The following is a 576,716-nucleotide window of genomic DNA, read 5'->3' as shown; positions in this document are numbered from 1 at the left end:
GTTGATTTCTCTGAGACCCAGGCAGATGTTAATAAAAGAGTGGTGTTATCGGACACCAGTGGGATGAACACACAGAGACAACAGTTGAGCTTAAATCTGAAAAGGGATATTGAAGTATTTCGTGGTGCCTACTGCAACGAGTAGCATGTATTTCGTTATAATCTCATTATCCATTCAATTGCCGACCATGTCCAAATCAAAACGAATGAAGTTTATTATTGTTTACATACAAAAGAAAATGTTATCGTTGTGAAAGACATCCTTGAGGGGCTGAGCTCACTCGACAGGTAAATTTGAGTTTATGGTTCGCCCGACTAGAAGTCCAATTTCAAACTTTCAAACTGACAGATGACCTCAAGTGTAACAAGGTGGTCAGTGATTTGGACCCCTAAATCTTAGCACATGTGACGGGTATAACACATTCGAAGTTGCTGTGATCTGTTTTCACGGTAGACAAACTATCCAAAAATAGATAGTTGCTAAAAAATTCAGTGGTTGACAGGAAGCCGTCATAAAATCGCCTTAACGCCGGGTTTAAACTTCTTGATCCACACTGGCGCGGACATATCTGTTGTTCCTCGCATACATGAAGATCGTAATTGTCAACCAGACTCATGCCAGTGTATGCCGTTAGTACCACCACCATTAAAACATGCGGTCAAGAAATTCGGGTACTAAATTTAGAACTTTTGGACTTCCCGGCACCTAAATTTGGCACCTTGTGTCGCTGACGTCTCTAGATCAGTCATCACGTTTTACTAGGAGGTATCGGGAACTCCTAGAACAAACACGTTGGGGCTGTCAACTATTCAGGAGTATCTTTGTCGAGGACGTTTCTTGATGTCACAAATTGCTTCAAGAATCTTTGGCGAACATCCTAATTCCCGCTTATCTTGCAGCTATTGTCAACAGCTATTTACAAGAACGGAGGCTTTGGTATGACGCTAATGACGGACCCCAGTAGTACCTTGTCTCTGCGGATGTCCCACAGAGTTCCGTACTGGGCCCACTGCTGCGGAACATCATGTACAACGATGTACTTAAACTTCCCCTTCCGGAGGGGTTGGTTGTGGTCGCAAAGCACCTCGAAGATGCTGAGTTATACTCATGTGAAGCGATCAGTGCTGTGAAGCGTTGGAAGGGAGTTCTGGTCTGACACTTAGTGTTTATTTTTCACTTCTTGGTGAGGTAAAGGGCATCCACACAGTCAGATTATGCTTCAGTTTCACTATCATCACACTTCAAGAAGCGCAAGTGATAAGGTCACAGCAGCGAGACAAACACAAGATGAACACAGACCCTCATGACGAAATCAAGATGCGGACGCTCTACCATAGTGGCGTCTCCCACCAGTGGAGGAAAAAAACGGACATTCGTAAAACAGTCGCATCATATCGCTCAGTCTTTCTGAATTTATGGTTATTCAGTACCTGAAAGACCGTCCAATCCTTTCAATATGAAAAACGAATTCCGAGGGTTAGACAATTCTCCTCGCAATATTAATGACATTTTGAACTAGGATATTCCTAGCACCTAAGATCCGAAATTGCTTGACCACAATTCTTTCATACAAGTAGTCACCCTTACCATTCGCCGACAGTTTACGAAGAAGTAACTCAAATTGACAAGCTTTCCACTTTTTCGAATTTGAAACTAATCTACACGGACTGGTTCACTTGCTTCCGGCAAACCCCAAACATTTTACAAATTGTGGTGGCAGGGGCAGCTTAAACATCAAATATGTCAACAACAAATATCACGAGTTTCAGTCCGTGCGTCTCTACTGGATCAGTTGCCATAGTAACCTGGCTCGTTTAATCTGACCGAGAACGTCCCCTGGATATATACCATCCTTACGCACAGTTCTATTGGCCGGCGACGGCGTTGGGCAACAAATACAGTACAATGACGATTAATAGCATTCAGTGCTCCTCCTGGATCTCCCCATTAAATGCACTGGTCCAAAAAAGTATAATCGGGAGCATTTGAATGATAACTATCCGAGGAACCTTATAAGGGATTCAAGGGAGAATACATGGAATGAACCAGAAGCGCAACATGTCACAACCACTACTTTTTAAGTGGAAGTCTAAACGATAAATCTTTGTGCTTAGGTGAATCTACGGAAGAAGTACGAACCCATATTTCCCCTGAGAGAAATTAAAAACTATCACATCACCCGAAATCATATCATGTGTGAGGCATAGTCCATGAGGAATGACCCGATTTCCCGAGGTACTTCGTCTATGATATTACTATGGCCGTAGAACTTTGCTGTCCAGAATCCGGATGTATGTAGTCCCACGGCACTGCACCCTAGAGGATATCAAATATGGAGGCATAGGGGAGGAGATGCAGGAGTACATTGAGAGCATCTGTCGGTAGGACTGCAAAGCCCCGGTAGCAACTGCACACCCGGTTTTTTGAATCATTTTAAGTTTCATTTCATTTTGTATTTTTTGCTCAAACCTGCCACCATAAAACGTTAGGTTGAGAAGCACCACAGTTATGTATGTCCATAGAATCATCCTCGACCCCATTTCTTTGAAAAGGGTCTCTTGTAAGCATAGAAGGCCTTTTTATCCCTCGGTTCTATGTCCAATCTCCAATTTAGTTTTGGGTCCAGGATTATATCCAGATACTTTACATTGGAGGAAAGAAACAAACTTTGTTCATTCAGCCGCGATAGGTCGAATTCAAGTAACTTTGTCTTGGTGGTGAATAGCATCAGTTCCGTTTTGGTTGGGTTTAGGCTGAGTCCGCACACACCAAGTCGACGGCATATACCACCATCTTCACTCCGTTGCTTTCCAATATTTGTAAAATTTCGTCTATCACTATTAACCTGAGCACCGGGAAGATGGTGCCATCGTGGGGCGTGACTTTGTACCCAGCTCCGCTTACAGCTGTTTATATCCCAGCCGATCATAGCCTTGGTAATTACCGATTTGATTGTCTCGCACGGCTGGGGTGGCTGCATACCTCCCAAGTAAGGCTATGACTCACAGACCTCCTCGCTGGCAGGAAAGTGCGTCTGAACCAGCAGCTCCAAGATTTAACCAGAACTATTCGTCCAGGAACCTTCCAACTTTGTAAGAAAAGATGAGCTCCTATGTTCCTTAGACAGAATCTTAGTGCGGATTCGCTGGTGCTTTCGATGTTCTGACAATAATCCAACCAGGATCGCCTCTTGGCGGTCTTGGTGGTCAGATCGAAGATCTTCCTAGTGAGCTCCCTGAGGCTGGAGAGATCTTCGTTCCACCACGGTGGCAGTGTCTTCTTGCTGTACTTACCAGGGCACGAGACTTTAAAGGCGGTATGGAATGCCTTTTCCGGCGACGAGCCCTTTGGTTCCAGTTTTTCTGTCTTGCCAATCTTGCAAATTGCCCACCGGACAGTTTATTCTTGATAGCTTGACCAAACTTCCTCCACCGATCCTCTTGAGATTTCGTGTAAGAGTGATGGCTTCCATCTTCCGCTCGTCTGCCAGGTGCTTGCTGTTATATTCCTCGGCAGTCGCCTAGTATTTAGCTAGGTCCTCTTCATCTCATTCGTTCATAGTACTGGCCTCTTTATTCTTGGCAATCTTGCTGAGGATATGCATGTACTGGCTCTTGAGCAAGGCTTCAGTGGACCTTCGCTTCTTAGGCGGAGATTCTTGTAGGTCCTTGCTTTGAGGGGTCCACCGACGTCAACGGTTTCGGGTTAGGAGTACTCTGTCCGGTACTTGTTACATCCAGCTTGACGTTAGTGGATTTCAAGCTGGAAACTATCATACTAGTCCATCTGCCGCCTCGCTCCGGGAGGTCCCTGCGAGTGGTTTCAGCACAGCGATGGTACGGCTGGTATCAATTGTACTAAGAGGTTAGATATTGTCTTCTATTTGTAGTTAAGTCTAAAAAGCTACAGCAGCTTTGTACTGATGAAGGGAGTAAGTTGCTTCCGAAATATATATATACATAATAAAATAAAATTGTAGTTTGGAGTAAGCTACTGGTCTATCTATCAATTGTACTACTCTCGACGGCTGCTGTCTCTTCGTTGGATGCCAGCAGCTCGTCAACCGGATGATGCGCCTGGCATCATCACTTCTTTTTCTCCCGTCACTTTGTAATTTTTATTTTTATTAATTGAATCCATATGTTGGTCCCACGAGTAGGTCGTGTAGAATGTCCACCTGGCTAGCCCGGCCACCAGAGTAAGGATTTCATTTGAAACTAAAGGTACTGAAGGTATTCAGAGTCCGCGTACTAAAGACTAAGCTCACCACTGGCCATGCAGCCCTCGGTGTATGCTGTTCGACCTTGACTTGGGGGCCTATTAGCACCTTTACCAGTGCAGGGATGACAATTCCCGGGCTCTTGCTTCGGTTGATCCCCTCGTGAGATTCACTAACATATGACTAACAGGCAAACAGATCCTCATCAGTTGGATGAGCCCATTCCCAGCCTGGTCTTATACACTGTTGACCCATCCGAAGACGCTTTCCAGCGGCTGCCAAGAGGAGGTCGTGTGAGACTTGCCGAATTTTGCAACTTTAATCTGAAGCATAAACAGTCCAGGCAGGACCGTAGTCTTCACTTCGCAACAATAAAACAACAGTTGGGAGAGCTGGGAGAGACTGGTAGCTCAAGCAATTAACCCATCTATGAAAGACATCACTGCGATAAGGGCATATCTAATTGACACAGAATGGACATCAAACTAAAAGAAGTGAGGCCTTGAAAATAAAGAAACTGGGTAAGTTTAATAAACAATCCCTGCCCTCTGTGATGAAGGCCAAATATGCAGACTCTGCAATGAAGAGGCCGTAAGAACTTTCCACATCTTATTGAATCGCCCCGCACTTTCACAATGGAAACATACCACTTGGGTAATAATGAACCCTGATAGGGTCGTCCAGGGACCAAAAACACTCTCATTTCCCCGCCCATTCAATTATGGAAGGTGTGGGTAATAGATACATTTTGATAGGATTCCAAATGAACCATAGCATTTGAGCACAACGTGGGAGGGTATGAAATTTCTTCAGAAAGTCAACGCACCGGCGGACCTGCACGGTCTGATTTCATCCCTTCCCAATTTTTGGAGCCGCTCGTAGTTCCTCCTTTATAGTTACTACATCTTTTCAATAATTGCGGCTTTGATAATTTATCTCAACAAACTGGTACTGCACAGCACAGGGATTATGTGTGGAAACGCTAGGGAGACGGTCATTGTTCGCAGGATATTTAGTACAAATATCCTTAAAGGCAGTCACATCAATTTATATTTTTTATATCCCACATTATTTACGTACTTACATTCACTCAAATCAAAAATAAATCAAGTCGAATTTCTTGAAAAATAAAAACCCTTTTTGTATTGGTCAATTTTTGATAGAAAATCGCCTTTACACTTGTAATCTGATGAATGGCTAACCAATAAATTTTTCATGTAGGACTATTTTGACGCAGTCATCAGTCCTCGAGTTGCTGTAAGTGCTGAAACAACGGAATTCCACTTTGTTGGAAAATGTCACCTAAACCGGTGGCAAGGCCACATAGCAACGTGGAAAATTTATTGAATCCATTACAGGAGCCTATATATCCCGAAGCCCACATATCAATATATCAGCAAAAGCATCCCTTCACCATCCAGCATCCAGGTTCGACTATTATTTCAGCTTAACGGCTAAAGTTTGGCTGAATAAACAGCGATACATTGAAAATTTACGATCTGAACTTTGAGAGTAAAATCTGGAAAACAACCCCATGCGGAGTGTAGACAATTAATTATCACGGCGAAGACTATTATTTAGGATTATGTCGGTACACTTGTTGGTGGAATGTTACATCGGCGGTGCAGCCAGTCGGATTGTGTTAAAGTCTATAAATTTTCATCGGAAAAAAGTCCTGGAAAATTCTTGCTTCTTCACTTTAAACGGTGCTGACAAGATATTCAAGTAGATTTTCAGCAGCTACGGATTTGAAATCTTTTTTTTCTGTAATCGTTAGATTTCGGAGGATTTAATTTTAATCGGGGTTTCAGGAGGAGTCGTAAGTGAATTTTAAGCCAAGTGACTTTCAGGAACAGTCGGACTCAAATAAATTCCAATTAAAATGAGGACAAGATCCAGAGATTTAATGGAAAGATTAATTTTCTGGCAAACTTCCTAAAAACATTCAATTAGCGCCAGGACATTTAATGCAAAAGTTCCACTCCCAGCGCCACGCTCATTAAGTATCATCACACTTCGTCCTGTTCAGGTGTATCAAGTGGCGTAATACCCCTTTTGGAAAAATGTCAGAACGAAACGACCATTTTCTAATTCGTAGCTCCAAGTGGTATCGTTACAAGTGCAGCATTACTTCCTGCACTTCTTCTCCGTTCCGGATTAAAGAGCACATTAAATACCAATGCAGCCAGCGGGTGAAATTCAAATGAATGCGCTTTTGAAACTAAACGGGAAGTCATTTTCAGTGCTTGGAATACAAAATGCCCGCACAAAGTATCGTTACGCTACTGGGGCAAACTGGAGGGAGTCTTCGGCAAGCTTCCTTGACTATTTGCAGAGAGAGCGCTATTGGGATGCAAAAAATCAGCTACAATACACATAACTTCATTCGCTAATTGCAAAAGTTTTCAACATCCCTTACGAGGGGAAAAAGAAGAAAAAAGTCATTAGACAAGACTTTCAAATAAATGGGCCAGAACTATGAGCGGCGTTTTTGCGCCGATGCATTCGACCCTGCGGGAGGGCGACTGTATTATAATCAACTTAATTTTGTTATTTTCAATTTTCAAAACTTGTTTCTTCCAAGTTGGAGCACGAAAAGAAACTTACTAAATACAGTGAGAAGCAGGGGGTGGTTTACGGTTGTATCGATTCTCGTTCAACGCAGGCCAGCAACTATCCCCAATAAAATATTTTCAAGGAAATCCTGTTCTAGGAACACGTACATTAACATTTATAGTGAAACTTCTCTACCGATAAGGGATTTTTCGGTAGATAAACATGAGTTCCTTTGAGATCATAAAAAGCTAAAAACGGAAAACGTGAACTATGATAAGAAGGATATATGAAGGATATGTTTCGATATAATCTCTGAGTGCATATAATCGATTCTCTCATGGGAGACGAGAAATGTTCATGCAAACTCTTCTGAGGAAAAATACATCTGGGGATTTCGAAACGGGATTAAATATCGTCGGAAATTCACGTTTAGTAGAATAGGTATATCGCACACAGCCCGGAGGAATACCACTATATTAATATTTAACAGAATAGAGTTTAGAGCAGCGTCTATCCTGAGGAGATCGGATGAGGGTTGGCTAGAGTCATCCAGAAATTCTAGTGCCCAATTTCGCGGAGGAAGAGAGGAATACCAGGCCCGGAGTGAAAATTGTGTTATTCCCCCAACTTTAGCTATTTCGTCGTGTGTTCCTACCCGGGTTCGTCTGAGAAAATTTCAGGTCTGAGAGAAATCAGTCCCTTCTTCCATCCTCACCTCAAACAACCTCACCATTGAACAACACAGTTGAACATATCCTGTGTTCGGTATTATTTTCATATTTTTTAATGGATGGAGGAGCAAATCAGCCAGGTTATAGTAGCGTGTGGGATTCTCACCGGCTAAAACCGTCCCCACTTCTCCACCCATATCCCCGCAGGACCACCGAGAAGTATTACTTCGCGAGGAGAATTCTAGTTTACACCAGCGCAACTAAGTCACGCGTCCACCGTGCTTACCGGGCTCGTTCCAGTTCCTGCAGCTTTTCCTGTATTGCAGTTACTGTTGCGTTTATCGCACTCCAATTGGCTGCGGACTTCAGCATTTCGGCCGGATGCGCTCTCCTTCTTCGATAACAAGAGTGTGCCTCATTCACTAGAAGATCTAAGGGAATCATCCCCGCGATGACGAACACTGCCTCACCAGATACCGTCCTATATGCACTGCACCCTCTCAGCATGATTGGCCGGTATGCCGAACTTACCCTTCCCTTCTTCGCAGTGCTATTCAGCCACCCTGGCCGCGACGACTAGATTTTGACCTTCCAATATTAGGCATCATCCTGACTAGAGATGAGCTAGCTTTTGCTGCCATTTCGCGCTTATAGTCCAGGTGCCCCTTGAAACTCAACTTTTTTATTATTTTTTTAGAGAAAGTGGCGGTTGGCTCCTACTTTGGCCAGCGGACGAGAATCGAGAGACTTTTCATTTTCTTATTTTGACAATTTTTTTCTTAGACAAATATCATACCAGACATTTGTCTTCCAGTTGCCAGCAGGATATCTATCGATTTTGCTGCGGACATTAATACAGCGATGGAGGCCAATTCACCGATCTGACGAAAGCCTTCAGCCTCGACAGAGACACCCACTTGGGCCTAACTCGCGCGTTGAGCTTGGACGAGTGTTCGCTTCGATCAAGCACTCTAAAGGAGCCCTCGTATGGGGGTTGCACCGGCTTCCGAGAGGCGTCCATCCAGATGAGGTCCTGGTCGCACGTCTCGAGATTCCTGGGGGTGTTAGCCTCCGATGTCGCATGACGGGATGGTGGGGTCGACTGCATCTTCGAAACCACGTCCCTAAGCAGACGCAGCATTCCAAAGCGTTTAACCCTGCTCTGATCTCTAGATCAGGATCGGCGGGAAGGCGCAGACTCTTCCCGTAAATCATCTCTGCTGGACTGGCCGCGAACTCCTCTTGGCTGTACGGAGGCTGGGGAAGACGAAAGGCAAGGACCGCGACTACGACGGATCATCGCAAGCCGTTAAAGTGGCTTTCATCGTCCGGTACCAACGTTCCAGCATGCCATTGGACTGTGGATTGGTCCTTGATATTAATAATTGGAACACCAAAGCGCGGAATCCACTCTCGACAGGGGACTTCGGCACATGATTGTAGCGTAATGTCAGACAGAGGTATTGCTTCAAGCCACCACGTAAAGCTGTCGATGATTGTGAGGCAATACTTGAATCCCTGCGAGTCTCGCGGCCGATGATGTCGATATGGTTGGTATAAAAGCGCTTAGTTGACCGAGGGAATACACCTACTTCCTTTCGAACGTGCTTGTTATTTTTGTCTGTCCCTGAGTTTACGTACTCGTTCATGGACGGCCAGAAATATTTTTCAGTGACTAACCGGTTTGTCGTCCTGATGTCTGCGCAAGATCTCAAATCGCGTGCCTCCCCACGTAAATCCGCTGGAATGACTGGAGTCCCTTATAAAGAGTAAGTATGAGTTTGAGCTGAAAATAGGAAACTCCTCGAATTTATACTTGGAATTTGCCTTCAAGCTCTGAAGCTCGGCGTCATCTTTTTATGCCTCGGCGATTGCCGTCAATCGACCACGGCGGGGATTGTAACCTCCGAAATTCGAGACAACGCGTCTGCAACCATATTACCTTTACCAAACACATAACTCAAGTGCCTAAGTTGGCGAGGGGATGCTTTGTTTTGCTTTTGTCTAAGCGCGAATGTAAGGGGCTTGTGGTCTGTGAACATAGTGAATGACCTGCCCTCAAGGGAGAAACGGAATTATTTTATAGCGAAATACGCGGCGAGTAGGTCGCGATCGTAGGCGCTGTAGTTGCGGTGAGCTGGGTTGAGCTGTTTTGAAAAGAAGCTCAACCGTTGCCAGATTTGATTCAGCCGTTGGTGAAGAGCACCACCTACCGCAGTATCTGAGGCATCGACGAACACAGCTGGGAGAGCATCTAGCTGAGAAAATGCCAGCTGTGTTGCCTCAACAAGCTGTTGTTTAACTGTATCAAACGTATGGACGGCCTCAGCAAACCACGCAACCTTGCGGGAGTCTTTGGTTTTGGGCCCTGGGCAAGAAACGACGAAAAAAATTTGGCATGCCGAAGAACCTTCGAAGGTCTCTCACCGTGGTTGGTAATAAAAAACTCTTAATCGCTCCAACCTTGTCTGGGTCAGGTTAGATACCGTCAGGGGTAACTAAGTAGCCGAGGAATTTAATCTATTTCTGTAGAAATCTGCATTTTTCAACGTTTAAGACAAGTCCGACCTCAAGGAGATGTTGTAAAATCCACTCGAGTTGCTCTAAGTGCTCAGATTCGGGAGCGGAAGCAAGCAAAACATTGTCTATGTGTACGAAACAAAAGTTTAAGTATCGTAAAACAGCGTTGATGAACCTCTGGAAAGTCTGCGCAGCGTTGCACATCCGAAAGGTGTGTAAATAGCTGTCTTCGGAATGTCTTCGGGAGTAACAGGGGTTTGGTGGTACGCCTTGGCTAGATCCAAGGTTGTAAAAACACGCCAGTTCGTTAGTGAGTGTGCGAAGTCGTGGATGAGTGGTATGGGATATCGGTCTGGAACTGGCTGAGCGCTGCACATCGTGCTTCACTGGTTTGGAGAAACTACTTTCAGTAGTGATGTTGCGAAACTTTCGAAGTAGTGCGCGAACCCGATGGTCGCCAATCTCCCCAAAAATTATCGAGAGAGTGTCATCTCGATAGGTAGAAATCTTCCCTCACGTCTGTAACGTGGATGTGGGGTCTAATTAAGGTTTTGTTCTGCAAGTCAACCAGCAGTCTAGTGACACAGTAAGTCTGCGACTAATGTGGGGATGCTGATGTCCGCTAACATGAAATGCCACGAAAACGTTCGGCGGAGTCCGAGATTCACGTCCACCTGCCAATAGCCATAGGTGCTGCTGGCAGATGAATTCGTGCCCGCCAATCCTAGATTTTGCGGAATTAGGGTGTTCGAACGGGATACAGGGAGAGCCGACACCTCAGCGCCCATGTCGACCAGAAAGCAACGTCTTCTTAGGGGTCGAAGATTGTAAGGCGACGTGGTATTGCGCCTCGGGTAGCCGTCCTCGAGGCACCCAGCGAGCCTAGTTTTTTGTTGCGTTAAACGTGCATCCGGTGGTACATTTCGTTGCTTGAGCTCCGTATTTCCTATGGTACCAACAAACCATCGAACCAATGAGGATCCCGGCGTGTGACTACCCGCCTTTTCGGAACGTGGATCTCGATGGTGACTGCGATCGAGATCTACCTCCCGAACGCAAAATACCTATTGCCGTGGCGAGCTTTGTAACGCCCATTGTCACAATGGATTGGAAGCTCCTCCACTTCCCGAGTTGTGTCTCGAAAAGTTCCGCGACCACGATCATACATATCGTGTACCTTGTCAACCATGGCGGCCAACACCTCCAGCAATCTCGAGTCCGGGCAGGCCAAGATGGCGAGGGTGCTCTCTGGGAGTCGTTGCAGCCAGAGGGACTTCAGCAGCTCTGAGACAACTGCAGACAAGCTCTGCAGATAACTGACAAATTTTAGGTTACGACAGATATCAAATATAAGAATGCGTTTAACTGTATAAGCAAATGGGATTGATTCCATCCATTGCAAGCCAGCTTAGGACTCGGTTTCGTTGACAATTCGAGTGAAATAACCCCGTTCCCCGTGGGTTTTGAAAATTGGAATGAGGATTAGCTGCCAGTGTTGAAGATCACTTTACCGTCGAATGAAAATAAGGAGCAGGTACATTACTGAGGAAGTTGAGAGCATGACGGGCTCGGACGGCGTCCATGCAGGGCGATTGGAAGCAGTCGTAGAGGATCTGGTTGGAGATGTGTTTGGAGCGGTCTTCGTTTTTGCTGTTGTTGGAACAGTGGCGTAGGATCCTGAGCTCTTTGAGTCGGAGTCATTCGATTTGGGTAGGGAAACTGTCGGATCAGATATAAAGTCAAAAATGAGGAGGGAACGGATTAGCTGTTTGTAGCAAAACAAGTTGACTTTCGGAGGTGTGGAAATGTTGTATTTCTGGATTGGATAAAGGGTTTTGAAGGCACCAGTTGCACGGCTTAATGCCTTCGTGATGTGTGGGAGGTGGGATAGGCCGGAATTCATAGTTACCTCAAGGTAGGTGACTTCATTTACGGTTCGGATTGGGGAGTTGTGAATTTTAAGGGATGAAATTGATATGTCACTTTTTATTTTCGGCGTCATCTTTGCGTTATCGTGGCATTTCTGTGGGTTTAGAAAACTCATCCAAATAGGAATTCAGGCGGGCTTCACTGGCTGGGATTTTTCTGGTGGAGGTGTAAAGGATGAGGTTATCCGCATATTGGCGGATTCGGATTAGGTTTGGGTGTGAGGTTGGTTTGGGTAGGTCTGCGGTGAACAGAGAGAAGAAGGTAACGGGGATAACTGATCCCTGTGGGTTGCCAGCCGGACTTGAATAGGGAGAAGAGAGGTGCTCTTGGAGTTGGAGATGGGATTTCCGCCTGTCAAGGAAATCCCCCTAAGAATTAGCTTGCAGAGGGGCGAATGGAAATGGAGAACTTCGGGAAACTTATAAATGAATCCACATTGCCATACGGAGTCGAAAGCCTTTTTTTATGTCGAGGAGACAGGTTGTGGTCGGCGCGTTCCGGTTGAGGCCAGGAGGACTTCTGATTTGAGTACGAAGAGTCCATGCTCAACTGAGTGATTGGGTCGGTTGGCGAATTGAAAATCGGGAAGTGAATTGGAGTTGCATCGCTCGTCAATGATTGCCTTTATGATCCGCTCAAAGATCTTGGCGCAGGATGATAGTATCGAGATAGGCTTGTAGCTGTCGGGATTTAGAGGATTCTGGTTCTTTTTTTAGATAGGAACTATCCGATCACCCTTCCAATCTGTTGGGAAGCGACAAAGTAGATGGGGAGGATACTTTCGCGCTGTCTTGGTTCGGCGAGTGTTTGATTGAAGATTGTGAAGATTTAGGGATGTTGAAGGAAGGAAGGGAAAGGAATTTTGAGATTTGTCCGCTTACCTTGTTGTCCTTTTATATTGGATATCGTTTTAGATATCATCAAGGATGGTCCGCAAGTTTAAAAACCGGAGTATCTGGAGTTCTTTATTAAGGCAGGCCTAGACCGGATGGTAGATAGAAAAGAACACTGAATAAGGTAGTTTATAACAAAGGACTTACCCTTTATTTCACAAAAGAAACTTGTTTATTGTAATCTTATGGTCATGCTAGAATTACGGAGCCCATATAATCTCTCAAAATTTCTCTGGACAACCTATTCATTAGTAAGTGCACAGTCAGCGGCTTCTGTATTGCTTCAACTAAAAAAAGTTGAAGTAAAAAGGTTGAATACCCAACAATCCTCTTCGTGGAATCATGCCTCATTGTAGCTAGTTAGGGGGGTTGTCCCTTCAAATGAGTCCCCTTTTTGAGTTTGGCATCGATGATAATTTCCATTTGATGAGAGTTGTATTTTCTAAGGTTCTGGCACGGATGATGGATGAACTCATGGATCGAAAACAAAGACCTACAAATATTGACGAACTGACAATATCCTCTTCTGAACAAGTATTTTCAATTTGATTGCTTCCACGTGCTCTTGCATGCGAGAGGATTTGAAAAGATTTTTTAAAAAACATGCCAAACGTTCAGATATTCTGCTATACATTACGCCAACATATCATACCATACCATGGACTATACCGACCTTAGCGGTTGAATTCCACATCATTCTCCTATGATATCCTCGTCTATTGCGTGTGTCGGATAAAAACTATCATCAGTTACTTAAAATGCCCCTTGTCGAGTGCTACCCTTCTACTAGATGAGTATCATTTCAAATTTAATCTGAAATTCACAAAACATTAATTTTCAGTGTACTCGTTCCATTTTCAAAAAGGAGAACAAGAAGAGCAAAGGAATATTTAAAAGGACAAAAAGGATGAAAAAGGGTTTCGGTTACTATTCATAAAGGGAAGCCAAGACATTGTCGGCTCCGGCAACTGTCTCCGAGCATTATGTGGAAGCCATCAAGTATGGCGAAATATGAAATCACAGCAGTACCCATCGTGCATAATTAAAATGTTCTACTCGCTTCACTTTGAAATTTATACCTGCCGACATCCTTTTATAAAATTCGTACCGCCTTTGTTCTTTGGGGTTTGAAGACAGTGAGTGGGAGTTAGATAGAATCACTGAAAAAGTAGTTCAAATTTTGTGTTTTCTTCCTTTAAAGTTTGAAAAAAAATAGAGGAATGTTCACGACTTTCAATCTTTGGAAATTAATCCCAATCAATTTCTATTTCTAAATTTAAATAAGCAGGAAATTATATATATTTAGAAGGACGATCTTTTAGACGTAGAATGCTTTACCCACATTAGCTCAAGAATCATTTTATAGGTGCGAATTCGCTCCATATATTTCAGTCAAATTGCAGATATCATCGAGACTTTTCATCTCCAATAAATAGACATCCACGTACCTTCTTCCTAGAGTAACCATAATTTAGCAAGCAAGGACTTGGAACCAAGACAAGGGTTCCAAATTAAAAATTTGCTAATGACAGGTGTATCATCGGAGGACGAGTTGAAAACGCAAACTGTCTAGGGGGTGGCAGTCTTTGCACCGTTGTGTTGGAACTGCGGAAAAGTCCGGAAACGAGGGTCAAATAGACGTATCGACTACCAACCACAGTACTCCTACCCCGAAACCGTCGATTCGGAGGGTCTCAAAAACAATAAAGGCTGACAAAAATATCGGCTACCAGAAGCCAGCCAAAAACCGCAAGCCTGTTGAAGTCTTGCTCAAGAGCCAGTACCAAAATGCCATCCATATTCTGAGCATAACTTCGAAGAATAAAGGGGCCGGCTCTTCCGATGAATGGGATGAGAAGAACTCCGCTATATACTAGGCGACTGTCGAGGAATACATAACCAATTGCCTAGTAAACCGTCGGTAGCGTACCTACCGGCAGCATAAGGTCGAGCAGGAAAACAAAAGGAACGGAGTGTACAACGGAACGGATGCCAAGCAACCTCTGCGAACGGTGAAGCAGTAAAGGGTAACCAACGAATCACCAACAGCGAAATCTTTCAACGACATTGCCTGAAGTCATCTACGGTTGGCGCTGGAAGATGATAATTCACCGGAGATATGGACAAGCGTCGAATTACTGCGTCTACAAAACTCCAGGACACCTGGATGGTGATCAACGAGGTGAAGTCCCAGTTGACAGGCAATCTTTTCTACTCCGTTTAAAAGTAGAGTGCCTGAAGGCAATGGGAATGGTTCGGAGTTAGGAAAGCAAATGTGAAAGTACAAAATGGGGAACCTGGACCCAGTCGATGCTACCAACGAATTCCTGGAGAGTCCGACAAGGATTTACGATCCCCCTTTGCATACAGATCATGCTGGGGGTAGCATAGACATATTTGCCGTGTTCGAAGGGCATTTCACCTAGTCTGTGGGTTCTCCTCCAGTTGGAAGTCAGCATTAGTGTCGGAGCCCTGGATCAAAAGGGGCCGTACCATCAAAGGCCTCCAAAGAAAATTTTAGTATTTATTCCAAAGAACAAGCAGCATTCGTTGGGACAGATCTGGATCATGTATTCTTGTTAGCCACATGGAAAACTAGAGCAGACGGAGGTGGGACTTCTGCTCTACCAGAAAAACTATAACTTCTAAAGTTTACTATCGTGCGATGTCCATGCGAGGCATTAGCTCTAGAGCAGCTCCCAAATCATTGAAAAAGATTAGTCTCTCTTTGATTTTATTATTTACAGAAACCTATCGGTATGCAACGGGCGCACTACTGTAACATTCCATTTTCCCAACTCCGAGGTTGATGACGGGGAGGAGTTCCTTGATATAACTCTGTTAACCTAAACCTAAAATGGGACTCTCAGGGAGGAGAACTGAGGAGTGTCCATTCAGAGATCCTTCACAGACTACTGTTGGATACTTTTCAATCTAAGTCCCGCTGTAGTAGTCTCCTAATTTGTCAGGGACCCCACTAGGATCCACTGCAGAAAGTTTGGTCCAGTTATCAAGGACGAAATCTCCTCTACTCGCAATGCTAACATTGGAATGACAGTCGAACTGCAGCAAAAGGATAGTGCTCCAGATAATGCAGAGGTTTTCAACATCTGCTACAGACACAAAAAATGGCAGCCATAAGAAGTACAAGTTGGCCATCAAGATTCTGATCAAGGAACAGAGGAGCCCGTACTTTCTTAAAAGGCTGGAAAACTCCTGGAAGGACAGGGTTCTTGTCTGGACCAAATCGGTAATTGCCGAGATAATATCAGTTGGGCTATAAACAGCATCTTCGCATATAAATTTTCGAACTCAGACTGGATAATGTTAGTCAAACTCCAGAGAGAGCAAGAAAAGGGTGTGCCCTGACTTATTGCTATTCACAGGAACTTTCTTTCGTTTGGAAACGTACGGCGCTCCTGAAGACGCGCGCTTCTGGTTTACATACCGAAAGTGGGCAGGAACGGTAATGAGGCCGCGGACAGCTTTTGACCAATCGGCCTCACCTCTTCCGTGTTAAACATCCTATAGTGCTTCCTAGACATCTACTCAAAGATGATCATGGAGGGATCTCCCTTCTACAAATCTCAGTACTTCTCCGTGAAGGACAAATCCACAAAAATCGCAGTAAATCCTAGCCCCTTTTCCTGGATAGATGCTTCATTTTCAACAACGGTAGCCATCAAGAAACTCGAACCAGTACCTTGGATGGTATCCATGCTAAAGACCAGGATGTTCCAATTCGATATGGGAGGTAACTAATTGACAAGAGCTATTAGAAGAGGACGCCAAGGTGGCACAATCTCTCCAGTACTGTAGTCGATAGTGTTGAATGAAATTCTACGAATTCTGGACAGAAACAGAGCTAAAGTGGCGGTATGTCGACGACTTGGTGATATTGGTTTCAAGAGTATTTCCATCCGTTGTAAGTGAAATTATGGAGAGCGTATTGAGAAGCAGGTCCCTTTGGGCTTCACAGTGCGGACTCGGTATAAACCCAACCAAAATGTAGCCGGTCCTATTTACCATGAAAACAAAGGTACCCGAATTCCTCCAACCGCGGCTAAATCGCTGCTTAACCCAAAAAGAGGGATCCGTGGACCACAAGAGAAGAAGTAATTGCTGCCCAAGTGGTCCGGTCCGTCATCAAGTGGATGCCGACTCAGGACTGCCTGCATCCTTAACAAAAAAAAATGACTTCGGCCTAGTTTAGGTCTGAGCATACGACCGATTTCATTTCAATATAATTCGTAATCATGTCGTGTTTGTGATTATATACAAATGAAGCGATTACGACCTGTGGCCAGTTTCGGTCACGCTGCTTCCAAGACAGAGGTGAGGTAGCGCCTGATGAGTTGGCTCTGCCCTGGACGAAACCATCTGTCAACTTTTAACGATTGGTACTTTCATCCAGGGTAAAGTATGTGGGGGTAATCCTGGATCCTAAGAAGAAAGCCTTGTAGCCTTTCATGCCTTCAAGAGGACCTTTAGAAGGGAATGTGTTTGGCTAAGGATAGCTCGCTGGATGTATACACCAGTGGTTCGTCTCACCCAGCTGATGTGGTGGCCGGTTTTGAGCAACTAATGCAATGGAACTAAGCTTAATAGGATTCAAAGAACCTAATGTGCAAATCTACCCGGCAAATGCCCTTAATATTCTCCTGGAACATCTACTTCTCAAGCTCCCCATTAAGTCCCCTGTAGCGTGTGGAGTTGTCAGACTACTTGAGCCCGGATGTTAGACAACAAAACCCTACGGTCATAAAAACCACCTTAGCGAAGTACCTTGAGAACTCTGGGCATTTCCAGCAGGTTACGCCACACGGAAACTCATCTTCAATAGCAACTTTTCTGCAGGTTTTTCATCCAGGACAGAGTAGAGTCTCGATGATGTATTGCAACGTTATGCCACAACATTTTTTTCTGACGGATCAAAGGTAATCTGTGGAGTCGGGTGTGGGATTTTCGCAGATACACATAGCATAGCCGAGTCATACGGCTTCCCAAGATTTGCTAGTGTATTCCTAGTGGAAATACTGGCAATAGTGGAAGCCTATCGATGGCTAGAGTATGATTCGAACCCAAGCGTTACATAACCATTCTGAATGACAGCCAAGCGACCATTAAGGCTTAATACTAAGTGATGGTATTCTCCAGACCTGGCCGGCAGTGCACTGACGCGATGAACAGTCTGGCTGGCACTCACAAAACCAACCTCCTCTGGGCTCCCGGTTCACAAGAAGATAGAGGAGGATGAGCGGGCTTCTGGACTAGTCGGGTGGAGCTCCGTTCTTGGCGATCTCTTAGTAGGGAACAGTCTGCGTCCAGCTGGCGACTGTCAAGTGGGGAGTTTACCCACACTACTTAACAATCTCTAACGACAAGGGACACTTTCTTGTTGGAGACCATGTAATCAGATTCGGTATCAAATAGTGCACCGCCTCGCCAACCGAGCTCCTCGGAGCGGCCGCTGGTACCTTTCTACCTTTTCAGCCCAATCAATTGTAATTAACACTCTGAACTTTAAGATTGATAATACAGGGCAATAAAAAAGCAAATTCTGATAAGGTTAGTAAGGTTGATATTATCTCCCAACGTATTGTATTTATACCCATAACTTTGGCGAGGTCCGTGGGGGTTTTATTTCAGCTTGAGGTAACTTCAAGGATTTTGTCACCTGGAAATTATTAAAAAACTTAACTTTGGGAAGTTGCTCAAATTCTAATTACTCAGCTCCTTAAGCCAAAAAGGGGCCTTGTTACTGAAGTGATAAGAAAGAGTTACATCGTCTTTTAATTTCCTTATTACTGCGTTTACTTCATCGTCCTCGGTCGTGTTATTATACACTCATTGATCAAAGCCGGTCGTACGAAACGGAGTAACAAGAAACCTAACTTGTGTGCGCCTTAATTAGAGTGCCACTGCCACCATATTAGAGCATTGGTCCCATCTCCTTTATTTCAACTTAAGGTTTCTAACCACTCGAATTATGTTAAATTTCTAGACAATGAGGATCTTTTGTCTGCGGTTTTAAGAAATCCAATTATGAGATAAAAGGGGACTTTCCTTCCTACTTTGGGTTTTTGGCATCCTATTGCGCTGCTCCATTTGTGTAAGGAATTATCAAAGTCCCTCTGTCATGTATATGTAACATTTTGTGGGAACCGGGAAACAACCCTTTGTGACTGCGGAAAAAGGGTATAGTACTCTCTGAAACATGAGAAACAATCAATTGAAATGATGGCTTTTTGTCAGCGCTCCTTCAAATGACATGAAAGTGCTGTGAAGATAGTAGCGGCCGGATCTGATTAGAAAGGGTTCTTCGTTTGTATTCAATTTTCTTTGAGTTTGAGAAATGTTTTTACTGGCGTGAATAGTGGGATTGTATCTGGGTATTTTATTATTGATAAAAGACCTAATTCAGGGGCAAGATAAAAGCTTTGCTCTTTTGCATTATAAGTGAAAGTTTTAGATATTTCAGTCGTAAAACAAATTTAGTTTGTGTATAAGGTTATGAAATTTATAGGGTTTTATGCTTAGTTAACTTTAAATTAATTGGATCAAGCTGACACTTTTAATTAATTAGACAAAATTAACATATGCATATACGTACTTATAGCGTAGACCAAACTTGGCGCAAAAAATCCCAAATGGAATTAGAAAATGTGTTCAAATAACAACACTATGAAAATGAAGGTAGAAGAGGGGTGAGTATTTCCTTTATGAGTGACAGGAGAGGGGTTTTCACAAGGGTGTATGTCAATCACTGCAAGTATGAATATGAAAACACGTCTACTCGTATGAGTTACAGCAAATGACAATAAGTGTCCTTGAATTTGGCTGCCGTCAGCAGGAGATCCCTGGCAAGGAAGTGGCGTGCCGGCAACTTCTCAATGTCTCTATCAACCAATATTTGACCAGAGAAGTACCAGAAGACTTCCCTTCACTGGCCAAGCTACGTCAGCTAGCCATTTCATCACCCTGTTCTTTGCCGAACGAATCGGCAAACGAGTCAAAGAAAGTACTTCAAGCGGCGAAAATGTGCCTAAAGATTGTCGAGGAGGAACAAAAACACGGGCCGTTCAAATTTGCCTGACGGTGGTGTATCCGCTCTAAAGTTTTCAAGTGTCAGTGTCTCCCCTGCTCCAAGTGCCTTAAAACGTAAAAAGGAGAAGGTTCCTCCAATAATGGCATGCAACTTTAATGACAATGGAGAACGACTTGATACCACCCTTAAAACACAAGAGGTAATAGAACTACCATTTTGCAGAGACTACAGGACACTAAAATCATGCCCGCATCAAAAAGAAAGGGTTTATGTGTCCATTATTATTCGTGGACTCCAAAGGGAAACAAGCCCTGAAGAAATTGTGGGGGAATTCACTTCGAAGAACCCACTTCAGAATTGGCTTCAAATGTTCTGACTAGGAAAGGTAAGACTTCAACGATTAACGGAAAGAGGACGGTTGCCAACCAATGGCCTCCGAAAATTGGTTGAAAATAATTCACTGCGACAAAATTTGTTCCTAACTTATGCTAGCTAAGTATTCTGACATTTAACATTTAATTCCATGTTGTTGATCTCACCCGCCCTACGCTCCACCCTCAATTGTTAATAGATACCCTATTAACAGATTTCTACTGCATTCCGGATCCAACGCAAGCTTCACCAACATTATCAGGAACGAAACATATTCCGGCGCAGCCTTCATAGTCTAAAAAGGTTAACTATTTGAGAAGGTTGACAAGGAGGATCTGCAAACTTCTTTCGTTAAGGCTTCCATATATTAAATTAGAAATAAGAGACGGATCTTGGAAGATCCATCTAAATCAATTGCAATTCTAAAACTAACCAACTGGACCATGACTTGGAAATTGTGTGTTTCACGGAATTGATAATCTATGTATGTATTAGGTTATTGTGCCAGATATTGTTGTTGAGGCCCCTGAATATCTCCTTAATAAGGATGAAGAGGGCGTAGGAGCAGGTTTGGCTTTGCTTGTTAGTAAACTAGGAAGGTGGGATAAACTGCCTCAGTAGTGGGAACCCTGGTTTCTGTGGCATCAAATATTATAAGCGGGAGGGAGGGAGAGTAGAACTGGTGCCATTGACGGACCGTCCAGAAGAAGCCCAATTCTTCGCAGATCCCCGAATAAAAATCTTACTCCCAAGGCGGAGAATATACCGGGAAATGGGAAGGAGGAAACTATAACCAGGATATCGGAGTAGAAACTGCTGGCGAAATTCAGTGGACAAGTTGTCAACCACGCCAGAAGGATGTAGGAGCTTGGGGAAAGGTGCTTGGCTACACCGTAAACGATTTTGAGGAGAACCGGAAGTTTAGGGTAAGGCTCGGTAGTGACGATCGAGGAAACACGCTTAGACAACTGCGGGCCGCTTGAAGCAGACAATTCGCGAAAGTAAAAGAAACTGCTTCACACAGTTGTTCGAAAATGCCGATATGAACCCTTGGGCTCGGGTTGCAAGGTGGTAATAAAAAGGCTGCGAGGATTACCCCAGGTAATCTGTCCGCACCTTTTGGAAGGAAATGGTTGCCACTCTGTTTCCTCATCATGAAAATCGCAGAAGGGCAAACGGTAGTCCAGATCAACGAATTCGTGATACCTCCAGTTATCCAGGAGAAACAGCGAGAAATATGTAGCTGAATTGAATACAATAAGGCCCCAGGTTTGGATGGCATTCCTAATAGAGCTCTGAGCTGGCAGTGAAAACTAGGCCTGGCCGTTTCCCCAGCACGTTCAAGTGCAAAAAATGGAAAAAAAGTTGGTGCTGCTTCCCAAATCCAATAGGCCACCTGGGGATGCAGTATCATATCGTCCGATCTGCCTGCTGGATCAAATGCGAAAGATGATGGATAGAGTCATCCACGACAGATTGTTACTCGTCTTCCAAAGCGGCAACGGCTGTCATAGGTCTTCCAGTATATTTGGCGAGTGTATTGGAATCTTACTTCTCGGAGAACTATCAAGCGGGACCCCATGCCGGAAAGATAACCAGGTGATTTCACCTAAAATGCGAAAAGTTGGAATTGAAAAAACGGGGCGAAACACAACATTGGCGTTCTGCTAAGATCGCAACCAACAAAGGTCTTTGATAAAGAAGGCGGGGACCAGCGAAAATGCGCCTGCAGTCAGCATATGAGACGAAAAGATAAAGTGGCGAGGTCATGTTCACCAGAATATGTTCGCGGCCAGGTCTTATACTGGTAGACCACGCGACAGAGGACATGAAATTGGAAAAGTCCTTTATCGGAAGCCGGGGACTAGCGACAGTGCCTTCGCAATCAGCAAAATGAGACGTCACGATAAAGTGGCGAGGTCACCAGAATATGCTCTCGACCAGGTCTTATACTGGTAGACTGCGCGACTGAGGACATGGCGGAAAGGATTAGAAGAGTCCTTGAATTGACTGCAATTGGAAGGCACCAGAGCTGTTGACATATGCTGACGAACACCAGACGCACACGTCTACCTTCTCAAAGCCACGAGGATGATGGCGGAAGAACTTCTGGACCTCCTAATCACCCAGAAAATAGATTTTCACACATGGTTATGAATAGCCGTCAGAAGCAAGGTGGAGGAAAGGTAATCCCCCACGATCGGAACAGATGAGCGATTCGTGAAAACAATTGAGCATCAACTATAGATTCGGTAACACTTCCGTGCAAGAAACAGAGCAAAGATACTTCGAGAGTCACTTCGGGTGGAAAACCTAGCGACACCCCTAAAGGAGTCATATCCAGCAAAGAAGGGCTATTGAGAAGAAGCAGGACGACCTAGATCTGGAAGGATCTGGAAGGTATTCATAGCATCGGGCTACTTCCCAGGAGGGTAAAGTTTTACGAGTGGAAAAGGCTACCACTTCTCCCTGGCTGCGATGCCAATGCCCACAGTGAGATCAGGAAATGCAGCGACATCAAGCAGAATTGAGCACCAGGCAAGGAATACTAGACATAAGCTCGTCAAGAATTGCATTGTGTCGGTTAAATTCTCTATGTCGTATCACAAAATAATAAGACTCACCATTGAGGACAACTTTGAAGTAAAAGAAATAGTAAGGTATCCCAGCAGAATAGACTAGGACTCCTATATAAGGCAGCAATAACCTGGCTCATCAAAAAGTGGGTAGCGATATCAGGACTGAACTGGAACTGGAGACAGTGGAGTAAGCAGAGCATATGAAGCGAGCTGTCTGAGGCTAAGGCAGTCACATCACCAAGTGATGAAACTTGATGGAACAGAAACCTAGCCAGAATGAGAACAGAGGTCCGAAACCTCTTCAATAGGGCAATACAAATTGGGGATTGGCAACGCGAAAAAGCTTCAGGAAATCCTGCTAAGAGATTAAGTAAGCCACAAAAGCAGCCTGACTATACAAGGCTATTGCCAAGGATAGGGTAATATCCTCTGTCTCCTTGAAAGGAAACGAAAGGAAGGAAAATTTGATATTTACCAAGAATGATGAAGACAGGGTACGTCTGCTTCCCAGAACTTATTTCAAAAGGAAAATTGGGTAATAGCAAAATCATTTTAGGATCTCTCCTAAAGGTGAAAGCGGATAGCAGCACAGCCTTGGGATATTCCAAAAGTGCGCTAAAAAGATATTTTTCACCATATATCTTAAAAAGCAATTTACCTAACATCATTTGCACTGGAAAAACTTGAAAAACCGATTAAACAACTGCATTAAAACTAATGAACCAGAATACGTAATCCTCTACATCCATGTCAACATCCTTATCGAGCAGGACGACCCACTGAAATCGAACCGTGTTAATTGACCGAAGTAGGAGGTGGAGGTTCTTCTGGGATGGGCTCCTCTTCATCTTCTTGTACGCATGCAGGCAAGAGGACAATCTTCAGAATGCCGATAGTATCAACGAGGCGGGGTGCTACGTAAAATGGAGGAAGATTGATATTCTTTCCAGGTGGTGTCCCAAATTACTGAGATAGCATGAGAACGAAGTTTCATTTTGAAAAGAAATTTGAAATACTATGGAGAAATAGGGCAAACTGTGAGAGCGTTGCAGTGACCTACAGGTTGAGCCAGCAACTGATTCACAGGTGTACTAACCGCTCCCTCATAATAGAAGGAGAGGATGCAGGGTTCATTCGTCTAAGGAAACGTACTTGGAACTAATGAATAAGATGGATGTCCCTCTTTTCACCTTCACAGAAACTGTAAGCGGCGGCAGAACATTGTGATTCTAATCGACAGCCAGCCAGTTGTCGCACTTAAGTGAACTCTAAACTGGTATGGCTAGTAGGACAAAAGAAAGAAGACAGAAGACAGAAGACAGAAGACAGAAGACAGAAGACAGAAGACAGAAGACAGAAGACAGAAGACAGAAGACAGAAGACAGAAGACAGAAGACAGAAGACAGAAGACAGAAGACAGAAGACAGAAGACAGAAGACAGAAGACAGAAGACAGAAGACAGAAGACAGAAGACAGAAGACAGAAGACAGAAGACAGAAGACAGAAGACAGAAGACAGAAGACAGAAGACAGAAGACAGAAGACAGAAGACAGAAGACAGAAGACAGAAGACAGAAGACAGAAGACAGAAGACAGAAGACAGAAGACAGAAGACAGAAGACAGAAGACAGAAGACAGAAGACAGAAGACAGAAGACAGAAGACAGAAGACAGAAGACAGAAGACAGAAGACAGAAGACAGAAGACAGAAAACAGAAGACAGAAGACAGAAGACAGAAGACAGAAGACAGAAGACAGAAGACAGAAGACAGAAGACAGAAGACAGAAGACAGAAGACAGAAGACAGAAGACAGAAGACAGAAGACAGAAGACAGAAGACAGAAGACAGAAGACAGAAGACAGAAGACAGAAGACAGAAGACAGAAGACAGAAGACAGAAGACAGAAGACAGAAGACAGAAGACAGAAGACAGAAGACAGAAGACAGAAGACAGAAGACAGAAGACAGAAGACAGAAGACAGAAGACAGAAGACAGAAGACAGAAGACAGAAGACAGAAGACAGAAGACAGAAGACAGAAGACAGAAGACAGAAGACAGAAGACAGAAGACAGAAGACAGAAGACAGAAGACAGAAGACAGAAGACAGAAGACAGAAGACAGAAGACAGAAGACAGAAGACAGAAGACAGAAGACAGAAGACAGAAGACAGAAGACAGAAGACAGAAGACAGAAGACAGAAGACAGAAGACAGAAGACAGAAGACAGAAGACAGAAGACAGAAGACAGAAGACAGAAGACAGAAGACAGAAGACAGAAGACAGAAGACAGAAGACAGAAGACAGAAGACAGAAGACAGAAGACAGAAGACAGAAGACAGAAGACAGAAGACAGAAGACAGAAGACAGAAGACAGAAGACAGAAGACAGAAGACAGAAGACAGAAGACAGAAGACAGAAGACAGAAGACAGAAGACAGAAGACAGAAGACAGAAGACAGAAGACAGAAGACAGAAGACAGAAGACAGAAGACAGAAGACAGAAGACAGAAGACAGAAGACAGAAGACAGAAGACAGAAGATAGAAGACAGAAGACAGAAGACAGAAGACAGAAGACAGAAGACAGAAGACAGAAGACAGAAGATAGAAGACAGAAGAGAGAAAGCATAAGGCAGAGGACAGAAGATAGTCGACAGAGGACAGGGGACAGAAAACAGAGGGCTATATGGTGCAAAATCCTTTTGTGGAATCGGAAAGGGATTCATGGCCATGATACTAAGGAATGAAGAGCAAGGGTTGAAGGGACTATACTGGCTGAACTTAGTAGGAATGGAATGCTCGAGTATGACTAAGGGGATATGAACTCAAGGAATACTCACCCAGGCTAAATTACCATCTAGGAAAGTTAAAGATATCTGCAAAGACTGTCTGTAGATTCTGTAAGGAAAGTGATAGAGTGGTGGAACCTGTTCTGGGAGAGTGTTCAGAACTTGCGCAAAGTGGAGGAATACTTAACTTTAGATATCAGGCTGAAACATATGAGACCCATTTAAGGGATAGTGGCAATCATAGCTGTTGCTGTCGCAATGTAAGGGCCCACCGTGTACAATAAGGAATTTCGAGAGCCGGGAACTGTTATTGCAATTTTGAGGAAGTAATTAGACTTGAAACGGAAAAGGTCTGAAGCACATACAAGCATTAATTCCCATCAACTTTGCTGGAATATTCGCCGAATTTAATGGGGTCAATGTGACGCTTGCAACACGCTTCTACTCGTATATTCTATTTCTGTTCCTGATTAATTTCTCCAGATACTTCTCTTTAATTTCACGTTTAAAATAAAAGCAAACGCCTGGGAGCTTTATGTTTCAAAGCAAACGTCCGCGTCACGAAAGCAAATATCTTAGTCACAACTAATTTTACAGGCCATTAGGTAAATGCTCTTTGGACTTTCTTGTTTACGGTTTTGTATTTTCGCAAGCTGGAGTACTCGCCCTGCAGCGCCATTACAGCTACAAGAAATATATATTTAGGTACAATCCTCGTGTATAGTTGAACAATATGAATGGGAAGAGCTCAGTAAAATGAAAGAAAACTCTTCACCAACAATAGGAATTATCCATGCCTCGGAGCGTTTCGATTTAAATGCTTAGTGTAGAAAGTTTTGGAGAGGAGAAAACCAACAATTAAGTTGAAAGATGCCTAGAGAATTCCTCTCCAATTTATTATAATTATGGTTCTTCTTCTTAAGATGAATTTATTTGTGGGATTGAATTTTGAATTGTCGATAAGGAGCACTTTTCCTTCCAATATTGATGAATCCAATCGAATATTTCAAGCTTTTCAAACATAATAGATAAGTAAATGTTTACTGATTTGTCTTTCTTACCTTTTAAGTGAGTCCTATCAGTTCTGCCTTCCTTACTGGTGGAATATAAATCCATTCCTTTTGGCAGAGGATTTCAATAGTTAAGTTCCACTGAAGAGAACTTGGAGCTTCGACGCGAAGAAATGTATTTTTCATGATCTCCTGGTAAACATTTTTTTAAGAAAGTCAGTTTTTCTATTTTGAGCAGGTGGCTTAGACACGCCAGTGGGAAGGATTTTCATTAATATGACCCGTGGAACATCAGCGTGGAAGGTGAAATTCGTGACCGCGCCTTCCAGGTTTCCTCCGCCCACCCCCACCTTCCTAAAGTTTCCTTTCACTTTCTCTTTTCTTCCACAAATCTTGGGCAGTGGGAAAACACGTGCTGTAAAGTCCTTGGTACTCCCTAGCAGTTTGGGCAATCGGGCGAGGTGCCTGTGCAGGCACTTGTAATACCCCCCATGTCTTATAAGAAAATAGGTGACACTGTAGGGAAGCCACTGATTTTATTCAATTTTGTCTATCCAGATGCGCATTTCAAAAATGTCGCAATTAAATGCTGATTGTTAATCCCAAAAACTATGAAGAAAACCCAGAATTTGCCTATCAATAAAGAAACTTTCGTATGTGTCAAACTGAAACTCTTTATAGATCGGAAAATTTTGTAAAAACTAAATAAAATCACTGACTTAAGGCAAGAGCTTTGTTTCAATAATTAAATAAGCACGGGCAATGCAAACAAGCCGTCTCCAAGGAATATCTTTAGACAAGACTAAGCAACATTAACTGTTTCGCATGATTATAATTAATAAGTTCGTTGCACATAACATTCCACAATGGGTCCAATACGGAGCTCTGTGGTACACTGGCGGAGAAGATGCACCCCGCGATGAGAGTGCGGAGACCAATTAGGCTGAGAACCTTGGCTTTGTTGGTTTGTATTTTCAGTCCGATTGTGGTTGCCAGCCTCTCCAAATCCAGAGCCATTTCGACAAGATTCATTATCTGGTTAGAGAGCAAACATCAGCATAGTCGAGGTGTCTGAGGAAAGATATCTTATATATACAATATATATGGCTTTATGTAGAAGAAATTTTACAGCCGACAGAAATGCAACCTTGTCGAACTCCGTTTTGAACTTCGAAATCTTCTGAAGTTTTATCTGAATGATTATGACGCTCTTATGATAGGTACTAATTTCCCCAGAACGTCATTCCTGGATTGATGATTCCAGATATGCTCTGTTCAACCTTCTCGAAATCGATGAAGAACAGAAGACCGGAGGCGACCGGTGGTTTGCATCTGGTTGTCGAAGATCCGCGTGGATAAGGATCAATCCTCCAAGCACAACTAAGTGGCTATCAAGGAAGAGGAACCCTTGGTAAATAGCAAAACTTTTGCGCTCCGCATAAATGAAGAGTGCCGGGAGGTACTGGAAGGTGGACTACAAAGGATAATTTGGAGTCAGAAACACCAAGTTCCACCGCGCGGAACCGACGACCCAGTCGGCGCCGCCAACGTGCTCTTAGGGAACATGAAGATCGGCTAGACTTGACATGCAAACCGCACATGCTGATACCAGCGCTAACCTACTAGTCTGTCTCCAAGAGGAAGACTTAACGCCGTGTTGGTGGAGGAATCCGGGATCAGAGGAGGCCGGACCATCTAAGTGTTCGAAAATAAATATTGAAATTATTCCACAGCAAAGGGAACATTTATTGGGACGGACTTAGAGCATGTATTCTCGTACAGAAAAGCCTGCACTCCTTTCTGTGTCCGGAACTGAATTCCAACGACTTAACTGTGACGAAATTGGATCAGATTGAAAGGAGATACGTGTATATCTCCTCGGTTTACATGACTCATGACCGATCAGCTCCATTAGAAAAACTACAACATCTGAAGTCCATCATAGAACTTGATGATAGACTGCGATGCTAATGCGAGGCACACACTTTGGGCAACAAGGAAATCAACTAAGGAGGTAAGACTCTGTTTGGCTTCACCATTAACGCAAACCTATCGGTGTGTAACGCCAACCTTCCATCTCAGCTCAGATAACTCTGATACTTAAGGGCAATGGGGCCTTCAACGTGGAAAACTGAGGATTACCTGACCGGAGATTTTTCCCAAATCATAGTTAGATAGTTGGGTGGGGACATCCGGCGCCAAATTTCAACATGCTTTTTTCAAACCGCACTTCACGAGGTAATTGCACGGTCGCAATTGAGCGGTCGTCACATTACAAGCAAGCATTCAACAACGTTAGTACCCAAGTCTTCCCCATGAGCGCATGCAGTTTGTCCATTATTCCTTGCCAGTTTTCTCCTTACTTTTTTCTTTGTCTAGTACTTCATTGCCAAACTTGACACTAATGTTTGCCCTGATCACGGCAGTCTTCCTAATCTCTTTTCCAAAAAAAACTGGCCAGCCCATTTCCCTTCCCCTCTCCATAATTTTCAACAAAAGCCTCGAAAAAAATCATTTTCCTAGCCTGTAGAAAGAGCTCTCAGCATTCTCATTCATAAAAGTGGCAATGGCACTCCTCCTGAGAATCACCCTGTGTATTTCCTTCCTTTCCTCTTGTTCCAAAATCTTGAAGAGATGTGTCAGTGATTTATAGTCTGCCCACTTTGGCCACCTCATAGTATAAGAGCGTAGGTTCACCGCTTTCATCTTAGTCGACTTCATTTTGCGGCCAAATGTCTAAATTCATAACAGGAAATGCATAATATCTATACTGATTTTATTAAAGCCTTCGACACAGTAAATCACAGAATACCTTTGTCCAAACTCATCCTTCTGAGCGTTGCCTTCTAACATAGCTTGCCTCGTACCTATTTGGCTGGATGGATGCTACATTTCTTTTAATGGCTGCACATCCAGTTCCTTTCTCCCTCCTCTGGTGCCTGACAATACTCTACTCTGGGCTTGTCCTTACTTGTTCTTGCTTGCTCTATGCCGGCGACATTAAGCTTATGACTTGCAGTTTCGTCCAGGACAGTGGCAACTCATCCGACGCTGTCGCACTTCTGCCCTGGGAGCAGCGTGGCCGAAGTGGTTACAAGGTGGTATCTGCTCCGTTTTGTTAATTCAAAAACAAGTCATGTGTATGAATTATAACGAACATAAGTCCGCCTTGTAAAATTTTTAGGCCTAAGCCGACCGAGGCTAAACTAAAATTTTGTTTAAGAATCGAGGGATTCCTAAGTCCGCCATCCAATTAATGGGCACCTGGGCGAAACCGCAAGTCATAAATTTCGCAACTTGGGTGCTTGCCCAAGGATGAGGGTTTCGTGGACCACAACCGTGAAAGCATGTTACTTTCCAACTGGTTCGGTCCGCCATTAAGTGGATGGCGGACCACTTCGAACATACTACGGATTGGTAATCACTTGCCGAGAAGTTTTCCAAGACTTGCCACCCACCCACCAATTGCGCTAGAAGTTCCGACGCAAAAATGATGTCAGGAATGCTTCCTTCGCAGCCTGGATGCAGAAACTTTGGCGGGTATCCAGTGTTTAAAACTACGAACCCGGTTTTCGTCGCCATTTCCAAAATCCGCTTCCCTCTGGAGTCTGACTGAGGCATGCCCCATTCAAGGGCCCTAACATTAAAATTACCGCCTACCAGGATTAGCCCCTCCGTTCCCAAAACCCCGTTCCCTCGGTCATGGGCAAGAATAAGAAGTCGAACGTCCTCTCGAACCCATATGGCAGCGGTATGCAGCAGTGGGATGCCATGTTCGGGTATTGCTGGCTGGTCAGCATTAGATCGGCGTTTAACTCCGCAGCGAACTGTAGCATGCAGATGCAGACGCACCACGATCCCTGAAACTTTCTTCATTGCAGGTCTTCGTTTGGTGACCTGCCTGACCGCATCTCCGGCATGCTGTCCTCCTGTACCGTACTTTGCAAGTTCCTAACTTGTGTGCATAGTCCACCTGCTAACGAGTTTCCTTGCATATTGCTCGGCAACTTCAACCAAGGCGAGTTTTTGGCCACTAGAATTTACAGAGATAACACCTATCCGGACATTGGATACCTCTGGGCATGCACGCGTTCTGGCCTCCTACACTTCGACCTTTTGTATGAGGCAGTCAAGATCTCGAATTTATAGAGAGAACATAGGTTCCAGACTAGAAACAAGAGCCTTCTCTCCCAGTAACGTACTCTTGCTAGTCGTCTTCCAGCCCAGTTCGACGAGGATTCCGCAACCCTTCGTTTTCCGTATGGAAGACACCTCTGCTCCGTTTTCTTTAAATTTCATCCTGTAGCGGATTTCACTATGGACTTCCCCAAATGTCTCGCCATCTGTTGGCTTACTGAGAAGAGCCGACGGTTTAGTCCTTCTTCGTTTCCTAGTATTTTTTGTTCCTGGCTTCAGGTTTGTAGAGTCCTTGTCTTTGCACAGATGGGTATTTGGCGGAGAAGTTAGTTATTTCCTTTTATCCTTCTTCACCTTCTTTTTTTTGGGCCCTGGAAACTATTTTGATAAAGTCTCCCTCAGACACGCTTTCGCTTTGCAGTGGGTTATCTGCAGTCCGTTTGGCGCTAGCAGTGTTCCCAATGGGAAGTGCGGCTATTTCTGCTTTCCAAGCGTCTTTCGCTGCTCTCTACGTCCGCCTGTAGAACGAGATGCGGTCTAGTAGTTTCTCCAGTTCCATCAATCCGTTTTCACGCCTTTGCTGACGTTCCTCTGTAGCAACGTTGCCGACTGCATACGCTTCACCACTGCCGCACATTTTCTGATGAGCCTTTCCTCTTCGGCTCTAGCTAGGACGGTCGACTGAACGGTTGGATCTGAATCCACCTGCTCAGGACATGCGAATTCTGCCCCTACCCCAGTTCCCCGAGGCCTGACCTACGCTTAGCTGATCCCGGAATTCGCGGACGAATCAGCGCTCGCTCGGAGCAACGCGGTCGTCCACTAACGACGGTTCAATGCACACTATCCGACCAGGGTCCTAGAGGGGCTGGCTCCTGATATACGTCACAACTACCACCTTGGCAGAGCTAGTGTAACAACACCCCATCTACGTCATTCGCGGTTTGCTCTTCACCGAGGGGCTTTGCCAAGGCTAGTAGTTAGGACGCAAAGGTGCTGCCAGTTAGGAGATCAGAACTACTTATCCGAGCATTTTACGTCGCTTTCCATATCGTAAGCAACCCGTTAAAGGTCGCTGACGAACCCTGAAGGGACGGCGTTCCGTTGACGACTATCGAAGGTGAAACCAGCTCCCATTATTTCACAACCACTGACTTCAGATGGTGAAGGCTCACCGCCTGCATCAAATCACATTTTTTAAAGCTCTTGCTCTCCCAGACCATTTAATATTCATTAATATAATCCTCCTACACAATACGCATCTAAATTTCATGAAGATAAATAAATGTATGAGTTCTCTCTAATCCAATATTTGGAAATTGTGCTTCCAGTCAATGGAGGCCCAACAATGCAAAAATATTCAAAAGAATAATTGATTTTTTTGGATTTAACGATGCTTGAAGTACTTGGCCGAGTCAATCAATTTCACGAACTCATTTAAATTAATGATTTAGATTCCCCAAAGCGACATGATACGCTGCCATAAATATTATGTATTGTCACATTCATAATTAAGTTGGCAAATACAGCAAATGCCAGTTCTATATATGATCCACAAACAATCCACGATGGAAATCAGTTTTTCCACATTTCCCAAAGCGACGCAAACTAAATATTATTTCGCTTATAAATATGCACATATGCATGCATATTTGCAATAAAACAACTCCATTTGGAAATTACCATTTTAATTTATTTAAACCTCAGGGTAATATCGATTATGTCGCAAGCACATGAGGATCTCATCATGGAGCAGGTCCAAAACAACCACTTTGTGTGCACACACACACACTGATTTTAATTAAAATGTGCAACCACATTTGCAAATAAATATTTTTTCTCCTAAAATAAAGCTTGATTGAAAAGGATATGTACACATAAAACTGGTAACTGGTATATGCCCGTGAGATTTAGCGGTTAACGCTTTGCCGTGACCCAGGGAACAGCTTAATCAAAATTCCAACATTGTTTTAATTAATTTTATTCAAATATATTGGTCAGTGTTACGATTAATTTTATCCTGTTCCCTCCATCAGAAAACGTGACGGACATCAAGATTTAATTGGCATATTCAGCTCCACATGCTGGAGCAGAACGAAATGGAACGGATGGTTTCGGCTACCTTCATCGCGGTGGTCAAGCCAGCCCAAACCATCATTTGCTACGGTTGGGAGACATGACAGTGATTAATTTAATGAAAGCGTAATAGAAATTATTTACGCCCAATGAAAGGTTAATATAAAATACTGATTAATTTAATGATAAGTCCAGGATGGGCTTGATTGATTTTGACGAATTTATTTGAATTGAGCTTGTGGGAGTTCTCCTGTATGGTTTGTGTTGGCAATAAATCTACATCAAGGACTGTTATGGGGTAGGCCACGTGTTTTTGAAAGATGTTGGTATTCGACGGATAAGACACTTCAGACAAAATAAGCCGATTGCACACAAATACTAGAAAGTATCATGAACAGGACCGTTTAGTATGATCAAACTAACCACCACCAACCGCTAGCTAAACCCAAGGTGGAGTTAATTTCTAGACGTAACTAATGCCTGATTATCACCTTAGCGACTTCCTAAGGCCAAAACTCATTGCAGTCGGAGCTCTCGATCAATACGGGAGGAAACTCCTTAACAGCGGGATAGGTAGTATTTAGGATACGAATGCGGAGAGCCCCCATCAAGGATAGTATATCGTAGATGCGGCCAAACAGAAAAGGTGTTCTCTGCGGCGATCGTGGCGCGTCTGGCGAGAACGTAGTCCACACTGGCTAGGGGTGGTATCCAGTCTTGAAGGCGGAGCTGGAAAGGAATAGGGCATGGTTAGCATGAATCGCACCCTACAAATTAACATGCACCGAAGAGCGGAGGTAAAAGTTGATCTAACGCTGATTAACGAATAATACCGGAACAATGACCCAGCTTCATGGCATTTCCACTACCGATGCCATCTTGGGTCACACCCGACTTCGGGGTTTTGCCCAAGGCTGAGGGAATGGCTGTCTCTGGAGGACTCCGTTTTGAGCACGGATGGACGAATGCTTGCAGGGGGTGACTTCACTGCTAGTGCCCACGTATGGATCATGCAGTTATGCAGCTGACACTGTCTTACATAAAGTGATAAACCTGATAGCCTTCCTTCTATTCTATGTATTGGAGGATGGTGGCAATTGCTGTGCTGCGAAGTTTCTTAGGCTCGGCTATTTGACACATCGTTTAATCACCTGCGACGAGGCATACACTAAAATGGCAAAGTACAGATCAGGTAAAAAGGTAAATGGAGACACAGGGACTCGGTTATGACCTGGTAAGCCGGAAAGCCGGGACTCTGCGGAAAACCTACATACTTAATACCGACCACATGGGCCGCATTCTAGGGACGTTGTCCAGTAAATATCGCTTTTTAGCATGAAGAGGTTGAAGAGGTAGTTCTCGTTATGAAAAATTAGAAGCTACCCGCTAGAAGGTCCCGCTGGTATCCTGGCAGAAGTATATAAACTGATGCTCCATTATCAGCTGGACTTACTTGCTAGACGGTTTCGACGTTTGCCAGAAGGAGGCTATTTTTGCTTGACAGTGCAAGCTGGCGAGGCTCAAAGGGCTCATTAGGTACAGACTTTCTAAAGCGATATGTGCTATTGGTGACTTATCTTCAAGGCAGTGAGGATTCAAAATAGATTCTGACATGGAGGTCGTGGATGCGGTTCATCGAGCTGAGGCAACAGCTGCAATTCTCGACGGGCAATGTTTTTCGAAACGCTCAATTTCGTAAAAAGGTCCTTTATGCTGGGCACATTAGAAAATCCATTTCATATACCAAGCTATCTCACACAGGGGTTATCTAAGAGACCACTCGCTACTCTACGTGATATTAAAGATCCAGTGCAGGATGAAGATTACGTTGGAGCACAGGGATCCATCATAAGACTGGACTTTCGGAACGCTCCCTATGGTAGTGTGCTGAATCTCAAAACGCCGTACTTGGTTGGTTATGCCAATAGATGATGTTACGGCAGTTGCGCCGCACGTACGGTTGAATAGGCGCAAAGTGGTCTTGACATAATGATTCGACGAATAAGCAGATATATTACTACTCCTGGTTTCAGCCTTGCGTTGCAAAAAAACAGGTCACTGCCTCTGACAGTGATTGTGCCTGGGGATCGATCGTCAAAAATATCAGGGCCCAAAAAAAAAACGCAAAGAAAGACAAAAGCGAAGCGATCAACGGACAACTCGTTTATAGTCTAGAGCCTATATGCTCTCTAGAAATTCAGGATCTTGACTGCTTCGCAGAAAAGATCGAAGTGGAGGAGGCCATTAAGCGTGAATTACCAGAGGAAAAAAATGCCCGGATAAGTATCAGTTCTATGAATGCCCCAGGCCGAAAACTCGCATGTAGGACATCCCTGAGCAATATGCGAGGAAACCTCTAAACAGCAGGAAATTGGATGGGAAGTATGCAGAGTACGAATGCGAATAACCCCCACCAAGTGCTACAGCTTTTTGGAATATGGACACACGTCAGCAACGTGCAAGCGCCTCGACAAGAAGGCATCATGCCGCGGATGCGGCCAGGAAGTACATCAAGCGAAGACCTGCAATGAAAGCGAAAATTGCATTCTCGGCAAGGAGTTCGCGACGGTGATCCGCATCCTACAAATTAATATGCCCCAGGGTGCACCCCGCTATCTACTACTCCAAGAGTGAAGATTGACGAGAGGCGGTTTCCGGTGATGAACATCAACGCACGCTTACCAACGCTTACCAACTCTCTAGTCAAAATTAACCAAGAAGCAGATGGACAATTTATATCTGTGACTGAACCGAACGCATGGTGAGATTGAAGGGGACTCGGAGGCTTTCAATCTTACTTGCACAAGATTGGGAAGGCGCGACCTCCTGATTGTGTGTTTTGCAATGGAGTGGCGAACGCCACCGAACACACCTTTTTTTCTTGCGAAAGGTGGGATGGCTTTCGTCAATAGATTTACTCAAACACAGTAGAATTCTCTTTATATAACATTGATAGATATACTGACGAGCGCTCGCAGATGGAGTCGTACTTCGCATTATGTTTGGCCTCTTCTTATTGCGAAGAAGATTGATTTCGATCGGTGGAGGGAGCGAATGGGAAGGGGCGCTCTGAAATAACAACCCTCCGGGAAGGCTAGTTCTCTGATAGCAGGGAGGATGTCTAGTTGGTAGTCGATCCGGCGTTGGTAGTCGTACGGATTCCAACATTCTGTGAGCACTCAAGCACTCGCTGCCAAAAATTGTTTTCGATGGCATGGCCACCACGGTTGCAGCAAGCGGCCGCCTCGGTTGACCAGGTTTGAGCTCTTTGGAGAAGAAGTTCAACGGCTGCCAGAGTTGGCTCACTTTTCGGTGAAGAGCAGTAACTACGGCAATGTCTGAAGCATTGACGAATACTTGCTGAGGGAATGCCAGAAGTGAAACGTTCACCAACTGTTGCTTCGTGGACAGCCTCTGGAAACCACACTATTAGGCAGTTTGGTTTTCGACCCAGACAACAAGGCGTTAAGAATCGATTGATGGTGGGTGACGTTGGGCCAGAAACAACTATAGAAGTCTTACATACCCAAGAACCTTCTCAGGTCCTTAACAGTTTTTGGAAACGGAAAGCTCGAAATCGCTTTCACCTGGCTGGTTCCGGTTGGATGCTGTCAGGGGTACTCAAGTGAACGTGGAATCTCACCTGCAATTGCATTTCCTAACATTGAATACTATATAATATTTTTTGCTGAGGATGCTGGAAGTCTTAAGTCCGCACCCACTTAGTGACGGACCGAATTACTTCGGGAGCAATTTACTCCCTCTTTTGTAGTTCCCGGACTCCTCTTTTTTTGAGTTAAATCCAAGGTTACAAAAAAAAGGCAAAAAGTTGACTGACGGTTTCATCCAAGGCAGAGTCAACTCATCAGCCGCTGCCTCACCTCTGCCCTGGGAGCAGCGTGGCCGAAAGTGACAATAGATGGAAAATGCTCCACTTAAATACAATCGCAAACACGTAATGGGTATGAATTATATTTAAGTGAAATCTGTCAACAAAAATCCGTTTACAAAAAAAGGCAAAAAGTTGACTGACGGTTTCGTCGAGGCAGCGTCTGATGAGTTGCCTCTGCCTTGGACGAAACCGTCAGTCAAATTTTTGTCTTTTATTGAGTACTAGGCCAGCCTCAAGGAGACGTTGAAAAGTGGACTAGAGGTCCTCAAAACATTGGGACTCAGAGACGCGAACAGAACATCCTTCAATTAAACGAAAAAGGAGTGCAGTTTTGCGCCGCCTTGCATAGTCCAAAAGTCATACTAGCGAACTCGAAGAATCCAACAGGTGTGCATATTGCCGTTTTCGAAATGTCTTCTGGAATTGCAGAGATTTGATGGTATGCAAAATCGTGCTTGAGTGGGCTAGAGTATCCCTCTGGAACCGTCGAAGGATTGAAACGTTTGTAGTCGCCATAAAGTCTTCAATCGCACTCGGATTTATGGACCATGTGAAGTGGCGAAGACCAACATTTGCCCGAAGGTCTCCAAATACCCTACTTAAGAACTTTTTGAACTCTTTCCGTCCAACTATGCACTTTTGCGGTGGTAATGGACGCACATTAGAAAAATTCGAACAGCCAATATTGTTGATGTGGTGTGGAACATCATGCTCAACGGGCTCAGAGAGACTACGCTCGGTAGTGGTGTTGCGGTATTTTTTAAGAAGTGCGGGAATATGTGGGTCGGCAACGTCTTCAAACACGATGGAAAAAGTGCTGGGAAGTTGTGGGATCTATAAGGGTTCTGTTAGGTAGATCCACTAGTGCTACAGGAAATCCGCGCCCAAGATGGAAATGCTGATATCCGCAATGATGATGAAGCGCCAAGAAAACGCTTGTCGAAGTCCTAAACTCAAGTCTACCTGCCTGTAGCCATACGTGCGGATCGACGAAAAATTTGCTGCCTCGAGTTTCAACGATTGCGGTATTAAATGATGATGCTTCAACGCTTGTATCGATCAGGTAGATGCGGCCGTAGATTGTACGACGACGTAGTGTTGCATTTCGGGTAACGATCCCCAGAACTCCCGACAAGTCTGGTTTTTGTGGTGCGAAATTACAGGAACTAGTCCATTTCTTTTGGTCTTTTCAGCGAACCTACAATGGTAACATCATGCCCCGGTCTCAAAGACCTACTATCCGATCGCACATTTCGGAAGGTGGATCTACGCCTTCATCTAGTCCTACTTCCTGAACGCACAACACCGACGGCCTCTGCCAACTCAGAGACGGCAACTGTTAATGATAACAGCACCATCTGCTGCAATTGAGTCACCTGACTCACACGTGGACCTCATGAATGTTATCCGCGGTGACGGTTAACGTTTTCAGAAACCCCGAATTTGCACCTGTCAGGACGGCCTGTGTGCTCACCAGGAGCCTCTGTGGCCACAAAGACTGTAGCAGCTTGGTGCCGACTTTATCACAACCCAACTGCTTCATTTCGGGCAGCACGCTGATAATTATAGAGAAAGGACAGGAAATTATGATCCCTGCATATTGTATCCATCATGATCCTGAAATATATCCGAAACCGGAAGTTTTCGATCCAAACCGCTTTACTCCAAACCAAAACGGCCACATTCGTACGGTCACGACAGTTACCGAGGGACTTGCTTCTATTCTGGTGGACATTGTGAGCGGAAGTGAACAACCTACAATAGACCAAAAACACGCAAGCAGCCGAGTGCAGAAAAGAGCAAAACGAAAGAGTAGAGAAAAAAATGTAGGAAGTCCTCTAAAACACATACTGTGTAGGCGCTTGTCTTCTTGTCTTGCTGAAGCTTCGGAAGCAGTTATCTAAAGCGAAATGTCATTGTACCAAATAACGTGGATAATGCTGGAATTGCCGAGACGTACAAACTGCCTTCATCCAGATCGAGCAGGCAGCGCGAGATCTTGGGCTGCACATCAATGAAGGCAAGACAAAATATATGGTGGCAACGTCAGCACCGAAGACGAATCAACCAACAACATCAAACCGCACTGGTCAACACAAACACGAAGAAGAATAAGGATAGGAGAATACAACTTTGAGACCGTTGACAATTTCTCCTATCTAGGGTCGAAAATCACAACCGATAACAACTACGATGATGAAATCCGCGCACGGTTGTTGTCAGCCAACAGAGCCTATTTCAGCTTACAAAGACTGTTCCGCTCGAAACGTCTCACCATAGGGTCAAAGCTCTTACTGTATAAGACTATGATCTTGCCAGTCCTCATGTATTCCTCGGAAACTTGGGTTCTTAGCAAGAAAAATTGCGAACTCTTGGCCGCGTTCGAGAGAAGAATCCTCCGAAGATTTCAGATCCAAGATCTTGACTGCTTTGCAGAAAAGGTCGAAGTGGAGGCGGAGGAGGCCATTAAGCGTAAATGTCCAGAGGTAATATATGCCCGGATAGGTATCAGTTCTGTGAATACCCCAGTCCAAAAAACTCGCATGTTAGACATCCCTGAGCAACATGCGAGGAAACTCCTTAACAGGGGAAATTGGATGGGAAGTATGCAGAGTACGAATGCGAATAACCTCCCCCCTCCCCAGCCAAGTGCTACAGCTTTTTGGACTATGGACACACGTCAGCAACGTGCAAGCGCCCCTACAAGAGACCACCATGCTACAGATGCAGCCAGGCAGGTCATCAGGCGAAGTCCTGTAATGAAAGCGAAAATTGCATTCTCTGCAAGGATCATGACGCGACTGTTAAGAGCGTTGCATACACTGAGGGTTCAAGACGGTGTCCAATCTTTAGGGCAGAACTAGAAAAGGCTAGGACACAACTAATATGATCTGCATCCTACATATTAATATGCACTGGGGTGCAAGCCGACCTGATTGTGTGTTCTGCAATGGAGTAGCGAACGGCAGCGAACACACCTTTTTCTCTTGTGAAACGTGGGATGGCTTTCGTCACTAACTTTATGCAAACACAGTGGAACTCTCTTCAGAGATGCTGACGAGCGCTCGTAAATGGAGTTGTGTTTCGCATTATGTTTAGGCTCTTCTCATTGCTAAGAAGATTGAGCTCGATGGGTGGAGCGACCGGATGGGAAGAGGTTCTCTGAACTAACAACTCCCTTCCTCCCCTCCCGTTGGAGAAAGGGATTCCCTGACTTGAAGGCTCCCAAAGCCGGAAGAGCAGGATGGCTAACCCGAAGTAATGTGTCAAACGGTTCCAGGGTAGTTCTCTAATAACAGGGAGGTGTTTAGTTGGTGGTCGATCCGGCGTACTGTTGCGGGAGTCCAACACTCTGTGTGCAAACGCACTCACCGATCCTGCTACCTCCTCCCAAAAAAAGGACAACCATGGAGAAGGTTCTTGATAGGCGGGAACGTATCAATAAGGAAAGTTCTGTAAGACTGCTAGGCAGCTCAGATAGAGTTGGGCCTGCTAAATCGCTACTTGTTCACCATCACGGCTCAATCATTCTTCGTGTAAAGAGGGAAATGAACATTGGGTTTTCAAGAAAAGATGAAAAGTCGATTATTCAAAGTGGTTTCCCCTTTGAGGTGAAAACTATCCGGAGACACTTTAAGATACTATTGTCTTCCCCATTCGACAACTCATTATGAATCTTGATGTCAGAATCAGCTATCTCCCACAAATTTAGTACTAGTCGATCCAATTTCCCACGTTGGGCGCCGTTTTCGTGGGATAATTATTTTATGTTTCGTATCTAGGACCTAAGACCATTTGAGCTGACGGAAAGCCGAAAAGTCAGTGTTGGACAAGATTTGCCAACACTAGCGCCAAAGTGGAAACTTCGACGACGGATGAGGCAGACCACAATACGTGATCTATATGGGCGAATTTAAAATCAGACATTAAAAATATAACGGCCCGACCGTGCGCGAAGTGAACAACTTGAACTAATAAAGGGATGATCCACGGTGGATCTAACCTTCAATGACGTGAAGACACGGTTTAGAGTGGGAAATATATTAGAAGATGATGGAACCAGCTTCAGCTGAAAAAAAAAATTAACTGGAAGACGTAGATTCTGTTACACAGGCGTTATTAGAAATTATTCCAGGTGGTTTACCCCGTGGCAACATTACAATTTCAATCAAGAAAACGACATATGATAATAAGCACAAATTCATTCCACATTCCCCAAAGAAATAATCAAACTCTGCAACAATAACCGCTCCGTTTCCATGAACCAATGGCTTCATTAAAACAGCAAACGTTAAATTGAAATTATTTGAAAATCACAAATGAGCATAAAATATTCATCTTGAATTTCCATTCGAATTTCACATGAAATTTAGAATGAACTTTTCACTTTTCCCTTGAGGCGCCACATCCGTTTCCTTCCGCGTTTTTCATCTATTTTTTCAACTCATCGCTTTTTATTCAGAAATTCGTCCTGCATCCTTTAGATACATTGAATATCTGAATGCCCAGAAAATACTATATATTCAATGATGATTTCGCCAGAGAGAGAAAAGCTTTCTTTCACACAACGTTGCTTTTGGATATCACGGAAAGGACCACAGCGTGATGAATATTTTCCTGCGAAGGAACTATATGTTACATATGAATGTTGGTATAGTATGTTCAGAGCTGCTGCCTATGGAAAATTATGGAGGACATCTTTCTGGGGTATGGCAAGGACTTGTTTCGAAAGAGTTGTTCAGAAAACTGTATTTTGAGTTTTGCCGATATTGGTCCCGAAATGATGAATTGATTTGAGGAAGAGTCAATGGATCTCAATTTTTAGAATGCAGCCACAGGTTCTGTCCTTGCTTTTCTCAGAAACAGGATTGACAACACCTTACATCAATCTTCTGAGGAAACGTTCAACATTCCAGCAGGTATCAGTAAATGTGAAAGGAATTGCGATATAAAAATCACACACCACATATATTCGCTACTTTCTGTCTCTGATTCAACCCCGACACTTAGCCAGGATTTTCACTATGTCATATTCGCAGTTCAGATATCAGTAACCGGAGATTTTCAACTCGCGATATGTCAGGCACTTAAGGGAGCTTTTCAAATGTGAACGGGGGAACGCTCCATCGGAATCGTCACGGAGTCTTGGTGAAATTGAGTATGCATCCGAGTTTGATAGGTTACTCTAATGATGCTCTCCATATATTTACATAAGTTTCCTATTCCCAAGTTTTCACAGACATCACTGATATCACTTGTGCTTCCTGTAATCAGCAGCCCGACATTAGCTCTTGCAAACGCCAGCGAATTGGAATTAAATTCCGGAGAATTCACATAGAATCTGTGCAGGAAGGAAAAAATGCAGATGCATTTCAATCATATAAAATGTTTGCGAGTTGAATCTGGAGGTCGATCTGGAGATAGACCAAATATATGTGAAATAGAGCGGAAAATCTGGAATGCAATGAGGGAGCTCCTACTTGCAATTATTGACTTAGATGTAATAAGTACCCAGTCCGCATTTTATTTGAGAAATTCTGGAAATAGCTATCATCAAAAGTAAAGAAGAAAATCTTTTATCTGCTCCACCTGTCTTGCTCTGCTTCCATAGGAAGCATATCAAGAGAAATTATTCCTAGAATTGACTTTGCCCCATAAATTCATTTGAAAGCACTTTCCACTTAATTTCATCCACCCTAGTCAGCTTAGGAACATTTGTACGTGGCCTGAATAAGATACACCATCTACAAACCTAATAACTTAAACCATTTAGGACTTTTGGAAGCAATGACTTCATCACTTCTACTGAACATGGTAAGTTTACTGTGGGTGACTAGATGTCCTTAGCATGTGAAGGTATCTTTGCCCACACCTTTTGACCGTAACATCCATATAAAAGCATAATACTCAAATCCAATGACAGATTCAGGAATCTGTTCCTGTGCCATAAGAACCCTCCACTAGGACTACATATGTCTACTGCAATCCTTGGAGTGAACAAAATAATATGTATGTATACAATTTTGCGGTTATGCCAGGTCAAACCGTAGGAACTAACCTGTAGGGCATTTAAACAATTTACAGTTGGACCCGGTCCTAATACTGCTTTGCTTGTCTCTTAAATGAATTCTTGCGAGACAGGAGGCAAACCGCAATATGGAGAAATGTTATCTTCTTTTGCAACATGACTGCCACATTAGGACGCTGAAATCGTCCAGGTTCACCACCGGTTTATTCCGGCACAGATGTACTTAGGATGTGTATGTGGGTTTCAAAATTTGTGTTTTTATGGAATGGCGGGATTTAAGTTATTTGCATATGAAACGTTATCTAATCTCTCATACACACAATGAATAATATCCTTGAAGTTCATAGATATTTGAAAAATGTGGGGAGTTGAAAACGCTAAGCACCTTACAGAAATTGGGTGGCGGTACGAAGTGAAGTGTTATCCAGTTCGAAAGTTATTCTCCAGATCGCAAAGGATCTCAACCGTTGCCACAAAGGACAGAATCTAGGTTCGACGACTCCGTCTCCTGTATTCAGATAAAAGAACAGTATTCCCTGTTGCCACGAAACATCCGACCCTTCAAAGCATAGGGAACGGACATTTCCACTAACCCTCCAGTTTACATGACTGACAAATCCCTCTTGCTGCTCAGAAACCGGACCAATTGATTCCGCTTCGAACCCAAGACCTTTCTAAGACTTTTTTTCTTCTTTACCTAAACTACAAGTTCCTCCTGTCGCAGTGAGAAAGAATGCCTTGTACAGGAATCGGAACTCAGCTACTTCATTTGTTAGAAATAAAACTTGTTCAGGCCAAATAACCCAACGACACTCAGCGATAAAGCTTACAGTAGTTCCAATGCGGTCATATGTAGGAAACACGCACCACGGCAAGAGGCCAAACAACTGGTGGAACACGGAGATTGCTGCCTGGACATCCTCTTGTCTCCGAGCGAGGAGACTTTCCCACAGGACAAGGGGAAGGCCGGAGCACCAGGACCGTGACGAGGAATACACGGATCTGCGAAGCAACCTTAAGACGGCCATTCGGAGAAGCAAGCGGGAATGCTACCAGAAGCTCTGCATGGAGGCTAATACGAATCCGTGGGGTACAGCCTACCAAGTTGTAATGAAGAAGATCCGCGGGCGAAAATCGCCTCAGGTGACATGTCCACGGCTCTTGTTGCAAATAATTACAACTCTTTTCCCGCAGCAAGAGCAGGACGAATGAGAACCTCAACTTGCAGCTCAGCAGGACGTCTTCTCGATCCCTGATGTTACCGAAGAGGAACTTTGGGAAATCTGCAGACGTATTAGGGACAGCAAGGCTCCGGGATTGGACGGAATTCCGAACAGGGCTCTGAAGGTAGCGGTTAAGGTCAGACCAAGGTGGTTCGCAAGCACATTCGAATCGTGCATGGCGGAAGGAATGTTTCCCGCCCAGTAGAAGAGGCAGAAGCTGGTGTTGCTACCGAATCCCCGAAAACCACCCGGCGTGCCCTCTTCATGTCGCCCTATTTGTCTCTTAGACACCATGGGGAAGATGTTGGAGAGGGTGATATACAACAGGCTGCTCCCGTTCATCGAGCTTGCGGGTGGTCTTTCGGAGCGGCAATATGGGTTTCGGCGAGCCCGTTCTACGGTCGATGCAGTAGCAAAGGTCGTGGAATTGGCTCGAAATGCAATGGCCATGGGCAAATGCTGTGCTCTGGTGACGCTGGACGTCAAAAATGCTTTTAACTCAGCCAACTGGGGCTGGATTAAGGGCGCTTTGGCCAAACTGGGTGTTCCTAGCTACTTGGCTCGGCTCATCGAGAGTTACCTTTCGGACAGACTTCTCTGGTACGAGACGGACGACGGGCCGAAGGAGTACATTGTGACAGCAGGTGTGCCTCAAGGTTCTGTATTGGGACCGCTGCTGTGGAACATAATGTACGACGGAGTGCTTGGCCTTCACGTGCCGGAGGAGACAACGCTGATTGGTTTTGCGGACGACTTGGCGGTAGTTGCAATTGCAAAGCATCCCGAGGACGTGGAGCTTTATGCAAATGAAGCCATTCATACCATCAAGTCATGGTTACGAATGGCCAAGTTGGACCTGGCGGACGAAAAGACGGAGGCGGTCCTCATTACCAACCGTAGGAAGAACAACACGGTTACCATCCAGGTTGGTAATCGTGAGGTCGTCTCAAAATCGGTTGTCAAATACCTGGGGGTGATGATCGATGCCAAGCTGAGTTTCAAGGGACACTTGGATTATGCGCGAGAGAAGGCAGCAAATGCCAGCTCATCCCTTGCAAGGATGATGCCCAATGTGGGAGGGCCGAAGTATAGTCGCAGGCTACTCATCGCGGGAGTGGTGAGGTCGATCCTGCTATACGCCGCCCCTGTCTGGGCGGGAGCGTTGAACCACGCTGTCAACCGGAGGAAGATATGTTCGGCATACCGGCCAATTGCGCTAAGGGTGTGCAGCGCATTTAGGACGGCGTCGACAGAGACAGTGTGTGTCATCGCAGGAATGATCCCTATAGATCTTCTAGCGAGCGAGGCACACTGGCTCTACGAAAAACGGAAGGCAAATCCAGCCGAGGTGAATGCGGATTTCCGAAAAGCCATAAGGAGAGAGTTGTGTGGCAAGTGGTAACAACGATGGGATAACTCCGACAAGGGCAGGTGGACCCATACATTGATCCCGTGTATCGAGAAATGGATCAACCGAAAGCACGGAGAATTGAATTACCACCTGACACAGTTCCTTACGGGACACGGTGGCTATAGGAAGTACTTGCATCGCTTCGAGTTGGACGAGTCTCCCAACTGTCCTGAATGCGGTGCTACACCCGAGGACCCGGAGCACGTTATGTTCCATTGTCCCAGATTTCTGCAGCTGAAAAGGAGGTTAAACAGCATCTTAGGGGTGGACATCGAGTCCTCCAACCTGGTGGAAGAGATGTTGAAGTCAGAGGAAAAGTGGATGGCGGTAAATGAGGCAGTAGCCGTGGTGCAGACAAAACTCCTGGAGTTGGATCGAGCTCGCAAGGCGGCGCGACGGAGACGTGACATGGACGAGCTGGTATAGCGAACCGGAGCCTCCCCCGCGAAGTAATACTTCACGGCGGTCCCGCGGGGAGGGGCGGAAAAGTGGGGGTGGTTTTAGTGGGTGTGAATCCCACACACTGCTGCAACCTGGCGTAGCAGTGTCTTTCTAAGATTTCCACATTAATCCATAAAAAAAAAATGTAGGAAACATATACCCGCACAACGCAACCAATAGAGTTCTTCTCTTTGAACACTAAAGTTTCATTGCACTTACTACAAGTGCCCAAAGGTGACAAGGAGGCTGGCGAGGCAACAATCCGATTGAATTAACACCAACTGACTAAGGAGAACCTACACGTGGTGGTACTGGGAAGCACTGTATTCACATTGACAATGAGCGAGTGTTTCAGAGCCCTGAGCGATTAGACCCGAGTCTGCAGGGGGACTCATTTGAAGTGACTGCGGCCTCACCAGAGGTAATCTGGTACCATTGCAACCGGGATAGCCCTTAAAATTCATATCTCTCAAGAGAACTCCTGGGATATGTGTTGTTGGCCCAGTTATTAGTGCTTGGCCTCTTAGTGGGAGTTTCATGGGGGTTATCGTTGCGTCCACACCGCGAACAAATTCATTCGGGACTCAAGCATATAGTTGCACTCTACAACTCGGATGCTGCACCCCTTAGTTCGGTAGAGGCTTTAGGTAGGTATTGTATTCACCATTATGCACAACTACGTTAAAGAAAGGCTAAGGTACTTGCGGATACTGTTTCTTTGTACTAAGTTACGAGGGATACTAATCCTGGCCGAATCATAACATCATTCAAAATCACCTATCCTTATGACTTGAAGGGACTGAATCATTTATTATTTAGTGGAGAAGAGCTCCAAACAATAACGGAGCCAATGGCCAGCACTAAGATAGCCCAGACAAACCTCCACCATGTGAAAGCATCTGCGGTAATTGCAATGGCAAGTTCCAAAGAGAATATTGGAATAGTACTGGTTCAGGAGCCTTGGGTGTACCAGGGGCGGATTCGTGGTCTGCAAGGAGGAAGCATGTAGGTAATTTGGGACTTCTCTTATGGAAAACCAAGAGCTTGCATAATTCTTGAGCATAATTTCAAATTCATATGTATTTCAGAAATCCTGACCGAGGACCTTGTGGCTATCGAAGTCTCATCGAAAGCCGGGAGGACCACTCGAGAGGCAGTCGTGTCATCGGGATACTTCCCAGCAGACGAAACTGGGACTCCACCGGAACAAGCCTCAAAACTGGTGAAGTATTGTGAGAAGAGAGCGTTAATACTTTTCCTCGGCTGCGATGCCAACGCCTACCATGAAGTCTAGGGAAGCAGCGACACCAATCGAAGAGATGAGTACCTTCTTGAATTTATTCTTAGCAATAAGTTAGTAATATATAACTTAGGAAACACTCCAACATTTGTGACCAGCACTAGACAGGAGATACTAGACATAACTCTCGGAAATACTCGAATAGACGAGATGGTCAGGAATTGGAGGGTGTCGGATGAACCCTCTATATATGATCACATGATAATCAGATTCGACATTGAGGATAACTCCGAAATAAAAAGAATGGTAAGGAATCCCAGCAGAACAGATTGGAAATTGTATGCAACGCACTTGAGCAACAACATTGCGCACCTTGAAGGGGGCGGTGACATCAGGAGCGAACTGGAACTAGAAACAGTGGTGGAAAACCTCAACCTCATTGACGTTTATGAGGCCAGCTGACCAGCTAAGACAGTCAAGTCATCAAGGGATGCCCCATGGTGTAACAGGGACCTGGCTAGAATGAGAACAGAGGCATGAAAACTCTTCAACCGGGCAAAACAAACCGGGGACTGGCAGAGGTACAAAAATGAACAGACTGCGTATAGCAATGCGATAAGGGAAGCAAAACGGAACAGCTTCAGGGAATTCTGTGAAGGGATCGAACAGATCACAGAAGCAAACAGGCTTTACAAAGCTTTAGCCAAAGACGGAGCAATATCCCCTGTCTGAGAGAAGGAGGAGGAGAATAAGGGGGACAGGGTTCACCTGCTTCTCAGAACTGATTTCCCGGAATCCTACCCTACCCCCAACAACGAATAAAAGGAGAAGAGGGAACTGGAAACAAGCAATAGAGGTATGCTCAAAAGATGGAGTAAGGTGGGCACTGGAACTTTTAAACCATTGAAACCACCCGGAGTAGATGGCGTTTTCCCAGTACTAATCCAGAGAGGCCTGGAAATCATTTTAGAGTCCCTTCTGAGGGTGGTAAGGGGGAGCATAGCACTGGAATACATACTAATAATAAAACTTCTTTTTTCTTTTCGCTAGTGGAGAATTTTATTTTGCAAATACCGATATTTCGGGAACCATTTGTTCCCTTCATTAGTGCTAACAGGACTTGCAAAATAAAATTCTCCATTAGCGAATAGAAGAAACAAGTTTTATTATTATAGTTCTTAAGGACGCGGTGTGACTTTCCCTTAACAGAATAATAATAGTCAATTATTATTTTGGCCTCCTGGCATTTTCATCAACGATTTCCACCGACAAACTCATCTTGTAAATTTCCGGTCAAATCGTCGCAATTCTGTTCTCTTAGTTAAATATCCTGGCTTACCTTACATCCTCTGCGAGGACTTCAATTTTTCATCTATTGAATGGCCAGATTCCTCATCATACTTAGCTCTCACCACGTTCATGAATTCTTGTTCCGCCTCAAAATTCAATGTCGATTGCAACCGCTGACTACGCCACACGGAAACAACTTGATACGAAGCCACAAAGCAGCCTCGGACGGCACTTGCGCTGGTATATGGCTTTACGCTCCTTTGCAAGAAGGGCAATGGGGATCACTCCCGAGATCACCAGCCATACGTAGACGCCACCCGCACAGTTCCCTGTATCTGTACATGCGCGAGACGGTTACGGTATACCTTCTTGCAAAGAGCATCAGCCCATACCTCTGCGCCATAGAGCAGGACAAACTGCCTTGAACTCACCAGGAAACGTCTCTTACTAGATGTAGGACCCCTAATATTTGGCATGCAAACTATGGTCTAGTATGCCTAGAATGTCTTTCCATCTTACGGAATTAAAGGCGTTTCAGACGTCAAGCGTTACGAGGAGTGAGCTCGACGCTTGACGAACGGCATTCACGACTTGCATGACAGCATCAACTGTAAATCTCCTTGCGTTAAAATCGAACTTGCGAGGGAATAAGTCTTCGGTAGCGCCTGTCGCTTCATCAAGCCTACTTCTGATGAGCTTTTCAAGCACTTTCCCAACAGTGTGAAGCGTACAAAGTAGGCGGTATGAAGACGGCAACTTGGGATCTGCGCGCCGCGGTCATCATCCCATGCGGGGTGCACTGGGAATAGTGCCAGTACAATGGGGTCCATCGGCTCAGCCTTAAGTGAACAGGTTTCCCGCAGAACCCCGATTTTTCCGGTTACGACTTTCCTCATCGACCAGATCCTGCCAGCAGCGAGCTTGGCTCCTGTTTATTGCGCTGCGGAGTTCCCTTTTGGCTCACCTGTACTCAGTCATTATCGTGCATACCTCCTCCCGGTCGTTTAGGCGTTGTGTGAAGCGGCGGAGCCTGTAACACTCCTTTCGGAGCTTTACAATTTCCGCTGTCCACCAATACACAGAAGTTTTGCCACGTCTCGATGCCCTCCTGGGCATGCAAGCTCCGCAGCCCGTCGTTATCAGGTCCATAACTGAATTTACGTCAGTGGCCCTACCTGTTCCAAACCTCCCAGTGTTCACCTTCGTAACGTTCCATGCACATAAGGAGGGGTGGCACACATCGAGAGTTTGTCTCAACCACTTCGAAGGCAAATTATTGACGGTCACTTGCCAAGAAGTCTTCTAGAACTCGCCACCAGCCCACCAGCGACACCAGTGACTCCGACGCGAAGGTTACGTCTGGAATGCTCCCCTCGCAGTCTGGGCGCGGAACGTTGGGGTGTATCCGGTATTTAAAACTACCAGTGCTGTTCTCGCCGCTATTTCGGGAGTACTTTTCCCTCTTGAGTCTGGGTGAGGCATGCTCCATTCAATTGCCCTGGCATTGAAGTCACTCCCACCCGCCATTCTGTGCCCAAGATAACGTCCTTCAGAGCATCAAACCTGCGTAGAAAGTCTGGCATCGTCTCATTCGGCGTTACATAGACTCTGGAAAACGTTATCCGTAAACACCGAATCCGGACAAAGCCATCTCCCGGGCTTACGCCAGAACCTCGTAAAGGGTGCGGTTCCGAACCCAAATGGCACCAGTACCTGATGTGCCAGGCTGCCATGAAAGGCCCAAAGACGAATATTTCGTCCACAGTAAGTATCTTTTTGATACTAGTCTAATTTTATGGCTTCTCCGTCCCATATTCTCAGCATGTTTAAATTGGTTTGGAATCCGATTCGATTTTGAATATTAACTGTGCATCATCGTCACGACTGGCGCATTCGGGGTAAAACGTACGTCAAAAATACATTTAAGACATTTTTCTAGCAGGTCATGCGACAGTAGACTCCTCATTAAAAATCTGTCGGTCCGTTTTTTTGATCGTTGGGTGGTAGAAAAGTTCAAAACTTACCGCTGGCTGCTACCATATGGTTATGTGAGACTTTTACTATCGACGATTTTTATCGACGTTGACTTCCTTCGGTTAGTGATCAAAACTACCTCGGTTCTATGGTCTGCGCGCGCCAGACCTGTGTTTTCCAGCCAAGATCTGATTTCAAAAATTACCCCGTTTATGAACACCTTGATCTCCTTAATATCTTGAACCACGGTAGTCAGTCCGATATCCGTCTGTCTGAATGTCTGTGACAAACACTCTTCTCAGAAACGACTGTACCGATTGACGCGAAATTTGGTAGGTAGATGGAAATTGTGGACCTCACGCATGCTGTGAATTACATTGCTGCACGTTCAACTTAAGGGGGTCCAGTCCTTATGTATTCCTTGGCAACCACAGTTCTTAGCAAGAAAAATTGCGAGCTCTTGGTCACATTGTAGAGAAGAATCCTCCGAAGAATTTTTGACATCCTACAAGGGGATGGACGATTCCGTAACCTACATAACGACGAAACCGAAGCGATACCATGACCTTTTAGCTGTGGATAAAATCCGGTTCTATAGGTTGCTGTTGCTGGGTCACCTAATCCATATGGATGTGGATGATCCAGTCGGAAAAGTCTATAAGGGTAATATCTATTGCAGAAAAAGTAGGCAAGGCAGGCCCTGCCTGAAATAGAACGATGAGGTAAGTCAGGACGCCAGACAGCTTCTAGGGATATCAAATTGGTGAACGGCGGCACAAAACCAGGGTGTCTGGAGGTCCTTACTAAGGCAGGCCTAGACCGGATAGCGACTGTGCGCCGCTGAGGATAATGAATCTTATTACCGTGAAGCAAATCTTGTCGCTGATTACGAAGAGGAGAAGTAGAGGAAGAGAAGAAAATGTATATTGACATAAGTAACCGGAGATGCAGAGACCACTAAGTGAAAAATCTGTCGAAATGATCATATTAATTTATTATTAATTATAAACAAAATTCTAAGCTCAACGTACACTATGCTCATTTTATAAGTATAACCGAAACTATCATTCGTTATTTGAAGTGACTGACTTATTCAATCTACCCTCGACAGTCAACTCACAACTTACTGAAGCCTCCCTTCTATTCCTTCGCAAAATAACTTAATGCGACACATCCCCACCATGAGCCCTTACAAAATAAGTAATAAATCTAGAAATTAAGAAGACAAAACTTAAAATTAAGTGAATCCAAACGGTTTATCATCACATTAAGCTGTGATATTAAGGGATGGTGTTTACTTGTCATTCAAAATGCCGCCCTTAGTGCTTTTACTTGGTGTCATTTACAGTGTTGTTAAGTAAGACATTTCGCCCCATGAATTCTGCTCGGTTGTATGGAAAGCAAGAGCAAATGTACAAGGATAAATCGTATGACGGTTATTTACCAAGCAATTATGTAAGTGCATAAAGTACAGAGGACGGAATCCAAGCAATTTTTGAATGAGAAGTTTTGCGGAGTCGGTTAGCATCTGGAAGTATTAATGGAAGTAATTTTCCTAAAACTAGGATATTAATTTTCCGTCTAATTAAAAGATATTTCTTGTGGAAGTAGGGGAGGTTTTCCAAGGGTGAATACTGAAAAAATAAAAGAGTCATTATTTGTTATTGCTTTTAAAATATGGATATACAAATTATTACAGTTAAAGATATTAAAATTATAACTCCGACTGGAAGCGAAGTTCTCCGAGAAGAGAAACTCATCTCAGTTACCATGCCCCATCAGGAGGAAGCCTATCTCGAGCCCCAAACCCATGATAGAGCTCTCTGGCAGACACACATTTCACGTACTCATATGTGACCCGACCTTTCCTACTTTGGCTCACGACACAAGTACTGCCTGTTCAAAACAAGAGAGTGAAAAAACTGGGGAAGAGACTGCACGAACGGTTGAACGAATCAACTGACCAGCAGACTCCGATGAAAATAAAGGGCGGAACTCCCCAAGAAGTGGAGCACGTGAAGAGAATGGGTGAAGCTGCTGGCGAAACTCCTGAAGGCCTCCCACTTTCAAAGGGAGGGGCATTGGGTCTATAGTAGAACTGGCATACGCGAGTACCACTTCGATAGAGCCACTTGGCAAGTCAGTGAGGACTGTATTCACAGTGTCAATTAGATAATCTGTATGAAAATCAAGAGCGAATCGAGCTTGAAAAGGAGCTCTCGCCGAATACCGGGTCGCTTACCCGACGAGATGCTAGTTTTTGATAAGGGCAGATTTTCCGCAGCACTGCGATAGATCTCTGTGGGAAGCCGCTTCAGCTTCAACCATTCACGCTCACTAACTCAGTAGCAGAATTCTTTCCTACCATGAAAGTAGCTTATTTCTGGCAGCCTCACTCACGACTAGCTTAGATAACGAAATGCCCCTTTGAAGTCTGCAGAGATTCCAAGGACATCATGTCATTATTGACGGTACCCCCTTTCTCATCCACTGACGAAAGCACGAAGTTCGGAGAGGGGAGAGCGCAGCCTAACTCCTCCATCCGAACGAATCGGCGGTCACTCCTATTCACCAGCACGACCTCAGTGAGAGTGTAGCCTCTGGCATTGCATGCATCCAACAATCTCCATAACTGCACAAATGCCTTTGCTGCAACACTCACGCACATAAAATCAATGTCAGTAACTTATAAACTTTCCTTTGTCAATAAAGAAATCGTGCTTGACAATATTTTTATACAACACATCTCCCCTATGTATACCACGGTGGTAAGTTGTGTGGTCTGCAATATTGTTTTACAACATAGGGGAGACGTCTAGGATGACCAGTATTCCCCGGAAACATGAAACTATTTCAGGTACGCGGTGCTGCTCCAAGTCGTCTGTAAGTAGATGGTACATGTTTACCCAACACCAACGTACTAAAGCTTCCCTAGCAAATAGTACCCCCAGAACAGGCAAATCCCTGACGCACGCATTGGCTGTCCAGGGTTCCTCCAATATCGCAACGCTAATGCCAAGCTAGTGCATGTGTTAGCTAAAACCATGAATTACGGTAGTCGGGGGTTAAACCTCAACCTTGCGGCATAGACAGCGCGCAGCATTAAGCATAGAATATGCCCGGATAAAGGCCTCCGAAACGCACAGTACACCTCGTTGCTGAAGGAAGAGGCGATATGGTAACAAGATTTTTGGCGTGACAATCAAACACCCTGTGTTAGAAACACAGGCACTTATACCATGCAGTGAGCAATTTATGTGACACTGTAGCTAACCCACTTAACGCACACTCTCAGTGGATGCCAGATTGCCACTTACAGCCAGCATCGGGACAATGACACGCTGATCGCGGTGAAAGTGTGACAAACGAATTTTCATGGACAGTATTCCATTTACAACCTTTAGATTTACAAGTGTACATATATGTATATATACTCTAAACGCCCTATGTGAGGTTGCCAAATCTTCCATCAGGTGCGTCTCTTCGTGGAGATAAGAGAATGTTTGGCGGGTTGATGGCCTTAAATGGACTCTATCGACGGAACCATTCAGGAGAAGCACTATTCTTTGCAGATCACCTTGACCAATCGCACTGTGCAAAAAGATCATGAAACTTTGTTATTTCATCAAGCAGCGGCGGTATATTCACCAGAACATAAGGACCAAGATGAAAGAGGAGTGAAGCCGTCGAGCGAAAAAGTGAGCCAGGCCTCTTCAAAGCATGGGAGAGGAGAAACCAGGAAAGAGACTGCACGAACGGTTGAACTGGTCAACTGGTCAGCAAACTCCGAGAAAGGAAAGGGCTCAACTCCGCAAAAATTGGAGCACATGGAGAAGACCGGTGAAGCTGCCGACAAAACTTACATTGTCGCGATTCGGCACCTGGAAAAAGGAAAGATCGGAAGAAGATAGGATTATTATAATTTTCAAATAAGGTGAAGAGTCATATGCTGACATTCTCAGTGAAAGCAGACCTTGAACTCACCGATTTAAGAGCCTACGAGGAATAGAAACCGCATCATCAGCCTATCAGTGGAGCCAGCACTCAAACTATTGGCCGTAGAGAAAAGAAGAATAGGCTAGATTACGTGTTGGCTTAGAAGGCAGGTGGCACTGAAGTGATACCTTAGCTTCGGTCACATTGCGAAGTCATGCACTAGTACAAATGACAGGTGGAAGCAATGTTGAAGATGCGGAGTGAAAGGCCATTTTGGAAAGGATTATGGAGCTGACCCAAATTGCTTACTATGCAAAGGAAAGGACAGGATGGACCCTAGGCACAGTGCAGGCAGCAATGTAGGTGCCCAGAATACATGAGAGCTCTCAACGCAGATCGCCAGGTGGCGCAGGACATATTGCAGACCATCCGCACAAAAAACATCGATGTGGGTATAATTACTAAGTCCTATTGAAATTACAGTAGTGGCTTTTGGGGCAAAGACCTAACGGGGCAAGCCACGTAATGAGTTTGAAAAGATCAAACTTTCTAGGAATTATTGGAGCACCTTCGTCAGAGCAAAAGTAAAAGGAATCCACATATATAGATTCTATGCTCCACCCTGCGTTACACAAGCAGATGCTATGCGCTCCAGTTTTGGATGTAAGGGGATGTTCGCCGAAAATCATAGTTGAGGATTTTAATGCGTGGGCTTTGCAAAGTGGCAGTCGAATACCGAATATTGGAGGACGTGTTCTCCTCCAAGAATGGGGTCTGGGATCTATTAGTGCACTTGACATACGAGAGCGCTGCTTTAGTCAGTAGAGTCGCTTGGCAAGTCAGTAAAGACTATGCTCGCAGGGACCTCCTGCATGGAAATCAAGACCGAATCGAGCTTGAAAAGGAGCGCTCATAGAATTTCGGCTGGTTTTACCCGGCGGGATATGTTTTTCTTAACACTCAAACTTCACATATCCCTGGATGGTACGCTAACAAAGAAGGCCAATGGGTGACGGATACGTGCGGTGCTATCATGCCCAGTAGGCAACTCCACTACTGGCGGCACAACAAAAACGCATGTTACATGTTTCCGTGTAAGAAGGCCTTATCAGGGACTTAAGGGGAAACCTGGTAGCAACGATCGAGAGTTGACACACTGACACACTGGTCGGCAAAACGAAAACAATGGAGGGTAAACGGTAATCAAGCTCAACGAGGGCATAATAGCTCCAGTAACTGCGGAGGAGCTGTGAAAAATATGTGATATGTTAGGGTTGATGACAGCAATTGCGCAAGGCTAGATAGCATCTCCAACCAAGTGTTGAACCTCTAAAGACTATTTCTTCTTTTATGTATGTTTTTTTCGGCTTATTTTTTAGTGAAAAAAATTTGTGAGTGATTGTTTTGGAGAACTACCGGTATATGAGCAATAAAAACAATGCAATGAAATCCGCACTTGCTTGTTGTCAGCCAAGTGAGCCTATTTCAGCTCACAAAAACTGTTCCGCTCGAAACGTCTCACCATAGGGTCAAAGCTCTTATTGTACAAGACTATGATCTTGCCAGTCCTCATGTATTCCTCGGAAACTTGGGTTCTTAGCAAGAAAAATTGCGAACTCTTGGCCGCGTTCGAGAGAAGAATCCTCCGAAGGATTTTTGGCCCCCTACATGAGGATGGACGATTCCGTAGCCTACACAATGACGAAATCTATGAGCGATACCATGACCGTCCGGTTGTGGATAAAATCCGGCTCAATAGGTTACGGTGGGCGGGTCACTTAATCCGGATGGATGAGGATGATCCCACCCGGAAAGTCTATAAGGACAATATCTATGGTAGAAAAAGAAGACGAGGCAGACCCTGCCTAAGATGGAGCGATGGCATAGGCCAGGACGCCAGGCAGCTTTTAGGGATATCGAATTGATGGACCTCGGCGCAAAACCGGGATGTCTGGAGTTCCTTATTAAGGTAGACCTAGACCGGATACCGGTTGTTGCGCCGTTGATGATGATGAATCATTGATGTCAAACTGAGCTTTAGGAAAAATCTAGGTTATGCATGTCAAAGAGCAGTGCCACCGCGGCACTTGCAAAAATGTTGCTGAATATTGACGGGCCGAAACACTGCCAGAGGTTGCTTCTACCGGGAGTGGTGCAATAAATTCTGCTTTAAACGTACCTGTATCGCAGAGGCACTACCATCTCTGAACTCTTAAAGATGGTAGTAGGCGAATTCAGTTTATCGGTGGATGGTTTTGACGGTTTGCAGCGCTTTTAGTACTACATCAGAGGAGGCAGTACGACTTTTTGACGAAAAAAATGACTGTGCTGTGCCATGCAAGACGTATAGAAACGAATTTCTGGCAACGAAGGTAAGTAAAAGAGGTCGCTGAATATAGAGCCTCGTTCTTAACATTAGGGTGCAACTTGAACCGTGGAACATGGGGAGAGCAACTACCACTTTGTCCAGTTCCGTATAGGACACGGTAGTTGTTGTATGCAATATTTGCATGAATCTGAACCAAGCTCTGGACTGGAGCGTGAACCTGAACAGCATGTTTGCGGAGATGCTGAGGTCGAAGGAGAACAGTTTCATGGTTTTCTCCACAACCACAAAAATACAGTAAACAAGGAAGATAGAACGAGAAAGGCAGATAGGACCAGAAGGATTAGCGCCTAAAGGCAAAACCATCAACAACGTGGTTGATTGATGAACAGTAGAAGGATAGGTACATCACAATGTGCAGTGATGGCTAAGCAGACTTGATCATTAAGGAATGCAGAATGCAGTGGAACTGCTCTGGGTACGCGATCACTGTGAAGAAGAGGAAAATGAAAACCTGGACGCCTTAGCAAAAGAGGGTTCCATTTCTCCCATACCTTTACCTCAACCAGTAATTAGAATGTCAGTGGATCAACATACTACAACGATTAATCTGTCAAAATTAGGAGGATATCCGCATCAGAGATCCGGTGTTTGGTGCTAATGTATTCCAGTTGCAGAGAATGGTATCACATTCGCGAACAGAAATCCTACAGTATATAAAGGACTCCGGGATCTTTCGCTAGACGGGGGCGTTTAATACACTGGACCACTTAGGCCCGAGTACTTGGAGTCAGAGCCTCTCCCCAACTCTACATACACACACATCATTCACCCTAATGCCTTCTTTGCAAATGTTCACATATAAGGAAGCAACAGATACCTGACAATCTGGAAAGGTTCAACCTTGGACGAAACCGCTTTCTTAGTCGATTGAAATTTGTGGTCAGGAGACGCTGAAATCACCTTTTCTCTTTTCTCTTTGCTTTTCGGGTGTCTTGGAGCCCTGTCAGTATGTCTACATATATATAGAGTTCTTGTTAACTCCTTATCCGTATGAGACACATCCATAATCAGCATTTTTGGCAAGAGTAATATTCCTGACAAACTTATAAAACTGAACTCTTACAAAGGCTTTAAACAGAACGGAGGTTGATTCCCACAGTTTAAACTTTCACCTTTTAGGTGATTTCTCTACCAAGATGACCTTCTCTCAAGGTAAACGGAAATCTCTTCTGACATTTATCTTCCGCTCTTTTAAATTGGAAAAATGCTCAAAGGTCGACCAAGCTCTCCCTAGTTTCAATTCAAGTCAATCTTCCAGTATACCATAAAGCTCCAAATTAATTTCTCAACCGAAAGAGGACAAGTGTTAATTTTCCCTTGAAATTCCACAAAATCGATTAAGTCAACCCAATTCACTTCCGCTCCAATATGCTCCCAATTGAGAAAATATTTTAAAAGCTTTTTTTTTAAATAAAAAGATTGACATGCTGCAGATGACCTATCTTATTTGCTGACAGGAAAATCACAATTATCCTTGTAGACATTTTTTTTTTCGATGTCAGAATAAAGTTGCCATCGGAAACATCAGTCACTGTCAACGATGTCGGCTGTGCCCACAGCTTGATTTCATTAGTCTGAATGGACTATCAAAAAAATAATGTTGCGAATTGAGTGATACTTTTCGCGGAGAGAGACTTGACTTCAAATTCTGGAAGAAATTATTGTTAAAGTACGTTCGCTATTTATGAACTGGCTCTGACTCCACCCCTCGGTCCTGTTGCGAAGATGTAAGAAGTAAATAGGAATCCAAGTGAACAAGTTGAGCCATAAAAAGGAGGGCAAACTCTGCTTGTTAAGGGTTGGAAAATGTTACGCTCTCTAGTTCAATTATTTCTGGAAATAGAGTCTAGTACTTGTCTAGGGGTTATCCAAGGGTACATCTCCTTCAATGCTTCACTTTCATTCATCTGTTAGCGCGTTACTAATCGATAGTCGATTACGTGAATTTTTGCTATACTTCACCGATAATATGAAGTAAGCGAAACACGAAGATGAAATGAAACATTTCTTTCATTCATATCCCCTATTGATCCTTCCTAGTGAACACATTATTTGCTAGATTGAATCCCATCGTTCCAATGTTCCATTAATGTGATGACTAAATCCCGCCATAATATCAGCACGTCTCAAGCGTGAAATTGAAAGAATCTACACGCCATTGAATGAAAATTTCAACGATGGTCACAAAGGACGGAAGCTGAAGACTCCTATTCCTTATTCGACGAAGGTTTATCTTCGAAAGATTGTGAACACGAACATCCTTTCTTAGTGTCCCCCTTAAATCTACGAGCAAGATGCGGCCAAGAGCAACCTATTCCTCCTAAGGAAACTCGAGATAAAGAGCAAAAAGGAAGGAATGGGATGACTTGGAGAAAAATGATAATAAAGCTTATATACTCTAGTGATTACGATGGAAAAAAGTCGCTAGTGGCATTGCAACAGGTCCTAAATCTATTCAAGTTTCGGACGTAATACTGACAATGGAGAAAGAGGAAAAGTATTATATTACCATAATGCAATCTTTAACTCGATACTCTCATCAAACCATACAACTCTCCCAACAAAAGTCACCATCATCCCTTTCAGAAAAGGTTTCGAAGGCGCGACCAGAAATTGGTTTTGAGTGCGCTTACCAAGCCTTGCAGTTGTGCAACATAAGTATCGCTTTTGCGATTGCAATATGTAACTTGCATCTCCTGCAGTTGTGGATGGCACTAGTGATAAATCTGCATAATCGGTCTTCCTTCCATAAATCAATAACATGAAGTTTATTGCGGTTCATGCGATTTTCAGTGGGGAATAAATATGACTTTCTGCATCAGGATATGTTGACTATCTGGAAACATAACAAAGATAACTGGTAAGTAAATAATATGCAGCTGAATGGAAGCTAGGTTGGATAATCACAGATTTAAAATTAATAAGATTAAAGCTCCAGAAATAACACAGGCAGAACATCACTAGAGAATCTGTGGATTCTTTCGGTATAATTACACCAACTGCGGTTCAACTTATTCCAAAAATTATTAATAAAATTAAACCTTTTCTCAACTATACTCTGCGTTATGCAGCTGTAGCCATGCTCTGGATCGGAAGGTTTGATGCCACAAATTCCTAAGACCGTGACTGCCGTTATGAGAGCAGGGAGGCAGAGTCCAGGTGGCTCTGATCTTCAGAGTCAACCCGTAGAAGGAAAGTAAAGCAGTTCTCCCACCCTACAGTTGGAAATCTTTCTGAGATCCCCAAAGAATGGTTGACCCCGTGTTCGTAGCCTGACTCTAGCTGGGCCTGGACAATCTCAGAGGAAGTACATCAGGGTTCCCCCCTTTTCTCCGCAGCTCAGGCAATGCGTATTGTGGGAGCCTAGCGGCATGGTCCGCTATAGGCCAATGCCCCGTGCAGATCGTCGTAATCTGCGTAAATGCGTACAACATTTGCACGCGTCTGGCACAGGAGCTCACTTGATCGGCCTATGTTATAAGCGCGCCAAATCCTCCTTGACTTGGCACAACTAGTAACCATTCGCTTCTAAGACCCACGGCCCCACTTGATAGTCACCAGAGAGACGCCGACTGTACCCGCCCAAGGACTGCCAAGAGTAGAGCCACGCCTGGTCAAGCCGTCAGCTCGCTTATTCCCCTCAATGTTCTTATGACCGGGAACTTAGAGAAGAGTGACCTTTACCTAGACTATCCGGCATAGAGCTGTGGTTAGATCAACCTGATAAAGCAGGCGCCTCTACGGAAAAAGCCGGCCATGTGGCTCAATGCATTGCCAAAGAATGTGACGCGTGCATGCCTAGGAGGTGCTCATTCCCTAGTAGAAGACCAAACTACTGGTGGAATGATGAACTGACCGGGCTTCGATCAACCTGTCACCGAGCCAGAAGAGCGGTTCAGAGGGCGGTAGGTAGAGTTGATCAAGGGCAGAAAGAGTGCGCCTATAAGGCAGCCCGCAAAATCCTCAAGCTCCCAATTCAGCGAAGCAAGTGGAAATGCTCTAAGGAGCTCTGCTGAGAAGCGGACGTAAATCCGTGGGGGAGTGCTTATAGAATCGTGATGGGGCGATTCAGAGGCCGTTCATCTCCGCAGATCATGTGTCCCACCCTCTTACTGAAAATATTCCAGAGGTTATTCCTATAGCAAGAGGAGAGCACCGACACATTATAACCACCCCGGAATGTGATGGCAATTCCGCCAGTCACCAGAGATAAGCTGCTGGAAATCTGCAGTAGAATAGGAGACAATAAAGCGCCGGGCCTGGACGGAGCTTGATGTGAAATTCAAGCCGGACATGTTCGCTGAGTTGTTCGAAGCGTGCATGTCCGAGGGAATATTTCCAGCGGTACGGAAGCGGCAGATGTTGGTACTTCCGCCTAAGCCTGGTAAACCACCAGGTGAACCATCCTCATACCGACCCATATGTCTTTTCGACACTGTGGAGAAAATATTAGAGCAGGTAATCTATAATAGATTACTCCCGGTTTTTGAGAGCCAAGGCGGCCTTTCAGATCGGCTATAGGGGTTCCGTAAAACCAGATCAATCATTGATGCCATCAAATTGGTTACTGGCTTGGCCGAAGATGCAATCCACGGAAAGGGTAGTGCCAGCAAATATTACGTGGTAGTAACTCTGAATGTAAAAAATGCATTCAATTCGGCCAATTGGAATCTAATACGGAAATCCTTAGCGAAGGTTGGTATTCCTGCCTATCTCGCTGCTATCGTCGATAGTTATTTAACTAAAAGGAGGTTCCGGTATGACACTGATGACGGACCCCAGGAGTTTATTGTTTTCCTGAGTGTCCCGCAGGGCTCCGTATTGGGCCCACTACTGTGGAGCATCATGTACAACGATGTACTTAATCTTGCCCTTACGAGGGAACCCACAGTGGTAGATTAAGCTCACGACATAGCGCTGGTTGTTGTTGCAAAACATCTCTAAGAAGCTGACTTATACTCAAGCGAGGCAATTAGTGCTGTTAAAAGCTGGCTAGAGAGCTCTGGTCTAACACTTGCCGAGGAAAAAACGGAAGCGTGCCTTTTAACTAAGCGCAGGAAGAGAAATTACGCCTGTATTAGAATCGGGAATCATATCATAACTTCCAAGCCGACCATCAAATACTTGGGGCTGCTGACAGACAGGAAGCTAAGCTATTAGCAACACGTACAGTATGTTTCCGGTAAATCATCCACTGGTAGTATGGCCCTGGCGAAGATGATGCCGAACGTGGGAGGGCCACGGCATACCACTAGGTTGCTTATAGCCAGGGTGGTGACCTCGATCATGCTCTATGCAACTCCAGTTTGGAGGGAGGCGTTGCGGATGTCAGGGAACGCTACCAAACTGAGTTCAGTCTTCAGGAGGACAGCCCTGAGGGTATGCTCTGCCTTCATGACTGTCTCAGATGATGCAGAATTCGTCATCCCTAGAATGATGCCGATTGACATCTTGGCAGATGAGATGGCGAACATATACAATGCGAAGCCAACCTCTTCCTCATCGCGGACAAAGAAAACTGAGAGGGACAGATCCATAGATAGATGGCAAGAGCGGTGGGAATGCTCGGGAAAGGGTCGGTGGACTCACAGGCTCATTCCTGCCTGGTTGGAGAGACGACACTGTGAGATTAATCATAATCTCCTCCAGTTTCTCACGGGGCACGGAGGATATCTCCAATACCTGCAAGGTTTAAATTGGAGACCTCACCCGACTGCCCAAAATGGCGATGGAGTCCCAGAGGACCCACAGCATGTATTCTTCCACTGTCCGAGATTTGTGGAAGAAAGGAGGAATCTAGAGGAGACTCTAGGAGAGGTGCTGGTACCAGAAAATCTGGTGCCAAAAATGCTAGCACATCAAGAGAATTGGGATGCGGTCAACTCCATGATCGCATCTATCCAAAATAAACTGCGAAAAGCAGAGGAGAGGAGAAAAACGCGGTCACGTGCGCCGTGTCTGGAAGGAAGGTGACTAAGCTAGAGGAAACTGACTCCGCCCCGTGATGTAATACCTTATGGTGGTTCCGCGGGGCAGGAGGGAGTCGGGGGTAGTTTTAGTGGGTGAAAATCCCATACGCTGGTGTGTCAAGATCAGTGTCTTTTGAAGATTTCCACAGCCTCAAAAAAAAAAACTGTTCAGCGTCTGTGCGGAGCTGCCAGATCTCCCATCAGGCGCGTCCCTTCGTGCCGATAAGGGAATACTCGGCGGATACGTAGAAATATGCACATGTACACACCCAAAACAAAAAACCAATATGGAAGAAGGAAGGAGAGAAAAAGTTATGGTGTAGGGACTCGAAACCCCAGTACCGGCAGCTTTTGGGAGTGGGCAAGCAGACCCCCGGCCGTCGATATCCCTCAACTGCGGTGCCCTGGTAGTGAATTACTTGGCCACCGTTGGAATACATCACTCCCAAGAACGCCTGTTCAAAATACACAAAAAGATGCCCCACAAACTGGTCATTCATTAGCCCATAGTAGGGTGACTACACCTGTTCGGACTTACGGGATGGATGTTTTCGAGCTAGAAGCATCTGCCAACAATCTAGAAGGATCTGCGAACGATCTAGAAGAAGACCGGACTTCAACGGGAAACGGCAAGTATATGTGAACCTTCGAGGTAGGCTTAAGCAGGCTATACGGACCAGCAAGCAAGAATGCTTCAAGGAACTTTGCGCAGAGGCAGACCAAAGCCCCTGGGGAACAGCGTACAGAATGGTTATGAAGAAGATGAGAGGGGAAATACCACAACTGGTTTATCAGGGTTTTCGAAACATGCTTAGCAGAAGGAGTTTTCGCCGACCGGTGGAAGAGGCAAAAACTAGTTTTGCTACCGAAGCCGAATAAGTATCATTGAATATAAGGATGGATTATCAGAGCGACAATTTGGATTTCGACAAGCCCACTCAACGATCGACGCCGTAGACGTTGTTTTGAAGCTGACTCGAGACGTGATGTCATCTAAAAAATGCTGTGCCGTGGTGAAGTTGGACATCAAAAATGCGTTCAATTCCGCTAGCTGAGAGTGGATAAAAAGCTTACTGGCGGAGTGGCTCGCCCCACACTATTATACGCAGCACCTGGGAGGAAACGTGTGGGAGTAATCAGCAACGACGCAACGACCGGTATCCGTCTAGGCCTGCCTTAATAAGGAACTCCAGACATCATGGTTTTGCGCCGAGGTCCACCAATTTGATATCCCTAAAAGCTATCTGGGGTCCGCCATAGCTCCATCTCAGGCAGGGTCCGCCTCGTCTTCTTTTCCTACCATAGATATTGCCTTTACAGACTTTTCGGGTTGGATCATCCCCATCCACACGGATTAAGTGACATTTTATCCACACCTTGACGGTCATGGTATTGCTCATAGATTTCGTCGTTATGTAGGCTACGGAATCGTCCATCCTCATGTAGAGAACCAAAAATTCTTCTGAGGATTCTTCTCTCGAACGCGGCCTAGAGTTCGTAATTTTTTTTGACAAGAGCCCAAGTTTCCGAAGAATACATGAGGATTGGCAAGGTCATTGTCTTGTACAGTAAGAGCTTTGACCCTATGGTGAGACGTTTCGAGCGAAACAGTTTTTGTAAGCTGAAATAGGGCTCTGTTGGCTACCAATATCCGTGCGCCGATTTCATCATCGCAGATGTTATCGGTTGTGATTGTAGTTGTGTGCAGTTCTATTCTCCTATCTTTATTCTTCCCGTCTGACCAGCGCGGTTTGATGTTGTTGGTTGGTTCGTCTTGGTCTTCTTCAATTGGCGGAACCTCCAACTCGCCGTTGTTCTGGTTGTCCAGTAGTTCATTAAAGTACTCAACCCATCGCTCCAATATGTCCATTCTGTCAGAAATTAGATTTCCCTCTTTGTCTCGGCAGGATGGACATCGAGGTGTGTAAGGCTTCATCCTGCGGACTCTTGGTAAAACTCCCACGCCTAGTGCGGTTGCTCCCAGTACTTTTCGAGTTCACAGAGCTGTTGGTTTTCCCACACTTCCTTTTACCGTCTGTGGAGTCGCTTCTCCGCTCGACGCATTTCGTGGTAAGTCTCCGCGCCGTGCAGTATTACTCGGTATGCAGCATTCTTCGGTTCGGTTGCTAGCTTACAATCATCGTCAAATCAGCCGTTCTGACTCCTTTTGCGGCTGGGGCCAAGTACGTTTGTGACCGTATTTATGATAACGTTCTTCAGGAGATTGTGAATATCATTTGTTGATGCTTCATCTCCAGGATCCCTGTTGACTGCGGTTATTGCGGCATCCATTTCCCTCTTATAGGTGTTGCAGAGGGTTGTGCTGTGTATGGCTTCAGTGTTAACTCGCACCTGATTGTCAGAAGGGATCCTGGGTGGTGTTGTTATTCGAGCTCGAAGCACCTTGCGAACGAGATAGTGATCCGAGTCTATATTGGCCCCCTATGACATTCATCAAGGCGGAGAGGTGACGGCGTTCGATTAACACGTGGTCAATTTGGTTGAAAGTGGTCCCGTCTGGAGAGGCCCACGTATGTTTGGGGACCGCTTTCCGCGCAAATCAGATACTTCTAACAACCATTTAGTGTGACACTGCTAATTGAATGATCGGCAATCCGTTATCATTTGTATTTTGATGTGATCTATAGGAGCCGACGTATCGCCTGAATACAGGCTCCTCCCTTACTTGGCTGTTTAACTCCCCAAGTATGATTTTGATATCATATCTGGGACAGGCTTCGAGGGTTGGTTCTACTGCCTCGTAGAAGGTATCCTTCTCCGACTCTGCCGTCTCCCCTGTAGGGGTGTGAACGTTAATGAGGTTTATATTTCTAAATTTGCCTTGCAAGCGCAGAGTGCATGGCCGTTCGCTTATATTTTCAAAGCCGATAACAGCAGGTTCCATTTTTTGACTGACTAAGAAACCTACTCCTAGCACATGGTTTACTGGATGGCCGCTATAATATATGGTGTAGCGACACTTCTCCAGGAAGCCAGCCCCTGTCCAATGCATCCCCTGTAAGACTGTTACATCAGTCCTATACTGGAACAGGGTATCGGCAAGCTGCTTGGCAGCTTCATCTCTGTACAGGGAGCGCACATTCCATGAGAAAATGCGCAAATCGTTATTCCTTTGACGTTGCCAGTTTCGTCGTTGTGTTAACCATCCAGTCCGAAGCTCCTGTGGTGCCTTCGTAACAAGTTGTTTTCTATGTTGTTAGCCCTACCCAAGCCCCAACCTGGAGGACCAGTTGGTACAATTTGTCCCGTTTTTAGCCGCGGGAGACTCGCCTTCATCCTTCTCCGTCTGCAGCTTTTCGTTAAGAAAAAGCTCCCAGCGGTCACCACGTGGAGGTGCAGGCAGGGTTTGGTAGTAGAGCTGTTGGTGTTAGTTTAGCATGCGTTTCCCAGGTTTTATGCTCCATCGTGGTTACCAATCCGCGTTTCGCCCTGGGACCTATACCCTTTGACATTTGACCACCCTGATACGCTGGATGGGGATTTAAAAACCTCGAGATTGCACCTATATCAGGCATTCGATATAGGCAAATGGCGAAACCGATCACGATGAGCCGACACCGCTTGTGAACGGAACAAAGGCTGAAGAAAAATAAGAAGAATCCTCGATAACAACAAAAAGACAAATAATTCTCAGTAATTAACTCACACCAAATGCTAGAATCAAGATATCTATACTGACTACACATGTACGCCTTTTATAGAGTCCCTGAAATTAGGCGAGAATCGGAGGAAACCAAAATCTGCTTACGTGTCTCATCACTATTAGTCATTGTCTACTAGGCCACCGCAACAATTAATAACAATTTACCAACTATGTAACTAGCAACAGGAAAATTGTGATGCAGGAACTATTAAAAAGGACTATTAGCACCTCTCTTATCGTCCAACACTTGGGGGTGACATACTTTCTTGGCAATGACCATGTTCCGGTCAGTGAGAAATTACCTCATTTCCTCGATTATCATAAATCATCTGCGTATGTCATATTTTCACGAAATATTCATCTAAGTCTCGCCAACATTTTTGTGACAAAATTAACACCCCCCACCCCACACTAAAAATAGAAAAGCGTGAAAGATGGTCTATTGTCATTTTGGTGGTTTTCTTGATGGTATGTGATGATATATGCTTCCTGATGGAATGTAGGACGTTCTATCGGCCAACATTATTACGCTTATTTTTATAAATCATTTTTATTGTGGTTCAATATCAAGACTAGCCCCTTTAATATCCTTAGCTTTTCTACTGCCCGCAACACTTAAAGCTCCTTTCAACCGTCTGGTAGTAAATTAAGTGGCGATACGATCCACAAATAGACACTTGAAATGTCGTAAATCCTGAAACCTATCGTTATTAACGGCCGCCAAAGACTCTTCCAACCCTAACTGAGCAATTAGCGTACGATGGAAGCATACAACGGTCGGCTATACTTGCCTGCAAATAAGTTCGCTGTGATTTCTATGCGTGGCTCCTTTATTACCAGAACGCACGGAAATCCCATCTATATTATTTCTTGTTCATTTATACCGTCTTATCTCCAAGGATATATTGGGTTGAAAAACGCCCTGATAAGTCCTAATCTTTCTTTCCTTCTGCTGTGGCTCGGTTATGTCTCCGCAATATTGTTCTACTATGTATTATCCATTTAGCGTGGAGGATATCTCTTCTGGGATTGACCTTTGTAATATTGTGCCAGTAATACCTTCATAGAGGGGTTGGCGTGACATACGTATCTTTGAGATTTCCAGTCACTTCGCAAAATATTAAAACTTTAAGACAAGTTTTTGTTTATCAAGACCTCGGTAATCAGCATTGCTGAGCAGAACGAAGGAGCTCATTCAGCACTTTCCCGATATCTTTTATAAAAAGAAAACCTTACGGAGCCACAGAAAATGTTCAAAGATGCCTAGAAAAGGTCATCCAATCGGCAACTCCTCTTGAATTAGAACTACATCTCCAGAAGCAATTGTACTTCATAATATCTTTTTGTACCTCAGATAAGATTAATAGCAAGATATTCTAGATCTCGTTATCTTGGGTCAGTAAGGATTAATAGATTGTTGGGCACTTTGTTACTCTGACTTTAGGTGTTTTCAGTGTATTTTCCAGCCCATAAGGGACTCGAATATCCTTTTGCGTCAAACCTCAACCGCACCCTCTATGTCTACCTTCTTCCTAGGACGTAGTAAATTCCGCATTGCCTAAACGTTATTGATGATGACAACATTAGAGTGAGATATCATTGACCATAATGGTTCCACGGGAAATAATTGTGGTTAGGTAATGAACACTGTAATTGAAATGGATAATGGATTTGCTCGTATTTATCCATTACGCTTAGAGAGCTGAGTAAATGGCGGGAGCTACGCTGGAACGCAGTACATTAAACTTAATTATTTTGACCAATATCTGCTCAATGTGTGTAATAAATTATCAGGGTTTACTCACGCATGCATTGCATAGTAATGTAATGGGATATCCGGTGAAATGATGGTGGCGAATCATCTTTTTTATATATATATCATACAAATAACTATCTCTCTATGCTACCTTGGAAAACTCGTGACTTCCGCCCCTTCAGAACTAGGTTTCTAGTGAAAATGTCACCATGTTAGCTGGAGTATACTATATTTGTGAATCCTTCTCGTCACTCTCCTCCAGGTCCTCTTGAAAGTAAGGTTAATTTTGAAAAGTGCTAGTCAAGGCCTCTTACTCGATACCACACACAGCGCCCGTCTCCTTTAGATAAAAGCAAAACCATGCCATCCAATGCATGCCTGAATTGTTCTAGGATCCATAGGACCCCTGACCAATTTTGTGTAAATATTTCCAGCAATTTCAAAGTTAGTTGCGTATGACGGAAACAAGCAAACAGGCAAACGGATTGACCTATTAAAAGTGACCAGTTTTAGGCATTCGGAGGTGTTTGCATATGTGTCGTGCGTGAAATAAAATAGCTATCGCAAGGACATCAAGGATACAAGATCAATATGGACCAAAAGCGAGAAAAAACCTATTAGGGCTCAGAGTTTTAATACTGGGGGATACCTGGGAGTAAGCAACGGGGCCCCAACTCTAGATATTCAACCACCGTAACTAACTGCTGAATAACTTAGGCACAGAAGCATTTGATACTACAAGTGATTTAAAAAATATGCTCAAACCGAATAAGGACAGTTTTAATAAAAGAGATAGGCCAAGAAAATAATGTCCTTAGACGCAAGTTTACATGACATGCAATTCAGCACCAGAAGACAATGGTGACGACACTGGCGGTCGCAGTTTCCAAACTTACGGCGACTACAGGTTCTCTGCATTCGATTGCAGTCATGGTCGTGGTCTACTTCCCGAAAAGGGCTTTCGGATAGTCGCCCGCAGGGACCGTCATCGGTCCCGATGATTTATCGGTACCACCGTAAACTCGGAGTTCAAGCGGCTAAATGTATCACTGGATGCACTTTCAATGTAATAAAAAACTAAGTTCTTTGGATGATTCGGCAACGGCTACCCGGAGCGCAATACCACGTCACCTTACAATTTTCGACCCTCAGGGCAGACGTTGCCTTCTGGTCGACATGAGCGCGGAGGTGTGGATTCTCCTTGTACCCTGTCAAAACACATTGATACCGCAAAACTTGTGATTGACGAACTCCTCTCCCATTCGCACTTACGTGTCAGTTCCTTTTGGCAAACATTAGCACCCCCATTTTATGCGCAAACTTCGTGTGGCACTATGAACTATTGGTGGACCTGCAGAACAATAATAGATTCCGCACCCTCTTTAAAATCGTCAGAATAAATTTCCACCTGACGAAACGACATTTTTTCTATTGTGTTCGAAGACATTGCCGAACATCACATTCGCACACTAGTCCGAAAATATAGCAGTTTCACTACTAAAAGTAGTTTCTCCCAGCCTGTTAAGCATGATGTGCAGCACCGCATCAACACTACCGGCTCCCCGATCTTCTCAAAGATGTGTCCCTTATCACCCCAGAAGCTAGCTGTTGCAAAGAAAGAGTTCGATGATTTTATGAGACAGGGTATTTGTAGACTTTCCAATACCTCTACTTCATTTGGTCCATGGGCCAAACGGCGAATGAAGCCCTTGCGGAGATTACAGGCATCTGAATACTCAGAAAATTTCCGAAAGAATATTAAGGCAATTCCTGACTGGTATGCTATTCCACTCATCCATGACAAACAGCCGTATTTTCAAGATTTTGTATCTGGCCAAGGAGTATCACCAATTCTCTGTTGCTGCCGAAAACATACCGAAAACGGTTATCTGCAATCCTTTCGGACTCTTCGAGTTCACCAGGGTGGCATTTGGCTTTGAGCAAGGCTGCGTAGATATTTCAGAAATTCATCCATTCTGTTTTACGAAACTTAAACTTTTGCTTCGTTTATATGGATATAGTTTGGTCGCCTCTTCCTCCGAATCAGACCATTTGGACCATCTCAAGTGCATTTTTCAACGTCTCCTTGAGGCCGGGCTCGATCTAGACGTCAAAAAATCCAAATTCCTACAGAACCAGGTGAACCTTCTCGGCCACACGATTATCCCTGACGGAATCAAACCTCTCCCAGACAAAAGCGATAAAAAACTTTCCCCTGCAACCACGATAAAGGATCTGCGAAGGTTCTTGGGCATGTTAAACTTCTATTGTCGTTTCTTGCCCAATGCCGCTCATTGCCAAGAGATCCTTTTTTTTTGGGAGTAGGGTAGGTGAATGCATTTACGCACAGAGTGTTAAATTCCCGCAACAGCACGCTGGCGGACTACCAACTAAACACCTCCCTGTCATCAGAGAACTAGCCAGGAACCGTTTGACACATTATTTCGGGCTAACCCTCCCGCTATCCCGGCTTTGGCAGCCTTCAAGTCAGGGAATTCCTTTCACCAACGGGAGGGGAGGGGAGGAAGGGAGTTATTGTTAGTTCAGGGAACCCCTTACCGTCCGATCCCTCCGCCGGTCGAGTTCAATCTTCTTCGTGGTAAGAAGAGCCCGAACATAATGCGCAATACGATTCCAGCTGCCAGCGCTCTTCAGCATCTCTCTGACAATGTTGTCTGGAGAGAGCTCCCCTGCGTCTGCATAAAGCTGCTGGCGGAGGCCGTCCCGCAAGAGAAAAAGGTGTGTTGAGCGTCATCCCCCACTCCATTGCAGAACACACAATCAAGAGATCGCGCTTTCCCAATCCTGTGCAGGTAAGACTAAAACCTCCATGCCCACTTAGAAGTTGGGTACGGAAGTAATCAATCTCACCGTGCATTCTGTTCAACCATGGGTCTAATTTGTCGATGAGCCACGCAGTCCATCTGTCCCTTGGCTCATTTAACCAAGGAAGTTTCTACTCGGTAAGGGTGCGTTGACGTTCTTCAGGGGCAACCACCTCTCTTAAGTTCTCGACCTTACGGCGGTATATAACTTTGCGCTCCTTGGCAAGCAGGGCAACGGGGATCACTCCCGCGCTCACCTCCGGCCACTCGCAAAGCTCCTCGCGTCTCCACTTGAGCAAGGCGTTTGCGATGTACCTCCTTGTCAAGGACATCGGCCATCGGCATCCCTAGGATGCTTTCTTGTGCTACTTCCGACATGATTTCCATCCTCCCCCCGCTCTCTAGCGTCTCATAGAGCAGGTCTTTCAGACAATCCCTCAATATCCGCAAGAGGTAGCTTGGCACGTGAAATTGGTTTTCTAATGTGTCTGTCCATCTTACGAAATTGAAGGCATTTCTTACATTAACCGTTATGAGGAGCACTATCCGTCGAGATTGGCGGCTATGTGTATCGACTCCATGAACCGCATCTACGTCCTCCATAATAGGATCCACTGTGGATTTCCCTGTTCTGAACCCGAACTGCCTTGGGGATAACTCCCCGACAACACGGATCGTTTCAGTGAGTCTACTCCTGATGAACTTTTCGAGCACTCTCCCGACCTTGTCAAGCACATACAGCAGTCGGCATGCAGAAGGGAGTTCCGGGTCTCCTTTCCCCTTGCTGATTAGCGCCAGTCTGGCCACTTTCCAGCGATAAGGAGGAATGCCCTCCTTCAAGCAAGCGTTGAACACTTCAAGCAGCAATTCTGGCCGCTGGCGAAACACCAGTTTGTAAACTTCCGCCGAGATACCATCAGGGCCTGGCGCCTTTTTGTTTTTCATAGTGAGAACCGCTTCTTTAAGCTCTCTCATTGTGAAAAGGGGGGAGTCCCCGGCGCTTTCCGCGCTATTGACATCAACCCCTACAGGATACTTGCTCTTGCGATCCATTTGGTCGGTATTTAGTGTGCAGGGCTTCCGCAGGGCCCCGATTTTCCGGGTAACAAACTTATAGCCAAGTCTCCACGAGTCCTCATTCACCTCGTTGACCAGGTTTTGCCAGCCGCGAGTTTCACTTTTATTTATCGCGCTGCGGAGTCTCCTGTTTATAATAGTAATAATAACCATCGGCACAACAATCCAATTGGATCAGAGCCTAGAAGTGTGTTAGAGCACTTCATTCAAGACCCTAATGGCACACTACACTACACTGTAAGAGGCAATGTGGTCAGCATTGCGCTAACCTGAGACTGTTACCCTGATTTGATTCAGGTACTCCTTCACAGCTGAGTCGACTGGTATCCGACGTCAAATCTCGATACAAATTCCACTGCCACCAGGGGGTTTGAGCCGCAACCTTCCGTACGACAGCCTTGTGGTCTAACCACCTAGCTATCCGCACGGAGTCCCCTTTTTCCTGATCTATACTCTGCCTTTATGACGTATGCCTCCTTGTTGGCGCGTAAACGTTGTTCCAAAAGGCGGAGCTTATAACACTTCGTCCTTAGGCCAGTAATTTCTGCCGTCCACCTGTACATAGAAGGTTTGTCGCGGTCGGGAACCCTCCGGCATATGGAAGCCTCACATGACGTCGTAATCAGGTTCACCACTGAAGTTACAACGGTGTCAGCTGCGAAGCTATCACTCTCCGGAGCGCCCTTCAACGCGACTCTGACTGCTCCAAGAGCTGCTTCTCGATGTTCACCCTCGCAACATTCCACAGGCGGGGGGAATGTCGTATTGGTGGTCGTCGGCAGGTAGGGTCAACCACTTCGAACGCGATGTACTGGTGGTTACTTGCCGGGAAGTCTTCTAGGACTCGCCACATGTCCACCGATGATGCAAGAGATTCCGATGCAAAAATGATGTCAGGAATGCTTCCTTCACAGCCTAAGCGCCGAAACGTTGGCGTGGATTCTCGCCGCCATTTCCGAAATCCGTTTCTCTTTAGCCCCACCGCCTACCATGTATCAAGCCTCCGTCGAAAGTCCAGCATTATCTCATTCGGCGTCAGGTAAACGCTAAAAAACGTTATGCCCGAACACCGAATCCACCCAAATCCATTCCCTCGGCCTTGGACAAGAATACGATGTCGAACGTTATCCCGAACCCAGATATCGGTGGTGCCCGGTAAGTCGAGATACCATGAAGCCGGGTCCTTGTTTCGGTATTGCTCGCCAATCAGCACTAGATCAGCATTTACTTCCGCAGCGAACTGTGCTAACAACCGATGAGCGGTTGCACTCCGTTGCATGTTAATTCGTAAAGTGCGAATCATGCCGTTCGCACCCTAGCCCTCTCCAATTCCGCCCTGAATATCGGACACCGTCACGAGCCCGCAGTGTGGGCGACGCTCTCACCAGACGCGCCAGGATCCCTGCAGAGAACGCAACTCTCGCTTTCATTGCAGGTCTTCGCTTGATGCCCTATTTGGCCGCATCTCCGGCATGCTGTCCTCCCGTCCGGACCCTTCCAAGCTGCTGCCGTGTGCCCATAGTCCAGGCACCTGTAGCATTTGGTGGGGACTATCCGCCTTCGCACCCTGCATACTACCCATCCGATTTTGATTTTCCCGCTGATGAAGAGTTTCCTCGCATATTGCTCGGCGACTTCCACCACGCCGTGCTTTTGACCTCGAGCATTTACAGGGTGATAGCTACCCGCGCATTGGTTACCTCTGGACATTCACGCTTTATCGCCTCTAAGGTAATCAAGATGCCGGATTTCAAGAGAGCACATGGGCTCTAGGCTGGAAACAAAAGCCTTCCCCCCCAATAACCCCTTGACTGCTTCGTAGAACGTACACTTGTTAGTCGTCTTTGGGCCCAGTTCGACGAGAACTGATCAGAATGATTCTGACTAAGCTTACTTCCGGAACAAGGGCACTACAAGGTATTGGATTTGCCATCTCCGCACGGTCTGTCGCGCCACTTGATAAGGCTTCCTCTTTATTTGGGTGCCCCGGTATCACATCGGGTATGTCAGCATTCGCTGCCTCTTTCGTTGATCGTAGCGGTGAACGACGCATTTTCTTCCTCCTTCCCTGGTGTTTTGTTGGTTTTTTTTATTAATGTATGTTTATTCTGCATGAAAAACTAACCAGCGCATCGTGTGGAAGGGAGCGGGCCGCAATAGTCAGGAACGGGTGTACCCTCGGGGACACAGCTCCTACCGCAGTTTCCTGAGGCCTGACCTACGCTTAGCTGATCACGGAATTCACCGACGGATCAGCGCTCGCTCGGGGCAACGCGGTCTACTAACACCGGTTCAATGCGCATTATCCGACTAGGGTCCCAAAGGGGCTGGCTCCTGATACACGTCACAACTACCACCTTGGGAGAGCTACGCTCACATCACCCCGTCGACGCCGACAGAGAGTTGTCGACGGCTCCGGAGGCTGCCAGTATGTCCCGACGTGTACCGGTCATTCGCGGTTCCCTCTTCCCGTTAAAGGTCGCTAACGCCCCTGAGGGACCATAAAGGACCCCAATGAGAGTCAACCAAAATAGCTTTTTGCATTTCTTTTCCGTCAAGTGAAAGACTCGACAGTTATTTTGCTGAGCGTTTTCTTATGTAAAAAAACAAAAGCAACTTCAGAAGTTTCAGCCCACGAATAAATACTAAAGGAAAATTTCTCATTATACGCAATAAAACTGTTCACAAAAATAAGGAGGAAGAATTATATTTTTAGAAAGCACTAGACCAAGGACATTTTTACTGAACAGAAAAAAAGCACATTTTTCTCCAACACAATAAACTTTACGGAAATTCAAGTGGCTACGGTCAGCGATTTGTTTCCCGAATGATTTCCATTTTAGAAGCATAAATTTTTCCACACATACTCTTACATTTTCCGCCCCTAGTCAATAATTCTTATTTCAAGTTTGGCCTCAACAATTCGCACTATAACACCAAGCATGCCCTCAGGCAATAAATTCAGGAGCCATTCATGTCCAACTCAATAGTCACAGTAGGAAACATTTCATTGGCATTGCTGTCTTTTACCTAATTTGCAAGTGTTAGCCTTAAAGTCGATTGCCTACCATCTAACAGCGATATCTGTGCCGCAAATGGCGGCAATAACATCGAATGGTTCCTGGGAAATGGCAAAACACAACATAAAAATCAATATTACTTCCTTTTCGTTTTCTGCCGTTGAAGGCTTCCACTCACTAGTCAAGGAGTAAGCGTGAGCAAACCCCAACGTAATTTAGGAAGTGTGTGGAATTTGTAGGAGTAAAACTAAGGATGTGTACGAAATGTGGAAACAGGTCATATAAATTCTTTGAAACCAGGGTGAAGGTCGAGGTATACTTTTTCACCAGAACGAATTGGATCCTTGACATCCCTTAATTAAATCCTCATCCTCGTAAGATAACCGCAAACCGAATGTTTATACGAGTACAAGATTAATTGAACTTCCTGGTTCCTTCCTGATTATTTACGCATTTTTAGATAATTTCGATGAATCCTTTAAAAGCCAATAGACAAGCATCCTTTGATATTTAACATTAAAGTCTACACGTCGGAAAAGTGTTAGCTGGGACTATATAATCTGCATATCATTTGCATGTCCTTGACACTTTTCTGGTAACAAGGGCAGAACGTTCGACTGAGGCCATCTAGAATGTAAGGACTTGGTATGCAAATAAAAATTCTAATAATTCTGCAAGCGTCTACAAAAGTCGTTCCCTTGTAAGTTAAGGACAACTCCATGACCTTGTTAAGCCCGCATAGCAGACAAGTTTATTTCAAGATCCAGCCAAAGTCGTTCGCCTATGTCTGGGATTTCATCATTGAATTGTAAATTAAAATCCTTCAGTATTGGCTGCAGGATTTTTCTCAGTGTTTGGAGTTAGGGGTCCTTTATTGGTTATAAATGAGGCTGATATTTTCTCTCCTAGATGCAACAACGAAGGAAAATTACCAAAAACACGGACCCTCATATAATGCTCCTCAGACTAGGACTAAAAGCATTATGACTCCGTTAAACATTAATTCACATTAGAACAACATAATGAGCAAAGCTTGGCACATATACCAACAGTCATGTTAATCTCCTTCAGCTACTGGCGAAACTTGGTGGAAAATTAGTCTGGAAAATCTTCCGCTCTCATCGTAATCCGTAGCATGTCAAAATTAATGAAGCTATATGAACACGAGAGTCCTTGCTTCACAACACGCGGATTATGTCGATTTAAACTGTGAAAGCGATGCCAGTCTAGATGGCGTTTTAAATTCAATACTATGCATAGACATATAATGAAAGGACCATCACAATAAGTATTTATTTTCACAGGGAATAACAAGCTCATGTTGAATTTTCCATCATGTGCATCTATCCTGAAAATGATGGGAAATTCATGATGGAAATGAGATTAAAGTGTCTATCAGTATATCCTGTGGACAATAGGAGAGTTGATGCTGTCATGTGGATAATAGCAAGCCTGAATATATTTTATGGAAAAATTGCTGTTTGCCTGTGGAAACATCATGAATTTTCAGTTGGGGCTGGTGAAACAGAATGCAAAACGTTTTCGAAGGACATCTATACGGTATGGTTGCACATTCAATCTCTATCGTCCTTTATTTAGGTCCATTAAAAACAACGAAAGTTGTTATTATAATTCCGAGTTACGGTGACAAGTCCCATTTTCATAATGTCATTAATAAATTTTAGGGATTAACAATGGACCTGTCATAAATGCATCCTGCCCGTGACAAATGTGAAAACATGATTTTCGTTTATCTCAAAATTTAAGGGATTATTTCCACTCTAGCTGAAAATTATGATTTTAATCAGAAAAATATTCTCCACACTTTTAAGGGTTTGACAAATTTTCTGCACCCTTTTGACCTGTCACACTTACCGGTGCATTTCTCCGCTAAATGACCAAATTCAAGTCATCCAAAGCAACGCTTGAGGGACACCAGCTCTCTGAGTCGGCAAACGACTCAATCTATTTTTACTTTACCAGTCGCCAGCAGTTTGAACGCTGCTTTACCTGGTAAGCTTATAGTTGCCGTTTGCGTGCCTTTGTATGCCATCCTCAGTCCTTCCTTCCTCAGTGGTCTGAACTGTTTTTTAGGACCTCGCCGGTATCTTGTTTGGTCGTGATTTCATCAATGTCTTTACGTTATATCACAATCTCTTGCTTTTTGGACCGTACTTGTACCCGTTCCCCCACCTTGCTGAGGAAAGTCTCTGATACGGATGACGCTTTTTCCATAGTCCAGTAGCTCCGGATGGGATTTGACATTCCTGAGGATATCGCCGTATGTCATATCACGTTTCTTCGAGATGTCGAGATACTGTCAATCTGTCTGTCTGTTCGTCTTGTTTTCATTTTTTCAAGGAGATGGAAATCTTCAAATACTATGGCCTGGGCACGCCAAAGTGTGGGATTTTTACCCACTAAAACCAAAATTTTCTGGTCATAGCACTTCACCTAGAGTTTCCTCTAGGTTCCTCCTTTTTCCACGAATGTAGGACATTCGAAAAATACATGCGCTGGGTCCTCTGGCATCTCATCACAATTTGGACAAATAACTGAGGTGTCCTATTTAAATCTGTACAGGTATTGACGGTGTGTTTGCATACAGCAAGATAGAACTCACCACCCTAGCTATAAATGGCCTGCAGGCATCCCGCGGTTCTCCTACATTCGGCATCATTCGTACCAGAGAGCCATACTCATGGTAGATACTTTTTTGCAAGTATGCTCTATGTGCGGCGGCCTTGCCTGATTATGCTTCACGTTAAAGTTGCATAATTCGGCAAGCCCTTACACGGCCTCCTCGTGGTGGCCGTTGAAAACTGTCTTCGGACGGACCAAGAGTGTGTAGAGTCGGGCTGGAAATAGGCTCATCCAACTGACGAGGATCTGCTTGTCTGCTGGTCATGTGTTAGGGGCAAGTAGATCTGGCGGGGGACGGGACAAAGCAACAGTCTGGGATTGTTCTTTCTGCACTGGAGAAGGTACTAATAGGATCCCTAGCCAAGGTGGAACAGCATACGACGTGGGCTACGTGGCCAATAGGGAGCTTGATATTTAGTATGAATACCTTGGGCACCCTCAGTTTTAAATAAGATCCCTGACTAGTCACCAGGGTGGACATTCTTCTCGGACTACTCGTGGGACAAAGACATGGACTCAATTATGAAAATAAATAAAAACGATAATAGAAGAAGAGTTAGAAGAAGAGGCGCATCATCGGAGAACAAGCGGGTGATATCCAGCCAGGAGACAATAGCCGTCGAGAGCAGTACACTCGATGCCAGCTGTAGTACCGCTGTGCTGAAACCAACAGCAGGGACCTCCCGGGGCGAGACAACAGACGGACTAGTGGTTTCCAGTCTAAAATCCACTGGGTGGAGCGAATACCAGGCATAGTCCATCGCTCTGAAACGCAATCGATCTCAAGACGAGGTCGAACAAGGTCACAAGCGGAACAGAGTAGGCAAGAGCTCAGACGTTAAGCAACATCTGAAGAAAAGTACGCAACAACAGTCAGCCAACAAGCCACAAACTGCGAAACTCTTCCGCGACGTGGCCAGCAGCTACTTACCTGTGGTGCTGACGGACGGTAATTCTACTAGCGGCAGAGGTGTGGATCAGTGTTGAGGCCAGGCTGTCGGAGATGGTTATTGAGCATCTCTTGGACGCCAAAGGCGAACACATGGTAGCCACCCCTTGCTTTGATTCCCCTCAGGGAGTCCATTGATTCCACGTTATAGCTTGCGAAGACCAATTCTGCGGAGACTTTCAGAAGATGAGTCGTTCGCATCTGGTTGACGAAGATTCATATGGATAAGGACAAGCTCGTCCAATCCCTGCGCCATCAAAACCCCAGGATTCTCATGGATGACTGGGTTGTTATCAAGGATGAGGAACCCCAGACAAACAGCCAAACTTTTCTACTCCGTATAAACAGAGAGTGCCTGCAGGCACTTGAAAAGGTCGACCATAAAGTATGTTTCGCAGTCAGGAACGCAAAGGTGAAAGTCTTCCGCTCTGCAAGACCGGACGACGACCTAGGACTAATCGACGCCGCCAACGAGCTGTTGGAGGAGATAAGGATCGACGGTCCGACAGAGACTGACGAACCTCCACGCAAGCAGCTCATGCTGAGGGTAACGCAGATAAATCTGCAGCACTCGAAGTGCTCCTCGGCAAATCTGCTTGTCTTCCTACTAGTGGAAGACATCGGCACTCCACTAATACAAGAGCCTTGGGTAGAAGGCAACCAAACCATCAAATTGCTTCAAAGTAAATATTTCAATTTATTCCACACCACAGAAGATGCTGATCAGGAAGGTCTGTCCTGTATGTATCCTCGCGAGGAAGAGTTTGCATGCTTTTGTGTGTCGGACCTGAGTTCCAACGACATACTGGTGGTCAAGCTGGAGCAAGCAAGGGTCGAGGACGTGTATATTTCCTTACATGGCTCACGACCGATCAGTTCCGCCAGAAGAACTACAATATCTGACGAACACCATAGCAACAAAGAGGGCCAACCTCTTAATAGGCAGCGACGCCAATGCGAGGCATATGCTTTGGAAGCAGCTCGGAAATCAACGAGAGGGTGGGTAATTCTAGGATTTTATTGTTTCATCAAACCTATCAGTGTGTAACAGGAGCAGTACACCAACCTGCCATTTCCCCAGCTCGAAAAACAATGACGGTTAGGAAGAGGTGTTTGATATCACCCTAACAATCGACAGTGGGATTTTTGGGGTGGAGAACTGAAGAGTATCTGTACCGAAATCCTTCTCAGATCAAAGTTGGATACTTTTCAGTCTAGATCTCGTCGCAGAGGTCTCCAAGCGCTTCAGAGACCCCAGGAGGAATGACTGAAGAAAGTTTGATCAAGTAATTAAGAACAAACTCTCCGGTCCGCAAATTGGTAAGATTGACACGTCAGATGAACTGGAGGCAAAAGTTCGGTGTTATGGAAAAGGCATTCGATACCGCCTTAAAATTTCCAATTATAATGCAGCCGTAATTTCTCTTGCAGCCCTCTTTAACCAAGCCTTAACAACACCGATTGCTTCGCTTGAGTCCAACTTAGCATCTTCGAAATGCTTTGCGACCACAACCGGTGCTATGTCATCGGAGTAATAATTGGGTCTTCTAGTAGGGAATGAGCATCTCCTAGGTGTCGATGCATCACATGCTTTGGAGATGCTTTGTATAATATAGAAAGCTCAATCCGTGGAAGTGCCTGCTTTGCTAGTCAGATCTTAGCACACCTCCATCAATGCTTGTTTATCCTTCGCTTTTGCTAACCATCCTGGTGTTCTTTTTGATTTCAGACAAACCCTGAACCGATTTTAATAAGGTTTTGTATATACACAAGACCATAAAAAAGATGCTGGACCAATAGGTTAACCCGGTATATTAAGATATGGGTCGAGCGAAAATACGGAGAATTGAATCACCACGTAACACAGTTCGTTACGGGACACGGTGGATATAGGAAGTGCTTACATCACTTTGGATAGAATGAGTCTCCAGGCTGCTTCGACTGTGCCGCTACTCCCGAGGAGCCGGAGCATGTTATATTCCATTGTCCGAAATTATCGGACTCCATAACCTCGTACAGGAGATGCTGAGGTTAGAGTATATAGGAAAAGTTACAGGAGCTGCATCGTACGCGGAAAGCGCCTCCGACGCTAAACGTTGCCGCATCCTGGCACAGCACCGTCTTTATAAGTTTCCCACTTCCGTCCATAAAGAAATGCGTGACCCATCCAGTACCATTTCCGCCTTCCTAACACAATGCGTACCGCGGCTGCCAGTCCTGTGCGCCGACCGACGTAAACAGGAGTTGACGAAGGTAGCGTTGTCGAGGTGTTTGTGGAAAGATGCCATAGTTCATTGAATTCCAACATGCAGAACATCACTGACAACAAGAAGAAATAATATCGATGCGACGATGGAACCCTGGCCTGGGACTGGGCTCCAAATTCACCTCAATGCAACACTTGACACTTTGCGTCATCATATGTCGCCCATTCTCTGGGCAAGGTCTCGAAATACTAAAAGATCAGCTAAATAACTCTGCGGGGAGACCGCCAAGCCCAGCGGTTTTATTAAGATTAAGTGCATTGATGGCCTTCTCTTCTTCTTGAAGGGACAGTCCGCATCCGTATGTTACCGTAACCAGCCATTTCATCCACAAAATGAGGAACCTCAAGGGATGTGATATGGTTAAGCACCGTGGAGAAATTTTTTTTCCACCTCTTCATTTGCTGTCTGTTGTAGATGAGAAGTCTTCTTCTCAGGGTCTCAGCCGGTATCGGAATTCGAGCACGTCACTTCCGCCGTTACTCGCAGTGATCAAAAGAGCCTTCTGTCCCTTCCGTTCATCGATCCGCCCTCACGAGTCGGCCTGATCTTAAACGACTCTTCGGGACGTACCCAACGACCTGTGCAACCCGTGAAAAGAGAGTTTTTAACGGGGACACAATCCTCACCGTGTACTCATCAAGGTAGTTCCCACACTGTCGAGCCACAACTGGATCATACAAGCAGTAGATATTGAATTTGGATGGTCCCAGCTCTCCAACCGTGAGAGAAATGGCAGGATGCAACACGGAAGCGAAGGAAACGACCATTAGGTGGTGATTTCCTTTGAGGCCGATATCAGCATCTCTCTTGTTACGTACGTCCAAGATACGTCTCCTGAATCTACTACTGATCGCAAAGTGGTCGACCTGATTGCTGGTACGGTGTCAGTCAATTGAAACCCAACTGACGTTATGGCGAGCTCTGGGTTCGAGTTTCAAAATTTGTAGTTTGCTGCTTCTTACGAAAAGCAATGGGGTGACAAGGAATTACACAGCAGAAGGTCAGATAGTGAACAAATTTTGGATGTTGGCTTACAAAGATTTAGTTACCATAACCAGCCCCAACGTCTATTGAGTTACGCCTACCAATGGTCCTTAGAAGCAGTTAAGTAATAAGGACCTAATTGAACAGAATCAAAACTACTGTCAGAAATTCAAAAATGGGAAATTTGAAAAAGAATTTTCAAGGTACATTGAGGTTGAGAAAATTTCAGCTCCTCTTTATTTCTTTGTTATAAGTGATAAGTGGTCATTTCCCATTATATTATTAGCCATTCGAGTATTATCAAAATCATTCAAATTCACTATTCATTCTACAACTACCGCTTTCAACACGAGATCTCAACAGATATCTCAAAAGGCAACCCCCTCCATTTCAATTTTAATCTTCTCAGCAACTCAAGCGGACTTACTCCAAAATTAATTACTGCATGATTAATGAGATACATTCGCCTCGTGACAGTGCCATCTTCTTATCTTTCTCGCCTTGTAACACATAATTATCAACATGTCGGCCATTTGTGACAATAGCCAGACTCGCCTGTTGTTTCCAGAATCTTACAGGCCATCATGTCCCAGTTATCATGCAAGTATGTCTCGAAACTTTCTAATGCCGGCCATAAGACATAATGCGGTAGCACCATCTTGAAACTCATATTCCTGAAATATGAGATGAAATTGATGTAAACTTTTCCAATCAAAGTTTGAAAAGAATTATTTCCAACGAGGATTATGAGCTTGGCTCTAATTGAAACCGAAAAGTTCTCGGCAATCTTGAGGAGACTCAAGATGGATGCACTTCACACTATGGGAGATTGCAAGGAAAGATGGAAGGGAATGAAACAAACAGATCATTCCAAAGGGCAAGAAAAATATGAGGTTTTTTCTGAAGAAAGTTTCCATTTTATAAGAGGCAAGTTGATCCTCTTAGGAAGGAAGGAAGTAATTAGAGGTTTGGAAGTGTAATTGATGAAAATTCGTTTTAATTTTTCTTTTAACCTTTCATTTCCTCTATAAGTTCCCAAAGAAGGAAATAATTAGAAAAATTTAAATATGAGTATGAAGCTATTAATAGCTGTTTTTTTTTGGGAGTCGGGGAGGTGAATGCGTTTACGCACTAAGTGTTGGATTCCCGCAACAGTACGCCGTCGAACTACCAAATAAACACTTCCCTATCTTCAGAGAACTAGCCTGGAATCGTTAAACACATTACTTTAGGCTAGGCCTCCTGCTCTCCTGGCTTTGGAAGCCTTCAAGTCAGGAAATCCCTTTCACCAACGGGAGGAGAGGAAGGGAGTTGATAGTTCAGGGAACCCATTGCCATCCCGTCTCTAGGTCAAGTTTAATCTTCCCACCTTTCATAAGAGAAAAAGGTGAGCTCGACGTCGTCCGTCACTCCATTGCAGAACCCACACGGTCTCTGCACTTGGGCACGGTGATTCACCTTCTTGCCAAGGGCACCAGCCCATACCTCCGCGCCGTAGAACAGAACCGCATAAGAAGGCATCTACTAGCAGATATGGCGTCCCCTATATTCGCCATTAGCCGACTCAAGGGCGAGACTCCAGCTGCAGCCCTGTCCGCTGCTCATCTTCGAGTCGAGCATTAACCCAAGGAATTTAACCGTTAGTTTTGACTCTATAGTCATCTCGCCGATCGATATGGGACGCAGGGTCGGGATTCTCTTTCTGGCCAAGATGACTACTGCAATTTTTCAGCGCAAGGTTGAATCCATGAGCAGTCATCCATTCACCTACCCGTCGCATTAATATGCCAAGTTAGCTTTCCGCCTGTTCAATAGTGCGTCCGGCAGCAAGTGCCGCAACGCCGTCTGCATAGCCGACCAGGTGCGACTCTTCGGGCATATTGAGTCTCAGCAGACTACCGTAGGAAACGGTCCAGACCCCGGTGCTACTTCCGACGTGTTTTCCATCCTCCTCTGGTCATCTAGTGTCTCATAGAGCAGGGAGTGATCTTTCAGATAATCACTCAATATTCGCAAGAGATAGCTCGGCACGAGGAATGAGTTTTCTAATGTGCCTAGCGTACCTGTCCATCTTACTGAAGCCATTTCTGACATCTAGCGCATGGATCAACCTGTTGTGAACCCGAACTGCCTTGCGGATAAGTCCCGGGCAGCGCGGATCGTTTCAACGAGTCCATTTTTGATTAGGTTTTCGAGCTTTTTCCTGGCCGTGTCAAGCATACACAGCGGCCGGTATGCAGACGGCAGCTGCGGGTCTCCTTTTCCCCTGCTGACCGGCGCGAGTTTCGCTACCTTCCAGCGACAAGGAAAAATGCCTTTCTTCAAGCAAACGTTGAACGCCCCGAGCAGTAAGTCTGAGCGTTGACGGAACACCAGTTTGTAAACTTGGGATACCATCAGGACCTGGCGCCTACTTGTTTTTCATAGTGAGAACCGTTTTTTCGAGCTCTCTCATTGTGAAAAGCGGGCAATCCTCGGCGCTTTCCGCGCTATTTACATCAACCCGTACAGGGTGTCTGGGTCCTCATTCATCTCGTTGACCAGGTTCTGCCAGCCGCGAATTTTACTTTTATTCATCGCGCTGCTGGGTCTCCTTTTTGCTGATCTATAGTTTGCCTTTATGGCGCATGCCACCACATTGGCGTGCAAACGTTGTGCCAAATGGCAGAGTTTATGACACTCCCTCCGCAGGTTGGCAATTTCTGGGGCATGGAAGCCTCGCACGTTTTCGTTATCAGGTTCACCAGTTGAGTTTATGACAATGTTAACTGCAATGCTACCACCCCCGAAACGCCCACCAGCGCGACTCTGTCTGTTCCAGGAACTTCGATTTACTTCCCGATATTCATCCTCACGACATTCAACACGAAAGGGGAGCGTCGGTTGGTGGGCGACGGCAAGTAGCACCAACCATTTCGAACGCAATGTGCTGGTGATCAATTGCAAAGATGTCTTCCAGGACTCAAAGTGAGATTGAAGCAAATAATCAATTGGCTTTCCTAGATTTGACAATCAAACGTCAAAATGGACAAGTTACCTTTTCTATTTTCAGGAAACCGACCAGCACTCAACGCACCATCCCGGCCACTTCGTTCCACAGCTACCAACACAAAATGGCTGCTTATGGCACCATGATCCACCGCCTCTTAACAATTCCGCTCACTGATGAAGACTACCTGAGCGAAAAACTTTATATCTTGGACACGGCTATGAAGAACGGGTACCCCAGCGCCACCATAGAAACAGTCGTCTTCGGGCATTTTCCGTATGGAAAACACCTCTGCTCGGCTGTCTCCGAGATTCATACTGTAGCGAATTTCTCCAAAGACTTCCACAAATATCTTGCCTTACGTCGGCTTAATGAGCAGAGCCGACGGTCTAGTCCTTTTTCGTTTCCGCGTCTTTTTTGCTACTGGCTTTTGATTTGAAGCCTCCTTGTTTTCACACATACGGGTCTGTGGCGCCGTAGCCAGTTCTTTCGTAAAAATTGGACACAGTGCAAATTCGTCATGTTGCGGCGGGGGACACCTCAATCGAACGGGGAGGCGTCCCAAATTCAGATTGTAAGAATTTTCACGCTACGATTCCAAGAACATGAAATATCGCGGAAAATCCATAGCCAGTGCTAACCAAAATCAAGGAAAATTCCATCTCCCTCGTAAAAATTGGCAAAAATGCAAAATCGTTGGATACTATGCCGAAAACACGATATATCTCGGAAAACAAGCAGCTAGAAAAGTTGGTCGGAACCAAGAAAAATCAAAAATTTCCAAGCCCTCGGGTCCTAAAAATTGCCCAAAATGCAAAATGGTTAGGTTCCGGCGGGCAATACCTCGTCCGAACGAGGAGACGCCGCTCCTATGTCGGGAACGCGAGATTTAGCGGAAAATCTACAACCAGAAGAATTGGTCGAAATCGGAGAAAATTGAGAATTTCCACGACCGTAAATATTAGGAAAAATACAAAATCGTGGAATTACGGCAGTCGATACCTCACTCGAACTGGGAGGCGGTCCAGATTGGGGAAACGTGAGGCCTATGAGGCCAGATGAAAGATATCGCCGGAAAATCCACTGCCAGAGGAGCTGGTCGAAATCGAGGAAAATCTAAAATTACCATGACCCGCGGGATGACTAAAATTATCCAAAATGCAAAATCGTCGGATTCTGGCTGGTGATGCCTCATTCTAATGGGAATGCGGCCCACATTCGGGAAACGCAAGAATTTTCACGCTACGATGCCAGAAGAGCCGATCACAATCGAGGGAAATTGAAAATTTACACGACCTTCCGGTCGTATAAATTGGCGCTAATAGAAAATCGTCGGAATGCGCCGGGTAATACCTGGTAGCCTACATAACGACGAAATCTATGAGCGATACCATGGCCGTCAGGTCTGGCTTCGGTGCAAAACCGGGATGTCTGGAGTTGCTTATTAAGGCAGGCCTAATCCGGATACCGGTTGTTACGCCCTTGATGATGGTGAATACCTGGTTCGAACGGAGTTGCGATCCGCATTCAGAAAACATAAGAATTTTTACTCTACGGTGACGCGAGATATCGCGGAAAATCCACTGTCAGAAAAGCCAGGCGAAATCGAGGAAAATTGAAAAGTTCCACAACCCCCGGGTCTTAAAAATCATCAAAAATAAAAAATTGTCAATTGCAGCGGGTGACACCTCGTTCGAACGGGTAGGCGGGCCAGATTCAGGAAATGCAAGAACATTCACACTATCATGAAGTAAACACCAAATAGCGAGGAAAATCGAGGGCCAGAGGATCTACGCAAAATCGTGGAAAATTGAGAATTTCCGCTACCCCCGGATCGTAAAAATTACAAAAATTCCAGATCATCGGATTACAACGCGTAATACCTCGTTCGAACTAGGAGGCGGCCCTGATTCAGAAAATGGGAGAATTTTTACGCTGCAATGCCAGGAACGGGAAATTCTTGGCTAGTTTACTTAGCCTGTTTCGCCGAAACTTGAAAATATCGGGGGAAATCTATGAACGGATTCGGTAGGATACTTAGGGCATCTGCCATATGATCAGCAAATTAGTTTTCCCACTATCGAGCGAGGACTGGATTATCTAAGTAGAGTGTGTTTAAAGGGTGCAGTCGAAGTTTTTCAACCCCACGAGGGACAGCCAATGCGACACCCAAACGTCCATCAAATGATAAGCACTTTCAATAGTGGCGAAAGCACCCTTATTGTTACACTCATTCAGAAGACAGCTGTCAAATCTGCTGCTAATCTCATTGCTCGTACCTTACCAGCCAACTGAAACCCAACTGATCTCTGATCTCTCTGCTCAAATTATGTTGCTCCAATGACGAAGCGGCAGATACCGCAGAAACTGCAGGAATCCCCAAACCTCTCACGATTATCGTCACGGTCACCCAGACGGCATTTCCCTATCACGTACCCACGTAAGGTCTTTTCAGAGTCCCTTGTTATTCACCAATCACGACCACGTTGTTACCTTTAGGAAGCCATAAACTTTGATTCGTCACCCGATTCACATTCACTTCCGTCAGGCTTTCCAGAATACAATATAAGGTGCCGAAAGGAAAGTGCTCTCCAAAGTACCAACATCCAACGTCAATCAAACCCAAAATGTTCAGTGTGCAATACTGGGGATAATGCTGAAGTCGGAAAAGACGAGCATTGCGGGGCTGAAAACTCTCTGGTGAAAGAGGACTTTTTTCAGAGGTTTATGGATCGAATAATGCTCTTTTACGAATGAGTCACCTCAACTATTAATAAAGGCGTTACCTCTATTTTTCCATAAGGGTAGGTAGGTAGGTATCAATGGCCCCTCCGAGGAGCCCAATTAACGCGGTGGGGCCCGGTTTTGGTGCCACAAACTCCTAAGACCGTGACTGTTGTTATGAGAGCAGGGAGGCAGAGTTTAGTCGGCTCGGATCTTCAAAGTCAACCCGTAGAATTCACGATGGAAAGCAGCTCTCCCATCTTGCTGCTAGAAATCTCTCTGAGGTCCCCAAAGAATGGTTTACTCAGTGTCCGTAGCCTGACTCTAGCTAGAGCTGGTCAATCGCAGAGAAAATGCATGAGGATTTCCCTTCCTTCTAAGCAGCTTCGGCAATGCGAGTTGTAGGGTATACCGAGCCTGGCCCCCCTATAGGCCAGTCCCCGTGCAGACCACCGTAATCTTGTGCGTGTCTGGCAAAGGAGCTCTCGTGATCGGGCTAGGTTATAAGCGGGCCAAATTCTCCTTGACTTGGCACAGCTCGTAAGCCTTCGCCTTCTATAAAATTTCTATAAAATTATCTACCTTTATTGGAAAAACTTCAAAACTACTTATTATTTATTCTGGCATTTATTATTCGCATTTTCCTCATAAAAAAGCCAATCATTCCAGAACGCAGAGCGCAAACCTTAAAATTTGAATTTGAATTATTAACTTTTTGAGTAACTTCAATCTTTCCGTAATTCCCTCATTTAAATTTTCCAGTTTTACACTGAGCTACCTCACCTGACATTGGTTATTTCCATCCCCCATAAGCGGGAAAATTTTCCTATTTCCGTTCTATGCATTATGCGAAAGTGAATCGTAGCTAATTAAAACTGAACTCCATTCATTGGAGCTTACGACATAGAACAATAGGGAGCAACCGCATAATTCAAATAAAATTAGAAATGGAGCGTATTGCCACTGGCAGATTCTGCACACCAGAGTTTGCGAACATTAACACGAGTCATTAACTGGTAATATTCTATGATTATTATGCTTTGAAAATCTTGGGATGTTATTAAAACTTTATCAGAGAAAGTTCAGTGTAAGAATGGAAGCAAACACCATATTTTGCATGTCGAGCAGAATTACGTATGTACATTGTGATGGCATAATTATTTTCTTTTCTGTGTATTGTCCTCATTAAATAAATAAATAAATAAATTTAAGAACATTTGGGATTCACGATCGGGAATGCGAGATTCCGCAGGAATTTCACCCCGGAAAACAGACTGCGGGAAATCGAAAGGAATTGGAAATTTTCCGAGTTGTAATAATCTCGGCAGATGTAGATTTTACCTAAAACTAGCCAAGCATTCAAGCTACCCACTTAAAAGATAAAGGGGCGCTGATGTTGGTTGGTTAATGGGAAAATCTGTTAAGAACTCCCCGCAACAACGAGGACGTATGCAGAATGGTGTTTTTCTACATGTTTTGAACCAGACTGTTTGAGAGTCCCAGGACATCAAGGGAAGCCATGAAGGATTTGAAAACAATACATGTAGCTGACAATATTATGGGAACTGCAATCACCCGCTCGAGATGCCAAATTTCTTTGATTTCCCGAGCCAGTGGCTCATAGTTCACCTTCTTCTTCCGTTCAATGTTGCTATTATTATGAGGTATAGCAACATCTATAATATACGCGGAGCGACCTGTCTTATCAACTTACAGAATATCAGGCTTGCTGTACGGTATATGACGATCAGTTAGAACTTGCCGGTCCCAATACATGCTGTGAGCAGAGCTATCCAGTACTGCCTGCGGCTCATATCGGTAAACCGGACATGTTCCCGTGACCAGCCTATGATTATATGCTAGATTTTGCACAGGTTCCATTAAAGTGCAGCCAGAAATGAGATGGTCCAAAGTCTCTAACGCCGAAACACACATTCTACGTTGCCCGTTCTCCAACCGTCCTTTCATTATCAGAATTTTATAATCACTGGCGACGTCCACACTGTCCTGAATTGTCCACATAAATTCCTCATTCTCGATAAACGGAATTTGGCAAACGTCTGCCAGACACAGCTCGTGTGTTTGTCGTGCATTGCCTTCGATTTCCGTTTATCCATCCATTCCTGCTCTGTCTTCATCCCACTCAGAAGATAGAAAGATTAGTTTTCAACTTAAATTAGGTCAGCCTATAATCTCCCTTACAAACAGCTGCACGCGAGAGGCTCACCTGCTCTCTGCTGTAAAAGTGAGTGAACTTGGCGATGATGTTGTGCCGCAACGCCAACCACACCCCTCCCTCTGATGTGACAAGGCAGGTTCATCCGCTCAACGGCAGAGTTTCAGTGATGCATTTGGAATCTGCGTATAGTAGTCCGTATTCGCTGCTGGAAATTTTCCAGATTGGTCTTCATCCACGGTAATATTCTGAATACATAAGCCACTGAAGGGATAGTGAACACATTTAGCGCGCTTTTTTATTATTCCCCGGGAGATGCGGTTTCAACATCAACTTCACACGTCGTAGGAATTCGGACAGCAGAGCATCCTTGAGATCACCAACACTAGCGTGGGTGGTTCCTTGTAGAAATTCAGGTATTTGTAGAAGTCTATCTCGGTCCTAGTATGGATGCGGAGGTCATTACTGCTATGTCCGCAATGCGCCTCATGGTAACCTTTGCGGATGGCTTCCACACTTGTTTAATCCAAATTCCATCCAGTGGCCATTGAAAGGATTTCAATGCCATACAGAACCAAAGGGGACTCAATGAGTTCCCCTGCAAGATGCCCCTCCGTATATATATAGGCCCTGAGGTACTGGCACTCTCAGGTAAAAACACTAATAAGGTGGTATGCCACCCTTTCATGACTGTCACCAGATTTATTAATTTGGTATCAATGCGATAAAGACGTAGGACACCGATTAACCAGGTGTGCGGGACGCTGTCGAAAGCCTTGGCATAATCGATGTAGCAATTAAAGAGGTTTCTACGGCCTCTAGTTGCTTGTCCTACAACTACCGAATCGATAATGTATTACTCTTTGCAACCCCTTGACTCGACTCAGCAACCCTTCTGTTCGTCGGTCAGAATATTATTGGTCTCGAGGTGCTCATTCACCCTTCCACTAATAATGGAAGTTTGTAAAGTGATCGGTGTTGAGTCAGCGGGGTCTTGCACTGCGCCCTTTTTAGGGACAAGGTAGATAATTCCTGCAGTGAGAAAAGGTAGAAATTCCTCCGGCCCTGTATACTGGCAAATTTTTTATACCAGAAATTCTGGCCCCGATCCAAACCAGAACCCCTTCAGTTCTTCGAGCTGTTTAGGGCTCATCGAACCTCCTCTTCGGTAACATCCCGAAAATTCAGTCAGGCATAGTGGCATGACGGATGCCTTCAGCGGTAACTTCCATAGTCCACTTGGAATCAATAAAACCGCAGCTAGGAGAATTATGCAATACTAGGTGCTCGAACAAATGGGATGGACGGACCCGGTTGTAAGGATGCTCAATGAGGTCTTATAAAATCAATAATTATTACCTAATTAATTATACTTCACTCAAATGACATCACTTATTTGAAACCGCTTTCAAAATTAATACAAATATATCAAATAAATTTTACTCCCTGAAAGCAAGGGAGGACTATTCTAGAGCATTATTTTAAACGAGGAGGACGAGGTTCATTTTGAATGAACGCCAAAAGCTTTCATCTGCACAGCTCGCATCCGTTTAAAACTTTTAATTATCTATTTGTTCTCCAATTGAAAGTTTCAGTGCTTGCTTCATCTGCTGCGGTCAGGAAGTTAAATAGAGTTTCCGACCCGCAGATAAGCAGTTTGTATGAATTTCATTAATGAAGACATTTCGCTTAGTTTCTTGTCCTTTCTAATTGAGCAGAAGGATTTCACTATGCAGTTGAGTTTTTAGAAATTCTCCGTATATGGAAAATATTTGAATCAGCGAAAAGCATTAAAATTATCTTCCATTAAATCCCAACATGGGATTTTAGATAGATGGATTTAAATTAACAATAAACGGCATTAAACGGTGTGGTCAAAGGACCAAGTAAAAGTAGCAAATGAGCTCCGGAAGACATTTTAAAAACAGTAGCAGTAAGATGATATGAGGAGTCTCGGTAGTAAACTTCGAAAGTTAAACAACTATTCATCAGACCGTTGTAAGGAATGTAAAGGGCATTTCGAAGCTCTGGAACAGATAGAGCTACACCGGAGGACACTTCTGAGGTAAAGGAGATGCAGCTGTTATAAATTCTGTAATAAACTCAATAACGATAGTTTGCAAGCCTACGTGCCCCATATGACAACAAATCGTGGCAAGCCTCCAATGTACTGCAGGACCGCGAAGAAGAAGTTTGATAAGCTCGGGCGTTTGGCACAATGTTAAACGGCCGCTAGGAGCCATTCACCACAATGACAGTGTATAAATCAACTGAGTTTCGTAGCGCTAAAAATAAAAGCAAAACTCACCGTAGGCGAGGAGCGAATTGATTAGATGGAAAAGAATCGCGACTCATTTACAAACAATTCTTTCGAAATATCGTGGCTTCGCGGAAATCCTGGTCACGTAATGCCGAACAGACTGTATTGTATGAGTGGGGTGGAAGTCAACAACGTTTAAGGCGCCGAAGATTGACAAATTTTTACCATGAAAGAGCTGGATGAGGCAGTCCTTTCTATGAAAGAAGTATACCAGCTGGTTGCCCCACGGTCCAGGTCGGCTGCTCGGTGCATTCAATGCCTGCCAAAAATAGGCCTTTTCCTTTGTCATTGGAAGGCGGCCAGGTTCGCGCTGATCAGCAAAGGCAAAGTAGACCTTGAGATACCTTCTGCATACCGACTCCCTGTATGCTTTACACAGCTGGGAGAGTGCTCAAAAGCCTCATCGGTAGTAGACTCGCCGAAGCGATATCTGTTGTTAGGGGCTTATCCCTAAGTTAGTTCAGGAATATCCGTAGAGGATGCAGTCATGGAGGTCGTGGATTTGGTTCATTGAGCTGAAGCGTGCAACCATCCTAACGCTTCATATGAAAAATGACTTTCATTTCGTAAATTGATTTGATATTCTAGCCACCCAAGAAAATTCTTTTCATGCGTAGCCCGGACTTTCAGGTGTTGCAGGATTTTTTAGGAGACCGCTCTTGCTGTACGTATGCCAGAAGAGGATGAAGATCACGTTGGGGATGGAAATGCCAGAACAGTCGGGCCTGATAGGTTATGCATATAACGTTCCAGCATTTTTAGCAGGATTCACTGGTAGATTTATGCGACGGCTGGGCTGAAGGGGGTTGGTGTCCTTTGAGCGCTTCGATCCCCCACGTGGCAAATCAACGTGTCTATGCCAATGCGTGGGCGCGCATCGGATCTAAAAATAAATAAACCAATAAGGGAATTCGCAACGACTTGACGATATAAACCGCGCGCATGGAGCCGTGAGTCTCTGGACCCAAGTGCCGCTATCGAGGAGGAGAAATCCACGACGGATCACAGCCTCAATCAATGTTTCCTCTGCCTCAGATTGTCAATGAGGAGCGGCCCCTGAGGTTTTCTCTCTTCCTTAACTGGCCACTCAGGATGGTTGTTTGGCCACCCTAACCCAACCTAGTTCACTACAAATGGTGCCCAACGTGGGGCCCAACGTTTCTGGGATTGCGGCCTAATATTTCTTATTTAGAGGTTTCTTGAATCAGTGGGAGATAGCCTATTTCGACTCACAACTTGGTTTTTTGGTGTCGGATAGAGAATCAATAGAATCTCAACATTTTTTCCGGCTAGGTTCCATGTACACTTGCCTTCACATTTCTATAATAGTTTTAAGTTTCATGCCTTGTCTCCCTCGGAAGTAAGTGTTCCTAAGTCTCAATTTCCTTTCCCACCTTGTAAAGTAAAGTTTCCTGCCCTATGCTTGGTGGAATACAACAAGAGCTAGTCGCTTGTTGTGTTTGCCTTTGGGACTTTACGTCTCATAGCTTGCGGCTATATGCTGAAAGGTATTGCCGTCCGAGCTTCTGAGGAGTATCCTTCCCTACCTTTCTGTGAAACGGCTATCTCTTCGTTTTCGATTTTGAAAAATCAACTATTCTTTCTTCTTCGTAAGGACTAAGTGTCGGGTGAGATGAATCCTTGATGGAATACGGGGGCGGTCGGGTACATGATTCATCCTCTCTTGGTTTTCTGACTCCAAACGAAGAAGATCGAATTCTCGCGATCTCTCGATTGTTGTTTCTTCATTAACGGGCACCGTGGGTGGAAGTTTTCTGCACATAGGTGGAAAAAAATTTTCTTAAGGTCGGGATGGCATTTTAGCCATCCGAGAGTTGTGCGGAACTGATTAAAGTCGTCAAACAATTAGGGTAGAAGGAGTTATCAACTTTCCTCTGCGTCACCTGTAGGTCAATGGAGCTCTGCTAAGCTTGACCTGGCAGCACACCACAATGATTGACGGTGGCGGAGTCCACGAGAAGAAATCCGGTAGGTTGGGTTGATCCTTCCACGCAGGATGCTAGGGCGACGGATGACTATGTGGCTTCACGAATTGAAGGACTTGTTCGAGAGCAATCGTCTGCACTTCGAACCTCGATTACATATTAGCGCTCAGAGCATCAGGTACTACACCATCAACCTGCTTCAACTTGTGCCGCGCATATAGAAGACAGACGCGACGATAGATGGAATATAGATAATTTTTACAGGCATGACGATAAACGAAAAGTAGCTTTTTACAGACCAGGTCAGGTCCAGCCTTCAACGACATGACGAAAGATCCAGACTTGACTATATGCATTACGACAATGAGGCTGATGACTCGCCTCACGGATGTCAGGCACGATCCCTCAACACGTTCTCAGCGGATCATGTCTACACTATCATGGCTTCCTGTGATCTGGCTTTTGATGGCACTCCAACATTTTTGCCCATCAACCAGTTTCTCTTCTGCGTGAAGGCGCTAACTCACTCAACCCTACAATGGGATTTCGGCCTACTGTGTTCTTATGTACACACTCTTTTCAGAGACAGAGCCATAGATTGATACTGGGACTATCACCAGTCTACGGGACGAATCGAGTGGACCTCTTTTCGTGAGGCTCTTCACCAACAATTTAAGGATTCCCTAGATCACTGGGAACGCAAGGTCCATCCGAAAACTTCGACAGCAATTGTAAAGCTGTGCGATCGCTAACCAATAGGCTGAGAAATCCCTTAACGGAAAATAAATTGGTAGAGTTGCTACGTCGTGGGTGGAGACTCTAATTTCAGAGGCAACTTCCCTATTTTCCCTTAGCACAATTCGCGAGCTGCGTAAATTAGTGCAGCAGAACAGAATTTTAGAGGAGGGTCTCTCAAGCAGGCTCTCTTACCAATTACACAGTTATTCCGCTGAATCTGAAGAGGGTGTTGATATGAAGTGCATCTCTCTAATCAGCTATGTTGGATTAGGGTGGTCAAACAACCATCCTGAGTGGCCAAAGACGACCTAGAGGGAAGAGCTATCCCAAAACCTAAAAGAAATTGGCAAATTTACCGTGAAGGTCTGCCCGCAAATACTGAAGCTCCATCGAAGCGCTCAAAGACCCCCCCCCATTCCCGAGCCTGGCTAGCACAGAGGCGTGCAAGAACGTGTCAACGAAGCACTTTGTTCATACTTTTCGCCCCAAATTGGCCTAAAAAGATACAAAAGTATCTAAACATTTCTATATGTTTCCAATATTTTCTCTACCGGATTGTATCACTCGAATATCTTTTCCAAGGACAAAATAATTAAATAACCTTCCAAGTTTCACCAATAATATATTCCAAGTCAACAGTACTTAAATGGAAAAGTTAAACTAGAACCTTTGCAACAAATACCAAACTTTTCTTTCCATGAAATCACCACCCTCAGCTCTTGAAATAAAATTAAGCTGAACTTCCTCCCTCAGGTGAAAGTATATAAGTACGTAGTACCATTTTTCCAGCTCGCCGTAGGGCCTTAAATCTTCTTATCAATTCCGCATTAAACATTTTCAACGATATTCAATCAGAGAAGCTCAACAATTGAAAAACTTTTCCAGCCTCTCACCGAGCCCCGCTGCATTTGGATCCGTTTATTCATCATTCTATAAACGGAATCCAATGAAAATTTCTGGCAATTTTCAATGCCCACGGAACTTTTTCTTTTTCCTTTTTTGGCCTGTGTTCCATTCATTCATTCACTTGGCCAAACTTCTTGGCGAATATTTGATTTTGATAGAATTCCAGGCTGGGAAAGGTAGCCAGCTTCCTTCGGGCATGGAACAAATTTCTCCTTCTTTTTCTCTTTCGAATATTTTGTGAAATTTTCGTTGAATGGTGCAAGCACAAACAAAGGACAAACGTATCCGTTTATTCAAACTATTCACGATGAATTCACTGCATGCCATTGCTACCAAAATTCCTTAATTCTTCAACTTGTGGGTTAGAATGGCTTTCACCTTTCTGCCCCGCGATTATTCCGAAATCTGAAATCCTGCAGGTACAGGATGCAATTGGGTAGGAATGCAAAGTTATCATTTGCATAAAGGTATCGGAATCATCGTCACTCAGCAGCATTGTACAAAAAAAATCTTTTTTACGTCGTTTTAATGAGCGTTCATTACTTTCAATTCAGGGACTGCCAAGAATGACAGGAAAAAAATGACACATCAGTTACGGCTGGTTACGAAAATTAGCATTCCAGGGATAGTGAAGTGGTTCTAAAAGGAGCCTAGAATTTCGCAAACATAATGGTGATAAACGTCTGTTAATCTAGTGCATCCATGGAAAACTGGGTTCTCTGCGAGTTTTGTACGCCTTGGGTCCCACCCCTCAAAGACGCCGTACTATGTACACCGCTTTCTTAACAGCTTCCTCTGGATAAAGCCAAGTACTTCCGGACAAAGAAAATACGACTTCTGCCTATTCTTCCGAATCCTTCATTCCAAATGGACGCATATTCCATAAAGGATCTCCTGTGATGTTAGTCCCAATCTGCATCTACGAAACCAGTAAGTGCGCTCAGTAAGTCACAAATATGCTGCCAATCCTTTTAAAGGAGAGATGCTATGTTCTACTTAGAGCTTGGGTATTAAATTGGATTCGCGAGGATTATAGTTAATGTCCTAGCAGACAATGAGCGCTGTTATGTTTTTCGGCAGGGTTATTGTGTACATACCACGGTACAGGTTCGCATAGGCATTGTTTCCAGCAATAATGCCGGGGAATCTACATCCTTTATGAATTCAAACCTCAGGAGAATCCTTCTAGTTATGTGTCACTCATCTCTCTTCTAAAAGAGATGACTATCCGATATGTTATTCTCCTCAAGACATTACGTCAATTGTTTGACGTGGATCCAATTCCCCTAGGATATGCAGCAAAGGAACTGCCAAAGCTTGATGAATTGATTTGAAACGGGCGACAGGCAGATAAACTCTTCAAAAATTATCCCTGATTTCTAGTTCCCCATTAGATCTGTACTTGTAGGCGTCACAACAAGACTTCCTGCTGCTAAACCACAAAATTTCAAGCATCCTTGTTCGACCTTACCTCAATGATGACATCGTTTGTAGTCATTCGGGCGAATCAAGTCAAGTTTGGCAATGCAATTTTTACCGTCCTGAAGAGTGTGTCATTTTTTGGAAACAATGTTGGCTTAGAATTAGAGTAGCACGGAAACTCACTCTGCTAAGTAGGGATAGGATCCCCAGGAATGGTTCTGTAATAGTTGAGGCTGGTGAGAAAAACGATGAGTTTTTTCAAGACTGTCAGCAGCCACGGTATTTTCAGCCTGCTGGTACGGCCATCTTAATTCGAGGATCAAGTGTATGCTAAGTCATTTACGACTGCAGCATATTGGACTTGCACTGGTAACTATATGTTGGAAATGGACTTGAGCGATAAGTCAAAAATCTAACTTCCCACACCGTTTTCGAAACTGTGGAAGGAATGAGTCGGTGTCCTACCACCGAAATTGCTACTTGACCAGTCACGTCAAACTTTGTTTTCCTCAGAAGCATAAAAGCGGCAGGATTCAAGACTAAGGTGACACTATGGGAGTTAACGTTAGAAAACTTGTTCTCCAGAGCAATTGAGAACATTTTTGGTAAAATATTTTTTCGCGTCGAGTTGCTGGAACTGGGGAGACGGCTCTCAGCTCATCTAATAGCGCGTCCTGATGTGCATGAAGGCCCTGGGGGTACTCACGTTACCCACTGTATAGGCATAGTTTCACGATGCTTTATACTGAGTGCAGGCTCAGCATTCATATCAGTGGGTGCGAGGTCTATCTAAAAATTTTGCCGCAACTTGGAGGTACGGCGCCTGAGTTGTAAAATGCAACTCCACGCTTAACCCCACGAGGAACTCTGCCCGCGATATGGGCACAACCATCATAAAATTCCCACAAGAGGCGAACAGAAAATAACCAGGCCGAGAACATATCCCTTAGGAATTCTCCTGGAACATATACTCTCAGAGGACCATCCTGGTTCCCATGGTACCAGATAAACTCTGCAGATGAGTCCCTCGCAACAACGCTCTGACGTAAGTGCTGTAGCGTTACTATACGCGCGAGAGCTGTTAAAAGAAAAAATCAAACAACTGCGACGTGCCTGTGGCGCGGCAGGATCTGCAGCATTCGAAATTTATTTCGAATGTTGCGGATGCGGAAGGATAGATGGCGCGGAACTCTCCACTCACTCATTTTAAAACGCACCAAGGGAGTGGAGAATTAGCGGTGGAAAAATGCCGTTGGTTGGGACAGTAAGGACTATTTCCAACCGCGGCGGTGAACACATTAATACTGATCTTTTTTCTGAAGTTTACCATCCATTTTGTATCGCCCTTCATTATTAAATTAAAATTTAAATATTCGAAATACGTAAAAGAAAATAAAATACTTTAAGGAGAAAAAGTGCTAAACATCTCGTTGAAACTACATTTCTAGGGTCTCCTCTTATTTTGTCGCAAAAGGCCTTGTAGCAATCACTTGAAGGAGAAAAATATCGTAAGTTGACAACGTGTTAAATGCCTTCATGGAACTGCTTCAATATTACCTTTGCGGCTGGGTCTGATACTGCTTGCTTGATGAGGGCCAGCCGATGAATATAGCATCCAGTCTTTCTTCTAGGTGTATAAGTTGTTGACGGCAGCTTGCATTTTAGCTTCTCCATGAAAAACGTTCGATTGAAATTGATTATCTTAAGGAGCTTTGATAGATTCATGGTAATTGTAAGCAGCTGATACACTCAGGAAAAGTTTCATTCAGCGCTGGAAAACTGTCCTCTCTCTGTGATTTGAAAGCAATTTTTTTAAGTAGGGTACATGAATGCGTTTATGCGTGCTAAAGGTCTGTCTGTCATCGAAAAGCTAGCCTGAAACCGCTTGACGCATTAATTCGGCCCGGCCTTCTTGCTTTTCCGCTTTAGGGGCCTCCAAATCAGGGAATTTGTTTCATCAGCTCCCAGCGATTCCCCGAATATTGTGCGCAACACGTCTCTTTGACAATGTTGTCCATACATTTGTATTTGGATAAAATTGTTGACGAAACCCATCTTACCTTGCACAAGAACAAAAAGGTGTGATCAGCGTAGTCCACCATCCCGCTGTAGAGCGCACAGTCAGGGAACTGCACCTTCCCAATATTATTTAGTTAAGACTGGATATCTCCATGCCTACTTAGAAGCTGTGTAGCGAAATGATCAATCTCACCATGCTTTCTATTGAGCCACGGATCTAAGTTGCCTCTTGATGTATTCCCAAGAAAGTTGCCACTCGTTAACTACTAACAGGCATCTACCTGCCGCAAATTTTCTACCTTGCGGCTGCAGGTGGCTTGATGTTCCTAAGCAAGGAGAGATCACTCGCGCGATCGTCATCGTAGTGCGATTGGTAGACGTAATTCGAAAAACGCCGCGACTCTGCACTTGGGCAAGGTGCTTACGATGCACCTAATTGGAACAGGCATCAGCTCATAACTCGCCGCGAAGAGCAGAATAAACTGTATTGCACTCATTAAAAGACGTCTCTTGCTAGATGAAGAACTGTCAACGGTGGCCATAAGCCGACTTAAGACCTAAACTTCAGCTGCAGTCTTATCCGCCGCTGTTAAGACTTGCTCGAAAATATTCATCTTAGAGTCGACCGTCAAGCGAAGGTACTTAACCGGTTTTGACTCTTTAATGGACTCGTCGATCGAACTCGTCGATGGAACACAGGGTCGGGATTTCATTTTTAATCAAGATGATTACTTAGCTCTTTTCCACCGCAAGACTGAAACCATGAGCAGTCAGCCGTCCGCTGACCTGTTACATTAATATGCTATGGTTACTTTGCGTCTGTTCAATAGTTTTTTTTTTGGGGAGTACGGTTGGTGAATGCGTTTACGCACAGAGTGTTGGACCCCCGCAACAGTGCAACAGCGCAACAACGCTGGCGGACTACCAACTAAACGCCTCCCTGTCATCAGAGAACTAGTCTGGAATCGTTGGACACATTACTTCGGGCTAGCCCTCCCGCTCTCCCGGCTTTGGGAGCTTTCAAGTCAGGGAATTCCTTTCACCAACCGGAGGGGAAGGGAGGAAAGAAGTTGTTGTTAGTTCAGGGAACCCCTTACCATCCGATCCATCCGCCGGTCGAGTTCAATCTTCTTCGTATTAAGAAGAGCCCGAATATAATGCGCAATGCGATTCCAGCTGCCAGCGCTCTTCACATCTCTCTGACAATGTTGTCTGGAGAGAGCTCCCCTGTGTCTGCATAAAGCTGCTTGCGGAGGCCCTCCCACCTCTCGCAAGAGAAAAAGGTGTGTTCAGCGTCATCGCCACTCCATTGCAAAACACACAATCAGGAGATCACACCTTCCCAATCCTGTGAAGGTAAGACTGAAAACCTCCATGCCCACTTAGAAGTTGGGTAAAGAAGTAATCAATCTCACCGTGCGTTCTGTTCAACCATGGGTCTAATTTGTCGATGAGCCGCGCAGTCCACTTGCCCCTTGGCGTCTGTTCAATAGTGCATCTGACAATAAGTACCATAACATCATCGGCATAACCAATAAGGCGTCATTCTTTTGCATATCGAGTATTAGCAGACTATCGTAGGAAGCATTCCAATCTCTCCAACGATCTCTCAGATAATCATCGAATATCCGTAAGCGATTGCCCAGCACCTGGAATGAATGGATTTTCAACTGCGCTTAGTATATCTGCCTATCTTATGGAAGTCAAGACACTTTTGATTTCAAACGAGAGTGCCTCAACTTGATAAACTGCATCCACGGCTTCCATGGCAGCATCTACCGTAGATCTCCTTGTTCTGAAATCGATTTCCCTTGGGGATAAATTCTTGGCAGCACACATTGCTTCGGCGAGTGTGCTCCTAATGAACTTTTCCGGCTATTTCAATAGGGTCCCTGTGCTAATCAAAAAACCTCGCCAACGAGGCGTAAGCTTTGAACACGTCGCGCGGGTTGTCTAGTCAGTTCTTACCATCAGGAACTGGTTCCCTTTTTATTTTTCATAAAAAGGGCTGCCTCTTCAATCTCTTTCATGGTTAAAAGCAGCCAATCCTTAACGTCTTCCACGCTGTTGCCATCTAATCGTTCGGGATGTTTAATGAATAACGCCCGCACAGTAAGATCTACTTGTTCGGCATTAAATGGGCAGGCTTTCGGCGAGTACATATTTTCCGGCTCATAAATTTATAACTAAGACCCCTAAGATCTTCATTCACCACATTACGAACCTAGCGCTCCCTGTTACTTTGCAGGTTCATCTGTAAAAGAAAATATGGTCCTGATACCGTTCCATCAACCCGTTTTTTACATTTTTCCTGACTTTCTCCTGGAAGCTTCACATCCGTAGCACATTTGCTGATCATTTCCTCTTTTCCTTAATCCTTAATTTCTATCTACATTTTTGTATGCAAATCCTTAGCTTTCTAGACGGGCGGAAATCCCAAATATTGAACAGCATCTTTCCTCTTCCTATACATGCCCCGCCGACATTCCTCAGGGTACAGTCCTTTTTGCAACCTTTTTCTTTCTGTTCACCACTGACATTTGCAAACCAACTTCAATACATGGGTGACCTTATTCTTTATACTTCCACCAAAGACATTTCCTATGGTGGAGCTCATCTGAATTCTTATTTAGATGAGCTTTACCGATAGTTAACCCTTCTGACAGATGCAAAACCATCGCATTTCATAGAAACATCAGAATGATGTCGAAAATGTGGAGAGACATCGGAACTCTGTCACTCAAAATTCACAAAGATCCTATCTCAACAGTGAAAAAATCCAGTCTCTCTCACGTTCCTCATATAATGAAGGCACTGAACCGTGCAACCGGTACCTTCAAATCCTTGTACCCTATCCTGAAATACAATATCCCTACTCCAAAAAAATAAAGCCATTTTCAGTTTATCCAATCACTGCTTCATTTTCTGGCCTGATAGCTCTCCATCCCAAATTGAAAGACTATGCCTAAAAGAGCACAGAATCCTTCGCCCCTTCAATAATATTTTCAAAAACGAAGACCGCTCCAAGAACGTCTCCAACTTGATCCTTTACAAGTCCTGCCAAACCCCACATATGACTTCTTTCTTGCTCGTCATGCCATCAACTCCCTGAGCAAATGCCAATCCTTTCCCAATCCTATTGTTTCCAGGGCCATGCATATCAAGATCGTTGAAGATTATCTTCTTTGAACTTACCTCTTTCCCCAGATCCTCTTTTTCTCCAATCGATTCCCAAGGTAGAGCAATATTCTATACCAACAATTACTCCGACTCTAAATCTTTGAATCCTTCCCATCATTAACATGCATCCTAGCTTCTGATCCCCATCCCTGTCCGCCATGCGACCTATCCTACCCCCTCTCTTTTTTCTTTCGCCGTTCCACCTTTTTCATAATATGATCAACAAGCGGAGGTTTTTTTCGACTTTTCCTCCAAAATGTATGTGTGTGTGTGTGATGGGGGAGAAACTACAGCTTCTGAGCACTCAGGCCGTAGTGAGCCATTGTAGGGTAGGTAGGTACCGCTTCCCTGTTCCTATAACAACAGTCACGGTCTTAGGAGTTTGTGGCATCAAAACGGCGCACCAAAGCGCTAATTGGGCTCCTCGGAGCGGCCACTGATACCTACCTACCGAGCCATTGTACTCGCCACCGAAATATTCCGGATTCGTTAACGTATCGCAGGATTTGCGCTAGTGGAAATGATGTTACCCGTCGCAACTGGAAAATATCGGCACCGAATATCTGACTCCTGATGCGTCCATAAGTGGGGCATTCACAAATGAAATACTCCGTGAATTTCGCTTCCTCATTACAGGAGGGACACGAATCATCTTGAGTAATTCCTATTCTGAACATATGCCCGGCTAGTGAATTATGGCCTGTCAGAATGCCCACAATACAGAAGCAAGTCCTTCTGCTTTTCGACAGGATAAACTTTGCGGTTTGCATGCTGGGTTCTCGCGAGAAGAGTTTGGTGTGTCTAACAGCATTTAGACTCTGCCACCTGTCATTGTGCGAAGCATGTTCCCAGTTTTTGAAGACTGTTACTCCCATTGCTGGTTCCGGTCCCGGCATGGAGAAGATTGACCCCTCTTTCGCTAAAGCATCCGAGATTTCATTTCCCTCTACCCCACAGTGACCAGGTACCCAGAGTAATTTCACCGTATTGAATCTAGAGATAAAGTTCAGATGATTTCTGCATTTCTGAACGATTTTCGATATGATCAAAGAAACGCCTTCAATGCAGCCTGGCTATCACTGCAGATTGGGATACACCTGCCCTTCAATCGCTGGTCAATCCAGTGTACCGCCTTTAGGATAACATAAACTTCAGCTTGAAAAACCGTTGCATATTGTCCCAAAGGTGTTCTGTCCTGCGCAGCTTAGTTTTCATAATAGTGAACTTGAGCCGAGCGTGAGAACTCAAAACTGGGATTAGCTGCTGGAGCCACTTTAAAGCAATCTCATCAGTGCACTCCAAATGGAGAAGCCCATGGGGAAACTTTGATTGTTAAATCTTGGCTCCATTCCAGGTTCCAGCATTTTTTTCACAGGCATTCCCGGAGGATGTTAAATTGTCTCTCTGACATTTTGCCATCCTTGGAGGAAACTCCCACAGCAGCGGTCAGAACTAAGGCTGCTGCTTGCGCACATATCCTCTTCCTTCCTGCCTTCGTGTCCGTATTTCTATGAAGGGGATCAGCTTCATTGTGATTGGTGCGGAGCACAATACAGCGTGTGCCACCACAGATTTGTTGGTCTTACGTTTCTTGCGCGTTTTACCGCTAACGGAAGAGGCTGGTGCGTCCAGTGTGGATCTCACCAGGTTTACCAGTTTATCCGCACCTTTCGCCGCAGCTTCTTTGCGTCCGATTTCTCTGGACATTACCACATTTAGTGGTACAGCCACGTCCAAGTCCTTTTCCAGGGTGCTTCATCTTCCTTCGCAGTGCCTTCTTCTGCCGCCGGTTTGGGGCCTCTCCAGGTTCACGGTGTCCGGGCCGCTTGGATCCATTTGCGCAAACCGGCGTTGAACCAATAGTGCTCACGTCACGAACTTCCTTTCTTCCGCTCTTCCCGGTAAGGGTGAAGGAGAAGGTTCTGACAGGCAGCATTCAGCCTGCAGTCCCCCTCCCTACTAGCCGAAGTTCCCTTTTGCCGAGCCTTCCTCTTCTGTTTGCGGGTAAATTTGGGCTGTAGAAACGCGGACGGGCCGGCCGCAGTCTTGATTTCCAGTATCTCCCAAGTTGAGAGTTTCCGTACTTTCCTTTCTGGCTAGCTTCGCCGTACGAACAAAATGCAAGCTATAATGAGGGTATGAACGTTTTGAGGCCTCCAAAATTTGCGCCTCGGCCGCGCCATGATTGCTCATGGTCGCGAGTGGATTCGAAGTCTGTGACTTCTTAATGATAAGTTAAGCTAGACCATAGTAGTCCCTAAGCTACTTACAAGATTAGTATCACGTGAAATAAAAAATGTTGTCTTCTTGTAGTCACTTCGGTCACGCTGCTCTCATGCCAGAAGTGAGGCAGCGTCTGATGGGTTGCCTCTGCCCTGGACGAAACCGCCATCAAGTTGATGGCAGAAATAAAACCGCTGCCTCCCTCAATTTCTAAACAATGATTTTAGGATGTTTTCTTTGAATTATCTACATTCAAGTGGTAATTTATTAATCTAACGCAATTTAAGGAAAGTTGAATTATCTGTAATTTTATCATCATCACTTTTCATAAATCTGTCATGTTTCAAGAACCCATTCCGTTTTCATTGCAAATATTCTCAAATTTAGCACTAAATTGATAATTTAATATTTAATAGCAAATCTCAATAATTGCCTCCTCCGTCCTGGAGATACTACAACGGGATCATCCCGATTAGATTTTAAGATAACACACTGCAGTCCTGGCTATCTCATCGCAATCGATACAATTGCCTTACCCTTTGCCAGGAGCAAAATGCAGGATAACTCCTTCTTGTTAAATCAAAGACCACGGCTGACCTGGCAAACTGTCCACGAGGAGCCGGGGCAGATGGTCCAAACGGCTAACTTCGGTGCTATTTCAAGGAAATTTTAAATGTGCCTATTAGACGCCCCCCCCCCCTCTCTCTCTCTCATCGAAGGAATGAGGTTCTTGGTTAACGTGGATAATTGGACTTTCAGCCGAGACTGCTTCTTAACTAGACCCAACTCAAGCGACTGCCATTATTATACAAATATATATGTAGGTCGGTAGTTCGCTATGCTGGTAGTTGGCAGGACACTCTCTAGTGCGTGCTATATGGGGGGCAATGGCGACAGACTGTGATCCCTGCTCTACTGCCGAATGGAATTTAAATTTTCAAGGAAGTTTGTTAGTTAGGTTTAATGATTTATATAGTTCAAACATTCAGATACTTTTGGAATTCCTGGATAGAGCAGCAATGGTAGTCTGTTAAGCAGTTTTCTCCAGTTAGAAGTGTTTATTCAGCATCGGAGAATTGATGTTTGTTTTGCATTTGTTCTACTATTTCAAGGACTACCACTAATTGACATTAAGTTGGATTGTTGAAATGTTTCTCGTGCTAAGATGCAGTAAGAGAGGGAAAAGATAAAGACATGATTTGTTGTAACTTCATTTAAATTTTGTAGGCATAATCGGATTTTATGGTAAGTTTGACAATTTCAAAATTAGGACTTACTTCCGAGGAAGAAGAAAGGAATGTACATAAAACCATCCAATTCTGTAAGGAATAATTCGTAATAAAACTGTTATATTGATTGTTTGAAGTATTTGATTTAAAGAGACAAATATGCGCCAGAAAGTTTTGCAGTTCAAATGGGACCTAAGAAAATAGATATTCTAACAGCAAACTGGAGAAAAACAAACAGAAAATTTAGTGAGCTAGAACTCTGTTAAAGATGTGTACATCCTCTGCCTAAAGTTAGTTTGAACAGCAGTACTGAACTCTAAACTGGTATGGGAATGCCTTGAGAGACTGAATACACTCGGCTCGTCCAACAAGGTCTGGATACTTTGGGTTCCAGGCCATGCTGGGTTTGAAGGCAACGAGGCAGCGGACGAACTAGCCAAGAAGGGAGCAGGGACGCCTTTACACGGGCCAGAACCCTTCTGTGGAATCGGAAACGGTTTCATGGCTATGAATGTAAGAAATGAAGAGAAACGGTTGAGGGAACTACCAGGGATGGAGCAGTCCAGGGTGCTTATTGGGGGATACGAACCCATGCGCACAAAGGACAGCTTAAACCTCACCAAAAAGAACCTCCGAATCATAGTGGGAGCTCTCACTGGTCATTGTCGGCTGAACTATCATCTAGGGAAGCTAGGGATATCTACAGACACTGCCTGCAGGTTTTGTGAGGAGGAGGACGAAACCTCTATACACGTCCTGGGACAGTGTCCGGCACTTGTGCAAAGCAGGTTGAGACATCTGCGAGAACACTTAATACCAGATGCAAAGATGAAAGATCTGGAAGTAGGGAGCATACTAAAGTTCCTAACGGTTACAGGCCTGCTTGAGATACTATGATCAATAGGTACACTATAACCAGTAAAAGGGGCACAATAGTTCTTCAAGGACGCGATGCGACTTTCCATTAACAGAATAATCATAATAAGTTAGCTTAGTTTAGTGAGAGGAACCGGAGCTCCATGCATTCAGTCCTGTTGTTTTATACTATCCCCGGAAATCGCCTATTCAATAATGCTTCCACCTGCGGCGTTTGCAGGCATTTGCGAATATGAAAACATTCTCCAAAAACAGAGAGTGCGCAGATTCTTCGTTGAAGAAAACCTGACCGCGGTGTCTTCGGCTCAGATCTGAGGAGGCAGGGCAGCTGCATATGAAGTGCAGAGTCGTCTCCTCCTCCTCTTCATATTGGTTGTAGATAGTCGCGACCACCACCGTAATTTTTGCCATGTGGTAGTTTAAGGACAAGTGTCCCGTTGAAAGCCCTACTAGGGTTTTCGTATCTCACTTCTTAAGGTACAACAAAAATACCCCGGGCTCTCTCACAGAGATTTTCGTCTGTCGGCAGTAGCTCAAATTTCTCTAGTGGCTTCGTAAATCTTTGCAATTTCACCCTTCTGAGTAGACTTAGTTGATGGTCGGATACCGAAAGCTGGGTCTGACCCCACCATTCCGGATCAAGACCCTTGGCGAGCCCGGTCTGCTAGCTTCCTAATTATCAGCGATGCTTTAATACTCTCACAGCCACATCAGGAATGCTTCATTCAACAACTGGTGCTAACTCCACACAAACTGGCTTAATATGTCGTTGCTGTTTAGTGCTGATAACCCTGCTCCATTTTGGTGCGATCCGCCAAGCATTTTTCTACTTCCACCGGGAATGATAACTATAATTTTCTGATTCTATCTGATTTCACGAGAACTGACCCGTCGGTGAAGATTATTAGGTCTGTACAATTTCAGTAGATCAAATGAAAAACAAAATTTTGATCTTCAGGCTCCAGGTTTCCTGAGAATCCTTGCACGCTCACATAATCTTTTGATTCCGCAGAATAACCAAGCGATTGGTGAAAAACCTGCTTGAAGTTTAGGTTTTCGCTCTGCAGCGATCCCAAGGCGTACTAGCCGGACAGTTAAAAGGTTACCCCTGTACGTCAGTTCGTGGGCCACGACGTAGCAACTCTGCCAATTATTTTCCATTAAGCAATATCTGGAAAACTAACGTCTACAGATTTCATTAAGATTGCCACTTTAAGTTATCTATATTCCACGTCATTAGCTGCCAGATGGTATGCTGCTGTTCTGATGTAGGTTTTACCGGTCAGGTTGCTAACTTCTTGAAACAACGTCGATTTAAACTGTCTTCCTTGATCCATGGTGATCCGTAGTGGTATGCCCAATATAAAGATCCATACGTCAAGGAACGCTCTGGCATTTGAACCTGGAATTGCTTTAGTCGAACCCCTTATTTGTTGTTGTAGCATTTTGAGCTCTTCGTCCGCGGAGTGAGTCGCTGCAAGCCTTTTGTAATCGATAATTGATTGCAACTCCTCAGCACACGATAATGCATCCGCAACAATATTGTCACAACCGGATACATGATATCGATGATGTTCTTTTTCTTCAACCTTTGTCCCGTTCACAACCGGGGTCGGCTCGCCGTGGTCGGTTTCGCCATTTGGCTCTATCGAATGCCTGATCTGGGTGCAATCTCGAGGTTTTAAATCCCCCTCCGGCGTATCAAGCCACCGTTAGTTCGGCCTGCCTTTTGGTCGTTTACCATCGACTTCGATGTTCAGACCAATCTTGGCAAGTGAATTCTCGTTAGCGCGAATTGTGTGACCATACCATCGAAGACGCCTCTCTCTCGCAACTTTTCCTCGATCGGTGCAACCCCACAACGACGGGATTGGGGGATGCGATCAAAACGTGTGACTCCACTAGTCCAATGTAGCATCTTCGTCTCCATTACCGCAAGACGCCGTTCATTGTCTTTTATAGTCGGCCAACACTCAGAACCATAGAGGGCGACTGGACGGACGACATTGCGGTAAATTTTAGATTTGAGACGTTCGTTGATACGTCGATCACAAAGAAAGTTGTGGAACGCCACTTCATCCAAGTTGCGTTGATCCGTGAAGCACTTTCATAACGCAGTTCTCCATTGGCTGATAGCGTTGACCCGAGGTATTTAAATCGCTCAGTTCTGGGCAGATCACTGCCGCTGAAATTGATTGTGCCTGTTTCATGGGGATCGGTAGTCAAAAATTTAGTTTTGTTTAGATTCAATCTGAGACTTCGTTGCGTGAGGCGATCATTCCAGTTTTGAACAAGTTGATACACCCGCCATACTTCGAACTTTACTCTTCGCATCGTGGTAGAGAAATTGAACCCCGCGCACAAGTTTTTCTGGTACTAAGTGTTGTAGTGAAGCATACCAAATGAGTTCGTCTGGCACACGGTCTAACGCTTTCTCAAGATCCAGAAATGCAATGTAAAGAGAGCGATGCTTCGCACGGTGTTTCTCCATGAATAACCGTGGATTGTGTATTGTGTCAGTAATTCCGCAGTTCTTGATAAATCCGGCTTGATTCACGGTTATTTCAACGATTTCGCGAATACATTCTGCTGGACTACCTTTCTTTTTCCATATTGGAATAGTGGTACTTTCTTGCTAGTCAGATGGTGTTCTTCCTTTCTGAATAACCCGATTAAAGAATTCAAAGTGTTGAGTCCCAGCTCTTCGCTTTCCAGAGCTTAGATGCGAAGTCGTCAGGTTGTGTGGCTTTCCAATGTTTTCATTCATTTTATTGCTTCCTCGACTTCAGCTGCGCTGACAGTTAAGTCCTTGAGCGTTTTACGTGAGCACCTGTCTGGAAGACTTAATCCCACGGTCCTCTTCAGACACGGATTGATTTTATGACCACAATCAGAGCCCCGCTGTGACAAACAACAACGATATCAGTCTATACCAAGTGCATGGCTTAGCATTCATATTGGTGAATGCAAGACATACCTAAATCTCTACCGAACTAAGGAGTACGGCACCCGTGTTGAAACGCAACACCATGCCGAGGCCCGGAGGTCTCTTCTCGCTTGAGCATAACCACAACCCCCATGAAACTCCCACTAGGGTGCCTACCGCAAATAACCGAGCTGTGCTCACATACAACGGGAGTTCACCCGAAGTATGAGAGTCCAGGAGCTAGCCCGGTTCCCATGGTACCAGTATACCCCTGGTAAGGTTTCGTGACCAATTTGCCACTTTGGATGAGTCTTTGCTTCCTGGTTGGCGCTTTTATAAATTTGCCAATTGGCGAGCGTCTTATCGACGAGAAACTTGTGGTACACTCGTTTCTTTTGACGGACCTTCATTTCAACATCGTCGTTCCAAAGCCAAGTATCTCGGTTGATATATCGCTTACCCGGCTTGGTGACCCCGAGGTTTGCAGAGGCCGCTTTGTGGTTCGTGTCTTTCATTTGGTTCTACGATTCTTCCACATTCATAATGGTTGGTAATCGTATGAGTGAGATCGTTTCTTCTTTCTTCCCACGAATCGCCAGTGGGTCAGTGCGTTCCTCACGTTGTTTTATGGGTAGTTGGTTCGCAGGACGGCAATCAACGGCTGATCTTGAGGTGCGATGGTCTCATAGGGAATGGCTTTATAATCAGTGACGCTGGTAAACTGTTCCCACTATAAAATGTAGGAATATGAGACAATCGTTTGATGAACCATTCATAAGTACGAGGTCATGGGTATCCGCAAAATCGATTATACGCTCGCCATCCTCGTTGCGCGCTCCAAACGCCTTTCCCCCATGACACCTCTTACTGTCTGTCTATTCCCCACATGACCATTACGGTCGCCGACAATAATGATATAGTCGTCAGCAGGCACGTGACAAGTCATTTAATCGAGAAGTTGCCAGAAGGCATCTTTCCCAACATCAGGTCGACCTGTCTGTGGGGTGTACATGGTGAAGAAGTGAATAATGCGATCAGCTGATATAAACTCTGAGCAGCTTTTGGCAACAGACCATCGGGTTTCCTGCAGAGGGCAGATATCAATGTTCCTTTTCCGAAGGGCTCTTGCGAGTTCCTCAATATTTCTAGTTGGGGTGTCAGCATTTAGCGTGTAATTCACGCATTTGTTTTGCTCGGACTAATTTACTTACGTCCTGACGCCATAAACGCGTCCGGAACTCTTGCCCATTTCTCGACAGGACCGCGGCCCGTCCTGCCGTGTCGATGTAGGTGGACGCCTTAGCATTTTTCCGAGTCTTGTTACTCGATCCGATCATCTTGTTTCTAACGACATTGGATGCACTTTCATGGTCGGCCAGTCGCGGAACCTGTCACCAAGAGAGATCAGGTCGGATTTCACATAGTAGAATAACTCGCACTATACATGGAGGGTGATGACGAACGTTAGGGACGACCAAAACTGCCACCACGGACAATAACATCCCCCAAGCTTACCAAATAGTGTTAGCCAAGAAAATGAGACCATCGCTGAGAAAAGTTTCTGATAAAAACATTCTCTTTTCATCTGATATTATTTTTCCATAATTTCATCAAATTTTCCGAATATTCGTCGAACACATCGCACACTAATGCCCCTGGAGAAGACTGAATACGCCAATGGCGGTAATACAATATTCCGATTGTGCCTGAAACGACCTACTTCCGACATCCCAAACGTTTATGCAAACTGAATTAATTGTCCCCAATCGATCACCATGAAATTTTGATCTAATTGAATGCATCTATTCCAATATTAATTTATAATATTTAACCCACAAACGTTTCAATGGAAATCGTCCTAATTGGCCCAATTAATTGAAGCATAACATTGCATTTGCAATTCACGCTGAAGCACTATCATTCCACTAATTAGTATAATCCCCGAGTTTTAGGGTTTTGTACTCGATCCGCCGCGAACCGAAGCGGATTAGCAGCCACTCTCCTAGAAAAGCTTTCCGAACGGATAATCAAGTCATTGAACCGATTTTATGTGGTTCAGCTCCACCAGAAAAAGACTACATTGCACTTGCACATGGGTCCGTTTCCCGTCATCCTTCCCGTTTGCTTTCCTCGCTTTCCCTGCTTTCCTGCCTAACTTGCAAATGTTACTTGTTACGGGGGTGCTTGTGCTGATTCCGTTCACAATGAGCCTTGTTGGGGGTGCAATTAGAGCGTGACTCGAATGCACTGCACATACGGAAGTGTAGAAATCATGAAAATATGCTGCTTGCAGTCGTTTTGTTTACGAACTGGGCGATGAATGCAAAATGGCACTAGACTGGGTTTTTGCTGGCTCCTGAACACAATCGAATGATGTCTCCCGGAATCTAAGCAATGCAGCTTCGACTATTTCAATTATTGTTTATGCGACATTCACTGTAACTATGGCTCTGTTATTTGTCAACGACTTAGCGTAATGAGAAGAATTAGGAAAATAATATTTATGGTATTGACGTTGCGGAGTCGATGAGAGGCTAATCAGCCCCCCCTCCCGCCGTGTGCACTTCATCCATGGAATCGAGGGTCGATTTGATATTCCCTCAGCGAAATCCAGTCTCCGATAGAAGCAACGACTCTACTGTGGTACCTTCACACCAAAGCTGATTGATCCTCCATTCTCTTCTTCGCTTTCGCATTTCTGGCATGGACCTGAACAAATTAGTCTGTGAGCAGATCACATCCCCTATCCTGAGGCGGTCAGTTGAACGGGGCATCTAGTATTCAGGATGTTGTTCAATTCTTATAGTGCCGAGAGTGGGATCAAGCCCGACTAAAATCTGGAAATGCAGGTATGTCAACACCAATATTCTCTCTGCTGAGCTGCTATATGGGAATAGCTCATTTAGAGCTGCCGCAACTGTCAGTCGAAATCCTGAAACCTAGATGAGCACTTGTCCACAACGTACCATCAGTGCTTTCCCACATGATGCTGTCTCGATCAAAAGCCACATCTACGTGAGGTGAAGATACTTGTGGAAGTTGTGGAGCGCAAGGCAGCTTAAGAAAGGATAACAGCTCAATTGTATGCTATGGAATCCACTGCCTCCCGAGCAGCCCAGGAGTGGGTAGTCCCAGACCCACATGGCATAGAGCAGTCGGGAGGGAGGGTAGCAGATTGTAGTAGAAGCTGAAGCATACTCCTTACGCACCTAGCAGCGATATGCACGTAATCGCTCAGGTTTTAGAAAGTTTCTTCTTTCTTCTGATACTACTTTTCTACGTATCCGTGGAAAGGAAAACCGAGAGTTCCCTGATACCCTTCTCCTTATTCAGCATCGGCTGCGCTATGCACTTGTGGCGATTGTTTTACTGTCGCTGCATTAGCAGCACCACACGCTTCCTCCTGCGCATCATGTACGGTCTTTCCGACCTCATATCGCCCGACCGGCCTCCGATTGAACTTCGCCTCGCCGCCGAAACAGCTATTCGTGTCAAGGCTAATGTACTCTACCACGTCCGACGGAATTCTGGTCTATATCAGAAGCAAAGCCAACTCAACTTGGTCACCTCCTTCATGGGTGAAGCTGACGAAGGATGACTCTCCTGACCGAGTAATAGCCTCCTTCAAAGTGACATATCCTCACGACATCGATGCTATCGTCCAATCTTCCTCTTGGCCACGAGGAGTATTCATCAAGCCTTGTCAGAGAACTAAGCTTTATGAAAATTTCGGGCCTGGCCGCTTGCCACGCCGGTTTTAAATGATTCCGACAATTATACACTCTTTTATCAAAATGTAAAGGATCTAAGGACTAATCTGTCGAATTTTAAACTGGCCGCCTTAGCATTCCAACATCATATTATCTGCATTTTTGAAACCTCCTCGAAGGTTACTCTGTCTTTCGTTGTGCTTGGCAAGACAACTGGCGGAGGTGCCCTCATAACTGTTACGTCCCCTCTGCGTGCCGAAATCATCTTTTCTTCCTCCTCCTCCACCTACAATTCTGTCACCATACGAGTCATTGCGCCAAACGTATGCCCCCTTATCATATCGTGTGTATATTTTCCCTGCCTCAGCCCGCCTTCTCTGTACGAGGATTTCTTCGACAGATTAGCAGATGCACTAATCATTTTGTTTCTCTCACTTCCTTCCCATGCTCTACTGGCCCTTACTCCTGGCCTTTGCTCCCTCCCTAATAACTCCACCCATTCTTCCCTTCCCCTATCCACTTCCATGTACACCTGAGGCGCCCTCCAGTTTAACCGATCTAGAAACCACTTAGATCGCACTCTTTACCTTGTCCTCTCTAACCTTCCTGTGCGTTGCCTTCCCCAATCCCTTCATGCTCCGTCTTACGTTGCCCCTGACGCCCATCATCCTGCTCTCGTGGCGGCAATCAACTGGGTCCCCCTCCTTTCGCCATTGACGTATGACCAAGCGCTCAACACCTTCTATACCATTTTATCTAATCTTCTTCTTTATTACGTTCCCTCCTGTCTTAAGTCCTTACGCTCTTACTCCGTCTTCACCGTTCACTACTAAATTTCACAAAAAACTACGTCAAAAACAAACTACGAGGAAGAAGTTCCTGTCTTCTAGAAACTATGCTGGCTTAGTTTTTTCAATTCCCTGCGTTCCTCGGTCAAATCCTTGATACGTAAGTCCAGAAACGAATATTTGACCAGTGTGGAAAATTCACTAAAGCGCGAAAACTTGAAACCTTTCCGGTCCCACATTCGCAACGCTGTCCTGTCTAGTTATCCCCTCCCTCCATTAAATTCTCTGGCTACTCAGCTAACTCCCCCCAACTATCTTGTGATTTACTCTGCCGCTACTTTTCCTCTGTCTATGTCCCCTCCTTCCCCCGCATCCCTTCCACTAGTACATGTAGCCTGCCCCGCATCCATTCCCCTTCTTGTCCCTCTCCTTGTCGAGTATTTCATTGGCAAACTTGATGACAATGTTGGCCCTGGCTACGATGGTCTTTCAAACCTTTGCTCAAAACTGGTCAGTCCATCTCCATATCCCCTTGCCTCTAATTTTCAACAAAAGCCTCGAAGAGAATCATTTTCCCGGCTTGTGGAAAAAGGCTCTTATCATCCCCATACACAAAAGTGTCGATCGTACGCTTGTCGCGAATTACCGTTCCATTTCCCTCCTCACCTCATGACTGGTTGTCCGCCCACTTTGGCCACCACATAGTGAAAGGGCAACACGGTTTCGTTAAGCGTAGCTCCACTGCCTCCAACCTACTTGACTTTACCAACATTGTCGCCAAAGTACAAGAACATACCATTTACACTGATTTCGCTAAAGCCTTCGACACTGTAAATCACAAGATACTATCCAAACTCTCGTCTCTAGGCGCTCCCATACCACTTGTTTTATGGCTTGCCTCTTACCTTTCCAACCGATCCGCCGCGTCTCTTTTGACGGCTGCGCTTCCCGCTCCTTCTCCCGATCCTCTGGCGTTTTTTATTAACGACCTCCCCTCCTCCTTATTTGTCCCTGCTTGCTCTATGCAGACGACCTTAAGCAGTTTTCCGCTATATCGTCGCCGATGGACTGTGTTTCCCTTCAATCTAACCTGGAGACTCTGGTTCGTTGGTGCTCGACTAATGGTTTAGCGCTAAACGTCAGAAAGTTTCACTCTATGTGCTACTCCCTTAAATCCTCTTCTTTAAGAAAAGCTTCCCTCGTGTGGACTACTCCTCCAGCCTCCGAACGATAACTATTTTAATCAAGTTGCCTCCTTTGATACGTGAAGACTCCAGTACCGAGCCTTGGGGAACACCTGCTGTCACAATATATTCTTTCAGTCCGTCATCCGTCTCGTGCCAAAAAGGTCTCTCCGAAAAGTAACTCTCGATTATCCGAGCTAAGTAACAAGGGACACCCAGTTTAGCCAGGGTGCCATTAATCCAACCTCAGTTGGCTGAGTTAAAGGCATACCTGACATCCAGCGTTACCAGTAACTACCATCGGCCGATGCCTCCCGGGCCAGGTCCACGACCGCTGCAATGGCATCAATCGTGGGCCCCATTCTACGAAACTCATACTGCGCTCCGATAGACCACCCGCTAGCTCGACGAACGAAAGCAGCCTATTGTATATCACCCTCTCCAACATCTTCCCCATAGTGTCTAACAGTCAGATAAGGCGATATGAAGAGGGTGCGCCAGATGGTTTTTGTGGTTTCGGTAACAGAACTAACCTCTGCCACTTCCACTGATCAGGAAACACTGCTTCAACCTTGCATGGTTCAAATGTACTTATGAACCATGCGGGCCTGATTTTAGCAGCCATCTTCAGGGCCTAATTCGGAATCCCGTCCAATCCCGGAGCCTTATTGTCTCCAATTCGGCCACAGATCTCCCATAGTTCCTCTTTGATCACCCTGGGGATTGTGAAGACGTGCTATTGAACCATTGGATGAGGTCCACTTGTGATTATTTTGAACAAGAATCGCGAGCACGTCACTTGATTTTTGTCCACGAATCTTGTTCATTACAACCTTGTAAGCAGCGCCCCACGGGTTCTTATTTGCTTCAACACACAACTGCTTGTAGCAATTCCTCTTACTTTCCCGTATAGCCTTCTTAAGGCTATTTCGAAGACCGCGGTATTCTTTCTCCGACTGCTGATGTTCTGGATTCCCTCTGGTCTGTGGCAAGGCCTCCTCGCTCGCAGACAGGATGCGTTCAACTACGCGATTTATTGGTTCCGCCAGTAGTTTGGTTTCCTACTGTGATATAACTTGCATCGCGCCATTGCACAGTCGCAGGTTTCAGTTATCCGTTGACATAACTGGCTCACTTTTTCCAGCGTCTTTCCCTTCGAATCGTAGCCTCCTTCTAAAGCCATCAGGTATATCTCTTCCTCGAAAGCACCAGTGGATCATCCAGCTATCCTGGTTTTTCCGCTTTTGATGCTCACTCGACTGTCGCCTCCCCCGTTCCTGATGTCGGGAAAGATGGCCTGGTGGTCACTCTGGATATAGTGCTTACTCACTCGCCAGATCATCCCCCTCGCCAACGAGGTACTGAGGTAGGTTAAATCGACGATTGAGCCTAGTCCCCTGCTTCGGATGGTGGGCACGCATCCAACGTTGGCGAGTACGATGTCCAGCTCCGCGAAGGTTTCAACCAAGATTTGGCCCCTGGTGTTCGTCACTCAGCTTCCCCAGTCTAAAGCCCATGCGTCGAAGTCGCTGGCAATGATTTTGGGGTTGTGGTCTCTAGCGTCCAACACCAAGCCGTCCAGCATCTGCTCATATTGCGCTAATGTTGCACTAGGAGGAACATAGCAGGTGTAGATATGGACGCCGTTGACTGTCGCTCGTACAAATCCGGCTCTCGGGAATGCCATTGTTTCTTGAATAGCTTGCCGTCCACATGCCCATATCTCCGCGTTTCCCGATGAGTCTTTCACCCACGTAGCACTAACGTAATTTCGGTACGGTTCACATATTACCGCCACGTCAACTCTCGAATGGTTTGCGAGAACAAGTGTTGAGCTGTCTCGCAATGGTTGAGGTTGATTTGTATCAACCTAATTTAGTCTTATGATTCAGCTCCCTATGCCGGGCACCTGCCATCACCAGCAACGGGCCGGTCACTTTTGCACAACATGCATTGCGGATCTCCAGTGCAATCTTTGATAAGGTGGCCATCTTTATTATACTTTTTACACCTTTTCGACCTATCATACTCGCTAGTACATGCTGCTGCAAAGTGATCGAAATCGAGGCATCTGAAACATTTCTTCAGAGATATTTTCTCCTTAAGTCGACATACGACCCAACCTATTCTTACCTTGGCCGCGGTAATCAGTTTAATACCTGCTTCCACCGGCAAGCTAATATCAGCGGTCTGTGTACCTCCATATGCTTTTTCATCCTTTTGGTGGCACTGTCTTCTAGGTCGCTAAGGTTGAATTGTTCCCTTAGCTTACCACAGACATCCTCTCGTGATGTGACCTCGTCTAGGTCTTTGCACTCGATCACTATTCGTTGCTTCCAAGCTTTCACGTCTGCTGGCTCACTGAGCACAACCTCTACCTGGCCACGAAAGCTATTCACTATCCTCTCGCTAGATTTGTTTAGTTCCAGCAATAGATCCCCCTTTTGCGTACGCCTGATAAGGCTCATACTGCCATCCAGTTCTGTCTGTTCCGGATTGGCTTTGACTTTCCGAAAAGTATCGGCGTAAGACGTATCTCCTTTCTTGTAAATAATGATTACTTCCGGACCAATCTTCTTTTTCTCCTTCTGCCGCTTTTTACCGCCCGCCTTTGTCCATTCTTCAGGTTTACGAGCTGTTTCCCTTTTATCACAGTTGGACCCGTAATCAAAGAACTACTCGGAACTTTCGCCGGCGCAGCTTTCTTTGGCGATGAGGCTTTTGCTTCTTGGCCGCTTGTTGAGGACCAAGGGATTCACTTATTCCATCCCTACTCCGTTTGCCTACGGTGTAGGTAGATGAACGAGATGGCAAGGTACCTGCCACGCATTGTGTATCTGTGAATTGATTAGATTTAATCCGATGTAAGGTCTCCAATAGTTGCAGTTTAACTTCCTAGAAGCAAACGGAGAGTATTTCAGACAGTAATGGGCGGTTTTTAGTTAAAAGAAATTCACCTGCTTGCCCTGGAAGCAAGCGTGACCTAAAAGTAAGTACATTTGGTGATCGCCCTTTTATTTTCATCTCTATGCATTTTCTCTTGAAAAATTACCAGACAACGGCACTTAACAAAATATTTTGATGCGTAGCGTAGCATTCAGTGTGAAAACTGCCTTTTTCAGACTTCAACTTGATCATGAGCTTGCATTCACTAAATGGTGGACGAGGCCAATAACTGGGAAAGAACTTTCTCCCACTTTTTTGGTCCAACTATCTCTAAGTAAACAAGGTTACATATTTTTCAAGAACTGTATGAACTTTACTTTTTTTCTATACGAAATAAAGCTTAGATAAAAATTATCTTCGCAAACTTTCCTTAAATAAAAAAAAATAGCGATTATTTTGGTTTACGCCTTGTTTTCGTTAAGAAGAATCAATTGTGAACCAAGTTAAGGGTGTCCGGAAAATGTTAAAGTAGCGTCAAACAGTAGTGTTGAATTTTTCACACGAAAAAATCTTTATTTTCATCTAATAATTCTCAGTCTCACTCCAATAAAAACATTTTCCGTTACGAAACAAGTTTTGAAACGAAAACTGGCAACCCAAACCGTCATATTTCCCTCTATCCACTTGGACAATTCCCCTTGAACATTTCCCACAAAACCAATTCAGTCCAGATTTCAGTTCAGTGCCAAGATGGCTCTTGTCGGCTGACATTTCTCTCGTAGTCGTTGGTTTGTGTCCGTCGAAGACGCGTCGTCGTATGTAATTCGTGTTCGTTGCGTGTGTTTTCATTCGTCGCGGGTGTAATGTGCGGAAAATCAGAATAACAAGTGCAAAGTGAATTGAGCGCATTCAGACCCGGTTGCCGATAATGGCCAGGTGGTGAGGATTTCTGTGTTTTGTGGCGAAGTGTTTGGGTTCTGTGCGAAAAGATGTGATCTTGACAGTGACAAATGTCACTTTGACAGAATATCCTGCGGTCAGCCGAGGCGGCAGTGAAATAAACAGGAAACTGAAGGAATTCCGGGAAGAAATGGTTGGATTGGGATGCGAAATCGAGTAAGTGAGAGATGCAGGATGCTTGGCGCGGCTGTCTTATGAGGCAACAGTCAGCGGTTTTAGGGATAAGTGAGGTGTTTGGAAGGATCCGCGTTTGTTTTGTTTTTGTCTGGATTCCTGGCTTTGTAGTGTTTATTTTAAAATATAATTCTACTTAATCTCTGCATTGCTCCATCAGCAATCAGGTGCAAAGTGCTCCTCAAGGGAGTCATCCCAGCTCTTCAAATTCCGGTCCCACATCTGAATGTCGTTCCCACGACCGAATTGCATTCATCTCAATAAAACATGCAAGCGAGTGGCGATGCATCTATTTATAAGTCGCGACGCTGCACAGTGATCTCGAAGGGCAGATGCTGCATTCCTTGAGCGGACTTCCAGCTGTTTCGCAAGAGCACTTGAGCCATTCGACCCAGGCGGGAGGTGAAGACGAGCAAGGCTCACTTCTCCCTTCAACTGTGAAAGAATTCCTAAGACACCGAACCTGCAATTGGCATCGCGAATTTCTCATCTTCAACGTCGCACGAGTGCTGGACCTGGACAGCGACCTCTCGAAAGAATGCTCCAATCGGTCCCCATCCATTCCTCATCCAAGACCCAATCGGACGGATTAGCCAGAAGCGACTTAAGACGCTCTCCACATGCTTACGCTTGTGCAGTTTCCTTGCGAAACATCCGGTCGTGCTTGTTTCTGTTCGCTTTGTTTTCATTCCAAGCGGAAGTTGTTGAAAGATGTTTACGACAGTCCCCATGACTCCCGGCCCAGCACCAGCGGACGGGGAGACACTATCGATTAAACATTGAATTCCACAGCGGCTGATTATCATTTTGAGACAAGGTCGAGTGTTTTTTTGTGCCAAATTTATGTAAATAATTTGGTTTACTTTTTATGTAAATGGGCAACCGGTTCTTCGCTTTCATTTTCATCCAAGTTTGTTGGCAAAGTCCGAGTTGTTTGGGGAATGTTTTGTGCTGCGGGTTCCAGTTGGCTTTCGCGGATGTGTCGTTCGTGGGAGAATTTGCCTCGCAACAGTTGGGTGCGAGCGTACCAGAAGGAATTTGATTGGATTAGGGATTTTGTTGTAACGCACATTTTGCAGCGATGAAATTGGATTAAGTGTCGCTGGGATTAGTGCGAAGGTTTTCGAGGGCCTCAGTTGCACCTTGGAGGAATCCAGGCATGCAAAGTGGGTGAAAGGCAAGCAGATGTATGTAAATTTGCAAAGGAGAAAGCTGAGGGCTTTGTAATGGAAAATAGTGAATAGAAAATGTATTGATGGGTTCGGCACTTTATACAATTTAAAATGCTAAATTATTCACTAATTGACGCACGATCTCCGAAGGGAAGTACCACGTAAATGTCTGCTTTGAAATATTTTATATTCTAAATTGGTTGAGGGAAATGAAGCTGCCACGCACGATCAGCAGGAGATACTTTTTTGCTGTATATCTTGGTCTATTTAAGGCCCGAAAAGTACGTCCTGGAGAGAATTGGTATCGGTCGGGTTTCGGTAGACTCTAAGATAAGGAGGGAAACGCCAAGAAAGGGGCACTTTCTAATCAGTTCTTGCGTATAGTTTTTGTGCCAGAATGTCCTTTTTGTCGAGTTGTCTCCCGTCTTATTAGTGATTTCGGAAGCCAAGTCTTCCCTTCTTCCGAAAAGAACTGGCACACGCCATTTACATAAATGATTTCCTTAGTAACTTCGGGAAGTTCTGAGTCAAATAATCAGTGTTGTTTACGCAGCATGTTGTGCTCCTGTGATAACATTTTTAGTCTGTGATCCAGGACTTCATGCAGCATAATCTCAGCGTTCTATCTTTTCATGTACTGACGATGTACTGTAAAGCGCACACCGAAATCAATTTGGTTAAAGATAGAACTGGCCGTGAAGGATAGTCCACATGGGAAGGGTTCCCTTTGAAAAAGAGGGGGTGGGTGAATTTGCATTGTACAACCTAAAGAGTGTGACAGTCGCGGTAGCAGAACGCGGATCAGATTACGAAGCAATATTCAAGGATGTTAAAGAGCGGTAAAGAGAGCTGGATTCAGGTAAAGTCAGGGCAGGAAAGTGGATAAAAACAGACACTTTTGAAGCTCAACTGATGATGTCAACGAAGAGGGAATTTAAACGAAGTTTATCATCGAAGATTCGACCCAGTTCTTTAAAGGAAGTCAATGATGAAAGGTGTTGTCCATCAAATGAATAGGAAAAGGATGTTGGGGATGGTTCAAGCGAATAGCAGATCCAGTGTCAGCTGGTTAACTAAACAGAAACGGTCCAGAGTAATAAAAACAGGAATAGGAAAGTATTGAGCCTTGGGGAACACCAGAGGAACGAGAGCAGAAGTAGTAGATGGATGCTTCATGAAGTCATGCTGCTCTATCAGAATGGGGGGACCCAAGTGCGTAGCCAGCCAGTCGGTCACGCAACTCTCCAGGGTTATAGGGCAAGAAAAGATATGAGAGACACTTGATGCGAAAAGCAAAATTCTTTGGGATTTTCTTTGAAGGTTGTACACAGAGGGAGGGAAATGAATTGTCTACAGTTAACAAAGAATTTGACTTGGGAAATGAAGAACATTTAAGAACATCGAGAAGTGTGAAGATGCCGAACAAGAAGCACTGCTCGATAAGAAAGACATTCAATCTCAAAAATAACTGGCAGAACAATTGAATGTCATTCAAACGAGCATCTCTTTACGTTTGAAAGCCATGGGAAAGAGATGCTCCGCATGAAAGACGGAAGATGAATGGAATTATTTCGAGAATCCTAAACGGGAAAAACGCGCTTAGCAACTCATTGACAGCAACACGAGATTCAGATCGACAACACAAACGTTGTTAGTTTCGGCCTGTGTCCAGATGGCTCAAGTGGTTAGAGCGTTGGTCTGTCGTAGCGGAAGGTCGCGGTTCACATCTGACTGGTGGCAGAGGGATTTGTTATCGTGACTGGATGTCCGATACCAGTCGATTCAGCATTGAATGAGGCCTTGGTGATCATGGTCAAACATGGAACCGACCGTGAAGGATAGTCAACATGGCGGAGGTTCTTTTTGAAAAAGAGGGCGTGGGTGAATTTGCGTTGTACAGCTTCAAGAGCGCGACAGTCACGGTTGGCAAGGGGGACCAAACTACCCATCAATATCCAAGGATGATTCTTACAAGGGAATTAAAGAGTGTTAAGGAGGTCTGGATTGAAGTAAAGTTGGAGCGGGAACGTAGGATAACAACAGCAATTTTCGAAGCGTGATGGATGAAGTTTGTTATCGAAGATTAGACCCAGGCCTTCAAAGGAGGTCAATAGTAAAAGTTGCTGTCCACCAAGAGAGCTGGAAAAGGATTTTGGGGATAGTTTAAGCGAATAGCACATACAGTGTCAGCTGGTTAACCGAGTACCAACGGACCAGTTTAGCTTAGAGACGGAGCCGCAGCTTCAAATGTTCAGGCCTTTCTTAAGCCCATTGTGCTATCCCCGGAGATCGCCAATTCAAAGGTTGCTCGCCTATGGCGTTCACAGGCTTTTGCGAATCTGGGAACATTCTCCAGAGACAGAAGGTATAGACTCTTCGTTGAAGAAAACCTTACCAAAGTATCTTCGCCTGAGGTCTGAGGAGGCCGGGCAGCTGTAAGGCCATCCCTTCTTCCTCTTCACATTGGCCGCATATAGCCGAGCCCACCATAATAATTGTTTCCTTATGGAATTTTAAGGAGAAGTGTCCTGTTAAAAACTCTACTAAGGTTTTCATGTCACACTTCTTAAGGGGCCCCCGGGTTCCTTCACAAAGGTTTTCTTCTGCCGGCGGAAGTTCAAATTACTCCATTGGACTGTGTGAGTTCCCCCAATTACTGAGTGGATTTGACAGTGGATGGCTGGTTGCCAAAAGCTGGTTCTGGCCCCACCATTGTGGATTCTGAACATTGACGAGCCAGCCTATCAGCTTTCTCATTACCAGCGATGTGTGTGTGGTCTGGCATCCACATGAGGAATGCTTCGTTCAGTCGACCAAATTTCAACAGCACCTGATGACTGCTGGCTTGATATGCCCTTGCTGTTTATTGCGGATAATGCTGTCCGACTGTCAGAACAGATTCGAATGGTGGGACCCCTCCATTTTTGTCGCGCAAACGCTTTTCTGCTGCCATGAAATGGCATATATCTCCGCCGGGAATATGGTGTTTATTTTTTCGAGAGGTTGGCCCATGATTGACCCATCGGTGAAGATGTTTACCTCTGTAATCTCAAAAGAATCATGGCCATTTATCGACGATTGTTCTCTTTTGGTGATTATGACGAAGTATGTCTTTTCAAAGACTAATCTGAAAGCCATATGATCGACGGGCATCCAATAGTATCAAACCAATATCCGTTGTTAGCTGTTTTCCACTGCGAGTGTCGCGGTCGGTGCGATTCATTGTTCCAGTAATAAATACTTAGGCAACTGAGTCTGCATCAGTAGCTTCGTGCTGCTAGCAAAGTTCAGTCTCAGCTACCAGACGATGAATGCATATATCAAAATAGGTTTTATTATGAATGTATACATCCAATGGAACCGTTTTGGTGAAAGTCCTCAGGTCTTATCTATAGTGGTCCTCCAGCACCAGAGCAATCTCCAGTATTTCTGGTATTATTCCTGGATATGGTGCCGTCACGTTAACTTAGAGTCGAAATGCACTTGAAAGTTTGCTGCCTCTGCCACGGTGAGTACCGTGTAACTACCCCATCGGACGTTTTTTGTGAACATAACTAGTCCAGTCCATCTATTATGAAGGTACCAACTGTGGATTCCATGCAGTGTTCCATTGTAGCGGTCACATACTGAGCCCGCAAACTTGCCGATAATTATTACGTGTGCAAACACTTGTGCGACAACTTTTTTGTGTCCTCCAGGAGCCATAGCAAGGTGTTCACAAGCAGAAGCGATAATAGAGGAGAGAAAACCCCTTCTTGTGGGCAACCCCTAAGATATCCTGTCTCAACAGATTTCTGTCCGGCCAATATGTGGATCTTTCTTCACTCTAGCATGTCAAGAATCTAATTGATTAAAAGCGGATCGATTCCATGCCCCGAATGAGGCATAATTGGAGGTGCCCTCGATATCGACGAACGTGCCTAATGTGTATTCTTTACCAGACATCGTCTTCTCAATTTTGCCATTAGCTCATGGAGTGTTCTCTCCATGGAATTGCCATCTAGAGATGTATGTATCCCTTATGAACCAATCAGTAAGTCTTTTCAGCCCTTTTAGCAGAAAGGAAATTAGACTATTCGGCCAGATTGTTTTTGTGTCTGTGTAGGTGGGCTTTCTTGGTTTGGGAATAAATACCACGCCAATTAATTGGAATATAATCATGTGCAGGAATAATGCCATCCGGACCTGCAGTCTTCTATCTATGGAACGAGTTAAATGTCCATTTCACTCATTCCAATAATATTATGCTCCATTTCAGAGTCCAATCTTACAGTTGAGGCGGCCCTGGAATGGAATTTTGAGTGCCATCTGGAAAGTGCACTTCAAGCATTTAGTTTGCAATTTCTTTGTCGCTTTCTGTCTACTTCCCGCGGTGTAAACCTTCTTTGACAAGGATGCGCTTCAGCTTTGAGGTTGCCTCAAAAGAGTTGGCCTCTTCGCAAAAGTGTCTCCATGATGATCGTTTAGCCGACCGTTACGCGTCTTTGTACCGATTCCACCTCTTTGTACCGATTCCACCCAGCGGCTGAATCAGAATTTAGAGCCCGCTTGAGTAGCATCCTTGTCGTTCTCTTCTGCTTCGCCAAATCCGGGTACCACTCTTTTCAAAAGTTCCTCTCATAATAGTTGTGATCATCTCAGCTGTCTTCTCACTTCTACTTTTGGCATATTGGTTAGCTCTGATGAATGGTCCGCTGATCATACACATGATAGGAAACCCATCATTTTGTGATGACGTGCCCACTCCGCATGTGAACGGGACAAAGACTAAACAAAAAGATGAAGGTTAGGGAGCCCACCGGGAACACGTCTGACATTGGTGTCAAGATTACTAATGAGGAACTCAACTAAGGAAGACGTGGGTAAAGGAATGGCGAGAAATTCGGAGGGGAACCAGTGGTCGAATAAGTTAACTGAGAAGAGAAGTAAGAACAGAGGAGATCGCATCGGATTATTGTGAGGATTTTGCAGTGGACTCAACAAAATTGATGGAAGAAGGGAAAGATTGGGTGGGGGTTCCCTGTCTTTAACCCCGATGAAAACTCGTGGCGGTCACATTCCGTTAGTTCCCAAAGTGGGTTTTTTGGTATCCTCATACTAGCGGAAAACGATTCGGAGGATATAAAGAAGGTTCCCTCTTTCTAATTTCGTTCAAAAACCGCCGCAGTCATCCATCCTCCCCCTCAAAAATGATGGCGTTTCAAATGGCGAGTATTTTGATACCATCATGGTGAAATTTGATTACCCGGCTCCATACCTCGAGGTAGAGGAGATAATAAGGGTTTGTAGGGGGAAGAAGAAGTTCCCTTCTCTAACATCGTTGAAAAGTTGTGGTGCTTACCGCCTGTTGCAAGATAATAGACCCCAAAAAAGGGGCTATCATCGTATCAAAAAATGCTCCCTTTCGGGGCGCCGTAACTTTTTAAGCAGTACTAATTGCTATGGTTTTTAGTGGAGGTAGAAAAGCGGTATCTTTTCCCACTTTTTATATACCATCTTTACTCTCTTCTCCGCTGTGAGTAGGGTCGACAAACCCAACTTTGTTATGAGTATATCAAAATGTGCAACAATTTGAAATTAAGGTAGCCCCATTCAAGACGCTGTAGATTTTCAACGGGGGCAAGGAGATGATTGTCGTATTCTTTAACGGGATTAGAAAGGAGGGACCTTCGTTACTCTTCCAAGTCTTCGCCATTCTCTCCCCCTCATGGGGTAAGGTTAAAAATTCAAACTTTCTTGATAATAACCATTTTGCATCGTATTACGCATCACAAGATAGTTGACGGTCGTAAGCATTTCGTTGGTTCTGTGGTGGATGTCAACGTACGATGGTGAGCTGTTGAATAGGTCGACAAAGACTTCACCACGATTCTGAATCGTATATCATCCGGCGAAGTCCCACCTTTTGTGAATAATAAAGCAAAATGTAATGATGGGGAAGATCGTTAAGATTCCAAAGAAGGGTACCTGTATTGAGTGGAATATTTGCATGCTTCCTGCTATCGCAACGATTACTTCTCCTTCTTTAGCCTTTCCTTCACCTGGACGTAGTCGAGTCATTTTTATTTCGATCAGCTTTTTAGTCGTTTTCGTGACGAAGCCTCTTGTAATTTTCCCATGATGCGTGAAACTCCATATCGATCGCGGATGTCCTGATTTTGGGTATGATAATGTCGTCTTAAGCCGCTGGTCGTACACAATATCTGATGAAAAGGAAACTCTTTGATGAACTTCTTTGATATACCCGCGACACTTTCAACTTTACTCTTCGAATCTTAGTACAGGTTAAATCCCCGTCCTCATAGGAAAATAAGACTTGCCCCAGAATATTGTTGGGCACTGAGCCATCAACAGTGCCTTTATCTCTGAATTATTGGCAATTTCCCAAAAAGATAAAAGGCAAGATCTAGTGACTACAGAAACGCGCTGCCTCGTTTCCGTAGTCACTAGGTCTTGTCTTTTGTCTGATTGATGAACGTAACTAGCTGAGAGTTACATGTTTCACTACCAGCGCGCCGCGCTGGAATTTCATTAACGTGAAAAAGTACGAGAATTACAGCGTAGCGTAGCCATGGTAAAAAGAACTCCATCATTTCACTGGTGAGAGAAGTACGAGCTGCGGTAAATAACGACGAAAAGCGCATCAAAAAAGATTTGGTTGCCGTAAACGTTTTGATGGTCCTGTGCGGGAAGTTATTGTACGATGATGGTCACTTGAAGAAGCCGAAGGAGCTCTTTCAAAAAGATGCGACATTATCTTTGCCTAAGTAGCTGCGGCCGATTAATTCTCCGCCTTTGTCTGCCCCGCGCTATAAAAGATCGCACCAGTCCAACGATGGCCAAATTAACAATAGCCCTCTATCCGAGAGACATGCTCCCTACTCAACAGCGGTTCCGTTATGCACCTCTCTCGATCGTCCTGCTGACGCTGTAGTGACGCCACCGCACGCTTCCTCTTGTGCATCATCGACGCTTGCCATCATTGAACCGCAGATCACACCGATCTAATGTCGCCCCAGCGGGCCACTGCTGAACGTTGCCTCGCCACCAAATTTGGTGAACGCTCACGCATACAGTGAGTTACATCCTTTTACGTCGAATTTAAGGGGGGTCCTCATATATGCAAAAGGGGGCTGCAATCTTTTTTCCACCAAATACAGTCCTGCGGGGTATCAAAAGAAAGGTCCCGGTTAGTACTTTCCACAGCTGGTCTTAGTTTTGACATTTGTTGGAAAGGCACCATGGTGCATGGTGTTTGCATATGGTGGTGGTGGTGTTTAAAACACAATTTTTGATTAATCCGACTTGTGTTGTTTATTTTGATCACCTCAACAACCCTTTGCTGTTTATTACACATTTGATATGTTGATAGTGCACAAAATGAAATGCATTTCCGCCTTCAAACTTCTTTTCTCTAATTTCGTTTGATATCTTCTGAACTCAAAATTCTTTGAAATCTAGATGCAGCCTCTTAGCTACAAATGTACATTCACCCACAAATGTGTGGGCTTATCTCTTCGTGGGTTCGTGTACGATTACACATCAAAAGGAGCAATAAACAATTAAAAGCTTCATATCAAATTCATCTTAGTTTGGATGTTACTTTACCAAATAGCTTCTAACGTGGTTTTTTAAAGGAAGACTTCTGTTTACACTGACATAAGAACTGCCTCGTAATGTAACATCTTCAAAACCCATTTGAACCCGAAATTGGACAACAAATATAATTCCCATTTCTTTTCAACCGCGTATATATGTATCTAATAAATATTTGACAACGGCCATATACTCCCGGGATAGATGCGGTTGCCATCGTCCTAGCTGGGCCCAGAATTCAAATCAAAGTTGTCCAACAGGGAACATTTTATTACCTTTGTGTACACTCTCCTCTTTCTGTCCACATGGCCTAGTCAGCCTAGTCAACCTGTGCCCATTCCCAGTTCTGAATTCCTATGTATGTCTGTTTGTCCATTATGTGCTCAGCCATCAGATCATGTTCTTGTTGTCGTTCTGTTGTTATATTGACCAACCTACGCAGAATTTTAACAACCGTGAGCCGCATACCTACGTATATGTTGAAATGCGCCCCAGGAAAGAAAAGTAGTGTGTAATCTGGCGTTTATGTACTTTCCGGATCTCTATCTTCTCAGAAATAGTCGAGGAGAGCAAGTGAGAAGACAAAAGTCGTAAAGGTACAAAAGGTGCGGAGTATGTGTTGTTTATGTTTCACGGTTTAAATTCGAGATGTGGGATTTGAAATGCATCAAGTAAAATGCTCTAAGTTGTGACCCGTTTTTCTAGCTTTCATTCTACGCCCTCGACTTGGAAGCTGATGACTGTAGGACTGCAGACACACTTGAATCTTGCCACGCTCCGCAGAACAAATCGTGGCCGGGATGATTGCTTTTTATTAGCGTTCTTAATTTGAATAGAGGCTTCTGCTGTTGTCATGGCTGTAATGCACACTTAAAGTATATCCCGGCAGCGTTTATTCAAATTTTCGAGTACATCTGGCGCTCCTCGAACCGTTCCACTTTCTGGTTCCAGCGGAATCTAGCTCAGGGGATCACAACTTGACCTCACTCCCACTCGTCCAAACAAAAACCTGGCCAGGTGAGGAGAGGTCTTCAGATCTCAACAGTCTGCATACAAGGAGCCAACGCAACAAAACCAGCACCCCCTTAAGTCAATAGTTTCAGACCGGCCGTAAATTTCCGTAATGGCTAGAAACCCACCCCCGGCATCCTCGACTCGGTCAAGAAAAACGCATTCCTCCCATTAACCACCGCCTACGCCTGGTACTCTGGCGCTCCGCATTGCTGCTGCTGCCACTTGATATGGGCGAATTAATTCGCGAGATTGCTATTTTGCGCACTGGACTTTTTATTTAATGTTTATATTAGACTTGATAATGTTTTCAATGCAATTTAAAACGGTTTATTGCTGAGGTTGTTAAATGCTTTATAAACTTTATAAACACTCACTGGTGCCCGGAATTAACCCCGGGATCTGACTAAACAGATGGCCGGGGCCCGATTACGCAAATTGCTTTCGATAGCAGCAAACTACGGTCGTCCGTAAATTCGAGCTTGTTATTGTGATTTAGGTGTGCGCCGAAATGTTTAACGTCTTTTTTTTTTACATTTTATACAAGAGATAATTTACATGAGGCTACTAATTCGATTTTGCTGCTTTCAGTTGGACCTGGGGCCAATGTTCGACACGCAAACCGAAGTTTCCACTTTGGGGATTCAACGCTTTTTATGATTACATTTTATGTTTTATCAGATTTGTGGGTATTTATGGGGAAATGTCCATGTATAGTCCAGCCCACAGTGGAAGAATATACCTGGGTACAAAGTTATTTGGAGATACCCATAGGGTTTTTTCTGAATGCTTCGCAAAATGCCATAATTTAATCGCAATTCCGATGTCCGGCGTAGTTTCTAAAAAGTGAAATCTATGGAAAATTGGGAGCTAATGTGAAAAAAACTTGCTCTTGACAAACGTTGTTTGTTTTGGTTTTCAGCAACAATAATTTGTTTGGAATTCGACGACTCATTTACATAGCTGAGATCAGCGACATGGTTTTGTTAACACAGTGTTACGCGTATGTCTACTTGGATGCCGGGGCTTTGGAAAGCGTCTTTTACATGAAACCCCGAGACTTCCGCACAAATTCATACGCAATCCCAATGGAAGTGCCTGAGGGTTTCTGCCCCCCCGCAAATTCGACGAAGCGTATATGTATAATATGCCAGTTCTCGGGTCCCCAATAGGCCAGTGCAATTGCCGTAATCCCTTACACATTCTCGCTTCTGGCTCTAGAATCTCTCGTGGTCGGGTTTTGTTGTAAAAGGATCAGGTTCTCCTTGAATTAGCGTAGGTGGTGGCCATCTGAAGTCATCAGCTGTCAAATAGTGCAAGTAGATACCACAGTCTTCTTTTTTTTCAGCCTTTGCCCCGCTCACAAGTGGGGTCAGCTCGTCGTGATGGACTTCGCCATTTGGCTCTACCGAATGTCTGATCTGGGTGCAATCTCGAGGCTTTCAAATCCCTATCTAGCGTTGTTTAGGTCTGCCTTTTGGTCGTTTACCATTGACTTCGATGTTCAGACCAATCTTGGCAAGTGAATTCTCGTTGGCACGAATTGCGTGACCACACCATCGAAGACGTCTCTCTCTCGCAACTTTTCCACGATCGGTGCAACCCCATAACGATCACGGATATCCTCATTTCGGATGTGATCTAAACGTGTGACGCCTCTATTCCAACGTAGCATCTTCGTCTCCATTACCGCAAGACGCCGTTCATTGTCTTTTATGGTCGGCCAACACTCAGAACCATAGAGAGCGACTGGACGGACCACATGGCGGTAAATTTTAGTTTCGTGACGTTCGTTGATACGTTGATCACCAAGAACACCAGTTATGGAACGCCACTTCATTCAGGTTGCGTTAATGGGTGAAGCAATTTCATAACGCAATTCCCCATTGGCTGATAGCGTTGACCCGAGGTAATTAAATCGCTCAGATCTGGGCAGATCACTGCCGCTGACAGTGATTGTGCCTGTTTCATGGGGATCGGTCGTCAAAAATTAAGTTTTGTTTAGATTCAATCTGAGACCGAGTTGCATGAGGCGATCATTCCATTTTTGGACAAGTTGCTCGAGATCATTTTTGCTATTAGATGCTAGGAAAACATCATCTGCATAAAGCAGTGTGTAGAGCGCAGGACGTTGCATATCCCGTGTGACAGTGCCCATAACAAAAAGAAAGAGGAGTAGTGAGAAGTCGCTTCCTTGATGAACGCCAACAGAGGCACGAAGCAGTTTTGATATACCCACCATACTTCGAACTTTACTTTTCGGATGGTGGTGGAGCAATTGAACCCAGCGCACGAGATCTTCTGGCACTAAGTGTTGTCGTAGAGCATACCAGATAAGTTCGTGTGGCACACGGTCAAACGTTTTCTCTAGATCCAAAATGCAATGTAAAGAGGACGATGCTTCTCACGGCGTTTTTCCATGAGTAACCGTGCAGCGCGTATTGCGTCAGTAGTTCCGCAGTTCTTGACAAATCCGGCTTGATTCACGAAATTCTTCAGTTGAAATCTGCTCGAAGTATTATCGCTATCTATCCGTTGCGGCTCGATGGTTGGTAAGCAAAGTACCGTTCTTGTCATTAACGCAACAGAAGTGTTTGATATCCTGTGTGCGTTCATTACGGCTTTTAGCGAGTCGATACAAATCTCTCTCGCCATTCCGAGTGTCCAGTTTATCGTAAAGATTTTTGAAATGGTTCGCTTGGGTGACAGCGACCGCTTTCTTTGCTTCACGGGCGGCATTCTTATAAATTTTCCAATTAGCAGGCGTTTTATCGTCGAGAAATTTGTGGTAGAGGCGTTTCTTTTCACGGACTTTCATTTCAACAGCATCATTCCAAAGCCAAGTATCTCGGTTGATGTACCGCTTACCCGGCTTGGTGACCCCGAGGGTTGAAGAGGCGGCTTTGTGGATCGTGTCTTTCATTTGGTTCCATGATTCTTCCACATTCGTAATGGTCGGCAATCGTATGAGTGAGATCGTTTCTTCTTTCTTCTCCCGAAGTCGCCACCATTTAATGCGTCGCGGACCAACGCGTTCCTTACGCTGTTTTATCGGTGGCTTAATTCGCAGGACGGCAATCAACGGCCGATGTTGAGGTGCGATGGTCTCATTGGGAACGACTTTGCAATCAGTGACAGTGGTAAAATGTTGGCGTCTTATGAGAATATAGTCGATTTGCGTTTTACTTTTCCCACTATAAAATGTAGGAAGATGAGACAATCGTTTGATGAATCATGTATTCATAAGTACAAGGTCATTGGTGTCCGCAAAATCGATTATACGCTCGCCATCCTCATTGCGCGCTCCGAACCCCTTTCCCCCATGGCACCTGTTACCGCCTGCTTTTTCACCCACATGACCATTAAGGTCGCCGGCAATGATTATATAATCGTCAGCAGGCACGTGACAAGTCTTTTCATCAAGAAGTTGCCAGAAGGCGTCTTTCTCGGCATCAGGTCGACCTGTCTGTAGTGCATACGCGGTGAAGAAGTGAATAGTGCGATCGGCTGATATAATGGTGAGCTTCATTAGCCGATCATCAAATCGTTCGACTTCTTTAATGGCATCACGGAAACCCTCTGAGATGGCAATGTCAACACCATATTGAGTGTGTGGGTTACCAAAATAGAGAAGTTTGTAGCCATTTTTACCGCGTTCGCGTTCAATGTCGCAGCTTTTAGCACCAGACCATCGGGTTTTTTGCAGTACGCAGATGTCAATGCGCCTTTTCCGAAGGGCTCTTGCGAGTTCCTCGGTCTTTCCAGTTAGGGTACCAACATTTAGAGTGCAGACACGTATTTGTTTTGTTTGTTGTGTTCGGACTAACTTGCTTACGTCCTGACGCCGTCCATGCGTCAAAAACCCTTGCCCATTTCTCGAGGCAGCATTTCTTTGAGGCTTGTGACTCAATCCGATCATCATGTTTGTAACGACATCGTATGCATTTTCTTGGTCGACCTGTCGCGGGGCCTGTCACCAAGAAAGATCAGGAAGGATTTAGCACAGTAGAATAACTCCAACTATACTCTATTTATCTCTTTCCCTGATCTCAGCATTTTATTTTTGTTTTATTGAGGATAGTACAGAGTGCGTTGCCTCAAACCCTCCTCCTTTACCTGGGCTTGGGACCAGCATACTATGTTAATAGCAGTAAAGTAAATAAGTAGATACCACAGTCGCCAGCGGAATATTAACTACTCCGACCACAGGACTGCCAAAAGCAACCAGGCGCTGATCAGTTGGCCGCCCCGCTCATTCCCTTCTATGTAACTATGACCGGGAACCCAGAGGACCTATACAAGCATAGCAGCTCGCGAGTAAATTTCATGGTACTCCGTATGTCAATGGACCTAGTTCTGTGTTCACTATTCGTCTGTTTTATCAAAATGTAAGGAGTTTAAGAACCAAGCTGGAGGCCTTCAATCTATACGCGGTTGCTCAGCAACATCATGTAATTTCTATTTCTAAAACCTGGAATCAATTATACTGAATTGCGAGGTCCTCGAGGGGTATTTTATTTTCCGCTGTGACAGGGATTGCGCGGCGTCGTGTAAGTCCACTGGTGATGGTGTCCTAATTGACATCAAGAATCAACTTTGCATCGAACTCGTCTTTTTCTTCTTTGGCTCATCATATGATTGTATTGCCCTACGTGTCTCATCGCTTATTCCCCTCCCATTCATTGTATTTTGAATCTATGCCCCCTAAATTTGTACGAAGAATTATTTGACAACTCGTCGAAACTCCTTACTGTCAAATTTTCTTCCCAGTTATAATTGGGATAACCTATTTCAAAGTAGATTCCTTTGAAACGAGGGAAAGACAGTGCTACAACTCTTTGCACTTAGGTCATATTGCTAAGATGCGCAAAGCATCCAAAAGTAAATGCTTGAATTGCGGCTCGTCCGAAGATTGCCATGGTGCAGCCTGCAAAAAAAATGTAACTTATGTGGAAGCCTGGAACAAGCATTAAAGATTGCCCTAATTAAACGTAGTATAAAAAAGTTATTAAAATTGGCGCAACTCCAGATTAAGGAGTTGATCAGTTTCCTAAAAAAATCAAGTTTTAGGACTACGCGTGTACTCTCACGTCTTATTTCATATTTCTTTTATCTTGCTTTTTGTGAGAAAATGTGGCGAGGCATTTTCTATTCCAAAGCACCCTTCCTAGCTCATTCCACCCATGCTGTTAGCTGTTAGCTATGTCTAAACTTGTAACACGTGTCCTGCCTGTCCGGACAGGGTCCGACACAATTGTGTTTGTAAGTGTTTCCACAAAACGTATTGAAAAATACGCGGGTTAACTAACCTACAACGAGTGTGGCAACACAGGGTCCAGTGCCTAAAAGCCGAGTTACAGCTAGCATACATAGATCGAAGGCCTAGCCAAATGTTATCCCCACGTACGATCATCGTAGGCCGGACTAGAGAACTTAGCTCTCTCTGTTAGTCTGCCGGGACGTCGTAGGGCAACTAAAACCGACCACAACATTAACACATTTCCTTCCCTCCCTTTCTTCCACTGCGGAGATTTTAACCTGCACATGCTCAATTGGCCTAGTCGCCCTAGCCTTTCTATTCCTTCCAAAAAGCTCTTCCATCCTTCCCTTCTACTATCTTCCTTTATGAACACTGGTTCTGCTCTGAATTTCAACACCTCCAAAAATTTCTTGGGCTGCACTCTCGATCTCTTCTTTTCCAACCTCCTCGAGCGCCACCTCGCTCTATTTCTTCGCCCATCGCCCTATGTCAAAATTGACGGTCACCACTCCCAATTCAAATTTGACGCAGAGCTCCCCCGTACAGACGCCAAAACTGCGCGTAATTCTGTTAAGTTCAACTTTTGGAAAGCCAACATGTCATCATCAACTGGGATCCCCTATTATCAAACTTTACGTGTGATCAAGCTCTTTCCACCTTTTGTAATATCCTGTTCGATCTCCTCTTCTGTTATGTCGCTTCTTCTCCTACTTGTCTTCATTTTTTCCCAACTTGGTTCACAACAGAGATCCTTAATAACATCTGCCTGAAACATACATTGTGGCAAAAGTTTCGGACTTCAAAGAATGACGCTCAAGTCGATGATTAAAATAGCGCTTAAGAGATACTTATTGAGTTCCGAGGCCACCCTTATCCACAGTACCTTGAAGCCGTTTTGGTCACAGACTCGCCATTCCATCTTCCATCCAATCTTTCCTATCTACCATCAACTTGTGAATTCCATTGCAAACTTCCCACAACAATCTGGCGACTTTCTTAGTTTGTACTTCTCTTCCGAATTAACTTCCTCAACCACTGCGCCTTCTACGCCTCGTCTTGATCCAGACGGTTTCGAATCTCTCGCTATTCTCCTCGCGCCTTCCTTAATTGAGTTCCTCATTGGTAATCTCGATGTCAATATCGGACCTGGTCCCGATGGGTTTGCTAACCTCTTCCTTGTTTAACTGTAAACAACACGTTTACTTCCCTGTGTATTATCTTTAACAAAAGTTTAGTAGAATTCTACTCTCCTCATCTTTGGAAAGAGGGCCTTATCATACCTATCCTCAAGAGAGGATATTCTTCAATATCCGTGAACTACCGCCCCATCTTTCTTCTTGTGTCTTGCTAGAAAATGCGCATTTCGGTCACCTCATTGTGAAAGAACAGCATGGTTTCGTGGAACACCGATCTGCTGCTTCAAACCTTTTGGTCTTTACCAACTTCGTTGTTGAATGCCTTAATTCACCACAGGAGGAACACGCTCTTTATACCGATACCGATTATACCGACAAAGCCTTTGATACCGTTGACCAGTTCTCCTCTCCAAATTATCGGTACTCCCCTCCCTCAATCATCTATCTCTCACACAGTTCCTGCTGAGTTTGACTAATCCGATTCCTTCTCTCTCTCCTGTGCTCCCAAGGCCCCATACTTGGCTCCCTACTATTCTTGTTTCTTATCAATAATCTCCCTTCCGTCCCCTCACCTGTCCGTGTTTACTATACGCTGACGACCTTACATTTTTTGCCTTTGTTTCATCTCCCCTGGACTGTGTTCTCTTCTTGTTCAACCAGACAGCTTCAGCCTCCTTTCAAGACCTGGGTGTAAACTTCGTTTTAGTTCCCACTTAATTGACATTCTCAATCAAACTTCTAAAATGTGTGGTTTTATCTTACATTCCTCCTCCGACTTTACCTCAGTTCAGTCCTCCTTAGCGTTTTTCAAATCCCTTGTCAGAAACATTCTTGAATATTGCTGTGTGGTTTGGCCTCCCTTCCGTAACGTGACTGTTGTGCCCTTGAAGCTGTACAATGTAAATTCACCCGGATCCTCTTTTTCAAAAAGAACCTTCCCCCGGGTGGACTATCCATCATGGTTCCGTGCCCTCAATCTCCCTTTCCTGCAGCAACACCGCATTTTTCTTCATATGTGTATCCTCTTCAAACTCTAATTATCAGATAGAGTGCTTTGCCAACTCCGATATTATTTACCGCATCGCCTCTCATAGTATATGTAGTGCGGACATTTTTGAAGTATTCGCGGAGCTCGACACCTACCTTCATTCCCCGATCTCAAGGTTATGTCATTTCTACAATGCCCTATAGCTTGAGTTCTTTGGCTCTGCCTCCTTCCTTAACTTTAAGCTTAAGTTAAGTCATTTACTTGCTCCTCCCTCTGAGGAGAATATCTAATTAGTATTTTACTTTTCTGTATATTGTCTTGAATTAACTAAATGAATGAAAATGACTTTATGCACTGCCCCACTCTTTTGGAGGGTGTTGCCATTGTGCACCAACCCTTAATGGTTGCTGGACTGTTGACCAGGATGATTACGTTACGCTTGGGACTCCAATCATGCCCCACTCATCGGTAGGAATCCAGTACAGCAGTAACTATGATAGGAATATACTGGCGTATCCTGGAGGATCGGATGGCTCGGCTACTTTATGCTAATTCAATTATACTCCCGCAACGAAAACGCAGGCCGTTTTTGAAACGTCTTCCATTCTGTCCTGGTTACTGAGGGTTTACGAGGTATCTGGTCTAAGAAGCGTTACAGCGTATTCAATATGGAGGTCCAGGAGAGAGAGGTCCAGTGGCATCTGCACATACAGTTTTTAGATACTAGTACGCTTGGTTCTATTATATTTCTTTCTATGCAGTGACCAGCAAGATATTAAACTGTACGTTAGGACGGGATGGATCACGACTGTTTATATCCAAACAATCATCCTCGGCCGGAGGTTCGATTTCCTTAGGAAGGCCTTCTTGTGTTCTCTTCAGTCACTTACTTGCAGAATTTTGCGTACAAACTGCAACGTTGTGAAATCTCTTTACAATGTACGTATTGCCAATTGCATCTGGAATACCAGATAGATGAGTACGGATCAGGCATGTTCTTAGAACAGGTGACTATGAGAAGTCCTAGCGTGTTCTTAGAAATGGTGACTATGAGAAGTCCTGGGCCTAGGCCGGATGAATTTCTGTAGGCGTCCCCTGTCCACAGCAGCCCACCTACTACACGGCGCCTTTACATCCGCTGTTAGCCGTTGCCAAAAAGAGGGATACGCCTCTCTAGCCTCCACAACTGAAACAAAGCTTCACGAAGATGAAACGCCAGTTACTCCATACTATGTTGTTGAGCTCCTACGCGGAGATGCAAACCTCGCAATTCATAGTGACGCTTAAGACACAGCGGTGGATGTCGTGCTGGAGAGATTTAACGACAACCACGATCGCGAGGTGCAAGCGATTGACAACAGTTTAAAATACTGTCAGGATTTAGTAGAAAGTAGGAAACTGGTTATGGTTAGTTAGTTGACGCATTTGGGAAAAAATCGAAGAAGGCTTCAGACATCTAGTCTCGTATTGTTAGCAATAACATACCAGTCTCCATCACTATTGGAGAAATCGCCGCGGCTAAGCAAGTCGATGAGGAATTACCAAACATTCTGGAATTTATGCGGCTCTACCTGCAAAAATTCCTGTTAGCGAAATTTCATTGGAGGACGCTCTCCATAACCGTCACGCGATTAGTTGGTTGCGAAAAAAATAGAACGACGGTATAACATCTTCCTTGGAACGTCATAACATAAGCGGCGATTGGGGAACCATTCTTCCAATGGTACTGGAGGCCCTCCATAACATCCTCCGAGTTGATATAGAGTACTCTGTTTCCGTTACCCGGAGAATTGCAAGATTATCGGACAAAGTTTTCTTGCTGTTTCTGGAGCATTACTGGCTAGGCTCGGAGATTTAGCCGCAGGGAAGCGGCTTGTGGACCGGTCGATTTTATCCTCGGTAATTACCGATTCGATGATCTCAATTGACGCGGCGTTCTGACAAGTTGTTCTTTGACGAGAAAGTGTGTCTTCAGGGTCTACCATAGCAATCCGTCCAAGACCCTTCTGATGATGGGTTCTACTTTTCTTGGCTAGAATGTTGCTGAATCCCGCAGAATTGCTGATGTTTTCGATATCCTGACAGTAATCAATCCCGGACTGCGTCTTCGCAGTTCTGAAAACCAACTTATACATCTCTAGGCAGTACTTGTATGATTACCAGTATTTATGCCTGTAGCAGATGTTGAGGACCTCCCCTGTGTTTGTCAGGGCACAAGGCGACTTCAAATGTCATCTCCAGGGTTCCGATATTCGACTCCACTTCGTCTGTCGTGCCAATTTTACCATTAGGAGCACCAGAGAGTTTCGTTTTGATAACTTAACGACACGTCTCCCAGTTGATCCTCCTGGGATCTCTGAAAGGGAAGAAAACCTTTACAGCAAAATTCAAACTGAAAACTATCCTTGTGTGATACTGGAAGAATTTCTGATCAGACTCTCTCCAGTTCTCTACCCTGAAAGTCCAGAAAGGTAAGCCAGTACTTTGCTGGAAAACTACTGTACTACTTTGTTACGAAACTTCTTACCGTCATTTGAGTCATCTGGTTGGTACCAAGTATTCGGTTTTCTTTCATAGTTTTTCTGTGGTCGTTAAGTCTGATTACTGTTATTTTGATTGACGTTCTAAATATTTTTCCAAAGTGATTTTCGTCACAATAATTTCCAATTTTTATCCTTTTCAGGTAGATTTACCGAGTTTATAAGTAGAACGAGGACGTTAAGGTAAGCAATTCCCATTTTTTTTTCATATTAACAATTTTTCACTTCTTTGATAGTTTACAAACATTTTTACATCATAGATTTTAGCAGTGAAAATAAGTAGTTGCCTAAAGGCCTAAAATGGGGCCCTCGAGTATTAAATCAACGATGTCTAGAATGAGATGGCTTCGTATGCAAAACTAAGCAGACATTGCCCTGCGAATGTGCGCAAAGATATGGACTACTATCTTGCAGGCCGAAGATTCATTTCGAGCCCTTAATTTTTCGTGAACCTAAAGCGAAGGCTGTAGTGCTTGGAAGTGTGCTTGTGCTACTATCCACAGTAGATCGATCTTGTCAGCAACGGAATTGTTTTTTAATGCTTTTGGTGAAGATACAGCGACGTTAAGTTTGGATCCTCCTGTCATGTTACATACACGCTGCACATGCAAGAGCCTGACAATAGTTTCTCTTAGCCTTAATATTTATTCACACTCCGTTCTTTGCTTAATTAGAATTATCAGCATAATAAAGAATATATAATTAAAAAGAACAAAGACATATCTGCAGGAATGGCAGTGGAAAGGTCACGTATTGAGAAGGGGCGGAGATTCTATTGCGCGTTGTGACCTAATCTTTGTCCTTGTTGGAAAAGAGAGCTTCAGCGCACAGCATATCTAACAATAGAGTTCTCGCCAATAATAATGTGTGACCTATTCACTGCCACTTCTACTTTTTAATCAATGTGTCTGTTGGCATCTGATTTACACGGCATCATAATTCTTCATGCGGACTTATGGAATTCTGCTCGTTCAAAGTACACTAATAATGTAAGTTATGATACAAGAGTGTCGAAACAGTCGTACCCGACAGTATATGCCTGTAGGGAGTTGTCCCATAGGGGAAGTAAGTCCAGGAGGAACCGACCCTGGATACGTGAGTGTATGCCCTGGCGGAGTTTGCCCTGAGAGAATTATAAAAAAAGAGTAGGTCCAGAGGAATTTGCCCCCCAGGTCATGGATTCTGAAAGATTGGGAAAAGAGTGTGAAAGAAGTCGATCCAGGAAGAGTGGGTGAAGTGAAAGTACATCCACATAAAGTGTAGGTATCGAGGAATGGAACGCTCGGCCCGGATGGTGTCTGCTTAAAATTCAGAAGACGTTAGTGCAAGGGGAGCAGATCTTCAGTACAGGAGATCCGATGGGCTTATTCTGGACTGCATCTACGGAACTGATCCAGAGAAGTCAGAACAAAACGAGTAGATTTGAAGGGACTAGGCTACGATGGTGTGGGCGTTAAAGAAGTATGGCCCATAAAAATATTGCTTTGATCAAAAAGTTCCCGGAATATTTTCAGAAAATTTAAAATTATTCATTAAATTGGATATTGTCCCATCCAAAGTAATCGCTATCGATTGGAAAGCATTTATATTAGCGCTTCATCCTTGAAACATCTTTGTACTCGGTTTTTGATAAGTCCAACTCGAATTTTCGCATTACCTCCTTTCTGTTGCTGAAACGCGTTCCCCATAGTGAGTTCTTGGATTGGTTGAACAGTTAGAAATCGCAGGGAGCCAAATCAGGTAAATCCGAAGGCTGATTCGATGATATTGGGTACCTATTTGATAACATCCGCGAGTTGTTTGCTCACAAATGCCTTCGTCTTTGGCGAATTACTTTACGCAAACGTCTCATTTTACCCAATTGCAATCGATAAAAACAATTGACATCGCCATTTTTTTTTTTCGAGTGAAAACTACATGTTTTTTCCGCGGTCTCGTTATTCGCCTGACGTCTGAATTGCATGCCGAACTCATAAGCTCACGTCTCTCTTGAGTAAAGCCGAAGATAGTTGATCCAGAACAAATTAATATAGAAGACGAATATCCAGATGGAGTAGGTCTTAACGGCGCTGAACTCCAAGCCGTTCGCCTTAGGAATGGATTGGTACAGAGCCCCACCAGGAAAAAAAGGTTGCAAAGAAGTTTTTCTGACAGCAGTTGGGGCAGGCGAATTAAGTTCAGATTGACTAGGCCCGGAAGGAAGAGATGTAAGATCCAACGGTCTCTGTGCGAGTTGGCACTGATTGAGAAAGTCCACAAGGGGTAGGTTCAGAACCCAAGTGATGTGATGGATTTGGTCCCGTCAATCTTGGCACAGGGAGAGTACTTCTAGATGGAAAAGAATCTCCGGTCTAAAAAAGCAACTAGCTACAGTAGCTCAACGAAAGTAGGAGTTTTAAAGCCTCCTATGAAACTTATCGTCGACTGCTTCATCTGACTTTTTTGTGAGGAAAGCTGTACAACAAAATGATTTGGCCTGAAAAAGGTACTCCTCCTCAATTTACCGTAGATGAAGGTAAGATTTCCAGAAGTAACTGTGGTAACACTGAAGTGGAGCTTCGCATTTCAAGCTAAAAAAGTTATTCGATTTATGAATAAGGAAGTGGACTCAAAGGAAGCTCCAAAGGGTCTACTGCTTTCGAAAATCACATCATATTTAATGGAAAACAACATAATTATCCAGTGGAACCAATATAATTCCTCAGAATTAGTTTGACTTTCGAACTCAGTCCAATCCAATAGTTCAGAGGATCAGCGCTAAGGGATACACTGAAGTTTAGCAAATATTGTCCAGCGGTCTGATTGGAAGTGGCGTACTTTGATCCACAGGTTAATTAAAAAAATCTGCAAATTCACTTAGGACAAATTAAAAGCTGATTTACAAAATGCACAAGTGTAGGTCTTGAATGGCTAGGCCCAAGGATGTATCTCTAAAGGGAGTGGTCCAGAAGAAGCTATCGCAGAGTAAATTTAGATGGAGTAAATCCTGAAGGCTGCACCTGTTTTGGTGAAGTTGGCACAGAATGGGTTGATTCAGAATGAGAAAATCATGAAGGAATAGTACCCGATATTCATATTAGAGGGAGTTGATAAAGAGGTTGTTCTAGAGGTAGTTTGTGTAGAGCAAGTAGGTCCAGGAGGAATTGCTCCTGGGGGTAAGATACAGAGTGAGTAAGTAAACAAGGAGTAGGCCCTGAAAATGCGGGTCTCAAAGGAGTAAAGCCAGAGGGGAGAATGTATATCTAATGAGAGTTGGTGCAAATAAATTAAGTCCGGATTGAGCTGGTCCTTTCAGGACCGGTCCCGAAATGGTTGGCTTCGGTGGAGTCTGTGTATACCCCCGAGGAATTATTTTCAGAAGAAGTAGACTCCGAGGGCACATAGCCCAAAGAGGATGGGTCCAGAAAGAGGTGGTAGAGACGATGTTGGTTCAAGTGCTAATGGGGGTACGAAATATTACGGGTTTGGGCCGGAAGTGAATTTTTTGGAGGGATTTGGCACGGGTAGAGTAGACATGACTTAGTAGGGGTTGGTGCAGTAAGTCATCGGCTGACTGGTTAGTTAGTTTGGCGTCATAGGCAAATATAAAATTCAATTTTCACTAAGTAGCGTAGGATGCCATTGACGGAAATCTTGTAAACCCAGGTATCAAGTATCGCAAGTACTACTTGTATTACCACACTCGTAGTCACCTACGCCAGTTTACTAAAGAGCATCGGGAACAAAATGGGCCAAGGCACATAGGAGGTGTTGAAGCAGCAATTTCTAAGTACCAGCGTTTCAGAATTTATACTGATTTTTCCGCATTTCAGTAAGTGTCGTAAGAGTCAAGAATCTTTGGAATGATTTGAACGATAGACTACAAAGCAAATGAGAACTTTCAACTCCTGTTGGTTTTTAATATGCTGCAGATATGCAAAGTAGTTTGGAAACGTTCCAGTGCCAAGTCGGATACTGTTAACTAATAAAACGAAATGGACGCTCGAAGCACTGGTGATGAAACCATGGCGAGAAGTCAGATCAGATTTTTCAAGACGGAAAGCTCAAAAGCATCAACAACTGAGAGCAGGAAGGACGATATATAAAATTACTACGGAATTCAGTGACATTAGAACTTCCACCGGGAGCTGTGGATTGCAGGGAGTCAACTTCGGAATCAGAGACGATTTAACTCTGCAGTTCTACTTGGAGAGATAAACGACAGCTGAAAGCGGTTCTGAAGAAGAAGCATCGGGATATTCACCTGGAGAGCTTCCCTTAATTAGCATCTCCCGTCCTTTCAGCGAGTTATTCACGAAAAATTGAAAGCTTATCATGTTTGAAACCAGGAACTCAAAGTTCCAGTACGGGTTCATCATGAATGTTAAATATGTACAAAAGGAGATGACCTGACATGTGTAGGCTCAGTTCGCAGCGTATATATCTCAGGGAGAAAGTGGTAGTAAATAGGAAAATCGTATGATTGCCTGAATGGCTACAGCTTCCCAGTATTCAATGACTTCATGAAGGCCATATGGCCAGATCTGCCAAGCACAGTAGCCTATGTCCTGAAGAGAATTTGAAAACCATTGGGAGGATGGTAAATTTTTAATAGCTGTGAAGGAGTCGTTGTCCCAGAACAATTCGCGTGAGGCGGCTTGAGTCCAGATTCCAGTTCAGAAGAGGAAGATGGATTCAAAAAATATTCTGTCGGTTATGTCAATAAAATAGATAACACTTTTACGTCGAGGAAGGATGCGAGGTCATTCTGTTCAGAGATGCGTCACTTCAGGAAAAATTTCCAAAGGCGGAAAATTACAGCTCCAAACTATAGGATGAATATAAATATAATTAGTCTAAAGAAAAAGATACCTGAAACACAGGATCAACCTTAGGACGATAGTGCTAACGACGATGAGGCTGGAGAGGACTCCGAGGCTAAAGAAGAAGATATAGCCTCCGAAAGGGAACATGAAACAGAATAGGAAAGGTGCTGAAATACGGGAGAAAAAGAAAGAAACAGTCCACTTGTAATAGGTATGTGGGAACAGCGAAAAAATTCGTCTCAGAGATGGGTGTTATGAGTCAATAAATAGTTAAAAGCAAAAGCTGAAAACTTGAAAGTTACTGCACGACTTCCATATGTTAAGCTACTTCTTGGATTGGATTTCTCCCCAGTGCCCTTGCCCTTCTCCCTTCTATTCCATCCATAACTGCACGCTTTTATCTTCAAAAACGGTTTCCCTCCATTACTCAGGTGATTAGTCGGTCCTCCGAAACAAGGAATGAAAAATCCATTTCTTCCGTGTCTAGAACAATAGACCGAAAAATTCATCACCCTCACGCAATATCAAAAATCCCAAGCTATGCATGCCGGCCTGCTGATAGCGTACTGTGCATTAGACAATTCCACAACTTTATTATTATTAGAACTATTGTGCCCCTTTTATTGGTTATAGTGCACTTATTAACTAAATATCTCAAAGAAGCTTATAACCGTTAGGAATTTTAGTATATTCCCTATTTCCAAATCTTCCAAATTTGCATCTGGTCCTATGTGTTCTCTCAGATGCCTCGACCTACTTTGCACAAGTGCCGGACACTGTTCCAGAATGTGGACAGAGGTTTCAACATACCCCGCACAGAATCTGCAAGCAGTGTCCATAGATATTCCAAGGGGATAGTTTAGTCGGCAATAACCAAGGAGATTCGGAAGTTCTACCGGGTGAGATTTAAATAGTCCTTTGTGCGCTTGGGTTCGTATCCCATTCCTGGTAGACACCCCCAGTATGGTTCCCTCGAGCCATTCCTTTTCATTTCTTTATGAAATAGCCATGAACCCGTTTCCGATTGCACAGAAGGGTTCTGGCCCGTGTAAAGGCGTCCCAGCTCCCTTCTTGGCTAGTTTGTCCGCTGCCTCATTGTCTTCCAAACCAACATGGCCTGGAAACTAGAGTATCCAGACCTTGTTGAACGAGCCAACCGTATTCAGTCTCCCAAGGCATTCCCATACCAGTTTAGAGTTTACCTGGTTGAACTTTATTGCCTTGATCACTGCTGTATCATCCCTCTCCTCCGATATGGCGCTTTCCTGCCTGTTGCTGTCCACTCTAAGCCCTAGAAGATCTGTGTCTACGTCGTCCGATTTCTCTTCATTGGACAGCAGGTCTACTTTCCTGACTGATCCAGTCCTCTCCGCCTCTATGTCTTCCGAGATTTCTTCGGGGACTTCGGTATGGAATCCTCCCCTCCGAGGTGCCTTTCCTTGGCTTTTCACTGTGCACGTCCACAGGTATGTTGCCAAATCGATATGGCAACTCCGATGTTTGATTGCTTCTAGGGATCGGTCATCTAACCCGATCGTTAGGAGTTTACCCTTGTCCGCCATCTTGCTTCTGAAGACTCTTGATAATCGCGAATGGAGATCCTCATTCCGAGCGATTAGAAGGTGCATGAAATCTTCCGTCTCTATTGTTGCGGCTTTCGGTAGAAACACTGTCATCATCTGTGCTCCTGGTATATCATTGCCAGCACATGTTGACAGTTCTGCTCATTCCCAGCCTGGTAATTTAGGAACTATGGTCCTAAACCACTCTGCAATGTCTTCCGTCGCACAGTCCACCAGTATGTGACCTGAGCGAAAGCGTATTCCAAAGAACACGAGTTTTGCAGTCCATCCCTTGCACATCTGCCTAACGACAAGGTGTTCGCTGGATTTCCTGTTCCTCACGAGTGATTAATTGCTCGGGAAACATGACATGCATGGCCAGTCCACAACTTTAAATGCATTAATGTTTCTCTATCTGCCTCGTTTGCATGGTGCTCCGAGCTCAAATAACACCACCCAGAATACCTTCTGACAATCAGGCGAGAGTTAACACTGAATACAGTCCTCCGCAATGGATGCCGCAATAACCGCAGTCAACAGAGGACCTGGAGATGAAGCATCAACAAATGATCCTTACAATCACATCAAAAACGTTATCATAAATACGGCCACATACTTGGCCCCAGCCGCAAAAAGAGTCGGAACGGCTGGTTTGACGGTGAATGTAAGCTAGCAATGGAACGGAAGAATGCCGCATACCGAGTAATGTTGCATTCTCAAAGAACGCGGGCACGCGCAGAGACTTATCACGAACTCCGTCGAGCGGAGAAGCGACTTCACAGACGGAAAAAGGAAGCCTGGGAGAGCCAACAAGTCTGTGAACTAGAAAAGTACAGGGAGTAACCACTCCAGGCGCGCAAGTTTTACCAACAAGTCAGCAGGATGAAGCCTTACACACCTCGATGTTCATCCTGCCGAGACAAAGAGGGAAATCTGATTTCCGACAGAATGGGAGTATTGGAGCGATGGGTTAAGTACTTTGATGAACTAAAGAACAGCCAGAATATCGACGAGTTGGAGGTCCCACCAACTGAAGACGACGGACAAATGCTGCCACCACCATGTATAGAAGAAACATCCGTTTGAAAATCATAAGTCACCAGGAGCCGATGGAATTACAGCCGAATTGGTTAAATATGGAGGCGACCAATTACACCAAGTGGTTCATTAACTTATGCTCAAGGTGTGGCACAGCGAATCAATGATTGACGACTGGCAACGAGGCATTATCTGTCTCATACATAAAAAGGGAGATATCACACAGTGCAGCAATTATAGAGCTATCACCTTGCTGAATTCTCCGCTATCTTGCTAGGCCGGATAGCCCCATACGCCCAGAACATCATCTTCCCATACCAAAGAGGCTTCACTCCAGGCAAATCAGCAACAGATCAGATTTTCTCTGTGCGAAAATGTTGGAATATGGAGATCAGTTGCACCATCTCTTCATCGACTTTAAAGTCGCCTATGATAGCATAGCCAGGGTGAAACTGTACACGGCCATGAGGGAATTCGGTATCCCGATTAAATTGATAAGGCTGACTAGGCTGACCCTGACTAATGTGCGAGGCCAGACAAAAGCAACAGGATTACTCTCAAGACCATTCGACATCAACAATGGTCTACGACAAGGGGATGTCGTATCATGCGTATCTGGCCCTCGAGAAAATGATCCGTGATGCTGACGAAAATGCAAGAGGTTCGATCCTCTTTAAGTGCACCCAACTACTGGCCTATGCTGACGATATCGACATCATGGGAAGAATGGCCCGAGACGTACAAGCTGCCTTCATCCAGATCGAGCAGCCGGTAATCGGCGCGAAATCTTTGGCTACACATCAATGAAGATAAGACAAACTATATGGTGCCAATGTCAGTACCAAAAACTAACCAACCAACAACATCAAACCGCACTGGTCAAACGGGAAAAATAAAGATAGGAGACTACAACTTTGACACCGTTGGAAATTTCTCCTATCTAGGGTCGAAAATTACAACCGCTAACAGCTACGACGATGAAATCCGCGCACGGTTGTTGTCAGCCAACAGAGCCTATTTCAACTTACAGAAACTGTTTCGCTCGAAACGTCTCACCATAGGGTAAAAGCCCTTACTGTACAAGACAATGATCTTGCCAGTCCTCATGTATTTCTCGGAGACTTTGTTTCTTGGCAAGAAAAATTGCGAACTCTTGGTCGCGTTCGAGAGAAGAATCCTCCGAAGAATTCTTGGCCCACTTCATGATGATGGACGATTCTGTAGCCTACATAACGACGAAATCTGTGAGCGATATCATGACCGTCAGGTTGTGGATAATATCCAGCTCAAAAGGTTGTGGTGGGCGGGTCACTTAATCCGTATGGATGAGAATGATCCAGCCCGGAAAGTCTATAAGGGCAATACCTATGGTAGAAAAAGAAGACGAGGCAGACCCTGCCTAAGATGGAGTGATGGCGTAGATTAGGACGCCCGACAGCTTTTAAGGATATCGAATTGGTGGACCTCGGCGTAAAACCGGGATGTGTGGATTTCCTTATTAAGGCAGGCCTATATCGGATGCGCCGTTGATGACGATGAATGTTTCTCTATTGCCCGCATCGATTCGTTAGGGAAAAATGCATTTAATTGTACACTGCGGAGGTACCAAAGCATTGCTAATTAAAAGAAGAAAAAAAGTCAATCATCCTTTTTGTTTCCCAAAGTAAGTTGTGGAAGATTTAAAGGTCGGTGGTAGAAAGTCTCCATTTTTGGTTCGCCAAATGGATATTTTCCCATTTTACTCGTAATATTCCTAGTTCGCGGACAGAATTTCGATGTAGAAAGCCTAATTTGATCAGAATCGGCTTATGGTGGATTCCTTTTGTACCATATACACATCTGCTTTCTGATCTGACATAATATGTTAGCCATTAATACGTGTAACTTTGGCAGGGCTAATAATGAACAACTCACTTGAAATGAAAATCACTTCAATGTTGTATTCATATCCTATTTCGACATAGATCACAAACTTTACCAGCCGTAAATCATGTCATTCATTCCACTGGGAAAGCTATTCATGAGGCGCGTTGGAGCGATGACAATTCAAATGCAAATTTCAGAATTCGCTTTTCAGGCTACCCGTCATCAAAAGCGAGGCCTACCCGGAAAACCGGACAACAACGAACCTCTGAGGAAGGGGACCAGTAATCATGCAAATATTCTCTAATGGAACCAGCAGTCAAACAATTCAACGAATGCTTCTCAATTGAGTGGGCATGTTTCCGACAGTAACCATCTTAATTCAATTAAGAGTTGACTCTCTCGCTCTCAACGTGAATAGATTCACTTGTTGGCTCTGCACCCCCCGATAAACAACACTGCGGTAATTCTGCATGTGCCAACTTCCCAACGTGGAGTTATAATCGCGAATTGCACGATGCACCAGATTCGCTGAGTATCTATAGATCTACAGAGGTAAACTATAGGAACCCGAATTACGAAAATGCGGGAGGCCGGGCCTCGCAGGAATGAAATCAGTGTTGACCACTTCTTTCTCAATGGATGTTATGTGTGGCCCAGTCATTCAGGCGCCATCCATCAAATTGGCCGAAAAGCGTGAAAATAACCTCTAATGGAGTTTATTAACTGACCGTTGGTTCGAGTCCATTAAGAAATCGATGACGGCAATTTGATAGCTTGATTTAATTGACTATCAACGCTGGGTCTTTTTTTCGCTCGCTAATAGATGAAGAACGATCGGAGAGAAATTTTGAGTTGATTGTCTTTAATTAATCGGAAACGCTGCATGCTGGAATCCTGATTGGAAAAGTTATGATCTTTAGATACATCGCGGAATCTCATCTTAAGTTAATTAAATTTCGCACTTTCATTCCAACTAAGTGGAGGTCATCTAAAGCTGGAGCATTTTCTACATTGGTTGGTTATGGGCTCTTCTTTAGGATTTCATAAGCTCAGCTGTCATTTTAGACGTACATTTTAGATATTAGATCTTTAGATTGCGGTAAGCACTTTTTAGAGTATTCCTCATCAAGTTATTCATGAATTTAAGAATAATTAACATCGATTTGATTGACATAGTCCAAAATAACCTACACGTGTTGCTATCACACTCAAGTCCGAGTTACCCAGAAGACCATGCATATACCGTGTGCCAGGAAGTATTGATTTAAAGATTAGCCGCTTCGGGTCCTTAATTGCAGTTCAAACGGTAGCGATTATGTTCAGCTGATGAAAATCACACTGAACTTTATCAAAACGAAAACTATCATCTAATAACTTGCGGCTTGAAAAAAACTCATCGGTTAGAAAGTGGCGCTAATGCCATAGAATAAATCATAATTACCGACACCATTATCGAAAATAGTCGATGTCACGCATGTCGTTCGGTACAAATGATAATTAACGTCGGACCTCTACACAAGGGAATGTGTTTTTTTTTTTTTCGAGAATGGACAATACTTCGTCAATAAATCAATGTAGCTTTGATGACCTAAGAGATGGCAGTTTTTCACGAGGATATTAAGCAATGGTCGATAACCCCATCGTGGAAGGGATGCTTAAGGAGAAAATAAAACACGTGAATGAGTGTGTGATAAATATAGTTCCTACAGGAATCCAATCTCATTAACTAAATTGAGAGCTGAGATGTCCTTTTAACTGTCAATAATAGAGGACAGAGAGGAATGATGCGAAGAGACTTTCCGTTTGGATTTTGGAATTGTTCAATGTCTTTCAATTAGGCTACGTTTTTGTTTAAAAGGATCTTATATGCAATTATTTAGGAACGCACTTTGAGGCATCACTGCTTTTAAAGGGGGGAGGTGACCGCCGCAATTCTTCAACGAGGTTTGGAAGAGGGGATCGTTCTCTTCCTTCTGAAAATCCTCCCCACGTTCGCTTTCCGCAAGTAGAGTTGAAAATTTAAACTTTATAATGGCGATGTGTAGAAAAGCCTCCCTTTGAGGCACCATAAATTTTAATCGGGCCCTTCTCTTCCATATCCTTTTAGAAAAGGCTATCTGCACCGTAGCATTCACGAAGGAAAGCAGCTCTCCCACCCTGCAGCCAGAAATCTCTCTGAGGTCCCCAAATAATGGTTTGCCCAGTGTCCGTAGCCTGACTCTAGCTAGAGCTGGGCAATCGCAGAGAAAGTGCATGAGGATTTCCCTTCCTCCTCCGTAGCTTCGGAAATAAGAATTGTAGGGTATGCCGAGCCTGGCGGGATAGTCACCTATGGGCCCGTGCCCCGATCGCCGTAATTTTGAATGCATTTGCACGCGTCTCGCACAGAAGCTCTTGTGATCGGGCTATATTATAAGCGGCCCAAATTCTCCTTGAATTGGCACAGCTCGTAAGCCTTCGCCATCTAAGGCTCGCGGGTGCCAGATAGTGCGAGTAGACTCCGCTCTTGACGGCCGCCAGCGAAACACCGACTGTATTCACCGAAGGGCTACCAAGGGCAGAGCCTCGCCTGGCCAATCCGTCAGTCCGCCCGGGAACCCAGAAGAGGGTGGCCTTGAGCCTGCCGCCTAGACGATTCAGCGCGTCTCTGCACTGCCCCACCAGCCTGGAAGATGTCGTCGCTGAGCATAAGGCTTTGGTGGCCGCTTGGCTGTCAGTCAGAATAACTATGTTACGCTTCGGGCTCGAATCTCGCTGTAGCCATCGACAGACTTCCTATATCGACAGTACTTCCGCTTGGAATACATTGGCGAAACCCGGTAGACCATACGACTTGGATCCACTGTGTGTTTTCGAGAAAATCCCCATGCCGACTTCGCAGACCATCTTAGATCCATCGGTAAAGAATACTGAGTCAGAACCCTGCAACAGGACGCCGTTCTTCCACTTTGCGCTGGTTGGCGTGGGGAATACCCAGATTTCCCGAGGTATTTCGTCTTATTATATATTACTATGGCCCTAGGGCTTCGCTGTCCAACATCCAGGTCTCACGGCACTTTACACCACAACGTATTCAATTTGGCGGTCTAGGGCAGGAGATGCAGGAGTACATTGAGAACATCTACCGGGCAGGACTACAGAGCCCCAGTAGCACCTGCACACGCAGTTCTTTGAATGTCATCAAGCTTCATTCTATTGTAATTTTTGCCTAATGCCTGCCACTATACAATACACATACACCGTTCTTGAGGATGGGGGGGGGGGGGGGGGATGGGGCGCTCTACAGCGGTGTACATCCAGAGAACCATCCTCGGCTGGAGACCCCATTCCTTTGCAAAGGTTCTCTTGCAGGCATAGAAGGCTATACAGGCCTTCTTAAACCTCAGTTCTATATTCAATCTCCAATTTAGCTTTGGATCCAGGATTACACCCAGATACTTTACATTAGAGGAAAGAACCAATCTTTGTTCATTCAGCCGTGGTAGGTGGGATTTAGGTATCCTTGTCTTGGTGGTGAATAGCATCAGTTCCGTTTTGGTTGGGTTTATGCTGAGTTCTCATCTTGTGGCCCACAGGCACACCTTTTGCAAAGCTCCTTCAATGACGTCCCTCATAATGGACGGAAACACGGAAACGGACGGAGAGGTGTCGCCACCCTGTTCACAGCTCTGGTCAAGTGGTTATAATGCAATGCGTAAGATACCCCTCCAATCCAATACAGGTCAAGGCTTCCTTGATGGTGTTGATGCTAACGTTGTTGAAAGCTCCCTCTCCCTCTCGGTTTGGATTCGGCCATATAGGGTATCAATTATATTTGCCCCTACAGATTAAAAAAAATATCATCAGCGTAACCCTGGACTTGTATTCCAGTGTTTGTTAGCTCTCCTAGGAATTCAACAACTTTCATGCTCCACATCAATGGTGATAGTACCATATCTTGTGGACAACCTTGAGTAGTGACTCTGGGAAATGAGTTTTGAGAAGCAGATGTATCCTATCTTCTTGATTCTCGGTAAATGTCCCATCTATCTTCGTCAGGCAGACAGAAGATATTACCTTGCCTTTGGCTATAGCTTTATATAGTCTGGATGCTTCTGTGATTTGTTCTATCAATTCACAGAATGCCCTGAAGGTATTCAGTTTTGCTTCCCTGATGGCATTGCTATCGGTCAAAAAGCACTGTTTTATTTGTATCTCTGCCAGCCTCAAGGTGCCTTCGCCCGGTTGCAGAGGTTTCGCACGTCCTTTCTCATTCTGGCTAGATTCCGCCGGGGTATGTCCCTTGATGACTTGATTATCTTAATGCTTCTTATGCGTCAATGACTACTTTATTGAGGCCTTCCGCCACTATTTCTAGCTCTATTTCGCTCCTGATGTCATTACTCACCTGTAGGTGAGCGATGTTGTCACTCAGGTGTTTTGTGTAGGTGTCCCAGTCTGTTCTCCTGGGATTCCTTATCATTTCATCTACATCCGAACTACTTCAATCTCCAATCTGATTATTCTGTCTATCTCGGATCACAGAATAATCAGGCTCGACACCCTCCAATTCTTGACCAAGCCGCTCATCAGAGAGTTCCGTAGACTTATGTCTAGTACCTCTTGCCTGGTGCTGGTCACTAATGTTGGCCTGGTTCCTCCATTATGTATTTCTAATTTATTACTGCGGATGAATTCCAGAAGGTGCTCTCCTCTTCGATTAATATCGCAGCTTCCCCGGACCTCACGATGGGTGTTGGCATTGCAGCCGAGAAGAAGAAGCGCTTTCCTCTCGCAGGACTTTGCCAGTCTAACGACTAATTCCGATGGGATTTCTTCTGATTGAGGCAAGTTCTTCATTTTTCCGCAAGACAAATCCCAAATTATCTACATGCTTCCTCCTTGCAGCTTGCGAATCTGCCTCCAAAACAACTTGAGAGGAAGAACTGCAGATGCAGCTTTTTCATGGTGGAGGTTTACCTGGGCTACTTTAGTGCTGGCCATTGGCTACGTTAATGCTTGGAGCTCTTTTACAATGTCCTCTTCTTTCGACGTGCACTTCCTTGCGTTTCGCTGTCTGACTTGAGCCCTAGGAAGTCTAGATCGTGGCCATTCAGCTTTTACTCTGTTGGTGGGCAGCGGGTCCACTTCCCTGCTCGGTCGTTCCCTTTCAGCCTCTATGGCCTCCGCGATTCCTTCGGGGACCTCGTTGAGCTTTTCACCCGATGTGTCCTCCGAACTCTCCTTCTTTGGTTTCCCCCTGTGCATCTGCACAGGTATGTTATCAAAATTGTAATTGATGAGGCAGTTACGACGTTTAATTGCCTCCACGCATACTCCGATCGTAAGGAGTTTGCGTGTACCTGCTTGCTTTTTTCTCCATAACCGCGTGTGGAAATCGATGTTTTGAGTGATGAAGAGGCGTAGAAGCATTCTCGTCTCAATCACTGCGACTTTCGGAAAGTAGACCGCCGCCATATGAGCCACTGGTATATAATTTCAATCCTGGCAGTTTTGGGACTATAGTACTAAGTCAGTGCGGTATATTTTCCGTCCCGTGGGCTACCAGTTTAAGACCTGGTCCAAAGTGTATGCTGGTGGAGACGAGCTCTTTATTCCATCTCTCACACACGTCTATGGCGATGCAGTCCTCAATAATTTCCTGCTCCTTACGAGTGAATATTTGGTCTTAAAATACTTTCGGTAGAATGACCAGTCAAATGCTCTTTACCACATTAGCATATCCAACCGCGGATCTCCTAGATCCTGCCTTCACCGCTGATCGCCCCAAGAGCCAATGTTTACCTTGACTCCACTGCTTGGTTTCTCAATTTCTCCCTTCTTGGGTGCAGTCACTTGGCACTCAGTCTTGTGGTAAGGGTTCCCGCATATTTGCTGTTCGATTTTGCTTTAGTACAGGTGTATTCATTTGAATCCCATGAGCGGCGGTGCTTATTAGAAGCATTTGCCCAGTTGGATGTAGTTCTGACCAACGAAGGCGATGTAAACACTTATCGGAAAGGGGGAACTGGTTCAATTGTAAATCTGACTTTTGTCAGCTCTGTGTTAGCACGTCCTGGCAAGTTAGCGAGGACTTCACGTACAGCGACCACCAGGCAATCACCTTTGAACTAAGGACGAAGCCACAAGGCAGGTGACCCACACCCCGGAAGCCGAAATCCAAAAGAACACTAATGTGGTCTGCAAAAGAGATCATCGAGCAAACATTCATGGGAGTGTGGCTAGACTTGCCTTGCAAAGCAGGCACCTCCACGGATAGAGCTCTCCATGTCACACAAAGCATCTTTAAAACAGGTGACGCGTCGATGCCTAGGAGGTGCTCATTCTCCACTAGAATACTCAATTATTGGTGGAATAGTGAACTTGCCAGCCTTCGATCGATTTGCCACAGAGCCAGACGAATGGCTCCGAGGGCAATAGGTAGGATCGATTAAGGGCAAAAGGAGCCTGTCTATAGAGAAGCTCGCAAAAACCTCAAGCTTTCCATCCAGCGGAGTAAGAGGGAATGTTTTAAGGAGCTCTGTTCGGAAGCGGACATAAATCCGTAAGGTACCGCCTATAAAATCGGTGATAGGACGATTCAGAGGCCGATCATCTCCGCAGATCACGTGCCCTCTGCTCTTGTTGAAAATAATCCAGGGGTTATTTCCTCAGCAAGAGGCGGGTACTGACACCTTCCAGCATCTCCTGAGTGTGACGACGATTCCATCAGTCACCACGGACAAGCTGCTGGAGATCTGCAGGCGAATAGGCGACAGTAAAGTTCCGGGTCTGGACGGCATACCGAATAAGGCCCTCAAAATTGCCGTCAAATGTAGACCGGATATGTTCACGGAGCTGTTCGAACCGTGCATGTACGAGGGTATCTTTCCTGCTGGTGCTTAAGGCTGGCAAACCTCCAGGGGAACCGTTCTTCTAGACACTATGGGGAAAATGTAAGATCAGGTAATTTATAATAGATTACTCCCAGTCATCGAGAGCCAAGGGGGCCTTTCAGATAGGCAGTATGGGTTCCGTAAAGCCAGATCAACCATTGATGCCATCAAAATGGTTACTGGCTTGGCCGAAAATGCAATTCACGGAAGGGCTTGTACTAGCAAATATTGTGTGGTGGTGACTCTGGACGTGAGGAATGAATTCAACTCGGCCAATTGGAACCTTATATGAAAGTCTCTGGCGACGATTGGTGTTCCCATCCACCTCGCCGCTATTATCGATAGCTACTTGCAAGAGCGGATACTCTGGTATAATACCGATGATGGACGCAAGGAGTACGTTGTCTACGCGGGTGTCCCACAAGGCTCTGTACTGGGCCCACTACTGTGGTACATCATGTATAATGATGTACTTAACCTTCCGATTCCGGACGAGGTCACGGTGGTGGGTTACGCCGATGATATAGGACTGGTTGTGGTCGCAAAGGATCTCGAGGATGCTGAGTTGTATTCAAGCGAAGCAACCAGTGTTATTAAGGCTGCTTAGAGAGTGCTGAACTGGCACTCGCGGAGGAAAAGACGGAAGCGGTCCTCATCACTAAGCGCCGCAAAAGAAATTACGCTTGCAGTAGAATCGAGAATCGTATCATCACTTCCAAGCCGGCTATCAAATACTTGGGGGTGATGATAGACGGAAAACTCAATTTTAAACAGCACGTATAGCATACTTGCAAAAAAGCATCCACCACGAGCATGGCTCTCGCAAGGGCGTACTTGTCCAACTTGTTGTTTTAGGCACTGCAGATAAACTGAGGACGGTTTACAGAAGAATAGCTTTAAGGGTGTGTTCTGCCTTCAGGACTTTCAGGACTAATACCAGGTCCATCTCTGCCTTATCGCAGGTGAAAAAAGCCGAAAGGGAGAGATCCATATGCAGATGGCAACAGCGATGGGACCAGTCAGAAAGGGGTCGTTGGACTTGGGAAGATCAACTATAATCTCACCCAGTTTCTCACCGGCCACGGAGGATACCGTCAAGACCTGTACAGGTTTAAATTGGACAACTCACCTTATTGTCCAAACTGCGACGGGGTTCCCGAGGACCCAGTGCACGTATTCTTCCAATGTTCTAGGTTCGTGGAAGAAAAGAGCAACCTAGAGGAAACTCTAGGTGAAGTGCTATCACCAGAAAATTTTGTCTGGAGAATGGTAGCTTGCCAGGAAGACTGGTTTGCGATCAATTCCATGGTCGCAGTAATCCAGGATAAATTGCGAAAAGCAAAAGAAGTGAGGAAGGTGCGGTTGCGAACCCCACGGGTAGACGGAAGGAGACCTAGCTTAATTAAGCTAACTTCGCGCCGTGATGTAATACCTAAAGGTGGTCCTACGAGGTAAGAGGGGGGGGGGGGGGGGAGCCGGGGGTGGTTTTAGTGGGTAAAAATTCCATACTCGCGCATGCCTAGGCCAGAGTCTTTTGAAGATTTCCACCTCCTAAAAAAAGATCAGAGTCTTGGCTCCTGGAGAACCAGGCATTAACCCGGAAGAGAGATAGGTTTTTTTTTTTGGGAGTAGGGTAGGTGAATGCGTTTACGCACAGTGTTGGACGCCCGCGACAGCACGCTGGCGGACTACCAGCGAAGAGAGATAGGTTGACTCCCAGATGAATGCACTCCGCATCAGTCTATCCTGCAGCCCATTGCTTGACCCTAGAAAGGAGCTAAGAAGAACATTTCAAAAAGAGCGTACGAGGACTATTTCAGTGAGTGGAATTACTGTTGGAATAAATGACAAATGATTTCGGGACAAATGAGTGCATTCCAGAGGGGAGCTGTTTGACGGGACTCAGACATTTTGAACACCATGAAACGAACCTTAGAAGACTTTCTGCAGGATTCTTCCAAGAGACAGTAAATGTAAATGGAATAAAAGTTAATTTTTGCAATAATATTATGTGAGCGACCTGATTCTCGGTTTACAGTCATCATACTTCTGTACTGTTGCCCACTTTATCCGCTCCTGAAAATTCATCTTCCTGGGATGAAGTTGGAATTCCGTCATTTTATCTTTCTTGTCTTCTGAAGTGATTCTATTTGGGTCACTTTCGCTATTACTTTGATGAGCGACTACGTAACTTCTTCATTCAAAGGCTTACATTTTAGGGTAAGTGGAGACGTTTTTCAGGTGGAGTTAGTTTTTCGTCAAGTAAAAAGTATGGCACGGTCGCATTCCATATTCCATGTAGCTTTGTTGACGTTTTTCAGTATCTTACATCGCAGTGGCTGCACCTGATTCTTCTCATTCCTTAGACAACTGGTTGATGATGTCACGTTTTCAAACAAATGTTAATCCCGGACCATGTTTTGATTCCTTTCCAGATTAACGTAGTAAATTTAGAAGAACCTTTTATTTTCGATGCTTATCATGCATAGATTCTCTTCCACAACTGATAACAAGGTTGAATGACTTTGAGGGACTACCGGGATGACGTTTGAATGTGAGGGGTCCACCGGGCGGGCTATTGTTGGATGTTGGTTTGTTCTTCTGGTGCGGCCTTGTTTACAATTTTAATTAAATATCTATTGCTACTCCCAAAGCTGGAATAGTTACAAATTGAACTCAGAGCAATCTTCTTTCGTGATTGTTATTTTGATCGCTTCCACAGAAAAAAGAGCTCCACGTTCGCTGCCAGCTGCGCGTTTCAAAGCAAATATTAGTTTTTTTGTTAGTCAGCATTCATTGTGATTCCTCTAAGCCCCTCGGGATTTTCTCTTGAAAGTGTTGATGTTGGCATGAATAATTCTGTCTATGCGTTTATCTTTCTATTTCATTACACTTCACAAACATGTGGGGCTGATAACATGTCTGTTCTCATCTGCTGACATATAACGAATAAATCTGAACCATTTAATTGTGTTTTCGAAACGTTTTTTATGCTTAGTAAATAGCAATATTGAGGCTTGAATGTTGTTTCCCGATTTGGATAGTAAAATCGTATACCCAGTGGGGACCATCCATTGGGTCGTTGCAGAGGAGCTGAAATCAAAACCGAATTTTATAGGTTGATGTTACGCGGACATATAAAAAGTAACGTGACAAATCGGATTATAGAATTCTCCGTCAGATTATCCGCATGAATGTCAATTGTATGACTCTTGTAGCAGCAAATGCAGCATCAGCTCTGCAGCAGAAAATCACACTTTATACATGGGAATTGTAAATGGACGTTGAGCTTCGAATGCTCAGCGAACTGCTATAAAAAGCCATTTGACGTTTCATTTCATCTGGAAAGTATGGTCTTTCAATTGCATGGGTAAGTCGAGTATGGCTATAAATTCACTGGAAAAATATGTTGTTTTGATGAATATAAGATGCTGTATCAGTTCAGCAATGTTTCCGAGGCGACTTGGATGCTCCTCGCTTTGGCGTATCTACTTGCGTCGTCGAGTATCTCCGATAAGATTTTTTATGCTACGAACGGGAATGTACATTGTAAGCAGATTAGTTTTCTATTTCTTCCATTTCTTTGATGAAAACACAGCCTGTTATCGGTGCTATTGAAAATATCAGCAACACTATCAGGAATTTGATTAAAAATTGATTTATATCTATTCGCATGTCTCGGTAAAGTTGATGGGACAGAATTTATGGATGATAAAGCGTTTACGTCGTATTTTCGGGTTTCCCTAAAAATAAATCACACTTAGCTTGGCTAAGTAGAATAAATGGGTGATATCGACAAAAATGGAAGACCCAAGGCATAAGTACCAAAAAAAACTCTTAGCTATTGCCATTGTTCCCAAACAAAGTCTACAACCTCAAATCTTCCCTGAAACCCACATTTCTGGAATTGCCTTCAATCCCACCTACCTCCAAAATCCATTCTCAAAACACGGAAAAATGCTGATCTATTTATAGATTCAGCTCAAAAGCTCCCATCCCCTAATATTTACGATAATTATACGGAACAAATAAGCCAATATTATACCCAACCCGCTATGCCAACATAAATATATTCATGTCTAAGTTAAAACAAAACACAACCCACTCATAAAACCTTCGTCATTTTTCGTTGACTTCAATTACACCAGGTTTTCGTGTAATGAACAAACCTAGAGGGCCGCACCGAAAACCAACCCCAAAAAGCGCGTAGGCAACACATTAATACTTCAAATTGCAGATAACTCAAGCGTATCCGAATCCAGCCAGCCGACAAAAATGAGTGGAGTAATTGCATGTCTTGGAAAAACATACGGTTGAGGATTTAGTGAAAAATTTCAGGGAGCGTCAGCTTAATTGTTGCTAAGTTGGCCCCGGTGGAAGAAATAAAAAAGAAAAGCGGTGGAGGGGGGGAGTCGAGCTGCCGATAAACAAGAGCCACTTGAAATATACAACCTTTGAATATCATCAGGGGTGGAATAATTACCTCATATATGGGTTCTAGGTCGAGGTTGTATTGTGGGGGGTAGCCACGAGTGCGAGACGACTGGAAAGGGGGTGGCTGTCGTGCAAGTATAGACGACTTCACGTATTTCCATTTGAAGGCTACGGAAGAATTTGATGAAACCAGGAGTATGTGTAATTTCCTTCATTTTGAATTCCAATTTTTGATATTTAGGTGAATATGGAAACGAAAGGTATTGAGAGCCGCCATCAAATCCGGGTTGTCACTGTGAGTAGTATTTGTTGGGTTTTAGATGATGGTAGAATCCTTAGAGCGTATAACTTTCTATAATCGAATTAATTCAGAAACTGGAAACTCGGTTCCTTAGGTTTATGGATTTTTTATGTTCAGATATTTAGGGGCTTGCTGCTGGCAGGGGGGGGGGGGAGTAGTATCGAGTACAATGGACAACTATGGTCTGAGGGCTCAGATGCTTTGCCTAGCTCTTTCTTAAAGTGTGACCTGTCCACTGCCACTTGTGCCCTCTAATTAACACATCTAGTCAGTGCCTGGCCCATTCGCGACGCAGTTCCGAACCACCGTCGACAGAAACAACGTTGGTCGAGACCCTCGATATTCTGCCCGTTAATTTAAGTAGGAGGAATACGAGGTCCAGTCAGACTGAGAACCTTGATTTCGCTAGTTTCAATTTTCTGAGAGACCCTACTTGCTTCTCTTTTTGAATGCAGCCATTTTGTCAAGGCCGAGGTACATGGGGGAATATGTCATGGTCTATTGAAGTCCTCCACGTCCTCTGGACAAGTCAGTATCGAGAATGCCACCGACAGCAAGAAGCAATAGTATCGGCGACAGAATGCAACTTTGCCGGACTCCGCTTTCGACCTCAAATTCCCCACAAACTTTACCTCTTTGCAACATGTAACATTTTGCCCCATCGAATATCGCTCTGATAATAGCTACTAGTTTCTCCAGAATGCCTCTTCGGTATAGAGCATTCCAGATACACTATCTGTTAACGCTGTCAAAAGCTTTCTCGAAAATCCAAAACGAAATATAGTTTGCTCTTTGTTGATCAGTCTTTCAAAATGTTCCTAGATGTCATGTAGAAACACCATCATGATTTCTCGGGAGGATATTTTCTGGGAAGGACGTCTTAATTTAAATGATCCTTTTCTAATGTCTCCACCATCCCACTTCGCAACCGATGTTCAAACTAAACAAACTGCTTCGGAAAGCACTAACCGAGACCTTCCATGTCTATATTCGCGGAAAGAACTTAAACCTCCTGCTCCACTCGGGTCTTGAGTTTCTACGGCTCCAGACGCACGGTCGAGCAGCTATTTTTTCTATTTTCCATTTTTTAGCTCCGCGTTCCCAAAGATTGCGCGATGTGACCGTAGATATTCCGCATTTAGTATTTCAGGTTGGGGTCCCATGTATCGCCTGGAGAGCACGTGAAATTTCAAATAGTGGCACCTGAGGGTTCGAAGTCTTCCAAAGGACTTTCCCTCGCATTCCCGAGCTTGACTATCACTCAGGTGTGCAAGTGCGTGTCGAAAGGACACTTCAGCGAAGTTTCTGTACTTATGGGCAGTCCTTTCCGGTCAATTTCGCCATCTTTTCATGTTTTTGGGGTGCGTTTTATGGTATTTCACTAGCGCCCGTTCATTGTAATGACAAAGGGTTGGGAACTAGCAGCTAGAAATTGATCCTAAGGATGGGTTGGTCTTGTAAATTGGGACTGAGGGTAATTCATCACCATCAACGACGTAACAACGGGCATCCCGTTTATTTAGGCAGGAGGAATGCGTTAGTAAGGAGCTCCAGATACCTCGGTTTTGCGCCGGAGTCGACCAATTTGACCAATTTTCCATCTCAGGCAGGGTCTGCCTCGTTTTCTTTTTCTACCATAGATATTACCCTTATGATGTTGTCAGCCCTACCCAACCACCTACCCGGAGGACGAGTTGGTGCTATTTGTCCCGTTTTTAGGCGCGGGAGACTCGCCTTCATCCTTCTCCATCTGCAGCTTTTCGTTCAGAAAGCGCTCACAGCGATCACCACATGGAGGTGTACATAGGGTTTTGTAGTAGAGCTGTTGGTGGTGGTTGACCAGGCGTTTCCCAGGTTTTATGCGCCACCGTGGGTACCAATCCACGTTTCGCCCTGGACCCTTTGACCGTCTATTGTAATGAAGCGCCAATATAACACTTGTAGAAATCGTATCCTGTAGACTTATGTGCATATTCACGAAGTCCGCAAGTTTTAAGGTTTGCGATATCAATTTATGATTCCGAAATGTGGTAGCACACCTTTATCGACAAGATTGCGGCTAAAACGGTCATAAATTGTCAGGCGACGTCGTGCTGCATTTCGGGTAGTAATCTTCGGAATCCCTGGCAAGTGTACTTTTTTGAAAGAGTGCAGCGAGTGGTTAATTACATGGCCTTTTCCGCAAGCCTTCGCACCTCGTCCTTCTCGAGGGTCCTGATGGACTACGATTCGATCACCCTTTTCGGATCTAGTCCTTCTTCACGAATACAGAGTACCGACTCACCCCGATTTAGAAACGGTGGCTTTTAGTGTTTCTCGCCCCGCAGCATTCCGCAGGGTGTGGATGTAGGAGTACAGTAGAATCCTGCCGGCACTGTGTCGATCACCACATCTTCCATTCATCTTCTAAATTCTTCCTTTGGCAAATTTCTTATTGACAGTTTTGATGTTAACAGCGGTTGCGGTCCAAATGACCTGCCAAAGATTTTCTTAACAAATGTAAGCTTCAGATTTTGCTTCCCCTTTTCTATCATTTTGTCTATAGTTCGTCATTGGATATCTTTCCGGACAAGTGGAAGAAGTCTGGTGCCAACTATTCTTGGGGTTCGGTGTCGGAAGGTCAGCGGTGTACAGAGTAAACAGTGTGGCTGAAAAAGTGAACTTTGAGGAATGGGGTATGTATATGTATGGTGTTGTTGGATGTTGACTTAAGATTTTCGCCGAGGGAGTTATACGAGCACTCTTCCATTGGTGGTGGCCATTGGTCAATGAAAGCAGGAAAGAAAGGTACAAATGCTTGGAGCACATTTTTTCGACCTAGACGTCACGATTGACACAGTGACAATGTTCGATGTGACAAATAAATGGGTGGAAGATTTTTCCGCAGGGCTTGGTGATTAAGGGGATGGCTGAAGAGGTGTTGTGTGGATTAAGTGCGGTAGAGTAATGGGAATATTGGAATTTGGACATTGATTCGCTGGCCGCTGCTTCGCGGATGGCCATGGTGCAATGGTGTGTTTGGAGGATAAACTCAAGAGATGGCGCAACCTGCACCTGTTAATGGCCAAATCGTTCAAATACCTAGGAACGTTTCATTACCCCACTTGTAGAGCCTCTCCATTATCAGCGATATTCGAGTGTCCTTACACACACTTCAGAAATGTGTCCTTCAATTGATCCAGTGGCAATCGATGGTAGTTCCACACGAAGTGCATGATATGACGGTGCTATATCAAGGAGCAGATTCAAATTATGTGCCCGCCATTTCTGTCAGTGACATTTTTCTACCACCAATCAAATGACGTATTTCTTCGCCTAGAATATGGTTGCAATTTTGCGAGCTGCTGAGGCCGGGTTTTTCGAACGCTCCCTTGAACCTAATCTCTTTATTTTGTTGCAGAGTAAGTGTTCTCAAAGGTATTAGAGAGGCTTGATGTTTCCACAGGGATTTCCAAATGGACGCATGACCGTATATGGTAACTGGTCGTTTTTCCACGTACTAATGGTATCAAGCCTCCGCTGTGTCGCTGTTTTCCGTTTTAATTACAAATAAATGGGAGGTAAAATTTAGGATAGGTTCGGGTGTTTAGCTTGGGCTACTAAACGATGTGTACATCCAGCGAATATGTTGTTGTGATAGTTCCCATGCCGTATATATAGTAGTTCTACAGCACCAGAGGATTGGCATGACGTTAGGTTGGAGTCAAGAAGCACTCTTAAATACATGACTGTTTGTTCTAGCTGGATTTCTGCCGATTTCAATAAAGATGGCAACGCGTAACTGGCCAATGTTGCTAGTGAACATAACTAATCTAGTCTACCTATCCTTCGCTGTGTATCCCTTATGGAGGCACCAACTCTAGATTATCTATAGAGTTGCGTTTAAGCGGTGGCATACTGTGTCCGCAAACCTGCATATAATTGTTACGGCTAGATAGTCCTCAAATTCTTGCGCAAAGAATCTGAGGCTGTGAATTTCAACTAGAACGTGAGGTTGGCCGCTGGTCACCCTCGTAGGTACCACTTGCAGAATTTAATCGATTAAACCCCGTTAAACAAGTAAGAACTTAGTTAGGTACTTTCATGCAGGATTACGGGGGTATTCTCAGGCGCTATCTCCCCGGGGTGCTGCGGGTAATTGACAGACAGCCGTCAGGTGATTTCCAATCGGCTTATATAATTTATAGATTATATCATGTCTATCCATTTTAAAGGTGATTAATTGTGTTTCCCCTTGCCATTGCTGAACTCACTTAATTGCACTGATTTTCCAAATTTGAATTGTGAATTTCTATAGATTTTTAGCCATTTAATTGTTGATTTGTTCACCTGATCGCTGACTATAGTCATGTTATTCGCAAGAGAATGGAGTAGCACCCGAAGGGTATACCTTTAGTGTTGAACATAGCCTTAATTAAAGTATAGAATATATGTAGGTCGACGAAGAAGGAGAATGTAGGCGCAGAAATGGAACAGGTAATCGGCAACGTTTAGATTACTCAAGAACTTCAGTGACGTGCTCACAGTTTTTGTTTAAAATGATCATAACGCTTTTTCCGCAAAAGACGGAAGGTGGACCTCAACTACTGACTCAATAGCATATATTATAGCATTCTTGATCCCTTGGATTCCTAAGTTGAAGCAAGTTCGCCGATCTTTGTTAGCTGGTAAGAATAGGCTCGAGGAGCTCATAACCACATCGGACAGTGAAAGAGGCGCAAGTTGGCTTTGTTAACGAAGTCTCAAAAGCCACTCAGTTTGCTCTCTTCATATTGCCCTATCCGACTTTTAGGCACTGAGAAAGACATTGGAGGGGGTGACGGACTGATCCGATTCATCAAGCTAATGACAGGTCCATCAGAGCGTCAGTGTGGCTTTTGACGAGTTCGTTCCTCAATCAATGTAGCAGGACGGTCATGAAACTGGCTCAGGATGCAATGGGCGTTGATACATGCTACGGTACGTGGTTACGCTAGATTTCAGGAATACTTTTGAGTGGGCCAAAGGATTGGATTGAGGGCACTTTGACTAAACTGGATATTTCTGGGCTAATCGAAAGTTACGTCTACGAGAGGCTTCTCTATTGCGAGACAGACGAAGGATCGCAAGGGTACATTGTTGTAGAACTTTGTGTACGCTGGGGTACTTTGCCCTCAAGTGGCAGAAGAAGCAACGTTGAGTGGTTTTGCGGGTTGTAGATGCGAAACCTCCCGAAATCGTGCAACTATGTCGAACTATCATTCAGAATGGTCAAACTAGGTCAGGCAAATAAAAAGGGACGGGCAGTCGTAGGAAAAACGATATTGTCAATATCTGGGTTGATGATAACGAGGTCGTCTCAAAACCCATCACAGCATACAAAACAAATGTGCTGCAAGTGTGCAGCGTATTTAGGACAGCATCGGGTAAGGCAATTTCGTCCTGGGAATTCGTCTTTTGGCGAATGAGGTGAACTGCCCCAACTGTGATTGCGGAGTTCCGAAAAGTTACAAGGAAGAAAATGTACACAATAGGTCGCTTGACCCATACTGCCTTACGGGATATTTTGGTTATAGGAAATATTTACATCGCCTCGGATGGGACGAGTATTCCGAGCCTACACCAGACGATCCAGAGCACATTATGTCCTATTGTTCGGGGCTAATGAGGGAGTAATGTGATGAAGGAGATGCTAAGCAATTTGTCCCTAACAAATTGTATGACAATAAATGGCACAAAAGCAGCGATTGAAAAGAGACATCAGGAACTTAACCCAGCATGGAAAGCGGTACAGTAATGTCTTTTTAAGATTTCGAGATTTGTTACTAAAGAAAATGTTGTTGGTGTATGAGTATGTTCGCCTGCCCATGCCCACCCCATACCAGTAAACTCGTCAACGAATTCGGTTTTGAGGTTCTTGGGAAACTTCGATGTTAGTTTGTCACGAGGCCTTAAAAAGCAGAGAATGGTGCAAATGTGGCTCCAAAATGTAGTCCTTTCAGTTGTGTCTCCTTACAATTTATTCCAAAATTCCTAATAAGGCGTGATCAATCCTCCAAGAATTCCTCCAAATAACAAAAAAATATATTCAAATGTTTTCACCGTCCTATATGAGTCCATATTTTCTCCGCAAAACTCCTAGCGGTTATGACAATTCATTACAACTGAATATACTCACATTCATACGTTTAGCTTGACAACTCTATTCCACCCCTTATGGAGCTTGTTCATCAGTTGGACAAGCTATTCTACGGCCGCCATATACTCCACCATTTTCATTAACATCGTTGTTTGGCTGACTGGTAGGCACATTATGTCCCATAAATTTTCGCTTGTCCTCTTCCGCCACGGCTGGAATTGTAAGGATATGTCGTCTGTGCAAATAACAGCTCCCTAAGGATTTCGGAAACGATTTTTCCGACTCCATATTTCCTTCCTGCCATCGCCTGTTCCCCCCCTCCCCTGCCCTTCGACTCCTTCCTGTGTTTGAAACCCTCTCACGTATCGTCTCATATTGAAATGGCGAATGATTAGTCTAGGAGCGAGTCATTTTCAAGCCAAGATCGAATCATTTTTATCGCTCCTGTGCACATGAAATGAATTTCAAACGGAATTGGATTTGACACGGCTTGGCTGTGAACAGGATAAAAAAGGTCCTGTTAGCAGCTTTCCAGGGTGTGACTTGTCTTGCATGGATAGGTGTAGGCGGATAACCGCTTCGGGGCATCATGAAAATTGCAAATTAGGTGCCAAAAACTCATTTTGAATATTCCTTTTCATCGTTGAGTGTAGTTGGCTGCCTCCTGGCATATTATTTGCTCCGTTGAAGAATGGAAAAGAAAAATTTAATATGGGGGCTGACTGTTACGGCAAAAAACGTTTCTAGTCATTTCATATTTTCCGAGAATTATACTCGTGAAGTAACCCCGGGCGAAACGCTCTCAAAGTCGAATTATGCTATTACGCCAACCATTTGAATTTTGCTGATTATGTAGATCACATTTCAAAATAGATAAAAACTTAGTATCTACGCAGAGTAAAGGTTACTGTGTCACAAGTAACTTGATCCTTCTCTTTTTACTCACAAGAGCATCAGATGGCTGCTCAGTTGTAAGCGGGAAGAATACCATTTGAATGATATTAGCGGAGTGAATCTGTGCATTCAATTCAGATGTTTCTATACAAGATTCCCTTCACTCGATGGAGAATATACGATAAAAATGAAATTCTATAGCGGAAAGTATTCAAATGGAAATCACGGAGGAAGCATCAACTATATGAGCGTGCACTTGTATTTGCATTTTGCGCTTTTAAATGCAGGTCCCGTGAATGGATGATAATACCCTGGTTGTGAATGCATTATATCGTGATAGGAAAGACCATTCCGTGGATACAACTAGCTGCAACATTGAGGTGTACATACTTTGTTAGTTTCAAAATAGCCTGCTTATGTTGTATTTGTAAATGCAAATATCCCAACAAACTGGTAGACACCTACCTCTTTTTGTAATTTAAATTTTCTTCAGATATTAATTACTTGTAACTATTGACAGTGTACATATGGTCCAGCTAGTGCCATTAAAAATTTATCCCTCCCCCTCCCCCGATTGCTAATTATAAGTTTGCGCTTGGAATTTGTGAATTTTTCAGCGACAGAAAGGCGAGCTGGAACTGACTTAATTACAATTTTTGGAGTTAGATCTGTGCTTTCCGAATAACGCAAACTGAGGAAGATTCATCCTGAAAAGACGAGCCTTCTTGTGATTGAGGACGTTCAAGAAAACTCCATGTAGCCTAATTCCTCCGTTTCGAAACGAGATCAATACAAATGTAGTACTTTGACAACTTTTGACCCGGGAGCGTCTCTTGCGACAAGTGTCCATCCAATCTCCCACCAAAAGCCCGGCCATCCGTTCCCGCGTTGCGAGACAAATCCCTGTTGAAATTTTAATCAGGTTAAAACTGTTTATAGTGATGGACTGACGAATCGGATAAGTGCCTACAAGAAGTGTCACGACATTTGTAGTGAAATTAAATGGGTAGGATGTTCAGAGCGATCATCCTAAGTGGCCGACAGCGACCTAGAGGCAGAGCTACCCCAGAAACCTAAAAAAATTGGCTAAGTTGATCGTGAAGGTCCGCCCGCAAAGATTGAAGCTTGCTCGGTCGACACGTTCTTGCACGCCTCTGTGCTAGCCAGGCTCGGGGGGGGGGTCCTCTGAGCGCTTTGATCCCTCACGCTTCATTACTACAAAATCAACGTGTCTATTCTGATCCGTGGGTCCGCACCGAATTCCAAAATAGACAATACTAGGGAATTCGCGACGGTCTATCGAATAACAACCAGCACGCGAACTAAAATTGAAAAATAAAAAAAAACGGCTTGACCGCGCGCGGTGAGCCGTAAGTCTCCGGACCCGAGTGCCGCGCTCAAGGAGGGGAAGATCCACGACGGATCACAGTGCCAATTATTGCCTCTTCCGCCTCAGATCTTAAATGAGGCGCGGCCCCTGAGGCTCCCACCCTTCCTTGATATCCTCAGGCCAGTTTGTCTTTTTTGAGGATGTCCCTTAACGGGTTCTGCGGGAGCAAGGAGGGGAACAGAGGGAGGAAATCCTCAAATTGTACTGCACGAGTTGAAGCAGGCTGATGCACTGAGTGCGTATTCGGGTTCGAGCCTCGAAGCGCAACAAATTGCTCTCGAACCAATCCTTTAACTCGTGAACCGTCCGTCGCTCGAGAAAATGAGAAAAGAAAAATGAATTACAAGGACTCCTCTCTCTCTAAATTGTCAACTCCATATTCAATTCCCGCTAAACTCTCGGATGACCCAAAATGCCATCCCAACCTCAAATTGTTTTATCTGTGTGCAGAAAACTTCCACACACAGTGTTTGCTTATGAAGAAACAAATCGAGTTGCTCCCCCTCATAGAGTATTAAATAAAAAAAAATAAGCAAAAAGGGATCGCAAGAATTCAATCTTCCTCGTCTGAAGTCAGGGAACATAGCATATAGCCGACTACCTCCGTATTCCATCAAGGAATCATCTCACCCGTCACTTCATCCATACGAAGAAAGAATATTTAATTTTTTCCAAATGCTGAAACGAAGAGATAGCCGTTTCACATAAAGGTAGGGAAGGACACTCCTCAGAAGCTCGGACGGCAATACGTTTCAGCTTATAGCCGCAAAGGCCCGTATATCCAGAGGCTTCTGGAATGCAGTCACCTACGAGACGTTAAGTCTCAAGACAAACACAACAAACGACTAGCTCTTATGGTATTCTACCAAGGATAGGGCAGGAAACTCTACGTTACAGGTTGGGAAAGGAAATTGAGGCTTAGGAACACTTGCTTCTGGGGAAAAAGGCGTGAAACCTAAAACTAGAAATGTGAAGGCAAGTGTACGTGGAGTCTAGCCGGGAACAATGTTGAGAATCTATTGATTCTCTATCCGACACCACCAAACGAAGTTGTGAGTCGGAATAGGCTATCTTCCACTTGATTCAGAAAACCTGCAAATAAGAAATTAGGCCAGAATCCAGGAAATGTTGGACCCCACGTTGGGCGCCATTTGTAATGAACTTAAGTGGGTAGGATGTTCAGAGCGATCATCCTTGGTCGTTGTCGGCCACTTAGGATGATCGCTCTGAACATCCTACCCAGTTAAGTTCATTACACATTAAAAAAGTCCTACATCCATGCACGACGATTAGAGGAGCGGAAGAACTCCTTATGACTGTCTGGAAAAAATAGAGGACGCGAGTTGTGACGATCGCAAATTGACTTTGGATGAACTTTCTGTGATGTCTCCGCATATCCCCACATATTTCCTTGACAGAAACCTTTGAATATGGGAAGCTTCCTGGGAGATGAGTCCCAAGCAGCTAATAAAACAAAATTACTTGAATCGACTGGACATCCCCAAAGAGTTTCTGCAGCGCTACAAACTCGAAGGCGATAATTATCTCCACTCCCTTGTTACTACAGATGAGACAGATTGTCCGCTGCACCCCTGAAACCAAACGGCAATCTCAACAGTGACATCGTACCTGTTCATTCTCTGCCAGAAAATGCAAAACCACAATCATGACATTCGTTCGTTTTGGCAATATATAGGCATAATTTTGATTGAATATCTGGTTTAGTGGGAGAGAACAGTGCTGAAAATTACTGTAAGACCTTAAAAAATTAAAAAGGGCGCTTCGGAATAGAAGGATTGCCATGCTGACAAAGGAGCCCACCTGCTGCGCGACAATACCAGACTTCACACAGTCAACGCCACAAAGTACCTCCTGGAATCGTTTGGATTGAACGTTTTTAACCTTCACTCGGCTTTTCTTTGGCTTGGCATGATCCGTGATACCACCGGTTTACTTCCCTGAATGTGTAAATGGGTAGAAAAATCAGTTCAGCGGACGAGGAGGTGAAGTGGATGAAGGAAGTGGCGAAAGACTTTTTCGAGGCAGGTGTCATAAAATTGATCCATACTTAAAAGAGGGACGAAAATGGCTACGGTTTCATGCCAGGGCAAAGACAACTCATCAGATGCTGCCTCATCTCTTCCCTGAGAGCAGTGTGACTGAAGCGGCTCGCAGATGTTATGCGCTGCTCTTTATAATTCGCAAAAGACGGCGAAAATGCGAATTATATTCAACGTAAATCCACCCACAGTTCGGACCAAAGCTTGGCCCGAGCAATCCATTTTTTGTCCTATGCCCTTCGTCCGCATCCACTTAATGCCGGACCGGACCAAATGGAGAGCAATTTGGTCCTAATCCTTATGGTCCACAGATTTCTCCTTTTGGGTGGTATTAAACCCAAGGTTCAAAAATTAAAAGAGCGACGAAGACGGCTACCTTTTCGTACCTGGGCAGAGGCAACTCATCAGACGCTGCCTCACGTACTTGCCTGGGAAGTGTTCGCGAGTATTTTAGAATCTGTATGTGTAAATGTAACCATGTAGTTTTTTTTAAGCCTACAAAAATTGAGTACATTTTCTTTCTGGATTTACCGTGTCACTACCGAATGCGAGCGTAAGTCAAGTGTTCCTTGAAGTTTAATCGATGAGCCATTTGTCAGCACTACCCCACGGTATTTGATGACAGGCTGGACTCACATTCTGTCCACCACCAATCTTTAAAATTTTTTTTTAACTTGACTAGCACAGCCCTAGCCTACCAGAAGTGATAGCAGCCATTGGATCAGTCTGACCGAAGTGTCACATGCCCAGATAACATGCTAGAAGGGTAGCTTGTCGAAAGAGTTTGATTCTTAACAGATGGTCGTGCACTGGGTTCCAGAGTAATGAACCACCTACCGATCCTTGATATATCGCACCGGTTGTACAATACTAGACTGGGCTTGCGTCAGTGTCATAGAGGAACTTTCTATCCACAGAATACTCCCTGATGATTAACTCGATATACATACGTGGGCACCTCTAGTTGGTTTAGGATTATCTGGTTCTATGTCACTACTTTTCTTTTTCTTCAGCATTTGTCCCGTTCACAAGCGGGGTCGATTCGTCTTGATCGGTTGCGCCATTTTGTTTTATCAAAAGCTTGAGTTCTCCACTGGCTGATAGCATTGACCCGAGATATTTATTATAAATCGTTCAGTTCTGCGAAAGTCACTGCCGCTGACAATGATTGTGCCTGTTTCATGGGGATCGGTCAAAAATTCAATTTTATTCAGTTTCAATCTGAGACCGTGTTGCATGAGGTGTTCATTCCATTTTTGGACAAGTTGCTCGACTCCATTTTCGCTATTGAATGCTGGGAAATCATCGTCTGCAGAAGACAATGTACAGGGCGCTGGACGTTGTACGTCCCGTCTGACAGGGTACATAACAAGAACAAAGAGGAGTAGTGAGAGCGAACTTCGAATTTTCCTTTCTGGATCGTGGTAGAGCAATGGAACTCAGCGCACGAGTCATTTTGGCACTAAGTGTTGTCATTGAGCATACCATATGAGTTTGTGTGGCTCACAGTCAAACACTTTCTCTAGATTCAGAAATGCAATGTAAAGGGCCCGATGATTTTCACGGTGTTCCCATGACTAACCGCGCAACATTTGCGTCAGTAGTATCGCCGTTCTTGAGAAATCCGGTTTGATTCACGGTTATTTCAACGATTTCACGAATACGGTTGTAAAGAATGTGATAAAAAATCTTCACTGTATGGAAAAGTAACCGGATCAGTCAGCAGTTTGAACATTCTGCGGGACTACCTTTCTTTTTTCATATTGAAAGTGTAGCACTTTCTTCCCGGATGGTGTTCTATCCGATTCAAGAATTCGCTGATCGGCAACGTTGGGTTTCAGCTCTTCGCTTCCCAGAGCTCAGGTGCTTCCTCGACTTCAGTTGCACTGAAAGTTACGTCTCTGTGGGTTTACGTGAGCACCTGTCCAGTGGATAATCAAAGCCCCGTTGAGACAAGCACAACGGTACCAGTCTACATTGAATACGCGGCTTACTTAAATCTCTGCCGAACTTTGGAGTACGGCAGCCGTGTTGAACCGCAACATCATGTTTGAGGCCCAAAGGTGTCTTGTTCGCTTGAACGTAACCCAACTTTTAGCAAGTCCATACATATTTCTCTCCCGAGTATTCAGTTTATCGTAAAGATGTTTGTAATGGACTGTTCGGGTGATAGCGATCGCTTTCTTTCCCTTCCGTTTAACATTTTTGTAAATTTGCCAAATTGACAGCGTTTTATTGTCAAGAAACCTGTACCAGAGGCGTTTCTTTTCATGAACCTTCATTTCAACATCGTGATTCCAAAGCCAAGAATCTTGGTTGATGAACCGCTTACCTAGCTTGGTGACCCCGAGGGTTGCAGAGGCCGCTTTGAAGATTGTGTCTATAATTTGGTTCCACGCATTTTCCACATTCGTAATGGTTGTCAATCGCGTAAGTAAGACCATTTCTTCTTTCTTCTCACGAAATCGGATCAGTTCGTTCGTCATATGCAAGTCGAACCATCCAGCACCCAAATATTATTACGTAAAAAAATGGCAAAGGCTTGATACCTTCGGGTTTTCTACTCGTTAGTTGCGTGTCGTCGAGTCTAGCTCTTTTTTGCAACAATTTCTGGTTCACATGAAATGTTCGGTGTCTTTTCCGGGTAACGATAGTTTTCATCCCGTGCTTTCGAGACTGTACCGACCTCCATTTCTCCTCCTTTTCCACTTCGTCGTTGGTTGGGGAGATTGTACCTCTTCATTGGGATATACTTTGTGCTCCTGAAGTATCCTTATCATCTTGAGAATACTGTATTGTATTGATTTCCCTGATAAAGTGCGTCTTGGGAAAATATACATTACACTATAGGAGGCAATATGGTCAACATTGTGCCCGCTCGTTATTATTATGCTAATTTGATGCAGGTACTCATTGACAGCTGAGTCGACTGATATTCAACATTCAGTCAAGTTACAAATTCCTCCGCCACCATTGAAATTCGAATCGCCCAGATTGTGGAATTAGTTGGTGGAGCTGCAATGGTATCCTTTGAATAAGGTTATGCTGTGGCATAATGTGGTCTCTGGATAATATCGACCTATTCACAATGTGGCGGGACATCTCATTATCTGGACATTTGCTAATTGAATTGACTTTAGAGGTTCCTACAGATAAGGTGAAGTAGAAGTAATGGGAAAGGTGTCCAACTCGGACCGTCCTTTCAAGTCAGGTATGAAAAATTTTCAAGATAGGCAAATTACTATCCGAATTGGCCGAAGTTAACCACAAGGGCTGAGCTCTTCCAAAAAATCTAAGGAAGGTAGCAAAATTGAACGTTAAAATCCAGCCGCAAATAATTCAATTCGACGAAAGTGTCTTGTCGAAGCCCGCTCGCACGACTCTGTGCGAGCCAGGCTTAGAGATATGGAGGAGTCCTTTTGGACAATTCCGCACCTCTCATATCATGAAAACTGCCTCACGTTCTTCAATTTGGCACTTGAGACCGCTCCAAACGTGAAGCTGAAAATGGAAAGAAAAAAATATCGACTGGATCACATCCTCAGTCAGTCTCTGCTGCCTCAAATTTTTAGGAGGCACGAATTTTTGGGGTTCCGATTTCTCCTTGGCACCTTCAGATCATAATAATGGATGAACGATATTCTCGCAAATTATTTTTTATTAAGTCAATGCTTGCTGCATAAAACATAGGCTTGCACTTGAAGAAATAAACAAGGGGAACAAATTTACAATGAAAAGGATAACAAAGTTTGGATAATCAAGAAAGGAAGCTGTAACCGATTTGTTACGAAGAGCTTTCGAAATGCCTCGAGCTTCTAGTATTGTGCACATCAATGTAATGTACACTGTTGTAAACTCGAGATTCACTTGTCTGTTTGCATGGTTTGATGCTATTCTCTGCAGAAACATCCCAGGTGGAAGTAACGAACCGAAATATGAACCCAGTTCACTCTTCCGGGAGACAGTCACCAGCAATATAAACTTCAAAATTTTCGTTCAAAACACAAAAATATAAGCCTACCAAGAGGAAATTACATGAACGAGAGAAATTGCAGTCGACTGAGGTCGTACCAGCTGCTATTCTCCGCACTCCATATTCAGATTCTCCTGGACTGCCGAATCTCAGTTTACGAATTTACTTCCAGCTATTCTAAACAGAATTTGCGTTGATTCTCCTAATACGAATACGGGAAAAAATTCAAGAATTTAACTCAAAATACTGGTCGCCTGTCAAATGCAAAAACCCATCATCAGTTGTACCTTCCTCGAACAAGTAATGGCATGCGCTTCCAACAGCAATCCCATGCTGCTTGTACTCAACTGTTCCGTAGCAATACGTAAATCAATAAATGTTACGCAATTGCCTGAACTGATCCGTTAGGCAAAGATGCGCAAAGGCGACAGTGGTAGTGCTAGAAGACACTGGACAGAAGGAAAGTGAAAACTGCTGTATACAAGCAAGCGAATTTTTTGTCAGCTCGGTGTAGGGTAAACACGAAACGAAATGTTCTGCGTGCAGTGAAAATGCAGATACTGGAATGGTTATTGTACGCAAGCAAGGTGCTACAAATCTAAGGCAAGTTCGAGAATGAATGCCTCCCACCTCGAGAATCTAAGCTTCTCTCCAGAAAATCATTTGTTTATGATTCATAGCAGCTAGAATTTTGGTGATTCTGCCTATTATCGTTACGATGATGTCCGCAAAATTATTTTAGTCACAAAAGTCTTGAGATGAAAAATTTTCCAAAATTGGCAAATGTGACTAATTTGCGCATACAGTCTGGCATTGAAGTGACCACTTTTATGACGTTGGAATTATTTTTAGTTTGAGATGCAATCATTTCCAGTAAAAACACCAATATCAATTCATTCCAGTAAAGTGACCAAAAAATTCAAATTGGAAGTCTCATGCAATAATACAGGAACTTTATCACTCCCGCCCTGGTTGGAATCATCTATATTTATAATTGAGGGAAAATCACTTCACGCTTTTTTTTCACGATGACGCTTATCGCGAAAACGTCTCCCTACTTACGTTAAGATAAATTGTATCCATTTCGAGACAAAGCATCAGGAAATACTATCAATTAACTTCTACACGGAATGAAAATCATGGTCAGGTCATGCCCAATCTTAAGGAACATATAGCAGATACTAGTTTCTGGAGATACACACAGCTTGAAACAATGTTTGGATAATAGATATTTGCAGATATGGCTCAGCTCTATTGTCTGCCATTAAAATTGCAATTTGAAGTCCAGGTCATTAAGATTCTGTTTGCAATTTTACGTAAGAAATCGTCATTAATTGCGTAAATGTGCTTATCGTTGGGTTGCAATTGTCAAGTGCGTCCCACACACCTGCGACTTGCAGCTTAACATATAATCTCCGTCGCTTAAAAATTGCATAACTTTTTCAACGTATATTGCCAAGAAGTTCAAGAAATGATTGCAATATGATTTTATTATTGAAATTGTTAACTCTACAATGCAAACCAACTCTTCCAAGATATTATGAGGATAGCTTTTTTCAGTTTGTGCATAATTGAGCAGATACGAAATTTTTTTGTCTTTTATAGTCGGCTAACACTCAGAACCACAGAGGGCGACAATGCGGAAGACACTGTATTAAATTTCACATTTGAAATGTTCGTTGATACGTCGATTTCAGAAAACCCCAGTTGTGGAACGCCACTTCATCCAGGTTACGCTAATGTGTGAAGCAATTTCACAATGCAGTTTTCCGTTGGCTGATAGCATTGACTCGAGATAATTAAATCGCTCAGTTCTGGATAAAAAAGGATAAATGGAAATATTAAATTCTAATATAATATTCCGAGTTGGCGATTTCATCCAGGACTAAGAACTACTCATCAGGTGCTGCCCCCATATAGTTGTCAGGTAACACGACCACAGTTAACTGAAAGATGACTCTCATGTGACTTTATAATCAAAACAACGTGTCCATAATTATATAATGAAACATTTCCCAGGCAATAAATATCCTCAGTTCTATGGTTGACATTTGCTGAAATTTCCCATCAAGTGGGAGCTTCCTTCTTGTTACATTTATTTTTGTCTCTTCGTTTCCTAATTAAGGTTTTTTGTAAAATAATCGGTCTGTGCCACTAAAATCACCCTCTTCCATTCCACTCTCCCCGCGGAACTCTTATTAAGTATTGCGTGCGGAGCTGGATCAGCTTTTAACTGCTACGCATTATGGTTCTCTCCCTTTCTGGGTTTCGTTGTAGTTCTTCGTGCCTAAACTGTTGGTGAATATCTTGCAGTTCGTTGACAACCTGGTTTCAAGCGTATGTGTATGCGACCGCTTCCATTCTTGTTCGATGCGCGGTAAATCTGTGGGGATCAAATATGACATGCTGCGCATTCTTGCCATGTTACCACATCTTAGGCAGCATGGTGACTCGTCATGACCAAATCAATGGAAATAAGCATGATAGAGGTTCCATGTCCACTTAAGAATTGCGTTAACTCATAGTTTAATTCCCCATGGCTTCGTTCAAATCATCTCCGAATATCCAGAATAATGCGGTATGTCTAACAACCACTTTGTGATTCATCCCATTTCTTTTGTCACTTTTCGATAGATACCCATCGTGCCAGCTGCCGTCGAAATACGCTATACTCCCCAGCTGCATACTTTCCGTCGAAGGGTCGCGGGTCTTCATTCGCCAAGATGTCTATGGGGAGCATTCCTGCTGGTACATATGCTGCTTCTCCTGATGTTGTCCGGTTCGCATTGCATACCCGGAATGCGCTTAGCCGATACGCCATTCCCAATTTTCCGCAGTTTACTTTGTTATCTAGAACAGTTGCCCAAACTGGAACTGCGTAGAATAACACAGAGCTGACTAGCTTAGAAAGCAGAAGACGTCAACTTTGTCTTGACCCACCAATGTTCGGTAGTATCCTCGAGATCGTTGCAGCGATGGATGACAGTTTAATTGCGGCGCACTCAAAATTTTTTTTTTAAGTTGAGTCTTCTGTCAATCATTACACCCAAGTATTTGAGCATGGTTGGAAGTAAATTGTTTGTTCGCCAACTTTGATTTGCACGGTTTTGTTCTTTCTTCTCTTGTTGATGAGCACCACTTCTGTTTTATGTTCAGCAAGTGAAGGGCAGGAATTTTCCCGATATCGTCGGCGAAGCCTATAGCTGTCACATTGTCCGGAAGGCGTAGCCATCATACATAACTAGCCACAGTAAGAGATATAGGACAGAACCCTGTGGCATCCGCAAGCTGTCGGGAATATTTTTAGCTCATCGTCCGAGTCGCAGTGAAGTCTTTTCCCAAAGAGAAATTCAACAACAATCTGTGCAATGTATTTCGGGGGCTCTAGCTTGTCAAGTGCCTGATGATTTTTTTTTTACAGTATTGAACGCCTTTTTTACGTCGAGGGTTATTACTGTACAGCATTTTCCTTCTTGTATTGCAACCTGAGCCAAACTAGTCACCATGTTGATGGCGTCGACAGTTGATTTTGCCGGAAATACCTCCTTCCTTTTCCGCAACAGCGGGCAGTCTGTTTTATATTACTTGCTTAAATAGCTTGCCAATGGTATTAACCAGACATATCGGTCTATATGAGGAGGGGTCACCCAATGGTTTACCTACCTTCGGAATTAGTATAAGCTTTTGTAGCTTCCTTTGCTCGGGCAATTCTCCTTCCCCAATGCATGCCGTGTAAAACTTGGGCGAACATACCTGACTCCGTCCTGGCGGCTACTTGCAGAGCAATATTAGGGATTCCATCCGGTCCTGGAGTCTTTTTTTCAGTCAATCTTCTGGCTACGTCTAGAACCTCCTCATTTACAACCACTGGAACTTCGTCGGGATTTAAATGTACTGCAGGAACACTTGTACGAGTACAGTTCAGATCTACTGGGAACAGAATGTTCACTATGTTCTGCAACAACTCTGGACAAGTAATCGCTGGAGAGCGCTTGCCTTTTAGTGTTGATATCACCGACCTGTATGTGCCACCCCATGGGTCAGAGTCATCTTCATTCTGCTTGAAATGTTCAGAGTTGCTCTTCGTGATAGCTACTTGCAATTTTTTCCTCGCATTTTTATATTGCACGTGTAGCTCCTCGGTTTCTTCTGCGCTGGAAGCGTCTCCTAGCTTCGAGGCACCTTTTCCGTCATTCCTCAATTTCTGAATCCCACCAGAAATTAGGATTTCGTCTTTGGAAAGCGCTATGTCGGCGGATAGAGGCATCGCATGCCCGCTACAATTTTTCCACGGCCTGTGAAACTTTTTTTTTGTGCTCTTCCCGATAGTAATGTATCTTTCAGAAGTACCTCCTTGAACATTTCTGGGTCAAATTTCTTGGTTACCCAGTTCATCGTTATTCTTATAATGGCTTCATAATATTCCGTTGCGAGGAAGATGATAGCCTGATGATCGCTTTGTGTGTACTTCTCGCTGACACGCCATTAGAAGTCTCTGATTAGAACACTGACGAAGGTAAGGTCTGCCACCAATTGAAATTCTCTCCTACGAAATGTGTTGGCTTCCCCAGAGTTGGCAAGTACCACGTTCAAGCGCGAGAATGTCTCCACTACTACCCCATTCTTCTGCCATGCATTGGAGTTGCCGGCTATTACTTAGCGACTGTGGCGACTTGCATTGAAGTTTCTCCAGCAATGACGTGAATTCCTCTAATGAGAGGTTCGGTGCTGCGTAACAGCTATATATCACCTATCCTCCTATCTTAGCGCGTGTGAACCCGTCCTCTGGATGTTTTTCCGCATCTTCTATCACTTGACTTCAGCAGCTTCATATTGCCGCCTTGCTGTTTTTGTCTGCTATGCAAACTCCGCTATGCAGATTCTCATATTGTTCGGAGGCAATGGCAACGTCGATGTTGTTTTCGAATACGTCTTGGGAAAGTAGGTCTTGGACCGCTCAACAGTGATTCAGATTGAGTTGCATTCCGTTGTAGTCCTTTGCAAAATGGCCTTGTTCTCCACATTTGCGGCACAGACTTGATCTGTCTTCGGAGCTAGTGTAAGCTTTCGCTATGTGACCAAACTACCAGCACTTATAGTATTTATGCACTGGACTAATGTTCCCGTAACCGACAGACCACCCATCCAATACCTACTTTGCCCACTGAAATCGTCTTTTCGTTGCTTCCATAGGAAGACTATCTGCGTGTTACCGTACGTTTTACTAAATTGTAAATCTAATTGGGTTGCCAAGGCTTCGCAGATCTCTGATTTTGTGGTGACTTCATGTAATTCTTTGCATTCGATCACCATCATATCCTTACTCATTTTGACCGCCGCAGTTTCACCTATTGATTCTTCAATTTTCTTTCGTATGCCTTCACCTCTTTCGTCACCAGGTTTAAGTTCGAACAGCAGGTCGCCTTTCTATGTTCGCCTTATCCGCGTGACATTTGCACTCAGATCAGTCAAGGCGGCATCTCGGTGGTTTTTGTTATTATCAGCGCGTCCGTCCTGGCTCTTTTTGGCAGCTTTTTCTCAAGTCCTACCTTCGTCCAAGTGTCTTCAGTGCTGTTAGTGGCCTTTTGCGCATGACCAGATAAACGTCCGTCGTTCCTAGGTTGCGCCGGTATCTGTTTCTCTTCCTTTTCGCTGTTTGTTGGGGAGATTGCACTTCTTCATTTGGGTCTCGTTGTCCTTTGTTCCGAATTTTCGAGATATCCTTTTCACTTTGGGAGAGTTCTTTCCCAACTTTTTTGGAGGAGATGTCTTCCAGTGACTGGGATTGCTACGGCCTTGAAGTATGTTGCCCTGATAGAACACACCTGGTCTCCAATCGCGTGGTGGACGTTATTACCCTGATTAACATACTCCATTAGATTATTGATTATCGCTGCCAGCCCCGTGAATGCGTCACCCTCGACTTCAGCAGTAACTACATTGCTGCTACTTTTTTGGCTCAACATGCGTTTTTCCGCTGAATTCACTGGCGGTGATCGCATTAATTTATCGCTCGGCTTGAAAGGGTCACTGTGTATCCGTCTGCCTCTCTGTCCGTCACACACATTTCTCTCGGAGACGGTTATAGCGATTGTTACCAAACTGAACACTCACGCATACAGTGAGTTACATCCTTTTATGACGAATTTAAAGGGAGTCCCCATACATGCAAAAGGGGGGGGGGGTAATTTTTTTTATCGAATATAGTCATGTGGGGTATGAAATGAAAGATCCCGATTAGTATTTTCCGAGGCCGGTCCTAGTTTTGTCATTTATAGGAAAGGTGGAGAGTGCGGAGGGTAGAGTGATCATCTCTTTAACGCACTCATTCTCAGAAACTATCCAACCGAAAAATCTGAAAAAATCAAGATACTACCACTATATGGTGCCTGAGCTGCCTCAGCAATTCTGCTTCTCAGTAATTGGTAATTGTCCGTCATGTAAACGTTCAAATGGTTCTTAATCTTCCTCCACCACCGAAATAACAAACTCAAATATATTGGAAGCGATTGATTACTGCCGGAGGACAATTTTCAAAAAAGTCAAAGGAAAGCTCCATTCGCATAGTCACGATGCCAAGAACGTAGTAATTGGATGAAGCTACGTGTAGGAGGCCATTTCGTCAGAAGTATATTTTAAGTCATCTAATTCCATTCCCATGTCAATTCCTTCGATACCCATCAAAATAGTACCACTCGTAAAAAAAAGGTGGATTGAACAACTTCAAAGAAATTATTATAGTCAAGTACGTTTCGATTTGCCATGAATCCATCTCACCCCAATTTACTATAAATTATTCAATTTAAATTTGTTTTTCAGAAAAGTTCCACTTGGAATTTTCAAGGGGGACATAAAATGAAAGGAAAATCCTCCTTTCGCCTCGTTAGACATCAAAAATTGAAAATTGAATTACTCTTACCAACAATGCCCAGAAGGAATCAACCGATTAAAATTCAGAATAACATTTGAGAGAAATTATTCAAACTCATATAACTCAATTTAATCGGACTTTTCTCTTTCATTTTTTGGGTCTCCGTTTAAATGTTTTAGTGAAATAAAAAAAAACATCAATCGATTATTAGGATGAGTTTGGCTCGGTTGAACGAAGGACGAAATTGAAACAATGTTGAAGGGATAATTGAATGAACGGGGTGACTGTCAGTGCTCCTTGTAATATGGTGTACGGGATAATTGCCTATTTATCTTGTTGAATATCTGACCACATTCGATACGTACCTGCTTTTGATACTCACTTAAAGGAGGTCAAATTTTATAGCAAATGGATCGAAGCTAATGCTTTACGATCGTGAGTGCTGTAATTCCGTTGATCGGAGTTCAGCTGCTTGGAAATGAAGTCCAACCGCTGCCAGATTTGGTTCACCTAAGGCAATGCCTGAGACATCGGCGAATACGGCTAGGAGTGCATCTCACTGAGAGAATGCCATAAGTGTAGTTTTCAGCAGATGTTGCTTGGTGGTCTCAAATGTAGTGATAGCCCCTGGGGACCACATAATCATGCGGAAGTTATCAGTTTTCGGCCCAGACAAATAGAAACCACGGTAGAAGTTTAACATGCCCAAGAACATCTTCAGATCAGCTTCCGGAAGCTGAAGTTCAGAATCGGTAGGATGCCTTCAAGGATAATCAGGTGGCCGAGGAATCTCACCTCACAACATTGGGCGCTAGATCATCCTGAAGCAGACGCTTTGTGAAGCGAAATGCTCGAACTCAAAGAAAGACGCGACTAGAACATTATCGAAATAAACGTCACAAAAGGTTTCGCAGTACAGAATGGATGAATTTCTGAAAGGATGGCGCCGCATTACACAGCCCAAAAGTCATTCTAGTGAACTCTAGGAGTCCCAAGTGTGCATATTGTCATTTTCGGAATATTCTCGGGAGCTACAGAGATTTGATGGTATGCCTTAACCAAGTCCAAGGTCGAGAAAATACGGCAGTTTTTGAGAGAGTGCATAAAACCATGATAAGTATAATGGGGTGTCGATCTGGAATCGTCTGGGCATTTAGACCTGTAGTCGCCACAAGGGGGGACTTGTTATGTAGATCCACTAGCAATCCATAATGGCACAGGATGCTAATGTCGTCAAAGTCCTAGACTCATGTCCACCTGCCTGTAGCAGTACGTACGGCTCGACGAAGAATTTGCATCCGCGAGCTCCAACGATTGCGTGTAAAATTATGATTCCGGCGTACAAGAAGAACCGAGACTTCAGTGCCTGTATCCACCAGGTAGTTTAGCCGGCTCAAGAGGTCGTAAATTGTGAGGCGACGTGGTGATGCTTTTCCAGTATCCGTCGGTAGAGCTGCCGGCAAGGAGTTTTTTGATGAAGAAGTGAAGTGGTTGGTACATTTCGGAGCCTTTTCGGCGAACCTACGGTGGTATCAGCATGCTCCAGCCGAAAGTGCTAACCATGGTCGCCTTGTTCGACTGCCACTGGCAACTTAGACATGATAGCTGTTAGCATTGCTACCGTCCGCTGCAGGAGAGTCACCGGTTTCAAATACTAAATGTGCGTCAACCTCGTGAATTTTGTGGTTGTGGTGTCGAGACCCCGAATTTGTTCATGCCTGGGTGCTCTCCGAACATCTCTCTCTTGATCCGCGTGTAATTGAAGCGTATGGCGTTCATTGTAACGTGGCCAAAGCGACTTGGGTGTCGAGTTGGTTGAACCATTCTGCTGAGTTCCTATGCCAAAACGGCAGCACGATACTGCAACGGCAGGTACTGAGAGACTTGCCTCCATTCTATCAGTGCTCATACTAGCGGAAATGAAAAAACCCACAAAGGCCAACGACACGCAAACGAAACGAGGGCTGAGAAGAGTGGAGGAAAGCGTGAAGGAAAACGGGCCTGCGCCATCTCTTCCGGCGTTTTCTTTTTTCTTTCTTTAAATAAGCTAACAATAAATTGTGTTTGGAGAAAAGGGCTTTCGCCGAGGTGTAGCAAGTCGACACGCACGTTGTTCGCTCCACCACAAAAAACTACCATCAATAGCCTATTGTTAAATATCTCAGTAGTAGATTTCGTAATAACTGAATTTCCAAATGTCCTTATCACAACGCCTCTTCCGACTCTTCTATGGTGAAAAGTGAGCCATCCTCCTGGCTATGCCGGGAATAGTGCCCGTAAAATCCTGCCAACAGCGAGTTCTGCTTCTGTGTACTGCGCTGCTGTCTCCTTTTGGCTGATTTTCACTCTGTCCGGGTCGCTTAAGCGTTGTGTCAAGCGGCGTGGTTTACGACACTCCTTCCTCCAGGACCCGCCACCTCTCCGCCAGTGATTTTGATGCAAAGATTACGTGGGAATGCTTCCTTCGAAGCTTGGGCGAAGCAACGGTAAGGTAGATCTGATGTTTCAAACTACCAGCCATGTTCTCGCCGATATTTCGAAAATCTGCTTTTCTCATGACTCATTCAAGTGTCTTGATAATGTAGTCAACCGCATGCCGTAATCCGCCCCTCCGTGCCAAAGACGATGTCTTCCAAACTCATGCGTCAGAAATCCGGCATCATTTCAATCAGTGTTGGATACTAAAAAATGTTACCCCTAAACGCTGAATCCAGACAATTTCCACGAACGATCCATAAGACGGGTTCCGTTCCGAACCCAGATGGCAGCGGTACTTGATAAGTCGGGGTGCTATGAAGCTGGGTTCTTGTTTCGGTACAGTCAATACTAATGAGCTCTAGATCAGGTGTTGTCTTCGCAGTGAACTGCGCTATCAACTCATGAGTGGTTGCAGTGCGCATATTGATCTGTACGATGCGGATCATCTTAACCGCGTTCTAGCTCTTTCCAAGTTTGCTTGAAGCCCAAATACCGCTTCGAGCCGACAACATGTGAAACGCTCTCATCTGACGCGCCACGACCCCTGCAAAAAACGCATTTCTGCTGTTCGTTGTATGTATTCGCTTTATGGCCCAACTGGCCGCGTCTGAGGCATGTTCCCCTCATATTAGGTCTATGTACGTCAGGTTGCAGACGTGCGCACATCTGTCACATTTGACGGAGATGGTCCGAATTCTCGGATTTTCAGAGGGCACGTGGGTTCTAGGCTAGTAACCTATGTCTTCACTCTCTGTGCCCCACTAACAGCTTCACAGAAGGTACCTTTGCTTGTTGTCTCCGAACCTAAGTCGACGAAGACTCCACCACCATCCGTTTTCCGAATGACTAACACTTCGCTCGCTTATGGCTTTATCGTATAACGGACCTCGCTGCCCCAAAGGTCTTGCCTTCCGTCGGCTTAATAAACGAACTGGCGTTCTCCCAACCTTTCCTTTTGATGTTCCATCTTAATTTTAGGCAGAGGGTTTTGGGTGTTGTTGCCACTTATCCCTTTTGGTCTACTTTCGAGCCTTTTAGACTACTTGAGTGCCCTTCAGATGCGCCCGGCTCCTTTCTCATTTTCCCCCAGTTTGCTCTGGAATGGTATATCTGTGATCCAGTTTGTGCTTATGGCGCTCCCAGCGAGAACCGCGGCTGCTTCTGCGTTTCGCGCATCTTCTGTTCCTCTCCATGTACGCCGATAGATGGAAGTAACAGACCCCATACGCTTCACAACTGTCACGCATTTATTGATAAGCCATTCCTCTTCGTTTTTCCAAAAAACAATCGACTGCTTTGATTATATTCGAAACCATCTGCCAAGTTTCAGTGGTTTCTCCTGTACTCCTTTCCGGGATAGTACTGGGGTTACCGTCTTCGCCTCGGGTGCTGTATCACTTTGTGAGTCTTATTATTTACTTGGCTGTGCGCATCCCGATGTCTCGACGGGTATTCCAGCCCTTGCTGCTTCGTTCGCTGAGCACTAGGGCAAGCGACGCAATTTATTGTTGCGCTCTAACGCAGCTAACTCTTTCTTCGTCCCTACAATTTCCTCACGAAGTTGCTACCTAAGATGCTGGTAGAATGCCAGTTAAGGAGTTAGAACTACTTGCTCGAGCACTTCGTAGATGTCGTCCGTATCCATCCATATCGTAAGCGACCGGTTAAGTATCGCTGACAACTCCTATTGTCATCACATGTTGTAGTCATCGTATGGATATCGAGAGGTGATGAAACCCAGAAAATAACTCTGACATCACTCTTGTGTGGTTTTTGTTTTATGGTCTGGCGCTGGTCAAGTAAAAGATAAGAATCTAGGACCGCCGTTTGATAACACTGGGCAGAGGAATAATTTCACACTGTCATTTTTCTTGTCGAAACAGAATCGAATGGCAGAACAGAACAATTGCCAAAACGCTGCCATTAGGTTCAAAGTTTAGGAAGTAAAATTCACACTGGACGATTCAAAGAGGAATGGACCAATCTAAAATACTGGAAACAGATAATAAAGCACTCGGATTGTCTAAATTGGACCAAGAAATATCTTATCTTATATTGTCACGGAAGACGATAGGCGAAATTCGTCGTCGAGATTTTACAGCCCATTACGTGGCTTGTCCTTTAGGATGTCCATGCAGATGGTAAAACTAGAAGACGTGACAAACCTTACTCCAGATGGAGCGATGGCGTAGGCCTGCACGCCAAACAGCTTCTCGTTGTCGTCGAATCTCCACATCCAATTTTGGGCCTTGGCCTTCAAGGTGTCCTTCCTCCAACCATTTCGATTCATCGATCTCGCTCTCCGGTGATCGTGCAGTGATGCGTTTTCTGGATTTACTTTGCTAATGTGAAAAATTGCGCCATGTTGTTTGTGCTATGTACCGATTTGGCAGGACTTATAGAGCACCATGTCCACAGAGTCCACAGGTAACTTTCATATAACCTGCTCCGGTGCCAGATTGAACCCAGCCCATCTCCTCCTTGTAAATCCATGTTTATCTCAAACCTTTCTGCCAGGCTCTTATTGACTCTGACTTTCGCGGTTGAGTGGGCCATTGTCATTCTGTTAAGGCTTACCAATTTTTCTGGAATTGCAGTCAAACATTATTATGTCCAGTACACTTAGGTTAATACTGTCGTATGTCGTCTTGAAGTAAACGAATAATTGAGGGACCTCGAATTCCCAAAATTTTTCTAGCACGTAAATAGGGTGTCAATTTTCTAGCTTCTACTTGACAATAGCTGGCCAATTGTCGACTTTCCAGTTCGAAAACCTTCTTGGTATTCATCAATCGTCTTATCGGTGTATTGCCTAATTCTTTTCTTTAGCATTTTCCTGAAGATGTGCTAGAACTGCATGTATTGAGATGCATATCAACTTGATAACATTTTTGAGGATAAAACCTATCACACTTTTTGACCACTCTTGCGGCATCTATTCCTGGTTCCATATGGAGACCCGAAATATATATAGATTTCATGGTTCATGAACCGCCTGATGTAATGAGTTCAACAGGGATCTTATTTGTGGCTCGTGTGTTGTTCATTTTTTGGAATTTGATGGCTGAATCTATTTCTTCGAAAATTGGCAGTTCCTATTAAGCTCGACCATAATTCTTCTAGATTCTGATGAGTTCTTTCAAATAAGGTGTTTGCCTTTCACGTGTTTCACCTTCGCTCCCAATAATTACACCGTTTTTACTTTTACGAAAGGTGTTCCTGGATTGATATCCATGTCTCAGGCTCTTCACTACTTTGTAGGCTTTCCTTGTATTATTACCCGCAATGCTGTCAATTTCCTTCAACTCCTCGTCAAAATGTTTTCGTTTTTGTCTTGATATTTTATTAGCTGCTCGTCGGGGATTTTCATAATTTTCTCTCTTCGTCCCTGTGTTTCGCTCTACATGTTGAATGTATGCCTTGTTTTTCTTGTCAAGCGCTTCCTGGCATTCTTCATTAAACCAATCTTTCCTCCGGCTCCGAGATTCATATCCAACCACGTCTTCAGCACTTGTTTTGATAGCGCATTTTAGGTCATACCAGGTGTCATCCATGGGCTTCATCGTGAAATTTTGGAGAATAGGAACTAGGTAATCGTTCTTCAAGCTTTGCCATGTGCTCTTCCGGTATTGAATTATTTTTTAGTTTTCCAACCTCAAATTTTAGAAATGAGTTGATATTTATATCCCGGGTCTTTGAGATTCGACCGTTGTAAACGCGTTTACCATGTAGTTTTCGAAATCGGAGTTTGCTCCTCGATATAACTCCACGTCGAGGAGGCTAGATAACCATCTTTTGTGATGAAAATGAAATCAATCTGGTTGCAGGTAATACCATCTGGGGACGGGAATGTCGTTTTGCGAATGCACTTGTGTGGGAAGCAAGTCGATTTTATGATTAAATTTCTGGTACTTGCAAAGTTATGAAGCGTTGGCCGTTGTCATTTGATATGTCATGAAGACTGTGCCCATAAGTCGTGCCTCGAGATGCCTCCTCTTGAATTTAAAATCCGAAACCGAAATCAATGAGTCGTACAGTTTTTACAGGCTATCGTGAACCTGCTTTTTTATTTTGTCATATTTTTTTTTCAGTTTGGGCGTTAATGCCAAGCGCACACAATCCAGCCTGTATAGGTCAATAGAGTCGACAATATTTGCTTTAAAGCCTATATCCACGATGAAAGCGGCTCCAAACTCTCGTTTCTCTGATATCTTCCCACTTTTGAAGATTGTGTGTTACTTCATCTTAGTTAAGTCGCAACCATTCCAATTCGTTTTCTGGACTACTAGAACCCTGCAATTGTGCTTGCTGGCCTGTTGGAGTATGGCTTTCACAGCACCAGATTTGTTTGGTGATCTAATGTTGGAGGATCCAAGATCGTTTGCGCGGTCGTTTCCATATTATTATGTTTGTTTGTTTGATGGATGACTGGTTTTAAGGCCTTCGATCTTCAACCTGGAAAATAAGTTCAAATACTTTGGACCCCCTTTGTGAAAGGGTGTGGTCAGGCAAGATGTAGTATGATGAGGCTTAAGACCAGCATGCTATTCACATAAAAAGGTGGAGGGATGGGGTAGACTAAATGATAACCTGGGAAAACTGATTAGATGCATTTCTATGGCAATTCTACCGTCGACCACTCTTGGATAATGAATTTTATCAGTGGCGTTGTCGCCTTTTCTTAAGATGTGACCTATTCACTGCCACACTGAGTTTTCTAATCAAGACATCTATTGGTACTTGGCTCTTACGCCGATGTAGTTCTTCGTTTGAGATTGTGTTGGTCAGAGTATCCCGATGATATAAAAGACAATGAACAACACCTCGAAAGAAGACAAAGATGTTGCGTTGGACTTGTGGCGCCATTAACACATCCGAAACCAGAACATTCGAAATCGATTTGGGGTTGCACCGATCGTGAAGAAATCGCGAGAGAGGTCTTCGATGGTATGGACATGTAATTCGCCTTGATGAAAACTCACTTGTCAAGATTAGTCCGAGCAACGAAGTCGATGGGAAATGACCAAAAGATCGGGGGAAACAACGTTGGCCTTATACGCTGGATGGTGATTTGAGAGCCTCTAGACTCCATCCAAACACATGACCGAGCAAAATGGCACAACCGATCAACACAAAGGTTAAAGAAGAAGATGATGAAGGTAGGTGTTACCAAAAACTTGGAGCTTTCCTAACACTAGTCGCATTTTAGAAGCATAGCAGCACAGGGAGAACAGTAGCATCAAAGGACTTCAATTTGATGTTGGTGCATTTCCTTTTCCTTCTCCTAAACTCCACCTCGTTCCTTCTTCTACTTATTTTTTAGGAGAGCTAAGCTTAGGATCTGTATGCAAAATGCTGTCCTTAACTATCCATAAATGCAATACTGTGCATGCAAGATTGATGATAAAATGCTTCACACTGCAAATATGCATATGAAGAATACGAACAACAAAACAAATTTTTTTCTGGGATCAAATTCAAAATTAAAATGTCGATATTCCCGAGAAATATTTCTCTGTCACACTCATACGGATTGAGAACCATCCAGACAAATTCGCCGCATATCATCACCTATTCACCCACATTTCATCTCAAAAGTCAGCTTCCAGCAATTCATCATTTCATAAACCATTACATTTACAGAACCCCTAACAACCGTAACCATGTCGAGAGGTCATCTACCAATAACGCTTCACAACAGCATACGGAAGCCGTTTTTCATAAAGAAATTTTTTTGAATACCACTCTCAAAAGATCCAATATCCTCGTACTGAAACCTCATCATAACTTCATGCCAAAATCACTCAATTCTCTTGTGAGAATTGAACTGAAAATCGATTTTGTAGCGGCGAAAAAAAAAACTATTTACCCTTGCAAACTTATCCTTCCATCCAAGTACCTAGAGCACCAGCATCCTCGACAGCTTTTAAGTTCATCCCTTCATATACGTATAAAGTACAATATCCATTATCCCGATTTTCTTTTCCACCCGACTCTCATCTGGTCTGCGGAAAAAGGATTCCTCTTCAGGTATTGTAGGTTAACCATTCACCTAAGGTTGTACCCATCTATTCAGGGTGAAACACTAAAAATCTAACTATATTGGTTGCTTGCACGACGGTATACAAGCCAACAAACAAAATCGATAACACTAGTAGACAACGGAAACTTCCTCAACACCAGCAAGTTGTAGGGACAAATATCCTCAATCATGGCAAAGGGGGAGACAACAAGGACACTAGCTTGCATAGAAATATATCAAGTGGAATTACTGGTTTAGTAGAAAAACGATTTGCTAGGTTAACAATTTTTCAATAACATAATCGAAGGGTAGCAGCGAGGGATCGTTTGAAGGGAACAACATTTGTATATTCGAAAAAGGACCCTCATGCGCCAGACTCATGTTTTCTTCTTAGGATTAGCCAACGTTCAAGGATAAGACAAAGCACGTTTTCTGCATGATACCAGCAGCATATTTACCAAGAAAATTAGGGAAAAAGGCAAAACAAGACAAAGAAACTTTGGCAATAAGTAAGGCGTCTGCTTGTTGTGATGTTGAGCTTTGAAGTTTCGGTTAAGCGGAAATGAAATGGTCTGGTGGGCTGATCAAAAATCAGGCAACTTCCTGAAAATTTGAAAATTTTAAACTAAGAGGATAGAACATCAAAGCAGAGAAACAATTTATCCTTCTACTGTTTTCCAACCATACTTTATAGTAGAAGCCCAAGGAGTGAAAATCTGAGAAGGAAAAAACCTTGCAACATAAACCTCGTGAAATTCAGTGTGTTGTTACGAGCTGGAATAATCTCCAAAGGTGTTTGCTATCCCGGGAAAAGGATTTTCCTTTATTTTAAGCTCCAAATTTTGTTTTAGGGTGTACAAATCAGAGACACATGGAAAGGCGCTGATATTTGCCAACGACTTGATATTTTTTCGCTTAAAAGCACAGGATTTTACCAAGAAGAAAGTTGCCTCTTTTATGGTTAATGTTTTATTTTATTCAAAATAATGCAGCTACAAAGATTTGTTCATATCACAAGGTTCGCAAAACCCATTGTCATATGCATCCCTATCGTACAATGTGTTTTTCAATCAATGGGTCACCCAGTTATGCAAAAACTATGGCATCACAAGGTATCCAAAAGAATCCGAGGATGAGGTGGGGGAGAGGCAAAGCCTCTCAGCACTCAGACCTAATGCTCCATTGTACTCGATTCTCCCGTCTAACGGAATATCCCGGATTGTTTTTATATCGCAGGAAACGTTTGGTGTGTCTAATAGCATTAAGGCTTCGCCACCTGTCATTATGGCAAGCTTCTTCCCAGTTTTTGATAGCAGCATCAGCCAATGCTGCTGACACACCAATTACTGGTTCCGGTCCGGGCATGGGGAAAGCTGAAGCCTGTTTTGCTAAGGCATCCGAGATGCAAATTGAGTAATGTATTCAGAGCTGCGCCGAATGTGGTTCTCATGGCACCGGTGATACCCAGATACACAGTTCTTTCCAGTTTGGCTAGTTTACAGCGAAAACTCTTTTGTTTCACCTTAACACACCACACTACGTATGCATAAGCGAGCCTGAGGCCTAAGTCCCCATGTCGAGGCAAAGGTCCGCCTACACAGCCCATAAGCTGTGAGAGCGCGTTTCATTTTTACCTCTACATATTTGTTCCATAGAAGCTTCTTGTCTAGAATAACTCCCAGATATTTCACTTCTTCGGAGAGTTGAAGGGTTGCACCTTTCATCTCTGGAAGGCAAAGACCATTCACTTTTCTCCTTTTGGTAAATAATACCATTGTGGTTTTATTTGGATTTACTGAAAGTCCATGCCTGAGATACCAACTGCCAATAAAATCTACGGCACGTTGAGTATTTCTACACCATTCCGAGATCACGACTAGCCAGCCAGCACAGCCACGTCATCCGCATAAGCTCGAACGTGTATTGGCGGATTTTGCAGTTCGGATAGTAATGAATAGATCAGGATACTCCACAGAAGTGGCGATAGCACACCTCCTTGGGGGCAGCCTTTCCTCGCTTCCGTTGGTAGGTATTGATCAAAACCCACTTCAGCACACAGCAATCTCTGCGTTAGCATAACGTAAATCCACTTTATTAGAGTTTCGTCAACACCAAGAGGAAGACATCCTCTAAAAATATTTCTTAGAAGTTGCTCTAAGTGCTCTTTACCCTCCTTTAGCATCGCTGTATAGATGCCATCCATACCAGGTGCTTTGAAGTGTTCAAATGATAGTACAGCAATTCCCGCCGTTTCATTGGTAACAACCGCTTTCGCAATGTCCCAATTCCTTTTGCAACACCTTCGCGTTGAAGGGTTTGCAGAAACCGCCAATTCACTTCTTCCCACTTCTGAGGCCTGTTCTGCCGGGTGGTGTCCTTCCAAGAGAATCTGTATAGACTCTACTCTGGAGTTCGTGAACGTACCATCCGGTTTTTTAAGAGAGTCCAACTTGGCCGACTCATGCTTATTAAGGACTCTGCACTACTTGGAATTCTCCCTTTGACCGTCGAATTCGTCACGCTCTAAAAGAGTCTCATTTCGGACTTTTTACGAGCCTTCTATATTCACGCTGTGAGCTCCAGAAGTTTGGCCAGCCTTAATTTTTATTGCTTTTGCAAGCACGATTTAGAAGTCGTCTGGTTGATTTCCTGAGCCTCTGCAGTTGTCGGTTCCACCATGAACCGTTTTACCACGTTGGCGGGAAATAGAAATAGAACAAGCCTCTTCAAAGCACTCTAAAAGTGTTCGATTCAGAGTTTTCAATTGATATTCTATCGCCAAAGGAGTCCTTAGTCGCCTAGGAAGCTCAACTTTGTTGAGCCAGCACTCGCCAGTTTCTAATCAACTCTAATAACTGCATATGTAAGTGCAGATTGTTAGGTCAGTTACTTCACTTCTTCTTGGCCCCACGAACGTAGGGTCGCACCCTACGTTCGCTGTCATCAGACCAGCTGAACTGATAAAATCAAGCAACTTCTCTCCTCTTGGATTGCATATGCTACTGCCCCAACGAATATGCTGAGTGTTCGCATCACAACCTATTAAAAGTTCAAGGCCACTTGATTCGGCATACACTACCAGATCCCTTAGTTCTGGTGTCGGCCGAAGACACAAAGAATCATATGGTAAACAAGTAGAGGCAACTATCACATTTCTCCTCTTACCATTAACTTGGTGTTGTAAGTCGGCCGTAACAAAGTCCTGGGAACAGAATTGTCTGAACACGGTTGCCTCCAACAATTTTGACATCAGAACGCAGGCCCTCGCCCTCGAGGATCTTTCATCGAAGAACATCCTAGTCCCCTTGACTGATCCAATACCACAGATTCTGCTGGCTCTTGAACCAGAAATATATAATGACAGTCCTGCAACTTTGCCAGCTTTGCCAACAGCAGATAGGAAGAAGCTTTGGCATGTTGCAGGTTAATTTGACTAACTCTTAGGTTTGTAGCCATAGTGCAGTCTAATATGAAAACCGCCGCTAACTGAAAAGTCCGCTGCGTTCAGTGTGGATCTAATCGGAATTACCAGCTTGTGCTGACCTTCCGCCGAAAGCTCCGGTTTCGTGAGTCCGATTTCTCTGGATATCGCCACATTTGGTGGTGTATCAACGTCCATGTCCTCATTGCCAAGAAACTTTCGCAATGTCGTCCGGTGTCGTCGGCTAGAAGCCCTCGCAGTTTCACGGTCTCCGAGTTTCATGGATCTGTTTTCACATACCGCCGTTAGACCAGGAGAAAGTTCTGACAGGCAAGCCTGTACTCCTTTCTTCTTTGCGGTTAAAGTTTCCTTCTGCCGACCCTTCCTTTCCCGGGAAGAGTTCGGCAGTGCCATCGACAGGCTGTTTTGTTGGTGTTTATCTTCAATACAACTCTACTTGCCTCTCTTTCCAAATTCAGAGCCATTTGACCAAGGCCAATGATTACAAAAAGATGTCATCAGCCTAATCGAGGTATTTGAGGAAAGGTGTCATCGTCCATTAAATTCCTCCACGTCCTTTGGACAGGACAGCATGTAGAACGTCACCGATAACAAGAAGAAATAATATCGGTAACAGGATGCAATTCTAGCGGACTCCGCTTTGGAGTTCAAACCCCCCGAGAATTTACCTCGGTGCAGCACGTGACATTTTGCGCCATCATATGTGGCTCTGACAATAGCTATTAATTTCTCCGGAATGCCCCTCCTACGTAGAGCACTCCACATACACTCTTTGTTCACGGTATTGAAAGCTTTCTTGAAATCCATGAAGAGCAGGTGCAGCGAAGATCTAAATCCCGCGCACTGTTCCGATCCGTAGGGTGTTGATGTGGTCCATGTGGGACGATTTGGAGCAGAAACCAGGCTGCTTTCTGCCAATCAACTTTTCAAGATGTCCTCTGATGCGTTCCGGAATGGAATAGATGGAATGATTATCCCCTTCTTCCACCCTCTGGGAAAAGTGGCTTCCCAAGATTTTCGTACGAGCGAAAGCAGCAGATCAGCAATAACTCCAGGTGTAGCGATAAATAAGTCTGAAGGGGTACCGTCAAGTCCAGCGGCTTGCTGGCAGAAATGATTTCTTTTCTGCTTGGAGGAACAGTCGATATCCGCACCTTACGGTGACTAGCCCTTTCATCCACAAGAGAAGGAACTCCACGGGATGTAATATGGTTAAAGACTCTGGTGAAGTATTCTTCCCACTTCTTGTTCATCATGGTGGATGAGGAGTCAACCGTTAACGTCCTTCACAGAACCATGGAAAGATTTTCATGATACGGTATACAGTTCTGAATTGCGGTCTGCGGTTTCTTCCGTTTTCATGACCAGCGCAATAGCAAATTCACTTTTGCCACAGCGCACTACGCTATACTTTCGGGATTTCGCTCGGTGATTCAGTTCGACCGCGTCACGTCCACCGTCATTCGCAGCGGTCAATAGAGCTTCCAACCCCTTCAGTTCGCCGATCCATGACTTCGCAGTCAACTAGATCTTATGATTCCCTTTCAAACTTGGCCGACGACCTGTACACCTCCCGAGAAAAGAGCATTTTTAATGACGGGCCAATACTCATCGATATTCTCAGGCGTGTTACTCAGTATATCAGCCGCTCGATTGGTAAGATAATTCCCCCCTCCCCAAAATGTACAGTTTATATCGCTGGAATTTCCGCTCAAGTTGGAGAAAGCGAGCTACCATTGTCGAGGAGCGTGTGCACATTCCAATCGTAGTCCGTTTTCGATAGCCAAAGGTCGTTACCGTGAGCCCAGCCGCCATCCGAGGCGTTGTAGACGCTTTGGTGGCAATAGAGCTTCAAAACTTTCAGGTTGCTAACCCACAACTATCCCTTTTAGTCACCTCTTACGACAAGCAGGGAAGGCTGTTGAGCATATTCTTTAAGCCCCTTCACGGGGCAAAGGTAGTAGAAGCTCTGCGGAAATCGCGGGGGCTGGAACAGTTCCGTTAATACGCAGCACTTTACTATTCTGGACTGGGTTGCCTCAGTCAATAAAATGTATGAAATCGACCCTTCAGTCAATCAGTCAGTTCGCACAGAGGAAGGCGACTGGCAGTTGCCGGAAAATTCAAATAAATAAAAGACTAACACAGAAAAAGGGAGCGGTTTTGATATTTCATTTCAACCAGAAGAGGCTAAGGAGGACTTAGCACGATGGAATAACACTTCCTATACGATACTTGTCTCTTTCCCTGGTTTGAACAATTTGATTTTTATTTTACTGACAATAGTACTGAATACATTACCTAAAACCGTCGTCTTTTCTCAGAGTCTAAGTTATTATGATCCTTTAAAAATCGTTTATTTAAATCTCATAATCCTTTTAATTTTAATTTTTCAGATTTATGGGTTACTTAAAATTACGTTGGATACGTAGTTGTGCAGCTTTATCTAGTTTCGGTAAGTAGAGTTAATTTGATTTTTCTACGTTTTTTCGCGAGGAAGACTAAATAATGTTCGGTCGTGAGAGAAAAAATGTCTAATTTACGCAGAGTTTCAATTTCGAACTGATTTTTTCCCCTTTTAAGCGTAAACTTTCGCTAACAGAGCCTTTTCCTAGTAACTAACAAGTTTTTAGTCAGTCAAAGAATTAATCTTCTTTCTCTCTTTTGGGCACTTCTCCTCCCTGGTCATGTACAAACAATTTCTCGTATCATGCATCCCATTAGAACCGCCCCGTTCCTTTTTATTTCTTGGAAACTTCCTTTTCAAACCTAAATGTCCTGAAATTAATGCACCAAAGATCCTAAAGCTTCCCAAGACAAAAAAAGCAAAAAAACACTCCTCTTTGTTTCTAACCACCGATCCTGTTATCAACCAATTATCCGCCGAGAATTGCAACTCCAGTGCTTAACAACAAAAAGCCCAGGAGTCACTTCCACGATAAGTAGTACAATGCGCTTTCAGCAGTTTTATCAATTTGCGCACATTAACATTTCTCTATTGCCGGAGCAAAATCACTTGGATGAAATACACTCAATTGCGCACTAACATGGGCATGTACATAACATTACAATGCTTAATATATAAAAAAAGATCAATGATCATTTTTGTTTCGGAAATTTTTAAGAAAAGTTAAAATTTCTAATAATCCTGTTTCAAAAATTAAACCAGGATGTGAAGTAAGAACGCAAATATGCCCTTCGCTGGAACTAAATAAATTCTACGAGCAACACTACGTTTCTGCAGTGTCTGGCAATCGAAACACAAGGGCACTCCTGTTTGTTGGTTATGAAAGTTAGGGACTTTGTAGCCTACATAACCTAGGGTTTCATTCGATAACAGCTTTGGGATGTATTATGCATATTCCTTTGATTTTTCATTTCGGAATGCAAAATGTCAACCGAGTTTAATATCAACCTGTGCTATTTTCTGAAGAGTTTCTTTGGTCGTGCTTTGCGACTACAGTTGTTTCAGATATGCGAAAGGAGTAGTTCTACTCTATTTGTTTTGTTGTTTTTTGTAGTTTCGTAAGCCAGATAATAACCTAACCCGCTACAAAGGAATATGTCGTCACGAATTCCTACAATTATCCCATTAAAACTAATGAAATTGTCACAACCTCCACTGGAAAGAGCCAAAGAGCTCTTTACACGCACGCAAACCAAAATTGTAGACCAATTATGTTCCTACACACCCCAAAGAGACGTTTGTCTAGATGTCTCTTCTATTTCCTGTTGCGCCACATAAAAATAAACTCGCTAAATAGAGTACAATCTAACAAGTTTCGTATTGCCACAGTCTCATGAAAATCTACCTTCATTCTTGTTCGTATTATCTGCATGTCATCCTCTTTCCTCATTTCCTAGCCACGTCCCTTTTTGAACTTTTTCAAACTCTTCCTCCGTTTGCATCACTCACCCAACTTGCACTTTGATAGCAACCCACCCCGATGTATCTTCATCTCGGGTTAAATAATTACTATTTGCTTAACTAACGTAAACGTAAACATAAACAACAACGTAAACAAGAAAAACTCCCGCCCTGGGAAGTATATTGTAAGGAAGGAACTTACTTACTTAGTTGGAAAATTGAATGTCCTTATTTTGTCCTTAATTCCATTTCTTCATCTCATTTTCTTGGGCCAGGATGAGAGGCAGTCATGTTAACCGGCTGTCAAGTTATAAAGTTTTAAATGTACATACCACTTAGGGAGTCGTCAAGATGGTGGGGGATGGGGGAGGCAGGAAAATGTCCACAGTGTGAAAATATTGCTGACATCCTTATGAGCGAAGTTTATTCTAAACGGATCTGATTTTATTATGATTGATGTTTTATGATGTAAAATGTCATTCTCAGGGAGAATTTTATAATGTGGTTGCTCTCTTCTGTGGGGAAGTCTATAAGTGCACATAAAGTTTAGGAAGTGTATTTTATGAACTTGGTCACGAAAGCACATTCGTTTTATTGGTCCGATTTTTAGGTATCACTTCGCTTGGTCATAAAATGAACTTCATGGTGAAAGTGCAACAGTTGTCTTTTTCTATGGAATCGTTGCTGTGTTCCAGAGCGGAGTTGCAGCCTCAGAGAGAGAGAGAGAGAGATAAAGAAAGAAAGGAAGAAATCCAAAAAATGGTTTACCAACATTTTTGTTTGGATAAGATAGGTGAATGCATTTGCGCACAGAGCTTTGGACTTTCGGTTCGGTAGGTCGTCGTTCTACCAATTAAATACCTTCCCATCATCAGAGAGCTAGCCTGGAACCATTTGTCACATTACTTCGGGTTAGTCCCCGAATTCTCCCGCCTTGCGGAACCTTCAAATCAGTTAATTCCTTTCATCAACGGGAGGGGAGAGGAGGGAGGGAGCTGTCATTTCAAGCAACCCCCTGTCATCCGGCTCCCCCACAGGTCGAGTTCTATCTTCTTAGCAACGAGAAGGACCCGAACGTAATGTGCATGGCTCCACAGCATCTCCTCGACAATGTTGTCTTGTCTGGAGAGAAATCCCCTGTGTTTAAATAGAGCTGATCACGAATCCCATCCCACCTTCCAAATGAAAAAAAAGTGTGATGGGCGTCGTCCACAATTCCATTGCAAAAGACACAATCCCGAGATCGCGCCTTTCCAATCTTGTGCAGGTAAGACTGAAAATCTCCATGCCCACCTAAAAGTTAGGTAAGGAAATAGTCAGTAACACCATGTTTCCGATGAGTCGCGCAGTCCATGTGTCTCTGGTTTCATTTTGCCAAGCGAGCTGCCACTCCTTTAGAGTGCGTTGCCGTTCTTCACGAGCAACCACTTCTTTTGGCTCATCTCCCTTGCGCTCTTGCCCTTGTATGTGGCTTGACGCTCCTTAGCAAGAAGGGCAACGGAGATCACTCCTGCGATCACCATTACGGCCAGTTCAGAAACAGTGCGGTACGCAGACGCCACCCGCAAAGCACCCCGTCTCTGTACTTGCGCGATACGCTTACGATATACCTCCTACCCAAGAGCGTCAGCCCATACGTCATCAGGAGACGACGCTTGCTAGCCGTAGGACCCCCAATATTTGCCATTAGCCTACTTAACGCCAAAACTCCAGCTGCAGCCTTGTGATTTGCTACAAAAACCCCATTTTTAAGTCAAGAGTCAGCCCGAGGTACTTTACCGCTGGTTTTGGCTCTATTATCGACTCACCGAACGATATGGGACGCAGGTTGCTGTTGTGCATCTGTTCAACAAGCGCCGTGACATCATCTGCATAACCGACTAGGCGCGACTCTTCTGGCATGTCGAGTTTAAGTAGACTATCATAGGTAGCGTTCCAGAGGTCCGGCCCTAGGATGGATCCCTGTGCTAGAGCACGGAGCGGTTCCTCAGATAGTCCCTCAATATTCGTAAGAGATAGTTCGGCACGCGGAAAGTATTGTCTAGTGTGCCTAGAATGTCTTCCATCTTACGGAACTAAAGGCGTTTATAACGTCAAGTGTTACACTCGTCGAACGGCATCTACGAATTGCATGATAGCATCAACTGTGGATCTCCCTGCTCTAAAACCAAACTGCCTGGGAGATAAATCTCCGGCAGCGCGTATCGCTTCAGCTAGTCTACTTCTGATGAGTTTTTCGAGCACTTTTCCAGCAATGTCAAGCTTACATAGTGGGCGGTATGAAGACGGCAACTCGGGGTCGCCTTTCTATTTGTGAATCAGCGCAAACCTCGCCACTTCCAACGAGCGGGGAAAGTGCCCTATTTCAGGCAAGCGTTGAATTCGCCAAGCACCTTTGCTGAAATACCATCGGGTCCTGCCGCCTTCTTGGTTTTCATAGAGAGGATTGCCTGTTCCAACTCTTTTATAGTGAAAAGTGAACAGCTCGCAGGCTCGCTCTTCGCGCCGAAGTCATCATCCCATACGGGGTGTGCAGTGAATAGTGAGCTCCAATTTTTCGGGTTACCAGTCTGTAACCGAGTCCCCACGGGTCCCCATTTACCTCGTCGAAGAGATCCTGCCAGCAGCGATCTTTGCTCTTGTTTATTGCGCTGCGGAGTCTCCTTTTGGTTGATCTGTACTCTTTTATTATGCTACATGTCTCCTCCCGGGTCGCTTAGACGTTGTGTTAAGCGGCGGAGTCTGTGACACTCCTTCCGGAGCTCTGCAGTTTCCATCGGCCACCAATACATAGCAGGTTTGCCACGTCTCGATGCCTCCTGGGCATGGAGGATCCGCAGCCCGTGGTTGTGAGGTTCGTAACAGAATTTACGACAGTGTCGTCTGCAGCGCCACTGCCCCCAGGAGTACCCTCCAGAGCGGCCCCACCTGTTCCAAGAGTTTCAACAAACCACAACATTCCATGCACAGAAAGAGCGCCGGGGTGGCGTACACCGAGAGTTTGTGTCCACCACTTCGAAAGCAATGTATTGGTGGTCACTTGCTGAGAAGTCTTCCAGAACTCGCCACCCGTCCACCAGCGACACCAGCGATTCCGACGCGAAGGTTACGTCTGGAATGCTTCCTTCGCAGCCCGGGCGCCGGAACGTTGGGGTAGATCCGGTGTTTAGAACTACCAGTCCTGTTCTCGCCGCCATTTCCAGAATTCGTTTCCCTCTGGAATCTGTGTGAGGCATGCCCCATTCAAGTGCCCTAGCATTGAAGTCACCCCCGACGAGGATCCACCTATCCGTGCTTAAGATAGTGTCCTCCAAAGCATCAAGCCTCCGACGAAAGTCCGGCATCGCCTCATTCGACGTAAGATAGACACTAAAAACGTTATCCCTGAACACCGAATCCAGATAAAGCCGCCCCCTCGGCCTTGGGCACGAACCTTTTTTACCTTTATACGAGTGCTGGAGTTATGCTGGGAATTTAATGTTGATACTCTTCAAACAATCCTGGATTCCAAGTGAGCGTAGGACGAATCTCAGCAATACTTTTCGGCATCACTAAAACTCCTATGAATAGTTTGGCAAGAAAATGTAGGACTAACAACAATCTGGGGAGAGCATTCGATACAAAAAATGGACTAAAGCAGGGTAACAAAATGGTCTGGAAAGGTCATGTGAAATCTCCAGGTAGCTGTCAAATGTGCGCTGTTTAAAAGAATGCAACTTACAAATGAAGCGTTGATGGCCGTAAAACCGGGATTTCCGAGAATCATGGGAAAAGCAAGGAAACGCCTGGCGAATATAGACCAACAATGTTCGGGTTCATAAATTGGGTGGAGGGGGGGGGGGGGGACACTTTTGGAGCAGGTGAAGTTCAAGGCTTGAAACGGGATATAGAGCCGCAAAGATCACGACGACTACGATCAAAGAGGGTGTTTATGCATAGAGCCATCGTCCTTCATTGTATAAGTGTATGAATTCCCTTAAAAAGGAATCATAATCAAAATTACGACCGCTTTACGGTTTGACAGTGATGCAACATTTAGTAGTGTCAATTCTTCAACATGAATTGATCATTGTTATTGTCGTTAACCCGTATCGTGACAGGGAAGCAACTGCGGCAAACTAAATTATATGGCAAGAGCTCAAGTTTCTCACCTCAAGATTGCTTCTTCTATATGAGTGGATGGTAAAAGTTCTTCCTAGTAAGACAAATCTAAGTGTGTCCTTGATGGGTAGCAGGAGCAATGGAAAGAAAGGCGCTTCCAAATCTACTCGGAGGATGACGAATGGACCAAAAGACGTTGCACTTAGATCAGAGGGATGTGAAGAATTTCGCGAGGAAACCATCGAGCTGGCCTGCTTTAGGATTGCCTTCTCTGTCCTTTTTTCTGCGAGATTTTAGCGTCAATCAATCGTTCGCAAACGAAATTTTTTTTTAAGCCTCATCACGTTGAAATATATTTATTGAACAAGGATTTGAAAAATCAATAGAACTGAATATACACTCAGTTAGGCCTGACGAGGTTTCCGCTGGTGAGCTGCTGGAAATGGAATTGAACTCTCTAATGTGCATTTTTCCGATGAAATCTCCTTTCAAATCGTGTTTATCGTTGGCTTCTGACGATCCTCCGCTTTGGGGATATAAAATTGTTAAATATTATAGTTCTTGGTTGGTGCGGTTTTGCGCTTATAGTCAACTCAGGCCAAAGAGAATATCAAACGGGAATGCAGCTATTGGAGATTTTCTTTTGTTTAGATCGTGTCAGTTATTTTTTCTTTTATCATCCTCTTTGCAATTTGTCAACTAGAAGTTAACATAGTCCTAGTATGTATAGCTTTCAACCGGGCACTGCTTGACTATATGTAACCAAAGTCAGGAGGACGAAAGTGCGACATTGCATTTAATATGCAGCTGGTAGTATATCAGTACCAAACATACCTCCGAAAGGTTTTCTTCAACGAAAAATCTACGAATTCTCTGCCTTTGGAAGACGTTCTCAGTTTCTCAAAAGCCGACGGAATATGTAATTTCGAGGAATGGAACAATAAGCCTAATATATAAGACCAAAGCGCTTCCAGCTGCAGTTCCTCCCAGTAAAGTTCGTTTCAACACCACCAATACTTCGCCAGCATATAGTGCCTATGAGAACAGAGAAGCCGGATTGCAAAACCTTCGGATTTTAAGTGTGCGATTTGGGTTGTTGCCTCTTTATTAACATGTTTGGCTGTATTTTTGGCAAACGTTTTTATGAGGGTATGTTTGTCGTCTGGCTATCGCCAGTAGTCCGCCAGCTGGCGAGACTGTCCCCAGTTGCGGCAAGAAGCCACTGCTATTGGTGGAGCAGCAAAACTCTGCGCTTGAGGTAAAGATGAACTATCGAGCATTTGTTACCTGCATGCCTCAAATTCGGGCAGTTTAAACACAGGGTCAGTTTGAAGGGTCTGAAACTATTAAAAGATCCCTTTGTACTGTACAGACGAGTCGCGCTCTATTTTAAGATATGCCAGTGTTCTTTGATGCCGACGATGTTGGAGTCATGTCCGTGGCGATATCCTCCAGGCTAATGGGGCATTGCAGAGCTACGTTAAACAGTCTGGGCAAAATGTTCAAAAATACGCCTTTCTGTCTTGAGGAGTATGAGCTCCGGGCTTGATTGTCCTTCAGTGGACGCAATGTACGTCTCGATTGCGACTGCGAAGGGTAGTAGCTTAACAGCGACTGACTTCAGATGGCGGTGACACATTAGTGATGGGGGATCTGGCCTTCCTCCAACAAAACAGAGCCCTTGGGCCAGGCGTGTGCAAACGCAGCGGAGAGGACAAAGAAATCCTCAGGAATTTCCTTTGCTATTGGTCAGCCTTGACTAAACCTAGGCAGCGGACACTAGGTAAACAATTTTTTGGGGCCTCTTAAAGGTTCTCTGGTTGTGAGATGGTTGAGGTAATTTTGCCGAAATCCTCTAAGGATTCGGCAGGAGCATATGATTAGTCCTCAGCTTTTTATGTAATAGAGAGTTTTAGGCTTTGATCTTTCAAAAGATTCAACAAAGTTCTTATATTTGGACTATACTCGATAACAAGTAGTAGAAGTACTGAGGGTTGTCTTTGATTTAGCGCTTATATGGGGTCTTCTTTTCATTCGCTGCTGCACGTAGTTGCGCTTTTCTCTGCAGCAGCTTCTTTATTAATATTGTTTAGCTCATTTTCTTTTTTTTGATGTAAATTCTGTTGGCATCTTATTTATGTAGTTAGCAACAGTTTCAAACGAATGGCATTTTCAACTCAATATTCTTAATTAATGACCCATATTCCTACGTTTGTAGAGGATGAAAGCAAATGTTCATTACAACTATTCATAGCCGTCCCTGTTTTAAAATTATAACACTTTTCCAGACAGTAATTGATGTGACGCCCTGTTCAAAGTGCAGTAATATGTAGTATGCAAACTACGGAGAGTATACAAAATACTTCAAATTTGTATGTACGTACACATCACAAGCGGAAATAATTTTCTTTTCAAGAACTACACAGTCTAAATATTGCAAAGTTTTATACAAGGTACGCTTACAAAACCATAAAAAAAAACATCTGTTTCAAAGGAAACCCTTCAAGTGGCAATATGTTCCGTTTGAAAACGTCTGAAGGATATTCACAGAAGGGTGGTAGTAGGCAGCGTTCTTTAAAATCACAACCCTCTTTCATCCTTTGATGGAAGACGGTGTAGATTCATATTGTACAAGTGAAACCTTTTACCCTTTCAATCACCTGACATGTGCATGAGATTTTAGGGATGATTGAATTGCAATCAGAAACTTCTGCTTTTATTACTCCTATTTTTCTTGTAAGGATTTGCATAATATTTAGGAGCTGTTTGCACACACATGTCAAAGAGGATGAAATTGAGTCATTTGTAGAATGACGGAATGATGCATGACAAAAGGGAAAATTGAGTAAACTTTGGTAATGTGGTGAAATGAAATAAGATCCCTAATGAGCTTCTGCGTTCTTTTGGTGTGCCAGTAGTCTTCCCTTGTGACTAGAGTTACTGTAACTACAGTACATTGGTATACACACATGAAAAGAAAGATTATATGTGTCTAATATGAAAAGAGGCTTAGTTTTCTGTCTCTTCATTAACACTTCAGCATCTTTAATTACCCGTCGTATATATGAAAAGTCAAGGGAGCCTTTTAGCCTCTAAGCATCTTTGTGCAAACGTATCAAACTGTTGCTATTATACAAAGTGTCCCGTCGACGATGGTAGGAATTTTAATAGTGGTCAGCACCACTCGTTTGAGGAAAATTGTTCCATGGAATGGAAACTCTATCTTTTACCATGACAGAGTTAGGGCGTTTTTCGCGAATAGTGAAAAGCTTGATCAGCCCAACGAATATACAATTTTCCACTCGCTCAATCATTTAATCCCAGATTTGATACCATTTTCGAAAACTGCTTTGCCGGCGGTGATTCTGGTGCTCTGGAGTCTCGTAACAAGTACTCTGGTTTGAGACTCTCCGTTGAAATTGTTGCCTCCCTGTCAGATAGCTGGATGATAGTGTTTTTTTCGAACGTTTCAGAATCCTGAAAGGTTCGCCATAAGGTGGTCCGTCATAAGTAGTATTGAAAAACAAGCTTTCCAGTAGCTTGGATGCCGGGGTGGCCGAGTCCATGAAAGCTGTCGAAGATGCTTCTTCTGAGGTCGACTGGCAGGTAGGGCCGTGGTTTTGAGGTTGCTTCTCACAGAATAGAGGTTTCTATTCCGGGGATATCCATTCATTGGAGTCAAAGGTTCAGATTACCCTGTAAGTCCCGTAAGGATGAGTCCTCTCCCTGTGCGCTGGCTAGTCTAGTTGCATCTCTGGGTAGAGTTATTTCTTCCACCCTGGAGCACGCGTCGGCGACTGTTTTGTTGATTCCGCTCTGGTGTAGATGAGTTCCCTGGTTCTCTTTGGTTCGGTATTTGTCTTCTGGTTGAAGGCGAACGCCAAAAGTTTATGGTCTGTGCGGATTGTAAATTGTCTGCCTTCAAGTAATTGCTGAAAGTGTCATGTAGCATTGCCGATAGCTAGAAGTTGCCCTGAGCCTCGTTGAATTCCTTTGACTAGAACCCAAGCGGTTGCATAGTTCCGTTGGCTCGTTGGTGAAATGCAGCTCCCATATCGTGATCTGAGGCATCACATTCTAATGCTTTTGGATGACCTAGTAACAGCCTTCTGAAGATCTGCTTTCTATTTTTTGAACGCAGCTACTGCAAAGTTAGTTCAGAGGATCAGAAACTAGTCGCTCTTTTGTGACATTTGTACAAATGCGTTTAGCGGCTTCTGTATAGTGGATGCATATTGAAGGCATCTTGGTAGAAGTTCAACATCCTAAGGAATCTTCGTAGCTGCATTACCGTCTCCGAGCGTGTGTAGTCCTGGATTACCTGTACCTTCGATCGATTTCTGGCTGGCCAAAATCGCATTTCGCAAGGTTGAGGTCGATTTCGTGCTCTGAGGGCCTCTTCAAGACTATCCTGAGGTGCTGTTCATGCTCCAGATCGTCTTTTAAAGCAACAAACAAATTGTCCAGGTGCACCAGGAAGCAGGGTAGCTCTCTAAAAATAGGATCAATGAATCGTTGCAAAGTCTGTGCTGCATTTCGGAGATTAAAACACATTCGAGTGAATTCGAGCAGTCTAAATGGCGTTATAATTGCTGTTTTCAGTATGTCGGCAGCTACTATTGGATCTGGAAGTAAGTTCGGTCCAAATCGAGTTTAGAGAAAATATGTTAGACATGCAGTCCAAGTCTATTATTTTGGGCGCACGGTACTTGTCAGGTACAGCGTATGCGTTGAGTCGGCGGTAGTTTCTGAAAAGGCGAATAATGCCATTCGCCTTTTCCTCGATGTGCAGAAGACTCGGCCAAGGGCTGTTGGATGGTCGATAGATTCCCTGGTCCATCATCCACTGGAATTCTTGTTTTACTGCTTGATACTTTGCCGGGGGAGGTCTTCTAGCCTTAGCCACGGGCTTGCTTGTGGTTTCTATGTGTTCCATAGCGTGCTTTAATCGTTCCTTAGGCTGGGCAGGTAATGTCAGTTCAGAAAACTGGGTGAGGAGATCTTGGAAATGTTTGCCTTCTGAGACTGTTGGTTGAGCGTTCGCCTTTCGGTTTCGTGCCCCGGGTTCAAATACTGGATCGGAATCGGTTTGCGGATTCAGGATCAGTTCTTCTGTCATTGGAGTTACCATTGTTAGAATATATGTGGTTTCGAGTGGCAATTTGAGGGAAGGCTGTTCAGTTCCGCTAATGGCAGCTTCACGAAAGAATGTACTCACGCCGACAGCACTGACCATTTGTCATTGAGGATATCCTGACTAATCGTTCCGCTAGAGTCACATTGTCGTCAAGAAATGATGAATGTTAAAAATTGTCATGCTCTAGCACTGGGTCATAGCTTTTGGCCGAATGGTTCTGAATTTGGAAAGAGAGGTGAGTAGAGTTAGACTAAAGATAAACACCAATAAAACCAAGGTTTTCAGTCTGACAGTTCAGACCCAAACCGAACTGGGTACTGCCCCACGCATTAAGAGTGCTAGTAGTGTTCTTTCTGTGTTGCTATGTGGGAGTACCACATGGAAAGTGACCACGACTGTAATTCAAAGATTCTAAACCTTCGTAGTCAGCTGTCTGCGTCGGTATCATCGGAGCTCAAGCGCATTGCGGCTAACTGGGAGCGATGGCTCGTAGATGTAGTTGACACGCTATATCTCACCAAGGGGTAAATAGCGCCCACACATATATATATATATATAAAAATGATCTGGGTCGACAATCATGATCTCTCATTCGTAAAATTGGCGAATATTTCGAAAACCATAAAGGGGAATCATAATTCAAAAGTTATCGTCTATACAAGGGCGTTCCGATAATTTCAGAACTGATTTTTTGCTAGTCAGAAAAGGATGCCGTGGGAGTGCCTCGCTGTTTGAAAGATCGGGTCCGCCGAGCATCGCTAGAAAAGCCGACGATTGGTTCCTCCATATCAAAAATTCATCCGCTATCAGATTGGTTATCGCTCGCGAGGTTTCGGCCAGAAATAAAATTGCACTGTTGTCGACCTCTCTCCATAGCCTTCATGTGACTTTCCCAGAAGTTTCCTGGTTCTCCGGAGTGAACAATAGCAAAGATTAAGGCCGTTTCTGAAGTATGTTAGAACACTTCATTCAAGACCGTAACGGTACACTTCAGTACACTGTAGGAGGCAATGTGGTTAACATTGCGCTCGTCCGAGATTATTACCCTGATTTGACTCACTCGACTGGTTTCCGACGTCAAATCACGATACAAATCCCACTGTCACCAGTAAGATTTGATCCGCGACCATCTGTACGACAGCCATGCGGTCTAACTTTTTAAACTGACTGTTATTTTTTGTCCTAACATTTTCTGGCATTTTGACTGAAAAAGGGGGAGAGCGTGCCTGTTCAATCATTACAACTTAACAATCATTCCTCACTCTACTTTTACATACAGCTTTTCCTCAGCGATGTCTATCTTCTATTAGTTCTTGAGTCACCGGGAGACCCGGAACAGGGCATTTCCTTTCCTATTTTGCCTTTTTTCTCTCCTAAAATGTCAATTAGGAAATTCTATTGGTTTTTTTACGTGTTGCTCTTGGATCCGCTGGTTTCAGCGAGTACCTCTGCTCATTCGTGATTCTTACTATTTTTACAAGTACCACAAACTATCAAGAAAAGCAACTTAGCTCAACTTTTTATTCCTAAGCAGCAATTCGCTTGTGCAGTTAAGTGCTAATCCCATGCTCGGATAGTACGATCTTGACGTGTGTTTTGATGTCACTGTAATATTCACAAAAGACTTCAACTCGTCCCGAAAACCGATTTCTGAGCGAGTCTTTGAGTTCCTCCTAACTTTCTGTGATTATGGAATGATGGACTGTTCCGTATCCTCTCTCTATTGAAAAGTAGTGGGAATGGATTCAAATCACCGTCTACGGACCATGTTGCATCCTGGAACATCTCCTTAATAATAGGGCCCAGACTCGATGCCTCCAAGTAAAATATCAATCAAATCATCGAAGTACGCTGTCTTTATTATCATATATTTCAAACGAAGAACTTGGTCGGCGCACAGACCTATACCCCTTGGTGATGTGACCGAATGGCGGAACTGGCAGTGGATAGGTCACACATTAAGGATGGGCGAAAATAACATTGCTGGCTACACTATAAAGTGGAATCCATTTAGGCGCAGTAATGTTCGTAATTAAGGCGGGCACTGATGAAGGGAACAAGTGGTTCCCGAAATATCGGTATTTGCAAGACCAATAAGTTAACACTAGCGAAAAGAAAAAGCAATTTTTTATTATTTCATACCGCGTAATTACACTCAGCTGGGAAGCGTCCTGATAATGCAAAGCCAGGTTTCCATGGGGAGACTGTGAGTCCTTTTACGTTAAATACAGCCGAAGCCGAAGGGATGGAGAAGGGATTTTACATTTACTCCTAAAAGCCTCTTTTATTATTTGGTAGCCATATTTGTTAATTTTTTTTCATCAAAAGTATAATTTCCTGCCAAAATCGAAAATAACAGACTCAACAAGTTCTATTCATACAATCAACAGTCTCTGCAGATTATCTTCAAATGCTTCCGTTATCATTCTGTGTAATACGAAAATGTTTTTATTCCACCCAGCATCGTCTGTTATAGAAATACGCAGTGATCACACTCTGTTATCAAAAGGTTTGGTCATTTACGTTCATTGACACAAATAATTTTTTCAATGAAATTCTACTCATTATGAAATAAGATTGAACGCAGCGAGTCAGACATGTGACTATTTCAGCGTTCCTGATAAAGAGAAATGAGGAACACTGTAGGTTATACCAAATCGAAATTTGCAAATGGTCTAGGTTTATCAAGAGACTGTTCAAAGCTCTTCTGATTATTTCAAAAATATAAGATTGACTTTTGGCTTCCTTTGGATTTATGACTTTCCATAACAAGTGAATCACATGAAGTTTCCACATATTTAATGAATTTCATCGGAAGTATTACGTCAAAAGCGAAGGGGCTCGGGGAACCCTCCGTGACTACATAAACTATAATGAGTTGTAGATATTCGAGTTTAGTAGAATGGTCCCGCAATTCCATATACATCGACGTAGAATGATATACAGTGGTGGAGGCTAACTTACCCTGATCATCGTTAGAGAATGAAGTTTGGGCCAGGTCCTTGAAACCCCCACTCTGGAATTCGTGAAGCCCCAACCGGCCAATTCCAACAAATTTCTTCGCGGTCTTTCTGTTGAGTAGCTTGTAAAGAAACTATTTGAAAATAGGGTGATCAAACGACCATCCTGAGTGGGCGAAGACGACCTAGAGGGGAGAGCTATCCAAAAACCTAAAAGAAAGTGGCTAAGTGACCGTGAAGGTCTGCCCACAAATACCGAAGCTCCATCAAAGCGCTCGGTTGACACGTTCTTGCACGCCTCTAGCCAGGCTCGGGAATGTGGGAGAATGTATCAGGACATCGCTCAATTTTCGAAAAGTCTACGATAACTCTTTGTTTGTCCTTTTGTAATCTTAGCGCGTAGAACAAGTGAGCTTTCGCTATTTCGCAATCATTCATATCAAACGCCTCTAGGATGTGCGGATGCACTACAGTAAGAAGTAGCGCTCCCGAATCAAAATAGCGAAGCAGCACTTAGCTTTCCCAAAGTCAATTCGCCTTTGATGTAGACCGGGTTTTTCTTACCTCTCGAAGTAATTACGATTTTCATCAAGTTAATACCTCGGAGATCTTCGTCAATTTTTAAGTTCTATTGGTAGTCCCTTTCTTCGTTCTGGAGGTGAAAACCAGGGCTTTTTACTTGTGGACAACTCGCTTGGTGATTGCAATAAACATTTTGTAGAAATCAGTGCTGGGTTTCCGAGCGAATCTTTTGATGACCACGGGCTCTTCTTCCTTCCATGGTCCCTCCAACGCCAATTCCACATCTCATGAACTTGATGATTTTGCGGCGATCTACAACCTCCCAAATGTCGTTCACGGGTAGTCTGGTGTTCGCAGGTGCGAATATTTTTTTTGACGCCTTATCGAAAATGTAATACTATGCGCATAAGGAACAGGTCAAAAACACGCGAGCTAATTGCTAAAAAGGCAAGACCGATAGTGGTGGTAAACCTACCACGCACCCTAAGAGAGTACCAGACGTTGAAAAAATTACTTAGCCTTTTGATGGAATCCGCGAATCTACTTTTTTCTTTCAAAACTTCTCAGAGAGTGTATAATGACTTATTGTGTCTGGCGATGGTCATAATATTATTTGTTTTGGCCGAAATCAACCAAAAGGACAAAGTGACGAAATCGACCGTAATGGTTTGACCATTAAATTCTGAGGTTCTACTCAAGTGTCCTGTCAACACGCGTTTGTACGTCTCTGTGTTAGTCAGCCTTGGGAATGTGGAAAGTCCTTTTGAAAACTGAAACAATAGGTGCCTCAAAAAGCTAAGTAGTTTTTACAACATTGTATCAGTGATATTAGGTCGTTATAAATGGTGTCTCGCGACATTTATAATGATTTAGTGAGTTTGAGATTGATCGAAGACCTTTCGGTGTTGACCAGATGGGAATGCTGTTTCGGCGCTAAGTATCGACCATAAAGTTCACCAATTGACTAAAAAAACAGGATTTTAAAAACCAAGAAAAGGAGCCTAGAATTGGGACGAAATTAACCTATGTTCCTCAAAAAAACTAAAATGAGCGCACACTCAACAAGAGGCGTGGATGTGCCTGTGCTCAACCTAGCAAGCAAAAAAAACGAAGATGAGTGCGGAAAATTTGAGGACTCTCCTCGCCCTAATCTGCACTCCAAATTTCACAAGACTCACGGATGGCAAAGTGTCATCACAACCTCATAATTATACATAATGCACCAAGTGTCGTAGTAAACAAAAACTCGATTATTCAATCTACTCTGTCTGGAATCCGACAGCGAGCTGACGATGCACGATTGAGACGACAGGATCCAGCACCATGAGGATGTACCATTGGGACGGACAGATCAAGCACCTCGCCGAGGCCCCCATTATCCGAACAAATACTGCACGTCCATCCGTTTCTTCCTCGCTATAAAAAAGAAAGGATGAAAACGAAATTCGCGTCGTCACTGAAGCTGACTGAAGCCATTGACGGCAGCAACCAATTAACATCCTCCTCCCAACACCAAAGAAAAGGCGTCCGTCCCTTCAGTCATCATGAACCACAAATATTTCGACTTTCATCTATGACTTCAGAAGCGAGAAAACGCGAAATATTGCGAATGTCCTGGCATAGCATTCCATTGCAATCATCTCTTTCCGACCTGATACGTGTTTCCTACGCTTCCTCAATCTGAATCAGAATTAGAACCGTTTTTTTTTCACTTTTCTTTCTTGCTTAGATACGGAAAGCTAACTAAATGTAAAGCATTGCAGACGGCCAGGCATAGTCATTCTCTGTAGTCGCCGTTTTGAACCAAATATCTACAGCCCATCAGCTTCTTTTTCATCAGCAGAGAAAAAGGATCAGTAATCGCGCATCTAAATTTAAGAAATAATAGTCATCTGCACAATGGCAAGGTAGTTCTAAAAGCTGGGACGGTACAAATCTTCAGCATCCAGACGACATGGCCCGTATTCTAGATACTTAAAGGAAGTCTTAAAGCCTATGGTTGCCAATTAACCCTGTGTGAGTAAAGCGCATCAACCCCATTCATGCGGCATCATTGATAGTTACCTGAAATGTGCTTTACCCCACCCTACGATTCCCCGAGACCCCTGTACTCTATCTCTACTGCTCTTACCAAGTGTCCTTGGGATAACCCACTCATCGGCCATCTTGAAAAAGTGGTTTCCACTGCATGGTGCAGCCAGCAAGGCACTTGTCGCACCTCCACCTTCTGATCACATATCTACGAGTGCGAGGCTTGTGCGCCCACCAAATTTTTCGTTTACGATGCTTTCTTAGAGAGATGTGCACAAAGGCTTGGAGTTTTTGAGTAACAGTGAGGTTCACTTACCATGTGCTACTCCCATATAACAACAGTTAATGAACACCAGCACAGAACAGCCTTAACTTGATCTTGGTGTTGAGATAACTGCATTTCGAGGTATTAGACAAAGCAGTGAAAGCAGATGTAGCGCTGTTAATGCGTCGGGCAATATCCAGTTCGGTACCACCGTCGGCAAAAACGATTCCTAGATACACAAATTGATCGACGCTTTCGATGCTCTACCCATTAATGCAGATAAGGAAAGTGCGATGACTCGCCATACTAAGAACCGTGGTTTTGTTGGTGCTTATCTTCGGTCCAACTCGATTCGCGTCTTTGTCTAAATCCAAAACCATTTGGCCAAGGTCCAAGACGCAGTGAGAGAGCAAACAGATGTTATCAGCGGAGTTGCTATCATACTCTGGCAGATCTTATGAAGCCCCTTCGGAACGTGAGATGCCGACCTGTGTAGCACCCGAGAAAAGAGCATTTTTAATGGGAGCCCAATGTTCATCGAAATTCTGAGGCGGGTTACTCAAGGTATCTACCGTCTGAGGAGCCAGATAACTGTCCCACTGTCAATCTACAGCTGGATTGTACAACAATGTGCCACCAATGACAGGCCGGGAAAAGTTGCAAAAATCCACAAACTTTCCGCTATTATTGTTACTGTCGTCAAGACCGTGTTTCTCCATCACATGACCGAAAGCTGCTATCAGAGTCCATCTCGGCATTGAGATGACCCATCACGATCACAATGTCAGCTTTAGGAAGCCTCTCCTGAATTACGTGTAATTACTCCTAGGAAGCATCCTTCTTCACCACATTGGAAGTCTCCGTTGGTGCATATCACTGCACAATTGTGATGCTGAACCGAAATCTGGCTGTTAGAAGTCTGAAAAAAACGAGCTCTCCTCGCTTAGCCCCAGAATGTTCAGCTTATATTGTTGGAGAAAGCGATCATTCCGAGGACCCTCGCTATCATTGTTGAGGAGCGTACGCAGATTCCAAAAATCACTCATAGTCGGTTCTCGATAGCCAAAAAGCCTAGCCATGAGGTCACTTCCGATCCGAGGCGTTGTTGACATTTCGATACAAATAAAGTTTGAAAATTTGCAGGTTGCTAATCTACAAATTTCCATCCCTTTTAGTCGCCTCTTACGACAGGGGGTGGGATAGGAAAATGAAGATTTTGACTACTTACTTCCAGGAAAAACGTGTTTAACCCAGAAGTTGGAAAATTAACGCATATGGGCTTAGACGGGAACAGTGTCAATAAACAGTTGTCTCTCTATCCGGCACATCAAAACCATATTGAGATCCGGCTATTTTCCATAGGTTCATTTATTTGGAAATAAATAAATCTCTGGCCCCGAACCTAACGAATGTTGTAGCCTCACGTTGGGTGCCATTTATAATGACTTATCAAGGGCTCGGAGTCGACCAAGGATGTAGAACTATTCCAAAAATCAAAAAGATTGGCGGTCTGAGGGAGTGGACTGTCCAAAGAATCCCCCTTTCCACATTCTCGACCAGGTTAGCACAGAGCCTTGCAAGTGCGTGTGGACAGAACACTTGAATGCTTCAGTATTTGCAGGCGGGCTTTCACGACCAATTTCGCCATTTTTTAAAGTTTTCGGGATAAGTAGTCCTCTTGGTCAACTTCCGACCACCTAGGATGGTTTTTTGAAGTTGGATTGTTGGTGGAAGCCCTTATTTTTTGTAAACAAAACGGTTGTTTACACATAGAGAAATGCCTGTCTGCGCTTGACCTTTCAATTCGTACGAATTCCATATCTAATGAGCATGAAACTGAAAATTTTGGCATTCCGTGATCGAGATCGGCAACATATCCAGGGGCTGACAGTAAAAGCGTGTTGGTCTTTTGTCATGCGCTCCTTCTCAGCGCCTTCATATTTTATGTAAGGTCGGCACTCACTTTTCAAGGAAGTACTTTGTTTTCAATCCTTCGTTTAGTAAATGGATATGTTTCATATCCTGAACATTGCTGTGGGCGTTCGATAATACAAAGCACTGCTTCCATGACTCAACCTACCAGCATATGGCTTACTACTTTCATTATCGCTCCACAACTCAAAAGCCCCAGACTTCCCTGATTTTCCTTCCTCATCTCGCAAACTATTAACAAATTTCCAGGTTTAATTACAATCTACATCCCAGAAGCCCTATCTACAATGGGGCCACGTTAAATTACCGCTTTGACTTGAACTGCTCTCAACAGGAAATCATAACTTCCCTTCAATTGAATCAAATCTACATAAAATGGAATTTTCTATTAGCAATGTTCGAAGAAGGGAAAATAACTGCCGGCTGTGAGTAAAGCTTATGAAAGTACCTCAGATTCTCCATTGTTGTGCTAACCCCACAGCACACAACTCACAAGAAGTGTTTATTAACGCTCGAGTGGTTTGTAAGTATCATTCCCAGGAAACCTGGTATCAAGAAGTCAAGCGAACAGAAACACCTATCCTTGCCGTATTGGATAGTATGTGACGACTACAAGCACATGTGTACGTTCAACTTCCAGTTTCCAGTAATCATAGAAATGTTTGTATGTATGACAGTCAATTCTGAACAGAATATCTGGATCTGCTTCGAGCTTTAGGGTTAGATGATAGTTATATTGGAAGGATATTCGTGAACAGTTGAATGTTGTATAATGTATGCGTAGAGGTGGTCTGATAATGCACAGTTTGTGGGAGGAAACATATTCTGATATTGATCCAGAATTTTCCCGAGAGTACACCTGATTCAATAATATTTTCATTATAGTAGTAATGCAAAACACAGACCACTCCAGTTGAGTCCATGCTGTGCTTTAAATCCAAGCTATATTGGTCGCTTCCTCTCCAATGTTGGAATTTCAACACCAGAATAATGAGGGTACAAAATAGCTTGTATTCCAAATCAAAGATGAAATTGTTGTGTTTAGAATCGATTGGAGTTCCAAATATTGGAAACTACAATAATTGAAATCTGTTTTTAACTCCAAAATTTCGAAAACATCAAAAGGGCAGGAATACTCCAAGCAATCAAGCTTGATATATTTGGCTCAGGGTTTCTCACTTAAAACGTCTATTTTGATGATTTTCTCTCTGTGACGTTCTCGTCTGGGGTCTGATGAAACCGAAGGGTAAGGTCGTCTGTCATACTCCTGCTTCCTCCTGCCGATTCCTAATATATAACAAAAATTCGGTGGCCTCAGATTCTTTCGCAAAGATTCCCGCATGAGTTCGGATACTTTAATTTTGCTACGACTTCACGTTCAGAGCGGATCCAACAAGCCAATCTGACACAAATTGATCGACATTTACATTGACATTGACAACCTCCTTCGATTGGTTCGTCATTCGCCAGGTAATATTTCATTCAGCATCAACTGATTAGTAGCGACTGGATCACATGCTCTCCTGTACGTTGCAAGTTACTGCGGCGGAGGCGTAGTTTCAGGCGCCTTCTATATCCGGTGAAAGCAGTCAAGGTGTATTCCTTTTTCGATGTCGATAGTTGCTTTAAGTTTGTGTAGTACTGCCTTTATAAGTTCGCCTTTCTGGTGGCACACTGTCTGTTCTGAAACGGTCACCAGTCCTTCCAAACCTATTAATGCAAAAGAAATTAGACCGATCGGATGCTTTTGACATTCTAGGTTCTCAGGTTTGGAAATAACGTGCAGGAATTTTGTTCGAGTATGCTATAAGCGTGTTTCGAAAAATGCGATGTATATTCGAAATGTGCAGATCCAGCGCATCTGTTACCTCTATTATTAAGGTAGGAATGATTTCATTTGCGTTTGCGGATTCGCATCTGAAAAACGAGTTAAATATTCATTCCGTTCTCTCAAATGGTGGTACTTTGCATTCCAAAGTTCAGCCTCTAGGGTGGGCCTGCTTGGGTTAATTATGTTCAACCCCGAGGTTAGATTTATCCCAAAAAGGGAAGTGACAAAAGGTGATCGTGCATATCCCTCAGTACCTAAGTGTAACTGCACTGAAATGTCCCGTCGACATGTGTTAGCACGCCTCTATGCTAGCCAGGTTCAGTCAAGAATGTGAAAGGGAATCATATTGGGTACTTCAGTCCCTCTCACTTCATGTCTTGCAGAATCTCAAAAATCAATTCAGCGGAATCGTGAGAATTTGAGAAGGCCTCTTGTCCACTTGGACACAGCCATAACCCCCATTAAACTTCCACTAGAGGGCCAAATGTAAATAACTGGGCTGAAAGTGCATGAATCAGAAATTCTCCTAGGACATGTACATAAATTCAAAGGGCTATCCCGGTTCCGATCGTATTACTGCATGAATGCTGAGCCCTGGTAAGATTTCGAGACCTATTGCGACTTCAGATGGGTCCCCGTGCAGATTTGGGTTTAATCGCCCTAATTAGGCTTTTGGAGCATGTGTTTACTGCGTCACGGCATACAAACCGAAGTGAATACAACGTTCTCCAATGCCACCACTATAGAGCTTCTCCTTGGCCGCTTGGTTTTGGTTTGGCCGGCAGGTTTGCTCCCCAGTCTTCCTCACCGGCACCTCAGAGTACCTGGGAGAAATACATCTAAATTTGTTAATTAAAAAAAAATATTGACTCAACTGCACGCGTGAAGCGGAAGGAACTCATGATTCCTTAAGCCGCGCCTCATCAGTACCTTAGTGTTATTCCAATATTCCAGCCTTCAGTTGACTCCGTCTCCATAGTTTGCCTACCATTTTCTTCTGTTTTTTTCAAATTCAAGTTCTACCATGGTGCTTTTCTTTTCTTTGATTGCTTGAGGGAATAGATCCCTTTGAGGGTTCATTGACGAACGATGTAACCACCAGTTCTAGTTCCGCCAGATATTTGAATATTTTAGGTCCTTGCATGTTGTTGTTAGAATTTCATGTAGATAGATCTCCTCTTACTAGGAGCTTTATCCTCGTGGTTGCAGACCACCAAAGAATCTCTTTACCTTCGTTTTGATCCCTTGTGATTACCAGTAGATAAGTCATCAGTCAAGAGCTTTAACAAGTTGGTCAACCTATTGGAAGCGCCAGCGAGAAGTACAGCTTTGACTAACCCGGAAGTTATAAGCAGGACACCGGTCGAACCTACTTCTATTGAGGAGTTGAAAGCAGCCCCGCGTGATCAAAAACTGAACATGGCCCCGAGATTTGATGATATTCCAACTGAACTATTACAGAAGGGAGGAGATTGTCTAGATAATCTCCTCCGTAAATTTATCTTCATAATTTGGACAAATAAAAAATTACCTGGCGACTGACGCAAGAATTACACTGTTTAACAAAAAAGGAGACAAACCTACCTTTGACAACTACATAGGTATTATATTGCAGTGCAGGTCCTACAAGATCCTGACTTGAATCATCCAAGCTAGGCCAGAACCAAATACAGACAATACCAATGTGGTTTTCGAAAAGGACGACCCACGATGGACCAAATTTTCATGGTCAAACAACTTCTGAAAAAATGTTACAAGGTCACTATCGATCTGGATTAGTTCTTGGTTGACTTTCTTGATTATATTTGATGCGTATGATAGCATCAAACGGGGACCACTGTATATCATGCGCGGCTGGTAGGGATGACCGAGCTTACAATGACCAAGACTGAGTCCCATGTAAAGATGCTTGGCGAGCTAACGCAATACATCGAACTGCGGATTGAAGCAAGGAGATGGACTCGCCCCCATGCCTTTTAACTTAGTCCTTTAATATGTTATCCGCAAACTGGAGTTAGGTACCACGGGAACATTACTTTACTTTTTACATAAACCTCAGGACCCGTTCAATTCCAGACCCACAACTTAATGAAGTACCGCAAGAAGTCGGCCTAAGAATTAATGTAATGCTCCATTACACCGTCTTTCCGAAAAGTGTTTACATTACCTTCGTTGGCCTACGTCGCAAAATAGACTATCCTATTCGCTGCATTTGCTTCTCTGCTACCTCTAGGGCCTAAGCCAGCCGCTCCGCCAGCCGAATTTGTGGCCCATATATTATTGTCATGTTTTGTGTAGGACCCATTTATAATGATAATTTATATTTCGAATTCGTAAGTGGTTTGCGTAAGCAAATCCTGTGTGACTTTCCAGTGATCGAGCTTTAAATTTTTGTTAGGAATTGAGGGAACCCTCAATCCGCCATCCACTTGATGACGGACCGAACCAATTGGAGAGAAAGTGGCCCTCACTTTTGTGGTTCACGGGCTTTTTTTTTGGGGCCTACACTTGAAGTTAAAAACAAGTCGGGAAACCGGAAGCTGGACGCTTCAGGTACGAAAGGTTTTGTGTATTTCTTAGTACGTAGCACGTAATATATTCATATGTACACTTTCGGGTGATATTGACATTGATAGTCTTCAATTTTCAAAGAAGCAACAACTGCGACGTATTATAAATTTGTTAGTAATAGTACGATTTACATCAAACTTGGTATGATCATGCTCCACATTACAGCCTACATTACTGCAGAATTTCGTGCCGCTAGGATGAATTTAAGGGGGGTTTCCAGCCAATTACAAAGAATTATAGTAATATACTATTATTAACTTTCTTTGAACAGATATCGGTATGAAAGGTATTTCGGAGCCAAGGCACCATATAGTGGCAGCCTCCTGATTTTTTTCAGATTTTTCGGTTTGGTAGTTTCTGAGAATGGCCCCCTTAAAAAAATGATCACTTTCAACCCCCCGTACTCCCCACATTTCCAAGAAATGTCAAAACTAAGACCGGCTTCGAAAAGTACTAATCGAGACCTTTAATTTGATACCCCACATGACTATATTTGATGAAAAAAAATTTTACACCCCCCTTTTGCATGTATGGGGACCCCCCCTTAAATTCAACGTAAAAGGATGTAACTCACTGTATGTGTGAGCGTTCACAGTTCCCACCTTTCTACCAAATTTGGTGTCAATCGCTATAACCGTCTCTGAGAAAAATGCGTGCGACGGACAGACAGACAGACAGACAGACGGTAAACCGATTTTAATAAGGTTTTGTGTTTACACAAAACCTTAAAAATGTATTTTGAAAACGACTACGATTTTGTCCAGGGCAGAGGCAATTGATTAGATGCTGCCTTTACCTCTTCCCTGCAAGTAACATGACCGAAGTAGTTAGTAAACAAAACCTTATTAAAATCGGTTTACTGTTCATCTGTCTGCTTGTCTTTTTTTGAGGAGGAGGAAATCTTCAAAAGGCACTAGCCTGTACTATCCAGTGTTAGGGATTTTTACCCACCAAAACTAGCTTTATTTAGCTAGAGCCCTTTCTGTCTTCCTACGGCAATCGCAACCGCGCCTCCCTCAACTCTTCCGCTATTTGCAGTTTTCTATTAGGTCGCTGAATTGTGTGATTGATGTGAGGAATCAACTTGTGTGTCTAATAGCTCTTGCCATCTAATTATAGATCTCTCTCTTTCGGCTTTTTTCACTTCCGATAAAGAAGAGATGGAGTTGATGTTACATATGTTCGTCATCTCATCTGCCAAGATGTCAATCGGTACTATTCCTGAGATCACAAACGCCGCATCATCTGAGACGGTCCGGAAGTCAGGACACATTCTTTGGACTTAGTTTATGTGCGCTACATAATATATGCAGAGTTGATCCCCAAACTGGGACTGCATACAGCACTCACTAGCCTGGCTATGCAGTATGTGTTCCGTAGAGCCAGATCAACCATTGATGCCATCAAATTGGTTACTGGCTTGGCCGAAAGTGCAATTCACGGAAAAGATGCTATCAGCAAATAATGCGCTGTAGTAACCCTGGACGTGAAAAATGCTTTCAATTCGGCCAATTGGAACCGTATACAGAAGCCCCTGGCAACAATTGGTGTTCCCACCTATCTCGCTCCCATGATGGATAACTACTTACAATAACGAGCGCTCTAGTATAATACTGATAATGCACCCCAGGAATACGTTGTCTTCACGGGTGCCTCACAGGGTTCCGTGCTCGGTCCAGTACTGTGGAACATCATGCACAAAGATATTCTTAACCTTCCGGCTCCGGAGGAGGCAACGAAGATGGCTAAGTCGGCAACATTGCACTGGTTGTGGTTGCAAAAGATCTCGAAGATGCTGAATTTCACTCAAGCTAAACAATCAGTGGAGCTAAAATTTGGGTGGCTACCGCTGCGCTGGCACTCGCGAAGGAAAAGACGGAAGCGGTTCTTATCACCAAGCGCCGAAAAAAAAATTTGATCGCATTAGAATTGGGAATCATATTGTCACTTCCAAGTCAGCCATCAAATACTTCGGAGTGATGATGAATTCAGCACGCATCCACAGCCAGTATGGCCCTGGCAAGAATGATGTCGAATGCAGGAAGTCCGCTGTATACGTGTCTAGAAGACATGGATCTATAGGAGGATGACTCACCTGGAGGTTTGCCACCGTTAGCGCTTCCGCACGGGTTTACATCCTCCTCACAGCAGAGCTCTTTAAAACATTTCCTTTTGCTCCGCTGGTGAGCCAGCTTGAGATCTTTAGCTTCCGTGTATGCATGTTCTTTGTGCATCTGATTGATCCTACCTATCGCTCTCTGGGCTGTTTTTCTGGCTCGGTGGCAGGCTGATCGAAGGCCGGCCAGTTCACTGGGTTCCTTGGGTCTTCTACTGGGGAATTGCACTTCCTTAGGATGGACGCCTCACATGCCTTAGAGATGCATTGTGTGACATGGGGAGCTTTTTCCGTAAGGAAGCCAGTCGTAGTAGGTTGGTCCAGCCACACTTCTATGAAGGTCTGCTCATCGAGTATTTTTGCGGGTTAGTTTGATGTTCCTCTCGGCTTCGGATATGTTATTTGCCTACCGTGTCTCCTTAGTGCGAAGATAACCGTTTGTCTGTCACATTCATTTTTCTCGAAAACGGTTGTAGCGATTGACACCCACTTTGGTGGAAAGGTGGTAACTGCGAGCGCTCAAGCATACCGTGCGTTACGTCGAATTTACATCCATGCAAAAGGAGGGTCTACATTTTTTTTTACCAAATATAAGCTCTCGGTTAGTACTTTCCGAACCCGGTTTTAATTTTGACATTTGTTGGAAAGGTGGAGAGTGTGGGGGGTCGAAAGTGGTCATTTCTTCAGAAAAGTTCCAACTGATATTTTTGGTAAGGTCGTACTTCCTTTGAATGTCTTCTTCTATAAATCTAAATCACTTGTATGAAGGGTGAAATTGCAAGGATTCACGCAACCGAGTGGAAAAATTTGTACTCTTGCCGGCAAGCGAAAATCCTTGTGAAGGAGCCTAGGGCCACTAGACCGGCATTTTTGTTGTCTCTTAAGAAGTCGGACATGAAAACTCTAGTAGGGCTTTTGACGGGACACTGCCCCTAAACTACTATATGGAAAAGATTGGGGTAGTGGTTTCGGCTGTGTGCAGCCAATGTGAGGAGGAGGAGGAGACGGCCCTGCACCTTTTATGCAACTGCCCGTCATCCTCAAATCTCAGACGAAGACATCTTGGCAAGGTTTTCTTCAATGAAGAATCTGCACACTCTCTGCCTCTGGAGAATGTTCTCAGATAAGCTAAAGCCTGCGAACACCGTAGGCGGGAAGCCATTGAATAGGCAACTACGGGGATAGTACAATGGGCCTAATAATGGGCTGAGTGCTCGGAGCTGCGGCTCCCCCCAGTTAACCAAACTAACTAACTAAATCACTTGTAGCATTAGATTTCATGGTGGCCAACTTGCCCACCACCGAGGCGCCATAACTAAGGGATATCGACAACCGGGAGCCCATTGGGCACTCCAAAAGCCGCTGGTACTAGGGTTCCTTGCCCCATCTCAGTAAGTTTACTCCTTCCATCGTTTTCAATTGTAGTTTTGCATTCTGAGTATCCCTCCCATAGCCATCCAATTCATCAATAGGTATGCCACTATCTGTAAACTGGAGCCGTGTCTGATAGGAGATCTGGCAGCTACTTAGAAGTGTGTGTATCTGCCAATCCATTTTTTGAGGAGCGGTTGTATCTATTAACACAAAATTTAATGAGCAAAAAGCCAAAGCTTTCACATTTTCAGGATTCTGAACTTTTAAAAATGGAATTGAAGTAATTACGATAGTGGACACTAGAGATCTAGACGACGGTTGTTTTGTTAGACTCAATAACAAAATGTCCCTTTTCTTAGCAAAATTTTACCATGAGTATTTGCTGAACACTAGATTCCCTGAAAAAGTAATTTCTTTATACATCCACAAACTGTACTCGAAGGAAATAATCCGCTACCGTTTAAGATATTCTCAAATCACCTGAATGCATATAGATTATGACTGAATTTCATCCGCATTTGATTACTCAATTCAACATGGTAAAATGTATATAACCATATGTGAACTAGAGCAAATTGAATGTTATTATATTTACATATATAAATACTATTTGCAGTCGTGGCACCTGTTTAGTAGCAGATACGGGAAGCAATCTTCCGCTGGGTGCTTATAAGACATTATTTGTAATATAGCCTGAAGCGAAGCTATGGAGCTTTTTACCTGGTGCTCATACGAGCACATTTCTACATCCTCATTTTCTGGTTATGAACTATTTTGATGAATTTTAGTCCTCCTCAATTGCATTCTGTTCCAAGTAATCAGATAAATTATTTTTTATGATTTTTTAAAATTAGAGGGAGATCATGATTAAGGTTCAACTGCTACTACCTATTTTCCTTGCTTATTTTGCAAGTCCTAGTTTTCCTAAAAGCCTGTAATTTCTAGTTAGAATAATTTAAGAAGCAATCTTTTGCCATGTGGAGTTGAATAATGGTTATTATTCTTCAAGGACCTTTACTAGGTTACAGGAATCAAAGCATGGTTCGCTTCTGTAGACAACGTATTTCCTCTATAATTAAAACGCTCTAGTTTTTTTCACACGGAAAGCTCTGGAGGGCAGTTAGGTTGTTAGTCTATTAATAACTTAAATATTGCGTTAATTACTATTGTCCCGCCACGCGTATTCTAACTATAAACCTCTCATAAAATTTTTCAGGTTTTTTCTTAGAGTTGTTCTTGGAGTTGGAAATACTTCACGTGATGTTGCCTTTTTGCTTTCTGAAGCTATAATTGGACATAATTTTTGGTGTGAATCTGAGTAAACGCTAAGTAGTTTTTGACAATTATATACAACATACAAGCTTGATAAACTTTGTATAGTGAAAACCTAATATAGGGAAAATTTTTGTATAGAAAAGATTTCTAAACCGAAAGTCCACTTGATAAGATATTTGACATTGTTCTCAAAATAACGACAGCTGCACAATTTTCTCCTTGCATCCAAAAGTCATGTATCTTGAGGTATAATGAAATAAATACCGCCCCCAGAAAAAGGTTGAAAATGGATAATTTCAGTACATATATTTCTGCTGTCAGTCTCAGATTTCAATGAGAGTGTATCATTCAGTTGCATTATTATCACACTTAATGCTGTGCAAGTGATAATCCTACAGCAACGTGACAGTACGATTGCATACATCCGTACTCGTCCCATCGGCCGGGATTCGAACCCGGAGTAACGAAATCGAGAGGCTGATACTCTGGCATCTCAACTACAGTACAGTCAGACTTTGCTTCACAAAAACATAAAATACTGAGGCCTTCTACTTGATTTTTTTTTTGGAGTAGGGTAGGTGAATGCGTTTACGCATAGAGTGTTGGACTCGCGCAACAGCACGTTGTCGGACTTCCAACTAAACACCTCCCTGTTATCAGAGAACTAGCCTGGAACCATTGCACACATTACTTCGGGCTAGCTCTCCCGGCTTTGGGAGCTTTCAAGTCAGGGAATTCCTTTCCCCAACTGGGGGGGAGGCGAGGAAGGGAGTTGTTAGTTTAGGGAACCCCTTACGGTTCGATCCCTCCGCCGGTCGAGTTCAATCTGAAATAATAAAATAACTTGTTTTTCCTTTAGATATTTATTCTTGTAAATACTGATATTTCGGGAACCACTTATTCCCTTCATCAGTGCTAACAAGACTTGTCGCGCCTGGGGCTCCTCCGGGACATGGCAGCCTCACACGGCGTCGTTATCAGGTTCATCACTGAATTTACGACGGTATCAGCTGCGACGCTACAACCCCCCGGAGCGCGGATAAGTCGAGACGCCATGAGGACAGGTCCTTGTTTCGGTATTGCTCGCTAATCAGCACTAGATCAGCGAACTGTGTTAGCAACTAGTTCATGTTAATTTTTAAAATGCGGATCATGCCGTTCGCACCCTAGCTCTCTCCAATTCCGCCCTGAAAATCGGACACCGTCCCGAGCCCGCAGTGTGTGCGACGATCTCACCAGACGCGCCACGATCCTTGCAGAGAACGCGACTCTTGCTTTCATTGCAGGTCTTAGCTTGATGACCCACTTGGCCGCATCTCCAGCAGCTCCTACTGTCCGGACCTTTGCAAGCTGCTGATGTGTGTCATAGTCCAGACACCTGTAGCACTTGGTGGGGACTATCCGCATCCAAACCCTGCATACTACCCATCCGATTTTCCCTCTTCCGCTACTAAGGAGTGTCCTCGCATATTGCTCAGGGAATTCCACCCCGGCGAGCTTCTGGTCTCGAGCATTTACAGAGGTGATACCTACCCGGGCATTGGCTACCTCTGGACATGCACGCTTTAGCGCCTCCTCTACTTCGACCTTTTCAGTAAGCAATCAAGATCTCGGATTTCTAAAGAGTACATGGGCTCTAGGCGGGAAAGGAGAGCTTTCTCCCCAGTAGCCTTTTGATCGCTTCGCAGAACGTACTCTTGTTAGTCGTCTTTGGGCCCAGTTCGACGAGAACTCCGCCACTCCTTGTTTTTTCAGTATGGAAGACACCTCTGCTCCGTTGTCTTCGGGTTTCATGCTGTAGCGGATTTCACTAAAGACTTCCGCAAATGTCATGCCTTCCGGCGGCCTAATGAGCAGAGCCGACGGTCTAATCCTTCTTCGCTACCTCGTCTTTTCTGCTCCTGGCTTTGCAGCCTCCTTTTCTTTGGACAAACGTGTTTCTGGCGGTGAAGTCAGTTGTTGCTTTTTTCCTTCTTCGCCTTCTTTTTTTGGGCTCTGGAAACTATTTCGATAATGTTTCCTTCGGGCACGTCGTCCTCTTTCCGCTTTTTCTCCAGTTCGCTTTCCAGTGGACTATCTGCGGTCCGTTTGATGCAAGTAGCGCTCTCAGCGGGCAGTGCGGCTGTTTCTGCTCTCCAATCGTCTTCCGCTGCTCTTCACGTCCTCCTATAGAAGGAGATGCGGTCCAATAGTTCCTCCAGTTCCATCAGCCCGTTTTTTGACGCCTTTGCTGACGTTCCTTTGGAAGAACGTTGCCGACCGCATACGCGTTACCACTGCCGCGAGGCTTCTGATGAGCCTTTCCTCTTCGGCTCTAGCTAGGATGGTCGATTGCACTTCCACTCGGTTTGTGTACGAATCCATCTGCTCAGGACTAGCGATTCTGACTGAGCTTACTTCCGGAACAGGGGCACTACAAGGTATTGGAGTTGCCATCTCCGCACGGTCAGTCGCGTCACTTGATAAGGCTTCCTCTTTATTTGGGCGCTCCGGTGTCACATCGGGTATGTCAGACCTCGCTGCCTCTTTCGCTGATCACTGCGGTGAACGATGCATTTTTGTGATCCGCCCAAACGCACTCAACTCTTCCTCCTTTTCTGTTCTCGCATTGATTTTTTTTATTAATGTATGTTTATCCTCGGGGACACAGCTCCTACCGCCTACGCTTAGCTAATCCCGGAATTCACGGACGGATCAGCGCTCGCTCGGGGCAACGCGGTCTACTAACACCGGTTCAATGCAGACTACCCGACCAGGGTCCCGAAGAGGCTGGTTCCTGATACACGTCATAACTACCACCTTTGCAGAGCTGCGCTCACATTAGCCCGTTGACGCCGACAGAGAGTTGTCGACGGCTCCGGAGACTCCCAGTGAGTCCCGACGTGTACCAGTCATTCGCGGTTCCGCCTTCACTGAGAAGCTTTCTCGAGGCTACTACCTAGGATGCAGGTATACTGCCAGCTAGGAGTCAGAACTACTTACTCGGGCACCTCGGGGACGTCACAGTCCGTATCGTAAGCGACCCGTTGAAGGTCGCTAACAACATTTATTATTGCCCCACGGTGAAAAACATTCTACACCTCCCTTTTACATATATGGAATTGTATTATACAAAACCTTAAAAATGGATCAGTTCAATGAAATTGAGAATTAAATCATGATAAGAATTCTCTAAGCTTGATCATTTTGTGACACTAATGGCGGTGATTTTGCATCAAAGCAACGTTCTGGCTGCTATCAGCAATTAAATCACTAGGATCATTAAATCATCAGGAAATCACTTCATCTTTCAAAGCAAAAATTAACCTTGTTTTCGTTGTAAAACTTTGAACTACAACAACAAACCCTTACGGAATATAAACAACTTGTAGATGCAAATCATATCTGTGAGTTGGTATTTCACGCCAAAGTGCTAAAAGATGGTGTTAATGATGCTAATCTTGGTAATATGAGAATATTCATGTGAGTAGCGGCGTAATTTATGCGTAACATGCATCTTGCAAGATTTAATTAAAAATTATACTACACACATAACGTGAAGTACTCATAAACTATAGGAAGGGTAATTGTCATAAGGGCGGGCCTACATATGCGACGTTCTGATTTAAAATCGTAGAATGAGATACAATAATTTGATGTTTAGTGTTCTTCAATTTTCGAAGATGGTTAAAATCTCGATTTTGATTCTTACCTATTGATATTTTTTAATTCGATTTTGTGAAGAAAGTAGAGTTTTAAAATCAGATTGGGGTATGGATGTGCAAAACAAAATCTTATTAAAATCGGTTTAATGTCTGCCTGTTTGTCTTTTCTTGCCGATGGAAGGTGGAAAGCTTCAAAAGCTACCGTTAGTTCCTTCCACATGGCTATGTGGGACTCCTTCCCACTAAAACCACCTTCTTCTTCTTCCAATCTCCCCGCGTGACCTCCATTTGGTGTTACGGCGCGGGGCTTGATCGCTTGAGGCGGGTCTTGCGGCATTTCCGATTTCATATTGTTTGGATGTTTGGAATTCGCTTCTGGGATACACACACCTTGGCATGGAGGCGTCACATGCTCGTCGTTACATTTCGCCGATCTGTAAAGCTTCTGCGGTTCCTTCAAGCGCCGTATTTTGCTGTAAAACTTCTTTAAAAATCTCCTCGGTAAAATTATTCACAACCATCCTTTCAGCTCTCATCCGGAACCACTTTATTCGTGTATCATGTATCTTAGGGCTATAGTCGTTTGCATCGATCACTAGCCTCTCTATCAATGAATAAAACTCCTCTCTCGCAAGGCTTGGCCGCATAGCAGCTGTAAACAGTTGTTTGTCTGTCTATCTGTCTGTCTGTCCGTCGCACACATTTTTCTCGGAGACGGTTATAGCGATTGACAAATTTGGTGGAAAGGTGGGAACTGTGAACGCTCACGGATACAGTGAATTACATCCTTTTACGTCGAATTTAAGGGGGTTCCCCATATATACAAAAAGGAGGTGTACATGTTTTTTCATCAAATATAGTCACGTGGAGTAAAAGGTGAAAGGTCTCGATTAGTACATCTTGAAGCCGGTCTTAGTTTTGGCATTTGTTGGAAAAGTGAGGGGTACCGGTGATGGAATCTTTGACGAACCCATTCTCAGAAACTACCACACCGAAAAATCGGAAAACAAGTCGGGAAACCGGAAGCTAGACGCTTCAGGTATGAAAGGTTTTGTGTATTTCTTTTATAAAGAGATTTGAGTGTGCATTTGTCCCATTAGCATGTAGCACGTGAAATATGCATACATTACGTGAAAATAGCCACTTTCAAGTGATATTGACATTCATAGTCTTGAATTTGCAGAGGAGCGACAGCTTTGACCTAGTATAACTTTGTTAGTAATAGTGCGATCTTCACTAAATTCTAAATAAAGTTTGGTGAAGGTCGCACTATTACTAACAAAAGTATAAGAGGTCAAAGTTGTCACTTCTTTGCAAATTCAGAACTTTGAATGTCAATATCATTTGAAAGTGGATATTTTCACATAATGTATGCATATATAAAGTGCTACGTACTAATGGGACAAATGCACACTCAAATCTCCTCGTAAAAGAAATACACAAAACCTTTCATACATGAAACGTGCAACTTCTCGTTCCCCGTCTTATTTGATTCCTATATTTTCCTTTATATATTGATATTTTTTAATTCAATTTTGTGGAGAAAGTCGAGTTCCTCCTCGCTCACACAAAGAAATCTGTTTACACCGTTGAAGGAATCAAGCTATTACTGTCCCTAACTAATCACACCTTCGAGAAAGTGCAACTATCAACCAAAAGTAGAGTAGTTCATTAAACTAAGATAAGTTGACAACTAGCGAGTCCCCTTGAGGACACGGGATATTTGGGTCGTTTTCGAGAATATGTCGACTTTCCTGGTTCGAGAATACATCGAGACAGCAAATACATTCAAAAAGAGGAAATACGGGTGGATGAAGCACGCCACCCTGTGCAGAAGGTCATCGCAACCTACGACGTCGAGAAACCTTCCGTGCATATAATCATCTATGGCCATTAAAGTCCATGTGGGGATCTACGTGTAGAAATCTGAAAGCAGTGTTTATAAGCTTCTATCAGATTAGTACCGCAGTGAAAAAGACGCCAGTGACGAGATAGCGACCCATATGACTAAACTCGATGATAAGTGTAAATCCTGCAAGAGAAACTTCCATTTTCTGCGATTATTATGACAGCATCGACGAGTGCAGTAGGTGATTGCTTTCCAGAAGTCTCTGGATCTACGGCCTTTGCGGCATTATGCTGGAATATCCTTGAACTAATGTAAGGCCCCACTCAGTGTCGTCACGGAGATTTCAACAGATTTCTTGAAGCTATGTGTTGATATTCTCAAAAATTGCTTACGTCATAGGCTGAAACCCGACGTAAATAAAGCAACTTCTCTCTGCTTTCCGGTTAATACAGTTTGCAAGCTGCTTAAGTTACTGCAGCAGGGGGAAATTTAGAGAAGCGTGTCTCAGGCAGGCTATCTAGTGAACTCCACAGTAGTTCTGCTGAATATGGAGAGGATGGAAGCATACAGTCCATTTCAGAGAATCCTTTTCGAGATTTTGATTATGATTTCGTCTGCTGGAATTGTTGGCCCAGTACGAGGATTGTCTCAAAGATCCGAGAGTCGTCTGCTACAGTTGCGGGCTTTTAAACACATCTAACTCCCTCTATTCTAAATGCTCTTGTTTCGGACGCGCATGACTCTTCGAATATTGCGACAGCATCTTCCATAGTGAGTCCGAAACTTACCGTATTGAAGCTCATAGATTTGGCCTTACCACCAAAGAAACCGACGTTTTTAGTTCCGCTACACGTAAGGCTTGAAATAATATCAAACGGGCGGAGGACGAGTTTTCGGACTAGTAGAGGTGAAGACGCAAAAACCGAAGCACTCTACGCTTCGCCTACATCAGTATGGGCAGCGAATAATGCGCAACCATCGTCTTTACTGCCATAGTTGTTTGGCTCGACTCGAAGAATCATTAACGGCGAATGGTACAAATGGAAGAGATTACGCATCGATATCAAGACACCCGACGGGATTAGCCCCTCGACAGTAAGCAGAGAGTCAGCTGATGTCACCCTTCTAGTAAAACCTGGGAAAGTGCGTCTTTGCTTTGATAAGCATGAAATGAACAGTGTCATCGTGAAGGACGCTCATCCTCTATTTCTTATCGAGGGGATTTTCAGCCGTCTCTCAAAGGTTAGATTTACTACAAATCTTGCTTTTTCCCAAATTCCATTCAATAAGGGCACTTCACAGTTCCAGCTGATGGACAAAGTGGTCCCTGCTCACTTGTTCCATTAAGGTTTCGTATATTTGGATGACTTGCTACTCATCAGTAGTTGGTGCTTCTAGGCAAAAAGGTTATGTACATAAAACGCGTTGGTTTTGAGGTTGAACATCCGGAAAAGAATTTTTTTTATCAAGGAGGTTCGATACTCGGGGCACGTCATCGGTAATGGTACGATTTATACCGATCCCGACAAGGTACTTGCCATTTGTGATTTCCACATACGAAAACCGTCAAAAAGCAAGGCCTTGGAATATGTTCGTGATATCAGCGACTTTTGTGAAATTACACTACGCGGACTACACCGTTGACAGACATGCTTCAGAAGAGGCGTCAGTTCTTCTGGCGACACTTTGGCAGTGGTGGAGACAGGAGGCAAATTTCGTGCGTACATAGAATACAAAGCTTTAGGGATTATCGTTCATCATCACAAACAGGAAAATCTGGCAATATCTTGTGTCAGATCCTGCATGTATTCGTCAACGGATGTGGATGCTTTGGAAAGAAAAGAGAACGCCGCAAACGTCTGATACCATATCCCAGATCTCAGGCCGGAAACATTGTTGCAATAGTTGTTCTCGATCCATTCTAGAAGTTTTCAATCGTAGAAAGAATTAAACGATTTACCGCGAACGTGCTGACTGAATACTTGGAAAAGAGAATTTTTCATCTGTTTGGAATTCTGGAAGCGGTAACGTCTGATAATGAGGTACAGCTTGGATCTGTGGCTTTCAACGATCTTTTGAACTAATGTGTCATCAAACATTGATATCGCATTGTTCTTTCCGCAGGCAAATGCCTCGGAGAGAGTGTATCGCGGCTGTTATTCGCGCATATATCGGTTCTGATCAAAGTGATTGGAACAACAGGTTGTCATCTATCAATTGTGTTGTTCATTCAGCAAACCACGTTTCGATAGGAACTTCCCCCTATCAGATCATCCTTGGGCAAAGCATGGTCACACACGGAGGTGCCTATGCCTTGATATGATGACTAAACGCTTTGCATGATACGTAATTCGGGGCTGGAAATGTATTCTCAGGATAAACTTCCTACTCTAAGGGCAGAAGTTCATAGGCGGATCCTCCAAGCAAAGGAGACGCAGGAGAAGGATGACAACTGGCGATCCCAAACTTAGAAATATCGTGTATAAACCGCCCTTCAACATAAGCAGTGCGTCAAAGCTATACAATACCAAAGTAGATCAGAAGTCCGTGAAATCAAAAGTCATCCGTAGAGTCGGAACCATTCAATACTAGTTGGAAGACGTGGGTGGTCTTAATCCGACCGTCGCTCACGTGAAAAACCTTGAGGTCTGACTTAACATCTGGATCCTCGGTTTTCTTCCCTCTAACAGGTTCCGCAAACCCAGTTACCCAACAGTAATAGCTTCAACGATTTTGGCCTTTGTAGTGTCCACGCCTTCGCAGCAGGTACATCACTGCCTTGGCTTTGCCCTGTGATGAATTGACAAGCTAGTTAAGATGCAAAATTTTTCATTTCTCTGACTTTACTCTCCGCTCACATTGTTATAAGAGGAACGGATTGAGGATGTAATCCGTCGCAGATCGTCTCTGTTGATCGTAAGGCTCGTGTCCCGAGTTTTACGGTTCGACGCGTACGTCCCCTAAATTTTTAGGTTTTCGGAAAAGCCCTCCCTTCTAGGTCGCCCCGGCCCAATCCAGTTAACTGATTAAAACTTTTCACAAAGGATTCGGATTTTTCTTTCGTAAAGTACAGTCCAAATTTACTTTGGATATTCCACATGTCAAAGAAACACCAACTTGATAACAAACGACCAACGCGTGTACAACTTCATAAAATAATGCCCTCATCGCAGAGAAATTTTTTTCAATCAATTTTCTCAGGATATAAACCAAAATAATTTCACGAATAAATAGAGAAGAAAAACCTCTATCAAAGGAATACAAAAAGCCCCATTCTGTCATCATTAATCATACTCACAAGCATAAACCACATGGCCTTTGTGCTACATACATATTTCTAACTCTCTTGTAAATGAACAAGTACAACATAAAAAGGAGCAGCAGGCAGAGCTATATAGACCCGTTAACAACCTTAAGTTATTCTTATGTCAGCTCTTCAGTTTTTCTTTCTCACTTAGGAGTCATACCGCACTCTCATCAGCGTTTTACTTAAAATATGACGAAGATGACAAAGGGATGACTTCCTTAGCATTAATGTGTAACGTGAAGGAATGTATGTCTCTGTGGATGTATAATAGTGGCCTAGAAAGCTTAGGTCTTCGGAAATTATGACTCGAATAAAGTTAGCAATTCTTTAGACTGTAGGGAAGGTCCTGTGGAAGGCATCCAGATGAAAAAAGAAGAAGATGACGTTTAAATATGTGGAGGCTGAAATGATTCACTTTCTTAAGGGGTCCGGTCATTTTTTGTTAATGGAAGTTGTTATACAGATGAATTCCAACAGTGACAGATAAATTGTTAAAAAAAATTTACTGAAGATGCTCCATCTCTTTGTGGGTCGGTATGGGGATTGATTCCTTTGAATTTAGATAAAAAAATATTCCAAAAAGTTCGTAACTTTCAAAGACAAAGATACTAATTTCAAACAAATAATAAAAGTTATCCAATTATTGGGAGAAAAGGGTAAATTCCATATAAAGCGGGATCTATGATTGATAACCCCCCCCCCCCCCCCCCATCCTTTCACATCGGAGTTTTAATTTGACGTAGACATTTTTGAAGTTTCATTTCCATGAAAATATTCAGAAAATATTTTCTGTTTGCCTTCATTCCCTTAAGTTCTGGAAAGTTTCCTGCACATATATACATAAATATCAATCGACAACTGAAAGTAGGAACTTTTATAGAATCCTATACTGACAAGATTGCATAGAAACCCTTGTATGAGAATGTAAAGAGAAAGTTTTTATGAGATTCTCGCCGTTTTTTTCCCCATTTCAGAAAACTCTGGGAATTATATTACGAGTTTCAAAATGGAGTTATAGAGCGAACGAACTACAACTTCTCCACAAGTTTCCTGATTGAAAACGTTCTTTTATGACGGAATACATTCTATATAGCATTTTCACGCGTAGATGCTGGGGTGCTCAATGACAAGACAAAATCCGTTATTGAAAGATATAAAGTGAAAGTCATAAAAGTTTTTTTTTTCCATTGAAATGCTACGATTTCAACAATCGAAGAGACATTGCCAAGATGCTCTTATGGGAAGGAATTCATTTTGATTAAATGTGGAAAACCATTCAATTGCTATTTTCATGTAGGACTTTTATTGCCTTTTCTGAGAAACCAAATGTGAACACAGAACGTTCCATATTCTGAACATCAATTTAATCAATGTGTAGATAATGAAAGGTTTTTGTGTAGATGCTGCAGAGAAATTGCTGGAACCTTGCTGGGAAACACTCGTATAAATTCAGTTGTAGTTATAAATTCAAATGTAAATTGTAACTGCTCGTCTGACGAAGTAAAAACTCAAACATTACGACAGGGTGAAGTTTGCAAATAGATACAGTTCTCCTGCTGAAATAAAATAGATTTAATCACCGCTATTTGATGCTGCATCGTCAGTTTCAGGTGTATTTTCTGCTGAATGACGGCAGTTTCGCAAACATGGTAATTGTATGCAAAATGTGTGCAATCTGAATTCGTCCTACATGAGCTACTAGAATGAAGGTGACAGGATACAATTTGTCATTTACTCAAATTTAATTTTTGTTTGCAGACTACTTCGAATAGTTTGGTCTGTTTCCTTCAAATGAGGCTGCTTATCTTCAGGGTTTTATGCTTCTTCTTCTTGTCTGCCAAGGTTGGTTCCTCCACTAAGAGCAATGCGAATCTATGCACCGCAAGAGCCGGCGGGGGATCGTTTTCTTCACCTCCGCTCTTCCGCTTCTTTGGTTCGCGAACTCTACTCATTCCACTTGCGCGTTTTCTCTCTTGGGTTGTTCGTTTCGCTAACGATGTCCTTGGTAACTACCGCGGTCGTAGGGGTGCCGCCATTTTGGCGTTGGAGCCCGGCAGAATGGCCCCTCCAACTTGAGGCCACTTTGGCTGACATCACAGCGGATGCCGTTCGTTTTAATTACGCGCTGGTCGGGTTGGACTAGGAGGCAATTGAGCTTGTCTCCAGCATCCTCGAGAACTGCTCTTATAAGCAGTTAAAAGAGCACCTCGTAAGACTCCTGTCAGTAAGTGAGACGGCTAAATTTAACCGCTTACTGTGAGAGCTAACGCTAGGTGACCGTGCTCTGGCTGCAGACGCTTCTGGAGAGCACACAGATCATCCTGGCATGTGCGGATTGGAGGTCTTTAGATACGTTAACCGTCATTGCGGACAAACTTCATGAAGTCCACGTGCAATCCATGGTTTATGAAGTGTCCCGCGTGAACTTAGGTCAGGTGGTTCAGTTGCAACAGATGGTATCAGCATTAACAGTCACTGTCTTTGAGTTAGGAGAGCCTGTCGATGCTTTGCGTTCGGAGAGTAGGACCAGATCAAGGTCTAGATCCGCCTCCCGAAATTGGCGATCAGTTAGTAGGTCGTCGGGACCTTCGGCAAGTACCGGAGCATGCTGGTATCATCGTAGGTTACCTGGAAAAGCTTCTTATATTTTTTGAATGCTTGGGTGCCATGCTCCAAACGAGGGATCCATGGACCAAAAAGACTTGAGAGTAAGTTGCTCTCCATTTGGTCCGGTCCAACAGCAAGTGGTTGTGGACTTAGGATCCTTCACTTACCCTAAACAATAATAAAAATTTTCGTTTTGAGAATGAAGGGGGGGTCCTAAGTCCGCATCAACTTAATGCAGGACCGGACCCCCCTTCATTCTCAAAACGAATATTTCAGCCCTGGCCAGCTTTGGTCAGCAAGGCGGATTTGCGCTCAATATAATTCGTAGGCATGTCGTGTTTTACGAATTATATAAAGGAGCATTCAACATCTGCGAGCCGCTACGGTCACGCTGCTCCCAGGGCAGAGGTGAGGCAGCGTCTGACGATTTGCCTCTGCCCTGGTAAGAAACCGTAAAGCCGCCGTCGCTTGACTTTTTTTAAAATAAAAATTTGCTTTTTCTATTCGCTAGTGTTGTTTATTGGTCTTGCAAATAGCGATATTCCGGGAACTACTTCTTCCCTTCATCATTGCTAAAGGGTATTTTCAGACTTTCAGACAGTCGCTGGTCCCCCGCCACTTCACATGGTCTCTAAATCCAATGGCAAATGGAGACCTTGGACTAAAGACGTCTAAATCCTCAAACAATTTCAGACCGTTACCCCGTCCCACTCATCCACGATTTTGCGCATTCTATTTTTTCCACTTTGGACGTAGGCAAGGTATACCATCAGATTCCTGTAGCTTCCGCAGATATTCCGAAAACGGCAATATGCACAGCTTGCGGACTCTTCAAGTTCACTAGGATGACTAGTGTGTGCAACGCGGTGCAAACCTTTCCAAGATTCATCCACTCTGTGCTGCGAAATCTCAACTTCTGTTTCGTATATTTGGATGATGTTCTGGTCGTTCTTCCTCTGAGTCCGAGCATTTTGAGCAAATCGAGTGTATTTTCCAACGTCTTGACGCTTGACGCTGGTCTAGTGCTGAACGTTGAAAAGTGCAAATTTCTACAATCGTAGGTGAGATTCCTCGACCACCTGATTACCTCTGAAGGCATCCAACCGGACCCAGTCAAGGTGCAAGCGATTTCGAGTTTCCCACTTCCAAAAACTCTTATGGATCTGAGAAGGTTCTTGGGGATGTTAAATTTCTATAGTCGTTTCTTTCCTAAGGCCACGCACTATCAATCGATCCTCCTCTTGTCTGGGCCGAGAACCAAGAAATTCCGTCTGATTGCGTGGTTGCCAGAAGCTATCCAGGCATTTGAGACCACCAGGAAACAGCTGGTGGATGCAACACTTCTGACATTCCTTCAGCAAGATTCATCCCTAGACGTGTTCGTCGGTGCCTCAGACATTGCCGTAGATACTGCTCTTCATCAAAAAGCGAATCAAATATGGCAGCCGCCCAGCTTCTTCTCCAAATAGCTCAATCCCACTCAACGGAACTTCAGTACCTACGATCGTGAGTTATTAGCCACGTACCTCGCAATTAAATACTTTCGGTATTTCCTTGAAGGCAGGCACTTCACATTGTTCACGGACCATAGGCCACTCAGTTTTGCTTTGAAACAAAAGCCCAACAAAGCATCCCCTCCCCAACTTGGGCATTTGAGTTTTATGAGCCATTTCACTTCCGACATTCAACACGTGTTTGAAAAAGATAACGTGACGCTTTGTCACGTGTGGCAGAGATAAAGATCCTCTCCACCGTCGATTTTCCGGCAACCACCGAGATGCAAAAGAACGATGCAGCTCTTCAGAGCTTGAAGACCAACACACATTTAGGGAGTTCCCTATCTTCGACTCAACATCCAGTGTATACTGTGAGACCTCAGACAAGGGACCGAGGCCATTTATTCCGGCCAATTTCTGAAAGGAAGTATTTCACACCGTTCAGAATTTGGCGGACCCAGGTATTCGCAAAGTATTTCTGGCCATTCATGAACAAGGACATTAATTCATGGTCCAGAGAGTGCATCGTATGCCAGAAGTGCAAAACAACAAAGCAAGTAAGGAAAGAGATAGAAGTGTTCCCTCGGCCCACCAAGGGTTTCCACACAATCCAGCTCGATATCATTGGCCCTTTGTGAGACTGACACGATTTCAGGTATTGCCTCACAATCATCGATAGGTTTACACGGTGGCCTGAGGCGATACCTCTGAAAGGCACAATCCACCTCGACACTATTGGCCCTTTGCAAGACTGATACGATTTCAGGTATTGCCTTACAATCATCGATAAGTTTACACGATGACCTGAGGCGATACCTGTGAAACACATTACTACACAATTTTGTACAGAAGCCCTCTGTCGGGAATGGATTCCACGCTTTTGTGTGCCGACAATAATAATCACCGTCCAGGGAGGGCAGCTTGAGTCCTCCCTTTCCTCAGAGTTGGGCAAACTCCTTGACTTTAAACGCCACCGGACAACCGCGTACCACCCGCGATCCAATGGGATGCTTAAAAGGTGGCGCAGGACGCTGAAGGCCGCTATAATGGTCTAAAACGGCCCTTCTTGGGTCGCAGGTCTTGCCATTCGTTCTTCTTGGCGTCTGAACAGCCAATCGCGGAGAATTTGCTGGAAGTCCCGCGGAGCTAGTATACGGGGAGATCCTGAGACTCCCCAGGGACCCTGTTCTTGACATCAGGTCGGCACTCAACGCTACCGGTCTGTTGCGTCTGCTCAAGGAAGTAAACGCTGAAACCGTTACCACCCACCAACCACGCGAAAATCGTGGCTGACGTGCCCAGGGATCTCGAATCCTGTATGCATATCTTAATTGGGACGGACGGTCCTCAGAAGTTGCTACAGCTACCTTATGGCAATCCCTTCGAACTATTCAAACGAGGCCGGCATCATTACATGCTCAACGTCGAGGGCACGGTTAAATGGGTCTCTTTGGCTCGACTAAAGCCCTTCGTCTAGAAGGAAAACGCGACCAGGGCAAATCCAAGTCGATGGAGCCGTGCGTCTGATTCTTCGATGAACCCCCTATGATTTCAGCTAGGGGTGGAATGTTGTGTGAATCGGGGCGGCTATGACATTACCATTGCCGGGGCGGGAGTTCAAAATTACTTCTATTTCTACTACGACTGTCTCTAGCATTTCATGTGTCAGCTTCGCTGGCTTCATGGTTTTCTGAAATAAGCCTTTTGCACTTGTAACGGCAAATTCACTCACTTTTAGCTACACTGTGGAGTAATTGTGTCCAGAATTGAGACTGAGTAAAGAGGTTCCCTGAGCTCTGGTAGCTAGTTTCGTGCTCTTACAAAGCTCCTGCAGTGTCCTGGTCGTCCGATGAATATTCTAAGTGCTCCTCAAAAAACCACCCTTGCCAAAGTGAAGACTAATTTCAGGTCCACTGCCTCCCAAGCGAAGCAACGGACTACAGTTATATATGCCTTTTGTGGCCGCTTTATTCTAACTTGGAAGTGATGGTATATTAGATCACAGAGTTAGACACCAGTGTTAATAAATGATCGTGCTGACTGTACTCTCCATGTCGGTAGGTAACCCATCATTTGGCTAAGTAGTTTCGATTGAATGGATTGTGCTTATGTTTTACCCTTCGGGTAGCCTTGTTAGCGCTAAAAGACCTTGCGGACAGATGGGTATGATTCCTACGTATGTCTTCCAAAATCGTGGTCTTTGCTTGAACAAGATCCGCTTACTCGAGCGAAAGACAATAACACTATGGACAGATTAGATGAAGTTCACTGGGGAACCCCAGAATGTCAATTCTACAGTTCAGATTTGTCTGCCCGGGACTTTTTTTTGTTCTTGCCTGGAGGGCAATGAAGTTATCAAAAAGCGTGTATGCAATTGGTGGACGACAGACCCTCAAATTTTTTTTTTTTTAATAAAGCATGTTTAAAATTCCACGACGCTGATAGAAGTGTGTGGAATGTGAAGCAAGGAGGGGACTTCCTTTCTTTTGCTAGGATGATTTGATGTTTACTTAGTTGCTGCAAAACTACTGCTGGTTGAGCTTAATGAGCAAGCGTCCACAATATAACCAGCTTTTTTGTCGGGGGTTGCCCTCAATTCAACTACTTTTTTTTCTTGGGACCGATCGGGGAATCCGTAGCCTACACAATGACGAAATCTATGAGCGATACCATGACCGTCTGGTTGTGGATAAAATCCGGCTCAATAGGTTACGGTGGGCGGGTCACTTAATCCGTATGGATGAAGATGATCCCACCCGGAAAGTCTATAAGGGCAATATCTATGGTAGAAAAATAAGACGAGGCAGACCCTGCCTAAGATGGAGCGATGGCGTGGGCCAGGACGCCAGACAGCTTTTAGGGATATCGAATTGGTGGACCTCGGCGCAAAACCGGGATGTCTGGAGTTGCTTGTTAAGGCAGGCCTAGACCGGATACCGGTTGTTGCGCCGTTGATGATGATGATCGGGGAATGTCATATGTATAATCAGACTCCAATCTGGTTCATGAGAATAGTTTGCTAGACTGACGTAGGTTCGTTAGTCCTTTTCCCGTTTTCAGAGCCACTTTTAGCCAACATGGGTATTATCCAGACATATTGTATTGAAAAATGCAACAACTGGTTCCTGAATCACGGCATAAAAAATATTCAATGAAAATTCTCCTGTCAAAATTCGGTTTAATGCTTCACATTTCCTCGCCTTTTCCCTACATTTCCATGCTTCTAGAAACTCCATAATCTTTACACATTGATCAATATCCTTACGAAACAGAAACACTTCAAAACTTCCCTGAAAGGAAATCAATCTTTCTTTTCCGCTCCGAAAAAGTCGGCAAACGTCCAAGATACAATTCTCGAAAAAAAAAGATTTTTATTTTCTAACAAGTCGTTTCGTCCTCGACTTTATCGGAACCGATGGTTTAGGCAAACTTCAATTAGATTTTTCCGCCTCAGCATGTGATTTTATAACAAAATCAGCACATGTTGTTACCGTCATCACACTTTGGTTGGGCAGTTATTCACATTCTAGCCGTCATGGCGAATCTACACTCAAATGCGGAAACAGATTTGAAAAGATCTAAAGTGACATTGTACAAAGTATCGCTTTGATGGAAGCCGAAATAGTCTGGGATATCATGACCTGGGTGTAGATTTAAAACAATTTTTTTTCTTGTATTAAGAGTGACATATTGCTATGACTGGCCTCGACATGATGAAGGATGGCTTTTGTGTGACGCATACACTGGGTAGGACTAGGAAGGAAAAAAAACAAAATGGAAGAGTTCATGTTTGAAATGCTACAGGATAGCTATGTGCGTGTTAATTTTGAAAAAAACATGCTGGTCAGGTTACCTTTTCACTCTTTAAAATTTTTCAACTTTGGGAGACCTAATTTGATTTTGGTACTTGAAGATTATTCATTTTTCCACCTGCGATCTATGTAACGTTGCCTGAATATATACGAGTAAATATCTAATAAAAGGGAAAGTCAAAAAACTTTTCCTATTTTCATTTGATGAGTAAAGTGTCCTGTTTTGGCAATTCTATTACTAAGAGCGTTGTTTCCGCTTCCGCTAGGAAAATATTGATATCTTAGATAAATCTATTGCAACATATGAGATAAGTATAAATACATTTTGTTAAACTAATCTAATCTAATTAGATCTGGGTCTTCTAGATATATCACTTCCAATTCCTTATACCCACGGGAATGGAGAGGAGAAAAGCAAGTTGTCAATTCAAAGAACCCTCTGCTATCTGGTCCCTCGGCCACTCGAGTTTAATTTTCTCCACGAAAAGAAGAACCCGAATGTACGGTGCAATATATACTCCATTTGTTGGTGCTCCATACCATCTTTCTGGCCAATTTATTCGGGGAGAGCCCCCTGTGTCTGCATAGAATTGTTGACAAATCCCATCCCATCTTTCACCATCATCATCATCAACTTACGCCATCGCTCCATCTTTCAGACGAAGAAAAGGTGTAAACTATAGTTTAGTGTTCCTCACGACAACCATCTTCTTTGTGCTTATAGATGGTCTTGCGTTTCATAGTAAGATGAGGGACGGGGGTCACTGAACCTCCGCGCCATAAAGCCTGCTAAGCTGCATTGTTCTCATGAAAGGACATCTGCTGGAGGTAGTTCCGGCAATATTATTTCTTGGCGCGGCATTATTCGCCAGTGTTTTGATTTGCTCGAAAAATCACATCTTCGATTCTAGTATTAATTAATGGTACTTAATCGTTCGCTTTGACCCTATAATCGGTTTTTTTCCAACGTAAGGCTGGATCTAAAGGTTGTTATTCATCGGTTTCCCCATCGCATCAGTACACCAAGTCCTCTTTGTGCCTGTTTACAAAGCTCCATAGAACGTTTCCGCGACCTCCATCAAAGTTTTCCATGGTAATTTAGTCTAGTATGATGTAGAGGCCCCGGTGCCCCGGTGTCCAAACTGACACACCTTGAAATCCGGCGACACTTCTAAAACACATTTAGAAGAATATGGAGTAAAATACGATCTTTTGTCTTTTTTGTATAAAAGGGGGTACCGTACTTCAAGCGCTCAGGGCTTTAGTTGACCCATTGTACTTCATATCTATCCCTGCCTCAGTAGAGGCTCCAAATACCTTGGTTTTGCGCCGAGATCCCGAGATCAGTGGGGAACGTTTGGCTTTCAATGATGACATTACGGACCTGTAGGCGCCACCCCATGGATCAATGTCAGCTTCAGTACATATCCGCTTGAAATGTCCGGATTTGCTCTTCGTGACAGCTACTTGCAATTTTTTCCTCGGGTTTTTGTATTGCATGTGTAGCTCAACGAATTCAGGTTGATTTCTTCTGCGCTGAGGCAGCTTTTCCGACATTCCTCAATTTCTGGATTCCACCACAAATTGGGATTTCGTCTTCGGAAAGCGTTACGCCGAGGCATAGAGGCCCGCTGCAATTTTTCCGCGACCTTTAAAACTTTTTCTTGTGCGCTTTCCGATAATAATGTATCATCAAGAAACGCCTTCTTGAACATTTCTGCATCGAATTTGTTAGTTACCCAGCTCATCGTTATTCGTTTCTGGTGGCTTCATATAATCCCTATTCGAGATTTAGAAGATGATAGCCTGATGATCGCTGTGTGGTTCGTATCCGGTAAACCACCCATTCAATACGAACTTTGCCTGCTGTTATCGGCTTCTTTGCTGCTTCGACAGGAAGACTTATCGACGATATCTGTGTATCACGTTGACGTAGCACGTTGGCCTCGCTCACTGATTGTAGCCCTAATTAGGATTGCAAGGCTTCACAGATCTCGGACTTCGCCGCGACTTTATCCAAGTCCTTGCATTCTATCACCATCGAATCTCTGCTTATTTTGATAGCTGCAGCCTCGTCAAGTCACCTTTCGATTTCCGTAGGTCTTCGCCTACATGTTCACCCGTTTTGAGCTCTAGCAACAGATCACTTTTCTGCGTACTTCTGATACGCGTGACAGTACCACTCAGTTCATTGAGAGCTTTTTCTTCACGCAAAATCTCCGCGTATGTCAGCCCGCTGGTTTTTGTTATGATCAGCGCGTCCGGCCTGACTCTCCTTTGCAACCGTTTCTTACTTTCTACTTTGGTCCAAGTAGATTCTTCGGTGCGGTTAGTGGCCTTTTCCAGGTGGGCCGATAAGCTTTCGTCTTCTGTCTTCCTAGGTTCCGCCGACATTGGTTTGTCTTTTTACATTTTACTGTCCGTTAGGGTGATTGTATCTCTTCGTTGGGTCTTTGTCGCTTATTGCGAATTGCTGAGATGTCTCATTCACCTTGAATACCTTCTTTGTCAAAGAGCTTCTTGGGAAGATATATTTTCAGCATAGTTTGTGTTGCTACAGTAACCATCATTTTCCGTTGGCTGTTCGGTAATATACCTTCTTCGCGTGCTTTTGCGACCTCTTTAGCCTTAAAGTACGTCGCCCAAATATAACGCACCTGGTTTTTGATAGCGTGGTTAGTGTTATTTCGCTGACCAACGTACTCCATCAGGTTTTGGACCACTGATCCCAGCTGTGTGAACGCGTCAGCCTCATTAACAGAATTGACTCCACCGCTGCTGTTCCTTTGATCCGATATCCGTTTCTTACTGGAATTCACTGGAGACGATCGCACTTATTTAGCGTTTCGTCTAAAAAGTTAATTTAGGTTGAAAACCCCTTCCTTCCCCACTAGTCGTTTTGCTAGTCCGAAGTGCTCCGAAATTCTCGGCTTCCTCCACTGTTTCCATTGAGGTAATTTAAAAAAACAAATTTGCAGTTGATTCCAACACGTTTTTGCTTTGCTGGAGATTGAACTCAGGGCCTTCGAGCCCGCAAATGGTCCTAAACTGGGATTGGTTTATTGTCACTCAATGTTTCAAAAAGAAAAAGAATGTTCCGCACTACATCCCGCGATTGAACCTCGATTCTGGGAACCGGGGCCAGATGCGCTGCCTCTGAGCTGCACACTCTACTCGAAAATAAGAACTCTGTGTAGTCTAGACCACGTAATGAACACGCTCTCCAATTAAATTCAATGCAGTCGGTCAGAAAAATCCAATTCAGCACTCAGCGAGAGAGCTGAATAAAGGGGGAACAGTACCCGTTGCTATTTCGCTTTCTCCACTTTCGGCAACAATTAACGAACAAAAGACCAATTCAGACCTGAGATGTACCTCCGTTTTGGTCCAGTTTACGATCTTTATTTTTTGCTTTTTTTTTTTTAAATAGAAATAAGTAGAAAACAAGTCGGCAAACCGGAAGCTTGACGCTTCAGGTATAAAAGGTTTTGTGTTTCCCTATATGAGGAAAATAACGCAGTTCTCCTTTGGCTGATAACATTGACCCGAGATATTTAAATCGCTTTTAGTTTTTTTATCCCCACTTTGCATATATGGGAGCCCCCCTTTAAATTCCACCTAAATTTATGCCACTGCTGTATGCGTAGGATTTCATAGTTCCCATCTGTCCACCAAATTTCGTTCGGATCGGTTTAGCGGTTTTGGAGAAAAGTTCATGTGACAGAGAGACAGACAGACAGTCAATCGATTTTAATAAGGTTTTGTTTTACAGAAAAGCTTAAAAATGGTTTTCCCTGGAGTAATTCAAATGTGTTTTTGGTGCTTCCAATAACCATTTTGTGTATGGCGTTTACTGGAAATTGGTCCTGCCTGGGAGACACCCGAGTTTGTTTGTGGATATCTTCTCGTATGTATTTTTCACGACCATTTCATGTGGCACTGCTAGTTGGATGGTTGACAATTTGTTTTTATTGATACACTTTTCAGAGCTAACATAGGTGTACTAATAACAGGCGGAGAAGTGTCGTCTAAATGCAACCTCCTTCCTTATCTCGCTGTTGAAATCTCCAAGTATGATTTTTTTTGTCATACTTGCGGCAGGCTTCGGGCCTCTGCAGTCTTCTACATAGCGGCATAAACGGTTGTGAGACTGTGAGTTAGAAGTTTGCCTTGCCAGTACCAAGGGCGGAGCTGTTTGCCAATATTCTCAATCAGTTGATTTCCATTTTTGGCTGATTGGTAGAAACGGATATGTAATGTATCATTAAATTGATTAAGAACATTTATTGGTTTATTAATAATCCCGTCTATATACTGAATTATACGGCCTCGGTACAATATTACAAGACCATCTTTACTTTCAATAATTCTATTTAATAATTTCTTGGGGCTTTCCACTATATTTTTACTAGAACAAGCCAATTAACCTTTATTCTTTCTCTTGTTCTTCCTCTTTGAGTAAGTTTTAATAAGGCAAAAGTGATATCACCATAAAGCGTAATAATCTATTAACACCACCAAGGGCAATTAAAGCACCACTTAACATCACTCCATCACCGCCAAGTAGAGAAGTGGTGATATTATTTTTGCGAAAAGAAATATTTTTTGCAATACCCATTGGTCTGTGATATCGTATCACAAGACATAACTCAACATCACCGAGCAATCTTTTAATGTATCGTTCGATGTATAGTACCGCTTTTTCTAATGCCAGAGACAGTGGCGGTTTTCGAGTGCCGATGTGAACTATTGCTTGCACATCTGTTAGTGTTATGGTTCCGTGTTTTGGCCAGGGAAAATGATTATATATAGTATATGTGGGTACCTAACTATGGGAAATTCTTCGCGCAATGTTGAGCATGGCAATAAGAGTGGAAAGTAATGCTTAGTATTACTGGTATCGTTAAAATATCCCATCTCAAAACATCATCATTGCGTACTATCTGCTGGCAAGTGTAATATGTGATATTGATGATATAAAAACACATGTATGGTCAGGGTATATAAAAGTGGCGTTAGTGATATCACATCATAATAACACTTTCTTCATGAAGTGATATCACATCACCTAATAAGCTCATGTTTCGCATATCTCCACTGAGTAGGAAACTTACCTGGTTTTCTTGATGATCGCTATTATATCTGGTATAGTCGCTCTTTAAGAAACTGGCTAATATTTCCGTGCATTTGTTGCAACGCGGTGACATAAGCCTTATATTCAGGCAGCTGGCGGCGGCTGACAGATGGTGTGATGGTTTAGTTCGTTGAGCGTCAGTGTCTTGATCTCATAGTCCCGGGTTCGATTCCTGGTTCATCATGGATGTTTGCGTTCATTTTGGTGCTGCCCTATGGCTGAATGCTTGCACCCTAATGTGATGGTAATGGAACTGATGGGTCTCATTGAAAATCAAAATGGGTGAAGTAACAATAACAGAGCAGTGAACAAGAGATATATAATGGCCGAATAGCTCCTGCTCTGAGAATCACATTTTTTCGAGTAAATTGGCAAATGGTTTGTCCTGAGTTTAAAACTCTTTTGTGGCTTCGTATTAGTTAGTTCTCTCGGGTAACATCCTTCGTCTTACACACCCAATCTGAGAAGGATCTAAACGGTATGATTGTCTGCTTTACAATGAGAGGTCTTACCACTTGGTTGACAATAATCAACTCCTCGACCTCGATTGTTTTTTGCCTCATATCTTAATGACCAACCAACCGAGATAAAATGTTGACAAAAAGGCCTAGTTGTACTTTAAAAAGCCTAGATTCGATTGGAATGTTTCGCCATTTATCTGGTGCTGGATTCCAAAAAAGGTCAAAGTCAACCTTAATTTTTCTGTATAAACTTTTGCTCTGATTTTTTTATTTCCGTCATCGAAGAGGGTACAATATCCATTTTAAATGTTCCATTTTCTTCTGACCGACCCTGTATGTCCCTACAGAAACCCAGATATTGTAGAGTCCATCAAGTAGTTTGAATCTACATAAAATCGAAGAAAAAAATCAGCAAACTTTGCTTTTATTTTACTTCAAGTTTGGAGTAAGAAATATTTAACAATTTGAGAAAAAACAAGGTAAAAAGCATGAAAACTTCATGGGGTAGGTTTCAAGTACATTAGAAACTTCCAGTTTTCCCGGAGGTTCACTGAATCGTAAACGGAAATTCATGGAAACAATCACCAACTTTCCCTTGTATACACACAGTTTCGAAGGCTACAAGCGCACGAGTGAACTTAAAAGGGCCAACTACAACTTTGTTACGATTTCCTGTAGATGTGCCAATAGACCAGTAGCCCCGACGTACAGTAGGAGCACAGTAGGACGCTAGCCTAGCCGGGGTTGAACTCAATGGCCGGAATAGTTAAAGCACCATCGTATTTGCATTTCGCATGTTGCTAATTTGCAAGCTAATTGCGGAAGGCAATGCACGACAAATTTGCAAATAGCGTTGAAGTCGTGGCATTGTGGCAGCAGCAGTCCTTTCCGATGACCGGAAGCATTTCGTTTGCTTTCAACGAACGCGAGAGTATGAAATCTCCAATTAGTGAAAACGGGCTTTCTGTACATTCCTCTTAATTTAACGAACCGGGACGATGGCTGGATAGGGTAGGAATCAATAGGGTTCGATGGTGGAAGACAGGTATCAACAATTCTGATTCGAGTACCTTCTGAACTTATACTACAACTTTTTAAGGAGCATTATATCGCCTGAATATCTCAAACCCTGGATCCCATCTAAGAGGTCGTGTCAGAGAGGTTCACATATTTGGGTTTCGGAGGATTACTAGAGCTTGATCGCGCCTATATTGAACTATCTTAAATAAGTATCGACCCCATAAAATGAGCCTCAAACATAAAGTCACTACTGAAGCTCAGCAACCATCCCCACTAATGAATTTTGAAATCCTCAATAGCTTCGGAGACCGACCATCAATTGGGCTATTTCTCGAGCGTGACCCCATTCACGACAGTCCTCCTCTAATCAGCTTGATTTACGTCGACATTTGTCAAGGGAATGCGCTTATCAGTTAGCTAGTGTGGACTGAAGTAGTAATTTAAACGCGTTCAATCCGGAAGATGCAATGCTTTCAGTCTAGTCAAATCAGAGACAAATAAACATTGGCGCCCATTAATCAATTCCGTTGGTGTTGAAACTTTTTTAGAAACTACTAGAGCATTCCCTATACAGACCCGTATACAGATAAACTTCACCGAGTTCGTCCGTCACTTAATTGAGATAGCGATGGTGGTGCGATTAAACAAATAATGTAATCAACCTGATTTTGAAAGGGGTAATGGATGGAGCATGAAACACATGGGAAGGTTGTTCACATTCAGCAAGGGGGGAAATCAACATCGTTAGAATAATAGAAGTTTATTGAAAGAGCTGATAAAAGTTTGATAGTATGATATCACTAAGAGCTTGCAGGAAACAGTTGAAGTTAACAAGGCAGGACTTTGTCTTGCAGAAATTCTGAAGGAATGTTATGGAGAAATCTTGGAAGTAAGTAAACTTACCGCAAACACAGTCGTTTTGCTTTACTAAGTAAATATTTGATGCAACCAATTGATTTTCTACAAACGTAATTTTGTTTATACAAATTGTTGCAAAATACTCATCAAACTTGAGTCACTAATGTTGGCATACGCAATTTCGATAAGATAAACTTCAGCAAAGTCAATAATATTCGTCTGATTGCAACATTTGAAAGGAGAAAAGGGTACGAACTTGGGGTTGTAAATTCATACCATATTCTGAGAAGTTTGCTTGTGTTATTAAATTGGTCAAATACTGTAGTAACGATTATTAATTTTCCTGAGAAGGAGTTGGTATGTATTTGTTATTATTCATTCCTGCTTTCTAATGTTCTGTTCAAATGAATACGGTTGCCATTCATCCCCCACACGCCATCGCTCGTTTGCTTGAAATTCGCAGCTCCCTCACTCTTCCCGAGACACCCACAGTCCTCCTCTATTGTTCTGTGCCAAGTGACCTTGGGGCGATCCACTCGTCGGCCATCTTGAGAAAGTGAATTCCACTGCCAGCGATGCAATTGTAGCCTTGTCTTAATGTGTGCCCTACCCACTGCCATTTTTGCCCTCCGATCGCATCACCTAAGAGTTACAGTCCTGTGCAGCGATCAAATTTTTCGGTTGAAATTAAATCAGGCTAACGTACTCCGATGAGGGCTTGGATCCTTCGAGTGACATTAGGGATCACTTTCCATACGCTATTCCCTTAGAGCAACACATAAACAACATTAGCACAGAACAGTTGGGGTTGATCTTGTTGTTGAAATAACTACATTTCCTGATTTTGGACAACGCAGCGAAATTGGATCTAACACAGTTAATGGCAATATTCAGTTCGGTGTCACCCTCGGCAGAAACAACCCTTCCTCATTCTACAAATCATTCGACTCTTTCGATGCTCTACAGATAGGACTCCGGTCAGGCCTCAGTTTCCTCAGAGATTTTACGTCGGTGCACCACTTGACATTTCGCGCAATCATAGGTCGCTTCTCGGGTAGAGCACACCAGATACACTCCCTGCTGACACTATCAAAAGCTTTCTCGAAATCGATGAAGAGCAGGTGAAGCGAAGATCTAAACACTGCACTCTGTTCCCAAGGGTCCCTACGGACGGTGATGATGTGTTCATTGCAGAGGGATTCGGAGCGGAAATCAACCTGCTTGCTGTAGACCAATCTTTGGAAAAGTTCTGTGATGCGCTCCAAAATTAGCTTAGCTCTTATTTTTGCAATGTCAAGGAATATGCAGATAGCCCTGCAATTGTCACACCCAAAATGAGTCCCCTTCTTTGGAATCTTAACGATCATTCCCATCTTGTACTCGAAAGGTCTCGGACCCCTAGTATTTCCATATGAGTGGAGGTAACAGATCGTCAATAGCTCTATTTCGTTTGAGTGCGCTGATGACTAATGATATCGGAGAATGAAAGACGGTGACTAGCTTTTTCATCCACACGAGGAGGAACCTCACCGTATGTGATACGATTAAGAGTTGTGCTGAAGTGTTATTTCCATCTCTTCAGTTGCTAGTCATCGTGAATGAAGAATCGACGTTTAACACTCTTCACATAACCATCGAACGATTGGCGACCACTTGTAAGTTCTTTCGTGATGCGGTATACACTTTTGAAGTGATTGCTTTCTGCGGCATATTCCGCTACCCCAATCAACGCAACAGGTGAACATCCCTTAAATTTGCACGATATCGGAATTCGAGCGCTTCATGCCTGGTATCACAAGGAGCGGTCAACAGAGTCTTCAATCTTTTCTGTTCATCGATCCGCTTCCACTTTTCCACAATCATCAGACTTTCGGGGACTTCGGGATGTGTCTAATGATCTACGTAGAACCCAAGATAAGGTAACTTTTTATGACAGCCCTATGCTCATCGATATTCTCTGGCATCAACACGATAGCTTCTCCACTGTCGGGGATACTTTCGGTGTTGAACTTGGGGGGTCACAGCTCTTCAACCCTGCGGGAAATGGTGATGATGATTCCTTTCGAGACCAATACTAGTTTCTCTTGTTACGCACATCCACGAAACAACTTCTAAATTTATTGCTGATCGCAAAGTGGTCAACCTGCTTGCTTGCATCAGTCAGTAAAAAACCAACTGACCTTATGGCTGACTCTGTTCCCGAACAATGTGCCACCAGTGACGAGGCAGTGGAAGTTGCAGAAATCCACGAACCTCTCACCATTATCATTATGGTCCAGAGTATGTATTCGAACAAGGTGCTGTCATCTTTTAGAAGCCTCTTCTAAACTGCTTGTAACTGCTCATAAAAAGCACCCACTCTACTATATCGGAAGTCTTGAGGTATAGCACTGTACAATTAAGTTACTCGATTGGCGTCTGTAACTATTTGACCTTAATCGGTAATCGGTGATAGTGATGTAGTATTACCATAACAGCACCCCATCAACACCAAGTAGAGAATTGGTAGTAAAATTATTTTTGTAAAGTAATGTTTTATAATATGTGATCACATCACACGATTTCGCTAAATATCACCAAGTAATACCATAATATATCATTCAATATATCAGACGGCCCTTCCTAGTATAAGTGGCGATGATAGTTGTTGAATGTCGCCTATACCTTACGAATTAGGCCAGGCTAAATGATTTTATGTATATGTGGAACCTAAGTATGGGGAATTCTTCTTGCAGTGCGGCGAAAAGCAGTAGAAGTGGAAACTAATATTTAGCAATGCTGGTGCCGTTAATATATCACACTTCAAAACATCATGAATTAATATTGTAGTAGGTTCGGTATATCACACCGCCCTTAGTACAAAAGTACATTATACAAATTTAACTGGCTGCTTGTTCGAAAGAATCATGACTCTCTGGTGACGTTGTCGTACATTGTTACAGATGTGATAAACGCAGGGAATATCACTCTAGTGATAAGTAATATGTCAAGTGTAATATGTGATATTGGTTATATAATAATACATGTATAGTTCAGGGAATTGAAGGTAATGTTTGTGACATCACATTGTGATATTACTCTTCCAAAAAGTGATGTGATCTTCTCGAATAGTTAACGATTTTCTCTTTGGTGCATTTACAATAGAGGGGAACTTTCTAAGAGTCATTTAGGGCCAAAATGTCCAGATTATATTGTTAGAATTCCCGCTCGAGTTGGAGAAAGTGAGCATTTAGAGGACTCAATACTGAGCGTGCACGCATTCCAGAAACCAATGAACAAAGGATTTCGGCGTGAGGTCAGTCCCTATCCGTGGTGTTGTTGACGTTTCGGTAGTAATAAAGTTTCAAATTTTGCAGGCTGCTAGCCCACAAATTTCTATCTCTTTTAGTTGCCTCTTACAACAAGCATGGAAGACTTTGAGCGTTTAATGATGACGAACGATGATTTATTGAGTTATCAGTGTCGCACAAAATAGTTATTGGAAGTACTTGGTTTACGCGAAAAGCGATCCTCAAACGAACGTAGGCCTCGCCAGACGCAACTAAATTCAATAACATTGACCACGTGTTGAGTGAACGCCGTCTCCTCTCAGAATCGATGAATGTCAGAACATATAGGGGAGCGAACATAGACTCGGATCACTATCTCGTTGGCATAGCGCTTCAGGCCCGAATAACAACATCGCCTAGTATATCTTATGACAATCAGGTGAGAGTGAACCTATAAAGGGGAAGTGGAGGTCGCAATAACCCCAGCTGATGAGATGAAGTATAAAAAAATAATGAAGTATAAAAAAATAAACTTCGCAACCACCTGAAGAACGTTATCATTGGTAGGATCTTAAACATGTTTGGCCCAGTTCGCAAAAAAACTGACTGTTCCCGTGATGATCGTAAACTAAAAACAGATCGGAAGAATGCTGCATGTGGAATAATGCACCAATCTTAGAAAACTTGACCACGCATAGACTTACCACGAACTTAATCGAAAGGGAAGCTTCACTGATGGAAAAAAGAAGCATGCTCGAACCAATGTGAGAATAGGAGATGTTCAGGGAGTAACCACACGAGGTCTGCACATTTTACCAATAACTCAGGCTTTCTAACAATTGTTCAGTAACGTTTTCAGCACGTTGGTTTGTCTTAGATGACTGACCATATTTGCAGCATGTCGTCCTTATTATCTTGAATACCGTTTTGAACCTTAAATAGAAGAAATCTATTTGAAAGCGTTCATTAAATTTCATTTATCTGTAAGTCCGTCAAGGTCCTAACATTTCATCTCACGATGACATGTAAATTCTGTAAAAATGCCGAAATTGGTGTTCGACTATCCGAGATGGAAAGAAGAAAGATCCTTACTGCTGAGGTATTATTACCATGTGTATCCCACTTTATGTCACTCCATCCAATTAGTCTATCAAGATTTGAAGGTGAAATAGCTTTATGCAGCTTCTTAATCAATTATCCCTAGTAGATGTTGCGAATGAGTTTCTAGGGCTGGTTCGTTGCTTCGTCAATTTAATTTTATGCTCCTACCTTTTGTGCTGGCAAATTTATCCTCTTCATTGTAGCACTTTGTGAATTATAGCCACTGTAAACCCCAAGATATTACCCATTAGTTAACTATGATTGAAAATAATTTTCCTTAGATTCATCCTTGAACCGCTGACAGGTTAATTCAAATTTCTTAATAGCGAAGTTTATTTTAGGACCATACGTGAATATTATATCTTTTCGTCGAGCATCCTACCATCAATGAATTTAGCCTATATTTGATGGTGTTTTCAACTTTGATCGCAGACTGGATAGTAATATCTCTGGATATTAAATTGGGTTGGGTTGGCTTTGGATTCAAAATATATTAGATTTCGGTCCCCAACAATTGGGTGATGTGCCAATAATTCATCACCGAAAGACAAGCTATTACAGGCAAGCAGTGAGAAGTAAGCCATGATACTCGAATGAAAACGACGGGAAAACGGCAACGGCTTCGGGGATGAAAATTTGTTTCCTCTCTTGAACCGGTGTTTGCTCAAAAGCGCTAATTGCAAATGTGTTTTGAAAACCCGGCGTTTTTTTTGTTATCTTCTTTTCCACATTTATTTGTGTTAAAACTAATTCTACAATGGATTTTAAAATGAGATCAATTAAGATTGAACATGAACAAATTTGTTCAATTTAAGCATCAATCTTCCCTACTGGTTCTACCTGCCCATGGACTTCCTTCAAGGAGCATCTGAATTTTCAATAGTCAGAAAATACCGAGACAGGAAAGGAACCCTACAAGCTCCAAACCGATTGTTCAGCTGTTTTAGTGAAGTTTTTCGGGTCCCGCGTTTTTTGGATTTGAAGGAGAAGTAACGTGTTTGGGTGAAATTTTGCGTTAAATTGGGAAAATAGTTTACGGCAACTTTTCAAATGTTGCAGCAAATCTTTGGTGATGAAATAATGAGTCGTTCACGGTGTTCAAACGGTTTAAGGAATGCAGAACATCAACGGAAGGACGGTAAGAAAGGCATTCAATCTCAATGGAAGACTTTCATGTGGCCAAAATAAATACCCTTGTGCTTTCCAATCGCCGTTTGGCGATTCGAGAGATGGCAGAAGAGCGCGACATCTCATTTGGGTCATGTCAGGAGATTTTGACTCAAAAATGCGAGATAAGAAGGGTTGCAGCCAAGTTCATTTCACGACTGATGACAGAGGATCAAAAGCGAAGGTTTGTCAGGAGTTCTTAAAAATGGCCAATGCTAATGGAAACTTCTTGAAAGCAATCATTACATGCGACGAGTCTTGAGTTTATGGCTACGACGTGAAAACCATAGAGGAGTCGTCTCAGTGGAAACCAAAAACTTTAGCAAGAACAAAAAAAGCTCGGCAGTTTTCTTCGATTCGAAGGGTGTCATCCATCATGAACTTCTCCCACAAGGTGAGACAATCAATCGTTATGGCTACCTCCAAACGGCATCCATGCAACAGAGTTATCCAGATGCATGGAACAGTAGAAACACCGGTGGAAGAAGTGTTTTTTATCTAGAGTATTTTTAAGGGAATAAATTAGAACAATTGTAAATATTTGCAATAAAGAGTTATTGAAAAAGTCCTGGAACTTTTTGATCAGACCTCGTACATATTTATCCAGCTAATATGGAGGCAAGAAATCCCAGAAGGATGGCATAGAAACATCAAATGTCCAATTTACAATGGGTCAATGGGTTATGAAACATTTTGCGCTCGGGGCTCTCGGGTCTAGCGATGAATATAAAACAGCCGGGAGGCTCATCCCACTGAAAGTAATGAACACTTCCTACAACCATTGTATTTAACAAAAAATAATGTCGGATTCTAGTTTAGTTTCCGAGCTTGCATTTGATATATTTCTCCAGCGGCCCTTTCAGGACGATCGATCGATACCGGTTGCCCTCTCCAATGGTCGCGGTCCGAGCACTCCATCATCTATCATCTAGACCCGGATGCCATAGAAGCATCAAATGTCCAATTTACAAGCTGGCATGCGACAATTACAGAGGCATTTCACTGCTTTGTTCGGCCTACAAAGTATTCACCAAAATCCGAAAAGGTGACCGCGGAGTACCATGGCGACTTCAGAGCCGCACGCTCAAAAATAACTCATCGCTTCATCGTTCAACAACGACATCTAACAAATATTCGCCGAACTCAAACGAATATACAACAGCATCGATCGCACTGTTCGAAGTTACGCTTCGCGGATCGATGAACGGAAGGAGTTGAAAGATTCTAAGGACCAGTGCGAATGATAACGGGCGTGACGCGGTCGAACCTCCGATACCGAGCGAAATCCCATGAAGTTCAGCGTAGGATACGCGCCGTGGCAAGAGAGACTTTACTATTGCGCTGGTCAAGAAAGCGGAAAATACCGCAGATCGCAATGATTTCAGGAATGTATACCGAATCACGAAAAAGCTTGCATGTGGATGAAATGGCTAGTCACCGTAACATGCGAATATGGACTTTTCCTCCAAGGAGAAGAGAAATCATTTCGGTTATCAATGCATTCAAATGGAGTAAAGACACTGGTCTTGATGTTCTCCAAGCAGTATTATTTAACGCTGCACCTGCACTTAGTGCAAATGTGCTACTTTCACTCGTACAAAAATCTTGGGAATCCGAAACCTTTCCCAGAGAGTGAGAGAAGATGATCGTGAAGATCCCAAAGAAGTGGTTTTGAGTGTGACAATTAGAGGGGCATCTGCGTGTTCCCTGCCGTCGCAAAGGTAATGGCTAATAAGCATCAAAGAATATCTCGAAAGTTTGATCGACAGAAAGCAGGCTGATTTCTGCTCGGGATCTTCCTGCATCGACCAAATCAACACCCTATGGATCATTTTAGAACACCTGCTCTTCATCGCTTTCGGGAGCTTGAACAGGGAGTGTATCTGCAGGGCTGAAGAAACCTATAGCTATTACCAGAGCAATCTATGATGACGCAAAATGTGACGTGCTGCACCAAGGTAAAATTTCGGAGGATTTTCGGAGCCAAAGCGGAGTCCGCCAGGACTTCATCCTGTCACCGATATTATTCCTGTTTTCGAATCCTCAAGCACCTCGACTACGCTTATGACATCTCTTGCTGACTCACCGAGCCATGGACCTTGGCCAAATGGTTCTGGATTTGGAAAGACAGGCAAGTACTGACTGAGGATAAACCCCATCAAAACCAAGGCAATTCAATACTCGAAACGCGCTACAATGAAGGAGAGAAATTATGACAGATTACTATGAAAATGTGCCAATGGAAATGCAATCAAAACCGTCAACCTCCAGCAACACATTTTCATTCCCAACCGTTGCATTATCCAAATTTCAATCACCCTCAGAACTATACGCAAAAGCATGTAACTTTCGCTCTTCAACTAGTCACGTCACTCAGAATAGGTATATGTGTTTCTACCGTCGTTGACAATATGATTATTAAAGCGTCAATCATCATCATTTTGGCTGGTTCCTTTCATTTGTATTTTACTTTTGATGCATATTTCATTCGTCGTTAATAAATATAGTTTTCCTGTTATGATTCTCGGTCTTTTTACACTAAACTGCCTCAGGGCAACTTTGGCTACCATAACTTTGTTAGTAAAAGGAGGCTTTCCATCAAACTTTTCAATATTGTGGTCTACTTAGATGTCTTTAATGTGGTGCTCTAATACGCTTCTCTTGGATTTTTGCCCCAATGATTATTATTATGCCGGCTCAACACGCTTGCCACACCTCAACATGTGGATTGAGTGTTTGGCTTAGTTTGTGTAGGTTTCCAAGCGCTTGCAGCCAATACAATCAAATGTTAGTTTTTTGACACGAAACAAAGGGAAAATATTTATTTACTTAAAAAAGATTAACGCCCTTGCAAATGTGCGGATGGTGATGGTTGGACCACAAAATCAAGCCAAACGTTTGTGCAAATTTGGAGTTTGAGTCATGTACCAAGCGTATAGAGCCGACATGGGGATTTGAATGCCTAGATGTCATATGGGAGCATTATCTTATTCTTTCCGATATTTTGACCGGGTTATTTTTGTAAAAATGAGTCCTGACTACGCATATTCTGTATTCTTGTGTCAAAACCAACATATTTATCTATGTCTTCCAATCTTTTCAACTTGAATACTAGATTTCATTGCAGACATTTAATATGTATTCTATCCACATTATGAATCTTTTGTTCAAGAAACTACTCCTGAAAGCCTATAGTAGGCATTGACATTGATTTTTGAGAGGCCACAAGTTGAATTCAAGTTCGATTTAGTAATTTATTTATTTAACTTTGGACTATTATTCGGAGGCTCAAGGAAATTCCGTATAGGCTGAAAATGGAAACTGATAGGCAGGTTTTAATATTAATCTGCGGTTAGCTCGGGAAATTAGCATATATGAATATTTCAGGTAGTTCCTATTTGAAGCCTTACCTGGTGTATTATCCTGTCTTATCATTTAAGAGGCATTCAGAATCCTGGAGCCGAAAAACCATGAAATATTCAAGACTGTCAAATTCGAATTCAAAAGAATAATTTTCTGATCCCGGCGTTATTTGTGAATTCAGAATAGTGCATTGATTATGCTTTCGATTTCTGAAAGTCAACAATTTGTTTTTTATATTCGCATTCTTTAAATGTTCGGCGCCTTTTATTTCACGAAATTCAAATCAGTTTTTTTTTCTTTACAGGTAAGTGCGCCTTTTCAGTACGTTTGATCGGCCTTATTGATATCTGAATACATGAAAGGTAATTTTCATCTTTATTCTGGGTCGGGTGCCAACTGCCAGTGAAACAGACTATATTACACCCGTATATCACCGCGGAAGTACAATATTGTTGGGAGAATCCATTCTTCAGGACAGACGGAGACTGTATTTTTCTTGGCAAGGACTTTTTTTCTCAAATCGATTTAAATTCAATCGTTTCGACTTTGAGACTATAAATTCAATTTAGTTAAAATTACCATAATGTCTGGAAGTTTCCTCATGTAATCAATTTCCTTGGGAATTTTCCGGTATAAACTATCTGTAAATACGTGAGCATTGATAAATTCAAAGTCATAAAACGGAAAACTTTTAACAAGAAGCGTAGTCGTGGCAATAACGTTAAATAGGAATATCTTAACGCAACAAAGAATGGTAACAAAATGAAAATCTGCTATCGTAAACTTTTCTAACTTGGAAAATTGAACGACAAAATACAATTTCTCATTGAGGCGCTAGAGTACGAACGGTACGTGTACTTTTCCCTTTTCACCACCCACGATGACAACAGCCATTTACCAATTTAGGTTCCAATTTATCTTTTTGTTGTGCAAAAAAGGGGGGCCTATGTCCTTGAGCTCGCAATTGATGCTGCCGCTATTTTGCGTATGGTTTGTGTACGGTGAAAGTATGTAAAACTGGAGTGAATTTTTAGCGTATTCAAATGCGAGAATAAATTGAGTCGTTCACAACATAATAATTTTTCGCATATGAGGTTAATGGTTCGATAAAATCAAGCCATGATGTAAAAGGATTTTAGTGATGAGCCTTGATTACATTTCATGGTTTATTTCGCGTCAAGCCCTGGGTTATTTGCGTCGCCTTATCGAATTTTACGTTGCAAATTTGTTTCACGCCGTGCTCCTTGTTGATCGGGATAGTCACACATATGCACATAGACATATTGTATATCCCTTTATGTCATCCAATCTGAGTTGAAGCTTATTCGAGCCTTACTTTCTCCCTATCTTTGTTCCACTCTCCATATAGGACACCCAACTTTCTTCCCGACCAAACTGTAAAACATCCACGAAAACTTTCAATTTCTCCCTCTTGTAATGTTTTCATTATTTCGCATCATTTATGCAAGAAAACAGAAGACGTCCCATAAAACTTAGATTGGCAACTTTTATTTGAACGTGTACGCCTACCCCCGAACAATTCAAAGAGATGATATTGACAATAAAAGTCTATGCTCTTGAGGATTTGCTCATCCTCCATTGCTACGTGCACATAAATTCCCAGTTGACTCAGTAATTGAGTGAAACTTCAGTGAAGGTTTCTGCTGGTGAAAGTGTAGCTCAGACATAAGCAAACATTGGCAGGATCGCAACAAGGCGAACTTTAATTGAAAATCGTGAGATACTCTAATGTAGTAAAATGAGCGGTGTTAGTGTTCTCGGAGCAAGGATGATGTAAGTACCAAATCACAACGATAGATATATAACAGACACGAGGGGGTTGAGAAACATCAACACGACACTGTCACCTACTTTGTTATCAGCGCTGCCTTGGAATTAGTTTGAAACAGCTGGAATGACTTAATCGCCTCAGCTAAAGATTTCACTTAAGACTTGAGAACTTCAAACTTTAGTCGAGTACTACTCGCTCATTGCAGTCATTTTCACCATTTCTCTCTCTTACAGTGAAATATTTTCGCGAATAACTTCAATGGTGTAGTACACAGCGATGCCTGCAATAAACTCGAGACGTTATCGCCAGCATTATGAGTATGAGGCAAGGAACACTTGAAAATGAAAAGTGATTCCGGTAATTACTTCTCACTTGACAGAGAATACAGAATTGGTGAGATTTGCTTGTTGAAGGGTCTCTGCTTTTGGCGATTTTGGATGGAAAGTTAAGTTAGTCCTTCTAGTGTACCCTCTCCATAGAATATTGTGTTAGACCGCACGTTTTCAAAACACAGCCAATACTGGAAGACGACTGATAAAGTTCCACCTAATCCTCTGAAATTAGTCGGTTGGAACATGGCATCTTTTCGGATCTAGCGTACTTTGTTATTCAATATTAACTTATTCTTCCGCACCAATACGTGTTGCTCCTTTACTTTGGAAATTAGGAGTAGAATTCATTGGGATTCAGTTTATTTTAGAATGCTTAGGACTGAACTGATATCCTGAACTACCACTCCTTTGAAGAAGAAGTAGGTTCTTAATTGAAAATTTCCTTATTCGTCTCCTTGTTAAGGTGGTCGTATCTACTTACTACTACTCAGTATACCAGCCTCAGCCTCTAGCCTCTGAGCACTAAGACCTTAGTGGTCCATTGTACTCGATTCCCCCGTCTAACAGAATATCCCGGATTTGTTTATGTATCACAGGATTTCCGTTAGTGGATGTGATGCTACCCGCTAAAGTTGGAGCACATCAGCACCAAAAATCTGATGTCTGGTGCGTCCATAGGCGGGGCACTAACATAGAAAATGTTTCGTGGATTCCGCTTCCTCAATATAGGAAGGGTACGTATCATCTTGGATAATTCCTAATCTCAACATATGCCCAGCTAGTGAATTACGGCCAGTCAGAAAGCCCACAATACTTCTACAAGCCTTCCATCTTTGCGACAGGGTACACTTTGCAGTATGTTTGTTTGGTTCTGACAGAAAAAGTTTGGCGTGTCTAGCAGCATTAAGGCTTCGCCGCCTGTCATTATGGGAAGTTTGTTCCCAGCTCCTGATAACCGCATCAGCCAATGCTATTGGCACCCTGATTGCTGCTTCCGGTCCTAGTATGGGGGAAATTGAACCCTCTTTTGCTAAAGCATCCAAGATATCATTTTCCTCTACACCATAATGGCCAGATACCCAGAATAATTCCACTGTATTGAATCTAGAAACAGAGTTTCTACATTCCTGAACGATTTTTGAAGTGATCAAAGTATTACTCCAACGCATTCAATCCAGCTTGACTATCGCTACAGCTTCAACCGCTCGTCAATCATCCAGGTTGCTGCCCTCAGGATTGCATACACTTCAGTCTAAAAGACCGTTGTGTATTGTTCCAAGGGAAAACCCACTTCTCGTTTTTATTGGAGAGGTAGACTCCTGCTCCAGAACTCTGTTCTGTTTTTGAGCCATCAATGTAGAAGACTTCAGTATATCCTGACATACATTCTTCTGGTTCGCCCCAGTTTTCACTTCTGGACATCTGAGAATCGGAAGGCATTGCGAAAACTGCATTCAGTTCTCCCAATGACTCTTCCAATGCTGCGTGCCCCCCAACGTCCATTGTTTTCTCATAGATCTCTAATCGGATTAGTCTATGAGCCGCTGTTATCGCAGTGCTCTGAATAAACAAATCCAAGGGCTGCAAATTGAGTAATGCATTCAGAGCTGCATCGGATGTCATGCTCATGGCACCAGTAATACCCAGACACACAGTTCTTAGCAGAATGGCTAGTTTACAGTGAAAATTCTTTTGTTTCACCTTAACCCACCACACTACGGATGCATAAGCGAACATCGGCCTAATGATAGCAACAGAGTTGGAGAATTGTACCCCTCATCTCTGGAAGGCAAAGACCATTCAGTTTCCCCCTTTTTGTAAATAATGCCATTGTCGTTTCATTTGGATTTACTGAAAGTCCATGTCTGAGACACCAACTGTCAATCAAATCAACGGCGCGTTGTGTATTTGTATACATCACTCTGAGATCTCGACCAACATCCAGCACGGCCACGTCATCCGCATAAGATTGAACGCCCGCTTCCTCTGCTGTGGGGAATTCGCCGGTGTACCAAGTAATCAATTGCTGTTTTAAGCCGTATGTCGCCGCCATGCTCCTCCAATTTGCAATGTTACCCCAACGTATTTCAATCGAAATCGTATCGAAATGACACCTCGTTATCATGTTATCCCTTAAAGTCTGTAATTTGGAATACCGCCTAGAAAGAATATCAATTTTCCTTCAATTTAGGCAGCTCTCCGCCTCACTGATAATTTGGGACTTCCCGGTCACCCTGAAGATCCCCGGCCTTGCCTGTATCTGAATGTGAAGATGGAGAGTAGTTAATCCCAGAAGAACCTCCAGGAAGGCCGTTTAGTATCTCGTCATTGCCCCACTGATACTCAACCAAGCCGGTCTTCGAAGCTTGTATAACTCCCTGGCTGTTGTGCTGAGTTCACAACTCAGGCGTATGTTTCCAACATGCGTCTTCTAGAGTAAATTTTGGTGTAGTTCACTTCCCAAATATTTGACTTCTGTTTCTCATTTCACCTCCATGTCATGTAACCAAATTACTCTCAGCTGATCAATCCTATACTTCCTCATGACCGGTGCTATGGTAATTTTGGCTGAATTGATGCACAGCGCCACTTTCCTGCACCACATACAAGTAATTCACAATTCAATTTGCATTTTAACACAGGGAGATCATGCGACTTTGACCTTGCCGCATTTCTTCGATCTGTGTGCGCCTCCATACGTCTTGGACGATACAGAATACTCTTTTACCAGAATGTCGACAGGGATCATGCCTGCCACCACCAATACTGCCTCATCTGATGTGGTTCTAAAAGGACTCAAAACCATTAGCCGAAATCGAGTTCATCTGCCTCTGAGTAAGCACCCCATAACGCATGATATTCCACAACAGGGGACCAAATTGCGATCCCTGTGGTACCCCGGCTGTGATAATGTACTCTTTGGGGTCCTCATCCGTCCCGTACCAGAGAGTCGTCTGCGAGAAGTAGTTTTCCACCAAATTCGATAAATACCTGGGGACACCTATTTCAATCCCTCTTTAATTCTGTTCCAGTTGGCCGAGTTGAATGTGTTTTTGACTTCCAACGCCAACACGACACAGCAGCCGCTAGAAATCAGTGCATCTTTTGCCTGGTTTGCCACCACGCTAATTGCGTCCACCGTAGAACGGGCACCCCGGAAACCAAACTGGCATTCCGACAAACCATTGCTGGTTTCGACAATGGGTAGGATTCTGTTGTAGATGACTCTCTCCATCATCTTTCCCATTGTATCCAGCTGGCAGGTAGGACAATACGATGTTGGGTTTCCAGCTGCCTTGCCAGGTTCCGGGAACTACACCAATTTCTGCTTTTTTCACCGGACAGTGGATACCCCTTCTTTTAGGGACGCCTCGAAAGTGTTGTCTTCACTGCCAATTTCAAAGCTCGGTGGGGGTTGCCATCCAAACCTGGGGCCTTGTCACCGATCCTACTACATATTTCCCGCAGTTCCTCCACAGCTACTGGAGGTATTATGCCCTCATTTAGCTGGATAACCATTTGCCTTCCCCTAGTTTCGTGGTGAGGGAACAGAGTGGTAACAATTTGCTTCAGGAGGCGCGGACACCACCCTGTAGGCCTCGCCCCAAGGGTTTATGTCGGTATGGTCACACAGCTGTTTGAAGCAATTCTTTTTGGTCCTTCGAATTCTTCTTTTAGGTAGCCACGCAGTTCGCATCGCATCGCATGCTTCCGTCATCCATCGGGTGATTTGGGTTGCTTTCTCTCTAGCAGTACCATTCATAGATATGTCGGGTTTGAGCACCGCGGAAAATGTGTCCCCCTTAAAAGTTTCCGCTATCCTGCCGAGAATACCACCCAGCATTTTGCGAGAACTTTTTCGAACTCGGCCTGCCCTTGATTTCCACGCAGATTGCCTGGTGGTCGCTGTGAATATAGTCCTCACTGTCATGCAAAACGACTCCACTGGCTAAAATGGCACTCATGTATGTCGGGTTCATTATAGACCGCAGGCCCCCACTAGCAGACTGATGATGCTCCCACCGTATTCTTTTCGGAGCGTCTTTACCACTCACTCTTGAAGGCCAATGAGGTCGAATTCTTTTTCTAAAGCCTCACGAACCTCCTCCTTCGAGGTAACCTCATCTATATCCTGGCAGACTATAGAGATCTCCGGTCTATTAGTCCTGATTTTGGCTTCATATGCCAAGGACTTTGCAATTTGGCTCAAGAATTTATCCGCCGTTATATCTTTCGACTTCTTGAGCTCTAGCATAAGGTCTCCTTTTTGATATCGTCACTCTCACTCTCTTGAGAATATCAGCGAATGACCTTTCGCCACGCTTGGAGATGATGCTAACCTCCGGTCGTATACTCCTCCTATCTTTTTTTCCAAGCAGCCAAATTTCTCTAGGCTTCCACATCCTCTTTGTGGGGTTCGCACTCTCTTCCCGAAATTGCGGGTACATTAGATACCCCTGCAGCTTGAGCAATCCTCCTAGTTCCACTTTCTTGCGAGTTGAACCCTTTTTTTCTCTTAGGGGATTGCTGGCCAATTAACTCGTTCAATCGTTCGCAATGCTTCTTTCCTGGTTTGTCCTCTCCCGAGTTTTTTGTGGGTGCCACTTATGTGGCCTGGCTTACTTTCAGCCGATGCCTTCACTTCTCTTTCATCCTGGGCCTTTCCATAGGCCAACCTAATGCCTCGAATCATGGCCCTTATATTTTGATGGATATTCCGGCGTTCCTTGATGATTTCGCAAAGCTCTAGGGTTTTATTACATAGTGTGATGAAGACAGCTCCCGGTTTTTCGCTGCACCTTACTTCGCTCAAATAATTATCCGGCATTGTTTCCTCCTTTCCGTGACCTTCTGTACTCTCCCCCTTGGGAATAGCATTTTCATTTGCGAGGGCGTGTGTCTGTAAGGGTGGGAATCTACGAATTATCTACGAATTAACTGCTTCTGAACGGGTCCATAAACGGTACCAGTTCTACCCCATCCATCGTACTATCCTAAAACTATGGCCACGGTTCTCATAATACCCTGGAGTTGGGTTGATGTTTTTTGAATCCTCTGCCTAGATTCGTAGCTTTTAGTTAATAGTAGGGTTAGTTCGTACACCGTTTGACTTCTGGGTGCCGCATATCATTCTCAAAGGAAATTACTTACTATTGTGAGTGTTAAAAATCTGATCGAATTTTAAGTTTGGTAAATTAGAGTCCGATTTTATGTAAGATTTTAAATTTCAAAATATACACTATTGCCCTGGATGCATTCAGGAAGGCAGATCCAGTTACCTTAATCTGATCCCAAGGTTCTCGAAGCAGTTTTCAGTGCTTCGTTGGTAAGAATGCCTAATAGCTGAGGCAAAAGTTGATCTCGGACGGATTCGGAGGTCGTTGGTCCTGATGTTATATCTGTTGAACTTCGGAAAAATACTGCGTATTCCGCTCAATTCAAACAAATCCAAAGAATCAGGGCACCCTCTGAGGGTTGGGTTTTGGCTTTCTTACTTTAGTATCGTCGAGGTCCTTCTTCATCGTTTTCTGCAACCCTGGTCATTGATCCTTTCTTGCCAATCTTTCGTTTATTACTTCCGTCTCCTTTGATGGTTCGATTCGTCCATGAAGTTGGTGTTGTTTACTTTTGTCTCAGTTTACGTACTGATCCCCTAAAATTGGGCAGCACTTTTTTCCGGCCTCTCTAAAATTCTATGGTTATTTTCTGCATTTTATGTGTCCTGGCGAAACAATTGTCTTCAGTAGTGCCTAGGATACACTCACTCCTCTCTTGTGTTAATCTACGTCAACAACTGTGTCGAACGTTTTTATTGAATGCAGCTCACGAAATGACCTTCATAATTTTTCGTCTAGACCGATGGGGAATTCCTTATTCCAAGATTTCAGATTTTGGATTGAATTTTATTACCCTTATCAGAAAACGTTATTACTTTGGCACGAAAGTAATCAGCTTGATTGAGAGCTTGAATATTGAATTAAGTCCAATTTTCGCCTAGCATGGGCTCTGAGATTCATTTATGTATACAAAAAATTAAAACGTATTTATTATGTAAATTTAAATTAAAAAGGCCCGGCCGGTTGCCTCGTCAGAATAATCTTCCAACCTTCCAGTGAAAATCGCATACCAAATCCAATAAATATCTGTAAGTCCACAATCTACCACACCGTCGCAAAGATCACCGAATATTCCCCACAAAGGATTCTCATTAAGTATCTTCAAACATTCCAAAAATCAGGAAGCAACGGAAATACGTACATGACATAATGTAAACGCAATAACAACTTCAATAATAACAAATTCGCGTCGCAGATAAACTTTGATGGATCGATATCAAACCCCCGACGCTGGGGGCGAATTCTCAATTGCTCCCTGTATGGATACATCACACACCTAAGTACATATGCAACATTGGATATTCGATTCCTGTCAAATGTTTCCCGATTGCTTCCTCCCACATTGATGTTCCCCAAACTTTATGAAATTGTTGTCGATTAAACGCGAAGTTTGCCTTGATTTCAATTTTACCATTTGTTTGGGTTTTGCGTTAGGACTCGAGGTCCGGATGAGATGCGAAGATGCGACTTCCTTTAAAATGGATCAATGTCGAAATCAACGACAGGGACTTATTAAAATTCGGAAGGTTTTCCTTTCATATGTGATTGGAGTTTTCCACGTTTGCATTTTTGAAATCCTTGTGAAAGGATATGTTTTCATTTTGATTTGTGTGTCTAGTAATCCGGGGAGTAGCGCACAGTTCAAACATTTTGTTGAATTGTCAATCTTTTGATGGTTGAGTTTTGAATTAGGCGACCACAGAAGGCAGACATCATGCTGGAGCTAAAGACAAAACAGCGGAGAAATTCCTTGGTCAGGTGGAAAAATCCCTTGGCCAGCAGGCTGAATTCAGCACTAAACTATCGACACAGGTGACACCTCCTCTGTAAAGGTTACTCGGCGAGATCGCTGGAAAAAGAAGCCGAAAGGGGATGGGTGAAATACCTGGACCACAACAGATCACCAAAAAGATGAGACGCCCTTCTCCAAAGAAACCGGAGCAGGCAATGAAAATGGCGAAAAATGTAAAGAAAAGGCGATAGCTGTGATGCCTGCAAATGAGGCAGAGCGTGAAGTGCGAGGCATGGAGCAATGTTGTCTTCAAAAAGAGAAAGGAGAGGAGAAGGATACGGTCAGAAGTGATGGTCATTTCCAAAAAGGGGAAAGCAACTTATGTCGACACCCTTAAGCAAGTTAACTCGACACATCGATGAGGTTACCACGAAGGAGGGTGCCCGCACAGTACTCGAAAAGGTGTTTGAGCTTCTGGGATTACAGGAGTCGGTAGTTAAATTGATGCGAAAGGCTTCTGAGGGGACGCATCAGCCTGCCAGAGTGAAGATAGGCTGGGTCAACAGCCGACTCAGAGAGCAAGAGGACATCGACAAAACGATATATTATTGGCAGTAGCAGATGTCCAGTGTTCAGGAGAGCGCTAAATACAAGGCGCAAATGAGATTGATTCAAATCAATTTCAACAACTGTGAGGCGGCGCAAGACCTTCTCTCACAGACCATTCGAGAGCAGGGAATTGACGTTGCCATTATTTGTGAACCTTATCACAACTATGGTGGTATTGCCGGGACCAAGGATCAGATCGGTAAAGCAAGGATATGGGCGTGCGACCATTCAGAAAGTTAGGCAACTTCTGAAAGCTGGTTTCGTGAGAGCAAAGTTGAGCGGGATTTATGTTTACAGCTGTCACGCTCCTCCTAGCGCAATACGTGCGTAGTACGAGGAGATACTGCACCATTTGGTGCTGGACGCAAGGACCCCGAAAATCATAGCGGGTGACTTCAATGCCTGGACCTGTGAGTGGGATAGCCAAAGGATAAACGAGGGAGGACGTATCCTGTTCAAGGCATTTACTGAGTTGGATGTTATATTAGGCTGTTGCAAAGGAAATGGTACTTTTGGTACTAAAATTTAAAACGACTGAAAAGCTTACAAAAATTTATTTATTTGATCAAAATAGGTGCCAGTCGATTCAAAATACTTCTCTGAACGAGATTCAAGAGCATGTATGCCAGTTTCATAGAACTCCAACTGTCGGGTGTTGATAAATTCGTCGAAGGCAATTTTGACAGCCTCTTCGCTCCTAAATTGTTTTTCCGCCAAAAAATGATCCAAATGCTTTAAAAAGTGGTAGTCTGTTGGCGAAAGGTCCGGTGAATATGGTGGATGAGACAGTCTCATACAATTTGTTCAACTTTTGAACTGTTGTTCTGGAAACATGAGGTCGTTCATTGTCGTGAAGGAGTATCACACCATCTCTGTTGACCAATCTCGGCCGTTGAATACTCAATTTTTGGTGCATTTCCTCGAGTTGGGCACAGTGTTTCTGTGCATTTATCATTTCTCCAGGTGCCAAAAAAGAATACTTTTTTCGGATGGAGGCTCGGTTTCGGCATATGCTTCGGTGGCTCATCAGCATCTAGCCATTGTACTGATTGGCGACGATTGTCGTATAATATCCATTTTTTATCACATGTCATTATTCTGTGCAAAAAGAGATCGCTTCTGTTGTGGGAGAGTAAAGAACTGCAAATTTCCATTCAAAGCGCCATGTTTTTTTCCGTAAGGGCATGCCGAACCCATTTGTCGAGCTTTTTCTCCTGCTGTTGTTGCAAGTGCCGGGAAACTGTCGAATAGTGTACTCCCAGTTTCTCTGCAATGTCCCTCACAGACTGACGTGTGTCGGATTCGGCTAGTAAACGCAGCTCGTCGTTGTCAATCGATGGTCCTGGATGTCCACGTGGCATACTTTAAAGGTTTACGTCACCTGACCGGAATTTTTCGAATCACCGCCGTGTGGTTCATTCGCTTACCGTAGCAGCTCCAAATGCGCTGCTAATGTTTCTGGTCGCCTTCGCTGCTTTATGACTAAGCTTGAACTCATATGGAAAAAGTATACGTTCTTGACTCTTTTCCATCCTTCTTTCCTTTTTATTCACTGATATCACAACGATGGTCAAAACTGAAATGGCTCCTTGATTAAATCTAGGTGGGTAAACTGGTGGTGGTTTGATACAGCAAAATCGCAACTAACTTCACTTGACTTGGCCATTTCATGTGTAACAACCTAATACTTTCCAATGTTGGGAACTCATTTACGTTCAGGTAGAGAGATCTGAATTCTATAGTCAGACCTCATGTACGTGAGCACCGTATTGGCGAGGGGAACCACCTGGTATGTCAGTGAGCATTAAACCCACAGCGACCACCAGGCGAATTGAACACTCGCAGAAAACGAGTAGTGATGTCAGGTTGGACGACGAGGACGTTCGGGCAGGATACGTTCTCTGAAGCTCTGGCGGGCCATGACGACCTAGATGGCACAGCAACCGAAATTGCATCGAGAACCACGCGATGGATGTTCGAGGCATGCGGCGCTGCTATGCCTCGGAGGCGAGAGTTTACAAGCAAACAACCAAACTATTGGTGAAATAGCGAAATCGCCGAGCTAACATCGGCATGCCATCGAGCAAGAAGGAAGTTCCAGCGATCCAGGGAAAGACCCAATCACGAGGAGCGCGAACGGGATTATAGGACGTTCCGTGGCAGAATAAAGGAGGCCATTCGTTGGAGTACTGTGGACTATGTGTGGATATAATACTTCTCGTTACTAAGGAGGAACTTCGGGAGTTCTGCTAAAGGATCGGCGATGACAAGGCACCGGGTATGGATAGCATCCCTATTAAAGCACTATAGCTGGCGGTGGGGATCAGACCTGGTTGGTTCATACATACCTTCGAGGCGTGTATGGCGGAAGGCGTATTTTCTCCACAATGGAAATGAACAATATGGGTTCCGCAATGCTAACTCTACGGTTGGCGCGGTGGGAAGAGTGGTGCAATTGGCCACGTTGGTCGGTTTTGTAGATGGCCTGGCCATAGTGATTGTTGCAAACCACCCGGAGGATGTGGAGGTTTACACCATCGAGACGGTCATGACTGTAAGGTCCTGGCTTGAGGGGGTCGGATTGAGCTTGGCGGAGGAAAAGACGGAGACAATCTTCATTACAAATCGCCAGGAAAGAAATACGATAAGTTTGCAGTTTGCGAGCTGGAAGCCATATGATCGTCTCAAAGCCGACCATCAAATGCCTTGGCGTGGCTCTCGATGCCAGGCTGAGTTTCAAAGGGCATATATCGTACGCCTGTGAAAAGCTGCAGGCTGTGTTGGCGTTGGCTGGATAACGTACAGAACTGGAGGAAGATGAATTCTGCCTATCTGATCTGATTGCGCAGAGGGTATGCATCGCATTTCGAACTAGTTCGGACGATGCGGTGTTCGTAATCGAAATGATGGTCCCTATTGAGCTTGTAACGAAAGAGATGCGATGCCGGTATGGACGGAGGCAGGCAGATCTATCAGGAACGGAAGCAGATCACCGGCGAACGGCAAGAGAGGAGTCGCATAAACTTCGGCAACAACAGTGGGACGAGTCGACGAAAGGTCGGTGGACATACAAGCTTATTCCTGATATATTAGGGCCTGGCTTAACCGACGACGCGGGGAGGTGAACTATTACCTCACGCAGTTTTTCATTGGACACGGTGGTTCCTACCGAACGTATCTGCATTGTATCGGTGTGGATAATCTCCCGAACTATTACATATGTCGTGGGATCCCAGAGGATCCGGAGCATGTGCTGTTTGAGTGCCCGAGATTCCGGAAGGAGAGAAGAAATCAGAGCGAGCCCCTGGGAGTCGGCGTGAGCCCCCAAAACTTAACCCGGGAAATGCTCAGGTCGGAGGCAAACTGCACTTCGGTCATCCACACAATTGTGCTGATACAAACCCAACTCCTGAGAGAAGCACGCGCAAGCAGAGCACAAAGAAATGGAGAGGCTGTTCCCTAAAGACAGAATGGAGCTGCAGAGTTGGAAACATGAAAGTCTACGAAAGGCAAGCCCACCCGCGAAGTAATGCCTAAATGGTGGTCCCATGGGGCATAGGCAGGAGAGAGGTCGGGGTGCTTTTTTAGTGGGTGTGAATTCTCCACTATATCTATGCCAGCTTTAACGTTCACACGGGGGAGCTTGAATGGGTGCGCCTTTCTAAGATTTTTTAACACCTTCGTGTATTAAAATAAAAAAATATTGAAACTTAGATACAAATACTTTATTTCATCTTTTTCTTAGTTCACAAAAAAAAATTTGCACCCATTGAAGGACGCTGTCCCGATTTTGTTGTGCAGACTACACTTTTTTACGTAAATCAAAAGAAATCAGTAACCTGTGCACCCACTTTGTTTACTTTTTTGTTGCTTTATTTTAATGAAAGCTCTCCTAAAAACAGGCGGATCCAGAATTCCTATAAAGTTCTATCACATGCAGCGAAAAACAGAAAAAAGATGAAAGCAAGCCTCCCAATAACAAAAATTAAATTCGGTTTGGAATGGTCATTTATCACCTCAGCAAGTGTAAGCATTGGCTCAATTTGGTTGTCTGCAGACGGCCCGAAATGCTTAATTGAATTAAAGTGTTCCTTTTTCTTTCAATGTGTAATTCATCTTGGCGTAAATTAATTTATGTTGCCCAGCATGTGATCTGACGAAAACTTGAATTAATTCATTTAAAGTTGATTTCAAAATGATAGATGATGATATAAGTTATCAGTAATTGCTACCAGAAGATAGCGTTTTTCTTTCATTTTTAGAGACTTTGAAATTTACTTCTGTAAACCTATAAAATAGACAATTTGAATTTATATCTGTGAGATTTTTTTAGTAGCCCGTAAATAACTTTGCCTGCATTTCGATACGGTGTTGCTAAGGTTGACTAGCTCGAGATAATTCAGTGGTACGAGACTTATTGTGCAATATATGGCGATCAGCTAGCACCAGTTGTGTTAGCGTTATAGCTTAGTCGACGGAAATACGATTTTCTAATTAATCCAATGCGAAACTGCAGAGTTCTCGTTGGTTACCTTTCACCTTCTTCTTCTTCTTTTTCTTCAGCCTTTGTATCTTCCAAAAACCGCGTCGGCTCGTGATCGGTTTCGCCATTTGGCTCTATCAAACGCCTGATCTGGATGCAACCTCGAGACTTTTCAATCCCCATCCAGCGTATCAATCCATCTTTGTTTCGGCCCGCCATTTGGTCGTTTATCATCGACTTCAGCGTCTTCAATCTTGACAAGTGAATTCCCGTTAGCGCGAATTACGTGACCATACCATCGGAGACGCCTCTCTCGCAATTTTTCCACGATCGGTGCAAACCCATAACGATCGCGGATATCTTCATTTCAGATGTGATCAAAACGTGTCACGCCAATAGTCCAACGCAAGATTTTCGTCTCCATTACCGCAAGACACCGTTCATTGTCGTTTATATTCGGCCAACACTCAGAACCATAGTGAGCGACAGGACGGACGACATTGAAGTAAATTTTAGATTTAAGATGTTCGTTAATACATCGATCACAAGGAACACCAGTTGTGGAACACCACTTCATCCAGGTTGCGTTAATGCGTGAAGCCATTTCAAAACGCAGTTCTCCATGGGCTGATGGTTTTGATACACCCGCCATACTTCGAACTTTACTTTTCGGATCGTGATAGTGCAATTAAACCTCTTCTGGCTCTAAGTGTTGTCGTAAAGCATACCAGATGAGTTCGTGTGGCACACGGTCAAATGCTTCCTCTAGATCCAGAACTGCAATGTAAAGAGGGCGATGCTTCTTACGCGAATACGGTTGTCAAGAATTCGTTCAAAAATCTTCAAGGTATGGGAGAGTAACCGGATCGGACAGTAATTTGAACATTCTGCTGGACTACCTTTCTTTTTCCTTATTGAACAGTGGTGCTTCTTTCTAGTCAGATGATGTTCTTCCTTCCTGAATAATCCGATTAAAGAATTCACTCAGCCACAGTGTTAGGTCCCAACTCTTCGCTTTCCAGAGCTCAGATGCGATGTCGTCAGGTCCTGTGGCTTTCCCCGATTTCATTCGTTTTATTGCCTCCTCGACATCAGTTGCGCTGACAGGTTTAACTGGTTCAAATGCCGGCAATGATTGTGAGTGGAGGATGGTCAAATTCTTCAGTTGAAATCTGCTCGAAGTATCCTCGCCATCTATCCGTTCCGGCTCGACGGTTGGTAACCAAAGTACCGTTCTTGTCATTAACGGAACAAAAGTGTTCGATATCCTATGTGCTTTCGTTACGGCTTTTTGCAAGTCGATACAGGTCTCTCTTTCCACCCCGAGTGTCCAGTTTATCGTAAAAGTTTTTGTAATGATTTGCTCTCGTGACAGCGACTGCTTTCTTTGCTTCCCAGTTGGCATTCTTATAAATTTGCCAATTGGCCGGTGTTTTATCGTCGAGAAATTTTTGGTAGAGGCTTTTCTTTTCACGGACCTTTATTTCAACATCATCATTCCAAAGCCAAGTATCTCGGTTAATGTACCGCTTACCCGGCTTGGTGACCCCGAGGGTTTCAGAGGCCGCTTTGTCGATTGTGTCTTTCATTTGGTTCCACGATTCTTCTATTTAATGCGCGGCGGGCTAGTGCGTTCCTCACGTTGCTTTATCGGCAATCAATGGCTGATATTGTGGTGCGATGGTCTCATAGGGTGTGACAGTGGTAAAATGTCGTCTTATGAGAATATAGTCGATTTGCGTTTTATCGTTCCCACTATAAAATGTAGGAAGATGAGACAATTCTTTGATGAACCATGTATTTATAAGTACAAGGTCATGGGTGTCCGCAAAATCGATTATACGCTCGCCACCCTCATTGCGCGCTCCAAATACCTTTCCCCCACGGCATCTGTTACCGTCTGCCTTTTCTCCCACATAACCATTAAGGACGCCGGCAATGATAATATAGTCGTCAGCAGGAACGTGACAAGTCTTTTCATCGAGAAGTTGCCAGAAGGCATCTTTCTCGGCATCAGGTCGACCTGCCTGTGGTGCGTACGGGGTGAAGAAGTGAATATAATGGTGAGCTTCATCAGGCGATCATCAAATCGTTCGACTTCTTTAATGGCATCACGGAAACCCTCTGAGATGGTAATGCCAACACCATATTGATTGTGTGGGCTACCAAAATAGAGAAGTTTATAGCCATTTTTACCGCGTTGGCGTTCAATGTCGCAGCTTTTGGCATCAGACCATCGGGTTTCTTGCAGAGCGCAGATATCAATGCGCGTTTTCCGGAGGGCTCTTGCGAATTCCTCGGTCTTTCCAGTTAGGGTACCAACATTTAGCGTGCTGACTGACCTGCCTACGTCCTGACGCCGTCCATTCGTCAAGAACCCTTGCCCATTTCTCGACAGGACCGGGGCCCGTCCTGTCGCGTCGACTGAGGTGGGCGCCCCAGCATTTCTCTGAGGCCTGTGACTCAATCCGATCATCATGTTTGCGATGACATTTTATGCATTCTCTTGGTCGGCCTGTCGCGTGACCTGTCACCAAGAGAGAGAGGTAGGATTTAGTATAGTGGAATAACTCCAACCATACTCTATTTATCTCATTCCCTGATCTCAGGGTTTTATTTTTGTTTTACTGAGGATAGTACAGAGTACGTTGCCTCAAACTCTCATCCTTTACCTGGGCTTAGGGCAAGCATACTATGTTAATAGCATGGTGGAGTTACACAATTCATGAGTTGGGAGGCAATAACTACGAATGAATGTGCTGGTGCATTATAGTGGTGAAACAGCACCTTCTTTTTCGCCAAATGCGGCCGTGTCTCCAGTAATTTTAGCGGTCTAATAAGTCACTGTAGCATTGCCCAGAGATTGTTTTAGGATAATATCGTTCGTATCCCAAAAATCGTCGCCATGACCTTTCCGGCCGATGGGACCGTCGTCACCTACTTTGGAGCAGATTCAACGGGAAAAATCCATTGTTTAGGGGTTTGCTTCGTTTTTCGTGTATAATGAATCAATTCATCAACGGTGACAACACGGCGTAGAAACTCCTTCGGATTTCGCTTAATTTGCTCTATACACTGCTCCGAAGTTAACAGCCGCATCCGCTTGTTGTCCACCGTGAGTAATTGCAGCACCCATCGGGCCGACAATTCTTTCATCACCAGCTTATCATGTAAAATATTAATTTCCGTTCCGGTGGACACCCTTATGGCCTTTGCTACTTCGTGCACTTTCGTTGGTCGATCAGCGAGAATCATGTCATGGACTGAATGATTGAATAATTCCCTCGGGAACCACATCTGCCGAGGTCCTGGTCGCTCCTCATCAAAAACGGATGTTCGCCCAAGTTTAAAATCGTTGAACCAATATCTAACTATGGTCAGAGATGGCGAAGTGTCCCCATAAACAAATCCAACTTGGCTTTTAACTCCTCGCATTTTTTCCTATCCAAAAACAAGAAGCGAATTACCGAACGATAGTGCTCTTTATCCATCTTAGCGAAAGTCAGGAAACACGTGTTACTCGAATAGCTGTCAAATCCAAACTAACCTATCAATCAATCTGAAATTTGTTTTACCGTCGTTTGATAGATGGCAGCACACGATGATAATATGGGTACTTGGATTCCCATCAAATTAAAACACTGGCGCTTGATTTGGACACCTTTATTCGCCGACGGCTTCGTAGGCTGTGCGAGGAGTGGAAACGCGACACGATAGAAATGGCAAGAGTCCATGTGTCTTCTGCATGGGCGGACTGGCCCAGGCTCTTGGACGGTCGACAGATCCCTTGTTCGATCATATACTCGAATTCACTGCGCACTACCTTAAACTTGTCGGGTGGCAAGCGTTTCGGGCGTTTGGCTGTTGATTGTCCTTTAGTCTCAATGCAATGTTCGACACCATGTTTTGCTGCTCCGCGGCAAAACGTAGTGGCAGTCAAATGTGGAAATTCACCCAAAATAGCGCGGAATCTATTGCTCCTGTTCAAAGTAGATATGACTTCAACATTGCCTCCAAAAATCTGGGCATCGATGGACAACTTTGATCTGGAGTCTCCTAGCCTCCTGCGATGCAGGTTCGCTAGTTGTCCAAAACGTTTTAAAAAGTCTGCGCCCAGGATTGATCTGGACAAGTTTGCGACTCGGGACACCCATCCAAATGCTCGACGCAGACCCAAATTCAACTCGCATAAGTATTAATTATTGTACCGTTTGCGGCGAAAAGTTTGGGGTAGTTGGTGTTATTTCGCCCCGTTCGTCTATCTTGTGGAATGACGGATACGTCCGCTCCCGTATTAATGAGAAGAAATAGGCCTCCGCCCTTGTCTCTTATAATTAAGCGATTGGTTTGTGCCACGCCTACCGGCGACGAGTTGACCAGTTTCCCGGAAAGCGCACGATTTTGTGCACTTTCACGCCTCTTCTCCGAAACGGCAGTGGTAGAGGCAAATGGCGCTGTCGCGGTTAACTTTTCGATTTCGGGTGCGGGAGCGAGGTCGTCCATTTCGCGACGTTGAACGGTTCCTAAATTGGGTTTCAAACCGCCTAGCGTGATCGCTACGACATACGGCCCGTCCTCATTCTCGCGGAGAATCTTGTCCGCCATTTAAGCCAGGGCTTCAAAATCGACGTGTGCCGTAACGCTTAATATCTCCCAGACACGGGTGGATAATTTTTTAAGCCAAAACATGCGAAGTGTATCTTGGTTTAGCTGTTTGCCAACAAGGTATCGCATGCGCCGTAGTAATTGTGTTGGCCGGGTAACGCCTTTGCCAAAGCGTCTTCCGGGGATTACGCTGTTCAGCTCAGCGTATTTATTGTCTTTTGGCGGATTCTCGATGATGTTCGTTATCTCGTCGAGAACGGACATGTCAAGCGGGGCGACGACCGCGTGGAATTTGGCGAAGTCGGACACAATTTGGCTACTAGCAAATTTTGACTCGATGTGGCTGAACCACAATTTTGGTCGTGGTCGCCAAAATGCAAGTATTTTCATTGATTTGGACACCTTTACTCGCCGACGGCGTCCATGTGTCTTCTGTCTGAAATAATCCCTTGTATGGATCGGCATGACTTCTCTCGCTATTAGATGTCGTGGCGGTCGCTGTCGCGTTCCCAAATAACACCAGGAACGCCCTCTCTCGTCAAACACGGGTATTTATTGACCCACCCTGGTACATAAGTATTTCCAAACTCCAACTTCTCCGTTCATATGAGTTCACTATATATGATGATGACGGGACTTCTTAGAGTGCCATAAATTCACGTTAAATAGACAATTTCGACTTTCTAAAGCTTTGTTAATAATAGATGTCAAACTTTTCAAAATTACGCATTCTGTTATTATGATATTACAACCGTACCAAATTTTGTACTTCTAGGATGAACTTAAGGGTGGTTTTGGGGTAAATTTCTAAAATTTGGTAATATACTATTATTGACTTTATTTAAGGAGATTCACAGACCATACATTCCGAGTAAATCGGGTGTGACAGGCAGACTGACGGACAGGCAGAAATTGAATGGATTCTAATAGCTTTTTTTTACATAAAACCTTAAAAAAGAAGGACCCAAGTTTAAATTCATAAATGGGCCTTTCCAAGAAAAGAGTGCACATTTTGCCGTTCTCTACAATTACATAAATAAAGGCGTCTAGACGTAAGATGAAAAAGACGGTTAAAATCCTTCCACTATTCCTACCCCTTCCCCTTTAACTGACACCCAAATCCTTCCATTTGCTTTGTCAGCAATATCACATGAGCGTCAGTGGAAACTTCTGCTAGTACTACTTTGAAATTAGTATTGATTTTGGAATTAATAATTGGAAAAAATGACTTTATAATTATGGATTCAGAAAGGCAGTGGAAAAAATGAAATTTTGGGGCAAAGAGAATCATAAAAACTTCCGTGTTGGGGAAGAGAGGAACACAAGGGATTAGATGGACTTTCTGGTCAGGTTAACCATTTGAACATTTAAAATGCTGCCTCGTTCAAAATACTGTTTATAAATGTCAACCTAATGCAAGGGTACTAAGAAAGGGAGGAAAGAAAAAGCATAGTAACTTTTTTCTTCGTATTTTTTGTCCACGACAGATATATTTTTGTGTATCTTTAACAAAAGTCGGTATTGTGCTGGGAACCTTGAAGTGGTATCATTTAAATTGAGAGGCATATTCTGTATTTCGTCCCGACTCATTTAAGAGAAAAAAATATTTAACAAATATCGCAATTTCTTTGTAGAGTAAATTTGACACATTTCGCTGTGCAACAAACTGAAAATATTCAAAATGTCGAGGCATAATTCCATCAATTTTCCTCTGCAAAATAAAGAATACGCCAACGTACCCCTTGTCACATTGTGTGCCATTGACAACTTTATTATTCATGCACGCTGGCTACATTCGTGGCCTTTATACGCAGCAGACGAGAAAGCATGCATCCCAATTATAAATGAAAAATTGTGAGGGGAAATCAATCAATCATGTGAAAAACAATATGGAAACAAGAAGATTCCATTAAGATAGCAACGAAATAATAATTTCATTGGATTATTTGTAGAGCAGAAGACCGAATTTCATATCACGCCAAAATGTCGCGCTCCCCACGCGGCATTGCGTTTGCTACCCCACTAATTACAGCTTTGACGGTGATGTATTTGCAGAGGAAAAACGCCAGGAAAATTCGATGTAATGAAAAAAAGTGAAATATTTCTCTCGGAGTGAAATTTTTCATGCCCCCAACATGCTGTCGTCCATGTACTGCATTCCACAGGTTAGATGGATGAAAATTCAAGTGTGGCATGGCTTTCGTCGATAATTCATCAAAGAATTCCAAATATTCTTGGATTTTATTAACTCAATCCGCAATTTATTTGTCTCTAGGTTTCTAGAATTCGACGGACGAAAAGCCCAAATAATTCCCATCCCCATCAAGGGAAATGTAGTATTGAAATCCCAAGAAAAGCTATTGCTTTTCTTGTGTTGTTGAATAGATAATCTGCCAGCATCTTCTGCTTCATGCCCTTTTCCCGATAACAATAAGTCAACCGCTGGAGTGGAGAGGTCTTAACGAGAAGAAAGCAGAGGTTACTCCGGTTCATCGGCGATTGTTTGTTTGCTTGCTTGCCTAACAAATTCGCTTCGATGGTATCCAAACTGCCCACAGCGGGGCTGCCAAAGTTTATTTTTCCAGCATTAGGAAGTCCGCCACGTGATAGCACGATTATTGAGTTTTCAAAAGGGGATTTGGTTTTAAAATCGCTTGAGAAAACTCGTCAATAAAGTGAAGAGGGGATTGCTGGTTCTTAGAGTCAAGATGGATGGAGCCCTGATAACGTCTCTGAGTTTATTTTATTATCTTCGGAAATGGGAATAGAAATTTTCTAGTTTTGGTTTACGTATTTATCCGTTTAATAGTTCTATAAATAAAAATGTATGAAGTAGAGCCATGCTGAGCTATCTGATGGGTTTATTGAAAGCAAGATATTGAGCCGGCCGGCGTGGTGAATGCCTGATTTTTTCGAATTAGTATTTCATATGTATCTGGTTTTTTAGAGGCGCAACCAATAGTTCGCATATAATTTGCAATATCCTGCAGTTCAGTATTCATATTCCAGGATCAGAGGTTCTAAAAACGGTAAAGGGGCCACTAGGAGGTTATTCTGCTTTGAAAGCGTTGATCGCTGGAATGATTTCGTCTTTGCTGGGCATTAGGATGACAAACCACTTCCTTCCTTTTCATCCTAGGCGGCTCGCATTACTTGGCAACAAAGGATGCAAATCTTCCCATAGTGTAGGTTCCCATAAATTCTGGACAGTTGGTGGTTACTTCTCATTATAGGCATTCCCACGTTGGTTTAGTGGTGTAATACAGCCAGAATCCTTATCTGTCTTTTCCCCTTTGCAGGCGAATCGTGCTGTAAATAGCTTCGATCTTCTAGATTTTCGTCTCATTCTGACATCTGTCAATTTTCTTTTGAATCGAATCTTTCTGGAACAGTTTAACGATTTGTAAATTTCTCTCGTTTCTGACCAATACCGCAACTGTAAGTTAAATCCATGGTCCTCTAAATAGTTGTTACATATTTATACGTACCAAAGCGCCGGGTTCTTTATTGAACATTTTTAACAAAATTAATGTCATTGGTGCGTTCATTCTTTCCACTTGGACATAAACTCGTTGGAAGCCTGTCCTTTGGAAGGTAGGCAGGTATTATTGGCCGGTCCAAGAAGCCCAATTAGCGCTGCGGTGGTTTCCACAAATGTCACAAAGTCCTAATACCGTGACTACTGTTACGAGGCCAGAGAGGTAGAGTCCAGCTGGCTCGAATCCTCAGAGCCTCCCCGTAGCATTCCCCATCGAATAGTTTACTCAGTGTCCGTAGCCTGACTCTAGTTCGAGCTGGGCAATTGCAGAGAAAGTGCCTGAACTCCCCACCCCCCTTCATACATACTTTCTTGTAGGGTATGTCGAGCCTGGCGGCATGGTCCCCTATGGGCCAGTGCCTCGTACAGATAGCTGTAATCTTGAATGCATTTGCGCGCGTCTGGCACAGAAGCTCTCGTGATCCGACTATGTAATAATCGGGCCAAATCCTCCTTGACTTGGCATGAGTGGTAAGCCTTCGCCATCTAAGGCTTGCGGCTGTTAGGTAGTTTGAGCAGATTCCACCTCCAGCGGGACACCTGTACCCGTCGAAGAGTAGTCACCAAGAGCAGATCCCCACCTTTCCAGTTCGTCAACCCGCTTATTCTGCTTTATGTGCCTAAGCTCGGAAATCCAGAGGAGGGTGACTTTGAGCGTGTTGCCCAGACTATTCAGCGCATTTCTGCGCTGCCCCACCAGCCTGGAGGATTTCATCGCTGATTGCAAAGCCTTAATGGCCGCTTGGCTGTCGATCAGAATGTTACATTTGGAGCTCGGATCATGCTCCAGTCAACGACAGGCTTCCAGTATCACCAGCACTTCCGCTTGGAATACACTGGCGGAACCTGGGAGACCATATAACTCGGATACACTGTGTATATTCGAGAAAACCTCCGCACCGATTCCACTGACGATCTTTGATCCGTCGGTGAAGAATAGTGTGTCATAGCCTTGCAACACGCCTCCAGTCTTCCACTCTGCCCAGGATGGAAAGTCCGCAGCAAAGTTTCTCATTAATTTCAGCCTGCTGGTGGTCCGTGGGAAATGCCCTAATTTTCCGTAGTACTTCGTCTAGGATGTTCCTATGGACGTAGCGCTTTGCTGTCCAGCATCCGGACCCACGCAGTCTGGCGGCACTGCACGCTACAACGTATTTAATGTAGAAGTCTAGGGGGAGGAGATGCTGGTGTGAATTGAAGGCATCTCCCGGACAGGACTGCAGAAGCATGATAGTACCTGCACACGCGGCTCTTTTAATGCTATTAAGCTTCGTTCTGTTGTACTCTTTCCTCAAAGCCTGCCACCATACAATAGAGCCATACGTTAGGATTGGACGCACCAGAGCTATGTACATCCTGAGAACCATCCTCGACCGGAGACTCCATTTCTTTGCAAAGGTTCTCTTGCAGACATAGGAGGCTATACAGGCCTTCTTAACCCTTAGTTCTGTGTTCATTTTCTAATTTAGCTTTGAATTCAGGATTACAAACAGATACTTTAAATTAGAGAAAAGAATCAGTCTTTGTTCATTCAGCCGCGATAGGTACCCTTGTCTTGGTTGTGAATAGCATCAGTTGCGTTTTAGTTGGGTTTGTGCTGAGTCCGCATCTTGCGGTCGACAGGCAGGTCTTTCGCAACGCTCCTTCCATGATGTCGCTCATAATGGACAGAAACATCCCTGATACTAATATTGCCAAGTCGTCGGCATACACTACCACCTTCACCCCGCTGCTGTCCAATATTCGCAAAAGTTCGTCCATTACTATTAACCAGAACACCGGAGAGATGGCATCACCCTGGGGCATGCCTCTATTCACAGCCCTGGTCAAGTGGTTGTCTCCCAGATCCGACTGGATTATCTTGGTTCTTAGCATGGATATAATCTAGTGGGTAAGAAACCCCTCTAATCCAATACTGGTCCTCGGTTTCCTGGGTGGCATTGGTATTCTATATCTAGGAAGGCAGCTATATTCAACTGTTTGTACTGCAATGATTGCTTAACCGTGCCAATTACCTCGTTGAGACCGATTTATGTGGATTTGCCTTTGAGGTAGGCATGCTGGGACTTAGAGAAAAGCGTTTTCTCCATAATCGTCCTTAAATGAATGTCCAGGACGCTTTCTAGGGTCTTCAGCACGAAAGATGTGTGTGAAAGATGGCTGATTGGTCGTCCTTCGCGGACTTATCGCTGCGCCTGCACATTTTCTGTATAAAAACCACTCGTGCGCGTTTCCAAGACTGTGGTACGTATTCTAAAGAGATACAGCTCCGGTAAATTTCGACAAGCTACGGGACAACTCTTTCCTGCTGCTTCTGTGAAATGACTGGCCTTATGCTTTCTAAACTTGGGAGAGTTATATGCGGAGAAGCTTTTTATAGTCAGGCCGATCTTATCCTCGGTAATTACCGAGTTGATAGTCTCGCACGACTGGAATGGCTGCAAACGCTCCAAGCAAGGCTCTGGCTCACAGTCCTCCACGCTGATGGGAAAGTTTGAACCAGCAGGTCCAAGGTTTCACCAGAAGATTCTGTCAAAGAGCCTTTCGACTTTTTAAGAAAGGTTGTGCTACTATGTTCCTTGGACAAAATCTTACTGAGCTTTGCGGATTCGCTGGTGCTCTCGATGTTCTGACAATAGTCCAAACAAGACCGCCTCTTGTCGATCTTAATGGCCGACTGGTATTTATTCAAGCCTGCCAATATTTATGCCTGTAGCGGATGTTGAAAATTTCCTTGGTGAGCTTCCTGAGGCTGGAGTTATCTTCATTCCACCATGGTGGCAGTATCTTCTTGCTGTATCTAGCAGGCCACGAGACTTTCAAGGCGGTATCGAATGCTTTTTCTAGAGCCCCGACCTTTGACTCCAAATCGTCTGTCTTGCCAATTTGCGCATCGGAGAGTTAGTTCTCGACAACTTGACCAAACTTGAGGTATCGAACTATGATCTGAAAAGAATCTTACGGCCATACACTCTCCAGTTCTTCACGTAAAAATCCCCTAGGCGGTTAGTGGGGTGATATCGTTTTGACCATGGCTAGGTCGCTGGAGCTCAGTTCCGGACACAGAAAAGCGTGCAGACTCTTCCTCACGAGGATACATGTGCTAGGTATGTCCTGTTCACCCTCTCCTATGTCGTGGAATAAATTATAATATTTGCATTAGAGTCCTTTGATGATTCGGTCACCTCCGACCCAAGGCTTCTAAACTACTGCGATGTCGATATCTTCCTCTAGGAGGAAGACAGCATATTATCAGAGGCGCACTTCGAGTGATGCAGATTTATTTGCATTACCCTCAGCATGATCTGCTTGCGTGGGAGGTTCGTCAGTTTCTGTCGGACCGTGGATCCTCATCTCCTCCAACAGCTTGTTGGAGGTGTCGATTGGATCTAGGTCCTTGTCTGTTCTGACGGCGCAGGGAATGGACGAGCTTGCTCTTATCCATGTGGATCATCAGCAACTACATGTGAGCCACCAGGTTCCTGAGAATTTCGTCTTAGGGGATGATTTTGAACTTTACGTCTTTCTAGGCGTCGCTGATCTTAGCGACGCACGAACTGAGAAAGTCCCTGGAGGAATCAAAGCAGGGGATGGATCCCGTGCTTTTGTCTTTGGCGTCCAGGATATGCTCAATGATCATCTCCGAGAACCTGGCTGGTCCACACCTCCGGCGCTGGTTTGCCACTGGCGGGATTGCTATCCGTCAGGGCCACACGTTCGTGGCTCTTGAATATGTTGTTGAAGGGTTGCTCAGTTCGTGGCTCGTCGGCTGGCTATTGTTGCTTACTTTTTTCCAGAAATTATTTAGCGTCTGAGCTCTTGCCCACTCTACTGTTTTTGTTCGACCTCTTATGGAGATCGACTGCGTTTGAGAGCGGTGGGCTTCGTCTTCTGTTCATTAGCCAGACGTTTGCTGTTATATTCCTCAACAATCGCCTGTGTTTGTGTGTGTGTGTGGTGGGGGAAAAGCTACAGCTTCTGAGCACTCAGGCCGTGTTGGCCCATTGTATTCGCCACCCCCATCTAACGGAATATTCCGGATTCGTTAACGCATCGCAAGATTTGCGTTAGTGGATGTGATGCTACCCGTCGCAAGTAGAGAACATCGGCCTGATCGTCCATAGGCGGGGCATTCACATAGGAAATGCTCCGTGGATTCCGCTTCCTCATTACAGAAAGGACACGTATCATCTTCAATCATTTCTACTTTGAACATATGCCCAGCTAGTGAATTATGGCTTGTCAGAATGCCCATAATTCTCCTGCAAGTCCTCTTGCTTGTCGACAGGATGAACTTTGCGCTACGCACCTTGGGTTCTGGCAGGAAAAGTTTGGTGTGTCTAGCAGCATTTAGGCTCTGCCACCTGTCATTGTGGGAAGCTTGTTCCCAGACAGACTTAGCCAATGCTACTCCAATTGCTGGTTCCCGTCCCGACATAGGGGAGATTGACCCCTCTTTCGCTAAAGCATCCGAGATTTCATTTCCCTCAACGCCACAGTGACTAAGTATCCAGAGTAGTTCCACCGTATTGAATCTAGAGGTAGAGTTTAAACGGTTTCTGCATTCCTGAACGATTTTCAAGGTGATTAAAGGACTACTCAACACCCTCAATGCAGCTTGGCTATCACTGCAACAATCGCCTGGTGTTTAGCGAGGTCCTTTCCATCCCGCTCGTCAGTACTGGCCTCCCATTTCTTAGCAATCTTGCGGAAAATATGCATGACATTCTGGTACTGGCTCTTGAGGAGGATTTCAGTGGACCTTCGTTTCTTCGCCCGTTTCCAGTGACCGACGTTCCTGTCGGTCTTTACTTCTGAGGGATCATCCCGACGGTTTCGGGTTAGGAGTACTATGTCTAGTACTCGCTATATATATTGATGGTAGTGGATTTTAGCAGCTCGTCCTCCGATGATGCGCCTGGCACCACCTCTTTTTCTCTCGTTGCTTTTTTTGTTAATTGAGTCCATGTGTTGGTCCTTACGGGTAGTCCGGAAATAATGTCTACCTTGGCTAGCCCGGCCACTAGGGTCTTATTTCAAACTGAAGATGCCGAAGGTATTCCGAGTTCGCATACTAAGGACCAAGCTGCCAATTGGCCACTCAGCCCTCAGCGTACGCTGTTCCACCTTGGCTTGGAGTCCTATTAACACCTTCTCCAGTGCAAGGAGGACGATCCTCGGGCCGTCGTTGAAGGTACTTCATTTCTTTTGAGAATCGTTGCAACGGTTTAAAGACTTCTAATCAGCGTTGAAATCCCAATCAAATGACTGGAGAAGCTCGTCTTTTTCGCGACTTGAAAATTTCAGCGAGTGGAATCAAAAATCAAGTAAACGATCACTAAGTAGTCATTTTTTCTGACCGAACTGCATGTGGAGCTAATGTAACAGCCGCGTTTTACCTAACATACCATACAAGTGAGCCGTAGGTTCGGCGGTCTTTCTTACATTGTTCCTTAGTTTAAAAGGGCACACGCGTGAGCAGTATTTTCTTTATCTAAAAAGGCTTTCTAATGCCAATATAGAGCCGATTTGACAGCTGAACAAAAATTAAGCTGACTGCAATAGTAAACCTTCCGAGACATTCGAAAAGACAAGGGGACTACATAGAAGCCTTGGAAAGGAATACGGCGTAGAATCAATTTTAACTTTAAATATTAAAAAAGTGAGTTGACATTACAATATGTCAGTTTGATCAGCTCCAAGGGCCTATCAACTGACAGTTGTATTTTGTGCCCTGACACTATATACGCGAAGTAGATATTGGATTTTATTTAGTGAAACTGCTGCACTGGATGGATTAATTATTTCCCTGACTGCGAAAAAATACAGAAAAATAAAAGATACATATCTCAGTATTTCTTTTGATCTCTTTTGTTTCATTTTTCAGCCATATAATCTGATTTGGGCAGAAAATATAATTTTGGCCACCCAATATTATATTCTTTTCACGTTTACTTTGTTAATTGACTTCTGTTCTTGATTGCTCTTTCATTCGCCTGAAGGTTCTTTTCCGCCCTCACAGCCGTACACATAAAGATATTTAGGTTCAGTGACCAGGCTCAATATGAAAGCATTCTTTACAAACTGGCGAAAAACAATTATTATGATGAAAGCACAACTTTCTCTGCGAGGGCTTTCCTGAGAAAAGGATATGTAAGAAGTTATAATAGATTGAACTACGAAGAGAGTCACCCTTAGAGTTGTCTGATAGTGAATAGGTGCAATATGTTTTCCCCAAATAAAAACATTCTGTTGAAAACAGGGAGCAAATTTTCAACCCCTAATTCATTTGGTGAACCGCATAGGTAACTGCTCGCATAACATTCAGCAATTGTATTAATAAATTCGTACAATTTTAATAGAAAACCCGCGAACCTACACTCTCCACTATCACCGCCATCATCTGGACAACCACCATAAACTGACCAGAAGTTGAGATCCAGAAAAGCTGAAAACAGGGTAACATAAAATCGAGGCTACTATCAAGTGCCAATTCAGATGCCATCAGGCCATCATTGACTCGTTTCTAGTGGCTACACATTCTCTTTATTGATTTTTCTAGCATCGTAAAGAAATTGGTTTTTATTTAACGTTTCTTTTCATTTGGCTCTCCAGAAGCTGCTGATGTTACATTCTTGACACGTGGGCGAAACACTGGCGGTAAGGGTAACAGTCATAGTAGCGAGCAATGCTGGATAACCTGTGCAAGTAGCACAGAAATGACCATCCCATGGATCGTAATTTTTTTCTTTGCCTCTTCAAGTTTATTGAGTTGAGTGCTTATTTGACAGCTAGTGTAGTTGCACTTGAAAAGATGGATGGGAACTATTTGCGAGGCTATGCAAATATTCCATAGATGGATAGGAAAGACGTCGGAAGGGTTTGTGGTGAGGTTTGAACCAGATTGCTGACGATGATAGCGCACATATTTGTTTGCGTTTCGTTCTTTGGGAAGTCTAGGAAAAGTAGTTTTCATGGTCATTGATTGAAGTCGAAGTGAAGATGTCGGTGGAAAGTGGTTAGGAGTAATGGGAATTGCTGAAAGTCGTCAATCATAAAATCAATATCGAAGTTTAATAAAAAAAAATGTTAAATTATATAACATAATTTGGGAATCTTGTTGAGGGAATTTTGTTAGTGTCTAAATATCAAAAATGACCCATTACTTAGCGAAAACTTTGTCGTTGCTCTCCAGAACAATGTCAACATTAACGGATGATCTAGTCTGGGTTTTCTACTGTCTTAGGCTGGTATTGGTCCGATCTAAGTTCTGCTTTTTCTTGTTAGGTTACCACATTTGACATTGCCCCCTCCCCCAAATTTCGACGTCATAAATCCATAGTTATCAAGCTGACCCTGTGTTTTCTTTGTTTTATAATTTTAGCATTAAGTTTGCATGAACGAGCTTGTATTAAATTTTGCGTCAAAAACGAAGTCAATGGTGTGTTTAAAATGGATTCTTTAATCAAACGAGTCATTACTGGGGATGAGACCTATGTTTATAGATACGATGAACAATCCATCGGGCCAGTCAATGGTGTACTAAGAAGGAGCCAGAACCGAAGTATCAGCATTTTTATGGTTTTTTGGGAAACAAAACCCTACTAGGATCGGGTGTTTATCTGTCTTTTATTAAAAGAGGTGAAAATCTTGAAAACAGACTGGCCTTTCTAACCAAGGATTAAAAGCACTGATTGCTCCATATGACTATAACTCGCTATCATCAGGAAGCTTTGCAATCACAGCCAGTCCCATATAATCGGCATAACCCATCAGAACGACCGGAAGGAGGCATGTACCATAATGACAGATTGCAGATCAGCCAAAAGGATATTACGGAGTGCAATAAACTCGTCAACGAGGTGAATGCGGACCCGTGTGGATTCGGATACAAACTGGTAAGCTGAAAAATCAGGGCTCTGCGGAAACTTTGTTCACTGAAAGCCGAGCAGGTCGACCACATTATACAGGCACTATTTCCTACGCATCTCGTATGGGATGATGATGTCGCCAGGAACTGTCCACTTTTCTCTATAAAAGAATTGGAACAGGCAGCTCTCTCTATGAAAAGCAAGAAGGCGCCAGGACTCGATGGTATTCCAGCAGAGGTATACCAATTGGTATTCCAATATCGGCCAGACGTACTGCTCGGCGCATTCAACGCTTGTCTGAAAGGAGGCATTTTCCCGTCTCGTTGGAAGGTGCCGAAGTTTGCGCTGATCAGCAAAGGGTGACACGACCCTAAGTTACCGTCGTTATACCGCCCACTTTCTGTGCTTAACACTGCTGGGAAATGCTCGAAAAGCTTATCAGAAGTATAATAGATTCGCTGAAGTAATACGCGCTGCCGGAGACTCCACGACAGTTCACTTTTCGACCAAGGAAGACCAACAGTTGATGCTGCCATGCAGGTCGTGAATGCCTTTCGACGAGCGGAGACACATACCCGCCGAGCTCGACGTCAAAAACGCCCTTAATTCCGTAGGATAGAAAGACATACTAGACACACTTGACAATACTTTAAACGTGCCGAACTATTTCTATTTGCTCCTTGTTCTATGAAACGCTAGAGAGTAAGAGAAGGATGGAGATCACGTTGGGGGTAGCGAAGGGATCCATTCGAACCTCTAGAATGCTTCCTATGATAGTCTACTTAAACTTGACATTCCAGAAGAGTCGCGCCTGGTCGGTTATGTAGATGATGTCTCGGCACTCGTTGCTGGACGCACTGTCGAACAGGCACAAAGTAGACTCGGCATATTGATATCACGGGTAAGCGGATGGATGATTGAAATGGGATTCGTCAGCAGCTCTATTTAAATGTAGGGAATCTCTCTCCGACAACATTGTCGACGGGATGCTGAGGAGCGCTGATAGTCGTGCAAAGAAAATAGAGGTCGACCGGTGGAGGAGCCGGATGACACGGATTCCTTGAACTGACAGTTCCCTTCCTTCTCTTCCCTCCCGTTGGTGAAAGGAATTGCCTGATTTGAAGGCTTCGCAAGGTGGGTGAGATTAGGGGCTAACCCGAAGTAATGTGACAAACGGTTCCAAGCTAGCTCTCTGACGATCGGGAGGTGTTTAGTTGGTAGTCTGCCGACGTACCGCTGTTGGAGTCCAACACTCTGTGCCTAAATGCATTCTAGACCACCCCAAAAAAAAACTCATCACAGTTGTTTCTTTGGAATCGGAAGAGGGGGCACATCATTGTAGATGACAATCCGTAGCAATGGACGTAATGTGGAACTCTAAGCAACACACGGAAAGACAACGTGTTCCTAGGATCCTTTATTGACGTTGTACCAGAGCCAGACAGAAGCTAGATGGGAGTATCAATTGTCGGCGGAGACTTCTGTTTAAAGTTTCTATTGGTGGAATTGAATACATTTATGACGCCCATGGTTACTACCACACTGTATTTACTGGTACTAACCTCTACGTGAATTCCTCGATCCGCTATGAAGGCAGTAACCAATTTGGTAGCAATAATGATTGATCTGGCTTTAAGAAACCCATACGGCCGATTACCTGACTCACAACAACCGGGATTTCCTCCATTCTGTCTAAAAGGCATATAAGTTTATAGATGGATGGTTCGCATGGAGCTTCATTAGTCTTGAACTGAAAACCTAGTGGAACGATGAACAAAGCGGCAATGATAGCGGCGAGCAAAGTCTCGAAAACAAACACAAGACGACATATAGGATAGCGCATAGTCGAGTGTTGAGCATACGTGTTTTGTTTGTGATGTTTTACCCGCTGTCCTACTATGCTTTCTTAGGCAGCAGCTCTAGACTCTGTCGTTTTCATGGTGGGGTAAATGTCCCCTGAAAAATGCACCTATTGCACAACCTAGTGAACATAGTGCGGTCTAGACGCCACGACGGCCTTACGGACTTACGGTAGCTCGTCTATCGAGAGTGGAAGTCACCCAGTACCCCTGTCTTGCTCCTTACATCTAGTACTACACAATTTATATGCAATAACGTATATGGGCCGCACCTCGTCGGACCGCTTGACCCATTTCTCCAGTCGTATCAATTATGAACCACTTGTTTTAAAATCATATTGCTTTTGGCGACTGGTGTTCCGTAGATCGTATAGCATCAATCTGCTTTAGCTTGAGAAGCTTCTTGAGCAGTTTCCGCATATTGTTCAAAATACTGAGTGTAGTAATTTGATTCACCACTTTTGCGATGTAAAGTACGAATATTATTTAGAGTCATTTTGAATCTACACACAACAATTTTAATAAAATTATGTAAAATTGTACGGATTTGATATAGTTGGCGCGTCCGACGCACACGTTGACTTAGTTGCTACCGTGTCCGATGGGCGTGCTCATTGTTCCGCGTAATCAGGACTGTGAGGCAGATGTTAATTATCGCTACACCAAATCACCATACCGAGGGGTTTCGAATCCGTGGCGTCGCTATTCGGCGAACGTTTGAACAGCCGCCGTCTGTCTCCTCAAAGCATAGCTTCAGTTTCCTCAAGGAGATCATCTTGGGCTTGCAGCTGACTTGCCAGATCGAACGCTTGAGGACTTTATAGGGACCCTGCAGCGCCTTCCGGATGAAATCAGTCCTCTTCAGAACGTGGGTGTAGACTTCGAGCTCCCTGAAGGTGTGGACCGCTGGTTGGACGTAACCAGATGGCAGAGGCGATTTCAATTTGGAAACGGCCTCCAGTAACAGTCACAACAATCCGGGCTCTTTTTCTTTTGTGGAGGACCAGGTCGCCGGGGAGTCGTAGGTTCTCCCTGTACACCAGATTCGTACAACTGGCAGTAAACTCTTCGCGGACGGCTGTACGGAGGCTACGCAGAACGAAATGCAAGACTCACGACCAGGGCGGATCGTCGCGCACCATAATGGTTGCCTTTAGCGCCCGATGCCAACGGATCAGCATCCTATTGGACTGCGGATGGTATGTAGTTGTCCGCTGGCATTTGGATCCAAGGAGCTTTCCGAGCTCTAAGAAGAGAGTAGTCTTTGGTCTGCGATAATTACGGCGGGGACGGCATAGCGCGGAATCCACTCCCGACGGAGAATCTCAGAACATGATTACGCTGTAATGTCCTTCAGGGGTATTGCCTAAAGCCACCATGTAAACTGAGTCTCGCAAAAAGCCTACAATGTCGTGAAAATGTTTTGTCGACTTGAGGAATATTCCTCATTTCTTCCTGGCTGATGATTCACTCTCTAATTCAAGAATCCGCGTGCTGCAGACCAGCCGGTTCGTTCTCCGAATGCCGTGGTGTGCAGGATCATGCACCAATCGAAGTGCTTTCTTACGAAAGGCGGCAAGGGTATATGGGCTGGGTTCCTGTTCGGAGATCTTGCAGTAGATAGAGGAAGGTGAGCTGAAGATACGGAACTCCTTAAATTTATATTTGAAGTGCAGGCTCTGAACATCGAAGTCGATGGTAAACGACCAAAAGGCAGACCTAAGCAACGGTGGCTTGATACGCTGGATGGGGATTTGAAAGCCTCGAGATTGCACCCAGATCAGGCATTCGATAGAGCCAAATGGCGAAGCCGATCACGACGAGCCGACCCCGCTTGTGAATGGAACAAAGGCTGAAGAAAAAGAAGAAGGCTCTGAAGAAACATGCCATCCCTTTGGGTCACAGCGATTGTCGCAGAAAGACTGTGATGTTGATCTCGGAGATCCGGGCCAAGCATCATCGACTAAGTTGTCTTTATTGGACACATGTTGAAAATCTGATGTACCGTGAACAAAGTGAACTATTTGCCTTCAAGGAGGAAACGAAAGTATTTAATGCCCAAATACGCGGCAAGTAATTCACGACCGTAGATGCTGGAATTCCGTTGAGCGGGGTTCAACTATTTTGAGAAAAAGCCAACGGTTGCCAGCTTTGGTTCATCATCTAGTGAAGAGCAGTGTCTACTACGATTTCTCAGGCATCGATGAACACGCCCAAGTATGCATCTTACTGAGGGAATGCCAGCGAATGTAGCGTCTACCAGCTGTTGTTTGGTGGTTTCAAATGTTTGAACGGGCTCAGGAGACCACACAAGGCTATAAGGCTAAACATGAAAGCGTTACATAAGGCCTGGTAGTGCGGGTTTTGGGCAGGAAACACTGGTAGAAGTTTGTCATGCCTACGAACCTTCTAAGGTCTTTGACAATGTAAAACTTGCGATCGCTTGGACCTTGTCTGGGTCGGGTTATACACCGTCAGGGGTGATGGAATGGTCTAAATATTTCACTTGTTGCTGGAAAAATCTGTATTTTTTAACGTTAACGCGTCAAGGAGGCGTTGAAAAATGCACTCGTGATGTGCAGATTGCTCGGACTCGGTGAAACAAGCGATCAAAACGTAATCTAAGTAGACTAAACAGAAGTCCAAGTTTCGTAGTACAGAGTGGATGAATTTCTGGAAGATTGACGCCGCATTGTGCATTAGGAAAGCCATCCGTATGAATTCGAAGAGTCCGAAAGGTGTGTAAATTGCTGTCTTTGGAATATCTTTGGGGTCGACAGGGATTCGGTGGGAAAAACTTGTTGATATGCAAGGTTATGAAAACACAACAGTTTGCTAAGCAATGCGCGAATCGACTGAGCATTCAGTCGGCTATAATCTCCACATCTCCATTCGCTATTGTGCTTGGGGACTAGATGGAGTGGAGATGACCTCCAAAATGGTGGACAGTGTGTTGTTTGCTTAAGTTGAAATGATTTCTGACGATCTAAGAGAGCTTGTGAGGTATATCAACGTATTATGATGCATATGACACAGAAAGTCTGCGCAGTAGAACACTGATGTCAGCCATGATGAGGCGCCATCAAAAAGTCCGACGCAAGTCAAGACTCACGTATATTTGTCTTTAGCCGTAAGTTATAATGGCCGTGGGGTTTGCTGTGCTTAATTTCGGTTGCTGAAGGATGAATTTCTAGGATCTGGAAACAGGGAGGATCGAGAGTTCTGCGCCTGTGCCTATCAGAAGTGCCTGTCAAGGGGGTCATACAGTGTTAGACGACGTGGTGCTGCATTTCGGTTAGACGTCACCGTATTGTCCCAGTTTTTTTAGACGCGCTCCTTGCTGAGCGTAATCTCTGATGTAAATTAGGTGTTAAGAATCGCTCCACCACAAGAGGGACTAACGATAGCACTAACACAAACAATCAAGTAACTGAGACCGAAGTTCTTAAAAACACGCTAAATTCCGGCCAGCAGCGCTCCCTTAGCAGAAGCTTGGTAGTTATCATCCCCATATCGTTACTCTTGGTATTTTTTAACAGTCTATCAAATCAAAATTCGTGTTGCAAGACGTGAGTAGCTCCCGATATCATTATGAAATATTTCTTTAAACGAAGACTGCCAAATTTGCTGGCAACTGTTTAAGGCTATTGTCATGTCACCCTTTCAACTAACTCCTGAAGTACCGAAATACCATGTGACACTCAAGACTCTAACGAAGTGTCCGCTATACGATAGGATATCTAATTTTCTGTCGAACGTTGCATGCAAGGATAATTTCTCGAGTTTTAATAGAACTCCGAGAGAGTCCTTGTTGACTTATATGACTTTTATCAAGAAAAAGTTTTATGTCATCTGCAGAGGAGAAGCCTTTTAAATTGACATTTGCTTGCTTTGTATTCCATGTCGTCTCCCTCAAGGTCAATTATGAATTGAAAGATACAAAAAAATTCTTGTATTTCTAGTATGGTATGTATGTATTTGTGCTACGGAGAAATCAGATAATTGAAAGATTGAAGTTCAAATAGAATTTTTAAATTATGTTGAGATACAATAAATGCTTTAATTTTCATAGCAATCCTGGAATTTTTTTCATATTCATTTTATTGAGTTTCCTTTCTAGAAATTTCCTGTTCCATTTGAAGACGTCAGGACTGAGTGTTACGCTGCGCTCGGATAATCTCAATTCATTAAAAATGTTAAAGGCAAGGTGCAACTCGAGTTCAAGATAGCATCCATGAGTACCATTATCCTTTTATACTTGCGTTGGCATTCTTCACACAGATACACGGAAGTAGTTTTGATTTGCTGGTAAAAGAGTAATGATATTCGCTCAGGGATTTTCCACACTTCAGCCTAGATGTGTTGACAATTTCATTCACTCCTCATGAACGTGTCTGCAGAATAAATGTTGCAGTAACACCACTTACTTTTTCCACTGCATTCTAGGGATGAATAAAAGTTGAGACAAGCCGTACTGCATTTGCGCTTCTTTCCTCCTAATGAGCGATGAGTTTTTGTTTTAATTACTAATTACTGAAACTGGAGTGACACAGCAAACCTCAGGCATAGACAGTAGGCATTCGGTTCCACCATGTGGCTGCAACTTCTATTCCAATTCATTCGACAACACATTGTACTCGTATATCAAATCGACCCATTTCAACCGTCCTGACAGGTAAAAGACTAAAACATAATAATGAATGCAGCATTAAGGGAAAAGTAGCACGCCCTCAGCCGCTGCCGCTCCCCTTTCGCTTCCATTAAAGGGCTTTAATCTGCTCCAACTCCATTTTCAGTCAAGATTATGCTGCAATGATGGCAGTCAGCTCTCTTGTGTCAGCCACGTTACTAGAAACGTTTTTAAGCCCCGGAATTAATTCTGAAATTTTTCGCTTCTCTTTTTACGCCTTCGTTTACTTGTAGATTATGCAGTGGATAAAGATTTTCTTAGGACAGCACTGAATACATTTTGTGAGCCTAGTGTAGCGTAGGGATTTACACGCTGGTATGTCCCCAGAACTGACGAGCAAACAGTGGTCCCTCAGTGGACACTAACTGGGCATGGAGCATATGAAAATGCTGCCACAAACGTAACTCGTATTATCACTTCAGCTCTTCAGTTTTATTTTCCTTTCATTCGGTATCTTTCGAAAAGACAATTTCTATTGAAATAGTCTTGAAGCAGCTGAAGCCCTCGGGATTGTTGTTTTCATTCATAGACGGCCCACACCCACATGATTACTTTTCCGAACTTCATGCACGGATTGAGGGAATAAAAAGAAGTGATTTCTTTATGCTGCGGGCTTTATGCGGTAGATAAACCATCATCCATTGTTGGCCCAGATGCTCTTATGCTTTGTGTACTCACCCGCTCAAGAGATTATTGTTCCGGTCCCACATTCTTCATGAGTAGTTTCAAATGAATATGTCGATGTCCATTGAAGACAGGAGCATAAAAGTATCGGAAGGTTTTCTTATAAGTGGGCAGGAATATCGATCGGCATTGATAATACTTTAAGATTATACCCGCAACGAGATTGAAATTTATTTCCACTTTGTTGTATGCAATCTTTTGATAGTCCTTATCGAGTAATTTCTTTAGCAGCTTTCAGCTCCCTCTTCACAGACAGTCACTGAATTATTTCCCTCTTTCTTTCATTGCAGACTCAAATGCCAAACCCATGGCAACATAGAGACCAGGTGAGATATTCAGGAATCAAATCAATTTTCGTGTCCTGGGGGAAGGATAAACAAACTCATATTTCAATAGCTCAGCTTTGATTTTGCTCTCCGTAATATAGCACCAAACCCCTTCTATTTGGCCACATGCAATGCTCCTCAGACTCGAAATTATTGGATACGAAATCGAAGTACTCTGCGGTAATGTGGTTGGCCAGGTATGCATTATCACGTCCTTACGATCCAGGATGTGTTTATTAAGAGCATTTATCTAAAATTTGATTAGTCCCCAGAATTTGCCATATGAATCAATTGCAAACAGATGGTATTTGAAATTATGGTTGATGATTAATTTCGAGTATCATTGCTATATCCTTGAAAATCCTTGCGAGAACCAACTGAATATAACTCTCTATACGAATTCATGCAAGCCTTCAGACAAGAACACGTCCTTTGTCAAACATGTTACTTGTAAAGTACTCCAGTTTATCAAGGCTTTCCAAAACGTTTATAACTCCCTCAACTGTGTCCTGCCGTTTGTTTTTGATTTAATTTGTGCTGGGTACAATCTATAAGATATTGTCCTCTATCTTGCTAGGCCGGGTAGCCCCATACGCCCAGAACATCATCTGCCCATACCAAAGAGACTTCACTCCAGGCAAATCAGCAACAGATGAAATTTTCTGTCTGCAGGAAGCGATGGAAAAACTGTTGGAATATGGACATCAGTTGCATCATCTTTTCATTGACTTTAAAGCCACCTATGACAGCATAGCCAGGGTAAAACTATACATGGCCATGAGAGAATTCGCTATTCTGACGAATTTGATAAGACTGACTAGGCTGACCCTGACCAATGTGCGAGGCCAGATAAAAGCAACAGGATCACTCTCAAGACTATTCGATATCAACAACGGTCTACGATAAACGGATGCCCTATTATGCGTCCTCTTCAACCTGGCCCTGGAGAAAGTGATCCGTGATGCTGAGGTAAATGCGAGGGGTACGATCCTCTTTAAGTCCACCCAACTACTGGCCTATGCTGACGATATCAACATCATGGGAAGAACGAGCCGAGACGTACAAACTGCCTTCATCTAGGTCGATCAGGCGGCGGTAGATCTTGGGCTGCACATTAATGTAGGCAAGACAAAATATATGGTGGCAATGTCAGCACCAAAAACCAACCAATAACATCAAACCGCACTGGTAAAACGAGAAGAATAAAGATAGGAGACTACAACTTTAAGACCGTTGATAATTTCCCCTATCTAGGGTCGAAAATCACAATCGATGACAGCTACAACGATGAAATCCACGCCCGGGTGATGGCAACCAACACAGCCTATTTCACCTTACAAAAATTGTTCGGTTCGAAACGTCTCACCATAGGGTCAAAGGTCTTACTGTACAAGACAAGATCATTTCTTGCCAGTCCTCATGTATTCCTCGGAAACTTGGGTTCTTAGCAAGAAAAGTTGCGAACCCTTGGCCGCGTTCGAGAGAAGAATCCTCCGAAGAATTTTTGATCCGCTACATGAGGATGGACGATTCCGTAGTCTACATAACGACGAAATCTATGAGCGATACCATGACTGTCAGGTTGTGGATAAAATCCGACTCAATAGGTTACGATGGGCGGGTCACTTAATTCGTATGGATGAGAATGATCCAGTCCGGAAAGTCTATAAGGGCAATATCTATGGTAGAAAAAGAAGACGAGGCAGATCCTGCCCAAGATGGAGCGATTGTTGCGCCGTTGATGATGATGACCTCTCCTGTTACGATCAGGTTGCTGAGATATTAAAGCAACGATTTAATATTTTTCATTTCGAATTACTGATTCGATGTTGTTTCAAGAAGTCATCAATCTGATCGGCGCAATCCATACCAGTGCCATAACCAATGGTAGGGGGCGAGAATCATGAGCTTATCAGCTTATCATGATGTTGGTTGTTGATTTCTTGGCAAACGACAGGAGCCTGCTGCATATTAACTTCATAATCACTTTGGAAATGAGAATGATAATTAGAGTATTTTTTGGTCTTTTGGTGGCAATTCAGAAATGCTGATAAACCACTTGGACTTGGTATCAATCGTTCGCCTGATGGTTTTGTTGAAAATTGGGGGCAATCTCTATTTTTATTATGGTGTCCCCAAAACGTGAGTATTAAGAAAACATCTCGTGAATTCCGCTTTGCTTGCTTAAGCCACGCATACTTTGTTGAGTTGAGTTGCCCATGTGGCTAGCAGTGCCATACCAGGCGCATCGTATTCCCGCTTGCTTGTTTGTTTACTTGCTTTCTGAAGACTACGGCTTTCCTCTTAAGATTTGACTATGAGTTCCCCATCGAAGGCGACGACATTAATAGTTGACTTAACGATTACTTTGGTTACCTCTCAATGAGGCGCAAAATCGGGTCTTGTCTTCTTTCCCGCTTTTCTTCCAGGATGTGACTTCTTTTACTCTTTCGACATTTCTAATGGAGAGCATACACTCAGGAAATCGGAGAAGACAAGAAAGTTGGCAGTTGTGTGAACCAAAAGAAGGCCAGACACTTGACTCAAAAAGTAAAGCGATTGTCATTCTGACATGATCCTGCTAAAGAAACATCGGAGCATCCAATGTTATCACCAGTATCATATCCAGATACCAACATTGAGCAGTGTCGCTTCAACGTGTCCAGCGTTAGCCACTATAGTATCTCGGCTCCACAAAGCTTCTAATGAGATTCATCCTCTGTTGTTCATCATTCAACTATTCCGCTCTATGGCCAACGCGTTGAAACCGGTGGCAGTTGTCTACAGTAACGACATTCTAAGACGATGCCAATAATGCTCTCTATATATTCACTATGTCTCTAAGGCTTTTTTTATGGTACAGAGGTTGCAAATCTTGGCTTCAATGCCTACGGGTAGTTCCCTTGCTAATGCACTCTGGGCTCCCGCTTCTATGAGACCCACTTTTACGTATTATTTCATGAGATGAACGATTATAAAGGTCCAATATATTTTGAAATTTGGGTTTCTTCCGCTTTGTCTCCTTCCATAGCTCGGCTTAAATTTTTATAATTGCGAAGATACCTTTCAGTTCTCCTCTGACTTGAGCACCTACCCAATTATATTCTCAGGTCATGCAATGACATTTAGCCTGTCGCTCTTATCAATTTAGTTATATAAAATCGTTCTGGGCACCGTAGTGTCATTCGCCCTGTCGCTCTCGGTGACTCTGAGTGCTGGCCGACTATGAAAGACAATGAAGAGCGTCCCACTGTAATGGGGACGAAAATGTTACGTTGGACCGGTGGCGTAATACCCCTTGATTACATCGGAAATTAGGATATCCCCGATCTATATGGGGTTGCACCGAAGGAAAAATTACGAGAGAAGCAGCTTCGATTGTCTGGTTATGTAATTTGCGCTAAGGCGAATTCAGTTGCCAAGATTGGTCTGAAGATCGGAGTCAATGGTAAGCAACCAAAAGGCCGGCCGAAACAACGGTAGCTTGATACGCTCGATGGTGATTCGAAAGCTTCGCGACTGGATCCAGATCAGGCCCTTGACAGAACAAAATGGCGCAACCGATCACGACGAGGCGATCCTTTTTGTGAATTGGATATACGCTAAAGAAAAAGAGGAAGATTCTATATGCCTCCTATAGCTCAAATTAGCATCGATAATCACTCCTAGATATTCAATGGCCTTTTTTTGAGATGATGCTATATCGACCTACTTCTCTTCTCTTTTCTCTCTAAGAAATCAAGCTGCACGTAGTGCTTCCTCCGTGCCCATATTTTCCAATAGAACGTTATCAATTCAGGGTAGTACTCGATTATGCATGACCCTTTCCATCGTCTTCTCGGTTGTGCCTAGCAGGCAGCTAGGGCGGTATGTTTCTGCTTTGTACATAGCACCTGGGCTTCTTTTAGGCACACTTCGAATGTATTTAAAGAGGACAAATTGGTGAAATCACTTCAAAGTTTTATTAGCGACGCTGCCCCCATCCCTCCTTAAAAAAGAACCTGGAGCCTCGTTCGTCGACCTCCCCACTTATTTCCTGTAGTATCTCTGCGTTTGTTTGGGCGTTGGGACACTCGTTAGATTGTTCCGTTGTTTGCCAAGATTCTGTGGTGCGAGAAAAACCAAGGTTATTATTTTTCCGAGAAAGTGTGGACAGGACATATGTGATTCTTGCAGAATATCGGAAGGGTTATCATCCCACTGATCCTATGATTGAAAGATGGGTCTGGTTAGATGTATCAGTCTGTTTACTGTACATCTCCAGATTTAATGTTTTCTGTTTCTTCCTCAATAGTGGATCTAAAAATGGTAGCTGTCCTTGCTTTTCCATCTCCAGGATGCATTCTATATTTTGATGTAATATTTGAGAGAAATGCACGAGTTTTCTGAGTTGTTTTTTTCTGAAAAGCGTGCAAATGTCATCCCCATGTGTCCTCAGAAATCTTGGAATCAAACCAGCCGAAACCAAATGAATTTCCAGTTGATGATTAACACGAGGGGTAGTTGTTCCTCAGAGCTGATTCCATCTGTCTGTTTTGTTTGGCTCTAAAGGTGAAGTAGTTTTCTTCCATGTAGATTCTGCCTAGCTTTATGTGTTTGCTTCCCACCGGTCTGATGCCAAAATTTTAGATGACATAAGTGAATGAAGTTTACACCATTATTAGACAAACCAAGTTGAGAACCACTTTCGATTATACCAATAAATTACCTAAAAAGATAGAACTCATACTGGAGATGGAAAACAGAATATCGAACGCAAATCCTCCCCCTAACCACAGTGGGGGAGACCAAATGTGTCCTTGACATCCAGCGGCAGTCGGCAGACTTTAAATCGAAGTTATTATCAAGTATCAAGGCGAACGGTACCACTTCCAGGGAGCATGAAAAAATTATTAGTGCAATTGATAGCCTTTGTTGTTCAGATTTATCAGGAGTCATGCATGAAACATCAGTTAGAATGGACATCATTTCGAATGGCGAGTTCTTAATGAGGACCTAATTAATGGCATAGTCTTTAGGCTTAGGTTTTTTCAAATCTCTAAGTTTTAGCATTGCACCGACAGGTAGTCGTTGAAATATGCATACTTACAGGAAAAATAAATTTAGCAAAATTAAAAAGGAATTTTAATTTAAAATTAAAGTTTTAGAGTTCCAGCTCCTTTTGTTCTTCCATATGACTTCTTTCAAGACCCCTCACATGTTTATATTAATCTCACATTCGCCACTATCTTGTTCTTCTTCAGTCTTTGAGGTGGAGTCGGCTCGTCAATTTGCTCGGTCATGTGCCTGATTTAGATGGAGTCGAGAGGCTCTGAAATCACCATTTATTACATGACACCAACGTTGTTTCGGCTGACCTTTTGGTCATTTTCCATCACATTTGATGTTCAGACAGACTGTTTGCCAAGTGAGTTTTCATCAGCGCGAATTATATACCCTTATCATCGAGGGCGCCTCTTGCGCAATTTCTCTGTGATCGGAACAACCCCATATCGATCGCGGATACCTTGATTTCGGATGTGATCATGGCATGTTGCCCCACTGGTCCAACGTAACATCTTCGTTTTCATTGTCGCAAGACGTCGTTTATTGTTTTTTATGGTCGGTCAACACTTAGAACAATAGAGGCCGACAGGACGGAAGACACTGTGGTAAATTTTAGATTTGGGACGTTCGTTGATACATCGATTATAAGGAACATCAACTGTCGAACGCCGCTTTATCCAGGTTGCGCTAATTCGTCTGGTAATTTCATAACGCAGCTCTCCATTGGCTGACAGCCGTGAGTCAAGATAATTAAATCGCCCAGTTCTGGGCTAGTTCCTTCCACTGGTAGTGATGGGGATCGATCGTCATGTTACATGAGATGGCTATTCCATTTTTGGACAAGTTGCTCCATATCAGTTTTACTATGAGAAGCTAGGAAAACTTCATCTACATAAAGCAGTGCATAGGGCGCTGGACGTTAGCTGTCCCGTGTGATAGTGGTCATAACACGAACAAGGAGGAGTTTCGTGCGGACCCTGATGAACACCGGCAGAGACATAAAGCGATTTTGATACAGCCGCCACACTTCGAACTTTACATTTCGTATCCTGTTACAGCAATTTAACGAGTTTGTCCGGTACTAGGTGTTGCCGGAGAGGATACCAGAAAAATTCATGTGGCACACGATCAAACGATTGTCAAAAATGGGACAGCAATTGGGTCGGATGATAATTTGAACACTCTGCTGGACTACCTTTCCTTTGTCATATTGGAACTGTGGTACTTTCTTGCCAGTCAGATGGTGTTTTCCCTTCCTCAATAACCTGATTAAAGAGTCCTCTGAGCCACAAGGTTGAATTCCAGCTTCAGCGCTTTTCAAACCTCAGATACGATGTCTTCAGGGCCTTTTGCTTTCGCCACATTCAACACTACGAGTACGAGAATTTTTTTGTGTGATAATAGCGTTGTAGCCCCGGGTGCACTAATTGGGGTGGAGGAGGAGGAGGAGGAATAACTTGCTCCTTCTCCGTAATAAATAAAAAATTACTAGTTTTTGGCTAAATACCCACTTTTCAAGACGGGTACTGCCCGTTTCGTTCATCAGTGCGGAATCTAAACTCATCAGACGCTGCCTCACCTCCGTTCTGCGGATAAACGTGTCCTAAGGCCACCGGACGCTTGGGGGTCACTGTGGTATAGTGCGCACTAACATGGCAAGCGGTTATACCACTAATGCAGCACTCGCCAGTGTCAATATCTACATAATTACCTGAAAGTTTCAAATGTAAGTGGTACCCTTGGATGAGCAAAGCTCCTAGATGTGGATTCCTCTTGTGTTGGCTCTTGCTGTCCATGACTTCCTGAAAAGCCTTTTCTCCCGATGTCCAGAACAATGCGCGACCTGGTTAGTCTCGCATGTAAATGTCGTCTCTATGATAGTGGCCACATTTATGTTTTTCTCGCAAATGGTCTGACTCTCCGCATTTTTTTGAATCCTTTTTGAAGTACTTAAAGAAGAATCTCGTGTTTTGTTATTCATTATCATCATCAAATTTACATTCCAACTAAATTCAAACTTTGAAATTCTCTTCACTGAACATTCAATTCTTAACCATCCAAATCCAATCTTGTGATGCTAATCTCAAAAGAGTACGAAACCCTACTTTCCCCAGAAAGTGCTTTAAAAGCATTTAAATTTTTAAAATCCGACCGAGAGTCCCCAGTCGATAGCGTTAGGATAAACCACAGAATTTCTAAGCTAGAATTTTATCTAAAAAGAATACGCTCCCAAGTAGCGTAGGTGTCTTCAATGGTTAACGAAAAGGTTCCAAATCCAGTTTTTATAATGACTTTACAGCATTACACACATTATAAGCCTTTAATTCTGCCTTCGATCCAAAATAAATAATTTTTCCCAAATCGAAAATATGCAAATGAAGTTGACTTTTTCCTTTGTGTTTGGCCGGCGTCTAAATTTTTTCCAAGATACTTCGGTAATTTATAGCTGCATCACTTCCACATTAGAAATTCACCTTCGGTCAGGGTTGAATTTATTACCTCACAAACACACAGTAACGTTTGGGTAAAGTGCTGTTCGGTCTCCGGTTACGTGGGTGGAATTATTTAAAATAAAGGAAGCAGGTCCCAATGTTGTAAGGGTGAATTCCTGATATAGAACCAAGTGCGGAACGTGTGTCAGAGAATCTTATTTTTATTCAGTTGAAATTAAAATAAGGGTAGTAGCGGGGAGTATTGTGACTTTGCGGCTTTATTTCGGAACGTCGAAAGGAACAGGAACTTATGTTCCTTTTCTACGGATAAATTCACCTTATCGCGTAAGTTACTGTTTTCCTTACTCTTATTTATAGCTGTGCCATCGTGTGAACAGAATAGAGAATTACCTTTTTCTGCAACCTGAACGGCTCATCCGTCTACGGTCCTTTCACATCCTCCCCATCTCTAATCGCTTCAAATAAACACTAATTGCTCTGATCTCGATTCATCAATTGCAATTTGGTCTCTCCATGAGGAGAGTAAGAAGATCTGTATCTGTCCATGTACACCCATGCAACACAAATGATAACATCAGAAGCCTTTGCATCTGGCAATTTCAATTGAATTTGATTAATTGCCCAAGGGTGCAATCATCAAAATTCAATTTCTAAAATTTCCTCCTATCTTTGATACAGGCTGCATGTCTCCGAATAGGGTTAATACTCTGTGTGTGTCTCTGTTAGGCTTTAATAGATACGAAGTTATGTGTATCTTGAATACACAATTCTGCGGTCCTATTTCGTATTACGGATACTATAAAATATTCATAGCGTTTATAACCCGGTCCCGAAAGTCACATGAAATTCGTTCGCAGGAGCTCTATTTCCTAGTTTACATTTACAGATACGACGTATATTGTCAGGGACAGATAGTAGATGCGGGATGTTGAATCGATCTATAATATTTGATTGATTGGGGCCGTAATAAAATTTAAATTGAGAAAGATTCGGATTTAACTAACTGATGGGAACCTATATGAAAGTGTCATTCAAAATAAAGTAAATAAACGATTTTTCATTGATTTGAAAACTTTTTAAAGGACGAAGACAGGTCAAGATGGTATTCTTGGCTGTAAAATGTCGATAAAACCCTTGAAGAAAAGCAAGAAATTGTTTCCAATCGGTCATAGAATACAACCCAAAATAAATATCGTTTCTCAATGAAGTCTTTGAAAAATGTTCTTTTCTTTTTCTTTAGCTTTTGTCCTGTTCACAAGCGGGATCGGCTCGTCGTGATCGGTTTCGCCATTTGGCTCTATCGAATGTCTGATCTGGGTGCAATCTCGAGGCTTTTATCCCCATCCCCATCCAGCGTATCAAGCCACCATTGTTTCGGCCTGTCTTTTGGTTCTTTACCATCGACTTCGATGTTCATACCAATCTTGGCAAGTGAATTCTCGTTACCACGAATTACGTGACCATACTATCGAAGACGTCTCTCTCGTAACTTTTCCACGATCGGTGCAACCCCATAACGATCGCGGATATCCTCATTTCGGATGTGATCAAAACGTTTCAACGCAACATCTTCGTCTCCATTACTGCAAGACGCCATTCATTGTCGTTTATAGTCGACCAACACTGAGAACCATAAAGGGTGACAGAACGGACGATATTACGGTAAATTTTAGATTTGAGACGTTCGTTGATACTTCGATCACAAAGAACACCAGTTGTGGAACGCCACTTCGTCCAGGTTGCGTTAATGCGTGAAGCAATTTCATAACGCAGTTCTCCGTTGGCTGATAGCATTGATCCGAGGTATTTAAATCGCTCAGTTCTGGGTAGATCACTGTGCTGACAGTGATTATGCTTGTGTCATGGGGATCGGTTGTCAAAAATTCTGTTTTGTTTAGATTCAATCTGCAACTCATGCAACACGGTAGCATGAGGCGATCATTCCCTTTTTGGACAAGTTGCCTGAGATCATTTTTGCTATCAGATGCTAGGAAAACATCATCTGCATAAAGCAGTGTATTGGGCGCTGAACGTTGGATGTCCCGTGTGACGGTGTCCATAACAAGAAGAAAGAGGAGTGGTGAGAGGGCGCTTCTTTGGTGAACGCCAACTGAGGCACGAAGCAGTTTTGGTATACCCACCATACTTCGAACTTCACTTTTCGGATCATGGTAGAGCAATTGAACCCAGCGCACGAGTTCTTCTGGCACTAAGTGTTGTCGTAGAGCATACCAAATGAGTTTGTTTGGCACACGGTCAAAAGCTTTCTCTAGATCCCGAAATGCGATGTGAAGGGGGCGATGGTTCTCACGGTGTTTCTCCATGAGTAATCGCACAGCATGAATTGCGTCAGTAGTTACGCATGATTTCGCGACTGCGATTGTCAAGAATACGTTCAAAAATCTTCATGGAATGGGAAAGTAACCGGATCGGACGGTAATTTGAACATTCTGCTGGACTACCTTTCTTTTTCCTTATTGGAACAGTACTTTCTTGCCAGTCAGACGCTGTTCTTCCTTCATGAATAACCCGATTAAAGAATTCATTGAGCCACAGTGTTGGGTCCAAGCTCTTCGCTTTCCATAGTTCAGATGCGATGTCGTCAAGTCCTGTGGCTTTCCCCGATTTCGTTCGTTTTATTGCCTCCCCGACTTCCGTTGCGCTGACAGGTGGAACTGGTCCAATTGTCGGCAATGATTGCGGAAGTGGAGGATGAGCAAATTCTTTAGTTGAAATCTGTTGATATGTTTTCGCCATCTATCCATTGCGGTTCGACGGTTGGTAAGCAAATAACCGTTCTTGTCATTGACGCAACGGAAGTGTTCGATGTCCTGTGTGCGTTCGTTACGACTTTTAGCAAGTCGATACAGATCTCTCTCGCCATCCCAAGTGTCCACTTTATCGTAAAAATTTTTGTAATTGTTCGCTCGGGTGACAGCGACTCCTTTCTTTGCTTCCCGGTTGGTATTCTTATAAATTTGCCAATAGGCAAGCGTTTTATCGTCGAGAAATTTGCGGTAGAGGCGTTTCTTTTCACGAAAAATTTCGGCACCTTACGACAATATAGTCAATTTGCGTTTTACTGTTCCCACTATAAAATGTAGGAAGATGAGACAATCGTTTGATGAACCATGTATTCATAAGCACAAGGCCATGAGTGTCCGCAAAGACGATTATACGGTCGCCACTCTCATTGCGCGCTCCAAACCCCTTTCCCCCTTGAAATCTTACCACATCAAATTCCTGGGTATTCTTGCAGTATTTTTAGAGATTCGAGCCAAGTTCGCCAACCACATATCCTATTGCTGGAACACTTGCCATGGCTCCACGCTGTCAGATGCAATACAGCCACTGAATAAACAATCCTCGACCTTGACAGTCATTCAGCGCGCTTTTGAGGCTTCTGCTTTGGGACCAAAGTCGAATGGAGTCCCTCTATCTGCGGCATCTACTGTATTTTCAGTTGTGTATACTTCTCGTTCTGCCAAGGATGGCCTTACCAAGCCCAGCGATTTAGCACAATCACTGAATTCCCCTAAAAACGTGAACCGCAACACTGGTGCAGTGCCAAAAATGCAACGATCTACTAAGTCATCATACATGTTCTCGGCGGCTTAGGAATTCGTTCGACGAGACTTTGACTTTTGAAAGGGCGCTTCCTACTGTGCTTCTCAGGACTACACACCAGGCCTCTCAATCTGAGTTGATTTCTTCCAGCGGCCCCTATGCGACGAGTTACAGTCCACCGAGTCTTCGATCCTGTCGCGCCTACAACGAGCCAATATCCGCAGCCTCCTCAGCAAGTTACGAATCGGAACACAGCCGCTCCACTTTTTGGCATCGTTCCTTTCGCCAACGAAGCTCCACTTCCCGCCACTGCCATATATCCTGGCACTTCATCCACCCATTCAGTGGCCCCAGCTCTTTATCTCCAGGCTAGCGTTCGCAGCTTCTACGGACGGTGTTCTGGAGTATGTAAAGAGCAAAGTTGGTTTATTTTCTCCTCTGTCCTGCGTCAACCTGCCAAAAGACAGCAACACTGACCGGGTGATTGCATCTTTCAAGGTGACTTATCCACACGAAGTTGACGTCCTCGGCAATCCTTCTTTCTGGTCTGAAGGTGTATTCATCAAGCCATACAAGCACCCCAATTCGCAGGTACATTTCAGGGCAACCCGCCTGCCTCGCCAAGCTATATAACTGGATCCATGTTTATTGTCCGTCTGTTTTATCACAGCGTTAGTGGTTTTAGAATCAAGCTGGGGGCCTTCAATTTATCCGCGCTGGCTCAGCAACACCATGCCATCTGTATCTCCGAAACCTGGCTGGAAGATGCCATATTAAACTCCGAGCTCCCCGAAGGTTACTTCACTTTCCGCTGTGACAGGGACCGGAATGCATCTCGTAAGTCTACCGGGGGTGGGGTCCTAATTGCAATAAACGATGTACTCCCCGCCGAACTCATCTTCTCATCCTCTGGCTTTCCTTTTGCCTGTGTTGTTCTTCGTGTCTCCCCGCCCAACTTCCTAACGTTCATTGTATCTTATGTATATGTCTCCTGTGCTTGCCCTTTTCACCCGTATGAAGAATTGTTTGACAGTTTGTCTGAACTCCTTACTGTCAGTTTCCCTTCCCTCCCTTTCTTTCTTTGCGGAGATTTTAACCTCCTTATGCTCCACTGGCCTAACCACCCTAGCCTTCCAATTCCTTCCAACAATCTCTCCCATTCTTCCCTTCCACTTTCTTCCTTTATGAACACTTGCTCTGCCCTGAATTTCAATTCACTCTGGATCTCTTCCTTTCCAACGTCTCCGAACGCCACCTCACTTTATTTCCTTGCACATCCCCGTAAATCAAAACTGACGCTCACCACCCCGCGGTTGAGTTTGAAGCGGAACTCCCTCGTTCAAAACCCAAAATCAAGCGTAAATCTACTAAGTTCAACTTCTGCAAAGCGAATTTTGAGGGTCTAAACTCAGCCTTAGCGTCTTTCAACTGGGTACATATATTAAGGAACTCATCGTGTGATCAAGCTCTAAACACCTTTTACAATATCCTCTCCGATCTCTTCTCCTCTTATGTCCCTACGTCCGTACCCAACTTGGTTCACTACGGAAATTTTTATTAACATCCACCTGAAACATACACTGCGGAAGAAATTTCGGGCTTCTATGAATGACGCCGACCTTGGTCACTTTAAGGCCATCCGCTCTACTGTGAAGTCAATGGTTAGAAAAGCGCGTCAAAGGTACTTATTGAGCGTCGAAGCCACCCTTGCCCGTGGTAATTTAAAACCCTGTTGGTCTCACGCTCTCAATGCTCCTAATCCCACTCAATCTCTATCTTCTTCTATCGGTTTTGCTGACTCCACGGCCAGCTCCTCACAACAATCCTGCGACCTTCCCTGCACTTCAGTGTTTTCTCCCTGGAGCCCTCCACCTTCTACATCTCTCATATCTGCCGACTGTTCCGAATTTCTGGGTATTCTTCTCCTTACGCCTTCCTTGGTTGAGTTCCTCATTGGTAATCTCAACCCCAATGTCGGACCTGGCCCCGATGCACTTCCTAACCTCTTCCTCCTTAACTGTAGAAAACACATTTCCCTCCTCCTGAGTATAATCTACAATCAAAGTCTAGAAAAAGGCTACTTTCCCCATCTTTGGAAAGAGGCTCTTATCATCCCTATCTTCATGAGCGGAGACCCTTCTCTTGCTGCGAACTGCCGCCCCTTTTTTCTTCCCTCCACTTACTCCAAAATCCTCGAAAGATACGTCAACGATTGGTTGACGGCGCAATTTGGTCACCTACGGCTTTGAACCTTCTGGTCTTTACCAACTTCGTTACTAAATGCTTTAATTCACGACAGGAGATACATGCTATTTATACCGATTTCTCCAAAGCTTTTGATACCGTTGACCATAACATTCTTCTCTCTAAGCTTTCATCACCAGACTTCCCTCCCTCAGTTATCTCCTGGCTTTCCTCCTATCTTTCATACCGTTTCTGCAAAAGTTTCTTGTCATGGTTACTTATCTCGTTGCTTCTCTCCTTCCTCTGGTGTTCCCCAAGGCTCTATACTTGGCCCACTACTCTTCCTGTTTTTTATCAATGACCTCGCCTCCATCCTCATCTGTACGTACGAGTATTTGCTTCACGCAGACGACCTTAAATTGGTTACCTTTCTTTCGTCCCCGCTGGACTGTGCTCTTTTACAGTCCAACCTTGATAATTTAGCCCATTGTTGTTCGGTCAAGAAGTTAACACTGAATGTCAACAAATGCCACTGGATGTGCTGAAAGCCTCCCCAACATCCTTTTATTATTTTTTTATTATTATTATTAACATCCTTTTCCTATTCTCTCAGTGGACAATCCCTTTCACTACTGACCTCCTTCAAAGACCAGGTTATCTAGTTAGTTTAGTTTATTGAAGGCAGCTGCAGCTCCAAGCCTTTGTTAGGCCCATTGTACTATCCGCGGAAATCGCCTATTCAACAGCCACCCGCCTACGGCGTTCACGAATTTGAGAACATTCTTCAGAGACAAAAAATACGCAGATTCTTCGTTGAAGAAACCCCTAACAAGTTATCTTCTTCTGAGGTCTGAGGAGGCGGGCCAGCTGCATACGAAGTGGAGGGCCGTCTCTGCTTCCTCCTCACATTGGCTGCATATAGCCGAGACCACCACTCCAATTTTTTCCGTGTGGTAGTTTAAGGAGCAGTGTTAAGTTAAAAGCCCTACTTAGTTTTTTTTGTCCTACTTCTTAAGGGACAACAAAACTGGGGCTCTGACGACCCCGGGTTTCTCCACAAAGATTTTTGCCTGTTGACGAAAGTTCAAATTTCTCCATTCGACTACGTGAATCCTTGCAGTTTTCCCCCTTAAGAGTAGACTTAATAGTGGATGGCCGGATGTGAAAAGTCGGTTCTGACCCCACTATTGTGGGTCCAGAACCCTGGCGAGCCAGTCTGTCAGATTCCTCATTATCAACGATGTTTGAGTATCCTGGCACCCACATATAGAAATGTATCCTGACGGATGTCTTGTTCAAAATATGGGAGAGAAGTCCGTAGAAGGTTATCAATTTGCTAAGAATTAGAAAATTTTGGCTACAGCTGGGGAAATAACCAATAATATATGTAATTATTAAAGGGTATGTGGAAGGGTAATGGGGGATGGACGGGATATTCGTTACTAAAAAGGGCTGGAAAAGCTCTCTGTATCTAAAAGACTTTTGGTCCCCGTGCTTCAAAATCAATGCCGATTAAGATCTTCCCAACAAATATCAGTTCAATTTGAAACTTAATCTGATCACGTTGGATTTTTTTTTAATATCACTTCATCGAAAGGCAATTTATTTCATAACTAATGTGCAAATAAATATCCTCTCTCCAGCATAGCTCTACGAGTATTTATTTAATCCAATTTTCGTGATGTGTTTCCATAAGTAAATAAATGAAATGAACGAAGCTCTCGGTAAGCTACACAAATAAAGATAAAATTCAAATACTGGAACGCGGCATGTTTCAGCTAAATATTTATAACCTTTTTGGTAAATTCCAGGTGTTGGACGCAAATAATGGTATGAAATTGATTTGAATCTCGCGGCGTCAATATTTGAACGCTATTCGCAAGGCTTTATTACAAGAGTAGCAAAAGCTTTGAATATGAGCATTTGGATTGTTCTGATAAATTGAATTTGGTGGTATTGAAACGAATAGGGGTTGAATAATTGTTTTGCAATAATTACTTTTATAAATTGGACTTTATTGGGTACATAGTAGGCAGTGATAATTGAATTCAGAACTAAAATATTCGGTTTATAGGGAAATCCTCGTTCTCTACTTATTTTCCGAAATTATTAAAATTGGAGCCGAAATATGAAGTGGACATTCATACATATAGTATGCACTGTTGGTAAAGGAAACTACTGAAAGCTACATTTCGGAATGTTCTTGGTTTGGAAATGGCAGCCACGCGCCGGATACCGAATCGATTTTCGATTACTATTTTCGTATTAAAAATAATGATGAAAAATTAGTTTTGAAGCCATGGACGGCTCCAGAGTGCTTATATTAATTCAGTCACAGAGTTCCAGCGATGTCAGCTTGACGCTCTGAGTTTTGGTGCTGCTCCACTTAGCCTAGCGTTCCAAAACTAAGCAAATCCTAACAATTCTTAGTTTAATGGTGTTATCGTCATCATCAGGAGCACAATAATCGGTGTCCGGCCCTTCCTATATTATTAGGGAAATTCGAGCATCTCGGTTTTGCGCTGAGATCTACTAATTCGATATCCTAGCAACTACCTGATATCCTGGCCTAGGCCGTGTTGTTACATTTGAAGCAAGGTCTGCCAGGTCTTTACCTACCGCAGATATTTCGCCTTAAATTTTCACCCATTCAGCCGGATTTTTGCATCCCCCTTAAATTCAATTGAAAATGGCGCCACTCGCTACATCTACGTTTCATATATATCAGATCTTCCCACCAAAGTTTGTGGTAATACGTTCAGCCGTTTCCGAGCAAAGCGGGTGTGACCAACATGCAGACATTGGGCCGGTCCTTTGAGCACTTTCATCCCTCGCGTGTTATTATACAAAAATTCACGTAGCGTTTGAACCAATGTATGTGCTCGCACCGGAACCTGAAAGTTCATCAAATCCGAATTCAAGCAAGAAGATGTTGTGTGGCCAAATGCACGAGTACGTATTCGGGTTAGAGGCTTGAAAGAAATTGCTAACTGACTGCCTACTTCCATACAGGATCGGTCCGCATGAGACAGTTGAACCGCCTTCTTCAGTTGAACCTCTGGTTATATCGGGCAGAAAACCACGCTTTAACTGACACGGGTATTGATGTTTCAGTACTTCCTCGAACATTCGCAGGAAGACTGATCCGAAAAGCTGAATTCAAACTCTATACTAATACGAAGATTATTGGTACCTATGGGGAAAGACTGCTCATGCTTGACTTGATTTTAGTAGATGATAAGCTGCCTGCCTGCATCAAAATTGGCAGTTCGATGTGTAAAGTTACGATGGTTTAATCGGAAAGGGTTGAGTGGTGTAAGACTGACTTGTAGGTTATGGTCTCCTAAGGAATTTGGCCGCTTCATTTTGTACATAAGAAAAATATCATTGGGCGACCATTCGGAGAGTGTCATGGCCTCATATCTGTCAATGGCAACTCAGTTGAGATGTTCCACTACTGCCTCCAGTTGCAGTTCGCTCCTGATATCACCCAAACCACTAAATGAGCCATGTTATCATTTGAGGACCTCGTGGAATTTCCTATTATTCTCTCTACTTCAAAGTTGCCCAAAATATCGAATTTTATCATTTTGTGATCTGACATAAAGGATTCATTCAACACCCTCCAATTCTTGGCAGCACCTTTATAAGAGTATTCCCTAGAGGTACTAGACAACCTCTTACCAGGTGCTGGACACGAATGTTGTCATCTTCCCTACATTATATGTTTCTAGCATATTGCTGAGGATAAGTCAAAAACTTAATGGTCCCTGTAATAGGTGTTGCTGATGGCCCAGAACTCATTGTGAACGTTGGTATCACAGTCGATGAAAACTGCTAGCGCCTTTGTCTCGACTAGTTTCTCCTCCTCACCTCCTGCGCTCCACTATTGAGTATTTGCTCCGGAAATCGACAGTGCGGCCGATCAGGGCCATTCACCGAGCCTCCTTTCTTATACTTTGGCCCCTAGCTTTACTGTGATTTCCTCTATTTTGAGTTTGGATTTGGGTTGTTTGAGGGCATTCCTCTTTTGTGGGCTGAGCTCTGCCACTCTCCTCGTTTTCGGTTCAGCTTTTGAAGTAGTGGGTCTCTCCTAAACCTTCTTAAGCGTTTCTTTCTCCTCCAGGCCTTCCTTTAGATAGTCTGTTTCCTTCCTGACATCTGTGAATGATGATCTCAGACGTACTTTTACTGGTCCCTGCCCTCTAATGAAGGACCTTAGTTTATTAGGATCTTCACAGTAGCCCAATGTTGGGCTTCGCTACACTCCCTGACTTCCTAACTTCTACCTTCATAGGTGTAGTTACCTGATTATTATTACTACGGAGAGGTGCCTTTGCCTTATGGACCAATTTGTGTGCGGTATGGAGTTCCGCTTGTTTTTGTTTATAAATTTGATTATTCATTTAGTTCCAACGAGTTTGGGGGTTAGGATGAACGCCCTGCCATAGCTACTCGTCGGCGGGTAAGATCTAACTAACCCGCTGAGTCGAGCAGAAATCAGTGAGATTCCGTTCGAATTCAGTCAGTCACACTTGACAGCAACCTATGCTATGCGCAAACTTTGCATAACATCCTGGCTTAAAGGAGGTTTTTCGACCCCAGTCTTTTTTTCTGTTCATACGCGGAGGCGGAAAATCTTAGAAAGAAACATTCGCTCCAGCTCCGTCGCAAAAACGATTGAATTGAAGCGAGCGCTTATGTGATTCGCATCTACTAAAAACTACCTCCGATATTGCCAGTCCCATCCCTGCCTGACAACCATTTGGGTATTACTTGCGCTTACCTCCTCCTCCCTTCTTTCAGCAACTCATTTTGGATTTTTACAATTGCGGAGGAAACCCTAAGCCAATTCTCTTTTGACCTTAGCATTTCCACAACCGCACCGGGCTCACGTTTCTTCCCAGCGCTTGGTTCAGGCTCTTTCTTTTCATTGCGAACCTTGGGCAGTGAAACATGATATGCTCTGTATGCTCTGGTTTACCACTATATACAGGATAATTCAATTACAGCCCAAAGCGGTATAGATACTGGGTGTTTTGCTACAACAGTCAGGTCATTGGCAAAACCTACAATCGTAGCCTCCTCTGGAACGGAAAGCACAGGCACGCCATCACGACACAGGAAACACCAGAATTCAGTACGTTTTTTACCTTACCCGGAAACACGCGGCTCGCAAACTTGCTATTTCGTAGTAGCGTTTTTGGTTGGGGCAGGTAAATCCATTTACGCACGTCGCCGGGCTGCCAACTAAACACCTCCCCATCGTTAGAGAGCTAGCTCGCAACCGTTTGTCACATTACTTCGGAGTGGTCTCCGAACTATCCCGTCTTGCAGAGCCTTCAAATCAGGGAATTCTTTTCACCAACGGGAGCAGGGAAGAGAAAGGGACCTGTCAGTTCAAGGAAACCCTTGCCATCCGACTACTCCCGTCGACCTCTTTCTTCTTTGCAACGAGAAGAACCCGAGCGTAATGGGCAACGAAGCTCCACATGTCAGTGCCCCTCAGCATCTCTTCGACGATGTTGTCTGGAGGGAGATACCCTGTGTTTAAATAGAGCTACTAACGAATCCCATCCAATCTTCCACAAGAAAAAAGTGTAATGAGCGCCTTCCACAACTCCATTGCAATCCCGAGATCGTGCCTTTCCAATATTGTGCTGGTAAGACTTAAAGCCTCCATGCCCACTTAAGAACTGGGCAAGGAAAGAGTCAGTCTCATCATGCTTCCGATTCAGTCACGCACCTAAGTTGCCAATGAGCCGCTTAGTCCATCTGACTCTAGTTTCATTTTGCCAAGAAAGTTGGCACTCGGTAAGGGTGCGTTGATGTCCTTCACGGGCAACCATCTCTCTTAAATTCTCGCCTTAGAAAGAAGGGCAACGGGAATCACTCCCGCCATCACCATCACGGCCGGTTCAGAGACAATGCGGTATGCAGACACCACCCGCAAAGCTCCCCGTCTCTGTACGCAGGGTCGGAATTATCCTTTCAGTCAAGATGACTACTTCGGTTTTTTCCAGTGCAAAGTTGAAAATGTGAGTAGTCATCCATCTGCTTACCCGTCGCATTAATATGCCGAGCCTGCTTTGCGCCCGTTCGAGAGTGCGCCCAGCAACAAGTGCTGCGACATTATTTGCATAACCGATCAAACGCGACTATCAGGTAGCGTTCCAGAGGTGTAGCCTTGGGGTGGATCCCTGCGCTATCTCTGACGTGGGCTCCATCCTTCTCTGATCCTCTAGCGTTTCATAGAGCAAGGAGCGGTTTGTCAATATCCGCAAGAGATAGTTCAGCACGTGGAAAGTATGGTCTATTGTGCCTAGAATGTCTTTTCATTTACGGAATTAAAGGCGCACCCGTCGAGTTCGGCGGCTATGTGCTTCCGCTCGACAAACGGCATCCACGACTTACATGACAGGACCAACTGTAGATCTCCCTTCTCTAAAACCGAACTGCCACGGAGATCTCCGGGACCGCGTATCGCTTCAACGAGTCTACTTCTGATGAGCTTGCCGAGCACTTTTCCAGCAGTGTCAAGCATACAAAGTGGGAGGTATGAAGACGGCAATTCGGGATCGCCTTCCCTTTGTTGAACAAGGCAAGCCTCGCCACCTTCCACCAGCGAGCTTTGCTCCTACTTATTGCGCTGCTGAGTCTCCTTTTGGTTGATATGTACTCTATCATTACGATACATGCCTCCTCCCGGTCGTTTAGACGTTGTTTTAAGCGGTGGAGTCTGTGACACTCCTTCCAGAGCTCTGTAATTTCCTCCATCATGCATAGAAGGTTTGCCATGCTTTGATAGTCTCTTGGGCATGGAGGCTCCGCAGACCGTCGTTATCAGGTTCATAACTGAATTTATGACAGTGTCGTCTGTAGCGCAACCACCTCCAGGGGTACTTTTCAGCGCGGCCTCATCTGTTCCAAGAGTTTCGACAAACCTCCCGGTGTCCACTTCCGCAACATTCCATGCACAGAAAGAGCGCCGGGGTGAGGTACACCGAGAGTTTGTGTCCACTACTTCGAAAGCAATGTGTTGCTTGCCGAGAAGTCTTCCAGAACTCGCCACCCATCCACCAGCGACAGCGGTGGCTCCGACGCGAAGGTTACGTCTGGAATGCTTTCCTCGCAGCCTGGGCGCAGGGACGTTGAAGTGGATCCGTAAAGCAAATACCGGCAGGTGAGGAGAAGGCGAGGTCATTGATAAAAAACAGGAAGAGTAACGGGCCAAGTATAGAGGCTTGGAGAACACCAGAGGAAGGAGAGAAAGAACGAGATGAGTAACCATGAAAAGAAACTTTACAGGAACGATATGAGAGATAGGAGGAAAGCCAGGAGATGACTGAGGGGAGAGAATGTTATGGTCAACGGTATCAAAGGCTTTGGAGAAATCGGTAGAAATAGCATGTACCTCCTGTCGTGAATTCAAGCATTTAGCAACAAAGTTGGTAAAAACCAGAAGGTTTGAAGCCGTAGATCTATGTTTCACGAAACCATGCTGCTCTTTGACAATGAGGTGACCCAAATGCGCGGTCAACCAGTCATTGACGTATCTTTCCAGGAGCAAGAGGAGAGAAGAGAAATGGGGCGGTAGTTCACAGCAAGAAAAGAGTCTCCGCTCTTGAGGATAGGGATGATAAGGGCCTTCTTCCAGAGACGTGGAAAATGGCATTCATCTAGACTTTTGTTGTAGCTTATACTCAGGGGGAGAGAGAGTATGCAAAGTTATGGTTTCTCCTTCCCTTCCTAGTTGTATGCTCTATTGGCGCTGTCTACTTTATTACGCTGGGAAATACTTTTCTATTTTTCAAAGTGTAGTTAACAAGGGGCTATCTTGTCTACCAATCGTGTCTTAATTTTTTTTTTTTTATTTAATTTTTTTTTCTAATCAACAACTGAAACCTGTGAAAAAAAGTAATGACAATTGAACAATGAGTTATTGATTAGACTTCAACATTGCTTAGATCCCTATCACCACCCTGGACAATGGCGTACATTTAATGATAATTCATTCACTTTTCTATTTTCAGACGTTCAATATGCTACTTACTAGTCCATGCGACGACGTCGATGCAATCAATTTACATATCAATATCGCGCATTAAATCGCGAATAACGCTAACGGGATGTACAATTTCGTAGCCATTTGCAATAGTAATGAGATAAGCAACAACAACAACAATCGAAATAAAGATACAAGCGCAACTGATAGTATTCCTTATCCACCGAGTATCGATTCTCGACACATCACATTTGGATGGCCAACGCCAAACACATCGAGCCAACAAGAAGTGCAAGAACGTGAGGCAATTAGCAATGAAGCCACCATCAACATATCGGGTCGAGAAACAGATAAACAGCCCCTCACCTATGCATCACTGATATTAATCTCTTCTGTCATAGAGAAATTATTATTCACATTGGGAACATCGATAGGACGATCCCTGTCGACGTCAATAGTAAATCCTCATGGAAGGACGGCTAATGACAGGACTCTGCACATCTCGAAAACGTTGAATATCTCGATTTTATCGACATCGGAATTATTGCTATCAACGGTGATCGCGGCTCAAAATGGCTCATGTCGACCACAAGAAAATTCTTGGTGACTACTATAAAATTTGGAAACATATCAAGTGGCGATCGTTCATCGGTTATAGACAATTATCTACGAGACAGAACTGAAGCAACTAAGTTTTAGATACAAATCAAAAAAAAAAGATAAAATTCTATATTCGGAAAGCAATTCGCGCCCTGTTCATAGTGACTCTCTTCTGTTGTGTTAATTTATTTCAAAGAATATTATTTTGTACATATATATATCGTTAAGTAAAACGTGCCCGTTTATTTTAATTTAAAAAAAAAGCTTACAAACTTTTTACCCTGTAACATAGTAAATATTCTGTAGATATTAATAACTAAGGCAGCTTTATCCGTGATTGTACGTTACTTAACTACAACGTTAGCTTCGAGTATAAGCGCGCGACTACCCCCAAATAACTTTATGCGCACAATACAAAAGTAATCATAATCGCTACAATATCCAAAATTCACTTGAGGCAGCAGCATCTTATTTTAGAAGATAAATTATATTTTTTGTATTTCATCTTGTGACTAGTAAATGTGATAACATTCCCTTGAAAAAAAGTATCGAGGATTCCGCAACTACTTTCTAGACGTATAATAATCGCGAATGATAATTGTGTGCCATAAAATCGATGTAAAATAACAACGCGCTTGTGGAGAAACTCGTGTACATAATCTAAAGTTCGCATAAGATACATTTAATTAGAAAAAGATACAAAAAAAGGATAACATGACTATCACTGAGAAAACAGTTCTTTGGAAAGCCAATGGGCGCTCGAATTCATCAACATCATCAATTAACAGCATGGACAGGACACCGACGTCGGCATCGGGGCCGACACCGATAACTCAGATATCATCCCCAATTGCGAATGCAAGTCCATCTACAACAACAGTTCTATCATATCAGTATAATAACAAATTTAGCCACGACAACCAGCAACCATATTCTGGCAGCAATGGTCACATAAGAACGCCATCAGCATCATCCTCGACCGTTCTTATTCCCACCACAGTGACATCATCGAAGTCAAATAGTGGCCACAGCAGTGGTAACGGATACTTCAATCCTAGCACGGTTAGCTTGCTGAACGGGTCCAATTATCCAAACGGCAATCTTATTACTCGTTGTTGTTTTCATCTCCTGAAATCGATTAACGTTCGACGTTGTATTGGAGCCCTTTTTGCCTTCACCTTCATCATGATCCTGTATTATTCGCATTACTTCAACAGCGGTCCATTTGTTGGGTAAGTTTTTTTTTTCTCTCTGTTCTTGACTTACACATGATTATTCAATTAATTTCAGAATGAGTTACCATATAGAGTCCTTAATTCAGATACCGTTCGTCCTTTGAATTTATTTGTTAGTATAATTACGCATACCGAGCGAAAGGACTTCGCAGAAGACACAAAAAAACGGAGCATCATTTTAAATTGAATGAAATTAAGTGACTAACCGGTCTCAAAGCTTTTACGGGGAAAAAAGGATCTCTGCCTGGCAGTATCCTAAATTAAATTTACTTTTATCACAATGTAATAGGATTCTGACTTCCCCCATTCGTTATCGTATACGTGGAACTCGCAAATCTGCCTCAAATGGTCTTATCATTTTAGCTTTCAAGGACAATCATTTTTCAATAAGGATCTCCCCGGAAATTATATTTTCTTTATGATATGAGGTGGGTGTATCTATAAAGTAGGAACATCTTCAGAAGGATTTTAAAGTATTATGCGAGTAGGAGCAACTTGAAGGCTAGACAAAAGAAAAGGAAGGGGTAGTTATTTGTAGTTGGATATATTTACTTTTCAGGGTCTATCCGATATACAAGAGAACCTTATTGAAATCGGTTTACTATCCGTCTGTCCTTTTTTGAAGGAGATGAAAATCTTCAAAGGACAATGTTCTAGAGGCCATGGTGTGAACGATTTCTACCTACTAAAATTGCTCTCTACTCCCTCCTTGCTCGTGGAGCCAACGTGAACTATTACTTTATGTGGTTGCATTATCGAATTGGAATACCAGAACAAAGATCCAGCCACATGACATCTCAATTTATCAGGTGCCGCTGCCAACCCGGGGTCCAGATGACGACTTGACTTAGGGTTCATTTTCCACCACGCCATCAAGACAGCCTTCAGCGTCCGGTGCCAACGTTCCAGCATACCATTAGACTATGGATGGTATGCAGTAGGCCTATGCCGTTTGAAGCCAAAGAGCTTGCCTAACTCCGCGAAAAGAGTAGACTCGAATTGCATTCCCTGGCCCGTGATGATTAGGGCTGGTACACCAAAGCGCAAAATCCACTCTCGACAGAAAGCCTCAGCGCATGATTGCGCCATAATGTCGGACAGAGGTATTGCTTCAGGCCACCGGTAAGCCGGTCGATGATTGTGAGGCAATGGGGTAGATGGGTAAATATAAGTGGCCGCTCTGGGCAGCCCAATTAGCGCTGCGGTGCGCCGTTTTATGCCACAAACTCCTAAAATCGTGACTGCTGTTATGGGAGCAGGGAGCCAGTGTCTAGCCGGCTCGGATCTTCAGAGCTAGCCGGTAGCAGTTCTCCCACCCTGTAGCTAAAAATCTCTCTGAGGTCCCCAAAAAATGGTTTACCCAGTGTCCGTAGCCTGACTCTAGCTAAAGCTGGGCAATCGCAGAGAAAGTGCATGAGGCTTTCCCTTCGTTTTCCGCAGCTTCGGCAATGCGATTTGTTGGATATACCGAGCCTGGCGGCATGGTCCGCTATGGGCCAGTGCCCCATGCAGACCGCCGTAATATTGAATACATTTGCACGCGTCTGGCAGAGGACCTCTCGTGATCGGGCTATGTTATAAGCGGGCCAAATTTTCCTTGACTTGGCACATCTCCCAAGCCTTCGCCATCTGATTCCCGCGGTTGCTAGGTAGTGTGAGTGGACTCAGCCCCCGACAGCCGCCAGCGAAACACCGACTGTATTCACCGAAGAGCTGCCAAGAACAGAGCCTCGCAAATCGGTCAGCCTTGCTCATTCCCCTCTATGTTCCTATGTCCGCGATCACAGAAGGGGATGACTTTGAGCATGCCGCCCAGACGGTTCAGCGCGCCTCTGCGGTGCCCCACCAGCCTGAAAGAAATGGTCGCTGAGTACAAGGCCTTGATAGGACTTCCAATATCGCCAGTACTTCCGTCTAGAATTCACTGGCGAAAAGGGGGACCACAAACGACTTGGATACACTGTGTGTATTCAAAAAAAAACCCACACCAACTCCACAGGCCATCTTTGATCCATCGGTAATGAATACTGTGTCATAACCTTGCAACACGCCGCCGGTCTTCCACTTTGCCCGAAAGTGGAAAGTGGAAAGCGGAAAGTCCGCAGCAAAGTCTCGTGAAGCTCAGCTTGCGTGTGGCATAGTCCGTAGGGAATGCCCAAATTCCCGAGGTACTTCGTCTAGGAGTTGCTGTGGCCGTGGGACTTCGCTGCCCAGCATCCGGACTCACGTAGTCTGACGGCACTGCACGCTGCAACGTATTTAATGTAAAGGTCTAAGGGGAGGAGATGCAGAAGTACTTTGAGAGCACCCGCCGGGCAGGACGGCAGAGTTCCAGTAGCACCTGCACACACGGTTCTTTGAATCCTATTAAGCTTTATCCTATTGTATTTTTTGCTCAAAGCCTGCCACCATACAATAGAGCCATATGTTTGGATTGGACGCACTACAGCGGTGTACATCCAGAGAACCATCCTCGGTCGGAGGCTCCATTTCTTTGCAAAGGTTCTCTTGCAGGCATAGAAGGCTATACATGCCCTCTTAACCCTCAGTTCTATGTTCAATCTCCAATTTAGCTTTGGATCCAGGATTACACCTAGATATTTTACATTAGAGGAAAGAACCAATCTTTATTCAGTCAGCCGTGGTATGTGGATTTCAGGTATCCTTGCCTTGGTGGTGAATAGCATCAGTTGCAAGGCAACACTTAAATCCGTGCGAGTCTCGCAAAGGGCCGATGATGTCGAGATGGATGGTGGGGAAGCGCTTGGTTGACCTAGGGAATACGCGTACTTCCTTTCGTACGTGCTTGTTGACCTTTCACTTCTGACACATGATGCACTGTCTGGACGAAGAGTTTACGTCCTTCTTCATGGATGGCCAGAAGTATTTTTCAGTGACTAACCGGTTCGTCGTCCTGATGCAGGGAAACGCAAGATCGTGTATTGCGTTTTATATTTTCTTGTAGAAATCGGCCGGAATGAATGGCCTGGGTCCCTTATCTGAAGTCTCGCAGGGTAAATAGAAGTTTGAGCCGAAAATAGGAAACTTCTTGGACTTGTATTTGAAGTTTACCTTCAGACTTTGAAGCTTAGCGTCGTCTTCTTGTGGCTCGGCGATTACCATATAATCGACCGCGGCATGGACTATGACCTCCGAAGTTCAAGACAAAGCATGTGCAACAACAATGTCTTTTCCAGACACATGTTGGATATCAGAAATTAACTGGCTGATATGTCTCAAGTGCCGAAGTTGGCGAAGGAACGCTTTATCAGGCTTTTGTCTAAGCGGGAAGGTAAGGGGCTTGTGGTCCGTGAACACAGTGAACGGCCTGCCCTCAAGGGAGAAACGGAAGTATTTTATAGCGAGGTACGCGTTGAGTAGCTCACGATCGTAGGCTCTTTAGTTACGTTGAGCTGGATTGAGTTATTTTGAATTGAAGCTCACGGGTTACCACATTTGATTCGCTCATTGGTAAAGAGCGGCGCCTACCGCTGTACCTGAGGTACCGACAGACACAGCTAGGGGTGCGTCTGGCTAAGGAAATGCCAGTAAAGTTACATCAACAAGCTGCTATTTGACTATCTCAAGCGCATGGACCTCAGCAGATCACGCAACCTCGCGGGAGTATTTTGCTTTGGGCCTAGACAAGTAGGCTTTAAGGATCGCTTGGTGATGAGCACCCTTGAGCGACGCTAGAAATATTAAATTTCTAGTGTCGCCCAAGAACATTCGCAGATCTTTCACCGTGATTGGCGAGGGAAAGCTCTTAATCGCCTCAACTTTGTCTGGCTCAGTTTGGATATCGTCAGGGGTTATTAACTGGCCGAGAAATTTTACCTGCTTCTGTAGGAAGTCGAAAATGATCCTAGTGAACTCGAAGAGTGCGAAAGGTGTGCAGATAGTCGCTTTCAGAATATCTTCGGGAGCGACGGGGATTTGGTTATACGCCTTGGGTAGATCCAAGGTCATTGAAACACGGCAGTTCGTTAGCGAGTGCACAAAATCATGGATGAGTGATCTGGAACTGTCTGAGCATTCAGACGCCTATAGTCCGCAATTCTATTGGACAGTGTGCAAATACCCTATTTCATCAACTCTTCGAACTCTTTCTTTGCAACAGCCAGCTTCTGGGGTGAAAGTGGGCGCACCTTGGAGAAGATTGGAGAGCCGGTAGTGTTAATGTGGTGCTGCACATCGTGCTTAACCGGCTTGGAGAAACTACGTTGAGTAGTGATGGTTCTATACTTTCGGAGGAGTGCGCGAATGCGAATGAAATTTTCCCTGAAGTGTGTAACAAGGTTGCGGGGTCTATCAATGTCCTGTTCTGAAAGTCCACCAGCAGCCCGTAGTGGCGCAGGAATTCTGCTGCGCCTAATGTAGGAATGCGAATGAAACGCCACGAAAACATTCGGTGTAGTCCGAGAGTCACGTCATCTGCCTATAGTCATAGATGCTGATGGGAGATGAGTTCGCAGCCGCCAGTCGGAAATTTTGCGGAAATAAGGTATCCGGGCAGGGTACAGGAAGAAGCAACGTCTTCTTAGGGGATCGAAGATTGTAAGGCGACGTGGTACTGTGCTTCGAGTAGCCGTCGCCGAGGCACTCAGCGAGCCTAGTTTTTTGTTGTGTTAAACCTGCATCCAGTGTTACATTTAATCGCTTGAGCTTCGTATTGACGATGGTATCGGCAAATCAATGTCGTCACCATTCCCCCATTTCCCGAGTTGTGTTTCGGGAATCCTCTGAGACCACGAGGCGCGCATACTCCTCGTATATTTTATCGGCGGTCGCACCGGCGGTCAAATTGAGAGAAATCAGTCCTGACTTCATCCTGTCTACGCCAAGCCGTCAGCTGTTTTCCGCAGCCATTGGTGCAGCGGTGGAGGCAAATTCATAATGACGCCCAGGTTCGCGCTTCCGATGCACCGCCACAGTTTTGTCTGGATTCGGTATTTAGAGGTAACGTTTTTCGACGATAATATAATGCCGAATAAGGCGCAGGCGTGATGTCTTAGAGAACTGTTACGTACGCAACCAGTTTGGCCCCACGTTAGGCGCCAACTCTGTTACGGTGAGAATCCAGCGTCGTATCACCTTGACACCAACACGGTCATCAAGGCTGTCAACCAACCAAACTCCCCTAACAGGTTTGCCAGTCGTGAACCGTATGTAACCGGACGGCAAGTCCTGGAGCTAACCCGAATGCTATCAGCGCAGCGAGATGAGGGCAGGGTTCTAGGTTCTCAAATATTATCTCGCTGTCATGACACAGAGATTTTATCATATACATTGACTCCAGAGTCAACAAAACTAAGCCCACCCGCGGTAAACTATCCTAATGGACCTGTGAAGTCTCGAGGCGGATTAATACCACCGAAGATTTCAATCCCAAAGGAGCTAAACTGACTAACGGCCTTAATAAGGGCGGGGACCAAATCGCGAAAATCTACCGCGCGTGGGATGGACGGGGAAGGATATGCTCTGAGCCGACTCTGACATCTACGCTACGAGTCGTCCGCGTCTTCAATTCCTCTTCATGGGAGGTCAGATAATATGACGGCCCTGCAAAGGCCCACTCCAACCTAAACGTTTGCCCCCTGTCGCTGTCTGTATAATGGGGCGTTGTTTTAAACATCGGATCCACTCCAACGTGGCAAGATGTGAAGGAAGTATTTGCACCCTTATCGTGGGCTTATCCGTGGAAGTGAAAATGCTGCTGTTTTTGTCGGCGCAATAAGCAAGTGTCACTAAAGCGAAGTTACATTTTTTTTGCCGGGAAATCGTGTATCACTGCTAATTGCAGATCCTAATAATATAACAAATGCAAAGCAGAGAATCGTATCAAAGGCATTGGGTTTACCACCCAAGTTACACGTTGTACAATGGCGAAGGGTATGTGAACTACCGGCGGATCATAAATGTCAGCAGGTGCCGCGTCTCAGATAAGTCAGTGCACGTTGCAAATTCAGATTAACTTCAACCTGAATTTACTGTTAAAGGACCTGTCCTACTCGAAACATTCGCAGACCTGCACGTGGTACACAACAAAAAGTGCCCTCTCAAAATGGTGAAACTTTAGATTTTACTACAGCCTCAGGAAACCCCAGTGGCAACGATTGAAGGGATCCATAGAAGCGATTGCGAATCCTGGAAGTCAGAGCGAAGTCTTCACACTCTGACCAGTGGAATACTGATGAGAAGTTAGAAGTTCTATAAGAGCGCTTATGTACCCGGCTACCAAAACACGTCCTGACTTCTCTCGATCAACCAGTTTTCTTAGTTGCAGTTCAGAAAGAACTGGACTGGACAGTCGCCAAATAAGTCCTAAAATATCTGAAATGAAGTTGGGAATTAGTGATTGTTTTATGATTATTACCGAACACAGTGATGGGATTATGTAAATGCTGACTGGGGGAAAAGAATGGGTAATCGCTGATCATATACGGGCTATGAATTCATTTGACAAGATAGGATAATTTCTAGGCACTCAATGAAACCAAAGATCGTCGCGTCGCATAGTCCTTGATCGAGTCGGGACATATGACTGTAGCGAAAAAGATCATGTACCCTCCTTATTAGGCTGCCCACCTTTCGCGGCGAAAATTTACTGGAGGATATTCTTGGTTGAAGCCAGTGGTCCCTGTCAGTTGAAAGGTCACGGTAAGAATAGAAAACCCCATTCAGACAAAACAGCGTACTATATTCATTTACGGCTTGTGTTCTCGCGAATGTCGATGGGGTTGAATGATGACATGTCTATGAGGATAATGCTGAAAGTAATGAACATCTCAAAATGTTGGTCAACATACTGATCATACGTGCTTGCTCTTTTAATTACCTAGAATTCGTGTACAACTTATTGCATTGAATTATTTGTCAAAACATCTATTCTACTATGTATAAGAAAAGCCTATTAACAATTGTTCCTAGTTTCCCATTTTAATTGCATCTCCCATTTCCTAGTTTCACTTTCCCAGCTGTCCGTTTATTATTTAATGAAAATGGATCCAGTATTCGCAACACCGTCAACCATTTCCCACATTCGTTCAACAACTTTGTCTAGGATCCAGGTTTAAACGAGGCTGACTTTTTCCGTGAAAACTTTTGCAAACATTTTATTTATAGAGAATGACCCCGAATGCTTACTTCCATGGAACATCTACCAACACTTGTGCGAACTCATACATTGAAATGGATTTTTATTGTACCGTTTGGTAATTACTTAATTGGAAAGTGTGCTTTTTATTAATCATGGTTGAGTGCTCTCAAGTTGAAAACTACAATATCCCTGATGGGGTTTTAATAACCAAATATCGATTTTCGATGTTTTTTACGGGAATGCACTAGTTCTACCACACGAGTGAGTTTGCGACGCTTCCAATAGAGAAAATTAAAATTTGAAAATTAATTAAATGTAAAGTTTGTGCTGGATTAGGTTTTCTGAATAGTCGGATCAATTGGGATAGTTTGGTTTGTGTTCTAGTGGAATCTGGCATACTTTGTCTGCCACTTAGTTCGAAACAAATCCTTTTCATTGGGGCTTCAATTAATTGGCTGAATAGGAACATGCATATTATAGAACCTTGATTCAAGTAATGATGCCAGATAGCTTGATTAGACACAATGGTTAAAAGTTCTCCTGGATTTTTTTTTGATGACCATTTTGTCGGTAATGAGGTCGACAAACAGCACTGTGCCAAGAATAGTTTGGAAAGTAGACACTTCACAGTAGTGGTAGTGAACTATGCGAAACTATAAATCGAATCGAAAGAAGTTTCAAAATATGCAGCTTTCAAAATCCAAGTTGACGGGATTGTCAAAAAATTTGACAGAGGTCGTGAAGTTTATAAATGAAATAACTTTTGTCTATTTTTTGTTGAAAAACTAAAATGGGAATTTTAGTGTCCATTCTGTATTCATCGCACCGAAGATGTAAGTTAGCCTAATCTACCTATCGTTAATATATTGGATTAACCACCACCGAGAATAACACTTAGGCACAGATCTTGCAAACCTTAGTTGCCCAGGGTGACCCTTCTTTCTTTGGGGTTTTGCGGGACCAAACTGCATAGAGTTCGTATGGCAGTTCCTTGGAGGTTCATTGGGAAAGATTGGTGCAATATATACAGGTTCCTTATCTTCGTTACGCAACCTACAGCTGCAGTTCATATGAGGTTCAACCAGTACCATTGACGGCATCGTCCTTTCTCTCTGAGGTAAGTTCATTTGACAGCTTTTTGGAGTATCATTAGAGTTGAATCATAAAAGTATAATTTGGTGTTCTCGGCGAGTTGGGTTATTAAGCATTCTAGTTTTACAAACTAATTGATGGAAAACGTTGTTTGACGGGTCTAAGTGAAGCGAGGTGTTGGGTATCTTCTTCTCCAGAGTTGTATTTTGTCACTGATCACTTCAATGGACTGTGCCATCCTTCCTCGAACACGTCGACTACATTGATAATATCTGTTGACTCTTTCAGTAAGTCATGGGCCTTGGCCAAATAAGTCTAGATTTGGGAAATGAGGCGAGCATAGTTTGACTAGAGATAAACATCAACAAAACTAAGGTTTTCCGTCTAACACGTTTTCTATTTGTATTAGTTGGCAAAGATTGAAGCGGTGATCTTCCCTATTTTTGGAGGTAACCATGGGGCTCTGTTACAGAGCTGACTGCTTTTTCACTACTCGTAAAAAAAAATTGAGAATAATCACGTAGATTTTTTTGATGCGACCCCGGAGACACGAAGACTGAACCGAACAAGGTTGAGGATCGTTCAACAGCATCACATCGCCCTTGGCGAGAACTGAGGACGACGAACCAATTTATAATGAGGCTTTCACCACATTTCACGTCACATTCACAAAATATTCTGATAGTTTCCAGATCCTCAAACTTCACTTTACTTCGGCAACTAACAATATAATTTCTGCCCTTGACAGAAGAGGAGACCGTCTGGGTAGCGGGGTCACCAGAGTTTCATAGCCTGATTCACACAAGCTCAAGCATCAAGAATGCGAAGGTGTCTTGCGAACTTCACTGGAAACTGCCTTCCTCCCAATGGTATATCAATCACAGAAATCCTCTAAGTGATGAAGCAGACACTTGCGGTAGGCTGTCATCGCATTCATAGGTACCAAGAGAGCTTTCAGCAAAAGAGAAACAACACATTGTTCTTTTGAAACCAAGAATGATTTTAAATAAACCTCTCCAGCACAAGTCGAGAAAGTAACCTCAATCTGCATTAAAACGCAAACTTTTGGAGAAGGTTCCAATTTTGTTCTCTCCGAAATGATTTTTTTTTTTTTTTTTTTAAAGTCACCGTTGTTTCGGCCTGCCCTTGGCTTTGACGTTTAGCAATCTTGGCGAGTGAATTCTGGTTAGTGCGAATTTCGTGACCATACCATCGAAGACGCCTCTCTAGCAATTACCCCACGATCGGTGCAACGCTATGTCGATTACGGATAGCCTCATTTCGGATGTAATCAAGGTGTATTACACCACCAGTTCAACGCAACACCTTCGTCTCCATTACCGTGAAACGCGGTTCATTGTCTTTTATAGTCAGCTAACTCCCAGAACCGTAGAGAACTATAGAGCGGACGGTATTGCGGTAAAGTTTAGATTTGAGAAGTCCGTTGATACGTCGATCGGAAACAATACCAGCTGTGGAACTTGATCAAGGTTGCGCTAATGTATCAAGCAATTTCATAACGCAGTTCTCCATGGGATGATAGCATTGACTCGAGATTTTCAAAGTCGCTAAGTTTTGTGCAGGTTTCTGCCAATAACGGTGATAGTGCCTGTTTCATGGGGATCTGTGCAAAAAAAAATCTGTTTTATTTTTATTAAGATAAAACAGAATGTTTGTCGACCGATCCCCATCAACATTTTAAAATGAATAACAGGGGCATCCTCAATTCATCCACGATTCAACAAAAGGGTTGAAAAATTGAGGTCGGTTGTGTCTTATAACCGCATCTTGGAAATCTACCACTAAAGGTGCATAAATATGTTGTATATGTCATTTCCTATCAACTGTCCATTGATAGACCTATTGGTGAAATCTTGGGGATGCTGAAGCAGAAACTTGTAGTTTGTTTTAACCACATCACGTCTACACTGTTTGGTGCGAAATACAAACAGTACTTTCTTCTTGTAAAGCCAAAAGGGGATCTTAGAAATTCTGAATAATCTTGAAAAGTTGCTCCGCATAGAAGAGGTAACAGACTTCTGGGGACGTGTATGGAACCATTCCCGCCGCTGCAATTGAAAAACACCATGGCTTCCATATATTAGGCGTTTATGCGGAGCCCTCTCCGAGTCTTCGCATCTAACATTTTCTAAAAAGAACTAGCCTTTGAAAAGGTAGATGATTAAAAGGAGGCACAAGTTCACAAGATCCAATTGTTCTGGCTAAATAGCTGCAAGAGCATTAACAGGATACTAGCAACCCGTACTAACCAGATCATTGCTGATCCGAAATTAGTTTCACCATTTTTCACTAAAAGGATAGCTTCTTTCCACACCAAGCAAGAAGGGCTTCTCCTTTCGATATCTCTTGTCTTTCCAACATCTACAATTTTCCTACTTCAGTGGAATCTAGCAAGGCTGTGTCTCTGCTGGTCACTGAATCCGTTGTCTAATTTTTTGCATACAATGTATGTATGTTATATAGTTGCCACTTACCCCTTAATGAGGCATAGAGTGCTAACCGCGCCGAAATGTGTTTCAGCTTCCTCCAGAACTCTCCGTGACGTTTGCACTCTTCTCCCACTATTCTACCCCATTTATTCCTGGCGCAAATCACTCGTCGGCCATCTTGGGATAGTGGCTTTCAGTGCACTGCGTAACGGGCAATGGAGTTTTGTTCCTTCCTACTTGTGTGACCTAGGAACTGTCACTTCCGACTTCTGATCAATACGTCTGTGGGTAACTGACCGTACGTCGACGAATTTCTTTGTTCGAAATTACATTAGGCCAATGTACCTCGATGACGTTCGACAAGAGACAAGTGTTGACGAAGGCTTAAGGCTTATGAATAACAGTGGTGGCCACTTTCCATATGGTACTCCCATCTAGCAACATAGAAAGATTAGCACAGAACACCTAGACTTGATGTTGGTGAGGTAACTGTGTTTGAAGATCTTAGACAAGGCAGCGAAAACGGATCTATCGCCATTGATGCGTCGAGCAACATCAAGTCGGAACTTTCTATTGTCGGCAAAAATGCCGCTTCCTTGATATGCAAATTTATCAACGCCTTTTGCTCTGTCCATTAATGCAGATAGGCAAAGTGTCTGATTAAAAACTTCGATTTTGTTGACGTTTGTCTTAACTCTCCTTGCCTAACTACCATTTAGCCAAAGTTCGCAACTCAATGAGGAAGCAAACAGATGTCATCAGCTTAGTCGAGATAATTGAGGAAGGATAAAGTGGTTCATTGACCCATTGCACGCCGCCCGGACAAGGTAGCATGCAGAAGGTCATCGATAATAAAAAGAAATAATATCGATGCCAAGCTGCCTCCTCTGAGATTCTGTTCTGTTTTGGAATGTGTCCAATCATCTCCCTCTTTGCGTGAGCCACGAACTCTACAGGGACGCCAGCAAGCCCAGCGGCTTTACTCCATCTGTGCAGTACATTTATGGCCAAGATGATTTCACTACTATTTATGGGAGCATTGCGTATCCGCATGTTGGGGCAAAGAATTTATCTATAAGAGTGGAACTTCACCGATGTGATCTACCTCTTCAGCTGCTCACCATCGGGACGCATTATAGTTCTTTTGTGATGCGGTAGACGGTCCTCACGTTTTTACTAACTGCTGCAGCTTCTGTTTCCCTGAGCAGAGCAATGATAAAAGTTCTTTCATGGGGTTTTATACGGTGTTGGAGCTTGAGTGCATCACGATCACTACCACTCGCAGGACTCTATTGAGTCCTTCAATTCCTTATGTCCATCGATCCAATTCCGTGGTTCTGCAGTCAGCCACATCTTATGACACCCCTTCAGTCCCCAAGTCCGTGTCTTCCCTGTACATGTTCGAGCAAAGTGCTATCAGGAACCACCTTGGTATTCAGATCAACCATCACGGTTACAATATTATTTTAGGAAGCTTCTCCTGGACTGCCTTCAATTTTTCAATAAGCTTCCTTCTCCACTGCTTTGGCGCATAATACTGCACTATTGCAATGTTCCTGATTGTGGACTGGAATCTTGCAGTCAGTACCCTGTCTAGAATCGGCTCCCAAGTCACAAAGGCGCACCTTGCTGCTGCCCTAAGCATAATTCGACACCAGATTCACGCATATTTTGGAGTATAATAGTGTATTGCGGCAAGCGAGAGGGGAATGCTCCTCAGAGTCCCACCATTTAACCCCACTTGGCCCCTGAATATTCAGTCCGTAACGCCGAAAGTCACGCTCAATATTCCAACTACAAACTTGTGTCCTGATACCACAGCTACAGGTCGTTACCGGTAGGTCCACCCTTACACAGCAATTGAAAATTCTGAATCCACAGGTTACTAATCCAAGAGCAGCGAGAAAGTTTTCTAGGGCAAGCAGGGAAAACTAAACAGTGAATTCTTAATGTCAACCTTACAGAACTTCCTATCTTACTGGGATAAAGATGCAATAAATTAATAACGAATAGTACTGAAGGCCCCACCTATTCCCTGAGCCGTCTGGATGTTACATGGCCGTTCAGACTTGGGACCGTCTTTGTATCAATTATTACATCCTGTTTATTATAGAAATTTGAGTACCATTTGAAACATTCGGCATTCAATATAGGAGACTATTGCAAGTAGTCCCAGGTATAATTTCAAGGAGGGAATTAATCCTGTAAGACTAAAATCAAGCTGTCTAACGACCGGACTGTACTACATATATACCGAGGTGTGAGAAGTCATTGTACTTACGATTTGTTCTATAGTCTGAAAAGACTAATCCGGTGAAAATCTGGCCTAACAGTCTCTGCTTTGAATTTATATTATCTTTAAATTGCCAGCATTCTGCATCGGTAGCTTTATTATCTAAAGTATTCGCGACAAACGGGAATGTATCAATTACCCATAGTTGCTCATAGTTTGCAATGAAATACGTCATCGTCATATTGTGGACCTTTGGATCCTACTTTGAGTTCATCTGGATTGGGCCGGCCCTGATGACACAACGCCAACATGTGGTGAAGAAACTTTGGAGCTTTTGAGTAACAATAACGGTCATTTTCCACGTACTATTCCCACATAGCACCACCGAAAGAATGTTAGCATAGAACAGTCTCAACTTGATGACGAACCAGAGATCAGATGCGGCAACAACGTGTCCGTCTGATTCTTTACATTTTTGCGAAACTAGGACTGATGGTCAAAGTTGCGTATCTTTTTTAGTAACTTCATCCTGAAAATCATGCCTTCACAGTAAAACATCACATCATAACAGTGTGATGTTATAACAGTTATTATTACATAATATACTTATTGATTTGCTGCAAAGATATTAGATGAAGTGCCAATTTTGTATCGAACCAAACATTATATATTCCATGGCTATATTTCCTATAAATTCCATTCAAAAACTCAAAAATCTTTCCTAAATTATCTGCTGTTTGCTTCCTGAATCCAATGTGTATCTTGTTTATTATGCAAGGACGGTTTTTTCTTGTGTATTCTTGTTACTCCTTTTCTTTATTTGTACCATTTTTACAAGCCATTCCGCTCACGACCTTCTTCGAAATAAAATACAACAATAAAACTAACAATAGCCGATTGGGATAGAAGATCCGGTGAGTGTTATGATTAACATGAGCTCGTGACCAATTCTCGTAGTTTGCCATTAATTAGTTTAGAAATTATGCTAACAATGGAGGTGAAATTTGTGGGTATTAAACCATAGTTGGTACAATCTTTAATTGGAAAAACCATTTCGAGAACCAGAGCCCTTTTTTGCTAATTCCTATAATATCTGACAAAATTTCATGTGAATAGGTTTAGGCTCCTCTATCAACTGACAGGAAAATCAGTTGGGAATAATCGTAAAATTTGCTCGGGAAGTACTACTCCATGAGGACCTCCTCATTGTATCTCCTCCTTATTGTTAAAGAAAAGACTAAATATTGGTTAGCAGCAAAGCTGAAAATTCCGCTATTTCATATAAAGCCAAATACTGCGCCCGTGTTTAGATAGAATCGAATGCTGCGCCCTAGATATCAGCGGTAAAAACAATAACTCCAATTGAATTGTAGATTCTTGAAATTATTATCACTCGATCGCTGATGGGATATTAAGAACTTTTTGAGGTCAATTGATTGGCAATGAGTGTCTATTCAAATTGAACACATTTCAATTAAGAACTACTTCTGAAACTGTAATGAAGAATTGTCTACTAAGAATGCGCGGACTATAAAGCACTCGGTAAATTCGTTGCTATCTATCGTCATCTGGTTTAGATGCTGGTTGCCGACACATTTTTTGTGCGAAATGATTTGCTGATGAGCTATCAAAAGGACACCATTAAACTTGCGTGACTGAGAAGAAAAAAATCCTCCAAAATAATTTCAGATGATTATTTCTTCACTGTAGAACTCCATTCAAGAAACTGTTCGGAGCCGAATACTTCGTAGTCTTGTTAAGAACTGTCACTAGAGCACAAATGCCCCAGCCCCTAAGAAGAAAGTCAGCAGATGGACGCCGAGGCTATGCCGAAATCTCAGGGAGTTGTATAAACTTTAAAGTCTGGCTGGCACTGTGGCAATAAAAACATGTTCAACGCCATCCCTGGAGGTTCTTGTCCTCTTTCAGGCGAGGGTTGAATGCGCGAGCAGTAAGTCCTGTCGATGTTGGAATACTAATATGAATACCTTCGCTGGAATACCAATGCTTTCTGGCACCTTCTTCTTTCTTTCAGCACAGCGCCACCTGTTCTAAGAGTTTCGACAAACCTGTCGGTGTCTACCTTTGCAACGTTGAATGCATAGAAAGAGCGGCGGGGTGGCGCACACCGAGAGTTTCTGTAAACCATTCTCTTACTGTCGCTTCCAGAACTCGTCACCCGTCCACCAGTGACTGCAGCGAGAAAGTTACGACTGCTTCCCTCGTAGCCTGGGCGCCAGAACGTTGGGATGGATCCGGTGTTTAAAGCTACCAGTCCTGTTCTCGCCGCCATTTACAGAATTCGTTTCCCTCTGGAGTCTGGGTGAGGTATGTTCCATTCAAGCGCCCTGTCATTGAAGTCACCCCTGACCAGAATCCGTGTCTCTGTGCCTAATATAGCGTCCTCCAGAGCATCAATCCTGCGTCGGAAGTCCGGCATGGTCTCATACGGCGTAAGGTAGACACTGAAAAACGTTATCCCTAAACACCGAATCTAGACAAAGCGTACCGTCGGCCTTGGGCAAGAACCCTAAGGTGGGTGCTGTCTCGAAACCAAATGGCAACAGTACCTGATATGTCAGGGTGCCATGAAGCTGGGTCTTTGTTTCGGTACTGCTCACTGATGAACGCTAAATCAGTTTTGGTCTCCGCAGCGAACTGCGCTGGCACTCCCGTGCATATTGAATTGACACCGCCCGAGCCGGCAGTGTGCTCAAGGTTCTCATCAAACACGCCACGGTCCCTGCATAGGACGAAACTCTCCTTTTCTTTCCATGTGTTTGCTTTCTGGACTGCCTAACCACATTTGCGGCATGTTGCCTTCTGTCAGTTCCCCGGCAGGTTGTAGACGTGTGCCCATAATATCTGTAACATTTGGTTGGGGCGGCTCGGATTCGTAGCCCACACACTGCCCAACCAATGCTAATTTCCTCGCTGTTTAGAAGCTTCCTCGCGTATTGCTCCGCAACTTCCACCATAGCGAATTTTTGGACTCGGGAATTCGCAGAGGTGATACAAATCCGGGCGTTGTGTTTGATGGCCTCTCCTACCTCGTTCTTTTCTGTGAGGCAGTCAAGGTCTCGGATTTCCAAAGAACACGTGGGTTCTAGGCTGGAAACCAAAGCTTTCTCTCCTAGAAACCCCTTGTTTGCTTCACAGAACGTAACTTTATTTGTTGTCCTCGGGATTAATTGGACTAGGACTCCACGACACTGCGTTTTTCGAATGGAAGACATTTGTGCTCCACTATCTTCCGATTTGATCTTGTAACGGATTTCACTGAGGACTTTCGCAAAAGTCTTGCGTGCCGTTGGCGTAATAAGCAGAGCTGGCGGTCCTCCTTCGTCTCCCCACTTTTTTTCTTGGTGTTCCATTCTTCGTGTCCGCCTTAATTTTAAGCAGAGGTTTTTCTGATGACGCGGCTTATTGTTGTGTCTTATTCCTCTTTGGCGTCTTCTTTTGAGTCCTGAGTCCCCTTCAGAGGCCCCTTCCTCCTTTCGTTTTTTTCCCAGTTCGCTTCGCAACGGGCTGTCTGCGATCCGTTTAGCGCTCGCAGTGTTCTCATCGGAAGGCACGGTTGTTTCTTCTTTTTATGGATTTTGTCTTACTCTCCATCTCCGCCTGAAGTACGAAGTTCTGTCCAGGAGCTCCTCCAGCTCCATTAGCCCGTTTTTCATCCTTTTATTGACGTTTTTCTAGCGTAACGTTGCAGATCGCATGCGATTCACAATTGCCGCGCATTTGTTAATAAACCTTTCCTCTTCAACTTGCGCCAGAGTAGTCAACAGCGCTCCCACTCGTTTTATATTCAAAACCACCTGATTAATTTCGGCAGTTTCCACTGTGCCTCCTTTCGCAATTATAGTACTGCGCGGTGCTGTTTGGGTTGCCGTCTCTCTTGCAGGTGCCGCATCACTTCGCCAGTTTTCTTCCTGTTTGCGCATCCCGATGTCTCGTCGGGTATTTCAGCCCTTGCTTCATCCTTCTCTGGGCGCTGGGATGCAGCCAGCTCAGTCTCCATTCCCACTGTCTCCCCGTTCTTCGTGGTTGTGTTCGCCATTTGAGTTTTTACCAGCGCATTGTGTGCAAGCGAGAGAGCTGCAATAGTCAGGAACGATTATAACCTCGAGAACAAAGCCCCTACCCCAGTTTCCTTAGGCCTGACCTGCGATTAGCTGAGCTCATGGACTGATCAGCGGTCGCTCGAGGTAGCGCGGTCTACTAATAGCGACTCAATGCATACTACCCAACCAGAGTCCTGAAGGGCCTGGCTCCTTATACACGCCACCACCATCACCTTGGCAGAGCTAGGCTCACTTAACCCCATCGACGTTGACAAGGAGCTGTCAACGGTTCCGGGATTCTCAGTGTATCTCGACGTGTATCGATCATTAGTAGTTCGCTCTTCACCCAGAAACTTTCTCGAGGGTACTACCTAGGACGCAGGTATTATGGCAGCTAGGGGGTCAGAACTACTTGCTTGGGCACCTCGGGGACTCCGCTCGCCATATCGTAAGTGACCCGTTAAGAATCGTTGGCGACCCCTGAGAGTAGATAGTCTGAACGATTGTGCCCACACTTTTTCCTCCTCCGCCAAAAAGACATGGTGTTCGTGTTTTGGGATCATGAAGGCATAGTTTTCACTGAATATCTGGCTAAGGATAAGACTATCAACGCGGAAGATACTGCAAGACCTTAAAAAAAATAAAAATGACGGTTCCGAATAAAGGTGGAGGATGCTAACAAAGGGAGTGTATCGGTTGCACGGCAATTTCAGACTGCACATGGTCAATGCCACGATTCTACTCTTGCATTATTTTTGAAATTTTTTTAAAGTGTTAATTAATTACTTTGTAATATCACTTTTCTCACAAAGTGATGTGACATCACATCACCTTGTAAGGTGATGCTTGACGCATCTCTATTTATTACATGTCGACGAGACTAGGATATAATCTCAATAAGGCCGCCCTTTTGAATCGAATTGGTGAAATGCAAACATTCCAGAAACATTCAAAAATATCTAGAAAGTTTATCTACAATCAGCACCGACAATTTCCTTTTTTGAATTCAAGAAATTAATCTGTTATAAAAGTTACAGTCATTCATATTTATAATCACGTTACCCTACATAATATTCGCACTTATAAAGTCAGCGTATCTATGCTAACCCCCAGAGGTTGGAGTGAACTTACTTTCAATTGCGAGGTGTCAAACTTTATGATGAAAAGTGTGTCAACGAAAAGCTTATTTTTCCAAACACCATAGCCCTGTTGAACCTTTGCCCGAGCCTCCCATTTGAATCCAAGTCCCGTTTGAGTACAACTGGAAAGGAGTTGAATTCTTAAAACCCTATAAATCAAGGACTGTCTGTTTTCTGTCCCTCGACACTTTCCCGATTTTCTTAATGCATATGTACTCCCCTCGAAATATCTTTCGGGGTATATTTTCGACAAGACAGTATAATGGTTCCAGTGAAATAGAAAACATTATTTTGGACACATACGGATTCGGTAAACCACATGTCCCCAACAGGTAAAACAAATTTGATTTCCTATATAGAGTTTGTGATGTGTAAATAACACATCACATACATTACTCCTAAACCACTCCAATTAACTAATTAATTACTATACTCCTGGTTTGTTTCTCTGTCCGCCGATAACATTAGATACTTTCAGGTTTTTCTTTCTACTTTCATCAAACTTTCCAAGAACTTCACCGAAATATGAGTAACTTTACCCTTCCCTGCTCGGTTTCTGCATCAACGTTGCTAGTCATTTACTTTCCAATTTGCGAAATGGCCATCCTTGATGATTAACTATCTTCCGGAACTATTTCTCTGAAGTTATCCCGAAAATATGATACCACAATACTTACCACGACTGGCTACACGTGCCTTCCCAAAGTATTTACTATACAAGAGAGCGTTCGCCCTCAATGATTTACAGAGAAACTACTATGGATCCTTGGTAGCAAATAATCCCCTGGAACATTATCCAGGATATCCCCTACATTGAGAGTCAGAAATAATAAGGAATACTATTATCTTAAACCTTATCTGATGTTAGATTCCTCCCTTTGGTGATGCTAACAGTGCAATATATGGGTGTTATCTCAGTAGCCTCCCCATTTTCAAGCAATTCCATGGAATTGTGAAGATATCCACTTGTGATATGCGATATAATTACATGTCTACATAAAAAGATAATGTTTGCTTCTTTTTACCGTAAACACTTCGGAAGTTCTAAATAAACAACCTAAAAGATATGGTAGACTATACAAAGGACTGAGATCAAAGCGACGTTATTTCATTCCGTTCAACCCACAACATTTTGCAAAGGGATGAAAGCAATATAATACATGGTTTGAATGGAAAGCGCAAACATTCGTGATTTAAATACCTTTAGGGCTTCTATGTATTCTTAATTCTTCCCAGGGACATGTACAGTGGAAAAATGGAAAAGCTACAAACATTTGTGTCTCCTGACAATTACACGTCGGGACAGGTTAGGGGATAGAAAATCTGTTTTACCCCGTCCTTCGGCCGTTCGCTCCTATGCATGCTACTTTCATCTAAACGTTTTCACCTGTTCAATGGATGTTGTGTTGTCATTTAGTTTCAATAAGCGCAACATTCACAGAATACGTACGTTATACGCGCACATCACCTGGTGAATAGCTGATGAGCATTTCACGAAAATTTCCTGCTCATTCATTGTCAGGAGAATTGATAAGCTGGAAGGATTATAGCGTAAATCTGTCTAAGCCAGCCAGACGGATTCCGGCTCTAGATTTGACGTGAATTAAGTGAGTCCGTGTTGCTTAGAATAATATATATCAATGACAAAGGAAATAGGTACGTGGATGAAAAATATCTTGTCATTATCATCCCTTTGGTCCGGAATGTTATGGCGAAAAGAGAACGTGGGGTACACATTTCGCTATTCATTCCTGTGTTCTTGACATTCTTTTGATCTTGGAAAGTTGAACTTAAACAAAATTCTGTTTTCAACCTTCACATAGTTTCCACCAGTACATTGGATACTTTAGTTTCAGAATTATCCTGAAATGTGAAACTTTCAAAAGAGTCAGCAGGTGAATGGGGAATGTTTGGGCAAAATAATTGCTGAGAGTATCAGGGCTGCGGTAAGCACTAATTGAGCTCTTTACCGCCCTTCATGCGTGTAAAATCCTTGGGCATGCAATAGGCTTGAACTTGACATTTTCGGAAGGAGATTAATGAAGCACTTCTTGCTTCCCTTATGTGCATGGATGTGGGATGGCAAAAGGTAAATAATTATTTCAGATTTCTTTGATGTGCTTCGTGCTTCATACTCCGAATAGTAGGAGAATTCAAATTCCTTCAGAAACTTCTCACTACTTCTGGAGGAACATCTTTAATTATTGAATTACTTCAAAAGCATTGCTAAGGACTCTTTTTAACCTGGCCGACATTTTGACGGCAAGTCCAGAAGATTGACTAGTGGCAATCTCTTCACTTTCAGAAGATTGATGGAATGTTGATGATGGCGGTTCTGTCAGTCACTTCTATTTGTTTGTTTGGTTGATTTTCTAAGAAAAAGAACTCCAATAATAAAATCGATTCAATGTCTGTCTGGCTTTGTGAGACGTGAAAGCCAACGAAATTTACTGTCAGGGAAAATACCCCGAAGAGGGGGCTATCAGATGCCGTGAATACAATAATTAAATTAATTTCAAAGCTGGTTCTGTCGCTCTACGTAAATTCTTCTACATCTTGCGACCCTTTTCATTTTTAGTAAGAAGTAAAACGCGATGGTAATTCTAGTCCTAATTAAAAATTAGAACATGTAGTAGGACTTTTTTGTGTAAAACAACACCGCGTGTATCGACTCCTGATCTCAACTTACTGACTGACTCCGAAAAACGATTTTTTAGTAGCTGTCAAAAAATTGTTTTCCGGATTATTCGTTGGGTCGCTTGGCCCGCCCGCCTACCTAGCCGAACTCAACTGATTTCGACAACTCTACTCTTTCATTAAAATGTAAGGGGTCTAAGGACTAAGTTGTCGAATTTCAAACTGTCTGCCTTAGTATTCCAACATCACGTCATCTGCATTCCTTAAACCGGGCTGGATGACAGGATTTTAGATTCTGAGCTCCTCGAAGGTTACTCTATCTTTCGTTGTCACAGAGACTGTGCTGCGCTTGGCAAGACAACTGGCGGAGTCGCCCTAATAGCTGTTAAGCCCCCGTTCTGTGCCGAAATCATCTTTTCCTCCTCCACCTACGATTCTGCCACCATACGAGTCATTCCGCCAAACGTATGCCCTTTTATCATATCGTGTATATATTTTCCCTGCCTCAGCCCGCCTGTACGAGGATTTCTTCAACAGATTATCGGAGGTCCTAATCGTTTTGTTTCCCTCACTTCCTTTCATCCTCTGTGACGACTTTGATTTTCCCATGCTCTCCTGGCCCATTACTCCTTGCCTTGCCTCCCTCCCTAATAACTCCACCCATCCTTCCCTTCTATCCACTTTCATGTACACCTGTGGCGCCCTCCAGTTTAACCTTCCCGTTGCCTTTCCCAATGCCTTCATGCACCGTCTTCCGTTGCCCCTAACGCCAATCATCCTGCTCTCGAGTTCGATGCTCAGATATCCAGGCTCCAATCTCTTATCGCTCGCAAGCCTCAAGTTCAACTTTCGTAAGGCGAACTTCGAAAGTCTGACTTCAGCCCTGACGGCAATAAACTGGGTCGCCCTTCTCTCTCCATTTACGTGTGATCAAGCACTCAACACCTATACCATTTTATCTGATCTTCTTCCTTGTTACGTTCCCTCTGCTAAGTGCTTACACTCTTACTCCGTGTGGTTCACCACTGAAGTTCACAAAAAACTACGTCAAAAACAGACTACGAGCAAGAAGTTTCTGGCTTCTAGAAACTATGCTGACTTAGCTTTTTCCAAATCTGTAAGTTCCTCAGTCAAATCCTTAATACGTAAGTCCAGAAACGAATATCTGACCAGTGTGGAAGATTCACTAAAGCGCGGAGACCTCAAGCCTTTCTGGTCCCACATTCGCAACTCCCGTTGCCCTGCCCAGTTATCCCCTCCGTGCATTAAATTCTCTGGATCCTCACCTAACTATCTTGTGATTTACTTTGCTGCTGCTTTTCCTCAGTCTATGTTCCCCTTCCTTCCTCTGAATCTCTCCCGATAGTGGATGTAGCCTGCCCCGCATCGCCTACCATTCCCCTTCTTATCACTATCCTTGCCGAGTACCTCATTGGCAAACTTAATGCCATTGTCGGACCTGGCTACGATGGTCTCTTCCAAACCTCTTTTTGCTCAAAACAGGTAAGTCCATCTTCTTTCCCCACTCTCTTATTTTCAACAAATGCCTCGAAGAGAATCATTTTCCCGGCTTGTAGAAAGAGACTCTCATCATCCCCATACACAAAAGTGGCGATCGTACGCTTGCCGAATTGCCGTCCCATTTCCCTCCTCTCTTCTTGTTTCAAAACGCTGGAAAGATATGTCAGCGACTGGTTGTCCGCCCACTTTGATCACCACATAGTAAAAGATCAACACGGCTTCGTTAAGCCATTAAGCGTACGTCCACTGCCTCTAACCTACTGGACTTTTCCAACTTTGTCGGCAAATGTCTCAATTCACGACAAGAAGTACATACCATTTACACTGATTCCGCTAAAGCCTTCGACACTGTAAATCATAAGATACTTCTATCCAAACTCTCGTCTCTAAACGTTCCCATATAACTTGTTTTATGGCTTGCCTCTTGCCTTTCCAACCGATCCTGCCGCGTCTCTTTTGACGGGAGCACTTCCATTCTATTCTGGACTTCATTGTCACTTTTATTTTTTTATTAACGTTTTCTTTCTTATCTCTGTTTGCTCTATGCAGACGACCTTAAGCTGTTTTCCACTATATCGTCACCTATGAACTGGGTTTCCCTTCAATCCCTCGCCTCCTCCTCCTCCTAAGCAAGCCTATAACTGTTATTAATTTTAGTATATTCCCTACTTCCAAATCTTTCAATTTTGCATCTGATATTAAGTGTTCTCCCAGGTGCCTCGACCTATTTTGCACAAATGCCGGACACTGTCCCAAAACATGTAATGAGGTTTCATCACACTCCCCACAGAACCTGCAAGCAGTGTCCGTAGATATCCCTAGCTTCCCTGGGTTATAGTTTAACCTGCAGTAACTATGATTCGGAGGTTCTTCTTGGCGGGGTTTAAGCAATCCTTTGTGCGCTTGGACTCATATCCCCCAATAAGCACCCTGGACTTCTCCATTCCTGGTAAACCTTATTGAGCCGGCCGAGCGTATTCAGTCTCTCAAGGCATTTCCATACCAATTTAGAGTTCACCTGGTTGGACGTAATTGCTTTGAGCGGATTGGGATTGGATATAATTGCCGCCCGCTGTCAATCAGAATAGCAATGCTCTGCCCCCTATAGTTCCTTTGGAGATTAAAGGAAGCACATCTGTCTATTGTGTATGCTTTCGCCTGGAATATGCTGGTGTGCTTACCAATTGGCTCCAAGTACATCTTCCTTGGACCGATGACCCCGGCACTCGCTCCCTCTGCTGTGAGGGATCCGTGAGTGGACCTTGCTAGTTGCCGTATGTCAGAGCCACGCTCTCCCAGTTTGCCCTGTTTCTTCAACGTGTTTCAAACTTCGTATCGAAGTGAAACCTCGTTGTCATGTTATTCCTTGGTATAAATAATTCGGGGTATCGTCTAGAAAGAATATTAATCTTCCTTCGATTTAGGCAACTCCCCGCCTCACTGATACTTCCCGCCACCCTAAAGATTGTCCTCCCTGCCTGCATCTGTATGTGCAGATGGCGAGGAGTTAATCCCAGAAGGAAGGGTATATCCAAAGTAGTATCTTCAGGGTGTAACCCAATTTTTTTCCTCCTATGAACCTACAAGTCATCACAATCTTCCTACTTTGTCGGCAAGTGTTTCCGACATGCCTCTTCTAGAGTAATTTTTGGTCCAGCGTAATTCCCAAATAATCGACCTCTGTTTCTCGTTTCACCTTATGGCTCTCCATGGTTGTTTTAACTGAATTGATACGCAGTCCCACCTTCCTAGACCAGGCACTAGTAACCCTTAGTCCAGTTTGGATTCTGTCACATAGGGTATCCTCATATTTGTCTCTACAGGTTAAAACAATGTCGTCCTTGTAACCCTTGCCCTGTATTTCAATATTTGTCATGCATTCCAATGTTTGTTAGATAGTTCAGAAGCTGATAGCTGGGAACGTTAACCATCGCCAGGGATTTCCGTATTAGGCACCACTTGGCCAAACTGAATGCATTGCCACGGCATGTTCATCAGCACACAATATTTACTGACATTAACTTTTCCATCAATTGCATTTTCAGTTAAACTTATAACCAATTCAATGGCAGCAATAGTTAATCTAACTTTACCTTTACCTTTTTGGCTCCCAATGAATAGGAGCAATTTATTGTAAGTTATCCGCTGGATTATATTCCTCGTAGCATCTAGGAGACAAATGGGCCTCTAGAAGGATAGTTCCCCCGAAGGTTTTTGGGGTGCTTCCATGATGCGGGAAACACCCTTTGCGGCAAGCACGCTAGACTTTGCCGCAATCTCAAAAGCCTTATTTGATATTTGCGATCTCTGTTGCCCTCCATTCTATTGCAGATTTTCAGCATATCCTCACTGTGAACTGTGAAAATTAACATTGTATCCAGATGTCCCTAACAAGATTCGGTCACGCATCTAAGTTGCGAAAGAGCAGCGCAGTCTATCTGCCTCTTATCTGATTTTGCCAAGACTGTACGTTGTCGTTCTTTACGAGAAACCATTTCGCTTGGCTCTTCCCCGTTCCACTTGTATATGGTATATCACCCCCGCGATCACCATCACAGGTGGTTCAGAGACCCCACCCACCCACAAAGCTCCCAGCTTCTGCACTTGCGCAGGACGCTTACGATATATCTCCTTGCCAAGATCGTCAACCCATACCTCTGCACGTAGAACAGAACAGACTGCATTGAAATCATCAGGACACGTCGCCTATTGGACGTAGGCCCAGCAGTTGCCGCCTTGTCCGCTGCTGCTTTGATTTCCTCGAAACAGCTGTTCTTTGAATCGAGCATCAGTCGAATGTACCGTTCATATTGACTCGATTATCAACTCGCCGACCGATATGTGACCCAGAGTTGAGATTCTCTTTTTAATCAAGATGACTACGATTTTTTTCCAGTGCAAAGTTGAAACGATAAGCAGTCATTCATCTGCTTACCCGTTCCATCAATATGCCAAGCCAGTGAGTTCAGGAATAACTCTTCTGGCATGTTGAGTCTAAGCAGAGTATCATAGGAAGCGCTCCAGAGGTCCGGCCTTCCTCTAGAACCTCATAGAGCAGACAGCGTCTCCTAAGATAATCCCTCATTATCCCTAAGAGGTAGCTTGTTACATTGGTTCCATTTGCAGGCATGGGAGACATCTTCTTTGTGTGCAGAAAGAAGTTCAAGCGACTGCTGTGTGAATGTGGAGGATTTAGTACCTGAGCGGTTGGTGCTGGTTCATCAGACGTTTGTTAGGCATTGTGGTCCATATTGGGTGGAAATCCCTGGATTAACGTTGGACCTATACTACCCTTTGACCACCTTTCCTTCTAATCAGTTCTTTGGATTATTGCTCAGAAAATACAACGCTACGAAATGTCCCATGAATTGAGTAATCATCTTGTTTCCGTCCTAAAAAAGAGCCTCCTTTAAAAAAATTGGAAGTAACATTTTGCTTCAGACTTTGATAAGATCCTTAAGACTTCCTTCGTATGCCGAACCTGGAGATCCATGTGTCAAGAAACGTTCTGGTAACTGTGTTTGGGCTTCTTGATCGGGGATGGGTGCTACTTCCGGCCAACGTGAGAAACGGTCTACCATAGTCAAGCAGTAACGTTGCACCCCGCGTTGAGGCATAACGATAAGATCCAGATGAACCTCCTCGAATTCCCACCCCCCCCCCCCCTTCCCCTCAATCATTCGAAAAGAGTTCTTAAGTGGCTGACGTGCTCTTCACGTGAAGATGAAGTGACTAATATGTCATCAATGTAGGCATAGCAGAAGTCCAGTCCTATCGCAGCTTCGTCAATGAAGCTTTGGAACGTTTGCGCCACATTCCGTAGGCCGAATGTCGGAAACTCGTAAAGGCTGAACGGTGTTGTGATAGCAGTCTTTGGTATATCTTCTTTAGCTACCGGGATCTGGTTAAATGCTCTTACCAGGTGTAATGTTGAGAAGACAGTTTTACCATAGAGGGTTTAGGCGAAATCTTGGATGTTCCGAGTTGGGTACTTGTCGGCGGAAATCCGGGCGTTGAGTGCGCGATAATTTCCGCACGGCCTCCACTTATTATTCTTTTTAGGCACTATATGCAAGCGTGCAGCCTAGGGACTGTTTGATGGACGCGGCAATCCTAGTTTGTTCGAAGCTAATCGTCTGCGTTTTGAAGCAACTGGTGGTCCTGGCATTGTGACTATATGGTGCTTGGTTCGGTGACACGCCACTTCCGTCTGGACTAGTTCCCTCTAGTCCCTCCAGTAATTTTTGTGATGGTCGGGATTGTACTGATCTGGAAGGAGTCCGTAATCTGCTAAAAATTCTGCTGGGCAAATCCCGTCGAAAGCCGAGATTAAGTGTGAGATTAGCAATTACATATGTGGCAATTTGTGTTCCGCTGGAACCGTGCTTTTCTATATGGTCCTTGGAATTTTGAGCGCGGATAAACACATATCTGTGTATATTAGGAACCGTGTTCTCGCATTTTTGTCAAATATAAACAGGCGGCATGAAGACGATGAAACGTTCCCTGAAATCCAGTTACACGGTTTCACGCATTTGGTGGCTTCGGCATTAAGTCTCCAGTGCTACGAGCATATACCTTGGGGACGAAGACTTCCGGATCTTGGCTGTGAATGCGATCGAAAATGAGAGCGTCGGCGTTTACGTCCGGAAGAATTCTCGGGTTGGGACCCCGGTTTGACCGTATGTAGCTCTATTCGCAACTCTGCAAGGTGAGTTGATAATTGTGAACATTAGTTCCATTTAACTCGTTGTCGCTGCGGAAGGCGAGGATGTTCTTTTCACAATACTTGACGGAAGTGTGACGTAAACCTTATCAGCTATGTTGGCTGACGGTTGAAGAGCAGCTGGCAGGTGTCTTAATCATAGACTTCTCAACAACGGCTCCGGAACTGCAGTACCACCGAGACACTGCAGGCGGCGGAGGAATTTTGGAGGCTTTCTAGTCACCCATATAAGTGTCTTCAATGAACTGTCTCGTTTTATTAACTCCCCGCGTAAGCAGTCTATGTAATTATGATATGTCGCAGACTTCGATGACTAATCGCGGTGACAGCTCCGCTATGACTTGCAAATATTTCTGTTGTGAGTTCTTTAGGATATACCTCAGAAAGCTTTTCCTCCACAATTTTAAACCAATCCTCCGGCTCGTGGGGGTTGAAGTCTGAAAACTTGGTACCCAGTTTACCGCGGTTGTAGTCATCCTCTTGTCTGCAGGCGTGTTGCGTGTTCTCGGCATTCTCGTTGTCACTGCTTTTACGTTTATCTTGAACCCGGCAATTTTCCTTTTTTCTGGACCACCACTTTGAGAATTGCCAGGTTAGGTAGACAGCAGAAGTTGGATGAAAAGCTTTTTATATAAGTTTAAAATTTGACTGACGGTTTCATCCAAGGCAGAGGCAAGTCATTAGACGCTGCCTCACCTCTGCGAGTAGCGTGACTGAAAGTAGCGACAGTTGGCAATCACTGCCTCTGTCCTGGACGAAACCGTCTGTCAAATTCTTTGATAAACTTGGGTGTTTAACCCAAAAAAGAGGAGTCCGTGGACCATAGGAGAGTAAGTTGCTTCCCAAGTGGTCCGGCCCGTCATCAAGTCTATATGAACTCAGAACTCCCAGCATCCTCAACCAAAAATTTAAGATGTGACCATCTGACCTGCATCTCATTGTAGTGTTCACAATGTGAGACATGTGACCAGACTAACTGCTCTACTTAACCCTCCAGTAATTAACTTTTAGGGAGTAGATCACTTCCGTAGAAAAAAAGGTAATTAAAAGTGCTAATTCCAGACAAGTGTCAAGTAATTGGCACCGCCACAAATGTAAACAGTCATCACCCGGGACCTGAACTTCCTTCTCAAAATATCTTCCCCAGAGGGATAAGGAAGCTTCACTACTAATCCATTCCTTTATTTCTATTTATATCCGGATTGCTAGTCAGAATACAACGGTTGAAAGCGACATATGGTGCTCCTCAGAGCCCCACTTTTTTAGCTCTTTCAAACCCGCGATACCAATCTCTAACCGCAGGAATTCTACGAAAAATATGGGCTTGATCCCTGGAGAGATCCCAAAGGGGTTCGTTTCTATGTTCCTAAACCTAAAAACCGAATAATTCTTGTCTATCCCAGTCGTTGATATATTTTTGTAGCAAGTAGTTTTTCGGTGTTTGCGGTTTGCCGGAGGACGCTTAGGGCTTTTTTCAGGAAGGATTAACCACTTTGGGTTATCATTATTTGTTAAGGATTGAAATTGGTATTGCCGACTGCTAGTGGTATTTGAAAAATAAAAATGCAATTGACTTCAATAAATGGCTTTTCACATCCTTTGCACCGCCCTATTGAAATGAGGCTCATTCTATTATAGTTGGAAGCAAAACTAAGGAAGAAATTAACCCTATTTACGGCATGGATGTAATTTTAGACTAGAATTCATTTGCTGCACGAGAAACTTATTTCAAATGTACTGAAAAAATAATACCGAGTTGTACTTCCGTGTATATCCTCAAGTTGTTACTACTGAAAAGGCAGAACTGACCCAATTTTTACATGGCTTATTCCTTCGCTTGGAAACTGTAGAGATTTTTTTTTTGTGGGGCCGACGGCAACCTAACCCGTTGCTAAGTATTTGCTCAAGTCGCTAAGTTCAGTATATGAGAGAGGAAAAACTAGAACAACCCTGTCTGCTCTCTATTCCCCGGAAAATATCCCCCATTCCCTTGTACTCCGGGACACAGTTCGCTATCCTTCGCTATTCCGAGTTTTTCTTTTCTACCATTTCACATTTTCAATTTATCTCGTTCAACAGGAAATCCTTTTGCTTGTCTCTACTTTTCCTTGAGATAGTTTTGCACAGAATAAGCGCAGAGAAAATGAAATTTATGCATAAGAAATGAAGACATGGCCGGAATTGTAATCAGAACGGTGACGAGGATGTACTTTCTTGCTTGCCTTCAGTAACGGTTAATGGTATCTCTTTGATTCATATGTAAGAACACGATTCTCAATTGTATCGTCCTTGACAGCGTAACCTCTGTTTTTGCCCTACGTCCTTGGTTAACAATCGCAATATTCAGCTAGGGTACGTGAGCTTCATGTAATTGGCCGCGGATTAAGGTACATGCATAAATGTATTCGACGAAAAATCCTTGTTGGTTTTTGCTATTCAAATGAGCTGAATTTCAAAAGAAATTTATGGTTTAGTTTTGTGTGCACGATTTTCTTTTCACTTCTCAAGATTAGGATGTCAGTTTGACTGAATAAATTTTCTGGTTTGCGAATTTTCGGGGGATGTTAACATTCATAAATTTGCTTTGCGAAAAGGACCCACTCCGGTGATATGGGTATTTTTATGCTTGTTTAGGAGGATAATTGTTTTCACTGTTTTGTTTTTATTAAAATATTTTCTAGGATTTCCCATTCGGATTTTTTTGACAGGTTGAAATATTCCAGGAAAGTTTTCCAGCTCGGCTCCGTTTTTGGGTTGTTTATTCTGAGGATATATTACAAATGTTCACCGCACGTTCCTTCTGGTGGCAACGTTATTCGCAGTGCTATAATATTTCAAAGCTGATTCAAATAAAATCAACTCCACCTCCGTTTTGTTCCTCTGGGAAAACTGGATGTATATGTAGCTCGATGCTGAACGTTCTACCCAGAATTGAGACCCTTTCAACTGCATATGATTGTTATTGCTTTTAATCGGTGTTTGGGGAAAATCAAATTTCCATATTTACGCATCACTGCTCTCTGACAACGATGGTCCTTGCTCGACCCCCAGAAAAACCAACAATCCTTGTATTCAAAACATCCTCCAACATATGCCCGAGGAAACATGTTGGAAATTTTATTTAACAAAATTATCTGATTTACGTTCAATGGCTTTCAACAGCTCAACAACAACAGAAAGCTGAAGGCAAAGTACAAAAAATTGCGTTATATTTATTCGACTCTTGTGACCACCCATAACATTGTCCAGTCATGTTTATGTCTACTCACGCTTGATGCTCGCTCTGCCCACTTGCTCTTGGACATTTTTCCAGTGCTTCAGGCTCATACCTAGCACTGTTTGTCTATCTGCAATTGGGTACGCTATGATATCTAATTGTAAATTACAGTCACGAGTTTGAAACTGGCCCCGGAGACTGTTTGTCTTGACAATTATCTCAAAGTGTTCTAATTGTACCCCGGAATTGTGAAAGAAATTCAACACCGAATGGCCGTTACGTCAAGGGTCCGACTATTGGGTTTGCTCGGTGTATGTTCGTTACGCTGGTGAATGGATAAAAATGGGTGGAATGGCATTTCAATTAAGTTTGTTTGGCTACTGGTTTCGATTAAGGCTAAGTAGGAAATGTGGAACTAGTCGATATTCCTCTGCGTCAAAGTAAGTTGATGCATGCTTGAAGAGGCTGTCGTTTGCAGTACCGACTCTATTTCAAATAGTAGTCAGGGCAGAATGCGGTTCTAACGAAATCTATTTGAAATTTGAATTCCGTTGACACGCAAGTAGCTCCTTCCGCCACAACACTATCCAAAGTTGGCGAAGGGACGCTTTGTCGGGCTTTTGTTTCTAAGCAAAAGTGAGTAGCTTATGGTCCGTCAATAATATGAGCGCCCTGCCTTCAAGGGAATACCTTAAGTATTTAATTGCGTGGTATGCGGCGAGTAACTCACGATCATAGGTGCTGTAGTTCCGTTGAGCGGGATTGAGCTATCTGACGGCCTCTGGGGACCACACAATCAGGCGGCAGTCTTTGGTCTTCGGTTCGGACAAGTAGGCATTAAGGATCGACTGGGGGTGGCCATTTTCGAAATGTCTTTGAGAGCTACAGAGATTTGATGGTGTGCCTTGACTCAATCTAAGGTCGAGAAAATACAGCAGTTGGCGATAGAATGCGCAAAATTGTGGATGAGTGGAATGGGATCAATATCAATGGTCTGGACTCGTCTGAGCATGAAGACGCCTGTAATCGCTATAGGGTCTTTCTTCGCTATTGCGAAGACCAAGAACTGTCTGAAGGTCTACAAGTACCTTGTTTAAGAAGTTCTTGGAATTCGCGCAACTGCGAACTTTTGCGGTGGTATTGGGTGCACCTTAGAAAAGATAAGGGAGCCAGTGATGTTGATGTGGTGCTGAACATCATGCTTAACGGGCTTAGAAGGACTACATTCGATAGTGATGTTCCGGTATTTTTGAAGAAGTGCGGGAATACGTGCATTGGAAATGTCTTCAAAAACGATGACGAGAATGTTGAGTGAGCAAGATGGAATTCTCCCTGATGACCTTAGGGAAGTTGTGGAGCTAATGAGGGACCTGTTATTTACCTGCAATTCATAGTAACACTGGAAGTCTGGTTGATATCCGCGGTAATGAAGTATAAAGAAAACATTCGTTGAAGTCCTAGACTCAAGTCTTTTTGCCGGGGGTCGTAAATTGTGATGCGGCGTGATGCTGCATTTCGGGTAGCAGTCGCCAGAGCTCCCGACAAGTCTGGTATTTTGTTTGTTCGGTGAGAAATTGTAGCGACTGGTACATTTCTTGGTCTTTTCGGCAAACTTCCGATGATACCAGCATGCGCCGGTACTTACCGAATGTTCCGATGACCTACTATCCGATTGTCCATTACGGGAGGCGCATCTCGTTCTTGATCTAATCCTACTTCCCGAACGGAAAGCACCGCCCTCTGCCAATTACTACCCCGAATTCGCACATGCCAGGATGGCCTGTATGCTCTTCGGGAGCCTTTGCAGCTACAAAGACTGTAGCAGCTCGGTGTCGACTTTGTCACCACCTAACTGCTTCATTTCAGACAGCAGTAGGTTTGGCGTACGTTCACCTAGCGTTAGCTCTATCAGTAGGTGGTTAAGTTTTGGGGTCTCACTCACTGACAGGCGCTTTATGAGCTTCTCTTTTAGTCTTTTGTAAGAGCAGTCCTCGAGAATGTCGGAGACAAGCTCAATTATCTCCTCATCTAGCCCGACCAGCACGTGTTTGAAATAAATGGCATCCATTGTGACGAAAGCGAATTGGGCCTCGAGCTGAAAGAACCACGCTACCTATGCCAAACGGGAGCACCAGTACAACCACGGTAGTTCCCGAGCGTTTGGCGTCTACTCTAACAATTTTTCGCTGTCAAAATTTTTTTTTTATGTCATGGCCACCACAATTTGCACTTGCGTTCTCCGCCACATGACCATTATGCTATGCTCTTTCGATAATTACCCTATCCTCCAGGAAACCAGAGGTGAAACCTGAAGCTAAGGTAATCAAAACCCCAAGCCACCGTTCAGAGAACTGTATGATCACAGCGGTTAGGATGTAGCTGCGAACGGTGAACTCAGGATGCCAGGTGACCCTCAGTTTCATAAAGCCTTGTCTCAGCAAAAAAGCGCTCTGCTAAGATTGACTTTATTTATCGGAAAAAACAAAGACCATAGCTACCAACTATGATTAATCTCACAATTAACAAAAACTAAAACATAAAGGAAAACAAAAATCAAAATTACTGTCAATCTCTCATGACTCCGGACTCCAGTCAGAGCCAGCTGCCACACAAGGGTAAGCATCTGTCTTTGAACTGAAATTCGCATCCGGGCAAAGCACAGCCCACAGATTGTGCCAAGATTGAGGGGAAAAGATCGTCCAGTGCACCTGCGGCTTAGGACCAACCGAAGCGATCGTGGTTTTCTGATGATTCCAACTCGTAAGACCAAAGGGCTGCAAAAAAGGCTCGGCGGCAACGACTATGTCTCCATTTGTAACCAAGACTATCGGAGCCGTTGGATGGGTCGTGCAGGACGGCATCAACCAGTTTGGTGGTTACTGTACTGCGCAATGCGAATAGCTTAGAGAAAACTCCTCGTATATGTAGGGACTGCATCATCGCAAGGCGTCAAGCTTCGCTTTGAGTAGATATGTGTCAATGTTTGAGTAAACCTGAGCAATGTCTCTGAGTTGCCATTGTTCAAAAAGTGCCTGCTCTAGGTTCCAGAAGGGAAGTGTAATAACACTGAAATTCTGGAACAACTTGATCTTCAAAAAAAAATCAACACTTTCACCTGGATACAGTTAGCCAGAAAAGCTGGAGAGAAAGCCAATAGGTTGTAAACTTGACTTACTCTAGGCTTTCCTGAGCCGGATATAAAGAAGGTTCGTGAACAAACGGACTGCCAGTTCTAATACGGGCTTTCATGCTACAAGTATCGGACTGGACTGTCATGTTACAAGTGCTGGCTGTGAAAGTCAGTGAAAGGGACATGCAGTCCACTCCATCTTCAATCCAAGCATTGATGAGGAGGTATATATATTTCGCTCAGACAAAAACCATAGGTTGTTGGTGGAGAAGTATGATCTGATCTGTTGCATGCCAATGGAAATGCTAGATCCCTCTCCTGCATTATGGCTTCAAAAGGAACCTAGGATATCTTGGTTATCGACCTATTTGAAAAAAAAGCGGTTAAACTAACCATATAAAATCCACAGGCAAATAAAGAGGTTCTTCGGTACTCTGCTTATTTTCCCCTGATGGGAACGGAGCTCTCAGTGAAACATTTATTAGAGCTGTCCAATATGCTAAAAGTAAAGGCATGGTATACCAGCCGGATGTGATACTAACCCCCACCATATGTATTGAGGGACTTCTAATGTCAGCACGAGAAGATAAGACTTCTTTTTCTTCAGCCTTTGTCCCGTACACAAGCGGGGTCGGCTCGTCGTGATCGGTCTCGCCATTTGGCTCTATCAAATGCCTGATCTGGGTGCAATCTCGAGGCTTTCAAATCCCCATCCAGCGTATCAAGCCACCGTTGTTTAGGTCTGGCTTTTGGTCGTTTACCATCGACCTCGATGTTCAGAGCAATCTTGGCAAGTGAATTCTCGTTTGCACGAATTACGTGACCATACCATCGAAGACGCCTCTCTCGCAACTTTTCCATGATCGGTGCAAACCCATAACGATCGCCGATATCCTCATTTCGGATGTGATCTAAACTTGTGACGCCACTAGTCCAACGTAGCATCTTCGTTTCCATTACCGTAAGACGCCGTTCATTGTCTTTTATGGTCGGCCAACACTCAGAACCATAGAGAGCGACAGGAGAGACGACATTGCGGTAAATTTTAGATTTGATGAAGACTATTAAAGTATCTAGTAGATACGGAACTGCAGGTCCTCAACTTGGGTAATTAGGCTTCTTTCTTCAATGGGGTATGGCGAAATCACCTTGCCATCCTCTGACATAACGGCTTTTGTTGGAGAGTGGAGAGTATCAAATGATATCACAGGCGCATTTATTTCGTAATGGGCATGCATCCATCTCCAACCACTCCATTTCGGAATCGGCGGAAAACACACTGGACGAAATACAAAACAGAACTGAGCGCCCGTGTTACGATTCCTAGGATGCACATCAAATCCGTTGCAGAAATTCAGAAAACAACCCAAACGATCACAATTAGCGCGAGAGAAGCTTTCAAGGAGAGCTCTCTCCACTCAAGATGATAAAGACGAACAAAACACCATGGTGGAACTCGAATTTAGCTAATTACTCCGTGTCGACATATTCAAACTCATTATATTATTAAGAATTGAGTTTCTTATCAATCCGCCCATCGCAAGTCAAAAAACCGATATTTCAAATTCAACAAAGAACTTTCGTTTGTTATTTACGACTCCAATCCAGAAGGAGTCCAATCCGTAACACCCTTTTTCTGAGCAGCATTTCCTACTTTCTTTAACCAAAACCGATAACTTATCTGAGATAAATATTGCTATCGCCCTAAAATTTAAGTGTCCTTCATTATGATCATATCTTCATAAATTGACACGCTGCTTAATTTACGACATTTATTAGTCATAAAGTCAACCGGGGAATCTTGAGCCGACAATGCATTGTAAGTGGTCTATCAATGGACATAAGTAGGGGGCGTTATTGAACCTACATAGTCCGGTTAAGAAAGTTGCTCGATTCGTGGGTTATTTACTACTTTACGGTGACTGAGTGGCGTCATATACTCAAAAGTCTCGTGGCTCAATTAATGAAATTCAATCAATTCTTGGTTGAGTGGGATTCGCTTGAAGAATATATGTAAATATCGATTCACTTCTCATTTCTCTGATTGACCGTTTTCCCTCAAATATATTCGGAACAGTATTTCAGACTCTGTGGAACGTATCTGGCATGAATATTCTATTTCTATTAAGTTTGGGTCGTTGAAGCTCTCACAATTCCAATAGAGTTTTTAGTTAAAGTTAAAAAAATGGAATCAAATCTGCAGAAACTCTTATATTGAAAAGAATCAACTGGTTCCCGAAATATCTTACTCACTTTTGTAATAACATTTTTGGTCTACAACCGAAAAACCTTTGTCCTTTAATTTGGTACGATGGGACCGCATCCGAAATATGTAATTAGGGAAATCGCGAGAACTCCCACAAGCTCCCACAAAGGTAAATTGGAAAAAAATGAAGGAAAACGATCCGTACCATGATTGAAGAGGAAAGCTTCAAGAAGGATCACATCGTCATTCGATGTCTCTTCTGCCTTAGATGCCAAGGAGGTGCGGTCTTTGAGGTGCTCTCTCTGTCTCGGCGTTGACCGTCCATTGTAATTGAAGATATCCCTTGTCTATCGTGTGAGTTCTACTGGGGATTAAGAGAAGCAACGGAGAAGGATCCTCACGTTAAAGAATTTTATTTGGAAGAATTCATTGTCGATAGCTTTCAAAAATGCAAAAACTAAAATCAATGCAATTCAAAAGCAAGAAAAGAAGAGAAAAAAAAAGGAAATAATAAGCCAAGTTGTGAAAGGAGGATAGCTTCAGTGGTGACTGTCGAGTTCCCATAATGGGAAGTACGGCGTCAAAATCGCTAATCTTGTGCGCCTCGTCGTCTAGGCGTCAGGGTGGCCAGGAGTACGGCTCCGGATGATGCGGCAGTTTCTCCAAAATCTGTGGCGACCCCTTTACCAGGTTCGCGTAGGCAGCGGATGAAGTGGACTGAGGATATGAATCTCTTCATAATCTTCGCCTTCTATGAGATGACAGCGTCAGGGGCAAGGGCGACATCTCATCGGCCCATGTTGCCACCAAAGATTCGTCGAGCGTTTCCCACAATACGCGCACGGGACTGTACAGCTTGCCGCAGACCGGTACCGCTTTTTTACTCGCAGCAACACTATCCCGGCCATCATCAGCAAACCTGTTCGGCTTGAGATCACTGCAGAAACTGGTGACCAAGGGTTGATGGGCAGAGACGGCGGCATCAACACCACCACACTGCACTGTGGTCAACGGTTTCAGTACGCGCCAGAGCACTTTCCGTCATCTTCCGACCGAAACCTCCTTGCATGAATTCTCTAAAATGGATCCTTTGTATAGACTAGGTATTCCCAGGCTCTGCACTGTTGCAACTACAATCACTTGTGCATTGTGGTGCAGTTGCGGTTGCCAAATTCGCGTTATTAGTTTATGTGACCGAAAAGATGGACTGACTAAAATCAGCACTGGCAAGACAGCAGACGGGTGAAAAATAAAGTCCATAGGGTATACCAGAAACAAACCATCCCCAGTATCACCCAGTTGAAATTCTGAACACACTAAATATGGATCGTATGAAGTCAATTACAATGAAAGCGCCTGCTATGTTACTACACCAAACATGAACTTTGCCGATGTTACCGAAGAGGAGGTTCGCCGAGCCATAATCACTTAAAAGAACTGCAGAGATCCTAGTCTGAATAGAGTGCTGAATTTCTGGTATAAAAAGGTTACCAGTATACCTGGTCGGTTGGTACATAGCATTAAGCAGGTAATCAGTCGCCCTGAGGGATTTCTACTTTTCCTTATTGCTGGAATTACCTACCCTGTCTCTAAAGGGACATGGTGTAGGATCCAGCAGACGGAATACCGATTACCTACTTACCAATCCACTGTAAGTTCACGCATCTCTAGATCCAGCAACATTCCATCCGAGAAGCAGAAGTACTGCCGAGTTTTGTTAAAGAGTTGCAAAGAGCAATTTATTATCAACTCGCTAGTTTCTAGGACATACAACTAAAGGGAAAAGAAATCTCTTTAGTTGTTATACCAATTACTCCAAGGCTTTTGACAGTGTCTCGCACACCTAGCTAATCGATGTCATCCGTTAAAACTAATATTTTTTTTGGCGACAGTCATGGAAGGGTGACATATCTCCTTATCAGTGCATTGATCTGAGGGTACCAAAATCTCAGAGCCTATCCATGTGCGGAGGAACATCTTCGGAAGGGATTTATTGAGTCTCCTTTGGTTTTGTATGGCACTGAACCCGCTTTCATGGCTACTGAGTGATGCTAGCGGGTATGATTTCGCAGTAAAGTATGGCCTTCGTGTTAAGTGCTAGCTAATGCACTTACACAATCCACAATTTTTTAAGCTAAGAACCCAGGTCTCCGAGGAATACATGAGGACTGGCAAGATCATAGTTTTGTACAATAGGAGCTTTGACCCTATGGTGAACCGTTTTGAGCGAAACAATTTTTGTAAGGTGAAATAGGCTCTGTTGGCGGCCAACAACCGTGCGCGGATTTCATCGTCATAGCTGTTATCGGTTGTGATTTTCGACCCTAAATAAGAGAAATTTTCAACGGTCTCAAAGTAGTCTTTGAGTTGTTTTCCGAGTATGGTTGTCTGCCCTACTCAACCCCCAACCTGGAGGACCAGCTGGTACAATTTGTCCCGTTTTTAGGCGCGGGAGACTCGTCTTCACCCTTGTCCGCCTGCAACTTTTTGTTAAAAAAGAACTCCCAGCGGTCACCACTTGGTGTTAGTTCAGCAGGCGTTTTCCAGATTTTATGCTCCGTCGTGGGTACCAATCCACGTTTCACCCTGAGACCTTACTATGCTATACTACCCTTCGACCACCAAATATTGCAAGGTGATAACACTGGACATGGAAAATGCGTTCAATTCGTCTAGTTGGAGCTTATTACGGAAATCCTTGGCAGCAATTGGTGTTCCCATCTACTGCTTTTGTCGATAGCTATTTGGCTTTGGTATGATACTGATGGCGGATCCCAAGAGTACGTTGTCTCTCCACAGAGCTGTGTACTAGACTCAGTACTGTGGGATATTATGTACAGTAATGTACTTAATCTTTCGATTTTGGAGGAGGCCTTCGTGGTAGGTTACGTCAATAATATAATATTGGTTAAGTCACAAAGCATCTGGAGGATGCTGAGTTATGCTCATGCGAAGCAATCAGTGCTGCTAAGGCCTGGTTAGAGAGCGCTGGACTAACACTTCTGGAGGAAAAACGGAAACGCCGGAAGCGAAATTACGTCTGAATTGGAATTGGTAATCACATCATCATTTCCAAGCTGGGCATCAAATACTTGGCAGTGTTGGTAGATATGAAGTTAAGTTTTGAACAACACCTGCAAAATGCTTGTGACAAATGATCCACGGCGAGTATGGCAATATCGAACACGGGAGAGCCGCGGTACACTTGTAGGCTACTTATTTCCCGGGAGGTGAGCTCTCAGCAAGCGATATATAACCTTCGAAGTGGTTGACACAAACTCTCAGTGTACGCCACCCCGGCGCTCTTCCTGTGAGACGCCGCGAAGTTGAACACCGGGAAACTATTGGAACAGGTAGGGCGTCACACACGGTTCCTACAGGAAAATCATTCAACGAATGTGCCTTTGACACAGACATGGAGAAGGTGTATCGACAAATTGGTATTCGCGAAGAGGATCCAGATTTTCAATGCATTTAATGGAGTTAGCATCCGTTTCTCATTACAAGCTGACAACAGTTCCCCTTGCCTAGTCACTTGGACTCTACAATAACTACTGTATGAAGAGCACTCGGACTTTCCCAACGAGGGTCAAGTGCTAGAAGAGGGGTTTGCGAGGTCCAACAGAACTTCATAAGGGAACTCGATAAAGGAGGCTTCAAAATGCGAAGTAGATCGTGAACGACGCCCATTGGTTTTGCAGGTTCCAGAGAATGAGGCACAAGTTTAGAGTCAGCTTGAAACCATAGCTCGAGGGGAAAATGACTAAAGGGCAACTGCTATTGAATGAAAATATGGAAACTGATCCCATCAGTTAGCTTCAAGCACCTCTCATCATAAGAAAACGAAGTGGGATCGGCGCCTAGATAGTACAAGATGGCGAATGATAGTACAAGATGGCGAATCCCATGTAAAAGTTGTGGCGTCAAAATCTGGACAACCTCCCGTCATTCTGTACTTCTTCTATAGATGGCGCTTGGCATTTAAATAGCTTGATGCATGCACTAAACATCAGTAACCTCAAAGCAGGCACAATGAAATTAAGTGCAGAGTGCCATCAAAGAGCTGCGATTATCGAAAGTGTTCGCTCTGGGCTCTTTGCGGCCGGGATCATTCGATTCTTCGGGTACCTAAGGTTGACTATGTATTATGTCATCGCAAAGTATAACGAATCGGAGAAGTGTAACAAAGGTTCTGCAAAATCAGAAAGGCAAGTTCAGTCAAAGGAGCTCGTTGTCAAGACGCCCTGAAATCGTTCAACGGGCACAGAAGCTGATTTCTGAGAATCCAGGGAAGTCGTATGCGTAGAATTGTTGAAAATGACCTCCGTGACAAGTCAGACAAATGCTTTTCGAACCTGCAAAGATAAAGTGAGTTGAACGCTGCAATTTGTTATTGTGTTCTTTATGGAAAAGTGCTGCTGGGCACCTCAGATTTTTTCCCACGAAAAAAATGTTTACCGTTTATGCGAAAAACAATTGCAGAAATCCCATATCCTAATCAATTACCCAGTCTAGCTAGTCTAGCTTAGACTCAAACAACTGGCGGTATAACTTCAATATAATTCGCAACCTTGTTGTGTTTTTGCGATTATACACAGGAGCGTTTTCCACCTGTTGCCGCTTTCGGTCACGCTACTCCCAGGGCAGAAGTGCGGCAGCGTCTTAAGAGTTACCTCTGCCCTGGACGAAACCGTTAGTCCTTTTTTGTTTTTCTTTGGTAATTGCAGAAATGATCACTGACTCGTCCATGATCCTAAAGGGATCTCCATTTTTTCAAGAACGAAATTCCCAACGAATGCTAGGTGTTGAATCCAGTGAGGGTGACGTCATGCTACCTCATTTTTTAACAAAGGTGTTGATAAAGATTTTGCGTGTTCTGATAAATGTAGTAGAACCGTAGATGAAAGCTATATCGTCTGGAAGGCCATATGTTTTTCAACTGCACACAAGTCATTTGGTGCAAAATTGGTTGTCAGACAACGTCGACATATTCTGGTCCAAAGAATTTTGGCCCCGCAACAGCCCGGATTTGAATCTTCCGGACTTCTATGTATGGTGCGTAGTTGAGAGAGTGACCAATAAGTCCAGACATCCAAATGTCGCATCATTGAGAGTCGCTATTAAAGTGCCATTCCTCAGTATGGACCGTGACGTATTGAAGCGGGCATGGCAAGTATTCAAAGAACAGAGGCCGTCATAAAAGCAAGCTTACTCTTTACACGAAGCGGCGAAGGCTATGTTAGCTTTATATCCATCAAATGAACCAGTGGTTGGAGACTAAAATTTAAAAACAATCAAAACCTAGAACAGATTATAGATTATGACATCTTCCTGCCATTGTGAAAGATGTCCTTAGGCGAGTGACCTGAAAGGATCCGCTTGTTAACATCAGAAGTAGGGGAGACATCGACTGATAATCCATGTTTTTGATCCTTCTCGATCGCGGCACTCGAGATGAAGGATACGCGAAATTTATTGGTGACAAGAAAGCGATTGAAGTGTCAAAAAGACCCCCATATACGCGATACAGTTGCATCATCAGGATTCCATTTTGTGGTAATTTCCTTGCTCTCTCTTTATGTGATAAGCAATTACAGGTCTGTTTCCTTATATATCCTTTGGTTTTTCAAAATGCTTCCTAAAAACCGAAAACATCAAATGCGCTGCTAGTACTCGTACCGCATACGTAAACTTTTAGCATTCCATATCCATCAAGAAGAATATCCTTTAAACTCAAGCCATAATCTCTTTTCCTTTTTATTCCAGACTCATTCATCGAGACACTCGACCGTCACCATTGATTCACTGCCGGATGTTGAATGGGAAACATCAAATTTTGCAATCACAAACACCAGATCATCGGTCGGAAGCCAGACTTCGAATCGATCCAAAGGTCCTTGTATTCGTGGAAACCACGTACTCTCGCTTAGGACGTGACATCGCCGAACTATTAGTTTACAATCGGATAAAGTAAGTGTAGTGTTGGAAAGTGCCTCGACGTAGCTAAGATAGAATCTACAAGCCATGAACGATACGGTCCGTTTCTCATATATAGAAGTCCTTGTAGTGTGTATTAAACAAACCAAAAAGTTCCGGCACACATGGGTGTCGGTCAAGCAAACTTATGATGTAAAAGATAATTGATGTGGAAATAGGACAACGTATTTAGGGACAGTGTTCGTCTGAAAAGGACTTGCTGAGATGAAATTCCTTCGTTTCCCGTACAGTTACTGAAGTGAAGAATTGTAGCTTCAGCCGAACCAAGACTATATAATAAAAAGAAAGGGAAAATTGAGTCCTGTTAATTCCAGTTTTTAATTTTTGACCCTAATTCCGACTCACAATCCAGACTGTTCAGTACAGTGCAGAAGAATATCGTTGTTCTATACAAAAAACGCCTCTTCGCTATTATCCTCTCTCTCAAGTTACCCAATAATGTCAACAAGCTCAGATATGTATTTATTTGATCCTTAATACTGATTACCTCTTACCTCTATGCATACATTTTGAACACATACCGTATTCTCTGACGGAGAGAAACTTAATCCTGCAACATAGTAAAGTTTCCTACAATTTATAACGACAAATTACTATTGGGCAGATAAGTAGGTCGTGTACCCAAGGAAAAAGCTAATTTTAGATAATTTATATCCTTAGCCCTTCAAAATTATAGCTTTGGAGTTTTATGAAGTGGCAGTAGTTGTTTGATATTTAGACCGTAACGAAAGTGATGGGAAACTGCAGTGCGAGGATGTACAAAATAGATCCATATTGTAGATAGTTAGCCCAAGGAAGTGCACGGAAATACTCATATATTTAGATAATGGTTAACTTTACGAACAGCAGATACTAGCAGTTTCCGAAAAGGCCATCGGTCAGTTTTATGGTACAAAAAGTTTGAGTTAAATGGTATCATAATCTCTTTTCGAGTTGCTATGATAGCTGATATGGAGCTTGTTTGTTAATGTCAGTTCCATAGTCACGCTGGGGGTTAAGTTCATCTAAAAATATAAATTTGCGGAAGGCAGCATTTAGACTATTAAAAATAGGAAGATATATTAAGGTCCACATTATCTTTTTCTTCTGCTTCAACCTTTGTTCCATTTGGTTTGGTAGTTTTGTCGTTTAGATCGAATTTGCCATTTTTATTTGGTTATAGCTTTGCACCGGATGGAACCGAGAGACATCATATAGCATATCAAACCATCGCATTTTAGTCGTTTCCTACTGACTTGAATGTTGATTTCACTATATGTATCCGAGAAAACTCCCACACCCACTCCACAGACCATGGTTGATCCCTCAGTGAAAAATACTAATCATAGCCTTGCAATACGCCGCTGTCTTCCACTCTACCCTGGTTGGAAAGTCAACAGCAAAGTTTCTCTTGAAGTTCGGTTTGCGTGTGTCATAGTCCGTGGGGAATGCCCAGATTTTCCGAGGAACTTCGTCAAGGATGATTCATGAGGTCTGACAGCACTGTACACTACAAGGTATTTAATGTAGAGGTTTAGAGGGAGGAGATGCAGGAGTACAGTGAGAACATCTGCCGGGTAGGACAGCAGAGCCTCGGTGGCACCTGCACTTTGAATTCTCTTCAACTTCGACATAGCGTATTTTTGCCTCAAAACCTGCAACTATACCACCGTACGTCAGAATGGGACGTACCACAACTGTGTACATCCAGAGAAACATCCTCGGCCAGAGACCCCATTTCTTTGCAAAAGTCCTCTTGCAGGCATAGAAGGCTATACAGACCTTTTTAACTCGCAGTTGTGTGTTCAATCTCGAATTTAGCTTCGTATTCAGGATTATATCCAGACACTTTACATTAAAGGAAAGAAGAAACGAAGGAATCTTTGTTCATTCAGCCGTGGGGAGTGGAATTCAGTTACCTTTGTGTTGGTGGTGAATAGTTTTGGTTGGATTTATGCCGAGTCCGCATCTTGCGGCTTACTGGCACACCTTTCTCAACACTGCCTCCATGATGTCACTCATAATGGAAGGAAACATCCCTGACACCAACATCACCAAGTCGTAGGCATACACCACTATGCGTAAAATGTTACGCATTCCAAAACGATGCAGTGTCGATACGTCTCGAAAAGCCACTGCCGAAATCTTTCTTGCTGCTTCCGTAGCATGATTGGCATTATGCCATCTGGGCCCGGAGATTTATATGCGGAGAAGCCCAGCCGATTTTACCCTCGATAATTACCGATTTGATACCCTCGCGCGGCTGGGGCTGCTCACAAGCCAGGCTTTGACTCACAGTCCTTCCCGCCGTAGGGGAAGTGTATCTGTATTTATTGAATCTGTTCTATGTTTTTTAGACAGAATCTTACTGAACGTTGCAGATTCGCTGGTGCTTCTATAGTCTATAGTTCTATAGTCCAATCAGGGCCGCCTCTTGGCAGTCTTCTTGTGGCTGGACAGATCTTCATTCCAACACAGCGGCAATGTCTTCTTGCTGTATTTAGCAGGCCACGAGACTTGAAAGGCTCCTGTACTAGCGCGACGTCGATGTTCTCTAGAAGGAAGACAAGCATATTAGCTGAGGCAGAAAAGAAGGTTGGCCATTCGGGGTTTTCAGGGCACATGAATTGGATGAGCTTGTCCTTATCTATGTGGATCTTGGGGAACCAGAAGCGAGCGACCAGTCCCCTAGGGATCTCGTCATAGAGGATGACTTTGTGCTTTTCACCTTCCCAGACGTTGCCGATTTAAACAACCCACGAACCGAGAAGATATCCGCAGAATTGATCTTCGCATGCTATAACATGGAACCAACGGACCAACTGAGACGAATCGAAGCAGGGGATGAATCCAACAGTGGTTCACACCTTCAGCGCTAGTTTGCCGCTAGCGGAATCGCTATCCGTCAGCACCACATGGAATTGACTCTTGAGCACGTCGCTGAAGGGTTTCACAGTTCGTGGCTTGTCGGCTGTCTGTTGCTGTTTAGCCGTTTGCAGTGGTTGGTTACCGTCTGAGCCCTTGTACATTCTGCTCTGCTTGCTTTTTTGTTCGACCTCATCTTCTTTGCAATCTTGCTAAGAATATGTATCGCCTTCTGTTTCTGGCTCTTGACAAGGACTCCTGTGGACCTCCGCTTCTTAGGCGGTTTCCGGTGATCGATATTCTTGCCAGCTGCTTTTGAGAGAGAGTGTACTATGGCTGGTACTCGCTACACCTAGCTCGATGGCAGTTGATTCCAAGCTGGAAACCACTAATCCGTCTGCTGTCTCGTTTCGGAAGGTCCCTGCGATTGGTGTCAGTATAACGGTCTTATGGCTAGCACCGACTGTACTGCCCGCGACGGCTACTGTCTCCTGCCTGGATGTCAGCTCGTTCTCCGATGATGCGCCTGGCATTACCACCTCTTCTTCTATCATCTGCTTTTTTTATTTTTTTTTATTGGAGCTGTTGTAATTGAACCAGCACTGAAGAAGGACATTTATTGTGTCTGGAGCACGTATCTGCAATCCTTAAATAAAATCTATAATTAAACTGGAGCATCACCGCTGTTGGAGTATCATCCTTCTGCTCCGACATGGTGCTTTCTTGCGCGTTGCTGTCCACCCTAAGCCCTAGAAGAACTAGGTCTAGGTCTAGGTCATCCAGCGTCTTGTTTTCACTGGGCAGCAGGTCTACTTCCCTGGCTGATCGTGGCTGATCATATTCCCAAGTACATGTTGACAGTTCTGCTCCTTCCCAGCTTTGCAATTTAGGAACCATAGTCCTAAGCTAGTCTGTAGTGTCTTTCGTCGCGCAGTCCACCAGTATGTGACCTGGTCGAAAGTGTATCCCGATGATCACAATTTTAGAAATTTTTTGCACATCTGCCTGAACACATGGTGTTCGATGGTATCCTGCTCCTCACAATATTTTCGGCAGCATAGCCAATTGAATGCTTTTGACCCAGTAGCATAGGTAATGACAGGCTTCCTGATTCCTGCCCTCATCTCTAGCCTGCCGAGGTTTTATCCCTTCTTAGGCTCAGATTTTTATTTTTTTGGAAACATCCCGTTCATGCAGGCTAATTTCCGCTGCTTTCCGCTTTCTTCGCCCCGATAAAGATGGCTTAAGTCTGTCCTGAGGCTTCTTAAGGGCATCTTCTGGTTTCAGGTTTTCCTTCAGATGGTACTATTAAGCACCTGCACCACTGGCCAGTCTCCTTCCTGACGTCTGATATATTGATCTCACACGTGCTTTTGTTTGTCCTTGCTTTTTGAGCAGTAGTCTTTGTTGTATAACAATGCTGACTTTGGATATACTGCTTGACATCCCAACTTCCCTTCTTGGATGTAATCACCTGGCTCTCGGTACTTCGGAGATGTGCCTCGGTTTGTATGCGCTACGGAGTCCCACCTGTTTTGTTGTAGTTTTCTTTATTTTTGTAAAGTTATTCATTTGATTCCCACGAGTATGGGGGTTAGGAGGGCCGCCATGCCAGAGCCCCCGTGGCACGGTATGGTCAAACTTACCAGTGCAGGGAGGACGACCCCCGGGCTATTGCTTCAACTCATCCCGGGGAATGGTATTGGTTTGCTCTCTCATCGCGTCTAGATTTGGAGAAGGAGGCCAGCCATCACTCTAACTTGATTATCGGAGACGAAAGTTAATGGTTCCAGTAAGCCTTAGAAACGAAACGCTACAGTTCGGAATTACAGAGAATAAGCTCTCTTCGTTTGAAAGAAATGAAAAAGTACAAGGGGAACACCATGCCTATGGTCTTTTCTTATCATTGAGGTATCATTCACTCTTACTTTTATCTCCTGGGCAAGCCGTGAATGACAAGTCTACGCGGAAATGCTCAGTCGGTTGCGAAAACGAGTCAACCGCTTGGCCCAGACATCACCAGTTTGTGGAAGCTCCATCACGTTAATGCCCTATGCTACACTACCATGTCTGTGTGAAAGCGGCTAGCTCGGTATAGCACACTACATAAACTTGACTTGCCTCTCCCCTCGCTTGAAATTGGAGACCATGTTACATGAGGCGATCATTCCACTTTTGAACAACTTGTTTGAAATCAGCGGGACGAGAGCATAGACTCTATAAATTCTAACAGAGCATATGCTCTCAGAGAGCCATTCCTGTTCCCCTGGTACCAGATAAACTCCAGTGAGGCTTCTTGGCAAGAGCCACTTCAGATGAGTATTTTGCAGAGTTCAGGCTGATCGCCTTCCTTGAGTATGTGGAGACGGCTCTCCTCAAAGGGTTGATTATCGTGCTTCCAGGTGGAATTGCTTCAAATACCGGCCGTGCTTACGGAAGAACAGAAGAGAATGGCCCCATAGCGAATTATCTTATAACGACGAAATTGGTAATCACGAAACCACTATTTCAAATGCTTCCTGATTAATTCATAATCGTTAAACGCATCAAGCAACTTCATTATCGCTAAGTTTTCATGGTCTAGGTAATGATTCGTGAATGTCCCAATTTGCTTTTCATATAATCACGAACAAACATTCATTTTGACCTGCCCTTTCCACGAAATATTACCTTATGCAAAACAGAGCCCTAACAGCGAACCATATGTTTCTGTACGAGGTCGTAAAGCACCATATAATTTACAGCAGTGTATGCATACACTAGATAAAGTACGTTCGTCCTTATGTACGTGATAAATAGTGCTCCATGCTTCACAATGTAATCGCGACGGGCGTTTCAACCCCTCCCCCGAAATTGAATGCATAATTAAATGCATGAATAATTACAATTTATTCGATTAATATCTGAGAATATGAATAATTGGACCACCGTCATCGCGATGAGGTTTCATCAGTTTTCCATTATTTCATTTTATCTTATATCAGAGATGCATCGATCCCATCCGCGCAGGTTAAAGTTCGTCCAGTAAATGTTACTGGAATAATTGAAATACAAGTCAGAAGCAATGCGCCATGCCTGCAACTCGATGGTTAAATTTCCTCATGTTAATTTCGTAAGTATCGTATGAGATTTCATCCAAACTATGGACCATGAAAAATAATTATCCAGTGCCGATTGCATATTCCAATGGATATTACTGGAAATAATTGTTTATGTCTGAAATTAAGTGGGTAAATGTTGCATTGCATTGTCAGGACAGCAACTGCAAATATATTTTCATTTCATTTTGCCCAGAACCCAGCAAATTAGCCATTAATTTTCGACGGAGCTCAAAATGTTTACCTTTTGGTAATAATTGCCAATAACAAATGCATTGTTTGGTATCAGCCATGATTTGAAATAATTGAAGTACTTAGTAATTGCCTCCATCTGAAAATCAAGTTTCAATTATTTATGAAAGTTACTCATAATTATAGTGAAAGCTCGAATTTCACAGATGTGGTGATATTGCAATTGATACTCGTTATCCCAAATTAAACTCACTTTTGAAGCAGAAGCTCGCGGTTCAAATCTCACTGGTGGCAGTCGGATTTGTTTCATGGATCGAATGACAGATGTCAAACTTATCTACCGGTGAGTCCTAAGGTTCTCCCTTTAGTTTCTATTAGAACGAAAGGAGAGAAAATCTTTGACTTGGTGTGGTTGAAAAATAATGAGGCGCAAAATTATCCCCTTCAGATTAGTTCCTTTGAACAGGTTTTCATTAGCGGAGTTGTTGCTCTCAGTCTTGGAAACGGAGCTGGATGGCCTTAACCATTGTGATTTCTATCATGTCTGCCATAATCTTTTGGATTTGTTTGGTTTAGGGAAAAGAAAAAAAAAGGACAAAGTTTAGTGGACCACAGGGATGCTGTTAAGATTCGACAGTTCATGATGAAGATGGTCGTGTGAAATAGGGGGTACTCATAATCCTCTTTGAAAAACGACAGTCTGTCCTCACAAAACCATCACCTCTCGTATGTGAACTTCAAATTGCTTACTTTCTTCCCTTTCGAACGGCTACCAAGTGAGCTCAATAAATGAATCCTGTCTTATGTTTCTCGCTGGATGCTGCGCAGTTTCCAAAGGCTCCTACAATACGCTTCAATTACCCTTATATAATCGTTGGTGCAACAATCCATGTTGGATCAGTGCCTTGAAGTGTGTTAGAGCATTTCATTAAGACCGTAACGGTACACTAGGAGGCAATGTGGTCAGCATTGCGCTACCCTTGCATTCTATCTTCTTCTATTCATTTTGCTTCTGTTAAATGAATATTTTTTTTCTTATTCACTGATTTGTTGCTTCTTCTTCGTCAATGACACTACGGATCAACAAGGCACTTTGTAATGATTTAAAGGAATATGAGGACCAAACGATCATCCTAATTGGCCGCGAACGACCTAGAGGGAAGAGCTATCCCAGAAACTTAAAAAGTTGGCCAAATTTACCATGAAGGTCCGCCTGCAAAGACTGAAGCTTCATCAAAGTGCTCGGTTGACCTGTTCTTGCACGCCTCTGTGCTAGCCAGGTTCGGGAATGGGGGGGGGGGGGGGGGGGGGGCAACATCGGAAGTGTGGATGATATCGTAAAGGGCCGCCAAGTCAGTAACAAGCGGGTTCATCTTCAAGAGTAAGCATAGAAGCTGCCCGATGCCACCAGATGCTCCAGCGAAATTCCTCGACCGTTCCCTCCCGTCTTCCTTTCACCACTCCACCCGGTGCCAACCAAAACCTTTCTCCTCGTTTCACCGGCCGTTGCACAGCTCTTCAACCAAGAACCATTGGTGTTGAATTCCGAGAGTTTATTTTGCAGCAACATGCGCCTACGGATGCGGCAAATCATTCCGCTCTGTCAAGATCAATTCGCTCGGCTGCATTCAATAATGTGCAATCTGCGGCGAACATTAGGGTAGTTGCACATTATAAAATGAATTATTTGAGCAAATTAGTTCAGAAAGAGGCGAATGAGATTCTGCTCCCGTCGCGAAGCCGCGGTCACTACAACCTGTTTCCTTGAAACATAGTTTTAAGGTTATGTGTAAAACAAAACCTTATTAAAACCGTTTTACTGTCTGTCTGTTTTTTTTAGTAAGGAGTTGGAAATCTTCAAAAGACTCTGGCCTAGACACACCAGAGTGTTGGATTTTTACCCACTAAAACCAATCCCGACCCTCTGCCCCCTTCCCCGTCGAACCACCATAAGGTATTACATGACAGGACGGTGTTAGCTCAGCTATTTTTCCATTCTTCTATTCGCGACGTTCGTAATCGCGCCTTCCTCACCTCTTCCGCTTTTCGAAATTTTCCCTGAATTGATGCAATTATTGAGTTAATCGCATACCAATCCTTCTGCGATGTTAGCATTTACCTCATGGCATTTTCGGGTATCAGTATCTCGCCTAAAGTTTCCTCTACGTTTCTCCTCTCATTCCTGAATCGCGGACAGTTGAAGAATATCTGTTTTGGATCCTCGGGGACTCCCTCACAGTTTGAACAATGGGGTGAATTGTCCAATTTGAACCTGTAGAGGTCCTAGCCCCATGTACCCCATGCCCCGTCAGAAACTAGATGAGATTATAATTAATCTACCCAGGCACTCCTTGATGTAGGGATCAGTCTGTGTGTCCACCGGCCCTTTTCTGAGTGGTCCCAGCGCTTCTGCCACCTATTTACAGATCTCTCCCTTTCGGCGTTCTTCGTCTGCGACAAAGGAGAGACTGACTTCAGATTGTATATACTCGTCATCTCATCTGCCAGGATTGCAATTGGTATCATTCCGGAGATTACGAATGTAGCCTCATCTGAAACGATTCTGAAGGAAGAACACACTCTTAGACTCTTGTACTCCTGTACTTGACTCTTGTACTCCTGTAGACTCAGTTTATGAGCATTACATGATATGCGAAATGCTTTTCCCTAAATAGGGATGGCATAAATTAAGATCGAGCTAACCATCCTCGAAATAAGCACCCTTGTTACAAGCATATTGCACGTGTTTTTTAAAACTCAACTTTGTATTTATCATCACTCCCAAGTATTGGATGATCTAATTCGGGTCACATATTATTAATGCGCGACAGTTGCATCGCCGACTACGCCATGAGCAAACAGATGTCATCAGCGTAGTTCAGATGTTTGAGGAAATATATCATGGTCCATTATACTCCTTCAGGTCCTCCGGATAAGGCAGCATGAAGAACGTAACCTATAATAAAAACAAATGAAATCGGTGATAAGATAAAACTCGGCCCGACTCCGTTCTGGATCCCAAAATCCTCTGAAATTGTACCCCGGTGCAGCAAGTGACATTTTGCACCAACATATGTCCCTCTGATACTGATACTCTGACTGTCAGTATGCCTCTCCTGCGTACAGCACCCCAGATGCATTTTCTGCTCACGTTGTCGAAAGCTTTCTCGAAATCGATGAAGAGCGGGTGAAACCAAAATCTAAATTCCACGCACTGCTCCAAAATGACCCAGAGCTGAAACCAATCTGCTCTCTGTGGATCAAGCTGTTCTTTGATGCGTTCCAGGATTATTCTGGCTATTATATTTGCAACGGCAGCGAGCAGGCAGACATCCCTCTAATTGACAGACTCAAAATAGGTGCCTTTCCTTGTCATTTTAACGATCATCCCCGTCTTCCTTTTTCGGGGAAAGGTCTCGAATTCCCAGAGTTTCCGTATGAATGCAAACCGTCAAGAATAGCAGCTTTAGTCGGTTTGAGATGATTTCTCTTCTGGCAACAGTCCGTGTCCGCATCTTACGGTGATCAGTCATTTCATCCTCGAGAAGCGAAACTTCACCGGATGTGATACGATTAAAAACCGTGGTGATATGTTTTTTCCATCTCTTCACCTTCTTGTCATCATCGCTAAGGAATCGACCGTTAATGTCCTCCACACGACCATCAAAGGTTTGCGGCCATTTGCGAATTCTTTCATGATGGGATATACACCTCTGAAATCATTGCCTTCTGTGGCATAGAGTTCCCCCAGAATCCCTTCTGTTCATCGATCCACTTCCAAGATTTCGCAGTGGTCCAGATCCTATGGCGCCCTTTCTGGACGTGCCGGACGACCTTTATAGCACCCGAGGAAGGTGCATTTTTGATGGCAACCCAATGCTCATCGATATTCTCAGGTAGACGAGTCAGTGTATCTGCTGTTTGATCAACAAGATGGATCTCCCACTGTCAAACGACAATTGGATCATGCAAACAGTCTACGTTGAGCTTGAGGGGTCGCAGCTTTCCAAGAAATAGCGAACGCAACAAGCAAACGAACATAAGCAATCATCAGATGGTAATGCGAGCATTCTGAGTACCCTCGATACCGTTGTCAAGAAGCGTGCCCACATTCCAGAAAACCAATCATAGTCGGTTTTCGATAGCCAAAAGTCGTAGCCGTGAGATTATTCGCTACCCGGGGCGTTGTTGATGTTCCAAAAACTTCAGTCACGTTTTACGACAGGCAGGGAAAACTTTGAGTGTATTCTTATGCCCAACTCACAGAGCACAACCAAGTTGAGGTTAGAATTGAATACTGGCTACTGGCGAAGGTACCTCCAAACACTAGGAATGAGCCTACAATTGTGTTCCACACAGAGCTAATTTTTTAGTATGTTACATTCATTGAAATGATTCGAAACTTGGGAGAGGCAGAAATTGTAGAAATACGCTACTGCCCCAGGTTTCTGGGCTGTGTGTGGTTTACCCCCAACAAAAACCATCCCAACGCTTCTGTCTATATCCCTGTGAAACCATTGTAAAGTATTACTTTCCAGGAAGAGCTCTGGTCTGCATTATCACATTCATGTCAGATGACGGTATTGGGACTCAATTGAGTTCCTGGGACTTCCTTTTATCGCAGCTTTTATAGCGTTTATCGCGATCCAGTTCCTCTCTGCGAGATAAGAGCATTTAATGCGCTGATTAACCACGTCTCCCCTACGAATGTCGGACAATGACAATGTTGGGAGACTCAACACCAAGCATTACAAGCATTACAAATATTCGTCATCTGTCTTATACCAGAGAAATCTCTCCCAAAGTAACTTCCTATTAGTCGAGCCAAATAGCCGTAGGCACGAGGTTTACCTAAAGCCCTCCTTGTCCGAATATAGTTGGCCGAATAAAAGATATTCTTAATATTCATTGATAACGATGCAAAGCCGATCAACGTCTTTTTGCTATTACATCGACCATACTGACACTCTGTTAGATCGTTCACTGGCTCAAAGAGCAGGAGCAGCCTCTTTATATCATCCTGTCTGTTTTCTTCTTGATAGTCTCTAAAAGACAGATAGGGCCATGTGAACAAGGTGAATCGGATGTTTTTGCGAGTGTTGAGATGAAGATCGACTGATTTTATCAGTCAACTTGACAGAATTGCTCGAAATTCTGTCCGACCCGGGAGCCATGTTATCTCCAATACGTACATAGACCACTCGTAGTTCCTCCTTGTGAACCCCCGAAAGGCCACTGGCAAAGGTCCATCCTTCGCCTCTTACGAGAAAAACTTTTCATTATTGTCAATAATAGCACTAGGCAAGTTGCGCTGGTTAATTTGTTCCCTCGGAATCAAGATGGTGTTTTGTGAACCGGTAGGTTGGTAGCCTCTTGTGGGCAAATACCTTCGTGTATCACAACGCGCAGGTACACCCTGAAATAATTGCCCCATCCTTTCTGTTGCTGCGGCGATTTTCTACGAAACTCGGTGGCATGTCTTTCTCTCAAAAAACCCTCGATAGACTAGAAAACCATGCTAACTATTTTACTTCCGGAGCAGCTTTAATTGTCGCTTTCTTCGTTTTTAAGGTTTTGTGTAAAACAAATCGATTCAATCTGTCTGTCTGTCTGTCTGTCTGTCACACGCACTTTTCCACAAAACGGCTAAACCGATCCGAACGAAATTTGGTGGACAGATGGGAGCTATGAAATCTCACGCATACAGCGAGTGGCATAAATTTAGGTGGAGTTTAAAGGAGGGCTCCCCATACATGCAAAGGGGGGATTCAACAATTTTTTTCACCAGATATAGTTGTGCGATTTGTACTTTCCGAAACTGACATAGTTTTGGCATAAATTGCAAAGTGCGTGAGTAAGGAGTCAAAATGTACGCACTTGAAGTGAGACAGGACTCATTTTCGGAAACTACCCAACCTAAAAATCCGAAAAAAATCAGGGTGGTGCGCCTAGATGAAATCTAGCCCTCAAAATATGTCCCATTCCGATATCTGCTCAAATAAACTTACTAATAGTATGTTACTATTTTTTAGAAAGTTACTGAAAAACCCCCCTTAAATTCATTCTAGGACTTCCGAATTTTGCACCAGCATAGAGGACAATATTTCGTATATATGTGCTAAATTTGATGGAAATCAGGCAATTAACGCCAAAGTTATAGCAGTTCAAACTTAGCAATTTCGCGCGAGTTTACTGCTTCCAAAGCCATGCAAATCAGATGCTGACGTCATAATTACTCGGAATAATTGACATTCGTGTGGAATATTAAAGTCGCATTTATGAAGAATCTATTTATCTGCAGCCCTTTTTAAGGTTTTGTGTAAAACACTTATGTGAAATCTAATCTTCGAGAGATGTCCCATTCCGGTATCTGCTCAAATAAATTTACTAATATTATCAACTTTTAGAAATTGACTAAAAAACTCCCCTTAAGCTCATCCTACCGGTGTACCGGCATAGAGGACAGTCTCGTGCATACACATGCAAAGTTCCATGAAAATCCAACTATTAGTGTCAAAGTTATAGAAGTTCAAACTTATCAATTTCGTGCTAATTAACAGCATCCTAAGCCATACAAATAAGATGCTGACGTCATAATTAACGAGAATAATTGAAATTCGAGTGAAATATTAAAATTCCATTCAAGAAGAATCTAATTCTCCCTAGCCCTTTTTAAGGTTTTGTGTAAAACAAAACCTTATTAAAATCGATTCAATGTCTGTTTGTCTGTCTGTCTGTCTGTCACACGCATTTTTCTCCAAAACGGCTAAACCGCGTGAAGCGTTTGAGGTTGACCATTATCAACACAGGACTTGCCATCAAATGATTTATTTAAATCGCTTTCTAGAAAATAGAGGGCAATGGAATTTTTAGCTATATTACACGGAGCTGTCGTGCACTCGTCGCTCCTCACATCTTTTTCTTTTTCTTCAGCCTTCAGTTCACAAGCGGGGTCGGCTCGTGGTGATCGGTTTCGTCATTTTATTTTATCAAATGCCTGATCAGGATGTAATCTTGAGACCTTTAAATCCCCATCCAGCATATCAAGCCACCATTGTTTTGGCCGGCTTTTTGGTTGCTTACCATTGCTTTCGATGTTCTGACCACTACTGGTTGTTGAATTCTCGTTACTGTGAATTACGTGACCACACCATCGAAAACGCCTCTCTTGCAGTTTTTCCACGATCGGTGCAAACCCGTTCGATCGCGGATATTTTCATTTCAGATGTAATCAAAACGTGTCACGCCACCAGTCCAATGCAACATCTTCGTACCCATTACCGCAAGACGCCGTTCATTGACCTTTATAGTCGGCCAATACTCAGAACTATAGAGAGCGGCAGACGGACGACATTGCATTAAATTTTAGATTTGGGACGTGCGCTGATACGTCGATCACAAAGAACACCAGTTGGGGAATGCCACTTCATCCAGGTTGCGTTAATGTGTGAAATAATTTCATTACGCAGTTCTCCATTGGCAGATACCATTGACTCGAGATATTTAAATCGCTGAGTTTTGGCAATGTCGGTAACCTGCCCTTCGAGATATTTAAATCGCTCAGTTCTGGCAATGGCAGTAACATGCCCAGAACTGAGCGATTTCAATATCTCGGGTCAATGCTATAAGCCTATGGAGAACTACGTTATGCTCCTCACATAGGGAAACACAAAACCTTTTATACCTGAAGCGTCAAGCTTCCGGTTTCCCGACTTGTTAAATGTTCGTTTCGCTGTGGGTGTATTGTTCACCCGTACGCCAGAGCATCCTTCTAACCAACAAGGGACGCATTCAGCGTTGGCGATCCTTCCGATTTAGTTTCTCGTGTAGCTCATACGATGTTCCCGTAGTCATGGTAGGCGTTAAAAAAAACATGTGCACAATTTCCTGGAAGACGGTTAAATATTGTCTTGAATCGTTTCCTGACACGAGCGCCAAAAGGAGGAAACTTCTTAGAAGATTTCGAGACTGCAAAATTCACGGAAAAGTGTGTTTTGGTTTCTGCTTCCCGTTGAACTTGCTAAAAAGGAAATAAACGTTGCTTTCAAAACTAGTCAACATGTAGATAAGGTAAAGGTGGGACATATGGTCTTAATATCAAAATTCTTATCCCCCGAAAAAAATATATACACTCGCCTCCACCAGTTGCATTTGCTCCCAGCGCCCCCGCATCCATGCGCAGTTAAAGCAAATTTAAGCAAAGGATAACAAGAAAAATAAAGGAAAAAAGTATAATATTTTGTTGCAAATATACAGCCAAATTAATATTCAATTCATCTGAAAATTCAAGTCCTCCTCCTTCTAATCTGCTTTTCCGACAAAAGGGGAATAAATTACTCCTGATACATAGGACCCTTACATGTGATACAGAATCCATACTTTCTCTCCCTCCTAAACTGTTTTAACAGAACTGAATGCAAAATCTAATCTAATTTAAAATTCCAATTCGAGACTTTCTTTCTCGATTTCCTTTTTACAACGAACAATAAAATCTCCTGTACTTCCTTACGACGGTGCTGTCTGAGCCTTGGGCGTGTGTATGTGCTACCAACATTTCAATTCCGCCTTATTGTCTTCAATAACGATTTTTAAGCATCAATAAAAAATGCCTGAAATACAGAATATACGCTTCCGCTGAGTGTTTTGTTGTTTATATTACATTCCTTGCAGTTAAAATGTCCTTTTAAATATATATTGCGCTCTAAATGCTGCTTTATATGGAAATATTATAATACGTTATGATTTCATGTGAGGCAAGGATCCACCTTCAGACAGGTTCATAAATTTCAAAAGTTTCGTGCTAGCTAACAAGGACGATGACGAATGAGGGTTTAGTTGAAAAATATGCACGTAATGAAAGCCAGCACTCTCTCATTTTGCATTCAAGATTTTACTAGGATTGTGGGAAACACGATATTTTTTCATGTGCAGTAAATTGTTACTCAAATTAGTCTAATTAAAAGCATTCAGAAATGATGACAACTGCGATGAAAATTTAATGCATGTGAATTTTCTTGAAGTAGATCCTCGTTAAAATTTTATTTAGAAATTTCCTACGATACGGGTTGATTCACGGTAATTTAATTTTTTATTAATATTTTGAATACTCACTTTCCCCGATCTCAACTTTGATACTTATTAATATTGAAATATAAAAAAGTTTGACCATCATTTCAAGAAGGTTTAAATCTTTTAGAAATTGCCCCTCTGGTGTAGCTACTAACTTTTTAAGCTTATTTACGGCCCCAGAGATAGAGAGCCAAAAATACAGTAATCCATTGTTGTGAGATCCAGAGAGTTCGTCAGATATTCTACTCGAGTAGAGCGGCTTTGCAGACTTGACATCGGGGGGTCGTAAAAAATTATGAGGCTTAGTGACGATGCCTTTTCAGTTAAATAACCTCATTTACACGGTGGAGTTGGATTATATTGTCAACCGTCTTTTTCTATTCGAATCTCTCCCAATGCTCGTGATGTTTTCATTCTAATCAAACACAGGTTGAACAGTTCCTTTGATCCTCCTCCTTTCCCTGGTTCATTTTCACGTAGACACTCTGATTTGGATTTCCACCCCGCGTTAGCATTTCGAGACCTACCTTATAGAGGGAGTGATCTCTTTTGAAAAGTCCTGCTGGGAAATTTAAGGTCCGGTGCGGATAACCGGGGGGTTTTCGTAATGTGCAGCACGGCATCGAAAGAGCTAATCGTGGTTTAGCTTGACGTCTAGGTGCCACGATGACCAGGAACGTGGCTTCGATTGTTGTGGCAACGACTTCAGCAGGTTTGCGTAGGCAGCGTATGAAGTGGACTGAGGATATGAACCTCTTTATCATCCGCTTCTGCAACAAGATAACAACGGTGGGGGAGGTACAACATTTTCCTGCCCCTGTTGCAGGTGCTCAGAGGTGGCGGTGAGGAAGATGAGGCGGCAGCCCTATCGGCCAAACCAAAACCAAGTAGTCGAGGGGAACCTCCATAGTGGTGGCACCGGGAGACGCTGTAATTACTTTGGTTTGCCGGCCGTGATTCAGTAGGCGAATGCTCCAAAGGCCTAATCAGGGCGATCAGACCCGAGTCTGCACGGGGACTCATCTGAAGTGGCAAATTGGTCACGAACCCTCACCACGGTATACTGATACCATGGGAACCGAAATAGCTATTGGACTCTCATACTTGAACTCCCGTTGTATGTGCGTACAGCTCGGTTATTTGCGGTTGGCCCCTAGTGGGAGCTTCATGGGGGTTCTAGTTATGCTTAAGCGAGAAGAGACCTTCGGGCTTCGGCGTGGTGTTGCGTTTCAACATGGGTGCCGTACTCCTTAATTCGGTAGAGATTTATGAAGGTCTTGCATCCATCAGTATGAATGCTAAGCCATGTACTTGGTACAGACTGGTGCCGTTTTTGCTTGTCTCAGCGGGGATTTGATTGTGGTCACAAAATCAATCCGTGTCCTGAGAAGACCGTGGGATTAAGTCTTCCAGAGAGGAGCTCACGTAAAACCCTCAAGGACTTAACTGCCCCTGTTGCACTAGTGACTGTCGCAGACCAGTACCGCTTTATTACTCACATCTACATGAAGCGTGTTCGGCTTCTGTTCATTACGGAAAATGGTGACCAAAAGTCGATGAGGGCATCGCCGGCGGCGTCAACCATGGTGCACTGTGGCCAGCAGTTCCAGCACTCGCCAAAGCACTCTACTTCACCGTCTGCTTGAAGTCTCCGCTAGGGGTCGGGACGAATGTCAAAGAGCGTGTATTCTCGACAATGGATCTTTTGCATAGACCACATATTCCCAGGCTCTATGCATCTGCAGCAACTGGGAGAATTCTACCTTAAATTAATGATGAGATTGCATTTCGGCTGTATGCTGATATGTCACTGCTGCTACAATCACTTGTGTATTATGGTGCAGCGCAGCTCTCAGATTACACGGCCAGAAGGTTCGCTTTCGCGTTATTGGCTTCAGTGACCGAAATAACCCATGATGGAAAATACGTCTGGAACTTCTCATTACGGGCAGGACATAGCCAGGCTGACTCAAATCAGCACTGTCAATTCTAGTAGACGTGTTAAGAATAAAGGAGAGTTTACCCAAACTGTGCCATTCCCAGTGACAAATCATAAACAGCTCAAAAAATTGGAGGGATCCTGGTCTGGATCCGATGCAAAATTTCTGGTATAAAAAGTTATTAGACTGCTAGTTGGCGTAATGCCGTAATGCCTAAATCGATAGAGACATGCTAGATAACCGCCGTGACCGCTCAAAACTTGTATTAGATCCCAACCTACTCCACCGTGGGATCGCTCCATCCATCTCCGAATATCCTATAAAATTCTGTGAGCCCATCGGCCTTTCCCTGACTCGTTCCACTTTTCCTCTCATTCGGCGATATTTTCACTCTGCGCGAACTGCCACCGACGGGCAGAAGATTCTCTGGTGAGATACCCTCGATTATAAAGGTGTTGTCCTTGTTTCCCCAGAATATTTATTGGGATCGTCCCTGTTATCAAGCGCTTCGTCGGATATTGTTCGATATGCGCAACATGTTCGGAGTGCAGTTAAGCGATATACAGCTCCCATTATTCTTCTATTTACTTTCTTTTCCAGTGCATGCGCCGACACTGGGGCTGCATATAGTAGGTCCACCGTTGAAACAAGGCATTGGGCCATCTGCATGTATATGGTGGCATTCTCGCCAGCAGTGTTCCGGTGTTATATACTCTAGTTGCTGCACCCTCCGCATGTGATTTGATATTTAGCCTTTGGTCGATCATTACCCCTAAATATTTGGGCGCAGGCTGGGAGTTTATTATCTGTGTCCCAACTTTGATCTTCATACGTACACTCTACCTTTGCTTAGTGGCAGGTACTACTTCCATCTTAAGCTCTGCGAACGGTAGGCCTGCTTTCTCCATCCAGGAGTTAACGTCGTAAACTGATTCATTGACGTAAATCTTGACTTTCTCTGTTATACATAATTATCCACAAAAGTTGTCCCAGGACGACTCATTCAGAACTCTGCATGTTGTTTGGTATGATTTAGATCCTTTATCTAAATCGCAGCACAGAAGCCTATCAATTAAAAAGTTGTCAATAAAGTGCACCAGATACTTCGGCGCTCCTGAATTGAAGACATTCTTCACGTCAAGCGTTTTCACTGCACAGCATTTCTCCTCTTCTAAAGCGGCTTTCGCTATGTTAGCCACCAAGTTAACCGCGTCGGTTGTACACCACCTTCCTTTCTTTTTTGGACAATCGGAAGCGATCTCTACAACAGAATATACAAGCCGGTATTACTTGGAGGGCATATCAGTCTGTACGACGAAGTTTCATCTAGGGGTTTGTCTGCCTCTGCTTTTTCCACTCTGCTGGAAAAGCTCCTTCCTTAAGATATAGGGTAACTACTCGGCAAACATATTTGGCGCTATATTCACTGTTGCTTTAACGGCTTTGTTGGGGATACCATCCAAGCCAGAAGCCTTATTTTTTGCTATTTTCTTTACTACTTCCAGAACCCCTTCCTCGCTTACTATTGGAATGGGGTTGGCGATATTTACATTTTGTGGTTTGTCACTATTTTTTCTAGTCAGTTAGAGCAAGTAATCGATGGAGGGTGTTTGCCTTCGATTTTGCACATCACTGTTTTGTAGGCGCAATTCCAGGACATCAGCTTCCTTATATAGCCGCTTGAAGAGTTCGCTTTTACTTCTTACTATAGCCATATGTAATTTTTTCCGCGCCTCTTTGTATTGTTCATTTCGTTGCTCGTAACCAGATCGGTGTCTGTTTCGTCCATTACGTCTTCTGGCCTTGAGACAGGTTTTGAGGCATTCCTTGATTGCAGGGTTCCATTGGAAATTCGGTACCCGTATCTAGGAACGAGTGCACTTGGGAATAGAAGCGTCGCATGCTCATCGTAACTTTTCACCGATTTGGGAAGCCTCATCATTTGCGAGGGGGTCTTAAGTTCATCCTAGAGTCATAAAATTGCAGTAATATATGCCATAATCCATATAAAGCATGATACTACCAATTTTGGAAGAAAGACGGCGTGTTGCAAGGTTATGACACAGTCTTCTTCACCGATGGATCAAAAATGGTCTGTGCAGTCGGTGCGCGAGTTTTCCCGAATACACACAGTGTATTCGAGCCGTATGGTCTCCAAGGTTTCGCAACTGAATTCCAAGCGGAATTACTGGCAATACTGAAAGTCTGTCGATGGCTGGAGCATGATCCAAGCCCCAAGCGTAACAAAGCCATTCTGACCGATAGCCAATCTGCTAATAAAACTTTATAATCAAGATCCAGTCTGGTGAGGCAGGGCAGAAACGTGCTGAACAGTCGGAGCGAAACGCTCATGGTCACCCTCCTCTGGGTTCCCGGGCATAGGAGCAGCGTGACCGAAGTAGATGTTACGTTCTCCTTGGATTTGCGCTCAATATAATCCGTAGTCATGTTTTGTTCTGCAAATTATATAAAGGAGCACTTAACATTTGCGAGCCGCGTCGGTCACGCTGCTCCCAGGGGAGAGATTAGACAGCGTCTGACGATTTGCCACTGCCCTGGTAGGAAACCGTAAAGCCGTCATCGCCTGACATTTTTTTAAAGTTTGGGTGCTAAGCCCTAAACAAGGGGATCGTGGGACCAAAAAAAGAGGGAGTAAGTTGCTCTCCATTTGGTCCGGTTCGGCATCAAATTGTTGTTTGTTTGTTGTGACTCAATTTTTTCACATGCCATTACCAAAGTTTTGATTGCCGTGAGATTGATCAAAGCATTGATTGAATAAAGCAACTGTAATCCCCGTTCAACTATGGAGATGGATGTTACAAGAAAAACTCAATTGAGTAATGTAACAAGCACTTTCTGGGGGGCTAGACACAATTACCTGGAAAGGTAGAAGGATTTCTTCAAAAATTCCTCAAATTTCCAATTATTATTCAAAATATCCCTGAAATTTGCCTGTTCTGACTGATATATCACTTAATAAACATGTATGACTTTCAAAACAAAACAAAGAACTGCTTGAATCACATCACATAAACATGCCCGAAGTTCAGCCCTCATTGTAACTTGAATCGAGTCCCTCATGAACTTTCAATATCCATTAATACTCCAAAATGATATCGTTATCTGAATAACCGCCAAGGGTGCTGCTTTTGTTGGCTTATATTTTTATATCCGCCATTTCTCTCTAATGTTCCCTTGAGAAGATGTCAAGGTCGCACATGCAGTGCTCGGCAACATGAGCTTAATAACTATGGAAAGTAAAAGTTATTTCATGCAAAGTGAAAATGACTGCAATTTTCCTGAATGCGAAATTTATCACAACTTTTACTTTCACAGTTGCTTCTTGTATTAAGCAGTGAAATATGGCTTTTGCGTTTTAACATAAAGACCAAGGATGCGGGCCGAAAAAATTGTAAACCCGATCGCCAAGACCACACTTCCGAAGGAGAAAGAAGTTAAGAAGTTAAGAAAATCATTCATTTTTCACAAATATGGCGTCTATTTGTCCTTGATGTATTCTATTGTTATTATTCTGTTAAGAAGAATTCGCACCGCGTCCTTAAAAAACTATTGTGCCCCTTTCACTGCTTATTGTGAATCTATTATAATAATATCTCAACAAGTCTATAATCATTAGGGATTTTAGTAGATTCCCTACTCTCAGATTTTTCAACTTTGCTTCTGGTATTAAGTGTTCTTCCAGATCCCGGACATTGTTCCAGAACGTTTATAGAGGTTTCATCACACTTCGCACAGAACATGCAGGCAGTGTTCGTAGAGTTCCCTAGCTCCCCCAGGTGATAGTTTAGCCGACAGTGACCTGTGAGAGTACTCCCACTATGATTCGGAGGTTCACCCTAAATGCTCCTTTCCTTCTTGGGTAGTTCGTCCGCTGCATCAGAATAAAGAGCACTTTTTCCCGTGTCTATGCCCTTTACTCCCTTACCATCCTCAGAAGAGACTCTAGAGAGATTTCTAGGCCTCTCTGGATTAGTGCTGTGAAAATGCCCACCTTACCCTAGCTTCTGAGCATACATCTTTCGCTATTTTCCCGTTCTCCTTTCTTCCTCTTTTATTCGTTGTTGGGGTGTCAGGCAAAATGTTGTCGCCTACCGTTATGGGATAGGACCCCGGAAAATGAGTTCTGAGAAGCTGGTGTACTCTGTTCTCCTCATTCTCGGTAAATGTACCATCATCCTTCTTCAACCAGACAGAGAATAATGTCTCGTCTTTGGCCATAGCTTTGTAAAGCCTGGTTGCTTCTGTAATTTGTTCGATTCCTTTACAGAATTCCCTGAAACTGTTCCGTTTCGCTTCCCTGATCACGTTGCTATAGGCAGTCAGTGTTTTTTTCTACCTCCGCCAGTCCCCGATTTGTTTTGACCGGCTGAAGAGTTTTCGTATCTCTGTTCTCATTCTGGCTTGTTTCCTGTTCCACCAGAGTACATGCCTGAATGACTTAACTGTTTTAGCCGGACTGCTGGTCTCATATGCGTCAATGACGACTGTGTTGAGGTTTTCCACTGTTTCTAGTTTCAGTTCGTTCCTGATGTCACCGCCCCCTTCAAGGTGAGCCATGTTGTTGCTCAAGTGATTCCTTATTATTCTTTGAAATAATAAAAACTTGTTTTTTCTATTCGGAAGTGTTATTTGTTGGTCTTGCAAATACCGATACTTCGATTGGTGTCGCTGCTTCCCTTCACTTCGTGATGGGCGTTAATGCCGCAGCCGAGGAGAAGTGGTGATGCCCTTTTCTCATAGTACTTCACCAGTTTACCGACTTGTTCCGGTGGAACCTGTATGTCGTCTCCTGGGAAGTATCCCGCTGCCACGACTTCCTATCGAGCGCTCCTTCGGGCGTCCAGTGAGACACAGACAGTCATAAGGTCCCCGATCAGGAACTCTGAAAGACATATATATTAAGTTTACGAATTATGCAAGCTCTTGGTTTTTCACAAGACGGGTCCCAAAGTACCTGGATGCTTCCTCCTTGCAGACCAGGAATCTGCCCCCCGTACACCCAAGGCTTCTGAGCTAGCACTATTCTAATGTTCTCGTTGGAACTTCCCCTTGTAATTATCGCAGATACAGTTTTCGCATGGTGGACGTTTATCTGTGCTATCTTAGTGCTAGTCATTGGGTCCGTTTTTGTTTGGAGCTCTTCTCCACTGTCGGAGTATCATCCTCCTCCGCTTCCCTGCGCGTCACTGTCCTCCCTGATCCCTAGACGTCCTAGATCTAGGTCGTCCAACTCTCCTTTCACTGGGCAGCAGGTCTACTTCCCTAGCTGATCCAGCCCTTTCTGCTTCTATGGCTTTCGAGAATTCTTCCGGGACCTCAGTATACTTTTCACCCGGTGTCTCTTCCGAGGTATCTTTCCTCGACTTTTCCCTGTGCACGTGCACAGATGTGTTGCCAAATCGATAATTGATATAGAACCTCTGACATTTGACTACCTCCAATGATTTGCCATCTACCCCGATCGTAGGAAGTCTCTATTGTTGCGACTTTCGGGAAAAAACTGTCAACGTGTTTGCTCCTCGTATATCATCCCCAGCAGATGTTGACAGTTCTGCTCCTTCCCAGCTTGGCAGTTTCGGAACTACATCCCAAGCCACTCTGCAGAGTCTTCCGTCACGCAATCCACCAGTATGTGACCTGGTCGAAAGCGCATCTCGGGGAACACAAGTTTCGCACTCCATCCCTTACACATCTGCATGACGACCAGGTCTTCCGTAGTTTCCTCCTCCTCACGAGTGAGTATTTGCTCGGGAAACATTTTTGGCAGTAGGGCCAGTCCGCACTAGCATAGCTAATAACGGGATTCCAGATTCCTGCCTTCACCTCTGACCTGCCCGGGTTTTCTCCCCTCTTTGGTTCAGGCTTGGATTTTATGGGAGCATTCCCTTCATGTGTCCCGATAGCTGAGTGGTTAGAGCACAAGACTATCGTACGGAAGGTCGCGGTTCAAATCTCACTGGTGGCAGTGGGATTTGTATCGTGATTTGACGTCGGATACCAGTCGACTCAACTGTGAATGAGTACCTGAGTCAAATGAGGGTAATAATCTCGAGCGAGCGCAATGCTTATAGTATTAATTCCCCTCATTTTCAACCCACGCTACGCCTACTAATGGTGGCATATTGTACGAGCACAGAGCTTGCCATAAAGTCAGTTGGGTTTAAACTGACCAACACAGTAGGAACAATTAGATTGATTACTTTGTGATCAGCAGTAGATTTATTAGTTGCCTTTTGGGTGTGTTCCCCGGAATGGGTCACCACGTAATGGTCGCTTGCGAGTTGTGTTCGCTAATTCTCTCAGAGTTGGAGAGCTGCGATCCCCCATGTTCAACATCAACCGCTTATGTATTCCAGCTGTCGGTCGACAGTAGGAGGGTTATTTTGCCAATGTGAGGTTAGATACCCTCAGTAACCCGCCAGAAAATATCGATGAGCACTTGGCCGCAATCAAAAATACTCTTTTCCCGGGGGATACGTAGGCTGTCGCCACGTCCCGAAGGGAAATCATCAAATCTGACTGACTATGGAAATATGTAACCGTATTGATCGCTGCAAATAATTTAAAAATGCAGTTATCTTATCAACATCCAATTGAGACTATTCTATGCTAACGATTTTGGGATAGCACATGGAAAGCGATCACTTGTCACTTGTCTGCGACGTTTTAACGGGATACCTGATACTATTTCAAACAAAAAACTTGGTCCAGGCGCAGGTCAGTTAACCGTGAACGAATTGATCAGAAGGCGGCAGTTGCAGTGCATAGGTCACATATTGAGAAGGGTCGACAAATTCATTATTGACTCCACCATCCAGAGGTATCCATTCCCCCGATGTTCGACGGGTGGATTACTCCAGGAGTATTTCACGCAGAACAATAGAGAAGGGGCCTATGATTTTCGGGAAGTTCTGGAAGGAGTTGAAGCGCATTTCAGCGGACTGCGTACGATGACGCGTAGGAGTAATTGATGCGCTATGCCCCACCAAGGGGTAAATGATAACCATATATTAATGTCCACGCCTCTACAGGGGAGACTGCCGAGTAGAAGAAGGATATCTTCTACCAGCCAGTGGAAGGAACCATCGAAGTCTGCCAAAGGTATGATATCAAAATCATACTTGGAGATTTTAACAGCCAAGTAAAGACGGAGCCCTATTCAGGCTATAGCTTGGCTCCCGCAGCTTACATAAAAAAACCAATGATAGCGACTGTAAAGTATCAAATTATGGTTGCGTGAAATTGTTCGTTGAAATACCTGATTCGCGCAAGAAGTCACAACGTAAGGCTCCCCCGACCCGACCACTTTTAACCAAATAATCATGTAGTGTATCGTTACGATCTTGAATGAAGTGCTCTACCACACTTCAAGGCCCTGATCCAAAATGGATTGCTGCGCCAACGATTATTATTATTATTATTCCCTTCATGCGGGTCAATCCCCGCTGCTCGCCGCTTTCTAGGCTCCGATAAAGATGGCTCAGGTCTATCGTGACCCTTGTTAAGAGCCTCTTCTTGTTTCAGCCCTTCCTTCAGGTAACGGAGGTATCATTTATAACCTGCGCCACTGGAGCCACTGGGTGCCCTTCCCGAAGTCTGATATATTTATCTCAGATGTGCTTTGCTAGTCCCTGCCTTTTGAGCAGTGGAGTTGACCTTGGATCCACTGCTTCATGTTCCAACTTCTCCCTTCTTGGGTGTAATCACCTGGCTCTCAGTATTTCGGAGATGTACCTCTGCCTGGTTAACCACTTTGTGTGCAGGACGGGGTCCCGCTTGTTTGGTTGTAGTTTTTTTGTTTTAATGGGGTTTGGGAGCTCCACCGTGACATAGCCTCCCTTAGCACGGTAAGATCAAACTTACTCACTGAGGCAACCAGTTATCAGTGAGGTTCCGTTCGAATACAGTCAGTTATCCCCGACTACAAACTATCCAATGGGCACGATTCGCATGACAGCCTAGATTGGGAAAGGGTTTTTCGACTCCCCAGTCTAGATCCGTAGCGTATTGTTAATAGTAGTGTCACCTCATACAGGGTGTGGCTATCACCAATCACTGACGTCCTTGGTATACGAGAGGCTTGGCCCTTGAACAGCCACACATCGCCCTAAAGGAGAGACAGCTCTCCCTCAAAAGAAGATAGGTTGACCTAAGCCAGCTATATTCCGCGTCAGTCTATCCTGCAGTGCACTGTTTGATCCCTGATGTATTCTAACCCTGCATGCTTAGAGTGTAGAAGAATCCTTCCAAATGAAGTAGAAACATCATATCAAATGAGAATATATTCTTATTTACCTGAATAATATCACAATTATGGTCTTGTAATGTGCACAACAGCAAAGGAGCAGAATGGCTGAAGAACATATTCTACCGAAATCCCACAAGAGAATAGGCAGCCGTATAACCGACTTAGTTTCCTCCACCCTTCCTCCCTTCCTTAATCATAAATTTAATAAACATTTCCTCTTTAATATGCTTCCTGGATGTTTCTATTTAGAACTTTGCAATCTAATCAACATACTTTCTCCGACCATCTTCAACACAAGAACATAATAGCTTCGTCCTGCAAACAGAGAAAGCTTTTAAACTAATTTATCATTGCTGTGAATGAAGGAACTAGTCTAGCATCCTCATAGCCACATACTGAACATCTTGAAGGAAGTCTCTCCGCGAACGGCTTACATACTGTACTTTCATCGCGCTACACATAAAACGATGATGCATTATGAAATATGCAGGTGATGCAATTATGAACTTATCTGCCTTTGTTAAGGACTATAGGAGAGATTGTAGGCTTCGGTTAGAAATTAGATTTATTTTTGTCAATTTATAGATAGACGAAGTGGGAGACCCCAATCGACACTCAATTGTGAATAAGGCGAAGAAACTATAACCAAAAAATGGAATATCTTTTAAAATTTACAGTCAAACTTCTCTTCTGTATTTACTCAGATTCCACCTTTAATAAAAGGATTTCCTAGCGCTAAACTAGCCCACTTATTTCCATCCCCCTCTCCAGTGAAATTCATGCTGTCCAAATCTCAAAGTGAATACAACATATAAAACCAAAAAAGAAAAGTTTTCCGTTATCCTTATTTTTCTACCATGCTGCACTACATCACCAAGAGTAATTCCACAAGACAACAAAAAGGACATTTTAACAAGAAGATTAAAACTTGTAATATACATCGTTGCTCGTATAAACTTTATCAAAGCTGAGACAATCGCCTTAGGATTGAAAAATATCTTAGTCTCGACTTATACAATGCAACTCTATCTAAAAGCATGTTCCGCTATACATGTACAGATTTTATAGCAACGAGCATGTCATCAATTGTATCTACATACATAGTTACTACTTGCATCTCCAGCATCCTCTTCGCGGTTTTTGTTGTGTTCCCGTATAGCCTTGAGTATGAACTGGAATCCTCTCTCTCCACTTCCTTCTCTAATGCTTGTCTTGGCTTCCCTAGCCTGCATCTGTGCTACGGTTCCGTCACTATGAAAAGTCAAGCTTTATTCTCCTACCAATGACAAAGTTACTAACCATATCCTTCGACGCTAAATAGAAATGGGGCTGACTGTCTTTTGAACTCTGCCATCTTGTCGTTCCGCTTTTCGGGGGTGGGGTGACGGAGAGAGGGAGTTTGAGTTATTGGATTTGACTATCACTAAAAGACTACGAAAATTTTATTGAAACCGATTCAATTGTTTGTGCAGAGAAAACTCTATTATTTCCCTGTCATATCATTTGGCTTTTTCAATTTTTTTTCTCTCCTTTTTATTTGATTTGGTTACCCATAAAAAAGATGGTTTGGGAAGGCTTCCTTCTAGGAAAGGAAGAAGCCTCTTTGTTCATTTTAATGTTTATTTCGTTTTGTTTCATTTTGACTATATCATTATGGAAATGATATGTTCTTATCTTAATAGGGAAATTGGCTATCTGCAGCAGTTATTCTGACCTCAAGAAGCTTTCCGTTTCAATAAAATTGGAATCTTTTCTAGGAAATATTTAGTATTCTTAGCTTGGATACTCAACATTAATAGAATTTCCTATTTTGAATGTTCTTATTAAGCGGATTATTATCTTTTGTTTAAGGGGTTGAGAGAGCCCTGAATCGGCATGTCCTTGATGTTGAAACGAACCAGTCGGAAAGAAACTTTCCCTCACTTTTTTTTTTGGTCTACAGGCCTCCGTTTTTGAAGAATGTACCCAAATTTCTTCGAAAAAGGACAACTAACGGATGTCCTGGACTAGAATGCATGTAAGGGACGATAAACATCTGAATTCAGTTTTGGTCACTGTAGTCTTCAAATTTGTTACATATGTTTTGCTGTTATCCTTTCAAGGCTTATACGGTTACAATTTGCCCCTTCATTGGGCATAGCGCGTCAACCACATCTAAGCGCAATCTTTGACGGTTCGCTGAGGGCGATTCAGCGCTCCCAGGACGCTTGAATTCTTCCTTCACTGTTGTGTGCCATGTTCTCCTGCGGCGACCCACTCGTCGGGCATCTTGCGACAGCGGATTTCGTTGCATGACGCACCCAGCAAGGAAGACAATCGGCAAACAACATCAGCTGGAAATTAGGCCGAGACGTTCGTCAACCTCGATAAACTCTTCCCCGGAACAACTTGCGCCCTTCACGGGGGCATCTCCGTGGCCCTGCTTAAGTATATCTAAGGTTTCTTGGCGATTTTCTAACCTTAAATTAACACTTAACAACAGGCTCAGATCGCATTCCGTTCGTGAATGCTTGGAAGACTTGAAACCCTTCAGTAACAGTGTCGATCATTTTCCATGTGCTGCTCCCTTATAAAAGCACAGAGAAAACAACTTCATGTTGGTTGTGGAGTCCGTCACCAGCAACAATAACAACGCTGCCAAGATAGGCAAATTTATCTAGATAAAACGAGTACGATGTCACGGTCAAACTGAAGATCTTGATTTTGTTGGTAATTTTCTTCAGTCCGAATCCGCTTGACTCTATAATTTAGTGTGAGAGCAAGCAGAGGTCGTTTGTGATCTTTAACGGGTCGTTCACGATACGGTAAGTGGCGCCCCGAGGTGCCCGACCAAACAGTTCGGACCTCTAAGCTGACAGGAAAAGTTTGATCTGTCTAGCAGTTGTTGTTCCCAGTTTTTGATACCAGCATCAGCTAATGCTCCTCATACCCCAATTGCTGGTTCCGGCTCAGGCATGGGGAAAGTTGAAGCCTCTTTTGCTAAAGCATTCGAAATTTCATTTTCCTCTACACCACAATGACCAGGTACCCAGGGTAAATCCACCGTATTAAATCTAGAAACAGAGTTCAATCGGTTTCCACATTGCTGAATGATTTTTGAAGTGATCAAAGTACTACTAAAAGCCCTCACCACAGATTGTGATGCGTCTGCCCTTCAACAGCTCGTCAATCATCCAGGTTGTCGCTCTTAGGATCGAATACACTTCAGCCTGAAAGACCGTTGTATATTGTCCCAACGGAAAAACCCACTTCTCGTTTTTATTTGAGAGGTAGACTTGCTGCAGAACCATTTTTTTGTTTTTGAGCCATTGGTGTAGAAGACATCAGTATATCCTGACACTCATTCTTCTGGTTCGTCCTAGTTTTCTCTTTGCTACAAAATAGCGTCATATCTTATACCAAACAGATGTACTGAGATGTAGATCTGAGAAACTGAAAGCATTGCGAAAACTAGTTTCAGTTCTCCCAATTACTCTTCCAATGTTCTGTCCGAAAAGAAGGACTAGATTGTCGACGGAAGGCATGACCTGTGCGGAAGTCTTCAGTGGAATCCGCTAAAAAATCAAGTTCGAACACAGTGGAGCAAAAGTATCTTACATGCGGAAAATGAAGGGCGGCGGTGTTCTCGTTGAATTAGCTCCGAGGACAGTCGAAAAGGGTGCTGTAGCGAGAGAAAACTCTGACTTCTAGCCTGGAATATATCTGGCAGAAATAACCAAAGTAGAAGATACTAATAAGCGTGAATATCCAGGGCAACCAATGGTCGTATAGGTATCAACTCTTCGCATTCTCGAGGGACCTTTCCTATTCGTTGCTGAACAAAGCGAAAAACTCAGAATTGAATGAGTGGTATGTAGGAAACGAATAAGGGTAGTCACCATCACCTGCCGGAGGTTTGTTGAGAAGGTAGTATGCCGCAGATGTGGCCGGGTGGATCCAGTGGAATAAAAGGGTTAGTTTCACTCTCTGCTAGTTTGGCACCGCCACTTGAACGGAGCATACCCCATCCAGACTCTAGAGTAAAACAGATCCTGAAAATGACGCGACGAGCACGACTCATAGCTTTAAATACCGCTAACATTTCAGTGTCTAGGCTGAAAATCACTCGTCTCTTCGGTGGAAATGTAACGAATTTTGAAATATTTCTCGTCAAGCGACCATCAATACATCGTCCTCGAACTAGTTGAAGCTATTCGTGTGCACCAGTGCACCGCTTCCCCTGCGCATGGGGCGCCACATAGCTAAACATTGGGAGATTCATCGAGGCTCTTCGAACAGACAGAGCTCCACTTGAAGACACTTCGGAGATAGAAGAGCTGCAATCTACTTTGTTGTAAATTCAGTAATGAGCTTGATAATGACAGCCTGCGGGGCTTTCATGGGGGTGGCATGCCGTGATCAGCCTTCTATGTATTGGGAGGTGGAAATTGCTGAGCTGAAGAAGGAATGTCATAAGATATCACGTTTGGCTCGTCGTTCAAATCACTGGGAACGACAGTTTATAGTTTAGCTAAAAAGAGATTCTGCCGCAACACAAATAAAAACAACGCTTGTTGTTGACATATGATAGTTCAGTAACTCGAAAAATCTGGATCCTGTGGACACCTTGCTCACTTAATGCCAAAAAGACGAATCATATTGTACGGGCACGAATCCCGTTCCGGTTGATGTCAACAGGGTTGAGGGCACCTAGGATTGTCAACTTCTCAGCATAAATGGGCTGAAAGAGACATTCCCCTCCATGAAAAATAAGAAAGCGTTCGGACCCGAAGGTATCCCAGCAGATACTCACAAACTGTATAGCGTCCATTCCGTATATTTGACATAACGAGGAAAGTGCTCGAAAAGCCCATCAGCAGGACACTCGCGAAAGCTCTCTGTGCTGCCGATAACTTATCTCCAAAGCAATCCGGTTTTATAAGAAGAATGTCTATAGTAGATGCTGTTATGAAGGTGATAGATAGATAGATAGATAGGCTCATCGAGCTGGAGCGTCGGGCCGTCAAACTCCACGGATAGTGCTCCTCATTACGCTTGATGTCGATTCCGTAAGATAAAGATATATGTGAAACGTACTAGAGAATTCATTCCATGATTTGGGCTAACTCTTGCAAATAGGCAGGATTTTCTTGAGAATATTCCCTACTCTATGAGTCGCTGGGATGTCAGAGGAGGATGAAGATCAGGGTGAATGTAGCACTAGGATCTAGTCTGAGATCGGAATTGTGGAACACTTCCTGCTAAAATTCGATATCCTAAAAGGTTCGCACCTGTTCGATTGTGATGGTGTTGTTGTGGCCTTTTCGCCGAGTGCACTGTGGAACAAACGCAAAACAAAACTGGGTATATTGATGCGATGGGTATACTGGTATCAGGTTTTCGCTGAAAAAAGCCAAGGTTATCTTAACTAAAACGAGAATTCCGACCATGTGTCCGTTGTGATCGGCGAAATGTTTATAGAATCAAAGCCAATCCCTACCTTGAATTTACGCTTGACTGAAAGATGGGCTTCTTTGAGCAAATCCAAGGACCGCCAGTCAAATATGCAAAATGAGTTTCGGCCTTAAGTCTAATGACTAAAAAATTTTTTTTTGAGAATTGTGGGGTCCTAAGTTCACATCAATTTAATGACGGACCGGACCAAATGGAGAGCAACTTGCTCCCTCTTCTTTCGTCCCCTCATTTAGGGCTTAGCACCCAAACTTTAAAAAAATGTCAGGCGAAGACGGCTTTACGATTTCTTACCAGGGCAGAGGCAAATCGTCAGACACTGCTCCGCCTTTGCCCTGGGAGCAGCGTGACCGAAGCGGCTCGCAGATGTTATGTGCTCCTTAGTAGTCATGTTGTATTTTGCGAATAAAGGAGCACATAACATCTGCAAGCCGCTTCGGTCATGCTGCTCCCAGGGCAGAGGTGAGACAGCGTCTGACGATTTGCCGCTGTCCTGGTAAGAAACCGTAAAGCTGTCATCGCCTGACTTTTTTTTTCATGAGTGCCACGCAGTCTGTTCTGCGAAAGTATGAGCTGATGCTCTTTGCAAGGAGATACGAGTACATCATAGGTGCCTTGGTGAAGTATAAGGACGTGGCAGGACGTCTTTGCTTTAATAAACAACTCCAGGCATCCCAGTTTGGCACCAGGGTCCACAAATTCCATACCCTCAACAGCTGTCTGGCCTTCATCTTTCATCTTCTATGGTTTTGCTTATAATAGTACGTTTTGCACCAAACTTTCCAACATTGGGGCCTATTTTGGTTTATCTTTTACCAAGTCTATACTCCAAGAATTAACATGAGGGTCTTTCCCAGTAAATTTCCTATTTGTCTAGATAATAAAATTGGGTAATATGTTGCCTTTAGACTAAATTTCATTCAGATTCAACGTTCTTGTTACAACTATGGATGGTAAAATTTATACTCCCAACTCTACCTCGAAAAGTGTCAATAAGACCTTGTCCATTCTCATTTCGTATGTATACATTCGAAACTAAGCGTAAGCCACCTGTCGATTTACTGTCAGTGCTTTCTCGACTCATGACTCGCTTCGAGTCCAGACAAAAACCCAAGGCAATTGACGTTGTTTTGAATGACGTAGAGGAGCAAACGTGTCAAGAACCCAGATTGCCAAACTGGCCAACAATGAAGCTTGTCGATGACCCGGACTATCAACGGACTACCCACACGGTAACTGTTTCCTTTGCGAAGTGAAGTATAGCGCTGCTTTTGTGATTGACGAAGTCAACTCAGAAGGGTTCACTAAATGGAGAAACGCCCTTTTCTCAAATCTTGATTCTCACTGAAAAACTTAACATTTTAATATAGTGCTGCTATTGAAGACAACCATTTTCATAAAACTCCTTGGATGTGTATCTTAACTACATTGCTATCCCAGATTCTCTCTTTCGAAATCCCCCCAATGAGAGGACCTTAAAGTAGTGTAAATTTAAAGCATCAATTTTCCAGCCTCCAATCGATTTATAGCAAGAAGTCATTGTCAAATGTCAACATTTTAACTACCACTCTGAATGGCATTGTCCCTCCCACAAAAGATAAAATCGAAATTTAATTTCGTACTGCAGACTTGTATCAAGTGATTCCTGAAATTTTGCAATTTCTCCTACTGTTTTGCCAGATTTTGAAAATCGAATTTCCAAGAAGGCTTCGAAAAATCTTTATATTACAATACATTGAATTAAATAAACGTCTGGAAGCTGGTCTACCTCCAAAACAATATTATTCTCCCAATAAATGTTCCTCCTGGTATCGTCCTTTAATCAAAAAGATATTTTACGATTAGTAACGAGAATTTTGTCTGCGGCTTGACTTGGTTCATCCCTGCAGGTTTAATATTAATAGACCGTCTAGCAAAGCAGAGTAATTGTTGCGATATTGGAAGATTTCATTATTAATATTGAGGTGAGGAATCTAGACAGAATAAAATATCTAATTAGAAAGTAAGTCCTTGTAGCTGGCCCCGTGTGGCGATGCATTAATTAATGCGTCCTTTATTGGTTTCAGTGATTGTTTGCCCAGATTTTTCAGAGCACATTGGCTCCTACAAATAGCTAAGGACTTCGTTTGTATATAATTTATTACTCCTTTCTGTTTTGTGGCATTTATTGTCATATATGTCAAAAACTATTGAAAGTGTTGAGTTATTTTTCGGTGATGAATAGAAGCTCCTTGGCGAGGCACATTCACATATTAATATTAATAATCTACAAAATATTAAATTAAATAATTATTAATTAATTATATTATATATAAATAATTATTAATTAAATAATTATTATTATTAAAGAACCGGGACCCGAATCTCTTCCGGTTTTTATCACCAAAAACTCCGAAATTAATTAATTGTCAATAGTTGTCCAGGCTTTCGAATAAACCGAAAAGAGTAGATAAAAAACTTTGTGAATAAGGTGATGTAGCAAGGACTCCGATCTTTTGCTAGTTTATTTTCCGGTGTTTACACCTCAAGTAGTAGTTTTGAGGGTAGGTTTTCAATAAGAGTCATAGAAAAACGTTTTCCAAGAGCTAATTAGTTTATATTAGTGGAGAGAGCCTTTTGTTACACCCATTGTACTTACCCTTATAATCATCCATTCTGTTGTCTGCTGCCTGCGGCTTTCGCAAGTTTTTGCGACCCTGAGAACATCCTCTAGAGGATGCGCCGATTCTTCGATGAAGAAAATCTGCCAGGCCATCGCCTTTTCCTCCCCATATTGGCTACATAATGCCCTTTTAAAAGTTCTACTTCCACTTTTTAAGGGATAACAAAAATGTCGTCTGGTTCTTTCACAAACATGTTCCACTGCCGGCAGATCCTGGCCCCACCGTTGTGGATCCACACTCTTGGCAAGCCAGTCTGTCAGCTTCATACTCATTTGAGCGTTAGTACGGCACTACATAAAAGATCGATTATTTTCAAGGGGGTGTGGTGGAAGACTCCTTAAAAATCTTCTTAGCTTCTAATTCACAGCAGGAAGCGCATATTATCTACACTGACTTCACTAAAGCTTTCGACAAGGTAAATCACGAGACACTTTTGTTCAGACTCATATATCTCAGCCTGTCCCTATTTACTCAATGCCGACGATCTTAAGCTGTTTTCTGCAATATTGTCGCCTGTGAATTATGTTGTCCTTCAATCAAACCTAGACACTTTGGCTCGCTGATGCCCTGCCAATGGCTGGTGTCACTCTATGTGATCCTGATCCTGATCAAATGAGAATTACACTCGAGACTTCGGAGTCATTTTCGACAATAACCTTCGCTTCAATGCTCACTGCCTCGAAGTCACCAAACGGGCTCTCTCTACTCTACTCGTTCCTTTTCCTTAAAAAAACTTTCCTCGTATGGGACGGACGACTTTCATTTTTTTACTGGTAACCACTACTCTCAAAGTGTTCCAATTTCCCTGACAACAAATTCGTGTTGAAAGGTTTGCAGAAACTGCTAATTTTCTCCCTCCCACTTCTATCATCTGCTCTCCCGGATGGTGTGCTTTCGGGACACTATTGACTCAATTCCGGAGTTTGTGAAAGTTTCATCCGGTTTTCTAAGAGTATTCCATTTGGCCGATTTATTCCTTTGAAAGAATCTACATTGCCTTCAAGTCCCTATTTCGTCTTCCAGCTCCCCACGCTGTAAATTCCTAAAGTCTTGCCAGTCCTCATATTTTTATTGTTTTACAAACGCTATTCAGTAGCCGTCTGGTTGATTTCCTGAGTTTTTATAGTTCTTGGTTATATCAGGGGACCGCTTTGTCGCATTTGCCTCGAGTAATATGTCAAACCTCTTCAAAGCACTCTAAAAGTCTGCGATTCAGAGTTTCCACTCGATGTTCTATCACCAAAGGAGTCCTTAGTCGCTTAGAAAGCTGCACTTTATTGCCAAGAAGCTTACCCAATTTCTCCCAAACTGTTTTCCAAGGATTCCGTCTTTGTATTAGAGTCTGCTCGCTCGCAATATCCCCGCTAAATTCCTGGGATTCCTTATCATTTTTTTAATTTCGGAGTTACCTTCAATGTCTAATCTGATTATTCTGTGATCAGACATAGAGGCTCATCCGACACCCTCCAATTCCTGATCAGCCCGTTCATTGATATATTTCCTAGAGTTATGTCTAGTACCTCCTGTCTAGTGTTGGTCACAAATGTTGGAGTTACATATTTTATATATTTCTAACTTATTGCTAAGAATAAATTCCAGAAAGTACTCACCTGCTTCCCCAAACTTCGTGATGGGCGTTGGTATCGCAGCCGAGGAGATGTGGTAATGCCTTCTTCTCACAATACTTCACCAGTTTAGCGACTTGTTCCGGTGGAACCCGGAAGTCGTCTCCTGGAAAGTATTCCGATGCCACGATTACCTCTCGTGTGCTCCTGCCGGCTTCTAGTGAGACTTGGATAACCACAAGGTCTCTGGTCAGGAACTCTGAATGACATATATATTATAAATTACGTTTAAGAATTATGCAAGCTCTTGGTTTTTCACAAAAGGAGTCCCAAATTACCTGCATGCTTCATCCTTGCAGACTGCGAATCTACCCCCGGTACACCCAGGTCTCCTGAGCTAGCACTATTCCAATGTTCTCCTTGGAACTTGCCATTACCGCAGATGCAGTTTTCGCATGGTTGAGGTTTATCTGGGCTACCTTAGTGCTGGCCATTGGCTCCGTTATTGTTTGGAGCTCTTCTCCACTGTCGGAGTATCGCCCCTTCCTTCGACATGGTGCTTTCCTGCGCATAATCGCATATAGAGATCCTCATTTTGAGCGATTAGGAGGTCCATGAGATCTTCCGTGTCTATTGTTACGGCTTTCGGGAGAAAAACTGTCACCATATGTGCTCCTGGTATATCATCTCCAACACATGTTGAGAGTTCTACTCCTTCCTAGCCTGGCAATTTCAGAACTATAGTCCAAAGCCACTCTTGAGTGTCTTTCGTCACGCAGGCCACCAGTATATGACCTGATCAAAAGCACATCCTGGTGAACACGAGTTTCCCTGTCCATCCCTTGCTCATCTGCCTGACGACAAGGTTTCCAATTTCCTGCTCCTCACGAGTGAATTTTTGCTCGGGAAACATTTTTGGCAGTATGGCCAGTTGAATGCCGTTGACCGCACTAGCTCAACTAATGGCAGACTTCCTGAGTCCTGCCTTCACCTCTGACATGGCCAGGTTTTCTCCTCTTTCGGGTTCAGGTTTGGGTTTTTTGGGTGCATTCCCTTCATTCGGGCTAATCTCCGCTGCTCCCCACTTTCTTGGCTCCGATAAAGATGGCTTAGGTCTATCCTTCTTAAGGGCCTCTTCTTATTTCAGGCCTTCCTTCAGATAACGCAGGTACCATTTATCATCTTCGCCACTGAGACCTGTCTCCTTCCTGACGTCTGATATATTTATCTCAGACGTGCAGTTGATACTCTCTGCTTTTTGAGCGGTGGTATTTGTTGGTTGTTGTCCTCGCCATATACCAATGTTGACCTTGGATCCATTGCTTCACGTTCCAATTTCACCCTTCTTGGGTGTAATAACCTAGCTCTCGGGATTTCGGAGATGTGCCTCCGCCTGGTTAACCAGTTTGTATGCGGTACGGAATCCTGCTTGTTTGGTTGTAGTTTTTTTTTGTTTTAATACGGGTACTCATTTGATTACCATGAATATGGGGGTTAGGAGGTCCGCCGTGCCGTAGCCCCCGTAGCATGGTATGGTCAAACCTACTCACTGAGGCGACCAGGTATCAGTGAGACTCCGTTCGAATACAATCAGTTACCCCCGACTGCAAACTGTCCAATGGGCAAGATTCGCATGCCACCCTGGTTTGGGGAGAAGGGGGTGTGTTTTTCGACTCCTCAGTCTTGATTCGTAGCGTTTTGTTAATAATAGGGTCACTTCGTACAGGGTGTGGTTATCACCACTCACTGGCGGTCTTGGTAGACAAGAGGCTTGACCCCTGGCAAGCCACACATCGCCCTAGAGGAGAGAGAACTCACCCTCAAAGAGGTAGGTTGACCTCAGGGAGCTATATTCCGTGTCAGTCTATCCTGCAGTGGACTGCTTGACCCCATATAAGTAGAGTAACTTTGAGGCTATAATTGAATGGTTTTCTGTAATCGGAAGCATAATCATTGAACCGAAGTTACCGCCAAGATCCATGGATATTGCGAGATAATAGCATAGAAGAGGAGGGTGGATGTCGTTGAACTCCAGCAATAAAACTAGGACCAAATCAATCTTTTAAGAGTTGAATGAACTAAATAGGGTTAGCATTCATCATTCTCATCTCCAAGACTCTGACTCTTTTCTCAATCGTCATATTATTGCAAATGAGTGACATGGAAAATTATTCAGTTCCTTTAATCTGTTGTTTAGGATCTTCTGCACATTTACCATAGATACTGTTGCTGTTTTTCCTCTCAATGATAACAAAGCAAAATCAATGAGGGAAACCCGATGAGATAATGGAGAATATTCTTTGTTCAGTTGCGATTTTCTGGCCCTATTTCTTCCTCTCACATTCTGTGTAAATTACTTGACATAGAAAATGGGTTTGTCATTACCAGCTAACAATCTGATATATGATATAATGTATTCTAGAACAGTAAATAATATAAATGCAAAAGTTAATTGTGCAGGGAAGCATTCACAGATCTATTTCCCTTCATCAAGCTATGATTGAAGGGTATTAAGATGTTTGCAGACCCACTGATGCGGCAATTGATTGCTGAAATGTTGCACAGATAAGACGGGATATGAAGGCTTCTATCTACTATGATATGAAATGGTCTAGTTGATATCAAACTCAATGGATTCAAGAAAGTTTTTGTTACATCATTTTCAAGGAGTTCCGATTTATTCAGGACATTTTTCAGCCTACGATAAATTATAGAAGCAAAATCAATACATTCCATAATGGTACCATGTACAATTGTTAACCAAGGAGACACAAATTGAGGCAATTGGTTAGGCAATACAAAAAGTTGTGTATCTATTGTTCCTCTGCATTTAACATCGGAAATTTTCACGAACTAAAATTCTTTTAGTAATATTGAAATTATACTTCTTGGTTTCCGCTTATTGATTATTCATGTCAAAATACATTAGTGTTATTGCTGGTGTTACATTGCATGCTTTTTACCGCAATCAATCAATCAAATAAACATTAGACCATGATAGATTGATGATTTAGTCAGTTAACTTGTTGTCATTGTGTGACATTTTTCACGCTTATTCATGTATTTGTAATCATTCATAGCATGTTGTCATATTAGAATATTTCCTGAAAAGCGGCACCGCAATCTAACATCGTACAAAAATCAATAAACATTTACGGATTGCCAACAGATGGGTGAAACCACAACAGATGAAAAATTCCATTTAAGGGGGATGCTTGGTTGGGTGGTTAGCTTTTGTTAGAGATGTGGGAATGTCATCGTTAAGTCTGGTGCAATCTTTATAATAAATAACATACGCCAGGAACCAGCGGAGCTTTTTCAGATCTCTCAACGAGTCCCAACAGAGCGTCGTCCAGACAGTGCAGTTTTCGGTGACGGAAGCGAAATAGTATTGGGGTGGACTTTGGAGGTTACCCGCCCAGCATGCTGAGTGAATCCCCGCCATGCCAATACGCCTGGCATGAATTTTGCGGATGTTACGGAAGAGGAAGTTCGACGGGCCCTATCATGCGTCCTCGCATGCATCCCCTTGTCGTAGACCGCTGTTGATGTCGAATGGTCTTCAGAGTGATCCTGCTGCTTTTTCTGGCCTCGCAGTCAGTCAGTCTTATCAATTTCTTCGGGATACCAAATTCTCTCATGACCGTGTACGGTTTTATCCTGGCTATGTTATCTTATATCATGTCCATATTCCAACAGTTTTTCCATCGCTTTCCGCAGAGAGAAAATCTGATCTGTTATTTATTTGCCTGGAGTGAAGCCACTTTGGTATGGGCTAATGATATTCTGGGCGTATGGTGCTACCCGGCCTAGCAAGATAGCGGAGAATATCTTATTGATGGTACTCAGCAACGTGATACCTCTATAATTGCTGCACTGCGTGATATCTCCCCTTTTATGTATAAGACAGATAGTTCCTCTCTGCCAGTCGTCAAGCATTGATTCACTGTCCCGCACCTTGAGCACAAGTTGATAGACCACTTGGTGTAATTGGTCGCCTCTATATTTATCCAATTCGGCTGTAATTCCATCGGCTCCTGGCGACTTATGATTTTTAAGCCGATGAATTGCACGGACTGTTTCTTCTATACCTGGTGGTGGCAGTATTTGTCCGTCGCCTTCAGTTGGCGGGACTTCCAACTCGCCGATGTCCTGGTTGTTCAGTAGTTTATCAAAGTACTCAACCCATCGCTCCAATATGTCCATTCTGTCGGATATCAGATTTCCCTCTTTGTCTTGGCAGAATGAACATCGTGTGTAAGGCTTCATCCTGCTGATTTGTTGGAAAAACTTAGGCGGATACTCCCTCTACTTTTCGAGCTCACAGACCTTTTCGAGTTCACAGACCCTTCTCCGACTCTGCAGTCTCCTTTGTAGTGGTGTGAACGTTAATGAGGCTTATATTTCCCAATTTGCCTTGCAAGCGTAGAATGCATAGCCTTTCGCTTATGTTTTCCAAGGCAATAACAGCAGGTTTTATTTTTGGAGTGACTAATAAACCTACTCCGAGCACATGGTTCACTGGGTGGCCACTATTATATATGGTGTAGTGACTCTTCTCCAGGAAACCGGTCCCTGTCCAACGCATCTCCTGCAACGCTGTTACATCAGCCCTATATTGGGACAGGGTATCGGCTAGCTGCTTGCTAGCTCCATCTCTGCGCAAATCATTATTCCGTTGTCGTTGTCGGGTTTGTCATTGTATTATCAGTCCAGTCCGAGTTTCCTGTTGTGGCTTCGTAGCAAGTTGTTTTGCATGTAGGGTTATCAGTCCCACCCAATCCCCAACCTGGAGGACCAGTTGGTACAATTTGTCCTGTTTTTAGGCACGGGAGACTCGCCTTCATTCTTCTCCGTCTGCAGCTTTTCGTTAAAAAAGATCTCCCATCGGTCACCACGTGGAAGTGGAGATATTGTTTGGTAGTAGAGCTGTTGGTGTTTCCCAGGTTTTATGCTCAATCTTGGTACCAATCCACTTTTTGTCCTGGGACCTATACTATCGTTTGAACACCAGACTGTTATGGCTCAACTCTAACGATGCTCCAGGCTCAACTCTAACGATGCTCCAAAAAGCTATCAAATTAACTTAACTCAGAGAGAAAGGACGAATATCTTAAAATCAAGCTAATCTAATCTATAATGCCCTCAATCGTATTGATTCAACCTCGTATGAAGCTGTAGATTGCGTAACGAAGATAAGGAACCTGCATATATTGCATATTGGTGTTGGTTCAGCAGGCGTTTCCTAGGTTTTATGCTCCATCCACTGTTCGCCCTGGGACCTATAATACCATTTACGACTATATGCTCAGAGCCAGTTCGTGCTTCTCAGAAATGTCCTTTCCTGGTCGATCATTTTTAAATCTTTTATATTCCTTCTACTGCGTCCGAATGAAGGGAAAGTAATTTTGATCTTTTGTTCCTATTCCGTCTTCAATGGTTGATCTTCATTCTATTAACATTTATTTTTTTGCTGCTCAGACTCGTAGAGCACAAGCCGCCTTAGATACATTTTTCAACTTAGTACTTATCCCTAATATGTCCCCACGAATTGTGGAAACAAGAGTAGACACAGGGCCAGATGCTGCACACTTACTTCCGTCGGCTGAATTTATGCCGGCGCAGATAGAACCGCTGGTGTAGGAGTAATCGCATGAGAAGTAAGCGAAGCACAATTTCTATAGTTGCCAGTTATCATAAGACAACAAGAAGTGGACCTACACTATCTATCGCACAATTGTCAACCTTTCCCGAACTACGATTTCTAGGTATTTTGAACTACGGGCATGTTTCCTAGATTGAGTTTCGAACCTGAACCGAGATATCCCTTAGAGGCCATGTAACATAAGTCTAAAAATTTGCCTTCCAATGTTTCCCTTTGGCAACTGCTGTTAAGCTAGAAAACTGAGAAAACTCCAAATTAGGCCTGTATTGAGCTGGGGAAGTAATAAGGCGTGAATTCTGGCCAGGAAATTGTTGTCAATCAAGGTGCTGTAGCTTGGTGCATGCTCGGAATTTCAAGCCTCACTGATGTTGCCTCCACCGTGCTTGACCCTCTTTTTCAGTTGTTTCAGCACTCTCAAGTTGAAAGCTATGTCCATGATTATCACTCGTAGCCACTCCCAGCCACGCTTAAGTAGAGTTTAGTCTTTGCTCTAGATGAAACCGGCAGTCTTCCCTTTTAATTCTGTTTTTTTTTTTTTTAAGAGCCATTTGATCATTTTCACACATTTACAATAGTTTTTAGCCCAACGCGATGGGATCAGCTTGGGACACGTCTATTTCTGTTAAAATCTTTAGTTAAAATATAATGAATGGCTGCTTTTGTCATGCTCCGAACTCCTTCGGCCTTCAATGAACGTCTTGTGCCATCGAGGAACTTTTCGACAAGCATTATTGAATATCTACTGGAAACATGTTGGCTGCAACCTTCCCAAGTTTACCGCAAAATTTAATTGCGTAATATTGCTCAAATTGGTAGACCCCAAACCGGGGTGTCTTAGAGTTCCTTATTAGGGAAAATCTATACCTAATACCGGTTGTTGTGCTAATGATAATTTATGTTACTCGGGCCAACATTGACAGTCCGATGGCCCAATTGGCTGGGCAGATAATTCCAATCTTTTCATCCCGGGATCGAAGGTTCGTAATGGATGCTTATGTTCGTCTTTGTGCTATTCCGCTGCTATAGGTTTATCACTTACACATGATAATGAAGCCGAAGTACTGTTTTAAAGGATGATAAAAAATATCACGGAAAGGGATGAGCTGTGGTAACATTGTACAAAAAACTAAACAGAAGACAGCTTTGACTCAGAGAACAATTCATCGCGCTACGTTACACATCCTTAAAATAGGCTTTACGAGATCACAGGGCTGGATTCTCCTTCAACTTAGAAGGTACCGAGAACGACACGTTTCGAGGCTAACACAGTTCTCATCCAGCGGAACCGCTGAAAACACACTACAATGTCTCATCGAATGAGGCAAAATTGGTTATGTGACCTTAGCCCTCTAGCTAAAAATAACAACGATGAGAAGCTTGCGAATTTCGGCAGTTTATACTACCTCGCCATTGGTGGCACATTGTCCGACTACATATTTTGCCATACGGTTGAGTTGGAACGGATGGTCCTCGTACAATTAAATAAAACCGAGGAAACCGTGGGCAGAAGGGGAGATTGTCACCCACCTTCGCTTAGAGAGTTTGCAGAGTTCAACACGGGCAGATTCTATAATTTAACTCCCTTTCCAAAGGTAGATGTCTTGAACAAAGAAGCAAATCAAAAGCGCCTTTTTTCTCTGACGTGGGCCTGTTCCATGGTATCGGTCGTCAAAAACTCAGTTTTTTCAGATTCAGTCTGAGACGGTGTTGCATGAGGCGAACATTCCAATTTGGGACAAGTTGTCAATAACAAGAACAAAGAGGAGTGGTAAGAGAACGTTTCCTTGATGAACACCAACAGAGACACGAAGCGATTTTGATACACATGCCACACTTCGCACTTTACTTTCCGGATCGTGGTAGAGCAATTGAACTTAGCCCACGAGTTTGTCTGGCACTCAGTGTTGTCGTAGAGCATACCAGATGAGTTCGTGTGACACATGGTCAAACGCTTTCTCCAGATCCAGAAATGCAATGTAAAGAGGGCGATGTTTCTCAGTTCTTGATCAATCCGGCTTGATTCATGTTTATTTCAACGATTTCGCAAATACGATTGTCAAGAATGCATTGAAAAATCTTCAGGGTATGGCAAGGTAACCGGATCGGACGGTAATTTGAACATTCTGCTGGACTACCTTTCTTTTTCCATATTGGAGCAGTGGTACTTTCTTGTCAGTCAGATGGTGTTCTAGCTTCCTGAATAACCCGATTAAAGAATTCCCTGAGCACAATGTTGGGTCCCAGCTCTTCTCTTTCCAGAGCTCAGATGTGATGTCGCCAGATCCTCGCCAGTATTCAGTTTATCGTAAAAATTGTTGTAATGGACCGCTCGGGTGACAATGATCACTTTCCTTGCTTCCCGGTTGGCATTTTTATAAATTTGCCAATTGGCCAGCGTTTTATCGTCGAGAAACTTGTGATAGAGACGTTTCTTTCCACGGACCTTCATTTCAACATCGTCATTCCAAAACCAAATATCCCGGTTGATGTACCGCTTACCCGGCTTGGTGACCCCGAGGGTAGTAGAGGCCGCTTTGTGGATCGTGTCTTCCATTTGGTTCCACAATTCTTCCATATTCGGAATGGTTGGTAATCGCGTAAGTGAGATCATTTCTTCTTTCTTCTCACGAAATCGCCACCGTTTAATGCGCCGCGGTCCAAGGCGTTCCTCACGTTGTTTTATTGATGCCTTCATTCGCAGGACGGAAATCAACTTCCGATGTTGAGGTACGATGGTCTCATAGGGAACGGCTTTACAATCAGTGACAGTGGTAAAATGTCGGCGTGTTATGAGAATATACGTTTACGTTCTACTATGTAAGAACATGAGAGACAATCGTTTGATGAACCATGTACTCATAAGTACAATGCCATGGGTGTCCGCACAATCGATTATACGCTCGCCACCTTCATTGCGCGCTCCGCCCTTTCCCCCATGGCACCTGTTACCGTTTGCCTTTTCACCCACATGACCATCAATGTAGCCGGAAATCTTGATATAGATGTCAGCAGGCACATGACAAGTCTTTTCATCGCGAATTTGCAGAGTTTTTGTGATTTCCTCGGTCTTTCCAGTTAGGGTGCTAATATTTAGCCGTTGCTTTACTAGCACTAACTTACTTATGTCCTGACGCCGTCCATCCGTCAAGAACTCTTACCCCCTCCCTCACCGGGGCCTGATCTGCTGCGACTAACGACGTGGCACCCTAGTATTTTTCCGAGGTTTGTTACTCGATCCGATCATGTTGCTTCTAACGACATTGGCTGCATTTGCATTCAAGAGAGATTTAGCATAGTGGAATAATTCCAACTATACTTTATTTATCCCTTTCCCTGATCTTGGCATTTTATTTTTGTCTTACTGAGGATAGTACAAAGTACGTTGCCTCAAATCCTCCTCCTTTATCTTGGCTTAGGACTAGCATATTATGTTAATAGAATGGCGGAGTTCTCATGAGAAATCCTTGATTGTACAGGGCCATATCTCTTCTCCCAGCCTTTGGCAAGATCCTGGAGAGAATTATAATGCAACGATTCGGAGTGAAAATATCCCACCTGGCATCGGAAAGAGAGAAGCGCTTCCGAAGCAGCTGGTCCACCGATGCCGCCTTTGTTATCTACTGTGTTAGCAAATGCACCCCTGGAATCATTATAGATTTCAAAGGCGGATCTGATTACCTACGTTGGTGGTCTTTGTTGTCGAAACTTCGTAAGTGTGACTGCCGAGAATTACCTATGTAGAAGAGCTACTTTCATAGTAGGAAAACATTCGCTTAAAGCATCAATCAGCGTGATGAGCATGGCACGGTTCATCGTAGGCCCATTTATATGGCCCCTGATGATGGATGAAAGGTGGATGTGAGGTAGGTAAGCTTAGTTGCGTTGCTTACATGGATGATCTCCTCATTCTTATTGAGGGGGATAAGTGATTTGATCTTGAGCGACGCGGCACTGAGAACACGGTCTCATCGGGAAATGACATCGCGGAAAGTATGCACTGTATGTATGTTTAAAGAAATTGATGGGGACTCGGATGTGGACTCGTATGAGGAGGAGAGGAGAGATGCTGTGGCGATTAGCCATGTCTATTGTTATCCTGTAAAAGCGTTGTTGTGACGTTCCACATCGGTGGGATCCAAATCAGGTGGTTGGGAAATATCGTCTCCACGTACTCAAAGAGGGCGGTTAGACCCCGAGCCTCATCTGAAATGGGTCTTGCCACACAGTCTCATCAGAGGGTATCTAGTACCATAAGAAGTCACAGATTGGAGAAAGGGCGCAAACTCTATCATTGGCTATACCGCCACTGGAATTCGCTATCTTAGGAAGGCCGAGAAGGGGGTTGATCTAGAATTTCGTGGTACAGAATAGTGAAGAAATGCATGTTTCTCGGAAAGTTACGGGGGAACTGAAAGACATCACCAGAAAGTGTCGATGATGGCGCGGACGTGTTCCCTATCGGAAGACATGCACGACTGAGGACTGCAGGAAACTCTAGAGATTGTTCTTCAAATCAATGAGTTATTTATTTATATTTCGTAAAGTGCGTAATATGCGAGTATCTATAATTAAAAATCTATGGTATAATGCATTTTACATACATGCTCTATTTGAATCTTGTAAACAACTCCATTGCTTCAAAGAAGCCAGAGACCCTCTTTAAGATAAGAAACATATTCCAATTCTCAAAGGAATTGCGTAAGAACACACTCGGAACACTGGCAATTTACATCTATGACAAATTTTAATTAAATGCTTGTCTTCGTTAGTTTGCTTATCAGCTGCAATCACAGCTCCTATCTATTGTACTAAATGCCAGCAAACATTCCATGCAATACATCATACTTTCATTTGCTGTTATTGTGGTTGCAACATGTAATCAGGCTCGGTACCAATAATCAAGAAATAAGAACACATTTCGTAAGTGGATTGCGTATCCAAAAGGAGCTTTCGGTACTTTAAAGAATAAACAAAATGTCTAAAATTTGAAATATTAGGGAGGAGTTTTCCGCCTCTTATCCAGAATTGATCCGGAAGGATATTGCTTTTAACGCTAATCCATTATGTATAAACACGGAAGGATGTTGTTGTTGAGAGATGTCATCATGTTTTGTTTTTTAAATTGGATTTTTTACGTCCCGTTTGAGTAAGTATCTCTTTTATTAGTAGATACCAGCCACAGATGGAACGACTGCATTTTTGGCGGCGTGATTAGATACAAAGACAACAAGACCGGAAAATTCGTCAGCCATCCCCAGCTTCGAACCTCTCACCCCAACCCCGAACGTTTCCAACTGTCCCTCAATTAACAACCCTCGAATCCCAATGGTAACACCACATCAACAGATATTGATTTTGGCTTTTGATCCCCATCTGAATTCCGCCTTGCAACTAGGACATGGGAGCCTTTTACAGACATTTCCATTCAACAATTCCCGAATTCGGCTCTGCACTCGAGCGGGTCCATCTGAACTAATGCCGCTTGAAATATTCATTGAATTCAAATAATGCTCAAGTAATTTTTCTATCAGACAACTAAGGTAGAATGGAGTCGATAAATTTTGTGGACGTGAAAATATATTCATTTTGATGATAAGACATCGTTCATTAGATTGTTAATTAAAATTTCATCACTTGCTGATGGAACGAAAACTCCATAAACCAACAGGCCATGGTGAAAAGGACGAAGCTGATGGAGTATGTACGTATGAATATTTTACGAGAAAAGTTTCAATTAGGGCGTGAGTGGAGCAAGAGATTTTGTTGAAATAAGTGCAGGTTGTAAATAGGCAACTGAATGAATTATGAACTAATCACCACTGGCCGGGGTGTTGGGATGGAATGAAAAATTTCCGAAAATTATTCTCCTGAAGAAGTTTGAATAATAAATTGGGGAAAGGCGTTACCGTCAATGTGGAAATGGGCTATAATTTCATATTAATTTAACAGTTAGGGGAAGCCAAACTGTTTCAGGTGCTTTTATAAAGTTTCAAAAATACTATAAAATGTCATATAACGTTGAACAAAGGCGAGAATAAAATCAGGTTAATGCAAGGAAGATGAAATTGACGAAGGTTCTTTAGAAAATTTCAATTAGTTCCTTACTAAGAAATCGCTTAATTTTATCAAAAGTTTAGGTAATTTTGAATACAACCGGACCATCCTGCTTTTGAAACTTGTTGCTTAACAAAAGGCAAATTAGATGGAAGCATGAAATTAGTTCAACTTGAGAAAACCTTGATCGTTTGAATAAATTTTGGGTAAATTTTTGGATGCTTTGTTCAGGTGCTCTCCGAGGCGTGTTTTTACATTCCTTCTTGTCTCTCCCTTCTTTACCACAATTTATGCAGGCAAGATTTTACACGCCGGATTTGTCCATTTGGTCGATTGGGTCCTTGGTTGATCCTAGAAGAGTTTTGAGTTAGCTTTTTCTGCTGTTGAAAATATCGTCCAAACCATATTTCAGCAGTTTTCGTCTCAACGAAAAGGATATATAAGCGACTATTGAATGCGGCGGCAGAGGTGAATTCATATTAGCGGCTCGTCAAAAGCCTCGACAAGGATCCCCCCTTGGGCCCGCCTCGGACATCGAGTTTGAACGAGTGCTCGCCTTGTTCCAGAACTTTAAAGGGACCCTCGTATGGTGGTTCTAACGGCTTCTGAGGGGCGTCCACCCTGATGAAGACCTGGTCAATGTCACTTGTCTGGACAGTAGAGTCGGCCGCATCTTCGAAATCGCATCCCTAAGCTTGGGTACGGGGGCTGTACGGAGGCCGAGGAGGCCGAAAAGCAAGGACCGCGACCACGACGGATCGTCGCGAGCCATTAGAGCGGCCTTCAGCGTCCGGTACCAACGTCCCAGCATACTATTGGACTGTAGATGGTATGCAGTAGTCTTATACCGTTTAAAGCCAAGGAGCTTTCCTAACTCCGCGAAAGAAAAATTCGAATTGCATTCCCTGGTCCATTATGATGACGGTTGGAGCACCAAAGCGCGGAATCCATTCTCGGCAGAGGGCCTCAGTACATGATTGCGGCGTAATGTCGGACAGAGGTATTGCTTCAGGCCGCCGCGTAAACATGTCGATAATTATGAGGCAATACTTGAATCCGTGCGAATCTCGCAAAGGGCCGGTGATGTCGAGATGGATGGTGTGAAAGCGCTTGGTTGACCGAGGGAACATACCTACTTCTTTTCGAACGTGCTTGTTGATCCTGCACTTCTGGCATGCGATGCACTGTCTGGCCCAAAAATTTACGTCCTTGTTCATGGACGGCCAGAAATCTTTTTTAGTGACTAACCTGTTCGTCGTTCTAATCCCTGGGTGCGCCAGATCGTGAATAGCGTGGAATACTTCCCTGCGAAAATCGGCCGGAATAAATGGCCTGGGTCCTTTATTTGAGGTCTCGCCTGAGTAAGTAAGACTTTGAGCCGAAAATAGGAAACTCCTTGAATTTATATTTAGAATTTGCCTTCATGTTCTGAAGCTCCGCGTCGTCTTTTTGTGCCTCGACGATTGCCGTATAATCGACCGAGGCAGGGACTGTGACCTATGAAATTCGAAACAAAGCTTCTGCAGCAACATTGCCTTTACCAGACACATGCTGGATGTCAGAAGTAAACTGGCTGATATAATTCAAGTGCCTAAGTTGGTGAGGGGACGTTTTGTCAGGCGCGAATGTAAGAGGCTTGTGGTCCTTGAGCACAGTGAGTCGCCTGCCCTCAAGGGAGAAACGGAAGTATTTTATAGCGAGGTATGCGGCGAATAGTTCACGATCGTACGTGTTGCAGTTGCGTTGAGCTGGGTTGGTTTTAAAAACAGAAACTGGATGAGTGCTATGGGATATCGGTCTGGAACTGTCTGAGCATTCAGACGCCTATAATCTCCGCATGGTGGCCATTCGCCGTTTGGGTTAGGGGCCATATGAAGCGGAGAGGACCAACAACTGTTTGATGGTCTGCAGACATCCTGTTTCATCAAATTTTCAAACTTCCGCTACGCAACAGCAAGCTTCTTGGATGAAAGTGGGCGCATCTTTGAGAAGATTGGAGAGGCCGCGGTATTGATATGGTCCTGCATATCGGGCTTCACCGACTTGGAGAAACTACTTTCTGTGGTAATGTTGGGAAACTTTCGGAGGAGTGAGCGAATGCGATGATCGGCAACGTCCACGAAAATTGTCGAGAAAGTGTCATCTCGGCAGGTAGAAATCTTCCCTGACGACTGTAACGAGGTTGCGGGGTCTATTAAAGTCTTGTGGGGTCTATTAATGGGGGTCTATGCCGTCGCAGCGGGCTTTGTAACCGCGTCGGCCAATGTCGTCACCATCGACTTCAGTTCGTCGATTTCTCGAGTTGTGTCCCGGGAATCTCCGAGGCGTGTGTACACCTCGTGTACTTTGTCGGCCGTGGCGGACAACACCTCCAGCGATCCCTGCAGCCAGAGCGACTTTAACAGCTCAGAGCCGACCTTATCCCCACCCAGCTGCTTCATTTCTCGTAGCAACTGGCTGGGGGTACGACCGCCTAGCTTCAGCTTATGCAATAAGTGATTAAGCTCACTGAAAGGCGCCGAATCAGCTGCTCCTTCAAACGGACGTACGAGCACTCCTCCAGCACGTCCATGACGAGTCCAATGGTCTCCTCGTCGAGACCGTCGAGGTCAGCACTTTAGAGTCTCTTATTTAAATACTTCAGCTTATAATGAACAACATGTTTACACTCTATTATACCGTAATCATACTTTAGTTTGTGCAATTCTTTTCTTTACGGTTTTCTCCAGTTGGCGAACGTAACTCTTGTTTTTCGAGACTCCGTTGACAAACTGACATTCCTGACATTTATCACCCCGATCTCATGTCAGTCCGTCAGCTGTTCCTGCGGCCATTAAATTGGAGTGGAGTAATAAGGCGTGAATTCTGGCCAGGAAATTGTTGTCAACCAAGGCGCTGTGGCTTGGTGCATGCTCGGAATTTCAAGCCTCACTGATGTTGCCTCCACCGTGCACGACCGTCTTTTTCAGTTTTTTCAGCACTCTCAAGTTGAAAGCTGTGTCCAGCCGCAATAGGAAAAAAACTTGTAGTGAGCAACACCACTGAGGAAGGCCTGGTTATAATACTCGTATATATAAAGAAATGATTATCATTCGTAGCCACTCCCAGCCACGCTGAAGTAGAGTTTCGTCTTTGCTGTAGATGGAACTGGTAGTCTTCCTTTTTGATTCTTGGTTTTTTTGAGTGAGCCATCCTAAATCCTGCCTTAGATCATTTTCACACATTTACAAGAGTTCTTATCCCTTTTGTTTGTTTATCAAGCAACGCGTTGGGATCAACTTGGGACACGCATTCCTGTCGTCTTCTGCCATCAAGGAACTTTTCGACAAGCATTATTGAATATGTATTGGAAACATTTTGGCTATAACCTCCCCAAGTTTAACGCAAAATTTAGTTGCGTAATGTTGCTCAAATTTGTGGACCCCCAAAACCGGGGTGTCTTAGATTTCCTTATTAGGCCAAATCTATACCGGATACCGGTTGTTGCGCTAATGATGATTTATGTTATTCGGGCCGACATTGACAGTCCGATGGCCGAATTGGTTGGGCAGATAAATTTCAATCTTGTCATCCCAGGATCAAAGGTTCATAATGCATGCTTGTGTTCGTCTTTGTACTATTCCGCTGCTATAGGCTTATCACTTACACATGATAATGAAACGAAGTACTGTTTTAAAGGATGATAAAAAATATCACGGAAAGGGACGGGCTGTGATAACATTGTACAAAAAACTAAACAGAAGACATAGTTTTGGCTCAGAGAACAATTCATCGCGCTACGTTACACATCCTTAAAATAGGCTTTACCAGATCACAGGGCTGGATTCTCCGGCAACTTAGAAGGTACTGAGAACCACACGTTTCGAGGTAAATTCAGCTTTCATCTAGCGGGACCGGTGACAACGCGCTACAGTGTGTCATCGAATGAAAAAAATTGGTTGCCTGATCTTAGCCCTCTAGCTGAAAATATGCAAGAAAGGACAAAAATTACCCAACCAATATCAGGATGGCTTTCTGAGCAACCCAGGTTACATGATTTTTGAGTATGCTTCCAGTAATTGCAATCAAAAGACATCTGAAAATACAGATGTTTCTTATACGATGAAATGTTTCTTCCATCCAAGCTTCTCACGAAGGCTTGTAGCTTTTGACTGATAGTGGGTTCACTTTCCATCTGCTACTCCTATGTAAGAACACTAGAACAGAAAAGCCCCAATTTGATCTTGGTGCTGAGATAACTGCATTCCCAGATTTTGCTGTTTGTTTGTTTTTTCCACTTATTCAAGTACTGGTCACCTTGGATAAGGAGTCAACCATTGACGTTCTTCCTAGTATCTTCGAAAGATTTGCGACCACATGCAAGCTCTTTCATGATGGGTGTTCTGCGAATCGAAAATTCTCTCTTGTCACGGCGCTCACTACGCTGAAATTCTCGGGATTTTGCTCGGGATCGGAGTTCGAGCGCGTCATGCTCGCCACTCCCCGCAGAGGTCAATCGAACCTTCAATCCCTTCCGTTTATCGATCCGCTTTTACGATTCCATTATCAGGGAGGTCTTACATCGCTCTTTCGAGACGTGAACAACGACCTGCGTAGTAGCCAAATAGTAAGAAAGAGCATTTTTTATGGCATCCCAATGATCGTAAATATTCTACTCTACTTATCTGCCACCTGATCAGCAAAATAGCTCTCCCATTGTCGAGGGCTAGCTGGATCATACGACCATCAGATGGTGATCTCTTTCGAGGTCGATATCAAGGCTTGGCCTGTTACACACATCCAGGAAACCACTCGTAAATCTACTGCTGATCGCGAAGTGGTCGATCTGATTGCTCCTATAGTATCGGTCAGTTGAAAACCAACTGAGCTTATGGCCCGTTCTGTGTTCGAATAATGTGCAACGAATGACGAGGTGGTGGAATTTGCAGAAAACCACAAATTCCTTCTACCATTATCGTTACGGTCGCCAAGAGCGCACACCTTTGGATTCAGATCATCCATCACGATCTAAATGTCACCTTTAGGAAGCCTTGCCTGAATTGCGTGTAATTGCTCGTAGGAAGCATCCTCGTCCACTCTATCGGAAGTCTCTATTGGTGCATAGCATTGGATAACCGTGATGCTCGTTACCCTAGACTGTAATCAATCTTGCAATCAGACGCCCGTCAGAAACCAGCTCCCAGGTCAAGAGAGCACACCTTGCGGTAGTCGTCGGAAACAACCCAACACCGGATTCGCGCCTGCTATCGCTTGGCTTTTCAGAGTACAGAAGCACATTCTCATTAGTGCAACAAGAAATTGAGGAGTATTCTCCAGAGTGCCACCATCTCATATCACTGTTGGATCTTATTTGACCGTATCCCCTAATAGATTATTACTGAAATGATGGCGTTACCTTGCAAAGCATAGGTCTGATCTGTAGGTCCCGATGGCGATATTTGCGTTAATTGACACTGTCACAAGCGAATAGTCAACTAGTAACGGAAATTAGATCCTTCTGTAGCATCGCGTCGCAGTTTAATCCCCACAGTCCAACTTAGCTGGTTCGCAGTTGAATTTTTGTAAACCCTCACCGAGATTGTTGGCCAAATGCCACAGTATCCAACCATATACTTACTTTTCCGTACTCCACCAAGTTCTGTTTGTCGAGTTCGAAAAGAAGATCAAGGTTTAGGTGGAAACTGTTTTGAACTTCTCCGGTGTTTCCAAATAAAAGTAGCACATACGGCTCATCATTATCAACGGCGCAACAACCGGTACCCGGTCTAGGCCTGCCTTAGTAAGGAACTCCCGACACCCCGGTTTTGCGCCGAGGTGCACCAATTCGACATCCCCAAAAGCTGTCTGGCGTCCCCTCATGTATTTCTGGGATATCTGGGTTGTTAGCAGCGGTTTCAATGAATAGTACAGGGTGCGGCAGCATAACTTCCTTTTTTAAAATGCGCGCCACTCAGTTAGTTGATGTCATAGCGGAGCGCTAGTGGTCTCGTTCAAGAGAGGATACCGTAAAGTTTTGTCCCTACACGGTTCAGTCGCCATCATGCGTTCGAATAGTGAGGAGCGTGCCTTTGCCGTTGAGGTTTACTTTTCAAGCGGATGTTCGCTTATTGCAACACAGCGTGCATTTCGGAATCGTTTTAATTTAGCCCCGTTGGCTCCCGTCCCAGACCGCAAATCAATTGTTACATGGGTCACTACATTCAGACAAACTGAAGTGCGACAAAAGGAAGAACTGCAGTCCCTCGGCCCGTTAGATCACCTGAGAACATTGAAGCAGTGAGAGCGTCAATGTTGCGATCGCCACGGCGTTCTGCGCGCAAGCACGCATCTGCCCTAGAACTATCCGATCGTTCTGTGGGAAGAATTCTTCGTGATGATCTTCATTTTCATCCCTTTAAGATGGCGACAGTGCAAGAACTTTCAGAACGTGACTTCAATTCTCGGATGAACGCATGTGAGCTTCTTCTTGATGTCGTTCCCGAGGGTGTTATTGTTTTTTTTAGCGATGAAGCCCATTTTCATTTGTGTGGGTCGGTTAACAAACAAAACATGCGCTACTGGGCTGACACCAACCCTCGAGAATTGCATCAAAAGCCTTTGCATCCACCCAAAGTCACAGTGTGGTGTGCAATTTCCTCAGCTGGAATTATTGGTTTCTGGTTTTTTGAGGAAAATGAGGTTGCAGTGACAGTGAATTCGGACCGGTATGTAAACATGCTACAGAATTTTTTTTCCCACGGCTAGAAAATTTGGATTTGGGGGACACTTGGTTCCAACAAGACGGTGCAACAGCACACAATTCAAGAGCATCGATGGCTGTTTTGAGGGAACACTTTCCAGAGCGTCTTATCTCAATTAGAGGCGATTTGGAATGGCCGGCACACTCTCCCGATCTGTCCCCTTGTAATTTTTTTCTATGGGTTTTTTTGAAATCCCGTGTTTATGTGAACCGTCCAAGAACCCTACAAGATTTGAAGACCAACATCCAAGAAGAAATTGCCAACATAACATCTGCTATGCTAACAACAGTCATGACAAACGCCAGAAATCGGTTTACGCAATGTATGGAGAATGGGGGACGTCACCTAACAGATTTAATCTTCAAAACAATGTAAATAAAAACTTTAGACATGTACCTACATTATAAAAAATAAATAAATATTTTCCGATGCATCATCATCATCATCAACGGCGCAACAACCGGTATCCGGTCTAGGCCTGCCTTAATAAGGAACTCCAGACATCCCGGTTTTGCGCCGAGGTCCACCAATTCGATATCCCTAAAAGCTGTCTGGCGTCCTGGCCCACGCCATCGCTCCATCTTAGGCAGGGTCTGCCTCGTCTTCTTTTCCTACCATAGATATTGCCCTTATAGACTTTCCGGGTGGGATCATCTTCATCCATACGGATTAAGTGACCCGCCCACCGTAACCTATTGAGCCGGATTTTATCCACAACCGGACGGTCATGGTATCGCTCATAGATTTCGTCATTGTGTAGGCTACGGAATCGTCCATCCTCATGTAGGGGGCCAAAAATTCTTCGGAGGATTCTTCTCTCGAACGCGGCCAAGAGTTCGCAATTTTTCTTGCTAAGAACCCAAGTTTCCGAGGAATACATGAGGACTGGCAAGATCATAGTCTTGTACAGTAAGAGCTTTGACCCTATGGTGAGACGTTTCGAGCGGAACAGTCTTTGTAAGCTGAAGTAGGCTCTGTTGGCTGACAACAACCGTGCGCGGATTTCATCATCGTAGTTGTTATCGGTTGTGATTTTCGACCCTAGATAGGAGAAATTGTCAACGGTCTCAAAGTTGTATTCCCCTATCCTTATTCTTGTTCGTGCTTGTGTTTGACCAGTGCGGTTTGATGTTGTTGGTTCATTCGTCTTCGGTGCTGACGTTGCCACCATGTATTTTGTCTTGCCTTCATTGATGTGCAGCCCAAGATCTCGCGCCGCCTGCTCGATCTGGATGAAGGCAGTTTGAACGTCTCGGGTGGTTCTTCCCATGATGTCGATATCGTCAGCATAGGCCAGTAGTTGGGTGGACTTGAAGAGGATCGTACCTCTTGCATTCACCTCAGCATCACGGATCACCTTCTCGAGGGCCAGGTTAAAGAGGACGCATGATAGCGCATCCCCTTGTCGTAGACCGTTGTTGATGTCGAATGGTCTTGAGAGTGATCCTGCTGCTTTTATCTGGCCTCGCACATTGGTCAGGGTCAGCCTAGTCAGTCTTATTAATTTCGTCGGGATACCGAATTCCCTCATGGCCGTGTACAGTTTTACCCTGGCTATGCTATCATAGGCGGCTTTAAAGTCGATGAACAGATGGTGCAACTGTTGTCCATATTCCAACAGTTTTTCCATCGCCTGCCGCAGAGAGAAAATCTGATCTGTTGCTGATTTGCCTGGAGTGAAGCCTCTTTGGTATGGGCCAATGATGTTCTGGGCGTATGGGGCTATCCGGCCTAGCAAGATAGTGGAGAATATCTTATAGATGGTACTCAGCAACGTGATACCTCTATAATTGCTGCACTGTGTGATATCTCCCTTTTTATGTATGAGACAGATTATGCCTCGTTGCCAATCGTCAGGCATTGATTCGCTGTCCCATACCTTGAGCACAAGTTGATGAACCACTTGGTGTAACTGGTCGCCTCCATATTTAACCAATTCGGCTGTAATTCCATCGGCTCCTGGCGACTTATGATTTTTTAGCCGATGAATTGCACGGACTGTTTCTCCTAAACTTGGTGGTGGCAGTATTTGTCCGTCGTCTTCAGTTGGCGGGACCTCCAACTCGCCGATGTTCTGGTTGTTCAGTAGCTCATCAAAGTACTCGACCCATCGCTCTAATATGCCCATTCTGTCGGAAATCAGATTTCCCTCTTTGTCTCGGCAGGATGAGCATCTAGGTGTATAAGGCTTCATCCTGCTGACTTGTTGGTAAAACTTCCGCGCCTGGTGCGGTTGCTCCCTGTACTTTTCTAGTTCACAGACTTGTTGGTTCTCCCAGGCTTCCTTTTTCCGTCTGTGAAGTCGCTTCTCCGCTCGACGGAGTTCGTGATAAGTCTCTGCGCGTGCCCGCGTTCTTTGAGAATGCAACATTACTCGGTATGCGGCATTCTTCCGTTCCGTTGCTAGCTTACATTCATCGTCAAACCAGCCGTTCCGACTCCTTTTGCGGCTGGGGCCAAGTATATTTGTGGCCGTATCCATGATAACGTTCTTCAGGTGGTTGTGAAGATCATTAGTTGATGCTTCATCTCCAGGTCCTCTATTGACTGCGGTTATTGCGGCATCCATTTCCCTCTTATAGGTGTCGCGGAGGGTTGTGTTGTGGATAGCTTCAGTGTTCACTCTCACCTGATTGTCAGAGGGGATTCTAGGTGGTATTGTTATTCGAGCTCGGAGCACCATGCCAACGAGATAGTGATCCGAGTCTATATTGGCCCCCCTATATGTTCTGACATTCATCAAGGCTGAGAGGTGGCGGCGTTCGATCAACACGTGGTCAATTTGGTTGAAAGTGGTCCCGTCTGGAGAGGCCCACGTATGTTTGTGGACCGCTTTCCGCGCAAACCAGGTGCTTCCAACAACCATTTCGTGTGACCCTGCTAATTGAATAGTCCGCAGTCCGTTATCATTTGTTTTTTCGTGTAAGCTATGGGAGCCAACGTATCGCCTGAATACGGGCTCCTTCCCTACTTGGCTGTTAAAATCCCCAAGTATGATTTTGATATCATATCTGGGACAGGCTTCGAGGGTTCTTTCTACTGCCTCGTAGAAGGTATCCTTCTCCGACTCTGCAGTCTCCTCTGTAGGGGCGTGAACGTTTATGAGGCTTATATTTCTAAACTTGCCTCGCAAGCGCAGAGTGCATAGCCGTTCGCTTATACTTTCAAAGCCGATAACAGCAGGTTTCATTTTTTGGCTGACTAAGAAACCTACTCCGAGCACATGGTTTACTGGATGGCCGCTATAATATATGGTGTAGTGGCTCTTCTCCAGGAAACCGGTCCCTGTCCATCGCATCTCTTGCAACGCTGTTACATCAGCCCTATATTGGGACAGGGTATCGGCTAGCTGCTTATCAGCTTCATCTCTGTACAGGGAGCGCACGTTCCATGAGAAAATGCGCAAATCGTTGTTCCTTTGTCGTTGCCGGGTCCGTCGTTTTAATATCCGTCCTATCCGAGGCTCCTGTTGTGGCTTCGTAACGGTTTTTTTTCCGTGTAGGGTTGTCAGCCCTACCCAACCCCCAACCTGGAGGACCAGTTGGTACAATTTGTCCCGTTTTTAGGCGCGGGAGACTCGCCTTCATCCTTCTCCGTCTGCAGCTTTTCGTCAAGAAAGAGCTCCCAGCGGTCACCACGTGGAGGTGGAGATAGGGTTTGGTAGTAGAGCTGTTGGTGTTGGTTCAGCAGGCATTTCCCAGGTTTTATGCTCCATCGTGGGTACCAATCCACGTTTCGCCCCGGGACCTATACTACCCTTTGACCACCTTCCGATGCATACAATAGTTTTAATTGAGTTTTGAAAAAAGAAAGTTATGCTGTCGCACCCTGTATATAGGGCAAACACGTACAGTAGAGAAATAAAACGGGACAGATCGTGCTTCACATGGAATAATGGAGAGATGGATAAGCTAGGACTTCAAGCACATGTTAGAGATATCGAATTTATATCAGCCAGGATATTTGGGGATCCTTCCTAAGTCAGACGTAAACCACAAGACCGGCTGCTGCACCGTTGATTACGTAATAAACTTGAGAACGGGGGATACTCTATTCTGAGGGGGCAAGGTCAGATCAGCAAAGGGACTGGAGCAACTGCTGCCAACTTAACTCCGCATTTTCTCTCTGATTGAATGCAGCAATGTAAGGCTTAGCGTTGCCATGGTGAAATGTGGCGTTACCTCTATTCACCAGAGATAGACGTTTTTTTTTTCAACACTGACCAAAACGTTCTAGCCATACACAGTATACTTCGGCTGTTAGTGTTTGGTTGGGTGATCAATAATCCCTTGAATGTTTCACCAAAGAGACCATAAGATCTTATGAGGGTGAAATCCTAGTCTTATTGTAGTGTCGATGACGGTGTTTCATTTTTCTTGAAAACAGTTCTGCGGCGTTTAACATTTTGATAAAGAATCCATTTCTCAGCCCAATGATAGGGAATAAAACCTCTCGACGTTCGTCTATTCAGTTGTGAAACCTGATCGTTCAGGGGATAGTTTTTGTTTCCGCGAGATAATTCGTGGAGAGCTCAGAAACCACAGTTTGCAACGTAACGTAAGGATTCTTTTTATATCAACCACACTTTGAACCTCTCTTCGAGAGAAACCACTTGTGCCTACACCCAATAGTTGTGGAGGCAGGATCCCACTGTTGGATGGCGTTGCAGTGGAATTCTCACAATTAAGGATAGCTGGATCGTAAATCAATCCTTTTAAGAAATCCGCAACATTTGACATTGACATTTCCTGAAAGGTATCGTAAACTCGGCCACTTTATTAAACTCTGGATTCGTCTAAAAGACGCTGATTTCTAAATCTCTTTAGGGAAATCTCTGAGACGAATTGCGGACAAACATACCTTTTTATTACAGGAAACATCTTTATGCAGCTCACAAATGCTACAGTATCCAACCGTAAAATTCCTTTTTTGCACTTCATCATGTTCTATCATCACCAAACCCTGTAGTGCCATCCTTCTATACTCGCTGGAGTTCTTGAACTTTTCAATTCTAGTCACTTCGAAATAGGATGTCAAACACCGAAACGCTATGTATAAAAGAAAAGGCAACACGTCCCAATTCGTCTTCAGCTGCCCTTCTTTGGAATGACCGATCGATGGGACACTTAATAATTGAAACATAGGCGCCCGATCATACGAAACAGCCATCGATCAATTTCCGATGCATCTGAGCCAGAACAGCACAAACACGATTACTATTTCAGAATGCGAAGAGCAAATAAATATTTTGCTATTGCCTATGCCTAGCCGCTTAGGCAAAATTCATCTAATTGTCCGCGGGCATGAAAATGTGCGTTACAATGAGAGTTTTTAATATTTGGAAGGTTTTGGTTGAAAGGTTCATATGATGATTAACTATAAAAGATTAATCTGATTGGGAAAGGGATAAGTAAATTTGAAATGGAATGATAGAAATGATAAAAATACGGGAAATACGAACTATTAAATGAATTTTACCAACATTCTTGCACAAGACAATACGGAAGTAAAGAAGGTTCGCATACCTCGAAACTGGGGGATACCGCAGAGTTCTTTTAATGAAAATGGTGTAGACATAAAAGAGTTACAGAATGCAATAGCATTGCATGACTCGTCCTTTCTAGCGGAGCATCACGGGTTAGTCGTTGAAGTAACTCCGCATTTCCTAGTTATAATTTCGTTTGAATTTTTTTATTCATTTCTGGATGAGGTGCCCCTAGCTTTCAAGGCAAAATCATCACGTTACCTGACTGGGACTGAATCATAGTTGTGCTCAAGGTAACTTTGCAAATATCTCCATAATGCATATGGAAACTTCTTTACATTTTAGTCGTCTAACCCTAGCAAAAACTGAGAAAGAGTTTTGAATTTTTTGTTCCTGAATTTGAAAATTTAATGTCCTACAAACTACGTTATCCTTGTTACTCACCTTTTCTCCTTTCTTCGTAAAATGAACGCAATATTTTCTTTTCCCGCTACAGGGATGGATAAATGTACACAAAAATGTTCACCAGAATTTATCCTAGCAAATGTCACATATTCATTATAATAAATATGTCATCCAAATCTTAATCCAGATTATTTTTTTCTTTTCCAGATACAAAATTGAAGTCGCAGGCAAAAGCCTTCCTGTACTTACAAATCTTGACAAAGGTCGATATGGTGTCATCGTCTTCGAAAATCTCGACAAATATCTAAACATGGACAAATGGAATCGTGAATTACTAGATAAATACTGTCGTGAATATTCAGTTGGAATAATCGGTTTCGTCAGTCCCAGTGAGGAAACATTAGTGGCAGCTCAACTGAAAGGATTTCCAATATTTATTCATACAAATTTACGATTGCGTGATGCAAGCCTAAATCCAGGATCATCAGTCTTACGGCTAACAAGAGCAGGAGATACTGCTTGGGGACCACTACCTGGTGATGATTGGGCTATATTTCAGCACAACCACTCGACTTATGAACCATTGGAATGGGCACAACGAAATACTCAGGATTATCCGTCAGATAGTGGACAGGTTCAACCACCATTAGCCACAGTTCTACAAGATCATGGACACTTCGATGGAATTCAAAGGATATTTTTCGGTAGTGGATTACGATTTTGGTTGCATCGCCTACTCCTTTTGGACGCGCTTTCGTACCTTAGCCATGGGCAGCTTAGTCTTAGTTTAAATCGTATGATACTTGTCGACATTGACGATATATTCGTGGGAGAGAAAGGGACACGATTACGTCCTGATGATGTTCAAGCATTGATTGCAACCCAAAAGCGAATTGTTGATATGGTACCTGGTTTTAGGTTTAATCTTGGCTTCTCGGGAAAGTACTTCCATCATGGAACCCGCGAAGAAAACTTGGGTGATGATATGTTGCTACAAAACGTAAAGGAGTTCAATTGGTTCTCGCATATGTGGAACCATCAGCAGCCGCATTTGTATGACAATGTAACCGTTTTGATGAATGAAATGAAGCTGAATTACGGCTTTGCCAAAGACCATGGAATTCCAGTGGATTCTGGATATTCTGTGGCGCCGCACCATTCTGGGGTTTATCCAGCTCACGAGTTACTCTACACTGCCTGGAAGAAGGTTTGGAATATTAAAGTGACTTCTACGGAGGAGTACCCGCATTTGAGGCCAGCCCGATTGAGGCGCGGATTCATTCATCGTAACATAATGGTCCTTCCGCGTCAGACTTGCGGGCTCTTCACCCACACCATGTACATTGACAGATATCCTGGAGGTCGCGACAAGCTGGACGAGTCGATACAAGGTGGCGAACTGTTCCAAACTATTGTAAATAATCCCATAAATATATTCATGACACACATGTCCAACTATGGATCGGACCGGCTGGCTTTGTATACCTTCGAATCAGTGATAAAGTTCCTAAGATGTTGGACAAATCTGAAACTCAGCTCAGCGCCACCTCTTCAGCTGGGCGAGACCTACTTTCGACTATATCCCGAAGAAGTGGATCCCGTTTGGGGAAATCCATGTGATGATCCGCGACATATTAAAATTTGGTCGAAAAACAAAAGTTGTGAATCGTTGCCAAAATTTCTAGTCATCGGACCACAAAAAACAGGTACAACCGCTCTCTACACGTTCCTGAGCATGCATCCAAGTATCGCAAGCAACTTACCCAGTCCCGATACCTTCGAGGAAATTCAATTTTTCAACGGAAACAATTATTATCGTGGTCTCGATTGGTACATGTCCTTTTTTCCGATTCATGCCAATTCTACGGGGAAGTATATGTTCGAGAAATCCGCCACATACTTTGATGGAGAGCTAGTTCCAAAGAGAGCCCATGCATTGCTTCCACATGCTAAAGTTGTCACGATACTCATATCGCCGGCGAAACGAGCGTATTCGTGGTATCAGCATACTAAAGCTCATGGGGATCCGATAGCGAATAATTACAGTTTTTATCAGGTACGTATGGGAATTTTCTACTATGGATGCTTTTCGGAATCCACCTTTGGACACAAGTTATTTTAGGAAAGTCTAATTGCGATGTGTATTTATGTCTGAATTTTTGTGCAGTGATGGAAGATTTTAGGAGTTTTTGCTATAATGAAGCTGATTGTTCTCGATGTCGGGAGGTAGGAAAAGAGATTAGTAGGTCATCTATTTCGGAACGATGAGCAATCTTTTGAGTATTTCAGGGTACATCTCAGGAGAACATTTCAATAAATTATCTCCATTTACTTTGGGCCAAAGTGTGTTTAATTCTGAAGTTCTGACTCCAAAGTATTAACCGATGATTCAAGAGTATTAGAAGATACAAACGCAACAAAAGGAGGGATATTATCTTTGTGGCGATACTAAAAGTTACGAGTTTTTTAGATTTCTGTACGTCGAATAATTCGTTTTCCCGTTCGCGACAGGTTCGCGAAAATTACAGTAGTTGTCCTACATCACTCCCCTCCGGTAGCTTGAGGTACATCTGTGGGTTCTACCTTGATGAAGGCCGACTTGAATCTCTTTATGTTGACTATAGTTGCCTTTCCCTTTACGTCGATGTTGAAAACGTTATCTTAAGTTCTCTCGAGCATTCGGAATGGCCCTTCGACAGATGTTCGAGTGATTTTCTAACTCCATCGACACGAATAAGACGTGTCAACACGTGAAAAGATGCTTATGATCCTTGAGATCGGACGTACCTTCCGCATGGTTTCGCAAAACTTTCCTACGAAGAACGGTAGGTGATCTGAACCTCGAAATCCAAGTTGTGAAGAGTCCATCAGTAATAGCGCCATCGGTGATGCCCTTCAGTGGGGCAGCCTCTGACAATCGTGTAAACCGGTCAATCATCCTAACGACATAGGAATATCCTTTGGATTTCGTTCACGATCCAACTATGTCAATGTGTGTTTGGAACACGTTCGTGTGAAAGCTTGGCATATTTGCCTATTTTGCTCCGTTGACATGCTAGGCAAGTATGTGGCCATTGTCGTCCAGCCGAACTTACGTTGAATCGCGTCGTATGGAAGATTCCCTTTCTGAGTGGCTTGGGAATGTATGGACGAATTCTTTTCGTAGAAATGTCACAGGACACGAATATCTCTGTGTCGTCTATCCAAAGCTTTCGTGAATTCAGTGATATTTTAGAGATGACTTGGAGTTCCTTGTCATTTCTCTGAGCGCGACCATGCTCATTGGTGGTGAAGTTTCTGGCCACCTTATTTCCCCAATACGCGACAATGAATCAGCAATAATGTTTTCTTTTCCCGGCATCTAGATTATGTCGGTTGTAAACTGACCTATGTGATCTAATTGTTAAAGTTGCGTAGGCTTTTTCAGCGTTTTGTTCAAAAGCGAAGATTTTTGGCTTATGATCGGTTTTTATAATGAGTGGTCGTCCCTCGATCGTTAGCAAAACCTAATGCCATTCTAAATCGCCTGGAGCTCACGATCGTACGTATCTGTATCTTTTTTGAGTTTCTGTAAACCGCTTCAAGAAAAAGCCAAGATTCTGTCAGGTGTCGTTTTAAAGTTGCCCAAGAACTGTGCCCATACCCACGTCCGATGCGTCACTTTGAATAGAGGGAATCTCATTTTCAATCAGATATTGTAGTAAAGTCGCGTTTGCAATTTGGGTCTCTTAGGTTTCCAACAGACTAGTCGTTTGTCCCTCTTTGTGGATCCGGCAAGAAGTTCATGTGAAGCTGCTTGAATATTAGCTGAGGTTTGAAATGACTTTCGATAGAAATGAATGTGCACCCAGAAATCTTCTAAGTTCGGTGATAGTTAGGGCTTGAACTCGTTTAGACATTGGTTTGGAGCTGTGCTCGTCGATTTGATAACCCCAGTAACACATTGATGGATAAACCGGATTGTCAGTCTTTTGACAACGAGCCTTAAATATAAATATTGTCGATCTTCTTCGAGGGTCGCAGAAGCAATCAGTATGTCGTCAATGTAAGCGTAGCCAAAGTGTTGCATAAGCCGAATATCATGACCTTAAATTTGTATAATTCAAATAAGGAACATCCTCCGGCGCTACTAGTATCTGATAATACGCTCGCAATAGGTCTGGCGTAGTAACGACTTTTTCCACTTAGTTTGCGGGAAAAATCAAAAAAACAGGATATTTATCTGGAAAACTCGTGGCATTTAGGTGGCGGTAGTTGCCACAGGGTCTTCATTGTCCGTTGTTTTTGGGGACCAAATGTAGCGGACTAGCCTACTGACTGCTCGAGAGATAACTAGTCCCCTGCTGGAGCATGAAATTGAACTCTTCCTATCCCTCGTGTCGCTTGCCTGTCGACAGCTGCCCTGCGCGCTGACCAACCGGTGGTCCTTCGGTAAGAATATGATGGAAGACGTTATTTTGCGCCACCTTTTTAATACAGGTTGATATTGTAATGCCAACTTTCGAACTGATAGTAGAATTATTATGTCGCCCAACAAAACTATCACGTGTAAGCATGCGGGCCTATTGTGGTTCGTCGCCTCTGGCATTTCCTTAGCCTACATAACGACGAATTCTCTGAGCGATACCACGACCGTTTGGTTGTAGATAAAATCCGGCTCAACAGGTTGCGGTGGGCGGGTCACCTAATCCGTTTGGATGAGGATGATCCAGCCCGGAAAGTCTATAAGCGCAATATCTATGATAGAAAAAGAATACGAGGCAGACCCTGCCTGAGATGGAGCGATGACGTAGGTCAGGACCCTAGACAGCTTTTGGAGATATCAAATTTGTGGACCTCGGCGCAGAACTGGTGTGTTTGAAGTTTCTTACTAAGGCAGGCCTATACCGGATACCAGTTGTTTCGCCATTGATAATAATGATGCGGCATTCCAAGCTATTAGTAATCGCTACTAATGGGTTTCCAGGATCATCCGCCGAAGTTGGTTTGCGCACTACTGACAAACTCACCTATTGTTGGAGTTTCAATATAATGTCGGTCACTTTAGGGAGCTTTTTAATGTTGATTTCGTTAGAAATTCCGAGGACTACTCGAACTTACGGAAGTTGCTCGAGTAGCCAAGTTCGTAAAATTATATCTGCAACTTGAGTTTCGACCACGTTTTTAAGATGCTGTAAGTAGTGAGACGGTTTTCTGCCTTCGAGGCCTTTGTCCCCGTCGGAACTTTGTCTCCTACGGTTCGTCGAAAGCAGAGAGTATATGTCTCTTGACTGTTTCGTATTTATCGGATTTTGGACGATTCTGCGCTATCGAAATCACATGTGGAGGTATCTCGGGCTCCGCATGTTGCAGGATGTACTTCAATTTGGTTTCGTCCGATGCTATTCCATGTATGTGAAATGCGCCCTCAACCTGTTCAAACCAAAATTATGGATCTGGCCTTATACAGTAAATTTCGCAATTCGTACCGTCTAAATGCATATCGCATCACTAAAGACGCCGAATAATGCGTCTTCCCTTTTGCGATGCCTCTTGAGAGCGGTGGTCGCCTCCGGAAAATATGGTAGCTTCCCTACACCATCTAGCTGATGCAATGCTCCAAAGCCTTGGAGCGTAGCTGCAATCCATTTCCAGCCTTATACAGTAAAAGTATGGAATCATTTACTGGTCCACATTCGAATTATCCATGAGAAAATATTCCTCTAATGTGTATGATGAGGGAATATTCCTCTAATGTACATACACCTTTCACTTCTATGGACGGGACTTCCAACGTTCATCCTCTTACAAAACTTTCTGAATCAAATCCTGTCAGTAACGAACTTCGCCCAAAGCATGTGGTAAGGGAAATTAACGATCCGAATCATTCAAATTTCGTGTGTTCAAAAATTAATAGGACCCATGCCTCGCGACTTTATAGATGTTTCGAACAAAACAGCACGGCCAAGTATAGGAGCTAATCAGGCAGTCTTTTCATAAAATTAAAGCCATCCGTTCTTTAAAGTGTAACGACAGCCCGAAAAGATGGATTTCACCTTTTTAAGATCTGTCTGTCTGTCTGTCCGTCTGTCTTTTTTTTCCGAAGGTGGAAATCTTCCAAAGACCCTGGTACACATGTTCCAGTGTGTGCGATTTTTCCCCCACTAAAACCACCCCCACCTCCTGTCCTCTTCCTCACGGAACCACTATAAAGAATTTTGTCGCGGGGTGTACATGGCTCTAGCCTCCCCCTTCGCCCGTCGATTACATTCGCAATCGCGCCTTTCTCGTCTCGTCTGCCTCTCTTAATCTGCACTGAATCCGCCATACCATGTCATTCCAACTCTCCTGGCATGCAGTGCAAATGTCTCTTCTAGACTCTGCCTTTCCTCAGCGAATCTAAGATAATGGAAGAAAACATGCTTCGGGTCCTCCGGAATACCGTCGCAGCTGGGACAGTTGAGTGAGCTATCCAGTTTAAACCTATAGAGGTATTTACGGTGACCGTGAGAAACTACCTGAGATCATAGTTTATCTCACCATGCGTTCTCTGCGTCCACACCTTGATGCTGGGAATCAATCTGTGGGTTCATCGACTCTTTTTTGCCTGTTCCCCTTCGTTGCTGCCACCTCCTTAAGGATTCCTCCCTTTCGGCATTTTTCATTTGTCGATCAGAGGAAGTATCAGGTCCACCATAGATACGTGCCATCTCATCGGCCAAAATGTCGTTCGTCATCATTCCGGCTACTGCATAGGCCGTATCATCCGAGATGTTTCTATAACCACAGCACACTCTCAGGGTGGTCTTTCTATACACCACCCTAATCTTTTGAGCATTGCATGCGGTATGCAATGAAGTTGACCAAATTGGCGCTGCGTAAAGTAGTATAGAACTCACCACTCTAACTGTAAGTAGTCTACGAGTGCATCGCCGGCCTCCAACATTGCCATTGAACGCCTTGGTGCAAACATTTTGTAAGTGCTGCTTGAAATTCAGCCTGGCATCTATAATCATTCTAAGGTATTTAATTGTAGGCTTTGAAGTGATGATATGCTTCTCCATTCTGCTACAAGCAGTGGTTTCCTTACGCCGCTGATAAGTACCTCCTCTGTTTTATACTCCGCGATTGCCAGACCTGCATCTTTCGCCCACTTTTTTATTTTTTTATAGTAGTGATTGCTTCGACTGAATACAATTCCACATCCGCCAGATCTTTTGTAACAACAATCACCACTATGTCATCGGCGTAACCCACTATTATTACCTCGCTAGCAACAGGGACATTGAGGACATCATTAGACATGATGTCCCGCGCAGACAATGTATTCTTTGGTTCGATTGTCTGTGTCGTACCAAAGCCTTCTATCTGTTAAGTAGCTGTCGACTAGCGCAGCTAAGTATACCAATCGCCGCCAATGACCTCCTTATAAGGTTCAAACTGGCAGGGTTGAACGCATTTTGCATGTCAAGGACAATCACAGAACAATACTTGCTAGTGCCACCCCTTCCGTGCATCGCATTTTCAGCTAAACCATTAACCAGTTTGAAGGCGTCGACCGTTGATGTGGCCGCACGGAAGCCGAATTGTCGGTCTGATAAGCCTGCCAGACTTTCTATAGCCGGAAGCAATCTGTTGTAGATTATTCTCTTCAACATTTTGCCCATAGTGTCCAATAGACATATAGGCCTGTAGGAAGATGGTTCACCAGAAGGCTTACCAGCTTTAGGCAACAATACCAACCTTTGTTTTTTGCATGTCTCAGGAAAGATCCCATCCGCCAAGCATGCTTCAAACAACTCTACGAATATGTCCGGCCTCGATTTGACCGCCAGCTGAAGGGCTTTGTTTGGTATGCCATCGAAGCCCGTCGCTTTGTTGTCTCCCCGCCTACCGGAAATCTCCAGTACTTCTTCCTTACTGGGGGCATTACAGCCACATCTAAAGATATCTTTAGACGCTTGTGTTCTCCTGAGGGAACAAACCCTGAACGATTTCCAGTAGTAGATCGGGACATGTAATTTGTGGAGCTGCCTGACCTCTAAATCTCCTTATCACAGCCCTGTAGCCGCTTTCCCCTGGGTCTATATCCGCCACTGCAACGAGTTGCTTGAAGTAGTCCCTCTTGCTTCACTGTCTAGCCAGTTTCTTCGGGTTCCCTTGTAAGCTTGCTGTTTCACCTCCTGGTCAATCCTACCCAATGCTGTCTGAGGCGCTCGTCTGGTCACCGACTGAAGATCTGGCAATTCGCTTTTTCACCAATAGTTGGGCCTTCTACTGGGGAAAGTATAACATCTCGGCATCAATGAGTTGCATGCCCTCGCAATACACTTCGTGATATGGAGGGCTCTTTCCGATAGTGTACCTTGTATAGTGTCCTGGTCTAACCCCACATCTATGAAAGTTTGCTCGTCAATTGCTTTCGCAGACCAACCTGACGTTCTCCACATTTTTGGACGAGCAGATTTCCAGCCACTTGTCTTGCTCTTTAGTTCAAATAGTATTGTCTGGTGATCACTATGGGTGTACTGTTCACTGATGTTCCAGGACATATCCCGAGCTAGTGAAGGGCTAACAAAAGTCAGGCCCACAATGGAATCAGGACCTCCCTTTCCGATAAGTATTAACCTGACCATGGTTAGCTATTATATGTAACTGCGCGAAAACCTCCAAGAGGCAACACCCTCTTGATTTGGACCAACCTCATTTTCTCGCTGCACTTAGCGCCTTTTTGTACTCGGGACACTTCGGTTTTCCATCCCACATCATACATTTGGGATCCTTGTTACAACATAACTTGACTTGTTTCAACATAACGTCTGCTTTGGCTAGACCGATCAACCCCACTTATGCTCAGTCTCGCTGGGTGTCCGTACGAGAGACACTTGAAGCATCTCTTCAATGAGATTTGTTCTCTAAGGCGACAAACTGCTCATCCAATACGGACCTTCTCAACATCCAGCAGCTTGCGCGCCGCTTCTACTGACAACCGGATGGTCGCCGTCTGTGTACCTCTATAGGCCTTTCAAAGGCTTACAATGGATACATCCTGCAAGTCATGCAATTTGAACTGCTCCGCTAAGGCAGTGCAGATTTCCCCCTTAGAAGTGACCTCATCTAGGTCCTTGCACTGTATAACAATGCCATGCTTTTGAGCGCGCCCCGCAGCACTCTTCCCAAGTAAATTTTTGACTTGGCTGGGAAAGCCTTCGGTTTTGCTCTCTTCGGACCTTTTCAGTTCCAGCATGAGATCTCCTTTTTGGTTCCTCGGCTTCCATCATTTTGTCTAAAACAAAACCTTATTAATATCTGTTTACTTTCTGTCCGTCTGTCTGCCACACCTTATATCTCAGAAACAGTTACTCATATTGATATTCGGTAGAAATGTGGAACCTGTGAATCCCATTGTATGCAGTAAGTAACACAGTTCCGAGTTGAAGGGAGGGGCTCCATATATGTAAAAGGGGCGTGTAATAATTTTTCACCTAATATAGTCACGTGGGGTATCAAATGGAACGTCTTGATTAACACTTTCCGAAACCGATATTAGTTTTGATATCGGTTGCAAAAAGGAGGGGTGCGGGGGTTCGAAAAGTGTCAGTTACTTCAAGGACCCGTTCTCGGGAAGTATCCTACCCAAACATCTGAAAAGAAATATGGTAGTCAATGCATATGTCTAGGCCTCAAAGTACTCTCCACATCGATACCTGTTAAAACAAAATGAATAATAGCATTTTACCTTATTTATTATAAGTAGATTTTCTAAAAACTGACTGGGAACAGAAATGCAGAAATATAGGCCATACTATAGAGCATGATATTACCAAGTTTGGTAAAAATCGCACTTTTACTATCAAAAACTTCCGCGCCTGGTGCGGTTGCTCTCTATACTTCTCGAATTCACAGATTTATTAGTTTTCTCAGAGTTTCTTTTTCACTTCTCCACTCGACGGAGTTTGTAATACGCCTCTGCGCGTGCCCGCCTCCCTTTGGGAGTTACTAGCGTACATTCATTGTCGAACCAGTCGTTCGTACTTTTCTTGCGGCTGGGGCCAAGTATATTTGTGGCCGTATCAATGACGACGCCCTTCAGGTGGTTGTGAAGATCATTTGTTGATGATTCATCTCCATCTCTTATAGGTGTTTCGGAGGGCTGTGTTGTAGATGAATTCAGTATTCATCTGACTGACAACTGACAACTGCTAATCTACCGAATCACCATCCCTTTTATAGTTTAATTACTTTTATTGTTGAGGATGCTGGGAGTCCTGAAGCCGTACCCACTTGGTGACGGACCGGACCCCTTGGGAAGCAACTTCTTTTTTGCAGTCCAGTCAGTCAACTTTTTTGTTCTTTTTTGAAAACTTGGGTGTTTAACTCAAAAAGAGGAATCCGTGGACTACAAAAGAGGAAGTAAGTTGCTGGTCCGGTCCCTCACCAAGTGGGTGCGGACTCAGGACTCCCAGCATCCTCAATAATAAATTTACTTTGACCTGATTTAGGTCTGGATTTATGACGAATTTCATTTGAATATAATTCGCGATTATATTTAAATGGTGCGATTACCATCTGTCATTGCTTTCGGTCACGCTGCTCTCAAGGCAGAGGTGAGCCAGCATCTGATGAGTTGCTGGATGAAATCGTCAGTCAAATTTTTTGTTTCTTTTTCAATTCCTTTGTCATAGTCTAATTTGTTTGTGATAGTCTAATTCCTAAGCCATTTCTTAAGAAAAATGAGGAAAACATTTCTTGGTATTCAGATCCAATGAAAGTGAATGTTCAAAGCGATAAACATTTCCCTGCTTTGTTTATTCGGAACCAAAATTGTTCTAGTTGTTGGAAATTGCAACTATAAAAGAAGCAATTTCAATAAAATGGAGTTTATTGTCCAATTAATTTTCTATTTTAAAAAAATCGAAAATTAGGTATCATTTAGATGAAATCGTCATCTTTTCCAATACAAAGATTTGCCTATGTCGCCCCGTCATGTTTACATTACAAAATATCTCTGAACTTCCAAAACAGTTCTTTCTGCTGAGGAAGTCCGCGACTGTGCCATAGATACGTTATTTTTCATTGCTTCCCGTATACGTGCCACGACTCCAAATGTCGGAACTCATTTTTATTCATATCGTTCAATCATATGTCTGGTCTCGGCATCCAGCTCAAACAAAAATGTCGCTTGGATTAATCTCATGGTACATTAGTTTCTTTCTCCATTTCTTCGTGTTGATCTGACAGTTTGTCATCTCCTCATCATTGGGTGTTGTGATGGAGAATTAATATTTAATGAGCACATATAGATACAGTACGCGTACTAAATTGATTAATTTATGAATTCGATCATATTTGGGAAATTATTAGGACATTTTCCTTGGAATTGTCAATGATGAAAAATTGATATCAATCTAATGAAAACCAATAAAAATAAATTGAAGACAATGAGCCATTAAAAGCTAATTTTTAAGGTTGTATGTAAAACAAAACTTTATTAGAGCCGGTTTATTGTCTGTCTGTCTTTTTTTTTTTTTGTTTTTTTTCTTGAGGAGGTGGAAATTTTCAAAAGACACCGGCCTGAACGCACTAGCGTGTGGGATTTTTACGCACTAAAACCATCCGCGATTCTCCCAAGCCCCGTGGAACCACCATAAGGTATTACATCACCCAACGGAGTCAGCTCACTTTAGCTTGGTCATCTTTCGTCTCTACGCAGCGTACGTAATCGTGCTTTTCTAGCCTCTCTACCTTTCCCAGTTTGCTCTATGTAGATGCGTCCATGGAGTTGATCGCATCCTTCTTGGGCGGTGGAAGGATACGTGCTCTGGGTCCTCTGGGACTCCATTGTAATTTGGACAATCAGGTGAGGTATCTAGTTTAAACCTTAACAGGCACTGGCGATATCCTCCTTTCCCCGTGAGAAATAGGATGAGATTATAATTAATCTCAACATGCCGTCTCTCCAACCATTCATTGATGGCAGGGATAAGCCTGTGTGTCCACTGAATCTATCCCGAGCGTTCCCAACGCTCTTGAAATCTGTTTAGAGATCTCTCCCTTTCGGCGTTCTTCGTTTGCGATAAAGGAAAGATGGACGTCGCATTGTATATGTTCGTCATCTTACCTGCCAAGATGTCAATGGGCATCATTCCCAAGATGACGAATGCTGCATCGTCTGAGACAGTCCTGAATGGGGAGCACACTCTTAGGACTGTTTTTCTCCATTTGCTGTGTGAATACTTTGTCATAAGCATACTGCATGTATTGCTTATAGCTGAGCTTCCCGTCTATTATCACACCCAAGTATTTGATGGCGTGTGTGTGTGTGTGTATGGTGGGGGAGATGCTACAGCTTCTGAGCACTCAGGCCGTGTTGGCCCATTGTACTCGCCTCCCCCGTCTAACGGAATATTCCGGATTCGGTAACGTATCGCAGGATTTCCGTTAGTGGATGTGATGCTACCCGTTGCAATTGGAGGACATCGGCACCAAAGATCTGATGCCTGATGCGTCCATAGGCGGAGCATTCACATAGGAAATGCTCCGTGGATTCCGCTTCCTCATTACAGGAGGGACACGTATCATCTTCGGTAATTCCTATTCTGAACATATGCCCAGCTAATGAATTATGCCCTGTCAGAATGCCCACAATACACCTGCAAGTCCTCCTGCTTTTCGACAGGATAAACTTTGCGGTACGTATGTTCGGTTCTGGCAGGAAAAGTTTGGTGTGTCGAGCAGCATTTAAGCTCTGCCATCTGTCATTATGGGAAACTTGTTCCCAGTTTTTGAAAACAGATTTAGCCAATGCTACTGATACTCCAATTGCTGGCTCCGGTCCCGGCATAGGGGAGATTGATCCCTCTTTCGCTAAAGCGTCCGAGATTTCATTTCCCTCTATGCCACAGTGACCAGGTACCCAGAGTAGTTCCACCGTATTGAATCTAGACATAGAGTTCAAACGGTTTCTGCATTCCTGAACGATTTTCGAGGTGATCAAAGGACTGCTCAATGCCCTCAGCGCAGCTTGACTGTCACTGCAGATTGCGATGCGCCTGCCCTTCAACCGCTCGTCAATCACCCAGTTTGCCACCCTTAGTATCGCATAAACTTCGGCTTGAAAACCGTTTGCATATTGTCCCAAAGGAAAAGTCCACTTATCGTTTTTATTCGAGAGGTAGACTCCGGCTCCAGAACCCTTTTCTGTTTTTGAGCCATCGGTGTAGAAGACTTCCGTATATCCCGCCACGCATTCCTCTAGGTCTTCCCAGTCCTCTTTACGCTTAAGGGTAACTTCATATCTTCTACCAAACAGATATATGGGGACACGAGGATCGGAAGGCATTGTAAGAACTGGATTCAGTCCTCCCAGTAGTTCTTCCAATGCTCTGTGCCCCCCACATCCGTTGTTTTCCCATAGATCTAATCGAATTAGCCTATGAGCTGCTCTCATTGCAGTGCTTTGACTAAATATATCCAGGGGCTGCAAATTGAGTAGTGCATTCAGAGCTGCGCCGGATGTTGTGCTCATGGCACCAGTGATACCCAGACAAACAGTTCTTTGCAGTGCGTCTAGTTTACGGTGAAAAACTTTTTGTCTCACCTTAACACACCACACTACGGATGCATATACGAACATCGGCCTAATGATGGCAACGTATATCCACATTACCACATGAGGCCTGAGTCCCCATGTCGAGGCAAAGGTCCGTCTGCACAGCCCATAAGCTGTGAGAGCTCGTTTCATCTTTACCTCTACATGTTTGTTCCAAAGAAGTTTTCTATCTAGAGTGACCCCCAGATATTTCACTTCTTCGGAGAGTTGAAGGGTAGTACCCCTCATCTCAGGGAAGCAAAGTCCATCCAGTTTTCTCCTTTTTGTGAATAAAACCATTGTGGTTTTATTTGGATTAACTGACAAACCATGTCTAAGGCACCATCTGTCTATCGAATCAACGGCACGCTGTATATTCCTACACACCGTTCCAAGATCCCGATCAATAGCAAGTACAGCCACGTCATCAGCATAAGCTTGACCGTGTATTGGCAAATTTTGCAGTTCGCATAGCAGTGAGTCGATCAGCATACTCCACAGAAGCTGCTCCTTGGGGTAGCCCTTCGTTGCTTCCGTAGTCAGGTAGCAATCGACCCCTACCTCAGCGCACAGCAATCTTTGCGTTAGCATAGCATGGATCCACTTAATTTAAGCATCATGAACACCATGCGCTCTGGCGGCATCAAAAAGTTTTTGAAAAGGCGCACATTTGATGGCAGGTTTAGAAGTGATGAAATGATTCCCAATGATTCCCAATTTCGGGGATAATTTCTTTTACGGCGCTTGGTGATGCGGACCGCTTCCGTTTTTTCTTTCCCAAGTGTCAGACCAGAACTTTCTAGACAACCCTTAACAACACTGATCGCTTCGCATGAGTATAACTCAGAATTTTCGAGATCCTTTCCGATTATAATCAGCGCTATATCGTCAAGTTAACCCACCACCGTGGCTTTCTGCGGAAGGGAAGATTAAGTACATCGTTCTACATGATGTTCCACAGTAGTGGGTCCAGTACGGAGCACTGCGGGATACCAGCAGAGACAATGCACTCCTGGGGTCCCTCATCATTGTCATACCAAAGCCTCCGTTCTTGTAAATAGCTGCAAAATAAGCGGGAATACCAATCTTTGCCAGAGATTCTCGTATTAGGTATCAATTGGCTGAAGTGAATGCATTTGTCACGTCCAAGGTCAACAACACGCAATATTTGCTAGTACTATCCTTTCCGTGAATTGCATGTTCAGTCAAGACAGGTAACCATTTTGATGGCATCAATGGTTGATCTGGCTTTACGAAACCCATAATGCTGATCTGCGAGACCTCCTTGGCTCTCAACAACCAAAAGTAATCTATGGGAGATTACTTGCTCTGGCATTTTCCCCACAGTGTCGAAAAAGACAAATAGGTCTGTAGGACGTTGGCTCACCGTAGAGGTTTACCAACCTTAGGCAATAGTACTAACTTCTGCTGCTTCCGGGATGCGGGAAATATTCTCTTGGATATGCACGCTTCGAACAACTCAGCGAACATATCCGGTCTGGATTTCACGGCAAGCTTAAGGGCCCTAATCGGTACGTCATCCAGACCCGGAGCTTTGTTATCTCCTATTTTAGCGCAGATTTCCAGCAGCTCGTGTCTGGTGACGGGTGGTATTGTCGTCGCATTCAGAGATCGCTAGATGCTGCTGCAAGAGGAGGGCTCTTGCGGAATAATTTTTAACAAGAGTGAATGGCACGTAATCTGCAGGAATGAATGGCCTCTGAATCGCCCTTAAAGCATTCCATCTTGCTCCATTGGATGGCGATCTTGAGGGTTTGGCGGGCTTCCTCTTTTTGACCCTTGGTCGATTCTGCCTATCGTCCTCTGAACCGTTCTTCTGGCTCGGTGACAGGCTAATCGAAGACTGGCTAGTTCAGTATTCCACCAGTTAGTTGAGTATTCTACTGGGGAATGAGGACCTCCTAGACATGGACGCATCGCATGCTCTGGTAATGCATTGGGTCACATGGACCGTTCTTTCCATAGAGGCGCCTGTTTTATTAGGTTGGTCGATCCACACCTCTATGAATGTCTGCTCACCCAGAGCTTTAGCAGACCAGTCTGACATCTTTTTCGGTTCCGGGCATGATATACTTCTGTCTGGTGACTCCACCCATATAATGAAAAAAAAACATATTTTTTTTCCACCCATAGCCCAAAGAAGATTGCCTGGTGATCGCTGTAGGTGTAGTCCTCGCTGACGCATAAGGACATATGACGTGACAGTGTAGGGCTGAAAAAGGTTAGGTCTCCGATTAAATCAGACCTCCCTCTGCGAAAGGTGTTTACAAAATCTTCTTTGGCCAGAATTGTATCCAATTGTCAAGGGGACTGCCGCCCCTTCATTTGTCTCTCTGCTACTCTACTCACTGGCCCATGCATTGAAGTCACCAGTAATCATCCTTGGACTGCAGCCCCTTGTGTCGAGAACAAGACTGTCATGCATTTCTTCGAATTCGGACAGTGTTTGACGAGCAATATTCCGATAATCCCGTTCTTCCCTTCCTTCACACAATAAGCATTTGGGGTCCCTGTGGCACTTGGCAATATGGCCACCCTCCCCGCACCTTCTGCATCGATCGGATCGATCAATACCACTGACGCGTGCCTTCACGAAATGACCAAACGAGGAGTACTTGAAGCACCTCTTTAGAGAAATCTGCTCTCTCAGATAGCAAACAACCCATCCCATCCATTCGAACTGTCCCGGCTGCCAATAACTTCTATGCTGCGTCCACTGGTAATCGTAATCTAGCCCTTGAGTATTGCCATAGGCTTTTTGCAAATTCACAATTGACTCCTCGGCAAGTTCTTCCAAATTAAACTGTTCCAGCAAGACAGTGCGAATTTCTCCTTATCGAGATCCTTGCACTGTGTATAGACCTCATGTTTTTGGGTTCGTACTGTTAAGTTCTCCCCAAGTGAATTCTTAACATGAGTTTGGAAACCATCAATGTTCCCAAGCTGGATTTTTTCAGCCTAAATCTAAGACCACCCTTCTGGCTCCTTCGAATCTTGCTGAAATTCCCACCTAGATTTTTTAAATCAGCTTTGTCGTTTTTCAATATCTCCACGTGAGACAAATTTTCCTTGTTAGAGATCACAATTGCTTCTGGACGAATTCGCATTTTTACCTTTTTCTTCGCCTTTTTATTAACTATTATACCTTGGTCCATCCACCGTTTTCGTTCCCCTTGGATTGCCGATTCGATTGGTGGAACTCGCACCTGAGGGACCTGCTTTCTCTCTTCGGTGGTTCTAGTTCCGTTTTTCGGAACTATTTGTATGGCCTTTTTCCTCTTAGGCACCTGCTAATTTCTCAGAATATCCACATGTTTTCCCCGCACTCTCTTGTTTGGTGGCAGGTTAATTGCAATACGATTAGGTGTTGCTTGGGTCGTCTGTGGCACCGTTGGGGCAGCAAATTTCGACTTGTTCTTGGAATTTCGTTCCTCCTGCTGCGATTTATTGTAGAGAATTCTAATAGCTCTCACCATATTTTTTATGGTTTGGTGCACGTTGTGCATGTCCTTGATGAACTCGGACAGCTAAATTATTTTTCCACCAAACTGTGTGAAGGGTAATTCCCTACAAGAGTCCTAACCGGATTACTGCTTTTAAATAGTCCTTCATCTTTGGCATTTATTGACCTTCCCCCCGTTTTATCTTTTATGATGTTTGGCATTAACGGAGATCTCAAGTTTGGCCAACTTCCTTTGAATGGTTCCTTTTTCTGGTCCTGGAGTGCCTCTTTCTGTCGCTCCTCTTGAATAAGTGCGGTCGGTGTTGTTGTCGCTTTTGTGGTCCAGCGATCTGCTTTCAACTCATCTTTCTTCGATTTTGTTACTGGTGTTCTTGGTAGAGTGGTACTTCGCTTGAATACTCACTTTGCCAAATCGAAAACACTTGTAGCATTAGATGCCACGGTAGCCAAGTTGTCTCCCACTGAGTCACTGGGGTCGAGGGATATCGATGATCGCGAGCCCGCTTGCTCACTCCCAAAAGCCACCGGTACTGGAGTTCCGAGCCCCTGTATTGTTAGTTTCCTCCTTCTCACGTCTTCCATAGTGGTTCTATGTTCTGGGTACCTTTCCCATAGCCATTTTGGTCCGTGCGCTAGAGATGAGCAAACACTAATCCATATACAGTCCGAAAAGAAAAGTGCATGAACACATATTTAGACGAGAGAGATTTTGCCAACTGTGGTTGCGCCTGATGGAGATCTGGACACTCCTCACAGGTCCGTCTGTCCCTCTGACACACGCATTTTTCTCGGAAAGGGTTTTAGTGATTAACACCAAATTTGAGAGGAAGATGGGAACTGTGAACGCTCAGGCATCAGTGGGTTACATCATTCTACGAAGAATTTAAGGGGGGGGGTCGTTTTTTCACCAAATATAGCCATGTGGGGTATCAAATGAAAGGTCTCGGTTAGTACTTTTCGGAGCCGGTCCTAGTTTTGACATTCGTTTCCCGACTTGATAATTGAGAGAATAATTGATTCTTGGACAAATTGTACAACCGACAAAGTTTTATTATCTTTAGTTTGTTTCTGCACATTCGACCGAAAAGGATTTCATCTTAGATTGGATAACAAATATCTGACCAAATGTCTGATTTAATCCAACAACATAACATTGAGAGCAATTTCTCAAAGTTCAGTATGAGCTGGTTTTACGATTTGCTGCATTGTGCCTGCACCTTGGATATTTGCAAATGGAAAACCTTCTGACCCCATACATGCCCGCATATTTTACAACTTTCCAATATATCCATGTACATTCTCCCGCAACATAGTTCCGAATCCATCCAATAAGCTCCAGCAAAATATTGCAAATCGAAAACTTTCAACATTGAATATTCCCAGTTTTTGTCTATACACCAAGCACTGGACCGGGATAAGTTGGGAACACCATATGAATAAAAATTTCGCTATATAGTCGTAAATCCCCAACCGCAGCAGTATTATTCCTTTGGGGTGAAACTTTATCACAAATCATTTTCTTGCACGTGCTCAGCCAGTAAAAACTATGTTATGTGTACAACTTGGCTGTAATTTTATCAAAAAACTTTCGATCAATAATTCATTATCGGAAGCTTACACAGATACGTGTCTTACGAATTCAATATTCGAAATGAACACTATTATGGACATACAGGCATTTCAAACGTGCAAAGGACGAGTCGTCTGTTTGTATGTTCAGGATCGTCCTGGGACCGTCATTCATTTCATAATAAGTATTGGGCCTTTTCAGTTCAGGCGGAAAGATACAGTGCGGAGTTTTATTGGGAACACAATCTATAGATAAAGGTTGGCGGGAAGAGCTTCCATCCGCAAAAGTTTATGTTAAGCTTCATTAAAAGGATCTGATTCATTTTCTCTGATTATTCGTTTGTTGAAATATACATCCTTCCTTTGTGCTATCAGACCACATGCTTTGATGGGGGTTGTTGAGCATTTAATTTGAATTATTTCCAGGCTGTAGAGTTATCGCAGTATTTGTATCCTTCGAATTCATGAGATGGAAACGACTGGTATTTGTTTGAAAATGGAATTAGCAGATAGTCTGCATGAACCAATTATTATCAGCGAATTAAAAATACCTAGGACTCTAAATCCTCTATTGAACTTTTAGTAAAATTCCTCAAATTCACAAAATTGATCCATTAAACCTGCTAGATATCTGCACAATAAACATTTGCGTTCACAATGATGTAGATACACATCCACCCATGTCCTTATTAAACAGCGATAATTCCTACTACAGCAGGTAAATCAATTCATAAAGAAAGGAATGCTTGTAGGAAGTACATTCAAACTCCAGATGGACTAGCCTGGAGAATGTTGTATAGAAATGATGTGCCCTAAAGGCTTACATGAATCCCTGTCGTGGGAGGTTCATCTTGTTCAGTAATGCTTTTATGTATTGAGTTAACTAACGAACTATTCGCCTCCTCCCGACGGAACTTACAAACTATTGAAAAAGCCAGTTTGCATTGGATGTAAGTTACTTTGTCCTCTAAACGTGGCTTGCACTGTTCACGTTACTAGCATCCTCTTACCATACAGTCCAGCCATAATAAATTCCCAATCCAACTCAACTCAAAGAGGAGTAATGTAATCCTGTCGTGAATGTCATGTCCATTTATGAGTTTTGCACAATACGCTGGTTTCGTAGTCGACCGACAACGGTGAACTCCAAAAGTATTCCTGGAATTCTTCCTCTGCAGGACGTCACTATTGCAGCCATCAATTTATTCCGTCTATACAAATTTAAGCAAATTGTATTGCAAATTGATAAAGGTGCATCGACAGGACTAGTATTTCATGTACTTCGTCAACAGTAAATTTTTGAAATAAATTTTTGTTGGAAAATAATAGTCGTGGAAAAATATGTCCCCCATCCCTAGTCTTGTTCGTTTCTTTACTGCCTTTTCATCCTTTTTCCCTCCAGATAGTTCCAACTCAATTGGAAGCACTGAGTTCAAATCTACTCATATTTGCCAATCATACGGCAAGTTTGACTCCGTCGGCGAGTATCAATCAATCTAAGGTTGCATAAATGCAGCCGATGTAGAGGCCTTAGCACCATGTCAAGGTTTGGCCTTGAAATGAAGTACGATCTCAAGAGATTTTTCTTCAATTTGAGTCCTCTCCAAATTACGTCATTTTTATAACGACCAAATCACCAACCTTATGCCTGCGTGTTTGACGCTGATGACGGTTAATTTTCTTATGATTCTCCTTCTAGTTCTCCCGGGTGTACAACTGTATCTCATCTCGGTATGTCACGTTTCTCTTTGAACTTTTGAATCAGCTCCCGCTGCAGCCAAACAACAATTCGCAGCACTTTCCCATTTCTCATCTTGACGCCAGTCAGTAACTCTAAACGGCTTTGAAGTTTATAGTCTCCTGAATAGTTTTTACATGGTTCTACCAATGCGCTGAGTTCTTCTTGTTCTTGACATATTCTAGGAATTGAGATGAGTTGGACTCTATTTCTCGATTAGAAACTATTTGTGTTGACTTTCCAGTAAAGGTTTCATGGGATTAATCCGCACGATTCTCATGGAGCTGTCAATCACTACGATCAGCTACAATATAGTCCATTTGGTAATCGTAAAGAGATCCTATCTCTTATTGGATAATGGGTTGAGTACTCTTCCTGCTTTTTAAGGTTTGTGAAAAACAAAACGCTTCACTGACCATTTTTCTGTCTGCTACATGATTTTGTTTTTTTCCCAAAACAGTGAAACTTACTCACACGAACTTTGGGGGAGGATCTAGATAATGAACCCACATGCGTAGAGCGTATAGCATCCTTCTATGTTGAGCATAAGAGTGGGAGGTCCTCATACATAAAATTGGAGGTTGTACATTTCTTTTTTTACCGAACATATAGCATCAGTTTCAAGTAGAAGGGCGAGGGTTTGAAAACGGTCACATAGATTAAGTGCAATTCTCAGAAATTTATCCTCCAAATCTAGAAAAAATCATGACGATGCCTTGTATGACTTCTAGGCTTCAAAAGCACCGTACAACGATGTTTGTTGGAAAAAAATTAATAACTGTACTCAAGTTCATGCAAAAAGCATAAAATTTAGGCATATAGACTACAATATAGACATCATGATGGAAAGTTTGGTGAAAATCTGACTAATATTAACAAAAATTTAGTTGGTCAAAGTTACTGAATGGAACCCGGTTCGGTTCGTTGTTGCAATCGAAAACTAATGAAACCTTTTCATATATGTACGTTTCTAATACAGTTCGCATTCGGTTTTGTGATTTTAGTCAATGGTGGTCATCATAGAGAGAAGTCATCTTGTTTCTCTTTAGAAGAATTAAGGGACGGGGAAGTCTTCAAAATACATTTCATATTCAACCGATCCAGATGTTGGTCGTAATTTTGACGACAAAATCTTTTGTTTATTGAAGACGTTCTCCAAATAAAATATTTTCAGATGAGAAGATATTTTACAAAGTTTCTCGTATTTGCATAGAAAGAGCTTTTGTTTTGTCGGTTTGATGGAAATCGGTCCTTATATTTGACCAAAATCGATTTTTGAATACCCATTTCGGTTTTTTCGTGACGTCAAATTCGTCAAAATTGGTTAAAGTTTTACCACAAACGTCTTTTCACGCTTGATTTGTCTTAAATTTATCCTAGTATTTTTCACTGCTACTACAATGGGTCAACCACAGCATCGATTTGGATTGCGCAGTAGAAATTAGTCGACCCAAGTCATTATCTGGTAAATCGCTAATTTGACCAAAAAACTGCGGCAACTTTTAAAGGAAATACTTTTTAAAAATGCACTCGCTATAAGGTCAAAGCCGAAACCAAACCGAACCGAAACCGTATGTGAAAGGCTTGATGGCTTTTTGTTTTCTCTACACGAATTCGAACTGTTTTCAAACCTAATAAAACCTATTCGTGCCTTGGGAATATTTGGTGTAAGTACCGAATAGAAACCGAAACATCTTTTGTGATTGTCGGCAGCAACTAAAACGAAGGAACTGGAAGAAAAGGTATATTTGTAAAATGGACCTAGAACTGAGCGGCCAGCAAAGCGACGAGGAAAGGGTCAATATTTGGGATGCATGATACGTGTGTGCTACGAGCTGCTGAGCTCCGAAAAATTCTTGCATTTCTTCCGATTTGTTTGTCCATCCTTCAATGAGCTAACATTAGTGGCTGTTTTTAGCTTTCTTTCCGTTTCTGCAACGTTGAAATTCCCCTTTTTCCTGAGCTTTCCTTCGTTTTTCTTTCGAATCGTCTGATTTGTAGAACGACTAACGTCTGTGGCCCATCTGAAAATAACTTTACCTCAAAGAATATCTTTATATAACTTGGTTATTAATATGTTGCTGAAAATGTTAATTCCTTCATCTGCTTATTGAGCTTATCAAATCCGTGCAAATAGTCCTACCAATACTTCGTGAAGGATTCAAACGTAAGGGCTGAGAACAATCTTTGACGGTAATACATACATTACATACATACAAAAGTGATATCACCTCAAAATGTAATATCACAGCACTATCACCGACAGCGATCCAAACATCACAACATTACTGAATCACCCGGAAGAAAAGTGATGACAGTATTACTTTTGTAATAACTTTTCCCACGTGGTATTACAAGCTTTAAGCTATGAATGTTATAAATGCAGGTGAAATATCATTATACATCTGCGGTAAATGGTGGCGGGATACTTTTTCCAAATGTTTTGGAAATGGATTGTTTTTTGCCCAACTGCCGTCTATAGATCTTAGTACGGTTTCGTATCGAGCAGTTCTCCCCTCCTAGTCCTATCTTTTAGAAGATTTGCAACACACTGATGTGGGATGAAGAACTAAGCAGCCATGGTCATTGCTTCGTTTTGTCTACTTCACCCATGGTTTCCTAGGGTGTGTTGATTAGCAAATGAGGGCTTATGTGGTTGATTGTTAGTTCACTACCTTTATTGCTTGTTGTAGGTAAGTGCACAAGTTTCAAAATGAAGTGCGAACGGTCTGAAAATAGCTCATAGCACGCTACGCTCGTTATTAGCTTCCATCTCAAGTTTTTAATAATCAGGCCTGGAATTTTTCGTCGATCTGCCGGCCAGATGCGGTAATGTCTTAAATCTCCAGCAATAAACGCAGTAGATGGTACCAAGTCCTTCTTCTTAATGGTTTTCGGCTGAACAATCGGTTACAAAAAAGTTGTTGACAGTTTCGTCCATGATACCCACAATTTCTTAGATGTTGTCGTTTCCCTGCGTTGGCCTCAGGGCGACGGAGGATAATAGCCACTTAGTTGATGTCTTTCATTAATTTCTGAGCATAAAATGGGTGTAATTTAGCGGGCGGAAATCCTATGATTCCAACTAAGCTAGCCAAAGCTTTTTCGTGGATTGGAAGAGTTCTTAGTTTATATATTTCTGAGAACGGGTCATATGAACTCTGATTCCTAGCCCCTCTTTTTGGAAAAACAGTTTAAACTTCAAACCGAAATAAACCGGTGACTGACCAGTGATCATAAAAAAGTCAGGCAGTAGAAATTCTCGACAGTGCTTGAAAAGCAAACCCGGATCCTTTCCTGTTTGCCGAACAAGGTTCACTGTTTGACGATATTTCAATTTCATTATCGTTGTAATAAATGCTGACGGAACCAACCACAATGGCCATCGTCAAAATAAGCATTTGAACACGAAAAACGGAAGCTAAGTAGCTGAAGCGTATCTATATCAATCGTTACACAGGAAGGATCCTATGAATTGGTTTTACTTTCAACAACTGGCATGGTCGATATAAGATAAGTCCTAAATCTGAAACTTTTCCACTTAATAGCCAAACGCCGCAGATGTGAGCGCTAGGAGAAGGATTCATCTATATCTATACCATCAATCCTACCAATCAAAGTATGTCTGTGAAATCATTTCCATTATAATATCAACATTACGAATGCTACAACGTAATGGGGTGGGTTTGTACCTTAGAGTTTCCGCTTTCTAGTCCGAGAGTTTTCGCCTCCTAGTCCTGATCAGCATACCGTGTGGCAGTAATGTAGGCGGTGATGTTAACGATTTTCTTCCTAGAATTGAAGTATTTTAGGCTTTCATTGACCTTTTGGATATTTCCACTCAGACACTTGGTCAAGAGATCGGCTCTAGAAAGTTCCTTGTGGATGGGAAGAATGCTGGATTCGATATCGGATGAAATGAGACGTGATGGATGGTTGAAAGGTTCTGAAATATTAGCGGCCTTGGCCTTACGCCACTCGCACCAGGAGTTGGCATCAGCGAATGCCAGTTATCGTTAAATTTACGTTTTTTTTCGGCCTCGAACTACGAGTCCATTAATATTTTTTGTTTTTCGGAAACATCTTCTCTTGCCAAGAATTGAGAAAACACTGAAAGTGGCTACAGAAACTATTAAAAAAAATGCAGGAGATAAAGAGGTGAGGATGAGGGGTATTCGGTGAACGATTGATATTCAGACTAAAGAATTGACACGAACCCTTTTATCAATTATTAGTATCCTTAATTCAAGGAAACTGCAGCAGAGATCGCTCACATGTAGCCGGCTCCGCGTGAGCTGCTTCCAGGCAATTAATCTGACATCTGAATTAACAACTTTGAAAATTATCTTTTGAATTTTTGACACAATATTCCAGGGTGATATACCTACCGATTAAAGCAAGAAGCAGAAACTCGGATTTTTTGATGCACAGGGATTTCCCGCTCCCTTTGTAAGAGTTCATCCAAGCTTTCTTTCCTATGCTATACCTTTATGCCAAACCCCTCCCCCATTATGTATTCAAAAAAGCCGTACTTCGTCGATGGCAAGGAGAAAATTGTCATATCAGAAATTTTACATACCCCGACAAACTCCCGCTGCTACACATATATGCTTCTCAGTTACACTTCAATCACACATGGTATTCTTTGTCTTCATACATCGCTCTTTTATCAGCTATAAGAATTTCTGGAATGTTCCTTCTAGACAGGATACTCTCATAAGCACTACACTGAAGTGATCAATAAACTCCCAATAGGAGGAGTTTAATTGCGTTGAAAATGTGAAGAATGGATGTAGAATCTGGAGAGCATTTTCATCTTACTTTATTAACTTGGAGGCATTATTAGCAGCTCCTTGACAGCTTTGAACATTCAATCAATCTGATACCACTCTCATGACTGTCATCCCACAATAACAGCATCTTTCATTATCTGAAAGTCAATTAAAATTTTTTTCCAATAAAACCCATATTTTTTTTATTTGATCATTACCTTTGCTTTGTGAGTCCTTTCTAAGTGCCTAGGAGACGTCATGTGTCCGCCTGGATTTTCTTTTCACCAAGAAATTTTCTCATTATAGAACCGCCTTCAGCTTCATACCTTTCCAGGAGGAATTTCCTTTTTTATTTTCCTTTTCGGTCTGTACTATCCTTTTTTCTTGTGGCAGACTATATTCCGCCCCGTCAACATAAATTAGCTGTGCAGACAATGCCATAAACAAAGCTATCGTCGGCGTGGCTGCTATTTATTTCATACCCGAACCTAATTAGCGTCACTTCCCTACAACTCCACTTCCCTCCCTCCATTCTGTTCCGTACACACCCCATTATTTTCCTCAAACCCCGTGAAGATATTTTCCTAACAAGATGCCGTAATTAAAAATCGCAAAAGGGAATAAATTTGAATGAAAGGGGAAATAAAAAGCAGGCAAAAAATATAAGTACCCACTTGGGTTTTTTTTCCCTTCCTTTTTTGGAATAAAGAAATCTGAGGAAAATTCCAAGAGTGGCTTGAAGTGAAATGCGAGCAGTGGCGTTATTCCAACAAGGACGATATTTTCTCTTTAGTTTTGTGTTTTTCTTGCCGGTGACGATCGCCGGCGAAGGATACGGTCTTTCCCTTTCCTTGGAAGTGAGAATCTGAGAATTTCGAATAATACGTTTCCCTTTACTTTACAACTTCGGTTTTTTATGTCCAATTCGTTGGCGAATTATTTTTTTCGGCTTAACCTTTTGTAGTTGGCACTTAACAAAGTTGGGGACATAAAATCGAATGGAAGTTTGGGAAGGCAGTAGAAAATAATGAGGTCAGATTATCTCTTGAATCGTTAAGTAACGAAAGTGTGGATAAGAATCGAAGTTTCTTCCAAGAAATAGATAATAAGAAAATGCCGCCATCGGGGATATAGTCGTTATCGAAAGTCATTTGGGGGAGATTATTGTGTTTCCGGTGGAATTGAACAATACAATTTGACGAAGAGGATACTTTACTTCTTCTAGAAAACAAGGAACACTTGACTTTATGAAGTGTTGATTTCTATTTATCGTGGTCATGCGACTAGACCATGGATTGGGGAGGTGTTCTGGCAGGTGTAGTTGCCTTTTGCTCCCGTTGCGCAAACCAGCAAAACGACTAAGTTCGTCATCAGTTTCTACAATTTGGATGTCTTTCTCACAGGCCGGGAATTGATCAAAAGCCTGTCAGTAAGTGAGTCAGCAAAACTGGATTACTTGCTGGCAGGCTTAACGTTGGGCGATCGAACCCCTAGCCACTTGCTTCGTAAAATGAGGCAATTGGGCGGGAGCAAAGTCGACGACGACTTGCTAAAATTACTCTGGCTGCGGAGTCTTCCGGAGGGCACCCCGGCGGCTCCCGCGTGCGTTACAGGCTCTTCGGAGGCTCTGGCTGCCGCCGCTGACAAAGTGCACGAGGTGCACGCGCGTTCTACATTATCTACCATAGAGCAGCCCACCGAGGGATTAACTTCATTAAAACCCGAAATGTTCGCTCTTGTTACAAGCATGGCCGAAATGAGAGCAACGTGGAACGTTAATGGTTCGGATGGTAGGTTGCGAGCTAGCTCACGGTCCACCACCCGAAAAGGGCGATCAGGTAGCCGGACGTCTGGACAACTTACGGACCCAGGCATATTTTGGTACCATCGTAGATTCGGGGATAAAGCTACAAGATGTACACTACCGCGAAACTCCGTGACCTCTACAAAAAACTGAGGACGACCACCCAGAACGCAGCCCCACGTCGTCTCACGATTCAAGACCCTTTCAGCAGGCGCAGCTACCTTGTGGATACCGGCGCGGAGGTTATAGTTCTTCCCGTGCCCCGGCACGATCGATTAATACCACAAAATTTGAAACTCACAGCAGCAAACTCCTCACAAATAAAAACCTACAGGTACAGGCAAGTGGACATGAGTCTTGGCCTGCGTAGAACGTTTTCATCCTAGCGGATGTCAGCTTCCCCATTTTAGGCGCAGACTTCTTGTGTCACTATGGGTTGCTAGTCAACCTGCAGAACAGGTCACCTATAGACCCCACAACCAGCCTTATTTCGTCAGGGATAATCTCGACCCACCCAAGTAATAAGCCTTTCCGCACTTTTGGAGGACATTACCGGCGCTCGTGTGTGGGCAATCCTCCAAAAATTCAGCCAGATTATTACGAAATGTAGTCTTACGAAACCAGTGAAGCGCAATGCTCTGCATCACATCAACACCATTGGTTCCTCTATCTTCTCGAAGGCGGGTCCCCCTACCACCCCAGAAGTTGGCTATAGCACGGAAAAAATTCAAGCAACTAATTCAACAGGGTATCTGCCAACCTTCAGACAGCTGTTGGTCATCACCATTGCATTTGGTCCCTAAGCTAAACGGCGAATGGCGCCCCTGCGCGGACTACTGAAGGTTAAACGACTTTACGGTTATCGCCAAGACACAAGAAGATGACGCAGTACTTCAGAGCCTCAAGTCCAACCCCAAATGCAAATCTCGGGAGTGTCTATCTCCGGCTCAAGCTTCACTATTTTCTGCGAAGACTGGGAGAAGGATCCTCGGTTATGCATTCCGGCTACTTTTCGTAAGGAAGTGTTCCATGCAGTTCACGATTTGGCGCACCCAGGCATCAGGACAACGAATCGGTTAGTTACCGGAAAATGCTTCTGGCCGCTATGAACAACGACAGCAGCTTCTGGGCCAGAGAATGCATCGCGTGCCAAAAGTGTAAGGTCACCAGGCATGTAAGAAAAGAAGTGGGCTCATTCCCTAGAACGACAAAGCGGTTCCACACGATCCCTCTAGACTTCATAGGCCTGAGGCTCCCGAGCGACCCAGTCTTTGATCGAAGATCGAGTCTTTCAGACTCATGATTGCTATGTCTGCTAAGAGAACTTAAAAAGAATCAAACCACCACCCACCCACGCATCCGCGGTAGCCAGCGCACCCAAAGAGCTCGATAAATGTACGCACGTCCTGGTCAGGGCGTATGCCGTTCGGAAGCCGCTGCAACCGCCTTATGAGGGTCCATATCGTGTGCTTGAGCGGAGAAAGCATTTTTTCCAGCTTGAGGTCGGAGGCCACCCAAAAACGGTCTCCTTGTCTAGACTAAAACCATTCTTTCCGTCTGACACAACGTTTTAACATTTAAATGGAGTCACATTCCGGGTTCAGTCGCTAAAACCCCAGGTTTCTGCTGGGGGCGGAGTGATGTGGCGAGACACCCTGAATTTTAATTTCCTGTGCGGAAGTGCCGTTTCCACACAACAGATTCCACTACCACAGCTCTCCACAGGTGGCCACTGAACTCGCGTGGCCATGCCTGGAAACCGAGTTGATTGGAGAAGAAGCGGGATTCGCTCAGTCTATTGATAGCCGCGAGCGAGCACGCAGCTCACACATCATGAAAAGTTTTTGGAGATTGGATTGATTTTTAGAAAGGGAAGTTAACAAAATTGGCTAAATTGTAAGTGGACTTAAAGTCTCCACAAGTTCATCGTTTCCAGCATAAATTGCCACAATTCTTCCTAGAGGCTACTGACCGGATGATTGATTCTCGCATTTAATGAGGACTATATCATTCACATTTATTTTTTTATTCTCACTAAACCATTTTGCTCGTTGCTGTAACTGCGTTAAATACTCAAGACTCCATCGCTGGCAGAACTGTTGCTTGAGGCTCTGTATTAGTTGCCATTTTTGAGTCACATTATCTTCTGTATCTCCGTCCGACAACTCAAATAGATGTTCTCCCGTCAAGAAGTGTCCAGGAGTCAAAGCGGTCATGTGGAGTTCTCACTGGTGTCAAGGGCCTCCAATTCATGCATGGTTCGCTCTGAGTTAACAGTGTGAACATTTCTTCCACGTTTAACAAGTGCGCACTGATGGTTTTGACCAAATTACGCTTCATATTTTTGACTGCTACATCCCAAATCCGCTTTTAATGCTCACTTGATTGTCGCCTCCCCGTTCCTGATGTCAAGAAAGATGGCCTGATGGTTTTTGTGGGTATAGTGCTCACTCACCCGCCACACCATCCCTCTCACCAGCAAGGTACTGAGATAGGTTGGATCGACGATTGAGCCTAGTTCTCTTCCTCGGAAGGTGGGCACGCATCCAACGTTGGTACGATGTCCAGCGTGCGTAGGTTTCAAGCAAGATTTGACCCCTGATGTTCGTCACTCGACTTCCCAAATCTAAAGTCCACGCGTCGAAATCGCCGGCACTGATTTTGGGGCTGTGGTCTATAGCGTCCAACACCATGCCGTCCAGCATCTCCTCATGTTGCGCTAATGTTGCACTAGGAGGAGTATAACAACTGTAGATATGGAGGCCATTGACTTTCATACAAAGTCGGTTCCCGGGAATGCCATTATTTCTTGAATGGCTTACCATCCATATGCCCATATCGCCCTATTTCCCGATAAGTCTTTCACACACGTAGCACTAACGTAATTTCGATACGGTTCACATATTACCGCCACATCGAATGGTTTGAGAGAGCAAGTCTTGAGCTGCCTCGCAATGGTTGAGGTTGATTTGTATCAACCTCATTTAGTCTTACGATTCAACTCCCTCGTATATGCCACTACCTGCAACGTGCGATCATCTACCCCCGTTCTCCTTTTGCACAACATGCATTCCGGATCTCCATAATCTGATAAGGTGGCCCTCTTCACCACCTTTTCAACCTATCATACTCGCTAGTAGCTAGTACATGCTGCTGCAAAATGACCGAATTGGGCCCTCGGAAGCATCTCTCCAGAAATATTTGCTGCCTAAGTCGACACACGACCTAATCTATTCTTACCTTGCCCGCGGTAATCAGTTTAATTCCTGATTCCACCAGCAAGCCAATAATAGCGGTCTGTGTATCTCCATATGCTTTCTTCATCCTTTTGATAGCACTGTCTTCTAGGTCGCTGAGGTTGAATTGTCCCCTTAGCGCAGCACAGACATCCTCTGGTGATGTGACCACGTCTAGATCTTTGCACTCGATCACTATTTATTGCTTCGAGCTTTCACGTCTGTTTGCTCACCTAGCACCTTCTCCACCTGGCTGCATAAGCTATCGACTATCTTCTCGCTAGATTTGTTTAGTTCCATCAACAAATCCCCTTTTGCGTACGCCTGATGAGGCCCACACTGCCAGGCAAGTCTGTCAGTTTCGGATCGGCTTTGACTTTCCGAAGGATATAGGCGTAGGAAAAATGTCCTTTCTTGGAAATAATGATTACTTCCGGACGAATCTTCTTTTTCTGCTTGTGCCGCCTTTTCCCGCCTATCTTTATCCATTCTTCGAGTTTACGAGCTGTAGGCTGTTCCCGTTTTGTCACAGTTGGACCCATAATCGAAGAACTACCCGGAACTTTCTCCGGCAGAGCTTTCTTTGGCGATTCAAGGGAATCACTTATTCCATACCTACTCCGTTTGCCCGCGTTCTCACCTATCTTACGTTGAGCTGGCGTTACTTCATTCCCCGATTGAAACAAAGGCTGTTGTTGTTTGCCGCCTCCCACGTTCGCCTTTTACAGCATCGATAGTTATGTCAGTGCGGGGACTCTCCAAGTTCCTTCTCGAGTCCCTCGACGTTGCCGTAAAGTTGCCTTCAGTGGTGACCTCCCAAATGTTGAGCTTTTTCGAAAAGGTGTAGATCTCATTTGCACTACACTAAGATCTCTTGTAGTATTAGATGCCAAATTAGTCAAGTTTCCCACTACTGAGGCACTGCGGTCGTTGGACATCGATAGCCGGAAGCCCGCTTGCCCACTCCCAAAAACCGCGGGTACTGGATTTCCGAAGCTCTGCACCGTAAAAAACTACCCTTTTCGTTTTCACCGCGCACCGCGCTGCACAGTTCCAATTGCGGGATTGATTGTACTTTCAACGGGGCAACTTTGGATTTCGATGTCACGAGCCTAACTGTGGTGGAGCCATCACGTTCTTCAATACTGCTTCCGACGCATCTCAAAATACATGAACTTGTATGCGGGCTGAACTGTCGCAGTGTAACCACCTTGGAATTGAAATCTTCTGCAGAACTGGTAGCTGCAACCATCCCAACTTTGCGATCTCGAAAAGAAGCTGACGTTTCGTTATCGCATTATTGGTAATTTCTTCCAGTTTGACTTTTAACAGAAAAGAATCCCTTACTGGATGCAACCGTTACCCTAATGTTCTGACGTGCTCGTTCTCATCGATGTTTAGTGGTACATTTGTTTCCCCGTCAAAAGCAAAAATAAATCCCGGCAAATCATTGTGGTTTGCTATTCATTTTCACAAAGGTCCTGCTGAAGTGCCTGCATTTCCTTGAGGATCCTCTTTCAAAACTCGACAAGCTTCAGGATGGTGCAGTTCTTCGTGGTTTGCCAGTTGATGGAAGGTCCAGATTGCCAAGTAAGGAGCGCTAGCGGTACCATACGTCACTGTAGTTAATTTGAAGTGTTTAAGGGGTTCAGATGGATGGCTTCTCCACAAATTTCGCTGGAAATTTTGATCCTGGGGGTGTACCATTATTTGGCGTATCCGCACGTAACTGTTGTGGATATTCGGACCAATGAGTAACGTGTCGCTGAGCGATTTGCCTACTGGTGTACCTACAACGTACCTCCCAGTGTTGTCTCATCTGATGATTTGCCGATACCATTTGCTTGCTCGTCGGACGTCACAGGTTGCTCAGTGGGTACTTCATTGATTTCCCAAAATTTCTTAACCAGTTGGTCAGTAATGTCTTCCATGGCTATCAATGAATGTATGCTCGATTGAGTGGTTTGCGAAGAAGTTTGGCCAAGGAAAACCCATCCAAATCTAGTGCTCAGTGAGCTAGGGAAACCCTCTCCTGAATTCTGGTAGTATGATGTACTGTCAGTGTCAGCTCCTAGTAAAATGTCGATTCGTCCTGAGGTTCCGCACGTGGGGTCAGCTAAATTTTTGGTGGAGAGCGTCATTGGAAGTTTTACTAGTGGCCCGACTCCTGGACATAAGTCAGGAATATTTGGTAATACTAGAGCTGGTATATTGATTGTAGAGTCGTCGATTTTCGCTTTTATTGTCAACTCCACACTGCCTTTAGTTTGTAAACTAGGATTTGCTAATAACTGAACACCTGACTATGTTATGAAGCTTCGTTGCGACCCGGAGTCTATCAGAGCTCTTAACGTTATCAAATCGCCCGAGAGGTTTTGCACCCTGCCTGGAGCTGTTGCTAGTAGTATCTGAGGCTGGGTGAGGATCTGAGGATTGGTTCCTTGGGGCGAATTGCTTGGCGTCGGCTGCCAACTTCTTTGAGTCGCTGGTGGTTCCATCACTGTATGTATGTGGGCACTGATTGATACCATGTCCTTTCTTCAAACAGTTGTAGCATAGGTTTTGATTCTTTGCTAGGTTTCTCAGTTGCTGCGAATCCATTCCCTTGAATTTGTCGCAGTGAGCCAAATAGTGTTCCTTTCCGCAAATGTTACACGTTGTTGATGTCGTCACTGTTAACGTTTCAATTTTAGTTGGTTTCCGCAATGCTTCTAATGTCCTGAACCAACTCGTCAGGAACTCCATAAAAGCCTTTAAGTTGGATAAGTCTGCGTTGATTGTTGGTCTAATTTCTGGCTTGTTGAGTAGATGATCAACAAGTCCCAATGATCCGTGTTGACACCGATGCTGCTCATGTTGGCAATGAACTCTCCAGTGACATCCATAATTTATTTGATAAAGGAATCACATTCTTCCTTAGCCACTGGCAGTTTATGGAATTTATGCTAGTAATTCCATGTCATTGCCCTCTTGCCTCCTCACCTTGCAGATGCATCTTTAAGTACTGGAGCTTTTCAACCGCAGATAACGCTTCGTTGCGGTGAACAAAGAGGTGAACATATCGTTGAACATGCGCCACTCATTGTACTTCCCATCAAACTTTGGGATCGACAATCGCTCCAGCTATACACATATATACCTATAAATTTTTATATGATATCATTTACTGCATGATTTGCACTTCATTCGCCAAATCATGGATAATTACTGCATCCTTCCTTCACACGTAACCCAACATGACAGCGTTTAACCCGAACTAAAATATCTCCAGCGCCATTAAATTTTCAAACCATTACTTCAAAAAATCTCTTTGTAATTAGTTGTAAAACAACATAATATTGAACCCACATCAAAGCCATGTAAGCTGGATATTGGTTTTTGTAGGGATCCATAAACTGTTCTCCAGCATACACGGATTTTTCCCCATCCTTTCAGGGTGGTATGATTCGCCCCAACTAAAGAACATGTTGCTCGGAATGTAATATAAATTGTTACATATTTCACAGGCGAATTATGTCAAAAAATAATGTTTTTTCGAGGACATGGTAGAATGGACAAAAAAAAACGAACAAAAAGGAATTTCAGTTGTTCATTTGCTGATACAAATTGATCCTTTCATTAGTTGGACAAATCAACACGTGAATTTCTGAGGTTGTTCGTTACATAATGTTAATTGGGTCGAGGGGGTGGCATCGTCAGTTTATGATGAAATCGAATTGATATGTGGATTGAATATTTAATTATAATTTTCTATCAAGGACATAACTATCATCAACTAATAATGGGAAAACTCATTAATTAAATGCATTTGAGAGTGACGAATGACTTCTGGTTAAATAAAGGTCAATCATGCATGGTCCTTTCGCCAATTCGGGTTAAATACGACGTGTAATTTGTATGCGAATCATATACAAAATTCAGGCAAATTCATAGAGTGATACATTTTTTAATTGAAAGCATTTTATTGTAGTTCAGAAACTTCTACATGAGTAACTTGTAATGAAATCATAACAAACTAGCCTGGAAAACTGGGCAGTATAGGACTGAAAAGCTCAGTCACATCCTTTTAGTTATAGAATTAAGTTCAATAGCGAGGCCGAATTTGCCACTTTTCTCGGTCAAGGACTTGGTCCAGGTAAAGTCGAGACATTCTCAAATCACAATCTAGTTCCATCGATGTTTCGGTCGGCCGTTGGATCGTATTCTATCGACTCCAAAGTTCAGTCCAATCTTAGCTAACAAGTTCTTGTCAACCCGTCATCGAAAATGCCTCTCTTTCAATTTCTCCCCTACGGGTGCAACCCAATATCCATCGCAAACGTCCTCATTTCATCATATCTTTTTTTCAACACTGTTCCAACTCACCATCTTCATCGCAAGGCGGCCTCCATTTTCATTGATGACCAACCCTGACTAGTAGATTCTGGAGGTTTATTGAGAATACCTGCCGCGTAGGGATAACCCCACGGTTCTCTTCGGACAGGGATTGGTTTGCAGACAACAATCAAAGCCCCGTCGTAGCGAACTAGTTTATACTAAGTGCAGGCGCGGCATTCATACCAGTGGATGCGAGCCCTATCTAGCACTTCTGCCGCAACTAAGTGGTACGAGCCCGAGTTCCACAACGTAACTCCCAGGAGGGAGGGGGGGAATATTTTCTCAGAAGGCCATCCCCAATCTCCACTTCATATGAGTTCCTTGCAGACTCAGGTCTGAGCCTTAGCCTACTGCATCCAAGACCAGTAAGACTATGTTAAGACATTGTTTGCCGGTGCCACTACTTGTAGTTTCTTTTTTGGTCATTTGGTGTTGACTCATTAGGAAGGATTGCTGCTCCGTCTGCCTCCTCGTCACCTGTGAGCAGGACCCAGGACTGGGAATAATAGATGGCAAAAAGGGCGAAAGGCACTGCACTAGATTTTGGATTTCAGATGTGAAGAACGCTAGTTGTTAAACACGACTTCAGCCAAGCTTCGTTGATGCCTGAAACATTTTCATAGCACACTTCACCATAGGTTAAGTGCATTGATCCCATCGTTCTCATGTAGGTTGCTGTCACTGACAGTAACAGTGCCTGTTCCATTAGGATCAGTCGTCAAAAGCCCTACTTTTCGGATCGTGGCAGAATAATTTAACGTACCAATTCCTCTGGCACTAGTAACTGTCGCTGTGCACACCAGATGATTTTGTGTAGCACACGGTCAAATATCGTCGCTAGATTCAGGAGTGCAGTATAGAAAAGGCGATGCTTCTCACGATATTCCTTCTATCCTATCAGTAACCGTTCAGCATGTATTCCGTCAGTAGTTATACAGTTTTCCATAAACACTTGGTTCACGGTAATTTGAACAATACCGCGAATTCGTTTAAAAATCTTCAATCTTGACTGCTTTTATTTTTCTCTATTGAAACTGTCATACCTTTTGCCCAGCTGCTATGCCTTCGGGTCCTGTTTCGTTTCCCGATTTAATTTATTTAATTGCCTCTTCAATGTCTGTTTATTTATTAATTATAGTATACCGATCAGTTCTATAACCGATAGAGATTATAGTATGTTTCTTAATCCTGTGTATTTTAGCCTTGAGTTAGATATTCTACAAGGCGTAATTCCCTATAAGTCCCGGACGTGGTCCTAGAATGAGCTTTCATCGCTCCCTAGTTTCCTCAGCCAGTAGTTTAACCTTCAGTGAACTGTTTACATTCCCACTATTCCACTTGGTGGTTAGTTCGCCTAGTAGTTTCCACAATGTCATGTCATGGACATAAACCCCTTGCCAATGCCATAGAGGAATTTTGGTCTTATTGCCTTATTGTACGAACCTCCTTCCTCCTTGAGAGGGCGGCGACTTGCAACGAAACCAAGAATTGTGTTCTCTGCTAGGATCATAGCGCGTCTGGAGAAAACGTTGCCTACACTGTGGGTTCAGGGTGATGTTGAATCTTCAGGGCGGAGTTGGAAAGGGCAAGGACGCGGCAAGCTGGTAGCGCAGTTCGTAGCGGAAATAAGATCTGGTGTAGTGCTAAACAGCGAGCAATACCGGAGCAAGGACTTGTCTTCATGTTATTTTCACTTATCGGGTATACGCTGCTGGACGGCATTCGACTTCGGATTCTTGTCCAAGGCTTAGGGAATGGCGTTGTCTGAATTTGGTGTTCGGTTTCGGTGGAGGACGTCGTTTTGGACACGAATAGGTGAAGGTAGAAGGTGACTTCAATGCTAGGGTCCTTGAATGGAGCATGCTTCACCCAGACTCCAGAGGGAAACGGATTCTGGAAATGGTGGCCAGAACCAGGCTCGTAGTTTTAAACACCAACGTTTCGTCGCCCGGGCTGCGAAGGAAGGATCCCTGACGTAAATGGAGATTTGGGCTATAAACTTGTCATTCGGAAAATGGAGGCTCTGCGGAAATCCTGCATACTTAGTACCGATCAGATGGACCGCATTGTACAAGCATTATTCTCGAAGTATACCGTACTTGTTGGTACGGTCAAAAACGTGGAAGGCGTCAAGGACTGCCCCCTTTTTATCATAGAAGAGCTCGAAAAGACATGATGGTAACCCGGCGAAAGTTTAAAAACTGATGTTCTAAGAACGACCCAATTTGCTGCTGTTCAACGCTTGCCTGAAAGAGGACACTTTTCCTTGTCGATGGAAGGTGGTGAAGCTCGACCGAATCAGCAAACGAAAAGAAGAACGTGAGCTACCGTCTCTGAGTCAACCGGAACAGTGCTCGAAAAGCTCGTTAGGAGTAGACTCACTAAAGCGATCGGTGCTGTCGTAGACTTATTCCCAAGTCAGTTCGAGTTTAGAACATGGAGATCCACGGTGGAGGTTGTGGATGCAGTTCATCGAGCCAAAGCACAGAGCGGACGGTCTCAAGAGCTGGCGCTCCACATAAGGCTTGTTGTCAGAAATACCTTTAATTCCGTAAGATGGGCTCGGGACGTTGAATGTCCCGAGCTAATTCTTGTTGATATTGAAGGATTATCGGAAAGACCGCACCCTGCTCTATGAGAAGCTAAAGGGCTCGATGAGGATGGAGGTCATGTCGAGAGTAACGCAGGGATCCATCCTAGTGCCGAACCTCTGGAACGTTTCCTATAATAGTCTGCTAAGACTTAACATGTCAGAAGAGTCACGCTTGGTCGGTTGTGCTGACAACGTTGCGGCACTTATTGGCGGACACACTGTTGAACAGACGCAAATCAGGCTTGGCATATTTATGCGGTTGATAAGCGCTTCTCCGAGCAAACGCAAAATCATGTACAACTAGAAAACCCTAGATTTAAAACAGGTTGTTCCCCGTGAAGAACGCCCACTTACCGAGTGGTAAGAGAGTTACCAGAGTAAACCAGAAAACAAATGGACTGCGCGGCTCATCGTCAATTTAGATCCACGATTAAACCGAGAGCATGGTGGGATTGACTATTTCCCTACTCAACTTCTAAGTGGGCTTAGAGTTTTTAGTTTTACCTGCACACGATTGGGAAGGCACAATCTCCTGATTGTTTGTTCTGCAATGGAGTGGCAGGCAATGGCGAACACCTTTTTCTCTTGTTAAAGGTAAGATAAGTTTCGTCAGGAACACATCAAAACATTGATTGGCAGAAAACAGGCTGGTTTCCGATCTGAATACTCCCGCACATCAACACCCTGTGGATCATTTTGAAAACGGTGCGCGAAGTCCAATCTCTTCATCGAATTCGAGAAGGCTTTGGACAGCGTGAACAGAAAACGAAAATCTGGAGTGCGTTACCAAAAGGTACATTTCGGAGAAACTAATAGCTATTATCCTTGTGCTCTAACCACACAAGGATGTCGTACGGAAAGTCGCGGTTCAAATCTCACTGGTGGCAGTGGTATTTGTATCGTGATTTGATGTCGGATACCAGTCGACTCAGCTATGAATGAGTACCTGAGTCAAATCAGTGTAATAATCTCGGGAAAGCGGAATGCTGACCACATTTCCTCCTCCAGGCTATCCTGTAGTGTACCGTTCCGGTCTTCAATGTAGTGCTCTAACACACTTCAAGGCCATATTTGAACTGTTGTGCCAACGATTATTATTAATAGCTATTAGCAGAGTAGCATGTGATGGGGCAAAATATTACGTGCTGCATCGAGGTAAGATTTCAGGAAGGAGGAATTTCAAGTTCGCCAGGGCTGCATCCTGTCCTTGATATTATGTCTCTGGGTGTTGTTTTACGTGGAGGACATGCAGCATTTAAACCATCTTGGCTAAAACATTTGGACGCAGATGACATGTTGCTGTCTCACTGCGTCATGGGCCATGGATTTAGAGAAGGAGGGAAGTTGAGTCCTTCATTTCACTTGGTATTTGTTGTACTTTGGGATTTCAATTGTTTTGTCTCCTGAATTCCTTGTCTTTCGACAAAAAATACGAACAATTGAAAAAAATGGCAACTGATGAAAACTCCCTCATTGATGGTAGTTCCGGAAACAACTCTGTCGGCTTGCTCTCCATCTTCCTCTTCTTAACTTCTCCGTCTGGCAAGCTACTTTCGACAAAGCTTGTGATTAGACCGTTTACTGGCGCAGATTCGAGATCGGTAGGGACTGTATTCCGGAAGCATCATAAGCAGTAGTAAATGGCAAACAATATCCGCTCCTACTGATCGTACATTATTTCAGGTACGCAGTCACTTCAAAGACAGTGCGATAGTCGGGGTGGTTGAGGGCCAGCCTATTGGTCTCGCTAACCCGCGTTCGAATATTACTTTGTCATGGATGCTTACGTTTGTCTTTGGACTGTCCCTCTGCGGGACTTTTTTGGGAGTCTCATTCTGACCTCCTTGTGGTTGATACCCGAAATCGCAGGGGAGATCTGTTGAAACTCAGCGTGGAATTGGGCTTTACTGCATCCAGTATCGTTACCCAAAGATTACGGAAATGTTAGATTGACTCCGTATCCACTAATAAAAACGTTAAGAAACGTTGTCGATGGATGTCCTTTCTTTCATATTTCTGCCTTTTCTATGGAGATCGAAGTGTGGCTACCAAATCCACCATGTCTGTCTCTTCCTATGGATACCTGGCTAAACAGTTTTGAAAGTAGTAAGGGAAATCTTGTACACAATCCCAGGTTTATACCTTAGACTTCATATTCTAGCCCTGATTCTAATCTTCTTACCTTACTATGCATTTTGCTCCTTGCTTGATACCCACAATCGGATGTCAGTGGACGTCAACTCTAGCCTTCAACTACTAACCTAAATACCCTTCAGTACTTCGAACTATATATAGAAGCTACTTTATCTTTTTTGAATGGAGACTGACGTTTTGTCTGTCGTAGTTAAGAGATAAATTCGTTTCAAAATATTTTAAAACCACTCAGAATATAATATCTTAATTTTATTTCGAATAATATCTCATCTTGCCTGTTGTTAATAAATTTATGGATAATAATCTTGGGATCATTTTATTAAGAGCAAGGATTTATCTAAAATTGTTTTGATTCAAATTTTTTTTTAAATTGATTCGAAAAGCTGCTTTCCGTGTTCTACGAAATAAATTGTAGGTGGTATCCTAAAATTACGGATGAAGTATCATAAAGTATCTGTTCCTTTTTTTGTTTTTGAAATACTGTAATTCAAGTTCATCAATTTAGGTTGTTGTATTTTTATATATTCATTTTTCGGCCCAAGACACATTGACTTTCGACAAGGTAACAATGAAAAACAATAGATTTCTGGCTTTACCCCGCTTTTTTCTGAAAGCGTTTATCATATGTCTTCTGTTAACTTCTTTGTTGGTCCTCCTCCATTCTCTTCAAATGTTTTCTATGAGATTGTGCGTCATTTTCAATATCGTCATATTTGATGTTGTATAAGTGATAAGCCTACAGCAACGGGGTAGCACAAAGACGTACACAAACATCCATGGCGACCGGGATTGAAAACCAGGATAACAAGATCGAGAGGCTCAACCAACTCATCCATTGCATCGTGTTTTTGTTTTTTATTAAAAGTGGCTGAATGCTGAGTAGGTGGAACGCACTGATTGTCGGTTGTATAAATATAAATAAAATACCATTTCACTTTTGAGAAAGATATTCTGGGGTACTCCGGAATATACAGCTTTCAAAGTGCCATTATACAGCGAATTATACCATTATTTTCCATAATACAAGCATTTTTCCTAAACCTAATCCTTCTTATGAATTTCCCTCTGGGTTCCAGAAGTGGATCTATTTTTCAAATTTACAAAAATAGGATTATTCCGAACCACACACAAATCTATCCTAACCAAATTTCTTTCCATTTCAGGTGATAACGGCCGGTGATTCAGCACCAAAAGCACTTAAAGATCTACGAAATCGTTGCCTTAATCCCGGCAAATATGCCCAGCATTTGGAACGTTGGCTAACCTTTTATCCTGCCCAACAAGTTAACATAATAGATGGCGAACAATTGAAATCGAATCCCATTGATGTCATGAATGAACTTCAACGTTTTCTCAAAATCCAACCGGGTTTCGATTACTCGACGCATCTTCGTTTCGACAATAAAAAAGGATTCTTTTGTCAAGTGATTGGTGAGAATCGAAACAAATGTCTCGGCAAATCGAAAGGACGTCAGTATCCGCCTATGGACGAAAGGAGCGCAAAGCTACTTCAAAGGTAAAAATTTATTATCATCTTTTTTTTTGGTTGTTGTATTAAAAAGGGTTCGGACCGGACCGTGATCCAGAAATCGTTTTCATAAGAATCCACGGAATATTTTCCTGTACGTCAATTTGCTTTTTTTCGCAATTGTGTATTTGAATTTCGAACCCTTTTCACTTTAAATTGGACGGATTTCGGTAACTATCTGCTCAAGGGCGGTACTTGGGGGATGTTTGTATAGTTGGCAGATGAGGGACAGATTTCCTGTATCCTTGGTATAAATTGTTCAGAGATTTTTAATGGCACGAAGATTTGAAATTCTTCCAAGAGTATTTCAATCTTATCCTTTTTGTTTTAGTGAATTGTACCGTGTTGTGAATCTTCTATAATTAGATTTAGTATGGAGGCGATAAAATACAGTTGACTTGCGAAAAAGTAGATTGAATGAATCCAGGACTCTGCAGAACTAAGATTGTTTTATAGTTGATAATATCATGGGAACTGAAACATTCCATAAGTTGAGAATAAAACTGTTCGCCATGACCTTTATAGTCTAGAACAGCTATTTATATCTGACAAAGGATGTATCGAGGATAGATGAGTAAAACTTGGTGGAATAGTTGTGCTATTGTGTAGTTATCATGTAGGTTCTTTCCTATATTACTTATGCTAACGGGCGGAGTTAGCACTTTATAGGTATTCATTGCTACGACCCAAAACCGTCCTAAAAAAATTCAGAACTGATGACGCCGTAATCCGGCTCTCTAAGGGTCTCGTGATTTCAGCCAGGGGTGCTTCAGTTCGATTTCCTGCCTCCTGTTCTGTAGGCTTATCAATTGGGCCACATAAAGTTAGATGACAATAAAACTAAAGCACGTTGTTCTGGTGACGCTACAACCAAGACATCCATCTGTTTTTCTGCCGCTTGCATTAAAATTTATGGTCCGCATCCATATAGTAACATTTAAAACTTAGATTTTTAGTATGTTTTTTAAGGCAGGACTTTATAGGCTTCTGCGCCTGGAGGAAGAACTTCATAAGAAATTGAGTCTCCGACGTAGAATGGTTCTTTGGATATACACAGCCGTAGTTCTCCCCATTTTAAAGTATGGTTCAATTGTGCGGTGACGGCGCTGAGCAATATCTACCATAGAACCAAGCTCGATATGATCGAAAGAACCGCAGGTGCAACTGTTACTGGGGCTCTGCAGTCGTGCTGAGCAGATCCCCTCAATGAACTCTTACACTCCCTCTCCCTAGATCTCCATATTAAATATGAATGTTGGACAGCGAAGCCCGACGGCCATACTAACACCCTAGAGGAAGTACCTTTGAAACTCTGGCCATTTCCAGCGGACTAAGTCACACACAAGATGAATTACTGTGAGCTTTCCAAGCAGGGCACTGTGGACCGGTGATATGTTGCCAGGTTATGAGAAGCGATTCCTTGCCGCCGGATTTAAGGGGGTGATCTGACCCCTAAGCGGAATATGGTTATCTGGCCGTTATCCAAGCGGCTATTAAGATATTGTGCTCAGTGGAAACAATCATTGTCGTCGGGGTAATCCCTCAGTGGCTAGCCTTCTATTTGAAATTGTGAAGGCGGATATGCGCTCCCACATTTGACAGCGGCTGACTTCACTTGTTAAAGATCCACCATCTGTGCTATGTCAATGAGGATCTGGCCCTTCTACAACAAAAATCAATCATGAGAACTGTTTAGGCCAAACGACGAATATGTTCAGAATTACGGCGGTTTTCACGGGACATTAGCCTATAGGGACCATGCCACCAGACTTTGGTACTCCTATAACTTTCATTGTCGAAGTTGCGGAGAAAGCCTTAGGCACCTCTTTTGCGATTGTCCCGCTTTAAATAAAGTCCTGCTTCGGACATTAAGTAAACAATTCCTTGGGGACCCCAAAGGGATCTCTTTTAGGGGAGGCATTATTATCCTTCGTAAATGTTACGGATTGGCTCTGAAAGCCAGACGCCCATAGATTCATCTCCCCTTCTGTTGCGAGCTGAACGCACATACAACAGGAATTCTCCTGAAGTACACTTTTTCCAGGAAGAGGTTAAAGAGGATGCATGATAAGACAACCTCCATGTTTTCGACCGTTGTTGATGTTGAATTGAGAGTCATCCGGCTGTTTTTATCTGGCCTCATACATTGGTCAGAACCAGCTTAGTCAGTCTTATAGACTTAGTCGAATACTCCCATGGCTGTGTACAGTTTCGCCCTGGTTATCCTGTCATAAGCGGCTTTGAAGTCGATGAAAATATGGTGATTATGACCATACTCCAATAGTTTTTCCATTACTTGTCGCAAAGAGAAAATCTGATCTATTGCTGATTTACCTGGAGTAAAGCCGCTTGGGTATGAGCCAATGATGTTCTAGATGGCTTCAGCTTGGCTACAATTCTATCGGCTCTTGGCGACTTTAAGCTGATGAAGTTTACGGACTTTTCCTCCCATGTTTGGTGGTGGTAGCATTTGCCCGTCGTCTTCAGTTAGTGAGACCTCCAACTCGCCGACATTCTGGTTGTTGAGCAGTTCATCAAAGTACTCAACCCATCGCTCCAATATACCCATTTGATCGGAAATTAGATTTCCCTATTTGTCTTGACAGGATGAGCATCGAGGTGTATATGGTTTCATCCCGCTGACTTGTTGGTAAAACTTTCGTATCTGATATGATTGCTCCCTATACTTTTCGAGTTCACAGTGGTTGTGAAGATCATTTGCCGAAGCGCCATCTCCAGAACATCTATTAGCTACGATTATTGCGGTATCCATTTTCTCCTTATAGGTGTTACGGAGGGACACATAGTTTACTGGTTGGCCGCTATAATATATGGCTTAGTGGCTTTTCTCCAGGAAATTGGTCCCTGTCAACCGCATCCTCTGTAACACAGTGAAATCATTTTTTTATTGTGCAGGGTATCAGCTAGTTCCTGGGCAGATTTTGGGAGGTACATGGAGAGCACTTTACATGAAAGTGTGTAGTCAATCCAGTCCGAGGCTACCTCCCTGGCTTCGTAGCAACCATTTTCCGTGTAGGGTTTTAGGTCCTATTACCCCAGAAACTAGTGCATCAGTTGGTACAGTTTGTCTCGTTTTTAACCGCGAGTGACTCGCCTTAATCTTTCTTCGTCTGCGGTTTTTCGCGAAGAAAGCACTGTTTTCGTCAATGAAAAACGGCTTTACCTTCGAAAGTAACGTGATTTTTTTCCGGTCTCGGCTCATCCGTAGGAGGCCTTTTAATCACTAGATAAACCAAGGTTTTGTTTCCAGTAATAACTCTTGATGAATGTTGGATCGTATCCAGCCATGGAAATCATGGTTTATGTGTAAATTAGTAGTTGTTGCAAATTCAATTCGAGTTTTAAAATTTTTAGAAATGGGGAAAACGCCTCCAAACATGTTGTCAGCGGTTGGGCTGAACATTGGAAGGATTGCCGGTAACAGGATGTAGCAGCCTAACAAGAAAGACAGAACTTAAATCGCATCATAAAGCTCGTTTTACACATATACGGTTCCATTCAGTTCAGGTTGTTTTCGGTCACTGAACTGTTCGACCATCATCATTTAAATCCACTTACTGTGAGGTCCAAACCTAAAGTGAACCGTGCGTGTGTGAAAGCCTTGATTGCTTTTTGTTTCCTGCACACGCATTAGAACCGTATTGAAACCTGATGAAACCTATTCGAGTCGTGGGGACATTCGGTGCAATACGGTTTCAATTAGGCGCCGAATACGCTTGCCGGAAGCGACCGAAATTGAACCGAATGAAACGGTATATGGGTGGAACGAGCTTTAGGACCACCGCACGGTTGAAATTTTGGCAATATTTTGATCAAGATAGTATGGGTTCGCTTGCGAGTCAAATATATGAAGGTATTAACTAGATGGATGAAATCGCAATAGATGAAAAAAGAGCAATTCCGATTACAGTTTGTAACTACCTCTAAAGGAGATTGTAAGTTCTAGAGTGTTTTCTGGAACTCTAAAACACGTCTCCGATTGTACTATCTGCAGAAACATGGAAAATGGTTGACAAATCTAAGGAACTGAAAGCTCTTATGAACGCTGTGAGTTGTGGTCGAACGGAATACGATTGTGCTCCAATAGCATGCCCAAGAACTGCAATGTATTGTGAAAGGAAAGAAATCTTACCGTTGTGCTGATGAAGGAAACAGAAGCTGCCACAAATAATAATAATTCCGTATATTGTATTAAAAAAAGTTGTGAGGGGCTCAGGAGTCTGAATTCCCTTATGCTGATCACAGCAACGCCCTGCGGATCATCGTAGAGCAATGGACCTAATTTAGATCCCCGTGACGTGGTGAATCTAAGTGATGGTTGATGGCTATGTCGAGATCATCAACATGGAAGGAGCACTCCAATACTTTCAATTATGCGGCGTTGATAAGTGTCGCCGTAAATCGTTGTCGGGAAACGAAATGTTCGATGCTGTCGACCCATTCACCCCTTCCTATAGATTTACTATACTCCCTTGGTACATGACTGATATTTCTACATTTTCTATGGAAATTTACATACTTCTATATTTCACTGCAATGTAGCTCCTCCTCTCCCATCACTTATACGAGGTCTTATCATGTAGTTTTCAAGCTGAAAAAGTAGTTATGCCCTTTTGTTAAGTTCAAGTACACATACATTTCGCATTCTATAAGCAGATATCTTTGAGTGTGTTGATCAGAAGGCGCAACTGGCAGTGGGCAGATCATACATCAAGCAAGGGTGACATTGGTATTATCCTGACATTGGTATTATCCTTTTGGACAACAACCCATTATCCCAGAGTAACCGTACACAGAGTGATAGTTGACTGATGAAAAGGTTTCATGGGGCTGATTCCAGTCTAGTCATTGTACGTACTTGAAGAAAGCGAGCAGACCAGCAAAGGACCCATTTGAGGTGACTCTTCCACGAAGCCACACGGAAGATTATCTGGACCATGGGAACCGAAATGGCTCCCTCAAATCATATGTTATGCAAGAATTCCTAAGGATACGTTTTCGGATCTGTTATTTGTGGTTGGTTCCCTTGTGGGAGGTTCATAGTGGTAGTGGTTGCACTCAAACCGGGGGCAGAGCTCCTTGTAGACTCAAGCGTGAAGTTGTGCTCTACCAATCGTGCATCGTACCCCTTAATTGCGGCAGAGTCTTTAGGTAAGTTTTGCATTCACCACGGGATTGTATCAGGTGTACAAACTTAAATCTGCGGTTTTTTTTTTCAAGAAAAACAAGTTTTTATAATAGGAACCAAAGAAAACTTTATTCAGAATGCTGGCCCTTGCTATCTACACATTTTTTCCACCTCTCGGGTAATTTATGGATACCATGCCAATAAAGTTGTTGATCTTTCGAGGCAAACCACCCCATCAAGCCGTTTTCGAACGTTTTCATAAAAATCGGCGTGCTGCCCAGCGAGCGCATGGCCCATCGATAAAAACAGATGATAGTCGGATGGGGCCAGATCTAGTCAATAAGCGGGGTGAGGTAGTATCAACCAGTTGAGCGTTTCTAAGTAGTGTCGAACTTCTTTTTTAGACGTGTGCGACGAAACATTATCATGGAGGGAAATCAGCTTTTCATATCTTTGTTGATATTCCGGCCGTTTTTCATCCAAAGCACGATGCAATTTGATGAGTGGTTGGTGGTAAGGATAGGCATTGACAGTTTCACCAGGTTTCAATAGTTCATAATAGACAATACGCCGCTGATCTCACCAAACACACAGCATCGTCTTCCGTCCGAAGCAATTTGGTCTTACAGAAGATGTCGCAACCCACGATTTTTTTCATTTAAGATTCTCAAAATAAATCCATTTTTTGTCGCCAGTCACAATCCGATGCAAAAACATCTTTTTTTGTGTCTGGCAAGCAAGATTTCGTATGTGTTTTGGCGCCGCTCCATCTGCCTTCCGTTCAATTCATGCGGCAACAATTTTCCGATCTTTTGAACCTTATCCATTGCACGTAGACGCATGGAAACGGCTTGTTGAGAGATACCTAATTGCTCGGCGAGCATTTTCTGCGTTTGAGTATCGTCCTCGTCCAAAAAAGCTCCAATTCGTGGTCTTTAACTTTCCCGGGTCGATTTTCACGCTCCTTGTGGCTCAGATCCTAATCGCTATCTTTGAACCAACGGAATCAGTCTCGGCACGTTGTTTCTGATGGAGCATTGTCGCCGTAGGCATTCGATGCAATTCAGCAGCTGATTTCTTCAAATTGAAGCAAAAAAGTAGAGCCTCCTGCAAATACTTCTTTCAGGGAACAAAACTGGACATGATTATTGAAGAGAAAAAATATGTTTTTTGCATGAAATTGCTGATGATATACACTGACAATTGTTGACAAATGTTGAACTAAAAAAAAAATATGGCGGGCTCATAGCAGCTTGATACGCTCACTGACGTCATCTGTGAGCGAATAGCGGATTTAAGCTTGTACACCTGGTATCTACACTGCAGCACCTTCAATCCAGAATAGCCGAAGACTGGGTCGCTCTAGGAACAAATGGCACAAAACAGCTGAGAAATAAGGCAAGTTTCTCCCAAAAGGATCTAAAGCGCATCTCAGCGGGCCAACAGCGGTAGCCCCAGCAGCCTTGTTAATAAAAAAGGACACTCATTTTCGGTACAACAAATAGAGAGGGTGGGTCAAAAGATCAAATGCAGCGGCAAAAATAGTAGCTAGAGAAACATGCTTCCTTCATCTTCAAGGTCTTTGCATTTTCAAATCTGCATTGCGCCGAATAAATTGATCATGGAATTTAGACTGTTGTTAAATACCAAAATAGAGGAAGTGCTTACCTAGATCAGTAATTGAAGCTGATCCTTTCGCATGGGCGAGCATGGCACTGAATACTCCGAAACATTGAATCCTCCAAAGGCGACGCTGCTCATTCCTTTAAATGAAGGACAAAAATCGACTTTTGCCAAGAGGGAGGTTTTGCTACCATCCAGTTTATCTGCCTAGTTGGTGCTCAGTTAACCTCAGTGTACACAATACACAACACTCGTCATATTTTTTACAAGATACTAATAATCCTGTGGATTCGGTGAATGTTTCATCTACAAGTTTGCCGGCTAGGATTGCTTAGTCAACTGACAAATAGCACTCGGAAATGCTTTTAAAACAATCTTTGATTGATTCAACATTGATTTCAAATTCTTGGAAAAAAAATTTGTAATATATTTATTTTTTCGAAAGGCTATGCTCGTAAGATGCCTGAGAACAACGTGCAAATTTTGAGAATGTCATCATAGCATTGACAAGTATTTGTCATCCATTCCAATAACTTTGAAGAGCTCATATTTTATATATGTCCTTTTCGATATTAGAAGAAATCCTTACAAAATAAATTTAATGCAAGCAATCTTTCTTTCTTTAAATTGCTTTAGGCCAGCATTTTCCCGAAATTCACTTTGAGATCTCATTAGGTTACTGTCGCCCCAGAAATATTGGTTTTCATGGCCGCTTCAAAATTTCTTTCATCTCTTCAGGACGATTCCACTTTGACCCAAAACGTGAGTTTACCAAGATGTTTGCCACTTTCAATAATAAGATATCTTCATTTGCACTACAGAAAGAAGGACCTTCTCTCCCGTTTTTCGAATAAAATTTAAATGACCTTTGTCTGTATCCCTGCTCAAATACTACAAACACCGATTCTCCTCCTTTAAGAGGATTCCATTCAGACTCAGCAAACATTTCAACAGCTTAACTTCATATTCTCTGAAAAGTGATAACAAAACGCTGGAAGCAAAATGGTAGTCGGTAACCATTGAGCAGAAAAAAAACACAATTACACCCACAGCTAACTGCAAACAAAACAACATTAAAGCAATAACACTGAGACTATCATCCCCCACAAAGGCAGGAGTGTATAAAACACTTCGCTCCAAATTTAGCGCCTGCAGGGTCCTCCTCCCCCCGACATTCTCGTCAGTGCATAATTTGTTCCACAGTCAAGAGCAAACGCTATTATTTTTGCATAATAAACATTTTTGAAGCTAGAAGTTGGGATTAGTTTGTGAAAAAGTTTTTACTATGTTGTTTCTGTACTTAACCGTCTGCTCTCGAAAAAGTAACTTTATGAGTTTGCGAATTTCTATGGCGTGTGGAAACTACATTTATTGTTGTTACGTCCTCCATACATCTGTACAACACAAATTATAAATTGGGTTCGAGTGCTGGAGCTGAATAGCAGTAGAGAATATTACAGAGTCCTCTTCAATTATGGAGTATAGTGTTAACACCCTATCTTTTATACACTATTGATTATATGTCTAACAAAAAAGGACCACCACTCTGGGCATCGTATTTATGCTTGCATGGAATATTGAAGGATTTATAGAAAGGAGATTTCCTTTCTTCCTGCAATAAAATACATAGCGATCATCGACTTTCTTCCCCCTTCGTATCTAACATATATAGATTTGCCATATCTTCCATCGCAAGATTAGATTCCAATGGCATTAACCACCAAATTATTCTAGGGAAGCCTTTCAGAGAAACAAGTACGAAAAAAAACTATGATGGACCTAACAAAATATAAAGTAGCCAGCAATGGAGATGTCGCTCTTCCTTATTATGTGACCTATCCACTACTATTTCTACCTTCTAATCCACGGGTAGTTTCTTGTTCATTGTTGTTAAGGTAAAGTCGCACCGCGTCCTTGAAGAACTATTGTGCCTCTTTTACTGGTTACAGTGTACCTATTGATCATAGTATCTCAAGCAGGCCTATAACCGGTAGGAACTTTAGTATATTCCCTACTTTCAGCTTTGCATCTGGTATTAAGTGTTCTCCCAGATGCCTCGCCCTCCTTTGCACAAGTGCCGGATACTCTCCCAGGACGTGTATAGAAGTTTCGTCCTCCTCCTCATAAAACCTGCAGGCAGTGTCCTTAGATATCCCTAGCTTCCCTAGGTGATAGTTCAGCCGACAATGACCAGTAAGAATTCCCACTATGATTCGGAGGTTCTTCTTGGTGAGGTTTAAGCAATCCTTTGTTCGTATGCGTTCGTATCCTCCAATAAGCACCCTGGACTGCTCCATCCCTGGTAAGCCCGCCCAGTATAGTCCCCTCAACCATTCCTCTTCATTTCTTAGATGCATAGCCATGAAACCGTTTCCGATTCCACAGAAGGGTTCTGGCCCGTGTAAAGGCATCCCTGCTCCCTTCTTGGCTAGTTCGTCTGCTGCCTCGTTGCCTTCTAACCCAGCATGACCTGGAACCCAAAGTATCCAGAACTTGTTGGACGAGCCGAGTGTATTCAGTCTCTCAAGGTATTCTCATACCAGTTTAGGGTTCACCTGGTTGGACTTACGTGCCTTGATTAATGCTTGGCTATCGGTGAGAATAGCTATGTTCTGCCCCCTATAGTTCCTTCGCAAATTAAAGGAGGAACATTTGTCTATGGCGTATATTTCCGCCTGGAATATGCCAGTGTACCTGCCCATTGGCTCAAAGTACATTTTCCTTGGACCAATGATACCGGGACCCGCTCCCTGTGCTGTGAGGGATCCGTCAGTGTAAAAAGTAATCAGCTGCTCCCAGTTTGCCTTGTTACTCCAACGTGTTTCAAACTTCTTATCGAAGTGAAACCTCGTTGTCATGTTATCCCTTGGTATCACTAATTCGGGATACCGCCTAGAAAGAATATCGATCTTCCTTCGATTTAGGCAGCTCCGCGCCTCACTCATACTACTGACCATCCTGAATATTGCCCTCCCTGCCTGCATTTGTATGTGCAGATGGAGAGGGGTTAATCCCAGAAGGACCTCCAGGGATGCCGTTAGGCGTGTCCTCATTGCTCCACTGATACACACGCAAGTCAGTCTTTGGAGCTTATGTAATTCCCTGGCTTGTGTGCTGAGTTGGGTTCTTTCTGCCCAGATTACCGCTCCATAGGTCATTGGCCTTACTATTGCAGTATATGTCCAAAGTAGTATCTTCGGACTGCAATCCCATTTTTTCCTGCTATGGATCTCCAAGTCATCTGAGCCCTCGTGGCTTTCCGACAAGTGTTTCCGACATGTGTCTTCCAGAGTAATTTTTGGTCTAGTGTAATTCCTAAATATTTGACCTCTGTTTCTTATTTCACCTCCATATAATGTAATGTTATGGCTCTCAGGTGATCAAGCTTATGCCTCCTAGTGAATGGTACTATGGTGGTTTTGGCTGGGTTCATCCGCAGTCCCACCTTCCTGCACCCGGCACTTGTAACTCTTAGTCCAGTTTGGATTCCCTACAGATTAAAACAATATCGTCCGCGTAGCCCTGGACTTGTATTCCAGTATTTGTTAACACGTCGAGGAGTTCATCCACTACCATACTCCACATCAGCGGCGATAGTACCTCACCCTGTGGATACCCTTGAGTGGTGTTCATGATAATAGAATTTGTGCCTGTCGGTACCTCTATTTGCCTGCTTTCTAGCATTTTGCCCATCCAGAATGCCAGGGTGTTTCCCACTCCATTGCGGCTCAGGGCATCTTGTATCTCTGTGTGCGATGTGTTGTCGAATGCTCCTTCGATATCCAAAAACGTTCACAGTGATATTTCTTTTGTTTCTATGGCATCCCGTAGTACCTACGTCAGCTGATATAGAGCAGTTTCAGTTGACCGTCCTGCCCGGTAAGCGTGCTGCCAGTGATGAAGGGGATTGCGCTTTAGAACGTTAGTTCTAATATAGTTGTCTACGACCATCTCCACCGTTTTGAGTACGAACGATGTTAGGCAAATTGGTCTGAAAGATTTAGAATGAAAAGGATCCTTTTTACCCGCTTTCGGAATAAAGACCACTTTTGCCCGTCTCCATGCCCTTGGTATGTATCCCAGTGCTATGCTCCCCCTTAGCATCCTCAGAAGAGACTCTAAGATAATTCCTAGGCCTCTCTGGATAAGTGCTGGGAAAATGCCATCTACTCCGGGAGATTTCAGTGGTTTAAAATTTCCCACTGCCCATCTTAGCCTAGCTTCTGAGCATACCTCTTTTGCTAGTTTCCAGCTCTCCTTCCTTTCTCTTTTATTCGTTGTTGATGTGTCAGGCAGAATGTTGTCGCCTGCCACCGTGGGGTAGGACCCCCGAAAATGAGTTCTGAGAAGCAGGTGTACCCTGTCCTCCTCATTCTCGGTAAATGTCCCATCTTCCTTTTTCAAGCAAACAGAGGATGTTGATAAAAATAGCGAAGGCGCACTTAATGTTGTTATTGCTTCAAGTAACGCGGCAGGATTAGCACTTACCAGAATATAGGAAAATCCTTAGCTGAAGCTAGCCTGTCAGTGAACCTTTCGAGGTATTCCTTGATAGGCCACAGAAATATTTTACGGATTAGCAATAACAAAAGAACGCAAATTTCCCTCCCGACACAGATGCCCTTCTGCCGAAACAAATGTTGAATCTTCAGCCTACTTACGGAGATTTCGCACCAGCTTACCTGTCGTCAAACTTTATGGTTCTGTGACAGTTGTGTGAGCACTCAGACCCAAGTGGTATATTGTGTTCTATTCCCCCGTCTAACGAAATATCCCAGATTCGTTTATCTATCGCACAATTTCCGCTAGCGGATGTGATGCTATCCGCCGCAGCTAGACCACAGAGTGACACTTTCTTACATTTGGCGCTAAAACACTAGCAAAGCACCAGCGAACCAGCGAGTGTCTAGATTTTAATGAAGAGAGACACAAGCCAGAGGCGACGATATAGTGGAAAACAGTCGGTCAGATCGTCGGCATAGAGCAAACAGGAACAAATAAAGAGAAGACAAGGTCATTGATAAAGAAGAAAAATAATAGGGCCCTGTGGGAGGAGGAGGGAAAGGAAGGGGATGTACAGTCATTAGAAAAATGCGACAGGTTGGAAGGGTATAAGGCAAGCCACGATATAAGTGATATGGGAACGCTGAGTATAGTATCTTGTGGTTTAAAAGGCTTTATCAAAATCAGTCTAAATAGTATGCACTTCCTGCCGTGAGCTGGTGAAGTGGACTAGGTTGGAGGCAGTGGACATACTCTTAACAAAGCCATATTACTCTTTCATTATAAGGTGGCCAAAGTGGGCGGATAACTAGCCATTGACATACCTTTCCAACATTTTGGAACAAGGAGAGCGGAGCCAAATGGGAGCGTTAATCTCAGGAAGAGTGCGATCGCCACATTTGTGAATTGGGATGATGACAGCCTCTTACCACAGGCTAGCCAAATGGTTCTCTTTGAGGCTCTTGTTGAGAATAATGGAAAGGAAAGGAAAGGGGAGGAGAAAAGACTGACTTGTTTTAATTTAAAACCAGGGCCAAATTGTCAAGCTTGCCAACGAGGTACTCGACAAGGAGAAGGATAATGGTGGAAGAGGGGGGGGGTTGGTAGGGGATGGTAGGAGCTATGAGGCAGACTGCATCCACTAGTGGGAGCGAAGAATTAGGGGGAGAAGGAACATAGACTGCGGAAAAAACAGCGGCGGAGTAAATCACAAGATAGGAGAGTCGGCAGAGTAACCAAAGAATTTAATGAAAGGAGGAGATGGCTGCGAAGGATTGCAAGAGATGTGAATGTGGAACCAGAATGATTTGAGATTTCCACAATCCTGTGAGGCTTTACCACTGGACAGATTTTCCTTTCTGGACTCAAGTGTTAAAGATTTGACCGAAGAACGCAGAGTTTTGAAAAGAACGATGTTATCCAGAAGACAAGAACTTTTTTCTAGCAGTAACTTTTTGATGGAATTGTTTGTGGACTTCAGTATTGAACCAGGATTGTTAGAAGGGTAATTCTACTCTAGGTTTATTCTGAAAATGCAAGAATTGTGCCGGAAATTACGTCTGTCTACAACCCAGTCTCAGATGGTGATCGATATTTGTAACCAATCGTTACTGCAAGATAAACAGCTTGGTTAACATTAGGTATCGCGAAGAAATTCATTTCTTTCTTTATTTTTTCGAGTCATCCCAGAAAACAGGGGTTCTTTCTTGTAGAGCAGAATCTTGGAAAAATAATAAAGAAAATAATCTAGGGAGGAGTTTAGGTAAGGCTAACCGCGAAATGATTAGTTAGCTAGCTCGGGAATCATCATCATCAACGGCGCAACAACCGGGTGGATTTTATCCACACCTTGACGGTTATGGTATCGCTCATAGATTTCGTCGTTATGCAGGCTAAGGAATCATCCATCCTCATATAGGATACCAAAAATCCTTCGGGGGATTCTTCTTTCGAACTCGGCCAATTATTCGCAATTTCTCTTACTAAGAGCTTTGACCCTATGGTGAGACGTTTCGAGCGAAACAGTTTTTGTAAGCTGAAATAGGCTCTGTTGGCAGCCAACAACCGTGCGTTGTAGCTGTTATCGGTTGTGATTTTCGATCCTAGATAGGAAAAATTATCAACGGTCTCAAAGTTGTAGTCTCCTATCTTTGAACCAGTGCGGTTTGATATTGTTGGTTGGTTGGTTTTTGGTGCTGAAATTGCCACCATATATTTTTTGTCTTGCCTTCATTGATGTGCAGCCCAAGATCTCGCGCCAAATACTGCCTGCTCGATCTGGATAAAGGCAGTTTATTTGTCTCGGATCATTCTTCCCATGATGTCGATTTCGTCAGCATAGGCCAGTAGTTGGGTGGGTTTAAAGAGGATCGTACCTCTTGCATTTACCTCAGCATCACGGATCACTTTCTCGAGGGCCAGGTTAAAGAGGGCATATGATAGGACATCCCCTTGTCATAGACCGTTGTTGATGTCGAATGGTCTTGAGAGTGATCCTGCTACTTTTATCTGGCCTCGCACATTGGTCAGGGCAGCCTAGTCAGTGTTATCAATTTCGTTGGGATACCGAATTCTCGCATGGCCGTGTACACTTTTACCCTGGCTATGCTATCATAGGCGGCTTTAAAGTCGATGAACAGATGGTGCAACTGTTGTCCATATTCCAGCAGTTTTTCCATCACTTGCCGCAGAGAGAAGGCTGATTTGCCTGGTCTCGTTAGTTACTTTGGTTTAATGGAGGGGGCCGCAGCTTCAAGCACTCAGACCTTTGTAAGGCCCATTGTACTATCCGCGAAGACCGCCTATTCAACGGTCTCGCACGGCGTTCACGAATTTGAGAACATTCTCCAGAGACAAAGAATGCGCAGACTCTTCGTTGAAGAAATCCCTATCCCTATCTGATCTGTTGCTAATTTGCCTGGAGTAAAGCCTCTTTGGTATGGGCCAATGATGTTCTGGGCGTATGGGGCTATCCGGCCTGGCAAGATAGCGGAGAATATCTTATAGATAGTACTCAGCAACGTGATACCTCTATAATTGCTGCACTGTGTGATATCTCCCTTTTTATGTATGAGATAGATAATGCCTTATTGCCAATCGTCAGGCATTAGTTCGCTGTCCCATACCTTGAGCACAAGTTGATGAACCACTTGGTGTAACTGATCGCCTCCATATTTAACCAATTCGACTGTAATTGCATCGGCCCCAAGCGACTTATGATTTTTGAGCCGATGAATTGCACGGACTGTTTCTCCGATACTTGGTGGTGGCAGTATTTGTCCGTCGTCTTCAGTTGGTGGAACCTCCAACTCGCCGATGTCCTGGTTGTTCAGTAGCTCATCAAAGTACTCAACCCATCGCTCTAATATGTCCATTCTGTCGAAATCAGATTTCCCTCTTTGTCTCGGCAGAATGAGCGTCGAGGTGTATAAGGCTTCATCCTGCTGATTTGGTGGTAAAACTTTCGCAGCTGGTGCGGTTGCTCCCTGTACTTTTCGAGTTCACAGACCTGTTGGTTCTCTCAGGCTTCCTTTTTCCGTCTGTGAAGTCGCTTCTCCGCTCGCCGGAGTTCGTCATAAGCCTCCGTCCGTGCTCGCGTTTTTTGAGAATGCAACATTACTCGGTATTCAGCATTCTTCCGTTCCGTTACTAGCTTACATTCATCGTCAAACCAGCCGTTCCAACTGCTTTTGCGACTGGGGCCAAGTATGTTTTTGGCCGTATTTATGATATTGTTCTTCAAGTGATTGTGAAGATCATTTGTTGATGCCTTATCTCCAGGATCTCTGTTGACTGCGGTTATTGCGGCATCCATTTCCCTCTTATAGTTGTTGCGGAGGGCTGTGTTGTGGATGGCTTCGGTATTCACTCTCACCTGACTATCAGAGGGGATTGTAGGTGGTGTCGTAATTCAGGCTCGGAGCACCATGCCAACGAGATAGTGATCCGAGTCCATATTGGCCCCTCTATATATGTTCTGACATTCATCAAGGCTGAGAGGTGGCGGCGTTCAATCAGCACGTGGTCAATTTGGTTGAAAGTGGTGCCGTCTGGAGAGGCCCACGTATGTTTGTGAACCGCTTTCCGCGCAAACCAGGTACTTCCAACAACCATTTCGTGTGATGCTGCTAACTGGATAATGCGCACTCCGTTATCATTGGTATCCTTATGCATGGGAGCTATGGGAGCCAACGTATCGCCTACTTGACTGTTGAAATCTCCAAGTATGATTTTGATATCATATCTGGGACAGGCTTCGAGGGTCCGCTCAACTGCCTCGTAGAAGGTATCCTTCTCCGACTCTGCAGTCTTCTTCTCTGTAAACTTGCCTTGCAAACGCAGAGTGCATAGCCTTTCGCTAATATTTTCAAAGCCGATAACAGCAGCTTTCATTTTTTTGACTGACTAAGAAACCTACTCCGACCACATAGTTGACTGGATGGCCACTATAATATATGCTGTAGCGACTCTTCTCCGGGAAACCGGTCCCTGTCCAACGTATCTCCTGTAACGCTGTTACTTCTGCCCTATATTGGGACAGGGTCTCGGCTAGCTGCTCAGCAACTTCACCTCTGTACAGGGCGCGCACGTTCCGTCCGAGGCCCCTTCCTTGGAGTACAAGTTGGTATTTGTCCCGTTTTTAGGCGCGGGAGACTCGTCTTCATCTTTTTCCGTCTGCTACTTTTCATTAAGAAAGAATTCCCAGCGGTTACTACGTGGAGATGGAGATCGGATTTGGTAGTAGAGCTGTTGGTGTTGGTTCAACAGGCGTTTCCCAAGTTTTATGCTCCATCGTGGGTATCAATCGACGTTTCGCCCTGGGACCTATACTACCCTTTGACCATCCTATAGTCCCTACTCGTAAATGAATAAGAGATTCTAGACGGAAACTTCAATATTCAATAGAATATTTTGCACGTTTTCATTCCAGCTTTATGCTTTAAGTTCCAAATTGTATGTCATACAGAGCTCTGAGTAGATTTTATATTAATTATTAATTAGTTTGAAAGCAGTTCTGGTCAATTTAGTTGTACCTATGCCATTTGCCACTGAAAGGCTCTCAATCCATTGTGAATTTAATCCACCACAACTGATGCTTACTGTAGCCCAATCACAAAGATATTAAATGACTCAGAGAGTTTTTATCCCTTTTGGAAAGCAAGCGGATTAATTACGTTGAGGGTAGGACTTAATTATGCAAATTATACCATTCCAACAACTACGAGTATATCAAATTTAAAAAGAGTTTCAATTCTACTTTCAGATATTACCTCAGCCACAATACGGCCTTAGTGAAACTACTAAAGAAGTTGGGCTCTCGTCCAATTCCACAATGGCTCAAAGACGATCTGTCGACAACATCATGAGGTCAGGTCAAACGGAATCGCCATAGGAAAAAGAAAAGACTCAGTAACATTGTGGCAGTATCAAAACGACAACTTAAACAATTCCACCATCATATTCGCCCGAATCCAAAGCAGCAGCATCATCATCAACATCATCACGGCCATAAGAAGCAGCACAAGCATCACCATCATCATTAGCCATAAGATAACAAAGCAGACCGAAGGACCAGCTGTCGAGCGATCGTCCCAGACACTAACTTCGGTACTGAATGATCCTACTTCAAAAATATCCTTTTGTATAGTCAATGTAAATCTGATTACTCTTAAGTGTGTCATAATTGAAACTAAGTGTTAAGCATTAGGAGCAGCATTAAGTACTCGTGTAGACGTTCTAGTTTCTAAGATGTAGCCGAGATTTAGCTCAAGATAATATGCAAAAACAGTAAATGAAAAATAAGTAGGAATATTGTATTTGAAAGATACAGTAAATCGACGACAATGACGATAACTATGACGAAAATGATAGTAAATTAATGCTAGAATGTGGAACTTAGTTGTAAGAACATACGCAAACGCTTCAAAAACAGTTGAACTTACCGCCGGGGGTATTTTATCTACTTTCGGGTAGGTTCGTTTTTAATAGTTTCGAGTTTATGTTAAGTCAACTTGATTTTAATATTTTTATCAATCTTTTAATCCGAGAGATTGTACTGAGCCATCTTGTTATGCCTTATCAAGTGCTTAAAGTGCAATGCAATTAAAAAGTGTCATTTTATTTCAAACGAAACAACTAGTTCTAATATGTTTATAACGAGTGTCAATATATACGATCGGAACTGAAATTGATGGGGCTGGAATTCATCGCTTGCTATATGGTAGGGTTTTCCCTCCACGTTACAACAGAATCCATTTTGAAGCAGGAAATTTCAATGGACTCCTTTTGATCGACTATTGTTGGAAGGCAGTCTTGAGCTTGTTGATTTATAATTGAAGGAATAAGAAAGGAGACAACCAAGACCTTTAGGGTTTAAGGAATTGATTTCATCTAAAGTATGTAAAATTTCAAATGATGTTCTCATAAAAGGAAATTCGTTGGAGGTGAACAAGAAATTAGCTGAATAGATGAATAATGCTGAAAGGAGCTCTCTCCACCAGTGGAGATTGAGTCCACTGGGCTTTCGTTTTGCTTTAATATTCTTGACTAGTAGAAGCAGCTTCACCTGGGAACATTTAAATTATAAATGAAAATTACTATCTATGAATGAAATGCGTCAATATTGGGTAGTTTCGCTATCCATTCGATCATATTTGCCAAATTCGACTCGCCTTTTTCAACTTCCTTCGTATCAAATCTTAATCTTGTCTCTCATTTACTACTTCATGACCATTGGGTGATGTCAACAATACATCCTGAACATAGTTTTGACTAAAAAATGCTTTCTGCAACGCACAATTAAGTGGAAGTTTGCGCGATATTCTTTGCATTATTGCTGATGCTTCATTCGTCTCTGAAAAGAGGCTTATTTCATTGTGCCTACATTTTAACACCAAACTAAGCTACTGTCCAATACAGGATACAAATTGTGCAGTTCTTTTTTTTTGTATGAAGCTAAAGTCCAATGTCAGTTATTGACCTCCCCAAATTTTTATCTATTTCATGCATTCAATAAACCCGAAGAGTGTGCGTTTCCCATCATGAAGAGAAGGCCACTTGCTCTGTAGTCTACATCATCAACGGCGCAACAACCGGTATTCGGTCTATGCCTGCCTTAATAAGGAACTCCAGACATCCCGGTTTTGCACCGAGATCCACCAATTCGATATCCCTAGAAGCTGTCTGGCGTCCTGACCTACGCCATTGCTCTATCTCAGGCAGTCTGCCTTGTCTTCTTTTTCTACCATAGATATTGCCCTTATGGACATTCCGGGCGGGATCATCCTCATTCATATGAATTAAGTGACCCGCCCACCGCAACCTGTTGAACCGGATTTTATCCACAACCAGACGGTCGTGGTATCGCTCATAGATTTCGTCGTTATGTAAGCCACGGAATCGTCCATCCTCATGTAGGGGGTCAAAAATTCTTCTCTCGAGCGTGGCCAAGAGTTCGCAATTTTTCTTGCTAAAAACCCAAGTTTCCGAGGAATACATGAGGACTGGCAAGATCATAGTCTTGTTCAGTAAGAGCTTTGACCCTATGGTGAGACGTTTCGAGCGGAATAGTTTCTTTTTCTGTAGTCTACACCACATTCGAAACAATCACAACGTTGCTCAAGCCTTAAACGTCCGTATTCTTGTCAGTTTATCATCCCTGATGTGCAGTGTGCAATCAGCGATGCAGACTTCTTGTCTCAGAACGTTCTTCTCACCAACATCGATGGAAGGAGGGCGATCTCCTCATCAACGGGGCTCGCTTCGTACGGCAACATCAATGGACCAAAGCCTCGCCTCCATTTCGAAAGCTTCGTCTCTGTTCTGGCTGAAATTGTCGTTTTGACGGAGGGTGAAAGGTATGACGCCATTGTTAAGAGGGTATTTTGGCCTTAGGCGTGTAGTGGACAACCTCAGTTTTAAGCTCAATAAAAATTTCACAACGAGTTAGCAGATTCCGCAATTGGCGGGACAATGGATCCACATTTTTCGCAAAAAATGATCCTGGCTGAAGAGTTTTCAACATACTAATCTCGAATCAGTCTCATTTTAAGGGGAGGAGTCAAACTATACGAGAATATTGCCAGCTTGTCGCAAAACCAGTCTGTACTGTCGTGGGACTCCCATTACGCATACCTTCTAGACGTGCCACTTACGTGATGAATCACTCGATCTCGCGCAAATATTTTTATATACTGAGTTGACCAAAATGATGATATGCTCGACATTCTCCCTGTTCACTCCGGAATCGCATCAAATTTTTTTTTGTTTTCAGCCGACTTTAAAGTTCTGATCTGGATGCAGTCGTGAGGCTTTCAAATCCTCATGCAGCGTATCAGGCCGGATTTATTTAAAATTAGTTCTAAGTACAATTCCAGTTAAATGATCACTTCAGTCCGATACGCTAAAATCAGCTCTTTTTTGGCCACTCTGCATAATATTGGCCAACTTTTCGGGCATGTTAGCTTTGAGTTCGTCGGTAGTTTTTATCTTGCTGGCATAAGTTAAGTATGGTGGCGTCTAATCCGGAGACCGAGGACGCTACTGCAAATAATTTTTGACAAAACAAGTCCGGAAGCTTGCGCTACTAAAACTTCATCGTAGCGGCTGTTGTATGATATTTTGCGGCTTCTTGTTCAAAATAGAAGTCCACCAGACATCTTTCACACATTTGTGGATACGAAAGCGTACCCCGTTGACGATCCCGCTAACTTTGAAGAAAAATGGTGTAATCATGGTCGTTCACCTTGGCTTAAACAGTGACTTTGTCTTCGTGGAGTGGTGTTTCATGAATGATATTTGGGTTCTGTATCCCCAAAATTCGACAGTTATTGGCTCCATCAGAGAATGTAAAATGAGGTAGGTCCATAATAAAAACTTTGCCCTGAAAATCAAGCTTGACATCGATTATTCCTGCGACCGTATTTCCATATTGTTAGCGACATGGGTTGTCTTTTTGCAGCAGTTGTTGTCGAGGTTCCTTTTCGTATGGAAACAATTAAGACTCATCTTCATATTGGGCCTTAGAATCGTTTTACTCAGGTTGACCTCCTGAGATCGTTGGTGATACGATTCTTTTGGATTATTGACAACATTCTCGATTATCGCTTCAACAGTTCCATTGGTGCGTCGCCGCCGCGGTCGAATGGGACGCTAACGAGTGGCTACCAATTCAAAGCAAAGAACTTTCAAAATATCACGAATAAGATCCGAACTTGCGCCTATGACCGATGGGTCCGGCTAATGAATAGTTCCCCAAATAGGCGGATGCTCCTTAATAACAATGTCGAGAGTCCCCAGAATCGTCGCTTTCTTCAACTCAAGCGAAAATTCCAACGAGATGGACATTTTGAGCCTAAACAAAGGGAAATAGTCGGATGCTGGAAAATACTTCATCCTCCTTACAAGACTGGAGTTTTGTATAATAGACAGTCAAGCGATTGCAGACACGAGTCCGATTTCGAACTGTTATTACCCCAAAGTCCATTTCTCACAGGATTTTGATTCCAGCCCAGGATCATCACAATTGTACAGTAGAGAAAAATGCTTCCTATGAGTAACTTTACGCACCATCAAAGGTTTCTCTGTCTGTGGTATAGATGAAATTAGCCACGTTCCAAAAAGACGTTACACGATCTGCTTGACTACAGAAACATGGAGGCGGATTGATGAATTTACAAAATTGACAGTTTTGTTATTGCTGCGGGGGAAGGTGAACAGTTTTCGCCCTGGAATTTGCTGAATCGACCGCATTAACACTCTTCAGTTTAGATCGCAGCTCTACCTGCTCTCCGTCGATTTTGAGAAAGCTTCCGATAGCGCATTGCCAACCAACAGCGATGATGCTTGGATGTAGTTGACGCGCTATGCCCCACACAGGATTTAATGTCCTCTAAAGCATCATAGATTAACATCAGACAGTAGCCGCAGTTACGAGGTTGTTTAAAAGCTGGTCATTCACAACTATTGATATGTAACAACAAGAGTAATTGCTCCTCATGCTTCTCTTTTGTTGGGGTTTTAGCTATTTGCAGATGTGGCCTGTACTTAGGGTCACAGAAGCCACATTTTGCCGAAAACGGAGCCCAGCTTGAAAGTAAGTTGATGAACCGCTTGGTGTAATTGGCTGCCATATACACATACGGTCGGAAATCAGGTTTATCATTTGGTCTCGGCACGTTTAGCATGGAGGTGCATATGGTTTCATCGTGATAACTTCTTGATAAAACTTGCGTGCCTGCGGTTGCTCCCTATATATTAGGTTCGTGTAGTCGGTTGGTGAAAGGTCCAGTGAATATGGTGGATGAGGCAGAGCTCAACTTTTGAACCGTTTTTCTGGAAAGATGAGTTCGTGCATTGTCATGAAGGAATATCATACCATCTCTATTGACTAATCTCGGTGTATGCCCAGTTTCACTGCAATGTCTTCCACAGACTGACGTGTGTTGGATTCGACTAGCAAACGCAGCTCGTCGTTGTCAAACGATGGTCCAGGATTTCTACACTTTGAAGGTTTACGTCGCCTGACCGGAATTTTTCGAACCACCGCCGTGTGGTTTGTTCACTTACCGTATCAGCTCCAAATGCACTATTAATGTTCCTGGTTGCCTTCGCTGCTTTATGACCGAGTTTGAACTCATACAGAAAAAGTGTACGTTTTTGGCTCTTTTTCATCCTTTTTTCCTTTTCATTCACGGTTATCACAACGATGATCAAAACTGGAATTACTCCTTGATTAAATGTAGGAGTATTTATACTTCATTATCCGACACCAACAACGCCAACTGGTGGTGGTTTGATACAGCAAAATTCCAATTAATTTCACTTGATTGCCAAATCGGCCATTTCATGTGGAAGAACCTAATAGTATTTCTCGAGTTGATAGACCTATTGTTTCTCCCAAGATGCCTTTTTCTGTTAGAAATGTCCCTTCTCCGCACGGCAAAGTTCGTGGTAAGTCTCTGCGCGAGTCCGCGATCTTTGATTGGTCCATTGCCTGGTGTGCAGCATTCTTCCGTGCCGGTGCTAGCTTACAATTATCATGGAACGAGAGAGATGCAAATTCGTGGAAAAATTAGGGATTATTTCATATCATCATTCAATTGCACACTTGCTTTTATTCAAAATATAGCACCCACTTAAACCACATCGCTTCCAATCATTTTCAACACTAAATAAAACTATCTTGAACCTAAAAAACTGATATTGAATAATTTAACCCCAATTACACCCACCATTTCAGTAATGATCGTAATATTTTGATGTAAATACAATATTTGTTGTCTGTTGAAACGAATCAATCTTGAACATTATTATCCGCATCTGTGATTCATTTATTTCGACATAATTTCGTTACAGTTAATGTTGTTCGGTTTGCAACGATTTAACTTTCCACTCAAATTTAACTTTCTCCTCAGCTATCTTTAAACGTATAGGCATGCTATTTTTATAAACATAAGACGGATAACTGTAAATAACGTATCTTAATCGAAACTTCAATTGTAAATAAGACTTTTACCTTCAAGAAAAAAACTCTTCTCTATTTCTGCCATCAACTATAAATGTGAGTTTTTCGTTGACCCTCTTATTCTCTCTACTTCTAACTATTCCGAGTTAAAAAATACAAAGGGAACCTGGTTGAAACCATATAACTTTTAGCTCTTCTCGAATTGTTTGATCTAATCTTTACATATTCCGGACTAATATTTGTGTAAAGTATTAAAGCATTGCAAATCTTAACGGCTTAACGATATATATATGTTTTGAATTCAATTGGAAAAGATTCGCTGTGTTGACCGAAAACGAGAAATTAAATAAAAAAATTGTACATGGGAATCGTTGTAATTTTTTGACTTAATCAGATTAGATTTTGCGGTTGATTGAACATTTCAAGAGATTACCTACAAATCTGCCATAGTCATCTAATTGAGAGGAAACAAAATTAGCCAAGGACATTCTAAGTAAACTTATTTGATTGGAAGAAAAATTCAAAATGATATCGAGCAAAAAAATTAATGATAACAGTAAATTGAATAAAGTTACAAGATTACATGAGGCTAACAATTTACAGACAATAAAAGATAACATAATAAAAAAAAAAACAAAAAATAATGGAGTCGTTTTTGTATTTCAATAGGATTTCGCGCTCTAAACAATGATTACTTTTCACCCAAGCGATAACTACCCCTTTCCTTAGATTATCTAATCTTTTTTAGTGAACAAAATATTTTAATTTCACTCGCACACACTCACTTTAATTAGGAGTGAATTTTTCTCCAGTAAGGGCTGCCGAGATCTAAACCACAGATGGCATCAAGCGCGTTTGAGAAAGGAGGAGGGACGAGTGACTATTGGCCGGGTAACAAACAAGCGGGTCAGGTGGAGCCTTCGATAGTATTTGGTATTAATTCATTACTTCTATGGCCCACTGAAATTGTGACTCCGCTATGAGGTGAGGGTCAGCATTCATTCATAGTATCCTTTGCTTGTGATAAAAGACGACCAAATGGAATAGAAATCGGCGCAATCTGCAGACTTGTTAGCATGATGAAGGAGCAAGTGGTTCCCGAAATATTTGGTTTGCAAGGTCAATAAATATCACTAGTGAATTGGGAAAAAACAAGTCTTAATTATTTCAAATAATTTAAGAAACGTTATTGCTCGCTTCCTCCAACTTGAGCGTGAGTTCCTGCATTAGAGGCTGGACATTCAGGAGTTAAGTGAGGTTAAATGGTGGTACTGACTGCGATATTCCGACTTAGAATACGTAACATTTCAATAGGACAGTGAGGAGCGCCAATGGAGACTTCAAATTTAGAGGAGAAGGACGCTTCTTATAAGGAATTGAATGCAGGAGAGGCCAGCTGGCATTGTGATTCCGAGGGGCGATCTGAAAGACAATGTTGCTTCTGACAACACTTTGTTCGGACCTATATTGCCGAAGTAGGGTCTTGGAGACCTTAAAGATAATGGTGGGAGGTCTGGGGATTCCTGCAGTTTCCACCGACTCGTCATTAGTGGCAGATCTGATTTTTTAAACACAAAGCTTGCCATCAGCAGTGGATTTGGGAGTTGCTTTCTAAATGTGCGTAACAAAAGAGTCACTGTTATCGATCTCGAAAGGAATCATCATCTAATGGAGACTTGCGTTTGCTTGCGTGTTGCAACCACCGCTGGAGAACTGTCCTCAAATTCAATATCGACCGCTTATATGATGCGGTTGTTGTTCGAGTGGTCAAAAGGTAGTATAGGGTCCAGAGCGAAACGTGGATTGGTACCCACGATGGAGTATAAAACCTGGGAAACGCCTGCTGAACCAACACCAGCAGCTTTACTATCAAACCCTATCTCCACCGCCACGTGGTGACCGCTGGGAGTTCTTTCTTAACGAAAAGCTGCAGACGGAGAAGGATGAAGGCGAGTCTACCGCGCCTAAAAACGGGACAAATTGTATCAACTGGTTCTCCAGGTTGGGGGTTGGGTAGCGCTGACAACCCTACACGGAAAACAACTTGTTACGAAGCCTCTCATGGAACGTGCGCTTCCTGTACAGAGATGAAGCTGATGAGCAGCTAGCCGATACCCTGTCCCAATATAGAGGTGATGTAACAGCGTTACAGGAGATGCGTTGGACAGGGACCGGTTTCCTGGAGAAGAGCTGCTTCATCATATATTATAGTGGTCATCCAGTAAACTATGTGCTCGGAGTAGGTTTCTTAATCAGCCAAAAAATGAAAAATAACAACTTTCCACCAAATTGACCACGTTGTTATTGAACGCCGCCACCTCTCAGCCTTGATGAATGTCAGAACATATAGGGGGGCCAATATAGACTCGGATCACTATCTCGTTGGCATGGTGCTTCGAATTCGAATAACAACACCACCTAGAATCCCCTGTGACAATTAGGTGAGAGTTATCACTCAGACCATCCACAACACAACCCTCCGCAACACCTATAAGAGGGAAATGGATGCCGCAATAACCGCAGTCAAGAGAGGATCTGGAGATGAAGCATCAACAAATGATCTTCACAATAACCTGAAGAACGTTATTATTGATATGGCCACAAACAAACTTGGCCCCAGCCGCACGGCTGGTTTGACAATGAATGCAAGCTAGCAATGGAACGGAAGAATGCTGCATACCGAGTAATATTGCATTCTCAAAGAACGCGGGCACGCGCAGAAATTTATCATGAACTCCGTCGAGCGGAGAAGCGACTTCACAGACGGAAAAAGGAAGCCTGGGGGAACCAATAAGTCTGTGAACTCGAACAGTACAGGGAACAACCGCACCAGGCGCGGAAGTTTTATCAACAAGTCAGCAGAATGAAGCCTTATACACCTCGATGCTCATCCTGCCAAGACAAAGAGGGAAATTTGATTTCCGACAGAATGGGCATATTGGAGCGATTGGTTGAGTACTTTGATGAGCTACTAAACAACCAGAACATCGGCGAGTTGGAGGTCCCGCCAACTGAAGACGACGGACAAATGCTCCCAACACCAAGCATAAGAGAAACAGTCCGCGCAATTTATCGGCTAAAAAATCATAAGTCGCCAGGAGCCGATGGAATTACAGCCGAATTGGTTAAATATGGAGGCGACCAATTACACCAAGTGGTTCATCAACTGATGCTCAAGGTATGGGACAGCGAATCAATGCCTGACGATTGGAAACGAGGCATTATCTGTCTCATATATAAAAAGGGGGATATCACACAGTGCAGCAATTATAGAGGTATCACATTTCTGAGTACCATCTATAAGATATTCTCCGCTAACCTACTATACTCCCAGAACATCATTGGCCCATACAAAGAGGCTTCACTACAGGCAAATCAGCAACAGATCAGATTTTTTCTGTGCGGCAAGCAATGGAAAAACTGTTGGAATATGGACATCAATTGCACCACCTATCCATCGACTTTAGAGTCGCCTATGATATCATAGCCAGGGTAAAACTGTACACGGTCATGATAGAATTCGGTATCCCGACGAAACTTATAAGACTGACTAGGCTGACTGTGACCAATGTTCGAGGCCAGATAAAAGCAACAGGATCACTCTCAAGACCATTCGACATCAACAACGGTTTACGAGAAGGGGATGCTTTATAAAGCGTCCTCTTTAACCTGGCCCTCGAGAAAGTGATCCGTGATGCTGAGATAAATGCAAGAGGTACGATCCTCTTTAAGTCCACCCAACTACTGGCCTATGTTGACGATATCGACATCATGGGAAGAACCACCCGAGACGTACAAACTGCCTTCATCCAGATCGAGCAAGCGGCGATTAGCGCGAGATCTTGGGCTGTAGATCAATGAAGACAAGACAAAGTATATGGTGGCAACGTCAGCACCGAAAACCAAACAATCAACAACATTGAACCGCACTGGTCAAACAGGAAGAATAAGAAACTTTGAGACCGTTGATAATTTCTCCTATCTAGTGTCGAAAATCACAACCGATAAACGCTACAATGACGATATCCGCGCACGGTTGTTGTCAGCCAACAGAGCCTATTTCAGCTTACAAAAACTGTTCCGCTCGAAACGTCTCACCATAGGGTCAAAGCTCTTACTGTACAAGACTATGATCTTGCCAGTCCTCATGTATTCCTCGGAAACTTGGGTTCTTAGCAAGAAAAATTGCGAACTCTTGGCCGCGTTCGAGAGAAGTATCCTCCGAAGAATTTTTCACCCCCTACATGAGGATGGACAATTCCGTAGCCTACACAATGACGAAATCTATGAGCGATACCATGACCGTCAGGTTGTGGATAAAATCCGGCTCAATAGGTTACGGTGGGCGGATCACTTAATCCTTATGGATGAGGATGATCCAGCCTGGAAAATCTATAAGGGCAATATCTATGGTAGAAAAAGAAGACGAGGCAGACCCTGTCTAAGATGGAGCGTAGGTCAGGACGCCAGAGAGCTTTTAGGGATATCGGTTTGATGGACCTCGGCGCAGAACCGGAATGTCTGGAGTTCCTTATTAAGGCAGGCCTAGACCGGATACCTGTTGTTGCGCCGTTGATGATGATGATGAGATGGCAGAGATATTTTGCTAATCAACGGAAGGTACCTTCAATAATCCCGCTGAGAATATTTATGAGTATTGGGTCACCATTAGAAATGCTCTTTTCTCGGGCGCTACTCAGATCTTCGATCACATCCTGAACGGACGTCACAAGATCTGTCTGTCTGCGGAATAATGGAAGTAGATCGATGAACTTAAGGGATTGAAGGCTCTATAGGTCGCTGGGAGTGATGGCGAACATGACATGCTGGAGTTCCAATATCGTGCGAAATCCCCAGACGTTCAACGTAGTGTGCGCGATGAAAAAAGGGAGTTAAAAACATCTCGGCCATCAATGCACTGGAACGCAGCAAAGCCGCAAAGATTGACGGTGTCTCGGCTATTCATTACTGCTCCTTCAATTTCTGCAAATCCGCTACTTCTATTTATGTGGAAATACTAGCAACCCGAGGTCTTTCGCATTATCAATTGGAACGGCATTTCGGTGCCTTCTGCCGTCGCCAAGTTAATAGCTATTATATATTAATCCAGGAACGCACCAAAGAAAATCTCAAACATCTCGACAGAGAGAGGCTGCTTTCCGCTCTACATCCTCCTGCGCTGACCACATCGTCACATCTCTGCTTTACTGATTTCGAGAGGCTATTGACAATGTGAACCCGAAGTATATGTGTAGTATTCTTCTCAAGAAGGGCATTTCAGAGAAATTAATAGCATATGATGGCGTCACGTCCTGCACAGAGATTAAATCTCAATGAAATTTAGGATCCAAGCGGAGCCCGCCAGGGTGGAATCTTTTCACTTACGTTCTTCAAGGCAGCTTGAAGTGTGGACCATCTTGAGTCAAACACCTTGACTAAGTTCTTGCGCTCTTTTTCCGGGTCATGGACCTTAGTCAAATAGCTTTTGATATGGAAGGAGAGACAAGTAGAGTCAAACTGAAAAAAAAAACACCACCAAAGCCACTGACAGGTCATCGCGCTCTTCCTATCTGCATAAATAGACAGAACCTTAAAGCCCAGTTCTATCGAAAGCGCCGTTTTTTGTTAATAGCGGCACCGAATCTAATGTCGTTCGAGGCATTAACAGCGCTAGACCCAATTTTTTCGCTTTGTCAAAAATCTGGAAGCGCGGTTTTCTCAATACCAACATCAATTAGAGACTGTTCTGTGCTAATGTTATTTCTGTGGTGCTATATAGGAGTAGGACATGGAGAGTAGCCGCTACTATTAATTAAAAACCCTAACTCTGTTAGAATTGTTAGAAATTATGCAAGTTCCTATTTCCACGATGGAGTTTATTTAGTATAGGCATCCGCCATCGGGTGGAAACATTTGCTGAATACTAACCCAAGTGAAACTGGTTTGGGTTTTCTATAGAATTTGGTTCTTGAACGAGGTCGGTTAAATTTAATACTCTGAATGTAATATGTACTTTGCGAAAGGAGAATAGAAATGTTTGTTATAAGAAGCTTTTCCAGTTTATAGACGGAAAAATTTTGAGAATTCCAAGATATAAAGTTAAGTGTTTCTTTTTCCTTTGCTTTCTTAATTTCATGATCACAGGGATGATAATTGGGATCATTGGGAAACTCGACTAGACTTCAAATATAGCTTGCATTCAAATTGCAATAGTTCGCCCAAAAGCCACTGTGGGTTTCTAACTTGAGCGCCGTCAGTTTTGCCCACGTTGGATTTTTTCAACTCGAACATGAGTTCTTTGGATTCTGTTGTCATTTCCGCACAGATCTTTTCGAGTATATCCGCGACTGCCCTTGTTGGAGATAACAACCGCCTCCGAATTCGCACTTTTTCTTTTCTTTCCACGTGTTTGCTGGTGACCTTGATCCATTCATTGTTTCCACTTTAACCATGTTTTTTCCCCTTTCAAACCTTTTAGGTTCGCTTTTCAAAACGGCCTATATCCCCTTTTTCGTTTTAGGGGGCTTTTGATTCCCCAGAGGATCCTTTCTTTTTTCCGCTCTCTCTTTTTTTTGCCGAAATCCGATTTGCAGTACTGTTAGATGTCCCTTGGGTAGCCTGAGATAGTGTTGGGACAGTAGGTTTCGGTGTCTTCTTAGAATTCCTTTCTTTCTCCTGCGATCTGTTATAGAAAACTCTGATAGTCTTCATCACATATGACCCTCTCTCCCTATGAAGCCCGACGGGATTACTACTCTTATATGTTCCTTCATTTTTGGTATGTTGACGAGCTTCTCCTGTCCTTCCCTTGATCTTGGAGTATCTGCTTGCAGCTAACCTTTCTTTGGTTTTGCTACTGGTGTTGTTGGTAAGGTAGTACTATGTTTGAACACTGCTTTTTCACATCTAAATCCTTTGTAGCATTAGATACCATGATGGCCAAGTTAGGCATCACCGAGGCGCTGTGATCGAGGGATATCGACGTCCGGGGGCTTGTTTAATCCAAAAGCCGCCGGTACTGGTGTTTCCTCCTTCTCACGTCTTTCATAGTGGTTTTCTGTTCTGGATATCCTTCCCATAGCCATTTTGGTCCACGGAGTAGAGATGAGCAAACACTTGCCCATGTATAGTCTGAAAAAAAACTGCATGAACACATATTTACACACCAATAAGTATACCCTTATCCGCCACCAAGGGTCACGGCCGATGGAGGATCTACAACTCCTGACAATCTGTCGGTCCGTCTATCTCCCTGCAACATGCACGTTCCTCAGAAATGGTTGCCCTTATTGATATGGAGTTTGATGGGAGGTTCACCTCCGCGCATGTTGTGACTAGCATCGTTCTTCATTGAGTTTAAGGGTGTGTAATGTTTTTTGCACTGAATATGTGGGTTTCCAAATAAAAGTCTTCAAATTCGCCCCAGTTCTTGCAAAAAGGGGAGTGTGGACACTGGAAAGTGATTATTTTTTTCACGGACCAATTCTCAGAAGCCACAATCGCAAACTGAAGAAATTACGAAAATGCCACTATGCGGTGTCTAGGTCCCGCAATATCCTTCATGCCGATACCTGCTCAAATAAATTTAATAATACTATATTACTACATTTTTAGGAAATTTGTAGAATGGTATGCTACTTTGAATTAGACTGTACAAAGGTTTCAAGACATCTAGGAAAGCCATGAAGGATTTAGGTACGATGCCGGTAGCTGATAATGTTATTGGAACTACAACCACCCTTTCGAGACAACAAATTCCCTAAGCTAATCAGTCAGTACCTTTAAAAGCTTGTGGACCTGATTTCCGTTAGTCCTTGACTAGCTCACGACATGTCCCGGAATGTCAGTGAACACTACACTCACAGTGATCACCAGGCAATCATCTTTGACCTGAAGAACAAGCGAAACGATAGGGAATCTTTACGACCAAGAATGTGGAGAACGTCATGTTGGTCTACGGAAGCAATTGCTATATGTTATAGTTTCTTCAGTAGAGGGCTAACTTCTGGTCGAACAGTGAGCAGTCTGATCTATGTTCGGCTTGTAGGACTGATCAGAATGTGAAGCAGCGTGTCTATAAGGAAGCAGTGAGGCAGGAAGGACTGCTTTAAACAAAGCCATGGTGGGAGCAGAGTTGTAATAGGGAGATTCAAAGGTCACGTAGCTTGCGAAGTATTATATATATTCCGATCATTTTGTTTTTTTTTTCTTAAAAAGGTAGGCGCGGCGGCAGTCTCCAGAGACCTTTAGGCACTCCTGAAGGATGAAAACTCCAAAAGGTACTGTTGTTGCTTAAAGTTAGCAAAAGTACTAGTGAACCATCCTCCCGTAGACCTGGATACAATAAGAAAAATTTTGGATGGAATAATTTATAACAGATTCTTCCTTTCTGTATAGGGTCGCAGAGGTTTATCAGACCGACAATTCGGGTTCCGCACGGTCAGATCAACCATTGATGCGATTAAACTTGTGAGTGGCTTAGAAAATGCAAGGGATGGAAAGGGTAGTATTGTGACGAAGGGATATTCGATACCCGCTTCACATCTCTGGCATCACCTGACCAAGCAATGGGCATGCCTGGCGACAACAAGAAAGTGCGCGTGCGGTCCGGAAACGAGACTTTGACCAGTCCGTTTTCGAGTCTTGCCTAGGTTGAAGTTAGAAAGTGGTCGTGATTTTACCACTGTCTATTTCCTTAATTAAATAGTAAAAGAATTTTATGAATTTCCTTTTATTAAAACCGGTGAAGAGGACTGGTGGATGTATAATTATAAAGTGATATAGAATTCCCACGGTACTAGCAAGTATTGATGTGCAAATTCGGCATTCAGCTCGCCCAATTGGAACCGGGTGTTCACTTATGCAGCTTCATTGATCGGTAGCTTTCTAACAAGCAGAAGGTATTGGCATGACGCGAATGAGCCAGTGGACCACGGCTGTTCCACAGGGCTCCATGCTGAAATCACTATCGGGAAACATAAAGTATAACGTTCCACGGTAGTGGGTTACATCGATGGCATAGCATTGGTCGCTGCTGCAAAACATCTCACGCATATGGAGTTATAATTATCCAGAACAAAAACCCTACATAGAGGAGCGCATTGCTTGAATTTGCATAGTGCAAACAAAACATTGCGCATGTTTGACGTTCTTCAATCACTTGCGTGCGTGCATCTGATTCAGTGCATTCGTGGTTGCGAGCACATGCCTGAAAGCACGTGGCAGAATATATCATAACAATTCAAGCTGCGTCACATGGAATGAAAGTGTGGAGTTCAGTATGGGGAATCACACAAGTGGCATTGACACAGCGACGCAACAATACATGAAGCAGAAAGGCCTCACCTACCCCGCGGTGCTCATCAAGAAGCGTCGTCACGATTGGTCGCATCAAAATGGGGAATCACTTCCTCACCTGCAAACCAGCAATTAAATACCTTGGCGTGATGATAGATGTTAAGTCGAATTTCAAGGAGTGTTTACAACATGCTTCGATTAAGGCGTCGAATGTCCCGATGCACCTATAGACTGTTTTTAGCTAGAGTGGTGAAGATTATACGGGTCAGCACCAGTTTGGGGAATTGCATAGAGGACGACATCCAATGCTCAAAGAATGAGTTCAGAGTGTTTTCTGGACTTAGAATCGATCTACTCGTAACTGGAATGATGCCGATCGAAATTTTGGCTGATAAGTTGACACACATCTACGATGGGTTCAGTTCTTCCTATAATTGGAAAGTGAAAAACGTCGAAAGGACCGTGAAAAGCGATGGAAACGGACGGGAAAAGATTGATCTACCCATAGAAGCACGCAGAGAAGGCATGGTGAGATAAGCTGCCATCTTACGCATTTTTTACGGAGAGTGGTGAATACCGCAGGCAGCTGTATAGGTTTAAACTAACAGCTCAGCTAGCTGTCGTAGCTAGGACAGTATTTCGTACGGCCTAAAGCCTAGATCCGCAGAGAAAAAGAAGAGTCTAGAGGAGACATTTGGCAGAACAGTAGTTCCAGAAAACTGGGAAAACCTGTATGCTAAGAGAACTGGAATGAATCCATGGGAGCGGGGCGGATTTAATGCAGCTTGAGAGAAGAAGAGAAGGCGAGAAAGGCGCGATTGCATATGCAGTCGATGGGTGAAGCGAGAGACTAGAGCTATGTTCACTCCGCGATTTAATATTTTGTGGTGCTTTCGAGGGGATGAGAACTGGATTAAGGAGATGATTGTCATCATCATCATCAACAGCGCAACAACCGGTATCCGGTCTAGGTCTGTCTTAATAAGGAGCTCCAGATATTCCGGTTTTGCGCCAAGGTCCACCAATTTGATATCCCTAAAAGCTGTCTGGCGTCCTGACCTACGCCATCGCTCCATCTCAGGCAGGGTCTGCCTCGTCTTCTTTTTCTACCGTAGATATTAGCCTTATAGACTTTCCGGGCTGGATCATCCTTAAGTGACATGCCCACCGTAACTTATTGAGCAGGATTTTATACACAACTTGACGGTCATGGTATCGGTTATTGATTTCGTCGTTATGTAGACTACGGAATCGTCCATCCACATGTAGGAGGCCAAAAATTCTTCGGAGGATTCTTCTCTCGAACGCGGCCAAGAGTTGCGGTTTGATGTTGTTGGTTGGTTGGTTTTTGGTGCTGACGTTGCCTCCATATACTTTGTTTTGCCTTCATTGATGTGCAGCCAAAGATCTTGCGCCGCCTGCTCGATCTGGATGAAGGCAGTTCGTACGTCTCTGGTGGTTCTTCCCATGATGTCGATATCGTCAGCATAGGCCAGTAGTTGGGTGGTCTTAAAAAGAATCGTACAAGTTGATGAACCACTTCGTGTAATTGGTCGCCTTCATATTTAACCAATTCGGCTGTAATTCCATCGGGTCCTGGCGACTTATGGTTTTTAAGCCGATGAATTCCACGGACTGTTTCTCCTATGCTTGGTGGTGAGAGCATTTGTCGGTGTTCTTCAGTTGGCGGGACCTCCAACTCGCCCATATTTTAGTTGTTGAGCAGTTCATCAAAATATTCAACCCATCGTTCCAAAATATCAATTCTGTCGGAAATCAGATTTCTCTCTTTGTCTCGGCAGGATGAGCATCGAGGTGTATAAGGCTTCATCCTGCTGACTTGTTGGTAAAAGTTCCGCGCCTGGTGTGGTTGCTCCCAGTACTTTTCCAGTTCACAGACTTGTTGACTCTCTCAGACTTCTTTTTTCCAACTGCGAAGTCGCTTCTCTGCTCGCCGGAGTTCGCGATAAGTCTCTGTGCGTGCCCGCGTTCTTTGAGAATGCAACATTACTCGGTATGCAGCATTTTTCCGTTCCGTAACTAGCTTACAGTCATCATCAAACCAGCCGTTCCGACTTTTCTTGCGTTTGGGGCCAAGTATCTTTGTGGCCGTATCAATGATAACGTTCTTCAGGTGATTGTGAAGATCATTTGTTGATGCTTCATCTCCAGGATCACTGTTGACTGCGGCATCCATTTCCCTCTTATAGGTGTTGCGGATGGCTATGCTGTGAATGGCTTCAGTGTTCACTCTCACCTGATTGTCAGAGGGGATTCTGGGTGGTGTTGTTATTCGAGCTCGGAGCACTATGCCAACGAGATAGTGATCCGAGTCTATATTGGCCCCCCTGTATGTTCTGATATTCACGAAGGCTAAGAGGTGGCGGTGTTCGATCAACACGTGGATTGACCATTGAAAGTGGTCCCGTCTGAAGAGGCCCAAGTATGTTTGTGGATCGCTTCCCGCGCAAACCAGGTACTTCCAACAACCATTTTGTGTGACACTGCTAATTGGATAATCCGCAGTCCATTATCATTTGCATTTTGATGTAAGTGGCTGTCAAAATCCCCAAATATGATTTTGATATCATATCTAGGACAGGTTTCGTCCGTTCTACTGCCTCGTAGAAGGTATCCTTCTCTCCTCTGTAGGGGTGTGAACGTTAATGAGGGTTATATTTCCAAATTTGCTTCGCAAGCTCAGAGTGCATAGCCGTTCGCTTATGTTTTCAAAGTCGATAACAGCAGGTTTCATTTTTTTGACTGATTAAGAAACCTACTCCGAGCACATGGTTTACTGGATAGCCGCTATAATATATGGTGTAGTGACTCTACTCCAGGAAACCGGTGCCTGTCCAACACATCTCCTGTAACGCTATTACATAAGCCCTATATTGGGAGAGGGTATCGGTTAGCTGCTTGGCAGTTCCGTCTCTGTACAGGAAGCGTACGTTCCATGAGAAAATGCGCAAATTGTTATTCCTTTGTCGTTGCCGGGTTCGTCGTTGTGTTATCCAGTCCAGTCCAGTCCGAGGTTCATGTTGTGGCTTCGTAACAAGTTGTTTTCCGTGTAGGATTGTCAGCCCTACCCAACCCCCTACCTGGAGAACCAGTTGGTAAAATTTGTCCCGTTTTTAGGCATGAGAGACTTGCCTTCATCCTTCTCCGTCTGCAGCTTTTCGTTAAGAGCTCCCAGCGGTCACAACGTGGAGGTGGAGATACGGTTTGATAGTAGAGCTGTTTGTGTTGGTTCAGCAGGCGTTTCCCAGGTTTTATGGTCCATCATTGGTACCAATCCACGTTTCGGCCTGGGACCTATACTACCCTTTGGCCGCCGGGTTTACATGTCCAAAAACAACGAAGAGCCAGACCTTGGAACACAGTCCTCAATGATGAACCCCATTGGTGGAATTGCGAGTTATCTGATCTTTGACTGGCTTGCCACTGTGGCAGATGAGCGATCCAGAGAGTGAGTGAAAGAGTGTGCCTAAAAGGAACTTTACGTGAACATGTAGCTAGGGCCTGGACGGCATACCCAATAAATTTCTTAAGCTGATTGTCATGGCCTAGCTGGACGTCCATATTACTGGATTGGGCCCTTCCTGTGTCATGAGGACGCTAAAAGTCAGCGCTGCTCCTTAAAGCTTGTAAATTCTAGTCAGACATCCCCGGGTATACCTAATGCTTTTTGGGCACTATCAGGAATATGTCCGCATCCCTTTGAGCCATAGACTGTGGCTGCAGGATCACCGAATAAAACCACCAAATAATATTATGCGGCTAAGTCTAAGCTAATTTATTTATTATAGCAGTAACTACATACATGAGGACTACAATTTGAGTGATTCGGAGTTTTAAAATAAATTATGAGAAACAGATGAACATATTATGTAGGAGTGTGTATGTGAATGGCAATATCTTGATATTTTCCTATTGGTACTTTCTTGAATGACGTGACAGGAGGCGTTTTGAAGGCGAAATCACAAATGAAAATGTTACATTGAGACGATGAGCTTTTAGTAACTGCAAATGCTGGAATTACGCATTTCGTTCACCGATGTTTAAATAACACTAGTCGCAAGTGTACAGAGCGGCGACGAGGACGAAGGATTCGTCGCCTGTCTGACAATTCAATCTTCGTTGTCGGCGGAATATGTCGTAAAATAAACATGACATCTATTCCGAAAGTAATTGCTTATATATTTTACGATGTTTAACTAGAAGAAAAGGACGACTAACTACAAAATAATATTAAAAGTAATCATACAAATAATGCTTAAATACTTAAAATTCCTAAGGAGTTTCAGGCGGTTCTTCGGGCATTAATCGTAACTGTGTGCTATCAGGCGCGGACTGGACAAAGGGGGGGAACTCATCATGCACTGAGTTATCATCCGCTTCGGATGAACTCGAAGTCTCCTCTGATTTGGTCATAGGAGAGTACTCAATTGTGTATTCTCTCGTTTCCGCTGTTTTGTTAGGAGTATCTGGAGGTGACTCTGACGGTACTTTCTCTGGTGTTTCTGTTGAAGTGGCTGTACTGGATGACCCAATGGGGACAAGATCCACCGATGTTGATGGCGTTGAATTGGTCGATTCAGTGTGAGTTACTTCTGCATTTAAAGCTGGTACTTCAGGGGTTGGAGTTGTGGTTGTCGTCGTGAGCGATATGGTGTTTGCAACGGGGAGAATTGGGACAACTGGCTTTGGAACTTCAGCTGTGATGACGGTCTTACTGCCGGCCAGTGGAGCAGGAACAATCAGTTGAACAATCGCTGGACCTTGAGGTAATTGAGAATGGAGAATTTGTGGGATCAGAGGTAACGGTGCTTGCAATATTATTGGTCGATCGCTGCATATTTCCTCGTCCGGACTTGACTGAAAACATTGGGAATGTCCACGCAAGCGGGCTTCTTGGCTCTCTACAACTGGGCATAAGTCTTTGATGGTGTCGCTGCACATTACTGGGTTATCTAGAAGAGAGATACGAAATTTTAATTAGTAAATATTGGTTTTAATTGCATTCGTTGGAATTTGTGTACATTTGGATATCACTTAATCTTTATTCTTGGACCTCAATGGGTCGTTTCTAAAAAGCAACTCACACACGAACTGCGAAACTCTTCAGTGACGGGCTCAAGACCCACTTACGGGTCGCGCTCGCGGATTGTAACTCCGCTAGCGGACGGCAAGGGCGAATAGAGAGATGTGTCCCTCGCTTTGATTCCTCCCAGGATAATAGCATGCGAGGACCAGGTCTTAAGAGACTTAATCGAACCGAACGTCGTTAAAATCGGGACGTTTGGGACGGCATGAAGTTCAAGATTGTTCTATATGGCATCTGGCAGCGAAGACCCACACGGATATGGATAAGTTCGTCCGATCCCTGTGTCGTCGAAACACCAGTATCCCAATTGCCGACTGGGTGATGATCCCAGGTAAACAGTCAACCTTTCCTACTCCGCACGAATAGAGAGTGCTTGCAGGTGCTAGGAAAAGTACACTACACACTGCGGTTCGGAGTCAGAAATGTAACGCAGAAAGTGTTCCACTCTGCGAAACAGAACGACCAGTCGACACCGCCAAATGAGCTCTTGAAGGAAACGAGATCGACGGTCAGACGGGGGCTGACGATCTCTTTTCGCAAGAAGGATACGCTGATGCTAACGCAGATAAATATGTAGCAACAAGAATGCGCCCCAGCTAATCCACTGGTATCCCTCCGAGAAAAAAACATTGACAATGCCTTGGTACAAAAGACCTGCATCAGAACAGACCGGATCATCAACGGGTTTCGAAGTAAATATTGCTAATAATCGTTGGCGCCACAATCCAATTAGATCATGGCCTTGAAGTGTGTTAGAGCACTTCTTTCAGGACCGCAACGGTACACCATAAGGTTATAGCACCCTATAGAAGGCAATGTACTTAGCATTGCGCTCGCCCGAGATTATTACCCTGATTTGACTCAAGTGCTTATTCACAGATGAGCCGACTGGTATCCAAGCTAACCGTGGTCAAACTAGAGTAGGCGGGAGCAGAGAACGTATAAATCCTCTAAACTTACATGGTACACAACCAATCAGTTACACCAGAGGGACTATAACATCTGAGGTTCATCACCGCAGTGAGGAAGGCCACCTTGTTGATAGACTTGACGACAATGCGAAGCACTTACTTTGAGGTATCTTGGAAATCTAAGAAAAAGAGGAGTCTCTCTTTGACTTTAGTTCACAACCTTCCATTTTCCTCAGTTCGGCGAGGTATGACGCTTGAAGGTCCTTGATATCACCCTACTAACCAGCAGGGTGGAGAGTTGGAGAGTATTAGATCAGGGATCCTTCTCAGATTATTGCCGAACATTTTTCAATCCAAACCTTGCTGTAGAGATCGCCTACCTCTTCCGAGACTTCAGAAGGCTCGACAGGAAGAAGTTTGGTCAAGTTATCAAGAAGAAACTCTAAGGTGCCCTCAGTGATAACACTGGCATGCCAGACCAATTGGAGTTAAAAGTTGGGACTGTGGACAGTCATTTGAAACCGCCTTCAAAATCTTGTGTCTTGCAAAATACAGCAAAAAAAAACATTACCACTGATGTGGAACTAAGATCTGGCGAATTTCAGGAAGATGACCAGGGAGGTCTTCAAAATCTGCTACAAACAAGTCGGCCGTCAAGACTGCCAAGAAGCGCGGCCGAACTTTGGAAGCATCAGGGAGACTGTGGGACTCAGAAAGATTCTGGCCAAGGAAGCTAGGAGATCATACTTTCTTAAAAATTTGGAAGGAATTTTCTCATGAGGCGCTGAAGCTGCTAGTTCTCCAGCAGCGAGGAGGACTGTGAGTGAAAATCTTGCATGGAGGTTATGCAGCCACAGTAACTGAATTGTAAATAGTTTCTCTGCATATAAATCGGTGAGCCCGGGCGGCATAAAGTGACATTTATACTGAAAGATCTCAAACCGTAATCCGAAAAAAATCTCTGATCAGACATTCTCTACTCCATAACCCTGAAAATCCTTTTACCGTGGCTTGTAAGGATTTTCCAGAGTCTCACTTCTTTCGTGTTGAAGACACTGGAGAATCCAGGACATCCACTTACTCCCTTCTTCAAATCTCAACAAAGCTGGGTTCAAATCTTCAAAAACTGCTCTTCACGAGGTTGAGCGGTCGCTGCACAACCTAGCTGCCTTCCGGAAATTAAGGGGACACTCAACAACGTAACCTCTCTTAACTGAACAGACTTGGGGAGATGTCTTAATCATCGGATAGTATCTATGTTAAAAGAGAAAAGGGACTTTCGAGGGTGTCACTGTCTCTCCGATGCTATAGTTGAATGAAATTCTACGGACGGTGGAGTATGCCAACGACTCGGAGATATTGGTGTCAGGAATGTTTCCCTCTGTTATGAATGAAATTATGAACAGTGCGTTGGGAAAGGTGCACTTGTGGGCTGCAAAATACGGACCCGGCATAAATCTAGCCAAAACAGTGTGCGTAGTGTGCCCGAACTCCACCTCCGCAGCCGAATGGGCAAAAGTTAGCGCTTTCCTTCAATATATGTGATTCTGGATCTTAAGTTAAATTGCGGCATCAAAATAGAACTGAGGGTTTGGTATGGAAGTAGGACCTCCGGTCGAGGATGACCAGAGCGCTAATTGGGCTCCTCAGAGCGGAAATTGATATCTACCTGGCTAGATTTGAGCTAAAAATCTAAAATCTGACGTAATGGGTACGAATTATATTCAAGTGAAATCCGTCATTAGTTCAGATTTAAAACCGTGCCGACGTGAATTTTTTGATAAGGATGCCGGGAGCCCTGAGTCCGCATCCACTTGGTGCAGGACCGGACCACTTGTGTAGCAACTTACTTCCTCTTTTGTAGTCCACTGAATCTAACTTACACTGACTGAGGTCAGTGATTTTTTTTTTTAAACTTGGGTGTTTAAACCAAAAAAGAGGACTACAAAAGAGGAAGTAAGTTGCTTTCCAAGTGTATCGCTCCGTCACCAAGTGGGTGCAGACTCAGGGCTCCCGGCACCCTCAAGAAAAAATATAGATAGAGTTTTCAGCTTCTGACCTCACAGAGAAGGCATCTGTGATTAGCTCCGTAGGAAAATTGGAGGTGATTTTAGTCACAAAGCACATCAGAGATGTGTGGCTATACACATACCATACTATTCGCACCATCAAATCGTGGAGGAAGCGGTCCTCACCAGCAATAAATCACTAGTCTCGCGAACAATAGATCGTCTCAAAGACCATAAGTAAATATATGGGAGTTACACCAATGGCAGCCTGCAATGCAGTTGAGCATTCCCTTCGTGCGAATAAGGCAACGCTCGGTGGAAGGGTTTGTGAGAATAAAATGCCCACTGGTGGATAAAATTTGGCCATGGAAAGTATGCCCAGAAGTCAAACCAAATATGGAAAAGGAGAAGTTGAAATTATTCACGGGGTAGGGCTTCTGAAACCCGGGATGCTCCCAGCCGTCGATACCAGACGACGTCAGTAGTGGCATGAAATGTTACAACCGCACGGGAGAGAATAGAATTGATTCCATTAACACACCCGTTCATAGGAACATCGTTTCTTCGCAGATCCTCACCCATACGACTAGCCCCAGTAGGGGAAGAATACACAAAGGACGAAACTTCGACGGCAAACCATCCGAGCTGTGTAAGATGTAGCCCCCAATTGGCAGCGTATGGTCAGGCCATTCAAAACGCTGAATAGGAGAAACCGCGAACGGTTGAGCGAATCAACAGGGCAACAAACCTTTCAAGAGAAAAAAGGGCGAAACTCCCCAAGTGGAATGCAGCTGCAAGTTTGGAGAAAGAGAATGGATTTCAGAAGGAGGATTTAGAAACCTGGAGCAAGGTGGAATCTTAGAAAAGGAGAGACCGGACGATGATAAAACCGGAGGTTATCATCATCCCCAAAAGAAGAGAAACGTCACACGATGACATTCTCAGGAGAGTGAAGGCATACTTCGAACTCCCCAAATTTGGGAGATACTGTTCGCCAAACTTAGAAGGGAGGCCTTATGTCAGAACTTAAGAAATCCAAGGATGTAACTGCGGATGAGCCAAATTGGAAAGTCTTTAGATAGGAAGTTGGCATAAGAGCTAGCAGGCCGAGTATCACTATAATGTCCAAGAGTACACATGAAAAAGCAGATCAGCCTTTACAAGAGACGGCGGGTAAAACGCCATCATCAGGCAACCAGCGGAGGCAGCACTCAAACTGTTGGCAGCATGGCTAGTAAGAATAGGCTGGGTTATGTGTCGGTTTGGGGAGCGGGTGGAACTGACCCGGTGCTTTGGATGCTTTGGCTACAGTCACATTAGCGAAGCATGCACTACTTCGAATGACAAAACCAAACAATGTGCAAGGGCATATCAGGACTGTGGAGAGGGTGTGCATCATTGGCCCATTGCAGCCAGTAGCAGGTGCCTCAGATGAGGTAGATACAAATCAACTTTAACCAGTGCCAGGGGGCGCAGGAGCTACTCTCGCAAACCATCCACGAGGAAGACATCGATGTGGCCATAATTACTGAACCATATCGAAGTCATCAGAAAAGTTAGAGACTATGAAAATCAAGGGCGAATCGAGCTGGAAAAAGAGTTCTCGCAGTATGCCTGCTGGGTTACCTGGGTGGATGACGAAAGGTTTTGAGTGGAACAGTTTTCAGCCGAGCTCAAGTCCAACATACTCCTGGATTGTACAGCGAAAAAGTTATCCAAATCTCCCGATGCATGCGATACTACATACAATGCCCATAAGGCGACTGCTAGTGGTGGACTGCTTGCGGGCCGCATGTTTCCGGGCCAAGAGGCTTTAGCCGCGATCGAGATGAGACACACAGACAACTGCGGGGCCACATAAGCGCTCGGCAACCTACAAGGTGGTAATGAAAGGAATGCAAAGGTCACTTCGGATGACCTGTCCGCACCTTCTGAAAGAGATTGCTGCCACCTTGTTTAGTCCAACGAATGCGTACTACTTTCAATAATCAAGGAGGAGCTGCGAGAAATATGTAGTAGGATCGACGATAACAAAGTCTCAGGTTTGGATGGCATTTCTAGCGGAAATTTGAAGCTGGTAATTAAGCCAGAGCCGCTAACACTTTCGAGGTGCTTGGAGATCTAGCATCATTGTATACAGTAGGGAAGGTTATCGAGAGCGTTATCCACAACAGACTGCTACCCATCGTAGAAAGCAGCAATGTCTTTTCAAAGTACCTGTATAGGCTTGAGGATGTCCCCTCTACAATGGATGTTGGTGGTGAATCTAACAAAAGATGCGCTGGGTCCTGACGGCTACTGCATCGTATTGCGAACTGGTAAGAAGTGTTGGGTGACAGAGATGTTCCTGGATATTTAGCTAGTCTGTTTAAGAACTACCAAACTACCAAAGACTACATCGTTACAGGGGGGATGCCACAGGGCTCATGCTAACTCTCCTGTTGTGGAATGACATATATAATAGGATGCTCCTCCTCCTCTTCCCGTTCAAAAAGAGGCTGCGATTATCGGCTTTGCCAATGACCTGGCTGTAGTTCCTATGGCAAAGCACCTAGATGATATGGAGGTCTACGAGATGGAGACAGTGAAAGTGGCAAAGTCCTTCTCAGAAAGAACCGGGCTGACCTTGTGGAAAGAGAAGATGGAAGAGGTTTTAATAACGAACCACAGAAGTCGTCTCAAATTCGGCTATCAAATACCTTAGGGAACACCTAGAGTATGCATCTTAAAAGGCAGATTGTGCAACTGCGGAGGATCCAGAGCACGTGATGTTTCCCTACCCAAGGTTCGCGACAGAAAGAAGATTAGGCGTTGGGATGGAGCTTAAACCCCTAAATAGAGGCCCAGCGGGACTGAGATCGGAGAAACCGAAGGTGGTTCCGTAGAGAACTTAGACGTACAATTGGGGGAACCATGCAAACTACAAGCACTAAGGTATTTTATCTGATCAATCGTTCACCTATTTTGACATAACATTAAGCTATCTACCGCGATTATACTAGCTACAATACATACTTTCCAACCAAATTTCAAGTTTTCCAGGTACGCCATGATTCGAGCATCTCGTTTTGGCCACCAGTTCCGATGAAAGCGACATGATTTGGTTATTTGTCATATTAGCTTGACATAGTGTTGGCAAACCATGGAAGTCCCGCTCCAATTTGGTCAAATTGTTGAAAGCTGCATTCAATATCTTCAAAGATGGTAGGTACGTCTAGAAAAAGGAAACGCATTGGGTTAGGTCTGTTAGTTTAAAAGTTTGTCAGTATCTATACTCACCGTGGAAGTTTCTTCCAAACTAAGCAATTGGTTGTGTGAAATATCGAGAAATTCCAAGCTTTCTAGTCCAATAAAGTCATCTGGAAGAATCCTTTCAATCTGGTTGTGTGTAAGGACCAGCGTTCGCATTTTATTCAGCCCCATCAAGACTCCGTCAAGAGATTTCAACTGGTTGTTATTAAGCCGTAAGTCCACAACAAATGTATTCGGCTCAACTAAGTTTTCCATGCGTCCTGTCAATCTCTTTATCTGATTATATGAGATATCAAAAGAGTGAAGATTTTCGAGGCCACGAATCTCATTCATTGAAAACTCCTCCATTTTGTTGAACGAAAAATTAGCAATTCGTAGTTTAGCTATTGGAACGAGTGACTTGTTCAAGGATTTCAAGAGATTATGGGACAAATCTAGTTCATCGATTACTTCTGCTTCTTGAAACTCATCCTCGGCTAAATATTCAATTGAATTGTTTCTTGCGTCCAAGTGCTGAATATGACGACCATGTTTGAAGACTCCATCAAATGATTTGAGTTTATTATTTTGTAAGTACAAGTTATCCAACTTGGGTAAATCCTTCATGCTCTGGGGTAGCTTCTCGATTTGATTATTTTGCGCGAAGATGGCGGTTAGCTCACGGGCAGGAGGAAGTTCTCCTTCCAATGATGATATGTTGTTCATATTGATGAAAAGCGTTCTCATTTCACTTAGATCACGCAATGTCCCATTTAGAGTTTCAATTTGATTTCGCCCAAGGTGCAGCGTTACTAAGTTCGTCGGGAAGGATCCTTTATCTATACGCGTTATTTGATTTGTTGCCAGCACCAAGTGACTTATATCCGGGATTCCTTTGAAGTCGTCATGATTCACGGATTTTATACGCCCTCTCGCTAGATCTAAGGTTCGTATTTGCGGCAAGTGATTCAGGACATGCTTCGGTATTTCCTCTAAATCATTTTCTGCTAGACTTAGGAATCCGATTTCTGTTAAACCTCGAAATGGCATCTCCGGTACCGATCTAGAAAATAGAAATTGCAAGCAATTAGTTGGTAAAGTCTTCTTGAGTGGATGAGGAATCATTATTATTAAGGTTCCGCCTTAAATCTCATAATTTTATTGAATTTAGTGTAATTCTACTCTTCCCTTCTACTTAGATATTATACTCTCAGTTTTAGGTACGGGAGAGTAAGAAAATGTGAAAAACTTGAGACGGATAGGAAAGGACCAGATCATCGAATAATACTTGAAAATGCCTCTAACGTTGGGGTTGAAAGCTATTAAGGATGGCTCCATCGATGATTACCTACCCTGTCACGGTGCCGGAGTTAAAAAAAAACCATATCTGCAAGGCAGACGCCATTCGCAATGCTCCACGTCTCCACACTTTGGCACGACACTTACAATACACCCCCTTGTCAAGGGCATCAGCCCATACCTCCTCCATAGAGCAGAATGGGCTGCCTTGTATTCAAGAGAAGAAATTTTTCGGCGCCAAAATTCATCGTTAGCCATCTTGAAGCCGAGACTCCAGTTTGACCGCTGCTGCTTTCCTTTGCTTGAAGAAGCTCGTTCATCTTCGAGTCGAGGATTAATTTAAGATACTTAATCGTTGATTTCAAGTCTATTGTCAATTCGCCGATTGATGTAGGACGCAGGGGGAGATTCTCTTTGTGGTCAAGGTAACTACTTCGATTTTTTTCGCGCAAGGCCAAAAACCGCGAGCAGTCAGTCAGTCCGTTTACCCGTCGCATCAAAATGCCATATCTGCAACAGTGCATTCGGCAACATCATCCTTATAATCGACCAGAGGTGAATCTCTTCTGCCATTTTGAGTCTTAGCGGACTATTTTAAGAAGTGTCATAATTGTCTGGCGTTAGGATGGAGCCCTGTGCTACCCCCGACGTGGTCTACATGCGCTTCTGGCCCTCTGGTCTCGTAGAACACAAAGCGGTCTCTCAGATAATCCCTCAATATCTATAGGAGATAGTCCATGTGTCTAGTATGGCTTACCACCTTGCGGAATTAAGGCATTTCTGACATTAAGCGTAACGAGGAGCCCTAATCGTTGAGATCCGCGCTATGTGCATAACTCGATGAGCCAGATCCACCGTAGATCTTCTCGCTCTTAATCGCGCCCTGTTCACCTAGGAGTAGACACAGTAGCGGCACGTAAAGAATGCTAAGCCAGCGTCAGATGAGTCGAATATACTCGCGATTTTGAACAATCAAGTCACGGACTCGGATTGTCCCACAGAGAAATCTGTCGAAGACATACGCTCAACTCCGTTGGAAAAAGTGTACTCAGTGTCTACGGCGCGGTCAGCCAAAAAGGAGAATATGATAACTCCCATAATGAGAGGAACAGTAACCCTTCTACTAGTAAAATCCGATAAAAGAGAAGCTGGTGAAAGCATCTGGTCTAATATCAATATGTGGAAATGGATACATGCAGCCAGAACATGGTGGACCCGACTAGGCTCCCAGTTGACAACAGTGTAAGGTACTACGAAAGAAGACGAAACTTCTTGCGAATTAGGAGATGGATGCTGCTGAGCGAATAAGTGTGGTTATATCTGGAGAAATCAAACGAAAGAAAGCGGATGTTTTCGGCCGAAGATGGGAACAAGCTGATAACCCTAATCAGACCCACACTAAACGCAGAAGGCTCTTCAGTTAAGATTGGTTTTCACATTAGGCTATACCTATGTCTACAAACGTTAATGATCACCAAATCAACCTGCAGAAAGCCGATGCTTCTTCGTATCTACTGATTGCTAGGCCGACAGAGTTGCGGAACTGTTCTTATGTATTTCTGCTACAAGAGCTTTGATGAAGCCTGTCTTATTACCCCAGTGAAACACGGAAAAGCAGGTCTCTGGTAGAACCAAGAACTACAGAAACTAAAGAAATCAATCAGACAACTTTCGAATCGTGATTATAAAAGCAATAAGAATAAAGAGTGGTTAAACTTCAGGAACTCACAGCACGAATTTTGAAAATTCAGTACCTCGACGAAATAAGGCTGGCTAGACTGACCCTGACCAATGTGCGAGGATAAATCAAAGCAACATCGTGGATGCGCGAGGTACTATCTTCTTTAAGTCTACCTAACTACTAGCCTAAAGCTTACGAAAACTGTTTCGGCCCAAACGTCTCATCATAGGTTCAAAGCTCTTACTATACAAAACAATAATCTTACCAGTCCTTTTAGGTTCCTTGTAGACTCCAGACAACTTTTAGGGATATCGAATTGGTGGACCCGGCGCAAAACCGGGATGTCTGGAGTTCCTTATTAAGGTAGGCCTAGACTGAGTACCGGTTTTTATACCGCTGATGATGATGACAATTGCTGACTTGCCTGGAGTCAAGCCTTTTTGGTCTGGGCCAATGATGGTCTAGGCGTATGGGGCTTTCCGACCTAGCAAGATAAGGGAGAATATCTTATAGACAGTACCCAACAATGTGATACCTCTTTAATTGCTGCACTGCCTGACATCTCCTGGACTGGAACCGGTAATCAGAGCGTCAGTAGCATATGTCCAGAATAGGGAATAGGGAAGCGAAATCCACGGTACATTTTCTATTTGATTACCCCGCGGAGATTCTGCGATACATAATCGATTCCGAGGTCCGTTGACGTGGGAAGTTTTAGTTTAGTTTAGTTTACTGGGGGGAGCCGCAGCTCCGAGCACTAGAGTTAGGCCAATTGTACTATCTCCGTAAAACGCCTATTCAATGGCTTCCCGCCTACGCCGTTCTTAGGCTTTAGCGAATCGGAGAACATTATCCAGAGGCAGAGAGTGTGCATTTCATTTAAGAAAACCCTGCCAAGGTGTCTTCCTTTGAGATCTGAGAAGGCCGGGCAGCTGCATAAAAAGTGCAAGGCCGTCTCCTCCTCTTCCTCACATTGGATGTACATAGCCGAAACCACTACCCCAATATTTTCCATATGGTAGTTTAAGGAGCAGTGCCCCGTTAAAAGCCCTATTAGGGTTTTCATGTCGCACTTCTTAAGGGGCAACAAAAATACCGTTCTATTGGTCCTAGGCTTTTTCACAAGGATTTTCTCCTGCCGGCAAGAATCCAAATTTCTCCACTCCGCTGCGTGAATCTTTGCAATTTCACCCTTCAGGAACCACCCCTAAGACTCCTTCAATAGACTTCTGGCCGACCAATATGTGAATTTTCTCCACTCTAGCATGTGATGGATCCAAATGATTAGCAACGGTTCGATTCCATACTGTCTTGCCGCATCACAAATTGCCGCGAATGAGGCATAATTGAAGACACTTTCGATGTTCATGAATGCGCCAAAGACGTATTCTTTTTCGAACATTGCCTTTGCAATTTTTGCCGTAAGTTCATGGAGTGCTGCCTCCGTGGATTTGCTTTTCTGGCAAGCGTGTTGCCTATGTTGAAGTGGCCACTTAGGAATGTGTGGATCCCTTATGACAAGATCTACTAATCTTTTTAGTTCTTTTATTAGAAAGGACGTTATATTGATCGGTCGGAGGCTGTGTAGGTAGGTTTCCCTGGTTTGGGAATAAATAACACCTTCATATCACGCCATTTAATTAGAATATATCCATCCATTCCATCTATTACTAGCGCAGGAATGATGCCATCCGGACCTGCAGACTTGTATCTATGGAACAAGTTAAGTGCCCATTTTACTCGCTCCAGCGAGCCAGATGCCAGTCTCTCGGTTGAGGGCTGTATGCACCTGTTGGCCCCGAGATTAGATTTTGGATGCTGTCTGGGAAGTGGACTTCAAGAAAATGGTTTGCATGTGTACCTTCGTCGCTTTCTGTGCACCTCCCGTTCTGTAAACGTAAATAACCCAATTTATGGCTACGTTCTTTAACCAGAACCGCTTCAGATTTGAGGTTGCCTCAAGAAAGTTAGTCTCTTCGCAAAAGCGTCTCCATGATGATCGTTTAGCCGATCTTATGCTCTTCTTTAGAGCCTCTTTATAGCGATTCCAGCTAGCGCCTGAATCACACTTCAGAGCACCGTTGAGAAGCATCCTTGCCGTTCTCCTCTGTTTTGCCAAATCCGAGTTCCATCATGGTATTTTATCCTTCTTTGGCATCTTGAGTGGACAGCTTTCTTCGAAAACTTCTCTCATACAAGTTGTGTTCATCTAGGTTGTCTTCTCGATTCCAGCAATGGATTTGATACGCTTCCCAGGGATCGTGACTCGGGCGCTCAATTCAATTTTATACATCACCCAATCTGTCTTCCGCGGATTCCGATACTCCAGTGGTCTTGACCCTCTAGCGTTGATGTTAGAACCACCCCAGCATATATGGTGAGCGCTGACATCAGATCCTGCTATTATATTACCCCATGCCTTTACTTTTGGCATATTGGATAGCTCTGATGAAAGTTTCTCTGGGAACTTCTTCTGCGTCATAGGGGAAATATGCAGAGCACCATAGTGTCTCTTTATATCCCTGTTCGGGTTCGGTTAGGTCGTTAACCAAGTTAGCCTGCAAGTCTTTTGAGATTACCGTGCAGAAGCGGGGTCGATCACTTTCATTAGCATGCAACAGGTCAGTATGTTGGCAGTTTAGGCCTCTGATTACTCCACCAACAACCCGCGGCTTTTGTATAAGGTATATAAATGTCTTGCAGCCATTGATATGACGACTGATAAGTGCAGTTGCCGCTTTACAATTCTGCCAATTTATTTGGGAAATGTGGCACCTCATCTACGCTTCAGATGAATATGTCCAGTGCTGTACGTCCCTTTCAATGGTTTTAGGAGCCGGCACTTGTAACGTGACGGTCCCCAGCCCATAGTAGCGCCGGCAGCCCGATTTTTCCCAAACCCTCTTAACATCGGTTTTGGGAATGCCGATAGAGAGAAAAGTTCCCGGCGTATCGGCTCTCTCTCCTGTTTTGCTGCCTAGCAGTATCCAGGTGGACGTGTTGAGGTTATTCTTCACACCAAGTTGTGCCAGAACCCGAGCACCATTCCACTCTTCTTCTGGAAGCCAGAGGAAGAACTTTTTTAACGATGGCAATTCAGACACCTTTTTCAGGGTTAGTCGCGCACCCTCTCACACATCGTTTCGGAAGGAGCAATACTGCCTGACCCACTCGTTCGTGTTTTCGTTGGCAAAGTTTAGCCGTAACATTTTAAGGTATGCACCTACCGACTCAAAGCAAAGCGAGGGTGTAGTCTTTACAGCAGTCCTTACAAGCTGTTCGCACTGCTCAGTATCGTAACCGGATGGATTAGAGTCGTCATACAAAACCCATTCATCGGCTTCGATAGCCTTGGCTGCAAATAAATGCCTAGCCGCTGCCGGCCAAGTTCTCTTTGTTGCCTTTTGTGTTGAAGAGTTGGGATCGTCCGAGGACCGCTGCCGCTTCGGTTTCCCCTTTAGCCGCAGGTGCCCCGAATGATCCTTTCCCCTCAACCTTGGCACAGCCCGTGGTTTGTGATTAACGCGGGAATCGAGTATTATTGATCCCTAGGTTCTGAGTGCTCATAGGCTTTGTCTCTCCCCCACTTTCATGCACACCCACAGATCTTTGTTGCCGGACAATCGTAACTCAACCGACCACGCGGCAGACCTTTTGCTCGAATAGTATGGTGCCGATTACGAGGTGATGAAAGTTGTAAAAATCTACAAATCTGTCACCTTTGTTGTGGCAGTCGTTATCATGGAGCCTCCCCATCACATGTCCTAGGAAGGTGTAGTCGAGAAACGCCAGTAATAAAAAATATCGAAATTTGTAGGCTGCTTGCCCACAAGTTGCAATCCCTTTCCTTTGCTTTTTATGACAAGCAGGGAATACTTCGAATGTATTCTAAAATCCGGCTCAATGGGTCAACTTTACTAGCTTATTGGAAAACATCTCAGCACAAGCTTCCTATTAAATTGACAGATATTTACTAAGCCAGCACCAACCAGATTCTTTTGCATTTCTTAGGAGTTGAGAATCTTACTCTGATAACAATCTTTCGTACGTTCATATATGCATATACTCATATTTAACAACGTCACAGATCAAAGCTCTCCACAACAGAATAACCGCTCACTTCGTTGTCAACCTATGTGCAAGCAATTCCTACAAGTTCCCATAAATAATCCAAATGAAGACATTGATGAATTGTTGATAACAGCAAACCTCTTTCAGCGCTCTGAATGAATCTTATCGCATTCCCCCCACTATGCCATCTAAACCAATAGCACTCAAATCACTACTATGAAAAATTTCAGTTACTGCGGATGAACCGCACTATCTAATTATTATAAATAATGTAAATTGACAACTGAAATCGGCTCAACATCCATTACAAATCGCCAATGTCAGAATGAAAATCAATTCAAAAATAATAATTCATCAGTAATTAAAGATAAAACAAACAAAATTCGGCGCCAGTAATTAAATTGTACAGCCTGAAAAATTAAAAAAAAAAAATGATTATGAATAAAAAAATCACTGGCGCCAATCATAAATGGTTGAGCCCTCAGATGAGAACTTATCTCGTTCAAATTGATAATACAATGACTTTAGCTGATGTGTGCGAGGCTGTATGGAGTGTGTTCAGCAATATACATATGCCAGTATCTGCATATATATGTATGCACATAAGAAAATTAAATGTTCTTTTTGAGATTGTACAAAAAAGCGTCGATTCTAGATAGTGGTTGGACTGTTACGGATTCTTTTCGAATATTTGAATTCAAATTTTCCAAAAAAAGTAAGGGAGGTAATGATTGCCTTAAAGGAATCCTTAATCTTGGAGACTGTCAGGACCTTCCAATTAGTTAATTATTCAACTCATATCATATAATGAGATACTTTAGCGAAATCCATAACAACAGATAGATATCTTTTGGTAAGAAGGGTGGGTGACGCGCTCTTAAGGGGGTCGTCCCGTGTGAAGGCCGCTTTTTTTGCCTTTTTTGAAAAATTATTTTGGAGGACTGGATAAAGATAGAAACGTGATTTTTTCACAATATATTCATTGATGTCTCTAGTATATGTGATAAATATTTCAGATTGATATTCTAGCTAGTTTTCGGAATACGTGTCAATTTATGCACTCATTTCCAAAAAAACTCATGTTCATCTGAGGAAAAAAAAGTAAACGGCATTTTAATGTGGACAATATTCCACGGTTCGCAAACTAGGATAATTAGAAAATATTAAAAGGTAAATTTTAAATTTTAAAATTTAAATGTGATTATCAACAGTATCTGCTATACCTGGTCCATAGAGAGCACCCTCCGTTTCTCCAAGAAAGCTGCTCTCTGGTTTCAATTCTGGCTCTTTTAGCAAGGTCAGTCGATCGTCGTTCGGACCGCCAAATTCGCGCTTCACGACGGCGGTCGGCATAAACCTGACATATGTGACCAACTTGACATCCTATTGTCACTAGGATTTTGAGAATGCCATTGAATCCTTCATTGAAAATAATTACAGCCCGAAAAGTGGCTATTTCTACGACCTTGGCACCAAAATGAAGGTGTTTAGGAGCGCAAGCCCAGATCAATGCATTTAACGACTCATTGTTATTCTGGGTCTCTGCTTCTAAACATCTGTTCATGAGATCATCTCGTGACAAATCTTCGTAGATTGGTTTGATGACTGTTTGAACTTCTTCAGTCAAACGTGCCTCCTCGTGGTGGAAACTATCCAGTTCTCCTTTAGCTTTCGCTTTGCGCCATTTGCACCAACTGACCTCGCCTGCTGGACAATTTTGATGCTGAGGATTTTCGTCTGTAGCACATTTATAGAAGAAAGTTGCCCAAATTTCTTGCTTCATTCCTTCTATCGAATTTGCGTGTCGACGTATAGCTAGCCCAAAAAATGTAGTGAGGTCGTTAATAACCTTATCAGTAAGTTTTCCAGCCCCTTTTCTTCCAATGCGTTTGTGATTTTTCTTTGCATTTCTAAGCCGCGTTCCCATTCTTTTCTCGACATGTCCTACGCATTCCTTTTTTACTACTACGTATATTTTATTGGGTGGTCAAAGGGTGGTATAGGTCCCAGGGCGAAACCTGGATTGGTACCCACGATGGAGCATAAAACCTGGGAAATGCCTGCTGAACCAACACCAACAGCTCTACTACCAAACCCTATCTCCACCTCCACGTGGTGACCGCTGGGAGCTCTTTCGTAAAGAAAAACTGCAGACGGAGAAGGATGAAGGCGAGTCTCCCGCGCCTAAAAACGGCACAAACTGTATCTAGTGGTCCTCCAGGCTGAGTGTTGGGTAGGGGCTGACAACCCTACACGGAAAACCGATGTTACGGAGCCACGAAAGAAACCTCGGACAGGATGGACTTTAAAACGACGGACCCGGCAGCGACAACGGATTAACGATTTGCGCATTTTCTCATGGAACTTGCGCTCCCTGTACAGAGATGAAGCTGATGAACAGCTAGCCGATACCCTGTCCCAATATAGGGCTGATATAACAGCGTTACAAAAGATGCGATGGACAGGGACCGGTTTCCTGGAGAAGAGCCGCTATACCAGATATTATAGCGGTCATCCAGTAAACCATGTGCTCGGAGTAGGTTTCTTAGTCAGCCAAAAAATGAAACCTGCTGTTATCGGCTTTGAAAACATAAGCGAACGGCTATGCACTCTGCGCTTGCGAGACAAGTTTAGAAATATAAGCCTCATTAAGGTTCACGCCCCTACAGAGGAGACTGCAGAGTTGGAGAAGGATACCTTCTACGAGGCAAACGAACCCTCGAAGCCTGTCCCAGATATGATATCAAAATCATACTTTGGGATTTTAACAGCCAAGTAGGGAAGGAGCCCGTATTCAGGCGTATACGTTCGCTCCCATAGCTTACACGAAAAAACAAATGATAACGGACTGCGGATTATTCAATTAGCAGGGTCACACGAAATGGTTGTTGGAAGTACCTGGTTTGCGCGGAAAGCGATCCACAAACATACGTGGGCCCCTCCAGACGGGGGCCACTTTCAACAAAATTGACCACGTGTTGATCAAACGACGCCACCTCTCAGCCTTGATGAATATCAGAACATATAGGCGGGCCAATATAGACTCGGATCACTATCTCGTTGGCATGGTGCTCAGAGCTGGAATAGCAATACCACCTAGAATCCCCTCTGATAATCAAGTGAGAGTGAACACTGAAGCCATCAACAACACAACCCTCCGCGACACCTATAAGAGGGAAATGGATGCCGCAATAACCGCAGTTAACAGAGGTCCTGGAGATGAAGCATCAACAAATGATCTTCATAACCACCTGAAGAACGTTATCACTGATACGGCCACAAACATACTTGGCCCCAGCCGCAAAAGGAGTCTGAGCGGCTGGTTTGACGATGAATGTAAGCTAGCAACGGAACGGAAGAATGCCGCATACCGAGTAGTGTTGCATTCTCAAAGAACGCGGGCACGCGCGGAGACTTATCACGAACTCCGTCGAGCGGAGAAGCGACTTCACAGACGGAAAAAGGAAGCCTGGGAGAACCAACAAGTCTGTGAACTAGAAATGTACAGGGAGCAACCGCACCAAGCGCGAAAGTTTTACCAACAAGTCAGCAGGATGAAGCCTTATACACCTCGATGCTCATCCTGCCGAGACAAAGAGGGAAATCTGATTTCCGACAGAATAGGCATATTAGACCGATGGGTTGAGTACTTTGATGAGCTACTGAACAACCAGGACATCGGCGAGTTGGAGGTCCCGCCAACTGAAGACGATGGATAAATACTGCCATCACCAAGTTTAGGAGAAACAGTCGGTGCAATTCAACGGCTAAAAAATAATAAGTCGCCAGGACCCGATGGAATTACAGCCGAATTGGTTAAATATGGAGGCGACCAGTTACACCAAGTGGTTCATCAACTTGTGCTCAAGGTATGGGACAGCGAATCAATGCCTGACGATTGGCAACGAGGCATTATCTGCCTCATACATAAAAAGGGAGATATCACACAGTGCAGCAATTATAGAGGTATCACGTTGCTGAGTACCATCTATAAGATATTCTCCACTATCTTGCTAGGCCGGATAGCCCCATACGCCCAGAACATCATTGGCCCATACCAAAAAGGCTTCACTCCAGACAAATCAGCAACAGATCAGATTTTCTCTGTGCGGCAAGCGATGGAAAAACTCTTGGAATATGGACAACAGTTGCACCATCTTTTCATCGACTTTAAAGCCGCCTATGATAGCATAACCAGGGTAAAACTGTACATGGCCATGAGCGAATTCGATATCCCGACGAAATTAATAAGACTGACTAGGCTGACCCTGACCAATGTGCGAGACCAGATAAAAGCAGCAGGATCACTCTCAAGACCATTCGACATCAACAACGGTCTACGACAAGGGGATGCCCTATCATGCGTCCTCTTTAACCTGGCCCTCGAAAAAGTGATCCGTGATGCTGAAGTAAATGCAAGAGGTACGATGCTCTTCAAGTCCAAACAACTACTGGCCTATGCTGACGATATCGACATCATGGGAAGAACCACCCGAGACATACAAACTGCCTTCATCCAGATCGAGCAGGCGGCGATTGGCGCGAGATCTTGGGCTGCACATCAATGTAGGCAAGACAAAATATATGGTGGCAACGTCAGCACCGAAGACGAATCAACCGCAACCGCACTGGTCAAACGCGAAGAAGAATAAGGATAGGAGAATACAACTTTGAGACCGTTGACAATTTCTCCTATCTAGTGTCGAAAATCACAACCGATAACAGCTACGATGATGAATGTCAGCCAACAGAGCCTATTTCAGCTTACAAAGACTGTTCCTCTCGAAACTTCTCACCATAGGGTCAAAGCTTTTACTGTACAAGACTATGATCTTGCCAGTCCTCATGCATTCCTCGGAAACTTCGGTTCTTAGCAAGAAAAATTGCAAACTCTTGGCCTCGTTCGAGAGAAGAATCCTCAGAAGAATTTTTGGCCCCCTACATGAGGATGGACGATTCCGTAGCCTACACAATGACGAAATCTATGAGCGGTACCATGACCGTCCGGTTGTGGATAAAATCCGGCTCAATAGGTTACGGTGGGCGGGTCACTTAATCCGTATGGATGAGGATGATCCCACCCGGAAAGTCTATAAGGACAATATCTATGGTAGAAAAAGAAGACGAGGCAGACCCTGCCTAAGATGGAGCGATGGCGTAGGTCAGGACGCCAGACAGCTTTTAGGGATATCGAATTGGTGGACCTCGGCGCAAAAGCGGGATGTCTGGAGTTCCTTATTAAGGCAGGCCTAGACCGGACACCGGTTGTTGCGCCGTTGATGATGATGATAGCTTGAAAGCCTTTCAATGCTCACCCTAGACTGGATTATCCTTTTTATTCCAAATAGCAAATCAGTTTAGACAATTGATTGGTTTTCCATCTTTTTATATTTATACCTGTGTTCAAATTTATATGGCTCAGGTAAAAAACTAACAGATAAAAAAAGATTCGATGCTCTATCTCATCGAGTACTCTAGCCGCGGCTACAAACTCCTTACCTGGTTAACACTGTAATTTCTGAAGGACTCGGAATATCGGAAGATCCCTTTGCCCACATATTCTCCACTATATATATATATATACAATTCATGCAAACAAAAAAAATCGATTTCTCCAACTCGACACACGGGATGACCCCCTTAAGACCATTTGAATCCCAATTCTGACCATGTGTATGGAGTTCTGTACTGTACCCTCCCTCCTACAAACATGGTGTACACTTTGATTATACGAGCTGAGCTGAGGCGTGTAGAATGATCGACGTCTTCCCATAAAAAAGCAAAGACAAATCACTTTTCTACTGATAAGGATTGACCAGACCTTATCACTAAGAAATTGAAATGTTAACATACACGGACGCCTCTTAAAACACTAATCCGGCGTTGGTATGATAATTTGTTTGCCGATTCACGAATGCGGCTGTGGTTTAATGTTTGGCACGCTGAGCAGTTTTAATTCAATTATTTTGATATTTATTTGTAAACAATGTCAAGGCAGATTAATTATCTGTCACCGTTCGTTAGAGATTTCTAAATCCGAAAATATTCTATGCGAGCAGATAAGAGAATGTTATGAATGTTTAGACATGACCGGCATGGACTCGCCAGTGGCCAAGAGAGTTCTTCATTCAATTGGCAAGAATGGAGCCCGTATCTCAATGCTGACATTATCAAGTAATAATAAGTCTTAATTACAGCAGGGATATCAATGTTCCTGAATAGTTGTAAACAAAACATTGATTGAGATCGTTCGTATCGCGCGATCCATGGAGGGTTCCATTCAAAGTTTCGCCTCAGCAATAATTTAATCAGCATGGTCGAAGTGTGCTGCGCTGGATGGAGAATTCCACCCTTTCGCTATACTTAACACGCTGAATGCCAAGACTTTTAAGATGTAAACACCATACTCAAAATCTAGAGAGAAAACTGTAGATATAAGATACATTGAGAAATTCAAGCCGAGATGGTCAGGTTTTTCGCTTGACTTAGCCATGGAGCAACTGAAGATAGGGAATTGGTAAGACAATCGTTACAAGACCTTTACGGTCAAGTCAGGCCATCTTAGCACCCATGGACTCGATTTTGGGTAACCAAAGTGTTAAACATGCCTTGAAACAAACTATCATGGTCTACCCAAAACACCATAGCACCCAACGCAGATTGAAAGGAAAATTCTATCGATATGGATCACGAAGTGTAGCGTGCTGCTTTTTTGCTCTAACAAGTAATTAAATTAAGATCAATTGCAATCAACACGAGGAACAAAGGTCAAGAAGGTCGTGAGACAAATTTATTAACTTGATCAAGTTCAAATCAAGTTATTGTTCGATTCTTCCAACACAGAACAGATTTATTGTGTTTCTGGTTTCTTGAAAATAAACGAGAAATTGTGCGTATGATCTGAAATCTAGTGTTCTTGATGGTTTCCATGAATACAGATGATTACTATGCAGTTGTAGAAAGTTGGTTAGACTATCTGTTTTATGTGCAGATAAACCGAGCTACACTTCATTAGAGTACTAATCTAGATTTGTATAAACATCCAGAAACTTGTAATTGCAGTGGTTGAAAGGCTACTAAGGTTTTCTTCAAATGGCGCCCAATGTGGGGTCCTTTCATAACCATCATCTATGATACTACAAACTCTGCTTTTGCACAATCGATGATAATTAGTCTCTTCGAACTACACAACTATTTTCTAATCTAAGGCCAACTGTTAATATCGGATTTATCTAATCCTTACCTGGAAAGTGGCCTTTTCTATCAATAGTAATATCTTGTTAGCTAATATTCAAGGGTAGGTTAAAAATTGAAGGAAAACTGAAGAAGAAAGCAGCTAACCATGAAAATTGCCAAAAACAGTTATCTAATTTTCTTTACTTTCTTCCCTATCTAAGTAATCCTATTCCAGCAAACCTTAACTGGCTTGTAGACTTGAAGGGGGTCATCCCGTGTGAAGGCCGTTTTTTTTTCTCTTTTTTTTTGAAATTTTTTGTAAAGACCTGGGTAAAGATACAAATACGAATTTTTCACCATATATTTATTAATATCTTGAGCATGCGTAGTAATTTTTCCAGCACGATAGCATGGTTCATTATTGAAATACAGAGCAATTTATACATCCATCTCCAAAAAAGGTGTTTTTCTGCTGCCATGCTAGATGGCGCTGTGATCATTTTAAAGAAAAAAGTAAACGGCATGCACGGTGCAGACTTAGGTACAGGTCACAAACTAGGATTATTAAAAAATATTAAAAGCTAAATTTTTGGCGCCGTGCTCAACTTTTTTTTTCTGAATTTTTGGCGTTTTTTTAAGGCTTCTTTAATTAATAAAAAAAAACCTATCGAATGTTTTGAATAAGTTCTGATAATTTCAAAGAATTTCGTCGGATATATTTTGGGCTATGGTGGCAGCAAATTTTCAATATGCAGTTTCGAGAAAAAACTAGAGATAGAATGTGAATGTGATTTTTAGCCATAAAACCTTAACTGATTATTAATCTGCTATACCTAGTCCATAAACCTTAGATTTCTTCAAGAAACACATGTACAGCCTTGGCTTCAATTCTCGTCCTTTTAGCGAAATCATTCGAACGTCAATCGGATTGCTTTATTACGCCGATCGACTTAAATCTGGCATGTGACTAATTACGTGCTTAACACTATAATTTCCGAACGACTCCGAATATCAAAAAATCACTTTGCCTATATATTGTACACTATATCTGATTGCAATTGATGCAAAAAAATCGGTTTCGCAGATCCGACACACGGGATGACCCTCTTAAAGCCTATGACAGCATAGCCAGGGTAAAACTGTACATAGCCATGAGAGAATTCGGTATCCCAATGAAATTGATAAGACTGACTAGGCCTACCCTGACCAATGTGCGAGACCAGATAAAAGCAACAGGATCACTCTTGAGACCATTCGACATCAACAACGGTCTAAGACAAGGGGATGATTCGCGATGCCGATGTAAATGCGAGAGGCACCATCCTCTTCAAGTCCACTCAACTACTGGCCTACGCTGACGATATTGACATCATGGAAAGAACATCCCGAGATGTACAGTCTACCTTCATCCAAATCGAGGAGGCGGCGCGAGATCTTGGGCTGCACATCAATGAAGGCAAGACGAAGTATATGGTGGCAACGTCAGCTTACAAAAACTGTTTCCCTCGAAACATCTAACCATAGGTTCAAAGCTCTTACTGTTCAAGACTATGCTCTTGCCAGTCCTTGTGTATTCTTCGGACACTTGGGTTTTTAACAAGAAAAATTGCGAACTCTTGGCCGCATTCGAGAGAAAAATCCTCTGAAGAATTTTTGTCCCCTACATGAGGATGGACGATTCCGTAGCCTACATATGATAATTACGAAATCTATGAGCGATACCATGACCGTCCGGTTGTGGATAAAATCCGGCTCAATAGGTTACGGTGGGCGGGTAACTTAATTCGTATAGATGGGGATGATCCCACCCGAAAAGTCTATAAGGACAATATCTATGGTAGTCCGTGTGGCACCCTATTCTGCTTTGCGTGCTACATGACTGGGGAATTGGTTGTTTTCGAAAAAAAGAAGGAAAAAAGAAGAAGAGGAGGTAGGTGACAAGTGCGGAGTGAGTCGTGCACATTTTTTTTTGAGGTTGGAATGTCGAAAATTGTAAGGATGGGAGATAATTAGTCGCCCGGCGAGAAAATTGACGAATAGTAAGCTCCGCCAGATCAAAGCCCCCTAAATGTGAAAAGTGGATCACGATTGTGTCGGACATATTCTGTTTTGCTATCGAGCCGTAACTTCCGTTCTTGTTCCCAGATTATTGGTGATAAGTTGTGCGTTGCGAGCAAATAAATGCGTCTCGCGTAGGAGAGTACCCTTACCACTTTGGAAAGTGCCCGGCAATTTCTAATCGGGAACTGAGGAAAAATCGGAAAATTCAACCGTTAAAGATACAGTTCCCCCATCGATAAATGAAAGGAGTAGATTATTGTAAGTGTGTAATTTTGCACTAGATGTAAAGTCCTCTTTACAAAATAAATGCGCCATGGTGTGCAAACTTAGAAACTAATTTAATCTCTTCAAACTCTCACTATGTTCAGTTTATAATGGAGCGATTTTTGATGTGTTAGCTGCAAGGAGATATTCGGTCCATCCTGATGGACATGTGGAATTTAGGTATAAGTTTACTACTAATTAATTTTGTTGTGTAGTTTAGTAGTATTATTAGTCTTGTATATCGTAGAGCTTAGAATTAATTTCCGTGAGAGAATGAGATTATGTTAATTATCCCTTTGCTTTTCCTTTGCCGTAGAAGAAGTGCTCGCGTTGATATCTATTGATTAGATCAGTTGAATTGGACGATTTAAATGGAAGAAGTCAAAGTATAGACAGAAGAAAATTAAAGAATTGAACATCTTTTGTTTGCGAAACGCCTACAAATTTCTAGTCGAAGAAAGTTTTTTTTTTTGTTGTTTGTAGGAATTTGAAAGTTTTTTTTTTTACTATTTATAGTCAGCCCTTCTATGTTTAATTAGGGTTCTCCCAATTATATTGGATGCGGCAGGGGGCGAACGATAAGGTTGGGGTAGACTGCCGCAGGATCACTATATCATCTGGCCCCCCTTGAAGAAGAAAGGAAAACTGGGGCCACTTGTCAGGTAGATGTCCGAATCGGTTCAGAGCTGATCCTTCCCCGTCCATTCCTCGCGCGTTAGATTTTTGTGAGTTAGTTAGACCGTTGGCATTTAGCTCCTTTTGTGATTGAAATCCTCGGTGGTATCATTCCGTCTTCAAACTTCACATCTCTATTAGAGTAGTTTACCCCGTTTGGGTTTTGTTTTGTTGACTCCTGAGTCAAAGCATAAGGAGATAATATGTGAGAACCAAGAACCCCGGCCCACATCTCGACGAACTGCTACCATTCGGATTAGCTCCAGCACGTGCCGTCCGGTTCAATATATTTCCTTGCGCAGTCGGAGCTCACGACTGGCGAACCTATTAGAGGAGTTTGTTTGGTTGACAACATTGATGACCGCCAAGGGTGCCAAGGGGATGCAACGCTGGGCTCTCATCGTAATAGAGTTGGCGCCCAACGTGGGGCCACAGTTGTTAACAGCATTATACCGCCTCATAATGGTCTTTCCATCATTAACGATATTTTTGATTAAGAAAGGATGTAACGTTCTTGAAATTAAGTGGAAACGCCAGATCTTGATCAAACCACATCTTGTTCCTTCTTTTAAGTGGCTTATTTTGTAATAAATCGAGCGAGACATCCCGCAAAAAAAAAGATTTAATTTCTTCACCTGTCAACTGGTTTGTGAGAATATAAGACTGTGAGTTGGTCTACAATAATTCCTGCCCAAGCTTATAAACCCCATGCGTTTCGATAATATGGTTCATGACTCAATTTATCGATGACTATGGATAGTAATATTTAAAGTCTTTTCCTTGGTAAAAAGGCATTCCTCAGGAAATAAAGTACTTTTAGTCAAGTAATGGTTTTCCTTAACTCGATCTTACACTCAATAACCCAGATTAGCCTAAAATGGCTTGAATTAACTTTCCTATTATTGTTAAGATTGTTTGCGAGGTATGTTTGTTTATGGTTACTATGATTTTAGTAAACTACAGTTACATTTAGAATAGCAGCCGGATTTATTGGTATTTTTTTTTCTGTTAATCTAATTTTCCAAATGCACCTACGAACCCCTGGTAATGGAAAACCAATTACACTGAAGTGCTTCAACCTACTATAATGACCACAAATTGTGCACCTAGGATAATTATATAAAAAAAAGTTTTTTCACGGTGAAACAATGATTAATTTTTTGTGATAAAATTGGTACACTGTATATTTTAAAATTCGAGGAAAAATGGGGCAAAATGTGTGGGGAGCAAAAGACAATTTTTGCATTTGGAAAGTTATAATTTCCACAAAACTTACTCTATTTTAGAAGCACACTTTCATATTTTAGAGTAATTTCTTAGCCATGATTCAACGACTATTCCATTGCAGTATGTAGTTCTTATGGTATGACGATTTTGGTGGTGTAAAGGTGGCAATTTTTTGGAAAATTTAAACAATTAAAATGCCTGTGGAAGCTAAAGAGTTAAGAAATCGAGAAAAAAATACTTAATATTTTTGGCTTAGAATTATATGAGGAATCCGGTTGAATTCAGTTTGTCTAGTAATTTTGGAACACTTTGTATTCGTGAAAGATATATGTAAATGCGAATTGTCAAAATACTTTTTAATATGCAAATTCCTTGCAAACCATACGACGCCTAGGTCTCCCGTCCCTGGTGGTTGACGGCATAACCGCCAAAATATCCAAGGACCACTCTTCACCGTATTGGGTATTGTCTTCGTGTCCCTGGTGTTCCATTTAAAGAATTTAAACAAAAGTCTCCAATTTTATTCCCACGAGTAATGGGGAACCAGTCAGCCCTGCAACAGAGCCCCAATGTTGCAATGCCCCATGGTTACCTCCAAAGGTAGGGAAGATATTTGGAGGGGAGCCGCTAAAATATAGTGTAACGTCACTGCAATTCATCTGATAGGCTCGTCGATTCTTTCACCCCCGATTACGGATTTGTTAAGGAGGTTCACTCCTTCAGAAAGGGAAGAATAGTTTGCGATATTGGTAGCTGACCCGGTGGGTCTTGTCATGATCTGCAATCCATGACACCCGCCGGGTCGCATGCAGCTCTGCGTTTGCAGCTCAGGTCAGGATTAACCTGATACGCCAGGTATATGTATAATATATATATAGTTAAAAAAGCCCACGGACCTTCTTTCCGCCCAACCGGACCGAGGGGCGACCAAACTAAGAATGGGCTGAAGGCAACATCTAAAGGCCCGCATCACAACGATGATGCGTTTCAACGCAAAGTGTGTGCGACCATGCGAAAATGTATTGCTACATCCCCGATTGTCGCAAACACTTCAAGCAGTAACGCAGTGGTTATAATCTGCAGAGACATCCATTTTAATTTGTAGACAATACGGATCGGGACTGAGACCCACTAGGGCAGATTATTACCGGACAGAACTCTTCGGACTATAGCACAGGTTGCAAGGATAACCGCTTTTTGCATCTTCATGTATAGTCCAGCTCTTAGATCGAGCATTTTCAGCGCTTCATGTAAATTTTCTGGGACTAATCCCGTCATTGAAATGACCACCGGAACTACTTCGATCTTTTGAAGTTTCCAAGCTGCTTCATATCGTCCGCCAAAGGGCCGAAGTTTCGGATTTTTTGGAGCTGTTTTTCAGCTGTTCGGCAGCTCTATTGTGCATGTTGTTGTTTGCAAGAACTACCCTTTCCCGCCTATTGGCAGATTCTAAATCCGTATTACTCCACTGTATCACAGCGACAGTATATAGAGGAACGGGAAGGGTGAAGGTGTTGATCATTTAATCCGTATGGATGAGGCTGATTCAGCACGGAAAGTCTATAAGGGCAATATCTACGGTAGAAAAAGAAGACCCTGCCTGGGATGGAGCGATGGCGTAGGTCAGAACGCCAGACAGTTTTTAGGGATATCGAATTGGTGGACCTTGGCGCAAAACCGGGATGTCTGGAGTTCCTTATTAAGGCAAGCCTAGACCGGATACCGATTGTTGCGCCGTTGATGATGATGACCAATTACAGATGGGAAGTATTGATAATATACCTTTTTGAAAAGTCACAGGGTATGTATAATTGATGTGCTAAATTTAAGCAAAGTAACTTTGTAAATAGTTTCAAAAAGAAAACACCATACTAAAAAAAATTGTGTATATTATATATCTAGGGAAAATCTGTCAAAATGTAATGAGTACTGATTGCCGATCGTCTATACTTTTTGAAATAATAAAGAAATTACCTAAACTTCTGCTAGATATAACCCAATAAAAGCTAGTTCATCTGTTTTGGTAAGAAATTCTCTAATAAACATTGTGTAATTTGTTATTATGTCATAACTTTGTAAATGCTTATATTAAATTTGATTACCAAATAAAAAGAGGAATTCGCATTCATGGTTTCCAATGATAATCAATACTCAGAATAAATAGCTCGATACATTCTTGCAATCAAACAATAACAAAGCAAATAATTTAGCAAGTACAGATAAGAACTTTATAGCGTCAACCATCTAAAGCAAGTACGGGTCTTATCCACACAATATTATAATCAATTAATGCTAAAATTTTAATCATGGAGGGTGCCTATTGTGCCCATTCTATTTGGCATTTTCCGACGCCAACTGGTGACCTTCTCCAGCAGATGTGGTAGTAGCCAAAAATATAATCCATGCTCGTGTTTATATAAACGTTCATTTTAACCCAGTTACCCAAGCTATAAAATGTTGACAAACTCTTAAAATATTAACCTATATTCATGAGCCGCCTAGAAACAATGCGCTTAGCTCTGCGAGGGAGGCCTACGGCCAAAATGAGTTTTATTGAAATTTTCTCTGACGGGGCCGTTGCGATTATTTTGAAATGAGAGAATTTGTCGTCATACTTCTTTATATCGAATGTCTTCCTAGGTCATTTCCACTTGGATTATTCATCGATAATGGAATTTTATTAAAATCACCAATCCGTGATGTAATACTATTCTGGAAAATTTTAACATGAAAGTGAGGTTCGACTTTAATTCGGGGTCCTCGAGAACGAGGTAAAGTTTTCATTCTAATGGTTGTTCTCTCTACTATGCAAAATATGTAGGACAATATGTGTAAAAACTGTTTACTTGTAGAACCTAATTCGAGTAACATTTTTTAAGATTTTGTGATTACTGTCTGTCTGTCTGTCTGCCACAGGCACTTTTCTCCAAAATGGCTTAACCGATCCAAACAAAATTTGGTATATATGGCAGCTGACATAAACTTAGGAGGAGTATAAAGACGGGATATAAGTTTTGACATTGTAAAATCCGAGCAAGGAGTCAAGATGTGCACAATTAAAGTGAAACAGGACTTCTTTTCGGAAACTACACTACCAAGGAATTTGAAAAAAATCAGGGTGCTGTGCTTATATGAAATCTAGGTCTCAAAATAAGTCCCATCCCAATATCTATTCAAATAAATTTACTATTAATATATTAGCAACTTTTTGAAGATGTATGGAAACCCGCCCCCCCCTTCCTCTATATTTATCCTAGTAGTATGCTGACATCATAATTAATGAGAATGATTGACATTCGAGTGAAAAATTAAGGCTCAATTTATTAAGAAGAATTCTCCCCGGCCCTTTTTGAGGTTTTGTTTGCGGCTATACCGATTAATAGGAAATTTGGTGAGAAGGTGGGAACTGTGAACTCCCAGACATGCAGTGAGTAACATCCTTCTACGTGGAGATTAAGGGAGAAAGAGGGAAGTGAAGCCCATGATGTTTTACGTAGGCACCTGTCGTGAGACTTAATCCTACGGTCCTTTTAAGACACGGATTGATTTTGTGACCACAATCAGAGCCCCGCTGAGACAAGCAACAACAGTACCCGTCTATACCAAGTGCATGGCTTAGCATTCATACTGGTGGATGCAAGAATTACCTAAATCTCTACCGAACTATGGAGTACGGCACCCGTGTTGATACGCAACACCACCACGTCGAGGCCCGAAGGTCTCTTCTCGCTTGAGCATAACCGCAACCACCATGAAACTCCCACTAGGGGGGCCAACCGAAAATAACCGAGCTGTTCTCACATACAACAGGAGTTCACCCGAAGTATGTGAGTCCAGGGGCTTTCCCAGTTGGAGAAAGAGGGAAGAGGGAAAGAGGGGTGTATAATTTTTTTCCCCGAATATAGCCATGTTGGGTATCAAATGAAAGATCATGATTAGTACTTTTCGATGCCGTTTTGAGATTTGTTGGAAAGACGGGAGGTGGGAGGAGTCGAAAGTGATGATTTCTTTAAAGGACCCATTCTCGGAAACTATTCAACCAAAAAATCAGAAAAAAATCATGAAGCTGCCTCTATACGGTGTCCAGGCCTCAAAATGCTCTCTATATTAATATCTCCCACATTAAATTATTAATAATATATTAATATATTTTTGGGAAAATTATATGTTAAGAGTATCTCTGGAGAGTTTTGCCTCCTTCTCCTGGTACATAGCCTTCAGAAGATCGACATAATTTTCCGGGTTGAAGATTCAAATCATATTATGGACACATAGCCGTTCTGTTGAAAACCGCAATAGCAGGTTCTATGCAGAGCATAGTCATATTCTATGCAGAGCAACGGAGAACTACCTCAAAAGCCAGCTGAACTTGAATTTACCTACATAATCAGTTTCACTAGCTGGCTGAATAGAAAACGTGAGGACAACACTGACTTTGACGCCTGCCTGTAGCTATTCATGCTCTAACTTTTGGAATGTCTATAGTCGGACGAAACCAACAAATATTTATGGAACAATAAGAGAATTTGTCATTATTCCACCAGAGGTTAAGTTCTCTGCTGGCTAATATGCATCATCTGAGGATTGTGTTGTATTTTGTTCTGTAGAAAGCTCTTTCTGTCCGGGTACCCCATTTGGCTGCATCAAGTTAGTTAAACCATCGACTTGGCTTGCCAGCATCACAGTCTCGCAAATTAGAGCCGACATATTATGCCTCAGCACAGTACCGACGAATGTCAGTCCCACAGACAGACCCTCCTTTCGGTTTGTATTTATGTCACTTCCGTTGGCTAGTATCACGTCTAATCGCGCAAAACCTAACAACGAACTATGCTGTTTCGGCACTTGTCGATCGAACTTTATCGTATCCGTGACAGGCCGACCAAGAAAATGCATCCAATGTGGCTAGTAATAACATGATCTGATCGAGTAACAAGCCTCGGAAAAATGCTAGGACGTCGACCTCAGTCGACTCGGCAGGACGGGCCCCGGTTTTGTAGAGCAATGGGCAAGGGTTCTTGACACATGGACGGCGTCAGGACGTAAGTAAGTTAGTCCGAGCAAAACAAATAGGTGTCTGCACGCTAAATACTGGTACCCTAACAGGAAAGACTCAGAGGGTTTCCGTGCTGTCATTAAAGAAGTCGAACGATTTGATGACCGCCTGATGAAGCTCACCACTATATCAGCTGATTGCATTATTCACTTCTTTACCGCGTACGCACCACAGCCAGGTCGACCTGATGCCGAGAAAGATGCCTTCTGGCAACTTCTCGATGCAAAGACCAGAAATGTACCTACTGATGACTACATCATCATTGCCGATGAACTTAATGGTAATGTGGGCGAAAAGGCAGACGGTAACAGGTGCCACAGGGGAAAGCAGTTTGGAGCATGCCGTGAGAGTGGTGAGCGTATAATCGACTTTGCGGACACCCATGACCTTGTACTTACGAATACATGGTTTCTTAAAAGATTCCTTCATCTTTCTACATTTTATATTGGGAATAGTAAAACGCAAATCGACTATATTCTCAAAAGATGCCGACATCACTGATTGCAAAGCCGTTCCCTATGATGCTATCGCACCCCAACATTGGCTGTTGATTGCCGTCCTGCGAATTAAGCCACCGATAAAGCGCGCATTAAATAGTGGCGATTTCCGGGGAAGAAAGAAGAAATGATCTCACTTAAACGATTACCAACCATTACAAATGTGGAAGAATCGTGGAACCAAATTAAAGACACAATACACAAAACCACCTCTGCAACCCGAAGGGTCATCAATAAAGAACGAAGTTGAAATGAAGGTCCGTGAAAAAAATGCCTCTATCACAAGTTTTTCGATGATGAAACGCCAATTGGCAATTTTATAAGAATGTCAGCCGGGAAACAAAGAAAGCGATCACTGTCACCCAAGCGGTCCCTTACAAACATCGGTTACTCATGGAGAAACACCGCCCTCTTTACATTGCATTTCTGGATCTAGAGAAGGCGTTTGACGGTGTGCCATACGAACTCATCTGGTGGCAGGTGTATCAAAACCGCTTCGTATCACTGTTGATGTTCATTAAGTAAGCGCCCTCTCACCACTCCTCTTTGTTCTTGTTATGGCTACTGTCACACGGGACATCCAAGGTCCAGCGCCCTATACACTGCTTTATGCGGATAATGTTTTCTTAGTGTGTAATAGGAAAAATGATCAGGAGCAACTTGTCCAGAAATAGAATGATCGAATCATGCAACAATTTTTGATAACCGATGCCTATAAAACAGGCACAATCCTTGCCAGCGGTTGAGAAGCCGGTACTATACGCTTGCACCTCTGTCGAAATGATTTAGGTGCTTAATATATGGTTGCCATTCATCCCGTGGTAGGGTATAGCGCATCAGCCACACCTAGGTGCCATCGCACGCGGTTACTTGAAATACCCTTCAGCTCTCCCCATGACTTCCCGAGACGCTCGCACTCCTCCTCTATTATCCAGCTCCAAATGCCCGTGGGGCGACCCACTCGTCGGCCATCTTGAAAGAGTGGATTCTACTGCATGGCGTCGTCCGCAATGCAATTGTCGCCTTTCCTTAATGTATGACCTATCCCCTGCTACTTCCATCTTCTGATCAAATCACGTACGAGTGCCAAGCCTGTGTGACGACCAAGTTCTTCGTTTGAGATACTGTCAGGCAAGCGCATAGGTATTGATGAAAGCTTAGACCTTTTGGGTATTAATGGAGTTCACTTTTCATATGCTACTCCCATATAGCAACCCATAAAGATCACAAGGATGAAACGGTATCAACGTAGTCGGGGTGTTTGAGGAAAAATGTCATCCATTGAATTATCCGCGTCCTCTGGATAAGGCAGCATGACGATCGTCACCTATAGCAAGGAGAAATAATATTGGCGACAGCATGCAATCCTGACAGACTTCAAAATCATTTGAGGTTCTACCTCAGCACAGCACGTGACATTTTACGATGTTGCTTTAATAATAATGGCCAGAATGCCCTTTCTGCGTGGAATAATGCAGATACACTCCTTGTAAACGAAAACTTTCTCGAAATTGAAGAAGAGCAGGTGCTACGAATATCTAAATTTCGCGCACTGTTTCAAAATTATGCGTATTGTGTTGATGTGGTCAATGCAGGAGGATTCAAAGTGAAAATCAGATGGCCTTCAGCCGATCAAGCTTTCGAGATGTTCTTTGATGCGTTCCAGGATTATTTTAGCTATTATCTTTGCATCGACAACGAGCACGCAGATTTTCCGACAATTGTCACACTCATAACGGATTCTCTTTTTGGAATCTAAACGATCATCCCCGTCTTCCACTGTCTGGGAAAGCTACCGGGTTTCCAAGATCTCCATATGAGCGGAAATAGAAGATCTATAGTAACGGCAGGTGCAGTATTAATTAATTCTGGGGGGAGACCGTTAAGGGGGTCGCAGCTCCAAAAAACTGCTAGAAGTGGCGGAAGCTACACGCAAGCGAACGTAAGTGATCATTAGATGGTGACCCCTTTCGAGGCCGATGTCAGCGCCTTTCTTGTTACGCACACCCAGAAGACAACTGCTAAACCTACTACTGATCGCGAAGTAGTCGGTCTGATTGCTCCTACGGCGTTAGTCATTTGAAACGCAACTGATCTTATGGCAGGTTCTGTGCTCGAACATTGTACCACCAATGATTAGGCGGTGGAATCTGCAGAAATCCACGAAACTCCGAACAAGACCGATACGGTCGCCAAGACTGTGTTTCCCCATCGCGTGTCCGAGCAAGGGGTTGGGTGTAGGTTAAATCCCACCTTAGCATTAGGAAGCCTTACTTGAACTGCGTTTAATTGCCCGTAGGAAGCATCCTTCTTCACTCTTTTGGAAGTCTCCGTTGGTGTGTGTAGCATTGTACAATTGTAATGCTCCTTTATCTGGACCGAAATTTTGCAGTTAGAAGGAAAGGAGTACTCTCCAGAGTCCCACCACCTTACTTCGCTTAGTTCCAAGATGTTCAGCTTATATCGTTGGAATTTCCGTTCAAGTTGGAGAAAGTGAGCATTCTGAAGATCCTCGGTACCGGTGTTGAGAAGCATGCGGACAATCCAGATCCCAAATATAGTCCGTTTTCGATAGCCAAAAGTCGTAGCCGTGAGGGAAATTCCTATCAGAGGCGTTATTGAGGTTTCGTATGCAAAAAAGTTTGAAAATTTGCAGGTCGCTAGCCTACAAATTTCTATTCCTTTAAGTCGACTCTCACGGCAAGCAGGGAGTGCTTTGAGTGTATTTTTAAACCTCAACTCAGAGGACACTAGCATTCATTGCATTCATATTCCGGTTTTTGGTTTATGGGATTAGAAAAGCATTATGCCTGTATCCATTTGTAGTGCTTTCAACCTCCGAATTCTTTCAGTCAAAATCGATTGACATGAACTTGAGGGTGTGGGTAGAATGTGACATACGAGCACCGATGTGTAAAAACCCGTTGAAAAACATGCATTTTTTCAATGAAAAAACGACATGGATAAGTCGAAAACTACTATTTGTACGAAAAATTTCCACTAAACACTTTCTGCTTAGAATTGACCATTTGATGGGCTTCTAAGATTATTACGAAAAAAAATTTCCACCCCGCATCACATCGGCGCAATACAATTTTTATTTCTTATCTATCCATCACCCCCACCCGAATGTCATGTCAATCGGTCTTGACTGAAGGAATTCGGAGGTCGTGCCCAATTGTCAACTTTAATGACTTTAATGATTTGATCAGGGAACTCACTGACGGTCACGCTACTCCCAGGACAGAGGCAAAATCTGAAGCGATCGCTCTGTCCTGAATGAATTTGCTATTCACTTTGCCTGGAAAGTATTAGGTTGTTGCAAATGAAATGGCCGTTTTGGTACTAAAATTTAAAACGACTGTAAAGCTTACAAAAATTTATTTATTTGATCAAAATAGGTGCCAGTCGATTCAAAATATTTCTCTCGTACGGGATGTACGAGATTCAAGAGCATGTATGCCAGTTTCATAGAAGTCCAACTGTCGGGTGTTGATAAATTCGTCGAAGGCAACTTTAACAGCTTCTTCGTTCCTAAATTGTTTTTCCGCCAAAAATGATCCAAATGCTTAAAAAGGTGTTAGTCGGTTGGGGGAAGGTCCGGTGAATATGGTGGATGAGGCAGAGTCTCATACTGCAATTCATTCAATTTTTGAACCGATGTTCTGAATACATGACGTTGTGCATTGCCGTGAAGGGGTATCACACCATCTCTGTTGACGGTGGCTCATCAGCATCTAGCCATTGCACTGATCGGCGACGATTGTCGTATAATATCCACTTTTCATCACATGTCACTATTCTGTGCAAAAATGGGTTGCTTCTGTTGCGGGAGAGTACAGAACTGCAAATGTCCATTCGAAGCGCCATGTTTTGCTCCGTAAAGGCTTGCGGTACCCATTTGTCGAGTTTTTCACCTTTTCAAGTTGTTGCAAGTGCCGGGAAACTGTCGAATAGTGTACGCTCAGTTTTTCTGCAATGTTTCTCACAGGCTAACGTGTGTCGGATTCGCCTAGCACACCCAGCTCGTCGTTATCAATTTCTAGTCCTGGATGTCCATGTGGCTCACTTTGAAGGTTTACTTCGCCTGACCGGAATTTTTCGAACCACCGCCGTGTGGTTCGTTCGCTTACCGTATCAGCTCCAAATGCGCTGTTAATGTTCCTGGTCGCCAACGCTGCTTTATGACCGAGTTACGTATACGTTTTTGGCTCTTTCCCTTTTCCTTTTCATTCACTGTTATCACAACGATGGTCATAACTGAAATGACTCCGTGATTAAATGTAGAAGTATTTATACTTCATTATCCAACACCAGCAGCGCCGCGGTGGTTTGATACAGCAACATCGCAACTAACTTCACTTGATTGCCAAATCGGCCATTTCATATGCAACCTGAATGAATTAAAAAATTTGAAGCAAGTGACGTCGTTTCCATCGTTAGTAGATTTTCTTTTTACGTAAATAATGATATTTCGGAAACAACTAACTCTCTTTATCAGTGCTGGACCCGAAATATTTGCGGTGTTTGCGCAAAGCTGAAATCTTACTGTATTTACTACTTCCTTTCACGAGCAACTAAAATGTTTAGATAGTTGCGGGGTGATTATTCTTTTGTGCAAGGTTATTCATATGACGACCACTCTGCCATACTGAAAACACTCCCAACAAGTTGATGACCCCCAAAGACGATCGTAAATATTTTGTTCATGAGCTGTACATTACTCTCCACATTTTTTGATAAAAAAACAACAAAAATAGCATTTTCTCCCAATAAACACAACAAAATTTCAAAAACAAGACGTCCAATCGACCCTTATATAACTGTCTATAAATTAAACGAAGAGCGCCATTCAAGGGTCACGTAATCCAGTGCAATGAAGTCCCTCATCATCTTGTCGTCATCACTTTACTCGTCATGCGAATCAGATTGGATCCAATGTGGCGTCAAACGTGCGCCACATAATTTATTACCATTTCGCAGGATGTCTGCAAGAGGAACGATGGTAAAGATCCGGGAAATGGAGTAGCGATAGGTCCCCCAAGATATACAACGCAACGACTTAACATATGAGTACATTGTCAATGGTATCAAAACATAAACATTTCGTTTGAACCATGAGAAATTCTAGCGCCTGGCGCCAAGGTTTTTCTCTTTTTGCAAGCCTCATCCAACTCAATCTTTGTTGCGTACACTGCACTGGGTATTTGCACTAAGTGATGCCAAGCAACAATGCGAGTCAATCTTGATCGGTGATCCGAAGAGTAATTCCAGCAAATTGTTCACTTTATCTGATGATTCAATTGCAACGAAAAATAGGGGTGAGGAAACACCAACAAAGCTTACTGATTTTAAGTCTTTATCAACAAGGAAATGTCACAATAACGCACCATTAGTTGATCCCCAATATTTTTGCAAAAAAAAAACAACCAAACTTAACAAAGCCAATATTCTCCCCACTCAATCAATGAAAGCAGCCGACGTGCACTTCGGTCCAGTGAAAGGTCTTTCTCTATTTTCGCTTTATTTATTTTCACGAATGGAAATTCTGTTGCCCATACAAATATTATATGAAATTTCTTATCAGTTCCTATTTATAGACAAATTTTCCCACAATGTCTTCTTGCAAAAAGTTGATCACGTAGTATGTTATGGTGATATTTATTCGTTGACTCACTTAAGAAATATAATCTACTGAACTTCAATGCAAATACAGATTCCGGCAGATTAGTGATATTTTCTATTATTCGTATTGGTTAGAATATAATAATTAAACGGTTTTTAGCGCATGGCCAATCACAGGATTTTAAACAATGAATATACTATATAATGCACTGGCTTTTTTTAATTATTAGAATTTAACTTCCAACTAAATTCAAAGGCATTGAAAAGCTCGCGCCATTGTGGGTGAAGTCATAAGTCAAGGCAAGAAACTTCAGTAAACCAGCAACGGGCGGCTGCTCATCAAAATATTAAAGGGTTAAGGCTTGTTTCGGCGTTCGGAAATGTCAAGGAGGATGGTAAAATATTGTTTCTTGCCTTGCTGCACAAATGATTCCCCAAAAACCTATCTGAAAGCTTTTTAGCTGTCCCGAAAGGAAATGTACATAAGGAATGGATCGTCATTGCCCGACGAAATGCAATTACCTTGCGGTCAAGTTTATATTGCTGTGAGGATCTTTTCAATGTGAGTTAACATATGATAAACAATCTTAATTAATGCTATAGGGTGTGTGGCGTTAAAAACTCGCGGAGGCACGGCACCCACGGCCATATTCTTCTTCTTAAATGCAATTTTAAAAAAAGTTCAATAGGCTCCGTTCCAGCCATCGTGTTGTCAACCTGTTGCAATCCTGTCAGCGTGGGTACGATTACGGTTTCCGTAGCCCCATGATTCGATGATGGATACTGGTACAATGGCCTTAAATAAAACTAAAATAAAAAGGAAAAAATTTCGAAATTTCCTTTCGTTTCTGAAATATTGAAGGTTGAAGTTTTCGAATTGGTCCCAATTCATGTACTTCCAGTAGTCACGGATTTTGACGATGGATTTTCGTAAAATGTTTAGACATCTCGGTTAGCTTTCGGAATATTGAAAACTTTTCAATATCTTGCCTAGTTTCTCGTCAAATTGAATTTCAGTTCGTTCACTGCCATTTTATTATATTTGTTATTCAATTCTAATTAAACAAAGAACTTAATAAACTCTTTTGTTAAAAATGTAGCTTAAAAAACTTGAAGGTAGCTATAATTTCGTTTAAAATCCTACTCATTCCTATTCATATTCATGCGAATTTACTGTACTCCCACGAAATTATAGTATGTAAGTATCACTTTCTATCTATCTATCTATCTATCTTCAACAATTGTCCTGCCAATGCCGTCTTCTGCGTAATCTGCACATTCATTGAGAAGAGGTCGCTTTGCGGAGGCAAATACCGTTTTTTCTCTTCCGAACCCAACTGCACACCTATTTTCAAAACCTTGACGCAGCTCTGGTTAAGCATATGTTTACTTCTGGCCACATCTACAATCTGGATGAGACGAGGATTCAGATAGTCCCAAATAAGTTGTTCAAACATGTTGCATCCACTGGGAAACGAGAAGTCAGGAAAATAGTGGCTGCTGAGCAAGGGCATACAGTGTTAGTGGCTCGCTCAGTGAGGGTTACAGGTCAATATATTCGGCTATTCTTTATTTTTGCCAGAAAACGTAAGAATCGCATAATCATAAAAGACGCCCACACATGGACCTCTTCTATACTATCCAAATTTCTTTTGTTTCTTATTAGCAACCTAAATAATAAAGCTTGAAAATGAAAACAAACAACCTCATGTCCACCCTCGAATTAGGCGTTGAAGCAGTGAATCAAAGGAGATTTCTCTTCAACTTGAGAGAAGCTATCACAATTAAAATATAGGATCGTCACAGAAGAAACAACTAAAGGAAAAAAATGCGAGGAGCCCTCCAGATAATAAAACCCCCCTCTTTCCATCACCACCCACTTTACTGAAAGCTTTCAAAGAGAAGGACATAAAAGCATTTTTAAATACTACTGGGTCGTATAGGATCATTATTTTTCTTAAGTCCTTGAAGTACCATACCAGAATATTCACTATTATCAAAGATAAAGGATTGGAAACCTCCGCAAGTACCCTTAACAGCACGAGCGGTGCAGTCCGGATTGCAATGAAACACCTAATCTGCGTTGAACCCATATACTTCTCTCCAGTTATTTTTTCATAATTGAGTTACCTAAAGTGCCTCCTCGCCCAATTCTGTTCATATACATATGTGAAAAATTATTTGACTTTTCGTTTGAACTTCTTACTGTCAAGTTCCCTTCTTTCTCTATCTTCCTCTTCGGTCACTTCAATTTCACATATTGAACCACCACATTCAAAATCTACCCCTTAAATTCGAAGTGAAACTCTATTAAATCATAAAGTTGAATTTCCGTAAAGCCTACTTCGATACTGTCAAGTTATCTCTAGCATCAATAAACTGTGATCGCATATTAGCTAACTTAGCATACGAAAAGTTCTAAGTATTCTATACAACATCCTTTCCGCCCCCGCCCACTGTGAGGTCCGTTTCCCTCCCAAATATATGGGGCGCTCTTGACCAGATTATTTGTCCATAGATATCTCGCAACAATACTCAACCTTTTCGTGCTTTCATCAATTTCGCTGGCTTCACTGACGATTGCCCAAGGCACTCCTGTGACTTACTTCGTCCTTACCTCTTTTCCGTGTTTTGCCTTCTCCTACGTCTTCTAGCTGCAGACTGTTATAAACCACTTGCCCTTACTCCTTTCCTAGTTGACTTCCTCATTGATAAACTTGACATCAATATAAATGACTGATGTCCTTCCAAACGTCCTTCTATTATAGTTTATTGTAAACAATACATCGCTCTTCTTCTATACATAATTTTCCACAAAATTCTCTACGAATTCTACTTTTCTCACCTTTAGAAAGAGTGCCTTATTATGTGTATTCTCAAAAGCGGTGGCTCTACTTTGGACGTAAACTACCGCTCTATCGCCTCTTGTTCTAACATCCTCGAGAGATACTTCTCCAACTTGTTGACCACGCACTTTGCTTACCCCATAACGTAAGACCAACATAGCTTTGCGAAAGATCAATTTATTAATTTTAATTTTTTCGACCTTACTTTTACTTTACTTACATTAAATTCGGTTCTAAACTTCCGAATCCTCTAAAGCCTTTGATTCTCTTAACTATGACATCTTAGCCCCCCCCCCCCTTGCTTAACTTCCTTACATCAATTATCAATTATATTTTGGCGATCCTCCAAAGCTAATTTTGAACGGTGCCTATCTGATTCCTTCTTCCCTTCCTCTTGAGTTCCCAAGGTTCTCTAGTAGGCCATCTACTCATGATAATTTTATACACATAGATGACCTGAAATTATTTCCTTTTGTTTCGTTTCCCTGGTTCTCTAACAATCTAACTTAGATAAATGATTGGTTTCATCCTACGTTTCTTTTCCGATTTCAAATCAGCCCAGTCCTGCTTAAAACTAAATATCTTTGCTGGAAATATATCTGAATATTATTCTATTATGTCTTTTGCGCAACTCATCAATCAATCAAGATACATCTGAGAACACAGAATTTTTAAGTAAAACCTCCGTAAGTATGGACAATCCCTTTGACTACTGACCTCCTTCCAAGACCTGGGTGTAATATTCGACGACAGACATTTTTGAAGTACAAGTTTCCAATCAAATTCAACTTCAGACTTTTCTAAACTAATTTCAGTATTTTTCATTTCAAATTCAAATTTTTTCATTTCAAATTCAACATTTTTTCAATAGTGAACTACTGGATAAGTATGGAGGAGAAAGGGTAGAGCTGGAATTCTAAAAAAAAAAAACAAAAACAAAATTATTGACGGAATAGCATCCAAAAACCCTAGCAAACCTCTGTTACCTCGACAATCGGCACGAATCCGAGTAAAACCTCTATAGGGCTATTATACCTGTATATTACCGACTCCCATATGATTCACTTGTTCAATAAAACTAAAAGCATCTAAAAGCTAAGTCCTGCGACACTGCACTGACTTTCCGTGAAATTGAAGGACAGGAATAAAATCTTTTTGAAGTTCCCTCTCAAATTGATAAAGATATTTTTCGAAAGAGTGCAGAATCATTCGCAATTCAAAATACGGTTTCGTCCAGGGCAGAGGCACCTTATTTGACACTGCCTCACCTTCACCCTGAGATCAGCATGGCCAAAAGCGGCTATGGGCAATAATCGCTCCTTTATATCATATCTAACCATTGAAGCAAAATTAATTTGTTCGAGAAATGAAGAAGTCCTAGGTACGCATCCATTTAAATGTTAGTCCGGACCAAATAGAAGCAAGCTTTCTCCTATTTGGTGTTCTACGGGCCCCACCTTCTGAAATAAATACCAAATTTACAAAACAATGACTGACAATTTCGTTCAAGCCAGAGGCAACTTTGACACACGAGAAATGGAAGCACAGCTTGGTCACTCATGATTTTTACGAAAAAAAATTCAAAAATTTAAATAAAAAGAAAGTAGTTCGGGTAGGACAAATGAATTATAATAGTTACCCAAAATGTGGGGAATAATACGCCAATTGAACCTACAGGCGATCATTGACGTTTTATGGCAATATACTGCTGCTCCTCGAAAAACCGTTTCAGAAGCTTTTACTCTTCCTCCATCACTTTGCCCCACGCAACTCTGGGGCAACGCAATCGTCGGCCATTCTAGTATCGAGGATCCCTTTGCAGGGCAAAGTTTGCAAATGCTGCGATATCTCCGAAATGAGGTTTTCTCTTCTACCAAGTTCAGCATTCCCCTCCCCTCTATAGAGTTTAGGGTTCCTGAGTTCCAGAGGCCTTCCGGTCCTCTGCTAGGCGAAGGAGTAATGCAAGCCATTCTTCATGTTACTGTCTTGACCGATGTTCAGTATGTCTAGTTATTGAATATATCTATCTATCCTTGTACTCTAATCGGAGTCGACTGGCTTAACCATTGACCTGACTATTACTGTATGACCACTCACATCTATAGACGCTTCATCTCGCGAGCCCTCACGGGTAACTGCAGTCACATCACCTAATAACATTTAGATAATATCACTTCACAATTAGAAATATCCTCCATTGAAACTGAAGTAATATTTATCATATTAGCTTATGCAAGTTGTTTTCAACAAACATACATACATAAACTTGTAGGAAATCAACTACTTCTACTTTTTCATTGTTCATTCCGGGTACTGAAAACATTCAAGTGTCAACCAGAAATAATTACATCAGAACAGATAATCAAAAGTAGTAAACCAGCTCACACAAAATACATGATGCCGACAAGTGACCCATGTCTAATAATCTCGTTGAATTCTCCAAACGAAAGCTATTCTCTCGCAAATTACTACTCATGTTGTGATGCTGATGATAACCGGCAATAACTTATTTCACATCCAGAAATTTTCCCAATGCATCATCATCAATCACTAATCGAACTCGTGAAATTCAATTCACAATTTTTATTATTAATTGCAGCACATTAAGGTTGACTTTCTACAGTCATCGTTCTGCTACCGCTGAGTATGCTCTAGAATGTGGACGTGGGTGATGAATGCTATGCGACATAGCATGAAGTGTTCGATCACATAGTAAACAGCTTAACACATCACATCCTGATTTCTGATAAAATTGACATTGACCAGGGGAAGGGTGTGGGTTTATACGTAAGATAGTGTGACCAATTTTCTTATCTGTTTTTTAAAAAATGTTGTGGATATTGTTTATTTGTGGCGCGAATTGTATAAATCTCAAATTGATTTAAGTCCTAAACGAAGTTGTTCGAAATTTACTATTTATGAACATTTTTTTTTCAACATGGATTTTTTTCAGATTAATTTTATCCCAATAATCCCTAAGTCCCCATTGCAAAAGCATATTTTTAAAAAATGGTCTCCTGGAAGACCAGCAATTTTGCCGCAAAAATTGGTTTTTCCTAGGATACTGCAAGTCATCAAGTCCTCATCCTTTTCGACAGGATAAACTTTATACTAGGTTGTTCAATAAGTTTTGAGATTCGATAAGAGAGGGCGTTTTTTTTATTTTTATTATGTTGGTACACTCTTCATGGTTGGTTGGTACACAAGCCATTTAGTATCGGCATGTCACAGTATTTTTTACAATGGAATGAATTTTTATTTTTGGAAGGTTTAAAAGCAAACGAAATTTATGAAGGAATGTTGAAAGGACTCTTTGCCTTTAATTATTGCAATATAAAGATGGCTGCTCCTTTTAAACGTGGTCGTACAAACCTTGATGGCGGTCCACGTCAAGAACGTCCAAAGCACCAACAACAACAGAAATCGTAGAAAAATGGAGGATATCGTATTGCAAAATCGTTCAGTTACCGAAAGAAATTCAGTAGAAGGCCTAGGCATCCCATTGAGTAGTGTAAGCAATATTTTGACTGAAGTATTGGGTTTCAAAAAGCTGTGGGCACAATGGGTACCGTATTCGCTCACAATGGAACAAAAACACTTTCGAATGCGACTTTCTCAGCAACATTGAGAGCGTTTTCGAAGGATTTTGTCTACCACCATGATCCTGAATCAAAACAAGAAGCAAAGAGTGGAGTGAACCTGGTTCTTTGGCTCCGAAACGAGTTCGTGTCCAGAAATCGGCCAAGAAGAAAGAAAAATTCTCAATATTAATGTAATCTTTTAGACCAGCTAAAGAAAAAAATTCGTGAAAAAAAGACCAGGTTTTTTCCTTTTCATCAGGACAATGCACGTGTCACAATAACATGTTGACAATGCCTAAAATCTATGAATTCAAATTCGAATTGTTGGAGAATCCACCGTATTCACTCCTAGCGACCGTTTTTCATCAAATGATGAGGTCATACCAGCTGTGGAAGCGTATTTTTCAACTTTTCTAGATTCTCACTTCAGGGATGGAATTCATAAATTGGAATCTCGTTGAAACAGGTTTATTGATCTTCACGGAACTGAACACTGAACAATTAAGTGCATTTCAAATCATAAAATTGTGTTTTTCTTATCGAACCGCAAAACTTATTGAACAACCTGGTAGTATGCACGTTTGATTCCGAAAGGGAGAGCTTCGTATATCTAACAACATAGATGCCAACCCTGCCAGGGGCTTCAACGTGCTCAAAAATCAGTATAGCACCTCTCACGAAATCGCCAACTCTATCCTTCCCACTTATTATTGCTGTACTTGCGGATTGTGTGCTTCCAAGACAGTCTGCACTGACTCAACTTTTGAGTTCCATCTCGTTTTCTAAGGGACTCCAACTTGGCTGACTCATCCCGCTTAAGAACCCTACACAACTTTTTACCTGGGGAGTTGCAGCTCATTCTCAAGAAGTTCATAGAATTTTATCCAATCCAATTTCCCCGGATTCCGTCATTGCAGTATAGTCTGTTCACCTGCAATAGTTAGACGAAATTTTGAGGGTGGTCTCGGAGTAAGACTCCGGCTAACACCTGCCTCTTCAGGCCTCAAGAACGTTGGGGCACATCCCACGTCCACAGTCATGAAATTAGTCGAAGTGATAAAATCAAATAGCTTCCCTCCTCTAGGATTGCATCTCATGCTTCCCGAACAAATACGTTAATCGTTCGCATCATAACCTACTAAGAGTTCAAGACTACTTGATTTTGCATACTTAAAAGATCCTTTAATTCTTACGACCGTGGAGGACACAGAGAATCATTAGGGTAAGTAAGCAGAGACAACTATCGCGCTTTTCTTCTTACCATTAATCTGGTATTATAAGATGACCGCAACTGACTCCTGGGATCATATTGGCCTTGTGGGTCCTTCATCGCAAAAGATCTTATATCCCTTAACTGATCCAATACCACAGAGTTTTTTAAATCAAACCCAAGCCCCTTACACCAGAAAGATATAAGATTAGACCTGCAGCATTGTCAGCTTTGTTGCCTCTAAATGATTGACCAACCTTTCCCTTTTTCGACATAAGCGTAGTCTTATCTATAATAGAAAATTGAAATAGGGGCATGCTATGGTCACGATTCCGCCAAAGCCAATCATCAAAGACTCGGTTCTCGCAAATTTGATTCCAAAAACTGACATCAAACCAGCCCATGTCTCTAATTCCATTTTTTCCGCTCTTGCGTAAAAGGTGTAAAAGGAGTTACTTCCAGGATGGATCTGCCCTGTTCGTCTACGTGAGCCCTCATACGGAAGCTCTCCCAGTTTATGCAGTATCCTTCGTGCACTGGATATGTTGCAAATTGCTTTATTTCTATTCTGATATGATTGGATGTCAATCCATACCAATCCCCTAAAAAGTCGAACACCATATAGTGAGTTCCCCTAAGCATTTTCAGACCCTGTTAGTCCAGTTAACTACCAAAATGAAGTCATCTATGTTTGTGGATTTGCTCTTTCTACATTCATGAACTTTACCCTTCAGTGTTCGAAATCAATGCCCAAGTTCTGTCAACTAAATATAGGAATGATGTCCCCAGCCTTCCCCGCATCAAACCCAATAAACCTGATGGTGATTACCCCCCCCCCCCCCGCCTTTAAAAGTTATGAGCCCATTTTGAGGGGGGGGGGGGATCATTTGATACCAACATGGTAAAAGTTGGAATTTTCAACCCTGGGATGAGGTGATATGTAGAAGAAAAAGAAAGATCCCCCTCCCTAAAAGGCCATGGTGCCTCAAAGCAAGGCCATTATCATGCCAAAACGATACTCTCTCTCAAATTCCATTGAAAAATCGCTCATCTACCTTAAAGAGTTATAGCCATCCAGATGAGAGCGTTTTAATTCAATCATGGTAAAGTGTGAATTCCCTGCCCTACCGAGGAGGGAAGAAAAAAGAAGACATGTGAGGAAGAAGTTACTCCCTTTCTAATACTATTGGGAGGGTTATCCTCCTTCTGAAACCTCTTTTGAACATTGCGTTGATGGTTGTGTTACCAACAAGCTTAACACTGATACGAAATAGCCCCTTTTCGAGGCATTGTAATTTTTTAAGTAGCAGCGACCTTTATGGATTTTTTGCGTGACACAAAGGCGAGATTATTTTTCCCGTCTACATATCTTTTTACAAGCTCACCCGCGGGGATTGCAGTTGTTTTTTTTGGTGTGGGGGGGGGGGGATGTACAATAGGTGAATGCGTTTATGCACAGAGTTTGGGACTCCATCAACAGAGTTTGGGACTCCATCAACAGCCGTCGGACTACGAACCAAACACTGCCCCAACGTCAGAAAGCTAGCCTGGATCCGTTTATCACGTTACTTCGGACTTGCCGTCGAACCGTGGAGAGCCTTCAAATCTGGGAATTCCTTTCACCAATGGGAGGGAAGAGGAGAAAATGAAATGTTAATTCAAGGAACCCCTTGCTATCCGGAAGAATCCGAGCGTAAAGCATAAAACACATGGCGGGGCGCGGTTGGAAAACCCAATTTTACAATGATGATATCAAAATACTTCCCGTTTAGAGCATCATAACTTTTTACAGGGGAGTGATCGGCACCATTTTTCAAACGGGCTTGACAGAGAGAGGATCTTCCGATTCTCTCTTCATATCCTGCCTTACCCCTGCGGGGTTGGAGGTCAAAATTAAACCGTACCGTTTTGACATAAAAACAGCATCACTTTGAGGCGTCATAGTTTTTTAAGGTGCGGAGACCCGGGTACCCAGACCCCTCTCAACTTTTTTCGGGTCAGCCTACAGACATGAATACCTTGTTGAATTTTTTGACGGTATGCCTATCTGTCAAACTTGTTCGCAACCTAGAAAACAATTATAGCATCGACAGATCGGTTAATAGGATCCTCTTGGATAATGTCACGATACCTCCAATGAAGAAACGTCTAGACATTGCTTTCTACTCTCTCAAAATATAAGATATTGACAAATGGAAGGTTCCGGGTTTTTTATCATAAACAGCACATTTTCATTGGAATTTGATAAAACAAGGTATCAATAAGAATTGAAGAAGAGAATGGACTACTTTTCGCGCTTACACCTACATATCTTTCTTAACCACATCGGGAAGCGGTAACTCTGCTACATATTTTTCATATTTCGTTGTTTAGCATGGATAGTGCACGGTTGAATGTACGTAATTTGTAAATTAGTGAAAATTAAAAACAAATTTTCCGTCGTGCACATACAAGATACGACCAAATACAATTACGAGCAATTAAGATTGTTTCATGCAGCCTATTCATTTGCAAAGCTTGGATGCTTGTACGTAGAAGCAAAGTAGTATCTTGTTGAGCCTTTGAGCCATGCGTGGTAGAGTATATTTTCACGTTTCATAGAAATCTCAGATAGTAGATCATTCTTAGTGACCAAGTAGCTGGTTATACGGCACAGAGAATTTACATATCTACGTTTGTGTCTTTTTAATATTATCATTAAGCTTCGTAGAATCAGAGATTGTGGGTTGATAATAAAATTGATTCTTCCGCAAGACTTCCCCTGAATATTAGTTGTTTCGCAAAATTGCAATGGGTATAATTTTTCATGGGGATTTATGAAGAAACTCGATTACTCGATTTGTTTTTTGAATAAAAGATAAACCTACATAATTTTGGTGTTTACATCATTTACTATCGATGGATTCAGAAGCAAGCTTAGTGGACTCCTAAAAAATAAAAGTTGGTTAAGACTGTTTAGATTTTCAGGAGCCCATAATTCTGCTTCACCTGTTTAGACGCTTTAGGACCAGAGTCGAGCTTCCTGTTATCGACACTAATCTACAGTTCCTAGTTTAAGCTACAATATCTATTACAGGTGAAATGGGAAAATTGTACCGTAATTTCCAGGTAATGCTTGCAAATAATACTAATGAGGGATTTCCTTATTTTATTGAAACCTCCATTATATGGCTTGCGGTTTCGTCAGCGCAGAGGCAGCTCATCAGACGCTGCCTCACCTCTGCCCTGGGAGCAGCGTGACCTCAGTAGTTATAAATTGGCATCTGCTCCCTTATATCAATTCAAAAACACGACATATGTATGAACTATAACCGCGTTGTTAAATTCAGGCCTAAGCCGCATCAAGTGGATGGCGAACTCAGGAATCCCTCCTCTACATTCTTGGTACGGGGAGTGAAGTAGCATAGGAACTCCGCAAAAGGCACCTGGAAAAAGTTAGCATTGCAGATGCTATTTAAAGTCTTTGAAATGAATCTCAGAGGTTAAGCAGCTCTTAAATAGCCGTTTTATATTTAGTTTGAGAACTGAAGGATCCTAAGTCCGTATCCACTTGATGTCGGGTCGGACCAAATGAGGAGCAACTTACTCCCTCTTTTTTTTGTTCCACGGACTTTAATTCTTTAAACCTTTTGGCTAGAAGCAGCGCGAATCACACATTGATAGATCAAGGATGTTTGTTGTTGACGAGGTGACAGATTCAGGAAAAGTAAGTGGTCTGGATAACTATAAGTTCTTATTAAAGCTTAGAGAATGAGAAAACCTCCTTCAAACTAATTCAATTGCATGACAATCACAGTGATGGTAAGGGGACCACACTACGAAAGCTTACTTAAGAATATCACCGGCCAAGGATAACTAAAGAATCAATATCCATGAATCGGAAGCAATTAAGAAGGATAAAGACAGATATTCTGAAAGCTCTACTGATTATGCCGACATAATGAAAGAAAAATTGGTAGCTGCTCTCAAACTGAGGTAGTGGGGATTATTAAAGATTGATTTCGGGGGAGAAGTTTCTAGTAACTGAAAGCTACTCTGATCAGTAGCCGAATTAACAACAGAAAATAGTTGTATGATAAATCGTCTATATAACCCTGATTAGGACAGATAAATAAGGTAGAAAGTGTTACATCGATCGCTTTCGAGGTTTGGAGATTCAAATTTGAGTCGTCAAGTGTCGGCCAAGGAAGAGAATTTTGTCGTTGTGGCTGTCCTGCTCCGCTTTGTCGCGCAAGATGGCGAGTGAAGCTTTTTGGACAGGGGACTAGGTGTTCTGCCGTGAAAGGAGGAAGACAGAATCTCCGGCGAGTCGAGTGAAGTTGTGTCGGGAATTGAGAAAAAAGTGTCTCTAAAGGGTATAACTCAGCCCAAGGAGCGCTCCAAAACTTTGGAATATGGCCCCATTGGCAAATAATTGAATTGTGATAAAGTTAGCCGTTTTCAAGGCTAGAAGGCGCGTTCGAGCCATCATGGGGGAAGATGTCGGGGATGACAGGGCGTCCTTGTTGTAGGCGCTGGGAAGGGTTGTTTCAAATTGTGTGTGGGCAGGTCGGTTTTGTATAGAGTCTCTCAATATTTAATAATTCAACGGGAAAAGACTGATTATGAAATATACGTTATCTCCAAAAGCAAATAGTGCTTGAGTTTCTGAAATCAAAACTAATTGTTATTGCGAGCCGCTGGTAGTGTGTTGTCTCCAGTTCGTCGCGAAAATATTTGTTTTTGTCATTCTCAAAATATTATAATAATACATTGAAAAACAACACTTTCGAGCGGTTCTAATGTTCAAAATAAAACAACTACTAAACCTTGTAAAAGCGCCAATCGACTAACCCTTAACACTGTTAGTAATCTCTTGGCCATCGTAAGGAAGCATGCTGACTTGAAAGATATAAAGGCAGAGAGTATCATCAATGAATATGATAATTCCAAGTTGGTTTTCCCGTCAGATGCTCTTCAACTTTGTCATTGAATTTGTGAACAAATCTGTTATGATGTTCGGCCCATTCCAATGGAATTTCCAGCCAAAGATTTTGTGTGTAATATTTACATAAAATCTCGTTGCATTGACGCAAATCTCGTGCTAAATGATAGTATTTCTTAACAGTTTAACGTCGGTGCAAAAGTGTTATTTGAGGTTCCTCCCATTATATTGGAAGCGACAAGGGACAAACGTTTAGGTTGGGGTGGGTCGCCGCAGGGCCAACATGTCATCTGGCCCCTCAGGGAAAGGAAAGGAAGACGGGCACCACTCGTCGCATAGATGCCTGAATCGGCTCAGGGCTAGTCCTTCCCCGGCCATCCCGCGCACATTCGTTTTTTTGCTGATTTAGTCCCCTCCGTTATTAAGCCGCTTGGCTGTTCAACACTTTTGTGAAGAAATTTTCGGTGGTATAAATCGGCCTCGAGACTACACGTCTCTATTAGAGTAGTTTACCCCGAGTGGGTTTAGTTTTTTTTTAATATTCCGTGAAGGAGCGTGATAAAATCTCTGTGTCCTAACAGGGAGATAATATTTGAAAACCAAGAACCCACGCCTTCATCTTTGTACTGTTAGCATTCTGGTTAGCTCCAATACGTACCGTCCGGTTCCATATATGATCTCGCAGTTCATGTCCATGACTGGTAGGTGAAGAGAATTTGGTTGGTTGACAGCATTGGTGACCATGTTAGTGCCAAAGTGATGCAACACCTGACTTTCACCGTAACAGAGTTGGCGACGCGCGGCGACAGTTATTGCGTTCGTAACAGAAGGTCAGCCACGAAAAAAGAAAACAGGAATAACCCAATGATGGCGGACTGAGGTACTCTCACTGAATTGAAAAATCGAGACGAGGTGCAACTATTGAAAGACCCCCGATTTATTCTACTGCTTAGATCAGATCTCAACCAAAGGAGAATAATCGAAGGAAAACATATGAACGGAGTTTGGGGACAAGCAAGGCAGGATTAATAGAGTCGGAAGAAGAGGTTTGTAGAGGTCACAGTCGAGCGACCGCGCTGAAATTCATGCTGCTCCTTCGCAATGAGGTGACCGAAAGACGAAAATCAGCCTTTTGGGTCCCTCTCAATTTTCAAGCCAGTGTAATGTATTTTTTTCAGGTAAGGGGACAGCACAAACTTCCCCCCTATATTTGCACCGGGAGGAATGGCAAAGGGTAGGAATAGAGAATATATGTCCAGAAGAGTTGGCATCCCGGTCGCATCGAGTAAGTCTCTATATAACTAGAGTAAGCATTTTCTACAGAATTTTCGTATTCGAAAAATACCAAGCTTGCTTTTTTTTCGGCATTACCGGAATCTCACCTAGGATCTCGGTTTCGCACGAAGAGCATCACACACTTCTACGCTGAATCAGATAGGTTGTTTGTGCAGACTATGATGAGGGAGGGGGCCAAAACAGGGTAGAAGCTTTTTTTTAAAGGCCATTACATGCTAAAACGACTCCAGTCAACGCGGTTGTATTATATATTAAATCGATTAATATGGAAATCAGTTTCATGAAGCTGATAGTGAACATTCGATTTTCAGATAAGGTCAACCGTTACGAAGAAAAAAGGAAGCAATTGTCAGGAATATTAGGCAACACTAAATCAAGGACTTGTTGTGACAGTGATTAAAATTGAATTGAAAGGCCGAACTAGAATTCATGAACGCCGTGAAAACTAAATACGAAGAGCAAATAATTAGAGAGGAACCGACTGCAGTGAATTTTAGATTTGAGACGTTCGTTAATGCGTTTATTGTAAAAAACCCCAGTGTAGAATGGCAATTTATCGGGGTTCACCTAATGACTGAAGCTATTTCATGGCGCAGTTCACCGTTGGCTGAGAGCATTGGCCAGAGCTCGCCAGGTCATTGTCACTGATAATGATAGTGGCTGTATGATTTGGGTTGGACTCCACAAGACCCTGTTTTATTTAAATTCGGTGGGAAACACTGCTTGTTATAAAGCTTTAAATTGGGTTTATACACATCAAAGTCGATCTTTGGAATAATCTTTAGCTCTTTCAACGATGCGAATTTAATGTCATCAATGCTTGCAAAACGACGGCCTTTTAAGGTCCTTTTTATTTTTGGAAAGAGAAGAAAGTCACACGGAGTCATGTCGGGCGAGCATGGAGGCTGGGGCATCATTACAGTATTATGTTGGGGCAAAAATTTACCAACAAGTAATGAAATGTGGGCAGGTGCATTATCATGGTGCAAACCAATGCCACAAATCCGGGCGTTTTTTTTCGGATTGCTTCACGCAAGTGGCGTTGAACTTGTAGGTAGTACTCCTTATTGACCGGTTGACCTCGTGGTAAGAATTCATGATGCACTTTGCCATTAAAATCGAAGAACACAGTGAGCATCACCTTCACGTTTGACCGCACTTGTCGAGCCTTTTCTGTCTTGGCGATTTTCCACTGGGCAGATTGAACCTTAGTTTTTACGTCAAATCCTTAAACCCATGTTTCGTCACCTGTTATAGCATGTTTCAGTAATCCTGCATCATAGTTGACTTCCTTTAGTGAAGCCTAATATAACCTAGCCTAATCTAACTGCCGCTGCTTCTGAAAAGGCAACAGTTTTGAAACAACTTTCCTTGCGACGCGTTTCTTATCCAAAACACTCAACAAAAAGATCATGACATGGGCCAATCGATATGCCAACTTCATCAGCGACTTCTCTGATTGTGACTGAGCGATCATTCATAACCATTTCTTTCAGTTTTTCCACGTTTTCATCGGTTGCTGATGTGCTGGGACGTCCGGAGCGTTGGTTGTCTTCAATGTCTTCACGGCCTTCTTGGAAACGCTTATACGACTCACAGGCGAACAATTCGTCCCAATTATAGAATATTTTAGTATTTCTTCGCAAGTAAAGTTTGAAGTTGTTTCACCATCTTCATCATCAACCGAGCAACAACCGGTTTCCAGTCTAGGCCTGCGTTGAAAAGGAACTCCGGACACCCCGGTTTCATGCCAAGGTCCATCAATTCGATATCCTTAAAAGCTGTCTGGCGTCCTGACCTATGCCATCGTTCCATCTCAGGCAGGGTCTGCCTCGTCAAATTTTTCTACCATAGATATTGCTCTCACACGAATTAAGTGACCCGCCCACCGTAACCTATTGCGCGGGATTTTTTCCACAACCTGACGGTCATGGTATCATAGATATCGTCATTATGTGGACCACGGAATCGTGAAATTGTTTAGAGGTGATTTTCATTCAGTCTTTAAAATATGATAATACACCAGAGGATCAGGAAATTTTCTAGTTCAGTTACCCGAATTTTAAAGGCCAAATGGATTTTATTCCACATGTGTATGCAGTCGAGCAAATTTGCATTTCTCAAACTCCGTGAGTGATGACACATCCTTACATATTTCGCATGTGGATGGTATATATATGTACATATTTATTCTCGTACATATATCCGTATTATTAATAAAATAATTATAGAAATTTCTGATTTCTGGGAACTTCCATCGAATATATTCATTGTTAAACAAGCAAGTCAACCAGAAATACGGCTCTTCCTAAAATTAACTACTATAGAGTTTGATGACCCAACAAAGTGATTACTGCGGTCATTAATGAATACCATTTGTACATGACTTAAGAGAATCAGTGACCAAAATAAAAACATGATTATTATTATTTTAATCAATAATGGATTTTGTTTGAAAGCTCGGAAGAGAATATTTACAAACGATGACAAATAAACAATAAGTATTCACTTCTTGCAACTTTCATTGCAGGCATTAATCTATATATTTAAATCTTATTGGTCCAGACTTTACTATCAGTAAAAGATGGCAAGATGTTATAAACCTCATTGTTTCACTTGTTGACAATTTGCTGATGGTTATCAGTGAATTGTAAACAAGGGAAATATCGAGTTTTGAAGGCATCTAGCTAGGAAACAATTTCTATGCAACACCAGATAATTTTCAAATGTCTGGAGACCATCTTTATCACAGTGTTTGATTTTTCCACTATATTAAAAACCCTCTCGGTACTCTGTTTCGTCTATATTATCAGAAACCAAGAAATTCGTGAGAGTTGAAATAGTGATTGCCATATCAACCCCTTTGAAGCATCAATTTACTCTGGGAAACCGCAGAAGTGAACTTAAGCCAGAAGTTGACATATTATAGGCATACAGCCAACTGATATTCCTAAATAGAACATTTTCATTACCCGAAAGAGTATACTTTGGACTTAATAATCACAACAATGTTAAAATAGTTATCGGAAGTTTTATTTACTGTAATGTGTCTGTATTTACCCTAAATATTTGCGTAGCTAATAAAAACAAAGTCGGGAAGTTCTGTTGATTGAGAGGCTTCCAGATTCTTTATTCAAAGGAATTTACTGGTTAATCGACTTTTTTTAGTGAAGATGGTAATTGATTTCTATAGAGTATCTAGCAAAACTGACATAGACTGTTTTTGGTAGGACAATGAGGATACGAGTCCTATCTAAAGTCTCTTCCGCCTTTGGGTATAGGTAACCCCACCCCAAGCAAAAAAAAAGAAAATACTTTCCCCAAGAGATCCACTTCCAAAGTGATTTTCTGTGGGGCTCGACATCAGAATCAACTTCCAGTACAATACAATTACTTTCTGAACTATGTAAATTATTCAAAAGAATTTTCCTTAGAAGGCTACCATACCAAAAAGGACTGAAAATTACCACCGCGGCAACCCGGGGCCTTAAATATGCTCGAAACCGAAATAAAGACATTAACGCCTAGACCGTAAAACGGAAAGGGAGGAAGACAAACGGCTTCATCGCGCACATAAAGCGGAACACTTCACAATTTAAAATACGAAATGAGGAAAACCTCGACAAACTTCATTCTGGTTTGATAGCCTCTTTGGCCTCAGCGCAAGGGGACGTCTCTCATTTGCTCACGAAGAATAGCTTTCCAGATAGCCAAGACAGCATCTTCATCAGCTAGATCCCCCGAGGAGCATTTTCCAGTTGCTCCACCATCTACTAGATTTTGTCGTAGAACCCTTCAAATTTTTTAGACAAGCGATTGGCACGTAGATTAAGCCAGCCCCATAAATAAAAATTCGGCAGCTGGATTGAAGGATCGCAAGACCGATGAAGCTGTTCGGGTTCTTGCTGTTATGTTAATTAATTGGAAAAGGAGTCTTCTATCGCGATGGCTTAGTGCTGTTAGCAATTAGCCCGGACGCCCGGTAAATAGAGGTTTCACTGTATACACGCCAACTTCGGTTGCACCAAGAACTCTACACATCGCAGCTTCCACAAAAGAAGTTGATTACACCCAGAGGAATGAGGTGGCAGATAAATAGTCATCTAAACTAGAAATCAAGCGCCAGATGAGACGATGGTGCAGGTCAGGACATCAGACAGTTGTTAAGGATATGGAATGGAAACCGGCTACCAGCTGTTGAACCATTAATGATGATGCGACAAGATTCAAAAAAAGCTTATGATGAGTTAATAGGCGAAAACCCGACCGATCAGTCTAACTTCCTTTCTGCTAAAAAGACTGGAAAGACTAGTAAATCGGTTTATAAGGGATACATATATCCCTGAGTGGTCACTTCATTGTAGGCAACATGCTCCCCAGAAAGCCAAATTCACGGAGACAGCGCTCCATCAACTAACGGCAAAAATTGAGAAGGCAATGTCCTATAAAGAATACGCCTTCGGCGCATTTATGGAGACAGAAGGTGCCTTCAATTACGCCTCATTCGCGGTGATTTGTAACGCGGCAAGACAGCATGGAATCGATCCGCTGTTCTTCAGTTGGATCCTTCACATGCTAGAGTGGAGAAAGATCCACATATTGGTCGAACAGAAGTCTATTGAGGCAGAGTGTCTTAGGGGTTGTCCTTAGGGAGGGATTTTCTTTCCTCTGTTACGGCTCTTGGTAATGCTAACATCAAGAAGTTGCTGACGCAGTTTCAGAGGCTCGGTCGCCTTAGTATTACTGGAGCAATAAGTAGTACGTCGACCGTGGCACTCGAAACTATGCTAAATTTACCCCCAATCCATGCGGAGATAAATCGGAAAGCAGCTAACGTCGCATATAGGCTTGATACTATTGGCGCGTGGAAAGGCGGTCAATCATAAGGTCATGCGCCTGCTCTTCAGACCTCAGACGAAGATACTTTGTTAAGGTTTTCTTCAGCGAAGAACCTGTGCATTCTCTTTCCCTGGAGAATGTTCTCAGATTTGCGAAAGCCTGCGAACGCCTTCAGCGAGAGGCAAATGAATAGGCGATTTCCGGGGATAGTAAAATGGGCCTAGCAAAGGTCTGAGTGCTTGGAGCTGCGACTCCATTACTGAAAATAGATCCGTGGAGTAAGTGATCCATTTCTAGCCATGAACCCCAACCCCCACCCCCCTCCCATCTTTACAATGATGTCAAAATTGCGGAAACTATCAATCAGGACTTTTCATTTGACACCCCACATGCCTACAATTGATGAAGCTATACTATTGACACCAAATCAATACATGCTAGAAAAATGACGATACTACAGTATTGAAGTGCATCTGATGCTTATCAGCTTCTAGCAAGCCATAGTAACTTAAAGTAAGCTTAAAGAGTGGTGTACCGTGAAGTCAATAGTGTAACGACATGATCAATGCGAAGGACTAAAATCGGCAGCAAAGAAAGTTGTATTAGAAAACATTCAGGTAAAACTTGACTCTTTAAGCTTATAATCTTTAAAAAATGTCAGGCGGCTCATTTATCTGGGAGTAAACATTTTAAATGAACAGGATGGAATTTATCGGTAAAATAGAAGAGCAAATGAAAGGTATTACCCAATGTTCTCACCAGTAAATCTAGAAAAAATTATAGAATGGGCAAGTACGTAATGGACAAAATTTAATGAACTTCTTGGCGACAAAGTGGTGCTCCCCAGGCGGCTAAGCACTCCTTTGGCGATAGAAGATGAATTAGAAAGTCTGAATCGCATACTTTTAGAGGCTTGGCCTATTTCCCGCAGCAAACACGGTAAAACGGTTTCATGGTGGAACGGAAAACTGCAAAGACTCAGGAAATTAACCAGACGACTTCTAAATCGTGCTTGCAAAAGCAATTAGAATGAAGACTGGTTAAACTTCCGAAACTCACAGCGTGAATATAAGACTCGTAAGCTCGTAAATCATTCGAAATGAGACTCCTTTAGAGCATACTATGAGGACCTGGAAGGTGAAAACGAGACTTCCATGCTGTGCAGGGTCCTTAATAAAGGTGAGTTGCCAAGTTGGGCTCTCTTAGAAAACCGGATGGTACTTTCACGAACTCCAGAGTTGGATCTATACAGGCTCTCTTGGAAGTTCACCACCCAAGAGAACAGGTCTCAGAAGTGGGCGCAGGAGAATTGGCAGTTTCTGCAAAACCGTTCAACAAGAAGAAGTTGCAAGGGGCATTGAAATACTGCGAGTGCGATTGTTACCAATGAAAAAGCTGAATGCGAGTCAGGATATACTGCCGTCTTCTACACCGATGGCTGAAAAACAGAACAGGGTTCTGAAGGAGGAGTGCGCCTCTCGAGTAAAAACGAGAAGTGGGCTTTTCCCTTGGGACAATATACAACGGTCTTTCAGGCTGAAGTTTATGCGATCCTGAGGGCGCGAGGAGCGGTTGGAAGGCATGTGCATTGCAATCTGAAGCGATAATCAAGCTGCATTGAAGGCGTTGAGCAGCCCTTTGATCACTTTAAAAATCATTCAGGAATGTAGAAATCAATTGAATTCTGTTTCTTGATTCAATACCGTGGAACTGCGCTGGGTACCCGGTCATTGTGATGTAAAAGGAAATGAAATCTTGGATGGTTTAACAGAAGAAGGTTAAATTTCCGCCATACTCGGACCGGAACCAGCGATTGGAGTATCACTAGCATTGACAAATGCTGCTGTCAAAAACTGGGAACAAGCTTCCCATAATGACAGACGGCAGAGCCTTAATGCTGTTAAATACACCAAACTTTTCCTGTAATAACCAAACAAACATTCGGCAAAGTTTATCCTGTCAAAAAGCAGGAAGACTTGCAGGTAGCATTCTGACAGGCTACAATTCACTAGCTAGGTATATGTTCAAAATAGGGATTATTCAAGTTGACACGTGTCCATGCTGTAATGAGGAAGCGGAATCCACGGAACATTTTCCATGTGAGTGCCCCGCCTATGGGCGCATAAGAGTTCTGATTTTTGGTGCTGATATGCTCCAACTGCAACGGGTAGCATCATATCACATGCAATGACAGTGGCAGCAGTTTATTGTAGTAGCAGAGCTACTATTTTTATTACTAAAACTGGACTACCAGGGCAATGCTAGGTAAATCACAAAAGGCAGTAAACGTTTTCAAGTGGTATATTTGAAGATCAGTTTTACTACCAGTATTGAATGTCCCAGAATGGTGGATACAGTGCTGTGCTGAGCTGCAGAAATTGGATGAAAAATCATTTACATCGACTCTCGTGAAATTACAAAAACGGTAGTGGGTTTGACACATATAGCCCATGGACAGGTGCGGAATCCCAAAGCGTTCGTAAAAATATAAAATCCAAAGAAAAATACTAAAAAGTGGGAGGACTCAATTGACTCTAATAGCAGATCGCTTCAACTGGGTAGACGCGGTACCTTAACCGAGGAGGCTGGAAGAAAGCTATCCTGAAGCCAAGCACCAATTTAATTTGTAGAGGAGGAGGGATTATCTAGTTATTTTCACCGAGAAAATTCTCAGTGCATTTCACACCAATTTTCGTACTTGGACATCGGAAAGCAATCAATATCGATATTAATAAATTAAGAAATGAACGCCTTTGCTGATGTTCCTTCATATTTTGAATCACTCGAATGAGTACTTAACCAGACAATAATGGCAGTTGAGCCAACGGCTAATACGAAAATATCATCGTTAGAGCACTGCACATCATTTAAACAGAAACTGCTAAAAAATCATTTGTATTGAGGATCCTTTTATATAGATGAACAATATTCAGCACTACCGCTGAGTATCGGCGCGAATATTGCGCTAATGATGAGATATTATTTCTAGCCACTGATTAGGGCAATATCTATGGTAGAAAAAGAAGACGAGGCAGACCCTGCCTAAGGTGGAGCGATGGGGTAGGTCAGGACGTTAGACAGCTTTTAGGGAACCTCGGCGGAAAAGCAGGATGTCTGGAGTTCCTTATTAAGGCAGGCCTAGACCGGATACCGGTTGTTGCGCCGTTGATCATGATGACTGATTAAAAGTTTTGTGAAGAAAATTGACGGTTGCATCCGATATCAGCACAAAAAAGGAACAGGACACTGTTAACACAAAGGTCTGAACTAGAGACAATTGTTACTGTTTGCGGTCCATTTCTCCCATTTAATTGAAGTAAAACCGGATCATTACGAATTAAGATTGACTAAAAGCTCGAAGGTTTACGCAGTTTTGAGGGGGTACTCTGTCATCTAGCTTTTGATAAGATAGTCGAATGGTGGACTTTTATTGGTAATTCGGCCAATATCCTTAGGAACATGTCATGGACTATAAAAATCTTTGCGAAGCCATAGGAGTACATAAATATTAGTCTTTTGTAATTGATCCAACTTTGATTGGAACTCAAACATAGCTGAAAACTGAAAGGACCTAGGAGAGAAGATGTTTAGCAGAGCGTCGCCGATAAGTATTTACTGCAACATTTCTCTGTCTGTTGCTCTTCTTACCATATTCCATGATTTTTTTATGATTATGATTTCAAGGGGATTATATTCAAACAAAATAAATATTTTTCCATTAGATTTCCAAGAATAGTGAATCCTATAAATAGCTATTTTCGCAAAAGATGGCAGTTATTACTTAGACTCTAGCGAAAGTTGTTTGTCGCCTGTGACGAAATCAGATTTATGAATTTGCTGGAATTTCCAATGTGTTTCCAATGAATCTAGTGGTTTTTAAAATTTCCGACTTCTGGGTAAAAGCGGAAAAGTCAATAATTTTTGATCACTTCACTTGGCGCCAGCAACGCGCCAAGAAGCATGTACAAAAGTGCTCCTGACAAAAACCACCCCAAGATTCCGCAAAAAATTAAAAATATTCCATTTTGGATTAATTTTGAGTTTCAAAATCCTTGCCCAAAAAAAATTCATGTCTTCCCATCCGGATATTCAGTTGTGAGTTACAATCGCCATAAAACTCCAAAGTACGAAATTTCTAAAACTTTATCACTGAACGAGGCATTGATTAACCTTTGACCGATTTGATTGCCGACGAATAATCTTCTTTATACACACATTTCATGGCAACTTATTTCAAAAATATTTTCACTTGTCGCCTACATGTAATGAAAAATCAAACCGAGCGCTATTGTCTAATCAGACGGGAACTCACCTCAGATTGTTCGCTACCATTTTCAGCTTCTTTAAATTTAGGTTCATTTCTCGAAAGGATCTCATCTCCAAGTCCTCCAGTTGCGAATGTGATATTTGCAAGCTAATGCTTATATTCGAGTCGAACTTATCGGAAAGGGCGTCAACGATGCGATGGAAGGAATCAACCTTCTCGCAGGAAAGGTCAACCGTATTGCTCGCGTAAATTGGCTCACAAGTGCACGGTGATATTTCAGGACGAACCGCGCAATGCATCGAGGCAATGTTTGTTATACTCCACACAGCATAGACGAACGATGTCATTTTCGGTTATTTTTCTTTTTTAAATTAAACAACAAAGAAACCGGAAAAATTGAATTTCTCTTCAGATTCAAATTTGAAATCACAGATGTTTCACTGTTCGCACATTCCAAGTGTGGGATTAGTTTTCCCTAATCCCTGCGCACTATCCGCACAGATTTAACACTACCTAAAACCTTTTTGGATTAGCGATCGAAGGATAGTTAACACAAAATTCACCAAGTGAGTGTATTTCCTTTATCCGATCTGTGGGGAACACCTTCTTGCGGCGGAATAGAAAAGGATTTTCCAAAAGGATAAATGTAAACTCGTTAGGCAGCAAGAATTGGCTTAGGGAGATTCTACTTCTTCGACCACTGATACCACCACTTATTTTATCACTGATCACTTCTAATGTGTAGATACTTCTGAAGATGCTGTTCTAGCATCTTTCTGACTATATTCCAGCACGGTCAGAATCCGACTGGGAGTTTATTCAGAGTCCCAGCATCCACGGATGGGATTTTATTCGAAAATTGAGACCCGGCCAAACTCAGATGCGATTCGACACGATCTGATGCTGAATACTGATCTTACAGTCTCATATGTGAAAACAACGAGGGAACCTCGAAACGCACATCGGACATACAATATATTTGTGTTTTCTTCAAAAGACAGAGTAATCAGCTCGAAATCAGCTTCAGATCGCAAGAACAGAGAATGTCATGGGCTTTCTTGCAGGCAACATATTAACTGAAGTTTGTGATATATGTGAAGATTTCTGATCATGATCCTCTAGTATTTTTTATTGCAAATGATAAGGACGTAATACTCTCACTCTCTCTCTCTGTATAGGAAAGCTTATTGATTGACTTTAATATTCGATCTATCTAAAATTGCTAGATCATGATTACAATCCAAAAAATCTAACACAAGAATTAAAGAAATGTTTCCAGCAAATATGTACATACTATCCTCCCTGGCTTGGTTTTGAAGAACGCAAATAATTCAGGACATTTTTTTGAGTATTGAGCCAAAGTATCTACCCCACAGAAGATAAGGCTTGAACAAAATTAGTTGGTAGGTGTTGATTGCCTCCTTATACACATACTTCAGCAAACCCACAAAAATCGTAAAAATTTGCTGTATCCCCACCAGCGAACTCGGTGAAAGAAACCATACCCTAGCGAAATCATACAGTGTGTTAATTATCAGCGTTTTGGTCATGTAACCATCAATTGCGGCTTCGGTTCCCGATGCGTCAAGTGCTTTGGCAAACATCTGGAGCGCGAATACCCCCGCAAAGCAGAAGCATCCATAGAAGACAGGTTGTCCTCCACCAACTTAATGTGAGCTAATTGTGGAGAGCCTGGATACTGTGTTAATTTCTCGAAATGCTCTACCAGGACCAGGACACTCGCCAAAAGAAAGCTAGCTAATAGTAGACTTCGCCGATATTAATACTTCCGTCGAAACCTTTGCCCTCTGCCCATCCTGCATCCGGTGATCTAAATGAATCAACTGGTTCCCCAATAAGCTTCGATTTTCGCCGATTTTATAGAGGAAACTTACAGTCCTACCTATACTAATCTCATAACTGCCGTTGAATTCTTCTGGACAGCCTATATCAACCTCCCGCCTCAGGTTATACCGGGTGCCTCCTCTCCAAAAATAACCGCCTTACGCTTCATAAAATTTTGTTAGACATTGATCCTACCATTTCCATTGCTTTGCGAAACCTCTTTACCAACAACACTGGTCGGGCAAAACTATTCTGATTAAACGCGGACTGTCAGCGCATGTCATCTAACAGAGCTATTCCGAGCCCTTGCAAGGGTATTTACGTTGGCTGCCGATTCTTTCAACAACACTAATGGTACACCTTTCCTCGACTGTGCGCAGCCAATCTCAATGCAAGCATCGTAACTCGTCCTTCTTAAACTTCATTGTCGCTGTCAGCCTTTTTGTTTTGTTTTTGGGAGTAGGGTAGGCGAATGCATCTACGAACATAGTGTTGTTCGGTTCGGTACGTCGTCGGACTACCAACTAAACACCTCCCCATCGTCAGCGAGCTAGTATGGAACCGTTTGTCACATTACTTTGGGCTAGTCCGTAAATTCTCCCGCCTTGCGGAGCCTTCAAATCAAGGAATTCTTTTCACCAACGGGAGGGGACAGGAAGAAGGGAACTATCAATTCAAGGAACCCCCTGTCATCCGGCTCCTCAACCGGTCGAGCTCTATCTTCTTAGCAACGAAAAGGACCCGAACGTAATGGGCAATACGGCTCCACCTGTCAGCACTTCTGAGCATCTCTTCGACAATGTTGTCTGGAGAGAGATCCCCTGTGCTCTATTTAAGCTGCTGACGAACACCATCCCACCTTCCATAAGAAAAAAAAGTGTGATGGGCACCGTCCACAACTTCATTGCAAAACACACAATCCGAAGATCGCGCCTTTCCAATCTTGTGCAGGTAAGACTGAAAACCTCCATGCCCACTTAAAAATTGAGTAAGGAAATAATCAGTTTCACCATGCTTCCGATTCAGCCACGCACCTAAGTTGCCGATGAGCTGCGCAGTCCATCTGCCTCTAGTTTCATTTTGCCAAGAGAGCTGCCACTCGTCTAGAGTGTGTTGCCGTTCTTTGCGAGCAACCACCTCCCTTGGGTCATCTCCCTTGCGCTTGTATATGGCCCGACGCTCCCTAGCAAGAAGGGCAACGGGGATAACTCCCGCGATCACCATCACGGCCGGTTCAGAGACTGTGCGGTACGCAGACGCCACCCGTAAAGCTTCCCGTCTCTGTACTTGCGCGAGACGTTTACGATATACCTCCTTGCCAAGAGTGTCAGCCCATACCTCTCCGCCGTTGAGCAGGACAGACTGCGTTAAGCTCATCATGTCGCTACCATCTGGGTTCGGGACGATGGTCGACTTCGTGTTGTTGCCGAAGGTCGGTGAATGGGTTTGTCTGGATCCGGTGTTTAGAGATAACGCTTTTTAGCGTTTACCTAATCCCGAACGAGACGATGCCGGACTTTCAGCCCCAGCTTGATGTTTTGGAGGACACCGTTTCGAGCACGGAGTGACAAATCCTGGTAGACGGTGATTTTAATGCCAGGGCCCTTGAATGGGGCATGCCCCAGTCAGACTCCAGAGGGAAACCGATTTTGAAAATGACGGCAAGAACTGGGCTCGTAGTTTTAAACACCGGATCCACGCCAACGTTTCGGCGCACAGGCTGTGAAGGAATTATTCTTGCTATCATTCCGATTCCGACGCAAAGGAATCTCTGGCCTCATCGGTGGACGGGTGGCGAGTCCTAGAAGACTTCTCGGCAAGTTATCACCAGTACATCGCGTTCGAAGTGGTTGACGTTACTTGCCTGCGTGCACCAACGCGACCCGCCCCCTGCCTGTGGAATGTCACAAGGGTGAACATCGGGAAGTTCGTCGAAGCTCTCGGAGCAGGCAGGCCCGCGCTGCAGGACGCTCCGGCAAGTAATGTCGCAGCTGACGCCATTGTAAATTCAGTGATGAACCTGATAACGACGGCGAATGAGGCTTCCATGCCCCGGAGGGCCCCAACCGCGACCAGCCTTCTATGTACTGGTGGACGACAGAAATTGCCGACGGCATAAGCTCCGCCGTTTGGCACAACATCTGCACACCAATGAGGAGGCATGCGCCATAATGGCACAGTATAGATCAGCAAAAAGGAGACCCCACAGCGCTGTAAATAAAAGCAAAGCTCGCGACTGGCAGAACCTTGCCAACGAGATGAATGAGGACCCAAGGATACTTGGCTACTTGTCACCCGGAAAATCGGAGCTCTGCGGAGGCCCTGCATATTAAGTACCGACCAGATGGACCACATTGTGCGGGCATTGTTCCCCGGATATACTGTACAGGTTGATGTCAATAGCGCGGAAAGCGTCGATGATTGCCCCCTTTTCACAATGAGAGAGCGAGAAGAAGCGGTTTTCACTATGAAAAACTAGAAGGTGCCAAGTCCTGATGGCATCCCGACGGAAGTTTAAAAACTGGTTTTCCGCCAACTGCCAGGTTTACTGTTTGGGGCGTTCAACGCTTGCTTGAAAGAGGGCATTTTCCTTGTCGCTGGAAAGTGGCCAGACTCGCGCTGATCAGCAAGCATAAAGGAAAGCTGGAGTTCCCGTCTACATACCGAACGCTGTGTATGCTTGATACGGCCGGGAAAATGCTCAAGAAACTCCTCAGGAGTAGACCCGCTGAAGCGATCCAAGCTGCCGGGGACCACTTCCCAAGGCATTTCGGGCTCACAACATGAAGATCTACAGTGGATGCTTTGGAGGTCGTAGATGCGGTTCATCGAGGCGAGCCACACAGCCGTCCATCTCGCCGGATAGTGCTCCTCAAAATACTTGATGGCAGAAATGCCTTCAATTCCGTAAGCTGGACAGATATGCTAGGAACATAAGAAAACTCATTTCACATGCCAAGCTATCTCTTGTGGATATTGAGGGATTATCTGAAAGACTGCTCCCTGGTCTATGAGACGCTAGAGGACCAAAAGATGATGGAAATTACGTCGTTAGTAGCACAGGGATCTATCCTAGGGCCGGACCTCTGGAACACCTCCTATGATAGTCTACTGAGACTTGATATGCCCGAAGAGTCGCGCCTGGTCGGTTATGCAGACGACGTTGCGGCACTTGTTGCGGACGCACTGTTGAACAGGTGCAAAGCAGACTCGGGATAGCAGCTGGGTAAAGCAGCAGCGGACTGGGCGGCAGCCGGAGTCGCAGCCTTGAGTCGGCTAATGATGAATGTCGGGAGCCCTATATCTACTAGAAGACGCCTCCTTATGGGAACAACGCAGTCGGTTATGCTCTATGGCGCGGAGGTATGGGCTGTGCCCTTCACAAGGAGGTGCATCGTAAACACCTTGCTCAAGTGCAAAGGCGGGGAGCTTTGCGAGTGGCGTCTGCGTGGCGTTGCCCTCCTTGCCAAGGAGCGCAAAGCTACCTACCGCTGTAAGGGCGAGAACTTAAGAGAGTTGGTTGCCCGTGAAGAACGTCAACGCATCCTTATCGAGTGGCAACTTTCTTGGCAAAGTGAGCCAAGGGGCAGATGGACTGAATTGTTAATCAAATATTACTATTTGATTAATGATATGACTAATTAGTATAGAAAATCTAAAATCGAAATCTAAAAATATGATATTTTTGAGAATGCTATTCGCAAATCTAATCGGCGAGAATTTTAACGAATTCCATTGAATATTCAATATCTTGAAAACCATCCTTGCGAGTTTAAGTATTATGTATTAGGCTGAAAATATTTTCAATAAAACGGACAATACTGAGAACACAATGTTTTTACGCTACCAAAAAAAGCAGAAACATAGAACAACTCGGAAATAAGATTTGCTATATGGTGTATAATTCAATTACATTAAATACCATTTATAAATTTTTATTTATCAAAATAGAACCACAAATTTATAAAATAAAATAATTATATTAAATAAAATTAATGACAACACTTATGGTCTCTTATTTCCTCTCTCTTCCCCTTCTATTTATAGAACAGCTTAGCTCAATTTTTAAGACCGGCCTTTCTAATATTCCATTTTTTTCCAGCATTAGGTTAATGATAGGAATAATTTCACCCATACCTGCTTTCTAAAAATAGCACCAAATCTTGAAGGTCGTTACTCGATTAGTAAAGACCTACCAATTCCCGAACATCCCATCTCCCATAAGTCCATCTTACCAGAAGTCCACGTGCCATTCTAATCGTCTCCGGTATTCACAACATTCTTTTAATTCGTTTTGAATCTTCGAGACCTATAAATTGTTCACATCGCGTACAGTAGCAGCGCATAAAAAAAGGATTAGCCATTCCAACATGACACCTTGCATGTAAACATTAGGTAAGGCGCCACTTGACTACTCAAAAAACTAATTAATGCACAATTTAAAATGAAGAAGTGAAATGGCGTGGAGCCTTAACGGAGTGGAATGGAGTCCAGTGAGGCTACTGATCTTCCCGGATATAAGAAATGTTATGGAACTGCTAAATGCATAAAGGCACGAGGCGACGATAGACACCGCAGACATTGGGAAGCGTAAGTGGTTTCATGGATGTTGCAATGTTGTTCAATGGCCGAAACCCGCCAAGGAGAGGGGTCGAGTTAGTTTTCCTATGAATAAAGTTGGCATTTTTAGTCCCTCAGCGATACCTCCTGATAAGACTTTGTAGTTCAATTGAACACTTAATACACCACCTCCAACTCACAGTTCCAGCAACCGCAGTCACTCCAATATCTTCCTTCCAATTATCCAATGTATGGAACACATAAATGGGTATCTCTGGAGCGCGGTTGCAATTAATCTTACAACTAAGCACAAGGCTATCGACATAAGTATTTCTTCAGATTCAGATGGTGTAAGATTAAGAAGGTCCATGTCCAAGCCGCTGGCTACTGGTCATAAACTTTAACTAACAGATCAGAATAATATTGTGACTGGTTCCCCAGACCAGGATTAATTTGATCAGGTTCATTTTCGCTTTGCATTCCAAAAAATTGTAATATGTTCAAGATTTTATTTATAAACGACCGATGGCGCCTAGTTTTAATGTGAAAATAACTTTCTGATGACGGAATAATTGTGGTATGCCCCGTCCCATCCCATCCGCAAAAACGAACGGTTGGAATGTTGATTGCAAAGTAAATGACATCTTCATTTTAATCTCATAAATAATTGACCATATAGCACTGTAATGAGGAGGATAATATTTTAGTATCTTGATCGCCATATGTACGATGATTCATGAAGCAGAAATATACGATTCTCAAGCAACATATGTAGGAATAATCTGAACAGGATTTGAAGATAACCACCCGAAGATATTAGATATTCAGATGGATAGAATCATTTTTCCTAACACCTTTTCCAAAATACATAGACAATCAGAATCAAAAATGAAATATAGCAGGGAGGTTTGTCGAGAGGGGGTGGGAAAGGGGGGAAATCGTTATCGTTTCTGATGCGTCCATCTTCCTTAATAAAAACAAATAGCTTTTCCACCTAGAAAATGTTTATTCCATGTTGATACGTATTTCGGGAGCTACTTACTCCCTTCATCAGTATTTTAATTTTGGGAGCGACTTAAGGCTTCAGGTACTTTTTTGAGATTTTTTTCAGTGGGAAAAATTAGTTATTTATTCAATCAAGTTTGGGTATTATATTAGTCATATTCCGAACAATAGAGGTTGTTTTATAAAATTTATTCCTGAATGTGAAATAGGAAGGCAACGAGGTCATAGAGATAATAGCAGGAACGAATTCACCAACCCAAAATATTGCGAAGAGACTCTGGGAAGAAGTCAAAAGGTTAGGCCTTAAAATAGAAAAACGGGCAATGGGAACCCAATGAAGACTCAACGAGGCCGGGAGAATAAAAAGTGATGAAATGCTAGTATCCTTCGACGTAAAGGTGCTGTTCCCAAGCGTACCGATGAAAGAAGCCATATACTTGTTCGAAGAATGGATCACGACACAACCAATGGAGGAAGAAGGCTAAACTGTACAAGAAGCTGGCCTTCACGTGCATGAGTGAATTCTATTTCACATTCAGGAGCACATTTTATAAAACAACCTCCGGGGCAGCAATGGATAACCCTCTTTCACCGCTGCTATGCGAAGTATTTATGGAGAACTTGGGGAATGGACTCGAGGATGCTGGGGCACTTCCGAGATTCTGTATCAGATACGTGAACGATGTATTAGCAATCACCAAAAGGGAAGAGGCAGGAACAATCTTCGAAAAACTCAACCGGCCACACAGGAACATCGAGTTCACCATGGAGATCGAAAAGGAAGGGGAGATACTGTTCCTAGACTTAAAAATAATCCGGGGAAGAAAGGATTTTGAATTCGACATTTACAGGAAACCGACCCAGACACAGCGAACAATCACATACACCTCAAACCACGATTTCCACCATAAGATGGTGGCATACAATTTTATGATTCACAGCTCAATGAGGAGAGAAGAAATAAAGAAATGAACTACATCCTGAAAACAGCCCAGAAAAACAGATACAACAGGAACTTTCAACACACCTCCAGGAATTGAACGCAGAACCTAGGCAATGGATATCCTACTCGAGTCGAACGCAGAACATCAAAAGGCAGCTATATAAACGTGGATTCCAAGTCACCACGACCAGCAGACGATACCTACTTAGGACCCGGTTACAATCAGTCAAGGGAAAAAAAGACTGTACTGAAAAAAGAGGCATATACTCGTATAAGATAAGATATACCTATAAAATATAAGATTTCCTCCCAAACTGCAACAAGATTTATGTAGGGCAAACAAAACGGCTAGTTCACACCAGGGTGTTAAAACACATAAAGGGGGCCAAATCCGCTAAAAATAAGAATAACACACACATAATGTCCGCGGTAGCCAGGCAGCAGGGACATTATTTGTCGTTGGACAACGCCAACATTTTGAAGGAAGTGAGCGACGTTAGGAAACAAGACTCCTACGAAACAAGTAATTATAACAATGGAGTGATCCGAAGATAAATCAAAGTTAACTGGGGCACAAATCTTGGCTTCGCCGGATGTTTTTTGTAACCCCAAAATCGATAAGATCAGAAATTTTGCACAGGAAGGGGACCAATACGTAGACTGTCCTGTAGAAATAACATTAAGCCCTTTGGACTTGCTTATAGTGTCGAACAGTTGTCTGCCTTTCAGAGAGATTATTCTTGATCTCCAGTGGGTGTCCTTGGCATTATATTCCCCGGCCGCTAAAAAGAAAGAAGAAATCAGTAAACTGTTGTGCCATAATTTTAAACCTTGTATGACAACATACGGCTGAAAGGTTAATTTCGTGGCTAGATTCGGTTAGGCGGTGATGTAGCGTGAAGGTATTCCTTGCAGCAACTGTTCAGAGAGAAGTGTCTAACCCAAGATTTGATTACATTACCAATTCCACCGTGAGCCTTGTCGTGTGGGTGTTTGGTGTCATAGAATGTGTATCCTTGCATCTGGAAGTGGTTCTTTCGTGTACAATGCGTTTCGGAAATCAGTGAAATGTCCATATCACAGAATAGACTCCCAGCGTCAGAAAATCCCCCCTGAAATCGCAGATGTAGTCTTTTTTCCGCAGTAGTATCTCCAGGCTTGACTAAATGGGAGATATTACCGCCAACTAGGGAAAGTGTTTCTTTTGTTCCAATAATTAATGCAGAATCACAAAAATTGTTTACTTTGGCTTCAAATTTCATCTTTGGATACCCGGATACATTTGATAATATTCTCAAAATTGTTGTGGGTCTGGCCCCATGTTCCAACTCTCATTTTTTCAGCCGGTTGTAAACCGCTTTTCCCTTCAATTAACTTTTGCAAGTAGTATTCATATTCGTTATAAGTATTGTTAGGAAATCCTTCAGAAATTTTCTTTAAGGAAAGATTAAATAGGTTGCGTAATCAAGGCATTGAATAGAAATCATAAAGCAAGTGATGGTATGAAACAGCGAAGCGAAAATTACAATGAGGCGGAGTATCCATGATTAAAATATGGAGTTGGCTTCGAAAAAAAATGACAAGAGATTAGAAGTACCTTGCATGGTCCCTAAGTAGCCCCCAAAAAATTGAGATCGCCATAAAAGTTGTCTGATACCACTGACTATTGAAGTTACTTCAAACATCATCATCATCATCAACGGCGCAACAACCGGTATCCGGTCTAGGCCTGCCTTAATAAGGAACTCCAGACATCCCGGTTTTGCGCCGAGGTCCACCAATTCGATATCCCTAAAAGCTGTCTAGCGTCCTAACCTACGCCATCGCTCCATCTTAGGCAATATCTGCCTCGTCTTCTTTTTCTACCATAGATATTGCGCTTATAGGCTTTCCAGGTGGGATCATCCTCATCCATACGGATTAAGTGACCCGCCCACCGTAACCATTTTATCCACAAATTGACAGTCGTGGTATCGCTCATAGATTTCGTCGTTATGTAGGCCACGGAATCGTCCATCCTCATGTAGGGGGCCACAAATTCTTCGGAGGATTCTTCTCTCGAACGCGGCCAAGAGTTCGCAATTTTTCTTGCTAAGAACCCAAGTTTCCGAGGAATAAATAAGGACTGGCGAAATCATTGTCTTGTACAGTAAGAGCTTGGATCCTCTGGTGAGACGTTTCGAGCAAAACAGTTTTTGTAAGCTGAAATAGGCTCGATTGGCAGCCAACAACCGTGCGCGGATTTCATCATTGTAGCTGTTATCGGTTGTGATTTTCGACCCTAGATACGAGAAATTTTCAACGGTTTCAAAGTCGTAGTCTTTGGTTGGTTTTTCATGCTGACGTTGTCACCATATATTTCGTCTTGCCTTCATTGATGTGCAGCCCAAGATCTCGCGCCAATTACCGCCTGCTCGATCTGGATGAAGGCAGTTTGTACGTGTCGGGTCGTTCTTCCCATGATATCGATATCATCAGCACAGGTAAGTAGTTGGGTGGACTTAAAGAGGATCGTACCCTTCGCATTTACCTCAGCATCACGGATTACTTTCTCGAGGGAAAGGTTAAAGAGGACGCATGATAGGGAATCCCCTTGTCGTCGACCGTTGTTGATGTCGAATGGTCTTGAGAGTGATCTTGCTGCTTTTATCTGGCCTCGCATATTGGTCAGGGTCAGCCTAGTCAGTCTTATTAATTTCGTCGGGATACTGAATTCTCTCATGACGGTGTACAGTTTTATCCTGACTATGCTATCATAGCGGCTTTAAAGTCGATGAAAAGATGGTGCAGCTGATGTCCATACTCCAACAGTTTTGCCATCGCTTGTCGCACAGAGAAAATATGATCTGTTGCTGATTTGCCCGGAGTGACGCCTCTTTGGTATGGACCAATGCTCTCCGGCCTAACAAGATAGTGGAGAATATCTTATAGATGGTACTCAGGAACGTGATACCTCTATAATTGCTGCATTGTGCGATATCTCCCTTTTTATGTAGGAGACAGATAATGCCTCTGTGCTAGTGGTCAGGCATTGATTCGCTGTCGCACACCTTGAGCACAAGTTGATGAACCACTTGGTGTAATTGGTCACCTTCATATTTAACCAATTCGGCTGTAATTCCATTGGCTCTTGGCGACTTATGATTTTTAAGCCGATGAATTGCACGGATTGTTTCTTCTATACCTAGTGGTGGCGGTGTTTGTCCGTCGTCTTCAGTTGGCGGGACTTCCAACTCGCCGATGTTCTGGTTGTTCAGTAGTTCATCGAAGTACTCAACCCATCGCTCCAATATGCCCATTATGTCGAAAATCAGATTTTTCTCTTTGTCTCGGCAGGATGAATTTTGGTGTGTAAGACGCCTGGTACGGTTGCTTCCTGTATTTTTCGAGTTCACAGACCTGTTGGTTCTCCCAGGCTTCCTTTTCCATCTGTGAAGTCGCTTGTCCGCTCCATCTTTGAACTCGTTTCCTTTGAGAATGCAACATTAATCGGTATGCGGCATTCTTCCGTTCCGTTCCTAGCTTACATTGATCGTCAAACCAACCGTTCCGACTCTTTTTGCGGCTGGGGCCCACATACGTTTGTGGATGTGTTTATGATAATGTTCTTCAGGTGATTGTGAAGATCATTTGTTGTTGCTTCATCTCCAGGATCTCTGTTTACTGCGGTTATTGCGGCATCCATTTCCCTATTATAGGTGTTGCGGAGGGCTGTGTTGTGGATAACTTGAGTGTTAACTCCCACCTGATTGTCAGAGGGGATTGTAGACGGTGTTGTTATTCGAGCTCGGAGCACCATGCCAACGAGATAGTGATCCGAGTATATATTGCCCTCCTATATGTTCTGACATTCATCAAGGCTGAGAGGTGGTGACATTCGATCAACACTTGGTCAATTTGGTTGAAAGTGGTCCCGTCTGGAGAGGTCCACGTATGTTTATGGACCGCTTTCCGGAAACCAGGTACTTCCAACAACCATTTCGTGCAATACTACTAACTGAATATTACACAGTTCGTTATCATCTGTATTTTGATGTAAGCTATAGGAGCCAACGTATCGCCTGAATACGGGCTCCTTCCCTACTTGGCTGTTAAAATCTTCAAGTATGATTTTGATATCATAAGAAAGAACTCATTAAGAAAGAACTCCCAGCGGTCACCACGTGGAGGTGTAGATAGCGTTTGGTAGTAGAGCTCTTGGTGTTGGTTCAGCAGGCGTTTCCCAGGTTTTATGCTCCATGGTGGACACCAATCCACGTTTCGCCCTGGGACCTATACTACCATTTGACCGAAAAGTTAGTTCAATATTTTTACAAAATGGGACCTTTTTCCACTGTACAACAAAAGTGATTCCTATTTAGCATGCTACATTAGTACGTGTTTTAGGCTATGCTGACTTTAAGGACAGGAGAAAACTTTGCAGAATCAAAATTACTCAGTGAACACAAATGACCCACCCAACGCATTAGGTTGGTGAGATCCAAGCTTTTCTTCGTGTTCTGATATGTTTTTAAAAGAGAAAGGCGAAGTTTCGAGGAAAATATGTTTGCGAACAAATGAACATTTAATTTCTATATTATTCAATGAAAAACGTTTACTAGAAGGTGTTTTCTTACAATCCACCCAGATCTTCATATGAATTCAGACAAGAATGTATATTATTCGTTGTTCAATGGACCAACATCCTTTACCCATTACCGACGTAGTATGTGGGTATTCAATTGTGTAGGTATTAAGCCTAACTTAGCTACTACTATTATATTACTATGAGTATCCCCTCTGTATCTGAAGCTGAAGACTGAAGCTACTATCTTGCCAGTCAGTGGAGGAAAAGAACCAGTTCTCCCAGTAATACCTATTGATTTGACAATACTTTCGGGACCGCCATATGGTCATAAATTCAAATATCGTCCATTGTAATAACAGTGAGGGTTCAATGAATTATTTCGACGAAGAAAGTTCCACTTGATTATCGGTTAAAACGATTTCATCGATTTTACCAATCTTTTCTTGTCAGATTATATTTTCAACCCCCAGAACAAGTTGCATTTTCGGTGCTCATTATGCCCGGCCTGAATTCGTAAAATTAATGAGATCGTGCTTTTCCTTCATTATTTTTCTTTAAAACAAAAATTGAATTTGGTTTTATTTTATTTCGGTTTCGAGGTTCCACCGTTGTCTTCCTCTCTAATAATATGATAGTTTATACTTGTTCCTTGTCCAATTATCCTTGATTTTTATCAAAAATACCCTTTGGCCTATTTTTGTGTGGTAGCAATTAAAGTTGTTCAATCCTAATTCAACTATTAAAGATACATCAATTTACCGCGAAAAACCGAGTTTCAAATTGCAGACCTATAATAGACATAATGATGCTGGTGACTCAAGTTTGAAGCTGAAGGTTCCTGGCTAATTTTTAATTTTAAACCACTTTAATTATAACTATGTGTATAAATAGTCGACATGACTAAGTAAATAAATTAAGCCTCCATGGGCTAGAGAAAACACTTTGAACTAAACTATCACCTGACAATACGTTAAGAGCGGATCCGCGAACAACCCCCAAATGACAAAAATGTCGTACATTCACATTAAAATACGTCAACGCCGATGTCGGCGATGATTGGCTTATAGGTAACTTGACACATTAAAAGATGCTCGAACAACTAGTTTGTCAGGAAAAATCTCAAAAAGAACTGGATGAAATGTTAGATTTATTGATACGAATTCCACAGATTCCAAGCCCACGAAATAGGTGACATCAATTTTGTCTGAATGGCGTGGCGCCTCTATTTTGGCAGCCTTGTTTGCATTCGAAAATAACAGAAATTCATTGAAATCATTAAAATACTTAACTAAATTTAAATACCGAATTATTTCAGATGACTTACTATGAATGCGACGCGCAACATGATGCACTTTGTTGACGATACAAGTTCCTTTTCTAAATCTATTTGTCAGATGTGATCTTCAGATTGTTTTATTTTTTTGGAAAATCTCAAAATGGGGAATGGTTGAAATTTATTTCGTGCAAGTATTTTTCGAAAGGTGGGCTGGGCGATGAAAAGCGGGTTTATATTTATTCTGCGCCTATGACGTAAACCGCCAGAGAATGCAAAGCGTTTTATTTAATTGTGCGTATCAATGAGGACCAATGTACGTGCGTATAATTCCGCGTGGTATCGTGGACACTGTCCATTCGCATGGAAGTGTGAGATATGAATTCAGCGATAATGTGGGTGTAAGGCGCGTAATGACAATGATCACGCCCACTTTTCATCTTGGAGGCCATTCCATAAGTATGTGCCAAATAATGGTAGCCTTTACTGGAAAACTATTAGGCATTTTCATTTTCTCCCCAAAACATCACACTAACCCACTTTAAATTAAAAGAAAATTAAAAGGGACCATTAGAAGGCCTTAAAAGTCTCCCTTCCAAATTTCTAATTCTAAAATTGAATTCATATACTCAGAATACATTTTTGAAACTATTGAAGCCGGAGAATCCTTGAATTAGACTGAAAATGGTCACTTTTTGATTTAGAATAGAAATTACTTCCTTAACTTCAAAATAGTTCGTCGAAAATCAGAACCTCCCTACGCTTCCTGGATGGATAGTTTCATTAAATTTTCTTATCGCAAATACGAATAAATGACGTCTAGAGAGGGACGTAGGGGGTCCCTTGAAACGGCGCAATTTGTCTACCTGTTTTTCTTTCCTCGTTGGAAGTGGGAAAAGTTCAACGCTTGCTTCGGGCTCCTGCCTTATGGTTAACTACCTCCTTCCCTCTTCAGCAGAACTCCCCAAAAGCATTATTTTGACAGGATGCAGTTGTTTTTGGATAATTCGCAACATCATTCCGACTAGAAGTCAAGCCTGCACTTTAACCTTTATTTTCAGGCGTTAGTTGTCTTTCTGTAAATACCGGTCAATGTAATACAGCAAGCGCCACATCCTCAATTATGTTACCGGATCTCGGGCAGTATGGTGTATCACCGTGATCAACCTGATGTAGATATGGGCAATAACTTCCATGTACAATCGAGCTTTGTGTCAGCTAATAGTTCTTGCCTCCGTCCAATCCACCCGCAAAGATACCGTGTGTCCAACGACCAATTTGTAACTCATCCCATCTCTTTCGCTACTGCTTGTTTCGTAAATTTTATCGCAGACACCCGACCTCATCCGTAGGATGTCGATAAGGATCAACCCTGCTAATTCGTTTGCTGCTTCTCCTGATGGCTTCCGAAATGCACTGCATATCCCGAATGCACTTAGCTGATATGCCATTCTTAGTTTCTTAGTGGAGTTCGCCTTATTTTCCAGCACAGTTGACCATACTGGTTCGTCGTCAGCAGGACGGAAGAAACTACCCTGAAAATAAGGAGATGCAGACTTTATTTTGCCCCACCAGTTTTTAGCATCCCCAAGATCATTATAGCGATGGGAGGCGTTTTAGTTGCTATAAGCTCGATGTGTTTCTAGAAGTTTTTTCAATCATTCCCCCCAGATATTTCAGCGCTGTTTGCAAGAAAACTACTTGTTCGTCAATTCAGTTTTCACTGCTACTTCCTTTGTTATTTTGCTGCTGAACAGCATCAAGTGATAGGGCAGCTTTTCCAACCAAGACTTGATCTCCCTCGTCCAATACTACAACACTATTCCAATATCATTCTCTGTTAGGGAAGTATAGCTTCAATATTGCATCGAACATAATCCACATCAAAGGAGCTAGTATAGTACTTTGTGGCACGCGTAAGAAGTCGGGAATACTTTTGGTCCATTATCTGAGCTGTGGTACAGTCGTTTTTCGAAGGGAAACTCGATAGCAATGCAAATAACATATTTTGGGCCCCTACTTTGACTCATGCCAGGGCTACCATTGCACAGCATTGACCTTCCTCCTTTGCAACTTTAGCGTGCCTCATCAATATATTGCCTCCTTGTCAGCAAGGTATCTCTTTCCTTCGATACCATATACATTTTCCGCTGAAATAATAATAGTGTTGACTAGACATATAGACATATAAGGAAAAGCGTCACCCAAAGCCTCTGAGCACTCAGACCTTAGTGGCCCATTGTATTCGATTCCCCGTCTGGCGGAATACCCCGATTCGTTTATGTATTGTAGGATTTCCGTTAGTGGATGTGATGCTACCCGCTGCAGTTGGAGCACATCAGCACCAAAAATCTGATGTCTGATGGGTCCATAACCGGGGCACCCCCGTAAAAAATGTTCCGTGAGTTCTGCTCCCTCATTACAGGATGGACACGTATCACCTTGGAGAATTCCTATTCTGATCATATCCCAGCTAGTGAATAATGGTCAGTCAGAATGCCCACAATACTTTTGCAAGTCTTCCTGCTTTTCAACAGGATAAACTTTGCAGTACGTTTGTTTGGATCTGGACGGGGAAAAGTTTGGTCTGTCTAGCAGCACCAAGGCTTCGCCACCTGTCATTATGGGAAACTTGTTCCCTGTTTTTGATAGCAGCATCAGCCAATGCCACTAACACACTAATCGCTGGTTCCGGTCCGGGTATCGGGAAAATTGAAGTCTCTTTTGCTAAGGCAGCTGAGATTTCATTTCCCTCTACATCAGAATGACCAGATACCCAGAATAAATCCACCGAATTGAATCTGAAAATAGAGTTTAATCGGTTTCTATAATCCTGAAAGATTTTTTAAGTGGTCAAAGTACTACTCAACGCCCTTAATGCAGCTTGACTATCGCTACAAATTGGGATGCGTCTGCCGGTTGAAGGGCAGACGTCTTTCATCCGTTCGTCTTTCATCCAGATTGCCGCCCTTAGGATCGCAAACACTTCAGCCTGAAAGACCGTTGTGTATTGTCCCAACTGAAAGGCCCATCTCTCATTTTTATTCGAGAGATAGACTCCTGCCCCAGAACCCAGCTCTATTTTTGGGCCATCAGTGTAGAGGACGTCATTATATGCTGACACGCTTTCCTCTGGTTCGTCCCAGTTTTCTCTCCGTTTCAAGATAACATCATATCTTCTACCAAACAGATGCATGGGGATCTGAAAATCGGAAGACATTGCGAAAACTAGATTCAGTTCTCCAAAGACTCTTCCAATGCTCTGTGCCCACTGCGTCCATTGTTTTCCCATAGATCTAATCGAATTAGTTTATGAGCTGTTCTTATTGCAGTGTTCTGAATAAACAAATCCAAGGGCTGCGTCGAATGTCGTGCTCATGGCACCCGTGATACCCAAACACACAGTGTACCAATTCCCATTGCCACACCTTCATGTTTAAGGGTTTGCAGAAATCTTTAATTCACTTCACTTCTGAGATCTGTTCTCCCGGGAGGTGTACTTCCAAGAGAGTCTGTATAGACTTAACTCTGGAGTTCATGAAAGTACCATTCGGTACTTTAAGAGAGTCCAACTTGGCCGACTTATTCTTATTGAGGACTCTGCACAGCCTGGATTTCTCCGTTTCACCTTCTAGTTTCTCATAGTATGCTCTAAAAGAGTCTCGCTTCGAACGTTTTACGAGCCTCTGATATTCACGTTATGAGTTCCGGAAATTTAACCAATCTCCATTCTTATTGCTTTTGTAAGCACGATTTAGAAGTCGTCTAGTTGATTCCCTGAGTCCTTGCAGTTCTCGGTTCCACTATGGAACCGTTTTACCGCGTTGGCCTTGGGAAATAGGACAAGTCTCTTCGAAGCACTCTGAAACTGTGCTATTCGAAGTGTCCAATTGATCTTCTACCTCCAAAGGAGTCCTTGGTAGCCTACGGAGCTCCACTTTGTCGCCAAGAAGTTCATTGAAGTTTGTCCAAACCGTTTTCCTAGGATTCCGTCTTTGTATTACAGACCATTCCCCTGCAATAGTCACACTAAATTCTATGCAACGATGATCTGAGAGTGAAGTTTCATCTAGCACTCGCTAGTACCAAATCAACTCTAACAACTTTGAAGTGTAGATTGTTAGATCAATTACTTCATTTCCTCTTGGCCCCACAAGAGTTAGGGCACACCCAGGGGCAGAGGCAACTATAACGTTTTTCCTCTTATCATTAATCTGATATTGTATATTTACCACAACAAGGTCCTAGGAACAGAATTGTCTCAGCATGGTTGCCTCTAATTATTTCGACATCAGAATGCAGGTACTCGGTCTCGAAGATCTTTCATCGAAAAAGATCCTAGTCCCAGTAGATAGGAAGGGGCTGGTATGCTGCAGGTTATTTTGGCTGGCTAACTCTTATGTTTGTAGACAGAAGTGTAGTTTAATATGAAAGCCGCTGTTTACTGAATAGTCTGTTGTATTCTGTGTGGATCTCACGGGGTTACCACCTTGTACTCACCTCCCCCGAAGTTCCGTTTCTTGCGTCCGATTTCTCTGGACATCGACACACCTGGTGACGTAGCAACACCCGTGTCCTCATTCCCAAGAAATTTCGCCTTCTTTCGCTTCCCAGGTTCACGGTATTCGGGCTGCATAGATCTGTTTCCACACATCGAAATTAGACCAGTTGCTTCCGTTTCTCCAATTTTTCCTGTGGAGAAGTGGACATGACAAGGTCCTGTGCGAAGCGGGGAGAAGCTGGCTTCTAAATTTGCGCTAATACATGCTCACAAAGACTTGGAGTCTTTAGTGGTCGTCACTTTCCATACGCTGCTCCCATATAGAAATACAGACAGACCATTAGCACAGAACAGTCTCAACTTGATCTGTTCCAGATTTCAGATAAGATAGCAAAAACGGATCTAGCGATGTTGGATGACATCAGTTGGGTGCCACCGTCGACAGAAACCACGCTTCGTAGATATACAAATTGGTCAACGCCTTCGATGCTCTGCGCACTGTCCCATTAGACTGAGAACCTTGGTTTTCTTGGTGTTCATCTTCAGTCCAATTCGACTTGCCTCTCTCAAAGCCATTTAGCCAAGGTCCATGATCCGCTGAGGTGTTTGAGAAAAGATAACATGGTCTATTGAACTCTTCCAAGTCCCCCGGAAAAAGTAGTATGGAGAATGTCCTTGATCACAAAAAGAAAGAACATCGGTGACAAGATGTAATCCTGGTGGACTTCGCTTTCCACGAATTCCACTTTACCTTGGTGCGATTCCTAACATTTTGTGCCATTGTATGTCTCTCTGGGGATATCGAATTGGTGGACCTCGGCGCAAAACCGGGATGTCTGGAGTTCCATATTAAGGCAGCCCTAGACCGGATACCGGTTGTTGCGCCGTTGATGATGATGATGTATGTCTCTCTGATGAGAGGAATCGAGCAAGCCAGATACACTTGCGTTGCACTCCCTGTACACGCCGTCGAAAGTTTTCTCAAAATTGACGAAGATCTAAACCCCGCGTACTGTTCCAAAATGATCCACAAGGTGTTGATGTGGTCAATGCACGATTATCCGGAGCGAAAAGCACCCTACTCTCCATCGATCAAGTTTTCGAGATATTTTTTGTTGCATTGCTGGGTTATTATAGCTATTATCTTTGCGACGGTAAGTAGCACGAAGATACCCCTTTAATTGTTACACTTAATTCGGATCTTAACAATCATCCCCTCTTTTCTACTCTCTAGAAAGGGCTCGGATTCCCCTGATTTCCGTTCGAGTGGAAGTAGTAGATCTTCAGAAACTGCACAACCACATGCTACGGCCATTTCATCTATAACAGGCAAAACTTCACCGAAATATTCTTTCCATCTGTTTAGTTCCTTCTCATTGTGGATAAGCAGTTGGCTGTTAACATTCTTCACAGAACTATTGAAAGGTTTCAGATTAGATTCAAGTTCTTCATTGTGCGGCATATACTGCTTCCCTGGCCAGGAAATTGCAGCAAGTACCAGCGAACTCGCTTTCGTATGCGGGCTCCAGAAACAGCCTCCGGATGGCTTTTGAACGGTACAGTGAGGGACGTTAAGACGTTAACGATGATGAGAAGCTGAGGAAGTCACATACTGGGCAAAATGTTGGAGGAATTTGGAGTTCAAAGTAGCGTCCCTCAGGGTTGTATTCTGTTACCAATATTTTTTTATTCTCGTCATTTATGTTGCTAGCGGTTGATTGAACTATGCCGTCTTTCCAAAAACACCTCGACAACGCCCATGGAATATGTTAACACGCATTGAGAAAGAGTGACAACTACATTGCAGGTTACACTATGTAGTCAGACCCACTATCCCTGGCTGACCGATGAGTGAATTGCCTTAGCGTTACATTGATCGGAACAGTGAATGAAGGACGCAAACTTCTCGCAAAGTCATGGGAGTGAGCGAAAACACATTCCCAGGAACCAACAGCGATTGCTCGTGTGTGTAGTTTACAAGCTATGCTTCACATAGAAATTTATTGCAACCACATATATATCTCGCCCATTTCCTAATATTTTTGGTACACAATGTGCGGATGCGGCTTTCAAAGAATGTCTCTTCTCCTTTGACTTCGCTAGGTGATCTGGTTTTTTTGTTTGTTGTATAAATGAAGCGCGAATTGCATGTTTTCATATGATGTGAGTACTTTTGCTTTGATGGTATTCACTACTTGTGACGACACCAGCCCCCTATGGTGGAGGAGGACGATCAAACCCGAGTCTCCAATGGATTCATCCGAAGTGGTTCTTGTTACTAAGCTTGACCGAAGATTATCGATACAGGGAAACTGCTTAGTCACGTCAGGGCTCTGATTCTCTGATCTCTGATCTCCAAATCAATCCGTGTCCGAAAAGAGCCGCGAGAATATGCCTACACAGCAGAGATTTACATTAACCCCCAGGATGTTCACAGCTCTTATCTTACTGATGGTCAGACCATCTTTCCGAAAGGCCAGAATTGGTTTCTCTCAGTTTTTGGGCTGAACACTTTACCTGCCGTCTCGTGGTTTTAACCTTGCGATAGGTAAGTATCCGCGATACGATGCTAAATAAATTGATCCACAATTAACGCTGAGTTTTTCCTTGTCCTTCTCTATCTGTCAGCAGATACTAAATTGCCCTTGTCAACCTGCTCCACCATCGCGCCATAGTGTAATATTATTGTGACTGAATTATTAGTTCGTTGAATAACTGTTCATGAATACTAGTTTCCATTATTCCAAGGATTATGTTTACTTGAAAAATATAGCCTATAAGGATCCATTTTTATCACTATTCACTCTATTTTTTTCTTTTTTTTTATATGGCCCATGACGTTAGAAACTGATCGAGAACGGATGTTGATCGGAAACTATCTTTTTATTTTCTCTGGAAACAATTAAATCTTGTTTATTCTGAAAAGCACAATATATTTCCCAATAAAAAAATTTGTGATGACGTCTAATTATTCCGTCAGTGTAAAGTTAGGGGCAAACAATACACTTGAAATGAAAACAGACCGGCATTTTCCGAATTCCATGGGACTTAAAATACCAAAAGTTGCATATGTTTGGGAATCAATTTGAACCGCGAGACTGATAAAATTCCCCAAAGAAAAAAGAAAATACAAAAACCAAACTGGAAAGAGTAAATGCTTCCATCAAGATGACCTTCATTATCGATTTTAAAGAAGCTCGTGATTACCGGGCGCCACCCAACCCATTTGCTCAATGACGCTCGGCTTCCAAGCATTCTTGCTTTTGTAGATAATTCATTTTCAGAGCGCCAAGTCGGAAGCATAAATCCAATTGAATAGAACTGATTAAGATGTCTGCCAAGCATTTTCCATTCATAAATTCTTGACGCATTATCAATGGTATGAAGATGTCTGTTCATACCACAGACGCGTATTTACAAATTAGACGTGGAAAATGGCATTCCAAATTCATTTTTGGATTCTAGTGATTTTAATCAAAGTCATAAATTGAATTTCTGGTTGGAGTTGTTTTTGAGTGTTTCAAAAAATACAGTTCTTCGACACAATTACCGCCATTTCCAATTGATAAGAAATCCTA

The 576,716-nt window shown here is 43.4% G+C and overlaps 2 protein-coding genes across 4 annotated transcripts; one reads left to right on the top strand and one right to left on the bottom strand.

The window, feature by feature from the left end:
- Window positions 1–118,774: 118,774 nt before the first annotated feature.
- LOC119648183 (bifunctional heparan sulfate N-deacetylase/N-sulfotransferase) lies at window positions 118,775–476,488 on the top strand. Of its 2 annotated transcripts, XM_038049768.1 has the most exons (9): window positions 118,775–119,130; window positions 138,995–139,034; window positions 195,377–195,435; window positions 293,654–293,689; window positions 314,973–316,776; window positions 358,060–358,263; window positions 417,938–419,786; window positions 458,191–458,543; window positions 475,094–476,488. In XM_038049768.1, exons 5-9 carry the CDS (start codon window positions 316,259–316,261, stop codon window positions 475,194–475,196), a joined length of 3,027 nt encoding a protein of 1,008 aa, XP_037905696.1. In that variant the 5' UTR covers window positions 118,775–119,130; window positions 138,995–139,034; window positions 195,377–195,435; window positions 293,654–293,689; window positions 314,973–316,258; the 3' UTR covers window positions 475,197–476,488. The 2 variants fall into 2 exon arrangements, with proteins under 2 accessions (XP_037905696.1, XP_037905697.1); XM_038049769.1 differs by lacking the exon at window positions 293,654–293,689.
- Window positions 476,489–494,358: 17,870 nt separating this feature from the next.
- Window positions 494,359–555,330, bottom strand: LOC119649689 (insulin-like growth factor-binding protein complex acid labile subunit). 2 transcript variants are annotated; one of them, XM_038051957.1, is made up of 5 exons: window positions 554,490–554,791; window positions 501,898–502,912; window positions 501,634–501,832; window positions 494,876–495,564; window positions 494,359–494,825 (listed from the first exon to the last, which is right to left on the bottom strand). In XM_038051957.1, the coding sequence occupies exons 1-4, from the start codon at window positions 554,789–554,791 to the stop codon at window positions 494,885–494,887; spliced, it is 2,196 nt and encodes a 731-aa protein (XP_037907885.1). In that variant the 3' UTR covers window positions 494,359–494,825; window positions 494,876–494,884. The 2 variants fall into 2 exon arrangements, with proteins under 2 accessions (XP_037907885.1, XP_037907884.1); XM_038051956.1 differs by having other exon boundaries at window positions 494,359–495,564; window positions 554,490–555,330.
- Window positions 555,331–576,716: the final 21,386 nt, after the last annotated feature.

Source organism: Hermetia illucens, chromosome 2, assembly GCF_905115235.1.
Source record: "Hermetia illucens chromosome 2, iHerIll2.2.curated.20191125, whole genome shotgun sequence".
Lineage (NCBI taxonomy): Eukaryota > Metazoa > Arthropoda > Insecta > Diptera > Stratiomyidae > Hermetia > Hermetia illucens.
Note: the sequence above shows the minus strand (reverse complement) of the source record. Positions and strands in the feature narration are given on the sequence as shown.

Coding starts and splice junctions, on each gene's coding strand:
- LOC119648183 (XM_038049769.1), top strand. CDS start 316,259: ATGACTATCACTGAGAAAACAGTTCTTTGGAAAGCCAATGGGCGCTCG. Junction 358,264..417,937: donor TTAGTTTACAATCGGATAAA/GTAAGTGTAGTG, acceptor TTTCTTTTCCAG/ATACAAAATTGAAGTCGCAG. Junction 458,544..475,093: donor AGCGCAAAGCTACTTCAAAG/GTAAAAATTTAT, acceptor TTCTACTTTCAG/ATATTACCTCAGCCACAATA.
- LOC119649689 (XM_038051956.1), bottom strand. CDS start 554,791: ATGACATCGTTCGTCTATGCTGTGTGGAGTATAACAAACATTGCCTCG. Junction 502,913..554,489: donor ATGGTAGCGAACAATCTGAG/GTGAGTTCCCGT, acceptor TCTATTTTCTAG/ATCGGTACCGGAGATGCCAT. Junction 501,833..501,897: donor GTTTGGAAGAAACTTCCACG/GTGAGTATAGAT, acceptor TCCTTTTTCTAG/ACGTACCTACCATCTTTGAA.